At 46.7% G+C, this 576,716-nt stretch overlaps 3 protein-coding genes across 7 annotated transcripts; 2 read left to right on the top strand and 1 right to left on the bottom strand.

The window, feature by feature from the left end:
- The first annotated feature begins 48,569 nt into the window (after positions 1–48,569).
- Positions 48,570–54,958, top strand: RPL35 (ribosomal protein L35). Its single transcript, XM_063936880.1, has 4 exons — positions 48,570–48,670; positions 50,316–50,452; positions 52,325–52,406; positions 54,774–54,958. The coding sequence occupies exons 1-4, from the start codon at positions 48,668–48,670 to the stop codon at positions 54,921–54,923; spliced, it is 372 nt and encodes a 123-aa protein (XP_063792950.1). The 5' UTR covers positions 48,570–48,667; the 3' UTR covers positions 54,924–54,958.
- Positions 54,959–117,394: 62,436 nt separating this feature from the next.
- On the bottom strand, positions 117,395–296,479 carry WDR38 (WD repeat domain 38). 3 transcript variants are annotated; one of them, XM_063936877.1, is made up of 9 exons: positions 296,298–296,472; positions 285,741–285,861; positions 160,402–160,518; positions 158,430–158,527; positions 156,463–156,543; positions 136,661–136,783; positions 134,724–134,873; positions 132,758–132,805; positions 117,401–119,031 (listed from the first exon to the last, which is right to left on the bottom strand). In XM_063936877.1, exons 1-9 carry the CDS (start codon positions 296,364–296,366, stop codon positions 118,942–118,944), a joined length of 897 nt encoding a protein of 298 aa, XP_063792947.1. In that variant the 5' UTR covers positions 296,367–296,472; the 3' UTR covers positions 117,401–118,941. The 3 variants fall into 3 exon arrangements, with proteins under 3 accessions (XP_063792949.1, XP_063792947.1, XP_063792948.1); XM_063936878.1 differs by lacking the exon at positions 117,401–119,031 and adding an exon at positions 125,188–125,369 and having other exon boundaries at positions 296,298–296,471; XM_063936879.1 differs by lacking the exon at positions 136,661–136,783 and having other exon boundaries at positions 117,395–119,031; positions 296,298–296,479.
- OLFML2A (olfactomedin like 2A) lies at positions 220,126–491,871 on the top strand. Of its 3 annotated transcripts, none has more exons than XM_063936876.1 (8): positions 220,126–220,306; positions 397,043–397,306; positions 413,229–413,336; positions 428,139–428,315; positions 430,964–431,231; positions 473,943–474,230; positions 482,448–482,633; positions 486,292–491,871. In XM_063936876.1, exons 1-8 carry the CDS (start codon positions 220,304–220,306, stop codon positions 486,891–486,893), a joined length of 1,896 nt encoding a protein of 631 aa, XP_063792946.1. In that variant the 5' UTR covers positions 220,126–220,303; the 3' UTR covers positions 486,894–491,871. The 3 variants fall into 3 exon arrangements, with proteins under 3 accessions (XP_063792946.1, XP_063792945.1, XP_063792944.1); XM_063936875.1 differs by lacking the exon at positions 220,126–220,306 and adding an exon at positions 344,725–344,924 and having other exon boundaries at positions 430,967–431,231; XM_063936874.1 differs by lacking the exon at positions 220,126–220,306 and adding an exon at positions 344,725–344,924.
- The last annotated feature ends 84,845 nt before the right edge of the window (positions 491,872–576,716 follow it).

Below are 576,716 nucleotides of genomic sequence, written 5' to 3'. Positions count from 1 at the left end.
TTATGGACGGACTGCCGAGTGCCGACACAGAGGTAGCTACAGCCGTGAACTACCGTACTGTACTGTGTCTGCTGCTAATATAGACTGGTTGATAAAGAGATGTAGTAGTATGTATGTATAAAGAAGAAAGAAAAAAAAACCTCGGGTAGGTGGTATACAATTATGGACGGACTGCCGAGTGACGACACAGAGGTAGCTACAGCCGTGAACTACCGTACTGTACTGTGTCTGCTGCTAATATAGACTGGTTGATAAAGAGATGTAGTAGTATGTATGTATAAAGAAGAAAGAAAAAAAAACCACGGGTAGGTGGTATACAATTATGGACGGACTGCCGAGTGCCGACACAGAGGTAGCTACAGCCGTGGACTACCGTACTGTACTGTGTCTGCTGCTAATATAGACTGGTTGATAAAGAGATGTAGTAGTATGTATGTATAAAGAAGAAAGAAAAAAAAACCACGGGTAGGTGGTATACAATTATGGATGGACTGCCGAGTGCCGACACAGAGGTAGCTACAGCCGTGAACTACCGTACTGTGTCTGCTGCGACTGGATGATAAATAATGATATAAAAAATATATATATATCACTACTGCAGCCGGACAGGTATATATTATATAATGACGGACCTGCTGGACACTGTCTGTCAGCAGAATGAGTTTTTTATAGAATAAAAAAAAAAAACACCACACAAGTGAAGTCACACGACGAGTGTTTAACTTTTTCAGGCAATCACAATATACTATACTACTAACTATACTGGTGGTCAGTGTGGTCAGGTCACTGGTCAGTCACACTGGCAGTGGCACTCCTGCAGCAAAAGTGTGCACTGTTTAATTTTAATATAATATGTACTCCTGGCTCCTGCCATAACCTATAACTGGCACTGCAGTGCTCCCCAGTCTCCCCCACAATTATAAGCTGTGTGAGCTGAGCACAGTCAGATATATATACATAGATGATGCAGCACACTGGGCTGAGCAGTGCACACAGATATGGTATGTGACTGAGTCACTGTGTGTATCGTTTTTTTCAGGCAGAGAACGGATATATTAAATAAAACTGCACTGTCTGGTGGTCACTGTGGTCAGTCACTAGTAAACTCTGCACTCTCTACACTTCTACAGTACTCCTAAGCTCCAGTAAATCAGGTCAATCTCTCTCTCTCTCTTCTAATCTAAATGGAGAGGACGCCAGCCACGTCCTCTCCCTATCAATCTCAATGCACGTGTGAAAATGGCGGCAACGCGCGGCTCCTTATATAGAATCCGAGTCTCGCGAGAATCCGACAGCGTCATGATGACGTTCGGGCGCGCTCGGGTTAACCGAGCAAGGCGGGAGGATCCGAGTCTGCTCGGACCCGTGAAAAAAACCATGAAGTTCGGGCGGGTTCGGATTCAGAGAAACCGAACCCGCTCATCTCTAATTAATATTGCCTTGAAAACCACTCAACTGCCCCCCCCCCCCCCCCCTCCATTCGATAGGCAAATTCAGGTGGGGTTTCCAGCTGACAACACTTATTCTAAAAGCAAGCATTTGGATACTCCCAGGGGCGTCTTAAGAGAGGAGGGGGCCCGTGTGCACACTCCGGGTGAACCCCCTCCTCTCCACGGCGCTGTAGGCTCCGGCAATATGCCGGAGTCTACTGCGCATGCGCAGGTCTCTCGAAACATGGCGCCCGCCATGTTTTGGAGACAAAAATTGAACTGCGCATGCACGGCGGCCATTTTTGATGTGTTCTTTGGCCACGACGGATGCCGCTGCAGCGCCCGGCAGTGGACTTCGGACAGGTGAGTATGAAATATGGGTGCAATGTGTGCGGTGTGGGCCCCCCTGGACCCAGGGGCCCTTGTGCACCGCACACATTGCAACCATGATAGAAACGCCAGTGGATACTCCCTCCTAGGAATACTTTGTTTGCTCCTGCCTCCTAGGAGTGTGAGACCCACTGCCAGCAGAAAGAACAATCAGAGCCCACGTGAAATTCTAATGGCCTATAAGATTTCCATCTTCCCCACGGTTGCTTCTCATCTTGTCAACTTGCATTTAGCTGATTAACTATGAACTGAAAAGACACTAAAATGTATCAAGCCTTATTCAGAATACCTGCGTCCTCACGCAGATTCCCAATTATCTCTCAACGGTATAGCTCTTCCTTTTTGCACTCATGTCTGGGGGTCAAAACAGGATAATAAATAAAATGATGACCGTTATGCTCCCCCAGTCCTGCTTTTATCCCCATCATGCCCTCAGTCCAGCTTTACAATACTTTACTTACCGTTTTTTTTTTTGTCTTCACTTTCCTCTTTTTCTGTACTTTCCTCTGCGGCCAGAGCCGGCCTCAGGCATAGACAAATGCCAAAGGGCATTTGGTATGCTTAGGGGCACCAGCAGCTTCTGCTGATTAAAATGATATGCAGCATGCCTATATTCTGTGTGTGTCTGCGGCCGTATCTGCATACGAAATGCTACGTTGCAGTGTATTCCTGGAAATCACTGTTATGTAGCATTTCGTATGCATATACAGCCGCAGTCACAAACAGAATATAGGCATGCTGCATATAATTTTAATCAGCAGAAGCTGCTTGTGCATCGTAGCCACATAGTAATGCAAATATTATGATGCATTTTCATAAACAAAAGGCGCCCAACGTAAGCAGAGCTGCCAGCTGACTCATGCCAGGCATCTCCTACAGAACTAGCAGCGGTGCTAGGGTACACCAGCCAAAATCTTGCTTAGGGCATCATATTGGTTAGGGCCGTCTCTGTCCGCGGCGCTGCTGTAAATGGCGTTGGCAAGCACGCCAGCGTCATTCACAGAAAACGAGGAGAGGGTGCGCGCTCACTGTGAGAGAGTGAGAGGCTGCAGCTGTGATTGGATGCCACTTTTAAATCTTTAACAGCGGCATCCATTTCATGCGGGGGGCGGAGCTGGGAGCATTGCAGTGTAGCGCAGAGACCGGACAAAATGGGGATTCAGCTAGGTCATATTTTCGGGTAGGGCTTATTTTAGACCATTCTGCAGAAGTAAGGGTAGGTCTTATTATCGGGGGAAAGGTCTTATTATTGGGGAAACACGGTATATTGGATGAACATGCAGCTCAATGTTAGCTAGATAGTACACTATCTAGTGCATATTGGCCCTCATTCCGAGTTGATCGGTCGCAATGCGAATGTAGCAGAGTTACACACGCTAAGCCGCCGCCTACTGGGAGTGAATCTTAGCTTCTTAAAATTGCGAACGATGTATTCGCAATATTGCGATTACAAACTACTTAGCAGTTTCAGAGTAGCTTCAGACTTACTCTGCCTGTGCGATCAGTTCAGTGCTTGTCGTTCCTGGTTGACGTCACAAACACACCCAGCGTTAGCCCAGGCACTCCCACCGTTTCTCCGGCCACTCCTGCGTTTTTTCCGGAAACGGTAGCGTTTTCAGCCACACGCCCCTAAAACGCCGTGTTTCCGCCCAGTAACACCCATTTCCTGTCAATCACATTACGATCGCCGGAGCGATGAAAAAGCCGTGAGTAAAATTACTTTCTACATAGCAAAGTTACTTGGCGCAGTCGCAGTGCGAACATTGCGCATGCGTACTAAGCGGATTTTCATTGCGATGCGATGAAAAATACCGAGCGAACAACTCGGAATGAGGGCCATTGTACCGTGTGTATGTAAAGTACGATATTGTATCTGATTTGTGTCATCAGAATAAAGTGAGAAGCCACATCTTATGCTATATCTTATGCTAAATCTATTGTGCTAAATCTGATGCTATATCTTACCATGTGTATGCACTATTTTGTTTGTTCAGGAGCTCAGGGAAATATATTGGGCCAAATGTAATAGAGTGAGAGTTTCAAAAAGTGAGAGATTTGGTAAGGTTTTGAGGTTTCTTTTAAAGTGGCAATCATTTTTTTTTTGTGAAACTGTTTTTATTTTCTCATTTTTATAATGTAAAATTTTACATACAGTGGTGAGTCAAAATGAAAAAAGATAGGAATGGCCAAGATACATACATACATTTCAGCATTAACAGTACTGCGAGTGTCTCTATGCCTTGCAACTCGTACCACTTAATTTCACATATCCTATACTTATACACTGTAAACTGTCATCACCCACTTATAAACATCATAAAATAATAAGGGAGAACACAAGAAGGGAGAAGGGAAGGGGGGGAGACAAGACAAGACAATTCACTCCTTAGTCGCGTGGCATACATACCTACATTACCCCATTCCATGTGCCCGTCAACCTCAATATAGCAAAGTATTAACTCATATCAATTAGCATCTACATGTTTGTGAAGAACCCAGGAGGTATTTTCAAAGAGCTTTTCAATGTGGCCCTGTGTATCAATGTCTAGACTGTCAATGTAAGGCTCCCATTTCGAGTAAAAGCGAGCGACTCCCCTCTCAATGTCTGGCAAGGTGGCTTGGCGCTCGAAATAGAGAACCCGTAAAAGAACATTTTTTAATTCCCCCAAAGAGGGAGATGACTTCTTCGTCCAATGGTTCAGAATAACCTTATTAGCCACCGTGAGGATGACCGTGAGAATGGGCGTAACTCGTTTCCTATCCGGGCCAAGAGGCCAACCCTCAAAACAGTTGCATAAACAAGCTATGGGGTCTCTGGCGACCCTCAATGAGAGAGTTCTATTAATAAATACAATACCTTTGTTCCAAAACGTGGCAATCTTCCTACATGTCCAAAAACAATGAAAAAAGGAGGCCCTTGACATGTGGCATTTTAAACATTCACTATTCCCATCCGGGATCATATGCACTCTTTGGGCCGGTGCTATGTAAGCCCTGTGTACTAACTTAAAGTACACTTCCTGAAGCTGAGCCGAGTGTAGATATTTAAATGTATACTGACAGGATTTCAGTAGAATTGGTTGCGCCGGGAAGTCCGGTACATCCCCCCCCCAATTAGAAACCATACGTTTCCATAGCTTTTCCGTCTGTATCACCCGTAAATGGTCATAATAATAAGATAAACGATAAGCCGAGGCATTCGTGAGAGTGAGGAGAGTGGCTATCGGATCCTGTTTGTCTGGCGAGGTCATAGGGACAGCCATAGTAATGACAAAATGTCGGGCTTGCAGGTACATATAAAAATTTGAGTTTGCTACACCATATTTGGACTTTAATTCCTCAAAGGAGAGCATATGCCTTCCCCCAGGGTCAAATACGTCTCTAATAGACGAAATTCCCCGCTCCCGCCACTGCTTAAAGTTAGCATTTTCCAGCCCAGGACTGAAGCAGGGATTCCCCCAGAAAGTTGTGTAACGGGAGGAGGCCGGGTTTCTATGTAATTTTGAATTGGAATAGTGCCAGGCTCTATGAGTATCTGAAAGGACAATATTCGCCTTGAGTGATGCCGGCAGCTTGTTCCTTGGGGTGTGAAGGAGGGCGCTGGGAGAGAAGGGGGCAAACAGTTCCTCCTCCAATGTATAATTGGTAAAACAAGAACACTGCCATAACCAGTCTGTGACATAGCGGAACATCACCGCTCTACTAAACGCTTCCAAGTCTGGAATCTCCAGCCCCCCCTCCGCCCTTGGCATCTGAAGTTTAGCATAAGAAATCCTTGTTTCCTCCACCCCATAAGAATTTAGAGAACATGGAATTTACAGACCTACAGTCTTTTTTTGTAAGGCATAATGGCAGCATCTGCAAAATATATGAGAGTTTCGGGAACACTACACTTTTAAGGACCGTGGCCCTTCCCAGTAAGGACAAGGGCAAATTAACCCACCCGTCTAGGAGAGCCCGGACAGCCGTCAGGACCGGGGCAACGTTAACTGTATACAACATTTCCAGTGATGTGGGTATCATTATCCCCAAATACTTAAGAGCCCTCTGGGTCCTAGGGAACTGGGACAATATCGGGTGCCTATTAAAGAAGGACGCATCTCCCGATAGAGGCATGAGTTCCGATTTGGAAAGATTAACCTTGTAACCCGCAAAGGATCCAAAGCTATCAATGATGGAGACTATAGGTCCTATCGACTTGCTGGGGTCAGCGATGAATAGCAACATATCGTCAGCAAACAACGCTATCTTAACCTCCAGCCTGCCCACCAAAATGCCTCTAAAGGAAGACGCACCACGGAGGGATATCGCCAGTGGCTCCAGGGCCAGGGCGAATAGTAGAGGGGATAGAGGACAGCCCTGATGGGTGCCTCTCTGGATGTAGAAGGGGGAAGAAATATAGCCATTGCCTAATACTTGCGTGGCCGGGTCTGTGTATAGGCGGACCAACATTTCTACAAAGGCTGACGGGCCCCGAACCTATGTAGGGTATCAAATAAATGGTACCAAGTCACCATATCAAATGCCTTTTCGGCGTCAAGTGATAAAATTACATTGGTGCCCGTATCTGAGGAAGACTGTAACCTCTGCATTACTGTTAAGACTTTTCTTATATTAACAACCGCCTGGCCCCAAATGAATCCCGACTGATCAGGGTGGACAAAGGAGGGCAATATCAGTTTTAACCTGTCAGCCAATATCTTGGTAAACAGCTTATAGTCCGTATTAAGCAGGGAGATAGGCCTATTAGATTCCGGGAGTTCCGGATCCCTGCCAGGCTTCGGCAACACCCTGAGGAACACTGAGTTAAAGAAACCAGGCAGGGCCCGACCGGAGAGTAATTCATTAAAAGATACCTGCAATGTGTCCCGGATATGGGGCATTAGGATTTTATAATAATCATTGGAGAGGCCGTCCGGTCCCGGTGCCTTTCCAGTCTTCAGTGCCTTAATCACCCTCTCCACCTCCTCCCCCGAGATGGGTGTCATAAGGGATGAGGCCTGGCTGTCAGACATCTGAGGTAAACTCATATTAGCCCAAAAGGCCTCTTTATTGGGCAGATTACTAGGAGGCTGAGAATACAGTTGGGCATAAAAAGAGCTCAGCACCTCCGTTATTTTGGCATTAGACCTGACCCTAGTACCGTCACTAGTGCAGAGGGATTTAATTACTGAGGAAGAATGGCGCCCTTTCAATAAGAAGGACATTAATTTCCTCGGTTTATTACCATATCTGTGAAAAGAAGCATACCTATAGAAAGTGTGCTTGGCTTCTAAGTGATTCAGAATATAATTAAAAAACGGCCTTTTTGTTATTATAATCAGCCCTATTAGTTGGAGTAAGTGAATGCTTAAACCTCTGTAAGGAAGTCGTTAAGTTTGCCTGGGCTTCCAAGTATGAGCCGTCTAATTGCCTATCCCTGTGTGCGCAGTAAGACATAATTACCCCTCTCATGACGGGTTTAGATGCCTGCCCAAATGTCGGAGGCTTCTCGGACTCATAACTTGCGTCATTACTCTTATAATCTAGCTACGACGCCTCCAACATGTTATGAAATTTCAATGAATTAGCCAGATGTGCCGGGAACCGCCACTGCCGCACCGGACCCTTATCCACCTGCACCGCCAGCTTAATCCAACATAAGGCATGATCCGAGATACTTATAGCTTCGATCCCAGCATCCATAACCTTAGGGAACATATGTTCTGACAACAGCAAGTAATCAATGCGGGAGAGCGTACCATATGCAGCTGACAGGCAAGTATAATCCCGTTCTAGCGGATAGCACGCCCTCCACACATCCACCACCCGCAGCCGGCGGGTTATATAGTTAACACCCACTTTAGGTTTCACTAAGCCCTCGACTGGAAGTCACATTCCTATCCATAACATGAGACGAAACCACATTGAAATCCCCCCCTAACACAATGTTGTAATCTATATGACCATACAGCTTGTTCAGCATTTCTAGAAAAAACCCTTTGGGGCGATTATTCGGAGCATATATGTTACATAGCAATAGGCGTGTGCAGTCTACTGTGACGTCTGCAATAATATACCGACCCTGCGGGTCCACCTTTACAGAATGAACAGTATAAGAAAGAGACTGTCTAATCAATATGGCTACCCCCCGTGCCTTAGAGGAGTATGGGGCCGAGGCCAACACTGACCACCGAAGTGTGTTAAGTTAAGGCCATCTCTAGAGGAAGGAGATGCGTTTCCTGCAAGAAAGCTATATCCATACGGAGCTTGTTCATATACATAAGAATTTTTTTCCTCTTAGCCGGGGAGTTAATACCCCCCACGTTCCATGTGCTAATCGTTAAAGACGACATGCAGCCAATCTAAATAGACCCAGTGAAGTAATGACGAGCACATAAATGCAATGGCGGTCCAGCCACCGCTGCTACACCCACCACGCTACTTGAGCAAACATACAGGGGGGACTAGACAAGACACTTAGAGGGTAATAACATTTAGAAACAAAAAAGCAGAACAGGACAGGAGGCTGCAACTCGCCTCCATCATCCAAGAAATAAGGACTTCCAGCCATTTAGAAATCCGTAATGTTAACTTCAAACATGGCGTGCTTACCCCTAGCACACCCCGGTCAATAGCTACCTTCAATGAAAAAATTAAACTCCCAGCTTCCCCCCAGCCCAACTGAGCAAACTAAACTGAGATTAAGGAAAAGAGGGTGTTTAGTACTTGTAAACTGGATGAGTATCACTTAAGCAATTTTTCCCCCGCATATGGATACCATACAAATAGCAGGCATGCAAGCAGTCCCATCCGGTACCTCCAGGCCTTTCATCAAGTAACGCGTGAATCTCTCAGCACAGGGCCTATGATGTGGAACGTGGAGAAGCAGGAGAGGATGTGTCCCGACTTTCTTCCTTCAGACAGGTAGCCAGCTGCGTCAGCCACATTATAAAAGTCACGAAATGATTCCCCTTCAAAGAGCCGTAATCGTGCAGGGTACAACAGTGCAAATTTCTTGCCCTCCTGGACCAGGCGGGAACAAATCTGGGAAAAATCCTTGCGGGCTCGGGAGACTTCTGCGGAGTAATCCTGAAAGAGACGAATGTCCCTACCATCCCATGCCAGAGCTCTGTGTCTCCTGGAAGCAGACCAAGTAGCTTCTTTATGCAGAAAGTTTAAACAACGAAAAATCACCACACGTGGCCTCGCGTTCTGACCCGTCCTGGGCGGTCCGAGACGATGGGCCCTCTCCACTACCATGTCTGCACATGTATCCTTAATGTCCAGCAACTCCGGAAGAGACTCCTGTAGAAAACGGTATAGGTCTGGCCCTTTAAGAGATTCTGCTAGGACCATGACCCTGAGGTTATTCCTACTCGATCTGTTCTCCAGGTCGTCTAATTTTTTTTTTTTTTTTTTTTTTTAATAATTATTTTTTTATTGAGGCAACAAGGAAATAATACAAATAAATCACAGTAGTTACAATGTTACTTTGATAAATCTAGATGTAAAGTGTGAGCAAAGTAAGTGTCATATAGTGATACAAACTCTGATATATGGAAGATAATCATAGAAATGTGTAACTCTAGTCTAGCATTTAGTGTCTATAGTACAGATTTCTCAGTTTTGAACAAAACTTATTGTATACAGTAGAATTCAATTATCATCAATAGTAAAGTCCCAGACATTGTATTTAGACATACAGAGATTAATAATCAATTAAATGATTAATTAAGACTGCGAGTCCCGAAACACAACAAAGGTCAACAGGTAACAAGTGAGAGCCCCCCTCCCTCTCATCCTACGCCAAGACAATTGGAGGATCTTGCGATATTAGCCTGGTAAGATACCAGGTGGTATCTTTAAGACTATAATGAATCTGATTTCTAATTATGAGTGGGAGGGTGTCTATATATGATTCCCAGAGTGAAAAAAAGCGTTCTACTTCCTTTTCTTTATGCAGGAGTGTCTCCATCCAGTCCATTCGGAAGAGAAAGTATAATTTATTAAAAAACAAAGATAATTGAGGGGGTGAATTATCAAGCCAGCTTTGTAAATATTTTTTTTTACCTGCTGCGCTAATAGCCAGTAGAAATTTTTTACTACCCGGGGTGGTTCGTAGCGTAGGGTTGACCATTCCAAAAATTGCCCACTCCGGGGTAAATGGGACAAAATTTGTCAATTTCAGGTCGTCTAATTTATTCATAACTTGGTAATAAGATTTCTGCATAGTGTCAGCGTTTGTTTTCAATTCTGCTACATCTTGGAACACTTCCCCCAATCTCTTCTCCGTGACTAATACCCTCTGGGACAGCTGTTTCATCTGAGACTTAATGTCCTGTGCCACCTGCGTTAACTTAGCAGCGTGTGTGTCCATGAGGGGCCCCATCGTTACCTTGATAGCTTTCACGACATCCTCATATGAGACTGGGGCTGCAGGGTCGGGGGAGGCAGGCCGAGACCCATCATCCAGCTGCGGACCATCCTGTGTGTCCGGTGCGGCGGCCATATTGGATTCTGCCCGGCGCCGCTCAGAGCGGGATCTTTGCTGCTTTGCCGGCATGGAAGAGGTGAGAAACTTCTCCATATGGTGGAGGAGACCTTCCCCTCACTGAGGCTGCGGGTACCGCCGGGTCTGTGTCCGCGAACGCGGCTCTGCTTGCTGTGCTGGCCGGGGTAGCAACGGAGCTCTCACGCCAGGCTCCCGATCACATGGGAGCCGGAACCGGAAGTCAAGTGGCAATCATTTACACAGCAAGATCAACCTGGTTTTGCAGTGTAAATGATTGCCACTTTTTAAAAAAACACAAAAACCTTACCAAATCTCTCACTTTCTAAAACTCTCACTCTATTACAATTGGCCCATTAACTTAGCCAAAATCTTACCATGTGTACCCACCTTAAATAAAAAAAGTTGCTATTTATTATTTGTTTTATTTTTTTATTTAAAAAATGCACAAATAAGCCACTTAACACCATTTAAAAACCTCCAGTACTTTCCTTATGCCCACTAACAGCCTTCTGTATGATTCTGCAAACAAAGTTGTCACTTTTTTTGGGTCTCGGAAGGTCACCTCACTTTTTCAAGCATTCTCTAACTTTGCATTTGTCAGAAAACTCGCAAACTCCCGCTGCGAGTACCGCGAATAGGAATTTTTACTTGGATTGAAGAATTCTCTGGTGCAAGTTTCATGAAACAAACTCGCAACTTGCACCTAATTAGATTGACCCCAAAGTCTATAATTATATAACCACAATGATCTATTATTCTCTATCTAGTAATATCCTTGTTCATACCTCCCGATTTCTTTGGTGCAGTCCTGCTTTTGGAGAACTGTCTCATCTGTGGGCAGTGGCGCACGCAGGGGGGTTTCTGGGTACCTGGAAACCCCCCCTGATGGACTGAATTTCTTATTTTAGAAACGGAGACAGCTGTGTCTCCGTTTCAAAAAAAAAAGAAAAAAAAAGAAGCCGTGACCGCGATCGCAGCTACCGCTGCAGGGATCTATCTATTGCCGGCAAAGCTCTGCTCTCTGCCTAGTGACCTGCAGATACTGGGAGCTGCTGCGCATGCACAGCACAGCAACTCCGTATGTACTCACAGTTCCAGTGGCTGGCAGTGTTTCTCCTCTGCAACCCCGGGTACGTATGTGTGCAGTACAATGTACAGTATATGTTTGTTTAATTAAATGTACAGTATGTGTGTGGTCAGTGGTGTGTTATGTATGTTTGTGTGTGGAGTGTATGTGCAGTCTGTGTCTGTGTATTTGTCATACAAACACACACACACATAAATAATTTTATATATATATATATATATATATATAATAAGAATTTACTCACCGGTAATTCTATTTCTCGTAGTCCGTAGTGGATGCTGGGAACTCCGTAAGGACCATGGGGTAATAGACGGGCTCCGCAGGAGACTGGGCACTCTAAAGAAAAGATTAGGTACTATCTGGTGTGCACTGGCTCCTCCCTCTATGCCCCTCCTCCAGACCTCAGTTAGGGAAACTGTGGGGGTCATTCCGAGTTGTTCGCTCGCAAGCTGCTTTTAGCAGCTTTGTACACGCTAAGCCGCCGCCTACTGGGAGTGAATCTTAGCTTATCAAAATTGCGAACGAAAGATTAGCAGAATTGCGAATAGACACTTCTTAGCAGTTTCTGAGTAGCTCCAGACTTACTCGGCATCTGCGATCAGTTCAGTCAGTTTCGTTCCTGGTTTGACGTCACAAACACACCCAGCGTTCGCCCAGACACTCCTCCGTTTCTCCAGCCACTCCCGCGTTTTTCCCAGAAACTGTAGCGTTTTTTCGCACACACCCATAAAACGGCTAGTTTCCGCCCAGAAACACCCACTTCCTGTCAATCACATTACGATCACCAGAACGAAGAAAAAACCTCGTAATGCCGTGAGTAAAATACCTAACTGCATAGCAAATTTACTTGGCGCAGTCGCACTGCGGACATTGCGCATGCGCATTAGCGACTAATCGCTCCGTTGCGAGAAAAAAATAACGAGCGAACAACTCGGAATGACCCCCTGTGCCCGGAAGAGCTGACATTACAAGGAAAGGATTTTTGGAATCCAGGGTAAGACTCATACCAGCCACACCAATCACACCGTACAACTTGTGATAACCTTACCCAGTTAACAGTATGAACAACAACTGAGCCTCACTCAACGGATGGCTCATAACAATAACCCTTATTTAAGCAATAACTATATACACGTATTGCAGAAAGTCCGCACTTGGGACAGGCGCCCAGCATCCACTACGGACTACGAGAAATAGAATTACCGGTGAGTAAATTCTTATTTTCTCTGACGTCCTAGTGGATGCTGGGGACTCCGTAAGGACCATGGGGATTATACCAAAGCTCCCAAACGGGCGGGAGAGTGCGGATGACTCTGCAGCACCGAATGAGCAAACACAAGGTCCTCCTCAGCCAGGGTATCAAACTTGTAGAACTTTGCAAAGGTGTTTGAACCTGACCAAGTAGCTGCTCGGCAAAGCTGTAATGCCGAGACCCCTCGGGCAGCCGCCCAAGAAGAGCCCACCTTCCTTGTGGAATGGGCCTTAACTGATTTAGGCAGCAGCAACCCAGCCGCAGAATGAGCCTGCTGAATCGTGTTACAGATCCAGCGAGCAATAATTTGCTTTGAAGCAGGCGCCCCAAGCTTGTTGGAAGCATACAGGATAAACAAAGATTTCCTGACCTTAGCCGTTCTGGCTACATAAACCTTCAAAGCCCCGACTACATCCAGTGACTCAGAATCCTCCAAGTCAGTAGTAGCCACAGGCACCACAATAGGTTGGTTTATATGAAAGGATGAAACCACTTTCGGCAGAAATTGTGGGCGGTCTGCAATTCTGCTCTATCCGCATGGAAAACCAGATAAGGGCTTTTATGTGACAAAGCCGCCAATTCTGACACACGCCTAGCCGAAGCCAAGGCTAATAGCATGACCGCCTTCCACGTGAGATATTTTACTTCCATCGTTTTGAGTGGTTCAAACCAGTGTGATTTCAGGAAACTCAACACCACGTTAAGATCCCAAGGTGCCACTGGAGGCACAAAAGGGGGCTGAATATGCAGCACTCCCTTTACAAACGTCTGAACTTCAGGCAGAGAAGCCAGTTCTTTTTGAAAGAAAATGGATAAGGCCAAAATCTGAACCTTGATGGAACCCAATTTAAGGCCCAAAGTCACTCCCGACTGTAGGAAGTGAAGGAAAAGGGCCAGCTGGAATTCCTCCGTAGGGGCATTCCTGGCCTCACACCAAGCCACATATTTTCGCCATATACGGTGATAATGTTGAGCCGTCACATCCTTCCTAGCCTCTATCAGCGTAGGAATGACCTCATCCGGAATGCCTTTTTCTGCTAGGATCCGGCGTTCAACCGCCATGCCGTCAAACGCAGCCGCGGTAAGTCTTGGAACAGACAGGGCCCCTGTTGCACAAGTCCTGTCCTAGAGGCAGAGGCCACGGGTCCTCTGTGAGCATTTCTTGCAGATCTGGATACCAAGTCCTTCTTGGCCAATCCGGAACAATGAGTATTGTTCTCACTCCTCGTTTCCTTATGATTCTCAGCACCTTGGGTATGAGAGGAAGAGGAGGAAATACATAGACCGACGGGAACACCCACGGTGTCACCAGTGTGTCCACAGTTATCGCCTGAGGGTCTCTTGACCTGGCGCAATATCTCTGCAGCTTTTTGTTGAGGCAGGATGCCATCATGTCCACCTGTGGCAGTTCCCACCGACTTGCAATCTGCGTGAAGACTTCTTGATGAAGTCCCCACTCTCCCGGGTGGAGGTCGTGCCTGCTGAGGAAGTCTGCTTCCCAGTTGTCCACTCCCTGAATGAACACTGCTGACAGTGCGCTTACGTGATTCTCCGCCCAGCGAAGAATTCTGGTGGCTTCTACCATCGCCACCCTGCTCCTTGTGCCGCCTTGGCGGTTTACATGAGCCACTGCGGTGATGTTGTCTGACTGAATCAGAACCGGTTGGTCGCGAAGCAGGGACTCCGCTTGACGTAGGGTGTTGTATATAGCCCTTAGTTCCAGGATGTTGATGTGAAGGCAAGTCTCCTGACTTGACCACAGCCCTTGGAAATTTCTTCCCTGTGTGACTGCCCCCCACCCTCGGAGGCTTGCATCCGTGGTCACCAGGAACCAGTCCTGAATGCCGAATCTGCGACCTTCGAGAAGGTGAGCACTCTGCAGCCACCACAGGAGAGACACCCTGGCCCTGGGGGATAGGGTGATTAACCGATACATCTGAAGATGTGATCCGGACCACTTGTCCAGTAAGTCCCATTGGAAGGTCCTCGCATGGAACCTGCCGAAGGGAATGGCCTCCTATGATGCCACCATCCTTCCCAGGACTCGAGTGCAGTGATGCACTGACACCTGTTTTGGTTTTAATAGAGTCCTGACCAGTGTCACGAGCTCCTGAGCTCTCTCTATCGGGAGATAAACCCTTTTCTGGTCTGTGTCTAGGATCATGCCTAGGAGAGGCAGATGAGCTGTAGGAACCAACTGCGACTTTGGAATATATAGACTCCAGCCGTGTTGCCGTTACACTTCCAGAGAAAGTGATACGCTGTTCAGCAACTGCTCTCTTGATGTTAGGGTCTCCTGCCCTGTGCTGCCACGTCGTCATGGCAACCGGGAGACAAGTGCTAGCGGAGTAACCTGAGCGCAGCTGATACTCCGGTTCGGGTCTTTTGCTGTGCAGTGGTTACAGGCTCTGTGCACGGCAGGGGATCCGGTGCTGGTTTTTGTGCTCACAGTCTGTGAGGTCTGAGTGGGGCGTGGACAGCACCTGCTTTATAAGGCCTCTTCTCAGGTTAAGCAGATGCTGCTGAATCTTTGTTGGTTAGTCAGTTCCTGAAAGTTAGCCAGTACTGTGTAGCTTTGTATTTGTTGTTGCTTACTGCAAATAGGCCTGGGGATTTGGTACTACACTTTGCCAATCCAGACCTAGCAGTAAGACTGGAGTCAGTCGTTTAACTTGCTGGGGTTCTTTTACTACTCTGTGAACTTAGCAAGTTTGCGGCTGTATTCTAAGACTTGCCTGCCTAAATCCTGTCTCACTGTGCAAGGTGTCAGGTGTCAGTTTAGTGGCAGTAAGCTGAACCTGTGCACTGCAAGTGAGAATTAGGATTGTGGAGACTCTCCTTGTGTCTATCATTCCATCTCTGACCAAGGAGTTTACTGCCACACCCGTTGGTAACCCTTTAGGGTTTTGCTGTTGCCCTTAGCAACAGCATTTCGGGTTCTCTACGTATTAAAACACAACATCTTGCTTTTCCCCTCTGAGCATTACTAATACTAGGGAGACACCCAGTTCCTTAGCCTCTGGGCTTCTCTGTTCACTTTGTGTGTATTTTGTTACCCTATCACCTTCTGTGTACGTAATGTCATATTCCCCAGTCTGTCTGTGAGATCATTTCTTTTGCATAACAGTTCAAACACCAGTACATTCCTGCAGGCACTGGAGTGCATAACAGTTCTGACACCAGTACATTCCTGCAGGCACTGGTGTGCATAACATATTCAGCAGCCTAATACTCCTGTTGAAATTTTGTGGGAATATGGAGCATACCCCTCAAAATACGTTGCAACAGGTGGTCGATCAGGTGCAGGTCCTGACTCGACAATTTAATGATTTGTCCATTAAAATGCACACCTCCCAGGCCGCTGGCGGAGCTCCCGCAGCAGCAGCACCTTCAGGGGTTAAGGAGCCGAAAGTAAATCTCCCGGATCGTTTTTCTGGAGATCGCTCGCAGTTCTTTTGTTTCAAGGAGAGCTGCAAGCTATACTTCCGGCTTAGGCCTCAGTCTTCTGGGTCGGAGATTCAGCGGGTGGGCATAGTGATTTCCTTGCTACAAGGAGACCCACAGGTCTGGGCTTATGGGTTGCAGCCTGACTGTCCGTCGCTTAAAAGTGTTGATGCTTTTTTTACGGCACTGGGCATGTTGTATGATGACCCTGACAAGACGGCCTCAGCCGAGGCTCAGATTTCGATCCTTAAGCAAGGGCGAAGGCCAGTTGAGGTTTACTGTACGGAGTTTCGGAGGTTGGCCCATGATACCCAGTGGAATGACCCAGCCCTGAGACACCAGTACCGAAGAGGTCTTTCTAACCAGATAAAGGACCAACTGGTACAATATCCCTTGCCTGATAGCTTGGATCAGCTCATGCAGTTATCCATCCGGGTGGATAGACGGCTGAGAGAGCGTAGGCTTGAAAGGGAGACTGAGGTTTCCTTCTTTCCCAAGGGAACCTCAGACTCTGAGGAATTTTCCGAGGAGCCTATGCAGATTGGGGCTACCCGCCTCTCCTCGCGTGAGAAGACGCGGAGGAGACAGCAGGGGTTGTGTTTGTACTGTGGGAATAAAGGTCATGTGGTAGTATCATGCCCAGAAAAGCCGGAAAACTTCAGGGCCTGAGGGTGATGGGAAATATCCTGTCAGGCCAGAAAGAATTTCCCAAGAAGACTTTTATCATTCCGGTGACCTTGAAGATCCTCGGTCAAACTGTCAAGACTGAGGCCTTTGTGGACAGTGGGGCCGACGGGGTTTTTATGGACCGCCAATTCGCCCTGAAACACTCTGTTCCCTTAGTACCCTTGGCATCGGAAATTGAGATTTGTGGGTTAAACGGGGAACCATTTTCCCAAGGTAAAATTACCTCTTGCACTAGCCAGATTTCTTTGTTTATTGGAGCCACACACTCTGAAAAATTGTCCTTTTATGTGACTGTCTGTACTTTTGCCCCATTGGTGTTGGGGTTACCCTGGTTAAGGGCCCACAATCCTCAATTTGACTGGGTCTCTGGGGAGATTCTTAGTTGGGGTACTGATTGTTTCAGGAGTTGCTTGAGCCTTCCAGTCAGGCTCTCGCAGCTAAGTTTGCCAGGATTGCCAGGGTGTTATGCAGATTTTGCGGACGTGTTCTCCAAAAAAGTTGCAGAGGTACTACCTCCCCATCGCCCCTATGACTGTGCCATTGATTTGTTGCCAAATGCTAAGCTTCCCAAGAGCAGGTTGTACTCCCTGTCACGTCCTGAGACTCAGGCTATGGCAGAGTACATTCAGGAGAACTTGGCTAAGGGATTTATCAGACCTTCACAGTCTCCAGTTGGGTCGGGGTTCTTCTTCGTGGGTAAAAAGGACGGTTCGTTGCGACCCTGCATCGACTTCAGGGAATTGAACCATATCACGATTAAAAACTCATACCCACTGCCCCTCATTTCGGTCTTGTTTGACCAGCTTCGTACTGCCACCATTTTTTCTAAGATTGACCTACGCGGTGCGTAGAATCTAATCCGAATAAGAGAGGGGGATGAATGGAAGACTGCCTTTAATACCCACTCAGGGCATTATGAATATTTGGTGATGCCTTTTGGGCTCTGTAATGCCCCGGCAGTCTTCCAGGATTTCATGAATGATGTGCTCAGGGAATATTTGGATAGATTCTTAGTTGTATACTTAGATGACATCCTAATCTTCTCCCATTCCCTGGAGGAACATCGGAAGCATGTACGCTTAGTCCTCCAGAAACTCAGAGACCACCGGCTTGGGGCGAAGCTGGAGAAGTGCGAATTTGAAGTTCAGCAAATCGCATTTCTAGGATATATTATCTCCCCAGAAGGTTTCCAAATGGAGGGTTCCAAGGTACAGGCAGTCCTGGATTGGGTGCAGCCCACTAGTTTGAAGGCGCTTCAGCGTTTTCTGGGCTTTGTGAATTTTTATAGACGATTTATCGCTGGATTTTCGTCTATAGTGGCGCCCTTGGTGGCACTCACTAAGAAAGGTGCGGATGTTGCTCACTGGTCTTGTGAGGCTAAAGCGGCTTTTGCCCGTCTCAAAAGGGCATTTGTATCGGCCAAGGTGCTGCGACACCCAGATCCAGAGCGTCCTTTTGTGGTGGAGGTGGATGCCTCTGAGATGGGTATTGGGGCAGTGCTTTCTCAGATGGGAGTGTCTGATAATCGCCTTCATCCCTGTGCTTACTTTTCCCGTAAATTTTCGCCTGCCGAGATGAATTATGATGTGGGTAACCGGGAATTGTTGGCTATTAAGGATGCACTCGAGGAGTGGAGACACTGGCTTGAGGGGGCTAAGTTTGTGGTCTCAATTCTCACCGACCATAAGAATCTGGCATATTTAGAGTCAGCGAAGCGTCTCAATGCCAGGCAGGCACGATGGGCTTTGTTTTTTGCTCGCTTTAATTTTTTGATAACATATCGCCCTGGGTCAAAAAACATCAAGGCTGATGCGCTCTCGCGGAGTTTTGCTCCAATCCAGGAGACCACCGAGGAGCCGTTGCCCATTGTGTCCCCATCATGTATTAAAGTGGGCATTACCCAGGACCTCTTATCATTAGTCCTTAGAGCACAGGAGCAGGCTCCTCCAGACCTTCCGGTAGGTCTTTTGTTTGTGCCTCCTAGGTTAAGACAGCGAGTGTTCCTGGAATTCCATGCCAAGAAGTCGGCAGGTCACCCGGGTATTGCCAGAACTCGGGAGTTGCTATCTAGGGCGGTGTGGTGGCCCTCGGTGGCTAAGGATGTGGATCAGTGGGTTCGGGCATGTGACATCTGTGCCCGAAATAAGACTCCTAGAGGGGTTCCTGTTGGCCCATTACATCCACTCTCTATCCCATCTAAGCCATGGACCCACATTTCAATGGATTTTGTGGTGGACTTGCCCAAATCCTCGGGGATGACAGCCATCTGGGTTGTCGTTGACAGGTTTTCGAAGATGGCGCACTTCGTTCCACTGGTTGGGCTGCCATCGGCCAGACGCCTGTCTGAATTATTTATGCTGCATGTTGTGCGTCTCCACGGGTTGCCACTTGATGTGGTCTCTGACCGCGGATCCCAGTTTGTGGCCAAATTCTGGAGGGCATTTTGTTCCGATCTCCAGATTTCTGTCAGCTTGTCGTCAGGCTACCATCCGCAGTCTAATGGGCAGACTGAAAGGGTGAACCAGTCCTTGGAGCAGTTCCTCAGGTGTTATGTCTCCAAGTGTCAGACTGACTGGGTTGCTCATCTGTCCATGGCGGAGTTTGCCTATAACAACGCGGCTCACTCTGCTACAGGGATCTCTCCCTTCCTTTGTGTGTATAGGCATCATCCTAAGGCCAATTCTTTTGACCCCCTGGACTCCACGCCTGGTGGTTCCTCTGTGGTTTCGGTCCTTAGAGGTATTTGGCGGAAAGTGAAGAAAGCCCTTGTGTCTGTGTCATTAGTGACCAAACGGGTTTTTGATAAGCGGAAAAGACCCTGCAGCTTCAAATTAGGAGACTTCGTCTGGTTGTCTACCAAGAATTTGAAGTTGAGACAGCCATCTCATAAGTTAGGCCCCCGGTTCATCGGCCCTTATAAGATCACCAGGGTTATCAATCCGGTGGCATTTCAGTTAGATCTGCCCCGTTCTTTGGGTATCAATAAAACATTTCATTGTTCCCTTTTAAAACGGGCGATTAGTAATCCTTCTTCCAGTGGAAGACCTTCCCCTCTTCTGATACGTGGCCAGAGGGAGTTTGTTGTTGAAAGGATTCTTGACTCCAAGATGGTTCGGGGTCGGCTGTCATTTTTGGTGCACTGGAAGGGGTATGGCCCGGAGGAGCGGTCGTGGGTGCGCAGTTGTGATCTTCATGCCCCCAGACTGATACGCTCTTTCTTCTCGCAGTTCCCCGATAAACCCGGTGGTAGGGGTTCTTTGACCCCTCGTCAGAGGGGGGGTACTGTTAGGGTCTCCTGCCCTGTGCTGCCACGTCATCATGGCAACCGGGAGACAAGTGCTAGCGGAGTAACCTGAGCGCAGCTGATACTCCGTTTCGGGTCTTTTGCTGTGCAGTGGTTACAGGCTCTGTGCACGGCAGGGGATCCGGTGCTGGTTTTTGTGCTCACAGTCTGTGAGGTCTGAGTGGGGCGTGGACAGCACCTGCTTTATAAGGCCTCTTCTCAGGTTAAGCAGATGCTGCTGAATCTTTGTTGGTTAGTCAGTTCCTGAAAGTTAGCCAGTACTGTGTAGCTTTGTATTTGTTGTTGCTTACTGCAAATAGGCCTGGGGATTTGGTACTACACTTTGCCAATCCAGACCTAGCAGTAAGACTGGAGTCAGTCGTTTAACTTGCTGGGGTTCTTTTACTACTCTGTGAACTTAGCAAGTTTGCGGCTGTATTCTAAGACTTGCCTGCCTAAATCCTGTCTCACTGTGCAAGGTGTCAGGTGTCAGTTTAGTGGCAGTAAGCTGAACCTGTGCACTGCAAGTGAGAATTAGGATTGTGGAGACTCTCCTTGTGTCTATCATTCCATCTCTGACCAAGGAGTTTACTGCCACACCCGTTGGTAACCCTTTAGGGTTTTGCTGTTGCCCTTAGCAACAGCATTTCGGGTTCTCTACGTATTAAACACAACATCTTGCTTTTCCCATCTGAGCATTACTAATACTAGGGAGACACCCAGTTCCTTAGCCTCTGGGCTTCTCTGTTCACTTTGTGTGTATTTTGTTACCCTATCACCTTCTGTGTACGTAATGTCATATTCCCCAGTCTGTCTGTGAGTTCATTTGTTTTGCATAACAGTTCAAACACCAGTACATTCCTGCAGGCACTGGAGTGCATAACAGTTCTGACACCAGTACATTCCTGCAGGCACTGGTGTGCATAACACTTGATCTCGCTTTTATGAGGAGATCGTCCAAGTACGTGATAATAGTGACACCTTGCTTCCGCAGGAGCACCACCATTTCCGCCATTACCTTGGTGAATATTCTCGGGGCCGTGGAGAGACCAAATGGCAACGTCTGAAATTGGTAATGACAATCCCGTACCGCAATTCTGAGGTACGCCTGATGAGGTGGATAAATGGGGACATGAAGGTATGCATCCTTTATGTCCAGAGTCACCATAAAATCTCCCCCTTTCAGGCTTGCAATGACCGCTCTTAGCGATTCCATCTTGAACTTGAACCTTTTCAGGTATATGTTCAGGGTTTTTAAATTCAATATGGGTCTGACCGAACCGTCTGGTTTCGGGACTACAACATGGTCGAATAATAACCCCCTCCTTGTTGAAGGAGGGGAACCTTGACCACCACCTGTTGAAGATACAATTTGTGAATTGCAGTTAACACTGTTTCCCTCTCGTGGGGGGAAGCCGGCAGGGCCGTCGGTGAGGGGGCATCTCCTCAAAGTCCAGCTTGTATCCCTGAGACACAATATCTATTGCCCAGGGATCTAACAGGGAGTGAACCCACTTGTGGCTGAACTTACGAAGGCGTGCCCCCACCGGGCCTAGCTCCGCCTGTGGAGCCCCAGCGACATGCGGAGGATTTTGTAGAGGCCGGGGAGGACTTCTGTTCCTGGGAACCAGCTGTGTTGTGCAGCTTCTTTCCTCTGCCCCCGCCTCTGGCAAGAAAGGACGCACCTCGGACTTTCTTGTTTTTTTGTTCGCCAAAGGCTGCATTTGATAATGTTGTGCTTTCCTAGGCTGTGCAGTAATATAAGGCAAAATATCAGAATTACCAGCTATAGCTGTGGAGACCAGGTCCGAGAACCCTTCTCCACACAATCCTCAGCCTTCCATATGCCTCTTAAGTCGGCATCATCTGTCCATTGCATATTCTACAGGACACGTCAAGCAGAAATCGACATAGCTTTGTCTCTAGGACCCAGTAGACTCATGTCTCTTTGGGCATGTTTTATATATATATATATATATATATATATATATATATATATCTTAAGACAGCATCTTTAATATATATTTCTCTATATATACATATATATATATATATATATATATATATACATACTAGGGTCTCCATCTCTGCTGATAAGGTACCTGTCCACGCTGCCACAGCGCTATGAACCCATGCCGACACAATCGCCGGTCTGAGTAGTGTACCAGAATGCGCACGCTATCTGCAGGATCCCTGAGAATAGCTGTTACGTCAGGGCTACCTTTTGGGCAAACGTGACACCCTAGGGGAAGATTCCCATCGTATCCTGGCCCTAGTGGGGAAAGGATACTCCCTGAAAATTCTTTGTGGGAAACTACAGTCTCTTGTCTGGAGATTCCCGCTCTTTTTCCTCATGAGAGGAGGGAAATTTACCTCAGCTTTCTTCCCCTTAAACATGTGTACCCTTGTGTCAGGAACAGATGAGTCATCAGTGATATGCAAATCATCTTTTATTACAATAATCATATATTGAATACTTTTCTGCCATTTTGGCTGTAACTTTGCATTATCGTAGTCGACACTGGAGTCAGACTCCGTGTCGATATCAGTGTCTATTATTTTGGATAGTGAGCATTGAGAGACTCTGAAGGTCTCTTCGACATAGGGACAGACATGGGTAGATTCCCTGTCTGTTCTCTAATCTTTTGTGCAATAAATTCACCTTAGCACTTAATTACACATATCCAAACAGGTGTCGGCGTTGTCGACGGAGACACCCACTCACACACATATTTGCTCCATCTCCTCCTTAGGGGAGCCTTTTACCTCAGACATGTCGACACACACGTACCGACACACCACACACTCAGGGAATGCTCATCTGAAGACAATTCCCCCATAAGGCCCTTTGGAGAGACAGAGAGTATGCCAGCACACACCCCAGCGCTATTAACCCAGGAATAACACAGTAACTTAATGTTAACCCAGTAGCTGCTGTTTATATTGATTTTTGCGCCTAATTATGTGCCCCCCCCTCTCTTTTTACACTCTTCTACCGTGTAACTGCAGGGGAGAGGCTGGGGAGCTTCCTCTCAGCGGTGCTGTGGAGAAAAAACATGGCGCTGGTGAGTGCTGAGGAAGAAGCCCCGCCCCCTCGACGGCGGGCTTCTGTCCCGCTTTCATGTACAATTTTTGGCGGGGGCTCATGCATATATACAGTGCCCAACTGTATATATGCCCACTTTTGCCAAGAGGTCCTAATTGCTGGCCAGGGCCCCCCCCCCCCCTGCGCCCTACAGTGACCAGAGTATGTGGGTGTAGTGTGGGAGCAATGGCGCACAGCTGCAGTGCTCTGCGCTACCTCAGTTTGAAGACTGGAGTCTTCTGCCGCCGATTTAGAAGTCTTCTTGCTTCTTTCACCCGGCTTCTGTCTTCCGGCTCTGCGAGGGGGACGGCGGCGCGGCTCCGGGATCGGACGACAAAGGGTGAGATCCTGTGTACGATCCCTCTGGAGCTAATGGTGTCCAGTAGCCTAAGAAGCAGGACCTATCTTCAGAGAGTAGGGCTGCTTCTCTCTAGAGATGAGCGGGTTCGGTTCCTCGGAATCCGAACCCCCCCGAACTTCAGCCTTTTTACACGGGTCCGAGGCAGACTCGGATCTTCCCGCCTTGCTCGGTTAACCCGAGCGCGCCCGAACGTCATCATCCCGCTGTCGGATTCTCGCGAGGCTCGTATTCTATCGCGAGACTCGGATTCTATATAAGGAGACGCGCGTCGCCGCCATTTTCACACGTGCATTGAGATTGATAGGGAGAGGACGTGGCTGGCGTCCTCTCCGTTAGAATAGATAGAGACACTTGAGTTGATTTACTACTAACTTAGTAATTTTGGGGAGCATTAGGAGTACTCAGAGTGCAGAGTTTTGCTGATAGTTACTAGTGACCACCACCAGTTTTATTTATTATTTAATATAATCCGTTCTCTGCCTGAAAAAAAACGATACACAGTCACATACCATATCTGTGCTCAGCCTCAGTGTGCTGCATGATAATATCATCTATGTATATCTGACTGTGCTGAGTGCTCACTGCTCACACAGCTGAATTGTGGGGGAGACTGGGGTGCAGTTATAGCAGTAGTACAGTGCACACTTTTGCTGCCAGTGTGACTGACCAGTGACCACCAGTATATTGTCTGCCTGAAAAAGTTAAACACTCCTGTGGTGTTTTTTTTATTTATTCTATAAACGCATTCTGCTGACAGTGTCCAGCAGGTCCGTCATTCATTATATTATATAAATATTTACCTGCAGTAGTGTTATATTTTTTTTGTTCATCTCTATCATCTTTATCATCTCTATATTAGCAGACGCAGTACGGTAGTCCACGGCTGTGGCTACCTCTGTGTCGTCAGTGCTCGTCCATAATTGTATACCTACCTGTGGTGGGGTTTATTTTTCTATCTTCTTCATACTAGTAGTTTAGGAGTCTGCTGACAGTGTCCAGCAGGTCCGTCATTATATTATATATACCTGCAGTAGTGATATATATATATTTTTTATATCATTATCATCTCTATACTAGCAGACGCAGTACGGTAGTCCACGGCTGTAGCTACCTCTGTGTCGTCAGTGCTCGTCCATAATTGTATACCTACCTGTGGTGGGGTTTTTTTTCTATCTTCTTCATACTAGTAGTTTAGGAGTCTGCTGACAGTGTCCAGCAGGTCCGTCATTATATTATATATACCTGCAGTAGTGATATATATATATATTTTATATCATTATCATCTCTATACTAGCAGACGCAGTACGGTAGTCCACGGCTGTAGCTACCTCTGTGTCGTCAGTGCTCGTCCATAATTGTATACCTACCTGTGGTGGGGTTTATTTTTCTATCTTCTTCATACTAGTAGTTTAGGAGTCTGCTGACAGTGTCCAGCAGGTCCGTCATTATATTATATATACCTGCAGTAGTGATATATATATATTTTTTATATCATTATCATCTCTATACTAGCAGACGCAGTACGGTAGTCCACGGCTGTAGCTACCTCTGTGTCATCAGTGCTCGTCCATAATTGTATACCTACCTGTGGTGGGGTTTATTTTTCTATCTTCTTCATACTAGTAGTTTAGGAGTCTGCTGACAGTGTCCAGCAGGTCCGTCATTATATTATATATACCTGCAGTAGTGATATATATATATTTTTTATATCATTATCATCTCTATACTAGCAGACGCAGTACGGTAGTCCACGGCTGTAGCTACCTCTGTGTCGTCAGTGCTCGTCCATAATTGTATACCTACCTGTGGTGGGGTTTATTTTTCTATCTTCTTCATACTAGTAGTTTAGGAGTCTGCTGACAGTGTCCAGCAGGTCCGTCATTATATTATATATACCTGCAGTACTGATATATATATATTTTTTATATCATTATCATCTCTATACTAGCAGACGCAGTACGGTAGTCCACGGCTGTAGCTACCTCTGTGTCGTCAGTGCTCGTCCATAATTGTATACCTACCTGTGGTGGGGTTTTTTTTTCTATCTTCTTCATACTAGTAGTTTAGGAGTCTGCTGACAGTGTCCAGCAAGTCCGTCATTATATTATATATACCTGCAGTAGTGATATATATATATTTTTTATATCATTATAATCTCTATACTAGCAGACGCAGTACGGTAGTCCACGGCTGTAGCTACCTCTGTGTCGTCAGTGCTCGTCCATAATTGTATACCTACCTGTGGTGGGGTTTTTTTTTCTATCTTCTTCATACTAGTAGTTTAGGAGTCTGCTGACAGTGTCCAGCAGGTCCGTCATTATATTATATATACCTGCAGTAGTGATATATATATATTTTTTTATATCATTATCATCTCTATACTAGCAGACGCAGTACGGTAGTCCACGGCTGTAGCTACCTCTGTGTCGTCAGTGCTCGTCCATAATTGTATACCTACCTGTGGTGGGGTTTATTTTTCTATCTTCTTCATACTAGTAGTTTAGGAGTCTGCTGACAGTGTCCAGCAGGTCCGTCATTATATTATATATACCTGCAGTAGTGATATATATATATTTTTTATATCATTATCATCTCTATACTAGCAGACGCAGTACGGTAGTCCACGGCTGTAGCTACCTCTGTGTCGTCAGTGCTCGTCCATAATTGTATACCTACCTGTGGTGGGTTTTTTTTTTCTATCTTCTTCATACTAGTAGTTTAGGAGTCTGCTGACAGTGTCCAGCAGGTCCGTCATTATATTATATATACCTGCAGTAGTGATATATATATATTTTTTATATCATTATCATCTCTATACTAGCAGACGCAGTACGGTAGTCCACGGCTGTTGCTACCTCTGTGTCGTCAGTCACTCGTCATCCATAAGTATACTAGTATCCATCCATCTCCATTGTTTACCTGAGGTGCCTTTTAGTTGTGCCTATTAAAATATGGAGAACAAAAATGTTGAGGTTCCAAAAATAGGGAAAGATCAAGATCCACTTCCACCTCGTGCTGAAGCTGCTGCCACTAGTCATGGCCGAGACGATGAAATTCCATCAACGTCGTCTGCCAAGGCCGATGCCCAATGTCATAGTACAGAGCATGTAAAATCCAAAACACAAAATATCAGTAAAAAAAGGACTCAAAAATCTAAAATAAAATCTTCGGAGGAGAAGCGTAAACTTGCCAATATGCCATTTACCACACGGAGTGGCAAGGAACGGCTGAGGCCCTGGCCTATGTTCATGGCTAGTGGTTCAGCTTCACATGAGGATGGAAGCACTCAGCCTCTCGCTAGAAAAATGAAAAGATTTAAGCTGGCAAAAGCACAGCAAAGAACTGTGCGTTCTTCGAAATCACAAATCCACAAGGAGAGTCCAATTGTGTCGGTTGCGATGCCTGACCTTCCCAACACTGGACGTGAAGAGCATGCGCCTTCCACCATTTGCACGCCCCCTGCAAGTGCTGGAAGGAGCACCTGCAGTCCAGTTCCTGATAGTCAGATTGAAGATGTCAGTGTTGAAGTACACCAGGATGAGGAGGATATGGGTGTTGCTGGCGCTGGGGAGGAAATTGACAAGGAGGATTCTGATGGTGAGGTGGTTTGTTTAAGTCAGGCACCCGGGGAGACACCTGTTGTCCGTGGGAGGAATATGGCCATTGACATGCCTGGTGAAAATACCAAAAAAATCAGCTCTTCGGTGTGGAAGTATTTCAACAGAAATGCGGACAACAGGTGTCAAGCCGTGTGTTGCCTTTGTCAAGCTGTAATAAGTAGGGGTAAGGACGTTAACCACCTCGGAACATCCTCCCTTATACGTCACCTGCAGCGCATTCATCATAAGTCAGTGACAAGTTCAAAAACTTTGGGCGACAGCGGAAGCAGTCCACTGACCAGTAAATCCCTTCCTCTTGTAACCAAGCTCACGCAAACCACCCCACCAACTCCCTCAGTGTCAATTTCCTCCTTCCCCAGGAATGCCAATAGTCCTGCAGGCCATGTCACTGGCAATTCTGACGAGTCCTCTCCTGCCTGGGATTCCTCCGATGCATCCTTGCGTGTAACGCCTACTGCTGCTGGCGCTGCTGTTGTTGCTGCTGGGAGTCGATGGTCATCCCAGAGGGGAAGTCGTAAGACCACTTTTACTACTTCCACCAAGCAATTGACTGTCCAACAGTCCTTTGCGAGGAAGATGAAATATCACAGCAGTCATCCTGCTGCAAAGCGGATAACTGAGGCCTTGGCATCCTGGGTGGTGAGAAACGTGGTTCCGGTATCCATCATTACTGCAGAGCCAACTATAGACTTGTTTGAGGTACTGTGTCCCCGGTACCAAATACCATCTAGGTTCCATTTCTCTAGGCAGGCGATACCGAAAATGTACACAGACCTCAGAAAAAGACTCACCAGTGTCCTAAAAAATGCAGTTGTACCCAATGTCCACTTAACCACGGACATGTGGACAAGTGGAGCAGGGCAGACTCGGGACTATATGACTGTGACAGCCCACTGGGTAGATGTATTGACTCCCGCCGCAAGAACAGCAGCGGCGGCACCAGTAGCAGCATCTCGCAAACGCCAACTCTTTCCTAGGCAGGCTACGCTTTGTATCACCGCTTTCCAGAATACGCACACAGCTGAAAACCTCTTACGGCAACTGAGGAAGATCATCGCAGAATGGCTTACCCCAATTGGACTCTCCTGTGGATTTGTGGCATCGGACAACGCCAGCAATATTGTGTGTGCATTAAATCTGGGCAAATTCCAGCACGTCCCATGTTTTGCACATACCTTGAATTTGGTGGTGCAGAATTATTTAAAAAACGACAGGGGCGTGCAAGAGATGCTGTCGGTGGCCAGAAGAATTGCGGGACACTTTCGGCGTACAGGCACCACGTACAGAAGACTGGAGCAACACCAAAAACGCCTGAACCTGCCCTGCCATCATCTGAAGCAAGAAGTGGTAACGAGGTGGAATTCAACCCTCTATATGCTTCAGAGGTTGGAGGAGCAGCAAAAGGCCATTCAAGCCTATACAACTGACCACGATATAGGAGGTGGAATGCACCTGTCTCAAGCGCAGTGGAGAATGATTTCAACGTTGTGCAAGGTTCTGCAACCTTTTGAACTTGCCACACGTGAAGTCAGTTCAGACACTGCCAGCCTGAGTCAGATCATTCCCCTCATCAGGCTTTTGCAGAAGAAGCTGGAGACATTGAAGGAGGAGCTAACACTGAGCGATTCCGCTAGGCATGTGGGACTTGTGGATGGAGCCCTTAATTCGCTTAACAAGGATTCACGGGTGGTCAATCTGTTGAAATCAGAGCACTACATTTTGGCCACCGTGCTCGATCCTAGATTTAAAACCTACCTTGGATCTCTCTTTCCGGCAGACACAAGTCTGCAGGGGTTCAAAGAACTGCTGGTGAGAAAATTGTCAAGTCAAGCGGAATGCGACCTGTCAACATCTCCTCCTTCACATTCTCCCGCAACTGGGGGTGCGAGGAAAAGGCTCAGAATTCCGAGCCCACCCGCTGGCGGTGATGCAGGGCAGTCTGGAGCGACTGCTGATGCTGACATCTGGTCCGGACTGAAGGACCTGACAACGATTACGGACATGTCGTCTACTGGCACTGCATATGATTCTCTCTCCATTGAAAGAATGGTGGAGGATTATATGAGTGACCGCATCCAAGTAGGCACGTCAGACAGTCCGTACGTATACTGGCAGGAAAAAGAGGCAATTTGGAGGCCCTTGCACAAACTGGCTTTATTCTACCTAAGTTGCCCTCCCACAAGTGTGTACTCCGAAAGAGTGTTTAGTGCCGCCGCTCACCTTGTCAGCAATCGGCGTACGAGGTTACTTCCAGAAAATGTGGAGAAGATGATGTTCATTAAAATTAATTATAATCAATTCCTCCATGGAGACATTCACCAGCAGCAATTGCCTCCACAAAGTACACAGGGAGCTGTGATGGTGGATTCCAGTGGGGACGAATTGATAATCTGTGAGGAGGGGGATGTACACGGTGATGAATCGGAGGATGATGATGAGGTGGACATCTTGCCTCTGTAGAGCCAGTTTGTGCAAGGAGAGATTAATTGCTTCTTTTTTGGTGGGGGTCCAAACCAACCCGTCATTTCAGTCACAGTCGTGTGGCAGACCCTGTCACTGAAATGATGGGTTGGTTAAAGTGTGCATGTCCTGTTTATACAACATAAGGGTGGGTGGGAGGGCCCAAGGACAATTCCATCTTGCACCTCTTTTTTCTTTCATTTTTCTTTGCGTCATGTGCTGTTTGGGGAGTGTTTTTTGGAAGGGCCATCCTGCGTGACACTGCAGTGCCACTCCTAGATGGGCCAGGTGTTTGTGTCGGCCACTTGGGTCGCTGAGCTTAGTCATCCAGCGACCTCGGTGCAAATTTTAGGACTAAAAATAATATTGTGAGGTGTGAGGTGTTCAGAATAGACTGAAAATGAGTGGAAATTATGGTTATTGAGGTTAATAATACTTTGGGATCAAAATGACCCCCAAATTCTATGATTTAAGCTGTTTTTTAGGTTGTTTTTTTTTTAAAACACCCGAATCCAAAACACACCCGAATCCGACAAAAAAAATTCGGTGAGGTTTTGCCAAAACGCGTTCGAACCCAAAACACGGCCACGGAACCGAACCCAAAACCAAAACACAAAACCCGAAAAATTTCTGGTGCACATCTCTACTTCTCTCCCCTCAGTCCCACGATGCAGGGAGTCTGTTGCCAGCAGATCTCCCTGAAAATAAAAAACCTAACAAAATACTTTCTTATAGCAAGCTCAGGAGAGCTCACTAAGTAGCACCCAGCTCGTCCGGGCACAGATTCAAAACTGAGGTCTGGAGGAGGGACATAGAGGGAGGAGCCAGAACACACCAGAATCCAAATTCTTTCTTAAAGTGCCCTGTCTCCTGCGGAGCCCGTCTATTCCCCATGGTCCTTACGGAGTCCCCAGCATCCACTAGGACGTTAGAGAAATTAAAAATAGGTTTTCTCAAGTACGGCTGGTTCACTACAAACATTTTACCATTTGTGGATTAATAGTTTTAGAACAAATAGTGTAAAAGCAAAATAAATGGTGTTTCCTTCCCCGTTTGCTATATTTTGAGGTTTTAAACATTTTATTACGATAAAAATTTTTTTTAATTTCTATTCAGAGATATGTATTTTATTTTTTGAGGGGGTATACAATTAGTGGCACTAAGTTTTAAGCCGATAAAAACAGACTGATAGTGCGATTTTTGACCGATGGTCATTAACGGGCTGTACAATTATAGTCCATTTTTTATCAAGCAAAAAAGTTCAGTTTTTGGGAGAAAACACATTGGGTCTGCGATAACTATCCAGACCCATATGTTATCATGCATTATGCTTATCCCTGATAGGTGTGTCGGCATCTGGACCAACTGGATAGCCCCTGGCCAATCCATTAGCTGTGGTCAATTACTGCAGATAATTGGATACCCCCTAAATTATATGGGTTGTAGTGATACAATATTAAGAATTTACTCACCGGTAATTCTATTTCTCGTAGTCCGTAGTGGATGCTGGGACTCCGTAAGGACCATGGGGAATAGCGGCTCCGCAGGAGACTGGGCACAACTAAAAGAAAGCTTTTGGTCTAACTGGTGTGCACTGGCTCCTCCCTCTATGCCCCTCCTCCAGACCTCAGTTAGGGAAACTGTGCCCGGAAGAGCTGACACAATAAGGAAGGATTTTGAATCCCGGGTAAGACTCATACCAGCCACACCAATCACACCGTATAACTCGTGATACAATACCCAGTTAACAGTATGACAACAACTGAGCCTCTCAACAGATGGCTCAACAATAACCCTTTAGTTAAACAATAACTATATACAAGTATTGCAGACAATCCGCACTTGGGATGGGTGCCCAGCATCCACTACGGACTACGAGAAATAGAATTACCGGTGAGTAAATTCTTATTTTCTCTGACGTCCTAAGTGGATGCTGGGACTCCGTAAGGACCATGGGGATTATACCAAAGCTCCCAAACGGGCGGGAGAGTGCGGATGACTCTGCAGCACCGAATGGGCAAACTCTAGGTCCTCCTCAGCCAGGGTGTCAAACTTGTAGAATTTAGCAAATGTGTTTGACCCCGACCAAGTAGCTGCTCGGCAAAGTTGAAGAGCCGAGACCCCTCGGGCAGCCGCCCAAGAAGAGCCCACCTTCCTCGTGGAATGGGCTTTTACCGATTTAGGATGCGGCAGTCCAGCCGCAGAATGTGCAAGCTGAATCGTACTACAGATCCAGCGAGCAATAGTCTGCTTTGAAGCAGGTGCACCCAACTTGTGGGGCGCATACAGGATGAATAGCGAGTCAGTCTTTCTGACTCCAGCTGTCCTGGAAACATAAATTCTCAGGGCGCTGACTACGTCCAACAACTTGGAAGCCTCCAAGTCTTTAGTAGCCGCAGGCACCACGATAGGTTGGTTCAGATGAAAGTCTGATACCACCTTAGGGAGAAATTTGGGACGAGTCCTCAATTCTGCCCTATCCATATGGAAAATCAGATAAGGGCTTTTACATGACAAAGCCGCCAATTCTGATACACGCCTGGCCGAAGCCAAGGCCAACAACATGACCACTTTCCACGTGAGATATTTCAATTCCACGGTTTTAAGTGGCTCAAACCAATGTGACTTTAGGAAATCCAACACCACGTTGAGATCCCAAGGTGCCACTGGAGGCACAAAAGGGGGCTGAATATGCAGCACTCCCTTAACAAAAGTCTGAACTTCAGGTAGTGAAGCCAGTTCTCTCTGGAAGAAAATCGATAGAGCCGAAATCTGGACCTTAATGGAACCCAATTTTAGGCCCATAGTCACCCCTGACTGTAGGAAGTGCAGAAAACGGCCCAGCTGAAATTCCTCCGTTGGGGCCTTCCTGGCCTCACACCACGCAACATATTTTCGCCATATGCGGTGATAATGGTTTGCGGTCACTTCTTTCCTAGCTTTAATCAGCGTAGGAATGACTTCCTCCGGAATGCCCTTTTCCTTTAGGATCCGGTGTTCAACCGCCATGCCGTCAAACGCAGCCGCGGTAAGTCTTGGAACAGACAGGGCCCCTGCTGCAGCAGGTCCTGTCTGAGCGGCAGAGGCCATGGGTCCTCTGAGATCATTTCTTGAAGTTCCGGGTACCAAGCTCTTCTTGGCCAATCCGGAACAATGAGTATAGTTCTTACTCCTCTTCTCCTTATTATCCTCAGTACCTTTGGTATGAGAGGAAGAGGAGGGAACACATAAACCGACCGGTACACCCAAGGTGTCACTAGAGCGTCCACAGCTATCGCCTGCGGGTCTCTTGACCTGGCGCAATATCTTTCTAGCTTTTTGTTTAGGCGGGACGCCATCATGTCCACCTGTGGCCTTTCCCAACGGTTTACAATCAGTTGGAAGACTTCTGGATGAAGTCCCCACTCTCCCGGGTGGAGGTCGTGCCTGCTGAGGAAGTCTGCTTCCCAGTTGTCCACTCCCGGAATAAACACTGCTGACAGTGCTAACACGTGATTTTCCGCCCATCGGAGAATCCTTGTGGCTTCTGCCATCGCCGTCCTGCTTCTCGTGCCGCCCTGTCGGTTTACATGGGCGACCGCTGTGATGTTGTCTGACTGGATCAGTACCGGCTGGTTTTGAAGCAGGGGTTTTACCTGACTTAGGGCAGTTCCAGAATATTTATGTGTAGGGAAGTCTCCTGACTTGACCATAGTCCTTGGAAGTTTCTTCCCTGTGTGACTGCCCCCCAGCCTCGAAGGCTGGCATCCGTGGTCACCAGGACCCAGTCCTGTATGCCGAATCTGCGGCCTTCTTGAAGATGAGCACTTTGCAGCCACCACAGCAGAGACACCCTGGTCCTTGGAGACAGGGTTATCAGCCGATGCATCTGAAGATGCGATCCGGACCACTTGTCCAACAGGTCCCACTGAAAGGTTCTTGCATGGAACCTGCCGAATGGGATTGCTTCGTAGGAAGCTACCATCTTTCCCAGGATCCGCGTGCAGTGATGCACCGACACCTGTTTTGGTTTTAGGAGGCCTCTGACTAGAGATGACAGCTCCTTGGCCTTCTCCTCCGGGAGAAACACTTTTTTCTGTTCTGTGTCCAGAACCATCCCCAGGAACAGTAGACGTGTCGTAGGGACCAGCTGTGACTTTGGAATATTTAGAATCCAGCCGTGCTGTTGTAGCACCTCCCGAGATAGTGCTACCCCGACTAACAACTGCTCCCTGGACCTCGCCTTTATCAGGAGATCGTCCAAGTACGGGATAATTAAAACTCCCTTCTTTCGAAGGAGTATCATCATTTCGGCCATTACCTTGGTAAAGATCCTCGGAGCCGTGGATAGACCAAACGGCAACGTCTGGAATTGGTAATGACAATCCTGTACCACAAATCTGAGGTACTCCTGGTGAGTATGGTAAATGGGGACATGCAGGTAAGCATCCTTGATGTCCAGTGATACCATGTAATCCCCCTCGTCCAGGCTTGCAATAACCGCCCTGAGCGATTCCATCTTGAACTTGAATTTTTTTATATATGTGTTCAAGGATTTCAAATTTAAAATGGGTCTCACCGAACCGTCCGGTTTCGGTACCACAAACATTGTGGAATAGTAACCCCGTCCTTGTTGAAGTAGGGGCACCTTGACTATCACCTGCTGGGTATACAGCTTGTGAATTGCCTCTAGCACTGCCTCCCTGCCTGAGGGAGTTGTTGACAAGGCAGATTTGAGGAAACGGCGCGGGGGAGACGTCTCGAATTCCAGCTTGTACCCCTGAGATACTACTTGAAAGATCCAGGGATCCACCCGTGAGCGAGCCCACTGATTGCTGAAATTTTTGAGACGGGCCCCGACCGTACCTGGCTCCGCCTGTGGAGCCCCAGCATCATGCGGTGGACTTAGAGGAAGCGGGGGAGGACTTTTGCTCCTGGGAACAGGCTGTATGCTGCAGCTTTTTCCCTCTACCTCTGCCTCTGGGCAGAAAGGACGCGCCTTTAACCCGCTTGCCCTTATGGGGCCGAAAGGACTGTACCTGATAATACGGTGCTTTCTTTGGCTGTGAGGGAACATGGGGTAAAAATGCAGACTTCCCAGCTGTTGCTGTGGAAACGAGGTCCGAGAGACCATCCCCGAACAACTCCTCACCCTTATAAGGCAAAACTTCCATGTGCCTTTTAGAATCTGCATCACCTGTCCACTGCCGAGTCCATAACCCTCTCCTGGCAGAAATGGACATTGCACTTATTTTAGATGCCAGCCGGCAAATATCCCTCTGTGCATCTCTCATGTATAAGACTGCGTCTTTAATATGCTCTACGGTTAGCAATATAGTGTCCCTGTCTAGGGTATCAATATTTTCCGACAGGGAATCTGACCACGCAGCTGCAGCACTGCACATCCATGCTGAAGCAATAGCTGGTCTCAGTATAATACCTGTGTGTGTATATACAGACTTCAGGATAGCCTCCTGCTTTCTATCAGCAGGTTCCTTTAGGGCCGCCGTATCCGGAGACGGTAGTGCCACCTTCTTTGACAAGCGTGTGAGCGCTTTATCCACCCTAGGGGATGTTTCCCAACGTGACCTATCCTCTGGCGGGAAAGGGTACGTCATTAGTAACCTTTTAGAAATTACTAGTTTCTTATCGGGGGAAGCCCACGCTTCTACACACACTTCATTTAACTCCTCAGATGGAGGAAAAACTACTGGTAGTTTTTTCTCTCCAAACATAATACCCTTTTTTGTGGTACCTGGGGTAACATCAGAAATGTGCAACACATTTTTCATAGCCTCAATCATGTAACGTGTGGCCCTATTGGAAGTTACATTAGTCTCATCGTCGTCGACACTGGAGTCAGTATCCGTGTCGACATCTGTGTCTGCCATCTGAGGTAGCGGGCGTTTTAGAGCCCCTGATGGCTTTTGAGACGCCTGGGCAGGCACAGGCTGAGAAGCCGGCTGTCCCATATTTGGTATGTCGTCAAACCTTTTATGTAAGGAGTCGACACTGTCACGTAATTCCTTCCACATAACCATCCACTCAGGTGTCGGCCCCGCAGGGGGTGACATCACATTTATCGGCATCTGCTCCGCCTCCACATAAGCCTCCTCATCAACCATGTCGACACAGCCGTACCGACACACCACACACACACCGGGAATGCTCTGACAGAGGACAGTACCCCACAAAGCCCTTTGGGGAGACAGAGAGAGAGTATGCCAGCACACACCAGAGTGCTATATAACACAGGGATTAACACTATAACTGAGTGTTTTCCCTTGTAGCTGCTTATATATATATATTGCTGCGCCTAAATTTAGTGCCCCCCCTCTCTTTTTTACCCTTCTGTTGCTTGAAACTGCAGGGGAGAGCCAGGTAGCGATCCTTCCAGCGGAGCTGTGAGGGAAAAATGGCGCCAGTGTGCTGAGGGAGATAGCCCCGCCCCTTTTTCGTCTGACTTTTCTCCCGCTTTTTTTATGGATTCTGGCAGGGGTATTTATCACATATATAGCCTCTGGGACTATATATTGTGATTTTTTGCCAGCCAAGGTATTCATATTGCTGCTCAGGGCGCCCCCCCCCCAGCGCCCTGCACCCATCAGTGACCGGAGTGTGAGGTGTGCATGAGGAGCAATGGCGCACAGCTGCAGTGCTGTGCGCTACCTTGTTGAAGACCGAAGTCTTCTGCCGCCGATTTCCAGGACCATCTTCATGCTTCTGGCTCTGTAAGGGGGACGGCGGCGCGGCTCCGGGACCGAACGATCGAGGTCGGGTCCTGTGTTCGATCCCTCTGGAGCTAATGGTGTCCAGTAGCCTAAGAAGCCCAAACTATCTCCAGTCAGGTAGGTTTGCTTCTTCTCCCCTTAGTCCCTCGTAGCAGTGAGTCTGTTGCCAGCAGATCTCACTGAAAATAAAAAACCTAAAATATACTTTCTTTCTCTAACGTCCTAGTGGATGCTGGGAACTCCGTACGGACCATGGGGAATAGCGGGCTCCGAAGGAGGCTGGGCACTCTAGAAAGATCTTAGACTACCTGGTGTGCACTGGCCCCTCCCACTATGACCCTCCTCCAAGCCTCAGTTAGATTTCGTGCCAGGCCGAGGTTGGATGCACACTAGGGGCTCTCCTGAGCTCTTAGAAAGTTATAGTCTTAGAATTTGTTATTTTCAGTGAGACCTGCTGGCAACAGGCTCACTGCAGCGAGGGACTAAGGGGAGAAGAAGCGAACTCGCCTGCTTGCAGCCGGATTGGGCTTCTTAGGCTACTGGACACCATTAGCTCCAGAGGGATCGACCGCAGGCCCAGCCTTGATGTTCGGTCCCGGAGCCGCGCCGCCGTCCCCCTTACAGAGCCAGAAGCAAGAAGTTGGTCCGGAAAATCGGCGGCATGAAGACTCTGTCTTCACCAAGGTAGCGCACAGCACTGCAGCTGTGCGCCATTGCTCCTCTCACACACTTCACACTCCGGTCACTGAGGGTGCAGGGCGCTGGGGGGGGCGCCCTGAGGCAGCAATAAAAACACCTTGGCTGGCTAAAATACCTCAATATATGGCCCCAGGGGCTATATATGAGGTAAATACCCCTGCCAGAATTCCAGGCGGAGCCTATCTCCTCAGCACACTGGCGCCATTTTTCCCTCACAGCTCGGCTGGAGGGAAGCTCCCTGGCTCTTCCCTGCAATTCTACAGTACAGTAAGAGGGAAAAGAGAGGGGGGGCATTAAAATTGGCACTGTATACAGTATATTATATAAAAGCTATTAGGGACATAACTCAGTTAGTCCCTATATATATATATAGCGCTCTGGTGTGTGCTGGCATACTCTTACTCTGTCCCCCCAAAGGGCTTTTGTGGGTCCTGTCCTCGTTTAGAGCATTCCCTGTGTGTCTGCGGTGTGTCGGTACGGCTGTGTCGACATGTTGAATGAGGAAGCTTATATGGTGACAGAACAGAGGCCGATATATGTGATGTCGCCCCCTGTGGGGCCGACACCAGAGTGGATGGATAGGTGAAAGGTATTAACCGACAGTGTCAACTCCTTACATAAAAGGGTGGATGACGTAACAGCTGTGGGACAGCCGGCTTCGCAGCCCGCGCCTGCCCAGGCGTCTCAAAGGCCATCAGGGGCTCAAAAACGCCCGCTCTCTCAGATGGCAGACACAGATGTCGACACGGAGTCTGACTCCAGTGTCGACAAGGTGGAGACATATACACAATCCACTAGGAACATCCGTGACGTGATCCCGGCAATAAAAAATGTGTTATACATTTCTGACTTTAACCCAAGCACCTCTAAAAATGGGTTTTAGGTTTGGGGAGAAAAAACAGGCAGTGTTTTGTTCCCCGATCAGATGAATAAATGAAGTGTGTGAAAGCGTGGGTTCCCCCGTTAAGAAACTGGTAATTTATAAAAAGTTACTGATGGCGTACCCTTTCCCGCCAGGTGGATAAGTTACGCTGGGAGATATCCCCTAGGGTGGATAAGGCGCTCACACATTTGTCAAAAAAGGTGGCACTGCCGTCTTAGGATACGGCCACTTTAATAGGTACCTGTTGATAAAAAACAGGAGGCTATCCTGAAGTCTGTATTTACACACTCAGGTACTAGACTGAGACCTGCAGATAGTGCTGCTGCAGCGTGGTCGGTGACCCTGTCAAACAGGGATACTAGTTGGAAAACATAAAAACATATTAAAGACGTCGTCTTATATATGGGGGATGCACAGAGGGATATTTTGCCGGCTGGCATCCAAAATAAATGTAATGTCCATTCTGTCAGGAGGGTATTAGAGACCTGTCACTGGACAGGTGATGCTGACTTAAAAAGCGCATAGAGAGCCTTATAAGGGTGAGGAATTATTTGGGGATGGTCTCTGGGACCTCGTATCCACAGCAACTGCTGGGAAGAAATAATTTTAACTCAGGTTTCCTCACAGACAAAGGTACAGTCCTTTCGGCTTCAGAAAAGCAAGCGGGTCAAATGGCGCTTCCTTTCTGTACAGAGACAAGGGTAGAGGGAAAAAAGCTGCACCAGTCAGCCTGTTCCCAGAATCAAGATTCTTCCCCCGCCTCCTGTGAGGCCACACCATGACGCGGGTGCTCCACAGGTGTAGCCAGGTACGGTGGGGGGCCGTCTCAAAAATTTCAGCAATTAGTGGGCTCGCTCACAGGTGGATCCCTGTTTCTTTCAAGTAGTATTTCAGGGGTACAAGCTGGAATTCGAGATGTCTCCCCCCAGCCGTTTCCTAAAATATGCCTTGCTGACAACTCCCTCAGGCAGGGAGGCTGTGCTAGAGGCAATTAATAAGCGGTATTCCCAGCAGGTAATACTCAAGGTGCCCTGAAGGGTTAAACATGCTATATGAATTGTTATGTGTTTGAATAGACACGTACGCACTCTCTACAAGATGCCTTTGTCTGTTCATATAATATAAGGCTTGTGTGTGTCTTATCTTCAAGGACAATTACATACCAGATCAAAACTGTTACTTCTGTGTGTTACTAAAATATCCTGCATGTAATGTCGTATGCTACTTCTATTTATCCAATCATATGCTTGCACATATTGTATACACCCATGTTTCTTTTCTATATAGTACGCTGTAATTTATTAAATAAACAGTGTGAATTTTTACTGCTTGTGTTGTGCATGTAACTCATAGCATGAAGGTTTACACTCCCAGACGTCTGAGAGGCCATCACATCGAGGGTTAAAGAATAGAGGGGCGAATCCTTTCAAGTGGGGGCTACGTCCGCGATTCAGTGATCGTCCCCGAATGGTAAGATAGAGAAATTATTGTCTGTCTTTGCTATACGGGATTGCGGTCATACACTGAAGCTGAATCCGTGTCAGTGTTCTGGGAACACGTGACCAAACATCTTTAATGTCTGGGACTTAAAGATACGTCTGAGAAGGGACCAGGGGTCCAAGCGCAATTCTCCAAAGACGTTAGTATCTGGGATACTTAAAATAGACCTGGGAGTCTATACATAACGTGACGTTAGTATCTGGGATACTTAAAAATAGACCTGGGGTCTATACGTAACGTATAGAATACCTCGATTTGATCGTCTATATATTCTTGTATGTTTGTAGTGAGATAAGTTCTTATATTTGGTCCAGACGGCTGGTAAGTTTTCGTCTGCCAGATATCTTTACTCAAACACTTTTCCTGCTTCCTGTTTAAAACGCTGTATTTTTCTGACATCTTGTACGAATGGTAAGTATCGTACACGTCAAAAGATTTCATGTTCTCACTATACAGATAATATTGTGATATTGTCAATGACTAATTAACTGGTTAAGCTGATGCATGTATAGTAAGTAGAGTGTTGTATATTTTAGATATTTTCTTTTAAAGTTGTACTGTTGATTTATATTACTGTCTGACAATGGGCTCTAGTCAGAGTAAAAAAACTACATATCCCCCGCCCCTCCCTGGTGAGACATGCAAGATGTATGTCGCCCGCAACTCTACCTCAGAGTATTACTTAGTTAACCCATGGGTGGATAATTTAGCGGGATGGACAGAGAAAGCAGGACAGGACCCATTCCTACGGGAAGGCAGTAATTACCTTTTCTATATGGAGGATTAAAAAAAAAAAATGTCAGTTTCCAACAGCACAGAAGCGAGGCAGTGAGAAACTGTAAGTCTTTGAAATCCCTCTCGCCTCCCCCTTGCATTCCAATGTATCCTGCGCTTGAGGACACAGATCTCTTGGCAGCAGTAACCCTTTCACACCAGATGGGATCGCCTCCAACTCCACTGCTGGAGGATGCGTCCACTAGCTCTATCCCTAACGCACCAATAACCCAGAGTTTAGATAATAGTAAAACACTGTCCCAAGCCCACTATTACCCTCGATGGCTGTATATCTTATTTGCGCAAAGCTTGCAAAGGACGCAGCTATACATTTATATGAGAAAGAGGCTGCAGGGTGTTTTGATGTAAAGAAACCTGCACCCACTCATAACTATCAGAACTCCAGACGCTTTGACAGACAGAACCAACCCCGCAGTCAGGGAAGATTCCAAAGACCCCGCGCACTGACGGGGCCCGGAGGAGGGTATCCCAGCCTTTATTCAACTCACCCGTCATAGTAAAGATTCACCTCTGCTGCCACTTATTATAAATGGAAGTAAAATTCCCTTTTTAGTGGACAGCGGTGCAACAACCAGTGTTTTGTGTTCTGACCTATGCAGTATCCCCTCTCACCAGAAAAGATAGAAGGTCTCCGCCCCATGATACAGCAATTCTTACAACAGGGTATTCTCAGACATATTGTATCACCATACTGTACTCCTGTGAACCCTGTTGCCAAAGCTGATGGCAGTATAAGATTTGTACAGGATCTCAGAGCGATCAATCAGTTAATTGTCCCAATTGCACCAATTGTTCCAGATGTAAACTCACTCATTTCTGCAATCCCTGCAGATGCTGCGTTCTTCTCTGTATTTGATTTGAAGAATGCCTTTTTCAGCATACCTGTAGATTCACAGACACAATTACTTTTTGCCTTTTCTTTTGAGGGTAAACAACTTACCTGGTGCAGATTATTGACGCACCTGTTGTCTCCAGGCCACATTGAGGCCCTGGCAACCTCACCATGGTTCAGTCCTGCTACAGTATGCAGATGATCTGCTGCTCTGTAGTAAAACTGAGGAGGCCTGCCGAGAGGATGGTGTTTCATTACTAAACTGGCTTTGTGAATGTGGACACAAGGTGTTCAAAACAAAAATGCAATGGTGTAAAAAGCATGTTCATTACTTAGGTTTTGTGCTCACTCAGGGAGAGAGGAAAGTCAGTCCACAACGCATACAGTCTGTATTGGGCCTGGTCACCCCAACTACCCAGAAGGAACTACTGTCCTTCCTGGGTATGGTAAATTACTGCAGACAGTGGATATCTGATTGCTCTTATTATGATAACATTTTGAGACAAGCCACACTGAAGGACAAACCTAAAACTGTACAATGGTCACAAGAAATGTTAACTGCATATGAAAGTTTAAAATGTATGTTGATAAAAAAGTCCGGCACTTGGCCTCCCCAATTATGTGCTACCTTTCCATCTATATGCAAGGGACAATTGTAAAACCATGGCGGGGGTGCTCACACAGTTTCATGGAGGGAAGTTGCGCCCCGTGGCATTTTTTTCCAAAGTCATGCCAGTGTCTGTGCAAGGTATGCCTGCCTGCCTCAGGGCTTTGGCAGCCTGTGCAATGGTTGCAGAAATGGCCACTACCCTCACTTTAGGCCACATCACAGTACTCCACACCACACATGATGTCCTGGCAATACTTAAAGGCTTACACACACAGCACATGTCAGCACAACGCCTTAGTGGATATGAAGTACTCCTTTTGAGTAACCCTACCCTTACCATTAAGTACACTGCTAGTTCTTCTGGCCCTGCACCCATTCTCAATGCCCTTTTAGGCTTGAAAGGTCCCGAGGATGAACCACCCGACCTACATGACTGTGCTGCTTCCATTGAAGCTGAAACTTCTCCCAGACTTGACATGTCTCCCGTTCCCATACCAGGCGCAGACATAGTTTTTGTTGACGGCTCCTGTAGTAGGCCCAATGACAATACATACCAGGCTGGCTATGCCATTGTCACCCTCCCTGACACTGTGTTGGAAACCCTGCCAATACCTTATCAGTCCGCGCAAGCTGCAGAACTCATTGCACTCACTAGAGCATGTCCCTCCCTTGACAGCGTCCATCTGCTCACTCAACTTCAAGCTGCTGCGACTAATACTGATCTCTCCGACTGGACTTACCCAATTCTGCAGAAAAAATCCTAAATCAGGATTAATCTGCAAAGAGGGGAAACCCTGTATACCCCAGTCCAGTGCCCCTTTGCTCGTTGCCCAGTGCCGTGGTGTTGGTCACCGTGGTGAAGCCACAACACTCCTCCTACTAACCAATGATTTTTATGTTACTAATGCCAAATCACTTGTGGACCAGTATGTTAGCAGATGCATCACTTGCCTCAGGAACAACCCTAATAAAGCTAAACACCAGCATCTTGAATACCCCACAGAAAACTCTAGGATACTCACCCTTTGAAATACTAATGGGTAGACCCTTTTCCTACACCCTGGGCTAAGAAACCACTAGTAATACAGGAAGGAGATCTAGAACTCATCAGAGAAGAGTATGTCAGGTCCCTGATAACAAAACTGAATGAAATTGAACATGAGGTTGTTTGTAAAAACCCTTTGAATCCACAGGAACCTACACACCCCTTTAAAGTCAGAGACAGAGTCGTGGTGAAGGTGCTCCCCAGGAACAAGAGCCCAGGAGACTTCACCTATGGTCCAGAGACAGAGGTCGTAGCAGTTACCCGAACAGCAGTCCTGACAGAGGAAAGTCCTACCTGGATCCATGCATCCCGAGTAAAAAAGGTTCCTAGACCAGACCTAGAGAGGGAAGCAAGTGATTCCAGTGAGGTACGAACCGGGGCAGACAGCCCTGACCTCCCACCTAGCGAAGACAGAAGAACAGAAAACGATGAAGAACCTGCCCCCTATCTCTATCCTGGGGACTATCTCGATAGCCCTACTGGCCCTCATTCACCTCACAATATGTGAAGTCGACATCACACAAACAGATGGGGTCCCCACCTTGTGGTACAATTCCTCCAATACACACGTAGCCACATACATCCTTGATTATTTCATGTTCCCTAAACTTGCTGACAACAAACACAATAAAAGCAACTGTTATGTCTGTGGCAAATCTAGGCCCCACCTAGGTACAGTGCCCCTTAATATACCCCTAGAACAGGAAAATTGTTTTTTTCAGCCTTTTTAATGACACCAAAACAAATGACAGTCAGTGCGAAATGTGGAAAAGGGAATATCCCATATTGTCAAAAAATCCCAACCCAGGAAGCACCATAACCATATATCCTGGAAACTATACCTGTTATACATCTAACACCACCACAGGGAGAAATTTAAAAACCTTCCCACCAGGGTATTGTGCAAATAAAAGAACAACTGTTTTAGTCAACCAAACTAGATCATTAGGCGACATTTATTACATATGTGGGGATATGAAGCTTAGAATTAAATTAGACACACCATGGTATGGTGAGTGTGCCCTGGCCAAAGTCATAATGCCACTCCTAATGATCACCGATGACCCCACTCCTCCCTCTAATACTCCTGCTAATCGAAAGAAAAGAGCACTCCCAGGAGGTAGCTTTGACCCCCACGTATACATTGATGCTATAGGGGTCCCAAGAGGTGTTCCAAATGAGTTCAAAGCTAGAGATGAGGTGGCTGCGGGTTTTGAGTCATTGTTTCCTATAGTAACTGTAAATAAAAACGTAGCCTGGATTAATTATATATATTATAATCAACAAAGATTTGTTAATGATACCAAAGATGCTCTTAAAGGTATAGCTGAACAGCTAGAAGCCACTTCCCAAATGACATTCCAAAATAGAATGGCCCTTGACATGATCCTAGCAGAAAAAGGCGGTACATGTGTTTACATTAGTAAGGTGGAAGGCTGTTGTACATATATTCCTGACAACACTGGTCCCAATGGTAAGGTTACTTTAGCCATAAACAAGTTAGAAACCTTATCCATAGAACTTAAGAAAAATTCAGGTATTGATAACCCATGGAGCCAATATTTTGGGTGGTTTGAAAATTGGAAACAGGCTCTTGTGCAAATAAGCATATTCATACTTGTAACTTTAATTCTTGTAGGCATTATAGTTTATTGTGTAATTCCCTGTGGAAAGAAACTTACCTCCAAAGGCATTGATAAGGCCCTGATGTACTATGATATAACCACCAGTCCTGTCACCTCCTCTGATAGTAAGGGACCCGACGATTATGTCCAATATCTCAAGAACTGGAGGAACAAGAAAGGAGCCTCACTCAAGAATCATGTTATATAATAATCATGATTCTAAGAGGGGATTGAAGGGTTAAACATGCTATATGAATTGTTATGTGTTTGAATAGACACGTACGCACTCTCTACAAGATGCCTTTGTCTGTTCATATAATATAAGGCTTGTGTGTGTCTTATCTTCAAGGACAATTACATACCAGATCAAAACTGTTACTTCTGTGTGTTACTAAAATATCCTGCATGTAATGTCGTATGCTACTTCTATTTATCCAATCATATGCTTGCACATATTGTATACACCCATGTTTCTTTTCTATATAGTACGCTGTAATTTATTAAATAAACAGTGTGAATTTTTACTGCTTGTGTTGTGCATGTAACTCATAGCATGAAGGTTTACACTCCCAGACGTCTGAGAGGCCATCACATCGAGGGTTAAAGAATAGAGGGGCGAATCCTTTCATGCCCCTACTTCAACAAGGACGGGGTTACTATTCCACACGGGTTGGGGTACCGAAACCGCATGGTTCGGTGTGACCCATTTTATATTTAAAATCCTTGAACACAAAAATTCAAGTTCAAGATGGAATCGCTCAGGGCGGTTATTCCAAGCCTGGACGAGGGGGATTACATGGTATCCTGGGACATCAAGGATGCTTACCTGCATGTCCCCATTTACCATCCTCGCCAGGAGTACCTCAGATTTGTGGTACAGGATTACCATTACCAAGTCCAGACACTGCCGTTTGGACTGTACATGGCACAGAGGGTGTTTTTATCAAGGTAATGGCCGAAATGTTGATACTCCTTCAAAAAAAGGGAGTTGTAATTATCCCGTACTTGGACAATCTCGTTATAAGGGCGAGGTCCAAGGAGCAGTTGGTAGTCGGGGTAGCACTATTTTGGAAAGTGCTACAACAGCATGGTTGGATTCTAAACAGTCCAAAGTCACAGCTGGTTCCTATGACACGTCTACTGTTCCTGGGGATGGTTCTGGACATAAACCAGAAATAGTGTTTCTCCCGGAGGAGAAAGCCAAGGAGTTGTCATCTCTAGTCAGAGACCTCCTGAAGCCAAAATAGGTAGCGGTGCATCATTGCACGCGAGTCCTGGGAAAAATGGTAGCTTCCTACGAAGCAATCCCATTAGGCAGGTTCCATACAAGAACTTTTCAGAGGGACCTGTTGGACAAGTGGTCCGGATCGCATCTTCCGATGCATAGGCTGATAACCCTGTCTCCAAGGACCAGGGTATCTCTACTGTGGTGGCTGCAGAGTGCCCATCTTCAAGAGGGCCGCAGGTTCGGCATACAGGACTAGGTCCTAGTGACCATGGATTCCAGCCTTTGAGGCTGGGAGGCAGTCACACAGGGAAGAAATTTCCAGGGACTTTGGTCAAGTCAGGTTATTTCCCTACACATAAATATTCTGGACCTGAGGGCCATTTACAATGCCCTGAGGCCGGCAAGGCCTCTGCTTCAAAACCAGCCGGTACTGATCCAATCAGACAACATCACGGCAGTCGCCCATGTAAACCAACAGGGCGGCACAAGAAGCAGGATGGCGATGGCAGAAGCCACAAGGATTCTCCGATAGGCGGAAAATCATGTGTTAGCACTGTCAGCAGTGTTCATTCCCGGAGTGGACAACTGGGAAGCAGATCTTCTCAACAGACACGACCTCCACCCGGGATAATGGGGACTTCCTCCAGAAGTCTTCCAATAGGATTGTACACCATTGGGAAAGGCCACAGGTGGACATGATGGCGTCCCGCCTCAACAAAAAGCTATAAAAGATATTGCACCGGGTCAAGGGACCCTCAGGCGATAGCTATGGACGCTCTGGTAACACCGTGGGTGTACCAGTCGGTTTATGTGTTCTCCCCTCTGCCTCTCATACCAAAGGTACTGAGAATAATAAGAAGGCGAGGAGTAAGAACGATACTCGTGGATGGCCAAGAAGAGCTTGGTACCCAGAACTTCAAGAATTTATATCAGAGGACCCATGGCCTCTGCCACTCAGACAGGACCTGCGGCAGCAGGGGCCCTGTCTGTTCCAAGACTTACCGCGGCTGCGTTTGTCGGCATGGCGGTTGAACGCCGGATCCTGAAGGAAAAGGGCATTCCGGAGGAAGTCATTCCTACGCTTACTAAAGCCAGGAAAGAGGTTACAGCAACTCATTATCACCGCATATGGCGAAAATATGTTGCATGGTGTGAGGCCGAAAGGGCCCCAACAGAGGAATTTCAACTAGGTCGATCTCTGCATTTCCTGCAAGCAGGAGTGACTATGGGCCTTAAATTGGGTTCCATTAAGGTACAGATCTCGGCTCTGTCGATTTTTCTTTCAAAAAGAACTAGCTTCAGTACCTGAAGTTCAGACATTTATAAAAGGAGTGCTGCAGAGTCAGCCCCCGTTTGTGCCTCCTGTGGCACCTTGGGATCTCAACGTGGTGTTGAGTTTCTTAAAATCACATTGGTTTGAACCACTAAAAACCGTGGATCTGAAATATCTCACGTGGAAGGTGGTTATGTTATTGGCCTTGGCTTCTGCCAGGCGAGTATCAAAGTTGGCGGCTTTGTCTTGTAAAAGCCCTTATTTGATTTTCCATATGGATAGGGCAGAATTGAGGACTCGTCCCCAGTTTCTCCCAAAGGTGGTGTCAGCGTTTCACCTGAACCAGCCTATTGTGGTGCCTAGGCTACTAGGGACTTGGAGGACTCCAAGTTGCTAGACGTTGTCAGGGCACTGAAAATATATGTTTCCAGAACGGCTAGAGTCAGAAAATCTGACTCGCTGTTTATCCTATATGCACCTAACAAGCTGGGTGCTCCTGCTTCTAAGCAGACTTTTGCTCGTTGGATTTGTAGTACAATTCAGCTTGCACATACTGTGGCAGGCCTGCCACAGCCAAAATCTGTCAATGCCCATTCCACAAGGAAGGTGGGCTCATCTTGGGCGGCTGCCCGAGAGGTCTCGGCTTTACAATTTTGCCGAGCAGCTACTTGGTCAGGGGCAAACACGTTTGCAAAAATTCTACAAATGTGATACCCTGGCTGAGGAGGACCTTGAGTTCTCTCATTCGGTGCTGCAGAGTCATCCGCACTCTCCCGCCCGTTTGGGAGCTTTGGTATAATCCCCATGGTCCTTTCGGAGTTCCCAGCATCCACTAGGACGTCAGAGAAAATACGATTTTACTCACCGGTAAATCTATTTCTCGTAGTCCGTAGTGGATGCTGGGCGCCCATCCCAAGTGCGGTTTATCTGCAATACTTGTACATAGTTATGGTTAACTAAATCGGGTTATTGTTGAGCCATCTGTTGAGAGGCTCTATTGTTTCATACTGTTAACTGTGTTTCATATCACGAGTTGTACGGTGTGATTGGTGTGGCTGGTATGAGTCTTACCCGGGATTCAAAATCCTTCCTTATTGTGTACGCTCGTCCGGGCACAGTACCTAACTGAGGCTTGGAGGAGGGTCATAGTGGGAGGGGCCAGTGCACACCAGGTAGTCTAAGATCTTTCTAGAGTGCCCAGCCTCCTTCGGAGCCCGCTATTCCCCATGGTCCTTACGGAGTTCCCAGCATCCACTACGGACTACGAGAAATAGAATTACCGGTGAGTAAATTCTTATTTTTCTAGGAGCTCAGGAGAGCCCCTAGTGTGCATCCAGCTCAGTCGGGCACAAGATTCTAACTGAAGTCTGGAGGAGGGTCATAGAGGGAGGAGCCAGTGCACACCAGTTAGACCAAAAGCTTTCTTTTAGTTGTGCCCAGTCTCCTGCGGAGCCGCTATTCCCCATGGTCCTTACGGAGTCCCAGCATCCACTTGGAACGTCAGAGAAAATTACATTTCTCTACAAGATCAATTTTGCCAGTTTCATAATTTAAGTTTAAAGCTCAAATGGGAAAAAAAGACAATTTCGGAGAACAACTGTGTAGAGAAGCTTTTAAATTGTGACGCTTCGTGTGCAAATAAGGCAATTGGTAATAATTACATGAATGATAATAATAATTATAACAACACTGACTGCTCTTGTGTTGTGTACACAATCACATTGCATTGTAATAGCACCCCTGGTCCGGTTACCTTCGGAATGTACCATTGCGTCCCCCCACAGCCTGGTGTCTTCATAATGGTAGAGTCCGTCACCCGGAAGAACTCTGCAGCAGGCTGCCCCCTCCCTTTCCTCTGGTAGCCGGCGGTGATAATGGTGAGTGAGCGGCGCTGGTCTGGGACTATCCACCGCCATCCTTGGGTTCGGGGTCCGTGCTCGTCGGTTATGTCCTGCCGGTGTGTGGCAGAGAGTGTGCGGAGTGCGGCGGGGGCTGTATTGTCTCTGTGCGGGGAGGGGATGAGGAGAAGGATGTGTGTTTCTGGGGCCTCCCTATGTATCTCAGTAAGGCCGGGGTGTCATGGCCGCTGACGTAGTGTCCCTGTACTGCAGGGCCGGGCGTTTGTGTCTCTCTAGGTCAGGAGTATCAGGTAGAGCAGAGGCAGCTGCTGTGGAACTACACATCCCAGCTTACTCTGCCGCAGTAGCATAACTGCGGCAGAGTTTGCTGGGATGTGCAGTTCCACAGCAGCTGAAGTGCCACACGCTGCCTATCCCTGCTCTAGTGGCTGTAGGACCACAGATCCCAGCATGGCCTGCACCTGGTGTGTGTGTGTGTGTGTGTGTGTTTGTTGCTTACTGTGGATGCTGTAGCAGGTCAGTCCTGTCACTAATCACACGGTGGGCTCTGTAGACATGTACAGGGGAATATGTTATTAGTTGGGAGTCCTCTCCAGCCACACAAACAGGCTTGTGCTGTTTATGTTGGTTATTGAGATAGGTACCATGCAAAAGGAATAGGCTAGTACAGTGGATCCTAAACTCTGCTCTCAAGGTATCTTAACCTTTAAAACCTGTAATGTTGGGATGATTACAGGTTTTAAGGCTATGCATGCTTGAACGCAGGTGAGTTTATTTGTACTTTGGTCAATTTGATTTAACCATGGGTAGCCTTAAAACCTGGATTGTTAGGCTTACTTGCGGGCCACGTTTAGGAACTTCTGCAGCATTGTGAAATATCTGGTGATGGGGCTCAGTCAGATGCTTAGTTGGAAAAGGTGAGTCCATTGTGACACCTGATAAAATTATTTCCAATGGCATGTGTTTAATTGGCTGTGAAAGTAAATTATACTAAATGAGTCTGTTCGCCTTACATTTTGTGTATGTGTACTATAAAAAATTTTTTTCACTGCTTGCAACACTTGATCAGATCAACAGTTATCCACATACTGCATTCATCCACATTGCATGCTTTTCCTTGCACCCCTAATTGGTGCACAAGGAATCTTGTGATGCTGTTGGTACTGTATATGGCTGATGTGTGTAATTGAGCATCACTTAAGGGCCCTACGCACTTGCTGATGTGTGTGGGCAATATGAACGATCTCGTTCAGTAATGAAAGATAAATCGTTCATACCGATCAGTGTGAATGCATGAACAATGCGCGTACCCGCGGTCGTTCGTCGTTGGTTTTCCCTCGTTCTGCATAGTAAGCCAATTTGGACGATGGTCGTTAATCGTTGAAATCGACCAAGTGTGTTGGGCCTATAAAGATTTGCCTCCCTGTTTACTATACTTGTGACTTGACTGTGATTTCTTGTCACAGCTGCATGATTATAAACAGAGGCTGTAAACACTGTCGTTTATATTCATTCAACGTTCATTAAAACACATTGCCTTCATTTCAGTTTTCCTTCACATGGATGGGGGTTCTTGGCTATATCGTGTAACACTTGAAAGTTGTGGTAAAACTTTATTATGCCTAATAAAAACATGTTTATATCTCTTAAACTCATTTTACAGGCAAAGATTAAGGCCCGAGACCTGCGCGGTAAGAAAAAGGAGGAGCTGTTGAAGCAGCTGGATGACCTCAAAGTAGAACTGTCTCAGCTTAGAGTTGCTAAGGTGACAGGAGGTGCTGCTTCAAAGCTGTCCAAGATGTGAGTACATGCACTGAGGAATTCTTACATCAGAATGCAAGGCCTGGTCTTAACGATAGGATTGAAGGACTTAAGGGCAGTACACACGGGGAGAGATGTGTGCTGAGCGAGGGGGGTGCTCATTTCAACCAGCGGGTGAAACGAGCGATGTGGGACATACGACGTTAGGGGCCGCGCATCGCTATCGCTATGGGAATACACACTGAGAGATATGTTCTTAAAATCTAAGCAATCTCTGTGTGTACCCAAAATCTTTTAGTTGGCTAATTTCTTAAATGCACCTGGAATCTATAATGGCCTAAGCCTTTATCTTAGAGCTTGTAAGCACAGATAATCTTCTCCTTTATGTACAGTAACTAGTGGACGATTGCATAGGCCAGTGTCTCCCAACTGCGGTCCTCAAGGTATCTCAACAGTCTGGGTTTTAAGGATATTTTAGGTGCAGGTGACTTAGCACTTCAGTCAGTTTGATTATGCCATCGGTGCACAAGCAGTGATTTTCCTATAACCTGGACTGTTTGGGTGCTTTGGGGATTGTACTTGAGAACCACTGGCATAGACCGTTAATTCCCCCGCCCCCTCCACAGTTCTGCACTTCAGCCATGTTGTGGTGTGTGCACATATCTTACAAATGGTGGCTGCACCCCATTGGCTCTTGACAGTCCGACAGATATGCCCCTCATGCTGCCAGATATGCCCCCTCCCCAAGTGCCAAATATGCTCCCCCAGTGCCTGTAGCTTAACCCTCCGTCGATCCCGCTCTGTCTTCTGAAGGAGGGACACGGAGCGCACAGCGCGCGCCTCTCCTGTGTCCCTCCTGCATCTCCGGCGGCTGCGGCGGGTCTATTAAAGGAAGTGCCGGTTCGTGATCAGATGTCACGAACGGGTACTTCCTTTAATAGACCCGCGGCTGCTGCCGCCGGAGATGCAGGAGGGACACAGGAGAGGCGCGCGCTGTGCGCTCCGTGTCCCTCCTTCACACTGCTCTGCCTGTCACACTGCACTGCCACTGACTCGAGTATAAGCCGAGGTGGCTTTTTCAGCACAAAAAAAAGTGCTGAAAAAGTCGGCTTATACTCTAGTATATACGGTATATAGATCTCAACTTTTAGGGGACATTTGAGGGATTCGGGGTACTCGGTCAACATGGTAGCACACTAAGGCAGAGGTTCCCAAACTGTGTGCCGTGGCTCCCTGGGGTGCCTCGGGACACTTGCAGGGGTGTCCTGGGTTGGTGGTCCAGGACCAATTCAAATTATTCAAGGTCAATATAATAGGCAAAACCAGTGCTGGTGGCTGCCAGTCATAAAATGTGGCCAATCGGAAGCAAATCTTGTCCCTCACCACACAACTGACCCTAAGGATGACAAATAAACGCGATCTACTTAATGTAATATCTTTCTAAATTTCTCAATAAGAAATTTTTGGCTTAGGGGTGCCGTGAAAAAAATTCTTATGTTCTAGGGCGCCGTGATTCAAAAAAGTTTGGAAACAACTGCATTAAGGATTGTTTCATTTATTTCCTTTTATAATCCTTGGAACACCAGAAGAGAATTCTGCAGCTGGGCTGCTGTCACCCAACCACAGCACCATCCCTTCCCCTCCTAAACTGAAAAGATCACAATGTATCTGGTTATAACCATTCAATACCTTTCAATCAGCGTTAGTATTTTATTGTTGCCTAGAACTCATGCCCCCAGTGCTGTGGGTACCTATATTTTGTGCACTTACGATGTAACTTAAATGACTGTCTAGCATGGTCCGTGTGTCATAGTTGGCTATGCCTTACAGTGTAAAACAAATGGGCTTTGGCGCTCTTCTCCTTTCACTTAAGTTTATTCCTTACTTTTTTTATTCTTAATCTCCTTTCAGTCGTGTCGTCCGCAAGTCCATTGCCAGAGTCCTGACCGTAATCAACCAGACACAAAAAGAAAACTTAAGGAAGTTTTACAAAGTGAGTGGTAATTTTTACCTGTTTGAGAATATGCAAATTCCTCTTACCCTCTACCTGTAAGCATTGCACCAATATACACGGAATCAAACCAGGTTATATTATGATGTTCAATAGTGGAACAGTTATACTGTAGGTTAAAATTTGTAATTTCATTAAGGGCCTATTTATGATTACTGGGGCCCCTGAAAAGTAACATCCCTTTATCAGTGTGCTGAGAGAGCTTCTCTAGCAGATGTAGAACTCTGTACTTGTGCTGTTGTCTGGAGCAGCGAAAGTTTATACTGCCAGGAGCAGGCACAATTGTGAACAAGAGCAGGAAAGGAAGCCTTGCATTGGCTATCTGAGAAAACAATAGGTTTTGGGAGTTTGATAAATTGCACAATTGCCATTTTTATACATAGATTTGGTGAATATGGTTAAACCATTTACGTTCTGTGGTAGTGTCACTGATTAACACCTGACAATTTAGCCTATGGCTATTGGGAAGCAGTACATGAATATCTGGTCAGTAACTAGACTCAATCTTCCTGAAGAGGCCATGTTTAGGTGACAGGTGAACCTTGAAAGGAGAAGCATTAGCGGCTTTCATATTACAGAAAATGAATAAAATCGCAACACTATCTTGTCTCGATGAAAGAATTGAATCCAGTGTTTGGTTTTCAGATGTCGCAAGACAGTCACCCAGCACTGCGCTTGCTTTATGGCTGCAGTGTGAATCTGTTCTTGCTATAGTAACTTACACCAGGTGGCAGTCTGCTTTCCCCTGTGTAAAGGTGTTGACGCTGCTTGGTGAATACATTGTGTCACTAATACTGGATGTTCCATATGCAAATCTTGGCTGTACCCAACCATATTAGGTGCAGTTTATTGACATGTTTCTGTAGTTTGTGCCTGACAGATGGGACGTTCCATTTCTGAAGTTGTGCAGACATGCAACATTCCTTGATTTATAATGTCACGTGAACTATAAATACCTCATGGAGGGCATTACCACCCACTTGGACAGGCATTTGCTGACCACTGGTGCTTAATGATTGTGACAGCGGCTTCTGGACAGAATTGTCCATGGTAACAGACAAGTGGCACTGGCACAAATCACGTCCACATTCAATGCATGAGGTTCCAGATGGATATCCAGTAGGTCAATGCAGTGTTTTTTAGCTTCCATGGGATATAGGAGCAGAAGACCTGCCAAAGTTCCCCTGTTAACACTAGGACACTGGATACAGCGCCTCACCTGGGCTTGTGATGTCTCTAATTAGACCCTGGATGACTGGCAATATGTGGCGTGATCCAGTGAATCACTGTTTCAGTTGTTTCGGGCTGATGGTAGGGTTCAGGTGTGGCACAGACCCCTGGATAGCTGGTGATTATTCCATAACGCTGGTTGCCTGAACAAGTAACAGCTACATTGCAGTGTTTGGGTCATTTGCAGCACTTCATGTACCCCCACAATGATGGAATATTACAGCAGGATAATGCACTGTCACTGACCTTCGAGTTGTCTAGAATTGGTTTTAAGAGCATTCTGGAGAGTTCCGAGGCATGGTGTAGCCACCACATTTGCCCAACATGAACACAGTCGAGTATTTATGGGACGTGATGGAGAGTCCTATTTGCACCTAAGATCCTACACCTACAAATATCATGGAGCTGTGGGAAGCTATCCAGATGGCATGGGTTAACATCCCTCCAGAGTATGGTGGCCAATCCTGGAATTGGCGGGATCATGGCCTAAATTGGGCAGGATTCAATCCTGGGATTGGAGTTTCTGATCCTGGGGATTTTGGGTTTTGGCCACCACCTTAGTTTTTTCTATGCTCGGCAGCGTTGAACATCCTCGGGCTCAGACGCTGCCCTGCTCCCCCTTGCCCCGGCTGTGCGCACTGTGCAGCATGACCTGAAGTCAGAGGCCATGCTGCGCAGCCTCCTGCCGGACTGACCTCACCGCCGCCTTGCACCTCACAATAAGTGGCCCGCCTGCCTATCGTCCAGGTTAGGGTGAGTTATCTGAGCTGAGCAGGAGGAGGGAGTGGGACACATTGAAAAGAAGCCAATCCTGGGATTGATCATTTTTCAATCCCAATACTTCTGGTATCTGCCATGTTGAGTTGCTGTACTCTGCCAGGCTAGAGTAGGTAGGATACTAGGCACCTATCCCATAACTTTTGGCACAATGTCTTGCTAACATTTAACAGCAAGTAAAATGTAACACTAACCCTAGCAACTTTTTGCGTTTAACTTTCAGAAGGCTGCTCATGTCTATCTGGATGTATGAGTGGCAGTGTATATCTGACTTTCCATTTATTTTAGCCTTTTACAAAAGTGCTCTTGTATATTTGTAAAACGTATATACTTTCTTAACAGGGCAAGAAATACAAGCCTTTGGATCTGAGGCCAAAGAAGACCAGAGCACTGAGGCGCAGGCTAAACAAGCACGAGGAGTCTCTGAGGACCAAGAAACAGCAGAGAAAAGACCGCCTGTATGCCGTGCGCAAGTTTGCTGTCAAGGCATAAGTCATGTCCTAAATAAAATCTTTTCGGTATATGAATTGCTGTTGTGTCTCAATAAAAAGCATCAAAATACGCTGCAGGTGACGGAGCAAAGTCTCGCACAAAGCTGTAGTAATTCTGCTGTGGTGGAACACTTTACAGTACAATCAAGTGATAAGATATTTTATAAAGTATAACAGTTTGAGGATTGCTATTGCCTGCCATATTCTACTATAGAAAACCCCCTATTTCTCTTACGTCCTAGAGTATGCTGGGGTCCACATTAGTACCATGGGGTATAGACGGGTCCACTAGGAGCCATTGGCACTAAGAGTTTGAGTGTGGGCTGGCTCCTCCCTCTATGCCCCTCCTACCAGACTGTTTAGAAAATGTGCCCGGAGGAGCCGGTCACAGCTAGGGGAGCTACATAGGAGTTCTTTTAGTTTTATTATTATTTTTTAGAGTTTAGGCACAGGGAGGCTGCTGGCAACAGCCTCCCTGCTTCGAGGGACTAAGGGGGGGAGTAGTGTCCGCCCTGTGGGGTCTGAGCCACTATGTCCGGTGACAGGACACTGAGCTCCTGAGGGGATCGAACGTTTGCTGCCACAAGGGATCCCTTAACCCAGCAGCATGCCGCCGCCACCCCCTTACAGAGCCAGAAGATCAGTGGCGAGTTGGTCACCGGCCTCCTGGCAAGCAGGAGCCGGTGTGAAGATGGCGGCGACACTGCGCTCTGGGGCTCAGCGGTACATGGTGTGGCGCTGGGAGGGGTGCCCTGAGCCAGATCCTACACTGTCCAGCAAGCCAGTCAGGGCTAATTTATTGCCTTAGTTTGAAGTGGGATTGTATCGGGAGGAGTTTGCAATCATTGCATTCACATGGCAATTGTTCCTATTTAATGTCTAGTCTCAGGTTATAAGTGCTTCCATAGAAGTGCTGACATAAGTGTTAGAAAATTAGCGTTATACCTGCGTTAAACTGAAGGGAAACATCAGCACACCAACATTAACACAAATGGACTGCCTTAATGCCTCAAAAGTATGTTATTCATCTTATGCATATTATCTGTTTCTCTAACGTCCTAAGTGGATGCTGGGACTCCGTAAGGACCATGGGGATTAGCGGCTCCGCAGGAGACTGGGCACAACTAAAGAGAGCTTTAGGACTACCTGGTGTGCACTGGCTCCTCCCACTAAGACCCTCCTCCAGACCTCAGTTAGATTTCTGTGCCCGGCTGAGCTGGATGCACACTAGGGGCTCTCCTGAGCACCTAGAAAGAAAGTATATTTAGGTTTTTTTATTTTCAGTGAGATCTGCTGGCAGCAGACTCACTGCAGCGAGGGACTAAGAGGAGAAGTGAACCTACCTAACAGGTGGTAGTTTGGGCTTCTTAGGCTACTGGACACCATTAGCTCCAGAGGGATCGACCGCAGGACCCGACCTTGGTGTTCGTTCCCGGAGCCGTGCCGCCGTCCCCCTTACAGAGCCAGAAGCACGAAGAAGGTCCGGAAAATCGGCGGCAGAAGACTTAGGTCTTCACCAAGGTAGCGCACAGCACTGCAGCTGTGCGCCATTGCTCCTCATGTACACCTCACACTTCGGTCACTGATGGGTGCAGGGCGCTGGGGGGGCACCCTGAGGGCAATAAATAACACCTCGGCTGGCAAAATATACATCATATATAGTCCCAGAGGCTATATAGATGTAAAATTACCCCTGCCAGTATCACAGAAAAAGCGGGAGAAAGTCAGCCGAAAAGGGGGCGGGGCTTCTCCCTCAGCACACTGGCGCCATTTTCTCTTAACAGTGCAGCTGGAAGACAGCTCCCCAGGCTCTCCCCTGTAGTTTTCAGGCTCAAAGGGTTAAAAAGAGAGGGGGGGCACTAAATTTAGGCGCAATATATGTATACAAGCAGCTATTTGGGAAAAATCACTCGGTTATAGTGTTAATCCCTGCATTATATAGCGCTCTGGTGTGTGCTGGCATACTCTCTCTCGGTCTCCCCAAAGGACTTTGTGGGGTCCTGTCCTCAGTCAGAGCATTCCCTGTGTGTGTGCGGTGTGTCGGTACGGCTGTGTCGACATGTTGGATGAGGAAGGTTACGTGGAGGCGGAGCAGAGGCCGATAAATGGGATGTTGCCCCCTGTGGGGCCGACACCAGAGTGGATGGATAGGTGGAAGGTATTAACAGACAGTGTCCACTCCTTACATAAAAGGCTGGATGACGTAACAGCTGTGGGACAGCTGGCTTCTCAGCCCGCGTCTGCCCAGGCGTCTCAAAGGCCATCAGGGGCTCAAAACAACGCCCGTTACCTCAGATGGCAGACACAGATGTCGACACGGAGTCTGACTCCAGTGTCGACGAGGTTGAGACATATACACAATCCACTAGGAACATCCGTTACATGATCTCGGCAATGAAAAAATGTGTTACGCATTTTCTGACATAAACCCAAGTACCACATAAAAGGGGTTTTATTTTTGGGGAGAAAAAACAGCCACTGTTTTGTTCCCCCATCAGATGAATGAATGAAGTGTGTAAAGAAGCGTGGTTTCCCCCGATAAGAAACTGGTTATTTCTAAAAAGTTACTGATGGCGTACCCTTTCCCGCCAGAGGATAGGTCACGTTGGGAGATATCCCTTAGGGTGGATAAGGCGCTCACACAATTGTCAAATGGTGGCACTGCCGTCTTAGGATACGGCCACCTTGAAGGAACCTGCTGATAAAAAGCAGGAGGCGATCCTGAAGTCTGTATTTACACACTCAGGTTATATACTGAAACCTGCAATTGCCTCAGCATAAATAGTGCTGCTGCAGCGTGGTCTGACACCCTGTCAGATAATATTAATACGCTAAGACAGGGATAATAATATTTGCTAACATTGAGCATATTTAAGACGTTGTCTTATATATAAAGGATGCACAGAGGGATATTTGCCGGCTGGCATCCAGAATTAATGCAATGTCCATTCTTCCAGGAGGGTAGTAGAAACCCGGCAGTGGACAGGTGATGCTGCATTTAAAAGGCACATGGAGATTCTGCCTTATAAGGGTGAGGTATTGTTTGGGGATGGTCTCTGGGACCTCGTATCCACAGCAACAGCTGGGAAGAAAATTTTTTACCTCAGGTTTCCTCACAAAAGCCAAAAGAAAGCACCGTATTTTCAGGTACAGTCCTTTCGGCTTCAGAAAAGCAAGCGGGTCAAAGGCGCTTCCTTTCTGCACAGAGACAAGGGAAGAAGGAAAAAGCTGCACCAGTCAGCCAGTTCCAGGATCAAATATCTTCCCTCGTTTCCTCTGAGTCCACCGCATGACGCTGGGGCTCCACAGGTGGAGACAGGTGCGGTGGGGGCGCGTCTCGGGAACTGCAGGGATCAGTGGGCTTGCCCACAGGTGGATCCCTAGGTTCTGCAAGTAGTATCACAGGGATACAGGCTGGAGTTCGAGACGACTCCCCCTCGCCGTTGCCTCACATCAGCCTTGCCTGCTGCCCTCGGAGAAAGGTAGTACTGGCGGCAATTCACAAGCTGTACTTCCAGCAGGTGAAATCAAGGTACCCCTCTTTCAACAAGGCCCGGGGTTACTATTCCAAAATGTTGTGGTACCGAAACCAGACGGTTCGGTGAGACCCATTCTAAAATTGAAATCCTTGAACACTTATATACGAAGGTTCAAGTTCAAAATGGAATCGCTCAGGGCGATTATTGCAAGCCTGGAAAATTTCAGGGTATCACTGGACATCAAGGATACTTACCTGCATGTCCCTATTTACCCTCGTCACCAGGTGTACCTCAAAATTGTGGTACAGGATTGTCATTACCAATTCCAGACGTTGCCGTTGGTCTGTCCCCGGCACCGAGGGTATTTACCAAGGTAATGGCCGAAGTACTTATCCCGTACTTGGACGATCTCCTTATAAAGGCGAGGTCCAGGGAGCAGTTGTTCGTCGGAGTAGCACTATCTCGGGAAGTGCTACAACAGCACGGCTGGATTCTGAATATTCCAAAGTCACAGCTGGTTCCTACGACGCGTCTACTGTTCCTGGGTATGGTTCTGGACACAGAACAGATAAAAAGGGTTTCTCCCGGAGGAGAAGTCCAAGGAGTTGGCGTCTCTAGACGGAGACCTCCTAATACAAATACAGGTATCGGTGCATCTATGCACGCGAGCCTTGGGAAAGATGGTAGCTTCTTACGAAGAATTTCCATTTGCCAAGTCCCATGCAAGGATCTTCCAGTGGGATCTGTTGGACAAGTGGTCCGGGTCGCATTCTCAGATGCATCGGCGGATAACCCTGTCTCCAAGGGCCAGGGTGTCGCTGTGGTGGTGACTGCACATCTTCTAGGGGGCCGCAGATTCGGCATACAGGACTGGGTCCTGGTGACCACGGATGCCAGCCTTCAAGGCTGGGGGGCAGTCACACAGGGAAGAAACTTCCAAGGCCTAGGGAAAAGTCAGGAGACTTCCCTACACATAAATGTTCTGGAACTTTGGGCCATTTACAATGCCCTAAGTCAGGCTAGACCCTGCTTCAACACCGGCCGGTGCTGATCCAGTCAGACAACATCACGGCGGTAGCTCATGTAAACCGACAGGGCGGCACAAGAAGCAGGATGGCGATGGCAGAAGCCACAAGGATTCTCCGATGGGCGGAAAATCATGTGTTAGCACTGTCAGCAGTGTTCATTCCCGGAGTGGACAACTGAGAAGCAGACTTTCTCAGCAGACACGACCTCCACCCGAGAGAGTGGGGACTTCATCCAGAAGTCTTCCAAATGATTGTACACTGTGGGGAAAGGCCACAGGTGGACAGGATGGCGTCCCGCCTCAACAAAAAGCTACAAAGATATTGCGCCAGGTCAAGGGACCCTCAGGCGATAGCTGTGGGCGCTCTGGTAACACCGTGGGTGTACCAGTCGGTGTATGTGTTCCCTTCTCTGCCTCTCATACCCAGGGTAGGCCAAGAAGAGCTTGGTACCCAGAACTCCAAGAAATGATCTCAGAGGACCCATGGCCTCTGCCGCTCAGACAGGACCTGCTGCAGCAGGGGGCCTGTCTGTTCCAAGACGTACCGCGACTGCGTTTGACGGCATGGCGGTTGAACGCCGGATCCTGAAGGAAAAGGGCATTCCGGAGGAAGTTATCCCTACGCTATTTAAAGCTAGGAAAGAAGTGAACGCAAACCATTATCACCGCATATGGCGGAAATATGTTGCGTGCTGTGAGGCCAGTAAGGCCCCAAAGGAGGAATTTCAGCTAGGTCGTTTTCTGCACTTCTTCCTACAAGTCAGAGGTGACTATGGGCCTAAAATTGGGTTCCATTAAGGTCCAGATTTCGGCTCTTATCGATTCTCTTCCAAAATAGAACTGGCTTCACTGCCTGAAGTTCAGACTTTTGTTAAGGGAGTGCTGCATAGTCAACCCCCGTTTGTGCCTCCAGTGGCACCGTGGGATCTCAACGTAGTGTTGGATTTCCTGAAGTCGCATTGAGTTGAGCCACTTAAATCCGTGGAGCTACAATACCTCACGGGGAAAGTGGTCATGCTGTGGGCCGTGGCGTCGGCCAGGCGTGTATCAGAATTGGCGGCTTTGTCATACAAATGCCCTTATCTGTATTCTATATGGATAAGGCGGAATTGAGGACTCGTTCCCAATTCCTTCCTAAGGTGGTATCAGTTTTTCATGTGAACCAACCTATTGTGGTGCCTGCGGCTACTTGGGACTTGGAGGATTCCAAGTTTTCTGGACGTAGTCAGGGCCCTGAAAAGTATATGTTTCCAGGACGGCTGGAGTCAGGAAAACTGACTCGCTATTTATCCTGGGTGCTCCTGCTTCTAAGCAGACTATTGCTCGCTGGATCTGTAGCACGATTCAACTTGCACATTCTGTGGCTGGAATGCCGCACCCTAAATCTGTAAAAGCCCATTCCACGAGGAAGGTGGGCTCTTCTTGGGCGGCTGCCCGAGGGGTCTCGGCTTTACAAATTTGCCGAGCTGTTACTTGGTCGGGTTAAAACACTCTTGCAAGAGTCTACAAGTTTGATACCCTGGCTGAGGAGGACCTAGAGTTTGCTCATTCGGTGCTGCAGAGTCATCCGCACTCTCCCGCCCGTATGGGAGCTTTGGTATAATCCCCATGGTCCTTACGGAGTCCCAGCATCCACTTACGACGTTAGAGAAAATAAGATTTTACTCACCGGTAAATCTATTTCTCGTAGTCCGTAGTGGATGCTGGGCGCCCATCCCAAGTGCGGATTGTCTGCAATACTTGTATATAGTTATTGCCTAACTAAAGGGTTATTGTTGAGCCATCTGTTGAGAGGCTCAGTTGTTATCATACTGTTAACTGGGTTTAGTATCACGAGTTATACGGTGTGGCTGGTATGAGTCTTACCCGGGATTCAAAATCCTTCCTTATTGTGTCAGCTCTTCCGGGCACAGTATCCTAACTGAGGTCTGGAGGAGGGTCTTAGTGGGAGGAGCCAGTGCACACCAGGTAGTCCTAAAGCTTTCTTTAGTTGTGCCCAGTCTCCTGCGGAGCCGCTAATCCCCATGGTCCTTACGGAGTCCCAGCATCCATTACGGACTACGAGAAATAGATTTACCGGTGAGTGAAATCTTATTTTTTCTCTTACGTCCTAGAGGATGCTGGGGACTCCAAAAGGACCATGGGGGGTATAGACTGGATCCGCAGGAGACATGGGTACACTATAAGACTTTGAATGGGTGTGAACTGGCTCCTCCCTCTATGCCCCTCCTCCAGACCTCAGTTAGATTCTGTGCCCAGAGAGACTGGACACACACTAGGGGAGCTCTCCTGAGTTTCTCTGAAAAGACTTTGTTAGGTTTACTGAGGTTTCTCTGACGTCCTAGTGGATGCTGGGAACTCCGTAAGGACCATGGGGAATAGCGGCTCCGCAGGAGACTGGGCACAACTAAGAAAGTTTTAGGACTACCTGGTGTGCACTGGCTCCTCCCTCTATGCCCCTCCTCCAGACCTCAGTTAGAATTTTGTGCCCGGCCGAGCTGGATGCACACTAGGGGCTCTCCTGAGCTCCTAGAAAAGAAAGTATAATTTAGGTTTTTTATTTTCAGTGAGATCTGCTGGCAACAGACTCACTGCTACGAGGGACTAAGGGGAGAGAAGCGAACCTACCTGCTTGCAGCTAGCTTGGGCTTCTAGGCTACTGGACACCATTAGCTCCAGAGGGATCGAACACAGGCCCAGCCTCGGTCGTCCGGTCCCGGAGCCGCGCCGCCGTCCCCCTTACAGAGCCAGAAGCAAGAAGACGTTCCTGGAAATCGGCGGCAGAAGACTTCGGTCTTCATCAAGGTAGCGCACAGCACTGCAGCTGTGCGCCATTGCTCCCCATGCACACCAAACACTCCGGTCACTGATGGGTGCAGGGCGCTGGGGGGGGGGGGGGCGGCGGCGCCCTGGGCTGCAATAATAGTACCTTGCTGGCAAAATAAACACATAAAATAGTCATTAAGACTATATATGTGTAAAATCCCCTGCCAGATATACATATAAAAAAGCGGGAGAAGTCTGCCGGAAAAGGGGTGGGGCTATCTCCCTCAGCACACTGGCGCCATTTTCCCTCACAGCTCCGCTGGGAGGACGCTCCCCAGGCTCTCCCATGCAGTTTCCAGACTACATAGGGTAAAAAAGAGAGGGGGGGCACTAAATTTAGGTGCAATCTGTGTAATATCAGCAGCTATAGGGGAAAAATCACTGTGGGTAGTATGAATATATATATATATATATATATATATATATATATATATATATATATATAGCGCTCTGGTGTGTGCTGGCATACTCTCTCTCTGTCTCCCCAAAGGACTTTGTGGGGTCCTGTCCTCAGTCAGAGCATTCCCTGTGTGTGTGCGGTGTGTCGGTACTGCTGTGTCGACATGTTTGATGAGGAGGCTTATGTGGAGGGGGAGCAGATGCCGATAAATGTGATGTCACCCCCTGCGGGGTCGACACTTGAGTGGATGGACATGTGGAAGGAATTACGCGACAGTGTCAACTCCTTACATAAAAGGTTTGACGACATAGCAGATGTGGGACAGCCGGCTTCTCAGCCCGTGCCTGCCCAGGCATCTCAAAGCCATCAGGGGCCCTAAAACGCCCACTACCTCAGATGGCAGACACAGATGTCGACACGGATACTGACTCCAGTGTCGACGACGATGAGACTAGTGTACATTCCAATAGAGCCACCCGTTACATGATTACGGCAATGAAAAATGTGTTGCACATTTCTGATATTACCCCAGGTACCACAAAAAAGGGTATTATGTTTGGGGAGAAAAAGCTTCCAGTGGTTTTTCCCCCATCCGATGAATTAAATGAAGTGTGTGAAGAAGCGTGGGTTTCCCCCGATAAGAAACTGGTAATTTCTAAAAGGTTACTAATGGCGTACCCTTTCCCGCCAGAGGATAGGTCACGTTGGGAGACATCCCCTAGGGTGGATAAAGCGCTCACACGTCTGTCAAAAAAGGTGGCACTACCGTCTCCGGACACGGCCGCCCTAAAGGAGCCTGCAGATAGAAAGCAGGAGGCTATCCTGAAGTCTGTATATACACACTCAGGTATTATACTGAGACCAGCTATTGCTTCAGCATGGATGTGCAGTGCTGCAGCTGCGTGGTCAGATTCCCTGTCAGATAACATTGATACCTTAGACAGGGACACTATATTGCTAACCGTAGAGCATATTAAAGACGCAGTCTTATACATGAGAGATGCACAGAGGGATATTTGCCGGCTGGCATCTAAAATAAACAAAATGTCCATTTCTGCCAGGAGAGGATTGTGGACTCGGCAGTGGACAGGTGATGCTGATTCTAAAAGGCACATGGAAGTTTTGCCTTACAAGGGTGAGGAGTTGTTTGGGGATGGTCTCTCGGACCTCGTTTCCACAGCTACAGCTGGGAAATCAAAATTTTTACCCCATGTTCCCTCACAGCCGAAGAAAGCACCGTATTATCAGGTACAGTCCTTTCGGTCCCAGAAAGGCAAGCGGGTTAAAGGCGCGTCCTTTCTGCCCAGAGGCAGAGGTAGAGGGAAAAAGCTGCAGCATACAGCCAGTTCCCAGGAACAAAAGTCCTCCCCCGCTTCCTCTAAGTCCACCGCATGACGCTGGGGCTCCACAGGCGGAGCCAGGTACGGTGGGGGCCCGTCTCAAGTACTTCAGCGACCAGTGGGCTCGCTCATGGGTGGATCACTGGACTCTACAGGTAGTATCTCAGGGGTACAAGCTGGAGTTCGAGACGTCTCCCCCTCGCCGTTTCCTCAAATCTGCCTTGCCGACAGCTCCCTCGGACAGGGAGGCAGTGCTGTAGGCAATTCACAAGCTGTATTCGCAGCAGGTGATAGTCAAGGTACCCCTCCTTCAACAAGGACGGGGTTACTCTTCCACAATGTTTGTGGTACCGAAACCGGACGGTTCGGTGAGACCCATCCTAAATTTGAAATCCTTGAACACTTATATACGAAGGTTCAAGTTCAAAATGGAATCGCTCAGGGCGGTTATTGCAAGCCTGGACGAAAGGGATTACATGGTATCACTGGACATAAAGGATGCTTACCTGCATGTCCCCATTTACCCCCCTCACCAGGAGTACCTCAGATTTGTGGTACAGGACTGTCATTACCAATTCCAGACGTTACCGTTTGGTCTGTCCACGGCACCGAGGGTATTTACCAAGGTAATGGCAGAGATGATGATACTCCTTCGAAAAAAGGGAGTTATAATTATCCCGTACTTGGACGATCTCCTTATAAAGGCGAGGTCCAGGGAACAGTTGTTGATCGGAGTAGCACTGGCTCGGGCAGTGCTACAACAGCACGGCTGGATCCTGAACATTCCGAAGTCGCAGCTGGTTCCTACAACGCGTCTACTGTTCCTGGGGATGGTTCTCGACACAGAACAGAAAAAAGTGTTTCTCCCGGAGGAGAAGGCCAAGGAGTTGTCATCTCTAGTCAGAGACCTCCTAAAACCAAAACAGGTGTCGGTGCACCACTGCACGCGAGTCCTGGGAAAACTGGTGGCTTCTTACGAAGCAATTCCATTCGGAAGGTTCCATGCAAGGATCTTTCAGTGGGATCTGTTGGACAAGTGGTCCGGATCGCATCTTCAGATGCATCGGCTGATAACCCTGTCTCCAAGGGCCAGGGTGTCGCTGCTGTGGTGGCTGCAGAGTGCTCATCTTCTAGAGGGCCGCAGATTCGGCATACAGGACTGGGTCCTGGTGACCACGGATGCCAGCCTTCGAGGTTAGAGGGCAGTCACGCAGGGAAGAAACTTCCAAGGACAATGGTCAAGTCAGGAGACTTCCCTACACATAAATATTATGGAACTAAGGGCCATTTACAATGCTCTAAGTCAGACAAGACCCCTGCTTCAACACCAGCCTGTGCTGATCCAGTCAGACAACATCACGGCGGTCGCCCATGTAAATCGACAGGGCGGCACAAGAAGCAGGATGGCGATGGCAGAAGCCACAAGGATTCTCCGATGGGCGGAAAATCACGTGTTAGCACTGTCAGCAGTGTTCATTCCGGGAATGGACAACTGGGAAGCAGACTTCCTCAGCAGACACGACCTCCACCCGGGAGAGTGGGGACTTCATCCAGAAGTCTTCAAAATGCTGGTAAACCGTTGGGAAAGACCACAGGTGGACATGATGGCGTCCCGCCTCAACAAAAAGTTGAAAAGATATTGCGCCAGGTCAAGGGACCCTCAGGCGATAGCTGTGGACGCTCTAGTGACACCGTGGGTGTACCAGTCGGTTTATGTGTTCCCTCCTCTACCTCTCATACCCAAGGTACTGAGAATAATAAGAAGAAGAGGAGTAAGAACTATACTAGTGGTTCCGGATTGGCCAAGAAGAGCCTGGTACCCGGAACTCCAAGAGATGTTATCAGAGGACCCATGGCCTCTGCCGCTCAGACAGGACCTGCTGCTGCTGGGGCCCTGTCTGTTCCAAGACTTACCGCGACTGCGTTTGACGGCATGGCAGTTGAACACCGGATCCTAAAAGAAAAAGGCATTCCGGAGGAAGTTATTCCTACGCTGATTAAAGCTAGGAAAGAGGTGACCGCAAACCATTATCACCGCATATGGCGGAAATATGTTGCGTGGTGTGAGGCCAGGAAGGCCCCAACGGAGGAATTTCAACTGGGTCGTTTTCTGCACTTCCTGCAGTCAGGAGTGACTATGGGCCTAAAATTGGGCTCCATTAAGGTCCAGATTTCGGCTCTGTCCATTTTCTTTCAAAAAGAACTGGCTTCACTACCTGAAGTTCAGACTTTTGTTAAAGGAGTGCTGCATATTCAGCCCCCGTTTGTGCCTCCAGTGGCACCGTGGGATCTCAACGTGGTGTTGGATTTCCTAAAGTCGCATTGGTTTGAGCCACTTAAGACCGAGCTAAAATACCTCACGTGGAAAGTGGTCATGCTGTTGGCCCTGGCGTCGGCCAGGCATGTATCAGAATTGGCGGCTTTGTCATGTAAAAGCCCTTATCTGGTTTTTCATACGGATAGGGCGGAATTGAGGACTCGTTCCCAATTCCTTCCTAAGGTGGTATCAGCGTTTCATGTGAACCAACCTATTGTGGTGCCTGCGGCTACTCGGGACTTGGAGGACTCTAAGTTGCTGGACGTAGTCAGGGCCCTGAAAATGTATGTTTCCAGGACGGCTGGAGTCAGGAAAACTGACTCGCTGTTTATCCTGTATGCACCCAACAAGCTGGGTGCTCCTGCTTCTAAGCAGACAATTGCTCGCTGGATCTGTAGCACGATTCAACTTGCACATTCTGCGGCTGGACTGCTGCATCCTAAATCGGTAAAAGCCCATTCCACGAGGAAAGTGGGCTCTTCTTGGGCGGCTGCCCGAGGGGTCTCGGCTTTACAACTTTGCCGAGCTGCTACTTGGTCGGGTTCAAACACTTTTGCAAGATTCTACAAGTTTGATACCCTGGCTGAGGAGGACCTTGAGTTTCCTCATTTGGTGCTGCAGAGTCATCCGCACTCTCCCGCCCGTTTGGGAGCTTTGGTATAATCCCCATGGTCCTTACGGAGTTCCCAGCATCCACTAGGACGTCAGAGAAAATAAGATTTTACTCACCGGTAAATCTATTTCTCGTAGTCCGTAGTGGATGCTGGGCGCCCATCCCAAGTGCGGATTGTCTGCAATACTTGTATATAGTTATTGCCTAACTAAAGGGTTATTGTTCTGAGCCTTCTGTTCGTGAGGCTCAGTTGTTTTTCATACTGTTAACTGGGTATAGTATCACGAGTTGTACGGTGTGATTGGTGTGGCTGGTATGAGTCTTACCTGGGATTTCAAATCCTTTCCTTATTGTGTCAGCTCTTCCGGGCACAGTTTCCTAACTGAGGTCTGGAGGAGGGGCATAGAGGGAGGAGCCAGTGCACACCAGGTAGTCCTAAATCTTTCTTAGTTGTGCCCAGTCTCCTGCGGAGCCGCTATTCCCCATGGTCCTTACGGAGTTCCCAGCATCCACTACGGACTACGAGAAATAGATTTACCGGTGAGTAAAATCTTATTTTTTAAAACTGGCAAGAGTATATTTTCAGTGCTTAGGCATTAAATATAAGACCCCCGCCAGTATAAATATTTAAATTTCTCTAACGTCCTAAGTGGATGCTGGGGACTCCGTAAGGACCATGGGGAATAGCGGCTCCGCAGGAGACTGGGCACATCTAAAGAAAGCTTTAGGACTAACTGGTGTGCACTGGCTCCTCCCCCTATGACCCTCCTCCAAGCCTCAGTTAGATTTCTGTGCCCGACGAGAAGGGTGCACACTAGGGGCTCTCCTGAGCTTCTTAGTGAAAGTTTTAGTTTAGGTTTGTTATTTTCAGTGAGACCTGCTGGCAACAGGCTCACTGCATCGAGGGACTAAGGGGAGAAGAAGCGAACTCACCTGAGTGCAGAGTGGATTGGGCTTCTTTGCTACTGGACATTAGCTCCAGAGGGACGATCACAGGCCCAGCCTGGATGGGTCCCGGAGCCGCGCCGCCGGCCCCCTTACAGAGCCAGAAGAGCGAAGAGGTCCGGAAAAATCGGCGGCAGAAGACGTTCCTGTCTTCAATAAGGTAGCGCACAGCACTGCAGCTGTGCGCCATTGCTCTCAGCACACTTCATACTCCGGTCACTGAGGGCGCTGGGGGGGGCGCCCTGAGACGCAATAAAACAGGATAAAAATACCTTACATGGCAAAAAATACATCACATATAGCTCCTGGGCTATATGGATGCATTTAACCCCTGCCAGAATATACAGAAAAACGGGTGATAAGGCCGCCGAAAAGGGGGCGGAGCCTATCTCCTCAGCACACTGGCGCCATTTTCCCTCACAGCTCAGTTGGAGGGAAGCTCCCGGTCTCTTCCCTGCAGTCACTACACTACAGAAAGGGTTAAAAAAAGAGAGGGGGGCACTAATTAGGCGCAGTATTAAAACATACAGCAGCTATAAGGGGAAAAACACTTATATAAGGTTATCCCTGTATATATATATATAGCGCTCTGGTGTGTGCTGGCATACTCTCCCTCTGTCTCCCCAAAGGGCTAGTGGGGTCCTGTCCTCTATCAGAGCATTCCCTGTGTGTGTGCTGTGTGTCGGTACGTTTGTGTCGACATGTATGAGGAGAAAAATGATGTGGAGACGGAGCAGAGTGTCTGTAACAGTGATGTCACCACCTAGGGGGTCGACACCTGAGTGGATGTACTGTTGAAAATTACGTGACAGTGTCAGCTCTGTATAAAAAAACAGTGGTTGACATGAGACAGCCGGCTACTCAGCTTGTGCCTGTCCAGACGTCTCATAGGCCGTCAGGGGCTCTAAAGCGCCCGTTACCTCAGATGGCAGATACAGACGCCGACACGGATACTGACTCCTGTGTCGACGGTGAAGAGACAACCGTGATTTCCAGTAGGGCCACACGTTACATGATTGAGAAAATGGAAAATGTTTTATACATTTCTGATAATACGAGTACCACCAAAAAGGGGTATTATGTTCGGTGAGGGAAAAACTACCTGTAGTTTTCCTGAATCTGAGAAATAAAATGAGATGTGTGATGATGCGTGGGTTTCCCCCCGATAACAATTGATAATTTCTTAAAAAGTATTGGCTGTATACCCTTTCCCGCCAGAGGTTAGGGTGCGTTGGGAAACACCCCCTAGGGGGGATAAGGCGCTCACACGCTTGTAAGAACAAGGGCTCTACCCTCTCATGAGATGGCCGCCCTTAAGGATCCTGCTGATAGAAAGCAGGAGGGTATCCAAAAATGTATTCACACACATACTGGTGTTATACTGCGACCAGCAATCGCCTCAGCCTGGAGGTGCAGTGCTGGGTTGGCATGGTCGGATTCCCTGACTGGAAATATTGATATCCTAGATAAGGATAGTATATTATTGCCTATAGAGCATTTAAAAGATGCATTTCTATATATGCATGATGCACAGCGGAATATTTGCCGACTGGCATCAAGTATAAGTGCGTTGTCCAATTCTACCAGTAAAATGGTCAGGTGATGCGGATTCCAAACGGCATTTGGAAGTATTGCCTTTGAAAGGGGACATTTGGGGTCGGTTTTTTTTAGACCTGGTGGCCACGGCAACAACTGGGAAATCCACGTTTGTACCCCAGGTCGCCTCTCAAAATAAGACGCCGTATTATCAGGCGCAGTCCTTTGTTGGCAAGCGGACAAAAGGTTCCTCTTTTCTGCTCGTGACAGAGGGAGAGGAAAAAGGCTGAAGAGATTACCCAGTTCCCAGGAACAGAAACCCTTTCCCGCCTCTGCAAAGCCCTCAGTATGACGCTAGGGCCTTACAAGCTCAGGCACGGTGGGGGCCCGTTCTCAATGAATTTCAGTGCGCAGTGGGCTCACTCGCAAGTAGACCCCTGGATCCTTCAGGTAATATCTCAAGGGTACATATTGAAATTCGAGACGTCTCCCCCTCGCCGTTTCCAAAAGTCGGCTTTACCGACGTCTCCCTCTGACAGGGAGGCAGTTTTGGAAGCCATTCACAAGCTGTATTCCCAGCAGGTGATAATCAAGGTACCCCTCCTGCAACAGGGAACGGGGTATTATTCCACACTATTGTGGTACCGAAGCCAGACGGCTCGGTGAGACCGATTCTAAATCTAAAATCTAAAATCTTTGAACACTTACATACAGAGGTTCAAATTCAAGATTGAGTCACTCAGAGCAGTGATTGCGAACCTGGAAGAAGGGGACTACATGATGTCTCGGGACATCAAGGATGCTTACCTTCATGTCAAAATTTACCCTTCTCACCAAGGGTACCTCAGGTTATGGTACAGAACTGTCACTATCAGTTCAGACGCTGCCGTAGGGATGGTCCATGGCACCCCGGGTCTTTACCAAGGTAATGGCCGAAATGATATCCCTTCGAAGGAAGGGAATTTTAGTTATCCCTTACTTGGACGATTCCCTGATAAGGGTAAGATCCAGGGAACAGTTGGAAGTCGGTGTAGCACTATCTCAGGTAGTGTTGCGCCAGCACGATTGGATTCTCAATATTCCAAAATCGCAGCTGGTTCCGACGACTTGTCTTCTGTTTCCTAGGGATGTTCCTGGACACAGTCCAGAAAAAAGGTGTTTCTCCCGGAAGAGAAAGCCAGGGAGTTATCCGAGCTAGTCAGGAACCTCCTAAAACCGAACCAAGTCTCAGTGCATCAATGCACAAGGGTTCTGGGTAAAAATGGTGGCTTCCTACGAAGCAATCCCATTCGTTAGATTCCACGCAAGAACTTTCCTGTGGAACCTACTGGACAAATGGTCCGGGTCGCATTTTCAGATGCATCAGCGGATAACCCTGTCACCAAGGACAAGGGTATCCATCCTGTGGTGGTTGCAGAGTGCTCATCTTCTAGAGGGCCGCAGATTCGGCATTCAGGACTGGGTCCTGGTGACCACGGATGCCAGCCTGCGAGGCTGGGGAGCAGTCACACAGGGAAGGAATATCCAGGGCTTAGGGTCAAGCCTGGATACATCACTTCACATAAATATCCTGAAGCTAAGGGCCATTTACAATGCTCTAAGCTTAGCAAGACCTCTGCTTCAAGGTCAGCCGGTGTTGATCCAGTCGGACAACATCATGGCAGTCACCCACGTAAACAGACGGGGTGGCACAAGAAGCAGGAGGGCAATGGCAGAAGCTGCAGGGATTCTTCGCTGGGCGGAAAATCATGTGATAGCACTGTCAACAGTATTCATTCCGGGAGTGGACAACTGGGAAGCAGACTTCCTCAGCACGACCTCCACCCGGGAGAGTGGGGACTTCACCCAGAAGTCGTCCACATGATTAAAAAACTCGACAGGTATTGCGCCAGGTCAAGAGACCCTCAGGCAATAGTTGTAGACGCTCTGGTAACACCGTGGGTATACCAGTCAGTGTATGTGTTCCCTCCTCTGCCTCTCATACCCAAGGTACTGAGATTGATAAGATGGAGAGGAGAAAGCACTATATTCGTGGCTCCGGATTGGCCAAAAAGGACTTGGTAACCGGAACTTCAAGAGATGCTCACGGAGGATCCGTGGCCTCTACCTCTAAGAAGGGACCTGCTCCAGCAAGGACCCTGTCTGTTCCAAGACTTACCGCGGCTGCGTTTGACGGCATGCCGGTTGAACACCGGATCCTGAAGGAAAAAAGGCATTCCGGATGAAGTCATCCATATCCTGATCTAAAGCCAGGAAGGATGTAACCGCAAAAACATTATCACCGCAATTGGCGAAAATATGTTGCGTAGTGCGAGGCCAGTAAGGCCCGACGGAGGAAATTCAACTGGGTCGATTCCTACATTTCCTGCAAACAGGAGTGTCTATGGGCCTGAAATTGGGGTCCATTAAGGTTCAGATTTCGGCCCTGTCAATTTTCTTCCAAAAAAGAACTAGCTTCAGTCCCTGAAGTTTAGACGTTTGTAAAAGGGGTACTGCATATACAGCCTCCTTTTGTGCCTCCAGTGGCAATTTGGGATCTCAATGTAGTTTGGGTTCCAAAAGTCACATTGGTTTGAACCACTTAAATCTGTGGAGTTAAAATATCTCACATGGAAAGTGGTCATGCTGTTGGCCCTGGCCTGGGCCAGGCGCGTGTCAAAATTGGCGGCTTTATCCTGTAAAAGCCCTTATCTGATTTTCCATTCGGACAGGGCGGAATTGAGGACTCGTCCTCAGTTTCTCCCTAAGGTGGTTCCAGCGTTTTCACCTGAACCAACCTATTGTGGTGCCTGCGGCTACTAGGGACTTGGAGGAATCCAAGTTGCTGGATGTTGTCAGGGTCCTGAAAATATGTTTCCAGGACGGCTGGAGTCAGGAAATCTGACTCGCTGTTTATCCTGTATGCACCCAACAAGCTGGGTGCTCCTGCTTCTAAGCAGACTATTGCTCGTTGGATTTGTAGTACAATTCAGCTTGCACATTCTGTGGCAGGCCTGCCACAGCTAAAATCTGTAAAAGCCCGTTCCACAAGGAAAGTGGGCTCATCTTGGGCGGCTGCCCGAGGGGTCTCGGCTTTACAACTTTGCCGAGCAGCTACTTGGTCAGGGGCAAACACGTTTGCTAAATTCTACAAATTTGATACCCTGGCTGAGGAGGACCTGGAGTTCTCTCATTCGGTGCTGCAGAGTCATCCGCACTCTCCCGCCCGTTTGGGAGCTTTGGTATAATCCCCATGGTCCTTACGGAGTCCCCAGCATCCACTATTTCTCATAGTCCGTAGTGGATGCTGGGCGCCCATCCCAAGTGCGGATTGTCTGCAATACTTGTATATAGTTATTGTTACAAAAATCGGGTTATTATTGTTGGGAGCCATCTTTTCAGAGGCTCCTCTGTTATCATACTGTCAACTAGGTTCAGATCACAAGTTATACGGTGTGATTGGTGTGGCTGGTATGAGTCTTACCCGGGATTCAAAATCCTTCCTTATTGTGTACGCTCGTCCGGGCACAGTATCCTAACTGAGGCTTGGAGGAGGGTCATAGGGGGAGGAGCCAGTGCACACCAGTTAGTCCTAAAGCTTTCTTTAGATGTGCCCAGTCTCCTGCGGAGCCGCTATTCCCCATGGTCCTTACGGAGTCCCCAGCATCCACTACGGACTATGAGAAATAGAATTATCGGTAAGTAAATTCTTATTTTTAGCGGGACTACAGTGCGCCGGGAGGGGTCGTGGCGTAGCCCTCACAGCTTACCAGCGCCACTTTCTCTCTTCACAGACACTGCAGAGACGCTGGCCCGGACCTCCACCTCCATAGCAAGTACAGGGAGCAAAACGGGGGGGGGCACAGTCATTTGGTGCTATTTAAACAGCGCAGTGATCATATATTGGGGGTCATTCCGAGTTGTTCGCTCGCAAGCCGTTTTTAGCAGCTTTGCACACGCTAAGCCTACGCCTACTGGGAGTGAATCTTAGCATAGTAAAATTGCGAACGAAAGATTCGCAATATTGCGAAAAGACATCTCTGTGCAGTTTCTGAGTAGCTCCAGACTTACTCGGCATCTGCGATCAGTTCATAGCTTGTCGTTCCTGGTTTGACGTCACAAACACACCCAGCGTTCGCCCAGCCACTCCTCCGTTTCTCCAGCCACTCCCGCGTTTTTCCCAGAAACGGTAGCGTTTTTTCTCACACGCCCATAAAACGGCCTGTTTCCGCCCAGAAACACCCATTTCCTGTCAATCACATTTCGATCGCCTGAACGAAGAAAAAGCCGTGAGTAAAATACCTAACTTCATAGCAAATTTACTTGGCGCAGTCGCAGTGCGAACATTGCGCATGCGCACTAAGCGGAAAATCGCTGCGATGCGATGAAATTTACCGAGCGAACAACTCGGAATGACCCCCATTATTTTTTCAGTAGTATATGGGCGCTGGGGTGTGAGCTGGTATATTCCCTCTGTGTTCTCTAACAGGCTTCCCTGTGGGTCTGTCCCCCTATTGTCAGTGTGAGAGTGTGTGTCGGTACGGTGTGTCGACATGTCTGAGGCGGAGTGCTCCTCCCCGGAGGAAGTTACTGGGGGCGCAGAGAAGGATTTGGGAGTGACTCTGTCTGCACCGCCGACTGCTGATTGGGTGAATATGTTGAGTACATTGAATGCAAATGTGGCGTTATTGTCAAGAGGCTGGATAAATCTGATTCTCAGACACAAACGTGGAGAAAATCCATGGAGGACGCCTTATCCCAGGTACAGGTCCCCTCAGGGTCACAAAAGCGTTCATTTACCCAAATAGCAACTATAGTGAGGCCAGTTTACATCCAAAATTGGTTAAGAGTATTCAGTACATGATTGTGGTTATTAAAGATGTTTTACATATTTCTGAAGTACCTGCTGTTCCTGATACAAGGGTATGTTTGTATAAGGGAAAGAAACCTGAGGTGACGTTTCCTCTCTCTCATGAACTGAACGCTCTTTGTGAAAAGGCTTGGGAATCGCTTGATAAAAGGTGGCAGATTCCCAAGAGAATTCTTATGGCATATCCTTTCCCATCTGACGACAGGGAAAAGTGGGAGTCATCTCCCAATGTGGACAAGGCTCTGTCCCGGCTGTCCAAGAAGGTGGCGCTTCCGTCTCCCGACACTGCTGCCCTCAAGGATCCTGCGGATCATAAGCAGGAAACTACGTTAAAGGCCATTTATGTCACTACGGGTGCACTCCTCAGACCTGCCATGGCGTTGGCTTGGGTGAGTAGTGCTATTGCTAAGTGGGCTGATAATTTGGCATCTGACATGGATACCCTGGATAGGGATAACATTCTTTTGACTCTCGGTTATATCAGGGATGCTGCAGCTTACCTAAAGGATGCGGCAAGGGATATTGGCCTCTTGGGATCAAGGGCCAATGCCATGGCAGTCTCGGCCAGGAGAGCGCTGTGGATTCATCAATGGAATGCTGATGCCGACTCCCAAGAAAGCTATGGAAGCTCTCCCTTATTTAGGTAGTGTCTTGTTTGGTGATGGCCTCACTGACCTGGTGTCTAGCGCTACAGCGGGTAAGTCATCTTTTCTTCCTTATGTTCCGGCACAACAGAAAAAGGCACCCCATTATCAGATGCAGTCCTTTCGGCCTAATAAATACAAAAAAGGAAGAGGCTCGTCCTTCCTTGCTTCAAAAGGCAGAGGAAGGGGAAAAAGGTCGCCTGCTGTGTCAGGCTCCCAGGACCAAACATCCTTTCGGCCTCTGCCAAGTCCACCGCATGACGCTGGGGCTCCCCTACGGGAGTCCGTGCCGGTAGGGGCGCGTCTCCGACTCTTCAGTCAGGTCTGGTTTCACTCGGGCCTAGATCCTTGGGTGTTAGACATAGTGTCCCAAGGGTACAAACTGGAGTTTCAGGAGATGCCCCCCCACCGATTTTTCAAATCAGCCTTGCCAGTTTCTATCCCAGAAAGGGAAGTAGTGAGTGCTGCGATACAAAAGCTGTGTCTCCAGAGTGTCATTGTCCCGGTACCCCCGTCCCAACGGGGAGAAGAGTTTTATTCGAGCCTCTTTGTCGTGCCAAAGCCGGTCGGCTCGGTCAGACCGATCCTGAACTTAAAATCCCTCAATCTGTATTTGAAAACTTTCAAGTTCAAGATGGAATCTCATCGAGCAGTCATCTCCAGTCTAAAAGATGCCTACTTACACGTCCCGATATATCCTCCACATCAGGCTTTCCTGAGATTTGCGGTGCAGGATTCTCATTACCAATTTCTCTTACGTCCTAGAGGATGCTGGGGACTCCGTAAGGACCATGGGGATAGACAGGCTCTGCAGGAGACATGGGCACTGTAAGAAAGACTTTAGGTATGGGTGTGCACTGGCTCCTTCCTCTATGCCCCTCCTCCAGACCTCAGTTTACTACTGTGCCCAGAGGAGACTGGGTGCATTACAGGGAGCTCTCCTGAGTTTCCTCTCAGAAAGTATATTTGCATCGAGGGACTGAGGAGAGAGAAGCAGACCTACTTCTGTGAGTTTCAAGGCTCTGCTTCTTAGGCTACTGGACACCATTAACTCCAGAGGGATCGGTACGCAGGTCTCACCCTCGCCGTCCGTCCCAGAGCCGCGCCGCCGTCCTCCTCACAGAGCCGGAAGGTAGAAGCCGGGTGAGTATGAGAAGAAAAGAAGACTTCAGAGGCGGCAGAAGACTTCATGATCTTCACTGAGGTAACGCACAGCGGTGAAGCCGTGCGCCATTGCTCCCATACACCTCACACACGGCAGTCACTGTAAGGGTGCAGGGCGCAGGGGGGGGGGGGGGCGCGCCCTGGGCAGCATATAAACCTCTCTTTGGCAAAAATATATATATACAGCTGGGCACTGTATATATAAAGAGCCCCCGCCAGTTTTTAGTATATTTGAGCGGGACAGAAGCCTGCCGCCAAGGGGGCGGGGCTTCTCCCTCAGCACTCACCAGCGCCATTTTCTCCACAGCACAGCGCTGAGAGGAAGCTCCCCGGACTCTCCCCTGCTTATTCCACGGTGAAAGAGGGTTTTGAAGAAAAGGGGGGGGGGGCCATAATTTGGCGCATATATATATGTACAAACAGCGCTACTGGGTAAACATATATTTATATAGTGTTTTTTCCTGGGTCATATAGCGCTGGGTGTGTGCTGGCATACTCTCTCTCTGTCTCTCCAAAGGGCCTTGTGGGGGAACTGTCTTCAGATAAGAGGATTCCCTGAGTGTGTGGTGTGTCGGTACGCGTGTGTCGACATGTCTGAGGTAGAAGGCTTTCAGGGGGTGGAGGAGGAGAAAATGAATGTGGTGTCTCCGTCAACAACGCCGACACCTGACTGGATGGATGTGTGGAATGTTTTAAGTGCTAATGTAAATTTATTGCACAAAAGATTAGACAAAGCTGAAGCTAGGGAACAGCCAGGGAGTTAACCCATGTCTGTCCCTATGTCTCAGGGACCTTCGGGGTCTCAAAAGCGCCCACTATCCCAAATAGTAGACACAGATACCGACACGGATTCTGACTCCAGTGTCGACTACGATGATGCAAAGTTACAGCCAAAATTGGCTAAATGTATTCGATATATGATTATTGCAATAAAAGATGTTTTGCATATCACAGAGGAACCCCCTGTCCCTGACACGAGAGTACACATATATAAGGAAAAGAAACCTGAGGTAACCTTTCCTCCCTCACATGAGTTGAACGAATTATGTGAAAAGGCTTGGGAATCTCCAGACAAAAAACTGCAGATTCCCAAAAGGATTCTTATGGCGTATCCTTTCCCGCCAACGGACAGGATACGGTGGGAATCCTCCCCTAGGGTGGACAAAGCATTGACACGTTTATCCAAAAAGGTAGCGCTGCCATCCCAAGATACGGCTACCCTCAGGGATCCTGCTGACCGCAAGCAGGAGGTTACCTTGAAATCCATTTACACACATTCTGGTACCTTACTCAGACCGGCGATTGCGTTGGCCTGGGTTTGTAGCGCTGTAGCAGCATGGACAGATACCTTATCAGCGGAAATTGAGACCCTAGATAAGGATACCATTTTATTGACCGTAGGGCATATAAAAGATGCTGTCTTATATATGAGAGATGCTCAAAGAGACATTAGTCTACTGGGTTCTAGAATCAACGCTATGTCGATTTCTGCTAGACGAGTCCTATGGATCCGGCAATGGACAGGTGATGCCGACTCAAAGAGGCATATGGAGGTTTTACCTTACAAGGACGAGGAATTGTTTGGGGAAGGTCTCTCGGACCTGGTCTCCACAGCTACAGCTGGTAAATCAAATTTTTTGCCTTATATTCCCTCACAGCCTAAGAAAGCGCCACATTATCAAATGCAGTCCTTTCGATCACAAAGAAACAAGAAAGTACGAGGGGCGTCCTTTCTTGCCAGAGGTAAGGGCAGAGGGAAAAAGCTGCACAACACAGCTAGTTCCCAGGAACAGAAGTCCTCCCCGGCCTCTACAAAATCCACCGCATGACGCTGGGGCTCCGCTAAAGGAGTCCGCCCCAGTGGGGGCACGTCTTCGAGTTTTCAGCCACATCTGGGTTCACTCACAGGTGGATCCCTGGGCAATAGAAATTGTTTCTCAGGGTTACAAGCTGGAATTTGAAGAGGTGCCTCCTCGCCGGTTTTTCAAATCGGCCCTACCAGCTTTTCCCCCGGAAAGGGAGATAGTGTTAAATGCAATTCACAAATTCAACAGGTGGTGGTCAAGGTTCCCCTACTTCAACAAGGGAGGGGATATTACTCAACCCTGTTTGTAGTCCCGAAACCGGACGGTTCGGTCAGACCCATTTTAAATTTAATTCCCTGAACCTATACTTGAAAAGGTTCAAGTTCAAGATGGAATGGCTAAGAGTGATCATCGCCAGCCTGGAAGGGGGGGATTTTATGGTATCTCTGGACATAAAGGATGCATAACTTTATGTTCCCATTTATCCACCTCATCAGGCGTACCTGAGATTTGCGGTACAAGATTGTCATTAACAATTTCAGACGTTGCCGTTTGGGCTTTCCACGGCCCCGAGGATTTTCACCAAGGTAATGTCGGAAATGATGGTGCTCCTGCGCAAGCAAGGTGTCACAATTATCCTGTACTTGGACGATCTCCTCATAAAAGCGAAATCAAGAGAGCAGTTGCTGAACAGCGTCTCACTTTCACTGAAGGTGTTACAGCAACACGGCTGGATTCTCAATATCCCGAAGTCGCAGTTGGTTCCTACGACTCGTCTGACCTTCTTGGGCATGATTCTGGATACAGACCAGAAAAGGGTTTATCTTTCGATAGAAAAAGCTCAGGAACTCATGACTCTGGTCAGGAACCTATTGAAGCCAAAACAGGTGTCAGTGCATCACTGCACTCGAGTCCTGGGAAAGATGGTGGCATCATACGAACCCATTCCCTTCAGCAGGTTCCATGCGAGGACTTTCCAATGGGACCTACTGGATAAGTGGTCCGGGTCACATCTACAAATTCATCAGTTGAACACCCTGTCCCCCAGAGCCAGGGTATCTCTCCTGTATTGGCTGCAGAGTGCTCACCTTCTAGAAGGTCGCAGGTTCGGCATTCAAAACTGGATCCTGGTGACCACGGACGCGAGCCTCCGAGGTTGGGGAGCAGTCACACAGGGAAGAAACTTCCAAGGTCTTTGGTCAAGTCAAGAGACTTGTCTTCACATCAACATCCTGGAACTGAGGGCCATATACAACGCCCTACGTCAAGCGGAGACCTTACTTCGTGACCAACCAGTTCTGATCCAGTCAGACAACATCACCGCAGTGGCTCATGTAAACCGCCAAGGCGGCAAAAGGAGCAGAGTGGCAATGGCGGAAGCCGCCAGGATTCTTCGCTGGGCGGAAAATCATGTTAGCGCACTGTCAGCAGTGTTCATTCTGGGAGTGGACAACTGGGAAGCAGACTTCCTCAGCAGACACGACCTGCATCCAGGAGAATGGGGACTTCATCAGAAAGTCTTCGCACAGATTGCAAGTCAGTGGGGACTGCCCCAGATAGACATGATGGCATCCCGTCTCAACAAAAAGCTACAGAGGTATTGCGCCAGATCAAAAGACCCTCAGGCGGTAGCTGTAGACGCCCTAGTAACACCGTGGGTGTTCCAGTCGGTCTGTGTTTCCCCCTCTTCTTCTCATACCCCAGGTGTTGAGAATAATAAGAAAAAGAGGAGTGAGAACAATTCTCATTGTTCCAGATTGGCCACGAAGGACCTGGTATCCGAATCTGCTGGAAATGCTCACAGAAGATTCGTGGCCTCTTCCTCTACGACAGGACCTGTTGCAACAGGGGCCCTGTCTGTTCCAAGACTTACCGCGGCTGCGTTGTACTAAGTCCCCTATCAGGGTACTTGGTCTGTGACCTGGCTAAGCTTGGCATTAGCGATAAGGGCACGTTGGGGGCTGTCTCCAAACAACTGTCTACCTAAACTGGCTCTTTGTGGGTTAATTGTACCTAACCTTTTCTGTGTGTGTGCTGTCACATTACATTATGTCAGGCAGAGCGTGCGTGTCTTGTACCGCAGAGTGTTCCTCTTCACCATGGGCCTCACTACTGGGTACTCGGGGTTCACAGGCTAACAGGGCTGAACCAGAATGGGTTAATTCTCTTAAGGGAATGATCTCATCTCTTTCTACAACATTGTCCCACAATGAGAAAGAGACGCAATACTTAATACAAACTGTGGATGAGTTTATGAACAGAGACTCAGTCCCAAAAACAGCATCTCTGTCAAAGGGAATAGAGTCTCTTATAGAGGCGATCAGAGATGTTCTGCATATTCCCGATAAGGTGTCAGAAGAGAGTGAAGAATCTTATTTTAATGTAAAAAAGCAGTCCTCAGTCACTTTTTCTGCGTCAAAGGAATTGAATACCCTGTTTGAAGAATCATGGGTTAATCCCAGCTCCCTAAACAATTGCTCTCATCTTTTCCTTTTCCTCTGGAGGATAGGAAAAAATGGGAAAATCCACCGATCGTGGACGCATCAGTCTCTAGGCTGTCACGTAAAATTGTATTGCCTGTTCCTGGTGCAGCCTCCCTGAAAGACACGGCTGATCGTAAAAATTGAGGCTACACTCAAATCATTGTACACAGCTGCTGGGGTGGCCCAAAGACCCACTATTGCATGTGCATGGATCATTAAAGCCGTTGCTAAATGGTCAGGTAACCTAATTGAGGGGTTGGATTCCTTATCTAGGGGGGTTGTTGTCTTAAGGTGGTCATCCACTACTCAGACTGGTCTGAACTGCAGATAGCATCAGATTTCTCTTGAACTCTCCCGGGAGCGTCCCGGGAATCGGATCAGACCCTGGCTTTAATTTTCATTACATTCACTTCAGATATATCTGATGCAATATATCATGTGCCAGATCGCATAGATATATCTGATGCACACATGCTACATGTGATTGATCTGATGCTGCTGCTGCCACTGTTCCCCCTCTTGGTGGGTGGGAGTGGTCAGGGAGATGCCAGACAAGTGACGCTTCAGATGAATCTGATTAGATACATCTGAAGTAAAAAAAACAATCCGATGTGCACCTGTTTTCTTCAGATTCAGATAAATAGTTGGGGCAGCCTCAGAGATCTGTAGTTCAGACATATCTGACACGGGAGTGAGCATTGGATCTGAAGAGCCATCCAATGTGACACTTTTCTTCAGATATGACGGTCAGATGCATCGAAATCTGAAGAAAACTGCCCAAATCTGACTAGTGGATGGGGGCCTTTACTCCTGCAGCATATACAGGACTCTGCAAACTTTATGGTGGATGCCATAAAGGAAATAGGAGTGCTTCACGCACGCACCACTGCTATGGCAGTGTTGGCACGCAGGGACTTATGGCTACGCCAGTGGACTGCTAACGTGGATTCCAGGAAAGGCATGGAAGCCTACCGTTCACAGGAGAGGCCTTGTTTGGAGATGAATTAGACAAATGGATCTCCACAGTTACTGCGGGTAAGTCTACGTATCTTCCTTCTGCAGCCCCCCCAACCAAGAAGACTTATTCAGCTTCTAAGTTACAGTCCTTTCGGACGGGCAAGTTCAAGGGTAAATCCAGAGGTGCTTCTACGTCCTCCAGCGGCGCAAGAGGTAAACTACGCAAACCAGCAACAGCAGGTGCTCAGTAACAGAGCTCAGGCTCTGCTTCCTCAAAGACTTCAGCATGACTGTAGACTGCAATGCCTGGAAGGCTGTCAGGTGGGAGCACGCCTACAATTCTTCAGTCAGATCTGGTCAAGTTCGTTCCGGGATCCCTGGGTCATAAATCTTATTTCTCTTACGTCCTAGAGGATGCTGGGGACTCCGTAAGGACCATGGGGTATAGACGGGCTCCGCAGGAGACATGGGCACTATAAAGACTTTAGAATGGGTGTGCACTGGCTGCTCCCTCTATGCCCCTCCTCCAGACCTTAGTTAGATCCTGTGCCCAGAGGAGACTGGGTGCACTGCAGGGGAGCTCTACTGAGTTTCTCTGAAAAATACTTTTTGTTAGGTTTTTTATTTTCAGGGAGCACTGCTGGCAACAGGCTCCCTGCATCGTGGGACTGAGGGGAGAAAAGCAGACCTACTTAAATGATAGGCTCTGCTTCTTAGGCTACTGGACACCATTAGCTCCAGAGGGTCGGAACGCAGGTCTCGCCCTCGCTGTTCATCCCGGAGCCGCGCCGCCGTCCTCACAGAGCCGGAAGATAGAAGCCGGGGGAGTATTAAGAAGAAAAGAAGACTTCAAAGGCGGCAGAAGACTTCAGATCTTCACTGAGGTAACGCGCAGCGGTAACGCTGCGCGCCATTGCTCCCACACATGCACACGCAGCGGGCACTGTAAGGGTGCAGGGCGCAGGGGGGGCGCCCTGGGCAGCAATATAAACCTCAAGGGACACTGGCAGATGGATTAGATACTGCAGAGGCAGTATATTAAAAAAAAACGCCAGTATAAATAATTTGAGCGGGACTGAAGCCCGTCGGTGAGGGGGCGGAGCTTGATCCTCCAGCACTAACCAGCGCCATTTTCTCCACAGCACACTGCAGAGAAGCTGGCTCCCCGGACTCTCCCCTGTTGAACACGGTTACAGAGGGCAAAGAAGAGGGGGGGGCACATTTAATTGGCGCAGTGAGTGTATATATATTTATATAAGGCGCTGTACTGACTGGGATTTTATTCCAGTGTCAGGTGGCGCTGGGTGTGTTCTAGCATGCTCTCTCTCTGTCTCTCCAAAGGGCCTTATTGGGGGACTGTCTCCATATAGATTTGTCCCTGAGTGTGTGGGGGTGTCGGTATGTGTGTCGGCATGTCTGAAGCGGAAGGCTCATCTAAGGAGGAGGTGGAGCAGATGATTGTGGTGTCTCCGTCGGCAACGCCGACACCTGATTGGTTGGATATGTGGAATGTTTTAAATGCAAATGTGTCTTTATTACATAAGAGATTGGACAAAGCAGAGTCCAGGGATAAAGCAGGGAGTCAATCCATGGCTTTGACTGTGTCACAGGGCCCTTCAGGGTCTCAGAAACGTCCCCTGTCCCAACTAGCAGACACTGATACCGACACGGATTCTGACTCCAGTGTCGACTACGATGATGCGAGGTTACACCCAAGGGTGGCCAAAAGTATTCATTATATGATTATTGCGATAAAAGATGTTTTGCATATCACAGATGACCCCTCTGTCCCTGACACGAGGGTATGCATGTTTAAGGAAAAGAAACCTGAGGTAACCTTTCCCGCATTTCATGAGCTGAACGCGTTATTTGAAAAAGCTTGGGAAACTCCTGACAAAAAACTGCAGATTCCCAAGAGGATTCTTATGGCGTATTCTTTCCCTGCACAGGACAGGGTACGGTGGGAATCCTCGCCCAGGGTGGACAAGGCTTTAACGCGCTTGTCCAAAAAGGTGGCGCTACCGTCTCCAGACACGGCAGCCCTCAAGGACAGGAAACTACCTTAAAATCAATTTATACACATACGGGTGCTTTGCTCAGACCGGAAAAAGCGACGGCTTGGGTTTGTAGCGCTGTAGCAGCTTGGACAGATACCTTGTCAGCGGACATTGATACCCTAGATAGGGATACCATTTTATTGACCTTAGGTCACATTAAAGACGCAGTCTTGTATATGAGAGACGCTCAGAGAGACGTTGGGCTGCTAGGTTCGAGAGCCAACGCCATGGCGATTTCTGCTAAGCGAGCTCTGTGGACCTGCCAATGGACGGGTGATGCCAACTCAAAGAGGCATATGGAAGTTTTGCCTTTCAAGGCTGAGGTTTTATTTGGGGAAGGTCTCGCGGACCTAATTTCCACAGCTACTGCGGAGAAAAATTTACTTTTTTACCTTATGTTCCCCCACAGCAGAAGAGAACACCACAGTATCAGATGCAGTCCTTTCGGCCGCATAAGTCCAGAAGAGGTCGGGGCTCTTCCTTCCTCGCCAGAGGTAAGGGTAGAGGGAAAAGAATGCCTGCTACGGCTAGTTCCCAGGAGCAGAAGTCCTACCCGGCTTCTACTAAATCCACTGCATGACGCTGGGGCTCCACTGAGGGAGTCCGTGCAGGTGGGGGCACGTCTTCGACTCTTCAGCCACGTTTGGGTTCAATCAGACGTGGATTCTTGGGCGATGGAAATTGTATCCCAAGGATACAAGCTGGAATTCGAAGAGGTGCCTCCGCGCCGATTTTTCAAATCGGCTTTGCCAGCTTCTCCCCCAGAGAGGGAGATAATTTTAGCTGCAATTCAAAAGCTGTATCAACAGCAAGTGATTGTCAAGGTTCCCCTAGTTCAACGGGGGAAGGGGTACTATTCAACCCTGTTTGTGGTTCCGAAACCGGATGGCTCAGTCAGGCCCATTCTAAACCTAAAATCCCTAAACCTGTACTTGAAAAAGTTCAAATTCAAGATGGAATCGCTCTGGGCGGTTATCTCCAGCCTGGAAGGGGGGGATTTTATGGTGTCACTAGACATAAAGGATGCATACCTGCATGTCCCCATATATCCCCCTCATCAGGCGTACCTGAGATTCGCTGTACAGGACTGTCATTACCAGTTTCAGACGTTGCCGTTTGGGCTTTCCACGGCCCCGAGGATTTTCACCAAGGTAATGGCGGAAATGATGGTGCTCCTGCACAGGCAGGGAGTCACAATTATCCCGTACTTGGACGATCTCCTGATAAAAGCGAGATCGAGAGATCAGTTGCTGAAAAGCGTGTCGCTCTCCCTGAGAGTGCTGCAGCAACATGGCTGGAATCTAAATCTACCAAAGTCACAGTTGGTTCCAACAACTCGGCTATCTTTCTTAGGCATGATTCTGGACACGGAACAAAAGAGGGTTTTTCTCCCGCTGGAAAAAGCCCAGGAACTCCAGAACATGGTCAGAGACCTGTTAAAACCGAAAAGAGTGTCAGTCCGTCTATGCACTCGCGTACTGGGGAAAATGGTGGCGACCTACGAGGCCATGCCCTTCGGCAGGTTTCATGCGAGGACATTTCAGTGGGACCTTCTGGACAAGTGGTCCGGGTCCCATCTTCAAATTCATCAGAAAATAAGCCTGTTCCCCAGGGCCAGAGTGTCTCTCCTGTGGTGGCTACAGAGTGCTCACCTTCTAGAGGGTCGCAGGTTCGGCATTCAAGACTGGGTTCTGGTGGCCACGGACGCGAGCCTCCGAGGATGGGGAGCAGTCACACAAGGAAGAAATTTTCAGGGAACATGGTCAAGCCAGGAGGCTTGTCTACACATCAACATACTGGAATTAAGGGCCATATACAAAGGCCTACGACAAGCGGAGAATCTTCTTTGCGTCCTACCGGTACTGATTCAATCAGACAACGTCACAGCCGTGGCTCATGTAAACCGCCAAGGCGGGACAAGGAGCAGAGTGGCAATGGCGGAAGCCACAAGGATTCTGCGCTGGGCGCAAAATCACGTAAGCGCTGTGTCAGCAGTCTTCATTCCGGGAGTGGACAACTGGGAAGCAGACTTCCTCAGCAGACACGATCTCCATCCAGGAGAGTGGGGACTTCATCAAGAAGTTTTTGCAGAGATAACAAGTCAGTGGGGACTTCAACAAATAGACATAATGGCGTCACGCCTCAACGAGAAGCTTCAGAGGTATTGTGCCAGATCAAGGGACCCTCAGGCTGTAGCGGTAGACGCCCTAGTGACACCATGGGTGTTTCAGTCGGTCTATGTATTCCCTCCTCTTCCTCTCATCTCCAAAATATTGTGAATCATACGAAGAAAAAGAGTGCAGACAATAGTCATTGTTCCAGATTGGCCTTGAAGGGCCTGGTATTCAGATCTTCAGGAGATGCTCACAGAAGATCCATGGCCTCTTCCTCTCAGGCTCGCGGGACCCGTGCTGTATCGCGATCCGGCGCGGAGGGGGGGAGGCGGGACGCGCTGGACACTGTGGCAGTACTAGATCACCAGGCCATGGGTGCAGGTCAGGTTTTCTTTTAAAACCTTTATTGTGTGTAGCCCGCAGTACCAGGTGGTTTTGCCAGCAGAGGGGATAAGGCTTAGACCTGGAGCCCCAGCCGCAGGGCGCCATTTCCAGCAAATGTTCCCGCCCTGGAGCTGCATATCTGTCTCTCCCTCACTCCCTGTCAGTGTTTGGGCGCCATTTCTCTCAGCTACACTGTTCCTGGGACTGCTTGGGTAAATCCTCCTTTGTAAAGCCGCTTGGTTGTCAGCGCTGTGACTTTACATGACACTTAAGTATTCTACATGTCAATTAGACAGTGTTAGTTAAGAAAGAGTGCATTTAGTCAGGGTTCTCTGGTACAAGTACCCTGTGATATACCTCCAGTTCTTACTGTGCAGTGTTATATCTATTGATTACAGAGCTATATATATATACTAGGTGCTTCATCGCGCCCTACGGGCGCTCTTCACACCGTCGCAAGGGGCTACGCCCCCTTAACCCTTGCATGCCTTTCTGGGGTTCAATATTTGTATTATATGGAGTATTACCTGCATTCCTTTGTTAGTGGTTAAATATTGCACAATGAAAGGGCGTGCGATGGTGAAGGAGGCGCAGCCCCTTGCGACGGCGTGAACAGCACCTGCAGGGCACGATGTACAGAATGTAGCGGGTGCGGGGGGGACTGCGGATGGTGTCTGTAGATGCTGCGGGTGGAGGGGAGGCAGAAGTGGGGGTGGGGCCCGGATGGGGAAGGTTCGGGAGGTGCTGCGCGTGGGGGAGGGGCAGAGGAGTGGGGGATGCAGATGGGGGAGGGGTCCGGAGGCACTGAAGGTGGGGGAGGGGCAGGGGTGCCACGGGTGGGAGAGGGGCAGGTGTGGGGATGTTGTGGATGGATGAAGGGTTCCGGAGGTGCTGTGGGATGGGAAGGGACGGGAGTGCCGGGGGTGGGGTAGGGGACCGCAGGCACCATGGGTAGGGTAGGGGCAGGTACGGGTGTTGCGGCGGATGGGAAAGGAGGTCCGGAGGTGCTGCAGGTGGTGGAGGGGCAGGTGCGGGGGTGCCATTGGTGGGGGAGGGGTGGGTGAGGGGGGGACCGCTGATGGAGGAGGGTGTCTGCAGATGCTGCGGGTGGAGGGGGGCAGGTGTGGGGGGAGACATATAAGGGGGGTGAATGGTGGAAGGGGCCTGGAGGTGCTGTGGGTGGTGAAGGGGTGGAGGAGTGGGAGCCACGGGTGGTGTAGGGGGTCTGGAGGCACAGCATGTGGGGGAGGGGTGGAGTGCCGCATGTGGTGGAGGGGAAGGTGCGGAGGTGTGGTGCATTGGGGAGAGGTCTGGAGGCGCTGCGGGTACTGTATATGCCATAAAAGGTAGTTGGAGGGTATGCAGTAACAGGGCCAGGACAGGGGTGACAGGGTCAGTACAGGGTTGACGGGGCCAGGACAGGGGTGACAGGGTCAGAACAGGGGTGACGGTGCCAGGACAGGGGTGACGGGGCCAGGACAGGGGTGACGGGGCCAGGACAGAAATGATAGGGCCAGGATAAGGGTGACAGGGCCAGGATAAGGGTGAAAGGGCCAGGATAAGGGTGGCAGGGCAAGGCCAGGGGTGACAGGGACATGACAGAACACAGGGCAAGGGAGAGATTGGTATTAGGGACAAAACAGTGGTGTCTTACCGGAGTCACTGCTGCTGGCTGCTGCTGTTCCACTCCAACCTGTTGGGATCTGCTGCTGCTGGAGACTTGGCATGGCTGACTCTCTCAGGCTGGATTCCTGCTTCCTCTGCCCGTCCGCATCCCTCCCCCCCTCCTCAGTCACACACGGCAGATCTCGCGCAGCTGCTGGGCACTGTGGTAAGGTGAGACTGGAAATGACTGGTTAGCCCCCAGGAGATGCTGCGGCTGGAGGGAGGAGGGGGTCATAGCATGCACGTGGCGCGGACCTCACGGCTTCCGGGCACTGTGGTAAGGGGAGACTGGGAGTGACTGGTTAGCTCCCAGGAGACGCTGCGGCTGGAGGGAGGAGTGGGTCAGAGCCTGCAAGCAGCTCGGATTTCTGTAGCGCTACCCGCCAGCTAAAGTGTGTGAAGGAGCTGGGTGCACCTCACTGCGGGTGGCAGTGCTGCAGCTAGCGGTGGGGTTGCTGGCGCTGGAGATAACAGAGGCAGTACGGAACCTGCACAGCGGCAGGTGCCCCACTAAACTGCAGCTAAGAAGTGTGGAGTGTGCTAGAAAGTGACGCTCCTCCGCACCAGAGAGACCCTGCTGAGTATGCCGATGTGGGGGGTCAAGCACACAGTGAGCCGGTGCCCGTCTGTCTGTATGACATACCCCTCACACACCCCCATACCTCCCAAATGTCCCGATTTTCGCGGGACAGTCCCATTTTTTGGGGTCTGTCCCGCTGTCCCACCCGCGGGTCGCAGTGTCCGGCGGTGTGGGGGGGGGGGGCAGTTGGAAAGCTCCTGTACTCGCTGTTCTGCTTAGCAGAGCAGCGGTGAATAGTGGAGACAGAGGGAGAGGGGGCATCAGGGGGTACGGATTAATGGGGGGGTTCCAGCAGCAGAGCCGGATTAAGGTGGGGGGGGGGCAGGGGATACGTACCGTTGGCCCCACAGTTTTAGGGGGCCCCCCGGGTGGAGTAGCTCTGTTCCAGCTCAGAAGCTCCCCCCCCCCGTCCTGCCAGCAACAGCGGCAGCATTTGTGCTACAGTCAGCACACGCTGCTGCATATTGGCAGGTCTGTGGTGTTGCAGGGAGGCAGCAGCCTCCCTGCTTTCTTCTCCCTGTGCGGGTGTGTAGGGGGGAGCGACCACCTCCTCTGGATTTAGGGGCCAAAATCCCATCAAAAAAATAAAAATAGAAATTTGCATAAGGGGCGTGGCCACGCGGGCCGCGATTAGGCCACGCCCCTAACCCACAGCAGGCACAGCAATGAGATAGGGCTCCCCTGTCACAAGTGCCCTGGGCCCCCCGGACTCATAATCAGCCCCTGGGAGCATGCCAGCAGCTCACAGAGCGCTGGGCATGCTCCCTCACTGACGAAAACGGGGCCCTCCCGTGAAGCCACGCCCCCTTTTCGTCGAGTGTGTTTCCCTCCTTCTGCCTGGATAAAGCTCCTGCAGAAAGCTGGGAGGTCTGCACCCCTGCCTGTGCCATGCCCAATGCCCATGCTATCTGCTTCTGCTCCTAGTCTCCTGTAGATTTGGCCAGATCTCTGTGACTCATTTGACTAACTCCGCCCAGTGTTGTAACTCCGCCCAGCGTTAGCAAATGAATCACAAGGTCACAGAATAGGGCTATTATATAGGAGATAAGCTGGTCCAGTGCAGTATTATTGTTGGTAATAACCTCTGCATTGTATAACTGTGACTATATGTGTGTGCATTAGCTTGTTGGGTGATTTACATTTCGTGCCTCTCACTCCACTTGCTATCCCTATATTCTATGACCTGAGGGGGCTTGGTGCATCAGGTTTTATAATAATATAGGATATTCACAAGATATACTCTAATACGGATTTTTCTCTGTGATTTTAGTCACCATATCTCTCCTATATCCCTGCTTGTGCTGACTACACTGCGCAGGGGTTTGGGCAAGAGGTATTGTGCTGCTGACAATTGTACTGTATTACCTGATATTGCAAGTTATATCATGTCTGCTTCTGAAGGTAACGGTTCTGGGGCTGAACACACTGCCGGTGTTGCCGAAGCCACAGATCCCTATGAGGAGAGTATAGCAGCTGTGAGCTCTGGTTCTGGGGGCTCCTTGCCCCCCAGTGGGACTGTGGCAACGGGGGCCCATAATGACCCACCGTGGGCTACTTTCTCCACGCTTCTAAATACACTAGTTACTAAACTAACACCCCCTATGGGACCTCCTATGCCGGTTCAACCGTATGTGGTCCCCGCAGCTAACCCGTCGTGGGCGGATAACTTGTCTGCTCAATTGAAGAAGTTGAACCAGTCCTTGACTACTAAAAAGTCTGACCCTCGCTCGCCTAAGACCAAGGGGTCCTCTAAGCGAGCTCTTACCTCCTCACAATCCACTGCTGTCACTGACACCTCGTCTGATGAAAATGGCGCTTACACTGACCACACAGATTCTGACACAGATACTGCTGATGGGGAGGGTAGTTCACATGTGGATGTTTCTGATCTTTTGGAGGCTATTAAGTTGATTCTACAGATTACGGATGATCCCGAGCCATCCGTCCCTCCTAAGAAACCAGATAGGTTCAAGCGTCAGAAGGTGGTTAAACAAGTTTTACCTCACTCTGACCACCAAGTGGATATACGTCAGGAACCCTGGGGAAACCCGGGAAAGAAGTTTGTGCCTCAAAAGAAGATGCTATCCCCTCGCGCCAGAGCTGTCTTAAAATTGGGAAACGCCTCCTCCAGTAGACTCACATGTGGCTAGGATGGTGGTTTCCTCAGCTCTACCTGTCACTACCGTCACGTCTCTAAAAGAGCCTACGGATAAATGTGTGGAGGGTTGTCTGAAAGCGATTTACACCCTCACGGGTGCTGCACAAAGGCCCACTATTGCAGCAACATGGGCTGCAGAGGCTATTGAAGCATGGGCCCTAGAGTTGGAAACTGAAATCTCTTCTGACCATGCTAGACAATGCTTGTCATATATTGTCACATCTTCTCACTATATTAAAGAGGCGGCTTCTGATGCCGGTATTCTAGCAGCCAAGGCCTCTACTACATCAGTCCTGGCTCGCCGGATATTGTGGCTGAGATCCTGGTCTGTGGATCTGGGCTCTAGAAAAACCCTGGAGGTACTCCCTTTCAAGGGAGATATTCTGTTTGGGGAGGACTTAAATAAGATAGTGGCTGACTTGGCTACTGCCAAAACTGCCTGTCTGTCAAGTACCGCTCCTTCTGTGTCGAAGGCTAAAGGTACTTCCTTTCGCCCCTTTCGTCCTTCGGGTAAAGTAAAAGGTCAGGCGTACAACAAGCAGGCCCGCACTTCCAAACCTGGTAAGCTGAAGCCCAAAAGAGCCTGGGCTGCCCGTCAGCCAGCTTCCAAGACGGATAAGCCTGCCGCATGATGAGGCGGGCCTCCCCCTGGGGGATCCCAGGGTGGGGGGCCGGCTTCTAGAGTATACCCAGGAATGGTTGAAGACCACTTCAGATGCCTGGGTACGGGAAGTCGTCACTCAAGGTTACGCCATTGCCTTCAAAAACTGTCCCCCTCATCGATTTTGCCTGACAGACGTCCCGTTGGACCAGACAAAGGCAAACACTCTACATTCGGTGGTACAGACCCTCTTGGATACAGGAGTCATAGTACAGGTGCCTCTTGCTCAGAGGTGTACTATTCACCGCTGTTCCTAGTCCCGAAACCGAATTGGTCCTCCCGGCCCATTCTCAATCTCAAGGCGTTGAACAACTTTCTGAAGGTCTCCAAGTTTTGTATGGAAACCCTTCGCTCTATAGTTCTGGCCTTGGAACCTGGGGATTATATGGTCTCCCTGGACATACAGGATGCTTACCTGCATATTCCTATAGCAGTGTCGCTTCAGCAGTACCTGAGGTTTGCGGTTGGCAACCTCCATTACCAATTTCGGGTGTTACCTTTTGGTTTGACCACGGCTCCACGAGTCTTCACCAAAGTCATGGCGGTAATGACGGCTGTACTCCGCCGCCAAGGGGTCAGGATCCTACCGTACCTGGACGACTTGTTGATCCTGGCAAATTCCCCAGAAATTCTCCTACGTCATCTGGATCTGACTGTCCGATTTCTGCAAGCCCACGGGTGGCTCATCAACTTGATGAAATCCTCCTTGGTCCCTGCTCAGAGCATGGTGCGCCTGGGAGCATTATTGTACACTCACAACCAACGGTTGTTCTTGTCTCAGGAGAAAGTCCTGAAGCTTCAGGACAGGATTCGTTGCTTCCTTTCTCGTCCGCAAGTGTCGATACATTCAGCGATGCAAGTGCTAGGCCTCATGGTGTCGGTATTCGACATGGAGTATGCTCAATTCCATTCTCGCCCCCTCCAGAGGCTAATTCTGGCCAAGTGGGACGGCCTGCCTCACCGGACCAGGTCTCGCATGATCTCATTGACTCCGGAGGGTCCTCTGAGACTGTGCTGGTGGCTCCAGGACAAACTGTTGTGCAGGGGTCGTCCCTTCTGGATATCCAACTGGGTCCTGCTGACGACGGATGTCAGTCTGCGAGGTTGGGGCGCAGTGTTGGAGCAACACTCCCTTCAGGGTTGGTGGACCAAGGAGGAGTCTCTCCTCCCAATCAACATTCTGGAATTGCCGGCGGTATTCAACTCATTGAACCTGGCCCGGCATTTAATACAGAACCGACCTGTTCAGGTTCAGTCGGACAACGCCACCGCAGTGGCTTACATGAATCATCAAGGCGGCACTCGAAGTCGCTTGGCAATGAAGGAAGTATCACGGAATCTTCAATGGGCGGAACGCCATCTACCGGCCATATCTGCGATATTCATTCCTGGGGTCCTGAATTGGGAAGCGGACTTTCTCAGTCGTCAGGACGTACACGCCGGAGAGTGGGGCCTCCATACAGAAGTTTTTCAACTCCTAGTGGAAAGGTGGGGCCTTCCAGACGTGGATCTGATGGCGTCTCGAAACAATCACAAGTTTCCGGTCTTCGGAGCAAGAACAAGGGATCCTCAAGCAGCGTTCGTGGATGCGCTGGCGGTTCCATGGAAATTTCGGCTGCCGTACGTGTTCCCTCCGGTGTCACTCCTGCCAAGGGTAATTCGGAAGTTCAAGCAAGAAGGAGAAATCCTGCTTCTCGTAGCTCCAGCGTGGCCCAGACGGCACTGGTTCTCAGACCACCAGGGCCTCTCGCGAGAGTGTCCCCTTCTACTTCCACAACGACCAGACCTACTCGTTCAGAGCCCCTGTGTCTACCAGGACTTGGCCCGGCTGGCTTTGACGGCGTGGCTCTTGAAGCTTCCGTCTTTAGGGCTAAAGCTTTTTCTGAGTCGGTCATTCAAACTATGCTGCGGGCCCTAAAACCGGCTTCTGCTTGGATTTACCATAAGGTCTGGCATTCTTACTTTGTGTGGTGCGCATCTAACAATTATGACGCTTCCAAGTTTAGTATGGCCAAGCTTTTGGCTTTTCTTCAGCAGGGCCTAGACTTAGGCCTGCGTCTGGCTTCCCTCAAGGTTCATATTTCTGCCTTGCTGGTTTGGTTCCAGAGAAAGATTGCGACCTTACCTGATGTACATACCTTCACTCAGGGTGTGTTGCGAATCCAACCTCCCTATGTCCCGCCTGTGGCTCCTTGGGATTTGTCGGTGGTTTTGGAGGCGTTACAAGAGTCTCCGTTTGAACCTCTTGAATCGGCTGACCTTAAGTGGCTTTCTCTTAAGGGGGTGTTTCTGCTGGATTTTGCCTCTGCTAGAAAAGTGTCGGATTTGGGTGCCTTGTCTTGTAGTTCCCCATATCTGATTTTCACCGTGATTGGGCAGTTCTTCGGACTCGTCCCGGGTACTTACCTAAGGTGGTTTCTTCGTTCCACCTTAATCAGGAGATCGTGGTTCCGGCCTTTGTCTCTCCTGACTTGTTTCCCAAAGAGCGGTCTTTGGATGTGGTACGGGCTCTCCGTATCTATGTGAGGAGGACTGCTTCCATCAGGAAGTCTGATTCTCTCTTTGTTCTGTTTGGTTTTCACAAACGTGGCTGGCCTGCTCACAAGCAGACCATGGCCAGATGGATTAGAATGGTGATTGCACATACTTATGTGAAGGCTGGTCTGTCCGCTCCTGCTCACATTAAGGCCCATTTTACTCTGTCCGTTGGACCTTCTTGGGTGGCCCGCCGTGGTGCGACCCTTGAAGAATTGTGCAAGGCGGCTACGTGGTCCTCAGTGAACATGTTCATAAGGTTCTATGCCTTCGATACTGCCGCTTCCCAGGATGCTTTCTTTGGACGCCGGGTTCTTGTGCCTGCTACAGTGCGTCCCCTCCCATAAGGAACTTCTTTAGGACATCCCCAATGTCTATCCTTGTGGAGCCCAGTGTACCCTGCAGCAGAAGACAAGATTTATGGTAAGAACTTACCTTTGTTAAATCTCTTTCTGCGAGGTACACTGGGCTCCACAAGGCGCCCACCCTAACGCACTTAGCTTTTTTGGGTTGGTATGGCATTAGCCGCTGACACTTTCTCCTGTGGTGAACATGTGATGTATGTGGCTACTAACTGTTGTTGTTTCTTTTACCTGCTACTGCATTGGGCTGGTTAACTAAAAACTGAGCTCCTGTGCAGGGAGGCGGGGTTATAGAGGAGGCGGCGCTATGCATTCTGGGAACAGTCAAAGCTTTTGAGCCTGTTGGTGCCTCGGATCAAGATCCTACTCTACACCCCAATGTCTATCCTTGTGGAGCCCAGTGTACCTCGCAGAAAGAGATTTAACAAAGTTAAGTTCTTGCCATAAATCTCGTTTTTGAACCTCAAGTCGTTGAACCCATACTTACGAGTGTTCAAATTCAAGATGGAGTCTTTGAGAGCGGTGATCTCAGTGTCTCTGGCTATCAAGGATGCGTACCTTCATATTCCGATCTGGCCGCCTCATCAGGCATATCTACGGTTTGCACTGCAGGACTGTCACTACCAGTTCAAGGCCCTGCCATTTGGTCTCTCCATAGCACCAAGGGTGTTCACCAAGGTGATGGCAGAGATGTTTCTTACTTGGAAGGCGGTCACACTGTTGGCTTTGGCATCTGCTAGATGTGTGTCTGAATTGGGGCATTGACATGCAAGAGCCCCTACTTTGTTTTCCATGAGGATAGAGCTGAGCTCCGTACGCGTTGGAAATTTCACGGTCCTTAGATGTTGTGAGGGCCTTGAAAATATATGTGAAGAGAGCTTCTCGTCACAGGAAGTCGGACACTCTGTTTGTCCTTTATGATCCCAACAAGGTTGGGTGTCTTGCTTCTAAGCAGACAATTTCTCGCTGGATCAGGTTTACTATCCAGCATGCTTATTCTACGGCAGGCCTGCCGTGTCCAAAATCTGTTAAGGCCCACTCTACTCGTAAGGTGGGTTCTTTCTGGGCGGCTGCCCGGGGTGTCTCAGCTTTGCAGCTTTGTCGAGCAGCTACTTAGTTAGGATCGAACACGTTGGCTAAGTTTTACAAGTTCGATACTATGGCCTCTGAGGACCTAAAGTTTGGTCAGTCTGTTCTGCAGGAACCTCAGCACTCTCCCTCCCGTATTGGGAGCTTTGGTACATCCCCATGGTACTAAATTGGACCCTAGCATCCTCTAGGACGTAAGAGAAAATAGGATTTTAATTACCTACTGGTAAATCCTTTTCTCGTAGTCCGTAGAGGATGCTAGGCGCCCGCCCAGTTCTTTGTATTCCTGCATTGTTACTTGGTTCAGTATTGTTGTTTCAGCTGTTGCTGATTTGTTCCAAGTTGGTTAGCTTGGCTTTCCTTCTGTTATGTGTGGGCTGGTGTGAATCTCACCACTATCTGTGTTTTCCTTCTCTCGAAGTATGTCCGTCTCCTCGGCACAGTTTCTAGACTGGGTCTGTTAGGAGGGGCATAGGGAGGGGTCATGCCCACACTGTTAAATTCTTAAAGTGCCAGTGGCTCCCAAGGGACCTGTCTTCACCCCATGGTACTAAATTGGACCACAGCATCCTCTACGGAAAAAGGATTTACCAGTAGGTAATTAAATCCTATTTGTATACCTGACCAGCATTGGCAGGCTTGTTAATACTGCTGGAGACAGGAATGTAAACATGGTCTTTCCATCTCCTGCTGCCTAATATCTTTATGCGTAGACTTTTTAAATACTTTAAATATTGTACACACAAATGGCAACTTGTTTGGTACTGTCAGAAAAAAAAGTTGCTACGTGCAATCAACTCGGAATGACCCCCATTATCTTTACACTCTTGCTGAAAACCTTGATCAGACCTACTTTTATACAAGGAGAGAAGTTGTGATTTCATCGATACCCGCTAACCTTGGTATTTGAGGTAAAATTGGAAAACCTCTGGTTTCATCCAAGATCTAGACTGGTCTAAGATAATTAAATGCCTAGATAAGTGTTTTATGTGTGTTATAATGGTACCAATGTAAAGAGAACTCAAATGTAAAATATTTAGCTAAAAGATAAGCTCAATTAACCAACCTGAAATGTCAGCACTACAAATACGAGCTTTAACAGTCGTGACATTTTTAAAGTCTTGGAACATAAAATGTGAAGAGATCGGTTGAAAGCTTTTTCAGCGTCTAAATTGGACTGCAGTTTTGGAGTGGTTGCCAATTTTAATTGCATCTGTGGTTCTTCCTGTGTTGTCTCTGGTTTTTTTACCATCCTACGGTATCCAATTAGCCCCGTTGCAATTTCGGGCGCTAAAAATGGCCTTATATTGCAATTAATGACCAATGGTCATTATAGCGGTATCCAATTAGAGGCCATTTTTAATGGACAAAACTGGACCCGCAAGTGCACGAAAACACATGGGATCAGGGATAAGTCATTGTGGTTCCGGCGGCTGCTTATCCGGTATTATACTTCGTGTGTCTGAGGCACACAAAGCATAATACCCAATAAGTGTCAGCATCAGGTCTAATGGGACATCCCCAGCAATCCTATTAGCAGCAGTAAAGTGTCGCTACTAATAGGATCTGTACTTTGGTCTTTATGGATTAAAGCAGGCAAGACTTAATTTAAGCAGATGGCTATTAGGTTTACTCCAATTTGATGCCCCTTAATAGGGAGACTGGCCTATGACTAGTGCAGTTGTGGTTATGTTTGCCTTCTTTATGTAATACTTAATATGTGCTTACTTCTCTTATGTCCTAGAGGATACTGGGGTTCCATTTAGTACCATGGGGTATAGACGGGTCCACTAGGAGCCATGGGCACTTTAAGAATTTGATAGTGTGGGCTGGCTCCTCCCTCTATGCCCCTCCTACCAGACTCAGCTTAGAAAGCCCCTGAAGAGTTTTCTGCATTTATTTTATATGTTTGTTAATTTTCAGGCAGGGCTGGATGGCACCAACCTGCCTGCTTCGTGGGACTTGGGGGGGCGGGGAGGACTGGCCCAACATCTTGAAGCGTTAATGTTCTCGTTCCCCGCTGACAGGACACTGAGCTCCTGAGGGAACTATTCGCAACCCCCCCCCCTTCCCCCCACGGCGAGCATACATTCTCGTAGCACGCCACCACCACTAACAGAGCCAGAAGAATGAAGCGTGGGGAGTACCAAGCCAGTGTTCCGGTTAGCGGGGCTCCGGCAATTATGGCGGCATGAGGGTACGGAGATGCACGGCTTCTAACCGGGGTGGAATGCGTCTCCAGACACTACACAGCTGCGTCTCCGTACACTGTACACAGTACCCACACTGGCAAAAACAGCCTTAAAACGGTTTTCTCTCCATTTTAAGCACCAGATTACCTCAGCCAGTATAAAAAAGCGGGAAGACAGAGCGCCATTGAAGGGGTGGGGCCTTCATTATGAGTGGATCCAGCAGCTCACCAGCGATATTTTCCCTCTGCAGTAGACACAGACGCTGACTGACGGATGCGCAGCTCCTTCGGAGTGACTCCAGTTTACCTCAGCGGTGCCAGGGGGAGCGATTATTAGTGTACTAAGTCCCCTATCAGGGTACATGGTCTGCATCCCAGCTAAGCTTGATAATAGCGATAAGGGAGCGGTGGAGGCTGGCTCCAAATAACGCTGTGTCTCCCTGGAGGGCTCTTTGTGGGTTAATTGTGTTTAACCTTTTCTTGTATGTGTGTGCTGTCACATTTACATTATGTCAGGTAAAGAGTGTGTTTCTTGTACAGCGGAGTGTTCCTCTTCACCAGGGGGCTCACTACTGGGTACTCAGGGCAGTGCACCTTCCCAGAATAGCGGGGCTGAACTGGAGTGGGTTAATTCCATTAAAGAAATGATCTCCAATATTTCTACGAAATTATCCCGCAATGAGAAAGAGACGCAATACTTAAGACAGACTGGATGAGTTTATGAATAGAGACTCCGTCCCCAAACCAGTATCTCAGTCCCGTCCTATTTGTCTGCAAAAACGATCTCTGGCCCATATCCTGCAGTCTGACTCTGACGCGAGGAGGGTTGAGGTGGATTTGGAGGGGGGAGATGCTACTCTGTCTCAGGGAATAGAGGCTCATATAGAGGCTATCAGAGATGTTCTGCAAATTCCTGATAAGGTGGTAGAGGAGTGTGAGGACTCTTAATGGCTCCTGGTGGACCCGTCTATACCCCATGGTACTAATGTGAACCCCAGCATCCTCTACGGACTACGAGAAAAGGATTTACCGGTATGTAACAAAAATCCTATTATTCCATGAAATATTATTCCCACATAGAACAATCACATTGAAACATGCAACAATCCCTTTCTAGGTAGCTGTAAATCAACTAAAGACAGCAATGGAGTGTGAGTAAAGGGCCCCATACACTAGAACGATATGTCTGAGGCTGATGTCGTAAGCAATTTCCCTTGAACTCTCCCGGGAGTGGTTCCATACGATTCCAAACGATTTGGTACATTTTGCATGCGATATATCGTATGCGATCCCAGCCATGCCTGCCGGAACCGACGTATCACGAGTGCAGCACTAACGATCTAGGGGAGCCGATCCGACCCTTACAGGAACGCGCATCGGATCGGAAACACCTCCAAAATGCCAGATTTCACCCGATATATCAGCCTGAATGCCCGAAATTGGCTGAAATTGGGCATTATTGTTCTAGTGTATGGTGCCCTTAAGAAGCGAATAGATAACTCCCCTCATTACATTAACTCCTAAAGGCTGTACTAACAAGCGCCTAATAACACTGTGGCTGCAGATTACTAGGGCACTTTGACCTGTGTTTTGTGTAAAAATGACCTGTAGTGTGCTATCTGCATGCTGCCAAACGCCGGCCTCAGAATCATTCTGCTTACAGCTTAACGTTAATAACATGCTAATAAGGAGCTGATACACATTTCTTATCTTTATTTTTAAAGTGTTTTATGTTTCGTTGCATGTCACACCCCATTTTGTTTGGACATGAAAATGTTATTCCACTGAAAATTGGTCAAGGCAATTCCTAAGTGCTCTTCTCAGCTAATTTGCGCCTTAACTCTGGGATTCGGTAATATGGCAATGAGTAGTTTATGCCAAAAGGAAACCTCGCCCTTGGAGTCGGTCCTATACAGCCTAGCGTAGACCTGATGAGTGTACGGATTAATGTCTTTGGTGATAGAGGGGAGCGTACTCCACTAGTGTTTAATTTGGTAGTAGCTCAATCGTGCAGATTCTGGTAATTCAAATTTAGATTGACGGAAGGGCGTTATCACTGATCCGTCAAGTAAATCACTCAGTTTGGAGAGGCCATATATGTGCCATCGGGAAACATTCAAATTCGGAAACAATTTCACCAGGGCACGGAGAGATAGTGATGTGAAGGTTGGTGGAACGTTAGCAAGTTTTGCCACCAATTTGTCCCATATTCGTAGCAATGCATGGGTAGAGGGGAGTATTGATAAATAAGATGGTCAAAGACTCTTAGGGGTTTTTAATATATAATGTACATGCCGCTCTCTCCAGACACGCCCACGCCAGTTCGGGATTAATAACCCCATATGCCTTTAGGTGCGCCAAGACGGACGCTTCGCGGTAAAGGGTGAGATCTGGCATGGCCAGTCCACCCAAGTTCTTGGGTAGAACCATCCTTGAACGGGCTATCTTAAGGGGCCGGGATGCCCATATGTATTTGATCATAATGGACAAAAATGTATCTAGATATCATTTAGGGAAGGAGTAAGGTACAGTTCGAAAGAGGTACATTAAGTTGGGAAGAAGAGACATTTTAAACTCTCTCAGTTGCCCTAGCCAGGATATGTCATACAGCACCGAGGATCTGGTGAGAAGAAACAATGAAGTGAGGAGAGGTATGAGGTTATTATCGAACACTGCATCTACATTGGGGAAAATATAAACACCTAGATACTTAATTGATAAGGCTTGCCAGCTATAAGGATACGCTGACTGAAGGGCAGTGAGGGAATCAGAAAGGTTAATTGGAAGGGCATCCGTTTTTGACGTATTATGTTTGTAATAAGAAGCCTTGCTATAGTTATCTAGTATAGAGTGCAAATGGGGGAGGGACATCATAGGGTTGGTTACAAATAAAAGGACATCATCGGCAAAGAGGCACAGTTTATGTACAGATTGTAAAGCTGGGCATAATAACGGGCAAAAAGGTTTGAAATATCTAGTGGGTTTGAAATTTTGGACCCAGAGGGGGAAGTTAAACATTTTATCCTATTCCAAGCATGTTGGACCCGTAACTGCCGGGCTAGTAATTTGCGCGGTCTATTGCCTGCTATGTAAAACCTCCTACGCAGTCTGTTCAGTGCTTCTTGGGTGCGTGCCATTAAAAGTTTTTGCAATTGACCCTGTAAAGTGGCAAGTTCTTTACGAAAAGGACGGGGATGGGAGCTGTTTGTTTTGATACTCTAGACACTTCAGTTTAGCTTCTAGGTCTGATTGGAGTTTAGCTGATTGGCGTTTAAGTAATGCACCCGCTTGAATGACCGCACCTCTAACTACCGCTTTTAAGGCGCACCAATGATTTAAGATGGACGTGTCTGAAGGAGCATTGGACATGAAATAACCTGAAATACTATCCTCAATCATCTTCCTAGCAGTTTGATTAGAGAGTAAATAGGGGGACAGTCACTATGGACGGGGTGGGAGATATTGGCGGTCTTGATCCCAACGGCTAAGTATTGGGGCATGGTCCGACCATGTGATGGGGAGGATATCTATTTAATGGATATGTTGTAGAGTCCATTTGTCACAGAAGGTGAAGTCTATTGATGAATCTGAGTTATGTACAGGAGAGTAGTAGGTGTAGTCCCTAGCGGAGGGGTTCTAAACCCTCCAGGCATCGTACAAATCATATTCATTCAATAGGGCCCTGAACCCAGCAGAATGCTTGGATGGAGGGGCCAATCTCAATGAGGCATATCGTGGGGACTTATCCAAGGTGGGATCTAAGACCAGAATAAAGTCTCCCATGACCACCAGTGAGCCTGATCGCTCGCTAGTGTTTTTTTGCAGTCCAGCGTTCGCATAGTTGCCGCTCACCGGGGAGTGTATTTTAGCTGTGCAAGTGTGCGATCGCATGTGTAGCCGAGTGGTACAAAAAAACTTTGTGCAGTTTCTGAGTTGCCCAGAACTTACTCAGCCGCTGCAATCACTTCATCCTGTCTGGGGCCGGAATTTACGTCAGGAACCCTCCCTGCAAACACTTGGGCACGCCTGCGTTTTTTCAACCACTCCCAGAAAACGGTCAGTTGCCACCCACAAATGCCTTCTTCCTGTCAATCTCCTTGCGATCGGCGATCAAGGCATACTCCTTGAAAAAGACCCCAGACCGGGGTGGAAACGCGTCGGAGGTGACAGCAGAGGCCACCCAGGACGGATGTGTGACGGTGATACCGGACAACTGGCTGCAGCATTTCTTAACATCGAGGGTGCCCGGGACTCACCTATACCAATGCTGTTTTGAACCAAGACTCTGGTAATTGCACTCACCATACCTGTGCTGGATGAATTCGCTGTTTATTTGTTTTATGTGGAGCAGGATTTTGTATATGTATTAATATGTAAATTAAAAAGGTGTTTTTACTGTACTTCACTATATAAACCCTTTTTCTTTGCCTGCATATTATCCGAATATAACCAATAATACTCCGGAAGTGAGCCTGACCAGTATTACCCTGGCGGATCCACAGATCACAGCGCCGGATAAGTGATACCTATTGTTGTTCTTTGCATATTGTGGTGGAGGTTGGAGGAATCCTCCTAATTTGGTATTCACATATTTTGGCTGCATAGTGATATTTTTTAGCGCACCATACCATAGTGTCACATCTTTTTCTGTATACAGATTGTGTGAATGGATTCTTCATAAAACCCATCGCACAGCAACGATCCAATTTGTACCCGTGCAACACGCCTGCGCATTGCAGCGCATACGCATGCGCAGTTCTGACCTGATCGCAGCGCTGCAAAATATGCTAGCGAGCGATCAGCTCTGAATTACCCCCAGAGTCCGGACCATGGCACATAATAGGAGTGTATGTTAATAACCCTCAATAACATTATACATAACCACCATGTAAAAAAATAATACAAAACACTGTGTTTCCCAAAAAAATACATATAGGGTAAAAGAAAGGGGAAAAATAGCAATGGCACAGGAAAAAGCAAAATATAAGCAAAAGGAGAGAAAAACCAAGACGACCCTGTACATCGGGCCTGCATAGCTACTGCAAGGGTAAGAACAAGTGCAGTAGTGTAACAAAGGTTTTTTTTGTGGCTATATGCCACCACTCATGGTATGTATTCATGAACAGTTAGGGCAAACCTAGATTCGTCCGCGTGCAGTGAGTGCTCATTAAACAGGGTTTAAACAGCCAACAGTTTCAATAGAGGTGATACAACATAATGAAAGGGTAAAGAAAGAACATAGTGATGCAACAAGTGGTTCAAATTGTCTTAAAGTATATTACAATATGCATATGTATAGCATTGCATAACTCACGTATTTCCAAGGGGTAGTATTGAACATGAGGCAAAGTCACGAACATAAGGCATAGGGCAACCTGTTGCATCCAAAGTGTTCCAAAAGCAAATGAGTGACCCAAACACTCAAGTCGTGGCCCACTCAGTGCGAGGCCGAGGACGAGTGCTGGGCCCATGGAGTTATTTAACGGAAATGTCCCAGTCAGACATCAACTTGACCCCGGCATCTTGGGAGGCAACAATATAAGAGGACCCTTCGTAATAGATTATTAGCTTTACTGGGAACCCCCACCGATAGGGATTGTCGTTCGCACGTAGGGCCGCCATTATCGGAGCCAGGTTCCTTCTTTTCGCTATGGTTATAGCTAAGAAATCTGGAAAGATTTGGAACCCTCCAAGGGTTTCTGAATCTCCTGCTGCTCTAGCCACTCTGAGGATCTTTTCTTTAGTGGGGAAGAAATGGACGTGGAAGAAGGTATTTCTAGGAAGATCAGTGGATACCATGCGTGGGGGTTGTAAATGATGAATCTGATCGATAAGCAGGTCCCGGTCATCCGCATCTGGCAGTAACTTATGGAAGAAGGCCATAGTATAGCCCTCCAATTCTGAGTTGGCTACTGAGTCAGGTATACCTCTTATCTTGACGTTGTTATGGCTGGAGCAGTCCTCCATATCTGCCATTTTATCATGAAGTGTGTCCAGATCAGCCCTTTGCTGGTCATGTGCAGTAATGAGGTCATTATAAGAAGTCACAAGCTCCTCCAACTTGTGCTCCAAATGATCTGTGTGGTTTCCCACCTCTGACTCTACCTCCCTGATTGCCGCCGTGAGGGCGGCAGCTAGATTATTATTATTATCCTTTATTTATATGGCGCCACAAAGGTTCCGCAGCACCCATTTATAGAGTACATATGCACATGAGCAAAACAGGAAAACAGTGACTCACAGTTGAAGACAATATCGGACAAGTACAGGGTTACTAAGCATAACTACATCAGTAGACAACACTGAGATAAGTATCAAGGTGGCCGAGAACTGCAGGATTTGGGCAGTTGAGGATTATTAAAGTAAGAAAAGGAAAATCACATGAGGGAAGAGGGCCCTACTCGTGAGAGCTTACATTCTAATGGGGAAGGGCAGACAGACATGGGGTGACACAGATGGGGAAGACCGAGCGTGGGACAGAGCATTAGGATGAGATTTGGCTGGGTTTGGTAAAGAAGTGGGTCTTAAGAGCCTGTTTGAAGTTCTGTAGAGAGGTGGAGAGTCTGAGGGGGAGAGGTAGAGAATTCCAGAGTAAGGGAGCAGCACGTGAAAAATCTTGGCGGTAGGAGTGGGAGGAAGTAATCAGAAGACAGGAGAGTCGGCATGCATTAGCAGAGCAAAGAGGATGGGTGGGAGAGTAAAGGGAGATAAGGTCAGAGATGTAAGTGGGAGAGGAGTGGGTGAGTGCTTTGTAAGTGAGTGTGAGAAGTTTGAATTGGATTCTGAAAGGGAAGGGAAGCCAGTGAAGGACTTGTAGGAGAAGGGAGGTGGATGTAGTGCATTTGGTGAGGAAGATGAGCCGGGCTGCAGCATTGAGGATAGATTGGAGTGGAGAGGTAGTTGTCAGGGAGGCCAGTTAGGAGGAGATTACAGTAATCCAGTCTGGAAATAATCAGTGAGTGTATAATGGTCTTGGTGGCATCCTGGGTGAGAAAGGGTCTGATCCTAGGAAATGTTTTTGAGATGAAAATTACAAGTTTTTGAGAGGTGCTGAATGTATGGTTTGAAGGAGAGGGAGGAGTCAAGGATTACGCAGACAGCGTACTTGGGGGCTAGAGGAGATAGTCGTGCCATCAATGGATAATGAGATTGTGGGAGGTGAGGTTGTGCGGGAGGGTGGGAAGATGATCAGCTCAGTCTTTGACATGTTGAGTTTATGAAAGCGCTGGGACATCAAGGAGTAGATAGCATAGAGACAATTGGAGGTACGAGTGAGGAGAGCCGGGAAGAGATCAGGGGAGGAAAGGTAGATTTGAGTGTCATCAGCATAGAGGTGATATTGGAAGTTAAAAGAACTAATGAGTTCACCCAAAGAGGACGTATAGAGAGAGAAAAGGAGAGAACCTAGAACAGAAGCTTGGGGGACACCAACAGTTAGTGGAAGTGGGGGGGAGGTGTTATGAGAGGAGACAGAGAAGGAACGATCAGAGAGGTAGGAGGAAAGCCAGGAGAGGGCAGTATCATGCAGACCAAGAGAGTGAAGGATTTGCAGAAGGAGAGGGTGGTCCATAATGTCAAAAGCAGCAGAGAGGTCAAGAAGAATAAGCAGAGAGTAGTGGCCCTTAGATTTGGCTGCATGGAGGTCATTGCACACTTTTGTAAAGGCAGTTTCAGTGGAGTGGAGAGAACGGAAACCAGACTGGAATGGGTCAAGCAGTGAGTGGGATGAAAGAAAGGCAGTGAGGTGGTTATAGACAATACGCTCAAGGAGTTTGGAGGCAAAAGGGAGGAGAGAGATGGGTCAATAGTTGATGAGGGTGTTTGGATCAAGGGTAGGCTTTTAAGAATAGGGGAGATGAGTGCATGCTTGAAGGCAGAGGGGACAGTGCCTGATGAGAGGGAGAGATTGAGAAGGTGGGCAAGATGAGAACAGGCAGAAGGAGAGAGGTAGCGGAGGAGGTGGGAGGGAATAGGGTAAAGTGGGGACGTGGTGTGGGGGGAGGAACAAATGAGGGCCATGACTTCCTCACCAGATACATGGGAGAAAGATGTCAGAGTTGGTGAGAGGGAAGGGGAGGGGTGGCAAGGGATGGGTAGTGGCTGGTTGCTGGTCTGGTGTGATGTGATGTCCTGACGTATGGAGTCAATCTTGGATGTAAAATAAGTGGCAAAGTCAAGAGCAGACAATGAGGAAGGGAGAGGAGGTGGTAATGGGCAGAGGAGGGAGTTGACAGTGGCAAAGAGGCACCGGGGGTTGGAAGACTGGGTAGAAATTAGAATGTTGAAGAATGATTGTTTAGCGAGGGAAAGGTTAGCACTGAAGGATGACAGCATGAATTTGAAATGGAGGAAGTCTGCCTTAGAGCGTGATTTCCTCCACTGTCGCTTGGCAGTACGTGAACATTTTTGAAGATATCTGGTGCATTTGGTGTGCCAGGGTTGAGGTGTTGATCTGCGAGGGTGAATAGTGGTTGGTGGAGCGACAGAGTCAAGAGCAGAAGTAAGAGATGCATTGTGTAGGGATGTGGCTTGTTCAGGGCATGTGTGAGAGAGAACAGGAGAGAGAAGCGAGTTGAACAGGGAGGATAGGGATGAGGTGTCAATAGCCTCAATGTTACGCTTAGTGATGGTAGCCTTAGGAGGGAGAGATGAGGAAGCAGAGATAGATAAGTTGAAAGAGATCAGGTGGTGGTCAGAGAGGGGAAAAGGGGAATTGGATTAGTCATATATATTGCAGCGGTGAGAGAACACCAGATCCAGTGAGCTCCCGATCACATGGGAAGGTGAGGTGGTCCACTGGAAGAGACCAAGTGAAGAGGTGAGGTTAGAGGCAGGTGATTTTCTGTGGTTATCAATAGGGATGTTGAAATCACCTAGGATAGTGGAGGGAATGTCAGAAGAGAGGAAGTGAGGTAGCCAGGAAGCAAGGTTGTCAAGGAATTTGGCGGAAATGCCAGGTGGACAGTAAATGACAGCAACTTGAAGATTAGTAGGCTGGTAGAGGCGTATAGCATGGACCTCAAATGTAGAGAATGTAAGGGATAGTTCTGGAGGTATAAGTTGGTATGTGTAGGTAGAGGGTAAAGGGATGCCAACACCACCACCATGGTAACCTCCGGGTCGGGGTGTATGTAAGAATGTGAGGCCCCCAGCAGAGAGAGCAGCAGGAGAAGTGGTGTCATAGGGAGTAATCCAGGTTTCTGTAATGGCCAGGAGGTGCAGGGAATTGGAAATAAAAAGGTCATGAGTAGGGGCCAGTTTGTTACAAACAGATCTGGCATTCCAGAGGGCACAGGATAGGGGGTAGGAGTTTGTGGGAGAGATGTGAATGAGATTATCAAGGTTGCTGGAGTGTTGACGGAAGATTAATTTGGAAGGAAGGAATATAGAGGGTGTAATGATGGTGCTGGATCCTTGGCTAGGAAGGGAGACTGCAGGAGAGAGGCATGGAGGGAGTGTAGAATGATAGTGGTGGAGGAGAGGTGATCAGACTTAAATGCCGACAGGACCTGGCATAAAGATTTCACAGTCAGGGGAGCTTCAGAGTCCACATCTATGCCTGAAATGGACATGGTGTTCAGAGGGCTACTCGATTTTAATAGGCCCGAGGAGGTAGCGGAAGAGGGATGAAGATGGGGCAGGTGTTGTCTTCTGCACGGGAAAGGACACCTTGGATGGCAATGCCCCTTTCAGCTTTTTAGGGGGCATGATGGAGGAGGCCATAGAGTGATGTAAAAGAGCAGGATGGTTTGTATGCTAGGTATATGTATTCAGGTGACCAGCTATATAGGCCAGGGAGGCAGAACATGGAAGACCTTCAGAAGGCGAGCACAATATACATGAGTGGTGGGACTAAGAGAAAGGATTTGCATCAGGAGTTCAACGCTGGGTGCCGGCATCCAGCAGAGCTGCTTTATGCTGAGGGCAAGAACTGGCCTATGCAGGCTAAATTGAGGCTCCCCGCTGAATCTGTGTGACCCAAAGAACTGGGTGCCCAATTGTGCTGATAGCTAGATGCCAGTGGCTGTCTGGGCACAGGCCTATATATGACTCTATTGAGGACATGGTCGCAGGTGCAAGGGCACAGCAGCGGCAACGTGCGTCAAGCATGGAGACTTGTGGCTCACCTCTGGTTAGCAGCGGGTCCCGTCTGTCAGCGTCAGGCCTGTGCACCGGGTCGCTCCCAACTCTAGTTCCTGGCACGAGGGGGCGGGGAAGGCCACAATCTGCGGGAGCGCTATGGGCACTTCCCGGCACCGCAGCACAATCTCTTCCGGTCCCCAAGATAGAGCAGGTGAGAGCGGGGTGTACGGGAGTCCCCTGGGAGTGTATCCTGTTCACTGAGTGTATTAGATCTGGAGCGCAGCCTCTCAGTCTCTCCCAGTGAAACCTCCCTCTGTCTCCCCTGCAGCTCAATATGGGAGAGACTAGGGAAGCTAGAGGCATAGTGAAAGTCCCAGGAGCTCCCAGAGATCATAATCTGAAGGCTGAGCGCCGCTTCCCGCACCTCCGCACCAACAGAGTGCTTCCGGCGGCTCCCGACACCTCCCGGCACTTGAGTAGGCCGCAACCCGCAAAGGCTTTAAAAAGACCTGGCTCCGCGGCTTTGACCCGGTCCACTAGTGCTGGCTCAAGGGGCTGAAGAAGGGCCATTCAGGCAGTTGGGGACCCTGTAGAGAAGTTGGAAAAGGGCAGCCAGGCAGGAGCTCTCAGCAAGTACAGCCGCTCCGGACCACCGCTAGGCCATGCCCCCCGACCTTCTTTTTATATCTAATCCACATACTTGTCTAGCTCCTCTCCTTTCTACATTAGAAGACTTTGGAAAAATTGCTGGTTTCACTATAAACCACTCCAAATCTACGGTTATGGCTTTAAACACCTCAGTGCAGAAAAGTGCTTTGAATATAGGTAATTTGAAATAGGCAAATACAGAAATTTCTTATTTAGGGATTAATCTTCCCAGAAATGTCTATGACTTATATACTGTAAATATGAAACAGACTGTAGATGCAGCTCTTAAGGAGTTACATAATTGTCAACATTCACAACTGTCTTACTTAGGTAGAGCAAATCTTATAAAAATGATTGCTTTTCCAGAATTGCTGTATCCCATTCAAGTTCTACCAGTTGTATTCACCAAAACAGATATTAAACAAATTGATACTGTTTTTCGGCAATTTATATTGAAAAAAACAAAAAACTCGATTTAGTCTTCAATTAGTACAAAAGAACAGATTGGAGGGAGGTATTAACTTTCTAAATATGGAAATCTATAATCATACGGCGGTTTGTCGGCACATTAGAGATTGGATATCGCAATCGGAATTATACTCTAATTATTTAGTGGAAAAATCCTTTTTTAACTAATCTAGATCTGGTTAGTTTTTAACACCTTCAGAAATGTGAAATTCTGATGGAAAAACTTGATAATACTCTCCTAATGTCAGCATGGTCAGTTTGGAACACTGTCTAAAATAAATAGAGTCTTAATGCTTCATATTCCTTGTTTCTTCCCTTTATAGGTAAAGTAAATTTCCAGCATAGAATGGCCTCTGCTCCTTTTGCTTTTTGGGCTCGGAACAGCCTTAAGGCAATTTGTCAACTCATGAATTCAGACACATGCAGTACACTTACTTTTTCGCAAGCAAATTCTCAATTCCCCTTTCTGCTAAATCATAAATTAGCCTTTTTACAGGCACAACATTATGTGGCCAAGGTAATCTCCTATCTTTCTCCCATGGACTGAATGAATCGATTGGATTTAGCCTTTCAATCCTCAACTAATTCTAGAGGAGCTATCTCTCTGTTTTATAAAATATTACAAACGTCATACTATGAAGGACATTATGAAACTGGTATCTCTCAATAGAAGAAAGACTTTCCTGATCTCACTGAGTCAGTAATTTTAAAGGCACTTTTGTACTCCAGGCGTACTCTACCAGTGATTATGTATCAAGAAATGTTTTTATTTTTATTTTCTACAGGGGTTACCGATCACCTTCTCGCTGTAGTCTAATAGGGATGTCTCCCACATCAAATTGTTTAAAATGTATTCAACCTGATGCCACCCTTTATCATTGTCTGTGGGATTGCACCCATATTAAAAAATTCTGGATTCAAATTAAACAATTCGCAATTTCAGAGTTAGTAAATTATTTTCTACCACTATCCCCAGGATGGGATATTTTTGGTACATTAACGACAACTTCTAATATATCAGCAGGATGCCGTAAACTACTTTTAATTATCTCAGCTACGGCGAGAAAATGTATCTTACAGCAATGGATACATCCCCCCCCTTCTTCCCTACAAATGTTTTGGGAAAAACTCTTTCATGTGTTTAAAATGGATTGGGAGGAGACATCATCACACAAAGAATACATTGTTAAAAAAAATTAAATATGGAAGTAATTTATTGAGATTTTAAACATTTCAATAAAGAAACAGATTTATAATTGCTTTCGTACAACTTTATGGTAGGAAACAAAAATATTTTTATCTAACCCACAAATCCAAATGGGAAATACGGGATGCGGTATACAGGGACCATGGGGCTACAAGCTATCCTCCCCCCCCCCCCCTCTTCTTTCTCTTCATCATTTCTCTTTTCCTCTTTTTGTTCTTCACTTTCTTCTTCATTCTTATCATTTTTGAGAGATTAACTCTCAACAGTTATGTACGTTTCTAATAAATGTTCACACAATTTACTGAGAATGATATCAATGATATATTATTGGCAAAATTATATATTTATGTTATTCTGTACTATACATCACTTTGCAAAGTACTATTCATTGCTTGATATGTCAATGATTACTATTCACTGCTTGATATGTCAATGATTACTCTGATTGTTATTGTTAAAAATCCAATAAAAACATTAAAAAAAAAACAAGTACCAGAAGCAAGTTCTGTCACCACAGTATACCCTGCACTGCCTAAAAGATATCACTCCACTTGCAGGGTCAGTAGTTGTCATGTTGTGGAAACCCCTCCCTAGATAGTGGTGGCTATGAGTGTGTTAGCCAAGGGTGGCAGAAAACTTTCAGCTTTCATTGTATGTTTAGTATTGATCTAGATTTTCATTTATATTTATCACTGATTTGACTTTTACTCTCTTCTCTGAGGTGCTACCAGTGGTCAGAATTGGCAGTTGCACAGACACTTGTGTAAGATCACACTGGAAAGAAAGAGGGCACAGACTCTTGTGTAAGATCACACTGGAAAGAAAGAGGTCATGCATCAGTGAGGTCACATGGAAAAATTTTTGGAACCAGTAACCCATAGGATACTATAGTGTAACGCCATCTTTGCATTATGGAGCTTCGTAAATCTGACTGTAGCGCAGATCCCATAGAAACCTATGGGGGCAACATTTGTGGTTGTAAATGGAGGGACCGTGGAAGAACATATGTGTTCTCAATACTCCATGCCCCGCGAGATGCCTGGTGTGAGTGAACCGGCTGGTTCAACTGCAGCTGTTTCTGCATACTAATTGCTACGTTACATTGTTTTCACAGCAATGTGACTAAGACGCATTTCCAGGGAAAAATACACACAAAGATGCCTTAGTAAACGCGCTCACGACTAGAAGGGCTGTTTAACGTGACTGCAGCAACTATGTAGGAGGACATCTGTATCGGAGAAATCTGCATTACCACCATGGTAAATCTCGACGATCATTAATATTTAAGGCTATCCCCCGAAAAATACCGAAAAAATAGGATTTTGGTTACCTACCGGTAAATCCTTTTCTTGTAGTCCGTAGAGGATGCTGGGGTCCACATTAATACCATGAGGTATAGACTGGTCCACCAGGAGCCATTGGCACTTTAAGAGTGTGGGCTGGCTCCCACCTCTATGCCCCTCCTACCAGACTCAGTCTAGAAACTGTGCCCAAGGAGACGGACATCTTCGAGAGAAGGATTTAACACAGATAGTGGCGAGAGTCATACCAGCTCACACATACAAGGCACATCAAGCTAACTTAGCTTGAAAACTCAGAAACTGCTGAAACAGTACTTACCAAGTAACAATGCAGTACTTAACTAAAAACAAAGTTGTACTGAACCAGATAACAAGTGCAGGAAAACGAAGCACTGGGCGGGCGCCCAGCATGCTCTACGGACTACGAGAAAAGGATTTACCGGTAGGTAACCAAAATCTTATTTTCTCTTACATCCTAGAGGATGCTGGGGTCCACATTAGTACCATGGGGATGTACCAAAGCTCCCAGAACGGGAGTGAGAGCGCGGAGGCTCCTGCAGAACTGATTGACTGAACTTCAGGTCCTCAGAGTCCAAAGTATCAAACATGTAGAACTTTGCCAAAGTGTTCGACCCAGACCAAGTTGCTGCTCGGCAAAGTTGTAACACCGAGACACCCGGGCAGCCGCCCATTAAGATCCCACCTTACGAGTAGAGTGGGCCTTAACAGACGTAGAACACGGCAAACCTGCCGTAGAATACACATACTGGATAGTGAACCTAATCCAGCGAGAGATCATCTGCTTAGAAGCAGGACATCCAATTTTCTTGGGATCATACAGGACAAACAGAGAGTCCGATTTCCTGTGACGAGCAGTCCTCTACACATAGATTTTTAAAGCCCTTACAATATCCAAGGACTTTGATGAAATTGAGGCGTCAGTAGCAACTGGCACCACAATAGGTTGGTTGATATGAAATGCCGACACAACCTTCGGAAGAAACTGCTCACGTGTCCGAAGCTCAGCTCTATCTTCATGGAAGATCAAGTATGGGCTTTTACAAGACAAAGCCCCCAACTCCGACAAACGTCTAGCAGAAGCTAAGGCCAACAAAGTGATAGCCTTCCACATGAGAAACTTGACCTCAACCTCCTGTAGAGGCTCAAACCAGTCCGGCTGGAGGAACTGCAACACCACGTTAAGATCCCAGGGTGCCTAAGGCGGTACAAAGGGAGATTGGATGTGCAGAACTCCCTTCAAAAAAGTCTGAACCTCAGGGAGGGCAGCCAACTGTTTGTGGAAGAAAATGGACAGGGCCGAAATCTGGACCTTTATGGATTCCAACCTCAGGCCCATATCCACACCTGCTTGCAGGAAGAGGAGAAAACGTCCCAGTTGAAACTCCACCGTAGGTAACTTCTTGGACTTACACCAAGATACGTATTTTTTCCAAATAAGATGGTGATGTTTAGCCTGTATCAGGGTAGGAATAACGTTGTTCGGAATGCCCTTCCGAGCTAGTATCTGGCGTTCAACCTCCATGCCATCAAACGCAGCCGCTGTAAGTCTTGATAGGCGAATGGCCCCTGCTGCAGCAGGTCCTCTCGAAGAGGAAGAGGCTTCGGCTCTTCTAGCAGTAGATCCAGAAGATCCGCGTACCAAGACCTGCTTGGCCAGTCTGGAGCAATGAGGATCGCTTGAACCCTTGTTCTCCTTCTGAGCTTTAGCACTCTTGGAATGAGTGGGAGCGGTGGAAACATGTACACCGACTGGAAAACCCACGGAGTCACTAGGGCGTCCACCGCTACTGTTTGCGGGTTCCTCGACCTGGAACAATATCGCCGAAGCTTCATGTTGAGATGAGAGGCCATCATGTCTATATGAGGTACACCCCAAAGATCTGTTACCTCCTTGAACACCTCCGGATGGAGACCCCACTCTCCCGGATGGAGATTGTGTCTGCTGAGGAAGTCCGCTTCCCAGTTGTCCACTCCCGGAATGAAGATTGCTGATAGCGCCAATGCGTGTTTTTCTGCCCAGAGGATGATTCTTGTTACCTCTGACATTGCAGCTCTGCTCTTCGTTCCGCCCTGTCAGTTGATGTAAGCCACTGTCGTTACATTGTCCGACTGCACTTGAATGGCCTGATTTCTCAGAAGATGGGCCACTTGGAGAAGACCATTGTAGACGGCTCTTAGCTCTAGAATGTTTATCGGCAGGCCGGCTTCCAGATTTGACAACCTTCCTTGGAAGGTCTCCCCGTGAGTGACTGCGCCCCAGCCCCATAGACTTGCATCCGTGGTTAGAAGAATCCAGTCCTGAATCCCAAACCTGCGTCCCTCCAGAAGGTGAGGTAGTTGCAACCACCAGAGGACTGAAATCCTGGCCTTTGGTGACAGACGTATTCTCTGGTGCATATGTGAATGGGATCCCGACCACTTGTCCAGGAGATCCAGTTGGAAGGACCGAGCATGAAACCTCCCGTACTGTAGAGCCTCGTAAGAGGCCACCATCTTCCCCAGAAGGCAAATGCACTGATGAACCGACACTCGGGCTGGCTTCAGGACATCCCGGACCATTGTTTGTATAACCAACGCTTTTTACTCTGGAAGAAACACCCTCTGCACCTCCGTGTGAAGTATCATTCCCAGAAAGGACAACCTCCTGGTTAGTTCCAAATGTGATTTTGGAAGATTCAGGATCCAACCGTGTTCTCTGAGCAGGTGGGTCATGAGAAGAATGGACTGTAACAGCTTCTCCTTGGATTACACCTTTATCAGCAGATTGTCCAGATATGGAATTATATTCACCCCCTGTCTGCGGAGGAGAACCATAATTTTCCGCCATCAACTTGGTGAATACCCTCGGTGCTGTGGGAAGGCCAAATGGCAGGGCCTGGAACTGGTAGTGACAGTACAACAGTGCAAATCGAAGATGAGCTTGATGCGGTGGCCAAATCGGAATGTGGAGGTACCCATCCTTGATATCCAGGGATACCAGAAATTCCCCCTTTTCCAGACCTGATATCACCGCCCTTAGAGACTCTATTTTGAACTTGAACTCCTTTAACAAGGGATTCAGCGATTTTAGGTTCCGAATGGGCCTGACCGAACCATCCGTTTTCGGTACCACGAAAAGGTTCGAATAGTATCCTTTGTTTTGCATATGAGGGACCAGTACAATAACCTGTGCCTCCACCAACTTCTGGACGGCTGCCTGCAGGACCGTCCTGTCTGCCAGCAAAGCTGGCAAGCCTGATTTGAAGAATCGGTGAGGAGGGAGATCTTGAAATTCCAGCCTGTACCCTTGGGACACAATATCTTGCACCCAGGGATCCAGGCCGGACGACACCCAGACGTGATTGAAATGCCTGAGTCTCGCTCCCACAGGCCCACACCTGTGGGGCGTGTAGTCCACCGTCATGCGGAGGACTTTGGTGTACCTGAAGCAGGTTTCTATTCCTGGGAACCTGCAGCAGCAGCAGGTTTCTTGGACTTGGGCCGACCTCCCCGAAAGAAGGTGTTGGACGGCTTGGCCTTTCTGGGCTTGGCAGGCCGAAGGCCAGTGATGCAGTAAAAGAAAAAGGTTTCTTTGGAGCAAGTGCAGCTGAGGGAAGAAAAGGTGACTTACCCGCTGTAGCCGTGGAGATCCACGCATCTAACGCTTCTCCAAAGAGAGCCTGACCTGTGTAGGGTAGGGTCTCCACACTTCTCCTGGATTCCGCGTCGGCAGACCACTGGCGCAACCGCAGTCCTCGACGAGCTGAGACAGACATGGAAGAAATTTCCGCAGCCATGGAACCCAGGTCTTTCATGGATTCTACCAGAAATCCTGCCGAATCCTGAATGTTACGTAAAAACAATTCAACATCACATTTCTCCATAGTATCCAAATCTTCAAGTAACGTGCCTGACTATTTTACTATAGCTTTGGCAATCCAAGCACTGGCAATAGTGGGACATAGTATTGCCCCAGAAGCCGTGTACATGGATTTGAGCGTATTATCAATTTTACGATCAGCCGGCTCTTTCAAGGCGGTAGATCCTGGAACAGGTAAAACCACCTTTTTTGAGAGTCTGGATACTGACGCGTCAACAATGGGTGAGTTTTCCCATTTTTTTTCTATCCTCTACCGGGAAAGGAAATGCCACCAGAACCCTTTTAGGGATCTGGAATTTTTCATCCGGGTTTTCCCAAGCTTTTTAAAAAATAGCATTTAATTCCTTTGACGCAGGGTAGGTTAGCGAGGCTTTCTTATTCTCAGTGAAGTAAGCCTCCTCAACCTGCTCCAGTGCTGTAGCAGCTATATTTAACACATCTCTAATAGCCTCTATCGTCAATTGCACCCCTTTAGCAAGAGATGCGGGCCCCCCACAACACATTCCCACCACTGTCTGTAGTGTCAGAATTGGTATCCGTGTCATCCTGCATGATCTGTTCAAGAGCACGTTTTTGGGAATATACAGCGGGGAGCCCTGAGGTACCAGAACTGGGCCAGACTGCAATAGCGTTCTACAACCCCCGGGTACCGTGAGAGATAGCTGGAGTTGCTGTGGAGGGACTTGCTCTTCCTGGACAGTGCTGTGCAGGCAGGAAAATAGCGCTAAACGCTGCTGGGTCCGCTCTGAGGAGAAGCCCCGCCCCCAAAATTGCGCTGTCTTCCCGCTCTTCACAATGATTATACTGGCCTGAGGATAATGCAGGCTGAGATCCACGGACCCCGACAGACTTTCTGACCAGTGCAGGGTTTAAGCGCCGACTCAGGGCGCCTCCTTACAGCGCCGCACAGTGTGCCTCTGAGCTCCGGAGCGTGGTTAATACCGCGCTCCCTAACCTGTTGCCGCCAACTTCACACCAGCCCCCTGCTTGCAAGGGGGGTCGGTGACTCACTCGCCACCAGTGGCGTAAGTTCGTCTTAGTCGCCCGGAGGCATGATAAATGTTGGTGCCCCCCTACATATACACACACATACCATATGTAACTATCCGGCACTCAGAGTGAACAGTAGCAGCGTGCTCAGGTACCTTTCCCAATAGTAATATAGATACACATAAAAAGTGGACGCACTCCAAGTCAGTCATTACAATAAAAACAGATACCACATACCTTTATAGTACACCTACAGTGCTCCCTCAGCAGGTCTCGATGGAGATGCTTTGGCGCAGTGGTGTGCCGATATATATAAAAAGCACACAATCACCTCATTCACTTAAAAGCACACACGCCTCTTTCACTTAAACATACACACACGCCGCTTTCACTTTAACACACAAATGCCTTTCACTTAAACACACACATGCCTCTTTCACTCACACACACATGCCTCCTTCACTTAAAAACACACACACGCCGCTTTCACTTAAACACACCCATGCCTCTCACTTACACACACACACGCCTCTCACTTACACACACACACCTCTCACACACGCATACACGCCTCTCACTATCACACACACACACACACACACACACACACACACAAACACGCGCGCCACACACACACAAACTCAGAAATGGACACCCCTCCATATATTTGTAAGGTAGCGTGTACCCAGACCAGGTGTGTGCTCTGTACATAGGTGGTCATTCCGAGTTGATCGTAGCCAGCAACTTTTAGCTGCTGCTGCGATCAACTAGTCCACGTCTATGGGGGAGTGTATTTTAGCTTAGCAGGGGTGCGATCGCTTGTGCAGCCCTGCTAAGCAAAAAACATTTCAAGCAGAAATAGACCAGCCCTGGACATACTTACCCTGTGCGATGGATCCAGCGATGATGGGCCCGGCTTTGACTACAGACCTCCGCCCTCCGTTGTCCTGGACACGCCTGCGTTTTACTCACCACTCCCCGAAAACGGTCTCCAACGGTCCGGATCCGCTCTGCCACGCCTCTTTCCTGTCAATCTTCTTAGCGGTCGACTCTGCGACCGCTTCGGTCGGTAGGCGCGACGTAACCCGGCGAACGTCATGCACAGCGTCTGTCGCGCATGCGCATTCCGCACCCGTTCGCACCGCAGCGAGAAACCGCTGCGTGCGAACGGGTCGGAATGACCCCTATAGTCCTGTAGAAATGCTCAAATGCCTCCTTTAATCCTTGCCTCTCACTTACACACACACATGCCTCACACACACACACACACACACACACACACACACACACACACACACACACATGCCTCACACACACACACACACACACACACACACACACACACACACACACACATGCCTCACACTTATACACACACGCCTCTCACACACTCACACCTCACTAACACACACACACACGCCTCTCACTTACACACACATACACACATGCCTCTCACTTACACATGCCTCTCACACATGCCTCTCACTTACACACACACACACACACACACACACACACATATGCCTCTCACTTACACACACACACACACACACACACACACACACACACACACACACACACACACACACACACACACACATGCCTCTTTTACTTGGAACACACAACTTTCCTTAAAAACACACACCTCACTTGAAACATGCACACACAAAACACATTTATCTTCCAACATTTATCAAAGCCCCCCCAGCACCCCCAACTACACCTTTCCCCCCACAGTGCAGCTTGAGGCCAGTGCCTACCTTTGGCTATCATCAGCCTGATGGAGGAGCAGAGAGTTTCACTCGGCTGGCTTGCTAAACTGGAAGGGCCCAGGAGGAGCTGCGCTCTGGAGCTCCCCCTAGCTGCAGCCAGTGCCAGGTCTCTGTATACAGGAAGCAGCTTCGGTGTCACGGACAAAGCTCCTCCGTCTGCAAGAATCATAAAAAAAAAAAAAGTAGCAGCGAGCGATCGTCAGCGGGAGACAGTGGAGGAGATGTGCCCCCTTGAGGTCAGGAGCCCGGCGGCAGCCGACTCCACTGCCTCCCACAGTTCCGCCCCTGCTCGCCACCGATCTTCTGGCTCTGTAAGGGGGTGGCGGCATGCTGCTGGGGTGAGCGATCCTCTGTGGCGGGGAACGATCTATCCCCTCAGGAACTCAGTGTCCTGTCAGCGGAGATAGTGGATCAGACCCCGCAGGGCGGATACTACTCCCCTCCTTAGTCCCACGAAGCAGGGAGGCTGTTGCCAGCAGCCTCCCTGTAAAATAATAAACTCTAAAAAAATTTTTTTTCTAAAGAAGCTCTGTAGAGCTCCCCTAGCTGTGACCGGCTCCTCCGAGCACATTTTCTAAACTGAGTCTGGTGGGTGGGGCATAGATGGAGGAGCCAGCCCACACTCTCAAACTCTTAAAGTGCCTATGGCTCCTGGTGGACCCGTCTATACCCCAAGGTACTAATGTGGACCCCAGCATCCTCTAGGACAGAGATTTTCAACTTTTTACAACTTGCGGCACACTGAACAAGATTTAAGTATTGCCAAAGCACATTCAAATATAATGGTGATGCATGGTGCAGTTGCGTGTCCTAGGGATGTCATGTCGCAGCTTCTCCATAGGTAACGCCTGAGCCACATCTGAGAAAGCCAGAAGAGCCCAACACTGCCCGGGTCCAAAATTAGAACTGGCTCTGCAACCACTAAACCCACCAGTATTGATCGTTCCAGGGCCTTAGTAGCAGCAAAACACTGACGGGCCGGGCTGTGCTTCTATGGCGGCACACCTGGAGACTGCTCAGGGCACACTAGTGTGCCACGGCACAGTGGTTGAAAAACACTGCTCTAGCATGTAAGAGAAATACCCAACTTCAGGGGATATCTTGCAAGTGTGTGTGTGTGGGTGTGTGTGACGAGGCGGAGGCATAATTTCAGGCCCACGGTGCACAAATTGCTATTAACAGGTTTGTATATTGTGTATTGCACATTTTTGTTTTCATATGGTTTGCAAACACAGTAACACAAGTTCTTTCTGTAGCTATCCGCTGCGGCTTTCTGTGCTGGTGATGGGCTCAGCTTGCACTAAACTATTACAACCAAGGCAGATTATTTTAAAACCACTGATCTATACAGATAGTTTCCTTTTTAAGCAAAGTCCATGTGTAAAAAAAAAAAGTCAGTCTTCTCCGAAATACTAGTGCAGGATCTCTAGCTAGTTCCCACCACGCACCACTCCTACACCATATACATGCATCCAGCACGGAATGTACATCAATGTGATGAGTAGATGCCCATGGCTCCCGCTAGCAACAGGGTACCATTAGGTGAAAATGTACATGTGTGCGCCATCTCCAGCATGCCCTGCAATAGGAAACCAGTTGGGTTATTCGGGGAGTCTTCAACACTTGGTATAGTTTAGTTTTGCAGCTTTTTATTCTAATCTGTGTTACATCTATTTTTTATGTTCTTAAAGTTAGTTGTATAAAGCACGTAAAGGCTATTTATTTTTCCCATGACTTTTTCAAGGAGAGGTCAGCAAGTTACAGCCTCTGACCAAGGTGAATCAGCTACCATTGATGAATATGACACATCTTAAAATGATTTTTATTGTGAGTGTGGATTAAAAAATCAACAGCATATAGATCATCAACAGGTTGACACAAGATGGCTGACAGTGAACTATTCGACATGGTAAAAAGGTGGACGTGCAAATGGTCAACACAGAACAGGTCAACACATTTTTTATTTTATTTTTTAACCCTGAACCTAACCCAAAACCTTACCCTCACCCTAGTGCCTAAAACTTAACCCTCCCCTGGTGCCTAACCCTAACTGTCCCCTTCCACAGCCTAACCCTCCTCTGAGTGCCTAACTAAAACCGTGCCCTCTGGTAGCCTAACCCTCCCCCAAGCATCTAACCATAACAATCATGAAAAACCACACGTGGACTTTTTCTGTGTCGACCATCTGCATATCAACCTTTTGACCCTGTTGACCAAAGTACATGTCCACCATTAAATTGTTGACATTTTGACCGTGTTGACCTTTTGACAGTCTATTTACTGTCTATCTTCCATCCGGACATATTTATATTATTACGGAGTATTTATTTTGCCTCCGTTTTTTTCCCCTTTAGGAATGTTGGTCTCTTTGTAAAGAAATATTGCATGTACAGTGCTATGGGTTGCATATTCTATTACAGATCAGAATAGACATTTATTATATAAATTCTGAGCAAATGAATGATCTCTGTGTAATACATTGTGGTTTGTAAAATCTGGATCTATAACACATGTATTGCACGAGTGAAAACCTTACCACTATCATATTTGGTCCACATATCATTTAATCTCCTTGTCATGTTTTTCCCAATATACTAAGGGGTATATTTACTAAAATTCGTATTTTCCCGACTGAGGTTAAAGTTCAATCACGAATGACATCGAAAGTGTAAAGTTGCAACTTTTTGAATTTATTACGACTAATTTACTAAGCTGTCGTATTCTGCATTTTCGTATTTACCGATGTCGATGTCATTCGTTTTTTTTTGCAGTGTTTTACGTGAGTGACTTGTAAAACACTGCCGACTTTAACACAATGAATCTCGGCCGGATCTGAGAGATCCGTGCTGGGCTTCATTGTGCACCTTTATTAAAATAAAAATCATTGTTAAAATCTAAAAAAAAAATGCGTGGGGTCCCCCCTCCTAAGCCAAACCAGCCTCGGGCTCTTTGAGCCGGTCCTGGTTGAAAAAATATGGGGGAAAAAATGACAGGGGTTCCCCCATATTTAAACAACCAGCACCGGGCTCTGCGCTTGGTCCTGGTTCCAAAAATACGGGGGACAAAAAGCGTAGGGGTCCCCCGTATTTCTGAAACCAGCACCGGGCTCCACTAGCCAGATACATAATGCCACAGCCGGGGGACACTTTTATCTAGGTCCCTGCGGCCCTGGCATTACATACCCAACTAGGCACCCCTGGCCGGGGTACCCTGGAGGAGTGGGGACCCCTTCAATCAAGGGGTCCCCCCCTCCAGCCACCCAAGGGCCAGGGGTGAAGCCCGAGGCTGTCCCCCCCATCCAAGGGCTGCGGATGGGGGGCTGATAGCCTTTTTGTCAAAAAATGAATATTGTTTTTAGTAGCAGTACTACAAGTCCCAGCAAGCCTCCCCCGCAAGCTGGTACTTGGGGAACCACAAGTACCAGCATGCGGTGGAAAACCGGGCCCGCTGGTACCTGTAGTACTACTACTAAAAAAATACCCCAATAAAAACAGAAGACACACACCTTGAAAGTAAAAGTTTAATACATACATCCACACCTCCATATACACATACTTACCTATGTTCACACGAGGGTCAGTCCTCTTCTCCATGTAGAATCCATGGGGTACCTGTTGAAAAAATTATACTCACAAAATCCAGTGTAGATGGCTCCTCTTTTTTTCTATTTGTAATCCTGGTACTTTGCAAAATAAAAAAACGGACAACCAACCACGCACTGAAAGGGGCCCCATGTTTTCACATGGGACCCCTTTCCCCGAATGCCAGGAACCCCCCCTGACTTCTGTCTAAGAGGGTTCCATCAGCCAATCAGGGAGCGCCACGTTGTGGCACCCTCCTGATTGGCTGTGTGCTCCTGTAGTGTATGACAGGCAGCACACGGCAGTGTTACAATGTAGCGCCCATGCGCTCCATTGTAACCAATGGTGGGAACTTTGTGGTCAGCGGTTGACTGAAAGTAACCTCACCGCTGACCACAAAGTTCCCACCATTGGTTACAATGGAGCGCATAGGCGCTACATTGTAACACTGCCGTGTGCTGCCTGTCATACACTACAGGAGCACACAGCCAATCAGGAGGGTGCCACAACGTGGCGCTACCTGATTGGCTGATGGAACCCTCTTAGACAGAAGTCAGGGGGGGTTCCTGGCATTCGGGGAAAGGGGTCCCATGTGAAAACATGGGGCCCCTTTCAGTGCGTGGTCGGTTGTCCGTTTTTTTATTTTGCAAAGTACCAGGATTACAAATAGAAAAGAAGAGGAGCCATCTACACTGGATTTTATGAGTATAATTTTTTCAACAGGTACCCCATGGATTCTACATGGAGAAGAGGACCGACCCTCGTGTGAACATAGGTAAGTATGTGTATATGGAGGTGTGGATGTATGTATTAAACTTTTACTTTCAAGGTGTGTGTCTTCTGTTTTTATTGGGGTATTTTTTTAGTAGTAGTACTACAGGTACCAGCGGGCCCGGTTTTCCACCGCATGCTGGTACTTGTGGTTCTCCAAGTACCAGCTTGCGGGGAGGCTTGCTGGGACTTGTAGTACTGCTACTAAAAACAATATTCATTTTTTGACAAAAAGGCTATCAGCCCCCCATCCGCAGCCCTTGGATGGGGGGGGACAGCCTCTGGCTTCACCCCTGGCCCTTGGGTGGCTGGAGGGGGGGACCCCTTGATTGAAGGGGTCCCCACTCCTCTAGGGTACCCCGGCCAGGGGTGACTAGTTGGGTATGTAATGCCAGGGCCGCAGGGACCTATATAAAAGTGTCCCCCGGCTGTGGCATTATGTATCTGGCTAGTGGAGCCCGGTGCTGGTTTCAGAAATACGGGGGACCCCTACGCTTTTTGTCCCCCGTATTTTTGGAACCAGGACCAGGCGCAGAGCTCGGTGCTGGTTGTTTAAATATGGGGGAACCCCTGTCATTTTTCCCCCCATATTTTTTCAACCAGGGCCGGCTCAAAGAGCCCGAGGCTGGTTTGGCTTAGGAGGGGGGACCCCACGCATTTAAAAAAAAAAAAAAACAACACTTTCCCACCCCTTCCCACTGAAAAACATGCACGGATCTCATGGATCCGTGCATGCCTATCCGAACACGGGGAAAAAAAGCAGGTCTGTTTTTTTTTAGCACTTTTTCACGATTTGTATTTTAGCACGGCAGTGTTTGGCTATTGTCGGCAGTGTTTGTGATTTGCACTTTTTAGTAAATGACTGATTTCTACCAAATTCCTGGCGTATTTGACCGATGGTGTATTGATTCGTAATTTTTTCCTAGGACTTCCAAAAAAATACGAATGCCCTCATCACTGCCGTGATTTGAGTTTAGTAAATTCCTGAGATGACACTTTGAAGAAAAAACACCATCTCGGTCAAAATCGGGACCTTAGTAAATATACCCCTAAGTTTCATCCTTGCCAATAAGTCCTATACCGCCTAGCAAGTACGGGGTTTTCAGGGCTGAATTATTTTTAATTTAACCCTTTTTAAAAATAAGTTTATTTGTGCATATGTATGTACATTCCATCGTATGACCAGTGTAATTGCTCTTGCATGCATTCATGAAATGTTTTCCACCATCTCTGAGCAGGGTTACCAACAGCCAGTAAGCAGCAAGTCAAATTTACTTTATCATTGAGAAAAGGGTAACCATAAACATAAGAACCCACCTATGACTGCAGTAAAGCACACTGGGCCTCATTTAGGAAATACAGATGATGACCGCCACAAATGCTTTGGATTTGCACCTAGAAGGTTCCCCAGCATGCATTACGGTTCCTCTCTACTCTCTCTCTGCAAATTACAGGTGTGCCAATTGGGCAGATGTATGAGGGTTTGGAGAGACATAAAGCAGAGAAGTTACCCAAAGCTGCCAATCAGATTCTAACTCATTTATCTAGCACAGTCTTTGAAAAGACAGTTACAAGCTTATTGGTTGCTTTGGGCAACGTCTCCACTTGATCTCTCTCAGTTGCTTGATAGATGAAGAATGGAGGGGAAATCTGAATGGTGATCATCACATCAAGGACCAACCTCCACTAATGCTTGGATTTTCCTCATTCGGTGTACATGAATCATGAGAATAGGGTGATAGTAGGACTACCTTTGTCTTTCTTACAGGTGTCACTTTTGTGAATGTGTGCAGAGTTTTTTTTATTACACTGCTTGAACTGAATTGTGCCAAAGTGAAATGTAAATCACAAAGTGTGCTTAAAAAGTATGACGAGACTGCAAGCCCCCAAGCCCCAAACAGATATACTTGTACCAGGGCTGCTTATCCAGATTGTCCTTGCTTGCAGTATTTGCTGCACTGTAGAGGGGCAAATTTCACCCGTATTTGGCTGCAGGGAAAATATTGCATTTATACTGGGCAGTTCTATTTTACACTGCATTATAGAGATAAGGCCACACATGCGCCCCCCACTCTAAGGAGGCGTTCCAGTTATATGGGATGTGCACATCACAGATCATTATGGCTTATATTGCTGACCTTTGTGGTGGTGTGCTATGCTGCTGTCACCGGTATTTCCATGCCTTTCCGACGGAGCATTGCAGGCATTGATATTCATTTTATTGTCCCCTAAATAAGAGTGTGCATTTTACATCCATTCCCCTGCAGTTCAAGCTTTGCACCAGGATTTGCTCCTAGCTATGAAGCAGACCCTTATGGGGTGATTTAATTATATGCAATGCGCAGAGTCTGCACATCATGCAGACTTATTACACATAAACATCACTCCTGTGCACCCCTATGGGGGTGGGAGGTAAAAAGAGCAATGTCTCTCTGTTACCAGCGTCCCCACACCATTCCAACTGCACAACCTGCACTTTACTTTTAACAGAATTGGCCCCTTTACTTGTTGCTGGTTACTGGGTGCTGATCGCAGGTATACCCCCAAAACACTGCGAGCACAGTAAAAACCTAGTACACCACAGTAGATCTCTACTTCATTTTATTCCAAGTGAACACATAAACTATATACAATATTTAGAGGTATAAAACCATTTGCCAAACCTCATGAAACACTTTAATAAGGTGCTAATTTAAATCAGTCCATAGAATGCTGAATTTTATGTTTTGCTGAAACAATTATATAAATGCATTATTGTAATAAATATGTGCAAGTGGCTGTAAATTAGTACAGCATTTCTCAGTCTCTTAAAGGACCTCTTTTGATTCTGTTGTAAATAATACACATTTTAACACTTTAATAAGAGTGACAATCCATACGAAGTGGTCCAATTATGAATTTTCTGATTGCTTGACCATTTAAAAAAAAAAAAAAAGGTTGTTAGTTCTCTACCTATATGCCAATAGTTCAAAGCCACTAATAGTTTTTCTTGCTTGATTTACAAAATGGTGACCAGCTTTACATCATGGCAGACAGCGATTTACGTGTTTCTAGGCATTTACGCAAATGCAAATATCTCAGGACTGGGATGTGGAAGAGTCTTGGAACAAAAAATGTTCTCAGCAAAGTTTGGGCTTCATTTTTTTGTTTGATACATAGATTACCTTGATTCACTTTAATGGTGAAAAAGTGGGCCCAATACGAACAAAATAAATGCGAAAATATGACTTTTCAGGGTGCCATTATCTCAACTTAGAAATAAATATCAGGTTTCAGTTTTTTTGGGAGAAGTACAGCACACATATGTACTAGTAGTAGTAGTAGCAGCAGCAGCAGCAGCCATATAACCTCCAGGCAAACTAATCAATCAATCAATCAATCAATCAATCAATCAATCGTATTTCGGGAACAACATAAAATAAAAATTTCTTTAACAATTATTTTTCATTAATTTTTTTACTTAAAAATTAAAATCTTCTAGGAAGTAATTGAACATATAACTGTAGTTCCACTTCAGTCTCAAGCTTTAAATTTTCACAGTAGCTTAGAATCACATGGACCTTGACTTAAAACAAAAATAAATTTATTTTATTATGCCAATCCAAAATTTCTAGGACTAAATTTGTTAACATTTTGAAAAAACATAATTTTCAAAATCTAATAAAAATAGTAGGACACAAATCTCCGACTTCAGCATTTTTGGTAACAAACAATTAGTACATATTAGTGATGAGCGGGTTCGGTTTCTCCGAAACCGAACCCCCCCGAACTTCACCTTTTTCACACTGGTCCGAGGCAGGTTAGAACCTTCCCGCCTTGCTCGGCTAACCCGAGCGCGCCCGACCGTCATCATCCCGCTGTCGGATTCTCGCGAGATTCGGATTCTATATAAGCAGCCGCGCGTAGCCGCCATTTTCACTCGTGCATTGGAGATGATAGGGAGAGGACGTGGCTCGCGTCCTCTCCGTTTATTGTAGAAGTTGATTGGTTTACTTTATTTCTTATTTGTGGGGAGGATTGGGGAGCAGCTGTTAGGAGGAGTACAGTGCAGAGTTTTTCTGATAAGTGACCACCAGTTTTTATCCGTTCTCTGCCTGAAAAAAACGCTCCATACCATATCTGTGCTCAGTGTGCTGCATGATATATCTGTGCTGAGTGCTCACACTGCTTAATTGTGGGGACTGGGGAGCAGCTATAGCAGGAGTACAGTGCAGAGTTTTGCTGACAGTGACCACCAGTATACGTTGTCTGCCTGAAAAACACTCCATATCTGTGCTCACAGTGTGCTGCTTTATTGTGGGGACTGGGGACCACCAGTATAATTAATATTATATAGGAGTAGTACAGTGCAGAGTGCACTGCTGTACCTACCTCTGTGTCGTCACTCGTCATCCATTAAGTATACTATCCATCTGCATTGTATACCTGTGGTGCATTTTAGACTAGTTTAGCAGTTTGCTGACAGTGTCCACCAGTATACTATATATAGCAGTACGGTAGGCCACTGCTGTACCTACCTCTGTGTCGTCACTCGTCATCCATTAAGTATACTATCCATCTACATTGTATACCTGTGGTGCATTTTTTTAGACTAGTTTAGCAGTTTGCTGACAGTGTCCACCAGTATACTATATATAGTAGTACGGTAGGCCACTGCTGTGTACCTACCTCTGTGTCGTCACTCGTCATCCATTAAGTATACTATCCATCTACATTCTATACCTGTGGTGCATTTTAGACAGTTTTGCAGTTTGCTGACAGTGTCCACCAGTATACTATATATATACTTATAGCAGTACGGTAGGCCACTGCTCTACCTACCTCTGTGTCGTCACTCGTCATCCATTAGGTATACTATCCATCTACATTCTATACCTGTGGTGCATTTTAGACAGTTTTGCAGTTTGCTGACAGTGTCCACCAGTATACTATATATAGCAGTACGGTAGGCCACTGCTGTGTACCTACCTCTGTGTCGTCACTCGTCATCCATTAAGTATACTATCTATCTACATTCTATACCTGTGGTGCATTTTAGACAGTTTTGCAGTTTGCTGACAGTGTCCACCAGTATACTATATATATACTTATAGCAGTACGGTAGGCCACTGCTGTACCTACCTCTGTGTCGACACTCGTCATCCATTAAGTATACTATCCATCTACATTCTATACCTGTGGTGCATTTTAGACAGTTTTGCAGTTTGCTGACAGTGTCCACCAGTATACTATATATAGCAGTACGGTAGGCCACTGCTGTGTACCTACCTCTGTGTCGTCACTCGTCATCCATTAAGTATACTATCCATCTACATTCTATACCTGTGGTGCATTTTAGACAGTTTTGCAGTTTGCTGACAGTGTCCACCAGTATACTATATATAGCAGTACGGTAGGCCACTGCTGTGTACCTACCTCTGTGTCGTCACTCGTCATCCATTAAGTATACTATCCATCTACATTCTATACCTGTGGTGCATTTTAGACAGTTTTGCAGTTTGCTGACAGTGTCCACCAGTATACTATATATAGTAGTACGGTAGGCCACTGCTGTGTACCTACCTCTGTGTCGTCACTCATCATCCATTAAGTATACTATCCATCTACATTCTATACCTGTGGTGCATTTTAGACAGTTTTGCAGTTTGCTGACAGTGTCCACCAGTATACTATATATAGCAGTACGGTAGGCCACTGCTGTGTACCTACTTCTGTGTCGTCACTCGTCATCCATTAAGTATACTATCTATCTACATTCTATACCTGTGGTGCATTTTAGACAGTTTTGCAGTTTGCTGACAGTGTCCACCAGTATACTATATATATATACTTATAGCAGTACGGTAGGCCACTGCTGTACCTACCTCTGTGTCGTCACTCGTCATCCATTAAGTATACTATCCATCTACATTCTATACCTGTGGTGCATTTTAGACAGTTTTGCAGTTTGCTGACAGTGTCCACCAGTATACTATATATAGCAGTACGGTAGGCCACTGCTGTGTACCTACCTCTGTGTCATCACTCGTCATCCATTAAGTATACTATCCATCTACATTCTATACCTGTGGTGCATTTTAGACAGTTTTGCAGTTTGCTGACAGTGTCCACCAGTATACTATATATATATACTTATAGCAGTACGGTAGGCCACTGCTGTACCTACCTCTGTGTCGTCACTCGTCATCCATTAAGTATACTATCCATCTACATTTTATACCTGTGGTGCATTTTAGACAGTTTTGCAGTTTGCTGACAGTGTCCACCAGTATACTATATATAGCAGTACGGTAGGCCACTGCTGTGTACCTACCTCTGTGTCATCACTCGTCATCCATTAAGTATACTATCCATCTACATTCTATACCTGTGGTGCATTTTAGACAGTTTTGCAGTTTGCTGACAGTGTCCACCAGTATACTATATATAGCAGTACGGTAGGCCACTGCTGTGTACCTACCTCTGTGTCGTCACTCGTCATCCATTAAGTATACTATCCATCTACATTCTATACCTGTGGTGCATTTCAGACAGTTTTGCAGTTTGCTGACAGTGTCCACCAGTATACTATATATAGTAGTACGGTAGGCCACTGCTGTGTACCTACCTCTGTGTCGTCACTCGTCATCCATTAAGTATACTATCCATCTACATTCTATACCTGTGGTGCATTTTAGACAGTTTTGCAGTTTGCTGACAGTGTCCACCAGTATACTATATATAGCAGTACGGTAGGCCACTGCTGTGTATCTACCTCTGTGTCGTCACTCGTCATCCATTAAGTATACTATCTATCTACATTCTATACCTGTGGTGCATTTTAGACAGTTTTGCAGTTTGCTGACAGTGTCCACCAGTATACTATATATAGTAGTACGGTAGGCCACTGCTGTGTACCTACCTCTGTGTCGTCACTCGTCATCCATTAAGTATACTATCCATCTACATTCTATACCTGTGGTGCATTTTAGACAGTTTTGCAGTTTGCTGACAGTGTTCACCAGTATACTATATATAGTAGTACGGTAGGCCACTGCTGTGTACCTACCTCTGTGTCGTCACTCATCATCCATTAAGTATACTATCCATCTACATTCTATACCTGTGGTGCATTTTAGACAGTTTTGCAGTTTGCTGACAGTGTCCACCAGTATACTATATATAGCAGTACGGTAGGCCACTGCTGTGTACCTACCTCTGTGTTGTCACTCGTCATCCATTAAGTATACTATCCATCTACATTCTATACCTGTGGTGCATTTTAGACAGTTTTGCAGTTTGCTGACAGTGTCCACCAGTATACTATATATAGTAGTACGGTAGGCCACTGCTGTGTACCTACCTCTGTGTCGTCACTCGTCATCCATTAAGTATACTATCCATCTACATTCTATACCTGTGGTGCATTTTAGACAGTTTTGCAGTTTGCTGACAGTGTCCACCAGTATACTATATATAGCAGTACGGTAGGCCACTGCTGTGTACCTACCTCTGTGTCGTCACTCGTCATCCATTAAGTATACTATCTATCTACATTCTATACCTGTGGTGCATTTTAGACAGTTTTGCAGTTTGCTGACAGTGTCCACCAGTATACTATATATATACTTATAGCAGTACGGTAGGCCACTGCTGTACCTACCTCTGTGTCGTCACTCGTCATCCATTAAGTATACTATCCATCTACATTCTATACCTGTGGTGCATTTTAGACAGTTTTGCAGTTTGCTGACAGTGTCCACCAGTATACTATATATAGCAGTACGGTAGGCCACTGCTGTGTACCTACCTCTGTGTCATCACTCGTCATCCATTAAGTATACTATCCATCTACATTCTATACCTGTGGTGCATTTTAGACAGTTTTGCAGTTTGCTGACAGTGTCCACCAGTATACTATATATATATACTTATAGCAGTACGGTAGGCCACTGCTGTACCTACCTCTGTGTCGTCACTCGTCATCCATTAAGTATACTATCCATCTACATTTTATACCTGTGGTGCATTTTAGACAGTTTTGCAGTTTGCTGACAGTGTCCACCAGTATACTATATATAGCAGTACGGTAGGCCACTGCTGTGTACCTACCTCTGTGTCGTCACTCGTCATCCATTAAGTATACTATCCATCTACATTCTATACCTGTGGTGCATTTTAGACAGTTTTGCAGTTTGCCGACAGTGTCCACCAGTATACTAGATATAGCAGTACGGTAGGCCACTGCTGTGTACCTACCTCTGTGTCGTCACTCGTCATCCATTAAGTATACTATCCATCTACATTCTATACCTGTGGTGCATTTTAGACAGTTTTGCAGTTTGCTGACAGTGTCCACCAGTATACTATATATAGTAGTACGGTAGGCCACTGCTGTGTACCTACCTCTGTGTCGTCACTCGTCATCCATTAAGTATACTATCCATCTACATTCTATACCTGTGGTGCATTTTAGACAGTTTTGCAGTTTGCTGACAGTGTCCACCAGTATACTATATATATACTTATAGCAGTACGGTAGGCCACTGCTGTACCTACCTCTGTGTCGTCACTCGTCATCCATTAAGTATACTATCCATCTACATTCTATACCTGTGGTGCATTTTAGACAGTTTTGCAGTTTGCTGACAGTGTCCACCAGTATACTATATATAGCAGTACGGTAGGCCACTGCTGTGTACCTACCTCTGTGTCGTCACTCGTCATCCATTAAGTATACTATCCATCTACATTCTATACCTGTGGTGCATTTTAGACAGTTTTGCAGTTTGCTGACAGTGTCCACCAGTATACTATATATAGTAGTACGGTAGGCCACTGCTGTGTACCTACCTCTGTGTCGTCACTCGTCATCCATTAAGTATACTATCCATCTACATTCTATACCTGTGGTGCATTTTAGACAGTTTTGCAGTTTGCTGACAGTGTCCACCAGTATACTATATATAGCAGTACGGTAGGCCACTGCTGTGTACCTACCTCTGTGTCGTCACTCGTCATCCATTAAGTATACTATCCATCTACATTCTATACCTGTGGTGCATTTTAGACAGTTTTGCAGTTTGCTGACAGTGTCCACCAGTATACTATATATAGCAGTAGAGTAGGCCACTGCTGTACCTACCTCTGTGTCGTCATTCATTAAGTATACTATCCATCTACCTTCTATACCTGTGGTGCATTTTAGTTTTGCAGTTTGCTGACACAGTGACCACCAGTATACTATATATAGCAGTACGGTAGGCCACTGCTGTACCTACCTCTGTGTCGTCATTCATTAAGTATACTATCCATCTACATTCTATACCTGTGGTGCGCCTCTTTTTTTCTTTGCATCATGTGCTGTTTGGGGACAATTTTTTTGAAGTGCCATCCTGTCTTGACACTGCAGTGCCACTCCTAGATGGGCCAGGTGTTTGTGTCGGCCACTTGTGTCGCTTAGCTTAGTCACACAGCGACCTTGGTGCGCCTATTTTTTTCTTTGCATCATGTGCTGTTTGGGGACAATTTTTTTGAAGTGCCATCCTGTCTTGACACTGCAGTGCCACTCCTAGATGGGCCAGGTGTTTGTGTCGGCCACTTGTGTCGCTTAGCTTAGTCACACAGCGACCTTGGTGCGCCTCTTTTTTTCTTTGCATCATGTGCTGTTTGGGGACAATTTTTTTGAAGTGCCATCCTGTCTTGACACTGCAGTGCCACTCCTAGATGGGCCAGGTGTTTGTGTCGGCCACTTGTGTCGCTTAGCTTAGTCACACAGCGACCTTGGTGCGCCTCTTTTTTTCTTTGCATCATGTGCTGTTTGGGGACAATTTTTTTGAAGTGCCATCCTGTCTTGACACTGCAGTGCCACTCCTAGATGGGCCAGGTGTTTGTGTCGGCCACTTGTGTCGCTTAGCTTAGCCATCCAGCGACCTTGGTGCAAATTTTAGGACTAAAAATAATATTGTGAGGTGTGAGGTGTTCAGAATAGACTGGAAATGAGTGGAAATTATGGTTATTGAGGTTAATAATACTATGGGATCAAAATGACCCCCAAATTCTATGATTTAAGCTGTGTGTTTTGGGGTTTTTTGAAAAAAACACCCGAATCCAACAAAACATTTTCGGTGAGGTTTTGCCAAAACGCGTCCGAATCCAAAACACGGCCGCGGAACCGAACCCAAAACCAAAACACAAAACGCGAAAAATTTCCGGTGCACATCACTAGTACATATGTACATTACCTCTCACAAAAAACTCAAAACTGATATTCATTTCCAAGCTGAGATAATGGCACCCTGAAAAGTCATATTTTTACTAATATTTTGTTCTTGCTGGGCCCTCTTTTTCACCATTAAAGTGAAATTAGGTAATCCATGCACCAAACCAAAAATGTAGATCAATCTTTGCTGATAACAATATTTTTTTTTCCACAAGGCTCTGCCATATCCCTGTCCTGAGATATCTGCATTTGCATAAATGCCTAGAAACACAAAAATTGCTGTCAACCATCGCTGGCCGCCAATTCGAAAAAGAAGTAAAAAAAAAAAATATTAGTGGTTTTGAACTATTGGCATATAGGGGAGATAGTTTCCAAAAAATGATTAAGCAACCGGTGTTTAAAAACTTTGTATGGATTGACGCAGGTATGACAATCCCTTCAAATTGAAATGTCAGATTTCGGACCTTGAATGTATCATAAAGTTATAGGTTCTCATTAAAACAATGGCAGTCTTTTGGATTCAGGCATTAAATACACTGACCCCTGTACCATCAGTATTCATGACTGCAGGTAAAGGTGACTAATTATATTCTTTAATATAACAAATATAGTTTGGGAAAGCTTTAGTGAAATCCTATTTGCTAAGCAGTGCAGATGTTTCAGTAATGTATTATAATGGTTTATATAGAAAATAGCTTTGCTTCAGATTCCCTAAAACGATTTTAAAAAAGAGGTTAGGTTTTGTTCCTTACCTTCAGCACTTTTATACACTTCCCATGCTCACAGTCCCAGAGTCTTATCTGCCAAATGAACAAATTGTGAGTTTTGCAATGTCAAGTGTAAAGTATTTCTGTTTTTTTAAATTATATTATTATACACGTGATGCTAACACACAAACTAAGAAACAGGTAGCAGGCATTGTACAGTACAATGGGGGTAATTCAGAGTTGTTCGCAGCAGCAAATTTGTTAGCAGTTGGGCAAAACCATGTGCACTGCAGGGGGTGGGGGTGGGGGGGGGGCAGATATAACATTTGCAGAGAGAGTTAGATTTGGTTGGGTTAATTTGTTTCTGTGTTTCGTAAATACTGGCTGCTTTATTTTTACAAAGCAATTTAGATTTCAGTTTGAACACACCCCACCAAAATCTAACTCTCTCTGCACATGTTATATCTGCCCCCCCCCTGCAGTGCACATAGGGGGTGATTCCGAGTCGTTCGCTCGCTAGCTGCTTTTAGCAGCATTACACATGCTAAGCCGCCGCCCTCTGGGAGTGTATCTTAGCTTAGCAGAAGTGCAAACGAAAGATTAGCAGAATTGCGAATAGAAATTTCTTAGCAGTTTCTGAATAGCTCCAGACTTGCTCAGCCATTGCGACCAGCTCAGTCCTTTTCGTTCCTGGTTTGACGTCACAAACACACCCAGCGTTTGCCCAACCACTCCCCCGTTTCTCCAGCCACTCCTGCGTTTTGCAACTCGAACGCCTGCATTTTTCCGCACACTCCCATAAAACGGCCAGTTTCCGCCCAGAAACACCCACTTCCTGTCAATCACACTATGATCAGCACAGCGATGAAAAAGCTTTGTTATGCCGTGAGTAAAATACCTAACTTTTGTGTAAAATAACTAAGCGCATGCGCAGTAAGCGACTAATCGCAGTATAGCGAAAACCGGCAACGAGCGAACAACTCGGAATGACCCCCATGGTTTTGCCCAACTGCTAACAAATTTGCTGCTGTGATCAACTCTGAATTACCCCCAATACACGTTGTTTCCTTTTTCAGGTTTTTTACTACTTATTCTACCTACTAATTGTATATCAGAGACACAGTGAAGTGGCTGGTGGCTTGATCATATCTTTGCAAATATATGTAACTGAGATCTCTGCATTTCTACATTTCATATCAGATGTAAATCCCAAGTACTGGTCCATTATAGTGTGCTGAGGGTATTCTTTGTTTCTTTCTTTACTAGTTGTAATGGAAGGCAGTCAATTGACCACCGGACGGGATCCTGGCGGTCAGTATACCGATGCCGGAATCCCGACACAAGCTGCAATACCAGCGGTCTGAGTCTCGACCGCCGGCTGGTTCCCCCACTTGGGTGGTAGTACACGTCACCACCCGAGGGGGAACAGAACCATGTGTGAAGGTCACCAATGGGCCTGAAGCATGGCGAGCACAGCGAGCCCGCAAGGGGACACGCTATGCTCGCTGCCGGGATCTCGGCTGTCGGCATCCAGGCGTCGGTCTCCTGACCGCTGTGATCTCATACTGATCCCATTGTAATGCCACAGAATGTAGGTCATTGGCACAGCTATAAACCATGGTTTTTCACATAGTCTATGGCTTTAACACCTCATTCTGGTGTTCTAATCTCTTATGGCTGATTTAGAGTTGGATGTGAGATGCCACAATTGCATATGAGAAAGGATACTTCTGCATCTTGTATTTCAAGATATCTTAAAATACTTGCAAAATGAAACGTAGCCTATAGAGACGCAACTGGAACAAAGATGGGACACTCATCACCAACTCAAAACCATGCACCCAGATGTTTTAGTAACTAATGTATTTCAAGATACATGTGACTCATAATTTAATAATAAAATGGAAGTTAAAGTATTCAGGCACAATAGAATTCTGACATTACAAAGGCTGAACATTGCACTGTGTAAACTACAGTTTACTACAACCACACATACTGTAACTGTTATTACCATCTTATCATGTCCTGTGGACGCTAGCAGGATGCCATCACGAGAGAAGGACAATGTTCTTAGCCAATCCCCATGTCCATTCAGTAGAAAGATCAGGAAGCCATTGCGTGGGTTCCAAACACATATGGTTTTGTCCCATGAGCCAGAAGCCTAAATGAATCATTAAATATCTCAGTAATCATTTAAACACTCATTTACAGACACTTAATTGTAGTGTTTTGCCATTAATTGACAAACAGGTGATGGGCTCTGTTTGCCGCTGTTTAGCGGGTGGGAAGAGGCCAGGGATCTCCATCATAGGACAGAGATTTCTCGGCCTCTACAACGGGTGGCTTGCCTGGAACCATGGGTGCCACAAGCTGCCCGATGGTGGATGCTTTGATCTGATGCTGTTTCCTAGGATGCAGCTCGGATCACTAGTGCAGCAGGAGGCATCTGCATGTAATAGACGCCTCCTGCTGCATTTACACACAGCTCTATTACTGCTGCTCCCTGCAGTGATAGAAAATGTGACGGCACCTGAATGACCCGACATACAGAGTACCACTCCCCAGGCCCAAGCTGGGTGCAATGTGACCATTCCACAGTCCAGGCCTGCTTCTTCTCTGCATTCCAAGTGTCCATCTTTTCCTGGACTCCAAAATTACCAGCTCTCTGATTTAACTATGCCCTCTCTGATTTGTGCTTTGTTATTTTAATGTGTATCTAGTACCCAGTAAGTCCAAAATTTTCAGGGACGTTCCTCCGGTATCTTTAACTCCTGGTCATCAAGTTCCCATAAATAAGATGCCTGAAGTGCCGAAATTAACTTGACAAGCAGTAATAGGTCCATATAATTGTTTTACTTTATTTGGAACCTACAAGAATAATGCCGTGAATATGGTGGCCAATCCCGGGATCGGCGGGATCCCGGGATTTAGGGCCAAAAATGGCTGGGATTCAATCCCGGGATTGGAAGCTCCAATCCTGGGGATTGAGGCATCAGCATTGAGCGTCCACAGGACGCTCAGACGCTGCCCGGCTTCCTTGTTCCGGCTCCCCATCGCAGCGTGAGAGGTCATGCTGCGCCATCAGCCGCTGCTGGGAGCCGCCAGCAGCGATCAGAAGTTGTTCCCCACCCGCCCGCCCCCGGAATATGGTGAGTTGTGTGCGCTGGGCGGGGCTGGGTGGGGCGAGGGGGCGGCCACATAGCTAAAAGCCAATCCCGGGATTGGCCAATTTTCAATCCCAATACCCGGGATTGAAAAAATGGCCCGGGATTGTCTTCCCTAGCCGTGAACAAACTTCAGGTCACATGGTTTTCCTGTTATTCCATTTCACAGTTACTGGAATCCTGTTTTTGTCTGGATAATGTAAAGGATTAAAAATCTATGGTAATATGTAGTTGTAATATATTTATTTTCTACATGTTTCCATCTGAGTATTAGATCTACTATGTGTATGATCCATTATTACAGGAAATAATTCTCTTGCCTAGTTGGGCGGTTTAAGTTAGGATGGGGCCCATGTGCAGTTTTACGTGCGTCCCCCTCCTCTCTCATGGCACAGTTGCGCGTAGACTCTGTAACTGTGCCAGAGACTACCATGCAAGCGCAAGGTCATCGGGAACATGTTGCCCGTGCCACGTTCCCACTGACTTCTCAACTACACATACGTAAATCTTTGAGATAATGGCAGCAGCATAATTTTCCTGATGATTTCTGTAGGGCCGACGCCGAACCCTGGAGAAGTGAGTGTAATGTGTGGTTGTAAGCCATACGGTGTGGGCCTGTCTGGATCCAGGGGCCAAGTGCACAGAAAAACTTGCACACAGTTCACATAGCCACGGTGCCTGGTTTAATATAATTTAATATTCTGTTTTTTATATCCATGTGAGATAGTAAATATACACACGTGCTGTACACAAATTGATGGCCCAGCATGCCACATTTTCTTACCAGCATCCCAGACACAGAGAAGCTTACACAGCTGACATTGCCCTTATGTCCTTTCAGTACATTTGTGTTTGTATCACTGCCCACACTCCATAGTCTGACAGTGTAATCCCAGGAGCCTGTGGCCTACAATGTAACACAACAATACAAATAAATTAATACAACACACTTATGGCCTGATTCAGGTTGGATCACTAATCGCGATCCAACCGCAAAAAATAAGAATTTACTTACCGATAATTCTATTTCTCGTAGTCCGTAATGGATGCTGGGGACTCCGTAAGGACCATGGGGAATAGCGGCTCCGCAGGAGACAGGGCACAAAAGTAAAAGCTTTAGGATCAGCTGGTGTGCACTGGCTCCTCCCCCTATGACCCTCCTCCAAGCCTCAGTTAGGATACTGTGCCCGGACGAGCGTACACAATAAGGAAGGATTTTGAATCCCGGGTAAGACTCATACCAGCCACACCAATCACACTGTACAACCTGTGATCTGAACCCAGTTAACAGCATGATAACAGCGGAGCCTCTGAAAAGATGGCTCACAACAATAATAACCCGATTTTTGTAACAATAACTATGTACAAGTATTGCAGACAATCCGCACTTGGGATGCGCGCCCAGCATCCACTACGGACTACGAGAAATAGAATTATCGGTAAGTAAATTCTTATTTTCTCTGACGTCCTAAGTGGATGCTGGGGACTCCGTAAGGACCATGGGGATTATACCAAAGCTCCCAAACGGGCGGGAGAGTGCGGATGACTCTGCAGCACCGAATGAGAGAACTCCAGGTCCTCCTCAGCCAGGGTATCAAATTTGTAGAATTTTTCAAACGTGTTTGCCCCTGACCAAGTAGCAGCTCGGCAAAGTTGTAAAGCCGAGACCCCTCGGGCAGCCGCCCAAGATGAGCCCACCTTCCTTGTGGAATGGGCATTTACATATTTTGGCTGTGGCAGGCCTGCCACAGAATGTGCAAGCTGAATTGTACTACACATCCAACTAGCAATCGTCTGCTTAGAAGCAAGAGCACCCAGTTTGTTGGGTGCATACAGGATAACAGCAAGTCAGTTTTCCTGACTCCAGCCGTCCTGGAAATCTATATTTTCAGGGCCCTGACAACATCTAGCAACTTGGAGTCCTCCAAGTCCCTAGTAGCCGCAGGTACCACAATAAGCTGGTTCAGGTGAAACGCTGACACCACCTTAGGGAGAAACTGGGGACGAGTCCGCAGCTCTGCCCTGTCCGAATGGACAATCAGATATGGGCTTTTGTGAGACAAAGCCGCCAATTCTGACACTCGCCTGGCCGAGGCAAGGGCCAACAGCATGGTCACTTTCCATGTGAGATATTTCAAATCCACAGATTTGAGCGGTTTAAACCAATGTGATTTGAGGAATCCCAGAACTACGTTGAGATCCCACAGTGCCACTGGAGGCACAAAAGGGGGTTGTATATGCAGTACTCCCTTGACAAACTTCTGGACTTCAGGAACTGAAGCCAATTCTTTCTGGAAGAAAATTGACAGGGCCGAAATTTGAACCTTAATGGACCCCAATTTGAGGCCCATAGACACTCCTGTTTGTAGGAAATGCAGGAATCGACCGAGTTGAAATTCCTCCGTGGGGGCCTTCCTGGCCTCACACCATGCAACATATTTTCGCCAAATGCGGTGATAATGTTGTGCGGTCACCTCCTTCCTGGCTCTGACCAGGGTAGGGATGACCTCTTCCGGAATGCCTTTTTCCCTTAGGATCCGGCGTTCAACCGCCATGCCGTCAAACGCAGCCGCGGTAAGTCTTGGAACAGACATGATCCTTGCTGAAGCAAGTCCCTTCTTAGTATCTCTTGAAGTTCCGGGTACCAAGTCCTTCTTGGCCAATCCGGAGCCACGAGTATAGTTCTTACTCCTCTCCGTCTTATAATTCTCAGTACCTTGGGTATGAGAGGCAGAGGAGGGAACACATACACCGACTGGTACACCCACGGTGTTACCAGAGCGTCCCAGCTATTGCCTGAGGGTCACTTGACCTGGCGCAATACCTGTCCAGTTTTTTGTTCATACTGGACGCCATCATGTCCACCTTTGGTCTTTCCCAACGGTTCACAATCATGTGGAAGACTTCCAGATGAAGTCCCCACTCTCCCGGGTGGAGGTCGTTCCTGCTGAGGAAGTCTGCTTCCCAGTTGTCCACTCCCGGAATGAACACCGCTGACAGTGTTATCACATGATTTTTCGCCCAGCGAAGAATCCTTGCTGCCATTGCCCTCCTGCTTCTTGTGCCGCCCTGTCTGTTTACGTGGGCGACTACCGTGATGTTGTCCGACTGGATCAGCACCTGTTGACTTTGAAGCAGAGGTCTTCCTAGGCTCAGAGCATTGTAAATTGCCCTTAGCTCCAGTATATTTATGTGGAGAGAAGTCTCCAGACTTGACCACACTCCTTGGAAATTTCTTCCCTGTGTGACTGCTCCCCAGCCTCTCAGGCTGGCATCCGTGGTCACCAGAACCCAGTCCTGAATGCCGAATGTGCTGCCCTCTAGTAGATGAGCACTCTGCAGCCACCACAGAAGAGACACCCTTGTCCTTGGAGACAGGATTATCCGCTGATGCATCTGAAGATGCGATCCGGACCATTCGTCCAGCAGATCCCACTGAAAAATTCTTGCGTGAAATCTGCCGAATGGAATCGCTTCGTAAGAAGCCACCATTTTTCCCAGGACTCTTGTGCATTGATGCACTGACACTTGGCCTGGTTTTAGGAGGTTTCTGACTAGCTCGGATAACTCCCTGGCTTTCTCCTCCGGGAGAAACACCTTTTTCTGGACTGTGTCCAGAATCATCCCTAGGAACAGCAGACGTGTCGTCGGAATCAGCTGCGATTTTGGAATATTTAGAATCCACCCGTGCTGTCGTAGAACTACTTGAGATAGTGCTACTCCGACCTCCAACTGTTCTCTGGACCTTGCCCTTATCAGGAGATCGTCCAAGTAAGGGATAATTAAGACGCCTTTTCTTTGAAGAAGAATCATCATTTCGGCCATTACCTTGGTAAAGACCCGGGGTGCCGTGGACAATCCAAACGGCAGCGTCTGAAACTGATAGTGACAGTTCTGTACCACGAACCTGAGGTACCCTTGGTGAGAAGGGCAAATTGGGACATGGAGGTAAGCATCCTTGATGTCCAGGGACACCATATAGTCCCCTTCTTCCTGGTTCGCTATCACTGCTCTGAGTGACTCCACCTTGATTTGAACCTTTGTATGTAAGTGTTCAAAGATTTCAGATTTAGAATAGGTCTCACCGAGCCGTCTGGCTTCAGTACCACAAATAGTGTGGAATAATACCCCTTTCCTTGTTGTAGGAGGGGTACCTTGATTATCACCTGCTGGGAATACAGCTTGTGAAATTGTTTCCAATACTGCCTCCCTGTCGGAGGGAGACGTTGGTAAAGCAGACTTCAGGAACCTGCGAGGGGGAGACGTCTCGAATTTCCAATCTGTACCCCTGGGATACTACTTGTAGGATCCAGGGGTCCACTTGCGAGTGAGCCCACTGCGCGCTGAAACTCTTGAGACGACCCCCCACCGCACCTGAGTCCGCTTGTACGGCCCCAGCGTCATGCTGAGGACTTGGCAGAAGCGGTGGAGGGCTTCTGTTCCTGGGAAGGGGCTGCCTGCTGCAGTCTTCTTCCCTTTCCTCTACCCCTGGGCAGATATGACTGGCCTTTTGCCCGCTTGCCCTTATGGGGACGAAAGGACTGAGGCTGAAAAGACGGTGTCTTTTTCTGCTGAGATGTGACTTGGGGTAAAAAGGGTGGATTTTCCAGCTGTTGCCGTGGCCACCAGGTCCGATGGACCGACCCCAAATAACTCCTCCCCTTTATACGGCAATACTTCCATGTGCCGTTTGGAATCTGCATCACCTGACCACTGTCGTGTCCATAAACATCTTCTGGCAGATATGGACATCGCACTTACTCTTGATGCCAGAGTGCAAATATTCCTCTGTGCATCTCGCATATATAGAAATGCATCCTTTAAATGCTCTATAGTCAATAAAATACTGTCCCTGTCAAGGGTATCAATATTTTCAGTCAGGGAATCCGACCAAGCCACCCCAGCGCTGCACATCCAGGCTGAGGCGATCGCTGGTCGCAGTATAACACCAGTATGTGTGTATATACTTTTTAGGATATTTTCCAGCCTCCTATCAGCTGGCTCCTTGAGGGCGGCCGTATCTGGAGACGGTAACGCCACTTGTTTTGATAAGCGTGTGAGCGCCTTATCCACCCTAAGGGGTGTTTCCCAACGCGCCCTAACTTCTGGCGGGAAAGGGTATAATGCCAATAATTTTCTATCGGGGGAAACCCACGCATCATCACACACTTTATTTAATTTATCTGATTCAGGAAAAACTACAGGTAGTTTTTTCACACCCCACATAATACCCTTTTTTGTGGTACTTGTAGTATCAGAAATATGTAACACCTCCTTCATTGCCCTTAACATGTAACGTGTGGCCCTAATGGAAAATACGTTTGTTTCTTCACCGTCGACACTGGAGTCAGTGTCCGTGTCTGTGTCTGTGTCGACCGACTGAGGTAAATGGGCGTTTTAAAGCCCCTGACGGTGTTTGAGACGCCTGGACAGGTACTAATTGGTTTGCCGGCCGTCTCATGTCGTCAACCGACCTTGCAGCGTGTTGACATTATCACGTAATTCCCTAAATAAGCCATCCATTCCGGTGTCGACTCCCTAGAGAGTGACATCACCATTACAGGCAATTGCTCCGCCTCCTCACCAACATCGTCCTCATACATGTCGACACACACGTACCGACACACAGCACACACACAGGGAATGCTCTGATAGAGGACAGGACCCCACTAGCCCTTTGGGGAGACAGAGGGAGAGTTTGCCAGCACACACCAAAACGCTATAATTATACAGGGACAACCTTATATAAGTGTTTTCCCTTATAGCATCTTAATATATAATAATATCGCCAAATAAGTGCCCCCCCTCTCTGTTTTAACCCTGTTTCTGTAGTGCAGTGCAGGGGAGAGCCTGGGAGCCTTCCTAGCAGCGGAGCTGTGTAGGAAAATGGCGCTGTGTGCTGAGGAGAATAGGCCCCGCCCCCTTTTCGGCGGGCTTCTTCTCCCGTTTTTCTGACAACCTGGCAGGGGTTAAATACATCCATATAGCCCCAGGGGCTATATGTGATGTATTTTTAGCCAGCATAGGTACTTTCATTGCTGCCCAGGGCGCCCCCCCCAGCGCCCTGCACCCTCAGTGACCGTTGGTGTGAAGTGTGCTGAGAGCAATGGCGCACAGCTGCAGTGCTGTGCGCTACCTTAAGAAGACTGGGAAGTCTTCAGCCGCCGATTTCTGGACCTCTTCTCTCTTCAGCATCTGCAAGGGGGTCGGCGGCGCGGCTCCGGTGACCCATCCAGGCTGTACCTGTGATCGTCCCTCTGGAGCTAGTGTCCAGTAGCCTAAGAAGCCAATCCATCCTGCACGCAGGTGAGTTCACTTCTTCTCCCCTAAGTCCCTCGTTGCAGTGAGCCTGTTGCCAGCAGGACTCACTGAAAATAAAAAACCTAATAAAACTTTTACTCTAAGCAGCTCTTTAGGAGAGCCACCTAGATTGCACCCTTCTCGGCCGGGCACAAAAACCTAACTGAGGCTTGGAGGAGGGTCATAGGGGGAGGAGCCAGTGCACACCACCTGATCCTAAAGCTTTTACTTTTGTGCCCTGTCTCCTGCGGAGCCGCTATTCCCCATGGTCCTTACGGAGTCCCCAGCATCCACTTAGGACGTCAGAGAAATTACTAAAATGATGCGGGCGCATGTGCAGCGCTCGTCCAGAAAATGCGAACGTCTCTACCTGTCAATCAGGCAGAGGTGTTCGTGGGGCGGGCACGGGGGCGGTCAATGCTCCATTTCCTAGGCGGAGATGGAGTGTTGTGGGGGCGTGGCTACAAAACAAAAGCGTGCCAGCGTGAATGGGGGTGTGACGGGGGCATGATCAGGGTGGCTGCGTGACGTCACACGCAGCCGCCGCTATAAAAAAAATGGCAGCGGGTCTTCTGCAGGCACAGCCAAGCTGCGACAGCAGGAGGCAACCTTAATTTTAGCGACCAAGCAGAAATTGGGATGCGATCGCAATTTCTGCTTGATCAAGAGGGGAGAGCGGCCATCAGCATGCTGGGCGGCCCCCAGCATGCGATCACATGGATTGCAAATTCTGCTACTTACCCTGTCACGTAATTTATTATATAGGAAAAAACGTCATCAATGCATGAATCATCAATATTTAAAGCTAGCTGTAGATATCCAATTGTTTCTTTTGTGAACAAAACACTGTCCATCCATCACATCAGATAGCTTGGTCACATCTCTAATGAACAAGCAACTATTTTATTGGTGGCATATTTAGTCATCTGTTAAAAGTTATTTATACACCTCACACCAGTGCCAGATTAAGGTCCTCATGGGCCTGGAGCTGAAATTTATGAAGGGCCTATTGTGTGTGGCTGCAAGGGGTGTGGCCAGCATGGTGGGGGTGTGGCTACTGATATGGGGGTGGGACCAGTGATATATATATATATATATATATATATATAGTATGTGTGTGTGTGTGAGTTTGAAACAGAAAAATCCCAGTGCTTAAATAATTACATTACAATAATTATTTTGTTAAGAGGGGAGGAAAAAAGGGGGAAGAACAGTGGAAGATGTGAGGAAAACAGGAGGAAGAATAGGGTCTAGATGGAAGGAAGACGAGAGAAAGACAGGCAGAAGAATAGGGGCTAGATGGGAGGAAGACAGGAGGGATATACTGTAGGGGGAAGAGCAGTAGGGGATGAGGGAGACGGGAAGATGGCAGGAAGAAGGGAGGGAGCAGTGGGGGAACTTGCGCCACTGCATTGCACTGAGGCCCGCCTCTGTGATGGGGCACACAGTCGGTAGCAGTATAATGAGTCAAACTGACTCATTACATGCTGCCCGGCGTTACGCTGCGGACCCTAAAAATGAAGGAAGCCCGAATGTGGTCCCCGGCACCAGCAAAGGAGAAGGGTGATGAGATCATCACCCCTCTCTGAACTCCGCACAGTGCGCACTACTGGCTGTCACACTTGGCTGAGAATGATTGCTATGTTCGGGTGACTTTTTAAGATTTCTTTAATTTATGTTTATGTTTATGTATGTATGTATGTATGTATGTATGTATGTATGTATAATTTATTGATTAAATCATGTGTACCTTTTGCAGACAATCCATCTTATAATTTTAGCACTGCCTCCTTTGCTCTTGTTTTCTGATTACAATTGATAGCAGTGACTAACCCTATTTTTTGGCAGCTGCTTGGTAGTAAACTAGTCCTAATCCAGCACCTAACCTCAGCCGGTTGATTAATCCTCATTTCTGGCTGTCACACTCTCCTCTGACTAGCTCCATACCACCCAACATTTTGAATCCCTAAATAGGCATCTCTCACGAGTCGAAGGTGCGCGCTCCCAAAAAGGAGGTGTGGTCTATGTAAAAGGAGCGTGGCTTTGCGGTAATGCCACAATCGTAAGCCACGCCCCCCATTTTCTGTCACTCTGGGTGAATGCCCAGCACTCTATGAGATGCTGGCATGCCCCCAGTCCCTTTGTCACCTGTGTATAGACGCAGTTGGGAGGTATGCAGCTCTGTTTTTGCTGGCCGAGGGCCCACCACTGCATGCTGGGAGAAGGGGGAGAGAGAGTCTCGGGAGCATGCTGTGTCCAGGAGACGTCAGCAGTTGCCCTGAAGAGAGTTGCTGAAGCCAGAGTGCTAGCCAGGAGGGGTGCACAGTACAGTATGTTGTGGAAAAAACCCTGTAAATACCAGAGTGTGTATATATGTATCTTGCTGTGTGTGTTTTCCTGTGTGTGTGTGTGTTTTACTATGTGTGTGTACTGTATGTGTGTTTTACTGTGTGTGTATATATTTAACTATCTGTCTATAAAAATAGTGCACTCACATACTGTGTGTAATAACGTGTATAAGGAGTACTACAGTGAGTTGTAATGTGCATAAGGCACGTATTGTGTGACGTTGTGTATAATAAGCACTCCTGTGTGTGGCGTTACATGTACAAGGAGCACTACTGTGTGGCATTATGTGTATAAGGAACGCTGCTGTGTGACGTTAAGTGTATAAGTAGTGCTGCTGTGTGGGATTACATGTATAAGGAGCACTGCTGTGTGGAGTAAGGTGTGTAAGGAGCACTACTGTGTGGCGTAAGGTGTGTAAGGAGCACTACTGTGTGGTGTAAGGTGTGTAAGGAGCACTACTGTGTGGCGTAAGGTGTGTAAGGAGCGCTGCTGTGTTGCGTAAGATGTTTAAGGTGCACTGCTGTATGGTGTGTAAGGAGCGCTGCTGTGTAGCGTAAGATGTTTAAGGTACACTGGTGTGTGGCATAAGATGTTTAAGGTACACTGGTGTGTGGCGTAAGATGTGTAAGGAGCGCTGCTGTGTAGCGTAAGATGTTTAAGGTACACTGGTGTGTGGCGTAAGGTGTGTAAGGAGCGCTGCTGTGTGGCGTAAGGTGTATAAGGAGGGTACTATTGTGTGGTGATGCCCCTTCTCAATGAGACCAAACCCCATTTTTTGGGTGGTCCCTATTTTGATTATGGGAGGAAGAAGGAAGGGAAGACAGGTGGAAGAACAGGGGAAGATGGGAGGCACCCGGGGGATGGGAGGAAGAATAGGGGCTATATGGGAGGAAGACGGGAGGGAGATATGGGAAGAACAGTGGAAGATGGGAGGAAGAATAGGGGCTATATGTGTTATGATTCCAGTACTCCTGACCGGAGGAGATCTCATGGCAATGGCCAGAGTACTGGAAGGGAATGCTGGTTACGGGAGCTGGAAAGACTAGTTGCCCCTGGCGCCCTAACTCTATTGTCTCACCCGTGCTATCGGAAATCCCTTGCGAGACTATGGTTTCTTGAGCCCCTGGCAGCCACGTTTGAAAGGCGGATTATGTCTGCCCAACTCCGGTGCCCCCCGGTCTTAGTGAGAGACAAAGGGAAATCCGAGGCAGGATGATGACAAGAGGACCTCTGACTGACAACAGGCCAGGGGCAACAAGCTAACTAACCAAACCAGAAGTATGCGCGGAAAAACCGCCAGATAAAAGGACAACCAAAATCCACTAGTCCGTTACTCCTACCCAGCACCGCTGGATACCAGAGTGGATCTGTGGGAGCGGAATCCTCCGCAAAAGCTCCGAAACACAAATAATAAATAATAAGTATTAAAGCGGCTACGCCGTGACTCACGAACACCACTGGATGTTTAAAGGTGCTCAGTCAGGACTCCAGGAACAGATGACAACTTCCGAGTACAGGACAACTGAGGACAGGAACGACCGGGTACAGCAGGACTGGAAACACTCTCAGCAAACAGATACAGCATGCAGGAAGCTATTACCGGCGTCTGTGAGAAGCCCTGGAAGTGTGCTTAACAGGGAGTCCTCCAATCAGCTGTTCAGAGGCTGATTGGATTAAATGCCGTGCAGCTGCCTTGCTGCACGGCCAGGAAACAGGTGCCCTATTAATTTAAATGGACGCAGCAACGGGGAACGCGGTCCGCCAGTGGCGTCCCCGTTGCTAGGGTCCGTGCGGCTCCGTGCGCCCGGCGTCTAGCGTTGCCAGGGAGCCGGCGGCTGTACGCGCACGGCGTCCCTGGTTGCTAGGCGCCGGGCCGCACCGACGAGCGGACCCCGGCGCCTAACAATATGGGAGGAAGATGGGAGGGAGATATGGGAAGAAAAGTGGAAGATGGGAGGAAGAATAGGGGCTATATGGGAGGAAGACGGGAGGGAGATATGGGAAGAACAGTGGAAGATGGGAGGAAGAATAGGGGCTATATGGGAGGAAGATGGGAGGGAGATATGGGAAGAAAAGTGGAAGATGGGAGGAAGAATAGGGGCTATATGGGAGAAAGACGGGAGGGAGATATGGGAAGAACAGTGGAAGATGGGAGGAAGACAAGGGGAAGAACAGTCAGGTGTTCTGGTGGGCGGGGGTGGGGGGGTGGGGTGGATGGAATCAGCCTGGTGATGAGGGAGGAGGGGGAATAGCCTGGTGACAAGGGTGGAAAGGGTATTTGCCTGGTGAGGAAGAGGAGGGGGGATTATTCTGGTGAAGGGGTGGGTTAGCCTGGTGACAGGGGGAGGAGGGGATTAGTCTGGTGATGGGGAAGATGGAGGATTAGGCTGGTGGGGGGTTAGCCTGGTGACAGGGGGAGGGGGGATTAGTTTGGTAAGGGCTAGCCTGGTGACAGGGGGAGGAGGGGGATTATTTTTGTGAGGAGGGTTAGCCTGGTTATAGGGGGAGGAGGGGGATTTGCCTGGTGACAGCTGGAGGATGGGAGGATTAGCCTGGTGAGCGGGGGCAGGTTAGCCTGGTGACAAGGGTAGGAGGGAGGATTAGTCTGGTGAGGGGGTCGGTTAGCCTGGTGACAGGGTGAGGAGGGTGGATTAGGCTGGTAATAGGGGTGGATTAGCCTGGTGACAGTGTGAGGAGGGTGGATTAGGCTGGTAAATAGGGGTGGATTAGCCTGGTGACAGTGTGAGGAGGGTGGATTAGGCTGGTAAAGGGGGTGGATTAGCCTGGTGATAGGGGGAGGAGGGTGGATTGGGCTGGTGATGAGGGAGGGTAGCCTGGTGACAGGGGGAGGAGGGGTATAGCCTGGTGACGGGGAGGTGGGGAGGGTAGCCTGGTCTGGGCGGGGGGAGGGGGGGGAATTAGCCTGGTGACGGGGAGGAGAAGGATTAGTCTGGTTAGGGAGGGGAGAGGGGAATAGCAGAGCTCTGGGTTATGTAATTTATTCTGTATATGACAGTACCTGACACTTGCAGATGGTGGCTCCGGTAATGCGATAATATGGGGCTCCGGGGTTTCTGACCTACTTGCACCAAAAGATGAGAACAACAGGGGACACCCGGCTTTCCGCGGACGCCAATCATGGCACAGCCGCGGACGGCCCGCCTGGCATCTAGAGTAAGCAGCGGCTGAGAAGAGAACACCGCGGGAGCCGCCAGAGCAGGGAATGCAGCATGAGCTTCCCGGTAACTTGGGGTCGTGGTCCATGCTGCCCGGCGAGTACCTGGTGTAATGGTCAGGTGGGGCCTGCCCTGTCCCCTCCCACTCATCCCCTCATCTACACTGCGGAGATGCCGGCAGCAGAGCAGTGCTGGGTCTTAGAGCCGCTGGCTGGATCCTCGTGCCCTGCAGTCGGCAGTAAATAGAGGTGCTGGCAGGGTGGCTCTGCACTGCAGCTGTGCTCACCGCACTGCAGCGTCACTGGCAAGAAGCTGCTGTAGCAGGAATTTTTTTTCTTCCTGTTTACAGCAGTATGTAGTTGCTGTGGGCCTATTTTGAAGGTGGGCCTGGAGCTGCAGCTCCATTAGCACCATTGTTAATCCGGTCCTGCCTCACACATATATTCTGCTGCACTTCACAGGAAATGTTTAGTCGTTCACATCTGTCCCTGCCCTAGAGGAGTTTGCAATCTATGGGGGTGTTTCAGACCTAATCGCTGCTGTGCGTTTTCGCACAGTGGGCGATCAGGTCATAACTGTGCAAATAAAATCTGATTGCACAGACGTTGGCAAGGTGATTGACAGAAAGAGGCCATTTGTGGGTGGTAGCTGACCGTTTATTGGGAGTGTCCGGAAAATGGCAGGGGTGCCCAAGCATATTCAGGGAGGGTGTCTGACGTCAGCTCCAGCCCCGATCAGCTTCTTCTCATCACACTGTAGGAGTAAGTCTTGGGCTGCGCAGAGACTGCACAAAGTGGATTTTTGCAGCTCGGCGTACACATGGGATCGCACACTTGCAGGGCCGGTTCTTGGCCTTGTGGCACCCCGGGCAAAGTATAGGGGCGTGGCTTCAAATGGGGGCATGGTCAGTTACGCCCCCATTTATGCCCCCTGTAGCGACGCTGAAAGAAAAAATAAAATAAAAAATAAGAATTTACTTACCGATAATTCTATTTCTCGTAGTCCGTAGTGGATGCTGGGGACTCCGTAAGGACCATGGGGGGGGGGGGGGCAGCGGCTCCGCAGGAGACTGGGCACAAAAGTAAAGCTTTAGAACTACCTGGTGTGCACTGGCTCCTCCCCCTATGACCCTCCTCCAAGCCTCAGTTAGGATACTGTGCCCGAACGAGCGTACACAATAAGGAAGGATTTTGAATCCCGGGTAAGACTCATACCAGCCACACCAATCACACCGTATAACTCGTGATCTAAACCCAGTTAACAGCATGATAACAGAGGAGCCTCTAGAAAAGATGGCTCACTACAGCAATAACCCGATTTTTTTGGTAACAATAACTATGTACCAGTATTGCAGACAATCCGCACTTGGGATGGGCGCCCAGCATCCACTACGGACTACGAGAAATAGAATTATCGGTAAGTAAATTCTTATTTTCTCTAACGTCCTAAGTGGATGCTGGGGACTCCGCAAGGACCATGGGGATTATACCAAAGCTCCCAAACGGGCGGGAGAGTGCGGATGACTCTGCAGCACCAAATGAGAGAACTCCAGGTCCTCCTCAGCCAGGGTATCAATTTTGTAGAATTTTACAAACGTATTTGCTCCTGACCAAGTAGCTGCTCGGCAAAGTTGTAAAGCCGAGACCCCTCGGGCAGCCGCCCAAGATGAGCCCACCTTCCTTGTGGAGTGGGCATTTACAGATTTTTGGCTGTGGCAGGCCTGCCACAGAATGTGCAAGCTGAATTGTACTACAAATCCAACGAGCAATAGTCTGCTTAGAAGCAGGAGCACCCAGCTTGTTGGGTGCATACAGGATAAACAGCGAGTCAGATTTTCTGACTCCAGCCGTCCTGGAAACATATATTTTCAGGGCCCTGACAACGTCTAGCAACTTGGAGTCCTCCAAGTCCCTAGTAGCCGCAGGCACCACAATAGGTTGCTTCAGGTGAAACGCTGAAACCACCTTAGGGAGAAACTGAGGACGAGTCCTCAATTCCGCCCTGTCCGAATGGAAAATCAGATAAGGGCTTTTACAGGATAAAGCCGCCAATTCTGACACGCGCCTGGCCCAGGCCAGGGCCAACAGCATGACCACTTTCCATGTGAGATATTTTAACTCCACAGATTTAAGTGGTTCAAACCAATGTGACTTTTGGAACCCAAAAACTACATTGAGATCCCAAAGTGCCACTGGAGGCACAAAAGGAGGCTGTATATGCAGTACCCCTTTTACAAACGTCTGAACTTCAGGGACTGAAGCTAGTTCTTTTTGGAAGAAAATTGACAGGGCCGAAATTTGAACCTTAATGGACCCCAATTTCAGGCCCAGACACACTCCTGTTTGCAGGAAATGTAGGAATCGACCCAGTTGAATTTCCTCCGTCGGGCCTTACTGGCCTCGCACCACGCAACATATTTTCGCCAAATGCGGTGATAATGTTTCGCGGTTACATCCTTCCTGGCTTTGATCAGGATAGGGATGACTTCATCCGGAATGCCTTTTTTCCTTCAGGATCCGGCGTTCAACCGCCATGCCGTCAAACGCAGCCGCGGTAAGTCTTGGAACAGACAGGGTCCTTGCTGGAGCAGGTCCCTTCTTAGAGGTAGAGGCCACGAATCCTCCGTGAGCATCTCTTGAAGTTCCGGTTACCAAGTCCTTCTTGGCCAATCCGGAGCCACGAATATAGTGCTTACTACTCTCCATCTTATCAATCTCAGTACCTTGGGTATGAGAGGCAGAGGAGGGAACACATACACTGACTGGTACACCCACGGTGTTACCAGAGCGTCTACAGCTATTGCCTGAGGGTCCCTTGACCTGGCGCAATACCTGTCGAGTTTTTCCCAACGGTTTATAATCATGTGGAAGACTTCTGGGTGAAGTCTCCACTCTCCCGGGTGGAGGTCGTGTCTGCTGAGGAAGTCTGCTTCCCAGTTGTCCACTCCCGGAATGAATACTGCTGACAGTGCTATCACATGATTTTCCGCCCAGCGAAGAATCCTTGCAGCTTCTGCCATTGCCCTCCTGCTTCTTGTGCCACCCTGTCTGTTTACGTGGGTGACTGCCGTGATGTTGTCCGACTGGATCAACACCGGCTGACCTTGAAGCAGAGGTCTTGCTAAGCTTAGAGCATTGTAAATGGCCCTTAGCTTCAGGATATTTATGTGAAGTGATGTCTCCAGGCTTGACCATAAGCCCTGGAAATTCCTTCCCTGTGTGACTGCTCCCCAGCCTCGCAGGCTGGCATCCGTGGTCACCAGGACCCAGTCCTGAATGCCGAATCTGCGGCCCTCTAGAAGATGAGCACTCTGCAACCACCACAGGAGGAACACCCTTGTCCTTGGTGACAGGGTTATCCGCTGATGCATCTGAAGATGCGACCCGGACCATTTGTCCAGCAGGTCCCACTGGAAAGTTCTTGCGTGGAATCTGCCGAATGGGATTGCTTCGTAGGAAGCCACCATTTTACCCAGAACCCTTGTGCATTGATGCACTGAGAGTTGGCTCGGTTTTAGGAGGTTCCTGACTAGCTCGGATAACTCCCTGGCTTTCTCCTCCGGGAGAAACACCTTTTTCTGGACTGTGTCCAGGATCATCCCTAGGAACAGAAGACGAGTCGTCGGAACCAGCTGCGATTTTGGAATATTGAGAATCCAATCGTGCTGCCGCAACACTACCTGAGATAGTGCTACACCGACCTCCAACTGTTCCCTGGATCTTACCCTTATCAGGGAATCGTCCAAGTAAGGGATAACTAAAATTCCCTTCCTTCGAAGGAATATCATCATTTCGGCCATTACCTTGGTAAAGACCCGGGGTGCCGTGGACCATCCATACGGCAGCGTCTGAACTGATAGTGACAGTTCTGTACCATAAACCTGAGGTACCTTTGGTGAGAAGGGTAAATTGGGACATGAAGGTAAGCATCCTTGATGTCCCGAGACATCATGTAGTCCCCTTCTTCCAGGTTCGCAATCACTGCTCTGAGTGACTCAATCTTGAATTTGAACCTCTGTACGTAAGTGTTCAAAGATTTTAGATTTAGAATCGGTCTCACCGAGCCGTCCGGCTTCGGTACCACAACAGTGTGGAATAATACCCCGTTCCCTGTTGCAGGAGGGGTATCTTGATTATCACCTGCTGGGAATACAGCTTGTGAATGGCTTCCAAAACTGTCTCCCTGTCAGAAGGAGACATCGGTAAAGCCGACTTTAGGAAACGGCGAGGGGGAGACGTCTCGAATTCCAATTTGTACCCCTGAGATATCACCTGAAGGATCCAGGGGTCTACTTGCGAGTGAGCCCACTGCGTGCCTGATTCTGCTTGTAAAGCCCCAGCGTCATACTGAGGGCTTGGCAGAGGCGGGAGAGGGTTTCTGTTCCTGGGAACTGGCTGATTTCTGCAGCCTTTTTCCTCTCCCTCTGTCACGGGGCAGAAATGAGGAACTTTTTGCCCGCTTGTCCACGAAAAGACTGCGCCTGATAATACGGCGTCTTCTCATGTTGAGAGGCGACCTGGGGTACAAACGTGGATTTCCCAGCTGTTGCCGTGGCCACCAGGTCTGAAAGACCGACCCCAAATAACTCCTCCCCTTAATAAGGCAACACTTCCAAATGCCGTTTGGAATCCGCATCACCTGACCACTGTCGTGTCCATAACCCTCTACTGGTAGAAATGGACAACGCACTTAGACTTGATGCCAGTCGGCAAATATTCCGCTGTGCATCACGCATATATAGAAATGCATCTTTCAAATGCTCTATAGGCAATAATATACTGTCCCTATCTAGGGTATCAATATTTTCAGTCAGGGAATCCGACCACGCCAACCCAGCACTGCACATCCAGGCTGAGGCGATTGCTGGTCGCAGTATAACACCAGTATGTGTGTAAATACATTTTAGGATACCCTCCTGCTTTCTATCAGCAGGATCCTTAAGGGCGGCCATCTCAGGAGAGGGTAGAGCCCTTGTTCTTACAAGCGTGTGAGCGCTTTATCCACCCTAGGGGGTGTTTCCCAACGCACCCTAACCTCTGGCGGGAAAGGATATAATGCCAACAACATTTTAGAAATTATCAGTTGTTATCGGGGGAAACCCACGCATCATCACACACCTCATTTAATTTCTCAGATTCAGGAAAACTACAGGTATTTTTCCTCACCGAACATAATACCCCTTTTTGGTGGAACTCGTATTATCAGAAATGTGTAAAACATTTTTCATTGCCTCAATCATGTAACGTGTGGCCCTACTGGAAGTCACATTTGTCTCTTCACCGTCGACACTGGAGTCAGTATCCGTGTCGGCGTCTATATCTGCCATCTGAGGTAACGGGCGCTTTAGAGCCCCTGATGGCCTATGAGACGTCTGGACAGGCACAAGCTGAGTAGCCGGCTGTCTCATGTCAACCACTGTCTTTTATACAGAGCTGACACTGTCACGTAATTCCTTCCAACAGTTCATCCACTCAGGTGTCGACCCCCTAGGGGGTGACATCACTATTACAGGCAATCTGCTCCGTCTCCACATAATTTTTCTCCTCATACATGTCGACACAAATGTACCGACACACAGCACACACACAGGGAATGCTCTGATAGAGGACAGGACCCCACTAGCCCTTTGGGGAGACAGAGGGAGAGTTTGCCAGCACACACCAGAGCGCTATATATATACAGGGATAACCTTATATAAGTGTTTTTCCCCTTATAGCTGCTGTATTGTTAATACTGCGCCTAATTAGTGCCCCCCTCTCTTTTTTAACCCTTTCTGTAGTGTAGTGACTGCAGGGGAGAGCCAGGGGAGCTTCCCTCCAACTGAGCTGTGAGGGAAAATGGCGCCAGTGTGCTGAGGAGATAGGCTCCGCCCCTTTTTCGCGGACTTTTCTCCTGCTTTTTTATGGATTCTGGCAGGGGTTAAAATTCATCCATATAGCCCTGGGGGCTATATGTGATGTATTTTCGCCAGCCAAGGTGTTTTTATTGCTGCTCAGGGCGCCCCCCCCCTAGCGCCCTGCACCCTCAGTGACCGAAGTGTGAAGTGTGCTGAGGAGCAATGGCGCACAGCTGCAGTGCTGTGCGCTACCTTGGTGAAGACAGGACGTCTTCTGCCGCCGATTTTCCGGACCTCTTCTGTCTTCTGGCTCTGTAAGGGGGCCGGCGGCGCGGCTCTGGGGCCCATCCATGGCTGTGCCTGTGATCGTCCCTCTGGAGCTAATGTCCAGTAGCCTAAGAAGCCCAATCCACTCTGCACGCAGGTGAGTTCGCTTCTTCTCCCCTTAGTCCCTCGATGCAGTGAGCCTGTTGCCAGCAGGTCTCACTGAAAATAAAAAACCTAAAACTAAACTTTTCACTAAGCAGCTCAGGAGAGCCACCTAGTGTGCACCCTTCTCGTTCGGGCACAAAAATCTAACTGAGGCTTGGAGGAGGGTCATAGGGGGAGGAGCCAGTGCACACCAGGTAGTTCTAAAGCTTTACTTTTGTGCCCAGTCTCCTGTGGAGCCGCTGCCCCCCCCATGGTCCTTACGGAGTCCCCAGCATCCACTTGGGACGTTAGAGAAAAAGGTATACTTACCATCCCCGTTCCTGATCCAGACCGCTGCAGACCTCCTCCGCCGGCGCCGCTCTTCTTCTCTCCTCTCCTCGATCTATGGGAGAGACGTTATTACGTTTCTCCCATAGAACAGCATAGACACTAGAGGTCAATTATGACCCCTAGTGTCTGTGCCACTATGCTGTGCGGTGCGCGATGACGTCATCGCGCACCGCACAGCAAAGGTCCTCTACATGAAGGGAAACTAGACCGTAGCGTCTAGTTTCCCTTCATGCAGAGGACCTTTGCTGTGCGGTGCGCGATGACGTCATCGCGCACCGCACAACTAAGGTCCTCTCAATGAAGGGAAAGTAGACGCTACGCGTCTGGTTCCCTTCAAAGCGGGGGGGCACTGCGGGGGGCACAGTGGCGGATCTTGCCCTGGTGCGGCGCCCTCCGGATGGCGCCGGCGCCCTCCGGAAGGCGGCGCCTCGGGCAAAAGTACCGCTTGCCCGTGGCAAGATCCGCCACTGCACACTTGCATAGCGAATTTACACCCCCCTGGAGGCAGCAACTATTTGGATGCAGGACAGCAAAGTTTGCAGCCCAGCGATCAGGTCTGAATCACCCCCTATATTTCCTACTACATGTACACACATATACACACTAGGGATAATTTTGTCAGAAGCTGAATAAACCTACTTGCATGTTTTTGGAGTGTGACAGGAAAATGGAGAACTTTGTGGAAACCCACACAAAACAGAGAGAACATACAAACCTAACACAGACAAACACAGTAGTTCATAGACAACTTTTTAGTACCTGCAACTTTTTAGTACACCCTGCACCTAGATATAGCGCTAGGGACCCCCTAATATATACAGAGAGGCCTTGACGCTGCTTGGGGGCTTATAAAAACATTTGCGCAGATACAGTATATGTAACGAAGATCTCTGTATTCTAAGATATTGTATGGGATTTAAATCTGGTTACTGCTATTATTCAGGGTGCTGTGGGAAACAATTTTTTTTTTCCTGCTTAGAAAACCCCCTCGCCTTTCAAGCTCCTGAATGATATCACTAAGCTAATTGAGCATCTGCCACTATAAAAACTTTTTAGTACAGTCTGGTCTATGTGTGACTAGCTTTAGAATAAATCTAGATCAAATTATAAAATATTTGAGAATTCATATAGTTTTTAAAAAATAAAATGTATGTATGTAATGTCTTGCTGCTTAGTTAAACTAAAATATTCCTAATTTAAAAATAGTTTTCAATCAAACCCTACTTACTGGTGGGACGTTATCCGGAGTCCAGATCGACACCAAAAAGGTCGACACACCTTAGGTTCACACCAATTGGTCGACACACCTTAGGTCAGCACCTGAAATAGGTCGACATGGACAAAATATTGACATGAACAAGGTCAATATGGAAAAAGGTTGACATGAGTTTTTCATATTTTTTTTCCTTTCATTTTTTGAACTTTTTCATACTTTACGATCCAGGTGGACTACAATTGGGAACGGTAACCTGTGTCGAGCGCAGCGAGGCACCTTGCCCGAAGCATGGCAAGCGAAGCGAGCCATGCGAGGGGACACGGTGCACTAATTGGGGTTCCCGGCACTCTACGAAGAAAACGACACCAAAAAACCATTAAAAACTCATGTCGACAGTTTTCCATGTCGACCTTATTCACGTCGACATTTTGCACATGTCGACCTATTTCAGGCGTCGACCTAAGGTGTGTCGACAAATTGGTGTTGACCTAAGGTGTATCGCCCTGGAGTCCCAGACCCGGTGGGACATACCAATTTTACGTGGTATTGTTTATACTGGGAAGATTCTGTCCTTACGTACAAATCAGCATTAGGTAATGTAGTATAAATGTAGATTTCTGACCGCAAATATAAGAATATGGATGTAGTTACTGGAGGTATGATAATAAATCATAGAGACAGCTTGTTATATATCCCTGCTCTCAATGTAGTGATGGAACGACAGCTACATAATTTCCATCATTATTATTTTGTCACAGAACTAATATAACATTATGCTCCAAGTGTAAATATTTGTTAATATTTGTTAGTGTGTGGATTTCCTTTTCCCTATTTGTTGAAGCTTGTGAAGCTTATTGTTATTTTGTTTCTGCTATGTGCAATAAATTATCTTTTTAACACCCTTGAACCTCTGCATGTTATTTTTATGTACAGTAAACAGTACTTACAATGTATAAACCATCTGTTGAGAAAGTGCTGCACTGTATGACGTCTTGATGTCCGTTGAAAGACTTCAGTTTCTCACCAGTCTGTTAAATAAAGTGAATATATGATAAGATTGTTAGTACATTAACTAATACTACTTGGGGTTAGAACTTTAAAAATGAACTTTTATTTTTCATGGAGAAACAAATATGTGCCCTTTTGCTGTGACCTTTCTGTTTGTATATGTGTCCATTGTTTGGCCATCCCCTCTCTCTGATTGGGTCCCATGTGATATGGTTGTTTACTGAAGGACTGGATCTGTCAATATTGCCATGTATTTAATGCAGGGCATACACGCTACAATTATCTGGCTGATCTGCCCTATATCAGTGGATTCTCCAGATAACTGCAGCGTGAATGTGGCAGACCAATCTGAAAAGATTGATCGGTCAGGCATGCCAGATCGTCCAGCATGCTCCTCCAGTGTGGTATTTTCTAAGTGTCTGGTAGGCCGCATCCGGCAGTGTATGCCTTGCCACGGCCTACTGATGGACACTCCCCTGTTCCTTCACATGGGAAGAAATGGTGACATGCACTGTGAGAGATCTCAAAGTGTATGTCCCAGATATCGGCAGTGGCAGATAAAATGACCGGAATTTTATCTGCCTGTGTATGCCCAGCATAAGAGATCAATGCGGACAAAGATCTGTTTTTTTTTTAGCCAGCTATATTTCTGCACTAAATAAATTGCATTTGCACAGCATGAATGCATTGAAGAATTAATCTGTCTCATCTTCCCCAGGACTGTCAATATTGTTTCATTGCCACAACATATAATCATTCTGATCTGATAGTTTTAAAGAACGTAAGCTCATGTTTCTGTTTCATGGCATCTTCCGGGATTGAGATTTTAGGATTTTACCGTTATGCACAGGGCCGGTTCCGGGGCTTCTTGCGACTCGGGCGGCATTAGGGGGCGTGGCTTCATACAGGAGGCGTGGTCAGTTACGCTCCCTGTACTGTAGTAGGATGTGCTGTGCGCGATTACGTCATCACGCACCGCACAGCAAAGGTCCTCTCCACGAAGGAAAACTAGACGCTAAGTGTCTAGTTCCCTTCGTGGAGAGGACCTTTGCTGTGCGGTGCGCGATGACGTCAATGCGCACCGCACATCATTACAGTAAAGGTCCTCTCCACGAAGGGAAACTAGACGCGTAGCATCTAGTTTCCCTTCACAACGGGCAGCCGACGAAGGGAAACTAGATGCGTAGCGTCTACTAGTTTCCCTTCACAGCGGACAGCGGATCTTGCCATGGTGCGGCACTCTCCGGATGGCGCCGGCGCCCTCCGGAAGGCGGTGCCCCGGGCAAAAGTCCTGCTTGCCCGTGGCAAGATCCGCTACTGGTTATGCACAAACCAATCTGATATGGCATAACCAGAGCTATAGAGAGCTGTGCCGAGCCGAAGAAAGTTTCAGGGTGTGTTCTAATTGCAGGAGGTGTGGCCACAACCCTTGGTTGGAAAAAAGTAGTCATAAAAGGGTGGGGGGAGGGGAAAGGGCGATGGCAAATCCAGAAGGGGTGAGTGATTAATGTGATGATTCCTCCCCCTACACAGGCTGTAGAAACTACTGCTGCTGCTACTGACAAGTAAGAGGGAATGAGGGGTGCGGGTGGTGGCAGACTTGGGTTCTCCAACAAGCCCGGGTAATTAGTACCTGCTCCCCCACCCCTCGACGGCCCTGGGCACAACAGTAAGAGCAGTGTCGTATGTTTAATGCACACATATACACAACAATGATAATACATTTTTTATTGTAAAGGACCAGTTTGGTGACTGTTGAAAGCTCAGATAGGCGCTTATATTAGAATGTGTGCATATGTTGTCAATTGACTGCACCAATATCTGCACTCAATTACACACCAGATGCAAGTGTACAAAATGAGAATTCTTTTCATGGGCTACTGATTTGTAAATGTAACCTCATTACCTGTACGTCCCATAAGATGGCGAGGCGATCCCACCCTGCGGACAGTATACTTTTACTATCAGGGCTGAAACAAACTGTCTCCACACTTTTACAGTGATCTAAAGGACATTGAAAAAATACAATAACTTCTAAGAACAATAATGTAATAATCATGGCTAGATACAGTACAGGGACATACTGTAATAATGTCTTAGAATGGTAACTTGATATATTCATGGCTAGTAACGGTAAAGTGATATAATTACAACTAATGATGTAAAGTGCTATAATGATAGATAGGAACACTAAATAAATACAATAACATACATAAACAATAAAGTAAGTTAATCATGGTTAACAACAGTAAAGTAACATGATCATAGCTAGAAACTGTAAAGAAACATAATAATGTCTAGTATTTGTCAAGAAATGTAATCTTGTAACGTTATAAAAGGATATATAAAAGGCTAGAAACAGTAAAGTGATGTATGTTGAGTCTCCCATATCTTAAAATCCGATATCTAAAATATTTTAAAAAATCTAAAATATTTTGAATGCAACTGAGACAGTGACACCTTTGCTTTCTCATGGTTCAATGTACACAATCAGAAAGCAACGTAATAAAAAAATATTGTATAAGATTACCTTCAGGCAATGTGTATAAGGTATATATGAAACATAAATGCATTTTGTTTTACACTAGGGTCCAATCCCCAAGATATCTTATTATGGTATTCAAATATTCCAAATGATGGAAAAATCCCAAATCATTCTGATCCCAACCATTACAGATATGGTAGACTCAACCTGTATAATAACTTCTATGAATGGTAAAGTGATACACATTGAAGGGATATAATTCAGACTGGAACGCTGCTATGGCAGACTACGCAGTCTGATGTCCAGTGAAGTGTGTGTACGCACAGAAGCCGCACTGCGTGTGCGCACACAGTGAGATGCAACAGCATCTCACTTATGCGATCACCTCTGCCTTATTGACAGGCAGAGGCGGTCGCAGGGTGGAAGGGGGCATGTCGGCGGCATCGGGGTGAAGCTGTCCAGACAACGCAGGCGTGTCCAGACCATTGCTGAGGCGGGTTGTGGCAGCTGCGTGATGTCACATGCTGCCCCTGCTACCCAAAACATGGCGGGTAGCCGTCTGCCTTCGCAATGCTTTCACATGTCTGCGGGGTGGGGCTGGATCCGTCATGCGGAGCGGACTTGCCCTGTGCTAGGCGTCCCTCCCACATGTCAGAGAAAATGATTGTATAAATTTTTTTCACACATCTACAATCAGGTCTGAATCATCCCCATAATCATGGCTAGAAATGGTAAAGGGATACGATAATAGCTAACAACAGTAAAGTTAGATATTTTTAGCTAGAAACAGTAAAGGGATATAGTAATGGTAAAGTTTTATCATAATGGGCAGAAACATTACTTTTATATAATCATGGTTTGGAACACCAAAGTTGGAGCCATAAAAATAAATGGGGGTGATTCATAGGAATGACTACTCTTAAGTCACCAGTGTCTAGGGCGATCACTATTGGTCGACAGTGACACCCAAAATAGTTCAACACAAGCATTAGGTCGACATGAGCAAGCTCGACCTGACAAAAGGTCGACATGATTTATTTATTTTTTTGGTGTAATTTTCTTCGTAGAGTGACCGGGAACCCCAATTAGTGCACTGTGTACCCTCATTCGGGCAAGGTGCCTCGCTCTGCTACTGCTGAGCTCGGCACAGATTACCGTTCCTAAATGTAGTGCAAGTGGATAGTAAAGTATGAAAAAGTACAAAAAATGAAAAAAATTGTGAAAAACTCATGTCGACCTTTTGTCATGTCGACCTAGTGACCATGTCTACCTAATGCATGTCAACCACTAGTGGTCGACCTAATGACTGGCGATCTAAGTGTGGCTGACCTAGAGGCCGGATACCAAATAAATTCATTAGACTATTATACCTCAGTATCTTCTTATAACACACCTGTCAATGTATGGAGACATTCGGCTGTATCCACTGTCCATATCCGCACCGTGCAGTCATGGGATGAGCTAGCAAACAGCGAGCCATCTGGAGAGAAGCAGCACGACTTTACTGGTCCTACAGAAGACACATTATTGGTGACTGCTTTGCAAGTAGATGAAAAAGTTGGAGTGAAAATGAAAGGTTGCCCAGTCATGTGTTCCTCACATTACTAAACAGGTCCTCAGAATTGCATCCATATGCCATTACTTATTCGCTAAATAAAATGTTTACACTTCTCAAATGCCCCATTTATCAACAAATTGTAATACTAGCTGGATAATTTGTTTATTATGCAATACTAAGAAACATTATGTAGCTAGAATTCAGCATTACTTGCCTCTCCGGCGAAGTGTAGTGGCGTATTCCGCTCTGCTGCCAGCAATGGGGGTCATTCCGAGTTGATCGCACGCTGCAAGTAGGTCTGGACTTACCCACTGCGATGACTTCAGCGTCTCATGTCCTGGAATTGACACCAGACATCCGCCCACCAAACGCCTCGACACGCCTGCGTTCGGATCTCCACTCCCCCAAAACGGTCAGTTGACGCCCCGAAACGCCTTCCTTCTGTCAATCACTGTGCGATCGCAGCAGCAATCATTTTCTTCTTTAATTCAGTCGCTGACCGGCGTTCCCCATCGCCGTGCAGGGCCACGCCTGTGCATTGCGGCCGCTGCGCATGCACATTCCGGACCCGTTCGCACGGCTGCGAAAAAAAGCAGCGTGCGAATGGGTCAGAATGACCCCCAATGTCTCCTACCTCAGCGCCATCTTCTGCTCTGCTACTGGCTGCCTAATGCTGCCAGTGACGAGATATTGAGTAATGCACATGTGCATGACAGGTTCACCTGGCGAGGACCCAGCAATGCCTGGAAGGCTTAGATGAAGCCGGGAAGGCAGCGCTGGCTCCCCATTGCTGGCAATGGGGACCATACCACTCTCGCCATTTATAGGTGGTGAAAGAGGTATAGGAGCAAACAGCTGTAAACTTAGTTTACTACTGTTTGCTGAATACAGAAAGTAGGACATAACCCCTTTAGTGAGTGCTAAAGTGGGTATGTATCATTGATAAATGGGGCTCTACTTACCCTAACAACAGACCTACAGAAGAGGAAACATTGAGGGTCATTCCGAGTTGTTCGCTCGCTAGCAGATTTTAGCAGCATTGCACACGCTAGGCCGCCGCTCTCTGGGAGTGTATCTTAGCTTAGCAGAATTGCGAACGAAAGATTAGCAGAATTGCGAATAGAAAATTCTTAGCAGTTTCTGAGTAGCTCGAGACTTACTCCTACACTGCGATCAGCTCAGCCCATTTCGTTCCTGGCTTGACGTCACAAACACGACCTGCGTTCGGCCAGCCACTCCCCCGTTTCTCCAGACACTCCAGCGTTTTATCCTGGCACGCCTGCGTTTTTCCGCACACTCCCTGAAAACGGTCAGTTTCCACCAAGAAACACCCACTTCCTGTCAATCACACTCCGATCACTTCAACGATGAAAATTCTTCGTTCGGACGTGAGTAAATCTACTAAGTTTTGTGCTAAAATACTTAGCGCATGCGCACTGCGTACCATGCGCATGCGCATTTTTGCCTTAATCGCTCCGTTGCGAAAATCGGCAACGAGCGAACAACTCGGAATGACCCCCATTATACTGGGGGTGTACATCATGAATAATTACCAAGTGGTAGGAGTTGAAACGGATTACAATCAAGTCAGCAATGAGCTATAATAATGAACAAGAATGATATATAAAACATTGGAGGCCATCTCATTGCCTAGAAGCAGTTATGGCTTTCTCTCATTATACATTATACTCTATTGTAATAAGTTGCTTGCACTGTCAGGGGCTACTTCCCATAACACAATACCTTTACACCATAACCTGTTAGCCTCGTCCAACAATTAAACACAAACGACACATATATTAGGTGGAAAAGGACAAAACTCATTATACATCAATAAACAAAGTAAACACAAATACAAAATGAACCATTTTCTGTTAATCAGTTCAGTGATTGACCCTGAGCCATCCTAACATGTATTAAATATTTATTATTATTTATTTATATAGCACACACATATTATACATCGCTTTACAGAGAATATTTTACTCTTTCACATCAGTTCCTGCCCTAGTGGAGCTTACAATCTATAATGCCTATTATATGGATACACATACACATAAGATGATTTTTTTGTCCAGACAAAAATTAACTTACCAGTATGTTTTTGGATTGTGGGAAGAAACCCACACAAACTTAATGCAGATAGTTCATCATGGGAACTGAACCCTTAATGTGATGAATTAATGCTAAGCACTGTGTCACTATGCTGTTTTTCCTTTCTCTAATTAAACAAGATCAGAGCAAACTGCACAAGTTAAGCAATAACAATATTGCTATAACAATGATATATGCTATTTTATGTATACTTGATGGGTGGGCGGGGAGGTGGTTTATAGTTACAAGGTTGATAGTCAATAGGTGGACACCGGGTTCAGTATGGTATGCCGGCGGTTGGGCTCCCGGCGACCAGCATACCGGCGCTGGGAGCCCGGCCGCCAGCTTACCGACAGTGTGGCGAGTGCAGATGAGCCCCCTGCGGGCTCGCTGCGCTCGCCACGCTACGGGCACTGTGGCGCGCTACGCTATATTATTCTCCCACGAGGGAGAATAAGTGTCGGTATGCCGGCTGTCGGGATTCCGGCACCGGTATACTGTGCGCCGGGATCCCGTCAGTCGGCATACTGAAGACCACCCGTGGACACCATAGGGTCAACAGTAAAAGGTCGACAGCTTCAAAAGGGCGACATGAAAAAGTTAGACACATTTTTTGTGTGTTTATTCAACTTTTGCTACATTTACTAGCCATGTCACAAACTATTACTTTTAGTAACCTTGTGGCAAGCGAAGCGAGGTGAGCGAAGTGAGCCCGTGAGGGGATGCATGTCACAAATTTGGGTGAAATATGTTTAAAAACACAAAATAACATAAAAAAATAAAATCCACTGTTTTTGTGACAACCTTTTCACCCTGTTGACCTACTGTAATGCTGTTGATTTAATTACTGTTGGCCTTTAAAATGTCTGTCATCTGTATCACACCCAGTGGGTGCGGCAGATGCTTGCAGCAGAGTAAATGGTGATTGCCTGCTGACTGCTGTGGTATCTGCCAGTTGTCACCTCAAACTGTACAACATGGGATTGGCCAGATCGTGTGATTGTCTATGCCTCGCTATTATTATTCTATTTTAGTTATATTTATATCATTCATATTTATAGTTTATTTTGTATTTAAAGTTTAATTTGTTTACTAATGTGCAATGGGAATGTTAAATAAATAAGTTTTAGTCTTATCTACCTGATTCATGTGTCCTTTGTCTTTAGGGTCGGCTTGGGTATTTGGAGAATGTGCAAAGCTTGGAGGCTTGATAAGGCACCACCTCATATGGAAAGGACTAAGGGTGGTCATTCTGACCTAATCGTTCGCTGCAGTTCTTTGCAATGCAGCGATCAGGTCAGAACTGCGCATGGCTGACAGCCGACAGCTGTCATTGCCTAGCGATCGCCTCTGCCTGATTGACAGGCAGAGGCGGTCACTGGGTGGGAGGGGGCGGCACGGCAGCATTTGGCCTCCATTTTGTGGGCGCAGTCCGGCCAACGCAATCGTGGCCGGGCCGTGCGAGGGCGGGCCGCAGCGGCTGCGTGATGTCACATGCAGCTGCTGCGACCTGGGCAGCGACGAGTAGCTCCCGGCCAGCACGCAAAGGCTGTGCTGGCCGGGAGCTACTCCTGAAGTGCAAAAGCATCTCTGCTGTGTGATGCTTTTGCACTTCTGTGTCAGGGCAGGGACTGACATGCGGGCCGGACTAGCCCTGTGCTTGGCGTCCCCCCGCATGTCTGTGTTCCTGATCGTAGCTGTGCTAAATTTAGCACAGCTACGATCAAGTCGGAATCACCCCCTAAGTACCAAGTGTAGTGTAGTACAGAATGTCATACAGTGAGGAAGGGCTACACAAAGTACTAGATGGATTTAAAACTGTATATAGATGACGTAAGCACTTGCAGGAGTAGAGCTCCACACACTGTCACAGAAGGTGTGTGAGGAATGCACAGTATGAATAGGTTGGGTATGAAATCCTAGCGGTCAGGATCCCGATGCTGAGAATGTCGATGGCTTCTCAGTAAGTTATTTATCCCTAACCTTAACCCACCCTTCCAGCAACCTAATCCTAACCATCCGCTCCCACCGCCTATCGCTAACAATCCCCTCCCGCAGCTTATCCCTAACCATCCCCTCCCGCCATCTAATGCTAACCGCACCCCCTCCTAGTGCCTAACCTTAAACCTTCATACTCACATTAGGGATCCGTCGGCATTCTCAGCATCAGGATTCCAGTATCAGGATTTTGACTGTTGGTATCCCAACAGCCAGGAGGATCCTGACCACATTCCGTATGAATAGTTACTATAGTCGCAAACTTAAGTGCACCACAAGGAATGGAGATTGGTGCTAGCAGACTGTAGTACCCTGTGTAAAATGGATACTGAAGCTGCAAAGTAGAGTGCACTGCGTAAAAAGGATTCTGGTGAATGTAGACTGAAGTGCACTGCATAGAATGAATGCTGATGCTTGCAGACTGAAGTGCACTGGAAAGATTGCAGCCTGAATTGCACTGTGTAGAATAAATACTGATGTTTGCAATCTGGAGTGCACAGCGTATACTAGAAATAGAGTCTTGCAGACTGAAGTTAGAAACAGGAACACACTTGGAACCTGGACACTCCAAGTAGTAGTGGCCGAGAGCCAGTAGCAGGTAACAGTAGTGAAATTGTTTTGGTTTGTACACCAGAGCAGCCTTAAATAGGGCACACTCTGGCCTCATAGGCTGCTAGAATCAGCTGATCCCAAAGTGGCATTTAATTGGAGAACAGAGTGTTAGTTGATAGGAAACAAGATGGCGGTGCCCATGCACTGCTGACATTAGAGAATAACCAGGAGACTTGCCAACCAACTCAGGGATGTCTTTGGTGGCCCATGGAAGCCCCTAAGGCCAGGAAAGCGCAACACCGTGTGTGCTAATGGTGCTTGGAAGCCCAATATGTGGCAGAATTTCACGCAATTGTCTGATTTTTCTTTATCTGTGTATGCGCAGTAGCAGCACTGCGCACATGTAGATCTGGTCCGCAACATCGGTCATAGTACGTCTGCAGACATTGGATGATTGTCTGAATGCAGCCATTTGTTAGTTATGAGCTATTCAGGGTGGAATGAAACTTAGTTTCATCTCCACTTGTAACTTAGTGGGTGATTCAGGACACATGTAGGGAAAGTATTCCATGGGCAAGTCATGGGCATTCTGATGGAGCTGTGGGCTATGGTGAGAGGTGAGATAATGCAGACATCTGGCTGCTTTCAGTTAGATCTCTTACACCAAGGATACTGCTGGTGCAAATGCGTGCTGATGATGGGTATGATGACTGAATTTGCCAGCAGAGGGATGGGGGGTATCTGAGATCTGGCCATCACTGACATCTCTTAAATGCTGCAACTTTGCGTGCGACTCTGAATCAGACCACATACAACTGTGACCCCCAGCCCACTCCAGCATCCAGGGAAGGCTGGCAAGTAGTTCTGCTACAGACCCATGTCATGTATCAGAGATTTCTCATGACTCCTCATTCATTTTTTTTTTATATAAAAAGGTGTATTTTAAGGTTACAGAGATGCTAATATTGTGAAAAAGAGTTTCTTTTGTATAAACACAGGTATTCATGTGATATAAATAATCTGGAATTTCAGAAAAGATAATTTGTGTGTAAAATGATGGGTAAATTTAAGACCACTAAAGAAATCTGCTGAAACCATTGTCAGCTGAGCTCATCCAATTTGGCTGCTGCTCATCCCGGTCCCCAACACTCCATCCCGTCCCAGCACCTTCCCTCACTCCATCCCATCCCACCCTCCCATACTACCACTGTTGCCTGAGGTCTTCAATGCAGAGGAGTAATTAGCACGGGGCGAGCAGGGTACGTGCCCGGGGTGCCGTGGCAGGTCCAGCAGAGGGGGGCGCCACCAGCACCTGATGGCCAGCTTAACCCATGTGCACACCGCCGCCAGAGCTCCGCCCTCCATGGCTGCGCCGCCGCCGAGCAGTCCCTCCTCAGCTCTCCCTGCTGACTGGGGACCACTAGCTAGCCGCTGCTGGTGATCACTCACCATGGTGGTAGCGGTGGAAGTAAGCCGGGGGGCGGGCGGTATTCCTGGTGGACCTTCTCAACTCCGCAGTGATGAAGCCGCGCATGTGACCAGGACATTACACCTCCGGTTCTCCGCTGCCGCTGCTCCCAGCTCCTACTATTGCTGCTCCTGCTGCCTACCCAGCTCACCTATACTCCTCCTATATACGTCGAGTGTCTGCAGTGTCTGAGGAACTGGACTGGCTGCGGACCGGCTGCTCAGCCTAGGTGGCTGAGCAGCCAGGTGAGTGCTGTGCAGGGTAGGGGGTGTAAGGGGCATTATTTGTGTCATTACATGTATAAGGGCATTAGTGGTGTGGGGTATATGTGTAAGGGCATTAATAATGTGCAGCATATGTATAAAGGGCATTGCTATGTAGTGTAGTGTAATGTGAATAAGGAGCGATACGGTGCTGTGTAATGTGAATAAGGAGCGATACGGTGCTCTGTAATGTGAAAAAGGAGCGATACGGTGCGGTGTAATGTGAATAAGGAGCGATACGGTGCGGTGTAATGTGAATAAGGAGCGATACGGTGCGGTGTAATGTGAATAAGGAGCAATAAGGTGCGGTGTAATGTGAATAAGGAGCGATACGGTGCGGTGTAATGTGAATAAGGAGCGATACGGTGCGGTGTAATGTGAATAAGGAGCAATAAGGTGCGGTGTAATGTGAATAAAAAGCGATAAAGTGTGGCATCATTTGATTGGGGTACTGTTGTGTGGCCAGCCCCTTTCCAGCAAAAACACACCTCTTTTTTCAGCACAGGGCACCATAATGAGGAATGTTATGGGTGAGGGGTGATGGTGCTGGGAGAGGGGTGCAGGGTTAGAGGCGGAACTAGCGGCAGTGATAGGGGGCAACAGCCAAAATCTTGCCTAGGGCATCAAATTGGCTAGGGCCAGCTCTGGTGACCGAGATGTGTCACGCTCCCCTGTCTGAACTGCCTGCTGCCTGCCGCCTCAGCCCACCGACTCCCACTAGGTAAGGGGAGGGGGGTGAGAGAGAGTTAACACATTGCTAGGACTAGAGGGGGTGACACTGGGAGACATAGAAATAAGGGAAAATAGATACACTATGACATGGTGGGGAACTGGGGGACTTAAAATGTGATGATGTGCTGAGTGACGACACAAGGGGTAGGTGATGGTTTGGCTGAGAGACGCAGGGGGCAGGATGTTGATCATCCACACTGACATGCGTGGGGATGCCCAGCACAGGGCTAGTACACCCCACATGTCAGGCCCGGCCCCACCGCACAAGTACAAAAGCATCGCACGGCGGCGATGCTTTTGTACTTGAAGAGTAACTCCCTAACAGCACAGCTCCTGCGTGCTGGCAGGGAGTTACTCGTCGTTGTAATGGTCGCAGCGGCTGCGTGACGTCATTCTGCTCTATCCTAAAGTCCACATAAATAATGTTTTAAAATAGTCTTTATATTTTTAAACAAGCCGTTTTGTCAAAGACAATTAGACACTTTACTAACTGTTCTAGTTATTTACTGCTAGCTGTTCTACCTGTTCTACCCGTTCTTTGCACTGGGTTTCTGATTTTCACGGTTATAAATATAAATGAGTGTTCAAAATTTAGTAAATCTACAGAGATGTAAATTTGAGACGTCTTAATGTAAGTAAATATTAATGCATGGTTCTTGGAGTTACCCGGGGAGCACCCGTAGCAGATACAGTAAAAAGTGACAGGACCATTTTTGTAGTTTATTAAATACTACCCACTAGAGGTGCAATCTAAATTTTTATCCGATTGTCCGTTTGGGCGTTATCGTTAATGCAACGCAAGCCACGCATTGGTAATGGTGTCATTATGTCAACCCCCCTGTTCTTCCCCTTAGGGAAGGTTTATTACAATTCGTTCTATCATTCCCACAAGGCAGCAGGAGCAGAGAGCAGCCATTGCTGTGTCTGGCAGCAGGAATTATCTGAAGGAACCAGGGAGGATCGATAAAAGATACCTTGATGTGTTTTTTCATACTTCAGCTGATGTAAGCATACATGTGAGCATTCACCTAGTCTTTGTACGGTTATTAGTGACGGAAAAAGAAACCTTTATAAGAATTTTCTCCTATGTTCTGTGTAAGAACAGTGTGAGCACACTATCGATTGCTTATCACAAGGGTGACCCTATAAGAACTGTTTACCACAAACACCACCCATACGGAGGAAGATCTAGAACTCACCCTTTGATATATTTATATCCAACTGTATAGGATACAGGGACTAAGAGACCTTTTATTCTTCTTTTTTCTTTTTCCCCATTTCCCTTTTCCTTCCCACGATCTGAACTGACGGAGACGGCTGGATAATACCTCATCAGGAGAAGATTTCATGTAAAAACCCTTCTAGAATCACACAAGAACTTATATATATATATATATATATATTTATTATTATTTTTATACTTATATCATTTATGGTATTGCTGTTATATGGAGCGCTACTGAAAGTGTGTACTCAAATTCTTTTCACATGTTTAACCCCTTGGAGTATAATTGGTGATATACTCTCGTCCACACTAACTACAGCTGCTCCTAGAGCGCAGGGATTTTCTCTTAACTCCACTCTTTCCATTATTACAATTCTAATAACGTAGTTTTCCTATTTCATACCTGAGGAATAACTGTTAAATTTCAGCTTCCTAACATATCGGGAAGTAAGAGAATTACTGAGTGAGTGAGAGCTTTCACATTTATATATATATAAATTAGAAGTAAATATGTATATAGTAGATGACAAGTTATCATTTTTTACTTCCAGCATTACATATATGTGCCACAAGATGGAGCTCTCAGCTTCATATTACAACTGTTCCAATCGTGTACTGGTCAACTCAATTGTTATATGTTATATATGTGTGCTGGCTCCTCCCCTCTATGCCACCTCCCACAGGCAGTTATAGGCAAAACAGTGCCCAAAGGAGAAAGGACATATATGAGAGAAGGAACATAACAACGAGTGGTGAGATTTATAGACCAGCACACCACTAACATACAACAACCAGCAACTGCTGGTAACAACAACAGCAACAGCTGAACAGGTAACCACATAAAAGAGAACCTGCAAAAAAGTCAACGCACTGAGGCGGGCGCCCAATATCCCTTATGGACTACGAGAAAAGGATTTACCGGTAGGTAATGAAAATCCTATTTTCTGTAGCATCCATAAGGGATACTGGGGATAGTAAGCCTAAGCCAATGAGCAATGGACTGCTTCAAAGCAGACCAACCCTTTTTCTGCACATTATAGAGCATGAACAAGGAATCCGTCTTTCTGATACGTGTCGTTCGCTTGACATATCTTCAAGGCTCGCACAGCATCCAATGCCTCTGGAGGAGCAGGAGTGTCAGAACTTGACGGAACCAAAATAGGTTGATTTAAGTTAAATGCCTGGACTCTGAGTTCTGATTCAGTTGGGAACCCTTGGAAGCAATGGAATCGGAGGAAACAGGTAGACCAGCCGGTAAGGCGAAGGCAACGTCAGTGCATCCACTGCCCTTGCCTGAGGGTCCCTGAGCAATAACAATGAAGCTTCTTGTTGAGTCGAGAAGCCATTATGTCTATTTGTGGGCAGCCCCACCGGTGGATGATCTGCTGGAACACCTGATGGCGGAGTCCCCACTCCCCCGGGTGGAGATCGTGTCCACTCCCGGAATGAAGATTGCCGACATTGCTCTTGCATTTCTTTCCACCCAGAGGAGTATCTTTGACACCTCTCGCATGCAGGCTCTGCTTTTTGTCCCCCCTTGCTGATTGATGTGTGCCACTGCTGTGGCGTTGTCAGACTGTACTTGGATCGCATGATCCTTGAGCAGAGGAGAGACCTGAAGCAGAGTATTGTAGAATGCCCGAAGCTCCAGAATGTTGATCGGAAGGATGGGCTGACCACCTGCCCTGGAACTGCGACTCTTGGGTGACAGCTCCCCATCCTCTCAGACTCGCATCCGTTGTGAGGTGGGTCCAATCCTGAATCCCGAAACTCCGGCCTTCTAGGATATTGGAAGACTGCAGCCATTACAGGAGGGAAATCCTGGCCTGAGGTGACAGCCGAATCATCCGGTGCATCTGTAGATGTGATCCGGACCACTTGCTCAGGAGATCCAATTGAAATGTTCTGGCATGGAACCTCCCATATTGGATTACCTTGTATGAGGCGACCATCTTCCCCAACAATCTTATGCAAAGATGGATGGATACTCAAGCAGGTCGGAGCACCATGCGGAGCATCTCCTGAAGTGTTCTCGCTTTGTCCTCCGGGAGGAACATCTTCTGGGCCAGAGTATCCAGTAGCATCCCCAGGAACAGTAGCCGCTGAGTTGGCTCAAGGTGGGACTCCTGTAAATTGAGAATCCACCCATGGTGTGACAGAAGTTGGATAGTGCGGGCGATACGGAGCAATAAAAGCTCCCTGGATCTTGCTTTTATTAGAAGATCGTCCAGGCAAGGGACTACATTGACCCCCTGGACCCGGAGCTGGAACATAATCTTCACCATCACCTTAGTGAATACCCTCAGAGCTGTGGACAGGCTGAAGGGAAGTGCCTGGAACTGATAGTGATCGTCCAGTAGGGAAAACCTCAGCTAAGGCTGATGAGGTGGCCAAATTGGAATATGAAGGTAGGCGTTCTTGATATCCAGGGAAACCATGAATTCGTGTTCTTCCAGACCCGCAATCACTGCTCTCAAGGATTCCATTTTGAACTTGAAAACCTTTAGATAAGGGTTCACGGACTTTAGATTCAAAATGGGCCTTATCAAATCGTCCAGCTTTGGGACCACAAACAGGTTTGAGTAATAACCCCTACCTTGTTGTGGTATTGGTACTGGAACAATGACGTGGGACTGGACCAACTTCTAGATAGCCTGTTGCAACGTAACTTACGTATCCTCCAAAGCTGGTAAGCTTGATTTGAAAAATCGTTGGAGAGGAGCACCATCGAACTCCAGCTTGTAGCCCTAAGAAATGAGGTCCCTGACCCAGGTGTCCTAGAAGGAAACCTCCCATACGCGGCTGAAGTGATGCAGTCAAGCTCCCACCTCGAGATCCCCTCGGGGTGGGGGGGCACCGTCATGCTGAGGACTTAGTGGAAGCATAACTGGTGCTCTGTTCCTGAGAACCAGTGTTTGCAGGTCTTTTTGTCTTACCTCTGGTGCCTGTAGTTGCATTGGAAGCACCTATGGCCCTAGATCAAAATCTGTTAGACCGAAAGGACTCCCAGAGGGGAGAAACATGGATTTCCCAGCAGTGACTTTGGAAATCCACGTACCCAACTCAACCCCAAAGAGACATTCCCCAGAAAAGGGGAGGGATTCCACACTGCACTTGGATTCTGCATCCGCTATCCACTGACGCAACCACAAGGCCCTGCGCGCCGACACTGCCATGGAGAAGTCCTAGCATTAATATTGCCCATCTCCTTTATTGAGTCACTCAGGACGCTTGCAGTGTCCTGAATGTGCTTCAGGAGAATTACCATAGTGATCAAAGGCATATCCCCGGAGAGGCCCTCCTGAATTTGAGTAGCCCACGTATGAATGGCATGGGTCATCCAGCAACCCGCTATGACCAGCCTTTACGATACACCTGCTGCCATGTTAATAGATTTGAGCGTAGCTTCTATTTTTCTGTCCCCCTTATCCTTTATGGAAAAGGAGCCCGGCGCAGGCAGTACTGCCTTTTTGGACAGTTGAGAGACTGATACATCAACCCCCGGGGGTTATTCCGAGACTTTCCTGCCTTCAGGAGCAAATGGGAAAGTGCGCAAAAACTTTTTAGAGACTTGGAATTTTTTTGTCTGGATTTTTTCAGGCTAACTTGAATAGGTCATCTAACTCTGCAGAATCAGGAAAAGTGACATTAGGCTTCTTTTGTGTAAAGAAAAATGACTGCTGTGATGCAGCGTCCTCTAGAGGGAGCTTAAACACACCCTGTATAGCCAGAATGAGGGGTTCAATACCCTGAGCAGCATTAGAATCCCCACTAATGGGATCCAAGTCCTCCCCATCCTCCTGTATATCCTCATCTGTATCAGAGAGTAGAGCAGGTAAACCACACTTCTGTGGACCTGCATGAGAGGGTGAGGCTGTGTAACATCTGCCCTAACAGCCAAGTCTGCAACAGCCTGTTGTAGTAGCTGAATTTTCTGTACATTAGCAGTGAGTTGTGATGACATATCAGACATCACAGTTCTAAGAGACCCTAGACATGAGGGTTCTGGACCCTCTCCCCCAGCCCCTTCACTAATTGGTGAAGATTGGCTGCATTGTTCACAAGAAACAGATCAGACGACAATGGAGAGAATCTAGTGTGACATACACTGCACAGCTTGCGTTTACCCATGTTTCACAGTAAGCACAATAACCTACACATGCAGTAATACTTTTCAAGCCTGCCCTTACTGTATGTGAGAGGATACACAGAGAGAGAGAGAGAGAGAGAGAGAGAGAAAGGGAGAGACAGACACCAGCACACCCCTAGCTGCACAGCCCCAGTGAGGCTGACAGCTAATTATATCACAGTAACACTAATAATTTTTGTCCTGTAGAGGACCCAGATAATGGCCCTCATTCCGAGTTGTTCGCTCGCTAGCAGATTTTAGCAGCATTGCGCACGCTAGGCCGCCGCTCTCTGGGAGTGTATCTTAGCTTAGCAGAAGTGCGAACGAAAGATTAGCAGAATTGCGAATAGAAAATTCTTAGCAGTTTCTGAGTAGCTCGAGACTTACTCCTACACTGTGATCAGCTCAGGCCGTTTCGTTCCTGGTTTGACGTCATAAACACGCCCTGCTTTCGCCCAGACACTCCCCCGTTTCTCCAGACACTCCCGCATTTTTCCCTGACATGCCTGCGTTTTTTAGCCAACGCCGGGAAAACGCTGAGTTACCACCCAGAAATGCCCCTTTCCTGTCAATCATTTACCGAACACCAGTGCGACTGAAAAGCGCCGCAGAAGCCACAGCAAAACAGCTAAGTTTTTAGTAAAATAACTAAGCGCATGCGCTCTGCGTACCTTGCGCATGCGCAGTAAGCGACTAATCGCAGTATAGCGAAAATCGGCAATGAGCGAACAACTCGGAATGTACAATAGCGGCTCTGCCCCTTTGCTACACCCTGTACCAGTTTTCCAGCGTGTCTTGTGAGGCAGGAAGTGCTGTGTGTGCTGTCTGTGGCTGCAGAGGAAGGAGCCAAAATGCCTCTGGTCCTGCTGTGAGGTAGCTCCACCCCCTGTAATGGCGCCGGCGCTACATTGTTTTTTATACTGGCAATGTATCCTGCTTTGCTTAAAAACATCACATAAGTGCTAGTTCAAGCAATTTGAAGCCAGTCTACACGGGGGGCTCTAGCGGGTCCCCCCCAGAAGGGTCCCATCTGCCACGCCCGCGTTCAGCCACACCTTGAACCGGGGGATCCCCCTAGTGGGGCCCCCAGTTTGCACTCACCACAGTCGTCACCTTCAGGCATATGTTAGGGGTGTGCTGCGTGTTGTGATTGTGACAGCCAAGGCGCAGTGCCTCGCTGAACAAACAACCTCTCTGGACGGTGGTCCTGCAGCGTGGAAGCAGCTATGCACCTCGCAAGGCCAGTGACCGCCCCCTTCCCTAACTCCCACTGTGCAGGTATGCTGTTGCCCAAACAGCACACCAAAAATAACAAACATTTAAAAGAAATTGAAGAAAACTCTCTGGAGCTGCAGAGATATGCATCCTCTCCTGAGGGCACTAATTTCTAAACTACCTGTGGGAGGGGGCATAGAGGGGAGGAGCCAGCACACCCAGTGAGGAAATTTAAAGTGCTCCGCTCCTTTGGACCCCGTCTATACCCCATCATACTAAGTCTCCCTAATATCCTTTATGGATGCATGAGAAATAATGGAACTATATAAGTAAATGTTAATAAATAAACAGAACTGTTAGATACCTTTTTAGAAGTTATTTGATAGTTAATACATGTTAGTCTCAAAACATCGCTACAATGCATTCCAAAAATGCTTTGTCAGTATTCCTACTGAATGCAACAGGTCACACATAGATAATAGATGTCTGGTTTAATAAGAAAGTGTAACATCTTTATATGTGGTGTCAAAGTCAGAAAAATATCACGATGCACACTGCCATATTTGCACCTCATACAGGTCCGCGCTGCGCATGCGTGCGCTCTCCCGTGCGTGCGCATACTCGCTGTTGCGGGCACCCGCGGGCGCGCGGTATGTGCATTTACGGTAGAGTTCATGTGTTCGTAGCGTGCGACTCAATCGTTACATATTTTCACTATATAATGTATTTTGTAGATCATGGTCCCTTTGATAGATTCTGAAAGTTTGGTTAATGTAGCATGTTCATGGACAGAGAAATCCCTCTTTGTTTGATACGAAGGGTCAGACAGGAGTAATACAGTGGTGTTTAGTATCCATCGGAAGAATATTTAATTAGCAGTATTCCGGTGTTGGTTTGAAGCGGATTAATCGCTCGTGCGAATAGTTATGGACATAAGAAGTTTATGTCCATTTACTATTATTTGCACTTACTTATCCATGCGGCGGGAAACCCAGTTTCCCACCCACCTGAGCAGTTGGAAATCGTCACAGCCCACCTGTATGAATCAACCTATGACCTTTTGTTATAATGCGAGGAGGAATTCCTGTGTCCAATGAACAATGAGATTGTAGGGACCATTGAATTGTATTGTGTGTGGGGCATAAATAGACAAGCCGATCACATCCAGCTCACTCTTCAACGGTTCTCATTGCTGAAAATCGGGAGCTGGATGTCCAGAGGCGCATGCGATCGTTCCCCTTGTGCGTAAGTTTTCTCCGCGATCATATTGTCTTTCTTGTTATTATGGGCCATATCTCTCTCTCTCTCTCTTCTCTTTCTCTCGTATTCTCTTAAACGTAATAGTATTGTATTGTATTTCATGTGTAGTTACCTGGTTAGTTAGTCTATGTTATATTGTAGTGTGTGACTTGTATTGTATTATTCTTTTTGCAAGTATAACATTCATATAAGGCGTTAGACCCTAAGCACGGTATCTGTGTATTTCTTATAGTGTTAAGTATTCACAGTGCGTCGGTGACGCTCAAACAGCTTTTAAGTTAATAAGGTTACACTGTGTTGCATCTACACCCTATCTCTATACTAAGGTTTTACAGCATATTACATTGTTTATGGTTTAGATATAAAGGTTTAACATTGTGAGCGTCTGCGCCGCTGGTGATCTCCTCGTGGTCCCGAGCGTCCGCCACGCTATAGCGAACCATTACGTTAGTCAGCAGCCAATAGTGTGCCTGCCTGTGATCTCTTGGCCGTGAGCGAACGTGACGCTTGAGCGTCTCGACCTCGGCTAAGCGATTGCTACGCAACGTGCGTACCCTTACGGTACTCCATACGTCAATAGCGTACAGTGTTCTTAGGCCTCTTAAAGGGTTTTAAATAAGATAAATATTTAGCTTTATCAATTGGCGGCTCGTCCTGTCCTTCACATATCTCTGCTAGGTAATTTCAGCAGACATTATCCATCAGCAAAGGGCGGGAGATCATATTCTTCGCAGTGCTGACGGGATAAGCGTCTGCTTCGCTTAGTAAAGGGTGCTGAAGGAATCCGGAACCGGAGGTAAGAACAAAACGCTAGTGTCTTTTAAAACTGTTTATTTCTATCTTGCGTACGCACGCACATATCTGCATTTCTTTTCATTCGTGTATTTTCATATATCACTCTCCTGTTTGCCATTTTATAATTGATAAAACGTGCTAAGAGAGATTTGTTGCTATTTCATAGTTAAAGTGTAAATGTAATATATAAAGGGATAAAGTGTAAAACCCACACGCAACTCTACCTAAGGTATAAGGAGAGATTGGTGTGTTGCGCGGTAGACGATCGAGGATCATCTACATTGATAAAACGTGTTAGTTGTGTTACGGTGGATATTTGCTTTGCGTACACGTGTCTCTAACAAAGGGTGAGACTCGCGTACGCAACTCAAAGGCCGACGCACGCAGCGTAAATTACGCAACGGAGCGTCCGGGTACGCCCACGTAACTCAAATCACACAATAGTGTTATTGCAACAGGCGGAAAGGTGGCAACGTGGTAAGTAGCGCAAGTCTATTTTAGTGTCCGAAATTTAGATTAACAGATCCTTCTCCAAATTCACAACACATCTGGTTTAAAGAAAATTTCTGCGCAGAAATAGAAATAGAAACAAAAGTGTACATGTGGTGAGTGAGTGTTTTGTATATATATAAGTTTATACAATTTTCCAGGTTGAACAACAAGAAGTCGAGTTCTCGCAGAGGTACATACATGTAAGTGACGTGCATGGTGGCTAGGGAGGCATCTCTGGTTAAACATAAAATTTGAGCAGTAGAGTATAGTAGACCAGGAGGTCATACTACAGACCAGGAGGTCCAGGTACAGCAGACTAAGAAGTCTGCCATAAATAAGAGAAAAGGGCACAACCCAGGGGGTTGGTGCAAAACCCATATAGGCCAATAAAGCTCTGGCTGAAGGAATTCGCAGCCGAAATTTTCGATTCCACTGGTCGCTCAGTACATAAGATTAGTTGCTTATGTGCTGAACGATTGTACCGCACGTAATTGTGTACATTAGTTAATCTGACCAGTACCATTTGTGTACGAACCCGGTCATAAAACTATTTGTACACTCTGATGTGATTTGTGTAATTTTTTATTTTCTGAAGGGAAGTTCGCTGGTCACTCAGGAATTGTCCAACAACCAATAGTTACTGGAAAGAGTAAGTGTTCTGCGGATATCCCTTGCATGTTCCAGTAAATAGAGGTTCATAGGGGCCCTGGGTCGAGTACGCCAGCGCTAAGGCAGTGTGTGGGTCGTATTGGTCGGCGTGGGCGAGTGAGTGGGGTACTCGGTAAACCGCCACCGTCAGCCTATCGTGAACATTTTGGTTTTTGTAAGGGTTCGCTGAAGACCCTGATTGAAGGTCAGAGGTGGTGAAAGCAACGCCTGCAAGTTATGGGGGCCAATTGTTCAGGAAGGTGGCGATCAACCTCGGTTCGGGTTGATTAAGTAAACCGACCAGTCGGGTCGGCAAGGTACGTAATGTGTGAAAAATAGAAAAATATGGTTCACATACAGAGGTTTTATGTGATGAATGGGAGAGAATGACAGTGCATGACGGGGAGAAATTCCCAAGAGTAGGTAGCTTTAGCCCAGAAGTGTTGCAAAATTTAAGGAGGAGGATATGTCTCATTAAATCAACAAAGAGACGAATCCAACATTATGATTATTTGCAGTTATGGCAACAGGAGGGTGAAATACAGAGAGGATTGGCTCTGGCGGCGGGATCTAATCCTATCAAGAAATTGATAGCGACGGCCCCGCCGCCACCATACATATCAGGAGAGAAATTGGTTGCGGAGAATGACGCATTAGGGTGTAACAAACAAACACTTAGCAACTGTGTAAATGTTAATAAGTTAACAAATGCAAGTATTAACCCGTGCAAGTTGTACCCTGTTTTGAACTTTCCCCAGGAGTGTGATCAAGAGGACGAATCGGCAACAATATCGGCGCTCTCTCTAGCAGCCACCATAGCAGAGACAACAGTAGGCACGGCTCCACCCACGAGATTAGTAACAAAAGCCCCTAGCGGAGGGATAGGTGAGGTCGTATCTACAGGTAAGTACGGCACCATACACTACGCTGAAACCATTTCACCACAGGCTGTAGAACCTACACAGAGTGATGTTAGTAGACTTAATCCTGTTAGGGTAATAGCAGTGCCAAATGGGAAAACTGACACGACAGGAATCACACCTGTTAGGAACATTGCCATGTACAGCCCATTTTCCCGAATGGAATTAAGAACCATAGTGTCTGAATTCCCTGATCCTAGAAAAGATTTAGTTGCTAGCCAGAAATACATCAGAGACCTAGGAAACACTTTAGAGCCCAATAACAAAGACTGGCAGGTATTGCTGAGGGCATGTTTACCCTCCAATGTCGACGCAGCTCAATTTTTAGCTGACTGTGGATTAGATCAGGATGTACCTCTTACAGATGTGTACAACAAAGATAACGTAAAAAGAATAAGTTTACAGTTAAAGGAGTATTTTCCAGCGGTAGTTAAGTGGAACAAGATTTTCTCCATTAGACAGAAAGAGTCAGAAACTGCTGCAGAATATTTTCACAGGGCATTACTAGAAATGGCAAAATACACAGGTATAGAGGACATTAAAACAAACATAAACCATCGAGAAGTAGCAGTATCTGTACTAATGGATGGTTTAAAAGAGACATTAAAGACAAGGGTACAGACCACGCAACCATGTTGGCGAGGTCTGTCGGTGGCTACTTTGAGAGAGGCTGCAATTGATCACGACCGGAATATCACCTGACACAGGGAGTCACAAGGTGATAAGTTAATGGCCGTAAGTATCCAGGCCCTGACCACAAGGCAGCCTTTGTATAAATCACCAAACCCTGTGGGTAAGTCAAATGTGGTAACTTGTTTTTCTTGTCATAGACAGGGACACATGGCACGAGACTGTAGAGTGAAACATTCACAAAACTCATATCAACCCCCTAGACAACGACATGACACACGACATTGGGAGCAGGGTCCGCAGAAACGGAGTTATGAGCCACATGCAGGGGAAACAAAAAGATACCCCCCGAACAGAGACTGGCAAACCTCTGGCAGTTCCCATTTAACCCCTTCACAAGTAGTTGCTGCCAGCGGGATTCAGGGAAGTCACCATACCCAATAGGGGTGTGGCCATACCTGGAATCTGCAGCCAGTAAAATTGATTGCAAATCTTGGAAGTGAACCCGAAATTGCAATCAATGTAGCTGGTAAATCATTAAACTTTCTTGTAGATACAGGGGCGGCCAAATCAGTGATAAATTCAACAGTGGGCATGAGAACCACTGGTAAGACAATTCCAGCCATGGGAGTAACAGGAGTAGTCCAGCACTACCCTGTTAGCAAACCAGCTGAGATTACAGTAGGGCCTTTACATACCAAGCATTCCTTTTTGCTGGCTGCATCGCCACCGACTAATCTCCTGGGAAGAGACTTATTGTGTAAAATGGGGTGCGTCATTTATTGTACTCCTGAAGGTGTATTCTTGGACATACCTGAGAATCACGCTCAGGAAGTGCGAGACATGTTAGACTCCCCATCAAAATTAATGTCACATACCATTATGACAAATAGGACTCCATCCCAAGTATAAGAAATGACATCCCAGATACCAGAGTCACTTTGGACTAAAGACGGACAAGACACTGGATTAATGGCAAACGTAGCTCCAGTAGTTGTACAAGTAAAAGATGGTAGGATAGCTCCAAAAATCCCACAGTACCCTCTGAAGCCAGAGGTGGAGTTAGGAGTTTACCCAGTAATAGAGCGCTTGCTACAACAGGGCATTCTGGTAAGAACGTCCAGCACTGCCAATAGTCCCATCTTCCCTGTGAAAAAGAGTGGGGGGAGGGGTTACCGGCTAGTGCAGGATCTAAGGGGGATTAACAAAATAGTTGAGAGTCAGTTCCCCGTAGTGCCAAATCCAGCTGTCATCCTTATGCAAATCCCTCCCACTGCGAAATTTTTCACTGTTATTGACCTCTGCTCCGCTTTCTTTTCGGTACCTCTGCACCCTGACAGCCAATATTTGTTTGCATTCACATACAGAGGAGTCCAATACACATGGACTCGATTACCACAAGGTTTCATAGACAGTCCAAGTATATTTTCCCAGGCTTTGCATGATTGTTTACAGTCTTTCCAACCAGAGAGTGGATCAGTATTAATACAGTACGTGGATGATCTACTACTGTGTTCTGATTCATTGGAAGCATCCCTGAAGGATACGAAACAGCTCCTGTTTCATCTTTCAGACACAGGACACAAGGTTTCCAAAGACAAGTTGCAATTATGCCAAACTAAGGTAAAATATTTGGGACACTGTCTAACACAAGGACTGAGACACCTGACCGCTGATAGAATTCAAGCAATTAGAGACATGACTCTGCCACAAACCCAGCAACAGATCAGAACATTTTTAGGAATGTGTGGGTATTGCCGTAACTGGATCCCAGGGTTTTCCATTCTAGCGTTACCTTTGCAGGAGATGGTTTCCTCAAACAAACCTGATCGGATTTCGCATACAGACGAGTCCGAGATGGCATTTGAGAGACTTAAACAGTGCCTAACGAAGGCACCAGCATTAGGTATGCCAGACTATGGGAAACCCTTTGAGCTGTACGGAACAGAAAGTGCTGGTTGCGCGGCAGGCGTCTTAACCCAAAAGCACGGTGATGCCAGCAGGCCAGTAGCATACTACAGCGCTCAGCTAGACACGGTAGCGCGATCCCTCCCCACATGCTTGCGAAGCGTTGCTGCGATAGCATTGCTAGTAACGAAAAGCGAAGATGTAGTGCTAGGTCACAACCTCACAATTCATACACCACATGCAGTGTCAGCCTTGCTAAATTCTGCCCAAACCAGGCACGTCTCATCAGCGCGGTTTACAAGATGGGAATTGGCACTAATGGCCCCCGTAAACATCACCATAAGGAGATGCAGTGCATTAAATCCTGCAACATATCTCCCAGGTGTGCCTGGACAGGCACAAAGGGTGGAGGATGAGAGTGGTGGGGAAGGAGAATTTAATACAAAGGAGGACACACATGATTGTATGGAATATTTGACCCAAAATTTTACCGCAAGGCCTGACATCAGTGACAACCCACTGGAAGATGTAGATCTAACTTTCTACACAGACGGTAGTTGTCACAGACAGTCAGACTCGGGAGACTTGTGTACTGGATACGCAGTCGTAGATGACCAAGGCACCATAGAAGCGGAACCGCTAGGCCCACCTCACTCAGCCCAGGTTGCTGAACTGGTCGCCCTAACCAGAGCATGTGAATTGGCTAAGGGCAAATCAGCCAATATCTACACCGATTCTAGATACGCATTCGGGGTAGTCCATGATTTCGGAGCCCTATGGCGCCTCAGAAATTTCATGACGGCAGCTGGTACACCGGTAGCGCATGCAGCTCACATCAAAAGGCTTCTAACAGCGATACAGGAACCCGACAGAGTGGCTGTTATCAAGTGTAAAGCACACACATATAGCCAAGACCCAGTATCACTTGGTAACAGCCGAGCAGACGAAGCAGCTAAGTTAGCAGCTGGGACCCCCAGACAGACAGACACCACACAACTGATGGTATTTAATACCATCAACACACAGAAGTTGTGTGAGATGCAAAATTTGTGTTCCACACAGGAAAAGGCAGTCTGGAAGGCAAAGGGATATGGCCAGGAGTCCTCAGGACTCTGGACGGATGGACAAGGTAAACCGGTGGCCCCCAGAGCATATCTTCCATGTTTAGCTGAGGCAGCTCACGGGCTGACTCATCTGGGCAAGGAAGGGATGTGCAAGTTGGTAAGAGCATATTGGTGCGCCCCAGGATTTTCATCTCATGCAAGTAAGAGAGCAATGTCATGCCTTACATGCTTGAGAAAGAATGTCGGAAAGGCAATACCAACAGAACCATCTCATATCCCACCTACAGGCGGTCCTTTTCAGGTAATACAGATTGACTTTATTCAACTACCCCCTTGTCGAAATTTGAAATATGTACTTGTTTGTATAGATGTATTCTCAAATTGGGTCGAAGCATTTCCTGCGGCCACAAATACCGCTATGTTTACTGCTAAGAAAATTGTGCAGGAATTTGTATGTAGATATGGTATCCCTAGAATAATTGAAAGTGATAGGGGTACCCATTTTACAGGTGATGTCTTTCAAGGAATGTGTAAGTTGATGGGAATTGATAGCAAGCTGCACACTCCATACCGTCCACAGGCGAGTGCGAAGGTGGAAAGAGTGAACAGCACTATTAAAAATAAACTGAGCAAAGTTATGGCAGAAACAGGATTGACATGGCCAGAAGCTCTACCCATTGTACTGTACAGCATCAGAACCACTCCCAGGTCCCCTCTTAATCTGTCTCCCTTTGAAATCTTGTTTGGTCGACAACCGCATGTTATGATTAACCCTCAGGATGATTTGAAGTGTAACAATGAAGTAACTGTAAAGTACCTGGTTAATATGAGTAAACAGCTAAGGAATCAAAATGATAATTTGAAGTTAGTGATTCCTGATTTGCCAGATAGTAATTGTCATGACATTGAACCTGGGGATTATGTAATGATACGGAATTTTCTACGCTCAGGTTGCCTTATTGACAGATGGGAAGGACCATACCAAGTCTTATTGACTAGCACTACAGCATTGAAAGTTGCCGAGAGAGAGACTTGGGTTCATTCGTCCCATTGTAAGAAGGTTGCTGATCCAGAGAGGTCCCGTGATAAGGAACAGACGGTAGAGGAAGTTGTATCACTGGAGTGTCTGTTCCAGGAGGACTGAGGCGGCACCTGAGCATTGAGAATCACAAGATCAAAAGCAGTTGTCGATTCCCTGTTCCCTTTTATTGTTTTTCTCCACTTCCCATCCCCCCTCCCTCAAATTATTTTTCCCCCTTCTCATTCTTCTTCGTTTCCTCCTATAAGATGGACTTGCCCAAGAGACTGTGATCCGGATTTTCCTGTTGACCATGACGTTGACCAGAGCAGTCTGTTCCGGCGAGAGTACCATGGAGGTCGAGAGAGGTTCTGGAATGGGTTCTGATGACAGAGATGGAGGCGTAGTTTTCCGAGAACAACATAATCAACAAGCAAAGGCGAGTATCAGAAAACGATCCGATAGCATTGACCATAGAAGGAATTGTGAAGGATTGTTAGCTGAGGAAAACTGTATCTGTAGGCTCTGTGACAATGTAGTTGAGGATGGGTGCATCAAGAAATGCCAATCCAGTTTTAATATCCACATGGACCGGCATCCCTTGAGTGACTATCACTCCTTAGTGGGTAGTGTGCTAAATCAAACAGATTGTTGGGTATGCTCTCAAGTACCTCAAGGTCATAGCAAATCAGGACTAGTACCATTTCCTTTAACGATAGGGGAGGTACTTGAGCTAAGTGGTGGGAGGCCGGTGGACAGGAGGTTTAATATCTCCAGTCCTCCTAGTTTGAAGCTCCACCAATATCATGTGGATAGAACCCTCATATGTTTTAACATTTCCAATCCCCGAAAGCCGGGAAATTGGGAAGTGTCATGGAGTAACCAAACCATGACCTTTTCATATAGAGCAGATAGAATGCCGACAGATACAGAGCTTATACGCCACATAGCCAGTAGAGGAAAATCTTTCCGATATAGGTATACCCTAGGAAATAGGATTACGAGAGTTGGAGAGGTATCACCAGGATACTGTGCACATATCGTACAAGCTGATACGTGTACTAGACAGATGGGAGAATTAGGGTTAGGAGATTTCACATGGAAGATGTGTAATATGGTTATGTCCTACTCCGTCCCATATGTTCTCCCCGATGATGCATATTTCATATGCGGGAGGAAGGCGTATAAGTGGCTTGCCCCAAACTCTGAAGGATTGTGTTATATTGGAAAGGTATTGCCTGAAGTAATGACTGTATCACATGCCAAAATGAAAGATATACACCGTGTTGCCCAAGCTCCTTATACTCACACCCATTACGAGCACGTAGTTAAACGGCACCTGATAGAAAGAACAGAGCATCCGGCCTCTGACATGATCCATGAATCCACCGGGATTCAGTTTCTAATCGCGTTAGACATCACTCGCACCGCCAGAGGAGTGTTGAATTATAAATACATATCTGCGCTCGCAAATTTGTTAGACAATATCACAGAAATGTATGATGACACGTTTAGGTATACTGGAAGAGAACTTCAAGCTTATAAAACAGAACTGGTTCAGCATAGAATGATTCTCAATTATCTCACGGCAGTGACAGGTGGATATTGTGTCACACTGGCAACGCAGTACGGCGTGAAATGTTGCACATATATTACAAATAGTACAGAGGACCCGGTCGAGGTCATAGACCAAAAGATGGACGATATTCTCCAACTGAAGTGGGAATTTCGCAGGAGACACAATCTCACTCTTGCTGCTGTAGGTAATGAGCTGACTGGTTGGGTGTCATGGTTGAACCCGCGAAATTGGTTCTCTGGTTTAGGAGAATGGGCTCAAGGAGTCATAATGGATGTTGGGAAGTTTCTCCTATGTATCTTAGGTGTTATCATAACGATTGGCTTAATATTTAGATGCGGTCAGGCTTTAACGAAGTGTAAACGAAGTACCAGGGTGATGAGTTTAAGGAGTGAGGAAATTGTAATTCCAATGGATTTGATTTATGACCCAAATGTAGAAACAATGATGTGATGAAAATGCGATTTCTACGGTCCGTTTCTTTCACCTGTTTTTCCGTTTTCTCCAAGGTAAAAAGACCCACTTGGACGAGGAATTTGATGATCCTGTATACAGACAACTGATGGATTAAAGAAGAAGTTTTGACAACCTTATACACAGATATTTGATGAACTTTGCGATAGACCCCCAGTTTCCCTAGAAATTTTAAAATTACGCTAGCCCAACACTTTTGTAAGTCTATGGACATTGACAAAGCTTTTTGCCCACACGCCTTTTGGCAAAAGCACAAAGAAGACTGCATTCAACAGACACCGAACAAGACTTCAACCGACAAATGTTCATTTACCTGACATAGAATACCACTGCATTTACCGTAATTATGTCTTTTCTTCATCTCTACAACCTTCAGGTAATTACACACATAGTCGATAGGGAATACAGGCACAGATATCAGCAATCACATATTCCCCCATTCATGTATCATCAACTAAAATGTGCTCCCCATTTTGTTACAACCACAGCCGAAAAGAGCTCGGTAAAGTTTGACAGCCCATCCACAGACCCGTACCACGGGATAAGAAGGAATTCAAATGTATACTTCGCAATGCCTCGAAGCTTGATTTAAAACACGTACGGCACGATGATACATGACCCCCAAACATGGATTCATACACACATGCTTCTGCTATCTCACTAGGTCATACCCTTTTCCTACCTTCTCCTCTCCTCCCCTACCCAACCATGGAAATGTATTAACCCCTGACATATATTTTTCTCGTTTTGAAATGTTTTAGGAAGTGGCAGTTATTGTTGACTGCCAAAGGGTGGACTGTCAAAGTCAGAAAAATATCACGATGCACACTGCCATATTTGCACCTCATACAGGACCGCGCTGCGCATGCGTGCGCTCTCCCGTGCGTGCGCATACTCGCTGTTGCGGGCACCCGCGGGCGCGCGGTATGTGCATTTACGGTAGAGTTCATGTGTTCGTAGCGTGCGACTCAATCGTTACATATTTTCACTATATAATGTATTTTGTAGATTATGGTCCCTTTGATAGATTCTGAAAGTTTGGTTAATGTAGCATGTTCATGGACAGAGAAATCCCTCTTTGTTTGATACGAAGGGTCAGACAGGAGTAATACAGTGGTGTTTAGTATCCATCGGAAGAATATTTAATTAGCAGTATTCCGGTGTTGGTTTGAAGCGGATTAATCGCTCGTGCGAATAGTTATGGACATAAGAAGTTTATGTCCATTTACTATTATTTGCACTTACTTATCCATGCGGCGGGAAACCCAGTTTCCCACCCACCTGAGCAGTTGGAAATCGTCGCAGCCCACCTGTATGAATCAACCTATGACCTTTTGTTATAATGCGAGGAGGAATTCCTGTGTCCAATGAACAATGAGATTGTAGGGACCATTGAATTGTATTGTGTGTGGGGCATAAATAGACAAGCCGATCACATCCAGCTCACTCTTCAACGGTTCTCATTGCTGAAAATCGGGAGCTGGATGTCTAGAGGCGCATGCGATCGTTCCCCTTGTGCGTAAGTTTTCTCCGCGATCATATTGTCTTTCTTGTTATTATGGGCCATATCTCTCTCTCTCTCTTCTCTTTCTCTCGTATTCTCTTAAACGTAATAGTATTGTATTGTATTTCATGTGTAGTTACCTGGTTAGTTAGTCTATGTTATATTGTAGTGTGTGACTTGTATTGTATTATTCTTTTTGCAAGTATAACATTCATATAAGGCGTTAGACCCTAAGCACGGTATCTGTGTATTTCTTATAGTGTTAAGTATTCACAGAGCGTCGGTGACGCTCAAACAGCTTTTAAGTTAATAAGGTTACACTGTGTTGCATCTACACCCTATCTCTATACTAAGGTTTTACAGCATATTACATTGTTTATGGTTTAGATATAAAGGTTTAACATTGTGAGCGTCTGCGCCGCTGGTGATCTCCTCGTGGTCCCGAGCGTCCGCCACGCTATAGCGAACCATTACGTTAGTCAGCAGCCAATAGTGTGCCTGCCTGTGATCTCTTGGCCGTGAGCGAACGTGACGCTTGAGCGTCTCGACCTCGGCTAAGCGATTGCTACGCAACGTGCGTACCCTTACGGTACTCCATACGTCAATAGCGTACAGTGTTCTTAGGCCTCTTAAAGGGTTTTAAATAAGATAAATATTTAGCTTTATCAGTGGGGACCAGCAGAAGATAACAGGTAACAATACAGCTGTATGCTATGTGTGTGTATATGCTGTATGAACATGCTATGTGTGTGTGTGTGTGTATGCTGTATGTATATGTGCGTGTGTATATGTTGTATGTATGCTATGTGTGTGTTTATGTGTATATGCTGTATGTATGCTATGTGTGTGTGTGTGTTTATGTGTATATGCTGTATGTATGCTGTTTGTGTTTATGTGTATATGCATGCTATGTGTGTGTATATGCTGTATGTACGTGCTATGTGTGTTTATATGGTGTATGTATGCTATGTGTGTGTGTATATATGTATGTATGTATGTGTGCTGTCTGTATATGCTGTATGTGTGTATCTGCAGTATGCATGTATATTGTGTGTGTGTATGTACAGTAAGCATACTGTGTGTGTATATATTACACATACATACATACAGGGCCGTAACTACGTGTGTGCCAAATGGGCTTGGCACACAGCGCAGTTGCCCTGAGGGCACACGGCCAGCGGCATGTAATGAGTCAAATTGACTCATTACATGCCGCCTCTGAAGTCCGCGCCGTGCGCCGCAGCCGCGCTGGAGGAGAGAGAAGCGCCGGAGGCAGCTGAGAAGGAGGAGGAGGGAGGGGGACTGGAGCCGCAGCAGCGCTATTTCATTGGTAGTAAGCGCCGCTGCAGCATCCCCCTCTCCTTCCGTATAGGCTGCCCGGCGCTGCTGTGGATGCTGGGATGCGGTTCCTCCGTCCCAGCATCCACAGCAGCGCCAGGCAACCAATACGGAAGGAGAGGGGGATGCTGCAGCGGCGCTTACTACCAATGACATAGCGCTGCTGCGGCTCCAGTCCCCCTCCCTCCTACTCCTTCTCAGCTGCCTCCGGCGCCTAAGTATATCCCTCTCTCTTTCTCTCTCTCTCTCCCTCCCTCTCTCTCTGGGGGACACCGTCTGCCATAATGTGTAAAAAGGGGTCCTGGCTGCCGCAATGTGTAAAAAGGGGGACTGGCTGCCGCAATGTGTAAAAAGGGGGACTGGCTGCCGCAATGTGTAAAAAGGGGGACTGGCTGCCGCAATGTGTAAAAAGGGGGACTGGCTGCCGCAATGTGTAAAATGGGGGCCTGGCTGCCGCAATGTGTAAAAAGGGGGACTGGCTGCCGCAATGTGTAAAAAGGGGGACTGGCTGCCGCAATGTGTAAAAAGGGGGACTGGCTGCCGCAATGTGTAAAATGGGGGCCTGGCTGCCGCAATGTGTAAAAAGGGGGCCTGTCTGCTGTAATGTGTAAAAAGGGGGACGCTATCTGCTGTAATGTATAAAAGGGGCTCTACCTGGAGTAGTGGCGCTACTGTGCAGCGTAATTTGAATAATGGAGACTACTGTGCACCGTAGTATGAATTGCTATTATTTTGTGGCCACGCCCCTTCCCCATGAAGCGCACTGCCCCTATCTTGCATGGGGGGGGGGGGGCGCCAATGTAGTTTCTTGCACACAGCGCTAAAATGCCTAGATACGGCACTGCATACATACATACATGTACGGAACCCCCCCCTCCAGGAAAATCCTGCATTTGCCCCTGGTCCTCTTCTACTACAATCTCTCTTCCACATCTGGAGTGGTTGGTGTCCAATTTCACTGTGGGGAGTATTCATGCCTGGCAGCTTCTTGACTCGAAGGCTGGTCTAATATTGCCTACAGATGCCCTTATCCCCTATATCCTCTTCCACTCCAACATATAGTGTCATCGCAGCGGAGCCTTTAGGGTGGAGAGGAGCAGGGTCCAGCTCTCATTATCCCAGGTTCTCTGTTAACCACGGGCAGCTCCTCTCAGCACCAGCAGCTCCTCTCATGCAGCGGCCTGCCCCACCGCGGCACCAAGATCCCCGAACAGCCAAACGAAGCTGCTTGAGCGCAATCCAAACACCGGCCACCAGCTGGGAACACAGCAGCGCCGCGCGCTCATCTTATCACGTGACCTGCCCATCGCGGTACCGTGCGCACACTAACGGATGGGGTATCGGTGAAAGCCGGACCGGACCAAATTCCGGAACGCCGGACGAGACCCGCTCCCTGCAGCGACCCCTGCCGCTGAGGAGTTTTGTGTGCGCGCGTCCGTCCGGGGGGCGTGTCTGACAGGCTGTCAGCGGGGAGACGGGGAGCGAGAGCTTAGAGCCGGCTCCTTTCAAGAAGCTGCGGCTGCTGCTCCCGGGTGACTTTGCCCTGCACACACAGAGGACGGCCGAACGGGTCCGTGCGCTGCTGTGTGCGGGGAGAGATTACAGTCTCCAGACCCCGCTGCTGCTGCTCTGCCCGGACATAGGGAGGGAGGGGGGAGCAGCAGATACTTGTGCTGTGCTGCAACAGATCATTACTTATTTATTTATATATATATATATATATATATATACATATATATATATATATATATATATATACACATATACATATATATATATATATATATGCATATATATATACATATATATATATATATATATACATATATATATATATACACATATCTATATATATATATATATATACACACACACACACACACACACACACACACACACACACACACACACACACACACACACACACATATATATATAGCCACTTGCTGCATATGGAGGGGGGGGGGGGGGCATGTACAGTCTGAAATACTGTATGATATATGCTAAGTTATGAATTACCCCTTACCCATTGAAGGGAGGGAGGGCACATTGGTACATGTCGCCCCCCCCCCCCCCCCCCCCCTCCATTTAGTTTAGAAAAGAAAAATAGTTTTGTTAGTTGCTTCCATTATAGCACGGGGGTCGCCAGGATGTGGTTCCTGCTGTGCCCCATCTCCCCCCCTCCCGGGCCGCTATGACTGATCACTGGGCCACGTCCATAGGGTCTGCGCATGCACAACAGACATAATGCGCGTGCGCGACCCTTCTCTCAGAAGAACGCATTCGTTAGGTGATTGGTGGTGACGCGGCATTGCGGGAGACGACATCGGGAAACGCAGACGTGTCATGGACATTTTGGGGGCAGGTCTATGATGTCTCCTGCATTTCCTGCTTATGGAAAAATGGTTGCGGTGCCCCTGTCTACACAGCCAGGCTGCACAAGCAGGGGTCGGCCTCTAATCGATGCGTTCACAATTAAATTGTGAGCACATCGCAGTTTGGCGCCACTCATGCTGGGCGGCCTTGCCCTATCCTGGGCGGCCCCCAGCATGTAAGTCTATGGTCGCAGATTTTGCTGTGTGTGAAAAAATTCTGCGACCCACTCTGAATAGCTCCCACAGCCTACAACAATTAGGGGCGTAATAAGGGTGGGGCAAGCGGGGTATGTGTTGGAGGAGTCAGTTGGCGGGCTTGCTTACATGGTCGGAGCTGAGCACCGGCCACATTGTCCCCTCGTATGTCCCACATAGTAGCCAGTGGTGTATTGCCATTGCCCCTGCAGAAATAAGCACTGATATAGCAGCGTCAATTCCTGGCTCCTGGCAGCATCGTGCATCTGCTATAATGAAGACACAATGCTGCCTGACAAAAGAGACGGGAGAAGACAGAAGGCTGCAAGATTTTGAGAGATAGAGGCAAGGGGTCCGTGGCAGAGGTACAGGGGTTGGCACTGTAACCAAAAAAAGGACCGGAGATGAGGGGACTATTAAAAAATCCAGAAAAGTGGGAGCACTTTCCGGTTGCCAGAATAGGGCAGACAGACCACCTTAGATACCCGTACCAGGTGCCGGAATGGGCAGCAGGCCACCTTAGATAGCAGTTCCGTGTGCAGGAAGGAGGTGCAGAAAACCCAGACCACATTACACAGCCATTCCGGGTGCCGGACCAGGCAGCAGATCACCGTAGATAGCATTCCGGGTGCCGGAACGGGGCACAGTCCACCTTAGATAGCCGTTTCAGGTGCCGGAACGGAACGCCGACCACATTAGATAGGTATTTTGTGTACCGGAACGGGGTGCAGGACATCCAGACCACATTACACAGCCATTCCGGGTGCCGGACCAGGCAGCAGATCACCGTAGATAGCATTCCGGGTGCCGGAACGGGGCACAGTCCACCTTAGATAGCCGTTCCGGGTGCCGGAAAAAGGGCTCAAACCATCTTAGACAACTGGTCCGGGTGCCGGAACAGGAGGCAGACCATTTTAGATAGCTGTTTCATGTGCCGGAATGGTGTGCAGGACACCCAGACAACCTTAGATAGCTGTTCAGGGTGCCTTAAAAGGCCGCAGAACACCTTAGATACCTGTTCCGGGTGCCGGAACAGGGCTCAAACCATCTTAGACAACCGGTCCGGGTGCCGGAACAGGATGCAGACCATCTTAGATAGCGGTTTCATGTGCCGGAATGGTGTACAGAACACCCAGACAACCTTAAATAGCTGTTCAGGGTGCCTTAAAAGGCCGCAGACCACCTTAGATACCTGTTCCGGGTGCCGAAACAGGGCTCAAACCATCTTAGACAACCGGTCCGGGTGCCGGAACAGGATGCAGACCATCTTGGATAGCGGTTTCATGTGCCGGAATGGTGTACAGAACACCCAGACAACCTTAGATAGCTGTTCAGGGTGCCTTAAAAGGCCGCAGACCACCTTAGATACCTGTTCCGGGTGCCGGAACAGGGCTCAAACCATCTTAGACAACCGGTCCGGGTGCCGGAACAGGATGCAGACCATCTTAGATAGCGGTTTCATGTGCCGGAATGGTGTGCAGGACACCCAGACAACCTTAGATACCTGTTCCGGGTGCCGGAAAAGGGCGCAGACCACCTTAGATACCTGTTCCGGGTGCCGGAACAGGGCTCAAACCATCTTAGACAACCGGTCCGGGTGCCGGAATAGTAGGCGGACCATTTTAGATAGCTGTTTCATGTGCCGGAATGGTGTGCAGGACACCAAGACAACCTTAGATAGCTGTTCCGGTTGCCGGAATAGGGCGCAGACCACCTTAGATACCTGTTCTGGGTGCCGGAACAGGGCTCAAACCATCTTAGACAACCGGTCCGGGTGCCGGAACAGGATGCAGACCATCTTGGATAGCGGTTTCATGTGCCGGAATGGTGTACAGAACACCCAGACAACCTTAGATAGCTGTTCAGGGTGCCTTAAAAGGCCGCAGACCACCTTAGATACCTGTTCCGGGTGCCGGAACAGGGCTCAAACCATCTTAGACAACCGGTCCGGGTGCCGGAACAGGATGCAGACCATCTTAGATAGCGGTTTCATGTGCCGGAATGGTGTGCAGGACACCCAGACAACCTTAGATACCTGTTCCGGGTGCCGGAAAAGGGCGCAGACCACCTTAGATACCTGTTCCGGGTGCCGGAACAGGGCTCAAACCATCTTAGACAACCGGTCCGGGTGCCGGAACAGTAGGCGGACCATTTTAGATAGCTGTTTCATGTGCCGGAATGGTGTGCAGGACACCAAGACAACCTTAGATAGCTGTTCCGGTTGCCGGAATAGGGCGCAGACCACCTTAGATACCTGTTCTGGGTGCCGGAACAGGGCTCAAACCATCTTAGACAACCGGTCCGGGTGCCGGAACAGGATGCAGACCATCTTGGATAGCGGTTTCATGTGCCGGAATGGTGTACAGAACACCCAGACAACCTTAGATAGCTGTTCCGGTTGCCGGAATAGGGCGCAGACCACCTTAGATACCTGTTCCGGGTGCCGGAATAGGGGTCATAGATGGCATAGGATGCAAACCACCTTAGATACCCATTTCTGGTTCCTGGAACGGGGTGCAGTCCACCTTAGATAGCAGTTCTGGTTGCCGGAATGGGCTGCAGACCACCTTACATAGTCGTTCTGGGTGCTGGAAGGAGGTGCATAACACCAGGACTACCTTACACAGCCAGAACGGGTGCTGGAACGGGCTGCAGACCACCTTTGATAGCCACTCCGGGTGCCTGAACAGGCAGCAGACCACCATAGATTGTCGTCCCGGAAGGGGGTGAAGAACACAGTCAGAAGGGGTGTTGGAATGGTCAGGAGATTACTGTAGATAGCCAATCCAGGTGCTGGAATGGGCCGCATACTACCATAGATAGGCATTCCTGGTGACAGAGCAGGCACAGACCACCATAGACAGCCATTCCGGGTGCCGGAATGGGGTGCAGACCACATTATATAGCCGTGTCGGTTACCGGAACGGGGTGCAGAACACCTAGACCACATTACGCAAAAAATCTGGGTGCCGGAACCAGCAGCAGATCACTCTAGATAGCCATTCCGGGTGCCGAAACAGGGTGCAGTCCACCTTAGATAGCCGTACCGGGTACCACAACAGGGTGCAGAACACCCAGACCACATTACGCAACCATTCCATGTGCCGTAATGGGCAGCAGATCAACGTAGATAGCCATTCCGTGTGCCGGAATTTGGCGCAGGCCCCCTTAGATGGTCATTCCGGGTGCAGGAAAGAGGTGTTGAAAACCCAGACCACATTACACAGCCATTGTGGTTGACGGACCAGGCAGCAGATCACCGTAGATAGCATTCCGGGTGCCGGAATGGGGCACAGTCCACCTTAGATAGCCGTTCCGAGTGCCAAAATGGGGCGCAGTCCACCTTAGATAGCTGTACCGGGTACCAGAATGGGGTGCAGAACACCCAGACCACATTAAACAGCCATTCCCGGTGCGGGATCAGGCAGCAGATCACCGTCGATAGCCATTCCGGGTGCCGGACCAGGCAGCAGATCACCGTAGATAGCCATTCCGGGTGCCAGAACGGGGCGCAGTCCACCTTAGATAGCTGTTCCGGGTTCCGGAAAAGGGCTCAAACCATCATAGACAACCGTTCCGGGTGCCGGAACGGGGTGTAGAGTATCCAGACCACATTACACAGCCATTCCGGGTGCCAGAACAGGAAGCAGATCACTGTAGATAGCCATTCCGTGTGTCAGAATAGGGCGCAGGCCACCTTAGATAGCCGTTCCAGGTGCCGGAATGGTCCACAGGCCACCTTACATAGCCGTTCCGGGTGCTGGAAGGAGGTGCAAAACACAGAGACCACATTACACAGCCATTCCGGGTGCCGGTTCAGGCAGCAGATCACCATAGCTAGCCATTCCAGGTACCGGAATAGGGCGCAGGCCACCTTAGATAGCTGTGCCGGGTGCCAGAATAGGATGTAGATCCCCTTAGATACCCATTCTGGGTTCCGAAACGGGCAGCAGACCACCTTAGATACCCATTCTGGGTACCATGCTGGTGTGCAAAACACAGAGACATCTTTAGATAGCCGTGCTGGGTTTCAGAATTGAATGCAGACCACCTTAGATAATCATTCTGTGTGTCGGAATGGGGTGCAGAAACACCCATACATCCTTAGATAGTCAGCACCCCCACAGCCGCGTTCCCGCCGCCGCCAGGCAACCAGGCATTGGCATGCTGCAGTGACTGCATCATTCTGTACAACCTACGCTCTGCCCCTCCCCGAATCCCAATGTCCGCAGTAGGAGAAGAACACAGCGTGGGTGACAGGCCCATAGCCAGGTGGAAGCAGCTGCTCTGGAGGCTGAAGTAAGTATAACACACACACACACAAACCAGGGCTGTCTTAACAGCAGTGTAGGCCTCTGAGCACAGCAGTGCACTGGGGCCCCTATCCATCCTGCAGCAGTAGGGGTGGGGGATTGCTATCAGCGGGTGCTTTGATGTGCCATGGGCGGTAGGGGGTGTTCTATGGGCCCGATTCAGGTTGGATCGCAATATGCGATCCAACAGCAAAAATTACTAAAAAGATTTGGGCGCATGCGCAGGGCACGTCCTGTGCATGCGCTCGAATTTTCTGTGGGTGCCCGCAGAAAATGAGACCCCGCCAGAGGTGTTTGCAGGGCAGGGGGGGGGGGCAACGCTCCTTTTCCAAAGCAGGGATGGAGCATTGCGGGGGCGTGGCTTAGAAATGGGAGCGTGCCAGCGTGAACCGGTGGGGCGTGATCGGGGCTGCTGCGTTACAAGAGCCTGCCCTAACCAATATGATGCCCTAGGCAAGATTTTGGCTGGTGCACCCTAGCACCACCGCTAGTTCCGCCTCTGATCCTGCAACCCTTTCCCAGCACCATCACCCCTTACCCATAGCAGTCCTCATTTTGGTGCTCCTACCCACTATATTTTAAATAGGAACAGTTTGCACATTCGGCGCACAGCCCAAAGAGGGGTGTGTTCTTTCTGGGAAGGGGCATGACCACACAATAGTCCTCCCAATTCAAATTATGTCACACAGTACTGCAACTTCATTCACATTATATCATGCGATAGAGGGCCTAATTTAGATATGTTCGCTCGCAGGCTATTTTTTGCAGTGCTGCGAACAGATAGACTCTGTGTATTTTAGCTTTGCAAGTGTGCAAACGCGTGTGCAGACGCCCTGTACCAAAACAGCTTGTGCAGTTTCTGAGTAGCTCTGACCTTACTCAGCCGCTGCGATCACTTCAGCCTATTCAAGCCCGGAATGGATGTCAGACACCCACCCTGCAAACGCTTTGACACGCCTGCGTTTTTCCAAACACTCCCAGAAAACGGTCAGTTGACACCCAGAAACGCCTCCTTCCTGTCAGTCTCCTTGCGAACGCCCGTGCAAATGGAATCGACACTAGAACCTGTGCAAAACATCGATGCTGTTTGTACCCGTACGGCGCACCTGTGCATTGCTGTGCATACGCATGCACAGTAGTTACCTGTTCGCAGCGCAGCGAAAATTGCTAGACAGCGAAGAGATCTGAATTAGGCCCATTGTCTCTAATTCACGATACATCACACAGTAGTACCACTTACATTACTCCTCACAGTAGTGCCCCTTATTCACATTACACCACACCATATTGCTCTTTATTCACATTAGACCACACAGTAGTGTCACTTTATATACGTTACTCCTTACAGTAGTGCCCCTTATCCACATTACACCACACTGAATTGCTCCTTATTTTCATTATACCACACCATATTGCTCTTTATTCACATTAGACCATATGCCGCTTTCTACATGTTATGCCACACAATAGAGCACCTTATACACATATTGCCACACATTAGTAATGCCTTTATACACATTATATAACACAGTAATACCCCTTACACATAATGTGCCTAACATATTATGCCAAACTTTATTAATGCCCTTATACACATAATGTCCCTTAAACATTTGCCTCACATTATTAATGCCCTTATACACATAAGTACACACATTGGGGGCTATTCAATTGTTTGAAAAGTCATTTGGGTGTCTGTTTTTTCCTATCTAATAGACAGGAAAAAACAGACAACCAACTGACTTTTCAAACATTTGAATTCCCCCATAATGTCCCTTACACTTATGCCACACATTATTAGTACCCTTATACACATAATGACAAACATAATGTCCCTTACACATATGCCACACATTATTAATGCCTTTATACACATATAATTAAACACATAACATTCCTTACACTTATACCGCACATTTTTAATGCATTTATACACATGACACACATAATGTCCCTTACACATATGCTGAACACTACTGCACAACCGACCCACCTGCACACAGCACTCACAAGGTTGCTAACACTGTGACCTCTGCCTCTGCTTGGATACAGGTGTGTCCTCCTATATCTTGCCTCAGTACGCGATGCAGCAGGAGATGCCTGGTGTGAGTCAGCTGGCAACTCAGGGCCAGCTCTGCTAACGTCGGATGCCTTGTTTTGATGAAAATGCATATTATTTGCATTACTATGTGGCTAGGATGCACAAGCAGCTTCTGCTGATTAAAATGATATGCTGCATGCCTATAGTCTGTGTGCGACTGTGGCTGTATCTGCATATGAAATGCTACGTTACACTGATTTCCAGGAATACACTGTAATGTAACATATTGTATGCAGATACAGCTGCAGTCACACACAGAATATAGGCATGATGCATATCATTTTAATCAGCAGAAGCTGCTTGTGCCCCTAGGCATACCAAATGCCCTATGCATTTGTCTAGTTTGCCTATACCTAGGGCCGGCTCTGTGCCTTACGTCACACGCAGCCGCCATGATCAAAGAGACGGAGGCTGGACCGCTGCAGGCGCAGCCAGGCTGCACCGGCAGGAGTCTTCCTTAATTTTAGCGATCAAGCAGAAATTGTGGTGCGATCGCAATTTTTGCTTGATAAAGGGGTGGGGGGTGGAACCTGAACCAGGCCCTATGTTCTGCTCAGCATGCAGGACCTGGAGCAATGATTTCTGCTAATTACTCTTCTACTGCACAGAAGGGGCGGGGACATTGTGCTGAATGAAGGGGCCCTGGTACATGACTTCCAGGGTGGTAGGGTGTGTTTAATATGTAGCGGATGGGTGGATAGTGGAGTGGGCATAATATTCATCATTTTCTGGTGGGAGGGCAGCTTGCTTAACTGCAGATATCTCAAGTTCCTGGAAATAGAATTCTTAGCTTTGAATGGGATAAAAAAAAACTAGAGATTCTCCCCCTTCAGGAGGTGCTGGGTACCTGGGCATCAGAGTTCAGGAGCCAGAGCAATCCACCAATGAATATATACAAATATATTATAATATATATTAGGCGTGTGGAGCTGGAGCCAGCTGTTAGAAGGCTGATATCTCTTGGTCTGGGCATAGTAGAGACAAGCAGCCAGTGTCCACCACATGGGGGGAAAGCCACAGCTTTTCGGGTACACCGTCAGAAAAACTCAAAGTCAGACAGAACCCGAGATATCTGGCTGGGAAAAGCAATGAATAAGCTTGGATGGGGACCACAGCTTTGAAGTCAGATCTCTCTGTTTCCCCAGGGCAGATTCTAAAAAATCTGGTACCCCTGGAAAGAGGGGACCATCAGCTATCAGACTAGGGCCCTTATACACCTGGTGCAATGTGTAAAAGGAAAGTGGGCTCTATCTGGTGCAATGTGTAAAAGGGGGCTCTAGCTGGTGCAATGTGTAAAAGGAATGGGGGCTCTTCCTGGTGCAGTGTGTAAAAGGGAGCTCTACTTGGTACAGTGTGTAAGAGGGCTCTACCTGTCATTGTATAAGGGAACTGTACCTGGCATAATGTGTAAAAGGGGCTCTACCTGGTGTAGAGTATATGAAGGCTCTCCCTGGTACAATGTGTATAAGTGGGACGACTGTGTGGCGTAATTTGAATAATGGAGACTACTGTGCGGCATTATATGAATTTGTATTATTTTGAGACCATGCCACTTCCCCCTGAAGCCATGCCCCTATATTTTTACAGCGCACCTTTGTGGGGGGCACCAATTTTATTTCTGGCACCAAAATGTATAGTTGTGATTCTGGGATCCAGTATGATATGCCAGCGTTCAGAATACCCATGCTGGCATCCCGATTTCTCTTACGCCCTAGAGGATGCTGGGGTCCAATTTAGTTCCATGGGGTATAGATGGGTCCACTAGGAGCCACTGGCACTTTAAGAGTTTAATAGTGTGGGCTGGCCCCTCCCTCTATGCCCCTCATACCAGACGCAGTTTAGAAAATGTGCCTGGGGGAGCCGGTCACAGCTAGGGTAGCTCCTAGGAGATTTCTTAGTTTGTGGGACTTAGTTTCTGCTTCGTGGGACTTAAGGGGGGAGTAGGAACCAACTTAATAGAGAGTTAATGGTTCTCTATCTGCGCTGACAGGACACTGAGCTCCTGAAGGTGATGATCACAAGCCCATGAGGCAACTGCTCACTCCCACAGCACGGCCGCCACCCCCTAACAAAGCCAGAAGATAGAAGAGTGGTGAGTATGGTGCCAGCATCACGGTTAGTGGGTCGCCGGCGGGTATGGTGGCACAAGGGTTGGAGCACAGCTCTGAGGGGCTGTGCTCTGGTATGGCTCAGCAACATCTCTGCATGTAGATGCTGGAGGGGAGTCCCCAGTCAGCAGGTTAACCCTACACTAGTCATAGCATTTACAGGGGCTAATCCCACTGTTAACATATAAAATCCTGAAGCCAGTTTAAATAATAAGTGCGGGAAGCCACGCACCAGGTCAGGGCACGGGGCTTCCCCTCAGAGTGGATCCAGCATTCAACAGCGCCATTTTCTCCCTGCAGATTACACAGAACGCTGACAGGGAGCGCTGCCCTCCACATAACTCCAATGCCTCACGGTACCAGGGTGGAGTGTGATAACAGTACTAACTGTTCTATTAACTAACTGTTCTGTTCTGTGTGCCAAGTGGGCTTGGCAGGCACACAGCGCAGTTGCCCTGAGGGCGCATGGCCAGCGGCATGTAATGAGTCAAATTGACTCATTACATGCCTCTGAAGTCTGCGCCGTGGCCGCGCTGTGGAGGACAGCTACAGCACCGGGCAGCAGAGAAGGAGGAGGAGGGAGGGGGAGCAGGGAGCCGCAGCAGCGCTATTTCATTGGTAGTAAGCGCCGCTGCAGCACCCCACTCTCCTTCCGTATTGGCTGCCCGGCGTTGCTGTGGATGCTGGGATGCGGTTCCTCCATCCCAGCATCCACAGCAGCGCCGGGCAGCCAATACGGAAGGAGAGGGGGATGCTGCAGCGGAGCTTACTACCAATGAAATAGCGCTGCTGCGGCTCCCTGCTCCCCCTCCCTCCTCCTCCTTCTCACCTGCCTGCACCGAGGAAGCTGCACGAGGAGCCTGTCAGCGGGGAGATGGTAAGTATCTCTCTCTCTCTCTCTCTCTCTTTTAGGAGGACACCGTCTGCCATAATGTGTAAAAAGGGGACTGGCTGCCGCAATGTGTAAAAAGGGGGACTGGCTGCCGCAATGTGTATAAAGGGGGACACCATCTGCCGTAATGTGTAAAAACGGGGATGCTGTCTCCTGTAATGTGTAAAAAGGGGACGCTGTCTACCGTAATGTTAAAAAAGGGGACGCTGTGTGCTGTAATGTGTAAAAAAGGGGACGCTGTCTGCCGCAATGTGTAAAAAGGGGGACTGGCTGCCGCAATGTGTTAAAAGGGAGACTGTATGCTGTAATGTGCAAAAAGGGGGACGCTGTCTGCTGTAATGTATAAAAGGGGCTCTACCAGGTGTAGTGGCGCTACTGTGCAGCGTAATTTGAATAATGTAGACTACTGTGCACCGTAGTATGAATTGCTATTATTTTGTGGCCACGCCCCTTCCCCATGAAGCTATGCCCCTATAAATTTTTCGCGCGCATACAACGCGCACTGCCCCTATCTTACATGGGGGGGGGGGGGCGCCACTGTTGTTTCTTGCACACACCGCTAAAATGCCTAGTTACGGCACTGCCGGATGGTTTGGTAAGGCCAATGTTGAACCTAAAGTCATTGAACCCATACTTACAAGTGATCAAGTTCAAGATGGAGTCTCTGAGAGTGGTGGTCTCAGGTCTGGAGGAGGGGGAATTCCTGGTATCCCTGGATATCAAGGATGCGAACCTTCACATTCCGATCTGGCCGCCTCACCAGGACTATCTAAGGTTTGCGATACAGGACTGTCACTACCAGTTCCAGGCCCTGCCATTCGTCCTCTCCACAGCACCGAGGGTGTTCACAAAGGTCATTGCAGAGATGATGCTCCTCCTCCTCCGCAAGCAGGGAGTAAACATTATTCCATACCTGGACGATCTACTGATAAAGGCATCTTCCAGGGAAAGGCTGTTGCAGAGTATTGTTCTCTCAATTCAACTACTCCTGGATCATGGGTGGATCCTAAATCTTCCAAAGTCACATTTAGAACCAACAAGGAGACTACCCTTCCTGGGGATGATCCTTGACACGGAGGTGCAGAGGGTGTTTCTACCAGTAGAGAAAGCGTTGGTGATCCAATCAATGGTCTGGGATGTCTTGAAGCCAGCCTGGGTGTCGGTTAATCAGTGCATTCACCTTCTGTGAAAGGTGGTAGCCTCCTACGAGGCTCTACAGTATGGCAGATTCAATGCACAGTCCTTCCAGCTGGATCTCCTGGACAAGTGGTTGGGATCGCATCTTCACATGCACCAGCGGATACGCCTATAGCCGAAAGCCAGAATTTCACTCCTCTGGTGGCTCCAAACTTCTCACCTGCTCGAGGGCCGCAGATTCGGGATTCAGAACTGGATCCTTCTAACCACGGATGCAAGTCGCAGAGGTTGGGGAGCAGTCACTCAGGTGGAAAACTTCCAAGGAAAGTGGTCCAGTCAGGAATCTCTCCTTCCAATAAATGTTCTGGAACTGAGGGCCATTTACAATGGCCTTCTACAAGTGGCATATCTTCTGCAAGCTCAAGCCATTCAGGTTCAGTCGGACAATGTCACAGCGGTGTCCTACATAAACAGGCAGGGCGGATCGAAGAGCAGAGCTGCAATGTTAGAGATAACAAAAATCCTCATCTGGGCAGAAAGACACGCGGTGGCGTTGTCGGCGATCTTCATTCCAGGAGTGGACAACTGGGAGGCAGACTTCCTCAGCAGACGCGATCTCCATTCAGGAGAATGGGGAATCCACCCAGAGGTGTTCGCAGAGGTAACAAGCCAATGGGGCGTACCTCAAGTATACATGATGGCCTCTCGCCTCAACAAGAAGCTTTGGAGGTACTGTTACAGGTCACGCGACCCACAAGCAGTGGCGGTGGATGTTCTGGTAACTCTGTGGGTGTTCCAGTCGGTGTATGTGTTCCCTCCACTTCCACTCATCCCAAGGATTCTCAAACTAATAAAAAGAACAAGAGTTCAGGTGATCCTCATTGCTCCGGACTGGCTAAGAAGGGCTTGGTACGCGGATCTTCTGGAATTACTACTGGAAGATCCGAGACGTCTTCCTCTTCACGAGGACCTTCTTCAACAGGGGACGTTCGCTTATCAACACTTACAACGACTATGTTTGATGGCATGGAGGGGTATTCCGAACAATGTTATTCCTACCCTGATACAGGCTAGGAATGGAGTAACGTCTAAACATTACCATCGACTTTGGAAAAAGTACGTGTCTTGGTGTGAATTCAAGAAGTTTCCTATGGTGGAGTTTCAACTTGGACAGTTTCTCCTCTTCCTGCAAGCAGGGGTGGATATGGGTCTGCGTTTGGGATCCATAAAAGTCCAGATTTCGGCCTTATCCGTTTTCTTCCAGAAACAACTGGCTTCCCTCCGTGAGATTCAGACATTCTTGAAAGGGGTTCTGCACATCCAGCCTCCCTTTGTGCCTCCTACGGCACCCTGGGATCTTAACGTGGTGTTGCAGTTCCTGGATTGGTTCAAACCTTTAAAGGAGGTTGAGGTCAAGTTTCTCACATGGAAGGTTGTCACCCTGTTGGCCTTAATGTCAGCTAGGCGTGTGTCGGAATTGGGGGCTTTGTCTTGTAAAAGACCCTACTTAATCTTCCATGAATATAGAGCTGAACTCATGACACATCAGCAGTTCCTTCCAAAAGTTGTGTCAGATTTTCATATCAACCAACCTATTGTGGTGCCAGTTGCTACTGGCTCCTCAAATCCATCAAAGTCATTAGATGTTGTAAGGGCTCTGAAGATCTATGTGAAGAGGACTGCTCGTCACAGAAAGTCGGACTCTCTGTTTGTCCTGTATGATCCCAAGAAAATTGTGTGTCCTGCTTCTAAGCAGACGATCTCTCGCTGGATCAGGTTCACTATCCAGCATGCATATTCTTCGGCAGGATTGCAGTATCCAAAATCCTTTCAGGCACACTCTACTCGTAAGGTGGGTTCTCCCTGGGTGGCTGCCTGGGGTGTCTCGGCTTTTCAACTTTGCCAAGTGGCTACTTGGTCAGGGTCGAACACGTTTGCTAAGTTCTACAAGTTCGATACTTTGGCATCTGAGGACCTACAGTTTGGTCAATCTGTTCTGCAGGAGCCTCCGTGCTCTCCCTCCCGTTCTGTGAGCTTTGGTACATCCCCATGGTACTAATGTGGACCCCAGCATCCTCTAGGACGTAAAAGAAAATAGGATTTTAATCGCCTACTGGTAAATCCTTTTCTCGTAGTCCGTAGAGAATGCTGGGCGCCCGCCCAGTGCTTCGTTATCCTGCAGTAGCTATTTGTTTCAGTACTGTTTTGTTCTTGGTTAAGTACTGTGTTGTTACTTGGTTAAGTAATGTTGTTCAGATGTTGCTGAGTTTTCAAGCTCCAATATAGACAGTGGGCGCTAGTATACTGACTGTTAGACACCTATAAAAACACTTTAATAGTGACTGCAGCTTCACAATTTGGGGTGCTGAACCTCAAATAAAAATGGATATACAAACAAAAAAACAATAGGAAGCGCTGTCACCAAAAGTATCAAATTTAATAAAAGTTGTTTTTACATTATTCATAATAACTCACACAATATTATAAAACCAACTCTCCTGGTAGTTTTAAACCATTCTACTGACTCAATGCTACAGATACAATGTTACTTTTGATTTTATACAGTAACTTTTTAGTGTCCACGCTAGGAGGCTCTCTTTGATACACTGTATCAATATTGAATTGATCTTTAGTAAGATCCTCAGAGAAGTCTCTAAAATATGCAGGCTCCACGCGTGGGCTAATTAAATGAATGAGCTCACTAATGCCCTTGATTTTTATAACAATTGTAGGATGCACATTTTAGATGATTTGTGATCAATTATGCCACAGTGTTCTGTTCAGTTATACAATGAATTAAAGCATGCTACTCTTGTCACAGCTCGCCTGACTGTGTGGCCCGGAATTTAAGAGACTTTGCTAGGGTGATATTGATACAGTGTATCAAAGAGAGCCTCCTAGCGTGGACACTAAAAAGTTACTGTATAAAATCTAAAGTAACATTGTATCTGTAGCACTGAGTCAGCAGAATGGTTTAAAACTCCCAGGAGAGTTGGTTTTATAATATTGTGTGTGTTATTGTGAATAATGTAAAAACAACTTTTATTAAATTTGATACTTTTGGTGACAGCGCTTCCTATTGTTTTTTTTTTTTTTTTTTTTGAGTTTTTAAGTTGGTTAGCTTGGTTTGCCTTGTATGTGTGAGCTGCTGTGAATCTCGCAACTATCTGTGTAATTCCTTCTCTCGAAGTTGTCCGTCTCCTCGGGCACAGTTTCTATACGGAGTCTGGTAGGAGGGGCATAGAGGGAGGGGCCAGCCCACACTATTAAACTCTTAAAGTGCCAGTGGCTCCCAAAGGACCCGTCTATACCCCATGGTACTAAATGGAACCCCAGCATCCTCTAGGACAGGCCTGGCCAACCTGTGGCTCTCCAGCTGTTGTAAAACTACAAGTCCCATCATGCCTTGCCAAAGTTTTGCTATTAGGGAATGCTAAAACTGTGGCAGGTTATGCTGGGATGTTTAGTTTCACAACATCTGGAGAGCCACAGGTTAGCCAGGCCTGCTCTAGGACGTAAGAGAAATAGGCTTAATAACCGTATACAATGTCAAAGTGCAGCAAAGAAGGCAAGTAAGGTGCTAGCGTGCATAAAACGGGGCATTGAGACAAGGGACGAGGATGTAATCCTGCCGCTGTACAAATCATTGGTACGTCCGCACCTGGAATATTGTGTTCAGTTTTGGGCACCACATTATAAAAAAGATATCTGTGAACTCGAAAGGGTTTAAAGGCGTGCTACTAAATTGATTAAAAGGCTAGAGGGACTGGATTACGAGGAAAGGCTTACTAGGTTGAATATGTATACACTGGAAAAGAGGCATCTAAGAGGAGACATTATTAATATCTTCAAATATGTAAAGGGAAATTACAAAGAGTTATCAGAGGAATTGCTTATTAAAAAAAAAACTTTGTATAGGACACGAGGTCACTCGCTGAGGATAGAGGAGAGAAAATTCCGTACGCAGCGGAGGAAAGGGTTCTTCACTGTTAGGGCAATAAGGATTTGGAATTCCCTGCCAGGGAAGGTGGTAATGGCGGAATCTGTAAATGCAGTTAAAAATAAGATTTTACTTACCGATAAATCTATTTCTCGTAGTCCGTAGTGGATGCTGGGACTCCGTCAGGACCATGGGGAATAGCGGCTCCGCAGGAGACAGGGCACAAAATTTAAAAGTTTGACCACTAGGTGGTGTGTACTGGCTCCTCCCCCTATGACCCTCCTCCAAGCCTCAGTTAGGATGCTGTGCCCGGACGAGCGTACACAATAAGGAAGGATTTTGAATCCCGGGTAAGACTCAAACCAGCCACACCAATCACACCGTACAACTTGTGATCTGAACCCAGTTAACAGTATGATAACGTAGGAGCCTCTGAAAAGATGGCTCACAACAATAAACAACCCGATTTTTTTGTAACAATAACTATGTACAAGTATTGCAGACAATCCGCACTTGGGATGGGCGCCCAGCATCCACTACGGACTACGAGAAATAGATTTATCGGTAAGTAAAATCTTATTTTCTCTGACGTCCTAGTGGATGCTGGGACTCCGTCAGGACCATGGGGATTATACCAAAGCTCCCAAACGGGCGGGAGAGTGCGGATGACTCTGCAGCACCGAATGAGAGAACTCCAGGTCCTCCTTAGCCAGGGTATCAAATTTGTAGAATTTTACAAACGTGTTCTCCCCTGACCACGTAGCTGCTCGGCAGAGTTGTAATGCCGAGACCCCTCGGGCAGCCGCCCAAGATGAGCCCACCTTCCTTGTGGAGTGGGCCTTGACAGATTTAGGCTGTGGCAAGCCTGCCACAGAATGTGCCAGTTGAATTGTGCTACAAATCCAACGAGCAATCGTCTGCTTAGAAGCAGGAGCACCCAGCTTGTTGGGTGCATATAGTATAAACAGAGAGTCAGATTTTCTGACTCCAGCCGTCCTTGAAATATATATTTTCAATGCTCTGACAACGTCCAGCAACTTGGAATCCTCCAAATCGCTAGTAGCCGCAGGCACCACAATAGGCTGGTTCAGGTGAAACGCTGATACCACCTTAGGCAGAAAATGAGGACGCGTCCTCAATTCTGCCCTGTCCGAATGGAAAATCAGATATGGGCTTTTATATGATAAAGCTGCCAATTCTGACACTCTCCTGGCTGAAGCCAGAGCCAGTAGCATGGTTACTTTCCATGTAAGATATTTCAAATCTACCGATTTGAGTGGCTCAAACCAATGGGATTTGAGAAAATCCAAAACTACATTGAGATCCCACGGTGCCACTGGGGGCACAACCGGGGGCTGTATATGTAGTACTCCTTTTACAAAAGTCTGAACTTCAGGAACTGAAGCCAATTCTTTCTGGAAGAATATCGACAGGGCCGAAATTTGAACCTTAATGGACCCTAATTTGAGGCCCATAGATAATCCTGTTTGCAGGAAATGTAGGAATCGACCCAGTTGAAATTCCTCTGTCGGGGCCTTCCTGGCCTCACACCATGCAACATATTTTCTCCAAATGCGGTGATAATGTTGTGCAGTCAACTCCTTCCTGGCTTTGACCAGGGTAGGGATGACCTCTTCCGGAATGCCTTTTTCCCTTAGGATCCGGCATTCAACCACCATGCCGTCAAACGCAGCCGCGGTAAGTCTTGGAATAGACACGGTCCCTGCTGAAGCAGGTCCCTTCTTAGAGGTAGAGGCCACGGATCTTCCGTGAGCATCTCCTGAAGTTCCGGGTACCAAGTCCTTCTTGGCCAGTCCGGAGCCACGAGTATCGTTCTTACTCCCCTTTGCCGTATAATTCTCAGTACCTTGGGTATGAGAGGCAGAGGAGGGAACACATACACTGACTGGTACACCCATGGTGTTACCAGAGCGTCCACAGCTATTGCCTGAGGGTCTCTTGACCTGGCGCAATACCTGTCCAGTTTTTTGTTGAGGCGGGACGCCATCATGTCCACCATTGGTCTTTCCCAATGGACCACAATCATGTGGAAGACTTCTGGATGAAGTCCCCACTCTCCCGGGTGAAGATCGTGTCTGCTGAGGAAGTCTGCTTCCCAGTTGTCCACTCCCGGAATGAACACTGCTGACAGTGCTATCACATGATTTTCCGCCCAGCGAAGAATCCTTGTAGCTTCTGCCATTGCCCTCCTGCTTCTTGTGCCGCCCTGTCTGTTTACGTGGGCGACTGCCGTGATGTTGTCCGACTGGATCAACACCGGCTGACCCTGAAGCAGAGGTTTTGCCAGGCTTAGAGCATTGTAGATTGCTCTTAGCTCCAGTATATTTATGTGAAGAGACGTTTCCAGGCTTGACCACACGCCCTGGAAGTTTCTTCCTCGTGTGACCGCTCCCCAGCCTCTCAGGCTGGCATCCGTGGTCACTAGGACCCAGTTCTGTATGCCGAATCTGCGGCCCTCTAACAGATGAGTACTCTGCAACCACCATAGCAGAGAGACCCTTGTCCTTGTCGACAATTTTATCCGCTGATGCATCTGCAGATGCGATCCGGACCATTTGTCTAGCAGATCCCACTGAAAAATTCGTGTATGGAATCTGCCGAATGGAATCGCTTCGTAAGAAGCCACCATTTTTCCCAGGACTCTTGTGCATTGATGCACAGACACTGTCCCTGGTTTTAGGAGGTTCCTGACTAGTTCGGATAACTCCCTGGCTTTCTCCTCCTGAAGAAATACCTTTTTCTGAACAGTGTCCAGAATCATCCCTAGGAACAGCAGACGTGTCGTCGGGATCAGTTGGGATTTTGGAAAATTCAGAATCCACCCGTGCTGTTGGAGCACTACTTGAGTTAGTGCTACTCCGACCTCCAGCTGTTCTCTGGATCTTGCCCTTATCAGGAGATCGTCCAAGTAAGGGATAATTAATACGCCTTCTCTTCGAAGAAGAATCATCATTTCGGCCATTACCTTGGTAAAGACCCTGGGTGCCGTGGACAATCCAAACGGCAGCGTCTGAAACTGATAATGACAGTTTTGTACCACGAACCTGAGGTACCCTTGGTGTGAAGGGCAAATTGGGACATGAAGGTAAGCATCCTTGATGTCCAAGGACACCATAAAATCCCCCTCTTCCAGATTCGCTATCACTGCTCTGAGTGACTCCATCTTGAACTTGAATTTTTGTATGTACAGGTTCAGAGATTTCAGATTTAGAATAGGTCTTACCGAGCCGTCCGGCTTCGGTACCACAAATAGCGTGGAGTAATACCCCTTTCCCTGTTGTAGAAGGGGTACCTTGACTATCACCTGCTGAGAATACAGCTTGTGAATGGCTTCCAATACCGTCGCCCTGTCGGAGGGAGACGTTGGCAAAGCAGACTTTAGGAACCGGCGAGGGGGAGACTTCTCGAATTCCAACCTGTAACCCTGAGATACTACCTGCAGGATCCAGGGGTCCACCTGCGAGTGAGCCCACTGTGCGCTGAAATTCTTGAGGCGACCCCCCACCGCCCCTGAGTCCGCTTGTAAGGTCCCAGCGTCATGCTGAGGCCTTTGCAGAAGCCGGGGAGGACTTCTGCTCCTGGGAAGGGGCTGCTTGGTGCAGTCTCTTACCCTTTCCTTTGCCTCAGGGCAAATATGAATGTCCTTTTGCTCGCTTGTTCTTATAGGAACGAAAGGACTGCGGCTGAAAAGACTGCAGCTTTTTCTGTTGGGAGGGGACTTGAGGTAAAAAGGTGGACTTCCCGGCTGTTGCCGTGGCTACCAAATCCGATAGACCGACCCCAAATAATTCCTCTCCTTTATACGGCAATACTTCCATATGCCGTTTGGAATCCGCATCGCCTGACCACTGTCGTGTCCATAGACTTCTTCTGGCAGATATGGACATCGCACTTACTCTTGATGCCAGAGTGCAGATATCTCTCTGTGCATCTCGCATATAAAGGAACGCATCCTTTAATTGCTCTATGGTCAATAAAATACTGTCCCTATCCAGGGTATCAATATTTTCAGTCAGGGAATCCGACCAAGCCACCCCAGCACTGCACATCCAGGCTGAGGCGATTGCTGGTCGCAGTATAACACCAGTATGTGTGTATATACTTTTTAGAGTATTTTCCAGCCTCCTATCAGCTGGATCCTTGAGGGCGGCCGTATCAGGAGACGGTAACGCCACTTGTTTGGATAAACGTGTGAGCGCCTTGTCCACCCTAGGGGGTGTTTCCCAGCGCGCCCTAACCTCTGGCGGGAAAGGGTATAATGCCAATAACTTCTTTGAAATTAGCAGTTTTCTATCAGGGGTAACCCACGCTTCATCACACACGTCATTCAATTCCTCTGATTCAGGAAAAACTACAGGTAGTTTTTTCAGACCCCACATAATACCCCTTTTTGTGGTACTTGCAGTATCAGAGATATGCAAAGCCTCCTTCATTGCCGTGATCATATAACGTGTGGCTCTACTGGAAAATACGTTTGTTTCTTCACCGTCGACACTGGATTCAGTGTCAGTGTCTGGGTCTGTGTCGACCGACTGAGGTAAAGGGCGTTTTACAGCCCCTGACGGTGTCTGAGACGCCTGGACAGGTACTAACTGGTTTGCCGGCTGTCTCATGTCGTCAACCGACTTTTGTAGCGTGCTGACACTATCCCGTAATTCCATAAACAAAGCCATCCATTCTGGTGTCGACTCCCTAGGGGGTGACATCACCATTACAGGCAATTGCTCCGCCTCCACGCCAACATCGTCCTCATACATGTCGACACACACGTACCGACACACAGCAGACACACAGGGAATGCTCTGATAGAAGACAGGACCCCACTAGCCCTTTGGGGAGACAGAGGGAGAGTTTGCCAGCACACACCCAAGCGCTATAAATATATATAGGGACAACCTTAATAAGTGTGTTCCCTTTATAGCAGCTCAAATATTATAAATATCGCCAATAAGTGCCCCCCCTCTCTGTTTTTACCCTGTTTCTGTAGTGCAGTGCAGGGGAGAGTCCTGGGAGCCTTCCTCGCAGCGGAGCTGGGCAGGAAAATGGCGCTGTGTGCTGAGGAGAATAGGCCCCGCCCCCTTTTCGGCGGGCTTCTTCTCCCGTTTTTTTTGGAACCTGGCAGGGGTTAAATACATCCATATAGCCCCAGGGGCTATATGTGATATATTTTAGCCAGAATAGGTATATTACATTGCTGCCCAGGGCGCCCCCCCCAGCGCCCTGCACCCTCAGTGACCGCTGGTGTGAAGTGTGCGGAGAGCAATGGCGCACAGCTGCAGTGCTGTGCGCTACCTCATGAAGACTGAGACGTCTTCTGCCGCCGGTTTCTGGACCTCTTCTCTATTCGGCATCTGCAAGGGGGTCGGCGGCGCGGCTCCGGTGACCCATCCAGGCTGTACCTGTGATCGTCCCTCTGGAGCTAGTGTCCAGTAGCCTAAGAAGCAAATCCATCCTGCACGCAGGTGAGTTCACTTCTTCTCCCCTAAGTCCCTCGTTGCAGTGAGCCTGTTGCCAGCAGGACTCACTGAAAATAAAAAACCTAACAAACTTTTTCTAAGCAGCTCTTTAGGAGAGCCACCTAGATTGCACCCTGCTCGGACGGGCACAAAAACCTAACTGAGGCTTGGAGGAGGGTCATAGGGGGAGGAGCCAGTACACACCACCTAGTGGTCAAACTTTTAAATTTTGTGCCCTGTCTCCTGCGGAGCCGCTATTCCCCATGGTCCTGACGGAGTCCCAGCATCCACTAGGACGTCAGAGAAAATGGATTGGATAAATTTCTGACTGAAAAAGATATCCAAGGTTATAGAATTTAAAATATCAACTTTGATAATCTGGGATTAACATGATTTATAGTTGTTAACTAGACATAAAACATTACTTCAGCAGGGACATTATAATGAACTCGGCTTAATACAGAATACAGGTTGAAGCCGATGGGCATCTTTTCAACCTCATTAACTATGTTACTATGTTACAGTCCCCTTATACATTGCCAGGTAGAGCCCCTCTTACACACTGCACCAAGTACAGCTCCCTTTTACACACTGCGCCAGGAAGAGCCCCCATTACTGTTACACATTGCACCAGGTAGAGCCCCCTTTTACACATTGCACCAGATAGAGCCCCCTTTCCTTTTGCACATTGCACCAGGTGTATAAGGGAGCTAGGCTGATAGCTGATGGTCCCCTCTTTCCAGGGGGTAACAGATTTTTAAAATTGGCCCTGGGGAAACTGAGATATCTGACTTCAAAGCAGTGGTCTCCATCCAAGCTTATTAATTGATTCTCCTAGCCAGATATCTCAGGTTCTGTTTGACTTTGAGTTTTTCTGACAGTGTACCCCAAAAGATGGGATTCTCCCCTTTTGGTTGACTCTGGCAGCTTGTCTCTACCATACCCAGATCCAGAGATATCAGCCTTCCAGCAGCAGGCTCCAGCTCCACATGCCTTATATATATTATAATACATTTGTATATTTTCGTTGGTGGATTGCTCTGGCTCCTGAACTCTGATCCCCAGGTCCCCAGCACCTCCTGAAGGAGGAAGGGGGGGGGGGGGGACAGCTACTTTTTAAAATCTCATTCAAAGCTAAAAAAAAATCTATTTCCAGGAACTTGAGATATCTGCAGTCAAGCAAGCTGCCCTCCCAGCAGAAATTACTGCTCCAGGTCCTACATGCAGAGTGGAATATAGGGCCTGGTTCAGGTTCCACCACCCCCCTTTTCCAAGCAGAAATTGCGATCACACCGCAGGGGGCCTGCCTCCATCTTTTTGATTGCGGTGGCTGGGTGTAACGTCACACAGCCGCCCCGATCATGCCCCTGTCATGTCTACCCCATTCATGCTGGCATGCCCCCCAATTCCAAGCCACGCCCCCGCAAAGCTAAGTCTCTGCCTTGGAAAAGGAGCGTTGCCGCACCCTGCCCCACGAACACCTCATTTGCATTTTCTGCGGGCGCACACAGAAAATGCGGGCGCAGGACAGGCCCTGTGCATGCACCGCATCCTTTTAGTAATTTTTGCGTTTGGATTGCGTATTGCGATCCGTCCTGAAACACCCCCTACCACCCACGGGACACCAAAGCTGCCGCTGATAGCACCCCTTCCACTAGAGGATGGGTAGGGGCCCCAGTGCATTGCTGTGCCCAGGGGCCTACACTGCTGTTAAGACAGCCCTGGTTTGTGTGTGTGTGTGTGTGTGTGTGTGTGTGTGTGTGTGTGTCTGTGTGTGTTATACTTACTTCAGCCTCCAGAGCAGCTGCTTCCACCTGGCTGCCAATTTGTCAACCGCGCTATGTCTCTGTGTTCTGCACACTAGCACGGTACCCAGAATGGGTATCCAAGGTGGTCTGCTGCCCGTTTCGGAACCCAGAATGGGTATCTAAGGTGGTCTACATCCTATTCCGGCACCCGGAACAGCTATCTAAGGTTGCCTGCACCCTATTCCGGTACCCGGAATGGCTATCTAAGGGTGTCTGGGTGTTCTGCACACCATTTCGGCACATGAAACAGCAATCTAATGTGGTCTGCATCCTGTTCTGGCACCCGACACACTTGTCTATGATGGTTTGAGCCCTGTTCTGGCACCCAGAACAGGTATCTATGGTGGTCTGCCCCCTATTCTGGCACCCTGAACAGCTATCTAAGGTTGTCTGGGTGCCCTGCACACCATTCCGGCACATGAAACCGTTATCTAAGATGGTCTGCATCCTGTTCCGGCACCCGGACCGGTTGTCTAAGATGGTTTGAGCCCTGTTTTGGCACCCGGAACAGGTATCTAAGGTGGTCTGCGCCCTATTCCAGCACCCTGAACAGGTATCTAAGGTTGTCTGGGTGTTCTGTACACCATTCCGGCACATGAAACCGTTATCTAAGATGGTCTGCATCCTGTTCCGGCACCCGGACCGGTTGTCTAAGATGGTTTGAGCCCTGTTCCGGCACCCAGAACAGGTATCTAAGGTGGTCTGCGCCCTTTTCCGGCACCCGGAACAGCTATCTAAGGTTGTCTGGGTGTCCTGCACACCATTCCGGCACCTGAAATCGCTATCTAAGATGGTCTGCATCCTGTTCCGGCACCCGGACCGGTTGTCTAAGATGGTTTGAGCCCTGTTCCGGCACCCAGAACAGGTATCTAAGGTGGTCTGCGCCCTTTTCCGGCACCCGGAACAGCTATCTAAGGTTGTCTGGGTGTCCTCCACACCATTCCGGCACCTGAAACCGCTATGTAAGATGGTCTGCATCCTGTTCCGGCACCCGGACCGGTTGTCTAAGATGGTTTGAGCCCTGTTCCGGCACCCGGAACAGGTATCTAAGGTGTTCTGCGGCCTTTTAAGGCACCCTGAACAGCTATCTAAGGTTGTCTGGGTGTCCTGCACACCATTCCGGCACATGAAACAGCTATCTAAAATGGTCTGCCTCCTGTTCCGGCACCCGGACCGGTTGTCTAAGATGGTTTGAGCCCTGTTCCGGCACCCAGAACAGGTATCTAAGGTGGTCTGCGCCCTTTTCCGGCACCCGGAACAGCTATCTAAGGTTGTCTGGGTGTCCTGCACACCATTCCGGCACCTGAAATCGCTATCTAAGATGGTCTGCATCCTGTTCCGGCACCCGGACCGGTTGTCTAAGATGGTTTGAGCCCTGTTCCGGCACCCGGAACAGGTATCTAAGGTGGTCTGCGCCCTTTTCCGGCACCCGGAACAGCTATCTAAGGTTGTCTGGGTGTCCTCCACACCATTCCGGCACCTGAAACCGCTATGTAAGATGGTCTGCATCCTGTTCCGGCACCCGGACCGGTTGTCTAAGATGGTTTGAGCCCTGTTCCGGCACCCAGAACAGGTATCTAAGGTGGTCTGCGCCCTATTCCGGCAACCGGAACAGCTATCTAAGGTTGTCTTGGTGTCCTGCACACCATTCCGGCACATGAAACAGCTATCTAAAATGGTCCGCCTACTGTTCCGGCACCCGGACCGGTTGTCTAAGATGGTTTGAGCCCTGTTTCGGCACCCGGAACAGGTATCTAAGGTGGTCTGCGCCCATTTCCGGCACCCGGAACAGGTATCTAAGGTTGTCTGGGTGTTCTGTACACCATTCTGGCACATGAAACCGCTATCTAAGATGGTCTGCATCCTGTTCCGGCACCCGGACCGGTTGTCTAAGATGGTTTGAGCCCTGTTTTGGCACCCGGAACAGGTATCTAAGGTGGTCTGCGCCCTATTCCGGCACCCTGAACAGGTATCTAAGGTTGTCTGGGTGTTCTGTACACCATTCCGGCACATGAAACCGTTATCTAAGATGGTCTGCATCCTGTTCCGGCACCCGGACCGGTTGTCTAAGATGGTTTGAGCCCTGTTCCGGCACCCAGAACAGGTATCTAAGGTGGTCTGCGCCCTTTTCCGGCACCCGGAACAGCTATCTAAGGTTGTCTGGGTGTCCTGCACACCATTCCGGCACATGAAACCGCTATCTAAGATGGTCTGCATCCTATTCCGGCACCCGGACCGGTTGTCTAAGATGGTTTGAGCCCTGTTCCGGCACCCGGAACAGGTATCTAAGGTGTTCTGCGCCCTATTCCGGCACCCTGAACAGCTATCTAAGGTTGTCTGGGTGTTCTGTACACCATTCCGGCACATGAAACCGCTATCTAAGATGGTCTGCATCCTGTTCCGGCACCCGGACCAGTTGTCTAAGATGGTTTGAGCCCTGTTCCGGCACCCAGAACAGGTATCTAAGGTGGTCTGCGCCCTTTTCCGGCACCCGGAACAGCTATCTAAGGTTGTCTGGGTGTCCTGCACACCATTCCGGCACCTGAAACCGCTATCTAAGATGGTCTGCATCCTGTTCCGGCACCCGGACCGGTTGTCTAAGATGGTTTGAGCCCTGTTCCGGCACCCAGAACAGGTATCTAAGGTGGTCTGCGCCCTTTTCCGGCACCCGGAACAGCTATCTAAGGTTGTCTGGGTGTCCTCCACACCATTCCGGCACCTGAAACCGCTATGTAAGATGGTCTGCATCCTGTTCCGGCACCCGGACCGGTTGTCTAAGATGGTTTGAGCCCTGTTCCGGCACCCGGAACAGGTATCTAAGGTGTTCTGCGGCCTTTTAAGTCACCCTGAACAGCTATCTAAGGTTGTCTGGGTGTCCTGCACACCATTCCGGCACATGAAACAGCTATCTAAAATGGTCTGCCTCCTGTTCCGGCACCCGGACCGGTTGTCTAAGATGGTTTGAGCCCTGTTCCGGCACCCAGAACAGGTATCTAAGGTGGTCTGCGCCCTATTCCGGCAACCGGAACAGCTATCTAAGGTTGTCTTGGTGTCCTGCACACCATTCCGGCACATGAAACAGCTATCTAAAATGGTCCGCCTACTGTTCCGGCACCCGGACCGGTTGTCTAAGATGGTTTGAGCCCTGTTTCGGCACCCGGAACAGGTATCTAAGGTGGTCTGCGCCCATTTCCGGCACCCGGAACAGGTATCTAAGGTTGTCTGGGTGTTCTGTACACCATTCTGGCACATGAAACCGCTATCTAAGATGGTCTGCATCCTGTTCCGGCACCCGGACCGGTTGTCTAAGATGGTTTGAGCCCTGTTTTGGCACCCGGAACAGGTATCTAAGGTGGTCTGCGCCCTATTCCGGCACCCTGAACAGGTATCTAAGGTTGTCTGGGTGTTCTGTACACCATTCCGTCACATGAAACCGTTATCTAAGATGGTCTGCATCCTGTTCCGGCACCCGGACCGGTTGTCTAAGATGGTTTGAGCCCTGTTCCGGCACCCAGAACAGGTATCTAAGGTGGTCTGCGCCCTTTTCCGGCACCCGGAACAGCTATCTAAGGTTGTCTGGGTGTCCTGCACACCATTCCGGCACATGAAACCGCTATCTAAGATGGTCTGCGTCCTGTTCCGGCACCCGGACCGGTTGTCTAAGATGGTTTGAGCCCTGTTCCGGCACCCAGAACAGGTATCTAAGGTGGTCTGCGCCCTTTTCCGGCACCCGGAACAGCTATCTAAGGTTGTCTGGGTGTCCTGCACACCATTCCGGCACATGAAACAGCTATCTAAAATGGTCCGCCTACTGTTCCGGCACCCGGACCGGTTGTCTAAGATGGTTTGAGCCCTGTTTCGGCACCCGGAACAGGTATCTAAGGTGGTCTGCGCCCTTTTCCGGCACCTGGAACAGGTATCTAAGGTTGTCTGGGTGTTCTGTACACCATTCCGGCACATGAAACCGCTATCTAAGATGGTCTGCAGCCTGTTCCGGCACCCGGACCGGTTGTCTAAGATGGTTTGAGCCCTGTTCCGGCACCCGGAACAGGTATCTAAGGTGTTCTGCGCCCTATTCCGGCACCCTGAACAGCTATCTAAGGTTGTCTGGGTGTTCTGTACACCATTCCGGCACATGAAACCGCTATCTAAGATGGTCTGCATCCTGTTCCGGCACCCGGACCGGTTGTCAAAGATGGTTTGAGCCCTGTTCCGGCACCCGGAACAGGTATCTAAGGTGGTCTGCGCCCTTTTCCGGCACCCGGAACAGCTATCTAAGGTTGTCTGGGTGTCCTGCACACCATTCCGGCACCTGAAACCGCTATCTAAGATGGTCTGCATCCTGTTCCGGCACCCGGACCGGTTGTCTAAGATGGTTTGAGCCCTGTTCCGGCACCCAGAACAGGTATCTAAGGTGGTCTGCGCCCTTTTCCGGCACCCGGAACAGCTATCTAAGGTTGTCTGGGTGTCCTCCACACCATTCCGGCACCTGAAACCGCTATGTAAGATGGTCTGCATCCTGTTCCGGCACCCGGACCGGTTGTCTAAGATGGTTTGAGCCCTGTTCCGGCACCCGGAACAGGTATCTAAGGTGTTCTGCGGCCTTTTAAGGCACCCTGAACAGCTATCTAAGGTTGTCTGGGTGTCCTGCACACCATTCCGGCACATGAAACAGCTATCTAAAATGGTCTGCCTCCTGTTCCGGCACCCGGACCGGTTGTCTAAGATGGTTTGAGCCCTGTTCCGGCACCCAGAACAGGTATCTAAGGTGGTCTGCGCCCTATTCCGGCAACCGGAACAGCTATCTAAGGTTGTCTTGGTGTCCTGCACACCATTCCGGCACATGAAACAGCAATCTAATGTGGTCTGCATCCTGTTCTGGCACCCGACACACTTGTCTATGATGGTTTGAGCCCTGTTCTGGCACCCAGAACAGGTATCTAAGGTGGTCTGCGCCAATTTCCGGCACCCGGAACAGGTATCTAAGGTTGTCTGGATGTTCTGTACACCATTCTGGCACATGAAACCGCTATCTAAGATGGTCTACATCCTGTTCCGGCACCCGGACCGGTTGTCTAAGATGGTTTGAGCCCTGTTTTGGCACCCGGAACAGGTATCTAAGGTGGTCTGCGCCCTATTCCGGCACCCTGAACAGGTATCTAAGGTTGTCTGGGTGTTCTGTACACCATTCCGGCACATGAAACCGTTATCTAAGATGGTCTGCATCCTGTTCCGGCACCCGGACCGGTTGTCTAAGATGGTTTGAGCCCTGTTCCGGCACCCAGAACAGGTATCTAAGGTGGTCTGCGCCCTTTTCCGGCACCCGGAACAGCTATCTAAGGTTGTCTGGGTGTCCTGCACACCATTCCGGCACCTGAAACCGCTATCTAAGATGGTCTGCATCCTGTTCCGGCACCCGAACCGGTTGTCTAAGATGGTTTGAGCCCTGTTCTGGCACCCAGAACAGGTATCTAAGGTGGTCTGCGCCCTTTTCCGGCACCCGGAACAGCTATCTAAGGTTGTCTGGGTGTCCTCCACACCATTCCGGCACCTGAAACCGCTATCTAAGATGGTCTGCATCCTGTTCCGGCACCCGGACCGGTTGTCTAAGATGGTTTGAGCCCTGTTTCGGCACCCGGAACAGGTATCTAAGGTGGTCTGCGCCCTATTCCGGCACCCTGAACAGCTATCTAAGGTTGTCTTGGTGTCCTGCACACCATTCCGGCACATGAAACAGCTATCTAAAATGGTCCGCCTACTGTTCCGGCACCCGGACCGGTTGTCTAAGATGGTTTGAGCCCTGTTCCGGCACCCGGAACAGGTATCTAAGGTGGTCTGCGGCCTTTCAAGGCACCCTGAACAGCTGTCTAAGGTTGTCTGGGTGTTCTGTACACCATTCCGGCACCTGAAACCGCTATCTAAGATGGTCTGCATACTGTTCCGGCACCCGGACCGGTTGTCTAAGATGGTTTGAGCCCTGTTTTGGCACCCGGAACAGGTATCTAAGGTATTCTGCGCCCTATTCCGGCACCCTGAACAGCTATCTAAGGTTGTCTGGGTGTTCTGTACACCATTCCGGCACATGAAACCGCTATCTAAGATGGTCTGCATCCTGTTCCGGCACCCGGACCGGTTGTCTAAGATGGTTTGAGCCCTGTTTTGGCACCTGGAACAGGTATCTAAGGTGGTCTGCGCCCTATTCCGGCACCCTGAACAGGTATCTAAGGTTGTCTGGGTGTTCTGTACACCATTCCGGCACATGAAACCGCTATCTAAGATGGTCTGCATCCTGTTCCGGCACCCGGACCGGTTGTCTAAGATGGTTTGAGCCCTGTTCCGGCACCCAGAACAGGTATCTAAGGTGGTCTGCGCCCTTTTCCGGCACCCGGAACAGCTATCTAAGGTTGTCTGGGTGTCCTGCACACCATTCCGGCACCTGAAACCGCTATCTAAGATGGTCTGCATCCTGTTCCGGCACCCGAACCGGTTGTCTAAGATGGTTTGAGCCCTGTTCCGGCACCCAGAACAGGTAGCTAAGGTGGTCTGCGCCCTTTTCCGGCACCCGGAACAGCTATCTAAGGTTGTCTGGGTGTCCTGCACACCATTCCGGCACCTGAAACCGCTATCTAAGATGGTCTGCATCCTGTTCCGGCACCCGGACCGGTTGTCTAAGATGGTTTGAGCCCTGTTCCGGCACCCGGAACAGGTATCTAAGGTGGTCTGCGCCCTATTCTGGCTCCCTGAAAGGCTATCTAAGGTTGTCTGGGTGTCCTGCACACAATTCCGGCACATGAAACAGCTATTTAAGGTGGTATGCATCCTGTTCCGGAACCCGGAACAGGTATCTAAGATGGTCTGCCCCCCATTCCGGGACCTGGTACTGATATCTAAGGATGTCCTATTTCGGCACCAATAGCATATAAGTTTGTCTGGGTGTTCTGCACCCATTTCTACCAACCGGAATGGATATAACGGCGCCCCACCCCACAGGGGCGTGGAAAGCCATGCTGGGCCCCAGTAATGTAATGCGGTGTGGCCTAAATTGGGTGCGTATCTACACCTCTGAAAGATATGATTAATTAAAGTATTAATTGTGTGCAATTTATGCAAAGGGGCCAGGTTGCTTAATCGGAAGCAGATCCCTCCTCTTCGGCCGACGGCGCCATCTGCCCAGTGACATCTGGGAACATGACGCATGTGCACTACAGGACGCTGCCCAGTACCGCCAAGCGTAAGTATATTTGGGAAGGGGGATGTGGACTCCCCTGTCGGGCCCCTCCAGCAGCCTGGGACAGGGTAATTAATACCTGATTACCCGCCTCTTGGCACCACTGCATGTGGCGCTGCTCATAAATATTAGTTTTAGAATCCCCTGTCGGGCCCCTCCAGCAGCCTGGGACAGGGTAATTAATACCTGATTACCCGCCTCTTGGCACCACTGCATGTGGCGTTGCTCATAAATATTAGTTTTAATTATATTTTTTTATAAAGGCGGCGTGGTCACACCCCCTACCCTCCCAACAAAAACAATGGGCAAGTGGTCATTTATTATTATTTATTTATTTATTTATATATTTATACTGCTCTAAAAATGAAAAAAAAAAAAAACCTCCCTATGCAGCCAGTGTGTGAAATAGATGAGCTGCAGCACCAGCAGCTATGTCCGTTCTCCCCCCTCCATCCCTCTGCCCGAGTGTAGTACCAGCGGGGTAGGTGGGAGGCTGTCAGCCCTGCACAGCGGTTCCCCTGTGTGACAGCAGCGCACAGACAGCGCCACTGTGCAGGGCTGACAGCCTCCTAGCAGTGCAGCAGCTTCGTGCGGGAGCCGGCAGGGATTTCTCCCTCCCCACTGACAGCCCGTCCGCGGACCCGCCCCCCGGACGGGGACGCGCTTTCACAGCTCCCCAGCGGCAGAGGTCGCTGCAGGGAGCTGATCCGGTCCGGCATTCCGGAATTTGGTCCGGTCCGGTTTTCACCTAATCCCTAACGGATGCTGTCTGCTCCTATCACTGCCGCCTCCTCGTTCCCCTCAGCCCCGGCTCATTTCCCTTGGCTCAGTCCCGACTCTCTCGCCTCAGCTCCGCCTCCATGGTGAGTGTTTATAGTGTATAGTCGCAGTCACTGTGTCACCTGTGCAGCGATGTATGCTGCTCCTACTGACCTGCTGCTGGTATATGTAGGGCCAGTGACAGTATGTGCAGGGGGCGATGTGTGAGTGCTCCCTTCTGGTGCCAGTAAGAAGCACTAAGGAGTAGGTAGATGGAGTAACTGGCAGGGGCCCCTGGCTGTGGCCCCACTCGCCCATGCAGGGCATTGTCAGTGCTGGTACGAAGTGGATACAGGAAAGTGAATACAGATGAGCAGCTTCCCCCCGAGGCTACAGCATTAGCAGCATCTGCTTTCATCTGAGCTGTGAGCGCAGTGTGGGAGGTGGTCAGTGCAGTCACCCCATCCTGGCATGTGCCCAGTTATATGCAAATAATCATTGTGTGTGTGTGGACCAAGATGGTAGCATGTACTGATAGGAGTCACGCGTCTGCATTTTGCAGGACTGTATCATTATTTCAGTGACCTGATGTTGGGGAAGGTGTATTTAGAGTCCCTGTGTCACAGGTGGGCACACAACCCTGTACTACCCTCTAAATGACTTTCATTATCTGGCTGGTCAGAGATGTCTTGATTTATTCCCCATATGCGTTGTACTTTGTAGTACTAATGTAAGACAACTTAAAAGTGATGATAACTGGCGCTCCAGCCAATCGGCTCCTGTCATGTTTGATAAATTGTCTTGAGCACCATTTATCATACGCAACGAGTTTTACATAGCTGATTGTATCTTATACAGTATTATACAATATTCATTTGTTTGTTTTTAGCCATTTGAGGAAACATTTGGAGTGTGAGTACACTCTTTTGTTCCTCACTTGTTTTGACGGTGTGGCATGGTATTTCCTGTACAATATCCACACCGAAATGGTCCCTTTTGTTGCATGCTGCATCAAGTAACTTTTATGATTTTTTTTAGTTCAAATATCACATCTGCAAAGATCTGGATGAAATGAAGGAGATCCACGAAGGGTCTTATCCGTATACCTATATTCTCTGTAATTGTGTTGTGTGTGGTGACACATTTTCTCTAGCATCCATAAGGGATATTGGGGATAGAATTAGTACGATGGGGTATTGACGGGTCCAAAGGAGCCAGTGCATTTTAAATTTCTTCAACTGGGTGTGCTGGCTCCTCCCCTCTATGCCGCCTCCTACAGGCAGTTTAGAAAAAAGTGCCCTCAGGAGAGGATGCACACTCTGCAACTCCAGAGTTTTTTTCTTCAATTTAATTTAAAACGTTTGTTTCGGTATGCTGTTTGGGCATCAGCATACCTGCGCCATGGGAGTTGGGGGGGGGGGGGGGACGGTCACCGGCCTCATGAGGTACCGAGCCGCTTCTCCACTGCAGGACCACTGCCCTGAGGGGCTGTTTATTCAGCGGGGTACTGCGCCTTAGCTGCCGCAGCTTGCCGCACACCCCTAACAGAGCCTGAAGGTGATCGTCGTGGTGAGTACAAACTGGGGGCCCCGCTAGAGGGCCCCCCGGTTCATTGTGTGGCAGATGCATGGGTAAGGCGTACGGGTCCCTCCTAAGGGGGACCCGCGGGTGCCCCTGCGTGACACTGGCGGGAGGTATGTTGTACCAAGCATTTATGTGAGGCTACACAGCCTGTGGAGACATTTCCAGTAAAAAAAACTCTTATAGTAGCTCCGGCGCCATGGGGATGGCAGAGCTACATTAGAGCGGGCTCAGCTGCATTTTGGTGCCTTCCTCTCCATAAGCGAGTAGCAGCAGCAGCCTCATACAGCTCCTAAAAACGGTCACAGGAACGCTGGTACCGGGTGTAGAGGGAGAGAGCCACTATTAGTGCACAGTTTACAAATATCTGTACAGCAGTTTTACAGTTTTTTTGTACTACATAAAACGCTGACAGTCTCACTGGGGCTGTGCAGCGTTTGGTGTGCTGGGGTCCTCTCTTCTGTGTCTTCTCTCACATGCAATAGGGCAGGCTTGTATTGTATTCAGTCTGTTTTGTATATGTATATTGTCTGTACTTCATTATGGTGAAACAGAAGTTATGCAGTGTATGTAATGCCAGATTCTCCCCTATTTCATCTGGCTCCATATCATGTGAGCAGTGTAGTCAGTCATCACAAAATGCTGATAACAACATGGGGGAGAGTCCAGAGCTTTCCTGACTGGGGGCTATAAAAACTAGGATGTCGGATATGTCATCTTAGCTCACTGCCAATGCCAATAAAACACAAGAACTGCAACAAGCAGTGGCTAACCTTACTGCTAAGGCTGATGCTTTCCATCCCCCGCTGTCTACAGGTGCACAAAAACGTGCTTTACCTGCAATCCTGTCAGATACTGATGATGATGTACAGGCGGATGGGGATGATGCGGACCCCATTAGTGGGGATTCCACCCCTACACAAGGTTTAGAACCCCCCATATTGGCTATACAGGATGTGTTAAAGCTCCCCTGGAGGACGCTAATAATCAGCAGTCGTTTTTCCTCCCACAAGACAAACGGACTGTCACCTTTCCTGATTCCAAAGAATTGGATGATTTATTTAAATTAGCCTGGAAAAATCCTGATAAAAAATATCAAGTGTCCAAAAGGTTTTTAAATACCTTCCCATTTGCCCCTGAAGGCAGAAAATTCTGGGAAGAATCTCCAGCAGTAGACGTCTCTGTCTCTCGCCTTTCTAAAAAGGCGGTGCTCCCTGCCCTGGGCTCTTTTACAGTAAAGATAAAGGGGGATAGGAAAATAGAGACCACGCTAAAATCTATCTACACTGCTGCAGGTGTAGCTCAAAGACCAGTTATTGCTGGTTGCTGGATGACACATGCCATTCATACATGGGCTACTCAGGTTCAGGAGGGTCTTTCGGGTTGATATGACCTTGGTTACTACTGTAACTTTCCTGAAACACATTCAGGATACGGCAAGAGTCCTCTGTGACTCCCTTAAAGAGACTGACAATATAAATGCTAGAACCACTGCTATGGCTGTGTCTGCATGCAGAATCATATGGTTGCGTCAATGGATTGCAGACGCTGATTCCAAATGTAATGTGGAATTTCTTTCCTTCACGAGTGAATGGCTCTTTGGAGGTGAATTGGACGCATGGTTCTCCAAAGCTACTGCTGGGAAATCCACGTTTCTCTCTTCAGTGGCTCCGCCTGCTAGGCGTACCTACCCGGGACTAGTCCTTTCGGTCCTCCAGATTTTGATCTAGATGGAATCTTTGAGAGCAGTGATCACGGGCCTGGAACAACAAGAATTCCTTGTGTCCCTGGATATCAAGGACGCCTACCTACCTATACTGATTTGGCCTCCTCATCAGGCCTATCTACAGTTCGTCCTACTGAACGATCACTACCAGTTTCAGGCGTTGCCCTTCGGCATGTCTACAGCTCTGAGGGTGTTCACGTAGGTCAGGGGTGGGGAACCTTTTTTCTACCGAGGGCCATTTGGATATTTATAAAATCCTTCGGGGGCCATACAAAAATTCTCAACTTAAAAAATGACCCTGCCCCCCAGTAGGTCTGACCCTTAGAGGTACTGTGTGTGTGCGCCGGAGGCGCGCACGTGCCCAAAAAATGGGTTTGGCCAGTTAAAATGGGACGTGATACACATATGCCCCCAATAGTGTGGTGCCAGATCCACAATTGCCCCCACAGTGCCAGGTATACAAATGCCCCCACAGTGCCAGGTATACAAATGCCCCTCACAGTGCCAGGTATACAAATGCCCCTCACAGTGCCAGGTATACAGATGCCCCCACAATGCCAGGTAAACAAATGCCCCTCACAGTGCCAGTTATACAGATGCCCCCACAGTGCCAGGTATACAAATGCCCCCCACAGTGCCAGGTATACAAATGCCCCCCACAGTGCCAGGTATACAGATGTCCCCACAGTGCCAGGTATACATATGCCCCCCACAGTGCCAGGTATACATATGCCCCCACAGTGCCAGGTATACATATGCCCCCACAGTGCCAGGTATACAGATGCCCCCACAGTGCCAGGTATACAGATGCCCCCACAGTGCCAGGTATACAAATGCCCCCCACAGTGCCAGGTATACAGATGTCCCCACAGTGCCAGGTATACAAATGCCCCCCACGGTGCCAGGTATACAGATGCCCCCACAGTGCCAGGTATACAGATGCCCCCACAGTGCCAGGTATACAAATGCCCCCCACAGTGCCAGGTATACAGATGCCCCCACAGTGCCAGGTATACAGATGCCCTCCCCCCTCCCCTCCGTGCTGCACGGAGGAGAGCGCGGCTGTCGGGTGGGAGCGGCGGCGTGTAGTACTGCAAACCAGCCGCCGGTTCGAGAGCCAATCAGAGCTCGCGGACCGGCAGCCGCGGCTCCTGATTGGCTGCCGGTCCGCGAGCTCTGATTGGCTCACGGACCGGCGGCTGGTTTGCAGTACTACACGCCGCCGCTCCCACTCGACAGCCGCGCTCTCCTCCCTGTCTCCCTGTTCTGACAGCTGAGACACGCTGCCGCCGGACTGAGTGGCAGCGTGTCTCACTGACACAAGCTGGTGGGCCGGACCAAACGGCTTTGCGGGCTGTATACGGCCCGCGGGCCGGAGGTTCCCCACCCCTGACGTAGGTGATGGTGGAAATGATGTTCCAGCTCAGAGTCCAGGGGGTCAACATTGTCCCTTACCTGGACGATCTCCTGATAAAAGCAAGTTCCAGGGAGCTTCTGCTACTCCATATAGATCACACTATCCAACTTCTGTCTCACCACGGGTGGATCCTCAATCTACAGAAGTCTCAACTGGAACCGTCTCAAAGACTCCTGTTTCTGGGTATGATACTGGATACTGTAGCTCAGAGAGTGTTCCTCTCAGAGGACAAGGTGAGAACACTTCAAGAGATGGTTCGCATGGTTCTCTGACCTGCTCAAGTTTCCATTCATCTTTGCATAAAATTGTATGGGAAAATGGTGGCCTCGTACGAGGCAATAAGTTTGTCAGGTTCCATGCCAGACCATTCCAATTGGATGTCCTGAACAAGTGGTCCGGTTCACATCTTCATATGCACCAAATGATTCAGCTGTCACCCCAGGCCAGGATTTCACTCCTGTGGTGATTACAGCCTTCCAACCTGCTGGAAAGTCAATGTTACGGGATTCAGGATTGGATGTTCCTCACGATGGATGCGAGCCTGAGAAGATGGGGAGCTGTCACCCAGGGGGCGCAGTTCCAGGGCAGGTGGTCTGCCCAAGAGGCCCTACTTCCAGTCAACATTCTGGAACTTCGGGCCATCTACAATGCTGATTCGGTCCACCCATCTATTCAGGGATCACGCAATCCGGGTTCAGTCGGACAACGCCACGGCAGTGGCATACATCAATCGACAAGGAGGGACAAAAAGCAGGGCCTGCATGCGAGAAGTGTCAAAAATACTTCTCTGGGTGGAAAGACATCCAAGAGCGCTGTCCACAATTTTCATTCCAGGAGTGGACAACTGGGAAGCGGACTTCCTAAGTCGCCACGACCTCCAAACTGGGGAGTGGGGATTACATCCTCAGGTGTTTCAACAGATTGTCGATGGGTGGGGATACCCGCAGATCGACATGATGGCGTCTTGCCTCAACAAGAAGCTTTGCTGCTACTGCTCGCGAACCAGGGACCCTCAGGCGAGTGCAGTGGATGCACTGACGTCGCCTTGGTCTTGCCGGCTGGTCTACCAATTTCCTCCAATTCCGTTGGTTCCAAGGGTGCTCCAATGGATCAGACATCACGGAGTCCAAGCAATCCTGATTGCGCCGGATTGGCCCCGAAGGGCGTGATATGCAACTCTTCTGGGCATGTCAATAGAAGACCCTTGGCCTCTGCCGCTAAGAAAGGATCTTCTCCAGCAAGGACCGTTCGCCTACCCATACTAACGGCAGCTTGAGCCTCTGATGACAGTAAAAGACAAGTACCTCAAATGGAAGACAGTGATGTTATTGGCCCTGGCTTCTGCTATATGCGTTTCAGAATTGGGGGCCTTATCGTGTAAAAGTCCATACTTGGTCTTTTACGAGGACAGAGTGGAGCTCCGAACTAGACAGCAGTTCCTGCCAAAGGTTGTCTTTGCGTTCCACCTGAATCAACCTATTGTGGTTCCGTCCTGTTCTGACGCTTCGGCTCCTCTGGAGTCTTTGGATGTTGTGCGTGCTTTGAAGATCTATGTCAGGTGCACAGCTCAGGACAAGAAGACGGATTCTTTATTCGTGCTTTATGATGCGCAGAAAAAGGGTTGTCCTGCTACAAAGCAGACCATTGCTCGTTGGATTAGGCTTACTATCCAACAGGTCTATGTGTCGGCAGCCTTACCTGTTCCTCAGTCTCTGAAGGCCCACTCTACAAGGTCAGTGGGCTCTTCCTGGGCGGCTGCCCATGGAGTCTCGGCCTTGCAACTATGCCGAGCGGCTACCTGGTCAGGGAAGAACACTTTTTGTGAAATTCTACAAATTTGCTACCCTGGCCAAAGAGGATACCCAGTTTGGGCAGGCAGTGCTACAGCAGTCTCCGCCCATTCCCGCCTGTTCTGGAAGCTTTGGGACATCCCCATCATACTAATTCTGTCCCCAATATCCCTTATGGATACTAGAGAAAATAGGATTTTAAATACCTACTGGTAAATACTTTTCTCGTAGTCCATGAGGGATATTGGGCGCCCGCCTCTGTGAAGTGACTTTTGCAGGTTATCTGTTCTGTGGTTCCTGTTCAGCTGTTACTATTTTTCTGTTGCCAGCCGTTACTGGCCAGGTTATGTTATGCTCTGCTGGTTGTCATGTTTCCTTCTCTCAAGTATGTCCTTTCTCCTTCGGGTACTGTTTTACCTATAACTGCCTTTTGGAGGGGGCATAGAGGGGAGGAACTAGCACACCCAGTTGAAGAAATTTAAAGTGCACTGGCTCCTTTGGACCCACCTATACCCCATCATACTAATTCTGTCCCCAATATCCCTTATGGACTATGAGAAAAGGATTTACCGGTAGGTATTTAAAATCCTATTTTTTTGAGAAATTCTACTGTGGCTGCCCCTGAGTGCGCAGTGGTTTCTGTATTTGTTTTGTATATATGCACCCTGTACCATGGCAGTTAGCAGCTTATTGGCTGGTACTTTATTTCATTCCACTTTATCACTCTAAAAGCTTTGATAAATCTGGGCCTAAGTTTATATATGCCGCAAAATGCTGCAGATAGATAAGTAGACACTGCACATATTAAGAATCATTGCTGGTCCATTTTTCTAAATCAGCATAAGTGTATCTCATTATCCCATAATGTCATCGTTTTAGAAGGGGAAAAAATATTTTGAATAGGGATTTTCACTTGTAAGAGCCCTGCACTTTATGGATGTAGACCAGTATTGATATTGCACATATAGAGACTGAAATAGAGTTAACCACTTAACGGTGTAATATTTTTCCCAAAACACTCAGAAATTGAATTTTTTTTCAATAATTGAGCATTTATTAAAAATATGTTCAACGCAGTTATATTAACACACTTCTATTAATTAAAAAAAATTGTAAACTTTAAATCAATGATAGCTGATACATATGACCATCGATTATTGGTCCATCACGTCATTGAAACCTAACATTTTCCTGGGGACTTTTCCTCCTTGAAACCGGCAGGTGTACACAGGGATGCTAAGGGCAGCTTCTTTTACATTTCCCCAATAGCTGCTAAGCTCTGCAGTCGTGGGGTGAGGGGTTCCGCCATGCTGCCTGATCAGCAGTGGGTGAGGGAGCAATGAAGCAAAGCAGCCATGAGGTCTCTATGACATTGACAGCTGCTGTATGTTGCTATATTGACTACTCTTGTATGTAGAGATGAGCGGGTTCGGTTCCTCGGAATCCGAACCCCCCCGAACTTCAGCCTTTTTACACGGGTCCGAGGCAGACTCGGATCTTCCCGCCTTGCTCGGCTAACCCGAGCGCGCCCGAACGTCATCATCCCGCTGTCGGATTCTCGCGAGGCTCGGATTCTATCGCGAGACTCGGATTCTATATAAGGAGCCGCGCGTCGCCGCCATTTTCACACGTGCATTGAGATTGATAGGGAGAGGACGTGGCTGGCGTCCTCTCCGTTTAGATAGAGAGTGAGACACTTGATTTACTAGTAATTTAATTTTAGTAATTTTGGGGAGCATTAGGAGTACTCAGAGAGTGCAGAGTTTTGCTGATAGTTATACTAGTGACCACCAGTTTTATTTATTATTTAAAATCCGTTCTCTGCCTGAAAAAAAACGATACACAGTCACATACCATATCTGTGCTCAGCCTCAGTGTGCTGCATGATAATATCATCTATGTATATCTGACTGTGCTGAGTGCTCACTGCTCACACAGCTTAATTGTGGGGGAGACTGGGGAGCAGTTATAGCAGGAGTACATAACAGTGCACACTTTTGCTGCCAGTGTGACTGACCAGTGACCACCAGTATATTGTCTGCCTGAAAAAGTTAAACACTCGTGTGGTGTTTTTTTTTTTATTCTATAAACGCATTCTGCTGACAGACAGTGTCCAGCAGGTCCGTCATTCATTATATTATAATATATACCTGCAGTAGTGATATATATATATTTTTTATATCATTATCATCCAGTCTATACTAGCAGACGCAGTACGGTAGTCCACGGCTGTAGCTACCTCTGTGTCGGCAGTGCTCGTCCATAATTGTATACCTACCTGTGGTGGGTTTTTTTTTTCTATCTTCTTCATACTAGTAGTTTAGGAGTCTGCTGCTGACAGTGTCCAGCAGGTCCGTCATTATATAATATATACCTGTCCTGCAGTAGTGATATATATATATTTTTTATATCATTATCATCCAGTCTATACTAGCAGACGCAGTACGGTAGTCCACGGCTGTAGCTACCTCTGTGTCGGCAGTGCTCGTCCATAATTGTATACCTACCTGTGGTGGGTTTTTTTTTTCTATCTTCTTCATACTAGTAGTTTAGGAGTCTGCTGCTGACAGTGTCCAGCAGGTCCGTCATTATATAATATATACCTGTCCTGCAGTAGTGATATATATATATTTTTTATATCATTATCATCCAGTCTATACTAGCAGACGCAGTACGGTAGTCCACGGCTGTAGCTACCTCTGTGTCGGCAGTGCTCGTCCATAATTGTATACCTACCTGTGGTGGTTTTTTTTTTTTCTATCTTCTTCATACTAGTAGTTTAGGAGTCTGCTGCTGACAGTGTCCAGCAGGTCCGTCATTATATAATATATACCTGTCCTGCAGTAGTGATATATATATATTTTTTATATCATTATCATCCAGTCTATACTAGCAGACGCAGTACGGTAGTCCACGGCTGTAGCTACCTCTGTGTTGGCAGTGCTCGTCCATAATTGTATACCTACCTGTGGTGGGTTTTTTTTTTCTATCTTCTTCATACTAGTAGTTTAGGAGTCTGCTGCTGACAGTGTCCAGCAGGTCCGTCATTATATAATATATACCTGTCCTGCAGTAGTGATATATATATATTTTTTATATCATTATCATCCAGTCTATACTAGCAGACGCAGTACGGTAGTCCACGGCTGTAGCTACCTCTGTGTCGGCAGTGCTCGTCCATAATTGTATACCTACCTGTGGTGGGTTTTTTTTTTCTATCTTCTTCATACTAGTAGTTTAGGAGTCTGCTGCTGACAGTGTCCAGCAGGTCCGTCATTATATAATATATACCTGTCCTGCAGTAGTGATATATATATATTTTTTATATCATTATCATCCAGTCTATACTAGCAGACGCAGTACGGTAGTCCACGGCTGTAGCTACCTCTGTGTTGGCAGTCACTCGTCATCCATAAGTATACTAGTATCCATCCATCTCCATTGTTTACCTGAGGTGCCTTTTAGTTGTGCCTATTAAAATATGGAGAACAAAAATGTTGAGGTTCCAAAAATAGCGAAAGATCAAGATCGACTTCCACCTCGTGCTGAAGCTGCTGCCACTAGTCATGGCCGAGACGATGAAATGCCATCAACGTCGTCTGCCAAGGCCGATGCCCAATGTCATAGTACAGAGCATGTAAAATCCAAAACACCAAATATCAGTAAAAAAAAGGACTCAAAAATCTAAAATAAAATCGTCGGAGGAGAAGCGTAAACTTGCCAATATGCCATTTACCACACGGAGTGGCAAGGAACGGCTGAGGCCCTGGCCTATGTTCATGGCTAGTGGTTCAGCTTCACATGAGGATGGAAGCACTCAGCCTCTCGCTAGAAAAATGAAAAGACTTAAGCTGGCAAAAGCACAGCAAAGAACTGTGCGTTCTTCGAAATCACAAATCCACAAGGAGAGTCCAATTGTGTCGGTTGCGATGCCTGACCTTCCCAACACTGGACGTGAAGAGCATGCGCCTTCCACCATTTGCACGCCCCCTGCAAGTGCTGGAAGGAGCACCCGCAGTCCAGTTCCTGATAGTCAGATTGAAGATGTCAGTGTTGAAGTACACCAGGATGAGGAGGATATGGGTGTTGCTGGCGCTGGGGAGGAAATTGACCAGGAGGATTCTGATGGTGAGGTGGTTTGTTTAAGTCAGGCACCCGGGGAGACACCTGTTGTCCGTGGGAGGAATATGGCCATTGACATGCCTGGTGAAAATACCAAAAAAATCAGCTCTTCGGTGTGGAAGTATTTCAACAGAAATGCGGACAACATTTGTCAAGCCGTGTGTTGCCTTTGTCAAGCTGTAATAAGTAGGGGTAAGGACGTTAACCACCTCGGAACATCCTCCCTTATACGTCACCTGCAGCGCATTCATCATAAGTCAGTGACAAGTTCAAAAACTTTGGGCGACAGCGGAAGCAGTCCACTGACCAGTAAATCCCTTCCTCTTGTAACCAAGCTCACGCAAACCACCCCACCAACTCCCTCAGTGTCAATTTCCTCCTTCCCCAGGAATGCCAATAGTCCTGCAGGCCATGTCACTGGCAATTCTGACGAGTCCTCTCCTGCCTGGGATTCCTCCGATGCATCCTTGCGTGTAAAGCCTACTGCTGCTGGCGCTGCTGTTGTTGCTGCTGGGAGTCGATGGTCATCCCAGAGGGGAAGTCGTAAGACCACTTTTACTACTTCCATTAAGCAATTGACTGTCCAACAGTCCTTTGCGAGGAAGATGAAATATCACAGCAGTCATCCTGCTGCAAAGCGGATAACTGAGGCCTTGGCATCCTGGGCGGTGAGAAACGTGGTTCCGGTATCCATCATTACTGCAGAGCCAACTATAGACTTGATTGAGGTACTGTGTCCCCGGTACCAAATACCATCTAGGTTCCATTTCTCTAGGCAGGCGATACCGAAAATGTACACAGACCTCAGAAAAAGACTCACCAGTGTCCTAAAAAATGCAGTTGTACCCAATGTCCACTTAACCACGGACATGTGGACAAGTGGAGCAGGGCAGACTCAGGACTATATGACTGTGACAGCCCACTGGGTAGATGTATGGACTCCCGCCGCAAGAACAGCAGCGGCGGCACCAGTAGCAGCATCTCGCAAACGCCAACGCTTTCCTAGGCAGGCTACGCTTTGTATCACCGCTTTCCAGAATACGCACACAGCTAAAAACCTCTTACGGCAACTGAGGAAGATCATCGCAGAATGGCTTACCCCAATTGGACTCTCCTGTGGATTTGTGGCATCGGACAACGCCAGCAATATTGTGTGTGCATTAAATATGGGCAAATTCCAGCACGTCCCATGTTTTGCACATACCTTGAATTTGGTGGTGCAGAATTATTTAAAAAACGAGAGGGGCGTGCAAGAGATGCTGTCGGTGGCCAGAAGAATTGCGGGACACTTTCGGCGTACAGGCACCACGTACAGAAGACTGGAGCAACACCATAAACGCCTGAACCTGCCCTGCCATCATCTGAAGCAAGAAGTGGTAACGAGGTGGAATTCAACCCTCTATATGCTTCAGAGGTTGGAGGAGCAGCAAAAGGCCATTCAAGCCTATACAACTGAGCACGATATAGGAGGTGGAATGCACCTGTCTCAAGCGCAGTGGAGAATGATTTCAACGTTGTGCAAGGTTCTGCAACCTTTTGAACTTGCCACACGTGAAGTCAGTTCAGACACTGCCAGCCTGAGTCAGGTCATTCCCCTCATCAGGCTTTTGCAGAAGAAGCTGGAGACATTGAAGGAGGAGCTAACACTGAGCGATTCCGCTAGGCATGTGGGACTTGTGGATGGAGCCCTTAATTCGCTTAACAAGGATTCACGGGTGGTCAATCTGTTGAAATCAGAGCACTACATTTTGGCCACCGTGTTCGATCCTAGATTTAAAACCTACGTTGTATCTCTCTTTCCGGCAGACACAAGTCTGCAGGGGTTCAAAGAACTGCTGGTGAGAAAATTGTCAAGTCAAGCGGAACGCGACCTGTCAACATCTCCTCCTTCACATTCTCCCGCAACTGGGGGTGCGAGGAAAAGGCTCAGAATTCCGAGCCCACCCGCTAGCGGTGATGCAGGGCAGTCTGGAGCGACTGCTGATGCTGACATCTGGTCCGGACTGAAGGACCTGACAACGATTACGGACATGTCGTCTACTGTCACTGCATATGATTCTCTCACCATTGAAAGAATGGTGGAGGATTATATGAGTGACTGCATCCAAGTAGGCACGTCAGACAGTCCGTACGTATACTGGCAGGAAAAAGAGGCAATTTGGAGGCCCTTGCACAAACTGGCTTTATTCTACCTAAGTTGCCCTCCCACAAGTGTGTACTCCGAAAGAGTGTTTAGTGCCGCCGCTCACCTTGTCAGCAATCGGCGTACGAGGTTACTTCCAGAAAATGTGGAGAAGATGATGTTCATTAAAATGAATTATAATCAATTCCTCCATGGAGACATTCACCAGCAGCAATTGCCTCCACAAAGTACACAGGGAGCTGTGATGGTGGATTCCAGTGGGGACGAATTGATAATCTGTGAGGAGGGGGATGTACACGGTGATGAATCGGAGGATGATGATGAGGTGGACATCTTGCCTCTGTAGAGCCAGTTTGTGCAAGGAGAGATTAATTGCTTCTTTTTTGGTGGGGGTCCAAACCAACCCGTCATTTCAGTCACAGTCGTGTGGCAGACCCTGTCACTGAAATGATGGGTTGGTTAAAGTGTGCATGTCCTGTTTATACAACATAAGGGTGGGTGGGAGGGCCCAAGGACAATTCCATCTTGCACCTCTTTTTTCTTTCATTTTTCTTTGCGTCATGTGCTGTCTGGGGAGTGTTTTTTGGAAGAGCCAGCCTGCGTGACACTGCAGTGCCACTCCTAGATGGGCCAGGTGTTTGTGTCGGCCACTAGGGTCGCTTAGCTTACTCACACAGCTACCTCATTGCGCCTCTTTTTCTCTTTGCGTCATGTGCTGTTTGGGGAGTATTTTTTGGAAGGGCCATCCTGCGTGACACTGCAGTGCCACTCCTAGATGGGCCAGGTGTTTGTGTCGGCCACTTGGGTCGCTGAGCTTAGTCACACAGCTACCTCATTGCGCCTCTTTTTTTCTTTGCGTCATGTGCTGTTTGGGGAGTGTTTTTTTGAAGGGCCATCCTGCGTGACACTGCAGTGCCACTCCTAGATGGGCCAGTGTCACGATCCGGGTATCTGGACGCCATTTCTTACCTATCAGATGCCTCCTAAGGCTGGCTCAGCGCTCCAGGACCGGATCCCATCTGTTATCCTGATGTGCACATTCCCGCATCCTCTCCTGTCTCTCTGGACGCAGTCACAGTAACGCCTTATACATCTGGCATGGCGTCTCCCGCGGCCTCCGCCGCCGTCCCTGAGCTTCTGCATTCAGAGTGGCGATTACGTCAGCCGCGGCCTCCGCTGTGTCCGCGTGGTCGGATGTGCATCTGTCAGCCTGGCGTCTCCGGTGGCCGGCGCCGCCATTACTGTTTTCCAGACCACATGGATTACAATCCAAACTTCCCTCCAAGTGTCTGCATGGGCGCAGCCATCTTGGATTCTGTCAGCTGATCTTTCCTACCAATCCGTTGTCAGTATTATTAATTTGCATAATTGCCTAGCCAATGCCTTCCTTGCTGCAGGTATAAATAGGTTGTGCCTGAGCAAGGAAGGCGTCAGTGCTTTGGTTGTCAAACCTAGTTCCAGTTTGTCTCTCTCCTGTGATTGTCTTCCAGGTTCCAGCTCCTGTCTCCAGACTTCTTCTATAGAGACCCGCACCAGCATTCCATCTGTGGTGTAGCCTGACTCTCCGATCCATTCTGGACTCACCTGTTTCCAGCTACAACATCACCTGCTTCCAGCTCAGCTTCCAGCAGTGTACAGCTTCTCTTAAAGGGCCGGTGTCCTTTCTGCAGTTTACCACTCTCCACCGGTATTATTATTTCTCCGCTCTCAAATTCTACATTTCATCTATATTGCATCGCTCTCAAGCTTTATTTATTATTTAACTGGTTCCAGCCAGTATCCACTCCGTGCCAACACCTGTCTGGTTCTAACCAGTACCCACAGCAGCATTTTATCTACAGCAGTCCAGCTTTCCCTGGAACACCAGCTGGTACGACTCTGGGCTTTCCTCATTGCTACAGTTGAGCCTGGTAAGGACTTTCCAACTTGCAGATAATAAGAACTGTCTCATACCACCAGAGCTCTGTGGCCCCTGCCACCCTGTAGTACCCAGGAACTGTATTATTATTTCTCTGCTGATTTTTATGTTTCTTTTTACTGCTACTGTGATGCATGGAGTTTGTCATAAATAAATATCATTGACTTTTACTCAAGTTGTCGTGGTCACGCCTTCGGGCGGTTTCTCTTCATGTTACTTACATGTCCAGGGGTCTGATACAACCTCCCAGGTTCCGGTACATCTCAGCCCCTACAACTGAGGCTGCCTTCCGTCAGCTCAGGCCCTCAGTTGTGACAGTAAGCACTGACCAAATGAATCCAGCCGGAGACCAGGATCAAGCGGCCAGGCCGATGCAAGAACTGGCAGCCCGACTTGAACATCAGGAGGCTGCACAGGGCCACATCATCCGCTGTCTCCAGGATCTCTCTACTCGGCTGGATGGGATTCAGACAACTCTCCGTGGATCAGGCGCATCTGGGGCGTCAACCACAGTGACTCCAACTATATCCCCACCCACCTTACCCGTTTCTGCTCCACGTCTTCATCTTCCAACGCCAGCAAAATTTGACGGATCTCCAAGATTCTGCAGGGGATTTCTCAACCAGTGTGAGATTCAGTTTGAGCTACAACCTGGCAATTTTCCCAGTGACCGTACAAAAATTGCCTACATCATCTCTCTTCTCAGTGGCTCAGCCCTCGACTGGGCATCACCGTTATGGGAGAGGTCCGACACCCTGCTATCTTCTTACACTGCATTCGTGTCAACATTCAGGCGCATCTTCGACGAGCCAGGCCGGGTAACTTCAGCTTCGTCTGAGATTCTCCGTTTACGCCAGGGATCACGTACTGTAGGACAATATCTTATACAGTTCCAGATTCTGGCATCTGAACTGGCATGGAACGACGAGGCCCTGTATGCTGCATTCTGGCATGGTTTATCCGAGCGTATTAAAGATGAGTTAGCTACCAGAGACTTACCCTCCAAGTTAGATGAGCTAATCTCACTTTGTACGAAAGTTGACTTACGTTTCAGAGAGAGAGCAACTGAGCGTGGAAGATCATCTGCTCCAAAATCTTCTGCTCCTCCTCCTCGCCAACTGTCACCAACTAAAGATGAACCCATGCAAATTGGCCGTTCCCGTTTAACTCCAGCTGAGCGCCGAAGACGTCTCTCTGAGTCTCTCTGTCTGTATTGTGCAGCTCCGTCTCACACTATTAATGCCTGTCCCAAACGTCCGGGAAACTCCAAATCCTAGCTCGCCAAGGAGAGGGCCGGCTAGGAGTAATGATCTCCTCTCCATCTCCTCAAGATTGTAATCTCCCAGTCTCGCTTCAAGTTGCTCAACGTTATCAGAACGTCATTGCCCTCCTGGATTCCGGAGCAGCTGGGAACTTTATTACCGAAGCCTATGTTAAACGGTGGTCCCTACCCACCGAGAAACTTCCTTCCTCCTTTTCCTTAACTGCCGTGGATGGCAGTAAAATTTTTGATACAGTTATTGCTCTAAGGACTCTACCAGTTCGTCTGAGAGTGGGAGTTCTTCATTCCGAACTTATTTCACTTTTAGTGATTCCAAGAGCCACACATCCTGTGGTCCTGGGCCTTCCATGGCTCCGTCTTCACAATCCTACAATTGATTGGACGACTACGCAAATTCTGGCATGGGGTCCCTCCTGTGCTGAGACATGTTTGTTTAAAGTGTTGCCTGTCTGTTCTTCCTCCCCCAGGTCGTCTGATGTTCCACCTCCTCCATATCAAGATTTCACGGATGTGTTCAGTAAAGCTTCTGCTGATATCCTTCCTCCTCATAGAGAATGGGACTGCCCGATTGATCTCGTTCCAGGGAAGGTTCCACCTCGAGGCCGAACTTATCCGTTGTCTCTGCCTGAGACGCATTCTATGGAGGAATACATTAAAGAGAACCTAGCAAAGGGGTTCATTCGACCTTCTTCTTCTCCAGCCGGCGCAGGCTTCTTTTTTGTAAAAAAGAAAGATGGTGGTCTGCGGCCGTGCATCGACTACAGAGGTTTGAACGACATTACCATCAAGAACCGCTATCCTTTACCCCTGATTACTGAGCTCTTTGACAGAGTTAGTGGTGCTACCATCTTTACAAAGCTGGACTTGAGAGGTGCATACAATCTCATCCGGATCCGTGAGGGTGACGAGTGGAAGACCGCATTTAACACCCGTGACGGACATTATGAGTACCTCGTCATGCCCTTCGGATTGAGCAATGCTCCAGCTGTCTTCCAGCATTTCGTCAATGAGATTTTCAGAGACATTCTATACCGTCATGTCGTGGTCTATCTAGATGATATCCTCATTTTTGCCAACAATTTAGAGGAACATCGTTTTTGGGTAAAGGAGGTTCTGTCCCGTCTCCGTGTCAATCATCTCTATTGCAAATTAGAGAAATGCGTCTTTGAAGTCAAGTCCATTCCGTTTCTAGGGTACATTGTGTCCGGTTCCGGACTAGAGATGGATCCTGAGAAACTACAAGCAATCCAGAATTGGCCGGTACCCTTAACCCTCAAAGGGGTCCAGAGGTTCTTAGGGTTCGCCAATTATTACCGAAAGTTTATACGAGACTTTTCCACCATTGTGGCGCCTATTACTGCTTTCACCAAGAAGGGTGCTAACCCGTCCAAGTGGTCTGAAGAAGCCATGCAAGCTTTTCATCTTTTAAAACAGAGGTTCATCTCTGCGCCTGTCCTGAAACAGCCTGACATCGACTCTCCTTTCATCTTAGAGGTGGATGCCTCCTCCGTTGGAGTAGGAGCGGTGTTATCTCAGAGGGCTAAAGATGGCCATTTACATCCTTGCAGTTTCTTCTCACGGAAGTTCTCCCCAGCGGAGCGCAACTATGTCATTGGCGACCAGGAGTTGCTAGCCATCAAGCTCGCTCTAGAGGAGTGGAGATATCTGTTGGAGGGAGCTTCTCATTCAATCACCATCCTTACAGACCACAAGAACCTTCTATATCTGAAAGGCGCACAATGTCTCAACCCTCGTCAGGCCAGATGGGCACTTTTCTTTTCCAGATTCGACTTTAAACTCCAGTTCTGTCCGGGCTCTCAGAATCGCAAGGCCGATGCCCTTTCCCGCTCATGGGAGCAAGAAAATGAGTCAGAGTCTTCAGACAAGCATCCTATTATAAATCCGTTGGCATTCTCCACGGTAGGGATGGACTCTACGCCCCCATCAGGGAAAAGTTTTGTGAAGCCGACACTAAGGAAGAAGCTCATGCATTGGGCCCATGCTTCCCGCTTTGCCGGACATACAGGTATCCAAAAAACCCTGGAGTTTATCTCTAGGTCCTATTGGTGGCCAACTCTGAAAAAGGACGTTTTGGAGTTTATTGCATCTTGCCCAAAGTGTGCTCAACATAAAGTATCCCGCCAGTCGCCTACGGGGCAACTGGTTCCACTATCTGTTCCCCGTCGACCATGGACCCATTTGTCGATGGATTTTATTACAGATTTGCCCATGTGCAACAAGTTTAATACCATCTGGGTGGTAGATGACCGGTTCACCAAGATGGCACACTTCATTCCTCTTACCGGTCCTCCGTCAGCTTCCAAGTTGGCTCAAGTATTCATACAAGAGATCTTTCGACTCCACGGTCTTCCAGAAGAAATTATCTCAGATCGAGGAGTTCAATTCACAGCCAAATTCTGGCGAAGTTTATGTCAAGTCCTCCAAGTCAAGCTAAAGTTTTCCACGGCTTACCAGCCTCAGACCAATGGTCAAACTGAGAGGGTGAATCAGGACTTGGAGTCCTTCCTCCGCATCTATGTGTCCTCCTCTCAAGATGACTGGGTTCAATTTCTTCCCTGGGCCGAGTTCTGTCATAACAACCAGTATCATTCTTCATCTTCTTCAACACCATTCTTCACCAACTTTGGATTCCACCCTAAAGTCCCTGAGTTCCAACCGCTTCCAGCAACTTCTGTTCCCGCAGTGGATATCACCTTGCATCAGTTTGCCAATATCTGGAAGAGCGTACGATCAGCTCTGCTCAAGGCATCGTTCAGGTACAAGAAGTTTGCGGTTAAGAAGCGTCGAGCAGTTCCTGCTCTCAAGGTGGGTGATCGGGTATGGTTATCCACGAAGAATTTGAGGTTAAGAGTTCCCAGTATGAAGTTTGCACCTCGCTACATCGGTCCTTTTAAAATTGATCAAGTCATCAATCCTGTTGCTTACAGACTCCAGTTGCCTCCCTTCTTAAAAATACCCAGGACATTCCATGTTTCCCTGTTGAAACCGCTAATCTTGAATCGGTTTCATTCCTCACTTCCTCCAACTCCGAAAGTTTAAACTCAACGAGGCGTTGAGTATGAAGTAGCCAAGATCCTGGACTCACGTCACCGTTACGGTCAACTTCAGTATCTTATTGACTGGAAGGGTTATGGCCCTGAGGAACGTTCATGGACCAATGCTTCTGATGTCCATGCTCCTGCCTTGGTCCGGAGATTCCATTCCAAGTTTCCTCAAAAGCCAAAGAAGTGTCCTGGGGCCACTCCTAAAGGGGGGGGTGCTGTCACGATCCGGGTATCTGGACGCCATTTCTTACCTATCAGATACCTCCTAAGGCTGGCTCAGCGCTCCAGGACCGGATCCCATCTGTTATCCTGATGTGCACATTCCCGCATCCTCTCCTGTCTCTCTGGACGCAGTCACAGTAACGCCTTATACATCTGGCATGGCGTCTCCCGCGGCCTCCGCCGCCGTCCCTGAGCTTCTGCATTCAGAGTGGCGATTACGTCAGCCGCGGCCTCCGCTGTGTCCGCGTGGTCGGATGTGCATCTGTCAGCCTGGCGTCTCCTGTCTCCGGTGGCCGGGCCGCCATTACTGTTTTCCAGACCACATGGATTACAATCCAAACTTCCCTCCAAGTGTCTGCATGGGCGCAGCCATCTTGGATTCTGTCAGCTGATCTTTCCTACCAATCCGTTGTCAGTATTATTAATTTGCATAATTGCCTAGCCAATGCCTTCCTTGCTGCAGGTATAAATAGGTTGTGCCTGAGCAAGGAAGGCGTCAGTGCTTTGGTTGTCAAACCTAGTTCCAGTTTGTCTCTCTCCTGTGATTGTCTTCCAGGTTCCAGCTCCTGTCTCCAGACTTCTGCTATAGAGACCCGCACCAGCTTTCCATCTGCGGTGTAGCCTGACTGTTAGGGTCTCCTGCCCTGTGCTGCCACGTCGTCATGGCAACCGGGAGACAAGTGCTAGTGGAGTAACCTGAGCGCAGCTGATACTCCGGTTCGGGTCTTTTGCTGTGCAGTGGTTATAGGCTCTGTGCACGGCAGGGGATCCGGTGCTGGTTTTTGTGCTCACAGTCTGTGAGGTCTGAGTGGGGCGTGGACAGCACCTGCTTTATAAGGCCTCTTTTCAGGGTAAGCAGATGCTGCTGAATCTTTGTTGGTTAGTCAGTTCATGAAAGTTAGCCAGTACTGTGTAGCTTTGTATTTGTTTGTTGCTTACTGCAAATAGGCCTGGGGATTTGGTATTACACTCTGCCAATCCAGACCTAGCAGTAAGACTGGAGTCAGTCGTTTAGCTTGCTGGGGTTCTGTTACCACTCTGTGAACTTAGCAAGTTTGCGGCTGTATTCTAAGACTTGCCTGTCTAATCCTGTCTCACTGTGCTAGGTGTCAGGGGTCAGTTTAGTGGCAGTAAGCTAAAACCTGTGCACTGCAAGTGAGAAATAGGATTGTGGAGACTCTCCTTGTGTCTATCATTCCATCTCTGACCAAGGAGTTTACTGCCACACCCGTTGGTAACCCTTTAGGGTTTTGCTGTTGCCCTTAGCAACAGCATTTCGGGTTCTCTATGTATTAAAACACAACATCTTGCTTTTTCCATCTGTGCAGTTCTAATACAAAGGAGATACCCAGTTCCTTAGCCTCTGGGCTTCTCTGTTCACTTTGTGTGTATTTTGTTACCCTATTACCTTCTGTGTACGTTATGTCATATTCCCCAGTTTGTCTGTGAGTCCATTTGTTTTGCATAACAGTTCAAACACCAGTACATTCCTGCAGACACTGGAGTGCATAACAGTTCTGACACCAGTACTTTCCTGCAGGCACTGGTGTGCATAACATATTCAGCAGCCTAATACTCCTGTTGAAATTTTGTGGGAATATGGAGCATACCCCTCAAAATACGTTGCAACAGGTGGTCGATCAGGTGCAGGTCCTGACTCGACAATTTAATGATTTGTCCATTAAAATGCACACCTCCCAGGCTGCTGGTGGAGCTCCCGCAGCAGCAGCACCTGCAGGGGTTAAGGAGCCGAAAGTAAATCTCCCGGATCGTTTTTCTGGAGATCGCTCGCAGTTCTTTTGTTTCAAGGAGAGCTGCAAGCTATACTTCCGGCTTAGGCCTCAGTCTTCTGGGTCGGAGATTCAGCGGGTGGGCATAGTGATTTCCTTGCTACAAGGAGACCCACAGGTCTGGGCATATGGGTTGCAGCCTGACTGTCCGTCGCTTAAAAGTGTTGATGCTTTTTTTACGGCACTGGGCATGTTGTATGATGACCCTGACAAGACGGCCTCAGCCGAGGCTCAGATTTCGATCCTTAAGCAAGGGCGAAGGCCAGTTGAGGTTTACTGTACGGAGTTTCGGAGGTTGGCCCATGATACCCAGTGGAATGACCCAGCCCTGAGACACCAGTACCGAAGAGGTCTTTCTAACCAGATAAAGGACCAACTGGTACAATATCCCTTGCCTGATAGCTTGGATCAGCTCATGCAGTTATCCATCCGGGTGGATAGACGGCTGAGAGAGCGTAGGCTTGAAAGGGAGACTGAGATTTCCTTCCTTCCCAAGGGAACCTCAGACTCTGAGGAATTTTCTGAGGAGCCTATGCAGATTGGGGCTACCCGCCTCTCCTCGCGTGAGAAGACGCGGAGGAGACAGCAGGGGTTGTGTTTGTACTGTGGGAATAAAGGTCATGTAGTAGTATCATGCCCAGAAAAGCCGGAAAACTTCAGGGCCTGAGGGTGATGGGAAATATCCTGTCAGGCCAGATGTCAGAATTTCCCAAGAAGACTTTTATCATTCCGGTGACCTTGAAGATCCTCGGTCAAACTGTCAAGACTGAGGCCTTTGTGGACAGTGGGGCCGACGGGGTTTTTATGGACCGCCAATTCGCCCTGAAACACTCTGTTCCCTTAGTACCCTTGGCATCGGAAATTGAGATTTGTGGGTTAAACGGGGAACCATTATCCCAAGGTAAAATTACCTCTTGCACTAGCCAGATTTCTTTGTTTATTGGAGCCACACACTCTGAAAAATTGTCCTTTTATGTGACTGTCTGTACTTTTGCCCCATTGGTGTTGGGGTTACCCTGGTTAAGGGCCCACAATCCTCAATTTGACTGGGTCTCTAGGGAGATTCTTAGTTGGGGTACTGATTGTTTCAGGAGTTGCTTGAGCCTTCCAGTCAGGCTCTCGCAGCTAAGTTTGCCAGGATTGCCAGGGTGTTATGCAGATTTTGCGGACGTGTTCTCCAAAAAAGTTGCAGAGGTACTACCTCCCCATCGCCCCTATGACTGTGCCATTGATTTGTTGCCAAATGCTAAGCTTCCCAAGAGCAGGTTGTACTCCCTGTCACGTCCTGAGACTCAGGCTATGGCAGAGTACATTCAGGAGAACTTGGCTAAGGGATTTATCAGACCTTCACAGTCTCCAGTTGGGTCGGGGTTCTTCTTCGTGGGTAAAAAGGACGGTTCGTTGCGACCCTGCATCGACTTCAGGGAATTGAACCGTATCACGATTAAAAACTCATACCCACTGCCTCTCATTTCGGTCTTGTTTGACCAGCTTCGTACTGCCACCATTTTTTCTAAGATTGACCTACGCGGTGCGTACAATCTAATCCGAATAAGAGAGGGGGATGAATGGAAGACTGCCTTTAATACCCACTCAGGGCATTATGAATATTTGGTGATGCCTTTTGGACTCTGTAATGCCCCGGCAGTCTTCCAGGATTTCATGAATGATGTGCTCAGGGAATATTTGGATAGATTCTTAGTTGTATACTTAGATGACATCCTAATCTTCTCCCATTCCCTGGAGGAACATCGGAAGCATGTACGCTTAGTCCTCCAGAAACTCAGAGACCACCGGCTTGGGGCGAAGCTGGAGAAGTGCGAATTTGAAGTTCAGCAAATCGCATTTCTAGGATATATTATCTCCCCAGAAGGTTTCCAAATGGAGGGTTCCAAGGTACAGGCAGTCCTGGATTGGGTGCAGCCCACTAGTTTGAAGGCGCTTCAGCGTTTCCTGGGCTTTGCGAATTTTTATAGACGATTTATCGCTGGATTTTCGTCTATAGTGGCGCCCTTGGTGGCACTCACTAAGAAAGGGGCGGATGTTGCTCACTGGTCTTGTGAGGCTAAAGCGGCTTTTGCCCGTCTCAAAAGGGCATTTGTTTCGGCCAAGGTGCTGCGAAACCCAGATCCAGAGCGTCCTTTTGTGGTGGAGGTGGATGCCTCTGAGATGGGTATTGGGGCAGTGCTTTCTCAGATGGGAGTGTCTGATAATCGCCTTCATCCCTGTGCTTACTTTTCCCGTAAATTTTCGCCTGCCGAGATGAATTATGACGTGGGTAACCGGGAATTGTTGGCTATTAAGGATGCACTCGAGGAGTGGAGACACTGGCTTGAGGGGGCTAAGTTTGTGGTCTCAATTCTCACTGACCATAAGAATCTGGCATATTTAGAGTCAGCGAAGCGTCTCAATGCCAGGCAGGCACGATGGGCTTTGTTTTTTGCTCGCTTTAATTTTTTGATAACATATCGCCCTGGGTCAAAAAACATCAAGGCTGATGCGCTCTCACGGAGTTTTGCTCCAATCCAGGAGACCACCGAGGAGCCGTTGCCCATTGTTTCCCCATCATGTATTAAAGTGGGCATTACCCAGGACCTCTTATCATTAGTCCTTAGAGCACAGGAGCAGGCTCCTCCAGACCTTCCGGTAGGTCTTTTGTTTGTGCCTCCTAGGTTAAGACAGCGAGTGTTCCTGGAATTCCATGCCAAGAAGTCGGCAGGTCACCCGGGTATTGCCAGAACTCGGGAGTTGCTATCTAGGGCGGTGTGGTGGCCCTCGGTGGCTAAGGATGTGGATCAGTGGGTTCGGGCATGTGACATCTGTGCCCGAAATAAGACTCCTAGAGGGGTTCCTGTTGGCCCATTACATCCACTCTCTATCCCATCTAAGCCATGGACCCACATTTCAATGGATTTTGTGGTGGACTTGCCCAAATCCTCGGGGATGACAGCCATCTGGGTTGTCGTTGACAGGTTTTCGAAGATGGCGCACTTCGTTCCACTGGTTGGGCTGCCATCAGCCAGACGCCTGTCTGAATTATTTATGCTGCATGTTGTGCGTCTCCACGGGTTGCCACTTGATGTGGTCTCTGACCGCGGATCCCAGTTTGTGGCCAAATTCTGGAGGGCATTTTGTTCCGATCTCCAGATTTCTGTCAGCTTGTCGTCAGGCTACCATCCGCAGTCTAATGGGCAGACTGAAAGGGTGAACCAGTCCTTGGAGCAGTTCCTCAGGTGTTATGTCTCCAAGTGTCAGACTGACTGGGTTGCTCATCTGTCCATGGCGGAGTTTGCCTATAACAACGCGGCTCACTCTGCTACAGGGATCTCTCCCTTCCTTTGTGTGTATGGGCATCATCCTAAGGCCAATTCTTTTGACCCCCTGGACTCCACGCCTGGTGGTTCCTCTGTGGTTTCGGTCCTTAGAGGTATTTGGCGGAAAGTGAAGAAAGCCCTTGTGTCTGTGTCATTAGTGACCAAAAGGGTTTTTGATAAGCGGAAAAGACCCTGCAGCTTCAAATTAGGAGACTTCGTCTGGTTGTCTACCAAGAATTTGAAGTTGAGACAGCCATCTCATAAGTTAGGGCCCCGGTTCATCGGCCCTTATAAGATCACCAGGGTTATCAATCCGGTGGCATTTCAGTTAGATCTGCCCCGTTCTTTGGGTATCAATAAAACATTTCATTGTTCCCTTTTAAAACGGGCGATTAGTAATCCTTCTTCCAGTGGAAGACCTTCCCCTCTTCTGATACGTGGCCAGAGGGAGTTTGTTGTTGAAAGGATTCTTGACTCCAAGGTGGTTCGGGGTCGGCTGTCATTTTTGGTGCACTGGAAGGGGTATGGCCCGGAGGAGCGGTCGTGGGTGCGCAGTTGTGATCTTCATGCCCCCAGACTGATACGCTCTTTCTTCTCGCAGTTCCCCGATAAACCCGGTGGTAGGGGTTCTTTGACCCCTCGTCAGAGGGGGGGTACTGTTAGGGTCTCCTGCCCTGTGCTGCCACGTCGTCATGGCAACCGGGAGACAAGTGCTAGTGGAGTAACCTGAGCGCAGCTGATACTCCGGTTCGGGTCTTTTGCTGTGCAGTGGTTATAGGCTCTGTGCACGGCAGGGGATCCGGTGCTGGTTTTTGTGCTCACAGTCTGTGAGGTCTGAGTGGGGCGTGGACAGCACCTGCTTTATAAGGCCTCTTTTCAGGGTAAGCAGATGCTGCTGAATCTTTGTTGGTTAGTCAGTTCATGAAAGTTAGCCAGTACTGTGTAGCTTTGTATTTGTTTGTTGCTTACTGCAAATAGGCCTGGGGATTTGGTATTACACTCTGCCAATCCAGACCTAGCAGTAAGACTGGAGTCAGTCGTTTAGCTTGCTGGGGTTCTGTTACCACTCTGTGAACTTAGCAAGTTTGCGGCTGTATTCTAAGACTTGCCTGTCTAATCCTGTCTCACTGTGCTAGGTGTCAGGGGTCAGTTTAGTGGCAGTAAGCTAAAACCTGTGCACTGCAAGTGAGAAATAGGATTGTGGAGACTCTCCTTGTGTCTATCATTCCATCTCTGACCAAGGAGTTTACTGCCACACCCGTTGGTAACCCTTTAGGGTTTTGCTGTTGCCCTTAGCAACAGCATTTCGGGTTCTCTATGTATTAAAACACAACATCTTGCTTTTTCCATCTGTGCAGTTCTAATACAAAGGAGATACCCAGTTCCTTAGCCTCTGGGCTTCTCTGTTCACTTTGTGTGTATTTTGTTACCCTATTACCTTCTGTGTACGTTATGTCATATTCCCCAGTTTGTCTGTGAGTCCATTTGTTTTGCATAACAGTTCAAACACCAGTACATTCCTGCAGACACTGGAGTGCATAACAGTTCTGACACCAGTACTTTCCTGCAGGCACTGGTGTGCATAACACTGACTCTCCGATCCATTCTGGACTCACCTGTTTCCAGCTACAACATCACCTGCTTCCAGCTCAGCTTCCAGCAGTGTACAGCTTCTCTTAAAGGGCCGGTGTCCTTTCTGCAGTTTACCACTCTCCACCGGTATTATTATTTCTCCGCTCTCAAATTCTACATTTCATCTATATTGCATCGCTCTCAAGCTTTATTTATTATTTAACTGGTTCCAGCCAGTATCCACTCCGTGCCAACACCTGTCTGGTTCTAACCAGTACCCACAGCAGCATTTTATCTACAGCAGTCCAGCTTTCCCTGGAACACCAGCTGGTACGACTCTGGGCTTTCCTCATTGCTACAGTTGAGCCTGGTAAGGACTTTCCAACTTGCAGATAATAAGAACTGTCTCATACCACCAGAGCTCTGTGGCCCCTGCCACCCTGTAGTACCCAGGAACTGTATTATTATTTCTCTGCTGATTTTTATGTTTCTTTTTACTGCTACTGTGATGCATGGAGTTTGTCATAAATAAATATCATTGACTTTTACTCAAGTTGTCGTGGTCACGCCTTCGGGCGGTTTCTCTTCATGTTACTTACATGTCCAGGGGTCTGATACAACCTCCCAGGTTCCGGTACATCTCAGCCCCTACAACTGAGGCTGCCTTCCGTCAGCTCAGGCCCTCAGTTGTGACAGCCAGGTGTTTGTGTCGGCCACTAGGGTCGCTTAGCTTACTCACACAGCTACCTCATTGCGCCTCTTTTTTTCTTTGCGTCATGTGCTGTTTGGCGAGTGTTTTTTTGAAGGGCCATCCTGCGTGACACTGCAGTGCCACTCCTAGATGGGCCAGGTGTTTGTGTCGGCCACTAGGGTCGCTGAGCTTACTCACACAGCTACCTCATTGCGCCTCTTTTTTTCTTTGCGTCATGTGCTGTTTGGGGAGTGTTTTTTGGAAGGGCCATCCTGCCTGACACTGCAGTGCCACTCCTAGATGGGCCAGGTGTTTGTGTCGGCCACTAGGGTCGCTGAGCTTAGTCACACAGCTACCTCATTGCGCCTCTTTTTTTTCTTCTTTGCGTCATGTGCTGTTTGGGGAGTATTTTTTGGAAGGGCCATCCTGCCTGACACTGCAGTGCCACTCCTAGATGGGCCAGGTGTTTGTGTCGGCCACTTGGGTCGCTGAGCTTAGTCACACAGCTACCTCATTGCGCCTCTTTTTTTCTTTGCGTCATGTGCTGTTTGGGGAGTGTTTTTTGGAAGGGCCATCCTGCGTGACACTGCAGTGACACTCCTAGATGGGCCAGGTGTTTGTGTCGGCCACTTGGGTCGCTGAGCTTAGTCATCCAGCGACCTCGGAGCAAATTTTAGGACTAAAAATAATTTTGTGAGGTGTGAGGTGTTCAGAATAGACTGAAAATGAGTGGAAATTATGGTTATTGAGGTTAATAATACTTTGGGATCAAAATGACCCCCAAATTCTATGATTTAAGCTGTTTTTCTCTGACGTCCTAGTGGATGCTGGGAACTCCGTAAGGACCATGGGGAATAGCGGCTCCGCAGGAGACTGGGCACAAAAGTAAAAGCTTTAGGACTACCTGGTGTGCACTGGCTCCTCCCCCTATGACCCTCCTCCAAGCCTCAGTTAGATTTTTGTGCCCGGCCGAGAAGGGTGCACACTAGGGGCTCTCCTGAGCTTCTTAGTGAAAGTTTAGTTTTAGGTTTTTTTATTTTCAGTGAGACCTGCTGGCAACAGGCTCACTGCATCGAGGGACTAAGGGGAGAAGAAGCGAACTCACCTGCGTGCAGAGTGGATTGGGCTTCTTAGGCTACTGGACACCATTAGCTCCAGAGGGACCGAACACAGGCCCAGCCTCGGAGCTCGGTCCCAGAGCCGCGCCGCCGGCCCCCTTACAGAGCCAGAAGCAAGAAGAGGTCCGGAAAAATCGGCGGCAGAAGACATCAGTCTTCAACAAGGTAGCGCACAGCACTGCAGCTGTGCGCCATTGTTACTCAGGCACACTTCACACTTCGGTCACTGAGGGTGCAGGGCGCTAGGGGGGGGCGCCCTGAGCAGCAATGTAAACACCTTGGCTGGCATAAATACACCACATATAACCCCCAGGGCTATATGGATGTATTTTAACCCCTGCCAGAACTCACCAAAAAAGCGGGAGAAAAGGCCGCCGAGAAGGGGGCGGAGCCTATCTCCTCAGCACACGGGCGCCATTTTCCATCACAGCTCCGCTGGAAGGACGTCTCCCTGACTCTCCCCTGCAGTCCTGCACTACAGAAAAGGGTAAAAAAGAGAGGGGGGCACTAATTTGGCGCAGTTTTGATACTAACAGCAGCTATAAAGGAAAAGCACATTTTATAGTGGTATTCCTGTCTATATATAGCGCTCTGGTGTGTGCTGGCATACTCTCCCTCTGTCTCCCAAAAGGGCTAGTGGGGTCCTGTCCTCTAACAGAGCATTCCCTGTGTGTGTGCGGTGTGTCGGTACGATTGTGTCGACATGTTTGAGGAGGAAAATGAGATGGAGGCGGAGCAATTGCCTATTATACAGTTGTCACCCCCTAGGGAGTCGACACCTTAGTGGATGAGCTTATGGAAGGAATTGCGTGACAGTGTCAGCTCTTTACGACAGACAGTTGACGACATGAGACAGCCGGCTACTCAGCTTGTGCCTGTCCAGGGGTCTCAAACGCCATCAGGGGCTTTAAAACGCCCGTTACCTCAAATGGCAGACACAGACACGGATACTGAAAGTCCTCAGCATGACGCTGGGGCTTTACAAGCGGACTCAGGCACGGTGGGGGCCCGTCTCAAGAAGTTCAGTGCGCAGTGGGCCCACTCGCAAGTGGACCCCTGGATCCTTCAGGTGGTATCTCAGGGGTACAAATTGGAATTCGAGACGTCTCCCCCTCGCCGTTTTCTAAAGTCTGCTTTACCGACGTCTCTCTCAGACAGGGAGGCAGTATTGGAAGCCATTCACAAGCTGTATTCCCAGCAGGTGATAATCAAGGTACCCCTCCTACAACAGGGAAAGGGGTTCTATTCCACACTATTTGTGGTACCGAAGCCGGACGGCTCGGTGAGACCAATTTTAAACCTAAAATCCTTGAACACTTACATACAAAGGTTCAAATTCAAGATGGAGTCACTCAGAGCAGTGATTGCAAACCTGGAAGAAGGGGACTATATGGTGTCTCTGGACATCAAAGATGCTTACCTACATGTCCCAATTTACTCTTCTCACCAAGGGTACCTCAGGTTTGTGGTACAGAACTGTCACTATCAGTTTCAAACGCTGCCGTTTGGATTGTCCACGGCACCCCGAGTCTTTACCAAGGTAATGGCCGAAATGATGATACTCCTTCGAAAGAAGGGAGTTTTAGTTATCCCTTACTTGGACGATCTCCCGATAAGGGCAAGATCCAGGGAACAGTTGGAAGTCGGAGTAGCACTATCTCAGATAGTGCTGCGCCAGCACGGTTGGATTCTCAATATTCCAAAATCGCAGCTGATCCCGACGACACGACTTCTATTTCTAGGGATGATCCTGGACACAGTCCAGAAAAAGGTGTTTCTCCCGGAGGAGAAAGCCAGGGAGTTATCCGAACTAGTCAGAAATCTCCTAAAACCAGGCCAAGTCTCAGTGCATCAATGCACAAGGGTCCTGGGAAAGATGGTGGCTTCTTACGAAGCAATCCCATTCGGCAGATTCCACGCAAGAACCTTCCAGTGGGATCTGCTAGACAAATGGTCCGGGTCGCATCTTCAGATGCATCAGCGGATAATCTTGTCACCAAGGACAAGGGTGTCTCTCCTGTGGTGGTTGCAGAGTGCTCATCTTCTAGAGGGCCGCAGATTCGGCATTCAGGACTGGGTCCTGGTGACCAAGGATGCCAGCCTGAGAGGCTGGGGAGCAGTCACACAGGGAAGAAATTTCCAGGGCTTGTGGTCAAGCCTGGAGACATCACTTCACATAAATATCCTGGAGCTAAGGGCCATCTACAATGCTCTAAGCCTAGCAAGACCTCTGCTTCAAGGTCAGCCGGTGCTGATCCAGTCAGACAACATCACGGCAGTCGCCCACGTAAACAGACAGGGCGGCACAAGAAGCAGGAGGGCAATGACAGAAGTTGCAAGGATTCTTCGCTGGGCGGAAAATCATGTGATAGCACTGTCAGCAGTGTTCATTCCGGGAGTGGACAACTGGGAAGCAGACTTCCTCAGCAGACACGACCTCCACCCGGGGGAGTGGGGACTTCACCCAGAAGTCTTCCACATGATTGTGAACCGTTGGGAAAAACCAAAGGTGGACATGATGACGTCCCGCCTCAACAAAAAACTAGACAGGTATTGCGCCAGATCAAGGGACCCTCAGGCAATAGCTGTGGACGCTCTGGTAACACCGTGGGTGTACCAGTCAGTGTATGTGTTCCCTCCTCTGCCTCTCATACCCAAGGTACTGAGAATCATAAGAAAGAGAGGAGTAAGGACTATACTCGTGGCTTCGGATTGGCCAAGAAGGACTTGGTACCCGGAACTTCAAGAGATGCTCACAGAGGACCCGTGGCCTCTACCTCTAAGAAAGGACCTGCTCCAGCAGGGACCCTGTCTGTTCCAAGACTTACCGCGGCTGCGTTGACGGCATGGCGGTTGAACGCCGGATCCTGAAGGAAAAAGGCATTCCGGATGAAGTCATCCCTACCCTGATCAAAGCCAGGAAGGATGTAACCGTACAGCATTATCACCGTATTTGGCGTAAATATGTTGCGTGGTGCGAGGCCAGGAAGGCCCCTACAGAGGAATTTCAACTGGGTCGTTTCCTGCATTTCCTGCAAACAGGACTGTCTATGGGCCTAAAATTAGGGTCCATTGAGGTTTAAATTTCGGCCCTGTCGATTTTCTTCCAGAAAGAACTGGCTTCAGTCCCTGAAGTTCAGACGTTTGTCAAGGAGGTGCTGCATATACAGCCTCCTTTTGTGCCTCCAGTGGCACCTTGGGATCTCAATGTAGTTTTGGGGTTCCTAAAATCACATTGGTTTGAACCACTCTCCACTGTGGACTTAAAATATCTCACATGGAAAGTGGTAATGCTGTTAGCCCTGGCTTCAGCCAGGCGTGTCTCAGAATTGGCGGCTTTATCCTATAAAAGCCCTTACCTGATTTTTCATACGGACAGGGCAGAATTGAGGACTCGTCCTCAATTTCTCCCTAAGGTGGTTTCAGCGTTTCACTTGAACCAGCCTATTGTGGTACCTGCGGCTACTAGGGACTTGGAGGACTCCAAGTTGCTGGACGTAGTCAGGGCCCTGAAAATATATGTTTCCAGGACGGCTGGAGTCAGAAAATCTGACTCGCTGTTTATCCTGTATGCACCCAACAAGCTGGGTGCTCCTGCTTCTAAGCAGACTATTGCTCGTTGGATTTGTAGCACAATTCAGCTTGCACATTCTGTGGCAGGCCTGCCACAGCCAAAATCTGTAAAAGCCCATTCCACAAGGAAGGTGGGCTCATCTTGGGCGGCTGCCCGAGGGGTCTTGGCTTTACAACTTTGCCGAGCAGCTACTTGGTCAGGGGCAAACACGTTTGCTAAATTCTACAAATTTGATACCCTGGCTGAGGAGGACCTGGAGTTCTCTCATTCGGTGCTGCAGAGTCATCCGCACTCTCCCGCCCGTTTGGGAGCTTTGGTATAATCCCCATGGTCCTTACGGAGTTCCCAGCATCCACTAGGACGTCAGAGAAAATAAGAATTTACTTACCGATAATTCTATTTCTCGTAGTCCGTAGTGGATGCTGGGCGCCCATCCCAAGTGCGGATTGTCTGCAATACTTGTACATAGTTATTGTTACAAAAATCGGGTTATTATTGTTGTGAGCCATCTTTTCAGAGGCTCCTCTGTTATCATGCTGTTAACTGGGTTCAGATCACAGGTTGTACGGTGTGATTGGTGTGGCTGGTATGAGTCTTACCTGGGATTCAAAATCCTTCCTTATTGTGTACGCTCGTCCGGGCACAGTATCCTAACTGAGGCTTGGAGGAGGGTCATAGGGGGAGGAGCCAGTGCACACCAGGTAGTCCTAAAGCTTTTACTTTTGTGCCCAGTCTCCTGCGGAGCCGCTATTCCCCATGGTCCTTACGGAGTTCCCAGCATCCACTACGGACTACGAGAAATAGAATTATCGGTAAGTAAATTCTCATTTTTAGGGTTTTTTGAAAAAAACACCCGAATCCAAAACACACCCGAATCCGACAAAAAAAATTCGGTGAGGTTTTGCCAAAACGCGTTCGAACCCAAAACATGGCCGCGGAACCGAACCCAAAACCAAAACACAAAAAATTTCCGGTGCACATCTCTACTTGTATGTAACAAACACATACTGGCCAGCTTTGGTCAGTATGTGAAAGTTAGAACTAATCTAGAACACACGCTTCACAACAATAAATGTGAATATTTTAAATCTACCCACCACCTGCAGTGCTGCATGGTTTTGCAAAGCTTAAATTGCTCAACTCAGCTTTCTACTAGAAGAATATCATCATTATAATATATTTATCCTATTAACTATCTTTTGTTAGGCTACAGTATATGGTATTACTGGGTATTGGCATACAGAAATTACCATATTGTGCAACTCGCCCCCAGTGCCTTCAGAATTGGGAGACACGGTGATGATGGTAACACAGTTGAGAGATAGATAAATAGATTAATTGATTGATTGATTGATGGATAGATACATGTATTATGCATTTTATATGTATCAATGTATACCAGGAACATATTATCACGCCTCTATCTTTTTCCAGGTGGTCCTTCTCCATGAAACAATGTAGGTCAACAGTGAAGCAAATGGCATCACTGACTATTGTCAGGCCACCTTGACTCCAAACTTCTACTCATGGCAATGATCAAAGAGGAACCACAGCAGGAGGAGACCCAGGATAGGTAATTAATTTTCTCTGACGTCCTAGTGGATGCTGGGGACTCCGTAAGGACCATGGGGAATAGCGGCTCCGCAGGAGACTGGGCACAAAAGTAAAGCTTTAGAACTACCTGGTGTGCACTGGCTCCTCCCCCTATGACCCTCCTCCAAGCCTCAGTTAGATTTTTGTGCCCGAACGAGAAGGGTGCACACTAGGTGGCTCTCCTGAGCTGCTTAGTGAAAAGTTTAGTTTTAGGTTTTTTATCTTCAGTGAGACCTGCTGGCAACAGGCTCACTGCATCGAGGGACTAAGGGGAGAAGAAGCGAACTCACCTGCGTGCAGAGTGGATTGGGCTTCTTAGGCTACTGGACATTAGCTCCAGAGGGACCGATCACAGGCCCAGCCATGGATAGGTCCCAGAGCCGCGCCGCCGGCCCCCTTACAGAGCCAGAAGACAGAAGAGGTCCGGAAAATCGGCGGCAGAAGACGTCCTGTCTTCAACAAGGTAGCGCACAGCACTGCAGCTGTGCGCCATTGCTCTCAGCACACTTCACACTCCGGTCACTGAGGGTGCAGGGCGCTGGGGGGGGGGGCCCTGAGACGCAATAAAAACACCTTGGATGGCAAAAAATGCATCACATATAGCTCCTGGGCTATATGGATGAATTTAACCCCTGCCAGAATACACAGAAAAACGGGAGATAAGGCCGCCGAGAAGGGGGCGGAGCCTATCTCCTCAGCACACTGGCGCCATTTTCCCTCACAGCTCCGTTGGAGGGAAGCTCCCTGGCTCTCCCCTGCAGTCACTACACTACAGAAAGGGTTAAAAAAGAGAGGGGGGCACTAATTACGCGCAGTATAAAAAGATACAGCAGCTATAAGGGGAAAAACACTTATATAAGGTTATCCCTGTATATATATATAGCGCTCTGGTGTGTGCTGGCACACTCTCCCTCTGTCTCCCCAAAGGGCTAGTGGGGTCCTGTCCTCTATCAGAGCATTCCCTGTGTGTGTGCTGTGTGTCGGTACGTTTGTGTCGACATGTATGAGGAGAAAAATGATGTGGAGACGGAGCAGATTGCCTGTAATAGTGATGTCACCCCCTAGGGGGTCGACACCTGAGTGGATGAACTGTTGGAAGGAATTACGTGACAGTGTCAGCTCTGTATAAAAGACAGTGGTTGACATGAGACAGCCGGCTACTCAGCTTGTGCCTGTCCAGACGTCTCATAGGCCGTCAGGGGCTCTAAAGCGCCCGTTACCTCAGATGGCAGATATAGACGCCGACACGGATACTGACTCCAGTGTCGACGGTGAAGAGACAAATGTGACTTCCAGTAGGGCCACACGTTACATGATTGAGGCAATGAAAAATGTTTTACACATTTCTGATAATACGAGTACCACCAAAAAGGGGTATTATGTTCGGTGAGGAAAAACTACCTGTAGTTTTCCTGAATCTGAGAAATTAAATGAGGTGTGTGATGATGCGTGGGTTTCCCCCGATAACAACTGATAATTTCTAAAATGTTATTGGCATTATATCCTTTCCCGCCAGAGGTTAGGGTGCGTTGGGAAACACCCCCTAGGGTGGATAAAGCGCTCACACGCTTGTAAGAACAAGGGCTCTACCCTCTCCTGAGATGGCCGCCCTTAAGGATCCTGCTGATAGAAAGCAGGAGGGTATCCTAAAATGTATTTACACACATACTGGTGTTATACTGCGACCAGCAATCGCCTCAGCCTGGATGTGCAGTGCTGGTTTGGCGTGGTCGGATTCCCTGACTGAAAATATTGATACCCTAGATAGGGACAGTATATTATTGCCTATAGAGCATTTAAAAGATGCATTTCTATATATGCGTGATGCACAGCGGAATATTTGCCGACTGGCATCAAGTCTAAGTGCGTTGTCCATTTCTGCCAGTAGAGGGTTATGGACACGACAGTGGTCAGGTGATGCGGATTCCAAACGGCATTTGGAAGAAGGGGAGGAGTTATTTCGGGTCGGTCTTTCAGACCTGGTGGCCACGGCAACAGCTGGGAAATCCACGTTTGTACCCCAGGTCACCTCTCAACATAAGAAGACGCCGTATTATCAGGCGCAGTCCTTTCGTGGGCAAGCGGGCAAAAGGTTCCTCATTTCTGCCCCGTGACAGAGGGAGAGGAAAAAGGCTGCAGAAATCAGCCAGTTCCCAGGAACAGAAGCCCTCTCCCGCCTCTGCCAAGCCCTCAGTATGACGCTGGGGCTTTACAAGCAGAATCAGGCACGGTGGGGGCCCGTCTCAATGAATTTCAGCGCGCAGTGGGCTCACTCGCAATTAGACCCCTGGATCCTTCAGGTGATATCTCAGGGGTACAAATTGGAATTCGAGACGTCTCCCCCTCGCCGTTTCCTAAAGTCGTGTCACAACTGAGGGCCTGAGCTGACGGGAGGCAGCCTCAGTTGTAGGGGCTGAGATGTAACGGAACCTGGGAGGTTGTATCAGACCCCTAGACATGTAAGTAACATGTAGAATAACTGCCCGAAGGCGTGACCACGACAACCAGGATAAAAGTCAATGATGTTTATTATGACAAACTCCGTAACACAGCAGCAGTAAAAGGAAACATAAAAGTCAACAGAGGATAAATACAATTCCTGGGTACTACAGGGTGGCAAGGGCCACAGGCACTGGTAGTGTGAGACAGTTCTTATAATCTTCTAGTTGGAAAGTCCTTACCAGGCCTGACTGTAGCAATGGAGAGAACCCAAGATCGTACCAGCTGATGTTCCAGGAAAGGCTGGGCTGCTGAAGGAAAAACGGCTGCTGTGGATACTGGCTGGAACCAGACTGTTGTTGGTACGGAGTGGATACTGGCTGGAACCAGTTAAATAATAAACGAACTTGAGAGCGATGAAATAATAATGAAGTTTGGAGTTTGAGAGCGGTGAAATAATAATACCGGTGGAGAGTGGTAAACTGCAGAAAAGGACACCGGCCCTTTAAGAGAAGCTATACACTGCTGGAAGCTGGGCTGGAAGCAGGTGATTGTTTGAGAGCGGTGAAATAATAATGAAGTTTGGAGTTTGAGAGCGGTGAAATAATAATACCGGTGGAGAGTGGTAAACTGCAGAAAGGACACCGGCCCTTTAAGAGAAGCTGTACACTGCTGGAAGCTGGGCTGGAAGCAGGTGATTGTTGTAGCTGGAAACAGGTGAGTCCAGAATGGATCGGAGAGTCAGGCTACACCGCAGATGGAATGCTGGTGCGGGTCTCTATAGCAGAAGTCTGGAGACAGGAGCTGGAACCTGGAAGACAACCACAGGAGAGAGACAAACTGGAACTAGGTTAGACAACCAAAGCACTGACGCCTTCCTTGCTCAGGCACAGCATACTTATACCTGCAGCAAGGAAGAGGTTGGCTAGGCAATTATGCAAATCAACAATACAGAGAGCAGATTGGTGGAAATAATCAGATGACAAAATCCAAGATGGCTGCGCCCATGCAGACACTTGGAGGGAAGTTTGGTTTGTAATCCATGTGAGAATTGAAACAGTAATGGCGACGCCGGCCACAGGAGACAGGAGACGCCAGACTGACAAGCGCACATTTAACCACGCGGGCACAGCGGAGGCCGCGGCTGATGAAATCACCACTCTGACATTCTGCATGTGGAAACTCAGGAACAGCGGGATCCGGTCCTGGAACGCTGAGCCAGCCTTAGGAGGCATCTGAAGGGTAAGTAATGGCGTCCAGAAACCCGGATCGTGACAGCACCCCCCCCTTTAGGAGTGGCCCCAGGACACTTCTTAGGCTTTAAAGGAAACTTTGCGTGGAAATTTCGGACCAAGGCAGGAGCATGGACGTCTGAGGCATTGGTCCAAGAGCGTTCTTCAGGACCATAGCCCTTCCAGTCAATGAGGTATTGTAACTGACCGTAACGGAAACGTGAGTCCAAAATCTTGGCCACCTCGTACTCGACTCCCCGTTGAGTCTGAACTTTGGGAGCTGGAGGAAGTGCGGAATGAAACCGATTCAGGATCAGCGGTTTCAACAAAGAAACATGAAATGTCCTGGGTATTTTCAAGAAGGATGGTAACTGTAACCTGTAGGCAACAGGATTGATGACTTGTTCAATCTTGAAGGGTCCGATGTAGCGAGGTGCAAATTTCATGCTGGGAACTCTCAACCTCAAATTCTTCGTGGACAGCCACACACGATCACCCACCTTGAGAGCAGGAACCGCTCTACGCTTCCTATCGGCAAACTTCTTATACCTGAATGAGGCTTTAAGCAGGGCTGCGCGGACGTTGCTCCAGTTATTTGAAAACTGACGCAAGGTGACATCCACTGCTGGAACAGAAGTTGCGGGAAGCGGTTGGAATTCTGGGACTTTAGGGTGGAATCCATAATTAATGAAGAATGGTGTAGAAGAAGATGAGGAATGGTATTGATTGTTGTGGCTGAACTCGGCCCAAGGAAGGAGTTGAACCCAGTCATCTTGAGAGGAAGACACATATATACGGAGGAAGGCCTCCAAGTCCTGATTCACCCTCTCGGTTTGACCATTGGTCTGAGGATGGTAAGCCGTGGAAAACTTTAACTTGACTTGGAGGGCTTGACACAAACTTCGCCAAAATTTGGCTACAAATTGTATTCCACGATCCGAGATGATCTCTTCAGGAAGACCGTGAAGTCGGAAGATCTCTTGTATAAACACTTGAGCCAACTTGGAAGCTGACGGAAGACCGGTGAGAGGGATGAAATGTGCCATCTTGGTGAACCGGTCAACTACCACCCAGATGGTATTAAACTTGTTGCAGATAGGTAGATCGGAAACAAAGTCCATCGACAAATGGGTCCAAGGTCGACGGGGAACAGATAATGGAACCAGTTGCCCCGCAGGCGACTGGCGGGAGACTTTGTGTTGGGCACACTTTGGGCAGGAGGCAATAAATTCCATAACGTCCTTCTTCAGAGTTGGCCACCAGTAGGACCTAGAAATAAATTCAAGGGTTTTCTGAATGCCTGTATGTCCAGCAAAACGGGAAGCATGGGCCCAATGCATGAGCTTCTTCCTTAGAACTGGCTTAACAAAACTTTTCCCTGGTGGAGGCGTAGAGTCCATCCCTACCGTGGAGAATGCCAACGGATTAATAATAGGATGCTTGTCTGCAGACTCGGACTCATTTTCTTGCTCCCATGAGCGGGAAAGGGCATCGGCCTTGCGATTCTAAGAACCCGGACAGAACTGGAGTTTAAAGTCAAACCTAGAGAAGAAAAGTGCCCATCTGGCCTGACGAGGATTCAGACATTGTGCGCCTTTGAGATATAAAAGATTTTTGTGGTCGGTAAGTATGGTGATTGAGTGGGAAGCTCCCTCCAACAGGTATCTCCACTCCTCCAGAGCGAGCTTGATGGCTAGCAACTCCTGATCGCCAATGGCATAGTTGCGCTCAGCTGGGGAGAACTTCCGGGAGAAGAAACTGCAAGGATGTAGATGTCCATCTTTGGCCCTCTGGGATAACACTGCTCCTACTCCAACGGAGGAGGCATCTACCTCTAAGATAAAAGGAGAGTCGGTGTCGGGCTGTTTCAGAACTGGTGCAGAGATGAACCGTTGCTTCAGAAGGTGAAAGGCCTGTGTAGCTTCCTCAGACCACTTGGACGGATTAGCACCTTTCTTGGTTAATGCAGTGATAGGCGCCACGATGGTGGAAAAGTCTCGTATAAATTTTCTATAATAATTGGCGAACCCTAAGAACCTCTGGACCCCTTTGAGGCTTAAGGGTATAGGCCAATTCTGGATTGCTTGGAGTTTCTCAGGATCCATCTCTAGTCCGGAACCGGACACAATGTAACCTAGAAACGGAATGGTTTTAACTTCAAACACACACTTCTCCAATTTACAATAGAGGTGATTGACACGGAGACGGGAAAGAACCTCTTTTACCCAGAAACGATGATCTTCGAGATTATTAGCAAAGATGAGGATGTCGTCTAGATAAACCACGACATGGCGGTACAAGATGTCCCTGAAAATCTCATTCACGAAGTGCTGGAAGACTGCTGGAGCGTTGCTCAATCCGAAGGGCATGACGAGGTACTCATAATGTCCGTCACGGGTGTTAAAGGCGGTCTTCCACTCGTCACCCTCACGGATTCGGATGAGATTGTAGGCACCCCTCAAGTCCAGCTTTGTGAAAATAGTTGCACCACTAACTCTATCAAAGAGCTCGGTAATCAGGGGTAAAGGGTATCGGTTCTTGACGGTAATGTCGTTCAGACCTCTGTAGTCGATGCACGGACGCAGACCACCGTCTTTCTTCTTAACGAAGAAGAAGCCTGCGCCGGCTGGAGAAGAAGATGGTCGGATGAAACCCTTCGCCAGGTTCTCTTTGATGTACTCTTCCATGGAGTGTGTCTCAGGCAGAGACAACGGATAAGTTCGGCCTCGCGGTGGAACCTTCCCTGGAATGAGGTCGATTGGGCAGTCCCATTCTCTATGAGGAGGAAGGATATCAGCAGAGGCTTTACTGAACACGTCCGTGAAGTCTTGATATGGAGGAGGCGGAACATCAGATGACCTGGGGAAGGAAGAACAAACAGGAAGAACTTTGGCTAAACAAGTCTCAGCACAGGAGGGACCCCATGCCAGTATTTGCGTAGTCGTCCAGTCAATTGATGGGTTGTGGAGACGGAGCCATGGAAGGCCTAAAACCACTGGATGTGTGGCTCTTGGAATCACTAAAAAAGAAATATACTCAGAATGAAGAACTCCCACTCTCAGACGAACTGGAAGAGTCCTTAAGGAAATGACTGCGTCAAAAATCTTGCTGCCATCCACGGCAGTCAAAGAGATGGACGAGGACAGTCTCTCGGTGGGTAGGGACCACCGTTTAACATAAGCTTCGGTTATGAAATTCCCAGCTGCTCCGGAATCAAGGAGGGCAATGACGTTCCTGTAACGTTGAGCAATTTGGAGCGACACTGGGAGGTTACAGTCATGAGGAGATGGAGAGGAGATCATTACTCCTAGCCGGCCCTCTCCTTGGCGAGCTAGGATCTGGAGTTTCCCGGACGTTTGGGACAGGCATTGATAGTGTGCGACGGAGCTGCACAGTAGAGACAGAGAGACTCAGAGAGACGTCTTCGGCGCTCAGCGGGAGATAGACGGGAACGACTAATTTGCATAGGCTCATCCTTGGATGGAGATGGTTGACGAGGAGGAGGAGCAGAAGATTTAGGAGTAGATGATCTTCCTCGCTCGGTTGCTCTCTCTCTGAAACGTAGATCAACCTTCGTGCAAAGAGAAATTAGCTCATCCAACTTAGAGGGCAAGTCTCTGGTAGCTAACTCATCCTTGATGCGTTCTGATAAGCCATGCCAGAATGCAGCATACAGGGCCTCGTCGTTCCATGCCAGTTCGGATGCCAGGATTTTAAACTGTATAAGATACCGTCCCACAGTACGTGTTCCCTGGCGTAAACGGAGAAACTCAGATGAAGCAGATGTTATCCGGCCTGGCTCGTCGAAGATGCGCCTGAATGTAGCTACAAAGTCAGTATAGGAGGACAGCAGGGGATCAGACTTCTCCCATAAAGGTGATGCCCAGTCAAGGGCTGAGCCACTGAGAAGGGAGATGATATAGGCAATTTTGGTACGGTCACTGAAGAAATTGCCAGGTAGAAGCTCAAAGTGGATTTCACATTGATTGAGAAATCCCCTGCAGAACCTTGGAGATCCATCAAATTTTGCTGGCGTTGGAAGATGAAGATGTGGACTGGAAATGGGTAAGGTGGGTGGGGTTACAGCTGGTGTTACTGTAGTGGACGCACCGGACGTGCCAGGTCCACGGAGGGTCGTTTGAATCCCATCCAGCCGTGTAGAGAGATCCTGGAGACAGCGGATGATGTGGCCCTGTGCAGCCTCCTGATGTTCAAGTCGGGCTGCCAGTTCTTGCATCGGCCTGGCCGCTTGATCCTGGTCTCCGGCTGGATTCATTAGGTCAGTGCTTACTGTCACAACTGAGGGCCTGAGCTGACGGGAGGCAGCCTCAGTTGTAGGGGCTGAGATGTAACGGAACCTGGGAGGTTGTATCAGACCCCTAGACATGTAAGTAACATGTAGAATAACTGCCCGAAGGCGTGACCACGACAACCAGGATAAAAGTCAATGATGTTTATTATGACAAACTCCGTAACACAGCAGCAGTAAAAGGAAACATAAAAGTCAACAGAGGATAAATACAATTCCTGGGTACTACAGGGTGGCAAGGGCCACAGGCACTGGTAGTGTGAGACAGTTCTTATAATCTTCTAGTTGGAAAGTCCTTACCAGGCCTGACTGTAGCAATGGAGAGAACCCAGGATCGTACCAGCTGATGTTCCAGGAAAGGCTGGGCTGCTGAAGGAAAAACGGCTGCTGTGGATACTGGCTGGAACCAGACTGTTGTTGGTACGGAGTGGATACTGGCTGGAACCAGTTAAATAATAAACGAACTTGAGAGCGATGAAATAATAATGAAGTTTGGAGTTTGAGAGCGGTGAAATAATAATACCGGTGGAGAGTGGTAAACTGCAGAAAAGGACACCGGCCCTTTAAGAGAAGCTATACACTGCTGGAAGCTGGGCTGGAAGCAGGTGATTGTTGTAGCTGGAAACAGGTGAGTCCAGAATGGATCGGAGAGTCAGGCTACACCGCAGATGGAATGCTGGTGCGGGTCTCTATAGCAGAAGTCTGGAGACAGGAGCTGGAACCTGGAAGACAACCACAGGAGAGAGACAAACTGGAACTAGGTTAGACAACCAAAGCACTGACGCCTTCCTTGCTCAGGCACAGCATACTTATACCTGCAGCAAGGAAGGGGTTGGCTAGGCAATTATGCAAATCAACAATACAGACAGCAGATTGGTGGAAATAATCAGATGACAAAATCCAAGATGGCTGCACCCATGCAGACACTTGGAGGGAAGTTTGGTTTGTAATCCATGTGAGAATTGAAACAGTAATGGCGACGCCGGCCACAGGAGACGGGAGACGCCAGACTGACAAGCGCACATTTACCCACGCGGGCACAGCGGAGGCCGCGGCTGATGAAATCACCACTCTGACATTCTGCATGTGGAAACTCAGGAACAGCGGGATCCGGTCCTGGAACGCTGAGCCAGCCTTAGGAGGCATCTGAAGGGTAAGTAATGGCGTCCAGATACCCGGATCGTGACAAGTCGTCTTTACCGATGTCTCCCTCTGACAGGGAGGCAGTTTTGGAAGCCATTCACAAGCTGTATTCCCAGCAGGTGATAATCAAGGTACCCCTCCTGCAACAGGGAACGGGGTATTATTCCACACTGTTGTGGTACCGAAGCCGGACGGCTCGGTGAGACCGATTCTAAATCTAAAATCTTGAACACTTACATACGGAGGTTCAAATTCAAGATTGAGTCACTCAGAGCAGTGATTGCGAACCTGGAAGAAGGGGACTACATGATGTCTGGGGACATCAAGGATGCTTACCTTCATGTCCAAATTTACCCTTCTCACGAAGGGTACCTCAGGTTTGTGGTACAGAACTGTCACTATCAGTTTCAGACGCTGCCGTATGGATGGTCCATGGCACCCCGGGTCTTTACCAAGGTAATGGCCGAAATGATGATACTCTTTCGAAGGAAGGGAATTTTAGTTATCCCTTAATTGGACGATTCCCTGATAAGGGTAAGATCCAGGGAACAGTTGGAGGTCGGTGTAGCACTATCTCAGGTAATGTTGCGGCAGCACGATTGGATTCTCAATATTCCAAAATCGCAGCTGATTCCGACGACTCGTCTTCTGTTCCTAGGGATGATCCTGGACACAGTCCAGAAAAAGGTGTTTCTCCCGGAGGAGAAAGTCAGGGAGTTATCCGAGCTAGTCGGGAACCTCCTATAACCGAGCCAAGTCTCAGTACATCAATGAAAGGGTTCTGGGAACAATGGTGGCTTCCTACGAAGCAATCCCATTCGGCAGATTCCACGCAAGAACTTTCCAGTGGGACCTGCTGGACAAATAGTCCGGGTCGCATCTTCAGATGCATCAGCGGATAACCCTGTCACCAAGCACAAGGGTGTCTCTCCTGTGGTGGTTGCAGAGTGCTCATCTTCTAGAGGGCCGCAGATTCGACATTCAGGACTGGGTCCTGGTGACCACGGATGCCAGCCTGCGAGGCTGGGGAGCAGTCACACAGGGAAGGAATTTCCAGAGCTTATGGTCAAGCCTGGAGACATCACTTCACATAAATATCCTGAAGCAAAGGGCCATTTACAATGCAGATGGGGGTGTGTTCTGCGCTCCCTCCAATAGATGTTCTGTGTGTGTGGGGTGATTCTGTCCGTGCAGCCTAGGTTCCATGGGTAGGAATTCTTTTCGAGTATTCCTTATTTTGACAGTGAGAAAAAGGAAAGGGGAACCTCTGGCGCTACAGGATAGGTTTTAGATAGTGAAAAAACTCCAGTTGTGTTTTTATGTAAAAAAGAGTGTTTTTATTTTTTGAGAAAGTATATAAAAATTATAAAAATTATAAAAATGAGTGTGCAAAATCAGCAGTATTAGCAAAAACAATGTTAACAGTATTAAAATGACACTAGTATAATCAGTATTATCTAAAATGGTTGTTTAGATCTGATGTTATTTAAACTGCTTATTGAAGATATACATGGTAAATATACATAGATAGAGAGTATAATTAGAGAGTATAATCAATCTCAGTTGCATGTGGGACGGCTTTGAAAACTGTGAACACCATGCAACTGTGATTTAGGATTGTTTATAAAAAGTTTGCAACAGATAGAGGTTGATACATTTCTGACACAATGGCCCTCATTCCGAGTTGTTCGCTCGGTATTTTTCATCGCATCGCAGTGAAAATCCGCTTAGTACGCATGCGCAATGTTCGCACTGCGACTGCGCCAAGTAACTTTACTATGAAGAAAGTAATTTTACTCACGGCTTTTTCTTCGCTCCGGCGATCGTAATGTGATTGACAGGAAATGGGTGTTACTGGGCGGAAACACGGCGTTTCAGGGGCGTGTGGCTGAAAACGCTACCGTTTCCGGAAAAAACGCAGGAGTGGCCGGAGAAACGGTGGGAGTGCCTGGGCGAACGCTGGGTGTGTTTGTGACGTCAACCAGGAACGACAAGCACTGAAATGATCGCACAGGCAGAGTAAGTCTGGAGCTACTCTGAAACTGCTAAGTAGTTAGTAATCGCATTATTGCGAATACATCGGTCGCAATTTTAAGAAGCTAAGATTCACTCCCAGTAGGCGGCGGCTTAGCGTGTGTAACTCTGCTAAATTCGCCTTGCGACCGATCAACTCGGAATGAGGGCCAATGTTCAAAAGTGGATGGATACTGTTGCTGCAATGTTTCCTGCTAAAGTTCTTTATAGTGCATGCACAGTCTCGTTAAAAGTGACAGGGGAGAGCTGTCTCTCCGTTCCTAGGATTGTTGTAATGCCGTTCCTGTCTCACATAAAGAGTGATTCCTTGATGCAGAGAAAACTCACATATCTTCGTCCCCTACGGGACTGGTGGGCTCAGTTCCGAGCGGTGGCGGGTTGTGTGTGTCTTTTTTCCTCCGGAGCCGCGATGTTGCTGCAGGCGCCTGCAGTGCTGATCCTCGTGGAGCTTGAGCGGCCGGCGTCTCCCACGGGGGTCAGGATCTCCGGATCTAAGGCGGGTGTCAAGGGGGCGTGGTCCAACATGTTTCACTCGGCTGTGGGTGCCGTGCTTCGTCAGGCACCCACAGCCGAGTGAAACGCGTTGGACCACGCCCCCTTGACACCCGCCTTAGATCCGGAGATCCTGACCCCCGTGGGAGACGCCGGCCGCTCAAGCTCCACGAGGATCAGCACTGCAGGCGCCTGCAGCAACATCGCGGCTCCGGAGGAAAAAAGACACACACAACCCGCCACCGCTCGGAACTGAGCCCACCAGTCCCGTAGAGGACGAAGATATGTGAGTTTTCTCTGCATCAAGGAATCACTCTTTATGTGAGACAGGAACGGCATTACAACAATCCTAGGAACGAAGAGACAGCTCTCCCCTGTCACTTTTAACGAGACTGTGCATGCACTATAAAGAACTTTAGCAGGAAACATTGCAGCAACAGTATCCATCCACTTTTGAACATTGTGTCAGAAATGTATCAACCTCTATCTGTTGCAAACTTTTTATAAACAATCCTAAATCACAGTTGCATGGTGTTCACAGTTTTCAAAGCCGTCCCACATGCAACTGAGATTGATTATACTCTCTAATTATACTCTCTATCTATGTATATTTACCATGTATATCTTCAATAAGCAGTTTAAATAACATCAGATCTAAACAACCATTTTAGATAATACTGATTATACTAGTGTCATTTTAATACTGTTAACATTGTTTTTGCTAATACTGCTGATTTTGCACACTCATTTTTATAATTTTTATAATTTTTATATACTTTCTCAAAAAATAAAAACACTCTTTTTTACATAAAAACACAACTGGAGTTTTTTCACTATCTAAAACCTATCCTGTAGCGCCAGAGGCCATTTACAATGCTCTAAGCTCAGCAAGACCTCTGCTTCAAGGTCACCCGGAGTTGATCCATTCGGACAACATCATGGCAGTCACCCACGTAAACAGATAGGGTGACACAAGAAGCAGGAGGGCAAGGCAGAAGCTGCAAAGATTCTTCGCTGGGCGGAAAATCATGTGTTAGCACTGTCAGCAGTATTCATTCCGGGAGTGGACAACTGGGAAGCAGACTTCCTCAGCAGACACGACCCCCACCCGAGAGAGTGGGGACTTCACCCAGAAGTCTTCCACATGTTTATAAAACTCGACAAGTATTGCGCCAGGTCAAGGGACCCTCAGGCAATAGCTGTAGACGCTCTGGTAACACAGTGGGTGTACCAGTCAGTGTATGTGTTCCCTCCTCTGCCTCTCATACCCAAGGTACTGAGAATTATAAGATGGAGAGGAGTAAGCACTATATGCGTGGCTCCGGATTGGCCAAGAAGGACTTGGTAACCGGAACTTCAAGAGATGCTCACGGAGGATCCGTGGCCTCTACCTCTAAGCAGGGACCTGCTCCAGCAGGGACCCTGTCTGTTCCAAGACTTACCGCGGCTGCGTTTGACGGCATGGCGGTTGAACGCCGGATCCTGAAGGAGAAAGGCATTCCGGATGAAGTTATTCCTATCCTGATCAAAACCAGGAAAGATATAACCGCAAAACATTATAACCGCATTTGGCGAAAATATGTTGCGTGGTGCGAGGCCAGTAAGGCCCCGACGGAGGAATTTTCAACTAGGTCGATTCCTACATTTCCTGCAAACAGGAGTGTCTATGGGCCTGAAATGGGGGTCCATTAAGGTTCAAATTTCGGCCCTGTCAATTTTCTTCCAAAAAGAACTAGCTTCAGTCCCTGAAGTTCAGACGTTGTGAAAGGGGTACTGTATATACAGCCTCCTTTTGTGCCTCCAGTGGCACCTTGGGATCTAAATGTAGTTTTTGGGTTCCAAAAGTCACATTGGTTTGAACCACTTAAATATGTGGAGTTAAAGTATCTCACATGGAAAGTGGTCATGCTGTTGGCCCTGGCCTGGGCCAGGTGCGTGTCAGAATTGGCGGCTTTATCCTGTAAAAGCCCTCATCTGATTTTCCATTCGGACAGGGCGGAATTGAGGACTTGTCCTCAGTTTCTCCCTAAGGTGGTTTTCAGCGTTTTCACCTGAATCAACCTATTGTGGTGCCTGCGGCTACTAGGGACTTGGAGGACTCCAAGTTGCTAGACGTTGTCAGGGCCCTGGAAATATAGGTTTCCAGGACGGCTGGAGTCAGAAAATCTGACTCGTTGTTTATTCTGTATGCACCCAACAAGCTGGGTGCTCCTGCTTCTAAGCAGACTATTGCTCGTTGGATTTGTAGTACAATTCAGCTTGCACATTCTGTGGCAGGCCTGCCACAGCCAAAATCTGTAAAAGCCCATTCCACAAGGAAGGTGGGCTCATCTTGGGCAGCTGCCCGAGGGGTCTCGGATTTACAACTTTGCCGAGCAGCTACTTGGTCAGGAGCAAATACGTTTGTAAAATTCTACAAATTTGATACCCTGGCTGAGGAGGACCTGGAGTTCTCTCATTTGGTGCTGCAGAGTCATCCGCACTCTCCCGCCCGTTTGGGTGCTTTGGTATAATCCCCATGGTCCTTACGGAGTCCCCAGCATCCACTAGGACGTCAGAGAAAATAAGAATTTACTTACCGATAATTCTATTTCTCATAGTCCGTAGTGGATGCTGGGCGCCCATCCCAAGTGCGGATTGTCTGCAATACTGGTACATAGTTATTGTTACCAAAAAATCGGGTTATTGCTGTAGTGAGCCATCTTTTCTAGAGGCTCCTCTGTTATCATGCTGTTAACTGGGTTTAGATCACAAGTTATATGGTGTGATTGGTGTGGCTGGTATGAGTCTTACCTGGGATTCAAAATCCTTCCTTATTGTGTACGCTCGTCCGGGCACAGTATCCTAACTGAGGCTTGGAGGAGGGTCATAGGGGGAGGAGCCAGTGCACACCAGGTAGTTCTAACGCTTTACTTTTGTGCCCAGTCTCCTGTGGAGCCGCTATTCCCCATGGTCCTTACGGAGTCCCCAGCATCCACTACGGACTATGAGAAATAGAATTATCGGTAAGTAAATTCTTATTATAATTAATTACTGATAATTCTCAGGCTAGACTAGTTCTAGAACTGTAGAGGTGTGATAATATATTCCTGGTATACATTGTTACTTAAAAAATATATATTTATGCTATGAACTCTTTAATTTCTGCAATACTGTAAGTGGTTCGGGTGCATCCTCAGCAGGTAATGTAACTTCTGACTAGACATTGAATCATTTATTTCCAATGATTCCTTTTACTGTTTATTTAAGAGACTTAAAAACTTTGGTGATCACCTTCTGAATGATTGAATGCATGTGATTTGGGCAGCCTTTACGGGTCTGTATGGTGACCAGCCCCTCAAGTATTACTTTGGTTAACGCTTGAGGAAGAGGTCTGTGTGCAGTGGGCCAGCCTTCACGGGTCAGAATCTGGTCAGATTCCAAGCTCCAGTATTACTTCGGTTAACGCTGGAAGGAGGAATAGATAGTCCAAATCCCATGAGTTTAAAAATACATATGAAAAAGAAACATTGGCCCTAGATAGCAGAGCATGAAACACGTGTGAAAGCATAAGGTGTTTGACAAAGTTGTCCAAAATATGCAGTAAAAAGTGGCTTAATTTTAAATGATTTAAATATAATAAAGGAGAAGGTTCTTAGCTAAAAAGGATCTTATCAATAGATAGAAAGGTAGATGCATGTATTATGTATTTTATATGGATCACTGTATACCAGGAATATATTATTATGCCTCTTATCTTTTCTCTGACGTCCTAGTGGATGCTGGGTACTCCGTAAGGACCATGGGGAATAGACGGGCTCCGCAGGAGACTGGGCACTCTTTAAAGAAAGATTAGGTACTATATCTGGTGTGCACTGGCTCCTCCCTCTATGCCCCTCCTCCAGACCTCAGTTAGAATCTGTGCCCGGCCTGAGCTGGATGCACTTAGTGGGCTCTCCTGAGTTCACCATAAAGAAAGTATTTGTTAGGTTTTTTATTTTCAGTGAGATCTGCTGGCAACAGACTCACTGCTACGAGGGACTTAGGGGAGAGAAGCAAACCTACCTGCTTGCAGCTAGCTTGTGCTTCTAAGGCTACTGGACACCATTAGCTCCAGAGGGATCGAACACAGGGCCCGACCTCGATCGTCCGTTCCCGGAGCCGCGCCGCCGTCCCCCTTGCAGAGCCAGAAGACGGAAGATTCCGGGAGAAAATCGTCGGCTGAAGACTCCGGTCTTCAATAAGGTAGCGCACAGCACTGCAGCTGTGCGCCATTGCTCCCACAGCACACCACACGCTCCGGTCACTGGTGGGTGCAGGGCGCTGGGGGGGGGGGGGGGGGGGGGGGGCGCCCTGGGCTGCAATTTGTATACCTTTTGGCACAAAAAGCACATAGTACAGTGTATAAGACTGTATATGTGCAAAAACCCCCGCCATTAACATTATAAAAAGCGGGAGAAGCCCGCCGCTGAAGGGGCGGGGCTATCTTCCTCAGCACAGCCAGCACCATTTTCTCTTCACAGCTCCGCTGGAAGGACGCTCCCCAGGCTCTCCCCTGCAGTATACACTACGAAAGGGTAAAAAAGAGAGGGGGGGCACATAAATTTAGGCGCAAATTGTGATAATAGCAGCTATAGGGGGAAAATTCACTTTGTGTATAGTGTATATCCCTCTGTTATATAGCGCTCTGGTGTGTGCTGGCATACTCTCTCTCTGTCTCCCCAAAGGACTTTGTGGGGTCCTGTCATCAGTCAGAGCATTCCCTGTGTGTGTGTGCGGTGTGTCGGTACGGCTGTGTCGACATGTTTGATGAGGACGCTTACGTGGAGGCGGAGCAGGTGCCGATAAGTGTGATGTCGCCCCCTGCGGGGCCGACACCTGAGTAGATGGATATGTGGAAGGTATTAACCGACAGTGTCAACTCCTTGCATAAAAGGTTCGATGACGCAGCTTTGGGACAGCCGGCATCTCAGCCCGCGCCTGCCCAGGCATCTCAGAGGCCATCAGGGGCTCAAAAACGCCCGCTACCTCAGATGGCAGACACAGATGTCGACACGGAGTCTGACTCCAGTGTCGACGAGGATGAGACAAATGTACAATCCACAAGGGCCATCCGATGTATGATTACGGCAATGAAAAATGTGTTGCACATTTCTGACATTAACCCGGTTACCACAAAAAAGGGTATTATGTTTGGGGAGAAAAAGCAGCCAGTGACTTTTCCCCCATCTGATGAGTTAAATGAATTGTGTGAAGAAGCGTGGTGTTCCCCAGATAAGAAACTAGTGATTTCTAAGCGGTTACTAATGGCGTACCCTTTCCCGCCAACGGATAGGTTACGCTGGGAGACATCCCCTAGGGTGGACAGGGCGCTCACACGCTTATCAAAAAAGGTGGCACTGCCGTCTCAGGATACGGCCGCCTTAAAGGAGCCTGCAGATAGAAAGCAGGAGGCTATCCTGAAGTCTGTGTATACACACTCAGGTACTATACTGAGACCTGCTATTGCTTCAGCATGGATGTGTAGTGCTGCAGCAGCATGGTCTGATTCCCTGTCAGATAACATTGATTCCCTTGACAGAGATACTATTTTGCTAACTAGAGAGCATATTAAAGACGTAGTCTTATATATGAGAGATGCACAGAGGGACATTTGCCGGCTGGCATCTAGAATTAATGCAATGTCCATTTCTGCCAGGAGAGTATTATGGACTCGGCAGTGGACAGGTGATGCTGATTCTAAAAGGCACATGGAAGTTTTGCCTTATAAGGGTGAGGAATTGTTTGGGGACGGTCTCTCGGACCTCGTGTCCACAGCAACAGCTGGGAAGTCGAATTTTTTACCTCAGATCCCCTCACAGCCTAAGAAAGCACCGTATTATCAAGTACAGTCCTTTCGGCCTCAGAAAGGCAAGCGGGTCAGAGGCGCGTCCTTTCTGCCCAGAGGCATGGGTAGAGGGAAAAAGCTGCACCAGACAGCCAGTTCCCAGGAACAAATATCCTCCCCTGCTTCCACTAAGTCCACCGCATGACGCTGGGGCTCCACAGGTGGAGCCAGGTGCGGTGGGGGCCCGTCTCCGGAACTTCAGCGACCAGTGGGTTTGCTCACAGGTGGATCTCTGGGCTCTACAGGTATCTCAGGGATACAAGCTGGAGTTCGAGACATCTCCCCCTCGCCGTTACCTCAAATCAGCCTTGCCTGCTACTCCCAAGGAAAGGGAGGTAGTATTGGCGGCAATTCACAAGCTGTACTTCCAGCAGGTGATAATCAAAGTTCCTCTCCTTCAACAGGGACGAGGTTACTATTCCACAATGTTTGTGATACCGAAACCAGACGGTTCGGTGAGACCCATTCTAAATTTGAAATCCTTGAACACTTATATAAGGAAGTTCAAGTTCAAAATAGAATCGCTCAGGGTGGTTATTGCAAGCCTGGAAGAGGGGGATATTATGGTGTCACTGGACATCATGGATGCTTACCTACATGTCCCCATTTACCCACCTCACCAGGAGTACCTCAAGGTTGTGGTACAGAACTGCCATTACCAATTCCAGACGTTGCCGTTTGGTCTGTCCACGGCACCGAGGGTGTGTTCCAAGGTAATGGCCAAAATGATGATACTCCTTCGAAAGAAGGGAGTTATAATTATCCCGTACTTGGACGATCTCCTTATAAAGGCGAGGTCCAAGGAGCAGTCGTTGATCGGAGTAGCACTATCTCAGGAAGTGCTACAACAGCACGGCTGGATTCTGAATATCCCAAAGTCGCAGCGGGTTCCTACGACGCGTCTGCTGATATTGGGCATGTTTCTGGACACAGAACAGAAGAAGGTGTTTCTCCCGGAGGAGAAGGCCAAGGAGTTGTCATCTCTGGTCAGAGACCTCCTGAAACCAAAACAGGTGTCGGTGCATCATTGCACGCAAGTCCTGGAAAAGATGGTAGCTTCTTACGAAGCAATTCCCTTCGGCAGGTTCCATGCAAGGAACTTTCAGTGGGACCTGTTAGACAAGTGAGGATCGCATCTTCAGATGCATCGGCTGATCACCCTGTCCCCGAGGGCCAGGGTGTCTCTGCTGTGGTGGCTGCAGAGTGCTCATCTTCTCGAGGGCCGCAGATTCGGCATTCAGGACTGGGTCCTGGTGACCACGGATGCAAGCCTCCGAGGTTGGGGAGCAGTCACTCAGGGAAGAAACTTCCAAGGACAATGGTCGAGTCAGGAGACTTCCCTACACATAAATATTCTGGACCTAAGGGCCATTTACAATGCCCTAAGTCAAGCAGAACCCCTGCTTCAAAACCAGCCGGTGCTGATTCAGTCAGACAACATCACGGCTGTCGCCCATGTAAACCGACAAGGCGGCACAAGAAGCAGGATGGCGTTGGCAGTAGCCACAAGGATTCTCCGATGGGCGGAGTATCACGTGCTAACACTGTCAGCAGTGTTCATTCCGGGTGTGGAAAACTAGGAAGCAGACTTCCTCAGCAGGCACGACCTCCACCCGGGAGAGTGGGGACTTCATCCAGAAGTCTTCACGCAGATTGTGAACCATTGGGTACGGTCACAGGTGGACATGATGGCGTCCCGCCTCAACAAAAAGCTAAAAAAGTATTGCGCCAGGTCAAGAGACCCTCAGGCGATAGCTGTGGACGCACTAGTGACACCGTGGGTATACCAGTCTAGTGTTCACTCTAGGAGTGAAATGGGGCAGGGCGCCGGAGTCCGGGGGCACATGTGTGCGCGCGCGCTCGAAATGGGGGCGCGGCCACACAAATTAGGGGGCGTGGCCACGCCTCCGTCATTTTAGGGGGCGGTGCGGCCCACAGACGCTACTATAGAGAGCGTCTGTGGCCGGCGACGTCACTGTTGGGGGCGTGCCCAGCACCTCCGTCGGTGTTGGGCTTCCCCCAGCCCTCTCCCAATGCGTGAATGGATGCCGCGCGCATGCGCACGGCATCTATACACGCCGGGAGGGCAGGGAGCGGGCGGCTGTTCTAGCAGGGCGCCGCAAAAGGGGCAGGGCGGGTTTTGCCTGTTAAAAAACGGGCAGGGCGCGGCGCCCTGCTAAAACAGCCTAGAGTGAACACTACCAGTCGGTTTATGTGTTCCCTCCTCTTCCTCTCATACCCAAGGTACTGAGGATAGTAAGTAAGAGAGGAGTAAGAACTATACTCGTAGTTCCGGATTGGCCAAGAAGAACTTGGTACCCAGAACTGTTCCAAGACTTACCGCGGCTGCGTTTGAAGGCTTGGCGGTGGAACGCCGGATCCTAACGGAAAAGGGCGTTCCAGATGAAGTGATTCCTACGCTGTTAAAGGCTAGGAAAGACGCTGCCTGAAGTTCAGACGTTGTTAAGGGAGTGCTGTATATTCAGCCCCCTTTTGTGCCTCCAGTGACACCGTGGGATCTCAACGTAGTGTTGGATTTCCTAAAATCACATTGTTTTGAGCCACTTCAGACCGTGGAGTTGAAGTATCTCACATGGAAAGTGGTCATGTTTTTGGCCTTGGCTTCAGCTAGGCGTGTGTCAGAATTGGCGGCTTTGTCATGTAAAAGCCCTTATCTGATCTTCCATATGGACAGGGCAGAATTGAGGATTCGTCCCCAATTTCTCCCTAAGGTGGTATCAGTGTTTCATTTGAACCAACCTATTGTGGTGCCTGCGGCTACTCGGGACTTGGAGGATTCCAAGTTGCTGGACGTAGTCGGGGCCCTGAAAATCTATGTTTCCAGGACGGCTAGAGTCAGAAATACTGACTCGCTGTTTATCCTGCATGCACCCAACAAGCTGGGTGCTCCTGCTTCTAAGCAGACTATTGCTCGCTGGATCTGTAGCACGATTCAACTTGCACATTCTGCGGCTGGACTGCCGCATCCTAAATCAGTAAAAGCCCATTCCACGAGGAAGGGGGCTCTTCTTGGGCGGCTGCCCGAGGGGTCTCGGCTTTACAACTTTGCAGAGCTGCTACCTGGTCGGGGTCAAACACGTTTGCAAAATTCTACAAGTTTGATACCCTGGCTGAGGAGGACCTTGAGTTGCTCATTCGGTGATGCAGAGTCATCCGCACTCTCCCGCCCGTTTGGGAGCTTTGGTATAATCCCCATGGTCCTTACGGAGTACCCAGCATCCACTAGGACGTCAGAGAAAATAAGAATTTACTCACCGGTAATTCTATTTCTCGTAGTCCGTAGTGGATGCTGGGAGCCCGTCCCAAGTGCGGACTTCTGCAATACTTGTATATAGTTATTGTTTAACTATAGGGTTATTGTTCTGAGCCATCTGTTAAATGAGGCTCAGCTATTGTTCATACTGTTAACTGGGTATACTTATCACAAGTTGTACGGTGTGATTGGTGTGGCTGGTATGAGTCTTACCCTGGATTCCAAATCCTTTCCTAGTAATGTCAGCTCTTCCGGGCACAGTTTCCCTAACTGAGGTCTGGAGGAGGGGCATAGAGGGAGGAGCCAGTGCACACCAGATTTAGTACCTAATCTCTCTTTAAAGAGTGCCCAGTCTCCTGCGGAGCCCGTCTATTCCCCATGGTCCTTACGAAGTACCCAGCATCCACTACGGACTACGAGAAATAAAATTACCGGTGAGTAAATTCTTATTTTTCCAGGTATTCCTTCTCCATGAAAAAGTGAAGGTCAACAGTCAAGCAAACGACATTGCTGACTATTATAAGGCCACCTTGACTCCAAACTTCTACACATGGCAACAATCAAAGAGAAACTACAGCAGTAGGAGACCCAGGACAGGTGATTAATTATTATTAATTACTGATAATTCTCAGGCTAGACTCTAGTTCTAGACCTGTAGAGGTGTGATAATATATTCCTGGTATACATTGATACTTAAAAATATATATATATTTATGCTATGAATCCTTCTATTTATTCAACACTGTAACTGGTTAGAGTGCAGTATATCTCAGCTGTTCACACTCCCTGTGTTTGCCAAGAAATCCTGTTGCCCATGGTACACACATGTCAGCCAGGGGTGAAAATGACCGAGATGATAGACAGGGTGGTGATGGTAACAGAGATGAGAGACAATAGGGTAAGGAGGACAGATATGAGTAACAGATGGTTGAAGCAGATATAAATGAGAGGCAGGGTAATGATGAAGGCACAGAGGACAGCCAGCCAGAAGGACAGATAATAAAACAGGAGAACGTTGCATGGGACAGAGATGAGAGATGTGGGATCAATTTTGCAGCTTCAATCATAATAACAATAGGTAGGTAGATAGATTAGATAGGATAGTAAGACATTTGTACTTTATACTGTTAAAGAGCCTCAGTAGGTGAGTATGTTTTTTTTGTGGCGGTGTGGAGCGGTGATACAGCTGCTTGTATTGACAGGATTGTGTTCCTGTTCTAAAAGGGTTAATTGGAGATTGTCTGAAACTCTGCCATATAGTTACAGCTGTGAGGGAATGAAGGGGTTCGGACCTTTCCTGCAGTTCTTCCTGGACTAGCACTAGACTGACACAGTAGCAGTATTTTTCTGCTGTATCTCTTCTTGTTTCATTCTAGTACTAGTCGCTCCTCTTACCACAGCTATTTCTGCAAGAGAAAATTCCAGACAGCCTCACCTCTGTGTTCCATCCTATTCTTTGGACTTCATCCCCTTTATTAATTCTAATGAATAGGATGAAACTAACTGGGACTAACTGTGTACCCCTAACTCTCTCAGATGGGCAGATAAGCCTCTTTGTTTTATATTTCCTGTATGTGTGCTACCTGCCTTTTGGCTGCTGTTTATTTATGAAATACTGTATTTTTATACAAAAGAAACTTGCTTTAAAAGTTTTTTATATTGGACCGCATTGCCCCTAATCACAGTTATTTTGCTATATATGTAGCATTTACAGTACACACTAGGGCCCTCATTCCGAGTCGTTCGCTCGGTATTTTTCATCGCATCGCAGTGAAATTCCGCTTAGTGCGCATGCGCAATATTCGCACTGCGACTGCGCCAAGTATCTTTGCTATGAAGATAGTATTTTTACTCACGGCTTTTTCATCGCTCCGGCGATCGTAATGTGATTGACAGGAAATGGGTGTTACTGGGCGGAAACAGGCCGTTTTATGGGAGTGTGGCTGAAAACGCTACCGTTTCCGGAAAAAACGCAGGAGTGGCCGGAGAAACGGGGGAGTGGTTGGGCGAACGCTGGGTGTGTTTGTGACGTCAAACCAGGAACGACAAGCACTGAACTGATCGCACAGGCAGAGTAAGTCTGGAGCTACTCAGAAACTGCTAAGTAGTTTGTGAGCGCAATATTGCGAATACATCGGTCGCAATTTTAAGATGCTAAGATACACTCCCAGTAGGCGTAGGCTTAGCGTGTGTAACTCTGCTAAATTCGCCTTGCGACCGATCAACTCGGAATGAGGGCCTATGTTTTATTGTTTTTGCTTTTATTTCATGTATCTGATTTATGGGCCACATGGCTGTAGACAAACAGAATGAAATAATACCCCTTTTCCACTAGCTGTTTTTACCCGTGTTTTTGCACGGGGGCGCGCATCGACACGGATTTTTAGTAGGTGGAAACGGGTCAACACGGGTTGAGTGACCCGGGAATCCAACCCGGCTATTTACCTGGGTAGAACACGGTAATGACACGGATAGCGGTGCAGTGGAAACGGTCATTACACGTGTTTTCAGACCCGAGTAACGCTCTGAGACGCTGATTGGTGCTTCTGGGGCACTGGAAGATGATGTCATCCCTGGGAGACACGCTGGGCACATGCAGGCATTGAGGCAGCAAACAAAACACTCTGAAGTCGCGCTGGGTACATACAGATATTTTTATTGCAGCAGCTTCCAAACAAACAGACAATATACAGCAGCAGAAGCTCCAGCACAGCAACATGGCTAGCCATATCTGGTCAGACACAGAGATCAAAGAGCTGCTTAATATTCGGGGAGAGGAAGAAATAAGAAGGCAGGTGACTGGAACAGTTAAGGATGCTATCGTCTACAAGAACATATCCCTTATGCTGGCAGAAAGGGGCATCCAAAAAACCCAGCAACAAGTCGTTAACAAATTGAAGGCACTACGCAGACAATTCACCAAAGTACACGACCAAGTACATGACAGCAATAGGCTTTTACAGAGCTTACCCGGGTTAGGTGGAAACAGATCAGACACGGGAATAACCCGTGTCGAAGTGTAGTGGAAACGGGGGAGCCGACACGGGTTGTAGCCGTGTTAAACATCCCGGATCGGACACGGTACGTAGGTGGAAAAGGGGTATTAGTCACTGGATCTTATTTCTAGGTTTATCTTAAACCACAGGTTATATTGATCACCACTTGTATTGAACACTAGTAGGCGATCTACCCACTTTCTTTGTATATATACACAAGCTCAAATTTTTTAAAATGTTTAATGCACTTTCATAGTCTGATAGAGTAGACACATCTATCATGAATTTGGCATCATGTCTTTTATTAATGTCAGTGTTGCCTGTAGTGTTCAGAAGCATTGGCACAAAGTAAAAAAATAACTTTGTTTTGTGGAAATTGTCATTGTTTGTAATTCTGCTGGTAATCAGTCTCTTTGTGCAGTGTGTTGCCAATGCCATGCATAGTTGTGCAGAAGGGGTGTGGGAAAATAGGATTTTGGTACTTACCAGGTAAATCCTTTTCTTTGAATCCATAGGGGGCACTGGAGTACTCTTGGGATATGGACGGCTTAGCAGGAACAAAGGCACTGAATATTTAAATTTAGAACTCTCCACCCCTCCATATCCCCGAGTACCTCAGTGTACTACCTCAGTGTTTTTACTGAGCCGAACAGGAACTATAGAGAGGTTGACAATGGAGAATTCTTATAACATAACGGACAACAACAAAGTTGACACATAACGTTACTGCCAACGAAACAGTTGACACCATAACCGATAGAACTTTATAATTTGAACCAGTCGGTGAAAATGTGTTACCATAAGATCCCCTGAGCTTAATACAACCCAGGTAAAACTGCTCTGGGTGGGCGTCCAGTGCCCCCTATGGATTCAAAGAAAAGGATTTACCTGGTAAGTACCAAAATCCTATTTTCTTTTTCATCCACTAGGGGTCACTGGAGTACTCTTGGGACGTACCAAAGCTTCCCCCGTGGGCGGGAGAGCTGTTTGACACCTGTAACACTAGGCGGCCAAAGCTAGCTGCTGATGCCGCAAACGTATCAAACTTGTAAAAGCGCACAAACGTGTGCACTGAAGACCATGTAGCCACACGGTCAAGCTGTGTTGTAGAAGCTCCACGACCAGCTGGCCATGACGTTCCCACAGAACCTGTGGGATGAGCTATTACTGATGTAGGCGACTGCAACTTAGCCTTAAGGTAAGCCTGACGTATAGTCAGTTTTATCCATCTGGATAAGGTCTGCTGAGAAGCTGGCCAACCCCACTTGGCAGCATCATAGAGAACAAACAACGTATCCGTATTACGAACTGTAGACGTTCGGGACATATAAACGCGTAATGCGCGTACCACATTCAGAATTCTAGAATGTACTGTCAACACAGGAACCACTATTGGTTGATTGATGTGAAAAGATGACACTAGCTTTGGTAAGAAATCGGAAATCGTCCGAAATTACGCTCTGTCATCAGGAAACACCAAATACGGTGGCTTGCAAGACAAGGCACCCAAATTTGAAAAACGCCTTGCCGAAGCTAAGGCTAGAAGAAAAAACGTTTTTCAAGTCAGAAACTTAATCTCCACTTGCTGTAAGGGTTCAAAATATGAAGACTGTAAGAAATCTGAACCCAAATTCAAGTCCCATGGCGCTGTAGGTGGGATAAATGGAGGCTGTACTCTGAGGACACCCTGCAGAAAAATGTGTACCGACGGCAATGGAGCCAATCGTCTTTGAAAATAAATTGACAACACAGATACCTGCACCTTCAGTGTAGATAACCGCAGTCCTCCATCCAACCCCGTCTGTAAAAATAACAGAATACGGGTAACTTGAAAAATGATGTCGGAAACTTCCGAGCTTCACACCAACCTATATAGGCACGCCAAATTCTGTAATAATGAGCTGCAGTAACCGGCTTCCTAGCTCGTAACATGGTTGGTATAACCGATACTATAATGCCCTCTCTTTCTTCTGAAGAGGGCGGTCTCAACAACCACCTCGTCAACCGCAGCCGCGCTAAATAGGGGTAAAAGAACGGCCCCTGTTGTAACGGGTTGGACGTAGTATGAGCGGCCAAGGATCGTCTGCGAGTAGTCCTCGGAGATTCGAGAACCAAACTCTCCGAGACCCATGAGATATCACTAGTATGACTGTGATGGACTCTCTTATGATCCGTTTTAGCAACGGAGAGAACAGCGGAAAACGGTGGAAACAGATACACAAGGCTGTATGGCCACGCGATTGTGAGAGCATCCACCGCCCCTGCCCTTGGGAACTGTCGTTCTGGACACATTGTGGGCGTTTGTAATTGTGGCGAGATGCCATCATGTCCACCTGAGGGTAACCCCACCTGTGGACCAACCTGTGAAACACCTCTGGATTTAATGCCCAGTCTCCTGGATGAAAATCCCGACGGCTGAGATCATCTGTCTAACAGATGTCCACTCCCGGAATGAACCCAGTCTACAATATCACCTTGTGGTATTCTGGGCAATTGAGGATTCAAGCTACTTCCCGCATTGCCATGCGGCTTCTCGTTCCTCCCTGGTTGTTGTGTATGCGACTGCCGTCGCGTTGTGTGACTGGCCTTGGACAGTCTGAGAGCGAAGCATGTAGTGCATAGTAAATTGCACAGAGTTCCAGGACCTTTATAGACAGCAATCTGTCGTGATCCGTTTAGAAACCCTGTCGCTGACCATTATAAACTACAACTCCCCAACCTCTGAGACTCTCGCCCAGAGTAGAGACACCCTCGCCCCCCTGTGGGATACGCGAGTGAAAACCTCCGAACTGAAGCGCTTCGAAAGCCCATCATTGTTCCTAATAGGCGAATACACCAATGTACCGATAGTGTGCGTGGCTTGAGCACTAATTGTACCAGATGGCGTATAATCTGTTCTTTCTGGTGTAGTAGGTAAATTCTTTGATTTACCGTATCTGGAATCATACCTAGGAATTGAAGTCGTTGAGACGGAATTAGATGCGATTGTTTTTGAACTTGACACTGCAACCGTGGTGTACGTTAGCAGCGCAAGTAGGAGGAGCATCTGTTGAGACGGAGCTCTTATGAGCAGATCGTCTAAGTATGGAACGATTGTCACTGCCAGGGATCTGAGATGAGCTATCATCACACACATTACTTTGGTGAATAACCGAGGCGCTGACAAGAGGCCAAACGGTAGAACCTGAAACGGTTAATGGTAGTGGCGTATTGCAAAACGCAAGAACCTGTGATGAGGTGACCCAACCGGAATGGGTAAATACGCATCCTGGAGATCAAGCGCAATCATGCAATCTTGTGGCTCCAAATATGCAAATACTAACTGCAGAAAATCCATTTTCAATCTGTAGTAAGTGACTTGCTGATTGAGACTGCGACGGAGCCCTCCGGCTTCGGTACCACAAACAGACGGGAATAATAACCCTGACTTTGTTGGTGTACCAGACCTGGAAATAAAAACTGCTGAAACCAGCAGAGACTGAATGGCAACGTGCCAAAACGCCTTATTTCGTCCGACAGAGGCAGTCTTGTCTTTTAACCCTAAATAGCGGATACATCCATGAGTGGATGGCTGGAAACCCGGCAAATGTAACGTGTAAAGGCGCGCTTCCACAATCGGAAATTCGAGATGGGCTGAGAGCCCGTCAAGCCACTGGCTTGTTGTGACTTTAGCGCCCTGGCGTTACAAGGCGCGACTATTTTTGTACCACCGCCTTGAAAAGACTGAAGTCTAAAAGCTTTAAACGCCGGACCAGAGTATTTCTGATATCGGAGGAGGCATTTTGTCAAATTTAGGACCAAACAACTTCTGGCCTTGTAGTGCTGAAACTAGCGACGATGAAAAACGAGAAGCAAGGTAACAGGCGGCAGCAGACGCTGTACCGAGATACTCAGCAGCTTCTCATTAACAATAAGTATAAAGTGATCGTCATTGTTTCCATACACAGAGCGCCCCAGTGACCCAAATGTATCTTGGGTCTTTATAAGGTTTGGCACAGACGAATTCACCAATGGGGGATTCTCCAATTTAGATGTCACTGTGTGGACACGGGTAAATAGCCTTAAATCTTAGAGAGATATCCTAAGTAAGAAACCCATTGAAGATCTGTCATTTAGTAAATACGACGGATTAGATGTTAGAGGCTCCTTATTCTCTGTAAATTTCAGAGACTGACTCACTGGTCATTAGCAATGTATGGTTGTCAAAACCCGCCCTATCTGACTGTCTAATGTGCCCTCCTCACTCGTATTTAGCGCTGTGAGATTTGACATAGAATTGTCAGGTCTGCCACATAGAAGAAATGTGTAAATTATAAGATCAGTTAAATTAACACCCTCCGTAATAGCTGGCGGAGTAACTTTTGAGACTCTGATCTTACCGCTCCTGTCGAGCAGAGTCAATTTGAATTGCCAATGCTTAACATAGGATCTGGGACTGAACCGGCTTCCTGAAAACCTACAAAACATAGTGAACATGTGGTAGATTTATGTCCAGACATTGTTTAAAAACCTTTTTAGTCTGCGCTGGAGCCTTACTCCTTATGCAGACAGACAACACAATAGCCAAAGGACAGACACTTGCACGACTCAGTAAAATTATTATCTTAAGGTGTGTAATATATATCTATCTATTTATGGCCGAAATGCAGTTCACATGGGCAGCCTATGTGAAACCTGAACCAAAATTCCCACTAACACCCCTGCGCCTCCGGTGGCGTAGAGATGTAGGGCAGGAATGTTCTGGAATTACAAACTGGAAGAAACAGGAAGCATGGTTAAAATGGCCCCCATGCCATGCTGACACTGATAATCACATGACAAGTTACAATTGCTTCAGTGTTAATATAGGCTCAATAGCCTATTATACAGTGAAAATCACAGGCAGTTTACAATACATGCCTCCAGTGTTAATATAGGCTCAATAGCCTATTATACAGTGAAAATCACAGGCAGTTTACAATACATACCTCCAGTGTTAATATAGTCTCAATAGCCTATTATACAGTGATAATCACAGGCAGGCCACCATACATGCTGTAGTATTAATATAGGCTCAATAGTCTATCACCCAGTGAAAATCACAGGCTACAATACATCCAATATTAATATATAGGCTCAATAGCCTATCATACATTAACTCTGCCTTTTATATAGGTATGGCAGCCCTTTACATACCCTTGCCGCTGTAATCAGCCAGATTACACCCCCCCCCCTTCCCCCTGTACTCCCTGTAGCGCTGTGTCTCAGCGGGGAGCGCCGGAAAGGCTTTGCAGGGAGGCGAGGGACAACTCTTGCTGAGCAGCGGAGGTCGGCTGCCCGGAGCGGCGCGGTTCTCACCCTCTCAGCGCTGTACAGCATTGACGGAGCATCCTGGACGGTGCTGGGCGGCCGGACGGAGCGGCTGGGGCGGCCGGACGGAGCGGCTGGGGCGGCCGGACGGAGCAGCTGGGACGGAGCGGCTGGTGCGGGCGGCTGTATGAGCGGCGGGAGCAGCGGCATTACAACACTGACCCACCCAGCGGGGCGGCAGCCTGCGCTGACCGCCCCGTTTTCCCAGCCTACCTTGTTGTAGGGAGGCTGCGACGGCTCTGTAATCTTCCGGTCATGGCTGAGACGGGGCTTCTATTTGTAAGCTCCGTTTAGCTCTCCAGGTCATGGCTGAGACGGGGCTTCTATGTGTAAGCTCCGTCCAGCTGTTGCAGGAGACAGTGGGCTGCCTGTGGCTGTGAGGGTGCTCTTTGTGAGGACCGACACGCCATGCGCTGCCCGTGCAGCGGCACTATCCCGGACCCATGTTTTTCCAGAAACTGGGAAGGGATGTGCTATTGTAAAAAGTAAAAAGTAAAAATGAAAAATTAATAAAATCTTCCACAAAGTGTGGGAACTTCCCACAAGCCTTGTTAGTGCTGTAAGCACAGAAAAAACACTGAGGTAGTACACTGAGGTACTCGGGGATATGGAGGGGTGGAGAGTTCTAAATTTAAATATTCAGTGCCTTTGTTCCTGCTAAGCAGTCCATATCCCAAGAGTACTCCAGTGACCCCTAGTGGATGAAAAAGAAATACTGTTTTATGTTGGTGTGGGGAGTGGGATAAGGGATGTGCAGGGCCACCATCAAGGGGGTGCCCTGTGCACAGTTGTCCCGGGCCCGGCCACTCTGACAGAGCGGAGGGCCCGGGCTGCTCAAATAGCCAGCCGTGGACATTCCCGGCGGCCGCCGCCGCCGGGGACACTGACCGCGGCTGGCCGCCACTTCCTCATTGCGCACAGTGCACACTGCCCCCTTCCCCTTGACTATCATTCTGCGGAGCCGGAGCCACCCGCTGCCGCCGCCCGCACCCGCCGCTCCCCTTCGGTCAGGTGACGTCAGTCAGAGCACTGCAGTGCAGTGTATCATCGCCCGCCCGCCGCAGCCGCCGCAGATGATCACAGGCTGTGCCTGTTTGAATAAAGTTTTTTTTTTTCTAGATGCGGCGCAGCGTGACGTCATGACGTCACGCGCGGCAGAGAAGAGGAGCCTGAGGGTTGGTTCTATATCGAGGGGCTGAAGGGACCTTGTGACGTATTGAGGGGAGGAGCTACGTCACCAGGGGGAGGAGCTACGGGCGAACAGGGTACCCGAAAAGTACCTCGCGGGCTCGCTTCGCTCGCCACGCTTCGGGCACGGTGGCTCGCTTCGCTCACCACCTAATTACTAAAGGTAATAGTTGGTGGCGTGGATAGTAGAGGAACTATCCCGCTGGCCTAGCTCCTCCCCCTTGCATCATAACTCCTCCCCCTTACGGAAAAGGTCCCTTAGCCCACTTGATTCTAGCATCTACCGGAGCCTGAGAGTGAAGACTGAAGAGCTAGGAGTCAGGAGGACAGCCAGGAACAGCGTGGGCGAGAGAGCAGAGAGGAGGACGCAGGACGGATTTGGAAAGGTAAGTATATTTTGTGTGTGTGTTTGTTTTGGATTCTGAGAAGGAGGTCCGGGGCTGGCTCAGCTGGGAATGTAATGATGCATCTAAACATAAATTTTGCATGCTGGTTTGCCTGCCAGGTCCACTATATAACAACAGGGGTCACAACTACTCGGGGCACTGCTACAGGGGTCACAACTACTTGGGGCACTGCTACAGGTGTCACAGCGACTGGGGTCACAGCAACTGGGGGCACAACTACTCGGGGCACAGCTAGGGGGCACAGCAACTGGGGGCACAATTACAGGGGTCATTACTACTGGGGGCACAGCCACAAGGGGCACAGCTACTGGGGGAAAAGCTACAGGGGGCAAGATATCAGCCTAAATATTTTTTACAAAACTGTGTGTGCTTTGGGGGGGGGGACTGCCTATTTTTTTCAGTCCCGGGCCCCACAATTTCTGGTGGCAGCCCTGGGGATGTGTAACTACAGCACACAGACTGAGGTAAGCAGGGATAGTAGAGTGAATCTGTACCTAGAAACCTTGCACTGGCACTGATGCCACTTTGTCCATTTTTAGACTATACCATCTGTCGCACCATGGAAACTTGCACAAGCCCCATGCCCATGCTAAGTGCATATTCTTTATCAGAGTATGGCCTCCAATGTAAGCCATTAAGACCTTACTTTGCAAACAGTTATGTGATACATCCACAACAATCCCATAACACGTCCATCAGACAGTGTATCTCCATCTACCTGAATAGCCACTTCCCAATTGCCCCAGGAGCACCCAATACATTTCTCAGATCATAAGTCTCAATCACTAATGCGACTTTTTGCACGCACACCATGGGACGCATGCGCTATGCAACTTTTTAGCTACTTAGATGCATGCACAATTGATAGACATCGACCATTTGCATGAATATTGGCATTACATTCGGCTCTTAGTCCTGGTACACAGACGTTGTACATGGTGCTCACCCATAGTAAATGCTATAAGACCACAGTTAAAAAAGCCTATGCCATAAAGTCAAACTTGCTCCCATGCGAAGCCAGGTCAGGGCGCTAGTATTGTACAATTGTATGTGTCTGTTCTTGCTAATCTAATGTTCTAATGTTCCAGAACATAGTTTCTTTAAAAAACAAACCATTAGAAGAAGGTTACTCCTTATACGTTCATTTTATAATGGAAGTTGTTTTTTCATATGTGTTTGTTGTACATTTTATGCAAAACCTTTCCTTGTTGTAGTTTTTGTTTTTAGGAAGAGTGTCCAGAAATAGTGAGTGTACAATAACATATATTCAGTATGATTTGCCGGTGCTTGGGATCCCGACGGTCATAATACCGACGCTGGGATTCCAATGAATGAAAAACTGACAGGGGTGAGTATGGGCTATTCTTAGCTTCCCCCCTACACGCTAACAAACACTTCCCACAGCCTAACTCTAACCTCCCCCCATAGTGCCTATCCCTAACCTCCCACTAGTGGTACCTAAACCTAACACCTCTCTCCGCAGTCTAAAGCTAACCCTCTCTCCCCTGTAGCCTAACCCTAACCCTCCCAGGGGTTGCCTAACACTAACCCCACCGGTTGGTGCCTAAAGTAAACCCTCCGGTCCTAAACCTAACCCATGCTATACTTACTATGATCGGGATGCCGGCTGTCAGGATTCCAGCATCGATGTCCTGACCTTTCGGAAATCAGACATCAGCATTCTGATGGGTGTTAGAATTTTGGCGTCTGTATTCTGACTGCTGGGATCCTGTCAGCTGGCATATTAACCGCATCCAATAATAAGCCCTAAATCCATACATGCAGCTAGAGTACACATCTGTATGAACTACTGTATATAACTATCTATGTAAGAGGCTTATACATGCATTAACCAGTAACAAGAGAAAATGTTTTACCCTAGGACACTTACCTCTGTGACCTGTCACTTTATGCTTCAACAAACCACTGTTTGCTTCCCACATATGGATCCGACTGTCATCAGAAGATGTGATGACTAGCTGGCAGTCTGGAGAAACAGCACATGAATTCACCTAAAAGAAGGACAAGAGTACTAGATTACACTTCTGCTGCAGGAGCAACTACAATATAATCCTACAGTATATAAATACAGTCCTGATGCGGCGGCAGCAGTAGTCTGGAAATGCAGATGTTATAACTAGCAGGGGTTGTACATAGAAGGAACACAGTATACAATTAATTATTAAGTCATAGTAACATATAGTAACATAGTAACATAGTATTTGAGGTTGAATAGAGGCAATTTGCCCATTGTGTTCAACCTGTTTTAAGTTGCGATGATTCTAAATACTTGCTGAATAATGTTTTATGACTAGTTAGCTACTATAACTCATGTTACCCCCGGATTAACCACATTGATATTTTAAGTATTATAACCTTGGATAGCTTTTTCGTTCAGAAATGTATCCATTCCTTTTTTAAATCCATTTACAGAGTCCGCCATTACCACCTTCCCTGGCAGGGAATTCCACATGCTGATTGCCCTAACAGTGAAGAACCCTTTCCTCTGTTGCGTTCGGAACTTTCTCTCCTCCAGTCGCTGCGAGTGCCCACGTGTCCTAAACTGTGTTCTTTTAATAAATAATTCCTCTGATAACTCTTTGTGATGTCCCTTTACATATTTGAAGATATTAATAATATCTCCTCTTAGGCGCCTCTTTTCTAGTGTATACATATTCAGCCTAGTAAGTCTTTTCTTATAGTCCAGTCCTTCTAGGTCTTTAATCAATTTAGTAGCTCGCCTTTGAATACTTTCGAGTTCACTGATGTCTTTTTTTATACAATGGTACCCAAAACTGAACACAATATTCCAGGTGCGGACGTACCAATGCCTTATACAGTGGCATGATTACATCCGAGTCCCTTGTCTCAATTCCCCTTTTTATGCACGCTAGCACCTTACTAGCCTTCTTTACTGCGTTTTGACATTCTGTATGGTTATTAAGCCTATTATCAATGAATACCCCCAAATCTTTTTCCAACTCTGTTTCCCCTAGGCGTTCCCCATTTAATATGTAGGATGCAAGTTTGTTTTTAGTCCCAAAATGCATAACCTTGCATTTGTCTGTATTGAACCTTATTTTCCATTTAGACGCCAGAGTTCAAGTTTAGATAGATCATTCTGCAAGGACTCCACATCCAATTCTGAATTAATTACCTTACACAGTTTAGTATCATCTGCAAAGATTGACACTGTGCTTTCCAGGCCTATTTCTAGGTCATTGATAAATATGTTGAACAGTAGTGGTCCGAGTACGGACCCTTGTGGTATTACGCTGACTACTGCGAAATACCGGTCAGATGTTTGCTGTCTTTGCTAACGTTTGCGTATAGTATGTCAAAATGAAAATGAGATGGCGCTACCACTCTGATATGATTAATAGTCTATATTTATTCAATATGACATGGGTGAACACACCTCCCTTCTTAGTATGGCAACTATTACACAATTTGGCTTGACGCCAATGAAACCCAACAAATCAGAGAAATCAGAGTATGCAGCTGGTGTTGCTGCTCCCAAGCGTACTCTGATGAGCAGATGAATGCATTGCCATTATGTTTGCAAATACTGTATATATAAATAAATGATAATATTCAGTACAGAAAAATCTGCTGAAAAAAGTGATGTACCCTGGTATTATGCATAAGCTTACCATTTATTATTCATCTTTCCAGAGAGAAGACGTTGTGTTGCAGTATGTAGTACATTCCACACAATGCTACTTTCAACATGTAAAATGCACTTTCCAGGGACTTTAGGGGGTAATTCAGAGTTAATCGCAGCAGCAAATTTGTTAGCAGTTTGGCAAAACCATGGGGGTAATTCTGAGTTGATCGCAGCAGGATTTTTGATAGCAATTGGGCAAAACCATGTGCACTGCAGGGGAGGCAGATATAATATGTGCAGAGAGAGATAGATTTGGGTGGGGTGTGATCAGTCTGCAATCTTAATTTGCAGTGTAAAAATAAAGCAGCCAGTATTTACCCTGCACAGAAATAAAATAACCCACCCAAATCTAACTCTTTCTGCACATGTTATATCTGCCCCCCCTGCAGTGCACATGGGCCCTCATTCCGAGTTGTTCGCACGCAAGGCGATTTTAGCAGAGTTACACACGCTAAGCCGCCGCCTACTGGGAGTGAATCTAAACATCTTAAATGTGCGACCGATGTATGCGCATTATTGCGATCACAAACGAGTTAGCAGTTTTAGAGTAGCTTCAGACTTACTCTGCCTGTGCGATCAGTTCAGTGCTTTTCGGTCCCGGCTGACGTCATAAACACACCCAGCGTTCGCCCAAGCACTCCCACCGTTTCTCCAGACACGCCTGCGTTTTTTCCGGAAACGGTAGCGTTTCCAACCACACGCCCCTAAAACGCCGTACATCCGCCCAGTAACACCCATTTCCTGTCAATCACAATGCGTTCTCCGGAGCGACGAAAAAGCCGTGAGTAAAAAAACTTTCTTCATAGTAAAGTTACTTGGCGCATGCGCAGTGCGAACATTACGCATGCGCACTAAGAGAATTCTCACTGCGATGCGATGAAAATCTCCGAGCGAACAACTCGGAATGAGGGCCATGGTTTTGCCCAATTGCTATCAAAAATCCTGCTGCGATCAACTCAGAATTACCCCCCATGTGCACTGCAGGTGTGGCTGATATAACATTTGCAGAGAGAGTTATAGGCCCTACACACATGCCGATATTCTGAAAGATATGAACGATCTCGTTCATAAATGAACGAGAACTCGTTCATATCTTTCAGTGTGGAGACTCCAGCGATGAACGATGCGCGGCCCCGCGCTCGTTCATCGCTGATCTCCCGTCGGCTGTGCATGCAGGCCAATATGGACGATCTCGTCCATATTTGCCTGCACTTCAATGCAGCCGGGTGACGGGGGGAGTGAAGAAACTTCACTCCCCCGTCACTGCCCCCCCGCCGCCGGGTTGCTCGTCGGCCGTATCGGCCGTCGGGCACCTCGGCGGCGCATCGCCGAGTGTGTAGGGCCCCTTAGATTTGGGTGGGTTATCTTGTTTCTGTGCAGGGTAAATACTGGCTGCTTTAATTTTACACTGCAATTTAGATTTCAATTTAAACACACCCCACCCAAATCTAACTCTCTCTGCACATGTTATATCTGCCGCCCCCCTGCAGTGCACATAGGCCTTCATTTCGAGTTGATCGCTCGCTGCCGTTTTCTCTGACGTCCTAGTGGATGCTGGGGACTCCGTCAGGACCATGGGGATTAGCGGCTCCGCAGGAGACAGGGCACAAAAATAAAGCTTTAGGATCAGGTGGTGTGCACTGGCTCCTCCCCCTATGACCCTCCTCCAAGCCTCAGTTAGGTTTTTGTGCCCGTCCGAGCAGGGTGCAATCTAGGTGGCTCTCCTAAAGAGCTGCTTAGAAAAAGTTTTTAGGTTTTTTATTTTACAGTGAGTCCTGCTGGCAACAGGCTCACTGCAACGAGGGACTTAGGGGAGAAGAAGTGAACTCACCTGCGTGCAGGATGGATTGGCTTCTTAGGCTACTGGACACCATTAGCTCCAGAGGGATCGAACACAGGCCCAGCCATGGAGTCCGGTCCCGGAGCCGCGCCGCCGACCCCCTTGCAGATGCCGAAAAGTGAAGGAGGTCCAGAAACCGGCGGCAGAAGACTTTTCAGTCTTCATGAGGTAGCGCACAGCACTGCAGCTGTGCGCCATTGTTGTCACACACTTCACACCAGCGGTCACGGAGGGTGCAGGGCGCTGCGGGGGGCGCCCTGGGCAGCAATGAGATTACCTTGTTCTGGCTAAAAAATACATCACATATAGCCCCTGGGGCTATATGGATGTATTTAACCCCTGCCAGGTCTCAGAAAAACGGGAGAAGAAGCCCGCCGAAAAGGGGGCGGAGCCTATTCTCCTCAGCACACAGCGCCATTTTCCCTCACAGAAATGCTGGTGGGAAGGCTCCCAGGCTCTCCCCTGCACTGCACTACAGAAACAGGGTTAAAACAGAGAGGGGGGGCACTTATTTGGCGATATGATTATATATATTAAGATGCTATAAGGGAAAAACACTTATATAAAGGTTGTCCCTGTATAATTATAGCGTTTTGGTGTGTGCTGGCAAACTCTCCCTCTGTCTCCCCAAAGGGCTAGTGGGGTCCTGTCCTCTATCAGAGCATTCCCTGTGTGTGTGCTGTGTGTCGGTACGTGTGTGTCGACATGTATGAGGACGATGTTGGTGAGGAGGCGGAGCAATTGCCTGTAATGGTGATGTCACTCTCTAGGGAGTCGACACCGGAATGGATGGCTTATTTAGGGAATTACGTGATAATGTCAACACGCTGCAAGGTCGGTTGACGACATGAGACGGCCGGCAAACCAATTAGTACCTGTCCAGGCGTCTCAAACACCGTCAGGGGCTTTAAAACGCCCATTTACCTCAGTCGGTCGACACAGACACAGACACGGACACTGACTCCAGTGTCGACGGTGAAGAAACAAACGTATTTTCCATTTGGGCCACACGTTACATGTTAAGGGCAATGAAGGAGGTGTTACATATTTCTGATACTACAAGTACCACAAAAGAGGGTATTATGTGGGGTGTGAAAAAACTACCTGTAGTTTTTCCTGAATCAGATAAATTAAATGAAGTGTGTGATGATGCGTGGGTTTTCCCCGATAGAAAATTATTGGCGTTATACCCTTTCCCGCCAGAAGTTAGGGCGCGTTGGGAAACACCCCTTAGGGTGGATAAGGCGCTCACACGCTTATCAAAACAAGTGGCGTTACCGTCTCCAGGGAAAGACCAAAGGGATACGGCCGCCCTCAAGGAGCCAGCTGATAGGAGGCTGGAAAATATCCTAAAAAGTATATACACACATACTGGTGTTATACTGCGACCAGCGATCGCCTCAGCCTGGATGTGCAGCGCTGGGGTGGCTTGGTCGGATTCCCTGACTGAAAATATTGATACCCTTGACAGGGACAGTATTTTATTGACTATAGAGCATTTAAAGGATGCATTTCTATATATGCGAGATGCACAGAGGGATATTTGCACTCTGGCATCAAGAGTAAGTGCGATGTCCATATCTGCCAGAAGATGTTTATGTACACGACAGTGGTCAGGTGATGCAGATTCCAAACGGCACATGGAAGTATTGCCGTTTAAAGGGGAGGAGTTATTTGGGGTCGGTCCATCGGACCTGGTGGCCACGGCAACAGCTGGAAAATCCACCTTTTTTACCCCAAGTCACATCTCAGCAGAAAAAGACACCGTCTTTTCAGCCTCAGTCCTTTCGTCCCCATAAGGGCAAGCAGGCAAAAGGCCAGTCATATCTGCCCAGGGATAGAGGAAAGGGAAGAAGACTGCAGCAGGCAGCCCATTCCCAGGAACAGAAGCCCTCCACCGCTTTTGCCAAGTCCTCAGCATGACGCTGGGGCCTTACAAGCGGACTCAGGTGCGGTGGGGGGTCGTCTCAAGAGTTTCAGCGCGCAGTGGGCTCACTCGCAAGTGGACCCCTGGATCCTACAAGTAGTATCCCAGGGGTACAGATTGGAAGTTCGAGACGTCTCCCCCTCGCAGGTTCCTGAAGTCTGCTTTACCAACGTCTCCCTCCGACAGGGAGGCAGTATTGGAAACAATTCACAAGCTGTATTCCCAGCAGGTGATAATCAAAGTACCCCTCCTACAACAAGGAAAGGGGTATTATTCCACACTATATTGTGGTACTGAAGCCAGACGGCTAGGTGAGACCTATTCTAAATCTGAAATATTTGAACACTTACATACAAAGGTTCAAATCAAGATGGAGTCACTCAGAGCAGTGATAGCGAACCAGGAAGAAGGGGACTATATGGTGTCCCTGGACATCAAGAATGCTTACCTCCATGTCCAAATTTGCCCTTCTCACCAAGGGTACCTCAGGTTCGTGGTACAAAACTGTCACTATCAGTTTCAGACGCTGCCGTTTGGATTGTCCACGGCACCCCGGGTCTTTACCAAGGTAATGGCCGAAATGATGATTCTTCTTCAAAGAAAAGGCGTCTTAATTATCCCTTACTTGGACGATCTCCTGATAAGGGCAAGGTCCAGAGAACAGTTGGAGGTCGGAGTAGCACTATCTCAAGTAGTTCTACGACAGCACGGGTGGATTCTAAATATTCCAAAATCGCAGCTGTCTCCGACGACACGTCTGCTGTTCCTAGGGATGATTCTGGACACAGTCCAGAAAAAGGTGTTTCTCCCGGAGGAGAAAGCCAGGGAGTTATCCGAGCTAGTCAGGAACCTCCTAAAACCAGGAAAAGTGTCAGTGCATCATTGCACAAGGGTCCTGGGAAAAATGGTGGCTTCTTACGAAGCGATTCCATTCGGCAGATTTCACGCAAGAACTTTTCAGTGGGATCTGCTGGAAAAATGGTCCGGATCGCATCTTCAGATGCATCAGCGGATAACCCTGTCTCCAAGGACAAGGGTGTCTCTTCTGTGGTGGCTGCAGAGTGCTCATCTACTAAAGGGCCACAGATTCGGCATTCAGGACTGGGTCCTGGTGACCACGGATGCCAGCCTGAACGGCTGGGGAGCAGTCACACAAGGAAAAAATTTCCAGGGAGTGTGATCAAGTCTGGAGACTTCTCTCCACATAAATATACTGGAGCTAAGAGCAATTTACAATGCTCTAAGCTTAGCAAGACCTCTGCTTCAAGGTCAGCCGGTATTGATCCAGTGGGACAACATCACGGCAGTCGCCCACGTAAACAGACTGGGCGGCACAAGAAGCAGGAGGGCAATGGCAGAAACTGCAAGGATTCTTCGCTGGGCGGAAAATCATGTGTTAGCACTGTCAGCAGTGTTCATTCCGGGAGTGGACAACTGGGAAGCAGACTTCCTCAGCACGACCTCCACCCGGGAGAGTGGGGACTTCATCGGGAAGTCTTCCACATGATTGTGAACCGTTGGGAAAGACCAAAGTTGGACATGATGGCGTCCCGCCTGAACAAAAAACTGGACAGGTATTGCGCCAGGTCAAGAGACCCTCAGGCAATAGCTGTGGACGTTCTGGTAACACCGTGGGTGTACCAGTCGGTGTATGTGTTCCCTCCTCTGCTTCTCATACCTAAGGTACTGAGAATTATAAGACGTAGAGGAGTAAGAACTATACTCGTGGCTCCGGATTGGCCAAGAAGGACTTGGTACCCGGAACTTCAAGAGATGCTCACAGAGGACTCATGGCCTCTGCCGCTAAGAAGGGACTTGCTTCAGCAAGTACCATGTCTGTTCCAAGACTTACCGCGGCTGCGTTTGACGGCATGGCGGTTGAACGCCGGATCCTAAGGAAAAAAGGCATTCCGGAAGAGGTCATTCCTACCCTGGTCAAAGCCAGGAAGGAGGTGACCGCACAACATTATCACCACATGTGGCAAAAATATGTTGCGTGGTGTGAGGCCAGGAAGGCCCCACGAAGAAATTTCAACTCGGTCGATTCCTGCATTTCCTGCAAACAGGAGTGTCTATGGGCCTCAAATTGGGGTCCATTAAGGTTCAAATTTCGGCCCTGTCGATTTTCTTCCAGAAAGAATTGGCTTCAGTTCCTGAAGTCCAGAAGTTTGTCAAGGGAGTACTGCATATACAATCCCCTTTTGTGCCTCCAGTGGCACTGTGGGATCTCAACGTAGTTCTGGGATTCCTCAAATCACATTGGTTTAAACCGCTCAAATCTGTGGATTTGAAATATTTCACATGGAAAGTGACCATGATGTTGGCCCTGGCCTCGGCCAGGCGAGTGTCAGAATTGGCGGCTTTGTTTCACAAAGGCCCATATCTGATTGTCCATTCGGACAGGGCAGAGCTGCGGACTCGTCCCCAGTTTCTCCCTAAGGTGGTGTCAGCGTTTCACCTGAACCAGCTTATTGTGGTACCTGCGGCTACTAGGGACTTGGAGGACTCCAAGTTGCTAGATGTTGTCAGGGCCCTGAAAATATAGGTTTCCAGGACGGCTGGAGTCAGGAAAACTGACTTGCTGTTATCCTGTATGCACCCAACAAACTGGGTGCTCTTGCTTCTAAGCAGACGATTGCTAGTTGGATGTGTAGTACAATTCAGCTTGCACATTCTGTGGCAGGCCTGCCACAGCCAAAATATGTAAATGCCCATTCCACAAGGAAGGTGGGCTCATCTTGGGTGGCTGCCCGAGGGGTCTTGGCTTTACAACTTTGCCGAGCTGCTACTTGGTCAGGGGCACACCCTGGCTGAGGAGGACCTGGAGTTCTCTCACTCGGTGCTGCAGAGTCATCCGCACTCTCCCGCCCGTTTGGGAGCTTTGGTATAATCCCCATGGTCCTGACGGAGTCCCCAGCATCCACTAGGACGTCAGAGAAAATAAGATTTTACTTACCGATAAATCTATTTCTCGTAGTCCGCAGTGGATGCTGGGCGCCCATCCCAAGTGCGGATTGTCTGCAATACTTGTACATAGTTATTGTTACAAAAAAATCGGGTTGTTATTGTTGTGAGCCGTCTGTTCAGAGGCTCCTACGTTTGTCATACTGTTAACTGGGTTCAGATCACAAGTTGTACGGTGTGATTGGTGTGGCTGGTATGAGTCTTACCCGGGATTCAAAATCCTTCCTTATTGTGTACGCTCGTCCGGGCACAGTATCCTAACTGAGGCTTGGAGGAGGGTCATAGGGGGAGGAGCCAGTGCACACCACCTGATCCTAAAGCTTTATTTTTGTGCCCTGTCTCCTGCGGAGCCGCTAATCCCCATGGTCCTGACGGAGTCCCCAGCATCCACTACGGACTACGAGAAATAGATTTTTCGGTAAGTAAAATCTTATTTTTCGCAGCGCAGCGATCAGGTTACTACTGCGTATGCACCGCAATGCGCACGCGTGTCGTATGGGTACAAACAGCATAATTGCTCTACAATGCTTCTAGCGACTAATCCATTTGCACAACCGATCGCAAGGAGATTGACAGGAAGAGGGCGTTTATGGGTGTCAACTGACCATTTTCTAGGAGTGGTTGGAAAAACGCAGGTGCGTCCAGGCATTTGCAGGGCGGGTGTCTGACGTCAATTCCGGGACCAGACAGGCTGAAGTGATCGCAAGGGCTGAGTTAGTCCAGAGCTACTCAGAAACTGCAAAAAACGTTTTCGTTCCGCTGAGCTGCACAAGCGTTCGCACACTTGCAAAGCAAAAATACACTCCCCGAGAGGCGGACACTATCTGATCGCTGCGCTGCAAAAATAGCTATCGAGCGATCAACTCAGAATGACCCCATGGTTTTGCCCAACTGCTAACAAATTTGCTGCTACGATCAGGTCTGAATTACCCCCATGGTTTTGCCCAACTGCTAACAAATGTGCTGCTGCGATCAACTCTGAATTACCCCCTTAGATAGAAACTGTGGGAAGAACACTGGCCCTCATTCCGAGTTGATCGGTCGCAAGGCGAATTTAGCAGAGTTACACACGCTTAGTCTACGCCTACTGGGAGTGTATCTTAGCATCTTAAAAGTGCGAACGAAGTTTACGCAATATTGCGATCAAAAAAAACTTAGCAGTTTTAGAGTAGCTCCAGACTTACTCTGCCTGTGCGATCAGTTCAGTGCTTGTCGTTCCTGGTTTGACGTCACAAACACTCCCAGCGTTCGCCCAGACACTCCCCCGTTTCTCCGGCCACTCCTGCGTTTTTTCCGGAAACGGTAGCGTTTTCAGCCACACGCCCATAAAACGCCGTGTTTCCGCCCAGTAACACCCATTTCCTGTCAATCACACTACGTTCGCCGGTGCGAACAAAAAGCCGTGAGTAAAAATACTTTTTTCATAGCAGAATTACTTAGCGCAGTCGCAGTGCGAACATTGCGCATGCGCTCTAAGCTGATTTTCACTGCGATGCGAAAAAAAAGAACGAGCGAACGACTCGGAATGAGGGCCACTGTATGCATACATTGGCTATTACAATTCCATTACACTTTATATGTGCATAGGAAGGAACCTACAGCTAACCTACAAGATGTGCCCACTAAACATGCTCATAAAACAATTCTACTACAGACAAAAAAACACTACACCAACCTGGCATGAAAATTTACACAATCACAAAACAATACTGTTTTATATAGAATACTATACCTACTTACATGGTGCAATAAAAGACAATGGGGGTAATTCAATTGTTTGAAAAGTCAGTTGGGTGTCTCTTTTTTCCTATCTAATAGACAGGAAAAAACAGATACCCAACTAACTTTTCAAACAATCGACTATCCCCCATAAAGTCAATAGATCTTCCAAGCTGTACAGTCCAGTAACCAAATAGTTAATCAGTTTTTATGTGTAACAGTTCTTCATGGAATTTAAAGCGTTTCATTTTTAAATCAAAACTATGAAATGTTGCTTGAGATAAATTAATGTGAATAATTGCAGATTCATTAACTAGCTTATTGTACTAACCTCTCCTTTATGCCTTGCGAAATATTTTACTGTGTTTGTAGCTAAATATTCAGAAGGATTCTTCCACATCTTCACTGAATGTCCATAAAACACTAGGCTGTTTCAGGTTGTGGCATTTAGCTAGGCCTTGTTGTATACAGAAAGCTTTCTCTGTTGCCACAGTGACAAATGGCCGAAGTGGGAGGCTGGACCATTGTTATTTACATTCCATTGCAGAGCTTAGCTTTGGTAGTCTAGCATTTACCAGACAGTCTGATAACTCATTTGTGTCCAAGCACAGCCTGCAAACACTGTCCTACCTGTAGCAACATTGCTGCAGCAATTGCTTTCACAAAGTCTTAGGGGCTGAGTTATCACCATCCGCATCTGATGATGTGGAGGACAGGTGATAATATCGGCCAAACTCACAATGCGATAATTGAGTACATTGCATGGATGTATCAATTATCACGATGCCTCTCTGCAGCATCATCAGGGTATTTTTTGTAAAGAAAATACCCCCAATGTCCTGCTACGCATGCGCCGATGTTCGTAGCTACCGCCATCGCCGGGGTCTCCCCTGTCGCAACTACCCTTGTGCTGCAAACAGCCCTCCCTCCGGGGATTTATAATTACCAGTCCCAGGAGCCAGTGTCCGCTGCCGGGCAACAGATCCTGCTTTTTTGCTGTGACCACCAGTGCTGTAAAGTGAGCTGTCGCTTTTCATCGGCACTTTACTGCACCGGGGGTCACAGCGCAGCACATGGAGGACCCGGTGCCCGGCAGCGATCACCGGAGCACCGATCCCCAGCTGATCACCGAAGCCTGGTCCCGCACAGCTTTCTCTGCCGGGGGGCAGAGAAAGCTGTGCAGAAGGCTGCTTATCGCAGAGCTGCCCTGTGATTATGCCAGCTGGAGCTGGTGTTATTATCACAGGGCACACTGCAGTGTTTTTTAATTTTATTTATTTTTTGTAAATTCGGACATATCGCATTTCCCATTATAAGTATGGGAAATTGTGGGTTACTAAAAAAATGGCAATTAAAGGGTTTGGAGCAATCTTTCACGAAAGCCCTTTAATACATTTAAGTGATAATTAAATAATGTGAAAAGGTTGTGAAAACACCCTTTTTCAATTTTTTTTTTGTAAAAATAATGTTAATAAATAGGCCCCTTAGTCATGTTTATGAACTAAAGTTGTTAGTACTATGTATACCAGGGCTGGCCAAACCGGTCCTCGAGATCTACCAACAGTTCATGTTTTCCAGGCCTCCTGGAGCTCTGTAGAATGGTCAGTTAGGAATGAATGCAGCACATCTTAATTAGTAATGATTACACCTGTGCACCAGCTAGGTGGTCTGGAAAATGTGAACTGTTGGTAGATCTCGAGGACTGGTTTGTCCAGCCCTGATGTATACATTGCAGCAGAGCAAGTGCACCTACCTATACACTTCATACATTTATTGTCTAGATCACAGGTTCTCAAACTCTGTCCTCAGGACCCCACACAGTGCATGTTTTGCAGCATACTTACCGACATTCTGGCTGCTCTCTGCGGGAGAGAGCAGCCAGGTCGGCTTAGCGGGCGGGCAGGGGAGGCTGTGATGTAAAGGAGGGGGTGACCAGAGGCGGGACAGGGGCGGAGCAAGGGTGGGATGGGGCGGAGCAAGGGTGGGATCACAGTGACACCTTCTTTAAGCCACGCCCCCTGCTCTGTAATGCCGCGATCACCGGCATTACACTGCAGGGGGCGTGGCTATGATGACGCGATTCAGCAAGAATCGCGTCATCGACTGCCCGGACCGCCCACTTTACACACTAAGTGGGCGGACGGGCAGGGGGGACCCCGCAAATCGGGAGACTTGCCTGCTCTTCCGGGGGGCCGGGAGGGTCACCCGATTTTCGGGAGCCTCCCGGCCATTCCGGGAGAGTAGGCAAGTATGTTTTGCAGGTCTCCTCACAGAATCGCAAGTGAAATAATTAGCTCCACCTGTGGACCTTTTAAAATGTGTCAGTGAGTAATGAATACACCTGTGCACTTGCTGGGTTACCTGCAAAACATGCACTGTGTGGGGTCCTGAGGACTGAGTTTGAGAACCACTGGTCTAGATCACAGGTTCTCAAACTCGGTCCTCAGGACCCCACACGGTGCATGTTTTGCAGGTCTCCTCACAGAATTGCAAGTTAATAATTAGCTCCACCTGCAGACCTTTTAAAATGTGTCAGTGAGTAATTAATACACATGTGCACCTGCTGGGTTACCTGCAAAACATGCACTGTGTGGGGTCCTGAGGACTGAGTTTGAGAACCTCTGGTCTAGATCAGTGGTTCTCAAACTCGGTCCTCAGGACCCCACACAGTGCATGTTTTGCAGGTAACCCAGCAGGTGCACATGTGTATTAATTACTCACTGACACATTTTAAAAGGTCTTCAGGTGGAGCTAATTATGTCATTTGTGATTCTGTGAGGAGACCTGGAAAACATGCACTGTGTGGGGTCCTGAGGACTGAGTTTGAGAACCTGTGGTCTAGGTCAGTGGTTCCCAAATGCAGCCCTTGCATACCGTGTTCTCAGGATTTCTTTAATCATGCACAGGTGATTTAGTTTTCTTGTTGGGGAGAATATTCATCCTACCTGTTTTCACAAACAGACGTCCTGAAAACATGAGCTCTGTTGGGGAGGCACAAGGATCATTTCTGAACACATGGTGCTGATCACACACACAAAAAAATACATAATGCAGATATAGCAGAATTTTCCAAACTTTACCATTACAGTCCAGGTTTTAAGGATGTCCATGCTTGAGCACAGGTGACTTAATTAGTACCTCAGTCAATTTAATTTAAATATATGGACTCAAGCATCTCTACTGCGCATGCTAAAATCACTGGGACCAATTTCCCAGTGTTCTCTGGCAGTAGCACCAGGCGTCGCAAGACTTCAGAGGGGTAAGTATATTAATATGGATGCAGGCAGTGGCGTATCTAGCACGGGGCGAGCAGGGCACGTGCCCTGGGCGCCATGGCAGCCCCAACAGAGGGGGGCGCCACCGGCACCTGCACGGCCCACTCGCCCCATGCTTCAGGGATTCCGCCGGCGCTACCCGCGGCGCTTTCCCTGTCTCCCCGGCTGCTGTGCCTGTCACAATAGACAGGCAGCGGCAGCCAGGAGCCTCCCCCTACTCCCCCCTGCAAAGTGACTGTGTACGCGATCGCGAATGCGGAGGTGCGCGCATGCGCGTGCGCGACCTCGGGGGGGCGTGCGGCCCCTGAACAGCAGTGAGTGCAGGTGAGCGGGAAGGGGGTGCGGGACATTTTGTGTGTGTGTGTGTTAAGTGTGTGTGTGTTAATTGTGTGTGTGTCGGACAGTGTGCGTGTGTGTTGTGTGTGGGACAGTGCGTGTGTGTTAATTGTGTGTGTGTGGGACAGTGTGAGTGTGTTAATTGTGTGTGTGGGACAGTTTGAGTGTGTGTAAATTGTGTGTGTGGGACAGTGTGCGTGTGTGTGTGGGACAGTGTGTGTGTGTTAATTGTGTGTGTGTGTGTGACAGTGTGTGTGTTAATTGTGTGTGTGGGACAGTGTGTGTGTGTGTGTTAATTGTGTGTGTGTGGGACAGTGCGTGTTTGTTAATTGTGTGTGTGACAGTGTGAGTGTGTTAATTGTGTGTGTGGGACAGTTTTGAGTGCGTGTTAATTGTGTGTGTGTGGGACAGTGTGCGTGTGTGTTAATTGTGTATGTGTGGGACAGTGTGAGTGTGTTAATTGTGTGTGTGGCACAGTGAGTGTGTTAATTGTGTGTGTGTGTGTGTGTGTGTGTGGGACAGTGTGCGTGTGTGTTAATTGTGTGTGTGTGGGACAGTGTGCGTGTGTGTTAATTGTGTGTGTGTGTGGGACAGTGTGAGTGTGTTAATTGTGTGTGTGTGGGACAGTGCGTGTTTGTTAATTGTGTGTGTGGGACAGTGTGCGTGTGTGTGGGACAGTGTGCGTGTGTGTTATTTGTGTGTGTGGGACAGTGTGCGTGCGTGTGTGTTAATTGTGTGTGGGACAGTGTGCGTGTGTTAATTGTGTGTGTGTGTGTTAATTGTCCCGGCGGTTATTGGCGTCTGTAGTGTGCGCCCCGTCCTCCTCCGCTGCCGCTGACAGGAGCGGCGGTGTGCGGCTCTCCCCCTCCTCCGCCGCCTCCGTCCTCCCGTCGTGGCCCTGCAGTGTGTGCCGGTCTCCCCAGCAGCAGCAGCAGGTTAGTCTCTCTCTCCCCCCCCCCCTCTCTCTCTCTCTCTCTCTCTCCTCCTGTGGATTGCAGTTTGTAAGTATCATTTTAATTTTTACAGGTACCCCTATTGAATTCTACTGGACAAGTGGACGTGACCGGCGTGGGATGTAGGTAAGTAATCTGTCTCTTATTTTTACAGGTACCCCTATTGGATTCTACTGGACAAGTGGACGTGACCGGCGTGGGATGTAGGTAAGTAATCTGTCTCTCATTTTTACAGGTACCCCTATTGGATTCTACTGGACAAGTGGACGTGACCGGCGTGTGATGTAGGTAAGTAATCTGTCTCTCATTTTTACAGATTCCCCTACTGGATTCTACTGGACAAGTGGACGTGACCAGCGTGGGATGTAGGTAAGTAATCTGTCTCTCATTTTTACAGGTACCCCTATTGAATTCTACTGGACAAGTGGACGTGACCAGCGTGGGATGTAGGTAAGTAATCTGTCTCTCATTTTTACAGGTACCCCTATTGGATTCTACTGGACAAGTGGATGTGATCGGCGTGGGATGTAGGTAAGTAATCTCTCTCTCATTTTCACAGGTACCCCTATTGGATTCTACTGGACAAGTGGACGTGACCGGCGTGGGATGTAGGTAAGTAATCTGTCTCTCATTTTTACAGGTACCCCTATTGAATTCTACTGGACAAGTGGACGTGACCAGCGTGGGATGTAGGTAAGTAATCTGTCTCTCATTTTTACAGCTACCCCTATTGGATTCTACTGGACAAGTGGACGTGATCGGCGTGGGATGTAGGTAAGTAATCTCTCTCTCATTTTCACAGGTACCCCTACTGGATTCTACTGGACAAGTGGACGTGACCGGCGTGGGATGTAGGTAAGTAATCTGTCTCTCATTTTTACAGATTCCCCTACTGGATTCTACTGGACAAGTGGACGTGACCAGCGTGGGATGTAGGTAAGTAATCTGTCTCTCATTTTTACAGGTACCCCTATTGGATTCTACTGGACAAGTGGACGTGATCGGCGTGGGATGTAGGTAAGTAATCTGTGTCTCATTTTTACAGGTACCCCTATTGGATTCTACTGGACAAGTGGACGTGACCGGCGTGGGATGTAGGTAAGTAATCTGTCTCTCATTTTTACAGATTCCCCTACTGGATTCTACTGGACAAGTGGACGTGACCAGCGTGGGATGTAGGTAAGTAATCTCTCTCATTTTTACAGCTACCCCTATTGGATTCTACTGGACAAGTGGACGTGACCGGCGTGGGATATAGGTAAGTATGTGTGAGTGTGTCAGTGTGCTTTAATAAATTTTTACTGTCACGGTGTGTGAGTTGTGTTTTTATTTGGGTATTTTTTCTGTTGTAAAACTACAGGTACCGGCGGGCCCGTTATTTCCCTGCATGTTGGTACTTGAGGTTCTCCAAGTACCAGCAAGCGGGGGAGGCTTTCTGGGCCTTGTAGTTCCACAACAAAAAACAATATTCTTTTTTTACTTACATGGCTATCAGCCTCCCATCCACAGCCCACGGATGGGGGGGGACAGCCTCGGGCTTCACCCCTGGCCCTTGGGTGCCTGGAGGGGGGGTGACCCCTTGATTTAAGGGGTCCCCACTCCTCCAGGGAACCCCGGCCAGTGGTGACTAGTTGGGGGGGTAATGCCACGGCCGCAGGGACCTACATAAATGTGTCCCCCGGCTGTGGCATTATGTCCCTGGCTAGTGGAGCCCGGTGCTGGTTTTAAAAATACGGGGGGACCCCTACATCTTTTGTCCCCCATATTTTTGGAACCAGGACCGGACTAAGAGCCCGATGCTGGTTGTCTAAATACGGGGAACCCCTGTCCAATTTTGTCCCAGTATTTAAACACCCAGGATCGGCTCAAAGAGCCCGAGGCTGGTTATACTTAGGAGGGGGACCTCACGCAGTTTTTTTTTAAATTTTTAACCCATTCAGAACCTTCTCCATTAAGTTCATGGAAACCCTGGACAACAAAATTGCATTCATGTCCTCCTCCCACTCCCTTCCCAGTCCCAAACACTGATTATTATTTTTTTCTATAAAAATGTACAATATATCACAAGTATGATGAGCAGGCATGCAGCGGGCATTGGCGACTTTGGACTGAGTTGCAAATTAGTGGCGGAGGGCTGGGTCAGTTGATGGTGGGCGAGTTTGTAAGCCATTGGTGGTGGCAGCGGGCATCGGCTCAGAGGCAGTGGCGGGCATTGGCTCGGTGGCGGTAGGGGTCATCAGCAGGATTCGGCGGACATTATGGCTGTAGTGCCTCACTGCACGCCACTGACCTCACCGCACGCCACTGGTGTGTGGGACAGTGTGCGTGTGTGTTAATTGTGTGTGTGGGACAGTGTGAGTGTGTGTTAATTGTGTGTGTGGGACAGTGTGAGTGTGTTAATTGTGTGTGTGTGGAACAGTGTCAGTGTGTGTAAATTTTTGCAGTCCAGTGTGTGTGTGGGGGAGAGGAAAGTATGAGAATGTGTGTGTGTAGTCTGAGTGGGTGTGTGTAGGATTTGGGGGTGGCCAGTCTGTGTGTGTGTAATCAGTGTGTGTGGGATGTACTAATGGCCGTTTACCGAAGAGAGATATGTATTAAACCACGGGCACTGAGATGCCCTTCTCACTCACCATCCAGCTGGGTGGGCGAGCCGGGCGGGTGGAAAGCCAGCAGCAGGGGCAGCATGCCGGATATCAGCAGCCGAGGGTGGGGGCTGTAATGCACATGTGGAGCCCAAAGCCGGAGATCAGCAGCATGCTGACCGGCAATAAGCAGCTTCTGCTTCCGCGTTCAACATGCTGCTGATCTCCGGCTTTGGGCTACGCAGGGTTCGGGGGATGGGTGTCCTCTGCCGGTTTACTGCAGCTCCGGGGGTGCGGGCTCCGGAGGCTTTCAGCACTGTTGAATATCCAGCTGCCTCAAGTATGTACAGCCCGCACCCTCTGCTGCTGATATCCGGCATGCTGCTGCTGGCTGTCCCCCCGCCCGGCTCGGCCACACAGCTGTACGGTGAGAAGGGCATCTCAGTTCCTGAGGTTTAACACTTATGCCTCAGAAAATGGCCTCTGCGGTAAACGATACTAATGCTTACCGTGACAGTAACAGCGGGGAGGAAGGCGCACATCGGGATCCTGCAGCATGAAACAAGAACCCCTTCGGAGCGCAGCAGACCACACTGAAAAGGGTGCATACCCGGTGCGGTGCTCTGCATCCCGGGTGGTGCCGAAGATGTGGAGTGTCGGAGGTGGCAGAAGCGCCGCAGCTTGGGGTGAGAAACCGCTGCAGCCCTTCCGCTGCTAAACTCTGCAATTAGTCTATTAAGGGGGTGGGCTCCCCTCATCATAGTGCCCCACAGGCCATGTTAATTCTGGGTGTAGGATCCCCTAACTCTATAATGGGAATTTTGGCTCATATCATGTGCTGTAACGTGAATTTTGGCTAATACCGTGTGCTATAATGTGAATTTCGGCTCATACTATGTGGGGTAATGTGAATTTTGGCTCATTCCGTGTGCTGTAATGTGAATTTCGGCTCATACCGTGTGCTGTAATGTGAATTTCGGCTCATACCATGTGGGGAAATGTGAATTTTGGCTCATACCATGTGGAGTAATGTGAATTTTGGCTCATACCGTGTGCTATAATGTGAATTTCGGCTCATACCGTGTGCTATAATGTGAATTTTGGCTCATACCATGTGGGGTAATGTGAATTTCGGCTCATACTGTGTGCTATAATGTGAATTTCGACTCATGCCGTGTGGGGCAATGTGAATTTCGGCTCATACTGTGTGCTATAATGTGAATTTCGGCTCATACCGTGTGCTATAATGTGAAAGGGGCACCAGTACTAGATAGTATAAGGGGTCCTACTACACTGAAGGACACGCCCCTTTTGAGTGACCGCGCCCCTTTTCCGGAGCGCGCGCGCCTTCGGCGCGCGCATAATTGCTATCTGCACTCTTTCATTCCACCTTCAAAAATTCAACTTCGACCACTGCACCTACATACACATACATACACACCCTGACATCTTTATATGCAGTGACACCGGTGGCGTCTGCACATACTTTCCTTTTGTATTTTTTTTTTTTATTATCATTTTATTAATTTATTATTTTTATTAAGAAAAAAATATTATTATTATTTTTTTTTTGGGGGGGGGGGCGCCATTATTGATCTTGCCCTGGGCTCCAAACACCCTAGTTACGCCTCTGGATGCAGGCTGTGCGGTCTAGCCCCCTCCCCCCCCTGGACCCAGGAGCCTGTGTGCACTGCACGCCTTGCACCCATTATAGATATGCCAATACTTGGGCACAATAGTTGTTTAACTATTTTAGGTTGGTCACACATATAATAAAAATAAGATATTTCGCAATTATCCTGGATGGAAAATTATATTGAATAATAAACACTATGAGGTTAATTCACTTAATGGTGATTTTCCATAGCTGCCAATTACAGTATGTGCATTTATGCCCCCAGAATTTAAAACAGCAATACTATTAAGTGATAAACTCACCTAGTTTTGCATTTAGTAATTTAATAGTATTATTGTTTTAAATCTGAGTACAAATGCTGATAACGTCTATAAATAAAACCCTATGTATTATTTGTTATCACATTGGGGGAGATGGAGCCAAATTTCTAATAAGGACCAGTGCAGAAGATGTAACAACCAATCAGCTTCTAGATATCATTTCTCAAGGTCCCCTCCCACGTGGTACACTAATTGGGTTTCCCGGTCACTCTACGAAGAAAACGACACCAAAATAACATTAAAAACTCATGTCGACCTTTTGACCTGTTGACCTAGAACATGTCGACCTAAAAACCCTGTCGACCTAGACACCCTGTCGACCTAGTTACTGTCGACCAATAGCAGTCGACCTAGACATTGTCGACCTAGTTACTGTCGACTTTCAATACCACACCCGTACATTACAGCAGACAGCGCTGGGTAGACAGATTGTGGTCCCAAATGCTCCACCCCTCTCGCCAGCTCACTCTAACTGCCGGACTTTTTAATAGGAGTTTCACTCATCCGAGAGGGAACCCGCTCCCCCCCAGCTTCCAGCAGCAGTAAGTATCTGTGATCTCCAGACCAGGCGCCTTCCGTGATCCACAGCTCCGCAACAGCGGGGGGCAAGGTGACAAACTGCAAATATATCTGTCAGCCTGCAGCAACATGGTCCCCTACCTCCTCCGTGGGCTTGTGGGGCACATTCTCCATCCTTCGGTGGTGGGGCTCCGCGACAGCTCGAAGGGCTGTAGGCAGTGAGGTGCGGTGACTACCCCAGCCTATAATGCTCAGCTGCCAATAGGGCCCTAGCAGCAGCTAGAATGTGTAAAAAGCAACTGGCACACCCGGCCCTGGCTGTCCCTGGCTTCTTTTGATCTGCCTAACCCAGGCCTCTTCACCATGCAGAGAGGAGCGCGGACTCCTACCATGGAAATGTCCTCACATACTGTAGAAAAGTAATATAAAACACTCCGTGGCATCATGATCTTAATATGTATAAGGAATGTCATAGCATAATGTATATAGAGGTATTAACATAAAATATATAAAGGGGGTTCCTTGTGCTGCAGCGTAATGTGTAAAAGGGAGCTCTAACTGCCGTAATGTGTAAAAGGCAGCTCTACCTGGTGTAATGTGTGACTGGGGCTCTACCTGGTGTAATGTATATAAGTGGCGCTACTGTGCGGTGTAATTTGAATAATGGAGACTACTGTACAGCATAATATGAATTGGTATTATCTTTTGACCACGCCCCCTTCCCCATAAAGCCACATCCCTATATTTTTGATGTGCATATGGGGAAGGGGGGGGCGCCAATGCGGTTTCTTGCACACAACGCTAAAATGTCTAGTTACGGCACTGGTCACAGCTTCCTATGTCTCCCATAGTGTGACCCTGACTGGTTAATATATGTATAATGGGCAGGATATCCTAATACATATTGTAAATAATGACCATTATAGAACTAAATATATATGTATATATGTAGATATGTGTTTATAAAATGCTGATGTTGAGGGAATTATTATAAAAATACGGTGAGGTAATTTGGGCTCTGTAATGTTGATTGTGGAGCGGGAAAAGCATTTGTCTCGCGACCCTCTGTGAGAGACTAGCAGGTGCCTATGCATGAACACCCAGCTTGGGGAGCACGAGACAGGACAAGTGAGGGGTGTCTCGCGACCTGAGCGGGAAAATAGTGATCTCGAGACCCCCTGAAAGGAGTATAAAAGAGGGGATCACAGTGCATTAGGACACACTGGTGCCGCTCTGGTGAGCATACCTTCTGCCTCTCCCTGCCCTGCCATCAAAGAGCTGTGCTGTAAACATTCCGCAGGAGCAGGGGAGACGAAGGGGACTCAGTCCGGAGGAAAGGCATCTGAAGATTGGGCAGGAAGAGCGGTGTGAAGAGGAGGAGAAGCGGCTCAACGATCGCCAGCCAGAGGGAGAAGACAAGAAGAGGGCGGCGGATGAAAGAGAGGAGACTAGCTGGAGCGGAGAAGGCGATCCAGGTGAAGGAGGCGTAATGGGATAACCTCGCGGTACATCATGGTAAGAGTACACCCCTTAGACTCATCTAGCGCCGCCCCGCAATCAAAGCCTCCGCTGCCCGCTGTCACCTCCGCCGCTGCCCGCTGTTAATTCAAGCCGCCGGGGGAGCCGCCTCTGAAGCGACCCCCATCAGCTGGAGCCACACACCTCCGTAGCCCATAAAAGGCACCTCCTTCGGAGTTCCGCTGTCAAAGCCTCCGCTGCCGCTGTCACCTCCGCCGCTGCCCGCTGTTAATTCAAGCTGCCGGGGGGAGCCGCCTCTGAAGCGACCCCCATCAGCTGGAACCACACACCTCCGTAGCCCCATTAAAGGCACCTCCTTCGGAGTTCCGCTGTCAAAGCCTCCGCTGCCGCTGTCACCTCCGCCGCTGCCCGCTGTTAATTCAAGCCGCCGGGGGAAAGCCGCCTCTGAAGCGACCCCCATCAGCTGGAGCCGCACGCCTCCGTAGCCCCATTAAAGGCACCTCCTCCGGATTGCTAAAGTCAAAGCCTCCGCTGTCCGCTATCACAGCCGCCGCTGCCACTGTTAATCAAGCCGCTGGGGGGAGACCTTAAGCTCTACCCGTAAGAGCCACCTCTGCTGCTGATACTGCCTATTATATCCTCCCAAATCCATAGTTATATATATATGCGGCCACAAAAGATCACTGCAGTCCACTATTCCTGCATAAAGGCAATGGGCAGGAGCTCATTGTGAAAACATCTAAGGTCTGTTATTAATTCCCATTTGCACCTAATATTTATACACTTTCTACCAAAATAACATATCTGACACCTAGACTTTCAGTTATGTATGGTGATTCTCTCTCTATCTGAACTAACAAGAAAGACTAGTGACCGTATATATATTCAAAGTATTTCTACCGGTCAGTTAATTTCCAATATACTATGTAAAAGAGAGAGACATTAGTAACAGGATTGTGGATTAACTACCTATATCGTACACCTTTATCAAAGAAATTCAGTTATCTATTTGAGGAGGAGTCTACATGTTACCATAAAAGTAACTGTTTAGTCTACACACAATAAAAGGCAGATCAGTTTACAGATATATCTATCTATCTATCTATCTATCTATATATATATATATATATATATCCGACGTAGCTATCAACAAGAAAGAAATAGCTAAGTTAAGAGTCAGTGATATCCAGAAGAAAGAATGCTAACAGCCTTCTCAGACTAATATTATACTTCTACTGAAAGCTTTCCTATTTGGATACAGTAACTAAATAGTATCAGCCGCAGGGAGTAAGTGTTACAAGTAACAGTAAACACCAAGTGATACATGAACAGGAATTCGTCTAGTGGTTATTGATACATCCAGCTTTTTTTTGCCTTTTCAACCATAAAATTCATACCCTGTTTGAAGGAACAATAGTAATAACAGGGAATCTATATAGAAATATTAGCAGTATACCACCAGGTTACTAATATAAAGAAGAAGAGAAAGTCACACAACATATATATATATATATATATATATATATATATATATATATATGCATATATATAACTTGCAGGACTGGGATATGAACTATAAGTCATCTACTGTTGGATTAGAACGACAATAATAAAATGTTGTGTATAAGTGGAATGTAATTGAATTTATTTTATTAATTCTCATGTGTAACCTATACCTGAAACGTTATTCATTATATTAATATATTTAGAAGTGAATAGTAAATGGTGTTGATATATAGTTAAAATCTATTTAATTAGTGTATTTATGTGAGGTAAGGATATGTTTGACAATCTAATAGATATCTAATAGAAAATATACTAAAAGGACCCTAATTTGTGGTGTTTACTTACCTAAGGTCATAGTTATAGGAGAAAATTGAAGAAAGATAGGGTTCGGTGAAACCTGGAAGAAAATAAAATAACAACAGAAAGTTAGAGGGTTTCCCAAATTTACCCTTTATAGATATAACAATATCTATCATAAATTTGGGTGGAGACACAAACAACCAATATAGTAGGTAACGATTTAGTAACCCTTATCCCATATTTCACCAATTAGGGTTACATAATGGAGGCACTGCTGCTGAGATCGGATATGGAATGCATAAATGGAGAGGATATATATAATTGGGGTAAAATAAAGAGGGTGGATATTAAATGTAGTGTGGGTATAGGAGGAAATCTAGTAGATATATATGATGAGGAGATACTTAAAGAAGTGAAGAAATGGTATGGGATTAAGGATCCACGTATATGTGATAAATGGAGAGGTAATTTGGGAGTGGTAAGTGCTGTATTAATAACTAATAGTAATGAATTGGATCCATCCTTAATCCCTGCTAACATTATGCTAGAGAACGTTCCAGGTAGAAGATTACAAATTATTTGGCCTATGATTCCACAAGACCTAAGTGAAGAAGCCCCGGTAGAATGTGATAGTAGAACAAATGCAGAGGACGGAGGGAATATACGGGGTAGTTATTCTATAGCTGGGGAACCAGCAACAGACATTCCTAGAGGAGAATATGGTACTGAACAGAATGTAGATGCGGTAATGGACAAAGTAGTTAGTCATTTTGAACGATGGCACTACGAGGGAGGATATAGAAGGTTAAGAATATTTTCTGGAATTATGCCAGTACCAGCGGGGGAGGAAAATTATGATACCTGGAAGGAAACAGCTACCCAACAGTCGGAAGAATGGAGATGCCCCGAGCACATAAAAAAAACAAAGGATCGTTGAGAGTTTGAGGGGTCCAGCTATGGGCATTATACATGCTACCAGAAGAAGTAATCCAAGTTCCACCTTAAGAGATTACTTTGAGGCTTTAGATTTGTCATTCGGAACATTAGAGGATGTTGGTGACATTCTAGCAAGATTAAATCATACATATCAAGAACCCAACGAGTCTCTTACTAAATACATATATAGAATAAATAAAATCCTATATAAATTATTGGACAAAGGGGGAATGGAAGCCAAGGATATAGATGAATGGAGGATGAAACCTCTTCTTCGAGGAGCTCTTACAAGTAACCCAGTAGCACAGAGACTTAGATGTAGTATGGCCAGGAGTCCCCCTTTCACGCTAGGAGAATTAATTAAGGAGGTGAAATTGGAGGAAGTACAAATTGAAAATAGAGAAAAAAGTTTGAAACGTGTTAAAGTGGTATTACCCACAGCTGAAAACAATTTAGCTTCTGAAAAATTATATCAATTAATGGAAGAACAAAATAAAAAACTAGATCAATTAATTACCCTCCAAACCACTCTCTCTGCCTCATCTGATCTAATGCCCATGGGAAGAGGAAGGGGAGTTAGTAGAAGAAATGATAATAGGGGTAATTATAACAATTTCACTTGTTATAATTGTGGACGGATTGGTCATCGAGCTTTTGAATGTGTTCAGGGAGGAAGTACACGAAGAAACAACTCTAGGGTAGAAAGATCTTCAACACCGACGGAAAACTCCAACGGGACGCCGATGAACCCCGCATCGACGCCCAACTTATAAAAGTGTGTGCAATGGGGAGTACCCAGTGGTCTAATGTAATCCCTGATGGGATTATAGGAAAGGCTCCCATGGTACAAGCAATAATTGATGGACAACCCTGCAATGTATTATTGGATAGTGGATCCCAAGTATCTATTATTTTTGAAAGTTGGTACCAACAACATTTATCCCACATTCCCATTTTAGCATTTGATGGACTTGCAATATGGGGGTTAAGCAACCAAAAATACCCATATTTAGGATATGTTGTTACCCAAATTGAATTTCCTGTGAATTCAGGAAGTCATCAGCCTCCATTCCCATTTCTGGCTCTAGTTTGTCCTGATCCTCCTTCTGATCAAGGGGTGGTAACTGTTATTGTAGGGACCAACTCCCATTTATTCCGGACACTATCCGATTGGTGTATGGAACAAGCAAGACTGCAGGATGACTTTCAGGATAGAGAAGTCTGCAATTTCTATGGAATAACCATGAAGGTGTCGACTCCTTTGATAGTTCCGGAATCTAATATAACATACTCGGTAGATGATGAACCTTTCCTACATAAATTGAACGATTGTTTCATAGGTAGTGATATTTCACAGGCAGACCGAGAACAACTATTGCAACATCTCATTCATCGTGAATCTGTGTTCTCGGTTGGAGATTGGGATTTAGGGACAGCTACTGGCATTGAACATAGAATTAAACTACACGATGAGAGTCCATTTAGAGAACGGTCTCGTCGATTGGCTCCTGCCGATTTTGATGACGTCAGGCAGCATTTGAATCATCTATTGGAGAATAACATCATTGCAGATTCTGAAAGCTCTTACGCCTCGCCAATTGTAGTAGCTAGAAAGAAAAATGGAGATATACGTTTGTGTATCGATTATCGTACCTTGAATAATCGGACTTTAGTGGATCAATATACTGTCTCTAAAATAGAAGAAGCGTTGGATTGCTTACAAGGAAGCCAATGGTTTTCCATCCTGGATCTTAGATGTGGATATTATCAAATTCCGATGCATCCGGAGGATCGTGATAAAACTGCATTTATTTGTCCCATTGGTTTCTTTGAATTCCTGAAGATGCCCCAAGGAATTAAAGGAGCCCCAGCTACTTTCCAACGCACCATGGAGCAAACCGTTGGGGACATGTGCTACAGGGAAGTGATTGTCTATTTGGATGACATTATTGTGTTTGGTAAAACACTAGAAGAACACAATGATAGACTCTTGAAAGTGTTAGACCGATTAAAACAACGCGGGTTGAAATTATCCATAGACAAGTGTAAACTGTGCCAAAATACTGTGACATATCTAGGTCATGTTGTGAATCGAGACGGAATATCCACCGACCCTGACAAAGTGGAAGCAGTGAAGGGATGGTCTCGCCCAGTAAATTTAAAAGATCTTCGATCTTTTTTGGGGTTTTGTGGATATTATAGACGTTTTGTACCCAATTATTCCAAAATAGCTAGGCCTCTCACTGAATTAACCAAGGGATATCCCCCTGTAGGAAAAAACAGGGTAGCTAAAAGTGATAATAGCCAACGATTGTACTTTAAACCACAAGATAATTTTGGTGATAGATGGACGTCTGAGTGCGAAGCAGCGTTTCAACAACTAAAGTCTTGTTTAACTCAGGCGCCTGTACTAGCTTACGCCAATCCAGAGTTACCTTATGAAGTTCACATTGACGCTTCTTTTGAAGGATTGGGAGGAGTCTTGTATCAAAAGCAGCAGAATCAAAGCCGACCTATTGCTTATGTTAGCAGGGGATTATCCACTAGTGAGAAAAATTACGCTGTGCACAAACTTGAATTTCTCGCGCTCAAATGGGCAGTTGTTGATAAATTCCACGACTACCTATATGGGGTCAACTTTTCTGTCCATACTGACAATAATCCGCTAACCTATATAAACACAACAGCCAAGCTAGATGCCACAGGTCACAGGTGGTTGGCTGCATTATCCAACTACAATTTTACCTTAAAATATAAGCCTGGGATTCAAAATACTGATGCTTTATCCAGATTACCCCATTCCACCACTAACAGCGATAATGACGATTGGGTGGAAGTACCTGCCCCAGCTCTTCGTAGTCTATGTCAGCAGATTTTGACAATAAACACCCCAACTAGGGCAACTGTTTGCACTCTGGGAGCATCTGAAGTCGCACTTCCTTCCATGTACTGTTGGATAAATAAAGCTGAAATAAAACATCTACCCATGATCACCAAAGAACAGCTAAGACTGGAACAACGTAAAGATCCCACTCTATCAGTAGTAATTAAGTATCTGCAGACAGGTCAGTTAACCACCAATTACCATTCTCTGTCAAAGCCTTTAAAGACATTGATACAACAACGAAAAAAATTATTATTTCAACAAGGAATATTGTATCGCAAAACTCTTAGATCTAATGGAGGAGTAAAATTTCAACTGGTCCTTCCTGCAGTGTTTATTCCATTAATTTTATCCTCATTACATGATCAACATGGACATGTAGGCTATGATAAAACCCAAGCCCTTATCGCTGATAGGGTGTATTGGCCTCTAATGAATGCTGAAATCGCACAATACTGCAAAAAGTGTCGAAATTGCATTTTACGAAAAACATTACCTATGCATGCAGCCCCATTAGTTAATCTAAGTAGTACTGGACCCTAAGAGCTGGTATGCCTTGATTTTTTATCCTTTCAAGGACCTAATGGACAAGACAGCAACATATTAGTGGTAACCGATCACTTCACTAGATACGCTCAAGCCTTTGTGACCACAAACCAAAAGGCCATAACAGTCGCTAAAACGCTATGGGAAAAATTCTTTGTTCATTATGGGCTACCAGCCAGGATTCACACTGATCAGGGACGGGACTTTGAAAGTCATCTCATTAAAGAGCTATGTGAATGTTGTGGGATACGGAAGTCACGTACATCCCCCTATCATCCTCAAGGAGACCCACAGCCTGAACGGTTCAATCGAACTCTATTGAACATGTTGGGAACCCTGGATCATAAATCTAAACTGCAGTGGAAACATCATATAGTTCATCTTGTCCATGCATATAATTGTACCAAAAATGAGGCCACTGGGTATTCCCCATATGTACTTATGTTTGGGCGAGAAGCCCGATTACCCATTGATATTAGTCTAGGAATATCTCCCCATAATGTCAAGTCATCCTCGCACAATCAATATGTCAGGAAACTCAGAAAAGAATTGAATGAAGCTTTTGAAGTTGCTACCCTGGCCTCTAAGAAGCAAGGAGAAAAGAATCAGAGGCTGTACAATCAGAAAGTAGTTGAACATATTTTACTCCCAGGGGACAGAGTACTTCTTAGAAGACTTGGAATTCCAAAACGTCAAAAATTAATTAATAAGTGGCGTGAGACTCCTTACCGAATTGTGGAAAAGTTACCTGATATTCCGGTGTATAGACTTACATCAGAAAAAGGAGATGGGCACATACTCGCATATCACCGGAATCATTTGTTGCCCATTGGCCAGGATGTGTATTTTCCAAGTGATCTAGAAAGGGAAAATAGCCCTGACTTGAAGAATAGTAATCCAACCCCTTCAGTTTCCTCTCCTTTGTCCTTTGAAGAAAATAGTGTGGATGAATGTCCAGCAACAGAACTAGGATATTTCTATAGCCATGGAAGTCCGGAAAGTGCTTCTATTGAAAAAGAAGTACCCTTCTCTCCAGTATTTAACGACATATCGCCACCAGAGAAAGAGAATACAGCTGTTATGGATGATTGGAATAACATTAATGATAGCCCCACTCTAGATCCACAAGGAAGTGACTTATTGACTCTTTCTCCTGATATGTTAGATATGGAACCCCTAGTAGTTGGGGGAGAGAGATGCAGTCCTAGACCACAAAGACTGCGTAGACCTCCAACTATTTTTACTTATGACCAGTTAGGATATCCAACTCATAAACCCCTAATTCTTCAGTCTAATATTGTACATAGTTGGCCTTATTTTGGGTATACTGAACAAAGTAGAAATGTAACTATCTAGCAAATATACATTCTTTAACCTGTATATGTATGTAATCTATTATTTTTGTATCGAAGAATATTGTGGTGATCTTTGAAATTACACCAAGATTCCGGTAGGTGTTGGAATTTTCCAGATCACCTGGGGGAGAAATGTGACCCTGACTGGTTAATATATGTATAATGGGCAGGATATCCTAATACATATTGTAAATCATGACCATTATACAACTAAATATATATGTATATATGTGTTTATAAAATGCTGATGTTGAGGGAATTATTATAAAAATACGGTGAGGTAATTTGGGCTCTGTAATGTTGTTTGTGGAGCGGGAAAAGCATTTGTCTCGCGACCCTCTGTGAGAGACTAGCAGGTGCCTATGCATGAACACCCAGCTTGGGGAGCACGAGACAGGACAAGTGAGGGGTGTCTCGCGACCTGAGCGGGAAAATAGTGATCTCGAGACCCCCTGAAAGGAGTATAAAAGAGGGGATCACAGTGCATTTGGACACACTGGTGCCGCTCTGGTGAGCATACCTTCTGCCTCTCCCTGCCCTGCCATCAAAGAGCTGTGCTGTAAACATTCCGCAGGAGCAGGGGAGACTAAGGGGACTCAGTCCGGAGGAAAGGCATCTGAAGATTGGGCAGGAAGAGCGGTGTGAAGAGGAGGAGAAGCGGCTCAACGATCGCCAGCCAGAGGGAGAAGACAAGAAGAGGGCGGCGGATGAAAGAGAGGAGACTAGCTGGAGCGGAGAAGGCGATCCAGGTGAAGGAGGCGTAATGGGATAACCTCGCGGTACATCATGGTAAGAGTACACCCCTTAGACTCATCTAGCGCCGCCCCGCTATCAAAGCCTCCGCTGCCCGCTGTCACCTCCGCCGCTGCCCGCTGTTAATTCAAGCCGCCGGGGGGAGCCGCCTCTGAAGCGACCCCCATCAACTGGAGCCACACACCTCCGTAGCCCATAAAAGGCACCTCCTTCGGAGTTCCGCTGTCAAAGCCTCCGCTGCCGCTGTCACCTCCGCCCGCTGTTAAATCAAGCTGCCGGGGGGAGCCGCCTCTGAAGCGACCCCCATCAGCTGGAACCACACACCTCCGTAGCCCCATTAAAGGCACCTCCTTCGGAGTTCCGCTGTCAAAGCCTCCGCTGCCGCTGTCACCTCCGCCGCTGCCCGCTGTTAATTCAAGCCGCCGGGGGAAAGCCGCCTCTGAAGCGACCCCCATCAGCTGGAGCCGCACGCCTCCGTAGCCCCATTAAAGGCACCTCCTCCGGATTGCTGAAGTCAAAGCCTCCGCTGTCCGCTATCACAGCCGCCGCTGCCGCTGTTAATCAAGCCGCTGGGGGGAGACCTTAAGCTCTACCCGTAAGAGCCACCTCTGCTGCTGATACTGCCTATTATATCCTCCCAAATCCATAGTTATATATATATATATATGCGGCCACAAAAGATCACTGCAGTCCACTATTCCTGCATAAAGGCAATGGGCAGGAGCTCATTGTGAAAACATCTAAGGTCTGTTATTAATTCCCATTTGCACCTAATATTTATACACTTTCTACCAAAATAACATATCTGACACCTAGACTTTCAGTTATGTATAGTGACTCTCTCTCTATCTGAACTAACAAGAAAGACTAGTGACCGTATATATATTCAAAGTATTTCTACCGGTCAGTTAATTTCCAATATACTATGTAAAAGAGAGAGACATTAGTAACAGGATTGTGGATTAACTACCTATATCGTACACCTTTATCAAAGAAATTCAGTTATCTATTTGAGGAGGAGTCTACATGTTACCATAAAAGTAACTGTTTAGTCTACACAATAAAAGGCAGATCAGTTTACAGATATATATATCTATCTATCTATATATATCTATCTATATATCTATCTATATATATATATATATATATATATATATATATCCGACGTAGCTATCAACAAGAAAGAAATAGCTAAGTTAAGAGTCAGTGATATCCAGAAGAAAGAATGCTAACAGCCTTCTCAGACTAATATTATACTTCTACTGAAAGCTTTCCTATTTGGATACAGTAACTAAATAGTATCAGCCGCAGGGAGTAAGTGTTACAAGTAACAGTAAACACCAAGTGATACATGAACAGGAATTCGTCTAGTGGTTATTGATACATCCAGCTTTTTTTTGCCTTTTCAACCATAAAATTCATACCCTGTTTGAAGGAACACTAGTAATAACAGGGAATCTATATAGAAATATTAGCAGTATACCACCAGGTTACTAATATAAAGAAGAAGAGAAAGTCACACAACATATATATATATATATGCATATATATAACTTGCAGGACTGGGATATGAACTATAAGTCATCTACTGTTGGATTAGAACGACAATAATAAAATGTTGTGTATAAGTGGAATGTAATTGAATTTATTTTATTAATTCTCATGTGTAACCTATACCTGAAACGTTATTCATTATATTAATGTATTTAGAAGTAAATGGTAAATGGTGTTGATATATAGTTAAAATCTATTTAATTAGTGTATTTATGTGAGGTAAGAATATGTTTGACAATCTAATAGATATCTAATATAAAATATACTAAAAGGACCCTAATTTGTGGTGTTTACTTACCTAAGGTCATAGTTATAGGAGAAAATTGAAGAAAGATAGGGTTCGGTGAAACCTGGAAGAAAATAAAATAACAAAGTTAGAGGGTTTCCCAAATTTACCCTTTATAGATATAACAATATCTATCATAAATTTGGGTGGAGGCACAAACAACCAATATAGTAGGTAACGATTTAGTAACCCTTATCCCATATTTCACCAATTAGGGTTACAATAGTTACACTGTTCCCAGTGTATGGTCCTCCTCTTCTAGGCCTGTCCTGTCTCCCTCGCAATTTAAACCTCTGGAACTCGCACTCAGGCTCCACTACACGTGCACTGAGGAGACGGGAAAGTCTTTCTACAGTTATTATATTGATGATCAATGCTGTTTTTACATATCCGTAGCCATTCCTGTGTCATTTTCACTCATGTTGAACTTGCCCTATCAGAGTGACTGATGCAAGATATACTGTAGGATATGAACCAAGACTCATGATAAGCATGTCTGCATCACAGACCACCTGTACATTGACAGAGTGATAGTGATATCTGTTCATATCTCCTATATATTAGCCCAGATCTGTGAATCAGTGTATAACGCTGAGTAGAGTCACAGATCTGGGCTAATATATCCCTGGGTGCTCCCGGGCCTGAGCACCCAGGGGCAACGAGGAGCACCCAAGGAACCAGCCACCCAGTAATGCTAGCCGCAGCCCCCGCAGTAGATTGAAATGCGCTGGGGGCTGCGGAAGCGCTTCCGTACATTGCTGTGTTAAAAGACCCACCAAATATGGCCGCTGCCAAGGAGACAGATGCTAGAGGTCACATTTGACACTCTAGCGCCTGTCTCCTCGGCGTCGACCATTGTAAGATTTTTGTTTTTAAACTGCAATGTACGGAAGCGCTTCCGCAGCCCCCAGCAGATCTCATTCCACTGCGGGGGCTGCGGAGGCTAACAATATAATTAATTATGGCCGCACCCACCCTCCCATACTTTACTGGGGCTGCGCCCAGGAGACTCCTGCCAATGCACATTTAACCCCTGGCAATGGACATTTAACCCCTGGTAACGGGATTTAACACCTGGTAACGGACATTATACCCCTGGCAACTGCCATTATACCCCTGGCAATGGACATTAAACTCTTGGCAAAGGACATTAAACCCCTGGCAATGCACATGAAACCCCTGGCAATGGACATTAAACCCCTGGCAACATGCAGGAGACCCCTGACAACGTGCATGAAACCCCTGCCAATGTGCTGGAGACCCCTGGCAACGAGCATGACACCCCTGACGAGTGGCAGGTAATTTAAAAATAATAAGAAGTCTTTCTGTGTGGCATCATTTGTAAGGGGCATTATTGTGTGTGGGGCATAAAATGGTGTCAGAACCCCCTACACCACCCGCGGCACCCCCGCACCTGCCGCTTCCCCACCCGCAGCACCTCACCCCTCCCCCATCCACAACAGCCCCGCACCTGCCCCTCCGCCACCCGCAGCCCATCTGGACCACCTCCCCCATCTGTGGCCCCCACTCCCCGCCCCCTTCTCGTCGCAAGGGGCTATGCCCCCTTCACCATTGGATGCCCTTTTGTTGTGCAATATTTAACCACTAACAAAACTAGGAATGCAGGTAATACTCCATATAATACAAATATTGAACTCCAGAAAGGCGTGCAGGGGTTAAGGGGGCGTAGCCCCTTGCGATGGTGTGATGAGCGCCCGTAGGGCGCGATGAGTCACCTAGTATTGTATATCTGCTCTGTTTTGAATAAGGCTGAAATCAATATTTGTGCTATACATACTTGTACTCTTCCAGGAAACTCTCACATTTAAGTGACTATTTAAGTGACTCACATTTAAGTGACCTACCAGACTCCTAGGGGGTAATTCAATTGGGCATAAGGTTTAGCGAGGTAAAAAAACTTGCATACCTTGTGCCCAAATTTGGATTACCGCGGATATGCGTGCCCTCGATACCCCTGTTATCCAGTTTTAAATAAACGTGTCATGGGTTTTCGGTGCATAAAAAAAAAAAAAATATTACTCACCACTCTGGTGGTCTCTGTAGCTCCCTGTTGTCTCCCCTCCATCTACTCACCCATTTCAAATTACGCCACACAGTAACACAATCTTATTCACTTCACCCCACGCATAGTAGTACTGTTTATACACATAATGTCCCCGGTAGTGGTGCCGCTTATACACATAATACCCTCCTATGCCGCTGATCCTCCCGCTGTTCACTCTGTATAATATGAACATCTCCCGGTTCTAACACGATCGTGACCAAATCCACCTAGTGCCGCCGATGCATTTCTACCCTATCGGGGTCTTAGTCATGGCATTGGTGGGCTTGGTCTGGTCACTTAATTTATACTATATCCTCTATATAGTTAAGTGACCAGACCAAGCCCACCTATGCCATGACTAATACCCCGATAGGGTAGAAACGCGTCGGTGGCACTAGGTGGATTTGGTCACGATCGTGTTAGAACCGGGAGACGTTCATATTATACAGAGCGCACAGCGGGAGGATCAGCGGCATAGGAGGTGTGTGCAGGAAAAAGGACCTGTGGACGACCAGCGGTATAGAAAGCCTTTTGTGCACAGCCCCGGGTAATAAGATTCCCGGTGGAGAGGCAGAACCGTGTCCATCATTGACGTCTGGGAGGTACGGTGAGACAGTTCCTTGATTTAACACTAACACCTTTAAGCTGAACTATAAGAACGCAAAACTCTGTTGTGAACATACAAGGAGGAGTACTTTAAGTGACTTTCTCTTACGTCCTAGGGATGCAGGGGACTCCGTAAGGACCATAGGGATTAGACAGGCTCCGCAGGAGACATGGGCACTAAAAAGAACTTTAGATATGGGTGTGCACTGGCTCCTCCCTCTATGCCCCTCCTCCAGACCTCAGTTTGATACTGTGCCCAGAGGAGACTGGGTGCATTACAGGGAGCTCTCCTGAGTTTCCTGAAAGAAATAATTTTTGTTAGGTTTTTTTATTTTCAGGGAGCCTGTTGGCAACAGGCTCTCTGCATCGAGGGACTGAGGAGAGAGAAGCAGAACTTCTTAAATGCTAGGCTCTGCTTCTTAGGCTACTGGACACCATTAGCTCCAGAGGGAGTCGGAACGCAGGTCTCTCCTAGCTGTTCCTCCCGAAGCCGCGCCGCCGTCCTCCTCACAGAGCCGGAAGATAGAAGCTGGGTGAGTATGAGAAGATAAGAAGACTTCAGAGGCGGCAGAAGACTTCAGATCTTCACTGAGGTAACGCACATTGCTCCCACACAAAACACACACGGCAGGCACTGTAAGGGTGCAGGGCGCAGGGGGGGCGCCCTGGGCAGCAATTTAAACCTCTGGGACTGGCAAAAAAAAGTATATATATAGGCTCTGCACTGTATATTGGAGATCCCCCGCCAGTTTTTAAAAGGAATCAAGCGGGACCGAAGCCCGCCGCTGAGGGGGCGGAGCTTGATCCCTCAGCACTCACCAGCGCCATTTTCTCCACAGCACACCGCTGAGAAGCTGGCTCCCCGGACTCTCCCCTGCTGAACACGGTGACAGAGGGTTTTAAAGAAGGGTGGGGGGGGCACATAATTTGGTGCAGTGAATATATATTTATATATATATAAAATAAAAGCGCTATCTGGGTATTTTTTCCAGGGTCATTGGCGCTGGGTGTGTGCTAGTATACTCTCTCTCTGTCTCTCCTAAGGGCCTTGTGGGGGAACTGTCTCCAGATAGAGAATTCCCCGAATGTGTGGGGTGTCGGTATGCGTGTGTCGGCATGTCTGAAGCGGAAGGCTCTTCTAGGGAGGAGGTGGAGCAAATGAGTGTGGTGTCTCTGTCGGCAACGCCGACACCTGACTGGTTCGATATGTGGAATGTTTTAAATGCAAATGTGAATTTATTACACAAAAGTTTGGACAAAGCAGAGTCCAGGGAATGTACAGGGAGTCAAGCCCTGCCTTTCACTATGTCGCAGGGACCTTCTGGGTCTCAAAAGCGCCCACTATCCCAAGTAGTAGACACTGATACCGACACGGATTCTGACTCCAGTGTCGACTAAGATGATGCAAAGTTGCAGCCAAAATTGGCTAAAAGTATTCATTATATGATTATTGCAATAAAAGATGTGTTGCATATCACAGATGACCCCTCTGTCCCTGACACGACGGTGCGCATGTATAAGGAAAAGAAACCTTTCCCCCTTCTCATGAGCTGAACGAGTTATTTGAAAAGGTTTGCGAATCTCCAGACAAAAAACTGCAGATTCCCAAAAGGATTCTTATGGTGTATCCTTTCCCGGCTAAGGACAGGATACGGTGGGAATCCTCCCCAAGGGTGGACAAAGCGTTGACAAGCTTATCCAAAAAGGTAGCGCTGCCATCTCAAGATACGGCAACCCTCAAGGATCCTGCTGATCGCAGGCAGGAGACTACCTTGAAGTCAATTTACACACATACTGGTACCTTACTCAGACCGGCGATTGCGTCGGCTTGGGTTTGTAGCGCTGTAGCAGCTTGGACAGATACCTTATCTGCTGATATAGATACGCTGGATAAGGAAACCATTTTATTGACCCTGGGTCATATTAAAGATGTTGTCCTATATATGAGAGATGCTCAGAGAGACGTTGGCCTACTGGGTTCCAGAGCCAACGCTATGGCGATTTCTGCTAGACGAGCCCTATGGACCCGACAATGGACAGGTGATGCCGACTCGAAGAGGCATATGGAGGTTTTACCTTACAAGGGTGAGGAATTGTTTGGGGAAGGTCTCACGGACCTAGTTTCTACAGCTACGGCAGGTAAATCAACTTTTTTGCCTTGTGTTTCCTCACAGCCTAAGAAAACGCCACATTATCAGATGTAGTCCTTCCGGTCGCATAAACCCAAGAGAGTACGGGGATCTTCCTTTCTTGCCAGAGGTAAGGGCAGGGGGAAAAAGCTGGCAACCACAGCTAGTTCCCAGGAGCAGAAGTCCTCCCCGGCCTCTACATAATCCACCGCATGACGCTGGGGCTCCGCTGAGGGGCAGTGGGGGCACGTCTTCGACTTTTCAGCCACGTCTGGGTTCACTCACAGGTGTATCCCTGGGCAATAGAAATTGTTTCCCAGGGTTACAAGCTGGAATTCGAAGAGGTGCCTCCTCGCCGGTTTTTCAAATCGGCCCTACCGGCTTCTCCCCCAGAGAGGGAGATAGTTTTAAATGCAATTCAAAAATTGTGTCTTCAACAAGTGGTGGTCAAAGTTCCCCTGCTTCAGCACGGGATGGGGTATTACTCAACCCTGTTTGTAGTCCCGAAACCGGACGGTTCGGTCAGACCCATTTTAAATTTAAAATCCTTAAACCTATACTTAAAAAGGTTCAAGTTCAAGATGGAATCGCTAAGAGCGGTCATCGCCAGCCTGGAAGGGGGGGATTATATGGTGTCCCTGGACATAAAGGATGCATACCTTCATGTTCCCATATATCCACCTCATCAGGCGTTCCTGAGATTTGCTGTACAGGATTGTCATTACCAATTTCAGACGTTGCCGTTTGGGCTTTCCACGGCCCGAGGATTTTCACCAAGGTAATGGCGGAAATGATGGTGCTCCTGCGCAAGCAGGGTGTCACAATTATCCCGTACTTGAACGATCTCCTAATAAAAGCGAGATCAAGAGAGCAGTTGCTGAACAGAGTATCACTTTCCCTGAAGGTGTTGCAACAGCACGGCTGGATTCTCAATATCCCGAAGTCACAGTTGGTTCCAACGACTCGTTTGCCTTTCCTAGGCATGATTCTGGATACAGACCAGAAAAGGGTTTATCTTCCGATGGAAAAGGCCCAAGAACTCATGAATTTGGTCAGGGACCTATTGAAGCCAAAAAGGGTGTCGGTGCATCACTGCACTCGAGTTCTGGGAAAGATGGTGGCGTCTTACAAGGCCATTCCATTCGGCAGGTTCCATGCGAGGACTTTCCAATGGGACCTTCTGGACAAGTGGTCTGGGTCACATCTACAGATTCATCAGATGATCACCCTGTCCCCCAGGGCCAGGGTATCTCTCCTGTGGTGGCTGCAGAGTGCTCACCTTCTAGAGGGTCGCAGGTTCGGCATTCAGGACTGGGTTCTGGTAACCACGGACGCGAGCCTCCGAGGTTGGGGAGCAGTCACACAGGGAAGAAACTTCCAAGGTCTCTGGTCAAGCCAGGAGGCTTGTCTTCACATCAACGTCCTGGAGTTGAGGGCCATATACAACGCCCTTCGTCAAGCAGAGAAGTTGCTTCGCCACCTACCGGTTCTGATTCAGTCAGACAACATCACCGCAGTGGCTCATGTAAACCGCCAAGGCGGAACAAAGAGCAGAGTGGCAATGGCAGAAGCCACCAGGATTCTTCGCTGGGTGGAAAATCATGTAAGCGCTCTGACAGCAGTCTTCATTCCGGGAGTGGACAACTGGGAAGCAGACTTCCTCAGCAGACACGATCTACATCCAGGAGAGTGGGGACTTCATCAGGAAGTCTTCACAGAGTTTGAAAGTCAGTGGGGACTGCCTCAGATAGACATGATGGAGTCACGCCTCAACAAGAAACTACCGAGGTATTGCGCCAGGTCAAGGGACCCTCAGGCGGTGGCAGTAGATGCCCTGGTGACACCATGGGTGTTCCAGTCGGTCTATGTGTTTCCTCCTCTTCCTCTCATCTCCAAGATATTGAGAATCATAAGACGAAGAGGAGTACGGACAATTCTCATTGTTCCAGATTGGCCGCGAAGGGCCTGGTATCTGGATCTACAGGAAATGCTCACAGAAGATCCATGGCCTCTTCCTCTCAGAGAGGACCTGTTACAACAGGGGCCCTGTCTGTTCCAAGACTTACCGCGGCTGCGTTTGACGGCATGGCGGTTGACGCCGGATCCTAGCGGAAAAGGGCATTCCGGATGAGGTCATTCCTACTCTGATAAAGGCTAGGAAGGACGTGACAGCAAAACATTATCACCGTATATGGCGGCACTTCCTACAGACTGGAGTGAATTTGGGCCTAAAATTAGGCTCCATTAAGGTTCAGATTTCGGCCCTATCCATTTTCTTTCAGAAGGAATTGGCTTCTCTCCCAGAAGTACAGACTTTTTTTGAAGGGAGTTCTGCATATCCAGCCTCCTTTTGTACCTCCAGTGGCACCCTGGGACCTTAACGTGGTGTTGCGGTTCCTTAAGTCTCACTGGTATGAACCACTTAAAATGGTGGAATTAAAGTATCTCACTTGGAAAGTGGTCATGTTGTTGGCCTTGGCATCAGCTAGGCGAGAGTCGGAGTTGGCGGCTTTATCTCACAAAAGCCCCTATCTGATTTTCCATGTGGATAGAGCGGAATTGCGGACTCGTCCTCAATTTTTGTCCAAGGTGGTTTCATCTTTTCATATGAACCAACCTATTGTGGTGCCTGTGGCTAAGCGGGACTTGGAGGATTTTGAGTCCCTTGATGTGGTCAGGGCATTGAAAATTTATGTGGCCAGAACGGCTCGGGTTAGGAAAACAGAGGCACTGTTTGTCCTGTATGCAGCCGACAAGGTTGGCGGCCCTGCTTCGAAGCAGACTATTGCTCGCTGGATCTGTAACATGATTCAGCAGGCTCATTCTACGGCTGGATTGCTGTTACCAAATTCTGTACAGGCCCATTCCACTAGGAAGGTGGGCTCTTCTTGGGCGGCTGCCCGAGGTGTCTCGGCATTACAGATGTGCCGAGCTGCTACTTGGTCGGGTTCAAACACCTTTGCAAAGTTCTACAAGTTTGATACCCCGGCTGACGAGGACCTCATATTTGCTCAATCGGTGCTGCAGAGTCATCTGCACTCTCCCGCCCGTTTTGGAGCTTTGGTATAATCCCCATGGTCCTTACGGAGTCCCCAGCATCCTCTAGGACGCAAGAGAAAATAAGATTTTAAACCTACCAGTAAATCTTTTTCTCCTAGTCCGTAGAGGATGCTGGGCGCCCGTCCCAGTGCGGACTACATCTGCAAGACTTGTATATAGTTTTTGCTTACATAAGGGTTATGTTACAGTTTTGATCAGTCTCGGGCTGATGCTGTTTTGTTTCATACTGTTAACTGGTTTGTATATTCCAGGTTATACGGTGTGGATGGTGTGGGCTGGTATGAATTTTGCCCTTAGGGTAACAAAAATCCTTTAATCGTATTGTCCTTCTCCTCTGGGCATAGGCCCTCATTCCGAGTTGATCGGTCGCAAGGCGAATTTAGCAGAGTTACACACGCTAAGCCTACGCCTACTGGGAGTGTGTCTTAGCTTCTTAAAATTGCGACCGATGTATTCGCAATATTGCGATTACAAACTACTTAGCAGTTTCTGAGTAACTTCAACCTTACTCTGCCTGTGCGATCAGTTCAGTGCTTGTCGTTCCTGGTTTGACGTCACAAACACACCCAGCGTTCGCCCAGCCACTCCTCCGTTTCTCCAGCCACTCCTGCGTTTTTTCCGGAAACGGTAGCGTTTTCAACCACACGCCCATAAAACGCCGTGTTTCCGCCCAGTAACACCCATTTCCTGTCAATCACATTACGATCGCCGGAGCGATGAAAAAGCCGTGAGTAAAAATACTATCTTCATTGTTAAATTACTTGGCGCAGTCGCAGTGCGAATATTGCGCATGCGTACTAAGCGGATTTTCATTGCGATGCGATGAAAAATACCGACCGATCAACTCGGAATGAGGGCCATAGTTTCTCTAACTGAGGTCTGGAGGAGGGGCATAGAGGGAGGAGCCAGTGCACACCCATATCTAAAGTTCTTTTTAGTGCCCATGTCTCCTGCGGAGCCCGTCTATTCCCCATGGTCCTTACAGAGTCCCCAGCATCCTCTACGGACTAGGAGAAAAAGATTTACCGGTAGGTTTAAATTTATTTTTTAAAATAGAATTGTGTTTTACTTATGCTGGATTGCACATCATATTTCATATAAAAGACACAAGAAGATATTCCGTTTCAGAATACATTGCATTTGTCATACAAAGGCTGATTAAGAACAATGCTGTAGAGTTGGGTTTTTTTTTGTAGGTTTTTTTGTTATTTGCATGTGGTGTGGGGCTGATTGGCTGATGAGCGTTCCTTAAAAAACACAGCTGCAGTTTACATCTGAGCACTTGGATAAGGGTCCGCGTCTCTCACACACACACACACACACACACACACACACACACACACACACACACACACACACACACACACACACACACACACACACACACATTCTCAATCACACTCCCCCAACTTACCATCTGGTAGGCATGATCTGTAGCAGTTTCTGTCTGTCCTCCTCTGCAGCCTGGTCCCATGTAGCTCTTCCCCTCGGACTGGGCTGGGGACTGTGACATGACGCTGTCAGGGGAAGGAGGAGGCTTCATCATGCTGCTGGCGTCGCCGCCTGTCAGTCTGACAGGCACAGCAGCTGGCAGCAGCAGCAGGGTCCCAGGCGCAGCAGCAGGGATGCAAAGCAGGCAGAGCGCCTCTCCTACATGGCGCCTACCTGCTTTGCATTCCTTTGCTGAGTGGGTAGCGCAGGGCCTGCACTCACACATACAGTACACACACACACACTCACTCACTCACTCACTCACTCACTCACTCACTCATACACACGTACATATACTCATACACTTTACACTTACCAGTGCTGCAGAGGATCTGGATCCCAATGCTGGAGAAGACAACACTTCAGAAGGTGAGTAAATAGAGACTAATTAAGCTAATTAGAAACCTCCAATTGCTTAATTAGTCCTTTTGGGAGGGGAGTATGAGGTGCAAGCGTACCATAGCAAGTCCTGATGATTTTTCCTAAAAATAAGGGAATCCCGGCGGTTGGAATCCTGAACAGGGCCCGGAATCCCCACTCTGGGACATTAGTTTGGCGAGCTGAGGGGACACGCTGTGCTCACCCCCGGGGTCCCGCCTGTCGGGATTCCGGCATCGGGCTTATGACCGTTGGGATCCCATACTAAATCCCTCTAAGCATGGATGTCTGTCTGCATGCCCACAATATTCCCACAAGATGGATCTGTTCTGTGTGTCTGCACGATCGCTGCCAAGTTGCCACCCAAGAATGCCCATTTCACAGGCCAGAGAAATCTGGCCCCACATGAAGCAAAATGATGGCTCTTGAATCCTCTGTGAAGGCATGTATGCACGCCGCAGAACATAGGTAGTCTGCAAATTATCACAAGGTGTCTGCTTTTGGTCATTCATCTGACTTGAAATCAGGGCCTGTGTCTCTGAATCAGATCCTGGTCACAGAGAGTTTCCAGTGTTAGCCAGTGGCGGAACTGTGGGAGGCAATGGAGTCGGCTGCCGCCGGGCTCCTGACCTGCAGGGGGCACTTCTCCATTGCCTCCCACCCAGGAGCGGATTTACCGCTAGGCAACCAAAGCAGCTGCCTAGGGCCCGACAGGTCCAGGGTGCCCGGCCAGTGCATAATTGTCTAGCAGTAAATTCGCTAATGCTCCCCAGTGTAACGCCCGACAGCAGTGTCAGCCAGTTCACCCGCTGCCCGCCTCCGCTGATGCTCATACATACCTTTTCCAGCCACGGACATTGTCACCTTTCCCACTTCCCCCTCCTGGACAAAAAACGCAGATCAGAGGCAGAAATGCCAGAGACAATGGGGCTCCTGCTGTGAAGGGGGTACATGATGCATAACAGTGACCGGCATAGGACCGTAGATATCCCCTATCCTGAAAGGCCAGCCATTTTGGATGATCCTGTTCGATCCCACAGACCCAGGTGTCCCCTGAAAGGTGAGATTTCCAGCTTTTGGGAACCGTTGTCAGCTTGTTGATAGACCCATAGGCCGCGGAGATATCTGCCTCGTGTCGGTCTCTTCCCATTCTGGCATTTCCAGTCCGATCCTGGCGACCCAGTTGTCCCCAGGAGTCCCTGCTTTTTGGAACCGTTATCTGATTTTTGATAGGACCAGGGATCGCAGATATATTTGGCTGCAAAGTGGGCGGGACCATGCATTATCTATGGGGAAATTAAATGAGCTCTCTGTTTGTGGAACATTTATTTCTCGTCTTGGCTGGAAATGTCCAGTTCTGTAAAACTTAGAATTTGCTTGAGACACTCGAAATTTAAAGGAGACTTTCAGCTTCCAGGTGACCCTGGATCCAAGTTTCTACCCCTAAGAGAACCGTAGATATCCTGCTTCAAGTACCGGGTCCTAGTGCCAGCTCCACACTAGAGATAAGTCCAGTTTCCTTGGTAGCATTTGTTTGACCTTTGACCCCTGATATCTCTGGAAACAGCGGCCAGATCTACTTGACCTAGGTACCATTCGATAGCTGAGTCTCTCTTTTTCAGGAACCGGTGAAATCTAAATTTTAGACCCCCCCAGGCTGCGGAGCTATCCCCCGCAGAAGTGACCACCCCCCTCCTGAAAATATGGATTATTAAACCCACCCCCACTGGCCTCCCCCCTTGTGTGTTCAAGATCAACCTACCCCCACCTACAAGTCAGTGAGGGCGCTTATCTTCTCTTTCCATCCCTGACACCCTCTCGCTCTGCCATCTCTTATTCTCTCACTATCCCTGATACCTTCTTTCTTTTTCGCTCCTCTCTTGGTCTCTCTCTTCCTGACACCCCTCTCTCTCTATCCCTGATACTCTCTCGCTCTCCCTTCTCTTTCTCTCATTCCCTCACTTTCCCTGACACCCTTTCTCTTGCGTGCCTCTCTCTGTATCTCTTCCTGACACCTTCTCTCTCATCCCATCTCTATCCCTGACACTGTCTCGCTATCTCCCCCTCTCTTCTTCCCCCACATTCTCTGACCCACCTGTCTCTCTCTCTGACACACTCTTTCTCTCTCTTGCTTCTCCCTCTCCCTTGATACCTTATCTCTCTTTCATTCTCCCCTTTCTCCTCCACTCTCTCCCTCACCCCCCACCTTTCTCTTTTTGTCTATCTAGCTATCTATAGGGGGGCACCAACATTTATCTTGCCTCTGGGCGCCTGGGAGAAACTTACGCCACTAGTGTTAGCCTCTACTTTACTTCTCTTGCAGCAGCCTTTCTGTTTCTTCCTTTCTGCTTCTTCATATTTTGTGAAGAAACAAAACACAATTCACTAATCATTGCTATTTTATGCAGGTCATCGGTATCAGCCTAGTTTTGGCCCTTCTCATATGCAATATGAAAATGTTGTTTTTCCTGAGAACAATACCCAAAAAGAGAAAGAAAGCATTGGGAAATAGTGTGTGAAACACCTGGGCATGGAGTCTGAGCACACTAGGTAACCCAGAGTTTTTACTGTTGAGAATTGCACAGACAAAACATCATGAAAGATATAAAAGGGTTTCTTTATTATAAAGTTAGCAACAATAAAAGACAGCGTGATAATACAAACAGGACATATACATCAACAAATGCAAGAGAAACACTGATTCCTCAAGGTATTGTACAGTTTAAACAGCATTGTAGGCCCTGGGCAATGCAATGCACTGGGGCCCCTATCTACCCATTCATAGGAATAAAGTAAATACAGATATATCATAACTTGCCCCTCCTGTAGTCATACTGTATGCCATCTCTCCACATGCTTCCTGTCACAACTGAAGGCTGGTGTTGGTAGCGGGAAGCCTCAGTTGTAGGGGCTGACGGGTACCAGAACATAGGAGGTGAGATGGGACTCCTAGACATGCGCAGGGGCTGCAGTACCAATGCCCGAAGGCGTGACCACGACAACTGGAAGTGACTTTAAGGTTTTTATTAAATAATAAAAGTCATAGAAGGTGCAACAAAACAATAACCGTCAAAGAGAGTCTCTGAGTTCCCACTGGTTTGAGACCAGTAATTAAGGGTTGGCTTAAAGAACTGTATGAAGCAAGAGATCGGAGGTAAAGCCTTTAAGTGATGCTAGGGATCGCAGAGATAGCACTTAACTGTAGCAGTGGATTCTTGGAAACAGTGAGAGCAAAGGACCGCTGGAGAGTAGCTGCTGGAAGCCGAGGCATACACTCAGCCAACACAGTGTGCAAATAGCAGGAGAGTCTGGCTGCACCACAGAGTGTAATCACAGGAGAGTCAGGCTGTACCGCAGAGTGTAACCACAGGAAGTCAGACTGCACTGCAGAGTATAATCACAGGAGAGTCAGGCTGTACCGCTGAGTGTAACCACAGGAAGTCAGACTGCACTGCAGAGTATAATCACAGGAGAGTCAGGCTGTACCGCAGAGTGTAACCACAGGAAGTCAGACTGCACTGCAGAGTATAATCACAGGAGAGTCAGGCTGAACCACAGGAGAGTCTCTAGTGAAGCTGAAGACTGGAATCACTGGGAAGACAATTGAAGCACTGACAATTTCCTGGGTGCTGGGACAGGATATTTGCTGGGGAGCAGGCATTGGCTGACAATTACACACAGGCACCAGCAGCGCTGCAGATTGGTGAGAAGAATGACATGTGATTTCATCCAAGATGGCTGCGCCCATGACCGAATTTGAAGGGGAAAGATGATCTGAAGAACCATGTGCCAAACAGCAATGGTGGCGGAGGCCGCAGCAGTAGAAGACTCCACGCTCTCCCACACCCGCACAGCCGCTACAGGGATGGCGACGGCGACCGCGGCACACAAAGGACGCCACACACTGTGACGGCCACGGCGGTGACGGCCGCGGTGGGACTGAGAGCACCAAACTAAAGCTAAGTGAAAACACTAAGAAGGCCACTGAGCCAGTAACACCAGATTAAATGTGAAACAAAACATAGTTATGACCTGGCCCTGGCACGCTAAGCCAATCTCAGGAGACACCTAACTGGTAAAAAATGGCGTCCAGTTACCCGAACCGTGACACTTCCATTCGCACTCTGGTGGATAGCTCCAGCCATTCACTGTCTGGCTGCAGATTGGGAGTAATGGTGTGTACACACGGTGAGACATTTTCTTACGATTTTGACTATATAGTCAAAATCGTAAGAAAAGTTAGTGCAGATCCCGTGCGGTCGGCATCGCAAGCCTAGATAGACTGTGCAAGTCAAGGCAAGTCAATTTTGACTATCTCTATAGAAGAGATAGTCAAAATTGACACTTAGCCAAAATCGCACATAGTCAGTATCGCAAGCATACTCATTATGTGCTTGCGATGCCGACCTAGCCCCTGTCGCATACTGAGAATCGGGCATAGCCCGAATCTCACCGTGTGTATGGGCCTTATGAAAGAAAAAAAAATTATATCTGGCCACTCTGTTTATGATGCATACGCAGAGCGGTTGGGCAGCTTTCTCTATCTGCCTTCAAAGAAACTCCAGAGGCACCAGCCAGGGGGGCAGATGCCCAGCCCACGTCTGCTCGATGGACTCTACAATCATGAGACCCAGGGCAGCTGCTCAGTGTGAACATACGTGATTGGACTGCTAGGTGACAACACTCCACACCCCATTGTTCTGTCAGATTGACCTTCCCCAATTCTTCTCTAACCCTCTTTGTATTTTACCCTAAATTTCCAAAATCAGCAGCCCTTCTTCAGGGCAAGTACTCAGTAGCAAATACCCTGATATTCCATTAAATATGGTATGAACTGAAGCTGTTCTTTTGTTTACTGTACTATAGGTATAGGTGCCATTGAGTCTAAAAGTCATCTATGTGAAACAATATGTTGCAAAGATTGGTAATTAGAAGGGGGCTGTGACACTGAAGGGTCCAGAGGCGGATTGGCCATGTGGTCTGCAGGGAAGATTCCCGGTGGGTCGACGCACCTGCGGGCCCTGTTTTGTTTGAGGACATGTGGTCCTATTTATAGACATAATGAATAAGATGCCAAACAATTCGCATATATGAAAATTACTTTGCCACTGTGATTGCAGATGATCTAGTGTATGCTCTGTCTGCCTTCTTGGTAGACATATAAGATTGAGTGAATAGTGATTGGGATACAGTTGGTGTAATAAGCAAGAAAATATATCTTTCTTAAGAATTTTATATAGTTTCATAAATTCTAAAGGTGTATCATATAATGTGCTCATAACATTTAATTTTATTTCCTTTTAACTTTCCCCTGATGCTGGACATCCCCACTATCTGGAAAGTCTTGGGGGGAGGGTGGCCCATGTCTAGACCTTACACCTCTGGTGCTGCCCAAGTGGGGCCACTAGTACAATTTTTTCCAGGGCCGCTTTTTGTTCCCAATCCGCCCCTGGAAGGGTCCCTTTAAGAGTTGTTTGTGATGTTACAACTGCTGTAGCTTATTTAGAGCTTTCTGTCTGCTGGACATTTGGATAGCAGCTTAGAAGTGAATCTTGCCATTTACAGCAAAAATATAACACTTTTAAGTGACCTGGCACTCCCGTACCACTTGGGACAGAAACTATAGACATTTTAACAAACTTAGCTCTTCATAATTTATGTATCATCTAGGAGTGACATAGTATTCCAGCAGATGGCAGTGTTGTATCAGTTCTATTTTTCAAATGCAATGTTTTTCATTTAATTACATTACCAAATGAATTTGATATAGTTTAAGCCAAATTTGCCTACTTTCCTGAAATGTCCGAAAAAGAAGGCTAGCTTCCCATATCCTGCCCTCTTCCCCAGCAAGGTAGCCAACCTGGAGGCTTGATTATGCACCTAGCAGTAAATCAGGCTATTAAATTCTGCTCCTCACTGAATGATGCTGTGATCGAACAGTGATATTGAAGTTTAATGATGTGAATCGCGTCACGTTGCTCTGCCCCAAAAACATCTGAATTGTACCAGAACATCTGAATTGGTCAACGGTGCATTTTGGGAACACTATGGACCCCGTTGTCAGGACTGCAAGTGTGCTATGTGCATGAGAAAGCAAAGGAAGAAGATTGCCTACCTTATACCTTCCACTACTTGTGCAATTAGCCAGGACCACAGTGTGCAGGTGCGTGGTTGTCCACCGGGACTGAGGATCTGGTGATGTTACTGCTAAGCACTCCCGCGTTACTGAGCAACAGGGAACGCTGCCTGTCACACACATACTGGGGTGGCTGGGTAGGTGAATGTTGACACACATACTTGAGGGGGTGCTGCTTGGTGACATACATACTAAGGAAGTGAGTGGGTGAATGGTGACACACATACTGTGGGAGGTGGGTGTGTGCATGGTGACACCCATACAGGGTGAGTGGGGGCAGGCAGGCGCCGGACCGGAGAGGCGCTCTCCCTGCTCTGCATCCCTGTGCTGCCGCTGCGCCTGTCTCCCTGCTGCTGCTGCCCCTTTCACACTGTGTGACAGGCAGCGGCAGCTTCAAGGCAAGCCTCCAGTCCTCCCCCACTTGTTTGTCATCGTCAGAAAAGGGGGCGGAGCTACATGGAGTGGACCAGGCTACTAGAGACTCAGAGGTACAACTGCTACTTGTAAAGTACTGTAGGGGCGGCAGCATGAAGCCTGCTCTCCCCTCCCCTGTGACAGTGCAGTGGCCATAAGGGACCCAAAAGTGGGCGGAGCTAAATGGTAACAGGCTGCAGCACTCTGCTACACAGGAAGATGAGCTGCTACATCTCCTGCCTGCCAGATTTCTTTAGGTAAGTGTGTGTGTGTGTGTGTGTGTGTGTGTCTATATATGTATACAGTATCTGTGTATATGTATGTGTGACTGTGTATGTGTGTAATGTATGTACAGTATCTATGTGTGACTGTGTGGCATAATGTGTGAGAGTGTTACTGGTACAGGGGGCGATACGTGTGAGAGTGTCACTGGTACAGGGGGCGATACGTGTGAGAGTCACTGGTACAGGGGGCGATACGTGTGAGAGTGTCACTGGTATAGGGGGCGTTACATGTGAGAGCGTCACTGGTACAGGGGGCGTTACGTGTGAGAGTCACTGGTACAGGGGGCGTTACGTGTATAAGTGTCACTAGTACAGGGGGCATTACGTGCGAGAGTGTCACTGGTACAGGGGACGTTACATGTGTAAGCAGCACTGGTACAGGGGGTGTTACGTGTGAGAGCATCACTGGTACAGGGGGTGTTATGCGTGTAATCAACACTGCTACAGGGTGTGTAACGTGTATGGGTCGCTGGTTCAGGGGGCGTTATGCGTGTAAGCATCACTGGTTCAGGGGGCGTTACGTGTGAATGCGTCAGTGGTACAGGGGGCTTTACGTGTGTAAGCATCAGTGGTACAGGGGGCATTACGTGTGTAAGCATCACTACTGGGGGAGTCTTGTATAAGCGTCATTGCTGCAGGGGGCGTTACGTGTGTAAGCGTCACTACTACAGGGTTCATTGTGTGTATAAGCAGCACTACTACATGGAGCATTATGTGTATAAGCGTCACTGCTATAGGGGGCATTGTGTGCGCTTTACCTTTGTAAAGTATGGGAGGGCGCAAATTTATAGTTTGCTGGGGGGAGCTGAGCACCCTAGCACCGGCCCTGAGTGGGGGGTGCATGGTGACACACATACTGTGGGGGTGGGTGGGTGCATAGTGACACACATACTGGGGTAGCTGGGTCGGTGAATGATGACACACATACAGGGGTAACTGGGCGGGGGCATGTTTACACACATACTGGGGTGGTGACACATACTGGGGTGGGTAGAGGGGTGCACGGTGACACATACTGGGGGGTAAGTGGGTGCATGGTTAAACACATACTGGGGGGTAAGTGGGTGCATGGTTAAACACATACTGGGGGTGTGCAGAGTGACACACAAACTGGGGGGTGAGTGGGTGCATGGTGACATACTTGCCAGGGTAGCTGGGTGGGTGCATAGTGACACACATACTGGGGTGTGCATGGTGACACACTTACTGGGGTGGGTAGGGGGGTGCACGGTGACACATACTGGGGGGTAAGTGGGTGCATGGTTAAACACATACTGGGGAGGCTGGGTGGGTGAATGGTGACACACATACTGGTGGGGGAGTGGGGGGGTGCATGGTGACTTACTGCCTTGGGGGAAGGGTACATGGTTGGTTACAGTGTGCAGCCTGGGGGCCTGGGAGGGCTCACACATGCACACATGAGCAGGCAGCAGCGTTAGTACTGACACAGAGAGGGGGGGGCAGCCGCAGCAGTATAATCCATCTCAGATGGACTCTGCCTCCTCCCCCCATTGTCGACGCACACGGCTCCTGCACTGTCCGCACTTGTTCATAGTTTGCTTGGCAGCAGTGAATAATCTTCTCCATACCCCCCTTTCCCCCCCGCCGCTGCGGCATGCCCATCGGTGACCCATGTGGCTAAATTATAAACTTGAAAAAACTTTCATGATTCTACTGGCAGTGAGAGTGAGGAACATACCTTCTCGTCTGTCTGTCATATGCAGGGTTGGACCAGTCCACAGGGGTTCCCAGTGTGCCCCACTGCCTGGGGCCCTACCTCCTCCTCTAAAGATGGGGTACCAGACTGTGCACTTGAATTATACATTATACGTATGTTACATTATACTGCACAGGACTATGGTGTATTTTCTACAGTACAGTGCTGTTATTAATCTGGTACATTATCATGTATATACTATATATACAGTATTTATTAAGGCGCCAGACCATGCACTCTCTAATGCAGGCCTGGCCAACCTGTGGCTCTCCAGCTGTTGTAAAACTATAAGTCCCATCATGCTTTGCCACAGTTTTGCTATTAGGGAATGCTAAAACTGTGGCAAGGCATGCTGGTATGTGTAGTTTCACAACATCTGGAGAGCCACAGGTTGGCCAGGCCTGCTCTAATGGTTAGTCAAACATCAGTGGTGGCTGGCCACACCCTCTCTGGAGAATGGCTATGCCCCTACACAAGGGCCAGTACCACTGCATTCCCCCGGTGGGCCCTTCATGCCACAGTCCGACACTGGTCATAGGGCATCTCCAGTTCTCCCTCGTTCAGACGCTACACTGTCTTCCTCCCCTTATTCCCAGGCATTGGGAGAGGGCTGTATGCTCGGGGCTGCCAGAGACAGAGCAGTCTTTCCCGGGAGGCTCCTCTGTGTGATTGTCAGAGGAGCCTGTAGTATCCAGGGCAGGTTAGCATGCTGCAGTGTGAGTGATGGTGACTCAGTCACTGTCACTGACTGCAGCGCACCCTCATCAGTCCGGCACTCTTCACAGCCGTGTAGCTGGCGTATGCGTAGGGCTGGGCCTGGGTACACTTTATTTGTTTTAATGTTTTCTTGAGAAGTGTGCACCTTATTTGGAATGGGGAATGAGGTGTATGCATCAATCATTCATATTTAAAGCTACTGTAGCTTTAGCTATCCAGTTGTTTCCTTGTTAACAAAACACTGTCCTTCCATCATATCAGATAGCTTGGACACATCACTGATGAACAAGCAACTGTTTTATTGGTGCCATATTTATTTATCTGTTAAAAGTTATTTATACACGCACATATATTATGCTGCACTTCACAGGAAATGTTCAGTCCCTGCCCCAGAGGAGCTTACAATCTATATTCCCTACCACATGTACACGCAGATACACACTAGGGATCATTTTGTTAGAAGCTGAATGAACCTACTGTACTTGCATGTTTTTGGAGTGTGGGAGGAAAATTAAGAACTTTGAGGAAACCCCCACAAAAAGTAGAGAGACCATATAAACCTAACACAGATAGGCAAACACAGTAGTTCACAGACAATTGTTTAGTACAGTATTTTATGTGTGTGACTAGCTTTAGGATACATCTAGATTAAATGATAAAATATATGAGAATACATAGTTTTGTTTTATTAAATAAAATTTTTCAAATGTATGTATGTATTCTTGTGTCGACCATATGTGTGTCGCATTGTCATGTCGACTTTCTGACCCTGTCGACCTTTTGAACTGTGTACCTTTTTTTTACAGGATACCTATGAAACTCTAGTTTCAGTGATGTTACATACGGAGAACACTAGATGGCGCTTAGCAACCAAAAGATCATGATGATGCTGCCTAACAATGTTTTAATAAAGGCTATTTGTATTCTGTTACAACAATAATTGCATACCTGCTTCTGAACGGGTTATTAAATATTTATAAAAGTGACACATAAATCAATATATTTTTTATGTATTGCAAAAATATCGTTGAACTATTTTTTTTATTATCATCATCATCATTATTATCTTTTATTTGTTAAATGCTACAAGGTAACAACAAATAACATAAAAAAAAAATACACAGCATAAATACAATGCACAACAGTGGACAGTCCAAAGCATAATGACAAATATTGCAATAAAAGCACAAATGTTGGCGTGATAAGTACATGGGAATGGGCAGCTTGCTAGAGTCAGTTAGCAGTGGTGAGTTGCAGGGAAAGGCACAACAGTTCTCGATGATACCTTACACATCGTACAGTGACAGTGTCAGAGTCGTTGAAGGAGAGGAGACAAACACAAGGAGCATTGGTATTAGGGATAGTGTAGGGGGAAAAACAAAGGAAAGAATACGTTTTAAAGGGGGAGTGGTAAATACTTGGAGAGTGAACTAGGGACAAGACAAGGTGGATACGAGGAGGACATAAGAGAAGATTCAAAAGAAGGCTTTACAATAGTTAAAAGGTGTGATGTCAGGGAACAATGAAAACTAGGGAGAGTGGAAGAAATTCAGACTTGACTGGGATGTGCTAAAGTGAAAATGCGGGCAAAACTCTGAAAAGTGCAATTTTCAGAGTTTTGCCCACAATTTCCATATATGTATTGTGGCAGGAAAGGTACTTTGCCACCTGTAAGCTGCACACAGGGTCCTGGGGGTGGATGGGAAGTGTGGATGGACCGGGTTCCCATCCATTTGGCCCAGACCAGGTCTTATAGGCGGGTGTAGTATGGTATGCCGGCGGTCGGGCTCCCGGCGACCAGCATACCGGCGCCGGGAGCCCGACCGCCGGCTTACCGACAGTGTGGTGAGCGCAAATGAGCCCCTTGCGGGCTTGCTGCGCTCGCCACGCTATTTTCTCCCTCCAGGGGGGTCGTGGACCCCCACGAGGGAGAATAAGTGTCGGTATGCCGGCTGTCGGGATTCCGGCGCCGGTATACTGTGCGCCAGGATCCCGACAGCCGGCATACTGAAGACCACCCCTTATAGGCTTCTTAGCCCAATAAGCTGCTTAATCAGCCAGCACCTGGGTTCTGGGTTTAAAGCAGAGTCTCTCCCATGAGTCAGGGCTCCTGAAGGCAGTTGGTGCCCAGGTGATAGGCCTGCTAGGGACAGTGGGATCCGGAGGGCTGGGCCACTAGTGTCAGGATGCCGGGGGTCGTGCCTGCACGGAGCGCCAGCTATCCTGAGGGAAACTTCGGAGGGAACCAGCTACTAGATGGTTCGATTAGTCTTTCGCCCCTATACCCAGGTCGGACGACCGATTTGCACGTCAGGACCGCTGCGGACCTCCACCAGAGTTTCCTCTGGCTTCGCCCTGCCCAGGCATAGTTCACCATCTTGTGTCCTTATTACGTAAGAGGGAGTGAGGCAGGGCCTAACCTCCCTGGTTTGTTAGATACAGGGATCTTTGTTTTATGTGTAACTTTGTTTTTGAGCACCCTGAATAAAAGGTATTTGTTGTTTTTGCACAAGCCTAGAGTCAGTCGCTGGTGGAATTTTGTAGCAGAGCACATTCTAGCAAGACTCCTGTTACAGTATCAAACTTTGGAAAGTGATACTTTCTGGAGCTTAGACACGGTAGACAACACCATCTGCATATGGTGTTGCCTAATAAAAGCCTATGGGCTTCTTACCACATTCTTCTTGAGAGCGATCCCTCCCAGTGCCCCTGCTGTTTGCACATCATCTGGCGCATGTGCAGAAGTACTTCCAGGTCATAAACCAAGAAGTCCAATTTATGGAGGAGTTGCCCTTTGTAATTTTAATCACAATTCTAAGTAAATACTGATATAATTATTGCTGGTATGTACCCGTTAAGTGGTGGGATGTATCGCATCCAAAATGCGATGTGTAGTTCATCCCACCCTTGATGAGGAAAAGCATTCCTAAAGAGGTGGGGGGGGGGGTTAGTGAAAGATAGGGATGGCCATCGGTGGGGTGTCCATCGACGATAACCATCGATGGTACACAAACCATCTATGGTGAACTATCGTTGGTTTGCACCACTCGATGGCCACCACTGAAAGGTGCGGGGCTTAGCGGGTGTAAGGGGGCAGAGCTATGCTCTGTGTCCCGGCACCACATAAAAAAATATTTGGTTATACCTTTCCATCGATGGTTCTCCCCTATCAATGGCAAAAGTATTTTACATCGGCCATAAACCATCGATGATTTTGATTCATCAATGGTCGATGGCCATCCCTAGTGAAAGATATCTTGGAGGCAGGCATGGGAGGAAGTGATTAGAGGTCAGACTGCAGTCAGAGGAGGAATGGAGACAGGCTTCGACTGAGATAGGGGGGAGCTGAGTAATTTCCCGGTGGCCCCACTGTTTTCAGGTCATGCCCGTTTGTGAGAGGCACAGGGCTTAGCGGGCCAAGATTGGTGGTAAGGAGGTTTACTGGCCAGCATGTACATATCTGCCCTTCCAGCCCCTTCCCTCCTAACCAGTCAGAGCAGGGGTGGATTCAGGACCCATTGCTGTCATATGGGAAGCATCAGCAGGGGGATTTGACCTAGTCCTGCAGGCAGCACGAGGAGTAGCCAACCAGCAGTGCTGTGGTTGGCGTTCAGGGTTACAACACAGATGGAGGAAGCCTTAGGAGTGTGCTCTCCCCTCTGCTTCACGTGGATCCATGCAGATGACAGCATTGCAGTGACCATTGTAGCAGCACCGCATGGGTACTGTAAGTGCTAAGTGGTCAGATATTTGATGCCTGTCCTGTCTGTGTTCCATATCCTATGTATGTCTGCCTGTCCTGTATGTGTCCCTTATCCTGTTGCTGCATGTGCTGTTTGTGTTCCATATCCTATGTGTCTGCCTATCCTGTCTGACTGTGTTCCATACCCTGTGTCTGCCTATCCTATCTGTGTTCCATACCCTTTGCCTGCCTGTCCTGTCTGTGTTCCATAGTCTATGTGTTTGCCTTTCCTCAGGGGAACCAAAGCTCTGCTGGGCCCAGGTAATGGGAGGGCGCCTGGCCAATGGGGAAGGTATTGGCAGGCCCCCACCTTACAAAATGGGAGAGAGTATTTATAATGGTGGGGGTGCCTATATTAGATTTGGTGGACAGCAGGAGGCAGGTTCGCAGCGTGGGTGGTGGTGGGGGAGGGGTGTCTGATTGCCTCCCCACCATACATAGGAGAGAGGTCACGCTGGGATCCCGAGATCATCACTCCAGGGGTGTGCTCAGCATCTCCGGAGATGCTGGGCTGTACTGGGCTGCCCCTGGAGACAGTGTTCCTGTGCTGTCGGCTCCTCATCTATGACGGGAGCCGAGTGTTGTAGGAGACTGTAACATTGAAGTACCTGGCTCCTGTCACTTAGGTGGAGCCGGCATTTTGGTGTTACCCCTTCCAAAGCTGCACCCACCATGTGACGCCACTGCCTCCTCTTATGTATAAGTGCACATCTTTATTCACCCACCACATTTTAACCTATACACCCATTTTATTGTCCTAGAACGTGCCCATGGGAAATCAGTCTAGCTTTGTGGATTTGTAGATCTTCCTCCCAAAACACTGTTTGGTTTAGTTTAATTTATGTGCTAAATGGATTGTGATCGTGAAGAAACAACAACAACAACACCTGTGCCTAGTTTCAACTAGGCAAAGGTTTGCTGGGTGGAACATTTTACACATTTTCACCCCCTTAGGAGTTGAATTCTGAAAATCCCTGCTTAGTGGTTGGCTGCAAATAACTGTCACAGTTTCCAGACCATCCAGCAGGTCCCATGTTCCAGGTCACCCAGCAGGTGCACAGGTAGAGTTCACCAACAGTCACATTTTCCAGAGCACAATGGTGATGCTTTATAAATGGCAGGAGGACGTTTTGCCCCATAATTACAACGCCAATATTTTTCTGCAAATCTACGGACCATGGGGGTCATTCCGAGTTGATCGCTAGCTGCTTTCGTTCGCTGCGCAGCGATCAGGCAAAAAAAGGCACTTCTGCGTATGCGGTGCAATGCGCATGTGCTTCGTACTATTACAACAAACGATGTAGTTTCACACAAGGTCTAGTGTAGCTTTTCAGTCGCACTGCTGGCCGCAGAGTGATTGACAGGAAGAGGGCGTTTCTGGGTGTCAACTGTTTTCAGGGAGTGTTCGGAAAAACGCAGGCGTGCCAGGAAAAACACAGGCATGGCTGGGCAGGACGTGTTTGTGACATCAAAACAGGAACTGAACAGTCTGAAGTGATCGCAAGCGCTGAGAAGGTCTGAAGCTACTCTGAAACTGCACAAAATTATTTTGTAGCCGCTCTGCAATCCTTTCGTTCGCACTTCTGCTAAGCTAAAATACACTCCCAGTGGGAGACGGCATAGCGTTTGCACAGCTGCTAAAAGTGCTAGCGAGCGAACAACTCGGAATGAGGGCCAATGTCCACAGTATTGATCTGTTGTTAATATGGTATTCACAAGGTCAGCACAGTCAATCAGATCCACTTAGAGTAGACTGTTAGTGTGTGTGTGTATATATGTATTTGTATGTTTTTTTGTATTGTGGGATTAAATAATCAAAATTTGTATGTGTTTGCATTTTGGGCATTGGCTATATAAAGGCACATTGAGATGTTCCCCAATTCTAGATTGCAAACTGTACCTATGTATAGAAAAGTTATACTGTTCTATATTCTTATGATGACTAGTTTAGTGCTTATGGAAACAGGTCTTTGGCATAAAGAAAAACACAGAGAACAGGTAGGCATACCTCTCAACTTTTGAAAACTGGGTAGCGGGACTTTGCCGCATGCTCTAAAAGGGGTCATGATCTTGGGTCTGTGGGACCACGCCCTTGGTGTGTGACATTTTGGGGGTGTACCTGCATGTCGCGCCCTTATTTCTCATCAATACGTTACTCATAATAATATAGTTACATACGGTTCCGGTATGAATGGTCGACCATGTTATGGTCGACAGTCATTAGGTCGACCACTATTGGTCGACATTGACATGGTCGACATGGACACATGGTCGACACATGAAAATGGTCGACACATGAAAGGTCGACATATGAAAAGGTTGACATGATTTTTTTTACTTTTTTTGGTGTCGTTTTTTGCGTAAAGTGACTGGGAACCCCAATTAGTGCACTCGCTTCGCTCGCCATGCTTCGGGCATGGTGCCTTCGCTCCGCTACCGCTTCGCTCGGCACACTTTACCGTTCCAATCGTAGTCCATGTGGATCGTAAAGTATGGAAAAGTTCCCCAAAAGAAAAAAAAAGTTAAAAAACTCATGTCGACCTTTTCATGTGTCGACCATGTGTCCATGTCGACCATGTCAATGTCGGCCAATAGTGGTCGACCTAATGACTGTCGACCATAACATGGTCGACCATGTGAACGGATACCGTTACATACATGAGTATATTCTGTAGTTATTTTCAATTGGGAACACACCCAGTAATAAAACAAGTTTGTATATTAGGGTCCTGCTTGCTTACAGCCTATAGGACAGTGGCGCCTTTATAACAGGTGTCATTTGTGTGTGTTTGAATTATTATTTTTTATTACATAGGGGTCTCTTTCAGTAACAGCCTTCATAAAAATAAAAAAAAAGAAATTTTTTTTTTTTAAAACAATTCTTTTATTACAATTTTAAAATGATGAAAAAACACTTCAATGATACAGCAATAGCAATAAGACAATTACAAGATTTCATTGGTAAAGGTACCACCAGAATCCCAATATCTTGCCTAAATGATTTTGTCCTAAGGTATAATACAGTCATGTACACAATCCGCGCACATGCAAGGCTCAGCCCTGTAAGGGTAGTTCCACCATTTGCATATGTGTAGACACAACCATCTGGCTTCAGACTCTCCTTTGCCAGGGGTGTGGTATTGAAAGTCGACAGTAACTAGGTCGACAATGTCTAGGTCGACCACTATTGGTCGATAGTAACTAGGTCGACAGGGTGTCTAGGTCGACAGGGTCTTTAGGTCGACAGGTCAAAAGGTCGACATGAGTTTTTAATGTTATTTTGGTGTCGTTTTCTTCGTAGAGTGACTGGGAACCCCAATTAGTGCACCGCGTCCCCTCGCCATGCTTCGGGCATGGTGCCTTCGCTCCGCTACCGCTTCGGTCGGCACAGATTACCGTTCCAATCGTAGTCCACGTGGATCGTAAAGTATGAAAAGGTTAAAAAAAAGAAAAAAATTATGAAAAACTCATGTCGACCTTTTGACCTGTCGACCTAGAACATGTCGACCTAAAGACCCTGTCGACCTAGTTACTGTCGACCAATAGTGGTCGACCTAGACATTGTCGACCTAGTTACTGTCGACTTTCAGTCCAGATCCCCTTTGCCAGGGCTCATGATTTCTGGGCTTGCATTCTGCATACCTCCCAACATGACCCTCTCCAGGTGGGACAGAATGCTCTGCTCCTGGACTTTTCTCTTAATGTATGATTGCCATCACCTGTGCTGCAACATCTTTCTTATCCATTAACTTTTTCAACACAGGTGCCGGCAATCATAAATGAAGAGAAAAGTCCAGAAGTAGAGCAATGTGTCCATCCTGGAGAGGGTCATGTTGGGAGGTATGCATTCTGATCAGTGGGTCCTGTATTATTAGTGTGTTACCTGTATCACCATGAAAATGCTGGCACACTGAGCATAACACCTTTTCCAGACTCCAGGTGATTTCTGTTACTATCATGGGTTATTGAACACGGTTTCAAGCAGTGTCACAGCTGCAGGATGGACCCGGGGTTATCGCTGGGTCTGGGTCTTCCCACTGCCGATGCTTGGAGATGGCATCATCTCCAAGTGCAGGTGATCCTGCTCCCTGTATACTTTTAGCGTGACCCGGGTCAGATGACGTAGGGCTTCTGTTCTCACCTCCAGCAATATCCTGGGAAATATAGTAAGTTTGTTGTGAAAGGTTTATTAGTTTACGCTTAGTTATGTCCTAAATGATTAATAGGTGCTATGCTTTTTTTTAATTATTTTTATTGTTAGAAAGTATGTATTAAATTTAAACAGGGCATGTACTCTGAGTCTGACTCCTTGAATCTAGGTCCGACGTGTGATATTGCTTACGAGGGCCACGCTGCCAAATGCAGCATGGCCGTGCTCCTCCCCCATGTCACAGCCGACAAGTGTGCATGCACTTGCCGATGTCGGATCCCATCGCGGACGACATTGCATGGGTTGCGATGTTGTCCTAATGTGTACATAGCTTTAGAGAAAAGGTGCATATCATTCATTACTTTACCAGGAAGAAATAAGTTGAGAGTAACCAGTTGTTTTCAAAGTGTCCTTACTGACGGGTGTGGTACGATATGTCGATATTCAGTGTTGCCCACCACTGTGTTAGCTTGCAGTTGTCAACAAAAATGCAATTTCAGCTTTCAATTAAATATTATAGGAGATCAGTGTTTTAAAATGAACTATTTGTCTTTATTGTGGCTGTGATGGTTAGAGGTGTTACTCCATGCTCCTCCCTTCCTACTGAAGAGGCTGGGAGACAGTGAAAGTGAATCAGTTCACTATCAGAACTGAGGGAGGCAGAAGAGGGAGTCTGTCCTATCATCATCCCTCCACCATCCACCAGCTCCCAATATCAGCCACTGCCTGCCAGTTTACATGATTAGTCCTGTCTACCAGCAGAGTCCACTCTGAGCACAGACAGCCATGTGGGGAAATAAACAGCTCTTCTCTCTCCTCTTCATCACTACAGTAACCGCAAACAGTAAGGTAGGAGGACTCACCGGTTAAATATTATCTGTGGACGTTGTTGTATCAGGAAGAGGGAGAGATATTCTGGAAAACTTCTGTATAACAAACCTGTGAAAATGTTTAGCTCACGTTTCCTTATCTCTAAAAGGCATGTTTGCATCTGTCAGAATAGTCAATGCTGGACACTTAGCAGAGACACCAGCAGCCTGTCTGGATTCTGAAGTATCATGAAAATTGTGTGTGATAATTTACATCTACACATAACATTCCTGAAATCAGCACTGGGGTGGAAAATCCACAACAGATCTCTGCTGTTGCTGCATCTGTCCAACAGGCTTTCCTATGTCATGTACTCTTTTATGGCTTTGACTGATTAAAACAGTTGTATTAGTTCATATCTCAGTTTTAATTACACGCCTGTGCAACTGGTTTTGCTGCATGGAGCAGTTGTTCTACTGTATCTTTTGCGCTGAGCTCTCACTTGTGGCTTTTGTGGCTGGACAATAGCATAAGTGGCAAATGTGCACTTTAGGCGGTGCAAATTAATTTTCTTCTTTGATGTCACTAAAGTTGTAGTTTTAAAAAGTTTGTTTGTAAGTGACAAATTATAGTGAATGGTTAATCATTTTCATTGGTACTTATTTTTATTTATCTTACTGTTCGTGTGGGATTTTATCAGGTGCTTCTGTTTCCACCCACTTTTCAAAAACATTGCCAGGTTATTTGGCTTCTAACAGAACTGTTTATTTATATGGGGTATGTGTTACAGAAATTATACTAGAGAAATTATACAGTGAGGCAAGGACTGATGTGCATGATTACATATTCTCTATATGGTATTGCCTAATATGATTGCCACTATAACTATAATGAAAAATACCGACCATTCTTGCAGACATTGTAGAGTATAAGCAACACATTGCAGAACGTAGGGAATTGGGAAAGAAAGGGTTAATGGGACATGCCCTGTGTGCTATTCAATCCTCTGTTTTCTATTTTAAATTGTGCAGGCTCATAAACACTGGCTAATGTGCCTTTATCTGCATTTACCACAGGGTTAATGCAGTGTAAAAAGCAGTCATCAGAGATCATTGACGTCTATGGCAAATCTGTATATACAACACTCAACCTTTTCACACGTTTAATGCACCCAAGCCTTGAGCATATAATAGTGATTGCACATTTACAGTAGGTAGCAACAATTTCTGTCATAATAGCTGTACAAAATAAACTCACTTGGTGGTGAACAAAGCAAAAATCTCCATTGGGCAAATGTGGTTTCCAAATATATATGAACCAGGATTTAATCAATTTTTTATGTTTGAAATTTTCAAGAAAAAAAAAATGCATTTTAAAAACATTGTTATGGAATTGTCCATCCTATTTTAAGCAGTATTGTCTATTTAAGTGTTGGCAACAGTTAAGATTATTTCTGTACAGGCAGTGTTTCTACAAACTTTAAGGTATAATTCTATATATACGTTTAAAAAAAATATTTTATATTTTTATGTGTTTTATTGAATGGAAAAATGCACATTATTGGATGAATACTTGGGCATAATAAGTTGAAGAAAGAAATGCATTGCACTATACTGTCAACATGAAAGTGGGGATTGGGTTCCAGGTGCATGGAAACCAAGAATGAACTCTGATTGAAGTGTGTTATACCTGCAGCAGTTTTTCTCAGTACTGCTTATATATAGAATGCACTTGGATCCATTGAAATGAATTGGAAAAACATTTAAGAACAATGCCTGGAGGCGGTGTCGGCACTGAGCGAGCCTTGCCATTTCCTGCCCTGTTGCTTGTCACATTGCTGGGATGTGGTACTGCTGTAGGCCTCTCGCTGTATTATTTCACAGCTCACTGTCAGAGCTGAACATCAGTCCTGAGAGGAAACAAGTGGATATTAATGTTTTCCTTCATGGTGTCATTCACATCTGTTTGCAACTGCACTACAGAAGTCTTTTCTAAGTCTTCCAATAACCACTACTGTGGTGTCACATGTTTCTCCAAAATTGTTCCAAGCCATTTAGCCTGGAACCCAATCTAAGTTAGTCAATAAGAAAGACCATTTCATTTAGCTGATATTTTAACTCTTCTACTATTTCATTATTATAGTGTTTTTCATTTGTTGGCCTTTTCTTTTGTTATGGCTAAGTAAAGACAAAACAAACTAATAGAAGTCTTGGCTGCTTGCCAACCACTAATGTATTGGGAGGGAAAGGAGGGGTGCAGGAGCCCACACTACTGTCTCTTTGAACTTATTTTCTACATGATAATTAAATTCTCCAGCAAACACATAGAAAGAACTTTAAACTGTAAGTATTTAACACCACAAGACTGCAGGATTAAAGGACAATAACCCTCACATAATAATCACCTTTTCTTGGTGGAAAAGAAATGTAAAAGCCAATGTAGTACTTTCTTTGTAACTACTCCTAATATTGGTATAATACAGGTGTACATGGAGTTTCCCATGCAAATCATTTCACTTCCCCAATGTGACGAATATATCTTTACCACTATACTGCAGTTTTTACGTTTTTTACTATACATCCCCCAATCAAGATTTGATCCTGGATTATCTTCGTGTTTGAACTATGCATTCATAACTAATGCACTCCTGCCTTCCCTTTAATCTGGAATCCATTCCCTCCTTAGCAATGTCTGATGGCGTCGACAGTAGAAATCCATTCGCTCTGGACAGCTGCTTCCCACAATTCTTGCTTCCAGCAGTCACCTAACTCATTCAGTCCTGGAGCAGTTTACTTTGTGTTAACAGGGGGTTTAACATTTTTTGCAACATAGTTTTGCCCTCAATCAGTTCTAGCTGTAAAATAAAGTGCAGGTGTATTATAGATTTTATGTACATAATGATTGCTAGAAGTAACCAAACTATACAGTCTTCATTCAGCAAAGAAGCATATTGGCTTCCATTATGTAAATTGTCTTCTCTACAAATCTCACGTTTAAATATATACTTAATGAAAAATGATCATTTTGCAATAATCCTGCTCCAGTTTGGAGGGCTGTATATAGGGGGTAATTCTGAGTTGATCGCAGCAGGATTTTTGTTAGCAGTTGGGCAAAACCATGTGCACTGCAGGGGAGGCAGATATAACATGTGCAGAGAGAGATAGATTTGGGTGTGGTGAGTTCAATCTACAATCTGAATTGCACTTTAAAAATAAAGCAACCAGTATTTACCCTGCACAGAAACAAAATAACCCACCCAAATCTAACTCTCTCTGCAAATGTTATATCTGCCCCCCCTGCAGTGCACATGGTTTTGCCCAACTGCTAAAAAATTTCCTGCTGCGATCAACTTGGAATTACCTCCATAGTGAGGATTCCTACTTTGTCTTTTGCTAAAATATTCATATGATATACACAGAAAGAGACTATTATTTGTGGTTGCATAGGGTTATGTATCTGATTTCTGGAGAATCTGAATGTACAAAATCATTATCTTATATTGCTATATAATATGGAACTGAAAAATAAAATAAAAATAAAAATGTAACCTTCACCCCCCCCCAAAAAAACCATAAAAATGCATAAGCGCGTTTTCAAACTCAAAGCTGGAAGCCCTACAGAAGAATGCTCTTTGTTTACATTGATACCCCGCTGTTCTGCAAAGTGTGAGAGGATGTAAAACATTTGATTACAATTTATTTACTGCAAAAGTTAACATTAAATCTTGGATTCATATGTTTCTGGAAATATCAGATATTGGGACTAAAATTTTTTAAATAACCACTTGCCTGGCCCTCCGGTACCCCTGTGTGCCCCTTGTGTATGGAGGAAATCCATTGTGCGTGAAAAGGCGCACTAAGCGGCATTAGAGCATTTGAAGAAGCTCATGGTGGGCATCTCAGTCCTTGCACATCCATAGAAACATAGAATTTGATTGCAAAAAGGAACCACTTGGCCCAAAAAGACTGCCCTTGTACATACACGCAGTTACACACTAGGGTTTATTTTGTTGGGAGCCAGTACACTTACCAGTATATTTTTTGGATGGTGGGAGGAAACCGGAGTACCCGTAGGAAACCCACGCAAGCACTGGGAGAATATACAAACTCCACACAGTTAGGGTCATGGTGGGAATTGAACTTATGACCTCAGTGCTGTGAGACCAGACAAATGTTTGTACACCAGGGAAAGGGCTTTTACTAGCATTAGTATATAGTTGCAGACACAACTACAGCCAAAGGCACTAAAGCAGGCACAGCAGCTTGCCACTCAGAATCAGCCACAAGTATCTTTTATATCAATGGAATATATTTTTGTTATGGTCACGGATCTTTAAATGAATAACCATATCCTTAGAATTTACAGAAAAGAAGACATGATCCCATATTGGTAATGACTTTGAGATTGGTTGGTATCTATATACCGACGCCCGTCATCCCAGCGGTCAGAATCCCAACCGTAGGATGCCGGACGCCGGAATGCCAGCAGCTGGGCGAGCGCAAAAGAGACCCTTGCGGGCTCGCTGCACTGGCCATGCTGCGGGCACGGTGGTATGCTATGCGCACCACGCTGTTTATTCTCCCTTCAGGGGTGTCGTAGACGCCCCAAGAGGGGGAATAGGTGTCGGTACCCCGGCGGCTGGGATCCCGATAGCCGGTATATTGAATGCATCCCCTTTGAGATGCCCAGGAGGGAGGCAGATGGATGCTAGCAGTGACAGAATGGTGGGGCTCTCTTTTCAGGAAGCAACAAGTGCACTTAGCAGTGCAGTGACTGTAAACAGTGGCCATGTGGCTTGTTACCTCTGCATACCGTTCTGCAATCACATGCTGTTGTAAAGTGTGGCACCATGGTTCAACTGCTAATTGTTGCCTCATCCCAAGCACAATAATAATTTAATATATTTCCGGCAAACAGAGAATTGTTAGCATATGTGAGGAGGTGTGAGCACCCCCTTAAGCTTCCATTCCTTTTGGAAAGACTGTCCGGACGGGACACTTAAAGTTTATAAGCTGGAAAAGGTCAGTCAGAAAAGTTTGTATTTAGCTTTCTAATGGCTGGAAAGGAACACACAGTTTTGTGGTTACTTTACACTAGAGAAAGGGCAGATGCTTGACTAAAAATGAATCAAAGTACAGTGTCCAGTCATCCATAAAAGTGTTCATAGGGGTCCATGTCTTGATACTGTCACATGCCTCAATTTATTTATATCAGCTCAATTAACATTCCTTTCATTTTCAACTGTCAAAGTATAATTAGAGACAACCAACAAAGCAGCATTCCCACACTTTAGGCTTGCTGAAGATACTAGCAGGGAGATGTACAGTATTATCGAGGTGAAGCAGGAGGCAATAATGCAGAGGTGTAGTAATGACTCAAACAGGGACGGACTGGGGCCATGAAGTAGCACTGGCAGCACGCACACGCCAAGGTGCCCCATCTATCTGTATACCGGCAATGGATGGGGAGGTAGGGCGGGTGGAACAGCAGGTGGCTGAGCAGAGAGCCGGGAGGCTGCACTGCCTGGCCAGCTACCCTTTTTGAGGCTCATTCATGTGCGGTTGTTCTTGCTGCTGCCATTGCTCTTTTGTCATACGCAATTGTGATTATATGCTAATATGGCTGAAGCTAATGCTGTGTACACATCAGAACGATGTTCGCTCAATGCAACATTGCCTGCGATGGGGCCCCGACATCGGTAAGTGCATACACACTTGACGATGTCTGGTGCGATGTGTGTGTGTGTGTGGGGGGGGGGGGGGGTTAGTGGGGCATTCAGCAGCATGGCCCTCAGAAGCAATATCGCACGTTGGACCTGCATGGTCTGATATGCGATGCAGGATATGACCCGCGAGAGCCTGCATCGTATCGTGTATCGAGCATACACATTATACAATATCGCAACAAACTGCCCGATTTCAGCCGTATCGTATGCGATATTGCATAGTGTGTATGCACCGTAACCTGAGCATTGGGATGCCCACTCACTGCAGTTGCATCATTTTCATCCAACAGCGTATAATTGCTGATACATCTGTACCATCTAGTGGTGGCTACAGAGGTGGGGCTGCAGAACAGTCCAAAATTCAAATAGGGGAACCACACCAACTGCCACTCCCAATGCTGCCAAACATTGCCAGCTGGGAATCACTGACAGTTGATGTGGCTCCCCTATTTGAATTTTTGACTGCAGTGCAGCCCCACCCCACTTCTGGAACCATCGTCACAAATGAGAACATGTGAAATCAGAACAGAGTCTGAGTGCCTCCGAGGATGCGCAGGTTGAGATGCTCTCTAGGGACGCAGAGGGCTCTCCAGTAAATAGTAAGTAAGACAACTGCTTATTTATGCACACCCAGAAAACGGCGTCTGTACGTCCATGACACACCTAACCACTCCCTTGTCCCACCCCCAAATGCTGTGTTGCTGTCACTTACTTTACGATTAATTCCTCTGTGTGTGACTCCAATTGCAAATCACTATAGTAAACTTAACCTGCTCGCTAAGTAATTTTTCTTACTGCTGATGCAGCCCACTAGCCATAATTTCATGTTCTGTCCCATGCATGCCCACTGGTAACCTGGAATGGGTAAGTTTATACCGCAGTGATGAGGATGGGACACAGTGGGAGGGCGTGATGGGGCAAAGCAGTGGGTGAACTCTGGTAAGCCAGCATATGCTGGTCCTACTAGTATATACATGTTTATATTAATAAAGAAAATAAATAATTGTATTTGCCAGTGCACACATATCATTGACAATATGTGCAAATTACATTTTTAAATATATTGCATACAAGAAACTTCTGTATATACTGTTCTATGTGCATGCTTGAGCTACATTAGGTCCATGTTAACATGTCTTTATATTGTTTCTGTGATTGGCAAATCATAACAATCCTTTGGGTAAGTTGGCTATTTTAGTACCCACTCTCCTGGCTCTGTAAGCACAATAAATTGCTATAATCATTTTAAATATCTCACTACTAAATTGATTGTTACTTTTTGCAGATTTTTCGGATTCTTAATAAATAGTCCCATTAGAGAGCTTTTTGAAGTATCCAATTATCACATTTGGATTTTGTGTAGTGCACCATGCAATTACAATAAGGTAAATCTGACATTCTTGTAAGTGCAATACATTCCCGACTCTGGCACAGCTGCACTGGTAAATGTAATGCTCTAATACACTGTTTGTGTCAGCTGTTCTTGGTATATTATTGTAATAGGAAAGACAGTCTCACTGTTTTCACCCACCCATAAAAGAGGTGGGACAGTGATTAAGTGTTCCAATAGAATCCTCCTGGGTGTAGGTGTTTCTCCGCTGCCTATGCAAGGGAAAATTCATTATAAGACACAATTGGAAGGTCAGATGACATAAACACTTAGGGTAGCCCGAAAACACTACACCATGTACAAATATATTATTATTATCATCATCATCATCATCATCATTACTATCTTTTATTTATGTGGTGCAACATAGGTTCCGCAGCATCGTAGGCTACATAGGGGTTAAATATACAAAGTGAATAAGTACTAAGTGATACAGACAAGAATATAACTTATATTTTTTTTGCAGTGCTCAGATTACATAATTATGTAGAAAATATACAGGGGATAGGTCTCTGCTCTTCAGAGCTTACAATCTAGAAGGGCTATGAGTGGACAGAAAAAGGAAATATATATGCCAGTGTAAGTGTTAAGAAACATGATTTACCAAAGCTGCTTAAAGTTATTTAAGGGGTAATTCAGATCTGATCGCTGAGCATGAGATCAGATCCGAACTGCGCATGCATCTGAGCCGCACTGTTCCGGCGCGATGGACAGCTGCTATGGGGATCGGCACCCTATGACGGAATGGTGTGAAGGATCAAATCGCACAGGCATTTGCAAAGAGACTGACAGGAAGAGGCTGTTTGTGGGTGGCAATTGACTGTTTTCCGGGAGTGTCCGGAAAACGCAGACGGACTCAGGCGTTTTGAGGGACAGTACCTGACGTCAGCTCTGGCCCCGATCAGGAGGATTCAATCGCAGTGGCTGAGTAAGTCCTGGGCTGCGCAGAAACTGCACAAACTGATTTTTGTGTAGCTCTGCTAATGAAGCGATTGCACACTTGCACAGGTATTTCCCCCTCCCCCTGTAGGCGGCGACAATCTGATCGCAGGGCAGCAAAAATTGCAGCCCAGCGATCAGATCTGAATTACCCCCTTTGTCCTTTATGTAAAACACACAGGAGCTAGACTGTGGTGCTGAATTGCCCTAGTGCAGCACTGTTACATTTGCTGCTGTTTGTACTATTCTGAAGTTGTGACAAATGGAAACATGAGGCAAGCTTCCCCCCTTTTTGAAGCCCAGCATCTCCTGACTGCTGCTGTCTCTTACCCTGACCCCTTCTGCCGCTAATACCTATACAACATTCATGAACTCAACTTGAGATTTCTTTGTTATTCAGTCACACTGTCCTTTATTACATTTCAAGATGCTGACATACCAGAGATTCGAACCCATTGCCTTTGGCATTGCAGTCAGACAATCTAATTGAGCTATCTGTCCATGCATAGAAAGGTAGATAATGCTAAGCAAGATACACATACACCTGGTTTGCTCAGCCACAATAGCCATCAGGACTCCATCACTGAAGTACACCATTGGTGGTCTCTCATCTATGATAAAACTAGTTACCATTACTGTCAGACCATCGGTGGTTGCTAATCATCAATGGTAGATGATGAACCCTATAGCCACCTGCATTAGTTTACAGTGGGGCAAAATGGTACAGTAATTTGTAATCCCTTCTTACTGAAAGGATGTTTGTACACATAGTTTAAAAAAAAGGATTTAGCATTTGAACATTTCAAGCACAATTGCCATTCACATTATAAGAGGCAGATGTACTAAGCCTTGGAGAGTGATAAAGTGGGGAGAGATAAATTACCAACCAGCCTGTAACATGGCAGTTAAGAGCTGGTTGTCTGGTACTTTCTCTCGCTCCATGCTGTCACTTTTAGTACATCTCCTCCTTAGGTAAAGGGGTGATTCTGAGTCAAATGCAAGGAAAGCACCAGACGCAAGCGTCCCATGTTCCCTGTGCACGTGCCTGTAACAAACTGCACATGTATCCCGATGGGACGTGGATCAAATTGCATGGACAGTAACTGGGGGAGTGGCTAACATGCAGGGGTGGCGGGCATGACTGGGCTATGGTCCTTCAGACATTTAGTGCCTGCCATAGGCAGCTGGATTCGTGCCACTGCTGGTGGGTGTCTCAATAGGACGCTTATCTGCCGCAGCATTAACATAAAGACACAATAGCTTCTGCAACTGGGTCCATCTCAGAATCACCCGCAAAATGTATAAACCCATGACTGTAAATATTACAGCATGACTATTAATAAAGATAACAATGTCTGTTTTGAGAGAAAACAAAGGCTTTACGTGACTAGGTACTGTGTACATAATTCTCGGATGCTAGCTTTCCTGTCTTTCACACTTTGGCATTTAAAGGATCAAATCTCGGGTGTATAGACTCAAAGCAATTAGTCTGTTCTTGTAAACGCATTTTCCTTTTGTAACCACTTGTGAAATATTAAGCCAGTCAATTATTTTTTCCCTTCTATATTTATTATGATGTAGTGATAACAATGGTTTTCCACTGCTGCTTATTGTAAAATGTCAAATCTTGTACCACTGCTGTGTTCTAGTAAAATGTTGCTAGGCCAGGTGAGTGATACGCAGCTCTCCTGCAGTACTGGCTGTCAGACGTAAGGGGAATATTACCACCTCACTAGCTATCCTGCATGGGTGTAGTATGGTATGCCGGCATACCGACAGCGTGGCGTGCGCAAATGAGCCCCTTGGGGGCTCGCTACGCTGCGGCCACGCTATTTTATTCTCCCTCCAGGGGGGTCGTGGACCCCCACGAGGGAGAAAAAGTGTCGGTATGCCGGCTGTCGGGATTCCGGCGCTGGTATACTGTGCGCCGGGATCCCGACAGTCGGCATACTGAAGACCACCCATTCTGCATGTATCTAAGCTTGTATCATGGACTTGTTTCACAGCTTACTTTTTATATGAAAAAAATAATAGAATGAAAACAATGTTTAAGAAAATAACAATAAAGCATTTACGCCGTCATCTCCTGCTATTGCAATAGTGAATAGGACTGTACTTCTACGCGCACCACTGCCAGTGGCATATATCTGTGGTGGGTGCAAGGTATGCGGTGCACATGAGTCCCTGTACTCATTTTTTGAATACTTGCCCTTCCAAAGTCCCACGTTGGCAGCAGCAGCACTGCACAGATCACTGGGAAAATGGCATGGTTGCCCTTTTTTCCAGAGGTTTGCACATGCACAGTAGAAATATCGCTGAGAAAATGGGCAGCACATCATGCACCAATTTTATTGTAGATATGCCAATTCTATGCATTGGGAAGCTTTTAGAATAAAGTGGTTTATAAAGATTCTCCCGGTAGTAGATGGGGAGAAACCCTAACTTTAGTGGAAACACATTTTTTTTGCCATAGAAAGAGCTTCTATCAGTAGTGTATATATAATGGATGCAGTGTGTTTACTGCACACGGGCCCCTGGGTCCACTGCACATCCTGCACCTATTTTTCAATTCCTCCCCGGAGTTCTTCCTGGCAGTTACAGTGACTCTGAGCACTAGGTGGTGCGCAGGTCTCAGGGAAAATGGCGTGGTGGCCATTTTATCAATGCTTTGTGCAGGGGAATATTCCAGGAAATGTTCCATTTTCCAGTGGCCCGTGCACCTACTAGTGCTCAGAGTCACTGTCATTGCTTGCTAGAGACTTTACATGGGCCTTATCCTCTCTTAATACGCCCAGGCTTATGTATCTTTAATGAATAAATAAATAGATACCAAAGAAAGAAACAATGAGGTTTCTGGTTCACTCTGGACTTGTGTGCTCTCCAGAGGATTGCAGCTTTGAGCTCCTCTCTTAGGTCTGAAATTGAAACCGTTTCTAGTCATGACCGATTATATGTATAAAGCCACAAAATTGAAAGCAGTCACTCTGCTGGTGGTTGGTGTTCCCAGTGGAGCCACTAGGGGGAGATGGGCAGTGTTCAAACGGGAGAGCAGAGAGGGATGAATGTAGCTTCTCCTCAGATGCAAGAGATTCTATGGATGTCGGGGAACTGGGCTGATACCCAGTGAGCTGAATGTACTTGGAATGCTTGGAGTACTGAACTAAACCCAGATAGCAGGATATGCTTGGAATACTTGGTGTACTGGTCTAATTGGGTCATTCAGACCCAAATGCAGGTGTTCGTCTGTACGCAACAGGTGCATATGGGTGGTCTGCGCGCGCAGAGTGCGTATGCGACCTTACATATTTCGGCCATAGTGGGATTGACAGCGGCGGCTGATTGCAGGGTGGGGACGCAGCATTTGGGTGGGGTGGGGGTGGGGGGGTTGGCTGGTAGGCCAAACGGGGGCATTCCAGGAGCATTTTCAAGGTAACTGCATGATGTCACATGCAGCCGCTCCGATTAAAAAAATGTAGTGTGCATGCACCAATCTCTGGAAACATGGTGCCTAATACTACTTTTAATCCTTATTAAAATGTACTGTATTTGATTGTAGTATCATACTTTCTGACTCTTCATGGTGCATAGTAATAGCAGATGATTTCCTAGATTTCTGGGAAGCCAAGCTGGAGATGTATGAGGCAAAGACACCACAGAGAAAACACTTAGCAATGATTATGCCTGTGTGCTGGAAATTGGTAGCTATTTTCTTGTAGCGCACCTACTTCTGGTAAATAATGTTTATTTGTGAGACAGAGGTGTGCTTCGAGAAATAGGCAGTCACTCTCCAGCAACACATGTAGTTATTACTTATTCTTCACCCCAGTGTGAAAAATGGCGGAGAGGGGTTGAGGTGGAGTGAGGGACTGGATGGTGGCAGAAAACGAGTGGAGGTTGATGGGAGGTAGAGGAGAGAATAAAACGGGACAGACAAAAGTGGAGGAAGGTTGGCCTAGAGGGCCTGTAGGTGAGCGGAAAAGAGAAAGTGGGGAAATTGTATTTAAGTGTTCATTTGTGTTAATTTGCACGCTGCCAGTTACTATAAAGTCTATAGTTTACTATGCTGGGTAATTGATGCTGCTAGTTTATTATATTCCCAAAACACTAATGTACATGATTAGCAGACCGCACTGAAATAACATGTATGGGATGTTTTCTGCTTCCAGAATAAGTAAAAAGAGTTACTGTTCCGGTCTTATAACTAACATAACACATTTTTGCATTTTTGTTCTGTCTATAACTACTCTGACTGTCCAATAATACAATACAACATGACTATTTCACACGCAATACTTTTGTTTTACTGCTAGTTTTCATGCTGAAGGAGATTTTAGCTGCAATTTATATGATAAGAAAATAGGTCTTTGGGGAACAATATGACTTGACTGTGCAGCAATGATTCCGTTCCTCTCCACTCACATAATAATGGCATACCTGTAACTCATCAAGAACTGAAACCGACGTGTGCCTGGATCAAAGTGGCCACAGCATTTATTCATTACGGAGCAGGAAAGGGGCATGGAAGCACAGATGTAAATATATGCATTACGATAAATGCAACTGAGTCAAACCTGGACACAGATGTGTGTACGTTTGTCAGGAAGCTTGTTTGTTACGGGTGCTTGACTCCATGTGCAAAACATACAGTTATCACGATCAGCAGCATTAGCTGTATGGTTCTCATTGGCTACCTGCTGATTGGCTGATGTGGATATGTGATGTCTCTGTAGGATGTAGTCAGGATCCCGATGGTCAGAATCCTAATAGTGGAATCCCAACAGCCACAATGCCGACGGTATTAGGGTCCTAGTTATTTTTAGGGATGGGGTTAGGCTTATTCACTAGGGTTAAGCTGCCTTACAGTATGGTTAGGGTTAGACTGCCGAAGGGGACGGTTAGGGTTAGGGCTGGGGTTTAAGTTAGAGTTCTGATCAGGATCTCTTGGCATTGTGACTGCTGTTGGGATTCTGACTGCCGGGATCCTGACTGCCGCCATTTCGTACCCAGCCCTGCCCTGCAGCTATATGATATGTGTCTGTTCGGGTGGTCTTCAGTATGCCGAATATCGGGATCCCGGCGCACAGTATACCGGCGCCGGAATCCCGACACCCGGCATAACGACATATATTCTCCCTCGTGGGGGTCCACGACCCCTCTGGAGGGAGAATAAAATAGCGTGGCGCGCACCACCGTGCCCGCAGCGTGGCGAGTGCAGTGAGCCCGCACAGGGCTCATTTGCGCTCGTCACACTGTCGGTATGCCGGCGGTCGGGCTCCCGGCGCCGGTATGCTGGTTGCCGGGAGCCCGGCCGCCGGCATACCATACTACACTCATTTATGGCTTTTAAGCCTTACAATCAATGTTTCCAAACATGTTTCCCAATGTACAGTACACAGATTTGGTAAAACGATAGCTGTTGTGTGAGTATGTAGTCATTATGTCAATATAACAATGTTGGCAGTCAAAAAGTTTCTTATTATGTCAACATGGTAATAAAGTCAGCACCCAAAATGTTGACAAAATCTAGACACATGAAATTTTGATACATTCAAAATGTTGACAATAAAAGTTTTAAGGTTAGGGCAGTGGTTCTCAAACTTTTTTGACTCATGGCACCCTAGAGTATCAGAATTTGTTTCATGGCACCCCTAGGCCAAGAGTTTGTTATCCTTAGGTTCATTTGTGTGGTGAGGGAAAAGATTTGCTTCTGTTTGTCCACATACTGTATTTTATGATAGGCTGCCACCAGCACCTGTTTTGCCTATTACATTGACCATAAATAATTTTAATTGGTCTTGGACCACCAATCCAAGGCACCCCTGCAAGTACCCGGAGGCACCCTAGGGTGCCTAGGCACACAGTGTGAGAACCACTGGGTTAGGGGATAGGGTCAGAGGTTAGATTTAGGCTGAAAATTGGGTGTCAATATATTATGGTGTCTATATAATGAATGTCATTGGGGCATATTTATCAATATTATTGTTACAAAAATAATATGGGAATGGGTGTTTTAAAACACTTTTTATATTATTTTAATATAATAGAAATGTATAAACGAGCAATTGGAGAATTTGCAAACTTCTCATCCAAGCCCTTAAATTTGCATTTGTTTTAGTAAGTAAATTGCAATTCCCATACTTGTAATGGAAAATGTGATCTTCCCAAATTCACTAAAATTAAATTGTAAAAAAACATAGCAGAGGGAGACCTGTGATAATAACGCCATCTTCAGATTGTGTTATTTGGGCTTCCTTTCGGTTCCCCTACTCCTGCTCAATAGACCACAAGCTGAATACTGAATAAAATAAAAAGTTAAAAAAGAAAATAATAAAAGTTAACCTGCACGCTGCTGCAGCTAGGGATTGGTGTCCGGCTCCTTCTCTGTGTGACTCCAGATGAGGTGAGACTCACTGATCAGCTGACCGGGGTCACAGAGAGAAGGAGCTGGACACTATCCCTGGCTGCAGCAGCGTCAGGTAAGTGTTAGCTTAGCAGGGAGACAGGGTGAGGTAACTGGCGGTACATGCGCGTTCACTCTCTTAGGGTATTTTTTATGAAAAATTCTCTGAGAAATACGGGTGAAAGATCTTACTGATGGAGCTTTCTCGCAAGCTCTGTTACTACATGCCCCTACATGCGATATTTGATACATTTTTGCAATGTATTCAAATACTGCTGTGCGAATTTGAGATGCAGATTGTGATAAATATCCCCCATTTTGAGAAAAACTATTGTTTTCCCATCTCCAAAGAACCCCTCTGTAATAGCTGTATTCTCTACATACAGTATAGCAGTCAGGAGTTCTTCCATCCACTTTGACCTCTCTCATTACCTTACATACGAACTCCTGAAATCAATAATGGTGACTTCAGCCATAAACAAAACCTATTTTGATTAGAGATGAGCGCCTGAAATTTTTCGGGTTTTGTGTTTTGGTTTTGGGTTCGGTTCCGCGGCCGTGTTTTGGGTTCGAACGCGTTTTGGCAAAACCTCACCGAATTATTTTTGTCGGATTCGGGTGTGTTTTGGATTCGGGTGTTTTTTTCCAAAAACACTAAAAAACAGCTTAAATCATAGAATTTGGGGGTCATTTTGATCCCAAAGTATTATTAACCTCAAAAACCATAATTTACACTCATTTTCAGTCTATTCTGAATACCTCACACCTCACAATATTATTTTTAGTCCTAAAATTTGCACCGAGGTCGCTGTGTGAGTAAGATAAGCGACCCTAGTGGCCGACACAAACACCGGGCCCATCTAGGAGTGGCACTGCAGTGTCACGCAGGATGTCCCTTCCAAAAAACCCTCCCCAAACAGCACATGACGCAAAGAAAAAAAGAGGCGCAATGAGGTAGCTGTGTGAGTAAGATTAGCGACCCTAGTGGCCGACACAAACACCGGGCCCATCTAGGAGTGGCACTGCAGTGTCACGCAGGATGGCCCTTCCAAAAAACCCTCCCCAAACAGCACATGACGCAAAGAAAAAAAGAGGCGCAATGAGGTAGCTGTGTGAGTAAGATTAGCGACCCTAGTGGCCGACACAAACACCGGGCCCATCTAGGAGTGGCACTGCAGTGTCACGCAGGATGTCCCTTCCAAAAAACCCTCCCCAATCAGCACATGATGCAAAGAAAAAGAAAAGAAAAAAGAGGTGCAAGATGGAATTGTCCTTGGGCCCTCCCACCCACCCTTATGTTGTATAAACAAAACAGGACATGCACACTTTAACCAACCCATCATTTCAGTGACAGGGTCTGCCACACGACTGTGACTGATATGACGGGTTGGTTTGGACCCCCCCCAAAAAAGAAGCAATTAATCTCTCCTTGCACAAACTGGCTCTACAGAGGCAAGATGTCCACCTCATCTTCACCCTCCGATATATCACCGTGTACATCCCCCTCCTCACAGATTATCAATTCGTCCCCACTGGAATCCACCATCTCAGCTCCCTGTGTACTTTGTGGAGGCAATTGCTGCTGGTCAATGTCTCCGCGGAGGAATTGATTATAATTCATTTTAATGAACATCATCTTCTCCACATTTTCTGGATGTAACCTCGTACGCCGATTGCTGACAAGGTGAGCGGCGGCACTAAACACTCTTTCGGAGTACACACTTGTGGGAGGGCAACTTAGGTAGAATAAAGCCAGTTTGTGCAAGGGCCTCCAAATTGCCTCTTTTTCCTGCCAGTATAAGTACGGACTGTGTGACGTGCCTACTTGGATGCGGTCACTCATATAATCCTCCACCATTCTATCAATGTTGAGAGAATCATATGCAGTGACAGTAGACGACATGTCCGTAATCGTTGTCAGGTCCTTCAGTCCGGACCAGATGTCAGCATCAGCAGTCGCTCCAGACTGCCCTGCATCACCGCCAGCGGGTGGGCTCGGAATTCTGAGCCTTTTCCTCGCACCCCCAGTTGCGGGAGAATGTGAAGGAGGAGATGTTGACAGGTCGCGTTCCGCTTGACTTGACAATTTTGTCACCAGCAGGTCTTTCAACCCCAGCAGACCTGTGTCTGCCGGAAAGAGAGATCCAAGGTAGGCTTTAAATCTAGGATCGAGCACGGTGGCCAAAATGTAGTGCTCTGATTTCAACAGATTGACCACCCGTGAATCCTTGTTAAGCGAATTAAGGGCTGCATCCACAAGTCCCACATGCCTAGCGGAATCGCTCCCTTTTAGCTCCTTCTTCAATGCCTCCAGCTTCTTCTGCAAAAGCCTGATGAGGGGAATGACCTGACTCAGGCTGGCAGTGTCTGAACTGACTTCACGTGTGGCAAGTTCAAAGGGCATCAGAACCTTGCACAACGTTGAAATCATTCTCCACTGCACTTGAGACAGGTGCATTCCACCTACTATATCGTGCTCAATTGTATAGGCTTGAATGGCCTTTTGCTGCTCCTCCAACCTCTGAAGCATATAGAGGGTTGAATTCCACCTCGTTACCACTTCTTGCTTCAGATGATGGCAGGGCAGGTTCAGTAGTTTTTGGTGGTGCTCCAGTCTTCTGTACGTGGTGCCTGTACGCCGAAAGTGTCCCGCAATTTTTCTGGCCACCGACAGCATCTCTTGCACGCCCCTGTCGTTTTTTAAAAAATTCTGCACCACCAAATTCAAGGTATGTGCAAAACATGGGACGTGCTGGAATTTGCCCATATTTAATGCACACACAATATTGCTGGCGTTGTCCGATGCCACAAATCCACAGGAGAGTCCAATTGGGGTAAGCCATTCCGCGATGATCTTCCTCAGTTGCCGTAAGAGGTTTTCAGCTGTGTGCGTATTCTGGAAAGCGGTGATACAAAGCGTAGCCTGCCTAGGAAAGAGTTGGCGTTTGCGAGATGCTGCTACTGGTGCCGCCGCTGCTGTTCTTGCGGCGGGAGTCCATACATCTACCCAGTGGGCTGTCACAGTCATATAGTCCTGACCCTGCCCTGCTCCACTTGTCCACATGTCCGTGGTTAAGTGGACATTGGGTACAACTGCATTTTTTAGGACACTGGTGAGTCTTTTTCTGACGTCCGTGTACATTCTCGGTATCGCCTGCCTAGAGAAGTGGAACCTAGATGGTATTTGGTAACGGGGGCACACTGCCTCAATAAATTGTCTAGTTCCCTGTGAACTAACGGCGGATACCGGACGCACGTCTAACACCAACATAGTTGTCAAGGACTCAGTTATCCGCTTTGCAGTAGGATGACTGCTGTGATATTTCATCTTCCTCGCAAAGGACTGTTGAACAGTCAATTGCTTACTGGAAGTAGTACAAGTGGGCTTACGACTTCCCCTCTGGGATGACCATCGACTCCCAGCGGCAACAACAGCAGCGCCAGCAGCAGTAGGCGTTACACGCAAGGATGCATCGGAGGAATCCCAGGCAGGAGAGGACTCGTCAGAATTGCCAGTGACATGGCCTGCAGGACTATTGGCATTCCTGGGGAAGGAGGAAATTGACACTGAGGGAGTTGGTGGGGTGGTTTGCGTGAGCTTGGTTACAAGAGGAAGGGATTTACTGGTCAGTGGACTGCTTCCGCTGTCACCCAAAGTTTTTGAACTTGTCACTGACTTATTATGAATGCGCTGCAGGTGACGTATAAGGGAGGATGTTCCGAGGTGGTTAACGTCCTTACCCCTACTTATTACAGCTTGACAAAGGGAACACACGGCTTGACACCTGTTGTCCGCATTTCTGGTGAAATACCTCCACACCGAAGAGCTGATTTTTTTGGTATTTTCACCTGGCATGTCAACGGCCATATTCCTCCCACGGACAACAGGTGTCTCCCCGGGTGCCTGACTTAAACAAACCACCTCACCATCAGAATCCTCCTGGTCAATTTCCTCCCCAGCGCCAGCAACACCCATATCCTCCTCATCCTGGTGTACTTCAACACTGACATCTTCAATCTGACTATCAGGAACTGGACTGCGGGTGCTCCTTCCAGCACTTGCAGGGGGCGTGCAAATGGTGGAAGGCGCATGCTCTTCACGTCCAGTGTTGGGAAGGTCAGGCATCGCAACCGACACAATTGGACTCTCCTTGTGGATTTGGGATTTCAAAGAACGCACAGTTCTTTGCGGTGCTTTTGCCAGCTTGAGTCTTTTCAGTTTTCTAGCGAGAGGCTGAGTGCTTCCATCCTCATGTGAAGCTGAACCACTAGCCATGAACATAGGCCAGGGCCTCAGCCGTTCCTTGCCACTCCGTGTGGTAAATGGCATATTGGCAAGTTTACGCTTCTCCTCCGACAATTTTATTTTAGGTTTTGGAGTCCTTTTTTTACTGATATTTGGTGTTTTGGTTTTGACATGCTCTGTACTATGCCATTGGGCATCGGCCTTGGCAGACGACGTTGCTGGCATTTCATCGTCTCGGCCATGACTAGTGGCAGCAGCTTCAGCACGAGGTGGAAGTGGATCTTGATCTTTCCCTAATTTTGGAACCTCAACATTTTTGTTCTCCATATTTTAATAGGCACAACTAAAAGGCACCTCAGGTAAACAATGGAGATGGATGGATTGGATACTAGTATACAATTATGGACGGGCTGCCGAGTGCCGACACAGAGGTAGCCACAGCCGTGAACTACCGCACTGTACTGTGTCTGCTGCTAATATATAGACTGGTTGATAAAGAGATAGTATACTCGTAACTAGTATGTATGTATAAAGAAAGAAAAAAAAACCACGGTTAGGTGGTATATACAATTATGGACGGGCTGCCGAGTGCCGACACAGAGGTAGCCACAGCCGTGAACTACCGCACTGTACTGTGTCTGCTGCTAATATATAGACTGGTTGATAAAGAGATAGTATACTCGTAACTAGTATGTATGTATAAAGAAAGAAAAAAAAACCACGGTTAGGTGGTATATACAATTATGGACGGGCTGCCGAGTGCCGACACAGAGGTAGCCACAGCCGTGAACTACCGCACTGTACTGTGTCTGCTGCTAATATAGACTGGTTGATAAAGAGATAGTATACTACTAATATTATATATACTGGTGGTCAGGTCACTGGTCACTAGTCACACTGGCAGTGGCACTCCTGCAGCAAAAGTGTGCACTGTTTTAATATAATATTATGTACTCCTGGCTCCTGCTATAACCTATAACTGGCGCTGCAGTAGTGCTCCCCAGTCTCCCCCACAATTATAAGCTGTGTGAGCTGAGCAGTCAGACAGATATATAATATATATAGATGATGCAGCACACTGGCCTGAGCCTGAGCAGTGCACACAGATATGGTATGTGACTGACTGAGTCACTGTGTGTTAGAGATGAGCGGGTTCGGTTTCTCTGAATCCGAACCCGCCAGAACTTCATGTTTTTTTTCACGAGTCCGAGCGACTCGGATCTTCCCGCCTTGCTCGGTTAACCCGAGCGCGCCCGAACGTCATCATGACGCTGTCGGATTCTCGCGAGGCTCGGATTCTATCGCGAGACTCGGATTCTATATAAGGAGCCGCGCGTCGCCGCCATTTTCACACGTGCATTGAGATTGATAGGAAGAGGACGTGGCTGGCGTCCTCTCCGTTTAGACACTTGATTTACTAATTTTGGGGAGCATTAGGAGTACTCAGTAGTGTACAGTGCAGAGTTTTGCTGATAGTGACCAGTGACCACCACTTTTATTTATAATCCGTTCTCTGCCTGAAAAAAGCGATACACAGCACACAGTGACTCAGTCACATACATACCATATCTGTGTGCACTGCTCAGGCTCAGGCCAGTGTGCTGCATCATCTATATATATTATATATCTGTCTGACTGCTCAGCTCACACAGCTTATAATTGTGGGGGAGACTGGGGAGCACTACTGCAGTGCCAGTTATAGGTTATAGCAGGAGCCAGGAGTACATAATATTATATTAAAATTAAACAGTGCACACTTTTGCTGCAGGAGTGCCACTGCCAGTGTGACTAGTGACCAGTGACCTGACCACCAGTATATAATATTAGTAGTATACTATCTCTTTATCAACCAGTCTATATATTAGCAGCAGACACAGTACAGTGCGGTAGTTCACGGCTGTGGCTACCTCTGTGTCGGCACTCCGCAGCCCGTCCATAATTGTATATACCAGTGACCTAACCGTGGTTTTTTTTTCTTTCTTTATACATACATACTAGTTACGAGTATACTATCTCTTTATCAACCAGTCTATATATTAGCAGCAGACACAGTACAGTGCGGTAGTTCACGGCTGTGGCTACCTCTGTGTCGGCACTCGGCAGCCCGTCCATAATTGTATATACCACCTAACCGTGGTTTTTTTTTCTTTCTTTATACATACATACTAGTTACGAGTATACTATCTCTTTATCAACCAGTCTATATATTAGCAGCAGACACAGTACAGTGCGGTAGTTCACGGCTGTGGCTACCTCTGTGTCGGCACTCGGCAGCCCGTCCATAATTGTATATACCAGTGACCTAACCGTGGTTTTTTTTTCTTTCTTTATACATACATACTAGTTTCGAGTATACTATCTCTTTATCAACCAGTCTATATATTAGCAGCAGACACAGTACAGTGCGGTAGTTCACGGCTGTGGCTACCTCTGTGTCGGCACTCGGCAGCCCGTCCATAATTGTATATGCCAGTGACCTAACCGTGTTTTTTTCTTTTCTTTCTTTATACATACATACTAGTTACGAGTATACTATCTCTTTATCAACCAGTCTATATATTAGCAGCAGACACAGTACAGTGCGGTAGTTCACGGCTGTGGCTACCTCTGTGTCGGCACTCGGCAGCCCGTCCATAATTGTATATACCAGTGACCTAACCGTGGTTTTTTTTTCTTTCTTTATACATACATACATACATACATACTAGTTACGAGTATACTATCTCTTTATCAACCAGTCTATATATTAGCAGCAGACACAGTACAGTGCGGTAGTTCACGGCTGTGGCTACCTCTGTGTCGGCACTCGGCAGCCCGTCCATAATTGTATATACCAGTGACCTAACCGTGTTTTTTTTTTTCTTTCTTTATACATACATACATACATACATACTAGTTACGAGTATACTATCTCTTTATCAACCAGTCTATATATTAGCAGCAGACACAGTACAGTGCGGTAGTTCACGGCTGTGGCTACCTCTGTGTCGGCACTCGGCAGCCCGTCCATAATTGTATACTAGTATCCAATCCATCCATCTCCATTGTTTACCTGAGGTGCCTTTTAGTTGTGCCTATTAAAATATGGAGAACAAAAATGTTGAGGTTCCAAAATTAGGGAAAGATCAAGATCCACTTCCACCTCGTGCTGAAGCTGCTGCCACTAGTCATGGCCGAGACGATGAAATGCCAGCAACGTCGTCTGCCAAGGCCGATGCCCAATGGCATAGTACAGAGCATGTCAAAACCAAAACACCAAATATCAGTAAAAAAAGGACTCCAAAACCTAAAATAAAATTGTCGGAGGAGAAGCGTAAACTTGCCAATATGCCATTTACCACACGGAGTGGCAAGGAACGGCTGAGGCCCTGGCCTATGTTCATGGCTAGTGGTTCAGCTTCACATGAGGATGGAAGCACTCAGCCTCTCGCTAGAAAACTGAAAAGACTCAAGCTGGCAAAAGCACCGCAAAGAACTGTGCGTTCTTTGAAATCCCAAATCCACAAGGAGAGTCCAATTGTGTCGGTTGCGATGCCTGACCTTCCCAACACTGGACGTGAAGAGCATGCGCCTTCCACCATTTGCACGCCCCCTGCAAGTGCTGGAAGGAGCACCCGCAGTCCAGTTCCTGATAGTCAGATTGAAGATGTCAGTGTTGAAGTACACCAGGATGAGGAGGATATGGGTGTTGCTGGCGCTGGGGAGGAAATTGACCAGGAGGATTCTGATGGTGAGGTGGTTTGTTTAAGTCAGGCACCCGGGGAGACACCTGTTGTCCGTGGGAGGAATATGGCCGTTGACATGCCAGGTGAAAATACCAAAAAAATCAGCTCTTCGGTGTGGAGGTATTTCACCAGAAATGCGGACAACAGGTGTCAAGCCGTGTGTTCCCTTTGTCAAGCTGTAATAAGTAGGGGTAAGGACGTTAACCACCTCGGAACATCCTCCCTTATACGTCACCTGCAGCGCATTCATAATAAGTCAGTGACAAGTTCAAAAACTTTGGGTGACAGCGGAAGCAGTCCACTGACCAGTAAATCCCTTCCTCTTGTAACCAAGCTCACGCAAACCACCCCACCAACTCCCTCAGTGTCAATTTCCTCCTTCCCCAGGAATGCCAATAGTCCTGCAGGCCATGTCACTGGCAAGTCTGACGAGTCCTCTCCTGCCTGGGATTCCTCCGATGCATCCTTGCGTGTAACGCCTACTGCTGCTGGCGCTGCTGTTGTTGCCGCTGGGAGTCGATGGTCATCCCAGAGGGGAAGTCGTAAGCCCACTTGTACTACTTCCAGTAAGCAATTGACTGTTCAACAGTCCTTTGCGAGGAAGATGAAATATCACAGCAGTCATCCTACTGCAAAGCGGATAACTGAGTCCTTGACAACTATGTTGGTGTTAGACGTGCGTCCGGTATCCGCCGTTAGTTCACAGGGAACTAGACAATTTATTGAGGCAGTGTGCCCCCGTTACCAAATACCATCTAGGTTCCACTTCTCTAGGCAGGCGATACCGAGAATGTACACGGACGTCAGAAAAAGACTCACCAGTCTCCTAAAAAATGCAGTTGTACCCAATGTCCACTTAACCACGGACATGTGGACAAGTGGAGCAGGGCAGGGTCAGGACTATATGACTGTGACAGCCCACTGGGTAGATGTATGGACTCCCGCCGCAAGAACAGCAGCGGCGGCACCAGTAGCAGCATCTCGCAAACGCCAACTCTTTCCTAGGCAGGCTACGCTTTGTATCACCGCTTTCCAGAATACGCACACAGCTGAAAACCTCTTACGGCAACTGAGGAAGATCATCGCGGAATGGCTTACCCCAATTGGACTCTCCTGTGGATTTGTGGCATCGGACAACGCCAGCAATATTGTGTGTGCATTAAATATGGGCAAATTCCAGCACGTCCCATGTTTTGCACATACCTTGAATTTGGTGGTGCAGAATTTTTTAAAAAACGACAGGGGCGTGCAAGAGATGCTGTCGGTGGCCAGAAAAATTGCGGGACACTTTCGGCGTACAGGCACCACGTACAGAAGACTGGAGGACCACCAAAAACTACTGAACCTGCCCTGCCATCATCTGAAGCAAGAAGTGGTAACGAGGTGGAATTCAACCCTCTATATGCTTCAGAGGTTGGAGGAGCAGCAAAAGGCCATTCAAGCCTATACAATTGAGCACGATATAGGAGATGGAATGCACCTGTCTCAAGTGCAGTGGAGAAAGATTTCAACGTTGTGCAAGGTTCTGATGCCCTTTGAACTTGCCACACGTGAAGTCAGTTCAGACACTGCCAGCCTGAGTCAGGTCATTCCCCTCATCAGGCTTTTGCAGAAGAAGCTGGAGGCATTGAAGGAGCTAAAAGGGAGCGATTCCGCTAGGCATGTGGGACTTGTGGATGCAGCCCTTAATTCGCTTAACAAGGATTCACGGGTGGTCAATCTGTTGAAATCAGAGCACTACATTTTGGCCACCGTGCTCGATCCTAGATTTAAAGCCTACCTTGGATCTCTCTTTCCGGCAGACACAGGTCTGCTGGGGTTGAAAGACCTGCTGGTGACAAAATTGTCAAGTCAAGCGGAACGCGACCTGTCAACATCTCCTCCTTCACATTCTCCCGCAACTGGGGGTGCGAGGAAAAGGCTCAGAATTCCGAGCCCACCCGCTGGCGGTGATGCAGGGCAGTCTGGAGCGACTGCTGATGCTGACATCTGGTCCGGACTGAAGGACCTGACAACGATTACGGACATGTCGTCTACTGTCACTGCATATGATTCTCTCAACATTGATAGAATGGTGGAGGATTATATGAGTGACCGCATCCAAGTAGGCACGTCACACAGTCCGTACTTATACTGGCAGGAAAAAGAGGCAATTTGGAGGCCCTTGCACAAACTGGCTTTATTCTACCTAAGTTGCCCTCCCACAAGTGTGTACTCCGAAAGAGTGTTTAGTGCCGCCGCTCACCTTGTCAGCAATCGGCGTACGAGGTTACATCCAGAAAATGTGGAGAAGATGATGTTCATTAAAATGAATTATAATCAATTCCTCCGCGGAGACATTGACCAGCAGCAATTGCCTCCACAAAGTACACAGGGAGCTGAGATGGTGGATTCCAGTGGGGACGAATTGATAATCTGTGAGGAGGGGGATGTACACGGTGATATATCGGAGGGTGAAGATGAGGTGGACATCTTGCCTCTGTAGAGCCAGTTTGTGCAAGGAGAGATTAATTGCTTCTTTTTTGGGGGGGGTCCAAACCAACCCGTCATATCAGTCACAGTCGTGTGGCAGACCCTGTCACTGAAATGATGGGTTGGTTAAAGTGTGCATGTCCTGTTTTGTTTATACAACATAAGGGTGGGTGGGAGGGCCCAAGGATAATTCCATCTTGCACCTCTTTTTTCTTTTCTTTTTCTTTGCATCATGTGCTGATTGGGGAGGGTTTTTTGGAAGGGACATCCTGCGTGACACTGCAGTGCCACTCCTAGATGGGCCCGGTGTTTGTGTCGGCCACTAGGGTCGCTAATCTTACTCACACAGCTACCTCATTGCGCCTCTTTTTTTCTTTGCGTCATGTGCTGTTTGGGGAGGGTTTTTTGGAAGGGACATCCTGCGTGACACTGCAGTGCCACTCCTAGATGTGCCCGGTGTTTGTGTCGGCCACTAGGGTCGCTAATCTTACTCACACAGCTACCTCATTGCGCCTCTTTTTTTCTTTGCGTCATGTGCTGTTTGGGGAGGGTTTTTTGGAAGGGACATCCTGCGTGACACTGCAGTGCCACTCCTAGATGGGCCCGGTGTTTGTGTCGGCCACTAGGGTCGCTAATCTTACTCACACAGTCAGCTACCTCATTGCGCCTCTTTTTTTCTTTGCGTCATGTGCTGTTTGGGGAGGGTTTTTTGGAAGGGCCATCCTGCGTGACACTGCAGTGCCACTCCTAGATGGGCCCGGTGTTTGTGTCGGCCACTAGGGTCGCTAATCTTACTCACACAGCTACCTCATTGCGCCTCTTTTTTTCTTTGCGTCATGTGCTGTTTGGGGAGGGTTTTTTGGAAGGGACATCCTGCGTGACACTGCAGTGCCACTCCTAGATGGGCCCGGTGTTTGTGTCGGCCACTAGGGTCGCTTATCTTACTCACACAGCGACCTCGGTGCAAATTTTAGGACTAAAAATAATATTGTGAGGTGTGAGGTATTCAGAATAGACTGAAAATGAGTGTAAATTATGGTTTTTGAGGTTAATAATACTTTGGGATCAAAATGACCCCCAAATTCTATGATTTAAGCTGTTTTTTAGTGTTTTTGGAAAAAAACACCCGAATCCAAAACACACCCGAATCCGACAAAAATAATTCGGTGAGGTTTTGCCAAAACGCGTTCGAACCCAAAACACGGCCGCGGAACCGAACCCAAAACCAAAACACAAAACCCGAAAAATTTCAGGTGCTCATCTCTACTGTGTGTATCGCTTTTTTCAGGCAGAGAACGGATATATTAAATAAACTGCACTGTGTGTCTGGTGGTCACTCACTATATAATATATTATGTACTCCTGGCTCCTGCTATAACCTATAACTGGCACTGCAGTAGTGCTCCCCAGTCTCCCCCACAATTATAAGCTGTGTGAGCTGAGCAGTCAGACAGATAATCAGATATATATAATATTATATATAGATAATAGATGATGCAGCACACTGGCCTGAGCCTGAGCAGTGCACACAGATATGGTATGTGACTGAGTCACTGTGTGCTGTGTATCGCTTTTTTCAGGCAGAGAACGGATTATAAATAAAACTGGTGGTCACTATCAGCAAAACTCTGCACTGTACTGAGTACTCCTAATGCTCCCCAAAATTAGTAAATCAAGTGTCTCTCTAATCTATTCTAAACGGAGAGGACGCCAGCCACGTCCTCTCCCTATCAATCTCAATGCACGTGTGAAAATGGCGGCGACGCGCGGCTCCTTATATAGAATCCGAGTCTCGCGATAGAATCCGAGCCTCGCGAGAATCCGACGGCGTCATGATGACGTTCGGGCGCGCTCGGGTTAACCGAGCAAGGCGGGAAGATCCGAGTCGCTCGGACCCGTGAAAAAAAACATGAAGTTCGTGCGGGTTCGGATTCAGAGAAACCGAACCCGCTCATCTCTAATTTTGATTCCTACATTTAAAGCCCCATGTTAGAACAGAGCAGACTGGTCAACCTGTGGCTCTCCAGCTGTTGTGAAACTGTAAGTCCCAGCATGTCTTGCCTCTGTTCTGCTATTTGGAACTATTAAACTTTGGCAGGGCATGGTGGGATGTGTAGTTTCACAACAGCTGGAAAGCCACCATCTGGCAGGCCTGGAATAGAACCCTTTACTCAGTTCTAAATATAATGTAAACACACAGAGGGGCTGATTTATCATAACCTTTAATATTAAAGTGATAGGACAATATTGCCTAAATTTGCAACCTGAAAATTAAAATGTTCATGCAAAGAATCTCTTGCCGGGAGACGGGCTCCAATAAGAGCCTGCCCCAGCCATGAGCTGGAAGCAGAGTGAGCACTTGCACTATCACTCTGCTTTCGGGTTCAGCATCTGTGCACTTGCTACGAATTTGCAAGCCTCAGTGGTATCCCTCTCTCAATAAATCCTTGTTACAGCAGCCTATAGGTTAACGCCATCTTGTGATGACGTCAGCTACTAGGGCAAATCTCCTGAATGCTTCATATTGTGGTGCTTGGGGGCTACTTTGCAGGGGCGTAACTAGAACCGTGGGCCCTATAGCAAAATTTTGAAAGCCCCAACCCCCCCCCCCCCCCCCACGTCACTACTATGCTGCTTTGCAATTGAATGAGTGCGAGGGGAGTGAAAGAGAGACAAAGAGGGTTTCAGGGGGAGAAAGAGATAGAGGAGCAAGAAAGAAAGTGAAAGGAGGACTTAATGGAAAATTGAGAATTAGAGAAAGAGAGAGAGAAGCAAAAAAGAGGTTGTCAGGGAGAAGAGAAATAAAGGGATGATAGGGGAGAGACAGGGCATCAGGGAGAGAGAGAGGGTGTGAGAGAGGTGGTGGCGTAAGAGAGAGAGAGAGAGAGAGAAAGAGGGAGGGGAGCAAGTGAGATAGAGAGAGTGTGTCAGGGAGGGAGAGAAAGAGAGGGGACTGAAATTGAGCGTATCAGTGAGAGACAGAGAGGGATAGATAAAAAGTGTCAAAAAGAGAGAGAGAATGAGAGTGAGATAGAGAGAGGGGGGTGTCAGACAGAGAGTGTCAGGGAGAGAGAAAGTGTCAGGGAGACAGAAACAGTGTCAGGGAGAGAGAGAGAGATGAAATTACAGTGTCAGAGAGAGAGAAATCGTGCACGCGACAGAGAAGAAAAAGTGTCAGGAGGAGAGAGAGGAAGAGACAGTTTCAGGCAGAAAGAGATGGAGAGACAATGTCAAGGGGAAGAGAGACAGAGTCTCATAAAGAGAGAGACAAGGGGGGAGCAAAAGAGAGAGAGAGAAGGGAGGGAAGTGAGTGGTAGAGTGAGACATTGTATTAGGGAGGGAGAGAAAGAGAGGGGAAAGAGAGAGAGTGTCAGGGAGAGACAAAGAGAGAGAGAAAGGGGGTTTCAGGCAGAGAGAGAGTGTGTGTGAGGGAGAGAGAGAGAGACAGCGCCAGAGAGAGAGGCAGCGTCAGGGAGAGACAGTGACCGAGAGAGAGACAGTGTTGGAGAGAGAGACAGAGAGGGAGGGGAAGGGATCAGGAGAGACATTACCTATTACTGAACAGGCCTCTGATGGGGGCAGGCACTTCACGGCAGTAGGCCCCTCCCCCAAAATACCTGCGACTCGTGACACTGCGCTCTCTGCTGACGACAGGTAGGGAGCGTGGCAGAACGGACTGCACAGGCTGGGACAGTGTTTGCTGTTGTGTGGGCCCCGCTACATCCACCACAGCTGTTTTTCCCTGTGCCAGGGGTGAAGGGGGAGTGGCGGGCCTCAGAGGTACCCTGTGGCAGGGTGCAAGCGGAGCTGCGGGACCTAGAAACAGCCAGTGCCCCATAGAAGCTGCACCCTCTGTAGTTACGCCACTGGTATGTGGCATACATATGAGATTATGAGATATCTGCTTTTGTTCTTCCAAGGGGTATGCAGTTGTTAGGTCGACCACACTTAAGTCAGCAGTCATTAGGTCGACCACTATTGCTCGACATGCATTAGGTCAACATGGTTCCAAGGTTGGCATTGACAGAAGGTCGACACAGGAAAAAGTCGACATGAATTTTTCACTTTTTTTCTTAATTTTTTGAACTTTTTCATACTTTACGATCTACGTGGACTACGATTGGGAATAGTAATTTGTGTCAGGTACTGTAAATCGGTAGCAGAGCAAGCCATCTGTGGGGACGCAGAGCACTAATTGGGGTTCCCTTCAATGTTACGGAGTAAACAACACAAAAAAAAAGCTCATGTTGACCTTTTTCTGTGTCAACCTTTTTCGGGTGTTGACTTAGTACATGTGGACCAAAAGTGGGTCAACCCAATGATCCACACCTTGTGTCTGGGGATATTCTGCAAATATGCTTTATAAAAATGCTTTCATGCATAATGTAAAAGGATAACTAGTACCGCTTGACTGTATATTAGATTGATTAGAGTTGAAAAGACATTTCATGTGGTTTAATACTACCTGGGTTACAGACAAAATTTTACTTACCTGTATCTATATTGTATAATGAGCTCTCTCTTCAGTACATGATGCGGATAGGAATGAGATATACGTACACCTGACTAATAACTGGAATTTAGGAGGAATCCTATTAATGAGGATAATGGGAATGCCATGTGGGATTGCTTATTGCTGAAATATATTTCTCTACTTTCCCTTAGAGCACAGGTTCTCAAACTCGGTCCTCAGGACCCCACGCGGTGCATGTTTTGCAGGTCTCCTCACAGAATCACAAGTGAAATAATTAGCTCCACCTGTGGACCTTTTAAAATGTCTGTGAGTAATTAATACACCTGTGCACTTGCTGGGTTACCTGCAAAACATGCACTGTGTGGGGTCCTGAGGACCGAGTTTGAGAACCCCTGCCTTAGAGCAATAGAGGACTATAATGCCTAATTCATAGGAAATCTATTATTTTAAGTATTTCCTTTTTAATTGCTTTTCTTGCTCATTTATTTTATTTGTTATATTAAAAGTAAAATTTTATCTTACGTAATATTACATTACTAAAGATACTGTGTAAGCAGTGCCCCCACAAAGGGTTGTTCCTTTTGTTACACTGCATCTCTGCAATGTGACTATTTTCAGATTTAATTGTACTCTCTGAAACCCACGGGAGCACCACCACCAACGGGTAACTGTTTCTATAATTACTACTATTTAATATTGAGTTGGTAATCTATATTGTGTTGGTATTTGGTAGGATCCTGTGCAGGATATACTCAATTTTTTGACGACGGGTTGATATGTACCATACCATTGATTGGTATGTAGTAAGCAAACTTGATAGTTAATATATAGTAAGTTAATGTTGGTTGGTATGCAATAGGCTTTGTTGGTTGGTATGCAATAGGCTTTGTTGGTTGGTATGCAGTAGGCATTGTTGGTTGGTATGCAATAGGCATTGTTGGTTGGTATGCAATAGGCATTGTTGGTTGGTATGCAATAGGCATTATTGGTTGGTATGCAATAGGACTTGTTGGTTGGTATGCAATAGGCCTTGTTGGTATGCAATAGTCATTGTTGGTTAGTATGCAATAGGCCTTGTTGGTTGGTATGCTATAGTCATTGTTGGTTGGTATGTACTAAGCTGATATTGGTTAGTATGTACTAAGCCATTGCTGGTTGGCATGAAGTAGGCAATTTTTGGTTTGTATGTAGCAGGCTGGTTTTGGTTGGCATATACTTGGCTATTGTTGGTTGGTATTTAGTAGGTAAACTTAAAGAAAGTGAATTAATGTTTCGATCTCAATAGCCTGGTAAATGTTTTATGAGGTTTACAGCAGACATTTTCATCACTCCAGTTACTGAACCCAGGTTAATTAATATATACTATTCCCAACTGTTACATCTTACAAGACTTTGAACAGATACAACTAAAAATCTCAGGGCATAGGTGTTGCAGAACGTTCTCATTATTGTGATCTATCCTGATGAAGTTGGGGATATCCATTCCAACAGCAATGCGTCAATAAGGACGTCAGTATTTTGATAGGTTTTAATGGCATAGCTCCTCCATTCAACGCCGCTGTTGTTCCCACATGCAGTACATGGTATTTGGGGATATCATAGCAGTCAATCATTTTTTTCCTTGTCTATTTTTCGGGGCCCCGAGTCAAATAATCTTACCTAACATCTTTATGTGAAGTGCCTGAGGAATCTAACAACAGTCCCTTTATAGGTGCAATCAGAGAACTTTACATGTACTACATGCTTTCTGCATATTCAACATTCTACACCTGACTGTTGTTTTACTGCACTGTTTGGAGAAACACATTTCAGACCATGACTTTGCTATGTATAGAAAGAAGCAGACTGATACCACGTGGCCTATGGGCCTAATTCATGTTTGTATGCAATGGCTGATATTCATGCAACGGAACCAAAGGTGCATGTGCTGTGATCGCAATGCGCATAAGTCCGGCTGCTGCTGAAATCTCGCTCGCAATGAGGATTTCATGGAGAAGTGATTGACAGGAAGTGAGCATTTGGAGGTGTTAATGGGGACTGGTTGGAAAAGTGCAGGGATACCATGACCATTTTTGGGGTTGTATCTGCCATCAGCTGCAAGCTCCTACGTGCAAAAACATGGTGTCTGTGTAACTACTGCCGTGTACAGTCTGCTTAGTCATAGGCCTACCCTTAACCTCGATGTTTTTTGTTTTTGCGTATAGGCTTTGAATGTGTACGCAATTGCGAATAAGTCTGCGATGGCTCCAGTGGCCATCTCTTTTTATTTCTAGGCGGCAGCTTCACTTGGTGACATTAGCAATTCTATAGACTAGTAATTCACAACTGCAATTGTATCTGTGTGCAAAAATGAATTAGGCCCTAAGCACTATTGTGATGCAAAATGCGCAAGTTATTGCAACCTATCCCATCCACACTACGGGGCTGATAATGAGTTGGATGCAAGTGGCAATGCGGATGGATCTTGCGGATTTCAGACTGGTGACTGGGTGACATTGCAAATGCATGGATCTGTCTGTCTAGTAGGAGTGTGCACCATCTAGTACTCTGAGTCACTGCCACTGCCAATGGACTTCGGAGAGGTAGGTATTGAAAAAAAATGGGTGCAAAGTGTGCGGAGTGGGCCACTCTGGACAGAGTGGTCCGTGTGCACACACACCCTGCACCCATTTTAGATATGCCAGTGCCCAGAGCTTGTCAATGAATGTTGCTATCCCACCCGGTAAGCCGTAGAGGGTGCACATAATACAGTTGGCCGTAATTCAGACCTGTTCGCAGCAGCTATTGGGCAAAACCATGTGCACTACGGGTGGGGCAGACATAACATGTGCAGAGAAAGATAGATTTGGGTGGGTTATATTATTTCTGTGCAGGGTAAATACTGGCTGCTTTATTTTTACACTGCAATTTACAGAAGATTTCAGTTTGAACACCGCACCCAAATCAAAAGGGCCCCATACACTACAACGATATGTCTGAGGCTGAAGTCGGAGTGGTTTAATATGATTTGGTACATGTGTGGCTTTTTTTTTTTGCATGCGATTTATCGCAATGCATTCACATGTACCATAAGAAATATCTGATGGGCTGGATTAGGTTGCTAGAGGGGCTGGCCCAAATAGGCGTATAAATAGCAGCAGCCATTTTAGCCATGTGCATACTGCTGCTCTGTGAGTAGTGAGGCTGTTTTATACGTTCTGAGCGTTCCACATTGCTACTGTGCTTTGCTTTGTTTGGCTTGTTTCAACAAAGTGCTATACCCTATTCTGTGATGGATTCCTACAGGTATCAACTTCTGTTAGCCTATGGCTATATGAAGCTGAAATGTGACAGGGATTTGAAACGGAAGAGGGTGAAGTCTGTTAGGAGCAAGGAGTGGCTGTTGAAGAGGGGGACATTCTCTCTCGTGTCGCTCCTGACCGAGATTAGGGATAATAACCCTGAAGAATATCGCAACTACCTGCGAATGGATGATGCTACCTTCCATGAATTGCTGGGTGTTGTGACTCCCTACATCGAGAGGCAGGACACCAAGATGCGGAGGGCCATCACTGCTGAGGAGGGGCTGACTGCTACGTTGAGGTACCTGGCTACAGAGCGGTTGCTGGAGGACCTGAAGTTCGGGACCCTCATCTCCCCCCAGGCTCTGGGGCAGATCATTCCTGACACCTGCAAGGCCATTGTCAAGGTGCTGCAGGACCAGTATTTAAAGGTCAATAAAATACACACCACACCTGTTTAGTTACTTAAACTGTTTATAGAAAAAAGTACTGGTAGTGTTTTTTCTTCTTTTGAACAACTGTGCAAAAACTATGCAATGATTTTCCAACATGGCACATATAAATATAAAACATGACATCACAATTTGGATATATATGTTATAAAATAGATAAAATGATAAAATAACCGTTTATTTTACTTTTAATTCCCAATAAATATGGTGCGGTTCTTTCACTCCTAAGATGGAGGGCTACATGGTGTTTTGGTCACAGATTGGATTGGGAGAATACACACATGCTGTAAAGTACAGAATGAATTGTCCCGGCCCCATTATTATGCACCTACAGCATGCGTGTATCCTCCGCCAAAAATCTGCCGCAAAAAACCATATAGCCTATACTGCACCATATTTATTGGGAAGTATAAGATGCCTACAAAAATTCAAACTGAGGCATGTCCTCCTCTGCCTCTAGCAGAGTATATGGCTGAGGAGCAGGTGGGTGGGGAGTAGGCAGTGGTTGGATGGGCAGAATAGGCTGTGGTTGGGTGGGCGGAATAGGCTGTGGTTGGGTGGGCGGAATAAGATTGGTTGGGTGGGCGGAATAAGATGGGGTTGGGTAGGAGGAGCAGTGACAGGAAGGCGGTCGAACATTACGACATTATCATGTAGTTGTGCAGTTTGGGCCTTGTTAAGCATCTTGAAATGTAGACGCTCAATCTGCGCTAATTGCCCAGGTGGCAGGTTGTGCATCGCAGAGGCCATGAATTTCCCAAATTTTGTGTAGTGGTCAGGGGGCTGGGCAAGTCTTCAATTGATCTCCTCAAAGATGGGGTCTTCACCCTCCTGGCCCGTGTTTTTTTTTTTTGGGGGGGGGTTTCTCTTCTTGGAAGCTTGGGGTTGGCGCAGCGGAGGAGCTGTTGCTGCAGGGGTGTCTGGCGCTACAGGGATAGCTGGTGCTTCAGAGGTAGGATCTTGGGTCTGGGATTCCTCCGTATCCTGGAGACTGAGGTCTGGGTAGTGGGAATCTCCACACTTCCACTCTGTAGTAGATTAAAAAAAAAACCCAAACACTGTTTAAATACATGTTTTATTTTTTTATTTCTATTTTTCTCTGACGTCCTAGTGGATGCTGGGGATTCCGTAAGGACCATGGGGAATAGCGGCTCCGCAGGAGACTGGGCACAGCTAAGAAAGATTTAGGACTACCTGGTGTGCACTGGCTCCTCCCACTATGACCCTCCTCCAGACTTCAGTTAGAATCCTGTGCCCGGCCGAGCTGGATGCACACTAGGGGCTCTCCTGAGCTCCTAGAGAGAAAGTATATTTTAGGTTTTTTATTTTACAGTGAGATCTGCTGGCAACAGACTCACTGCAGCGAGGGACTAAGGGGAGAAGAAGCGAACCTACCTAACTGGTGGTAGCTTGGGCTTCTTAGGCTACTGGACACCATTAGCTCCAGAGGGATCGACAGTATGGAACCGGCCATTGGTGTTCGGTCCCGGAGCCGCGCCGCCGGCCCCCTTACAGAGCCAGAAGCAAGAAGAATCCGGAAAATCGGCGGCAGAAGACATCAGTCTTCACCAAGGTAGCGCACAGCACTGCAGCTGTGCGCCATTGCTCCTCATACACACTTCACACTCCGGTCACTGAGGGTGCAGGGCGCTGGGGGGGGGCGCCCTGAGAAGCAATAAATACACCTTGGCTGGCAAATATATCACAGTATATAGCCCCAGAGGCTATATATGTGATAAATACCCCTGCCAGAATCCATAAAAAAGCGGGAGAAAAGTCAGCCGAAAAAGGGGCGGAGCTATCTCCCTCACCACACTGGCGCCATTTCTCCCTCACAGCTCCGCTGGAAGGAAGCTCCCTGGCTCTCCCCTGCAGTCTACACTACAGAAAAGGGTAAAAAAGAGAGGGGGGGCACTAAATTTAGGCGCAATATACATATAGCAGCTATAAGGGGATATAATTTAGTTAATCCCTGATTTATATAGTGCTCTGGTGTGTGCTAGCATACTCTCTCTCTGTCTCCCCAAAGGGCTTTGTGGGGTCCTGTCTTCTGTCAGAGCATTCCCTGTGTTTGTGCAGTGTGTCGGTACGGCTGTGTCGACATGTTTGATGAGACTTATGTGGCGGAGGAGCAGGTGCCTATAAATGTGTTGTCACCCCCTGCGGTGCAGACACCGGAGTGGATGGACTTGTGGAAGGAATTACGCGAAAGTGTCGACTCCTTACATAAAAAATTTGACGACATGCCAAATGCGGGGCAGCCGGCTTCTCAGCCCGTGCCTGCCCAGACGTCTCAAAAGTCATCAGGGGCTCTAAAACGCCCGCTACCTCAGATGGCAGACACAGATGTCGACACGGATACTGATACCAGTGTCGACGACGAAGAGACTAATGTAATGTCCAATAGGGCCACTCGTTATATGATTGAGGCAATGAAAAATGTTTTACACATTTCTGAGGTGACCCCAGGTACCACAAAAAAGGGTATTATGTTTGGGGAGAAAAAACTACCAGTAATTTTTCCCCCTTCTGAAGAATTGAATGAAGTGTGTGAACTAGCGTGGGCTTCCCCCGATAAAAAATTGGTAATTTCAAAAAAATTACTAATGGCGTACCCTTTCCCGCCAGAGGATAGGTCACGTTGGGAAACACCCCCTAGGGTGGATAAAGCACTTACGCGCTTATCAAAAAAGGTGGCACTGCCGTCCCAGGATATGGCCGCCCTAAAGGAACCTGCTGACAGAAAGCAGGAGGCTCTCCAGAAAGCTATATATACACACACTGGTATTATACTGAGACCAGCTATTGCCTCAGCATGGATGTGCAGTGCTGCTGCTGCATGGTCAGACTCCCTGTCAGAAAACATTGACACCCTAGACAGGGATACTATATTGCTAAACGTAGAGCATATTAAAGACGCTGTCTTTTACATAAGAGATGCACAGAGGGATATTTGCCGGCTGGCATCAAAAATAAGTGCACTGTCCATTTGTGCCAGGAGAGGGTTATGGACCCGGCAGTGGACAGGTGATGCAGATTCTAAAAGGCGCATGGAAGTTTTGCCTTATAAGGGTGAGGAGTTGTTCGGGGATGGTCTTTCAGACTTAGTGTCCACAGCAACAGCTGGGAAGTCAGCATTTTTGCCACATGTCCCCTCACAACCAAAGAGAGCACCGTATTATCAGGTGCAGTCCTTTCACCCCCAAAAGAGCAGACGGGGTAGAGGCGCGTCCTTTCTGCCCAGAGGCAGAGGTAGGGGAAAAAAGCTGCAGCATACAGCCACTTCCCAGGAACAAAAGTCCTCCCCCGCTTCTTCTGCTAAGTCCGCCGCATGACGCTGGGGCTCAGCAGGCAGAGCCAGGTACGGTGGGGGGCCGTCTCAAAAACTTCAGCAATCAGTGGGCTCGCTCACAGGTAGATCCCTGGATCCTTCAAGTGGTATCTCAGGGGTACAGGCTGGAATTCGAGACACCCCCCCCGCCGTTTCATCAAATCTGCCTTACCAACGACTCCTTCAGAAAGGGAGGCTGTGTTAGAGGCAATTCACAAGCTGTATTCCCAGCAGGTGATAGTCAAGGTGCCCCTACTTCAACAAGGACGGGGTTACTTTTCCACAATGTTTGTGGTACCGAAACCGGACGGTTCGGTGAGACCCATTTTAAATTTGAAATCCTTGAATACATATTTTAAGAAAATTCAAGTTCAAGATGGAATCGCTCAGGGCGGTTATTGCAAGCCTGGAAGAGGGAGATTACATGGTATCTCTGGACATCGAGGATGCTTACCTGCATGTCCCCATTTACCATCCTCACCAGGAGTACCTCAGATTTGTGGTACAGGATTGTCATTACCAATTCCAGACGTTGCCGTTCGGCCTGTCCACGGCACAGAGGGTATTTACCAAGGTAATGGCCGAAATGATGATACTCCTTCGAAAAAAGGGAGTTTTAATTATCCCATACTTGGACGATCTCCTGATAAGGGCGAGGTCCAGAGAGCAGTTGTTGGTCGGCGTAGCATTATCTCAGGAGGTGCTACACCAGCACGGTTGGATTCTGAATATTCCAAAGTCTCAGCTGGTTCCGGCGACACGTCTACTGTTCCTGGGGATGATTCTGGACACAGTCCAGAAAAAAGTGTTTCCCCCAGAGGAGAAAGCCAAGGAGCTGTCATCTCTAGGGAGAGGCCTCCTGAAACCAAAACAGGTGTCGGTGCATCATTGCACGCGAGTCCTGGGAAAGATGGTAGCTTCCTACGAAGCGATTCCATTCGGCAGGTTCCATGCCAGAACCTTTCAGTGGGACCTGTTGGACCAATGGTCCGGATCGCATCTTCAAATGCATCGGTTGATAACCCTGCCTCCAAGGACCAGGGTGTCTCTGCTGTGGTGGCTGCAGAGTGCTCATCTCAGAGAGGGCCGCAGATTCGGCATACAGGACTGGGTCCTGGTGACCACGGATGCCAGCCTTCGGGGCTGGGGTGCAGTCACACGGGGAAGGAACTTCCAAGGACTTTGGTCAAGTCAGGAGACTTCCCTACACATAAATGTTCTGGAACTGAGGGCCATTTACAATGCCCTAAGTCAAGCAAAGCTCCTGCTTCAAAACCAGCCGGTTCTGATCCAGTCAGACAACATCACGGCAGTCGCCCATGTAAATCGACAGGGCGGCACAAGAAGCAGGACGGCGATGGCAGAAGCCACAAGGATTCTCCGATGGGCGGAAAATCACGTGTTAGCACTGTCAGCAGTGTTCATTCCGGGAGTGGACAACTGGGAAGCAGACTTCCTCAGCAGGCACGACCTCCACCCGGGAGAGTGGGGACTTCATCCAGAAGTCTTCCAACTGATTGTAAACCGTTGGGAAAAGCCACAGGTGGACATGATGGCGTCCCGCTTAAACAAAAAGCTAGAAAAATATTGCGCCAGGTCAAGAGACCCTCAGGCGATAGCTGTGGACGCTCTAGTGACACCGTGGGTGTACCGGTCGGTTTATGTGTTCCCTCCTCTTCCTCTCATACCCAAGGTACTGAGGATAGTAAAGAAAAGAGGAGTAAGAACTATTCTCATTGTTCCAGATTGGCCAAGAAGGTCTTGGTACCCGGAACTTCAAGAATTAATCTCAGAGGACCCATGGCCTCTGCCGCTCAGACAGGACCTGCTGCTGCAGGGGCCCTGTCTGTTCCAAGACTTACCGCGGCTGCGTTTGACGGCATGGCGGTTGAACACCGGATCCTAAAAGAAAAGGGTATTCCGGAGGAAGTCATTCCTACGCTTATTAAAGCTAGAAAAGATGTAACCGTACAACATTATCACCGCATATGGCGAAAATATGTTGCGTGGTGTGAGGCCAGGAAGGCCCCAACAGAGGAATTCCAGCTAGGTCGATTTCTGCACTTCCTACAGTCAGGGGTGACTATGGGCCTAAAACTGGGTTCCATTAAGGTCCAGATTTCGGCTCTGTCGATTTTCTTCCAAAAAGAACTGGCTTCACTGCCTGAAGTTCAGACATTTGTCAAGGGAGTGCTGCATATTCAGCCTCCTTTTGTGCCTCCAGTGGCACCGTGGGACCTCAACGTGGTGTTGGGTTTCCTAAAGTCACATTGGTTTGAGCCACTCAAAACCGTGGATTTAAAATATCTCACGTGGAAAGTGGTCATGCTTTTGGCCTTGGCTTCGGCAAGGCGTGTGTCAGAATTGGCGGCTTTGTCATGTAAAAGCCCCTATTTGATTTTCCATATGGATAGGGCAGAATTGAGGACTCGTCCCCAGTTTCTTCCTAAGGTGGTATCAGCTTTTCACTTGAACCAACCTATCGTGGTGCCTGCGGCTACTAGGGACTTGGAGGACTCCAAGTTACTGGACGTAGTCAGGGCCTTGAAAATTTATGTTTCTAGGACGGCTGGAGTCAGGAAGACTCGCTATTTATCCTGTATGCACCAAACAAGATGGGTGCTCCTGCTTCAAAGCAGACTATTGCTCGCTGGATTTGTAGCACAATTCAGCTTGCGCATTCTGTGGCTGGCCTGCCGCAGCCTAAATCTGTAAAAGCCCATTCCACGAGGAAAGTGGGCTCTTCTTGGGCGGCTGCCCGAGGGGTCTCGGCTTTACAACTTTGCCGAGCTGCTACTTGGTCAGGGGCAAACACGTTTGCAAAATTCTACAAATTTGATACCCTGGCTGAGGAGGACCTTGAGTTCTCTCATTCGGTGCTGCAGAGTCATCCGCACACTCCCGCCCGTTTGGGAGCTTTGGTATAATCCCCATGGTCCTTACGGAGTCCCCAGCATCCACTAGGACGTCAGAGAAAATAAGATTTTTACTCACCGGTAAATCTATTTCTCGTAGTCCGTAGTGGATGCTGGGCGCCCGTCCCAAGTGCGGACTGTCTGCAATACTTGTATATAGTTATTGTTACCTACAAGGGTTATTGTTGAGCCATCTTTTGAGAGGCTCTGTTGTGTTCATACTGTTAACTGGGTATATTATCACAAGTTATACGGTGTGATTGGTGTGGCTGGTATGAGTCTTACCCGGGATTCAAAATCCTTCCTTATTGTGTCAGCTCTTCCGGGCACAGTATCCTTACTGAAGTCTGGAGGAGGGTCATAGTGGGAGGAGCCAGTGCACACCAGGTAGTCCTAAATCTTTCTTAGCTGTGCCCAGTCTCCTGCGGAGCCGCTATTCCCCATGGTCCTTACGGAGTCCCCAGCATCCACTACGGACTACGAGAAATAGATTTACCGGTGAGTAAAATCTTATTTTTTTTGTAGCTCTCTGCAAGTACATCAGAATGGTAAGCCGTGGCAGTGGAGTTTGCCACCACTTGGCAATTCCCTAACTGTGGGGGAGTGATAGATAGCAAACATGTCCGCATCAACCCTCCTGCAAACAGCGGATCCCTTCATTTTAATTATAAAAAGGGTATTTCAGTATCGTGCTGATGGCAGTGGTAAATGCCAAATATGAATTCATCTTCATTGACGTTGGCAAAAATGGACGTGCATCAGACGGTGGCTCACTGAAGAATACTATCTTCTATGAGCGTCTCACCACAAAGACCCTGAACTTGCCATCTAGGGAGCAAACCAAGCACGGCCTCAATTTTGTTTTCGTGGCTGATGAGGCATTCGCACTCCATGAGAACATTATGAAGCCGTACCCCCAAAGGCACCTGACAAGGGAGAAGCGGATCTACAATTATAGGCTATCCAGGGCACGCCGAATTGTAGAGAACACTTTTGACATCCTGTCTAGCCACTTCCGGATATTCCTAACGGCTATCAACTTGCAGGTGGAGAAGAAAGATTGGGTGGTGACTGCGTGCTGTGTCCTGCATAACTATTTGCGCAGAAATACCACCCAGCATAGGACACTGCCCAGAGCAGCGCCAGGAGAACCAGACCCAGAACACCCAGATGAGACATCACCGTTTCCCTCTGTGGAACCACCTCCACTCCATTCTAGGACAAGTGTATGGGCAAAACAGGTCAGGGACGAGTATCTGGCCTATTTTAATGGGGTGGGTGCAGTCGATTGGCAGGAGGACCACATTTAAGTGGACTGTGTTAGACGGATGGAACTTGCAAAAACTTTATTGAACCTTTTAAAAACTTATTCCAAAAAATAGATTTACAGATGCCGACAGAGATAGTTCACCCTCTTCAGGCTCTGGTGTGGCAGTTCGAGGGAGGGAGGTGAAACCTGTCCGGGTAGGCTCCTGGTCCAGGACAAACTCCAGTAAGGGGTAGTCCCAGAGTGAGGTCTTGTTAACTTGGGAGGAACCAGCTCCAGACCTTTTTGATTTTTCCATTTTTGTGTGTTCTTTGAGGAACACAGTACGCAGGTTCTGGATCTTTTTCTTAACCCAGTCCTTGTCTGCTCTGGACACAAAGGGCCTGCTGTAATCGACTAGCTCCTCCAAGGCCGCATTGTGCCGCACTTTATCGGAATGCCCCTTAGCTTTGACCTTCCATAGACATTCATGGCTACGGTAAATGTCTAGTAGGCTGGTGATGAAGTCTATGTCTTGATCCAGAGACATATCTATAAGGAAAAAAAAGTTGTGCAAAAACTATTATATATTTTCTGTTTCAATTTTTTTTTAATTAAGGTATACGGTTAAATGGTTATATGGTTAAATGGTTATATGTTTATGGTTATATGGTATATGGTCTAATTTGGATAATATTTGTTTTTAAAATAAAATAGTTTTTTCTTTTTCAAAATGGTTTTACTTACGGTTAAATATATACTTTTCAAATGTTTGTATATATGGTTAAATTTGGATATTATATGGTTTTAAAATAAAGTTATTTTTTGAAAATAGTATTCTCATTACCCAAACATCAATGATGCAGCATTGGGGTACAGTGACGGTGAAAACACATGGCCATTTGGGAGTTAAAATGACTTTGGGGCTACAGAAATTAATAAAATGTGATCATTAATTTAGAATACATTGGTGGACAGTGTGATTACATTGGTGGACAGTGTGATTACATTGGTGGACAATGTGATATAGATTGGTGGACAGTGTGATATAGATTGGTGGACAGTGATTGGTGGTCAGTGTGGAAATACATACTTGGGGCAATGTGAAATCCAATCAAATCGGATGTATCAAGCTCTCCTCCTGCTGCTGCCGCTGATAGGAGTGTCCTGAGAATGCCAGTCAAACTTCCTATGATATATTGCATGCGATATATCGCAGGCACAAAAAACACACCTTTTCCATACGATTTCATGTGATTACGATATATCATGAGTGCCGCACTTGCGACCTAGGGGATCTGACCCGACACTCACGCATTCGGATGGGATGGAAAACACATACGATGTAACACTTTTCATCCGATATATCAGACCGAAAGGTTGAAATCGCAAGAAATCGGGTATTATCGTTCTAGTGTATGGGGCCCTTAACTCTCTGCACATATCTGCCTCCCCTGCAGTGCACATGGGGGATAATTCAGACTTGATCGTAGATGTGCTACATTTTTGAACATCTACGGTCACTTTCACAGACATGCAGGGAGACGCCCAGCACAGGGCTAGTCCGCCCCGTATGTCCCCTCCCCCGCACAGGTACAAAAGCATTGCACGGCGGCGGTGCTTTTGTACCTGAAGAGTCGCTCCCAGCGCAGCGGCTGCGTGTGACATCACGCAGCCGCTGCGGGCCACACCCCGCATGGTCCGGGCACGCCTGCGTTGCCCGGACTGCGCCCCCAAAACGACGTCCCAACGCCGGCGGCCCGCCCCCTCCCACCCAGCAAACGCCTCTGCGATCAGGCAGAGGTGATCGCTGGGCTGAGATGCCGATCGCATCTGTGGCATGCACTGGCGCACTGCAGCACCTGCGCATGTGCAATTCAGACTTGATCGCCCGCTGTGTGAAAACGCACAGCAGCGATCAGGTCTGAATTAGCCCCATGGTTTTGCCCATTAGCTAACAAATTTGCTGCTACGATCAGGACTGAATTAGGCCCATTGTTCCTTCCAGCCTCAGGGGCTTTCCACGCAGGGTAACCCATAGGTTCCGGCCACTAAATCTGGAATTTATAGGTTAACTTAAACCCAGAGCTTTAAATGATCTGTAAAGATCAAATCGAACAATCTGTAAAATGAACTGTTTAGCACCTATCAACTTTATTTCATTTTGTACATGCTAATAAATGCACAAAAAGCACATTGAAAATAATAACATACTGTATGTTCCCACCATAGCGTTCTAAAATGGTAATGATGCATTTCAAATCTTTGGAAGAAGCGTGCCTTGTTTCTCATACTGTATATTAATGCATACTAACCTTTATAGCGGATTGTATTGGTAAAAGGCCAATAGATGACGGAGAACACAAGCCCACACATTATTATTATCCATCTTCCCAGCCTATATGTGTGAACAAGTATTGATTTGGTAAAATCATATACATTTTTTTCCTAGGGAGCAAACAACGTCTGTCAGTGTGCAAGCATGCCTTGTGTGACCTTTATTACGCAACGCAGCACAATGCATACCAGGTACTTTCACAGAAAAGATCCTCTACTGAAAGCTAATATTTGTCAATGCCGTGGATTTGTTAAAACTTGCAGTTGCTGCTGCCTGGTGTGGGAAAGGAATACTGAGGAGACATGTGGTGAGGCATTCTGTGGGCAGGACAGCTGCAACTGGAAACAGAGTATGATGGCATGGCTAAGTTATATCTCAGCTTGATGTAAAATTTCCTGTCACAAATATGTACAGATCAAACGCCTCCGCTGCAAGAACAGTGAGCAAGGACGGGTGATCCCAGGGGCTTACAGTTACCAGGGTGCTATTTATCTTATTCACTGCCTGCAGATGGTTGACATGCACCATGTCGACATCCCCAGAATGTTGACATGTTCAGAATGTCGACTTCCTAAGGATGTTAGGGTAGGGCGCTGACAGGAGGGTTATATATATACCATATCGCCGTGTTGGTCTCTGTCGACATGCTAACAGTTAAGCCGTGCTGGCATTCTGTTGTCAACCTGATGACTGTCAACATAATAACTGTGGACAAATCATACAACACCCTCTGACAGTCCATGTAAGCACTAGAGATGAGCGGGTTCGGTTCCCTGAGAACCGAACCCCCCCGAACTTCATGCTCTGAGCCCGGATCCGAGTCTGACTTGGGACTTCCTGCCAGACTCGGAAACCAGAACGAGGTAAAAAAAGTCATCATCCCGCTGTCGGAATCTCACAGGTTTTGGATTCCATATAAACAGTTACGCGTCGCCGCCATTTTCACTCCGGACTTGGAGAGTGAGGGAGACAGACCTCTGTCTCTCTCTGTGGGTGGTGACGTCGGGTGTGCTCTTTAGGGCTGCTGCTGCAGTCACTGTGGTGTACCTGTGCTGTGTTAGGGGTGCTGTCCCGGCTGTCACTGGCTGTCACTGGTGTTTCATGTGCTGCAGCTGTACGTGGGTGTTGCTGTCCTGGTTGTCACTCTGTTGTGCAGGGGCACTGTCCTACTGTATGCTGTAAAATATAGGGGTGCTGCTGGCCCTGTATGTTGTAAAAATTCAGAGGTGCAGTTGCTAAAAATTAAAAGCACACTGCTACTGTATGCTTTAAAATATAGGGGTGCTGCTGGCCCTGTATGTTGTAAAAATTCAGAGGTGCAGTTGTTAAAAATTAAAAGCACACTGCTCCTGTATGCTGTAAAATATTGGGGTACTACTGGCCCTGTATGTTGTAAAAATTCAGGGGTGCAGTTAAAAATTAAAAGCACACCGCTGTATGCTGTAAAATATAGCGGTGCTGCTGGCCCTTTATGTTGTAAAAATTCAGAGGTGCAGTTGTTAAAAAACAAGTTAAAAGCACACTGCTGTATGCTGTAAAATATATGGGTGTTGCTTTTCAAATAACATTACACTGGCCCTGTATGTTGTAAAAATTCAGAGGTGCAGTTGTTAAAAATTAAAAGCACACTGCTCCTGTATGCTGTAAAATATTGGGGTGCTGCTGGCCCTGTATATTGTAAAAATTCAGGGGTGTAGTTAAAAATGAAGAGCACACTGCTGTATGCTGTAAAATATAGGGGTGTTGCTGTTCAAATAGCATTACACTGGCCTTGTATGCTATAAAAAGTCAGGGGTGCAGTTGTTAAAAATTAAAAGCACACTGCTCCTGTATGCTTTAAAATATAGGGGTACTGCTGGTGACATGTAGTCAGGTGCTGCTTGCTGCTGAAGAGCCGGGATACAGGGGCCTAGAGGAGGTGCATCAGGGCTATGAGAAGCGGAAGTAGGGGTGCCCCCCCTGGGATCCACAGTTACATCCGCCCATATGTGCCTTCACGTCAGCACAGAGGAAACGCTGAGACACTGTGGTACAGCCTGATAGCGGCGGCTGCACCTGATGAGACCCGCAGCAGTGACCAGTGCAGTGTAAAAGGAGGAGGCCACATTCATATCCTTCAGTTTTTTTGTTAGATTAATTCAGTTGTGCCCTCCAGAGGACGGCGCCCCTAGGCAGCCGCCTAAAGCTGCCTAATGGTAGAACCGGCCCAGCGCGGGTGGGAGGGCAGTTGTCAGTACTGATCTTCACAACAGATGACTGGGTTAAGCTAATGGGTTAAGCGCGTACTGGGCAAGGCCCCTGCATGATGAGAAATAAGGGCGTGACATGCAGTTACACCCCCAAAATGTCACACCAAGGGCGTGGCCCCACAGACCCAAGATCATGCCCCCTTTTTGAGCATGCGCGCAAAGTCCTGCTACCCAGTTTTCAAAAGTTGAGAGGTATCCCTACCTGTTCTCTGTGTTTTTCTTTATGCCAAAGACCTGTTTCAATAAAAACACACACACACACACACACACACACACACACACACACACACACACACACACGCACGCGCGCGCGCGCGCGCACACACACACACACACACACACACACACACACAGTCTACTCTAAATGGATCTGATTGACTGTGCTGACCTTGTGAATGCCATATTAACAACAGATCAATACTATGGACATTGCTGGCAAACTAACTAACTAATTTGTGGTCATGCATGTGGCAAATGCTTATATTAACATCCTTGGACACAGATCTGAGTAAGGATATAAGGTCACAGGTTGTTTAGGCTAATTGCTGGATCATCTACATTGTGACTGTGTTTCTGAGAGAGGTGACGCACGGATGTTTATAAAGATAAAAAGTGGCTACTAATGAGTCTTTATACTGACTGCCTACTAACCAACTGCATCAGAGATCTACTAATTACTAATCATTTGCTTTAAACCTCTCATGATTGAGAATTTTCTCATGGTGTTTATTACAGATCCTCTGGTCATGGATGACTACTAATCAATTACCAATTGTTTCATGGTGTTTTTAATATCTTATATTGTATATTATATATTTTAACACCAGCCGTGTGTGTATATATGTATTTGTATATTTTTTTTTGTATTGTGGGATTAAATAATCAATATATTGGATTCTAGTTGTACAGCGCTTCATTATTTGTGGTTTGTCTATTTGGATATATTGGAGAATCGGTGGTCTCCTTTATGAAGCTGCAGTATACCCAGAATAGTGTAGATTGTATAAAGGGGATCCCTTGAAGAGTCAACACCTAGTGTTTTTATTTTCTTTGTTAACATACAAATTTTAATAATACTATGTATTAATATTTAATCAGTGTACAAATGAAATGACATAACTTGGCAAAGAACTAATACAGGAATAAACCTGTGCCTGGGTGGAAATGCTTGTTGTCCTGGAATTCCTTCTTGACCTACTAATGGTCTTATGTTATAGTGAACTATTAAAAACAGTTGATGATGATGATTATTATTATTATTCTCCAAACCTTAAAAATATTGGGGGTCATTCCAAGTTGATCGCTCGCTAGCAGTTTTTAGCAGCCGTGCAAACGCATTGTCGCCGCCCACTGGGGAGAGTATTTTAGCTTTGCAGAAGTGCGAACGCTTGTGCAGCAGAGCACCTGCAAAATCTTTTTGTGCAAAACAAGACCAGCCCAGTAGTTACTCTTTGTGTGTTGATTCTTACGACGGGGGGATGGCTTTTGACGTCACACACCCGACCAGCGAACGCCCAGCCACGCCTGTGTTTTTTCTGCCACGCTTGGGTTTTTCTAAGCACTCCCTGAAAACGGTCAGTTGACACCCAGAAACGCCCACCGTGCAACAGGAATGTTCGTTAGACTCTGTGCAAACCCACGATGCTCATTGTACCTGTAAGACGCGCCTGCAAATTGCGGTGCATACGCATGCGCAGAAATGCTGATTTTTAGCCTGATCGCTGCACTGCGAACAACGGCAGCTAGGGATCAACTCGGAATGACCCCCATTGTTCATAGTGAAGTGAGCAGGGACAGATTAACAATGGGACAGGTGGGGCTACAGCCCCAGGCCTCCACAGAAAAACAGGCCCATTATCACGACAGCATGATAATGAACAGCAGCCCAGAAGCCAACACAGGGCCTTATTCGGCTTCAGTTGCAAAACTGCAAATCTTCCAAATATCTGAATACTGTGCATGCTCTGCGACTACAACGCACATGCGCGAAGGCCTAAATGCACTTGCAATGTGATGACAGGCCCAGCAAAGCATGATTGCACAGCAATTGCCACAAAGTAATTGTTTGTGGAAGGTTATATGGCATTTGTGGGGAGTGGTTGGGAAGATGCAGGTGTGTCATGGCCATTTTCGGGGCATGCATCTGAAGGCAGATGCGATTGCTGTGATTAAAAACATGGTGCTGCTACGTCTGCAGCCGCGTATATCCTGTCTTGTTGATGGTTCTCGATTTCTGCATGTGCATTGCAATTATGTAAATGGATACACAAATTGTAAATGCATCGGTGGGCATCTTTTACCTTTCTGGGAGTCTCACATGCGCTTTTTTAGCAGACGCAGTTCTGAGAAAATAGCAATTTCTGTCTCAGTAGCGATCCAAGCTGAGTAAGGCCCACAGCTGGTTATAAATCATGGGTATTAAAATTTTATTTCTACAGTAATTGTCTGATAGTGTGGGGGTGTACACTTTCACTGGCCATACCCACACAATACTGGCCACACCCACACAGCACTGGCCACACCCACACAACACTGTTCACACCCACATGGCACTGCCCACACCCACACAGCACTGGTCACACGCACATAGAATTTGTCACACCCACACAGCACTGGTCACACGCACATGGAGTTGGTCACAACCACACCGCACTGGTCACAGCTCCTCCACTTCTTCCAATAGGCCTTTCACCATTTTCAGCCCCAGTCCCATAACAGGCCCTGGAAGTGACTTCAGGGCCTATTTACCTAGTAAAATCCACCACCTGCACGGACTGCCTAGCTGTCTCAGTGGCTTGCCATTGGAATCACTCCCATAAATCACATCCAGACAAGCAGTCCCAAAGCATACTTACCTACTCACCCGTAAGGTGCTGCAGACTCCCTATGTCCCCTGCATCCCTGAAAGAGTGTTAGATCTTTTGTATCCCGCACACTTGCTAGTAAAATGGGCAGGATGGGGAGATAATGCCAGAATTGCGGGTCTGTATGCGGAGCACAGGGCTAAAATGAATCTGCAATATATTCATATTCTGTATATTCATCACAAATACAGAATCTTCAGTACTTGCTGTTTAAGCAGATGACTGAATGCAGCCAATGAAAACATATGTAGACTTATATTGGCAAAGCCATAACTAGACTTTTTGGTGCCCTGTGCCAGAGAGAGAATTGGCGCCCCCTCCACCACATTTTTCCAATAGGGGCATAAGGTGCATGCCTCACGGGGAAGCAGCATGACAAGATTGATCCCAGAGAAAGCCCATTGCATTTGAGCAGATCTATGTAGTGTGCAGCCACACATCCAATCTCTTGCAGCCATACACTACATAGAGCTGCTCAGCCGCAATGCTGATCATTTTTTCACAAGGTACAAGGTAAGCTTCAAATAGTTAGAATTCTCTAGCTTAGAATTATCCACCTTTTTATGCAAGGGTAGATACTGTAGCTCAGTAAATAGATTGTCTGACTGCAATGCAACAGGAAATGGATTTGAATCCCGGGTATGTCAGCATCTTGAGACGTAATAAAGAACAGTGTGACTGAATAACAAAGAAAACTCAAGTTGAGTTCATGAATATTGTTTAGGTATTAGCGACAAAAGGGGTCAGGGTCGGAGACAGGGGCGGTCAGGAGATGCTGGGCTTCAAAAAGGAGGGTAGCTGCAAGTGAAAGTAGCGCTATGTGCGGTACCCCCTCTGCACACACCTAGTTACGGCCCTGTATATTGGGACTGCAGAGAAGGCGAAGTATGTATATGTATTGAAAAAAGCAAAGTTGTGGCGTCATCTGTGTTAAATGTGTAACAGATTTGTAGAATTGCAGACAACAAAAGCACAGGAATTAAAGAAGTGGGAGAACTTTAAATACACAGTAAGCATAGAGGAAAATAGACACACTTGATAAAGATTATTTTGTTATTGCCAGATCATAATTAAGTGATCATCACAAGGGATTTAAGGAAGTAAACATCTGGTAGTAATGTTTGGAGTTGCAACACACATTGCGTGCTCACAGTGTTAGACAGTGCTTGACCATTTAAGTATTTCTTCCAATGCTACTAAATTCAGAGTATTTGAAGGGAACAAAGCACAATTATTTATATGTTGGATATAATATTTTTTATCTTAGTTTTTTTTTTATTCTTTATCTCCTGCTCCCTCTGCCGACACCACTGACTATTGTGTCACAACCTTGGATGGTGTAATGGTTAGCATTACTGCCTCACAGCACTGAGGTCATAGGTTTGATTCCCACTATGACCCTAAATGTGTGACTTTGTATTTTTCTCCCCATGCTTGTGTGGGTTTCCTCCGGGTACTCCGGTTTCCTCCGACAATCCAAAAATAGATTGGTAAGTTAATTGGCTCCCAACAAAAATTAACCCTAGCACGAATGTGTGTGTACATGTGATAGGGAATATAGATTGTAAGCTCTACTGAGGCAGGGACTGATGTGAACGGCCAAATATTCTCTGTAAAGCGCTGTGGAATATGTATGCGCTATATAAATAACTGGTAATAAATAAATAAACCTCCTTCTCCTGTTTATTTTTCATTTTTACTTTTTTGTATACTTGACCAGTGATGGGCAACCCGATATACTTCAAGGGCTACAACCTTCAAAAGGACCACACATTGTCCCAAATTTCAAGACCGAAACAACGGTCTGAAAATTACCTTAAAAAATGCAGCTAATTTACTCCAAAATTCCTCCACTTGCCATCAGATCTCCCACTTTATCCAAAATTGCCCCCAGATACCCTGAGACTTCTACCTGACATAATATAAACCCAAATGCTCCTCAGAATTCTCACAAGTCTTTCACATGCCCCTACCATACCCATCAGTCCTCCTCTTATGCTACACAGACCCCCCACTTGCTCATTAGACTACCCCAGAGTCCCATAAGATCTTGCCATATTCCTCACAGAGCTCCCAACAGGTCCCTCACTTGCCCAGCTTACCCAACACTAAATCATCAGATCATCAGACCTTCCCACGTTCCCATCAGATAGTCTACACATACCCAATTGTAGTTTTCCTAAATGCCCATCTGTCACCCTCACATGCCCCTCTGTGGGTAGCAAACCATTGATATGTCACCACATGCCTGTAAGACTTGTCCACATGCCATCCAGGACCCACCAGTTTCCTGTCAGACTGGCCTACAGGACAGTCGCATACCATCAGATCTCTCACATGTACGCACCTCACATATCCATCAGATCATCCCACTTACTTCTCATATGCCTATCAGACCTCCCCCACATGCCCATCAGTTGTTTAAATGCTACTCAAAACTCACCACATATCTACTAGCAAGTTCAATTTTATTGCAGTTTCATCCATCTATCTGTTTGAAAGTACACTGAATCTTGCAGCTGTTCTTTCAAAGTCTGTGTCTGGCTTTGCGGATCCACCAAAAAATGTGCTTGAAACTGTCACTCCTAATCTACCACTACTCAATTTAGCTTCATTGGGGGGAATTCAGTTACTGATGATGTGCTGCCAAGCATCACTGTGACACATAACAGCGCACATGTATCTGCCAGTTACGGTACTCCAAACATTGCAAGTTTTCCTGCAATGGGGATGCTGCAAAAGCCCGGACCCAGGTAAAGAGTAACTCTCCTTAGCGCCACTCTTTGCTGTGCTCCTCTAAGGAGTGCGAGGCAAAACTTGCTATGTGGATGGCACATCTTGATCAATGTGTTGAATTGAATTGCCTCCTCTTTATTATGCCTTTAAAAGTAGAGTAAGGAGACAACAAGACCTTTATTGAACATGTCAATTTTATATTTTAATTTGAAATTACATTAACATCTGTCTGGAAATGTGTTTTTCTGCTAAATTACACTGGGAGGTATAAAATGCACCCCACTGAGAATAATGCTAATTTCCAGTACTTCAGATGCTTTCTTCCACCCTTACAGAAGCTGTACTTACCTTTAAAAACCAGGGCATTTGGTCTCTTTTGCATTTTTGAAAATGAGCTTTACAGGCTGCTCAGCTGCCAAGAATATGAAGTATTAGTGGTTATTATATTTATACAGTATTATATCCGGGGTAGGCTTCCAAAAGGAAACCTAAGTGGTGGTAAAGTAATGAAAAATATTCCAATATACAAATGTAGCCACGCTAATAGTGGCTACATCAGCGCCATGCCACGCCGTCCATGGCGCGACATCGGGAGCATCTGACGAGCCCTCGTCATAGATCCGTGCGCGCCCCATTCACATAAGTGGGGGGCGTCTTATAACGCTGCATGGCACAGCTAGGCGCGGGCACGCCTAGTCGATCCGAGAGTGCACATTTGCAATGTAGCCATGCTAGATGAGCGTGGCCACATCTGTATATAATCAAGTTAATAAAACCAAACCAAAAAAAAAACACCTGCAAACGTTGGATGATTGATTTGGTAGATTTCTAAATAAATAAAATAATAATAGAAGAAAATGAACATTTAGTTGATGGTATCTGTTTCGCAATGTTACCTTGGTATCACTTGAACAAGACTAGAGGAGTGATAGACAGGAGACCCCAACAGTCAGTTTAACAAAAAATAGAAAAATTGGATTTTTTTGTGTACATGACGAATGAGCTGAAGATTGTGCTATGAATTGGCACAACACAAATGATACCATTGTCCTACTTAGTTAGGGTCCAGCACACTCATTACTGGGCCTGTTTTTCATCACGAGCGCAGCTGCCAACCGACTTCATGCTATGCACTAATTGGGCATAAAGTATGAGCAAATTACTGTAATTACATAATTCATGCACAAATGTGCTTGGCAAATGTCTCCCTATGCGCTTTGTAAAGCAAAGGTTCTTCTATGTCTGTTATATTTAATAGTGGTTATATAATGCTGTTATTTGTGCAGAATCATTTGGCTACTCATTTATATTAATACATGTAAACAGAATTCAAGTTAACATTTCCACTTTCATTTACATTTATGTATTTTTCAGATTTTTGGCGATACAGATCATGTGCGGATGATTTCTGAGGGCTCGGATTGTCGCTGTAAATGTATAATGAGACCCCTAAGTAAAGAAGCTTGTTTCCGTATTAAAGATGGCAGTATGCGTGTGGAGGATTATTACACAGTGGAGACTGTCAGCTCAGGGTCGGACTGCAAGTGTTCCTGTACTGCACCGCCATCATCTCTTAATCCATGCGAAAATGAATGGAAAATGGAGAAGATGAAGAAACAAGCTCCTGAGTTATTTAAGGTATCAAATGACATAATTGTAACTTTATGATCATTAGTCTCAGTATAATAAATGGTAAGAGGTGAAGAAGATGTTCTAACAGATCAGAGCAGGGGCATAGCCAGAACTTTGCTGGCCCCATAACAACATTTTGAAGGGGCCCCTACCCAAATGCTTCTAGAGAGACACCTCTCCACAGCAGTTGCTAATTTTATGCCCTAGTTCATTTTCTGGACCCTAGTAGTGCCTAGGTTTATAGTATGCCCCATAGCAATGATTTAATTCATTTTCTGAACCATAGTAGCGCTCTAATTCACATTATAGGGCTGCCAGTACACATTATGCCACACAGTTTCAATTCACATTATGACATACAGTGTCGCCAGCTCATATTATGCCACACCACAGTGCCTTCACTTCATATTGTGCCACATTTCAGGGCCCCAGTTCATAGTATGTAACATTATAATTCCCCTCCAATTAATTTCATACCACATTACAATGAACAGGTCAAGTTGTGTAACTAGAAAGATTGCGGGCTCCAAGGCAAATATTTGTTAGTGCCCCTATGTACCACCGAATGATGAAACATGTATATAACATATGCAACGTTGACAGATAAAAGGGGCCCCTCTCAACCTTGGGCCCCATAGCAGCTGCACTGTCTGCACCTATGGAAGCTACGCCCTTGGATCAGAGGCATGTCTGCCTCTGTGTGTTTCCCTTATATGCCAAAAGTGCGGGTTTTTATAAGTGGATATGTTGCCCAAGCAATCATTTATCGAGCACATTCTAGGAGATAATAGCTAGAATCTGATTGGTTGCCAATGGTCAACATCTCCACTTCTAAAATCCCACAGTTTAATATATATACCCCTTAAGGCCTGGTTCTAGTTCATGTGCAGCGGTGTCTGCATCTTTTGCTGGCTGCGCAAATACCGCTGCAAGCCCTTCCCTGGTGACCAGCCATGTGCTGAATGTGTAAGATTGAGTTGTCCACTTTGAGCTCAAATACCGCTTAGCCTGTCTTCAGATGCAACCATTGGTCCCACCATCAAAACGACTGTGCGTGTCAGTTTGTAACAAGAACACGCGTGCAACACTCCCATAACATGCACATTTCCGTGTGTCCGAAAACCTCCCAGGAGCGCCTAATACATTTTAAAGGCCTAATTTGCAACTACAATTCTGTGTGCACTACTGTGGAAGAATGTGCAGTGCAACAAATTACTCAACTGTGTCTGACATCAGCAGTGCATCCGACTCACAATCAGGCCTTAAATGAATGATACAGAAAATGTTGGCGAAATAGGTGACCATCTTAGTTTCTATAATGGTAACACTGCCTGTCTATACATTTGCACATACTGTAGCTAACACATGTTTGTAAAGCTTGGTACACACAATTATCAGGTCGATTCACCAGTAATCGAGAAATCTGGATGATTTTTCTGTAGTGTGTAGTCACTCTATTTTTGGGCAAATGCAGGTTAAATTGGGCCAAATATGTCCAGAAATGCTCGATTTAGGCTGGGTACACACCTGATAGATATGTTGATGGACCCGCCGTCGTGCCAACAGAGTGGGCGATCAAGATAAGTGTACACATTTATGCTGGTTACACGCTGGCCGATATATTGGCTGTTCAGTTGAACGGGCAGTGTATCATGCACCCATCGGCGGGTGAGTACCCACAAAATGTCTGTCAATGACGTTGTTCACAGACCTATCGAGTCAGCCCTGCAACACAGCCGATAGATGATATGCCTGTATATTTATACCGGTGCGTCATGCTGTGTGTTGACCACCCGTACACTTGCTGCAGAGGCCTCCGGTGACTGACAGCACAACTGGGTGGGCACGTGTAAATGTCCGCCCAGTTGTGATGTCAGGCATGACACATTGGGCCGATGATTGGTAAGTGTATACAGGTTGGTGGAACAGACGGCTGACCGATCCGTTGGCCTAGTGTTTACCCAGCTTTACCAATCGGCCACTCAATATGTTGGTCCCTGCCATGCAGCTAGGCGGGCACATGAATTTGTGACGTCGGACCCCACAGCAAGTACACACAGAATGATGCATCAATACTCACTGACATATTGCTGGTACACACTCGCTGCTGTCCCCAAAATGTATCGGCCATTCAATTGGATGGCCGATATATCGCCCAGTGTGTACCCAGCATTAGATTATCGGATTGTTCAAACTTTGCAAAATATCAATCAGTAAAAAGAGTGGAGAAGGGCAAGGTATGGGTGCATTGGGCAGCTGGCTAGGGCCCCTCAAGCAGGGGCAGACTGGTGCCTTCTTGGGAGGCAGGTAGAGAATGCTGCCTGCTTGCCCAGATTGGGAATTACACATAACCAGATCTACCACGCAGCATTCAAGCCTGCCTCCCAAGGCAGTGACAGTGAATGGCTGTCAACATGCTGATTGATGGATGGCTGGAGTGCTGACAGGCATTAACTGTATGGAAGCATGTGGAGAACTGCGCTGGTTTGCAGGAGGGCTAAGATTAGTTTTCAATTTCGTCATGTGAATGGGTGAGTAGGGGCCCCACTGAATTGATTTGCTCATGTCCTAAAATTCTGTTATGACAGCCCCGGAGAAGGGGACAAGTGTTGAAGTTGCCCACAGCAATCAATCAGTATCTACGTATCATTTTGTAGAATGTACTTGATAAATGCTACCTCAAAGCTGATTGGTTGGTAAAGGTAGCTTATCGAATAATGTGACTGAAAATACTTTATTAAAATTGTATAGTGTGTACTGCAGATATCAGCATATTCCACTGGAATAAAAAATTGTGCTGTTTGTACAGTAGCTTGTTTTATATTTTATGGAAATCACAGTGAAAGTAGTTGACATAAAAAAATAAATCAGAACTTATAAACAAATTGATGTGGTACCACAGAATCTATGGAATCATTCCCAAAGACAACAGGCAGGCGAGGGTACAGAAAATAAAAGGAGGATCACTTTGAATCGCAGCCAAAGGGACAGTCCAGATCTGTAATAACATTGGCGGAACTGTTGTGAAATAGTCAGATGTTAATGTGTGAAAGCTGGTACAGTTTGCATATAGCTTTGTATAGTTGCAAAAAAGTAAAACATTTAAATTGATAGCAGCTCCAGGCGTTGTCAGTGGAAAGATAAGTTATGTGGGTGTATATGCTCACCAGCTAATTTTATCCGTATCATAGGAAGTCATGGGAAAATGTCTGTGCTCTGGGATGGTCGGTTTCTCCCATAAAATTGTGAATTTTCTAAGAAAACTCCCTAAGGCTTCCCTTATTTTATCTCGCCAATACTCCAAACACTACAAGCGCTTGTTTAAATGAAACTGAAGTATGATGCTTTGCAGAATGGGAAAAATAAAATCACAAGCTAGTTTTCCCATCAATGGATTAAGATTGTTCTAATATTTCACTCGCTGGTAATTTTTTCCTTTTTTGCATTTACTGCACAGTAGCTTACTGCATTCTTATTGCTGAGAGATGCTCTAGTCAGTTTTGCTAAGTATTAAAAAAACAACTTCCCAATTGTCTTCAAATCATTAGTAGTACTTAATTGGATGCAATGGAGGTCATTTTTAAGCTATAAAATATGTGCCCCTCACAGAGTATTTCTTTTGCACAAGTGTTCCGATTTTTCTACCACGTACTTACACATTTAAATGATAATGGTGGGTCTAGGGAAGTGGGAGGGATTTATATGCTGCTATCATACTGGCATATGTAAGACTACATTCCCTGCAATTATGTGGGCAGGTGTGCCAGGTCATGTGACTGGCCAGGGTGGGAAGAGAATAGGAATACGGTGAGAAGAAACAGTTCCTGCATGGAGAAGAAGTGAGACAAATGGTGAAAGACACTGGGGCATATGTATCAAAGCTCGGAGAGAGAGAAACACACCCACCATTTTTCCAATAGGGATATAAGGTGCATGCCTCACAGGGGAGAGGCAAGACAAATTGATCGCAGAGAAAGCCCATGCTGTGATGTCCCTTCCCCCACATACACATTTATATATGGATATATACAGGGCTGGTTCTAGCCAATTTGGCTCCCAGTGCGAGATTTAAAAATGCGCCCCCCCCCCCCCCAGATTAAAAAAAAAACCAAAACCTTGTGCACGCTGTAGGCCCGCGCTCCCGGAAAGGGGGCATGGCCTCATTTTAATGGGCATGGCCTCATCTGAAAAGACTACCTCACACCCAAGTATTTGACCCTGCACCAACAGATCACACCCACCATAGGAAAAACAAAATTCTACCATATTAAGCCCCACACAGTAATGCCCCCTGCACCATATTATGCCACACACCGCAATGCCCTTGATACAGCACATTAAATCCCCACATTACGACAGGCAGAGTCCCCATTTTATACATTACGGCAGGCAAGAGTCCCCATTTTATACATTACGGCAGGCAAGAGTCCCCATTTTACACATTACGGCAGGCAAGAGTCCCCATTTTATACATTACGGCACGCAAGAGTCCCCATTTTACACATTATGGCGGGCAAGAGTCCCCATTTTATACATTACGGCAGGCAAGTGTCCCCTTTTTACACATTACGGCAGGTGTCCCCATTTTACAGAGAGAGAGAGAGAGAAAGAAAGAAAGAGAATACTTACAGAGGCGTTTCCTGCTCTTCGGCCCGCCTCACCAGTCGCTCCTCGCGCTGGACGCCTCTCCCTCTTTGTAGCTTGGCTCACCCTCCTCCTCAGTACTCCGCTCGGGGAGGGGGGGGGGGGGGGATTTTCGCAGGATGACACAACCGCGTCATTCCCGAAACTCCGCCCCCCAAGCTGGGTACTCGGGGAGAGGAAGGAGGGGGAAGTCAGGGAGCCACAGTCAGAGCCGCGGCGGGCGCCCCGTGCGATTGCACGGCTTGCCCGCCCAAAGAAACGGCCCTGGATATATAAATGCATTTGGACACAAATTCTCTTTATACCACATTCATGCACTCACCTGAGAGCTTTGTGTCATTCATCCACAATACCCCTCATTAAATAACACATTTCAATATACTGTCACACTCAGGACTTAAACCAACAACCTGCTGCATCTTAGCCAAACACCCCACCCACCGAGTCACTTGATCCTGCATAAAAAACTAGGAGATTTCTAACTATATGAAGCTACCTGTACCCCTTAAAAAAATAACTAGCACCATAATGGAGTAGATTCATGCAGTGTGCTGCCACACATCCAATCTCTTGCAGCCACCTACTACATAGATCTGCCCAGCCACAATGCTGATTACCCCTTCACAAAGTCCAGGGTTAGCTTCAAATAGTTAAAACTCCCCAGCTTGGAATTCTCTAGCTTTCTATGCAAGGGCAGATAGCTCAATGAATAGAGTGTCCGACTGCAATGTCATAGGCAACGAGTTCGAATCCTGGGCACATCAGCATCCCGAAATGTAATAAAGAGCATTGCGACTGAACAACAAAGAGCTCTCAAGTCAAGTCCACGAATGCTGTGTACTGTAGGTATTTGCCACAAAAGGGGTGGGGGTAGGAGACAGGTGCGGTCAGGAGATGCTGGGCTTCAAAAAGGGGGGAAAGCTACAAGTGAAAAAAATTAGATATTTCATAACTGACTGCGAAGCACACTCTGCACACACCTGGTTACGGCCCTGCCAATCAGATCCTAATTTTTAAACAGCCTGTAACACGGCAGTTAGGAGCAGATTAGTGGGTACTTTATTTCTCTGCACTTTATCTCTCTACAAGCTTTAAAACATTATCCCCACTGAGAGAAACATTTGCAAAGAGAGTTAGATTTGGGTGGGTTATATTGTTTCTGTGAAGTGTAAATACTGGCTGCTTTATTTTTACACTGCAATTTAGGTTTCAGTTTGAACGGGATCAGTACGTAATCCCGCTGGACGGGATCCCGTGCCCGCAGCCCCTTGCGGGCACGGTGCCTCGCTACGCTCGGCACACTATTATATTCTACCTCTATGGGTGTCGTGGACACCCACGGAGGGAGAATATGTTGGGATTGTGGCGGTCGGGATTGTGGCGGTCGGGATTCCGGCGTCGGTATTTCGACCGCCGGGATCCCGTCCAGCGGGATGTTGACCGCATCCCGTTTGAACACACCCCACACAAATCTAACTCTCTCTGCACATGTTACATCTGCCCCACATGCAGCGCAGCATAGTATTGCCCAATTGTTGTATTTTGGGATTTTCTAACAACTCTGAATAGCCCTGTAAGTTCTCTCACAATATTATGAAAAAGGTGCATTTCCTGTATAAAGCACACCAGAAAGCTGTGCAATGTGTCCAGCTGGAAGTACGACCCAAAGACTCTGCCAACCCTGAGTATACTGTATGTTAACATCACATGCTATGTAGCTACTAAACTGGCAACACCTCATTAAATAAGCCCTTAATTGCTCAAAACAAAATTTGGTCATGTGGGTGAAAGAAGAAAGAAGATCACCAGAATTAGATAGAAATGTCCTGAACCACCTCCTCCTTTCATTATAAAACCATTGACCCACGCGCCACATGTAAAAATGAGCACATACCGTACTGTATGTGCAGAAAAGGTGGCAAGACGTCAGAAACCATCATTCATGCTATTTTCTCCATGAATGAATCCCAGCATACGTTACACAGACATTCTGCCCATTTGTCATCCTATAGTAGGAATTTACATGTAAAGGTGGATTCCCTGATTATGATTTAATTGAGCTGTTGCTTCTAATTTTTTTGGGGCTACTCCATTCTGTAGTACATCCCCTGAATGAATAGACATATTTGCCTTCTAGAAGTAATTGGCGGTGTTGTGACACAGAAATGGCGCTACCCTGTATCTACAACAATGTATTGTATAGGTTTGTCATTTAGGACTATACAGAGTAAACATGAAACAAGAATTTATTTTACACGTAAAACTTTGGAAAATAGAAAAATAACATAAAAATAATAAATATATATATATATATATATACACACACACACACACACACACACACACACACACACACACACACACACACACACACATATATACACACATACATACAGGGCAGCCATCAGGGTGGGGACTGGTGTCCCGGGCCCTTAAAGAGAGGGGGGCCCACCTCTGGATTCTACCACCAATACCTGTAGAGCTGCACCAGTCTGTGAATCAACAGCAGGCTGATGTACAAGGAGGACTTCTTAAAACAAGTCTTATCTGTGCGTCAGATCTCTGTAAACCGTTCCTGTAGGTCCGCCACACTCCACCTTTATGTAACATCACAATGTATGACATCATATAGTGGTGGAGCAGAGCGGCAGAATCTTTTTTTTTTTTTGGGGGGGAGGGGGGCCCTGTCTATTTTGTCAGTCCTGGGCTCCACAATTTCTGATGGCAGTCCTGTATGTATGTATATATGTATGTATGTATGTATGTATGTATGTATGTATGTATATATGTATATATACACATATACATACACATACACACACAATCCTGTGTTCGCAGTGATGTGAACTACAAACGTACAGAAAAAATGCAAATTGCAAGCTACAATAAAATCACATTACAAGTTCCATAGGTAAAAAAAGCAATCTTTTCTATATAACCGTTGAAAGATAGAGCTGGATGAGTAAATATCTGGTGATAAGGACTAACGTACTGTGTTGCACACAGGTTGGGGTTGGAAGGTTCCACAGTAAGATGTAGCATATACAGTAATCTTAGACAGGCCCGGCGACAGGGGGGGTCAAAGGGGACAGCTATACCGGGCCCCATGGTTCAGAGGGGCCCCGAGGCAGAGGAGAACAAAACACGGGTGCTGGAGTGCCTGTAAATACTCTATATTCATTGGCCGCTCTGCCCGCCCACCGATTAGGAAAGAAAAAAATAACAGTGCACACCATCGATACCCATCCTGTGCCCAGGAAGATCACCTCCCGCCGGGTGCATCTTCGCAGCAGCAGCGTCACCCACAGCCCCACCGCAGTCCCCTGGCTGAGAAGCAGAGCGTCCTGAGCCCAGGAAGATCACCTCCCGTCGGGAACACCTTCACTGCAGCGGCGCCACCCGCAGCCCCACCGCTGTGGTGAGTTCCTTCTGGGTCCTGGCACCCCCACTGTTTGTGTGTGTGTGTGTATATATATATATGTGTGTCTGTGTATGCATATACTGTGTATATATATATATATATATGTGTGTGTGTGTGTGTGTGTGTTGAGAGGAATTGGGGGGGGGGCCCTAAGAAATACATGTACCGGGCCCCCAAATTTCTGTTGCCGGCCCTGATCTTAGATATAACAGTGATGTTAGAATCAATATAAATAGGCTGTGTTTCACATGGGAATCCTACTGGAGTTAGGTGTAGGAGCCGCAGGTCTCAGTAAATGCAGAGTACTCCGGAAATACACTGCATTTGCTCCCAGATCTGTATGTCCTTCTCTGGTTCAGATTTCCTCCTCTGATGAAATTGCAAGTTGCAAGGAGGGCTGGACGCTGACGCGTTTTGAGACCTTTATTGTCTCTTTTTCAAGGCATGTTTGCCCTCTAGCTCGCATCTACTTGGCTATTTTTCAAAAGAAACTAAAGCAGATTAACTGAGAATCCCCAGGAGAAGCTGTTTCAGGACTGAGGGGTTGATGTACAGAATCAAGCAGTGAAAGGAGTAGAGAAGTTACCCCCAACCAATCAGCCTTTCACTATAATTTTATAGAATGTACTTGATAAATGCTATCTCAAACCTGATTGGTTGTTATGGGCAACTTTTCCACTGGTCCACTTCATTCTTTTCACTGCTTGATACATCAACCCCTTAGTCTTAGTCAGGGTCGGATTGGGCCACTGGGAAAGTTTGCGCTGGGCCGGTCACTTGTTCCCCTCTGCTGGGCCAGCCAAACTGCCGGCCACACTTCCGGGATTTTCGTTCACTATGGAACGCAAACCAGAAGCTCCGGGTTTTGTTGTGCGATGTCCCCTTCCTCATCCCCTGGGGCTGCTAGAGGAGGTGAGCTGACCCACGCAGCGCAGAAAGAGTAATGTATGTTGCTGTCTAAAGCCGGAGGAGTGGGACACGGAAGTTTTCCTTTCACACACATTGCAGCTGTCACTCCTATGTGAGGCTGCTGCTATCTGCACTGTCAATGGAGGGATCGACGGTGGCTGGGACCAAGGAGCTGCAGAGAGCAGGTTAAATTCTTGTTCAGCTTGATCCCCAACAAAACTAATCCCAGTGCTTGCCTGCCCTCCACTGCTCTGCACTATTTCTACTCCCAGCCTGCCCATCCTGCTGTGCACTACTACTAATCCGAGCCTTCCCTGCTCAGCACTGCTACTACTTATAGCCTGCCCCCCCGTGCTCTGCACTACTACTAATCCTAGCCTTCACTCTGTACTTTTACTGTACTTTTAACCTGCTCCCCCTGCTCTACACCACTACTACTCCCAGCCTTCCCCCCACTCTACACCACTATACACCCAGCCTGTCTCCCCTTCTCTGCATCACTAGTGCGCCCAGCCTGCCCCCTGCTATGCACTACTACTACTCCCAGCCTGATCCCGCGCTCTGTAGCCGCGTCAGAAACATTTTTTATCGCAGCCTCCCGTGCAAGAAAAAATGTTTGCAAAGTCTGTAGTTTAGACGCCCAAACCAGAACTTTAGACTACCCAACGAGTTCTTTAGACATGTCCAGTAGGTAAACCAGGAGCTTTCAGACACATTAAATGCTAATGGACGTCTGATCGGAGCAACAATTGAACAGCCCCGATAGATGCCTATTCATATAGACATCCAGCAGGGGGGTGCACGGCACAATTGAATCACCCCCAATTTGTTTTTATTTGTTTCCTGTGGGGGGCAATGTATTTTATATTGTGAGCTTATGCTCTGGTGTTTCAGTGATGAGTAACATAATTGGGCATTGGAGTTTAATACATTGGGCTTAGTGGGGAGGTGGAGTGGGAGTGAAAATGCAAAGCTGCATCTCTGCTGTGCAATGTGGTGCCATGTCACTTCTCATTTTTTCTATATTACTGTAACTGGTGATCCACTGGATCGCAGCTTTGTAGTAGATCAGCAGTTGCCTTTTACATTTGGTGGCTCATGCATTTTATTATGTTATGCGTACTCATTGAGTCATATGGTACGTTGTAGTAGATGACTGATATGTTCCTAAGTGCGTACCAATGACTGATGCTCTGGGTAAGGTGAGAAACATGCTCCCTGTCTTTTGCGCTAATAAACTAAGGGGGACATTTACTAAGCAGTGATAAGAGCGGAGAAGTGGGCCAGTGGAGAAGTGGCCCCATTAACCAATCAGCAGCCCTGTATCACTTTATAGTATGCAAATTATAGATGTTACTTTAGTGCTGATTGTTTGCCATGGGTAACTTCTCCACTGGCTTACTTCTCTGCTCTTATCACTGCTTAGTAAATGTCCCCCTAAAGGTCAAACTTAGAAATAAATATACTGTTACCAGGGTAAATACTAAATTGGTTTCCAGAAAAATGCTAAATATGGCTATTCAACTAAGAAAGTGCGCTCTGCTTCCATTACTTAATAAATCCATCATGCACTTTATTATTACTATATTGGACGGATACTCAATATTATTTACTGACACTGCAAACATATATAGTAAGATGAAGTGACCAATCAGTAATTATCTTCCTTGATCTATTGCTCCTTAGACAATGACATGAACAGTTCAGTTGGTTGCTATGGTTACTGTGTTTACATTCTCACACTGTGTTGGTAACTAACTCCCCATGGAATATATCTTTTTACAGCTGTACATTCTGCATTTATTATTATTTTGTATACTGATTTATTACTATATTGGACGGATACTCAATATTATTTACTGACACTGCAAACATATATAGTAAGATGAAGTGACCAATCAGTAATTATCTTCCTTGATCTATTGCTCCTTAGACAATGACATGAACAGTTCAGTTGGTTGCTATGGTTACTGTGTATTTACATTCTCACACTGTGTTGGTAACTAACTCCCCATGGAATATATCTTTTTACAGCTGTACGTTCTGCATTTATTATTATTTTGTATACTGATTTATTGTCTGTACAAATTTAGGACTACTGTATAGTGAAATGCTGGTTTATTAGGGACACGAGGTCTGATATAATAATAAATATTAGCATAAAAGTAGAATTAATTGTATCAGCCCAAAGCTTTACCTACATAAGTTTCAGTCTACCAAGACATAAACATAGACACGATAGTGAATGTGAGATCTTTACTCTTAGCACGTTAGTGAATTCCTCTGCATAGTAATAACTGCCTAATTCTTGGAGTCTACAAATGAAATAAGTCTTTGAAATCAAAGTGTGCCAAATGTTACAAGCTCTCACTAAATGTGAGTTGGAAAATCCATGAGAAGGCTTCCTTTTCTCTTCTTCTACGTCTTCCACATTAGATCACTGACCATGCTGATACTCTAATGAGATTGGAAAGAAAGCATAGACTAACATTTCTGTTTTGGCGACCAAAAGAATTATTTTGACAAGTATTGATTTGAGCTCTGAGGTTTCTCTTTAATGTATCGACGTCTGCAGTTTTTCAAGGCTGCAAAGGTTGATTACAGTAAGCTAGAACATATTTCTCAGAAACCTTGGAGCCAGAGCCATATTGTTACTAATATTACAACATACAGTGTACTGTATATAACTTGTATACAGGTTGAGTATCCCATATCCAAATATTCCAAAATACGGAATATTCCAAAATACGGACTTTTTTGAGTGAGAGTGAGATAGTGAAACCTTTGTTTTTTGATGGCTGAATGTATACAAACTTTGTTTAATACACAAAGTTATTAAAATATTGTATTAAATGACCTTCAGGCTGTGTGTATAAGGTGTATAGGAAACATAAATTAATTGTGTGAATGTAGACACACTTTGTTTAATGCGCAAAGTTATAAAAAATATTGGCTAAAATGACCTTCAGGCTGTGTGTATAAGGTGTATATGAAACATAAATGCATTCTGTGCTTAGATTTAGGTCCCATCACCATGATATGTCATTACGGTATGCAATTATTCCAAAATACGGAAAAATCCGATATCCAAAATACCTCTGGTCCCAAGCATTTTGGATAAGGGATACTCAACCTGTAGTATAACCAATAAGATATATAGTCCAATACTAGTATACTAGCAACAAACACTGCCTGAATTTAAACCAGTGCGGTCAGAGCATAAACTAGTGCCCAAGCAGTAATCCAGTAATCCCAACTATTCAAGCACCAGTTACTAGGAATTCCAGCTTGGGCCCCCAGTGTCTGCCGATAAAAGCAAGTACGTTTCTCCAGTTTGCAAATTATAGATGGATTCCCTCAACAATTACTAGCACAGGCTGGAAATGTTTTACATAGTATATCCATCAATGACCCAGATATTGGCCCTCATTCCGAGTTGTTCGCTCGCTAGCTGCTTTTAGCAGCATTGCACATGCTAAGCCGCCGCCCTCTGGGAGTGTATCTTATTTTAGCAGAATTGCGAATAGAAATTTCTTCGCAGTTTCTGAGTAGCTCCAGACTTACTCAGCCATTGCGATCAGTTCAGTCAGTTTCGTTCCTGGTTTGACGTCACAAACACACCCAGCGTTCGCCCAGACACTCCCCCGTTTCTTCAGACACTCCCGCGTTTTTCCCAGAAACGCCAGCGTTTTTTCGCACACGCCCATAAAACGGGCAGTTTCCGCCCAGAAACACCCACTTCCTGTCAATCACACTCCGATCACCAGAACGATGAAAAATCCTCGTTATGCCGTGAGTAAAATACCTAACTTTTGTGTAAAATAACTAACCGCATGCGCTCTGTTAACCTTGCGCATGCGCAGTAAGCGACTAATCGCAATATAGCGAAAAGCGGCAACGAGCGAACAACTCGGAATGACCACCATTATTGGTAACCATAACTAGAATATGCATATTCCTCAGTAATGACAAACAATATATTGCTATCACTATTTAGAGATAATATACCCAACAGTGAACGAAAACAGTGTTTGCAGGTAAGTGTCAGTATTAAATACTCAGTATTGATGCAGCATTTTAAATACCAGCAATTCCCAATGTATTACGTAGTGGTGCCCAGAATATTGGGGCAGATGTATTAACGTGGTGAAGGGATAAGGAAGTGATAAACCAGTGATAAGTGCAAGGTGATAACGCACCAGCCAGTCAGCGCCTTACTGTCAATTTGCATATTGGAACTGATTGGCTGGCACTTCCTTATGCCTTCTCCAGGTTAATACATCTGCCGCAAGATACTTTCATCTGATTGAATGCTGAATGATAGCTAATACGTGATATGCATATTTAACTGCTTTAATATTCTCCAGTTTCAGGGATCCCTGAGGGTAAGTTGAAGTGGGAGGTGCAAGGTGCGTGACACCATGAATTATGTAATTGGGGACCCACCCCTCGCTGTATAAAGCCATGAATTACATCAGCGGGTGGCAGTTTCATATTAATGCCATTTGCCACAAAACACTTTATCAATTCCCCAGACTAGCCACTTCACTGGGGAAGGGAGTGGAATCTGGATATATCAATCCGTGCTCTTTTTAGTACTCACAAAGAAGCCAGCATTAATAATGTCCAATCAGCAAACAGTATCAAGCAGTGACTAAATACAGTTATGTTCTTTTTTCTCACAGCTGAATATTATTCAGTGCACTAATTTAGGCGCTGTTACGTTTTGTGTGATGATGTCTGTGCTGTATGGCTAAGGAGTTGGCCATCCCTCATGGGTGGGATTGAGTAAATTGAGGGATAGCTATAGGAAAGATAAGCGAGACCAGGGAGTAAATATTGGGCCTGTTTTGACCTGGGGGCCATCTACATTGTAAGTGGTTCTGTTACTAGGAGCAGCTTATAAGCAGTTACCAGTTACATGAAAGCACTTGTTGACAGGATAAAAAATAGCAAGCTGCGCTCGTGTTAAGTATAATTAGAAAAAAAGGGGAAAAGCAGCTCAGTTTGGTAATTTTGACTGTAAATGTGTTAACGAGCACTAAAAATTAAATAAAAGTAATATGAAAGGACAAAAAAACATTTAAGGCACAAAGATATATATATATATATATATAAGAGACATTGGTTAAAGCTCTTTTTTGGTAATTTTGTTTAACAGTTTGAACGGGTGTTCTTCCAAGCGGATATCACGCAAAAGATCTATCCCTAACTCTTACCCTATTCAGTGGTGTCCTCTGTGTTCAGATTCCACTGTTTAAGAGGTTCCTGGCTGCGTGGCACCTGATTGCTGTGAGACAGCCATGGGGACTGAAGTTCAGTGCCGGCTGAAGTCCTGATGGTGTATGGCCGCGGCAGGTGGAATGAAGCGTGCAGCGGCTGAACCCTGTAGGCTGCCAGGCGGCCGCAAGGACTGAGGTGCGCCGTGATGGCCAAGCAGCTGAATCCCCAGTGCGGCAGCTGATGACGTCAGACGCCGCTGACGGGAGCGGTGGTAGTTTGTGAAAAAAACTGCTTGTAGCAGACCCGTTCCAGGCACCAATGCGTTTCGTAGCTGAATGCTACTTTTTCAACGATGAAGGGCTAGAGTTCCCGGTCCTTATTTATGGCTTAGATTCAAATTAAACTTTATTTGTCCATGTATTTAAAAACGGAAGTCTAATAACAGGAAGTCCTTCTAAAACGGTGGGAACCACATGTCATAATAGACATGTCCTAAAAATTGTTTACAAAATTGTGCTTTAAATGAAAAAGAAAATAAAGAAGAAAAATAATGAATAGATTGTATGTGTATAGTTTATGTATTAAAGAAAGGGATTTAATTCAAAGTCAACGTTCAAACCCGTGGGTTGTAGGGTTTTTAGATTATAGATCCAGCGCGTTTCAATGGTTTTCAGAGTGTCAGAGGTATTGCCTCTTCTCCAATCCTGATTTACTTTTTGTATACCTACAAATTTTAGGCCTCTTGTGGATTTTTCTGATGACATTCCAAGAAATGTTGCGGAACGCTGTGTGTAGTAACTCCTCTTTTGATGTTGTTTATATGTTCTCCCACTCTAATTTTTAACTTTTTCTTTGTTTGTCCTACATATTGGGTGCCACAGGGACATTCCAATAGGTATACCACCGAAGACATCACAAGTGACAGAAAATAAAGTTTTTTTTATTTCTGCCTGAATTGTGTAGGATGTAGAAATAATGTAGGCACGACCAAACCCCTACAAGAGTTCCAATCAATTCAAACAAAGCACAAATATACCATTAAAGACCGGATTACATGCGAAAGTGAAGGAATAGTCTACCTGTTGGAATGTCCCTGTGGCACCCAATATGTAGGACAAACAAAGAGAAAGTTAAAAAGAGGAGTTACTACACACAGCGTTCCGGAACACTGAGGACACCACTGAATAGGGTAAGACTTAGGATAGATCTTTTGCGTGATATCTGCTTGGAAGAACACCCGTTCAAACTTTTAAACACAATTACCAAAAAATAGCTTCAAACATTGTCTCTTTTTAGATATATATGTCTTTGTGCTCTAAATGTTTTTGTGTCCTTTCATATTACTTTTATTTCATTTTTAGCGCTAATTAACACATTTACACTTGCTGACAGTCACTGCAGGCTGCTTATTATGAAGGTCCTGGACATTGGACATTTAGTCTGGCATACTCTGAGAAGTTAATCGCTGGCTTTGTTTACAGTAAACAATGGGTAATTTGCGCGAGTCCCTAAAAAACCCAAACAAGGTCTTAGGTCACTGGGCAGCAATTGTTATGCATCATAGTGACCTGGTGACTGGTATTTGTTCAGCTCTGGGATAAGTAAAGTGCTTTTGCAATCTGTCACACCTCTATCCATTCACACTTGATAATACTAACTCTGGGATGATGGATGACTATGATGATGGATGACTATGAATAAGACTGTTCCTGGTTTTGTATTGTCTCTTAGCTGCAGTCTATGATAGATCTATTGGAAGGAACCCTATACAGCATGGACCTGATGAAAGTGCATTCCTACATTAACAAAGTGGTGTCACAGATGAACAATCTGGAAGAGGTATGGCTGGCTATCACAGCATGACAAACTAGTTTATAATAACCCATGTGCCAACTAATGACACAGAACATGAGGAAAGGTCAATACAGACATGAAGACGAGTGTATGTGTGAGTAGCTCTTTTTGGCATCTAATGACCTACCGGGTCATGTTGGCAACTACACATTTATTATTGGGAGGAATGCTGAAACTACAGTACTAACCAATCAGCTCCTTACTGACATGCTACAATCTGTGTTTGAAAAATGACAGAAACTGATTGGTTGGTAATTTACCTCTCTCCACTTTATCGCTCTCCAAAGTTAGATACATCTCCCCCACAGGAGGTATTCAACTAAGTGCCGTTTTTTTAACTGGTTGAAAAATCTGCACTTATTCGACACAGTGTTATGAGCCACGGCTGTGGCTCATTCCTGTTTTGCAGTTTTGTTCTGTATTTCATGTTATACTTCTGTTTATGTTCCCCGTGGGTGTCATGGGGAGCTCGGAGCTCACCCTTAAGGAGGGGATACTGTTATGAACCACAGGTAGTGGTTCATTCCTATTTTATGTTTATAAAGTTGTCTTGCATGCCAGGATTTCCTGTTGCTCTGTTTTAGAATACTCTTGTCTGCTGCCGCTGGTGAGTCTGTGTAATTGCAGCTTGTTCCCATGTGTTCAGCCTCACCTGGCTGCTAATTGCATCTGGTCAGTTTGGAATCATGCAACAGGGCAGCTGCATGGGATTATTAATTAGGCCTCTCTGTTATATGCTGGCTGACTGCAATTCACAGATGCTGGTGATATTCCTTGGTTTGCAGTCTGCTTGAAGTTTGAGCTGGTTCCTGTCAGTCCCTGTGTTGATTCCTGTGTCAGTCCCTGTGTCGATTCCTGTGTCTGATCCCGTGTCCTGCTGTGAGGCGTTCCTGCCCTGAGTTCCAGTGGCTTTGCCTGTCCCTGGTCAAGTCTTCTGGCTTCCTGGTGTCCACCGGTCTGTCGTTTGGGATTCTGCCTGTCCTCCAGTTCTGAGAGTCAGTGTCGGCAGCATTAGAAGTTCCTGTCCGTTTGCCAGTATTCGTACCGGTTCCGTGAGTAGCGGCTCTCCCGCGTCCGTTGGCCTAGGCCGCTGTATTCCATTATTGTTTCTGTCCCTGGTGTTTTGCAGAGGGTTCTGCTTGTGCTGTCACCGCCGGTACACAAAGGTATTGTGTCGGCGTGTGATCAGCATTTCCTTTGTTGTTCTTTTCCTTTGGCGGTTTCTCCGCACATACTTTAGGTTTTTAGTTAGCTTGTAGCCCCTGGCCTGTTTGCTTAGTTAGAGGTCCTCTTGTTATCATTCTGCCTCGGATTTCCCTTTGTCTCTCATTAAGACCGGGGGCACCGGAGTTGGGCAGACATAATCCGCCCTTCAAACGTGGCTGCCAAGGGCTCAAGAAACCATAGTCTCGCAAGGGATTTCCGATAGCACGGGTGAGACAACAGAGTAAGGGCGCCAGGGGCTATTCCCTTTCCATTCCCCTTTCCCAGCGTTACGTCCTGGTGCTCTGGACTCACTTCATGAACATCTCCCTTGTTCTGAGCACCAGGAACCTAACATTATCACCAGCCATACCACAAAAAAGAAATAAAACTTTTTTTCTTTTTTGGCCCAGTCCAGTGTCTAGTCTAGAATCCAGTCCTGTTTAGAATCCAGTCCTGTTTAGAATCCAGTCCTGTTTAGAATCCAGTCCGGTGTTTAGAATCCAGTCCGGTGTTTAGAATCCAGTCCGGTGTTTAAAAAAAAAAAAAAAAAAAAAAAAAGTCTTGTTTTGTTTAGCAAAATTTAGTCTTGCCTTGTCTTGCCTTGTCTTGCCTTGTCTTGTCTTGTCTAGTTTTAAATCCTCCTATGTCTACTATGCAAGCCCTGCAGGCATCTCTCGCAGCCCTGAACTCTGTATTCAGTGCTTTGAGACCAGAGCGACTAGAAGTTTTGCAGCAATCCCTAAAGCAACTGCAAAACCTTCTGACTAAAATCTTGCTCATTTTGCCAGAAGTCGTTGAGAGTACATCTATCTCTAAAGAGACTCTTGTTCACAGTATGGTGACAAGAGAATCCTCTGGTTTAATTGAAGAGAAAAGGTTTAAAAGTTTTCTGCAGCCCAGGCTCTCAGAAGAGGAGCGTCTGCGTCGCAGAAACTTAAACTTATGCCTATATTGTGGGTGTTTAGGCCATTATCTGCAGACCTGTGAGTTGCGCAAGCCAAAGTGTGGTGACGAGTCTTGCCCTCTGGCCAAGTTGAGTCATGATACAAGACCTACTCCTGTCTCTACTGTGGCAGAGGTACTTGTCACACAACCCACACAAAAAAACTCTCTGTCCTATAATTGGGGTCCTTGGGCAAGGGAGCCCCATTATAGATTCAGGAATCAAAAGAGAATGTTTCTCTCCTCTCTTGAGGTTCCTGTGGAAGCGGAGTTGCAAGTCCCTGGAGTGGTGCCTGATGCCCAGGTTCCTGGAGTGGTGCCTGATGCCCAGGTTCCTGGAGTGGTGCCTGATGCCCAGGTTCCTGGAGTGGTGCCTGATGCCCAGGTTCCTGGAGTGGTGCCTGATGCCCAGGTTCCTGGAGTGGTGCCTGATGCCCAGGTTCCTGGAGTGGTGCCTGATGCCCAGGTTCCTGGAGTGGTGCCTGATGCCCAGGTTCCTGGAGTGGTGCCTGATGCCCAGGGTCCTGGAGTGGTGCCCGATGCCCAGGGTCCTGGAGTGGTGCCCGATGCCCAGGGTCCTGGAGTGGTGCCCGATGCCCAGGGTCCTGGAGTGGTGCCCGATGCCCAGGGTCCTGGAGTGGTGCCCGATGCCCAGGGTCCTGGAGTGGTGCCCGTAGCCCAGAGTGCTGGAGTGGTGCCCGTAGCCCAGAGTGCTGGAGCGGTACCCGATGCCCAGAGTGCTGGAGCGGTACCCGATGCCCAGAGTGCTGGCGCGGTACCCGATGCCCAGAGTGCTGGAGCGGTACCCGATGCCCAGAGTGCTGGAGCGGTACCCGATGCCCTAGCTTATAGAGGGACATCAAATATTATAGTTCAGGTGTCCATACCGGAAGGGGTCTCAGAAGCTGTTACCCCAGGTAGGGACTTGAAAAGCGCAACCCTAGAAAGGGTCTCTAAAACCATAGTTCTTGAGGGGAACTCGAGAAGCAAAACCCCAGAAGGGATCTTTGAAGTAATATCCCCAAGTGGGGTCTCGAGAGACGCAGCCCCAAAGAAGGGTCTAGAAGTCGCTTCCCCAGGAAAGAACTTAAGAAGCATAGCATTAGTGGAGGATCTGAACGTTATTGCTTCAGCAAAAGTCCCGGAAGTCATAGTCCCGGGAGAACTTTCGATAATTATCGACTCAGAGAGGGAGGCCGATGGCCCGATCCCAGTCAGGGAGGCCAACGGCCCGGTCCCAGTAAAAGAATCCGAGGTGCTGGCCCCAGCGGGGTTCTCGGAGGCCACTGCCCCAGCGGGGTTCCCGGAGGCCACTGCCCCAGCGGGGTTCCCGGAGGCCACTGCCCCAGCGGGGTTCCCGGAGGCCACTGCCCCAGCGGGGTTCCCGGAGGCCACTGCCCCAGCGGGGTTCCCGGAGGCCACTGCCCCGGGTGGGGTTCAGAAAGTCACTGCCCCGGGTGGGGTTCAGAAAGTCACTGCCCCGGGTGGGGTTCAAAAAGTCACTGCCCCGGGTGGGGTTCAGAAAGTCACTGCCCCGGGTGGGGTTCAGAAAGTCACTGCCCTGGGTGGGGTTCAGAAAGTCACTGCCCCGGGTGGGGTTCAGAAAGTCTCAGCCCCGGGTGGGGTTCAGAGAGTCTCAGCCTCGAGTAAGGTCAATAGTGACCAGGTCCTAGCAAAGCACTCCAGTCAGTCAGATGAGAAGGAAACAGATCCTAACTCTGATATCTCAACATCCATAACCTTTGATGGGGACTTCGCCCAATTTCTGGCGCTTTTCAAACACTATTACACTATTATGTTGTCTAGACCATTTCTGGGCATCACTTCAGAAAACCTTGGGCTCTATCTGATTTATTCTTTTAGAGGAGAGCCTTCTGAGTGGGCGACCAGTCTAATGAAAGCTGAAGATCCCATTCTTCTGGATCCCCTAGCATTCTGTGATGCAATTGTTAAAAGATACGGTTCCAAAGAAATCGGTTCAGGTTCCTCTAAGTCACCCGTCTTGTCTGCTGAGAGTCCACCAAATACTGTAAACTCTGCACAAGAGTCCCAGCCCGTTGTTTTGACTGCAGAATGTGCTTTTTTGACTTCTTCTTCTAATAATAGTACTTTACCAGAAAGTTCAGCTCCCAAGGGTAAGAGACCTGTCTCTGATTTGAACGCAGCCTTGCTGGTTGGTACCATCAGTTCAGACAATGTTTGGGGAATTACCTTGGTCAGACCTAAAGAGCTTTGTAAAAAGAAGAAGAAGAAAAAGAAATAATTTTTGACTCTTGCCTTGATAAAAAAAAAAAAAAAAAAGATTTTTTTTTTCCTTGTCTTGTGTCCAGTGGCCACCATCAAGGGGAGGGCACTGTTACAAGTTGTTGCTACAACTTGTTTTTTGTTTTCTTGTCTGTTAGACCAGTGTGTCAGGTTTTTTTTTTTTTGTATCCCTTGTTCTGGATAGTCTGAATTTTGGGGTCTGTTGACCCCTCCTCAAGGGGGGGTAATGTTATGAGCCACGTCTGTGGCTCATTCCTGTTTTGCAGTTTTGTTCTGTATTTCATGTTATACTTTTGTTTATGTTCCCCGTGGGTGTCATGGGGTGCTCGGAGCTCACCCTTAAGGAGGGGATACTGTTATGAACCACAGGTAGTGGTTCATTCCTATTTTATGTTTATAAAGTTGTCTTGCATGCCAGGATTTCCTGTTGCTCTGTTTTAGAATACTCTTGTCTGCTGCCGCTGGTGAGTCTGTGTAATTGCAGCTTGTTCCCATGTGTTCAGCCTCACCTGGCTGCTAATTGCATCTGGTCAGTTTGGAATCATGCAACAGGGCAGCTGCATGGGATTATTAATTAGGCCTCTCTGTTATATGCTGGCTGACTGCAATTCACAGATGCTGGTGATATTCCTTGGTTTGCAGTCTGCTTGAAGTTTGAGCTGGTTCCTGTCAGTCCCTGTGTTGATTCCTGTGTCAGTCCCTGTGTCGATTCCTGTGTCTGATCCCGTGTCCTGCTGTGAGGCGTTCCTGCCCTGAGTTCCAGTGGCTTTGCCTGTCCCTGGTCAAGTCTTCTGGCTTCCTGGTGTCCACCGGTCTGTCGTTTGGGATTCTGCCTGTCCTCCAGTTCTGAGAGTCAGTGTCGGCAGCATTAGAAGTTCCTGTCCGTTTGCCAGTATTCGTACCGGTTCCGTGAGTAGCGGCTCTCCCGCGTCCGTTGGCCTAGGCCGCTGTATTCCATTATTGTTTCTGTCCCTGGTGTTTTGCAGAGGGTTCTGCTTGTGCTGTCACCGCCGGTACACAAAGGTATTGTGTCGGCGTGTGATCAGCATTTCCTTTGTTGTTCTTTTCCTTTGGCGGTTTCTCCGCACATACTTTAGGTTTTTAGTTAGCTTGTAGCCCCTGGCCTGTTTGCTTAGTTAGAGGTCCTCTTGTTATCATTCTGCCTCGGATTTCCCTTTGTCTCTCATTAAGACCGGGGGGCACCGGAGTTGGGCAGACATAATCCGCCCTTCAAACGTGGCTGCCAAGGGCTCAAGAAACCATAGTCACGCAAGGGATTTCCGATAGCACGGGTGAGACAACAGAGTTAGGGCGCCAGGGGCTATTCCCTTTCCATTCCCCTTTCCCAGCGTTACGTCCTGGTGCTCTGGACTCACTTCATGAACATCTCCCTTGTTCTGAGCACCAGGAACCTAACACACAGGGTATTCACTTGCGGGCATTTCCCCCCATCTTTTAATCCATTTTCGCCCATGCCGTTTTACTTTTTCTTTTGTCGAATCAGCATGGGTGAAAATTGACCAAATTCGCCAAAAAACACGTGCATCAGCAATGGATTTGCTGATACACGTGGTTTTCGCCAGTGCCACATTTTTTGACCAGTCGAAAAAACAGCACGGGGATTGAATAGGTCGAATGTAAATTCGACCTGCAAACAGGCAAAAAGTGCAGTTTTTTTCGTCTGGTCGAAAAAAACGGCACTAATTGAATACTCCCCTATGTAGTCTGAAGCTGTTAAATTTTTTTAGCATGTCCAAGTGCTTTATATTAGCAGAGTGTTCTTTCTGTCCATATCCATACTTAATATACAGTCATAAAAAGATAAAGTTTAAAAGCCCTACTTCTAAATATATTTTAGTTTCCCCTTAACCTTGAAACATACAGTCTGTACAAGTATACAATGACGTGTGCCTAGGGGGGCATGCAGAATCTGCACCACTTGTTTTGTGTGTACAATTTAATAAAAGTCAATAATGAAATGTGCTGGAATCTCTGTGTGTCTTTTACAGTTTGTTAAGACTTTGTGGTTTCCATCAGTCTTTAGTTAGTTAAAAGGAGACAATCACCACATGTAGGCGACTGGAATTTTCGTAACTCTTTCTCCACCCTTTTAAACATTGCTCACTGGTAGCATTGGCACAGGTGGTGGACATATTTCAGGAATCAAGATTAATGTTCAACTACAAAATGTGTCTTATAATAGACACCGAAAAAATATATAATAATAATAATAATAATAATAATAGTAGTGGATACTTTGAATAATAATTGTCACCACGTTGAAATCAATATGCAATAATGACCAAAGTGCAGTATGCTAATTCCACTTCCAAAACAACATACACACTTTAGTCAACATTCTGTGTTTTAAGATGTATTTCTCAGACGAGTTACAGTATGCATGGAAAGTAATGCAAAAATAAAAAGCATTGCAACATATTTTAGTTTTTACATGTGTTTAGCATGTGTTTAACTGTGGTGCTTTTTTTTAATGCTTCTTGCTCCACTTCAGTACATCTGAGGTAAACCGAGACATTAAATTATACATTCATGTCTTCTGTGTCCTGGGCTGGCCCCCTGATCAGAGCGCCGCACGTTGCACAAGCGGAGGCTGTGATCAGGAAGCTGGGCTGGTACAGAAGCCGCTGGACAGCATTTGCACCTTTAGTGGTAGCACTCGCCCCGGCACTCTCCCTGGTGGAAGTGCATTGTAAACACAATGAAATGAAGTTAGGAAGTGTTTATATACAGTGTGCACTTACCAAAAAAATATGCATCTAAACACATTTATAAATGAATACATGAATGGAATTGTTTTTATACATACGTTGGAAATACCAAAGTGTAAGTAGGGTAAATGTAGATTTTCACCTGTAGCTACTGTAACACATAAAGCGATAGGATGCAGCCAATACAAGAGTGCACTCTAGAGAGAGTGGTTAAGATTTGTATTTTAGGACATTTGGTCAAAGAAAAAGTCAGCAGAGAAACAAAAGCTGTCACCTCCTATAAACAGCAAAGTATGTGGTAAGGAAGAAAGAAAACTTGTATTCATTTGTAACCTTGGGCCTGATTGGACGCACTGCCGATGTCAGATATAGTCACAGGTATTATTTCAGGTGCACTCAGGGAGACCACCAGGGGAACACCCAGTCTCCAGGCAGCACTATTGTTTGACATGGAAAAATGTCATCAAATTAAAACAGTCAACATGGGACAGGTTGACACATGAAATGGTCGACATGGCTTTTTAAAAAAAACACATATTTTTTAACTTTTTCATACTTTACCATCCACATGGGCTACAATTGGAAATAGTTACCTGCGCCGAGTGCAGTGGTAGCGAAGTGTGGCACCTTGCCCACAGCGGCTTGCCATGCAAGGGGCCCCTGGTTACACAAAGAAACGATACCAAAAACAGTAAAAAATGTCATGTTGACCTATACCATGTCGACCATTTCATTGTGTCTTTTTGCAATATTGACCATGTTAATGTCGACCAATAGTGGTTGACCTATTGACTGTCGACCTTAAGCAGGTCGACCCTTTGAACCATAAAAGCTTTAGGGCTGTTTCACACACATAGGTTTTGACCGGACAGCAAAAAGCCATCAGTTTTTTCCCCTGTGTGTGTTTTTTAATGAAGTATTGTTGCCATTGGTGGCTTTCACACAACACGGCCCCGGCCCGGCTGCCGGAACTATCCACTGAATAGTCCAGCTGCCGTGCCAGGGCCGTGCCGCCCTTGTAGGTAGTGTAGACTGTGTGTGAATGGAAGCTTTCCCACACAACGGCTATTTTCTTCTTCTGCTGCTGCTGCTGCACATGCGCGCAGCAGTAAGCACGGCTGAAAGCCATTGTGTGTGAAAGGCTTTGCCTGCTGGTAAAAAAACGGATGACTTTTGTCCATCTTTTTGCTGCCCGGACAAAACTTGTGTGTGTGAAACAGCCCTTAAAGTACAAACTTTATATAGCTTCATAACTAAGTTATTCTACCATTTATATGGTTTGGACCAAATTACTATGGCCCTCATTCCGAGTTGATCGCTCGCTAGCTACTTTTAGCAGCCGTACAAACGCATAGTCGCTGCCCACGGGGGAGTGTATTTTCGCTTTGCAAGAGTGCGAATGCCTGTGCAGCCGAGCGGTACAAAAACATTTTGTGCAAAACAAAGTCCCGGAATTGACATCAGATACCCGCCCTGCAAACGCCTGGACACGCCTGCGTTTTTCCAAACACTCCCAGAAAACGGTCAGTCAACACCCATAAACTCCCACTTCCTTTCAATCGCCGGATTTACCTGAGGGGGAAGTTTTGTGTGATGGTCTGTGTGCTATGTCTCATACATCTCCCAGTCAGTCCGCTGCTCCTGTAATCAATCAGGAGCCAACCTGAGCTGCGTTCTCAAACCTACTGGGTTCTCTAGTTGAATGCTTTATGCCCCCTATGGGACCACCTGTAACATTAGTTTCTGATGTCCACATGGTTACTCCGCTTTGGCCGGGAAAATTTTGCCTTACGGATTGTAGCGTATGACTCATTCCCTGGTCAGGCAAAACCCTATTCCAGGTCACTCTCATGTCTCTGAGTCATCTGAGCGGGCAGCTTCTACCTCCCTATCCAATAATCTCTCTGATATTTTATCTGCTGTTCTGTCAGTCCCTATATTAGGTGTTCCTGACAAGGATTTTCCATTGCTAAATGATACCACTGCCCTTGTGGTTACTGGGTAACAAATCCTACAAATCCCTGATGAAAAGAGGATTCCCCTACTGTGGTTAAGAAAACTGATATGTTCACACATCAGAGGATAATTAAAACTCTGTTACCACAATCTGACCATTAAGTGTACATCAGACAAGACTCCTGGCCTAATCCAGAGAAGACATTCCACCTGTCTACAACGGGTATTAGCTCAATATCCTCCCCCTGCAGACTTATATAACAAGTAGGTAATTCACTGCTAGTGAACTCGTGTCACCCATCGGGTGTCGTCCACTCTGCCTCTCACCACTGTCCCCTCACTGTAGGAACCGACAGATAAGCATGTGGATGGATTCCTGGAGTCTATTACTCCCTTACGGGTGTTGTACATAGACCACAATAGTGTCCTCTTAGTATGGAAAATAGATTGATGACTGGATCAGGCTTTAGAGGAAGAGCTGCCCGAGAATATATCTGACAATGCCAGACATTCCCTGTCTCACAATACCACCGCCACCTTTTTCTTCACCAGGAGGTGTCCCCTGAGGCAGGTGTGTTGGCTGCCAAGGCATCAAATACGTCTGTCCTGGCTCGCCGTATTCTGTGGTTGAGGTCGTGGATGGTGGACCTGGACTCCAAAAGTCCTTGGAGGTATTCCCCTTTTACTGGGGACATCTTATTTGGGAAGACCTAAATAAAAATGTGGTCTGAATCGGTGGCTACTTTGACTGCCTTTCTCCCAAATGCTACTCCTTCTGCACAGAAGGCAAAATGTACCACTTTTCTCTGCTTTTGGCCTCAAGGGAAAGCGAAGGTCAGGCATACCTGAGATTGCCTCGTGCTCCCAACAACCACTAAGCCCAAGGCCTAACGTTCCTGGGCTGCTCGTCAGCCAGCTTCTCATGACAAGCCTGCTGCATGACGGAACAGGCCTCTCCCTGGGGGATCCCAGGGTGGGGGGCCGACTTCTACGATTCGTCCAGGTCTGGTTAATGACCACTTCAAATGCATGGATGCGAGAAGTTGTTTCTCACGGGTATGCAGTTTCTTCCAAGAGACGTCCCCCTCGCCAGTTCTGCACATCGGTTATCCCTTCGGATCCATTAAAGGCGCAAGCTCTACTGATGGTTGTGTGTTCCCTCCTGGATACAGGAGTGCTAGTGCCGGTACCTCTGTCCCAGAGAGGCAGAGGATACTACTCGACCCTGTTTCTAGTCCCGAAACTTGATGGGTCTTTCTGGCTTATTTTCAACCTCAAATCACTGAACAAGTTTGTGAGAGTGTCCAAGTTCCATATGGAAACACTGCGCTCAATTGTACTGGCCATGGACCCGGAGACTATATGGTATCCCTGGTTATACAAGATGCTTACCTGCATATGCCTATTGCCATATCGCATCAGCAATGTCTGTGGTTTGCTATTGGCAACCTTCACTATCAATTCCAGGCTCTGCTGTTTGGACTGACCACGGCCCCTCAGGTTTTCACCAGATTATGGCCGTGATGACGGCTTATCTCCGTCGCCAGGGAGTCAGGTTCCTGCCGTATCTGGATGATTTGCTGATTCTGGCAAACTCCCACAATGTTCTCCTCAGTCATCTACAACTGACAGTAAACTTCCTACAAGCCCACAGGTGGCTCATCAAGTGGAAGAAGTCCTCGCTAGTCTCTACTCGGAGCATGGTGCACCTGAGGGCACTACCGGACATACACAGTCAACGGCTGTTTCTGTCTCCAGAGAAGGTCCTGAAACTTCAGGACAGGATTAGATACTTCCTTTCTCGCCCAAGAGTGTTGGTACACTCAGTGATGCAAGTACTAGGCCTCATGGTGTCGGCTTTAGACATGGTAGAGTACGCTCAATTCCATTCCTGCCCTCTACAGAGGTTAATCCTTTCCAAGTGGGACGGCCTGCCTCATTGGATCAGGTCTCACATGATCTCCTTGACTCCGGAGGTCTGCCTGTCGCTGACCTGGTGGCTACAGGACCAGCAGTTGAGCAGGGGCCGTGCCTTCTGGACTCCCAACTGGGTCCTACTGACTATGGACGCCAGTCTGAAGGGTTGGGGGCGCGGTGTTGGAGCAACACGCTTTCCGGGGTCGGTGGACCATGGAGGAATCACTCTTCATGATAAACATTCTGGAATTGCGGGCAGTGTTCAATACGTTGTCTCTCGCCCTGTCTCTGATACAGAACAGACCTGTTCAAGTACGTTCAGACCATGCCATCATGGTGGCATACATAAACCATCAGAGTGATAATCGAAGCCGCATGGCAATGATAGAAGTGTAAAAAATCCTTTGTTGGGCGGAACGCCTTCTGCCGGCAATATCGGCAGTGTTCATTCCAGGAGTCCTCAACTGGGAAGGTGATTTCCTCAGTCTTCAGGACGTGCACGCCAGAGAGTGGAGTCTTCATCAGGAAGTCTTTCAACTCCTAGTGAACAAGTGGGGCCTACCAGATGTAGACCTGATGACATCTCGACACTTTCACAAAGTTCCGGTCTTCGGATCAAGAACCAGGGATGCTCAAGCAGAGTTCATGGATGCTATGGCAATTGCATGGAACTTTTGGCTGCCCTACGTGTTCCCTCCAGTGTCACTCCTGCCCAGGGTACTACAGAAGTTCAAACAAGAAGGAGGAATACTACTAGTCGATCCAGCATGGCCCAGACGGCATTGGTTCTCAGACCTGCAGGGTGTATCGATAGAGCATCCTCTCCTGCTTCCTCAACGCGCATACCTCCTCGTTCAGGGCCATTGTGTCTCTCCAGACCTGGCCAGACTGGCTTTGACAGCGTGGCTCTTGAAACTTTACTCCTGAAGGCCAAAGGATTCTCCAAGGCGGTCATCCAAACTATACTGAAGGCCCGCAAACTGGCATCTGCGCGGATTTATTATAGGGTCTAGAATTCTTACTTCACCTGGTGTCCTGCTAAGAATTACAATGCTTACAAATTCAGTACTTCCAGACTTCTGGCTTTTTTGCAACAAGGCCTGTATTTAGGACTTCGTCTGTCCTCCCTCAAGGTTCACATATCTGCCTTGTCGGTGTGGTTTCAGAGAAAAATTGCTTCTATACCTGACGTTCATACATTCACTCAGGGCATACTGCGGATTCAACCTCACTATGTCCCTCCTGTGGCTCCATGGGATTTGCCTGTTGTCCTGAATGACCTGCAAGAGTCTCCATTTGAACCTCTTGAGTCAGTGGACCTTAAATGGGTCACAGCCAAGGTCCTATTTCTGCCTCTGCTAGAAGGGTGCCAGACTTCGGCGCTATGTCCTGTCGTCCACCCTTTTTGATATTTCATCGTGACCAAGCAGTTCTTAGAACTCGCCCTGGTTCTAAGAACTGCTTGGTGGTGTCATCTTTTTACCTTAATCAAGAGATTGTGGTACCAGCCTTAATCTCTTCTGAATTGTCCTCCAAAGAATGGTCTTTGGAAGTGGTACGGGCTCTCCGTATATTTGTGGTGAGGACTGCCTCTATCAGCAGGTCAGATACCCTCTTTGTACTGTTTGTTTCCACAAACGTGGCTGGCCTGTGAATAAGCAAGCCGTGGCCAGATGGATTAGAATGGTGAATGCACAAGCTTATGCGCAGGCTGGGCTCCCAGCTCCTGCTGCTATTAAAGCCCATTCTACTCGGTCTGTTGGGCGGCCCGTCATGGCGCGTCCGCTGAACAATTGTGCAAGGCAGCTACATGGTCCTCAGTGAACACGTGTATTAGGTTCTATGCCTTTGATACTTCCGCCTCCCAGGATGCTTCCTTTGGACGCCGGGTTCTCAAACCCGCTAAGTTGCTTCCCCTCCCTTGAGGAACTGCTTTAGGACATCCCCGATGTATTCCCTGTGGAACACAGTGTACCCTGCTGCAGAAAAGGAGATTTATGGTAGACTTACAGTCCCGTCTCTTGTCGTGAAAACGTGGTTCTATGTGACTAACATCTGCATTCTTTTTTACCTGCTTCTGCGAGGTACACTGGGTTGCACAGGGCGCCCACCCTGACGCACTTAGCTTCTTTGGGCTTGTATGGCATTAGCTGCTAGTCCCGTCTCCTGTCGTGAGAACGTGGTTCTATGTGACTAACATCTGCCTTCTCTTTTATCTCTTTCTGAGAGGTACACTGGGTTCCACAGGGCGCCCACCCTGACGCACTTAGCTTCTTTGGGTTTGTATGGCACTAGCCGCTAGTCCTGTCTCCTGTCGTGAGAACGTGGTTCTATGTGACTAACATCTGCCTTCTCTTTTACCTGCTTCTGCGTTGGACTGGTTAACAAAACTGAGCTCACATTGCCTGGAGGCGGGGTTATAGAGGAGGCCCCACAATGCATTCTGGGACAGTCTAAAGCTTTAGCCCTGTTGGTGCCTCTGGATCGAGATCCATCTCTACACCCCGATGTGTTCCCTCTTTCCCACAGAAAGAGATTTAACCATGGTAAGTCTACCATAAATCTCCTTTTTCTTCACCACTCTTACACGGTCATGTCTTCTTCACCATCCACTCACTCAAGTTAGAAGGTTGTGAGTTTTTCCACCAGTATTGAAAGTTATGGGGTCACTGGGAGCAGGAGATGGGTGCCGGACGTGTCATGCTCTGCAAGGTGGAATATTGTGGCCGACCAGTGACCATGTCGCTCTATGTGCTATGCTTCCTGGGCAGTGACACTGGTCACACCCTCCATCACTGGGGCTACTTCAGACTGGGTGATCGCAGTTTGAATCATTATGCGGAGTGTGCACGCGCACCCCAGTAGCCCAGTGAGATGCTAAAAGCATCTCTGGGCTGCGATCGCCTCTGCCTGATTGACAGGCAGAGACGGTAGCGGGGCGGGAGGGGGCGTGCCAATGGTGTTAGAATGCTGTTGGCGGGTTGCGGTTTGGACAATGCAGGCATGTCCAGACCATTGCGGGGGTGGGCTTCAGCAGCTGCGTGATGTCACAAGCAGCCGCTGCGACCCGGGATGCGGCAAGTAACGGCCTGCCGGCACGCACAAGCTACGCTGGCAGGAAGCTACTCAGCAGGTGCAAAAGCATCGCCGCTGTGTGATGCTTTTGCACCTCTGCTGGGGGAAGGACGGGGGAGGTGAGGGCCAGACATGCGGGTCGGAATAGCCCTGTTCGTAGATGTGCTAAATTTTGCACATCTACAATCAGATATGAATCACCCCCACAGTCCTTATTTCTACGTTGTATTCTGTTTTATACTGTAGGCTAACAAGCTGTGAATGAATTGAACCCTTCATGGAGTTTATTTTGCTGTTCCATTGTTCTTACTTTCTCAACTACTAGTTGATCACTCATTTTAATTCATATGACTTTGCTTTATGTATTATGTTTATAATGTATGGACATTAAATTGGGATGGGATACAATATTTCTTTCTTTAGACTCAAGCCAACAGGACAGTTATTAGAATTTGTCAAATACAAAATGAGTGTTTTAATCACAAAAAGCAAAGCAAAATAAATACACAGTGTCTCAGTGATAAATGAAACAACATGGTGGTTGCATAGTCAGATGTTCTCCATGATTGGGACGTGGAATCACATTGAGATTTGGAGAATATAATTAGTTATGAAAGCGGTATAAATAATGTTTTGTGAAGATATAACCATTTACTGCTGATATATTTTTTTTGATAAACCTTTTCTGTGATTCTAGACCATCAAAACAAATTTAAGCCGAGAAAATGACTTCATGAAGGAAAGTGTCATCAACCTTTCTAATCAGATGAAGAAGTATGATAATTATTCTGACATTATGATGAGCATCAAGAAGGAGATTTCCAATCTGGGCTATCAGCTGCTTCAGAAGGATGCACCTGAAAACAAAGTACAGGTAACAATAATGGAAGAGACAGCTTTTGTCTTGTACACATCAGCTCTGTTTAATGTTCCCTCATTTAAGGAGATTTAAGCCTTTGCAATAATTGTTTTGATATATTGTGTTCTTTACCTAATAATAATGCCTACATACTACACACCATTTTCCAGCCGAGGCAATGTATCTAGAACTTCTTCCCATCTCTAAATGGATTTCCTTGTTGCCATGGGAGTCATCTATCCCGAACCAGACAGCGGGTAGACGTGCCAACCACTAGCTAAATAATTCAGACTATGTTATCAAGTTGTTTTTAGAGTGGTTGATAAGATTAATCTTCCGGGGACAGAGGGCGGAGCAATGGTATATTGTAGTGTGTAACACAGTACTATACCCTGATGCCCTGTCCTTATGTACTGTACCCATTGAAAAAACTACAGCTGGAAAAGCCCATGTGACTGCTACATCAGTTCCGGAGCTGTGCTTCCTACCCACTGATGTTCAATGACTGCATCTGGCATTTTTAAAGCCAGATGCATGTGAACATAAAATCATTTGCATCTATGTGTCCATACACATTTATATTCATACTTGCAATTGTGTGTATTTACTTTGCTGTGTGCGTGTGACAGGTTTTTTCTACACCGCAGACTCAATTCCAATGCGTTCAAAGCATGTCACTGCACACTGATCTCTGTGGGTGCATAGTATGTTTATACACTTTACAGTTTAACTGATGTACAGTATCCTGCTTTTTGCCTCACTTTTCCCATTGATTTCTATGGCCAATTCATTTTTTTGGCTTATTCATTTCAATGGAAATATGTGTTGCCTGTAGAAACTCCCTTGAAATGAATGAGCCATGGAAATCACACAGCTTCGGTAGTTCTTTCCCCATAGCAATAGAGATTCAATTAACACCAGCTAAAAACTGGTGGCCTCTGAGCAAAGCGGTTTACAATGGCTTTCATGGTTTTTGTTTGGGACAACCATTAAGAAGAGCTGTCTTGGATTTCTCTTTGGAGTAAAAAAACAATTCTGTCTTGAATTTTAATTTTGGATTACAATATAAGGATATTTCTGTTTGTATTCCAAATCCTTTTTTACTTTGCATTAAAAGAAGATTTGGCTCATTTCCCTTTGGGTTCCACATGAAGGACATTTCCTATTGGATTATAGTGGCACAAGAAGAAAGACAGAAGTAATGCAATGGAAGAGGACCACAATGTTTTTGTTTTTGCCCCACACCCCCACCATTACATCTTTTTTTCTAAAATTAGCACATTTACGATCAGTTTGTCTGACCTGCAGGTGGACGCTCAGCACAGGGCTTTCCGCCCCCACATGTCAAGCCCTCCCCTCCCCCCCCACCACTGGTGCAAAAGCATCGCTCGTCTGCGCTGGCAGGTGGCTACCCGCTAGCTGCACTGGCAGGCGGCTACCCGCCATGTTTTGTGTTGCAGCGGCTGCGTGTGATGTCAGGCAGCTACCGTGGCCCGCCCCCGCCCCACCAACGGCATTCTAATGCTGTTGGCACCCCCCCCCCCCCGCGACCGCCTCTGCCTGTCAATCAGGCAGAGGCGATCGCTACAGTGAGATGCTTTCGCATCTCACTGGGTGCGTGAGCTCACTACAGAAAGCGCATCAGGCTGCGATCGCTGTTGTAGCACCGATCGGGTATGAATTAGGCCCAAAGTGTCAGACAGATGATGGATGATGGAAAGAATACTTATTAGTCATAAGTGGAGTGCAGGAAGCCACTTTCACATTCAGGTAGATCCATTCCCTTCAGATAATGGGCCTAATTCTGAGTTGATCGCAGCAGCAATTTTTTTTAGCAGTTGGGCAAAACCATGTGCAGAGCAGGGGGGCCAGATATAACATGTGCAGAAAGAGTTAGATTTGGGTGGGGTGTATTCAAACTGAAATCTAAATTGCAGTGTAAAAATAAAGCAGCCAGTATTTACCCTGCACAGAAACAAAATAACCCACCCAAATCTAACTCTATCTGCAAATGTTATATCTGCCCCCCCCCCCCCCATGCAGTCCACATGGTTTTGTCCAATTGCTAACAAACTTGCTGCTGCAATCAACTCAGAATTACCCCCCATGTACGGTTGTCTTAAACATTTGCAGGGTGGTCGCCTACCAATGAACAAAGGCTGTCTCGTAGTTACCATAGCGCATAACTTTTATGGATTATCCTACTCTAAGTATATGGAAACAAAGGTTGTGTGTAGTGTGATCACCCTGAGGCAGTGACGTTTTTTATGGCTGTCCAGTAGCTGAATGATATTAAACAGAAGTGACACAAGACCTGGGAAAAGCATTAACTGATTAACATTGTCCCATTGACATTAAATCATTATGTCAGAAGAGTCAGCAGTACACAAAGAAAGACAGAACTTCAGTCAGTCAAAATGATTGGTGAGAGACATCAATATCCTCATCTGCAGAAAGCCACTGGTAAATCCTTAGGGAGTGTTAGGGACACTGAAGTAGCATGTTTGGCTCACCAAACCCCTTTACGATTATTGCAGCCATATTGCAAAGTAAACCACTGAAATAACATTTTTGGTATTTTTAGGACATATTTAATAGTGTAGTTTAATGTAATTTTAATTCACAATGAATTATCATTGTTTTACAATGAAGTTATTCTCCAGCAGGACACAGCAGGAACAAAAGTAACAGATGCCAAATACCCGAACAGCAAGAAGAACTCTGGGGATAAGACGCTGTCTAAAGTCACCAAGGAGAAACCACAAAGATCTGTAAAAAACAAGAAAGATGTCAGCAAAGCCAAACCAGTGTTATCTCAGCCAACACCGAGGCCTAGATCCCCTGTGCACCAGCAGCCCGTGGTAATACGGGGCGTAACCTACTACAAAGCTGCAAAGCATGAGGAGGCTGATGGCCTTACAAGCCATAGAGGTATGAAGAGTGACATTGCTCCAACCTACCAAACTCTATTCTCAAATAACTGAATTAATACTAGCCACTCATTTAGTATTTCACTATTATAACAGTATTTGGATTTTGGCATCATAAGATCTATTTCCACGTGTAGTAATAATAATAATAATAATAATAATAATCAGCAGCAGCATTAAAGCAAATATATGTCTAACTGGCAATGTACAGTACCTCCCATGATATGCAAAGTTTAAAACCTTTAGAAAACTAGATAGTGAAAGGACTCATCTTGCATATGCACCCGCAGTGTGGACAATGAACCCCACTCAGTCCAGGACCGGTGGGGACTCCCCGCAGCTGGTGGTGTTGAATGCAGAAGTGCCAGTGGTGTGCCCAAGTGTGTCAGCAGCACTTATGTAAAAAAATAAAATAATGAACATGGTGGGAGTAGGGACTTTAAGTCCCTCTATCACCTCCACCATATGACCTCTGGACATTATATATCTGCCCCACCTGCAAAGCAGCATGGTGTTACCAAGGTGCAAAGTTACTTGCTCTTTTTATGCATTGCTCCCAACCAGGCCCGGCAACAGGGGGAGGACAAAGGGTACACTTGTATGGGGACCCGAAGGTCAGAGGGGCCCCGTGGATCAGGGACACAAAAAAGGGTTCCTCAACATATATTATCTTTTATATTGCTCACCCGCCAACTAACTAAACTAATTAACATGCAGGCTGCTCCAACCCCGGCTCGCCCCCTTACCTTACCCTGTCACTTGGTCTGGTCTCGGTTATGATGCTGATGCTGCACTGTACGCCAGCCCCTTCCCTGTCTCATTCCACCGCCACTGCTGAACCGAGGAGCAGCAGCTCTGAGCCAGCCCAGCAGGTGTGCCCACAGCCTCCTGAGTCCCTCCAGCATCTGTCACAAGTCTGAGGGGGCCTTCACAAACAGCAGCAGTAGCCACCCACAGTCCCATGGTTGTCACTCCAGAAACACCCTGGCTTTGGTGAGTCCCTCGTGGGTCCTGATACACTCCCCACTGTGACAGACTGTTATATATATATATATATATATATATATATGTGTGTGTACCGGGAGAGCTAGCAGCGCCACAGATGCAGTATCAAAAAATAGAAAACACTAGTGCATGGACAATCGTGAAAATACGGTGTTTTTACAAATAATTACTAAAAAAGCACTCCCTGGGGGTTAACAGGGCGTCAGCTGTTTACCTCAAATAGATTATGGTGCTGGTATAGGCACCTGTTGCTACGGTTTGTAAAGAAGGGATGAGGTATTTGGAGCGACCAAAGGTGCTTAAAAGAATTTAGTAGGATCTGATTGTTTATATAAATTCCAAAAATTTATTACGTTACAGCACTAGACAAAAAGGAGTATATGCAATTAAAAGTGCACACATACGAAAAAAGAATTCTTTTAAAAAGATACAGAACATAAAATATGCCCAAATAAAAAGATAAAAAATGGAAAAAAATAGAAAACAGAAAAATCAAGACAAGGAATTAAATATAAAAAATGCATGCATATAAAAATATTTTTTATATAAAAAGATTTTTTTGTCTAAAAAATATTTTTAGAGGATCAATTATAAAAGAGGAGTAAAAATATCTTAACTTGTAGTAAGTGAGGTAGAATCAAGGCCGCACCCAACGCGTTTCGTCCTATTTGGACTTCATCAAGGGGTGATCTATAGCTAGGGACAGACCCTGTATATATACTAAACCTGTACAGGAAGTGATGTGTGCATCACTTCCTGTAATTAAGTGACTGGAGCGATTTTAAGCATAAAAAATAGAGGTATCTCCACATTTATTATTAGTGTATGGATAGAGGGGATAAGCATGGTACTTTAGAGTTCATAATTGTCAGAGCAAAGTCCATAATTTTCTGTTAGAGACACGGAGTCACGGACTTCCTGTCCGGACGGTCCGTGACGTCATATCCGCCACACTTCCGGTATCCTTGTGGACCTGATGCGCATGCGCCGGCCTTGTGTGGCGCGGCTGTTTCCGATCTCCGTGATTTCTCCTCAGTGTGGGCGGCAGGTTCATAGGAGAGTGCTTGTTCACTGGCGGCCATTTTCTTGTCCTCAGAACTCGGTATATGCGGCGGCCATGTTTTAGGAGCCCGAATTCGTGTCTTTTAGAAGTACTGGTTTCTAGTGGTCCGTTTTCGGCTCCATTACAATTGTAGAAGTACATGGATAGGGTGATAGATGAAAAAACAGGAGTGATTAAAAAATAAATAATAAATAAAAATGTCATATTTACGCTGCTCACGAAAAAATGAAAAATTCTTTATGACAGATGTCTGTATTGATAAAGGACATGTGCTGACGACATATATACAGATTTAATTGCTAGGATATCATAAACCATGCACAATATTGGGTATGAGAGCAGTTCAGGTATATTAATTAAAAAGATTTAGTTGGATGAGTACCAATTGAATAGTAGTGGGAGAGGACATCAGCTGCAAAATGTGTACATCTCGCCATTAGAGCAACCTTGCAGAGCTCCTCCAGCATCTTTTTGTTTACAATACCCGATCTTCCAAGTAGGTCTCCCATTCTTGTACTGGCCGGGCCCAGCCTAGCTTAGCTTCCAAGATCGGACGGCATTGGGCGTCCCCAGGCTGGTATGATTGTAATGACAATGTGGAGTCGTGAGTAGGTTCCCTCTTGGTGTTCATACACATGTGAGCAATGGTACTTATTTGCGTGAGTCAACATTTGAATGAAAATGCCCAGTTTAAAGGTATCAGGGCATATGCATAATGTGTGAACACACAGGGAGATACCTATGTGGGTATATAATAGGATGTGGTGATTATAGATAAATGGAAATCCAAAACAGACGAGTATAAAGAAAACTAGATAGAATTTTTGGAAAACAAGATAGGATTTTTCATCCCTGGAAGTTACAGCACCTGGTCTCCCCTGGTGGTCGCCCCACCAGGTACTAAGCAGGCCTTATGCTGCTTATCTTCCAAAATCGGCCAGGTTTGTACCTGTCCAGCATATTGTGGCTGTACTGAGGGTCGGGATGGATGAAGTATGTGTTAGATATGAAGAGAAGGTGGAAAATGCTTACATTACAGGAAGGGTGCTATCTCGTATCCTTCATTGAAACCTTCAGGATGGATGGTATTCAGTTCGTATATCCAAAACATCTCTCTCCGTGAAAGAAGGTTGGATAGATCTCCTCCTCTGTCTCCCAGATTGACCAATTCAATGCCTTTGTATGTTAATGCTTCTGGGTCCGAGTTGTGGTACTGATGGAAATGTCTTGGTACCGCATGCGTCAGGACTTTATTCTTTATGTTCCTGACATGTTCTTGGATGCGAAGTTTCAGAACTCTTTTTGTTTTGCCAACGTATTTCATTTTGCATGGGCATTCTAGGAGATAAACCACTGATGAGGTATTGCAATTAATGAACTGTTTAATCCGGTATTCTTTGTTGGAGTTGAAAAAGGACTTCCGGTTTTGGTGAAGGAATTTGCAGATGTTACATCTGCCACATTTATAGCTCCCTACGCATTTAGGCATGGTGTTTCTTGGTTCAGGATTTTTTAACATGCTGGGTGCCAACAGGTCCTTAAGGTTCTGAGACTTCCTAAAGACCAATTTTGGTTCCTTCGTGAGATAGTCCTTTAAAATTGGATCCATCAGTAAGATGTGCCAATGTTTTTTAAGGGTTTGTTGGATCAGTTTGTCATGCCGACTGTAGGTGGTGATGAATTTGACTGTGTCTTCTGTGTTTTCCTTGGCCTTATATTTTAGGAGGTCTTTCCTTTCCAATTCCCTTGTTTTAGCGGTGGCTCCGTCCAGTAGTTGTGTCGGGTAGCCCTTTTCCTTAAATCTCTCTCTGTAGACTTCAAGTTGTGTGTCTCTATCCTCGCTGGTTTTACAGTTTCGTGCTATCCTGTTAAACTGAGAGTAGGGAATGTTGTCTTTCCACTGTTGTAGGTTGTTACTTCTATAGTGTACATAGCTGTTTTTATCCACGTTCTTGATGAAGTTGCTCGTAATGATTTCTCTGTCACAGTGTGTCAGTATTAAATCAAGGAACTCGATTCTCTCCGTGTCATCCTTGGCCGTGAAGCTGAGGTTCATGGTATTTTCCGAGATGTATGTTAAAAATTCACTAAAACTTGACTGATCTCCTTCCCATACAATTAAGATGTCATCAATATATCGTTTATAAAAGATGATATTATGTTTGTAAGGGTTGTTTTTATAAATATACCTGTTCTCCCATTGTCCCATAAAAAGGTTAGCGAAACTAGGGGCAAAGATAGTGCCCATCGCTGTGCCACAAATCTGAAGGTAAAACCCATCTAAAAATTTAAAATAATTGTGCTTCAATATAAAATGCATAAGATCACATAAAAAAAGTCTGTGCTCCTCTGTAATGAGATGGTCTTTGCTAAGGAATTCATCGCAGGCATTGATCCCTTTATCATGCTCAATGCAGGTGTATAGGGATTGCACGTCGATTGTGACCCATCTGTATGTGTCCTTCCACTGGAATGTTTCCATTAAATTTAGGACCGATGTAGTATCCTTCAGATATGCTGGTAATTCAATCACATATTTTCTCAAGAAAATGTCCACATACTCTGAGAGATGTGAGGTCAGGGAATCAATCCCTGCTACAATAGGTCTACCAGGGGGGTTGACCAAAGATTTGTGTACTTTCGGGAGAAAGTAAAAAATGGGGGTGATGGGGTTGGAATTTAATAGATACTGGTACTCCTCTTTTGTGATAATTTCTCGTCTGAAACCCTTTAGAAGCATGGTTCTTAGTTCTTCCACGAAGGTTTCCTTAGGGTCATTAGGCAATGAGGATCGATCTCCTAGTAATCTATTTGCTTCCATGGTATAGGCTTCCCTATCCATGATTACCAACCCCCCCCCTTTGTCAGCCGCTTTTATGACTATGTTCTTATTGTCTTGTAGTTGTTTGATGGCTTCGGTCTCTCTATTGCTGAGATTTTTTTCCTTAATAGGTGGGATATTTCCATCGCAGAGGTCCTTCTTTACTAATTCATAAAACAAGCCCACATTGTGTCCCTTAGATTCTAGGGGATAAAATTTTGAAGTGGGTTTGAGTCCAGATTTAGATTGCTCGTAGTTTTGTATCACTGCATCTTCTTTTTTAAGGAAGTGCCGTTTGAGGATCACTTTCCGTATAAATTTGTTCAAGTCTATAAAGACGTCAAATTTGCTCATTCCCTTTGTTGGGGCAAAAGATAAGCCTTTATTTAACAGGGTGGTTTCGTGGTTGGTCAGCGTATGTTTGGAGAGATTGAAGATTCCTTTTGCTGTTGGCGGTGTAATCGTAGGTTTCGTCTTTTGAATAGACTTTTCCCTTCTGCCCCCACGGCATCCTCTTCTTCTTCGAACCTTCTTTTTCGTGGTGATGTGTTGGTGGTTTTCCATCTTACGGTAGTGTCTTTGTGTGGTGCAGCTGTTCTTGGGGATAAAAAAGACTCCTCTGTGTTGGAGCTTATTCTTTGTAGTGTTGAGAACCTATTTGAGGTTTTAGTCTGGTTCAATTGTGCTTCTCCCCCGTTGTTTCTATGGATCCTGGATTTTTTGGAGATGGTCTGCCAGTACTCTCTTCTTCCTTTTGGATCCTGTTGTCCCTTAAACCGACTCCAGTTTTTTATTGTATTATTCTCATAATCATGTCTGTCTCTAGCAAACTTCTTTTCTTTGTTCTTGATCACCTCCTCCTCGATGTGATCTAACTTTTTATTCAGGACTTTTTCATTGATCCTGAAGTCCTCTTTGTCCTTGTGGACCTCCCTTTTACTCTCTGCCTCTTTTATCTCTTTCTCCAGGTTGGCGATGATGCGTTTCTTCTCTGCTATCAATAGTCTCATAAGGTTAATGGAACAATTATGTAATGTATTGTCCCATTCCTTCATAAAATCCTGGTTGTCCAGGCCAAAAGTAGGCTGTTTAGAGATTCTGAGGCCTCTTGGAACTCTATTAACACTAACATAGTGTTCCAAACCTCTAATGTCCCACCATGCCTTTACTTCCTTTGTTAGGAGTCTCTCTATGCTCCAAAACATGTCATCCAAGTTGTTAGTAATAGGCTCATCACCCCCATTTTTTACTTTCTCCCGAAAGTACACAAATCTTTGGTCAACCCCCCTGGTAGACCTATTGTAGCAGGGATTGATTCCCTGACCTCACATCTCTCAGAGTATGTGGACATTTTCTTGAGAAAATATGTGATTGAATTACCAGCATATCTGAAGGATACTACATCGGTCCTAAATTTAATGGAAACATTCCAGTGGAAGGACACATACAGATGGGTCACAATCGACGTGCAATCCCTATACACCTGCATTGAGCATGATAAAGGGATCAATGCCTGCGATGAATTCCTTAGCAAAGACCATCTCATTACAGAGAAGCACAGACTTTTTTTATGTGATCTTATGCATTTTATATTGAAGCACAATTATTTAAAATTTTTAGATGGGTTTTACCTTCAGATTTGTGGCACAGCGATGGGCACTATCTTTGCCCCCAGTTTCGCTAACCTTTTTATGGGACAATGGGAGAACAGGTATATTTATAAAAACAACCCTTACAAACATAATATCATCTTTTATAAACGATATATTGATGACATCTTAATTGTATGGGAAGGAGATCAGTCAAGTTTTAGTGAATTTTTAACATACATCTCGGAAAATACCATGAACCTCAGCTTCACGGCCAAGGATGACACGGAGAGAATCGAGTTCCTTGATTTAATACTGACACACTGTGACAGAGAAATCATTACGAGCAACTTCATCAAGAACGTGGATAAAAACAGCTATGTACACTATAGAAGTAACCACCTACAACAGTGGAAAGACAACATTCCCTACTCTCAGTTTAACAGGATAGCACGAAACTGTAAAACCAGCGAGGATAGAGACACACAACTTGAAGTCTACAGAGAGAGATTTAAGGAAAAGGGCTACCCGACACAACTACTGGACGGAGCCACCGCTAAAACAAGGGAATTGGAAAGGAAAGACCTCCTAAAATATAAGGCCAAGGAAAACACAGAAGACACAGTCAAATTCATCACCACCTACAGTCGGCATGACAAACTGATCCAACAAACCCTTAAAAAACATTGGCACATCTTACTGATGGATCCAATTTTAAAGGACTATCTCACGAAGGAACCAAAATTGGTCTTTAGGAAGTCTCAGAACCTTAAGGACCTGTTGGCACCCAGCATGTTAAAAAATCCTGAACCAAGAAACACCATGCCTAAATGCGTAGGGAGCTATAAATGTGGCAGATGTAACATCTGCAAATTCCTTCACCAAAACCGGAAGTCCTTTTTCAACTCCAACACCAACAAAGAATACCGGATTAAACAGTTCATTAATTGCAATACCTCATCAGTGGTTTATCTCCTAGAATGCCCATGCAAAATGAAATACGTTGGCAAAACAAAAAGAGTTCTGAAACTTCGCATCCAAGAACATGTCAGGAACATAAAGAATAAAGTCCTGACGCATGCGGTACCAAGACATTTCCATCAGTACCACAACTCGGACCCAGAAGCATTAACATACAAAGGCATTGAATTGGTCAATCTGGGAGACAGAGGAGGAGATCTATCCAACCTTCTTTCACGGAGAGAGATGTTTTGGATATACGAACTGAATACCATCCATCCTGAAGGTTTCAATGAAGGATACGAGATAGCACCCTTCCTGTAATGTAAGCATTTTCCACCTTCTCTTCATATCTAACACATACTTCATCCATCCCGACCCTCAGTACAGCCACAATATGCTGGACAGGTACAAACCTGGCCGATTTTGGAAGATAAGCAGCATAAGGCCTGTTTAGTACCTGGTGGGGCGACCACCAGGGGAGACCAGGTGCTGTAACTTCCAGGGATGAAAAATCCTATCTTGTTTTCCAAAAATTCTATCTAGTTTTCTTTATACTCGTCTGTTTTGGATTTCCATTTATCTATAATCACCACATCCTATTATATACCCACATAGGTATCTCCCTGTGTGTTCACACATTATGCATATGCCCTGATACCTTTAAACTGGGCATTTTCATTCAAATGTTGACTCACGCAAATAAGTACCATTGCTCACATGTGTATGAACACCAAGAGGGAACCTACTCACGACTCCACATTGTCATTACAATCATACCAGCCTGGGGACGCCCAATGCCGTCCGATCTTGGAAGCTAAGCTAGGCTGGGCCCGGCCAGTACAAGAATGGGAGACCTACTTGGAAGATCGGGTATTGTAAACAAAAAGACGCTGGAGGAGCTCTGCAAGGTTGCTCTAATGGCGAGATGTACACATTTTGCAGCTGATGTCCTCTCCCACTACTATTCAATTGGTACTCATCCAACTAAATCTTTTTAATTAATATACCTGAACTGCTCTCATACCCAATATTGTGCATGGTTTATGATATCCTAGCAATTAAATCTGTATATATGTCGTCAGCACATGTCCTTTATCAATACAGACATCTGTCATAAAGAATTTTTCATTTTTTCGTGAGCAGCGTAAATATGACATTTTTATTTATTATTTATTTTTTAATCACTCCTGTTTTTTCATCTATCACCCTATCCATGTACTTCTACAATTGTAATGGAGCCGAAAACGGACCACTAGAAACCAGTACTTCTAAAAGACACGAATTCGGGCTCCTAAAACATGGCCGCCGCATATACCGAGTTCTGAGGACAAGAAAATGGCCGCCAGTGAACAAGCACTCTCCTATGAACCTGCCGCCCACACTGAGGAGAAATCACGGAGATCGGAAACAGCCGCGCCACACAAGGCCGGCGCATGCGCATCAGGTCCACAAGGATACCGGAAGTGTGGCGGATATGACGTCACGGACCGTCCGGACAGGAAGTCCGTGACTCCGTGTCTCTAACAGAAAATTATGGACTTTGCTCTGACAATTATGAACTCTAAAGTACCATGCTTATCCCCTCTATCCATACACTAATAATAAATGTGGAGATACCTCTATTTTTTATGCTTAAAATCGCTCCAGTCACTTAATTACAGGAAGTGATGCACACATCACTTCCTGTACAGGTTTAGTATATATACAGGGTCTGTCCCTAGCTATAGATCACCCCTTGATGAAGTCCAAATAGGACGAAACGCGTTGGGTGCGGCCTTGATTCTACCTCACTTACTACAAGTTAAGATATTTTTACTCCTCTTTTATAATTGATCCTCTAAAAATATTTTTTAGACAAAAAAATCTTTTTATATAAAAAATATTTTTATATGCATGCATTTTTTATATTTAATTCCTTGTCTTGATTTTTCTGTTTTCTATTTTTTTCCATTTTTTATCTTTTTATTTGGGCATATTTTATGTTCTGTATCTTTTTAAAAGAATTCTTTTTTCGTATGTGTGCACTTTTAATTGCATATACTCCTTTTTGTCTAGTGCTGTAACGTAATAAATTTTTGGAATTTATATAAACAATCAGATCCTACTAAATTCTTTTAAGCACCTTTGGTCGCTCCAAATACCTCATCCCTTCTTTACAAAATATATATATATATATATATATATATAGTCAGTCCAGAGTACGGCACTCAGCGGTCTTAGTCATCCAGAATAAATCACAGCTTAGGCAGCATAAGCTTTGGCAAAGCTTATGCTGTCTAAGCTGTGATTTATTCTGGATGACTAAAACCGCTGAGTGCCGTACTCTGGACTGACTATACACACTATAAGAAATGAGCACCACGGCATTAACAGAAGAAGTGTGAGTGCCGGTTACACGCTGTGTATGTATGTATGTATATATATATATATATATAGTGGGGCAAAAAAGTATTTGGACAGCCATGATAGTGCAAGTTGACCCACTTAAAAAGATGAGAGAAGTCTGTAATTTCCATCATAGGTACACTTCAACTGTTGTAGACAGATTCTGAAAAAAAACAGGAAATCACATTGTATGATATTTAAACAATTTACTTGTATATTCTTGTGGAGAATAAATATTTGGACACCTACCAAACAGCAAAATTTCTGGCTCTCACAGACCGGTTACTTCTTCTTTAAGAAGCTCATCTATCCTCCACTCGTTACCAGTATTAATGGCACCTGTTTGAACTGGTTATCTGTATAAAAGACACCAGTCCACACCCTCAAACAGTCAGACTGCTACCTCTCCACCATGGCCAAGATCAGAGAGCTGTCTAAGGACAGCAGGGACAAAATTGTAGAGCTGCGCAAGGCTGGGATGAGCTACTCGACAATAGGCAATCAGCTTGGTGAGAAGAGATCAACTGTTGGCATAATTATTAAAAAATTGAAGAAATACAAGATCACTGACAATCTCCCTCGACCTGGGGCTCTATGCAAGATCTCACCCCGTGGGGTATCAATGATCTTGAGAACGGTGAGAAATCAGCCAAGAGCTACACGGGGCGACCTTGTCAATGACCTCAAGAGAGCTGGGACCACAGTCACAAAGATTACAATTAGTAACACAGTACGTCATCATGGATTGAAATCCTGCAGCGCCCGAAAGGTTTCCCTGCTTAAGCCAGCTCATGTCCAGGTCCATCTAAAGTTTGCCAGTGACCATCTGGATGATCCAGAGGAGAATTGGGAGAATGTAATGTGGTCAGATGAGAGCAAAATCAAACTTTTTGGTATAAACTCCACTCGCCGTGTTTGGAGGGAGGAGAATGATGAATGGCATCCCAAGAACACTATACCCACTCTGAAGCTTGGGGGTGGAAACATCATGCTTTGGAGCTGCTTTTCTGCAAAGGGGACAGGACGACTGATCCGTATTAAGGAGAGGATGAATGGGGCCATGTATCGTGAGATTTTGGGCAAAAACTTCCTTCCCTCAGTAAGAGCATTGAAGATGGAACGTGGCTGGGTCTTCCAGCATGACAATGACCCCAAACACACCGCCTGGGCAACTAAGGAGTGGCTCCGTAAGAAGCATTTCAAGGTCCTGGAGTAGCCTAGACAGTCTCCAAACCTCAACCCAATAGAAAATCTGTGGGGGGAGTTGAAAGTCTGTGTTGCCCGGTGACAGCCCCAAAACATGACAGATCTAGAGAAGATCTGCATGGAAGAGTGGGACAAAATAGTGTGTGCAAACCAAAACAGTGTGTGCAAACCTGGTCAAGGAAACATTTGACCTCTGTAATTACCAACCGAGGTTATATTACAAAGTATTGAGTTAAACTTTTTGATTGTCCAAACATTTATTTTCCGCAAAAATATACAAATAAGTTGTTTAAAAATCATACAATGTGATTTCCTATATTTTTTTTCAGATTCTGTCTCTCACAGTTGAAGTGTACCTATAATGGAAATTACAGACCTCTCTCATCTTTTTAAGTGGGTCAACTTGCATAATCGGTGGCTGTCCAAATACTTTTTTTGCCCCTATATATATATATATATATATAGACTGTCACAGTGTGCATGTATATATATATATATATATATATATATATATATAGACTGTCACAGTGTGTATGTATGTGTATATATATATATATATATATATATATACTGTATATATGTATATTTGTATGTCAAGGGTGGTTGGGGGAGGGGGCCCTACAGATATCATTGTACCGGGCCCAAAGATTTCTGTTGCCTGCCCTGCTCCCAACTCAGAATCAGCCCCACTAAGTGGTCATACATCCTAGGAATTTGCCTTATTGCCTATTTAAGGGCCAGGAAGGTGACTTCTGTGAGGCTAAGTTTGCCAACTGTGACACTGGGTGGTTTATTTTGCTTTTTCTTGACTAAATGCAATTATAATTATAAAGGAGAGAATTTGATGGCTATACCTGTATGACTTTTGTTTACAACAATGTAGTAGAGCTCTCTACTCTACTGTCCGTGTTATAGACTGTTTGCTGTGTAATGGCTTTAATATCGTGTATAACATATTAACATGTATTCTGCACAATCCCGTAGTGTTAAAAAAAAGAATAAAAAAATGAAAGCAAATATTAGAAATGTCATGTTGGAGACAGAATTTATTTGCACAAGTTATTAGTGATAATCTCCATTGTAATTATTCAGGGGGTGGCAGTTCTACAAATTCCCAGATGTTTTTCCAGTGCTATGGTCAGCTGTTTCTGGGCATATTAATATATATTCTCTATTGTCTGACAGTAGTGTATCTTGTATGAGATCTCAATGGAAAATACAGTCTGTCGCCTCCACTGTTTGCAGCCGCAGGGTGGGTGGGGGGCTGTCTGTAAAGAGAATGGAGAAGGATGAGTTGGATGTGCTAAAATGTTTAACCTGTTCTGTACTTACAGTATCTGACAATCAAAGCTCAGAGCTACAATTGCACTTTGTAATTGCCTGTATCTCTCCTGCATGTGGGGGACAGGACACTCCTTTGAGTTCTCCTTTAAATGGTCCAAAACCTCATATATTATCCTTTACATCTCAGTATTTATTTTTATATCTAGAGTGGGGTTTCTCAACCATCTACTGATAAATCCCTGTCAGGGGTGTGCCCAGGAAATCTGGTCAATGACAGTGCGTTATTCTCATTCCTCAATAAAGTGCTCATAGGCAGTATTTATTTATGTACAGTTTCTCATATAATGCAGCATATTCTGCTGCACTTTACAGTTGGAAACAAAAATGATAAAACAAACTGGTAATAACGGACAGTAAGGAGACTATTTCAATAATCAATGTGGGAGATGATGAGTGCATGGATTAGTGTTTTTGCAGTGTCTTGTGTAAGATAAAATCGCATTTTAGATATGGTTTTTAGATGCATGTAACATGATTTAGAGACACATTGGGGTATATTCAATTGTTTTAAAAGTCAGTTGGGTGTCTGTTTTTTCCTAATAGACAGGAAAAAACAGACACCCAACCGACTTTTCAAACATTTGAATTCCCCCCATTGAATGTGTGGAACAAAGGACAGTGCAGAGTCAAGGATGACACCTAGGCAATGAGTTTATGGGGTAGGATAGATTGTTGACTTGTCAACAGTTATGGACATATGAGGTTGGTAACTACTGTTGGCTGGTGGTAATATAAATAATTCTGTTTTAGAAATGTTGAGTTTGAGGTGGTGAGGTGACATCCAAGATGAAATGTCAGACAGGCATTTAGTGACATGGACCAGTACAAATGGTGACAAATCTGGGGAGGATAGATAGATTTGAGTATCATCAGTGTACAAATGATACTGATAACCCGAAGGAGCTGATTAGATTTCCAAGAGATGAGCTATAGATTGAGAAAGGTAGAGGACCTAAGACTGAGTCTTGTGGTACTCCAGCTGATAGAGGTAGTGAAAAGGAAATGGAATAAAAGAAGAGAACACTGAAAGAACATTTAGATAGGCAGGATGAGAACCAAGAAAGGGCTTTGTCCTAAAGACCTAGGGATTGTAGTGTTTGTATGAGAAGATAATGGTAAACAGTGTCAAAAAGCAGCAGAAAGATCTAGAAGAATAAGAAGTGAGTAATGGCCTTTGGATCTAGCAGTTACCATATCATTCACTTCTTTAATCAGTGCTATCTCTGTGGACTGTTGGGAACGAAAGCCTGACTGAAGTGGGTCCAGTAAATTGTGGGAGTTAAGAAAGTGTATGAAGTCAGTGTAGGTGAGTCTCTCAAGTAGTTTGGAGAGACATGGGAGCTGAGAGATGAGACGATAGTTAGAGAGAAAGTTTGGGTCAGAATTTTTTTTTTTTTTCATAATAGGAGTAATCACTTCATGCTTGAACAGAGAAGGAAAGATACCAGTAGAGAGGAGAGATTACAGATTTTAGTTAAGGTTGGGATAAGCACAGGAGACAGAGTTTTACTGACATGTGAGGGTATAGGATCAAGAGGAGAGGTAGTGGAATAGGAAGATGAGATGTGTGTTGATACTTCATCTTTACTTGTGGCATCAAATGAAGAGAAAGTGCCAGAGGGTTCAGGTAGGGAATTGAGCAGGTCACTGGCTGTGCATTCCATTTCACCTTGGATTTTAGCAATCTTGGCCTTGAAGTAGGAGTTAGTTCTTGTACACTGATAGTAGCTAGTGTGTGTGTGTGTGTGTGTGTGTGTGTGTGTGTGTGTGTGTGTGTGTGTGTGTGTGTGTGTGTGTGGGATGGTGGGGGGGGGGGAGGGTAATGAAGTGATTTAAATATATTAAAAAGTTGCTGGAAATATGTTTGTTTGGCAGTGTCTAGGGCATTACGATAGGATTTGTAGGTGGTCTTACAGTATATATGAAGAAGTCACTTGGATTCCGAGATTTACGCCACTGACTTTCTACTTTATGTGATAGTTTTTGTAGGTGTCTTGTTGATTTAGAGTGTCACGATTGGCATCTAAGCCTACGTGAAGTGTGATGTGTAGCCGGAGCCACTTCATCAAGAGCTCTCTCTAGAGTGTGGTTCAGGTTTGATACAGCAGTCTCAGGAGAGGTTAATGTAGAAATTGGTGAGATCAGTTGATGTAGAGGGGTGGAAAGTTGTTGAAAATTAATTTAGTTTTAGTATTAGAGGAGGCTTAGTTAATTTAGGTGTCATACAGTTTAGAGTAATGGCAAAGATTGAGATGATAAGGTTGTGATCCGAGAGAGGGAAAAGATTGTAAGTGAATTCAGAAATTGAGCAGATCAAGGCATTGGCCCTCTTGATGAGTAGAGGCGTCAGACCGTTGGGTGATGCCAAGAGAGGAGGTTAGAAAGAGAGGAGTTTAGAGGTATGAAGAGATTGTGGACTGTCAAAAGCGATATTGAAATCACCCATGATGATGGTGGAGATGTCAGATGATAAGAACTTTGGAAGCCAGGCAGAAAAATCTTCTAGAAATTGATGTTTGGGTGGTCCTGGTGAGCGATAAATAGCTGCAACACACAGAGAGAAAGGGGAGAAAATCCTGATAGAGTGAACTTCAAATGATGTGAATGTGAGTGATAGTTGAGCTTGTTTAAGCAACTCCTACAGTATGTACTGTGTGTTGGTCATTTTCTGCAGTGTTTTCATTACATTTTAACACTTCTTGTACCTGCAATCATTATAAGTAAGATGTAGCTTGATGACCTCAAAATTGGTTCAGGTCACCTGTGAATTGGTAATGAGGTTCTATTTAAAATGTAATTTTACCCCTTTTCTCGTATTAGCACACAGGGCCTCTGCATCATACATGGACACCAATACCATGTGAATGGTTTCACCCTTTCTCGGTTGCATTGTTCTAATAATGCCTAGCCTTGATCAGATCGTAAATTTCATGGAATTTTGATGGCCTTGTCCCATTCTCACATGTCTCAGATCCTGAACTCTGACATGCTACATGTCTTGTTTGTTTTAAGTATTTAGACTTTCCATAGTTAGTTTGTGAACATCAGCCAAACAAAACAGCTTTATTAGACCACTTTCGTTCATCTCAGCATTCTAAAGGCTGGAATAACTTAACACAAGTTACAATTTAAATCGCCAAAATAAACAAAAGCCTGCAGTGTTCCCTGTTGTATTACCTGGTATCACACTGAGCTTTGGAATCTTACACCATGTGCCAGGGAAACAGAAAATATTTGTAGACTGTCGTTGAACAATTACAGATACCTTTTTTTAAATCAAAAGCCAAGAATTTATTCAATATATTCTGTTGTAATTTTCCCATACAATTTACTTGATAAAAAGTAAAAGTTGTATTCAGATACATATTCAAGATAGTTAAATGCCATTGCACGTTAATGTTTTGTAGTTGCAAAAACATTAGAACCATTTGTAAATAATACCCCTTTTCCACTACTGAGCACAGGTCGCAGCCGGGAGCCTGACACGGGTGCTACCCAGCTGCGGCCAGTGCTCAGCCCCCTTTCCCACTGCGCTCACCAACCCGGCATATTGCCAGGTTGGTGACTCTGCTAGTGACGCGGCAGGGGCGGCGCTGGGCGGCATTGGGAGATCACATGATCTCCCAGCGCCGGCCTTCCATACAGTGTAAACGGGAGCTGTGTCGCATCAACACGGCTTCCGTTTACACTACAACCCTACCTGGATCATTCCCGTGTCCTACCCAGGTAGTTACCCGGGTAGGTTTCACGGGTCACTTGATCCGGGTTTTTGCGGGGGGACTCTTTTCCACTAGCAAAAAACATGGGTAAATGCGCGCCCCCGTGCTTTTACCCGTGTTTTTTGAGCTAGTGGAAAAGGGGTATTAGATTGTTATACTGTGGTAGTCAGTAGAATATGTGCACGTTTCCTTTCGGAACAACATACTTCTATATACATCATAGATTTTATTGTATTATTATTATTATTATTATTATTATTATTTTTATTACTACTCTGATTTTTACACTTTATTTATAGGGCACATCAAGGGGACTACAGCATCATACACAGTGCATACAAACGTACCAAACCAACATGACAATACATAAAGTGAATACAAAACTATATTACAGATATAATAGTACAAAAATCAATCAATCAATCAATCAATCAATCAAACAATAAACACATTTAAAAAAAACAATATATACATGGTTGTTACTACAACACAAATAGCAGCACAAGCTGAAACTATACTTCAGATGATGGTGTAGCTTACTGTTTAGAGCCAATGATAGGAAAAATTCATATTAATATTAAGGGAAAGGAGATAGGATAGGGAAAGGAAGAGTAGACGAGGGAAGAAGACATGGCTTGTAAGTTTAAATTCTTTAGAGGAGGAGGAAAAGCACAAAAGCTGGAGAAATTAATGTTTTAGTGACACACGGACTTAGAAGATATGAATGAATAGCGATTATGCTCCTTGGGTCTGCCCCATTCTCTGAACGTGAGATATCATGAAGTCAAAATAAGGAAGAGCGGGGGGTGGGGGAGGGGGGGGGGTGTTGCAGTAGGACTATGAAGAAGCTGAGTTATGGGACACCTTGGGAGGCTCTGCAGTAGCTATCCAGGTTGCAGGGTGTGCATTCAGAGCACCCTGCAGGCCAAATACAGGTAAAATGGCCAGTATATAGGGTGGAATGGGATGCGGTCAAGATGCCGCCGGCCGGAATCTCGACCGCCACAATCCCGACATATTCTCCCTCCGTGGGTGTCCACGACACCCATAGAGGGAGAATATAATAGTGTGCCGAGCGTGGCGAGCGAAGCGAGCCCGCAAGGGGGTGCGTTCCGCTCGCCACCCCTGTCGGGATTGTGTGGTCGGGATTCCAGCGTCGGTATTTCGACCGCCGGGATTCCGGCCGGCGGCATTTAGTACTGATCCCGGTGGAATGGAGCTGATGCACATGCCCAGTGGCAGAAGATTTTCCTACCAAGCCTGCTGTGTGTGTCTGTGGATCTGAGTGCTCAATCATTGCAAGTGAGAGAGAGAATCTGGTAAGTGGCTTACCATGATCTTTGGGCCTGTATATGTGTGAAGTACTGTATTACATAAAATGAACAGTGTTTTGGGCAGACTATAGCTTGTTACATGCAATATGCATCCTTCATAGGCTGGTGACAATTGTTCTAAAATCTAACATTTGGAACCCCTCTTCAGAAATCCTGTATTTGCCCCTGCATGGAGCAGTAATGGTGCCTCCTTCTAGGTCCTGTGTCTCAACGGTGGCACCACTCGCACTCCACAAGGTACAGCCCTGTGGTATAGGCATGAATAGGGTAAACATATGAGGTTAGTCTGAAGCCTTCTCAATGCTAATGACAAAAAAGGATTCTGAACTTGTGTTTTTTAAGTCAAGACTTAGGCACAACACATTCTAACATTCCAAAAATCTAGCATGTTTTTTTTTATTTTAAGATTAAACGTGCAGATCACATTCCTGGTTATCTGTAAAGTCTGTTTTCCTGTCTAGCGAATAATATATTTATAGTGTCTTCTGAAGGCATGTGATGCTACAGATAATCTGTTTTCTTTTTGTCCTGAGCAATGCGCATCAGAATACTGAACATCATGATGAATCGTTTAAATCTTACTTTCTTGAATAAATTCAAGTGTTTTCTTGATAACATTCCAAAATCCAGCTGTTTCCCCTCAAACTCTGACGTTCTATCTACATAAGAAGATCAGATGTGAACTTTGCTTCATAAGCAGCTTCCTATAAGGCTTTTAAATTGCATCTTCTAGTGTCCCTAATTATCCCATAATCTGCTCCGTTCACGTTCAAAGAGCTGAAAGGGTAGACGGTTCCTCTGCAAAGTTGATACAGTAACACATCTCACTGTACATCAGTCAGACAGGCGACTGGCATTCATTCATCTTTGACGGAGAACACTCTTACTAGCCACTGTAATTCCTTATTGAAAACATAAAAGTAGTTATTCAGATGGGGAATGGGATGTTTGTGAGTAATAAGTACCTTTCCATAAGTGTCTCTGTTGTTGTCATTTATATTAGTTAGTGGTGTGTGGCGCTGGTGTGTGGTGGCTCTGCTCCCACCTGCAGATGGTAGTGTCATCAATGTAACCGCATCTCCATGGATAAAATCACTGTCCACATATACCAGAATGATCGCTCCCCCAACCCCCACTCCTTGTGTTGCCAAGACAATCATGTATAACCAGGCTTCATTGAAACACATAATACTACACCCACATCAGAATTTTTCCCAAAAAATAATACTTGGTACAAATAGCATTTAAAAAGTATAACAAAATTAATGTAGTTATTGTATTTGGAAACACACACATGTATATGTGTATATATATATATATATATATATATATATATACATACACATATATATATATACATATACTGTGTATATATATACATATACTGTGTGTATATATATATATATATATATATATATATATATACATACTATTTGCACACTAAGGGGCAGGGGCGGATTGGGAAACAAAAGTGGCCCTGGAAAAATTTCTAGAAGTGGCCACATGTGGCGGCAGCAAACCAATTGTAGGCGGAACCAATACCAAAGTAGGCGGGATTGCTTCAAAATGTAATGTAGGCGGAGTTACACCAACAGAAGGCAGAGCATGTCATAATAGCTGGACCTAGCACATTAAAAAGTTTAGACAGTATTGTGTTGTAGCAGAAGTAGTTAAGAAATTAAAACTGGGGTGACATTTAATCCTCTGCACACTCACTAAATATCTCAGTCCATTTCCTGAAAGCATCTCCTCTCTCTCTGTCCATTTCCTGCATTTGTCTCTCTGCTTCTTAGGGGTAAATTCAATTCAACGCGTATTGAATAGCGCTGGGATGGAGCTCTTGGAGCTATTCAATTCAGCCCGATGCTGTCCCTAAGTAGATGATTTCTTCTCGCACCCTTCCAGTGGTGTGAGCAGAAATCCAACAAAACTAGGTCCGCGATGCTGTTTTGTGACCTAGCGCCGTGCAAACAGCGGTGAGGCAGTTTTGTCGGAGAATGCTCATTCTTGCGAATAAACACCATGTTTAGTCCAGGAATACAAGCATTCTCCAACTTAGCATTGTGTTGAATTGAATAACTCCGGATGCTCCCTCCTGGCGCTATTCAATCCACGTTGATTTGAATAGACCCATTAGTCTATCTCCCCCACTAAGTCCATCTTATGCATGTTTCTCCTAGACCCTCTTTTCTCATTTTCACACCTATATCATTCTCCCTTCTGCATGTTTCTTTCTGTCTGTCTATATTCACTGAACACCTTCTGCCTTTCTCACTCTGCAGTTTCTGCCTCTCTCCCCTTCTATTTGCCTTTTTTCTGGGACAACCACAGTTCGAAGCATGCAGCCACTCTGCTTACATAGGGGGCACAAGTTCCTGCTATACCACCTGATCCTACCTTTACTGCATCTCTACTGGGTGACAACTCTGAGCATTTCTCTTACCCATGCTTTGCCAATTGTTCCACTTTCTGCTGTCTGTTCCCCATCTGTATGTATGCCTTCATCTATCAATCATCTGTTTGTCTTTTACCTTCTGTTTGCCTTCTTGTCTCCAATTTTAGTATGTGCAGTTTCTTCCCCCATGTGAGCCACTATATCTCCTTTATCTTTGAATCTGTCTCTTCTTTGTGTGTTGTCTGTCCCTACCAGGGCTTAATGTGGTCCTAGAGAGGTGGTGGAACTCATTATCCCTGCCATCGACTCCCTTCACATTAGGCAAAGCCAGGGGCGATGGTAGGGTGTTCGGCGCCCCCCTGTAAACTACAAGTGTGTGCCCTAACCCCCATACCGTGTAAAGGAACAGTATGCGCCAAATTCACAGCACAAAAAAGGGGTGTGGCATCACAAGGAAGGGGCATGGCCACACAATAGTACCCCCAATTCAAATTACGCCACACAGTAGCACAGTTTTATTGTCATTACACTGTACATAGTGCCTCTATTTCATATTACACCAGAGTAGTGCCCCTCACTCACATTATGACACAGTACTGCCCCATATTCATGCTATGCTACACAGTAGTGTCCCTTATACACATTGCCCACAGTATCAGTGCCAGTTATACACATAATAATGACCACAGTATCAATGCCGCTTATACACATAATAATGCCCACAGTAGCAGTGCCACTTATACACATAATAATGCCCATGGAAGCAGTGCCCCTTATACACATGTCCACAGTAGCAGTGCCCCTTATACACATAATAAATGTCACCCCCCACCCCACTTGCCTCATCTGTCACTTGTGTCTGCTTTCAGTGTGCCGTCGGCTCCTCATTCCCTCCACAGCCCAGCACCGTTGGAGGGGGACTGGGGGAGGTGGGCTAAGGTAGTCACAGTCTAGCACCGCCTGCCCACCCGCCCCTTCTTTGTATGTGGGAGCCGCGACTGCACTACAGTGCTGTACCACAGAATTCCAATGGTCAGGCAAGGTGGGCTGGAGGAAAAAGAACTGACAGTAATCCTCTTGTGCATACTTTTATACCCGCCTCCCCCCCATACAGATCTCCATGTACCACTGGCACTGCAGCTCTACAGGCAGCATGTCAGTATTTAAAAAAAATTGTCCTGCAAGCTGCAGTGCTTGATAGTGGTACATAGAGATCTCTCTGAGCCGTCTCAATGTCACCATTTCTCCAGGCTGTTTCCTCTCTCGCTGCAGAGAGGTTGGCATCACAGTCTGGTGGTGGCACAGGAGTGCAGTGCAGGCAGAGGTCTGAGTAGACTCATACTCACCTCTCCTGCAGGACGCACACCTAGGGAGGCCAATCCCTGGATCGGCAAGATCCCGGGGATTTAGGCCAAAAAACCTCCGGGATTCAATCCCAGGATTGGAAGCTCCAATCCCGGGGATTAAGGGATCGGACGGCCCTTTGTTTTTTTGAAGCCGGGCAGCATTCTCAGGACACTCAGACGCTGCCCGGCTCCCTCCTCTCGGCTCCACCGCAGAGCATGAGGTGCAGTCAGAGGTCACGATGCGCCATCCGCTGCCAAGACAGACGGATGTTTTACACCCGTCTGCCCTAGTTGTATGGTGAGTTATGTGGGCAGGTCAGGGCAGGGCAAGGGGACAGATACATAGGGAAAAGCCAATCCCGTATATTGGCCTCCCTTCGCGGCCACACCATCTCTTCCTCCGAGGTCCCTGCCGGTGACGTCAATGGCATTTGGCGCGCGGACCTCCTCCTCCTATCAGCCGGGTAGGGGGGGAGGTGGAAGGACGCCTGTTCTCCTTATAGCGGCATGTGGGCAGAGCCAGATATGACAGGCAGCCCCATGCACCAATTGGCCCACCGGGGATCTCCCAAAGGGTAGGGGCAATGGTCAGTCCGGGCCTGCTAAGGGGCATATTCAGATTAGCTGCTGGGATTTACTGTGTTAACCCATAGCTCCGGGTTCTTAACCTGGAACCTATGTGTTAGCAAGTGTTAGCAGTGGGTTTACGCAGGAGGAAATAAATGGATTTAAGATTGAATAGCTATAGGCTATCCTCCAGTGGTAAGGTCCACGGCTAATAGAATATGTAACATAGATTTTTGTTATTTATTTTTTAAAGAATTTGTTTTTATTGATTTTCAAATATTAATCGAGTACATTGGGGGGATACAGGAATAAAAAGAGAACAAATGAAAAGGAAAGGGGGTGATGATACATGTGTATCATAGCAAATTAAATGGCGTATGGTTAAACATACTAAATGCAGATGTCCAACTGGTTAACAATAATAAAATGACAGATTCAAAAGACAGTTCCCTATAACTCCACTCTTTACATCGATATCTACCTATTTAGTGTCTGTTTGAAATGATTGTAGTTTTCACACTAGGCTGTATTAGCAGGGCGCCGCGCCTTGCCCAATTTTTAAACCCGCCTTGCCTGATTTTTACTGGTGCCCTGCTAAAACAATCTGCCATTGCTGCACGTGAATAGATGCTATATGCATGCGCACAACATCTATTCACATTAAGGGGAGAGTTTGGGGGAAGACCAGCGCTCCGTAAGTGCTGGGCATGCCCCCATTTGTGACACTGGCAGAACCGCGCCGCCTCCAATAGTGACACCAGCGGGGCCACGATTCCCTGTTCGGACTGCTACCCTGCACCCCGGCGCCCTACCCTGCCTGCATCCTAGCGGGAACACTAATTATTGTATTATTTGTATAGATAGGGGTAACAAAACTAGTGTGCTGGCCCTCACGAGCTAAGCTATGCAAAAATGTATTATTTAAGAAAGTAAGAAAAAGAATCAGTGTTCTAGGTATATAATTACTGTTGAGGGGGTTAAACGGTGTGAAATAAAACTTGCTGGAAGGTATGCGATACATGCACAAAGACTGCTCAGTTTTCATATGGATAGAAAAGTTAAATGATCTTAGAAATGTGACATTTTGTAAAAGTGAGATTTAATGAATAAACTATGTATCTTTAGGACATAATGTGGGTAGTATTTGGCATATAATCAAATATGCTGAAAGATCAAATGAAAGGTAAAAGAATCATGATCAATGCTTATTAGTGCATGCTGTATTATGCTAATGTAGAAAAGTATTAAAGTTACTACTGACATGTACATACATCAAACTTAATGTGTTATGATAGCAGGTGTTTTATCCCCTGTTCCACAGCTCCTTTTATAGAGGAAATCACCTATATTAGCTGCCAGGGCTGCCATCAGAAATTGTGGGGCCCAGGACTGACAGAACAGGCAATTATAATGGTTATGAAGAACAAATTGATATATATATGTATATATACACTGCTCAAAAAAATAAAGGGAACACTAAAATAACACATCCTAGATCTGAATGAATGAAATATTCTTATTAAATACTTTGTTCTTTACATAGTTGAATGTGCTGACAACAAAATCATCACACAAAAATTATCAATGGAAATCAAATTTATTAAACCATGGAGGTCTAGATTTGGAGTCACACTCAAAATTAAAGTGGAAAAACACACTACAGGCTGATCCAACTTTGATGTAATGTCCTTAAAACAAGTCAAAATGAGGCTCAGTAGTGTGTGTGGCCTTCACGTGCCTGTGTGACCTCCCTACAATGCCTGGGCATGCTCCTGATGAGGTGGCGGATGGTCTCCTGAGGGATCTCCTCCCAGTCCTGGACTAAAGCATCCGCCAACTCCTGGACAGTCTGTGGTGCAACGTGGCGTTGGTGGATGGAGCGAGACATGATGTCCCAGATGTGCTCAATTGGATTCAGGTCTGGGGAACGGGCGGGCCAGTCCATAGCATCAATGCCTTTGTCTTGCAGGAACTCCAGCCACATGAGGTCTAGCATTGTCTTGCATTAGGAGGAACCCAGGGCCAACCGCACCAGGGGTCTGAGGATCTCATCTCTGTACCTAATGGCAGTCAGGCTACCTCTGGCGAGCACATGGAGGGCTGTGCGGCCCCCCCCAAAGAAATGCCACCCCACACCATTACTGACCCACTGCCAAACCGGTCATGCTGGAGGATGTTGCAGGCAGCAGAACGTTCTCCTTGGCGTCTCCAGACTCTGTCACGTCTGTCACATGTGCTCAGTGAGAACCTGCTTTCATTTGTGAAGAGCACAGGGCGCCAGTGGCGAATTTGCCAATCTTGGTGTTCTCTGGCAAATGCCAAACGTCCTGCACGGTGTTGGGCTGTAAAAAACATCAGCCAGAAAGCATAGGAGCTGGGAAGTGGTCTGTGGTCACCACCTGCAGAACAACTCCTTTATTGGGGGTGTCTTGCTAATTGCTTACAATTTCCACCTGTTGTCTATTCCATTTGCACAACAGCATGTGAAATTGATTGTCAATCAGTGTTGCTTCCTAAGTGGACAGTTTGATTTCACAGAAGTGTGATTGACTTGGAGTTACAATGTGTTGTTTAAGTGTTCCCTTTATTTTTTTGAGCAGTGTGTTTATATATATATATATATATATATATATATATCCATATCCTCGTAGTTGACATACAGTATTCAATGACAATAGTAAGTATTATAAGTGAAAAAAGAAATAACTATAGGGGCTACCGGGGCGCCGGTGTGCCATAGCGGGTTGCATTGGTGTGCGTCTTCTGTGGCAGTACCGGTAGTTCCTTTAGGGTACACCATTTATATCTCCATAACCCCTATGTATATGATTTTTTGATGTATGTGCTTTGTTTTATTTTGCTGGTTGCCATAACTACCGCTGTACACTTCCGGGAACATGTGGCCGATACCATCCGGATGTGCGTTGATGATCACGTGGCGTCACTTCCGGTTACGGCAGCTGCAGCGGGACTGGAGGTGTGCGCGCGGGGAACAGCATCACCGCAGGTGAGCATGATTTATGTTGTTAGTTTGGACTTAAGTAGCACACTTCTGACACTTGATGGTTGTCCATGATGAAGGTGCCACTGGAGCACCAAAACGGCTGTTGACCTACCATCAACACTCAGCTACAATGCACAGTAGCTGAAAGGTACCCCATATGCTTAGTTCTGATACCCTCTGCCATGCCTCTGCTGCTTTTGTACAGCTTTTGGTATATTCACTTTTGCACAATGTGTTTCAACATTTTATAAAGAATTCTTTGCATTCATTGGAGGCGCCGGCCTTATATTTGAAAAAAGAAATATGTATATATATATATATATATATATATATACTAACGAATATAAAACCACAGCACTCGCCACCCCAGAAGCGGGGTGCAGTGTCTGCACTCACCAGTCATATGGTGGGTTGCATGTAGCCCATGGCCACCTACTTAAATATATACAAACAGAAAATTCAGCACTCACCATAGCAAGCCTACTTATCCTCACGACATCAATAAATAAGTGATGGGGGTTTAGTTAGTGATTTGGCCAATGCACGGAAGCCTGCAAACCGATCGCCAAGGTACCCCACCTTCATGCAGGTCCTACACTATCACAGAGTCTTAAAAATTTAATTTTTAAAAATTAAAATCTGGCAACTGTATCACACATAATATAACTAGTTATATCGGACAGAAAGTACACTACTGCTGGAAGCTATTCAATAATTTGCCAAACAAATGTCATTGTTCCAGTTCCACCTCACCTACAACACAAGGGTTATTACTCAAACCTGTTTGTGGTACCGAAACCGAACGGTTCGGTAAGGCCAATATTAGACCTAAAAACATTGAACCCTACTTGAGGGAATTCAAATTCAAGATGGAGTCTCAGGTCTGGTGGATGGGGGAATTCCTAGTATCCCTGGATATCAATGATGCGTACCTTCACATTCCGATCTGGTCACCTCCCCAGGCTTATCTAAGATTTGAGCTGCTGGACTGTCACTATCAGTTCCAGGCACTGCCATTTGGCCTCTCCACAGCACCAAGGGTGTTCCTCTAGGTCATGGCAGAGATGATGCTACTCCTCCACAGACAGAGAGTGAACATAATTCAATATCTAGACGATCTGCTGCTAAAAGCATTTTCCAGGGAGAGGCTGTTACAGTATTGCTCTCTCAACTCGCCTACTCCAGGATCTTGGGTGGATCCTGAACCTTCCAAAGTCACATTTGGAGCCGACAGAAAGGGTCGGTGATCCAATCAATGGTCCAGGATGTCCTGAAGTCACCCCGAGTATCGGTTCGTAAGTGCATTCACCTTCTGGGGAAGATGGTAGCCTCCTATGAGGCTTTACAGAACGGAAGATTCCATGCATGGTTTTTCTAACTGGCTCTCCTGGACAAATGGTCGGGATCACATCTTCACATCCACCAGCGGATACACCTGTCGCCGAAAGCCAGAAATTCACTCCTCTGGTGGCTGCAGACTTCTCACGTACTCGAGGGCCGCAAGTTCGGGATTCAGAATTGGATTCTTCCAACCACGGATGCAAGTCTCAGAGGTTGGGGAGCAGTCACCCAAGGGGAGGACTTCCAAGGAAAGTAGTCAAGTCAGGAAGCTCTCCTTTCAATAAACATTCTGGAACTAAGGGCCATATACAATGGCCTTCTACAAGCGGCACATCTTCTGAAAGATCAAGCCATTCAAGTTCAGTCGGGCAACGTCAGGGTGGTGCCCTACACAAACAGGCAAGGCGGAACGAAGAGCAGAGCTGCAATGTCAGAGGTAACGAGAATTCTCCTCTGGGAAGAAAGACACGCGCTGGCGCTGTCAGCAATTTTCATTCTGGGAGTGGACATCTGGGAAGGAGACTTCCTCAGCAGACGCGATCTCCATCCAGAAGATTGGGGTCTCTATCCGGAGGTATTCGCTGAAGTAACAAGCCGATGGGGTGTACCTCAGAGAGACATGATGGCCTCTCGCCTCAACAAGAAGCTTCGGAGGTACTGTTCCAGGTCAAGAGACCCACAGGCAGTGGCGGTGGACGCCCTGGTAACTCCGTGGGTGTCCCAGTCAGTGTATGTGTTCCCTTCACTTCCACTCATCCCAAGGATTCTCAAACTAAAAAACAAGAGTTCAGGCAATCCTCTTTGCTCTGGACTGGCCAAGAAGGGCTTGGTACACGGATCTTCTAATATTACTCTTGGAGGATCCGAGGCCTCTTCCTCTTCGCGAGGACCTTCTTCAACAGGGGCCGTTCGCTTATCAAGACTTACCGCAGCTACGTTTGACGGTATGGAGGTTGAACGCCAGATCTTAGCTCGGAAAGGCATTCTGAAAAAGGTAATTCCTACAGGCTAGGAAGGGAGTAACGTCAAAACATTACCATCGGATTTGGTAAAAGTATGTGTCTTGGTGTGAATCCAAGAAGTTTCCTATGGTGGAGTTTCATCTAGGACGTTTTCTCCTCTTTCTGCAAGCAGGTGTGGATGTGGACCTACGCTTGGGCTCCATAAAAGTCCAGATTTTGGCCTTATCCATTTTCTTCCAGAAACAATTCGCTGACCGCCCTGAGGTTCAGACATTCTTGAAAGGAGTTCTGTACATCCAACCACCCTTTGTGCCTCCTACGGCACCTTGGGATCTTTATGTGGTGTTGCAGTCCCTGCAATCGGATTGGTTCGAACCTTTGCCGGAGGTGGACGTAAAGTTTCTTACTTGGAAGGCTGTCACAGGGGGCATTGACGCACAAGAGCCCTTACTTGATTTTCCATGAGGATAGAGCTGAGCTCAGGATGCGTCAGCGATTTCTTCCAAAGGTTGTGTCGGCTTTTCATATCAACCGACCTATTGTGGTGCCAGTAGCTACTGACACCTCGATTATTCAAAGTCCTTGGATGTTGTGAGGGCTTTGAAAATATATTTGAAGAGAACTTCTCGTCACAGAACGTCGGATGCTCTGTTTGTCCTTTATGATCCCACCAAGGTTGGGTGACCTGCTTCTAAGCAGACAATTTCTTGCTGGATCAGGTTTTCTATCCAGCATGCTTATTCTAGGGCAGGTTTGCCGTGTCCAAAATCTGTTAAGGCCCACTCTACTCGTAAAGTGGGTTCTTCCTGGGTGGCTGCGCGGGGTGTCTCGGCTTTACAGCTTTGCCGAACTGCTACTTGGTCAGGGTCGAACACGTTTGCTAAGTTCTACAAGTTCGATACTTTGGCCTCTGAAGACCTTCAGTTTGGTTAATCTGTTCTGCAGGTGCCTCAGCACTCTCCCTCCCGTACTGGGAGCTTTGGTACATCCCCATGGTACTAAATGGAACCCCAGCATCCTCTAGGACATAAGAGAAAATAGGATTTTAATTACCTACCGGTAAATCCTTTTCTCGTAGTCCGTAGAGGATTATGGGCGCCCGCCCAGTGCTTCGTTTTCCTGCATTGTTGGTTAAGTATTGGTTCAGCTGTTGCTGTCCTTTTTCATGCTGGTTAGCAGGGTTTCTTCTAGTTCCTGCTAGTTAGTTGCATGCTGGTAACATGGCTTCTCCAAGTTGCATGCTGGTTGGCATGGTTTCTCCATGTTGCATGCTGGTCAGTATGGTTTTTCAATTCGGTGTGAGCTGATGTGATTCTCACCACTATCTGTGTATTTCCTTCTCTCGAAGTATGTCCGTCTCCTCGGGCACAGTTTATAGGATGAGTCTGGTAGGAGGAGCCAGCCCACACTATTAAACTCTTAAAGTGCCCATGGCTCCCAAGGGACCTGTGTATACCCCATGGTACTAAATGGAACCCCAGCATCCTCTACGGACTACGAGAAAAGGATTTACCAGTAGGTAATTAAAATCCTATTTGTTATTCCTCACCAAAGGCAAAAGTATTCAATATTGACTAGACCATCGATTATTTCAAATCATCGATGGGCGATGGTCATCCCTAACTATGGAACACATTGGGGCTCATGTAGATTTGGACACAATGTATGCCAAAAGTAATATTTTCAATAGAAAATACAGTTTGTACAATATGCAGAGCTGCAGGTATCTTAGTATTCCTGTGACTGTGCATATATCATTTTAAGATGATCAAATGATCACTTAACTTTTTTAATGATTAATCTCCATCCACCGCCCAGGGGTGTGGGAATTCTATTAGTATTATCAGTCTGCCCCTCCCTGCCCCATTCTGCCATGCAACACAGGTTTATTATTTAATCTTGCTTATTCATTTTTATACAAAATATATTCAAACTGTGATATTGCAGTACTGTTTAGGTTTAAACTTCAGTACACAATGGGCCTGATACACCCTATAGCACCCAGTACCCTATAGCATTCGCTTAATATATGCTAATGCTGCAGATGCCTGGAAATGTATTGAGATGCTTACTGATGGCCTTGCAAGTATCAGTGTCTGCCTACAAAGGCTCAGCAACTGTCGCAGATCACATGATTACCAGAGTTGGGAGTAGCCCTATGGGTGTGCAGCATGGCCACGGAAAGAAAAAGCCGCTGGAGCCCTTTCTTCTATGTATATGATTGCAGTCGCGGGCTAAAACATGCCCCCAAAACACCCACGACATGTCTACATTATCCACCTGCCTACCTTGTCCAGTGGCGCAGAGAGGAGGGGTGAGCGGATACCCTTTTCCCAGGCCTGGACCTGTTGGAGGGGCCTGGTGGGGGCTCAGGTCCCCTGCTCCCCCTCCCCCTTCCCTGTTGCAGAGAGCCACAGTGCAGGGAGAGAGAACTGACTGCTGCTGCAGCAGCCTCTTTCCCCAGCCCAACACACACTGCTCTATGCTGGGCTGGGGGGAGAGGCAGCTGCAGCAACATTCAGTCCTCTCAATCACTGCGTGGGGGGGCAATTGCACCCGCACAGCCTGATTGGATACCGGCGCCCCCCTGTGCAGGGCACGCTGCCGTATGTAAGATATGAGGGGGTTTGGCCACACCTCCACCTCACTGGCCACAAACATCTGTAATCAAAAGTCATGAAATGTACAATGCCCACATGAACCCCAGGTTCATCAGTGGCGAACGGTGAGGTCAGTGGCTGGTGAGGCACTGCAGCCATAATGTCCGCCGAATCCTGCTGATGACCCCTACCGCCGCCGAGCCAATGCCCACTACTGCCCCTGAGCCGATGCCTCACAGACTCGCCCACCATCAACTGACCCAGCCCTCTGCCACTAATTTGCATCACTGCATTCTCAATCACTGCCGACAATAGCCAAACACTTCCGGGAAACCATGGAATTCGTAATAAAATTGAACTTTTTGCTGGTGTGTTGTGATAGTCATGCACGGATCAGTGAGATCCGTGCATGCTTATCTGTGAAAAAGGGTGTGAATGGGTTAAAATTTAAAAAGAAATGCGTGGGGTCCCCCCTCCTAAGTATAACCAGCCTCGGGCTCTTTGAGCCGGTCCTGGTTGTTTAAATACTGGGGAAAAAATTGGACAGGGGTTCCCCGTATTTAGACAACCAGCATCGGGCTCTTAGTCCGGTCCTGGTTCCAAAAATATGGGGGACAAAAGATGTAGGGGTCCCCCGTATTTTTAAAACCAGCACCGGGCTCCACTAGCCAGCGAGATAATGCCACAGCCGGGGGACACTTTTATATTGGTCCCTGCGGCCATGGCATTACCCCCCCAACTAGTCACCCCTGGCCGGGGTTCCCTGGAGGAGTGGGGACCACTTAAATCAAGGGGTCCCCCCCTCCAGGCACCCAAGGGCTAGGGGTGAAGCCCGAGGCTGTCCCCAGCACCGCTGGGCGGTGGGTGCCGGGCTGATAGCCATAAGTGTGTAAATATAAAAGGATATTTTTTTTGTTGTGGAACTACAAGGCCCAGCAAGCCTCCCCCACTTGCTGGTACTTGGAGAACCACAAGTACCAGCATGCAGGGAAATAACGGGTCCGCTGGTACCTGTAGTTCTACAACAACAAAAAATACCCAAATAAAAATACAACACGCACACACCGTGAAAGTAAAAATTTATAAAAACACACTTACGCACTCACACATACTTACCTACATCCCACGCTGAGAATCACGTCCACTTGTCCAGTAGAATCCAATAGTGGGACCTGTAAAAATTAGAGATTACTTACCTACATCCCACGCCGATAATCACGTCCACTTGTCCAGTAGAATCCAATAGGGGGACCTGTAGGGGAGAAAAAAGTAAAAAAAAAAAAACAAGAGAGGAGATAGAGAGAGAGAGAATAAACAGGTGAGAAAGGGTGGGGTGTACTAACCTCTCCGGCAGCGTTAACTGCCTTTCTCTGCGCTCCCCTGACATCTCCTCGGTAACCTGGCTCCTCCCCGTCCCAGCGCTGTTATTCGCTTCTTGATGTTCACATGCACCACCTCCTCACCGCCGCAACCACTCAGGACTCAGCATTGCGGATGCCGCGCTGAGCCTTGGTATTCACTGGCGGCGCATGTGCTCATATCACTGCATCCGGAGAGGTAGCTGTGACACGGAAACAACAGGAGCGAATAGCAGCGCCAGGACGTGGAGGAGCCAGGTTACCGAGATGTCTGGGGAGAGTAGAGAAAGGCATTTAACGCTGCTGGGGAGAGGTTAGTACATCCCACCCAAAAAAAGACACAAGGAATGGGAAAGAGAAGAGAAAGAGAAGTGGGAGGAAGGAGTACAGAAATGAGCTACTTAAGAACAAAGAAAATAAAAATACATTTGCCATGGAGGGAGGGGGGGGGGGGGAGAGAGAGATAGTGTGTGTGTGAGAGAGAGAGAGATAGTGTGAGAGGGAGAGACGAACCTCGGATCAGACGTGCAGCTTCCGGACTCCAGGGTGACTCCAGGTACTCTCTTGCCGGCGGAAGCAGCAGGTGGCTTCTGTAATCATCGGGCCGCTGCAGGGGAGACAACTACACGGGGGAGGGAGGCGGAAGGCTCCGACACTCCACCAGGTGTGGATCAGCAGCAAGCGGCCACAACACGGAGGTTAACGCACCGGCGGCGCCGCGATGACAAGACAGGAGGATAGGGAGGTGAGCGACGCCGCAGCATGTGGGTGATTGGACCAGCGGATCCAGCCCTGGATCCGCTGTCCAATCACATCAGGCCCTGTCCCAGAGGCACTTCTACTAGTGCCGCTGTATCGTTGTTTTTTTCAATGGGCTTTTGCAGCCCAGTCCTTGGCCCCGCCCCCCACTTTATGCCCATTAACACTGACAACGGGAGGCACTGCTAGCAGTGCCTCCTATACTAGTTTAATGTCTCAAAATGATTACAGTATTATAACGAAGATACATATGACACATAATATGTGTCATATGTTTCTTCCTTGCATTATTTTCATCATAAATGACAGGGGAGGCACTGCCTCCCCTGCCTCCCCTGACTGCACGTCCCTGAGGTTCATGTACAGTATGTGTATGTAAATCTGACTCTGATACTAGTCAGTGCCTCCTCAGCCATTTACCTCGCCGCACGTCACTACTCGCTTCCTACTATGAACCTCATTTTGGAGTCCAACCTATTTGTGGTCTCCTACACTGTATTATTTTTAGGACTAATTTTATCTGCTGTGAATGTTGGCTGTTCTGTTTTTTCCTCCCTCTTTTTTTTTTCTTTTTATTTAAACTAGAGTGCGTGATCTACCCACCATACCCTGTGCATGCTTATCCATTAGGAATTTATCTAGCCCATTCTAAAAATTAATGACTGAGTCCGCAGTTACTACTCTCTCTGGCAGGGAATTCCAAATACGTACTGTCCTTACTTTGAAGAAACCTTTTCGTTTCTGTGTGCGAAATCTCCTCTCCTCTAACCTAAGTGGATGTCCACGTGTCCTTTGTGTTGATCTTATAAAAAAACAAATCCTCCGCTAGCTCTGTGTATTGACCCCTTATATATTTGTAAATGTTAATCATGTCCCCTCTTAATCTCTTTTCCAGTGTGAACATGCCTAGCCTATCAAGCCTTTCCTCATATTCTAGCATCTCTATCCCCTTAATCAAATTGGTTTGCCCATCTCTGAACCTTTTCTAGTTCCAGGATATCCATTGAGTCCTCCCTGCATAATTCCTGATTGCCCCCTCCATAGCTCTCTCTCTCACTGCCAGTTCCTTCCATATAACACTGAGCCCCTCAGTGTACATACTGACCTCACAGCACTCACTCACTGACCCCACACAACTCACTTACTGACCTCATCACATCTCACTCACTGACACCAACCTCTCACTGTCCACCTCAGAGTACTCACTGCTCCTTTCACTGACCCCCACTCACTGCCTCCTGACAGCTCACTCGCTGCCCCCAACAGCACACACTGACTCGGCTAAAAGCATTCACTCCCACCATCATTGCCCCTTTCACTGTCGACCTCACAGCACTACCCCCTGCAGTGTCACATGACATGTCCCGACTGAGAGGAGCTCAGGAAGGTGGAGCTGCCCAGCTGTTTCGATTGTGTTATAGCCTAGAGCAGCTGGGGAGCAGGGTCGAAACCAGGTCTATTAGCATGAGGACATTTTTTATCACCATAGTGCCCCCAGTAGTGTTCCCAGTTTATATTATGCTACACCAGTATATGTTATGCCAAACACTGCCCTCAATTAACATTATATATTATATATGTCTTCTCTAGTACTGTATGTGAGTGTATGTGCCCATATATGGCAATTTTGCTACCTTATCTGTAGTGACACTTGCTGACTGCCTAGCTGGTGTCCCTTATACCTTTCTATCTCTCCAGAAGTCCTCATACTCTAGGCCTGGAGATTTTCCAGGTAACTGCTCTCCCGGGCACCTATCCTCATTCAGCTGCTGACATCTCTCTCTCTCACATGCCTCTTTCTCTCCATGTCTCTCTCTCTCTGTCTCCACCCATGGCCCCTATCTCTCTCTCCCCATACTCCCCACTCTCTTCCCATGCCTCGCTCTTCCCATGCCTCTCTCTCTTTCTCCCACCATGGAGCTCTGTCTCTCTCCCCATGCCCCCACTCTCTTTTCATGCCTCTCTCTCTCCCCATGGCCCCTGTTTCTATCTCCCCATACCCCCCACTCACCCTCTCTCCCCCCTGGCCCCCTGTCTATCTATCTATCTATCTATCTATCTATCTATCGATCGGTAATGTGTGGTGAGGTATTATTAGAAAAAATATATTTCTGACATATTCTTTGTAGTTTTCATATACTTTATAAAGTCAAAACTCTGGCGTACTATATATACATTAGTATGACAGCAAAGGCTCTGCCTCACCTACCTCACCCAACCGCACGTCACTGATATATATATAATGCACACACACATACAGAGCCAAGGGAGGCATGGGGGAGAAAAGAGGGGTGGGCATGGGGAGAGAGAGAGGTGAATGGAGAGAGGGGTAGCATGTGGAGGGAGAAAGAGTGTGGGGCAAAGCTCAGCCAAGCCCGCCACTGGCTCGCTGTCATGGAAGTGTCACGGACACGTCAGTGAACACGGCTGCATTCACAAATGTAGCTCCACATCCACAGTGGACATGCAGAATTATTTGGGATGAAACACTGAGCAGGTCATAAGCTGCCGCAGGTGTCAATGGTGCGAGTGATGCTGCGCCGATGGTGGACTGCGCAGAGCCAACCATGCAGTTTGCAATGTCCACACTCACAGGCACTAAAAACGGGCATCTCAGTGCTTGTACTTTCTGTCACACGCTGGCGCACAAGTAGAAGGCCGACATTAGCGTTTGCTTATTATCACTCCTGCTGTACCGATGCTGGCGCTATTACGGACGCACGGCTTCTGAATCAGGAACATAGACAGCATCCTGTTCTGTTTGCAAGCAGTAGTAGGAAAGGATATAGGGGGTGATTCAGAGTTGATCGTAGCTGTGCTAAATTTAGCACAGCTACGATCAGGCACACTGACATGTGGGGGGACGCCCAGCACAGGACTAGTCCACCCCGCATGTCAGTCCCTGCCCCATCTCAGAAGTACAAAAACATCGTACAGCGGCGATGCTTTTGTACTTCAGGAGTAGCTCCCAGCCAGCGCAGCTCCTGCACGCTGGCCGGGAGCTACTCGACGCTGCATGGGTCGCAGCGGCTGCATGTGACGTCACGCAGCTGCCGCGGCCCGCCCCCGGCACGGTGCAGCCACGCCTGCGTTTGCCGGACTGTGCTCCTTGAACGGCGGCTTAACGCCTCCGTCCCCTCCCGCCCAGCGACCACCTCTGCCTGTCAATCAGGCAGAGGCGATCGCTAGCTAAAGACAGTCGTCGGCTGTCTGGCATGCGCCGGCGCACTGCGGCACTGGCGCATGCTTAGTTCAGGCCTGATCGCTGCTGTGTGTGTTCGGTCTGAATTAGCCCCATAGTGCTGGACTGATGGAACCTTTGTTGGGGAATGCATATTAGAACTATGACTCACTGGAGGTTATTAGTAATAGAAATATTTCTCTGACGTCCTAGTGGATGCTGGGTACTCCGTAAGGACCATGGGGAATAGCGGCTCCGCAGGAGACTGGGCACAAAAGTAAAAGCTTTTAGGTCACCTGGTGTGCACTGGCTCCTCCCCCTATGACCCTCCTCCAAGCCTCAGTTAGATTTTTGTGCCCGGCCGAGAAGGGTGCATGCTAGGTAGCTCTCCAGAGCTGCTTAGAGTAAAAGTTTTAAATAGGTTTTTTTATTTTCAGTGAGACCTGCTGGCAACAGGCTCACTGCATCGTGGGACTAAGGGGAGAAGAAGCGAACTCACCTGACTGCAGAGTGGATTGGGCTTCTTGGCTACTGGACATTAGCTCCAGAGGGACGATCACAGGTTCAGCCTGGATGGGTCCCGGAGCCGCGCCGCCGGCCCCCTTACAGAGCCAGAAGAGCGATCCGGAAAAATCGGCGGCAGAAGTCGTTCCTGTCTTCAATAAGGTAGCGCACAGCACTGCAGCTGTGCGCCATTGCTCTCAGCACACTTCACACTCCGGTCACTGAGGGTGCAGGGCGCTGGGGGGGAGCGCCCTGAGACACAATAAAACATGTTTAAACCTTATATGGCTAAAGAAATACATCACATATAGCTCCTGGGCTATATGGATGCATTTCACCCCTGCCAGTTTTCCTAAAAAAAAAAAGCGGGAGAAAAGGCCGCCATGAAGGGGGCGGAGCCTATCTCCTCAGCACACAAGCGCCATTTTCCCTCACAGTTCCGCTGGAAGGAAGGCTCCCTGACTCTCCCCTGCAGTCCTGCTACAGAATCAGGGTAAAACAAGAGAGGGGGGGCACTAATTGGCAGAAAATACATATACAGCAGCTATAAAAGGGAGAAACACTTATATAAGGTTATCCCTGCATATATATAGCGCTCTGGTGTGTGCTGGCAAACTCTCCCTCTGTCTCCCCAAAGGGCTCGTGGGGTCCTGTCCTCTATCAGAGCATTCCCTGTGTGTGTGCTGTGTGTCGGTACGATTGTGTCGACATGTATGAGGAGGAAAATGAGGTGGAGGCGGAGCAATTGCCTGTAATAGTGATGTCACCCCCTAGGGAGTCGACACCTGACTGGATGGTCGTATGGAAGGAATTACGTGACAGTGTCAGCACTTTGCAAAAAACTGTTGACGACATGAGACAGCCGGCAAATCAGTTAGTGCCTGTCCAGGCGTCTCAAACACCGTCAGGGGCTCTAAAGCGCCCGTTACCTCAGATGGTCGACACAGACCCAGACACGGATACTGACTCCAGTGTCGACGGTGACGAGACAAACGTAATGTCCAGTAGGGCCACACGTTACATGATCACGGCAATGAAGGAGGCTTTGAACATTTCTGATACTACAAGTACCACAAAAAAGGGTATTATGTGGGGTGTGAAAAAACTACCCATAGTTTTTCCTGAATCAGATGAATTAAATGAGGTGTGTGACAAAGCGTGGGTTTCCCCCGATAAAAAACTGCTGATTTCTAATAAATTATTGGCATTATACCCTTTCCCGCCAGAGGTTAGGGCGCGTTGGGAAACACCCCCTAGGGTAGATAAGGCGCTCACACGCTTATCAAAACAAGTGGCGTTACCGTCTCCTGATACGGCCGCCCTCAAGGAACCAGCTGATAGAAAGCTAGAAAATATCCTAAAAGGTATATACACACATACTGGTGTTATACTACGACCAGCAATCGCCTCAGCCTGGATGTGCAGTGCTGGAGTGGCTTGGTCGGATTCCCTGACTGAAAATATTGATACCCTGGATAGGGACAGTATATTATTGACTATAGAGCATTTAAAGGATGCATTACTATATATGCGAGATGCACAGAGGGATATTTGCACCCTGGCATCAAGAGTAAGTGCGTTGTCCATTTCTGCCAGAAGAAGTTTATGGACACGACAGTGGTCAGGTGATGCGGATTCCAAACGGCATATGGAAGTTTTGCCGTATAAAGGGGAGGAGTTATTTGGGGTCGGTCTATCAGACCTGGTGGCCACGGCGACGGCTGGGAAATCCACCTTTTTACCCCAGGTCACCTCTCAGCAGAAAAAGACACCGTCTTTTCAAACTCAGTCCTTTCGTCCCCATAAGGGCAAGCGGGCAAAAGGCCACTCATTTCTGCCCCGGGGCAGAGGAAGGGGAAAAAGACTGCAGCAAGCAGCCTCTTCCCAGGATCAGAAGCCCTCCCCCGCTTCTGCCAAGTCTTCAGCATGACGCTGGGGCTTTACAAGCGGACTCAGGCACGGTGGGGGCCCGTCTCAAAAATTTCAACGCGCAGTGGGCTCACTCGCAAGTGGACCCCTGGATCCTGCAGGTAGTATCACAGGGGTACAAACTGGAATTCGAGACGTCTCCCCCTCGCCGGTTCCTGAAGTCTGCTCTACCAACGTCTCCCTCCGACAGGGAGGCAGTATTGGAAGCTATTCACAAGCTGTATTCCCAGCAGGTGATAATCAAGGTACCCCTCCTACAACAGGGAAAGGGGTATTATTCCACGCTGTTTGTGGTACCGAAGCCGGACGGCTCGGTGAGACCGATTTTAAATCTGAAATCATTGAACACTTACATAAAAAGGTTCAAATTCAAGATGGAATCACTCAGAGCAGTGATAGCGAACCTGGAAGAAGGGGACTATATGGTGTCTCTGGACATCAAAGATGCTTATCTCCATGTCCCAATCTACCCTTCTCACCAAGGGTACCTCAGGTTTGTGGTACAGAACTGTCATTATCAGTTTCAGACGCTGCCGTTTGGGTTGTCCACGGCACCACGGGTCTTTACCAAGGTAATGGCCGAAATGATGATTCTTCTTCGAAGAAAAGGCGTCTTAATTATCCCTTACTTGGACGATCTCCTGATAAGGGCAAGGTCCAGGGAACAGTTAGAGGTCGGAGTAGCACTATCTCAGGTGGTGCTACGTCAGCACGGGTGGATTCTAAATATTCCAAAATCGCAGCTGATTCCAACAACACGTCTACTGTTCCTAGGGATGATTCTGGACACAGTCCAGAAAAAGGTGTTTCTCCCGGAGGAGAAGGCCAGGGAGTTATCCGAGCTAGTCAGGAACCTCCTGAAACCAGGACAAGTGTCAGTGCATCAATGCACAAGGGTCCTGGGAAAGATGGTGGCTTCTTACGAAGCGATTCCATTCGGAAGATTCCATGCAAGAACGTTTCAGTGGGATCTGCTGGACAAATGGTCCGGATCGCATCTTCAGATGCATCAGCGGATAACCCTATCTCCAAGGACAAGGGTGTCTCTCCTGTGGTGGTTGCAGAGTGCTCATCTTCTAGAGGGCCGCAGATTCGGCATTCAGGACTGGATTCTGGTGACCACGGATGCCAGCCTGAGAGGCTGGGGAGCAGTCACACAGGGAAGAAACTTCCAGGGCTTGTGGTCAAGCATGGAAACGTCTCTTCACATAAATATCCTGGAACTAAGGGCAATTTACAATGCCCTAAGTCAAGCAAGGCCTCTGCTTCAGGGTCAGTCGGTTTTGATCCAATCGGACAACATCACGGCAGTCGCCCACGTAAACAGACAGGGCGGCACAAGAAGCAGGAGGGCAATGGCAGAAGCTGCAAGAATTCTTCGCTGGGCGGAAAATCATGTGACAGCACTGTCAGCGGTGTTCATTCCGGGAGTGGACAACTGGGAAGCAGACTTCCTCAGCAGACACGACCTCCAACCGGGGGAGTGGGGACTTCACCCAGAAGTCTTCCACGTGATTGTAAACCGTTGGGAAAAACCAAAGGTGGACATGATGGCGTCTCGTCTCAACAAGAAACTAGACAGATATTGCGCCAGGTCAAGGGACCCTCAGGCAATAGCGGTGGACGCTCTGGTAACACCGTGGGTGTACCAGTCAGTGTATGTGTTCCCTCCTCTGCCTCTCATACCCAAAGTACTGAGAATCATAAGAAGGAGAGGAGTAAGAACTATACTCGTGGCTCCGGATTGGCCAAGAAGGACTTGGTACCCGGAACTTCAAGAGATGCTCACGGAGGACCCGTGGCCTCTACCTCTCAGAAAGGACCTGCTCCAGCAGGGACCTTGTCTGTTCCAAGACTTACCGTGGCTGCGTTTGACGGCATGGAGGTTGAACGCCGGATCCTGAAGGAAAAAGGCATTCCAGATGAAGTCATCCCTACCCTGGTCAAGGCCAGAAAGGATGTAACCGCAAAACATTATCACCGCATTTGGCGGAAATATGTTGCGTGGTGTGAGGCCAAGAAGGCCCCTACAGAGGAATTTCAACTGGGTCGTTTCCTACATTTCCTGCAAACAGGACTATCTATGGGCCTAAAATTAGGGTCCATTAAGGTTCAAATTTCGGCCCTGTCAATTTTCTTCCAAAAAGAACTGGCTTCAGTGCCTGAAGTTCAGACGTTTGTCAAAGGGGTACTGCATATACAGCCTCCTTTTGTGCCTCCAGTGGCACCTTGGGATCTCAATGTAGTGTTGAGTCTCCTAAAATCACATTGGTTTGAACCACTCACCACTGTGGAATTGAAATATCTCACATGGAAAGTGGTCATGCTGTTAGCCCTGGCTTCAGCCAGGCGTGTCTCTGAATTGGCGGCTTTATCATATAAAAGCCCTTACCTAATTTTTCATTCAGACAGGGCAGAACTGAGGACTCGCCCTCAATTTCTCCCTAAGGTGGTTTCAGCGTTTCACATGAACCAGCCTATTGTGGTACCTGCGGCTACTAGGGACTTGGAGGACTCCAAGTTGCTGGACGTAGTCAGGGCCCTGAAAATAAATGTTTCCAGGACGGCTGGAGTCAGAAAATCTGACTCGCTGTTTATCCTGTATGCACCCAACAAGCTGGGTGCTCCTGCTTCTAAGCAGACGATTGCTCGTTGGATTTGTAGTACAATTCAGCTTGCACATTCTGTGGCAGGCCTGCCACAGCCAAAATCTGTAAAAGCCCATTCCACGAGGAAAGTGGGCTCATCTTGGGCGGCTGCCCGAGGGGTCTCGGCTTTACAACTTTGCCGAGCAGCTACTTGGTCAGGGGCAAACACGTTTGCTAAATTTTACAAATTCGATACCCTGGCTGAGGAGGACCTGGAGTTCTCTCATTCGGTGCTGCAGAGTCATCCGCACTCTCCCGCCCGTTTGGGAGCTTTGGTATAATCCCCATGGTCCTTACGGAGTACCCAGCATCCACTAGGACGTCAGAGAAAATAAGAATTTACTTACCGATAATTCTATTTCTCATAGTCCGTAGTGGATGCAGGGCGCCCATCCCAAGTGCGGATTGTCTGCAATACTTGTATATAGTTATTGTTACATAAATCGGGTTGTTTATTGTTGTGAGCCATCTTTTCAGAGGCTCCTACGTTTATCATACTGTTAACTGGGTTCAGATCACAAGTTGTACGGTGTGATTGGTGTGGCTGGTATGAGTCTTACCCGGGATTCAAGATCCTTCCTTATTATGTACGCTCGTCCGGGCACAGTATCCTAACTGAGGCTTGGAGGAGGGTCATAGGGGGAGGAGCCAGTGCACACCAGGTGACCTAAAAGCTTTTACTTTTGTGCCCAGTCTCCTGCGGAGCCGCTATTCCCCATGGTCCTTACGGAGTACCCAGCATCCACTACGGACTATGAGAAATAGAATTATCGGTAAGTAAATTCTTATTTTTTTCATTATATTCTCATAGCTTAATGAACTGTACCTAAAACATGTGTAATATTTAATTCATATTTACCTCAGTCACCTCATAAGTAATAGAGCATTATGGTGCTGCTGGGAAGGGAGCTGCACAGCAGGCCCATGGTAATGAATAATGATATCCAGATGATAAATAGAGTTTTCATAGATAGACAGTCAATAGGTCAAAACCAGTTAGTCAACATGCAATAGGTCGACAGGGTCAAAAGAATCAACAGGTAAATGGTCGATGAACTGAGGTTGACAAGGTCAAATGGTCCACATGCAAATGTTCAACCCAAAAAAAGGTTGACATATTGTTTTTCATGTTTTTTTTCTGGATTTGTAAGGTTAGTTTTATGGGGGTCTGGGACTCAAGGTCGACACCACTTAGGTCGACACCAATTGGTCGACACACCTTAGGTTGACACCCAAAATAGATCGACATGGACAAAAGGTCAACATGAACAAGGTCGACATGGAGAAAGGTCGACATGAGCTTTTTATGAAAGTCTGCACGGCTAGACTTGCAGGTGACTAGACCTGCCCATCAGGCCATCTGCCATTCGCCAGGTGCCAGATGTCCTGTTGGGTGTGGTATTGAAGGTCGACCACACTTAGGTCAACAGTAACTAGGTCAACAGGGATTCTAGGTCGACAGGGTCTCTAGGTCGACATGGTCTAGGACAGATCAAAAGGTCGCCATGAGTTTTTTAATTTATTTTTTGTGTCGTTTTCGCTGTACAGTGACCGGGAACCCCAATTAGTGCACCGTATCCCCTCGCCATGCTTCGGACAAGGTGCCTCGCTCCACTACCGCTGCGCTTGGCACAGGTTACCATTTTTAATCGTAGTCCACGTGGATTGTAAAGTATGAAAAAGTTCAAAAAAAGTGAAAAACTCATGTCGACCTTTTGCCCTTGGCCTATTTATGGTGTCGACCCAAGGTGTGTCGACTAATTGGTGTCGAACTAAGTAGTGTCGACCTAATTGGTGTCGACCTGGAGTCTGGATACCATTTTATGATTAGGGTTAGGTTGTGGCAGGGGACAGTTAGGGTTATGCACTAGGGCAGGCATTCCCCACCTAGGTCCTCAAGGCACTCTAACAGTCCAGGTTTTAGTGATATCAATGCTTGAGCACAGGGGACTTACTTAATACCTCAGTTATATTGATTTAACCATCTGTGTTGAAGCCTAGATATCACTAAAAGCTGCACTGTAAGTGTGCTTTGAGGACTGAGGTTGGGATTGCCTGCATCAGGGGGAGGGTTAGGGTTAGGCACCATGGGGTGGGTTAGTGTTAGGCACTAGGGGGAAGGTTAGGCACCAGGGGGAGAGTTAGGGTTAGACTTACAGTTGAAGTAACAAAATAATGTGTTGACGTTTTCTGTGTTGACCATTTGCAAGTTGACATTTTGACCATGTGGACCTAGGTCCATGTCCTTGATTTAACTGTTGACCTTTCACCCTGTTAACCTATTGTCTGCCGACAATCTGGTGTTGACCTATCTGTCTATCAGTCCGCACCCCTGAATAATACCAGTACCATGTTTGCATGTTTTTGCCCCGCATATTCATCTGTTAATGCTCGCAATTGGAGGCTACTTGAAGTGGCTGTGAGAAGGCATACATGAAGTAAAAACTGAAAATGCTCCAGTCATTCTGCCATATTTACACAGATGCCAAAGTTTTTGTTTTGTTTGTAGTTATTCTTTGAATAATTATGAAACTGAATTTGGAGATGTTAAAGTACAGATCTTGTGTTTGTTATTACTTTTTTACAGAACATATCTGTAGGAAATATTCTCTAATCTTCTAGTATACTTAATCTGTAACCTGGAAACATAAAGTATGCATTCATCATAATGTCTTTCTATTATTTGTAGAGAACACAGGGAGATTGACTTTGCGAGGAGAAAAGATAGATGCCAAAACAGAGGCAAACATTTCAGAATCCCGCCTTGTACATGAGGAAAGGACTGTGGAGACTGAGAGAACACCCACAACTACTATCACCACCACCACCAGCACCACAACGACGGAACCCACCACTACCACCACAACTGAGAGCACAACCACCACCACGATGGCCCAAACCACCACCCTGACAGAATACTCCCTGACAGCTCTGTCTTCTACAGGGCTTGGGTCTGAAGCACAAAACATTAATAAAGGTATTGGGAAGTCTGTTACATAGGTAGATAGAACAGTGCTTTACTAATGCTCACAAGTAAAATAAGTGAAATAAAACTTGTGTCCAGTGAAGAGACTTTGATGACTAAAACCAACCAATATAGTTTTGTTTGTATTTGAGTAAGCATACAATATTATGGTTCCCATCTAAGCCACACCTAGCAAGACAACATGGCTTTGTACTAATGCATCTGGATGGTCCATCCAGCTCACTTCTGGTTACATGTTTATGTTCATCTCTCAGGCGGGCCTTCCATGGACCCCAGCACAATTCTAGATTGTGCACCAATCTGAAGCAAGGTGTGCATAATGAAGTGAAGTGTGCTAAGTGGATTATCCAAACGGGAAAATCTCCAGAAGTGCCTGGGCAATTATGTAAACCTTACGTCAAAGTCCAGCCTATTCACACTTTAGTACCACCCCTTTTTATGAAATACTACTTTTCAGCTTTGTATATCCTAATTTTTGGCTTTAATTAACCATGAAAATGAGGGTATGTGAGTACAGTCTTTATTTCATGTGGAATTTTCATGTGTTGTAGTACATTGCCCTGAGTGCTATACAGGGACTGATTGGGGATGTAATTCAGGCCTCACATCTCTTACGGGCCATGACTCACAGGTATGTGTCCCGCTAGTCATGCAAGCGTGGCCTCAGACATACTGGCTGAGCAGAGCACCAGGCAGAGCTGCACGGCTAGACTTTCAGGAGACTAGACTGGCTCAACAAGCCGTCTGCCCTTTGCCAGGTGCCATATGTCCAGTCCATAATACAACATAGTGGTACATTACAAATCCCATTAAAAGTATTGGAACAGTTCAAATAATTTTGGGGGTAGGGGGCAAATGGCCATGTGCCCCTCCACACAGCAAGGAATGCTTCATAAAATGCCCTCTCTATCACATTTCAGTATTTACATTGCTCTGCAAACCTCAGCATAACGGATCAAAGCTGGTTGTGCAGGGTTCCGGATGATAGGTTGACAGTCAATAGGTTGACCCCATATGATCGACATGCATTAGGTCGACAGGTACAAAAAGGTCAACATGTAAAATGTCAACAGTGCTTAAGGCTGACAGGTACAAAGGGTCGACAGGACAGTGGTCGACATCCTTTTCCCCCAAAAATTTTTTCCAATGTTTACCTACCATCCACGTGGACTATGATTGGGAATAGTAACCTTGCCTGAAGTGTGGCGAGCAAAGCAGTACACTAATTGGGGTCACATGTTTTTTAACATAGAAAGTGACACCTGTGTAGACCATTTCCATGTCAACCTTTAGACTCTATTGACCTTTGTACCCGTTGATCATTTCAAGTGTCTACCTTTTACATTGTCGACCTATTGACCCTGTTGACTTATTGCATGTCGACCATATAGGGTTGACTTATTGACTGGCAACCTAATTCTAGTCGACCTAATGATCCACATCTGGTTGTGCACTACGGAGTGCACATTTTCAGCTTAGTAAATTCCCCCATTGCTTTGTCCTGAGCAAAACTTAATGATAGCATAAATCCAGAAGGTTAATCAGTGCCAGTTTCTTTTTCCCCTTTACAAACTACTATAAATATTTCTATATACACTGCTCAAAAAAATAAAGGGAACACTAAAATAACACATCCGAGATCTGAATGAATTAAATATTATTATTAAATACTTTGTTCTTTACATAATTGAATGTGCTGACAACAAAATCACACACAAATTATCAATGGAAATCAAATTTATTAACCCATAGAGGTCTGGATTTGGAGTCACACTCAAAATTAAAGTGGAAAAACACACTACAGACTGATCTGACTTTGATGTAATGTCCTTAAAACAAGTAAAAATGAGGCTCAGCAGTGTGTGTGGCCTCCACGTGCCTGTATGACCTCCCTACAACGCCTGGGCATGCTCCTGATGAGGTGGCGGATGAACTCCCGAGGGATCTCCTCCCAGACCTGGACTAAAGCATCCACCAACTCCTGGACAGTCTGTGGTGCAACGTGGCGTTGGTGGATGGAACGAGACAAAATGTCCCAGAAGTGCTCAATTGGATTCAGGTCTGGGGAATGGGCGGGCCAGTCCATAGCATCAATGCCTTCGTCTTGCAGGAACTGCTGACACACTCCAGCCACATGAGGTCTAGCATTGCCTTGCGTTAGGAGGAACCCAGGGCCAACCGCACCAGCATATGGTCTCACAAGGGGTCTGAGGATCTCATCTCGGTACCTAATGGCAGTTAGGCTACCTCTGGCGAGCACATGGAGGGCTGTGCGGCCCCCCAAAGAAATGCCACCCCACACCATTACTGACCCACTGCCAAACCGGTCATGCTGGAGGATGTTGCAGGTAGCAGAACGTTCTCCTTGGCGTCTCCAGACTCTGTCACATCTGTCACATGTGCTCAGTGAGAACCTGCTTTCATCTGTGAAGAGCACAGGGCGCCAGTGGCGAATTTGCCAGTCTTGGTGTTCTCTGGCAAATGCCAAACGTCCTGCACGGTGTTGGGCTGTAAGCACAAACCCCACCTGTGGACGTCGGGCCCTCATACCACCCTCATGGAGTCTATTTCTGATCGTTTGAGTAGACACATGCACATTTGTGGCTTGCTGGAGGTCATTTTGCAGGGCTCTGGCTGTGCTCTTCCTGTTCCTCCTTGCACAAAGGCGAGGTAGCGGTCCTGCTGCTGGGTTGTTGCCCTCCTACGGCCTCCTCCACGTCTCCTGATGTACTGGCCTGTCTCCTGGTAGCGCCTCCATGCTCTGGACACTACGCTGACAGACACAGCAAACCTTCTTGCCACAGCTCGCAATGATGTGCCATCCTGGATAAGCTGCACTACCTGAGCCACTTGTGTGGGTTGTAGACTCCGTCTCATGCTACCACTAGAGTGAAAGCACCGCCAGATTTCAAAAGTGACCAAAACATCAGCCAGAAAGCATAGGAGCTGAGAAGTGGTCTGTGGTCACCACCTGCAGAACAACTCCTTTATTGGGGGTGTCTTGCTAATTGCCTATAATTTCCACCTGTTGTCTATTCCATTTGCACAACAGCATGTGAAATTGATTGTCACTCAGTGTTGCTTCCTAAGTGGACAGTTTGATTTAACAGAAGTGTGATTGACTTGGAGTTACATTGTGTTGTTTAAGTGTTCCCTTTATTTTTTTGAGCAGTGTACATTTTCTACACTATTAATAGATTATCCAACAAGTATAAAACGCTGTCCCCAGATTTTAATGTAAGTACTTAGCAAGAGGTATATGAACTACAAAGTTCAATTCTGTACTCAGCATACAGTTGTATAGACAGAGACTTATTTGATTCTTAAAATCAATCTGGTTCTATATGACAATGATAGATGAATGTTTACTTTTCCTTGTCAACATAAACAGCTACACTTGTGATTGCACCTCCTTGTATGCTAAGCATTTTTCACGGCTCCTGGAGTGTGAGCTCATTTAGGCAGAGCCAGTTACCTTCTGAATAATATAATTGTATTTAACTTACTACAGTATGTCATAATCTCCTCATTGTACCGACTGTGTAATACAAACCACCCAACATTTAGACTGTACTTAACCTACTCTTCCGGAAGGTGTGGGAGACTCCCAGTTATTTTGGGCAGTACCCCGGACCCCCGAAGAGTAAGTGGATCTTCCGGGGAGAAGAAATCAAATGTCGGCAAGTATGATTAAGGTTGAATACACACCTGACCAACAAGTCGGGTGACCTGTTATTGAGCCGACTGAGTAACCAATCAAGGTAAGTGTACACAATTACCGATTGGCTGCTTAAGGTGTTGGTCAGGATCCAGAACTGGGCGAACATTTAAATTTGAATCAAGTGTACGGGCAGTTGGCGGACCGCCCTGCACACACAGCCAGATGGCCTGATATATCTGCAGATATATCGGTCATTGGGGGTAATTCCAAGTTGATCGCAGCAGGAATTTTGTTAGCAGTTGGGCAAAACCATGGGGGTAATTCCAAGTTGATCGCAGCAGGATTTTTGTTAGCAATTGGGCAAAACCATGTGCACTGCAGGGGAGGCAGATATAACATTTGCAGAGAGAGTTAGATTTGGGTGGGGTGTGTTCAGTCTGCAATCTAATTTGCAGTGTAAAAATAAAGCAGCTAGTATTTACCCTGCACAGAAATAAAATTACCCACCCAAATCTAACTCTTTCTGCACATGTTATATCTGCCTCCCCTGCAGTGCACATGGTTTTGCCCAATTGCTATCAAAAATTCTGCTGCGATCAACTTGGAATTACCCTCCATGTGCACTGCAGAGGGGGCAGATATAACATGTGCAGAGAGAGTTAGATTTGGGTGGGGTGTGTTCAATCTGCAATCTAATTTGCAGTGTAAAAATAAAGCAGCCAGTATTTACCCTGCACAGAAATAAAATAACCCACCCAAATCTAAAGCCCAGTACCCACGGGCCGATGTGAAACCGCTCAGCACACATCTCTCCCACCGCTCAGCACAGCGCGATCTGTGCTGAGCGTGCGGGTGGAGACGGGGGCGCTCATTTCACCCAGCGGGTGAAATGAGCGACCCGCTAGATTGGCCTGCAATCTAGCACCAGCGATAGCGATGTGCGGGGCTGCGCATCGCTATCGCTGTATGGGGTACACACGGAGGGATCCTGCTTAAATTCTAAGCAATCTAGTCAGATTGCTTAGAATATCGCTCCGTGAGTACCCCCCTTAACTCTTTCTGCACGTTATATCTGCCTCCTCTGCAGTGCACATGGTTTTGCCCAACTGCTAACAAAATTCCTGCTGCGATCAACTTGGAATTACTCCCCATTGGTTGTACTACACAGCAGACGCGATATGTATGTGGTCAATGTAATTTACAGACATATCGGTGTACACACCCGCTGACGGGCTTACGATATATCGGCCACTTGCTTGAACGGCTGATATACATCGGCCTGTGTGTACCCAGTTTTAGACGTGCAAAATTGGGGCAATAGAAGCCCTTTTCCTGATCCAGTCAAACCTTGCCCAATATATCCTGAGAAATACCCAGTTTTGGGCCTAATTCAGACATGATCGCTGTGCTGCTAATTCTGCTGTCCTGCAATCAGAGGGAAGTGTAATTTTGCCCGTGCAAGTGTGCGATCGCATAATGTGCCTCAGTCAGTGGACAGCTGCAAATCCATTCGCACCTCACTCACCATCGAATGATTTTTCCACTGTTTGCAGTCTGTGCACAGCCCAGGACTTACTCCTACAGTGTGAAGAGAACAGGCAGATCGGGTCTGGAGCTGACGTCACACACCCTCCCAGAAAACACATTTGGGAACACCTGCGTTTTCGGTGACACTCCCAGAAAGGAGTCAGTTACCACCCACAGACGTCCACTTCCTGTCAATCAGCATGTGAATGGCTGTACGATCGAAATTTTTGGCACCAGCTTATCGGTGTTTGGCGATGCCTGTTGTTGTCTGGCAATGCGCGTGCGCAGTCAATCGATAATCGCCCACTGTACGAAAATGCACAGCAGTGATCAGGTCTGAATCAGGCCCTTTGTCCAGAACTCAGCACTTTTGGAAATGTCCCACTGAAACTGTGACATTTGGGAGTAATCACTAATCAGGGCTTCGTGAATAAAAGGTAATAAGAAGATGATAGTACAATAAAATAAAACATACACTGTTGATGTGTATGGAGATATCTAACTTCATAGTAATGTAATTTAGTGTATTGGAAAACAAGCTCTGTTTGATCACGTGGAAACAGCAGCAACAAGGTTATTAGTCAGACAGCGCGTCACTTTTCACAGAATGCTATACAATACTTCTTCTATGATTTAATTCCAGCAGCTTCTGTGTGATTAATTCAGGAGAAACAAGGCCAGCTGTATGGGGACATTTCTAACTTGTCTCAGACTTGTGTGATTGATTAAGAGAAAGTGACATTTCCTTTCTAAAAACCGCTTGCAGGCATTCAGTGTATCTGCGTCTCAGCGGCTGTAGAAAATAATTTGTCTGTTAGACAACATAGTGGTGCATTACAGGTCCCATTACAACTTACAAGTATTGCATCCGTGAAAATAATTTTGGGGACAGTGGCCCTCCACACAGCAAGGAATGCTTCATAAAATGCCTTCTCTATCACGTTTCAGTATATGCATTGCTCTGAAAACCTCAGCATAATGGTCCAAAGCTGGTTGTGCACTACGGAGTGCAAGGTTTCAGCTTAGTAAATTCCCTCTATTGTTTTGTCATGAGCAACTACTGTATAAGGATACTATAAATCCAGACAGTGCCATTCTTTTAGCGGCTATAGAACATCATTTTTCATATTGTCCTGTGAGGTTTCCAAACTATTTTTCCTTGTTGTGTTATTATAACTATCCATATATTCAGGGTTTAAAGTGGTCCTAGAGAGGTGGTAGAACTTATATCCGCCTACCTCCATCTTCCCTCACTTTAGACAAAACTTTAATTTTCCCAATAAAAAAGAGCATTAAAGTTGCATCTCTACCTGGGAAAATATTTTCCTTGGCTCCTCCTTCTGTTTCTGTTACAGCCTGGGTTGAAACTCAGGGGAAGGATTGTGAGTGGTTTAAGAGATTGTGACACGTGATTGGTGCTCCCACTAATTCTCATCCTCCACTACAGCCATATAAAGAAGCTTTGATATGTTAGTTCTATATTCCAAAACTACATACTGTATAGTATAATGGCCATAGAGCACCGTTTAGGTGGATGGTGCACCTTAGGAAAATTATTTCTTATTTGATAGTAGAACTTTAATATGTCAGTGTTTCTAATTTATAGGGTACCCAAGCCAAGTTGTTATTATTATTTGTTTTTCTTAATGGGCAAAGTTTTTATTGTCCTTGTGGGCCCAGGGTAAATAATCCTTTAACATTTTATGAAAGTGACCCTAGTCTTTCTCATGGATATATTTAAGTCGCAAAACACCTAGAAGGCATCTCATTTGGAGGGAGTGGGTGTAGGCTGTGCACAGTTCCGTATTAAGGACCCCACGGGCCTGAAGCTGAAAATTTTCAAGGACCTATACTGAGAAGAAGAGGAGCTGTGACCAGTGCTGTATAAGTGAGGCCAGAGCCATGTGAGCTTATACACGCTATACACTATGTGCCCCAATGTCTCCCTAAATACATAAACAGCGAAAAATGTGATCATTTTGTGAGAAAACCACAAAAACTATTTTAATTCTTATAATTTATGATTGTTTGGCCAGCTGTGCACCTGGACATCATCCTGCTGCCAGCATACCGGGCCTATTTTTATGTGAAGGCCTGGAGCTGGAGCTCCATCCATTCCATTATTATTATGTATTTATTTATTAACAGTTTCTTTTGTAGTGCAGCAAATTCTGTTGCGCTTTAAAATTGGACACAATGATAAAACAAAACTGGGTAATAAACAGTCATTGTTAATCTGGCCCTGGCTGTGCAGTATATGCTGCTCCCCCCCAAGATTATATTTTTATTATTTTTTAAAAATAGAAAGATAGGCGGGAGAACAGAAATGAAAGGGTGGGGTTAAGGGGGAAATCACATAGAAGTACAAACAGTGTCATCAAATACAATAAGTTATAGCACAGCAGTCCAAATCGATGGGACAAACATTTGATACGGAGAAAGTAACATTTGGAGGAAGGAAAATGTCAGGTACATATCTCAAGTACACCACACTTAACCACACTAAGTCTAATTAGATAGTAAACAGTGAGTTTGAAAGTGCAGGTGTGACCTTTGTTCCTCTGAATACCAGGCATATCATAAAATGGGAAGTGTGGAGAGAATATAGGACATTGCAACTCCCTTGATACTGCCTTATCTCTGACTGTAGTTACTGTACTTGTCTAATTGGGCTTTTACATAATACTAGTGGTATTCTCTTCCCTCTTTTTTTATTTCAGAGTACTATATGCTGCTGTTTACATCACCATTGTTTTATTGTTCCTAGTGTAATGTTGGGAATTTATTTTCCTTTTTCATTTTTGCTATCCTTATTCAATATAAAGTAACTTTTTTATGTATTGATTTACTTTGTGTATGTTACAAGTCAACAGACTGGTGGAATGAAGTGTCGATTTGTAATTATAAATATTTAGTTTACTATATACTGTATAAAGACAGTAAAACATGGTGGTGTCCAGTGCGCATTGTGTTCTAGACATTGTAGAAAGTTTGGTCTGAAAGGCATCTCTTTCTCTCAGTCAGAGAAGGCGAGTGTGAAGGCACCATCGCATCAGTTGAGGCTCCTAAGAAACACCACAGTTATGGTCGGAATGAAGGAGCCTGGATGAAAGACCCTGCGGCAAAGGATGGGAGGATCTACGTTACTAACTATTACTATGGCAACAATCTAGTGGAATTCAGAAATCTCGACAATTTCAAACAAGGTAGAAAATCAATCATTATGAATTTGATTTTATAATGTTTTTACAGAGAAAATGCTTTATATTTTTTATATATTATATATTTTGAATATCTTTGCAATTATTGAGCAACATCTTTGAGTTTGCTAGTGTCTTACAGATAAAAATGTTGTCTAGGTAATATATACGGTATATCACCACTGTGATAGGAAAATATTACACAGCACTGAAGGAGTATACTCACACAGCAGGGGTTCGGTATGGAATTACGGTGGTTGGGATGCCTGCGGTCACATGACCGACAGTGGCAGCCCTACATTGAAGATCCCGACCGCAGAGGGGGTAAGTATTTTTACCATCCCAGATCCCCTACCCTAATTCTAACCTTCCGGGGGTGGCGGTTAGGGCCAATTCTACAGGGGGTGGCAGCTAGAGCTAACCCCTGCTAGTGCCCTAACCCTAGAGCGAATCTTAATACTTGCCTTCGAGATATCGGCCGTAGGTGTTCTGCCGTCGGTCTCCTGAGTGCTGTCGGGATTCAATCTGAACGCATCCCGTTGAAATAGTCTCATCCCCAGAGTCTCCCAGCCTGCTTCTAGCAGTCCCTGATGGATGCTGAGGCCAGTACAAAGATAAATGTATATGTCACTATATAAATGACTGTAAATGCACCCAGCATGGGATGGGTGTAAGTGACAATAATAATGATGACAGCAGCAGACAGAAAAGCAGTGGGCGGTGCCATGATACCCATAAAGAAGGACGGATATGGATATTGGCATTAGCATGAGGTACTAAATCTGGCTACAACAGGTGTCCACTTTATGTCTGACTCAGGCCCACAGTTGTCTCCATTCTAGTGCAGCAAATAAAGCAGTATGCCTACTCTTACCTGCACTCTTATTTAGTGTCAGAGAACTATAGAAATTAAGTAACTTGCATTTTTCTGCAATTGCAGCATTACTATTAGTATACGTGTATATAATAATGCATTATACATTAGTGCTTGCTTTGCTGATACAGAATGAAATACTGGATATAGCAACCTACAGAAAAGCACTGATTAACGCCAAATTATTCTGAAAAGTTTGGAGCAAAACTGTTGCAGACTCAATAAGACATTGATTCCAATTTGCATGGAATTGCACAGCCGCAGGGAAGGGCAGGGAAGCTGCTGTACAATTCTGTACTAATAGAATGTAAATGCTGCAGGTGGCATCTCTAGGATAGATGCCTCCTGTATGCATTTTGCGAGATCTGAGCTGTAGGATTCGAACAGCCGGTTCCAGGAAGACTGCATCCATCTACGCAAAGCCTGGGCCCAGCACACCTACAAAACAGGGGCAACGTGCTCCTGATATGAAGATCTGAGCTGGTTGCTGTCCCTGCTCTGCCCCCCAAACACCACTGCATGTCAATTATGCTGCAGCTGAGAGGGAGCTGCAAGCAATATTGCAAGACCAGTGCCATAACTAGACATTTTAGCGCTATATGCAAGAAACCGCATCGGCGCCCCCCCCATATACAAATCAGGGCCAGTGCGCTCCATAGGCTCGCGCCAAAAATATAGGGGCGTGTCTTCACGGGGAAGGGGCGTGGCCACATATCTCCCTTTTACACATTACGGCAGGCAGAGTCCCCCTTTTTACACATTACGGCAGGCAGAGTCCTCCTTTTTACACATTACGGCAGACAGAGTCCCCCTTTTTACACATTCTGGCAGGCAGTCCCCCTTTTTACACATTACGGCAGGCATAGTCCCTCCTTTTTACACATTAGGCATCAGAGTCCCCCTTTTTTACACATTATGGCAGGCAGTTCCCCTTTTTTAAACATTATGGCAGGCAGTCTCCCTTTTTTACACAGTATGGCAGGCAGTCCCCCTTTATTACACAGTATGGCAGGCAGTCCCTCTTTTTTACACATTATGGCAGGCAGTCCCCCTTTTTTACACATTATGGCAGGCAGTTCCGCTTTTTTACACAGTATGACAAGCAATCCCCCTTTTTTACACAGTATGACAGGCAGTCCCCCTTTTTTACACATTAAGGCAGGCAGTCCCGCTTTTTTACACAGTGTGGCAGGCAGTCCCCTTTTTTACACATTGTGACAGGCAGTCCCCCTTTTTTACACAGTATGACAAGCAGTCCCCCTTTTTTACACAGTATGACAGGCAGCCCCCCTTTTTTACACATTAAGGCAGGCAGTCCCCCATTTTTACACAGTATGACAGGCAGTCCCCCTTTTTTGCACAGTATGACAGGCAGTTCCCCTTTTTTACACATTAAGGCAGGCAGTCCCCCGTTTTACACATTAAGGCAGGCGGGGGAAAGGGAGAGAGAGAGAGACTCACCTATGATGGGACGGCATGGTAGAGATGTGCCTTCCCTCTCCTCTTCCTGCCCACACTGCACTCTTCGCAGCGCAGGGCATTTTGGGTGGGCTGGGGGCGGGCTGGGAGAGACGTCTTCTCTCCCAGCACAAGGGAAGAGAGGGAGCTGTGGGGGAGCTGCAGCGCCAGCGTTGCCCGGCTTCCTATGTGAGAGGTATCCGGGTGGCGCGCCGGGCGGTGATGGCGGGAGGGCGGGCGGCGGGGGGACGCGGGCGGTGGAGCGGCCAGGTGTTGCTAGTGGTCCTGCACCTCCCGCACATCTGTGCTGTGTGCCAGGCACCATTAGCACACACCTAGTTACGGCTGTGTGCGAGACCCATTCTGCAAATACCTGAAAAACTAGGGGTGAATAATAATTTTGACTATATCAATTATTAAATCTTTTTTTTTTTCTGAAAAGCTAAACTGAGTATAACAAGCTGGGTGGTACATGAAATCTTCAGTAAGTCTGATGTCTGGCAGAACAGAACATTGGACATAGGGCCTAATTCTGAGTTGATCGCAGCAGGAAATTTTTTTAGCAGTTGGGCAAAACCATGTGCACTGCAGGGGAGGCAGATATAACATGTGCAGAGAGAGTTAGATTTGGGTGGGTTATTTTGTTTCTGTGCAGGGTAAATACTGGCTGCTTTATTTTTACACTGCAATTTAGATTGCAGATTGAACTCACCACACCCAAATCTATCTCTCTCTGCACATGTTATATCTGCCTCCCCTGCAGTGCACATGGTTTTGCCCAACTGCTAAAAAATTTCCTGCTGCGATCAACTTGGAATTACCCCCAGAAGTCAGACCTGATTGCAGCAGCAAAATCTTTCTCTAATGGGCAAAACCATGTGCACTGCAGGTGGAGCAGATGTAACATGTGCAGAGAGAGTTAGATTTGGGTGGGTTATATTATTTATTTCTGTGCAGGGTAAATACTGGCTGCTTTATTTTTACACTGCAATTTAGATTTCAGTTTGAACACACCCCACCCAAATCTAGCTCTCTCTGCACGTTACATCTGCCCCACCTGCACTGCACATGGTTTTGCCCATTATTGAAAGATTTTGCTGCTGCGATCAGATCTGAATTAGGCCTATTGTCAGAGATGAAATGTCAAAGGTTGCCATGTCTCACTTATTTAAATGATGTGTCTGGCTGCAATACCTTTACATTATCTAAACTGTAAAAATAAAACCCCCTTGTGTCAGAATGCAATATGTACACTCCCAAGAGTTACAGATTGTGCAGCATTGCATAGTAGTGAGGTTTGTTTTTTTTACCACTCTACATCTTCTGTTTCAGGTCGTTGGAGCAATCTGTATAAGGTCCCTTACAATTGGATTGGCACGGGACATGTGGTATTTCAGGGAGCCTTTTATTATAACCGGGCATTCACTAAAAACATTATCAAATATGATCTGAAGCAACGATTTGTAGCAGCCTGGACACTCCTGCATGACGTGGTTTATGAGGACACCACTCCGTGGAAATGGAGAGGACATTCAGATATTGATTTCGCTGTGGATGAGAGTGGCCTGTGGGTCATCTACCCAGCTGTGGATTACGATTATTCGCAACAAGAAGTCATCGTCATTAGCAAGCTTGACCCCAATGACTTATCTGTGAAGAAGGAGACTACATGGAGAACTGGCCTGAAACGCAATTCCTATGGAAACTGTTTTATAATATGTGGAATACTGTACGCTGTGGATGTCTACAACCAAAAAGAGGGACAGATTTCTTATGCCTACGACACACACACTGACACTGAAGCAGATCCAAAGTTGCCTTTTATTAATGAATATGCCTTTACAACACAGATTGACTACAACCCCAAAGAAAAAGTACTGTATGCCTGGGACAATGGACACCAGTTGACCTATAAAGTGAACTTTGTGGACTGATTGAATGAATAGCTTGTTAACATATAGGTCAGTCCTACACAAAGAAAGCACTTTTACGAATCGGTTATAACATATTGCTTGGGGAGCGACTGAAGTATTATGCTCTGGCTGAGGAGAAAATACCCAGGCCATGAAGAGTCTAATGGCCTAGAAATGTGGTATGTGACTAATCCATTGTTAAGAAGCTGAACAAAATTGTAAAAGCGTGAATGGGCATAGGATGAATGGGTCACGGTATAAAAGAAAAAAAAAACATTTCATTGTCCTGCCTTTCGACATGCTATATTTTTTCATTTAACCCCAATGAAGGAGCTGGAACAAACGTAACACAAAACAGTTGGGAATAATTTCTCACTCAAGGGACCACCAAAGGAAGCCCAGGCCCCTCGAGCTTCATTTTTTTTAACCATTATTTTTTTTATGCCATTATGTCTAGGGTCAAACAGCATTAATACAAGACAATGAACATGTATGTTGTGCAAAAATATTTTTTGTTTTTTATTAAAAATTTAAATAGCATTTAAAAAGGAATAGTTGTGCTAACAAAGGAATAGGAAATAACTAGTTAGCCGGCAGACATATTCATATTGTCGGACCGTACTTGTTCTCTAGCATGACTCAGCTTTGAGTGGCTTTTGTCGGAAAGCACTGTGTCACGATTCAAACATACCAACAATTTATTTCTTCCAAAAAGTAGTTAGAATGAAACATAACGTGAGAAGAGTGTAGATCACTGCTGCAATATATCGTTCACATCACTAATCATCAGAACTGTATTGTTCATTTCAATGTACAAGCCTCATGTCAAAGGCCTTTTGTACTGAAACACTTTTGTTTTGATCCATTTCCAGCTTTCCTGCTTTTACAGTGTCCAACCACTAATCTTTCAAAGAAAGCAGCCTGTTTGGGTGACCGGTTATTTCTTTTGACAGTTTTAGTCTGTCTTTAAATTTAATAGCAGGAAATGAGTGTTATCACCTGTACAGTTGCACTCCATAAATGGGTGTTAACAAGCAAACTGGGCTAAGTCATGGAGAAATAAACAGTCCATGTGCCAGTTCATTGGTGCTAATTACATTTTCCCACCGTTTTAGAATATTTTTTTGTAGCTTTTCAATATATCCAGAATCTGTTTTGGTTTCAATGCTCGTAATCCAAAATGAAAAGATACTGTAGCGAGTAAAAGGTAGTATATATTGCAGTACTTTGGGGGTCATTCCGAGTTGATCGCTAGCTGTTTTCAGTCGCTGCGCAGCGATCAGGCAAAAAATCGGCACTTCTGCGCATGTGGCGCAATGCGCATGCTCGTCATGCTATTACAACGAACGATGTAGTTTCACACAAGGTCTAGCGAAGCTTTACAGTCGCACTGCTGACCGCAGAGTGATTGACAGGAAGAGGGCGTTTCTGGGTGTCAACTGACCGTTTTCAGGGAGTGTTCAGAAAAACGCAGGCGTGCCAGAATAAACGCAGGCGTGGCTGGGCGAACGCAGGGCGTGTTCGTGACATTAAAACAGGAACTGAATAGTCTGCAGTGATCGCAAGCGCTGAGTAGGTCTGAAGCTACTCTGAAACTGCACTAAAATATTTTGTAGCCGCTCTGCGATCCTTTTGTTCGCACTTCTGCTAAGCTAAAATACACACCCAGTGGGAGGCGGCATAGCGTTTGCACGGCTTCTAAAAACTGCTAGCGAGCGAACAACTCGGAATGACCACCTTGGGACAGAGAAATAGGCAGTTTATGCATGTAAATGTTACCATCTTTTCAGACGAGCACCAACTTATGGGAATCACAGTGACACTCTTTGAAAGTGTGTTTAGTAAGTCTGCTTCAGGCTGCTGTTCCTCAGTACCAGAGCAGGGATCTGTGCCGCCCAAGCATCCCTGAACATGTGATGTCATGCCAAGGGAGCAGGGCTGCCATCACCAGGAAATATATCATGCCTATAATGTACCTAAGATGATCCGGGTAGTCTACAGGCTGCATGGTGTGTGCCTGTCACATCCCAATAACTATCTGCACCAGCACTACTGGCTTCAGGGTGCTGTTTCAGGCTTCCCACAAGCCAAGTGCAGGTGTCATCGGCCGTCAATGGTGCTGCCCCCAGATCTCTGCACCCTAGGCAACGTAGCCGCTACAATTCCCCTAGTGACGACCGTGCTGTTCCTTGTCTACTTCTAAACAAAATGAATAAAATCTTGTACTCTGTATTCACCATGAAGCTTACAGTATGAATGTAACACATTTGTAATGATTTATTAGGAAAAGTATGCAGTATCTAATGACCAGTGCCCACCCAAGACATATGCCTTGCAGATCAGCCCTCACCAACTAGTAGATTCATGGTGATCCCATGTTTAGGCAGTGCTATAGCAGGGCACTAATAAACCCTTATGCAGCCATGTGCCCACCCTCCTTGCACATGGTGTCTCTGTAGCTCTCTGTTACAGTAGCTCCCCTCGCACAACCCTAGCTACAACCCTGTGCTCATTCCTGTCAACCCTGGTAACAATGTGTATCAACGTATCTTTAAAGCACGTCAGCCCCAAGTGGCTTTATAAACACTGAGCAGAGTATTCATTCTAACCTCACTTCCACAGCTGACTTTGTAAACAGCATGGGGCATATGTAATAGGGTCCGAGTTTGCCATAGGTGCGGGATTCCTGATGATCTCGGACGTTTGTCTTAAAGCAGCAATCATTTACAAGGCATACTTTGCCTTGTAAATGTTTACTGCTTTAAAAAAACCTCTGAGATCGGTCTGCATCCCGCACCTCTGGCAGTCTTGGATCCTATTACCTATGCTCCATATCTGGCCCAGGAATGTATCTCCAGAAGGGAGGCACTGAACACCAGTTCCCTGTGGATCATATAGGGGGGTGTAGTGGTTCATCTATAGGGAAAGACCACTTTAAGCACCACAGTTCATTGCGAGTCTCCTCTATTGCTAATGCATTGGAAATCATTTGGGTCAACTCAATTCAATTAGGGGCGATATATACCTCACTTACTGTACTGCCGGACTTGCACGTTTTTGTTTGCAGCCTCATAGGGCTTCATCCAAAAATCAGCAAGTTCGGTATGACATTGGGTCACAACAAGAGTGGGCGAGTTCTGCTGCTGTTACTGGCATTTATATGCCACAGCAAATCGCCCCTTTCGGTCCTAATTGAATGGGACCCAATAAATCCGTTTACAATCAGTATTTACATACAGTATTTCATTAATACTGTACTTTCTTTATAGGAAAACATTTTTTATACAGTTTCTCAAATAGATATTAATGATTTGCAAACATTGTTACTAATCCCTTATAGGCAAAAACAATATTTAAAATGATCAGCATGTGACATGGAATTTAGGAGCTGATTGGTTAGAACTTTATCACCGTGCTATTTATCACTCTCCAAAGCTTGATAAATGGGGGCCAATATCTCTGGGAACTTCTCTGATTTATTCAGTTCTTTCATCATGGCAAAATAAAGTATGTATTTGCAGTTGCACTATCCGTATTCTTAGTAAGCATTGGAGGCGAATGGAGGTGAAGTGAAGACGTTTTGTTTATGCCTGATTGGGAGTTTGCATTGTGTAAAGATTTTTTGTACTTGGACTGAACCTTCTTTTCCTCCATCATAACATACTCGGGGCTATATTGTCCTGTGCTACATAATATAGAGACTCCGGCTGGATGTAATGACGACTGAGTATAATGACGCCCGACTGCCGGACAAACCTGGACGTTTTTTTTTTTAAGGGGCAATCACAAGGCATAGTTTTGCAAGCGATTGCCCCTTTAAAAAAAAGTCAGAGTCCAGCCACTATCTGCACGGCCGCCAAACTCGGGCGTCATTACATCCAGCCCTCAGTCTGAGTGATAATACAGCATTCTGTATATGGCATTGGCTTATATATTGTGTGTGCACACAGGCCCATGAGTCCAAGGGTGTACAACGTCACGCACCCTGCCCCCCTCCCACCATACACTCATCAATGGTGCCATCCTTATGGTGGCATATTCAGAAAGATGGTTTCACATGGGAGCTAGAGTAGCAAATACACAGTGTCAGTCATTTCACTCTGCTGTGCATTCATCATCTCTCTGATCACCATAAAGATGAGCAACTGGGGGGGAGGGGGCACTGTACACGGCCCCTCCCAGCTCTTAAAATGCTCCTGGTACATACTAGAGCAGGTACATTCAGTCTGAACAGTTCTGGTTGGTTTCTGCATTCCACTCCAAGATTTGGGTTCAGTATAATATCCCGGCTGTTGGGATGCCTGCGGTCAGGACACCAACGCTGGGATCCCAACAGCCAGAATACCGGCGGTGAGTGCAGCGTGTCCCCTCTCCACGCTTCGGGTTCGGTTATATTGCCCCTCGGGTGATCGGGATTACGCCCGGCGGTATTTCGCTGGGTGTCTTGATTCCGGCGTCAGAATCCTGACAGTCGGGATCCCAAAAGCTGGTAAAATTATTGCCTCCCCAAGATTCTGCTAATCAGCCAAAACACTTTCCAACCAGTACCTGCTGTCCCCACTGAGAAAAAATGGTAATATAACCATCTAGTTATATAGTTTATGTTGGAAATGTCTCCAAAGGTTTTTGGAAAATGCATATTTTAAATCTTTGTTTTATAGCATGACACCCTGAATGAAACATGTTGGAAATATTCTTTAAGTGCTGTAAATAGATAACACGCCTTCTTTTTTTAAACTCTATATGTATGTAAATGAGGTCAATGCTCTGTCAACTGTGTATAATATGTACAATACAGGATGTTCATCCTTATAAATAATTTAATGCAAACCACTCTCATATTTTATATTAGTGGATGCTTGCACTCAGCATAAAATGATTACAACAAAGGACTCATTTAATTCTTATTATATCAAAGTAACTTATGACATATTATTGAGTCAAACTCTGTATTGTCTGGAAAATGTAAGAAAAAAATAAAGCGATATTAAGAAAGGAATTCTTTATTTCTGAGAGGTTCACTTGTATTTTTTCAGTATTTACTCATTGCATCTAGATAGATAACAGGTATACAGATTATATAGGCAGAGGCAGAACTCTGGGAGGCAACGGAGTCATCTGCCGCCGGGCTCCTGCTCTGAAGGGGACACCTCTCCTCCCATTCTGTGACACCATTAAATTAAGTTGATAGCTGCTACTCTCTTATCAGTAGCTAATTGCCTCACTGGTCACTGTACCTTACAAATCACACCCTTTTTATTATACTTTAGATACACATTTTACAAGTGTCATACCTGGGATTAGAAACCACAACCTATTACACTGGAAGCAGACACCCTACTGATGAAGCTATTTGCTCCTGTATAGGAAATATGAGAATTCTAACTATATGAAGATACTTCTCTGACAATTACACGTAACTTCGTACAGTAAGAATTCTCCTGCTTCCTCTACAGGAGCAAACAGTTCCATTAGTAAAGTGCCTGCTGTCAGTGTAACAGGTCATGGGTTCTAATCCTGGGTATGACTGCTAAGAAATGTGTGATTTAAAATAAGATAATGAAATGTATATATACAGTATATACGTTTTTTGCAGAACAACACACACACACACACACACACACACACACACACACACACACACACACTTATCTAAATATAGGGGGGGGGGCACCAATATTTATCTCGCCTCCGGGCTACTGGGACGAACTTACGCCACTGTATAGGTGAACGGTATTATCCCTTGTGTTTACCTTTTTACATCCAATCAGAGAGTGCTACTGATACTCACCCACATGTACTCTGTGTTAGGTGGATAATGTGTTAGGTTGGCATGTAGAAAATATCACTTTTTATTGACAAAGTAAATAGAGTATTCATAGCAATGGATGGGCAAAAACACTCATACATGCACTCACACAAAAGATTGGACAGTTAGCGTGTATCCAGCTTTACTCTTCATAGTCTTCATCATCATCATCATCATTCTTAAACTCCCTAACGGTTACAGTAACTCTCCTATTATTTTTTCTCCATTTGTTCCAAACCTTAACTTAAGTAATTCTTAACATAATAATACAATAATAATGAAAAAACAAACAAAGGTTGGCATGTAAAAAGTATCTTTTTTCATTGACAAATTAAATAATGTATGCATAGCAAAAGATGGGAAAAAACGAGATTTATGGTAATAACTTACCTTTGCTAAATCTCTTTCTGCGAGGCACACTGGGCTTCACATGGAATGACATTGGGGTGTAGAGTAGGCTCTTGATTCGAGGCACCAACAGGCTCAAAGCTTTGACCTTCTTCCCAAGATGCATAGCGCTGTCTCCTCTATAACCCCGCCTCCGTGCACAGGAGCTCAGTTTTTGTTAACCAGTCCAATGCAGTAGCAGGCAAAAGAGACGACAACTGTTAGTAGCCACATACACCACATTCTCACGACAGGAGAAAGTGCCAGCGGCTAATGCCATACCAACCCAAGGAAGCTAAGTGCGTCAGGGTGGGCGCCCTGTGGAGCCCAGTGTACCTCGCAGAAAGAGATTGAACAAAGGTAAGTTCTTACCATAAATCTCGTTTTCTGCTGCGGGGTACACTGGGCTCCACAGGGAATGACATTGGGGTTGTCCTAAAGCAGTTCCTTATGGGAGGGGACGCACTGTAGCGGGCACAAGTACCCGGCGTCAAAAGGAAGCATCCTAAGAGGCGGATGTATCAAAGGCATAGAACCTTATGAACGTTTTCACTGAGGACCACGTAGCCTCCTTGCACAATTGTTCAAGGGTCGCACCACGACAGGCCGCCCAAGAAGGTCCAACCGACCGAGTAAAATGGGCCTTTACAGTAGCAGGAGCTGGAAGGCCAGCCTGTACATAAGCATGTGCAATCACCATTCTAATCCATCTGGCCAAGGTCTGCTTGTGAGCAGACCAGCCACGTTTGTGAAAACCAAACAGAACAAAGAGAGAATCCGACTTCCTGATGGAGGCAATTCTCTTCACGTAGATATGGAGAGCCCTTACCACATCCAAAGACCTTTCTTTGGAAGACAAATCAGGAGAGGCAAAGACCAGAACCATGATCTCCTGATTAAGATGGAAAGAAGACACCACCTCAGGAAAATATCCGGGACGTGTTCTAAGAACCGCCCGATCACAGTGAAAAATCAGATAGGGTGACCTACAAGACAAGGCACCCAAATCTGACACCCGTCTAGCGGAAGCAATAGCTATCAGAAACACTACCTTAAGAGTAAGCCACTTAAGGTCAGCAGATTCAAGAGGCTCAAACGGAGACCCTTGCAACGCCTCCAGAACCACCAACAAGTCCCAAGGGGCCACAGGCGGGACGTAGGGAGGCTGAATCTGCAATACACTCTGAGTGAACGTATGCGCAGCAGGTAATGTCAGAATCTTTCTCTGAAACCAAACCGACAAGGCAGAAATATGAACCTTGATGGAGGCCAGACGAAGGCCCAAGTCCAGGCCTTGTTGTAGAAAGGCAAAAAGTTTGGCCGTACTAAACTTGTAAGCGTCATGATTATTAGATGCGCACCAAGCAAAGTAAGAATTCCAGACCCTAAGATAAATCCGAGCAGAAACCGGTATCCAGGCCTTCAACATGGTTTGAATGACCGCCTCAGAAAATCCTTTGGTCCTTAATACGGAAGCTTCAAGAGCCACGCCATCAAAGCAAAACGGTCTAAATCTTGACATACACAGGGGCCCTGAACGAGGAGATCTGGGGGCTGTGGAAATAGAAGGGGACGCTCTATCGAGAGACCCTGAAGGTCTGAAAATCAATGCCGTCTGGGCCACGCTGGAGCGATCAGAAGTAGGATTCCACCTTCTTGCTTGAACTTCCTTATTACTCTGGGCAGGAGTGACACCGGAGGGAACACGTATGGCAGCCGAAAGTTCCATGGAATTGACAGTGCGTCCACGAACGCTGCTTGAGGATCCCTTATCCTTGCTCTGAAGACCGGAAACTTGTGATTGTGTCGAGATGCCATCAGGTCCACATCTGGAAGGCCCCACTTGTCCACGAGGAGTTGAAAAACTTCTGGATGGAGGCTCCACTCTCCGGTGTGTACGTCCTGATGACTGAGAAAGTCCGCTTCCCAGTTTAGGACCCCCGGAATGAACACTGCCGATGTGGCTGGTAGATGGCGTTCCGCCGACTGAAGAATCAGTGATACTTCCCTCATTGCCATGCGGCATCGAGTGCCACCTTGATGATTGATGTACACCACCGTGGTGGCATTGTCTGACTGTACTTGAACAGGTCTGTTCTGTATTAGATGCTGGGCCAAATTCAATGAGTTGAACACCGCCCGCAATTCCAGAATGTTTTCCGGGAGGAGAGACTCCTCCTTGGTCCACCGACCCTAAAGGGAGTGTTGCTCCAACACCGCGCCCCAACCCCTCAGATAGGCATCCGTCATCAGAAGGACCCAGTTGGAGATCCAGAAGGGACGACCCCTGCTCAATCGTTGGTCCTGAAGCCACCAGCTCAGTGACAGATGGAACTCCGGAAACAATGAGATCATTTGAGACCTGATCTGGTGAGGCAGGCCATACCACTTGGCAAGAATCAGCCTCTGGAGAGGGCGGGAATGGAATTGAGCGTACTCCACCATGTCGAAAGCCGACACCATGAGACCTAGCACTTGCATTGCTGAATGTATCGACACTTGCGGACAAGATAGGAAGCATCGAATCCTGTCCTGAAGCTTCAGGACTTTCTCCTGAGCCAAGAACAACCGCTGGTTGCGAGTGTCTAACAACGCTTCCAGGTGCACCATGCATGGGACCAGGGAGGATTTCTTCCAGTTGATGAGCCACCCGTGGGCATGCAGGCACCGGATAGTCAAATCTAGATGACGTAGGAGAATCTCTGGGGAATTTGCCAGGATGAACAAGTCGTCCAAGTACGGTAGGATCCTGACCCCTTGACGGCGGAATATAGCCGTCATTACTGCCATAACTTTGGTGAAGACTCACGAAGCCATGGTCAAACCAAAAGGTAATGCCCAAAACTGGTAATGGAGGTTGCCAACCGCAAACCTCAGGTTCTGCTGATGTGACATTGCAATGGGAATATGCAGGTAAGCATCCTGTGTCCAATGAGACCATATAGTCCCCAGGCTCCAAGGCTAGAACAATAGAGCGAAGAGTTTCCATATGAAACTTGGAGACCTTCACAAACTTGTTCAGGGACTTGCGATTGAGAATGGGCCGGGAAGACCCATTTGGTTTCGAGGCTAGGAACAGCGGTGAATAGAACCCTTTGCCTCTCTGAGCCAGAGGCACCTGTACTACCACTCTTGTGTCCAGGAGGGACTGTACCACCGAATGAAGAGTCTTTGCCTTCACCTGATCCGAAGGGATGTCTGTCAGGCAAAATCGATGAGGGGGGCGATTCTTGAAGGATACGGCGTAACCTCAAGTGACGACTTCCTGTACACAGGCATCGTAAGTGGTCTTCAACCATTCCTGGGTAAACCCTAGAAGTCGGCCCCCCACCCTGGGATCCCCCAGAGGGAGGCCTGCCCCGTCATGCGGCAGGCTTGTCAGTCTTGGAAGCAGGCTGATGGGCAGCCCAGGCCTGTTTGGGTTTGGGCTTATTGGGTTTGGAAGTGCGAACCTGTTTTGGGAGCGAAAGGAAGTACTGTTAGCCTTTGGCACCGGAGCAGTACTAGGAAGACATGCTGTTTTAGCAGACGCTAAGTCAGCCACTATTTTGTCAAGGATTTCTCCGAAAAGAATGTCTCCTTTTTATGGGAGTACCTCCATGGTTTTCTTAGAGTCCATGTCCACAGACCAGGACCTTAACCAAAGAATTCGGCGAGCCAAAATGGACGTAGTAGAAGCCTTGGCCGCCAGAATACCGGCAACAGAAGCCGCCTCTTTAATGTAATGAGACGCTGTAACAATATATGACAGGCACTGTCTAGCATGATCAGAAGCATTGGAATGCAACTCCGCCTCCAGCTCCTGAGTCCACGCTTCCACAGCTTCTACAGCCCACGTTGCAGCAATAATGGGCCTATGCACCGCACCGTTTAGGGTGTAGATTGCCTTCAAACAAGCCTCCACACGCTTGTCTGTTGGCTCTCTCAAGAACATGACAGTAGTTACAGGTAGACACAGAAGGAGAAAGAAAAGACTCTTTTGTGGGTGCACTCTTTGTATCAAAAGGAAATCAATGAATCATGGAGAGAAGATAAAATTAATTAAGTTTTATTAAATTCCTAGTAAAATATATCGGTAGTTTGGTTAATTGTAGATCACACAATTAATGATAATACCAAAATTTAACAATAAAGGTTAGTGACAATTTACAAATCACTACTGTCTGCCATGCTTGGATAATTAATTATAAATTATACTGCATATAGTAGGTTCACAGTTTGATCCTGGTATATAATTTGATCAGATACAATTAACCAAACTACCGATATATTTTACTAGGAATTTAATAAAACTTAATTAATTTTATCTTCTCTCCATGATTCATTGATTTCCTTTTGATACAAAGAGTGCACCCACAAAAGAGTCTTTTCTTTCTCCTTCTGTGTCTTTAAAGCTTTATACTGACTCAGGGTGCACCACCAAATGTAGATCTGTTAGAAAATATTATTTTCTCAGATTCCATTATTCTATCTTGGTATTCTGAATTTACAATCATATTTAGCCTGTGCGGTATACTCCCCTTCCTAGACAAGTAGTTACAGGTAGAGCAGAGGATACTACCAGCCGCGCCACTTGCGAATCCACTGGCGGTGGAGTTTCCCAATTTTTACTAAGCTCTGCAGCGAGGGGTTAGCGAGCCAGCATCTTCTTGTGAGGCGTAAACTTCTTTCCTGTATTTTCCCAGGGCTCCTGATGTATGTCAACTAAATGGTCAGTGAGGTAAAACTTGTTTAACCACCTTCTGACGTTTAAACCTGTCCGGTTTCTTAGGGGCAGTGACAGGCTCCTGTTCATCATCAACCTGAAGAATGAGCCTAATAGCCTCTAACAAGTCAGGAACATCCACCTGCGAAACAACCTCCCCATCAGAGGCATCAGGATCAGAATCTGTGGGGTCCGTATAATCGCCATCCTTATCAGATGAGGTGTCTGGGATATGGGTGGATAGTAAGGAAGTATTTGCCCGCTTAGAGGACCCCTTGGTCTTAGGCGGGCGAGGGTTAGACTTTTGAGTAGTCAGTGATTGGTTCAATTGCTGTAACTGATTGGACAGTTGATCTGCCCATGGCGGATTAACCGCGGGGACCAGAAGAGGTTGTACCGGCACAGGAGGTCCCATAGGGGGCGTTAATCTAGTTATCAGCGTATTCAATAGCATGAAGAAGGTAGCCCAAGGTGGTTCATTTTGCAACCCCGTTGCTACAGTCCCACTGGGGGGCAAGGAAACCCCAGAACCTGAACCTTCCTCTGCTATGTTATCCTCAAATGTGTTTGCAGCGTCAACACCACACAATGTGGGATCAGCCCCAGCTCCGTTGCCCTTTGTAGCTGACATATTCAAAAGCTCAATGCAAGGCAACACAGTACAATATCAACAGCACAATACCTGACCAGAATCCCCTGTGCAGTGTATCAGCACAAACTGGATTCAAGAGGTATATCGTGACTAAAAATCACAGAGAAAAATACACACTGAGTATATCCTGTGAACTGCCTATATTATGGTAAACCTGACACACTTAACCCCCTCAGGTTATAGAATATAGGGATAGCAATCTGAGTGAGAGACAAGAAATGGAGGTCACACAGCAGCTATATGCACACACACAGAGTTACAGTTTGTACAATGCAGAAATTACGACATTCAATAAACTGCACTAGACTAGCAATACAGAGTAGTACTATGTATAGCTATACACTGAATTAGATATAACAATGCACAGTAAAGAGTGGATGTATATCACAGGGTACTTGTACTAAATAACCCTGACTAAATGCACTTTTTCTTAACTAACACTGTCAGCAGACATGTAGAATACTTAAGTGTCCAGTAAAATGCACGGCGCTGACAGGCAGACAGCTTTACAGAGGAGGATTTGCCCAAACAGTCCCAGGAACAGTGTTGCTCTGTGTAATGGCGCCCAAACACTGACTGGGAGTGAGGGAGAGAGAGATATGCAGCTCCAGGGCGGGAACATTTACTCTAAATGTCACCCTGGGGCTGGGGGAAGGGCTACAGGTCAAAGCCTTATCCCCCTGCTGGACTTCACCATCGGGTACTGGGGGCTTAAGAAAACGGTTTTGTGAGAGAAAACCGACCTGTGCCCATGCCTTGGTGGTGTAGTGGGGTCCCTGTACTACCACAGTGCCCGCCTCCCACCGGCCACGCGGGATCGCGATTTAAAGAGGGTCCCGTTGCGGGGACCCCTTACCTCCTCCCTGTAGGGTGGCCACGCGATCCGGGAGAAAAGCGGCCATGTGTGTGAGTAACATCAGAAGAAAACCGGAGCCTCCGCTGTAGGTACCCGGCAACCAAGGCACGGGAGTGTACAGTGCTGCTGGGGCAGGTGATTGAGCTGCAGCAGGAGATGTCTCACGGACATCTAACACTGCTAGTGTCTCTGCTGCAGCCCTTGAAGTCTTCAATTTTCTTTAAAAGCTTCTTTTAGGGCTGCTGGAGCAGCCCCCCTGTTAAGTGCCTGCTTACTGCATGGCACCAACTACAAAACTGAGCTCCTGTGCACGGAGGCGGGGTTATAGAGGAGGCAGCGCTATGCATCTTGGGAAGAAGGTCAAAGCTTTGAGCCTGTTGGTGCCTCGGATCAAGAGCCTACTCTACACACCAATGTCATTCCCTGTGGAGCCCAGTGTACCCCGCAGCAGAAATACACATACTGTACATGCACTCAAACTTATACACTGGTTCACAACGTTCCTTCCGTACTTAAACGGTGAGGTGTCGCCATCCTCCAGTAGGGTGGTATTGGCATAGGCCAAACTTTTAAAAGTGAGCACACCCCAAACAATGAAATAATTTATAATAGCAAAACTGCCATTCTTTACTACAATAATAGTATTAAATCCATAAAAGCAACAATCACAACCAACAAAAACTGTGGGTGGGAGAAGATCAGGAACAATGAGGCCTGCAAACCTGAAGTTCTAACTTAAATAAACTTATAATACCCACCCATTTTATGACCTCCCAGGGCAACCAATTGACTAAATTAAATAAATCGCTCAACCAACCCTCAACTAAGATTAGGGCTTAAAGCAAACTAACCCTGGCACAAATGGGGCACCATTTACCACAATCTCAGGGTTTAAGTAAACTTAAATACAGAATATACTCTAACCATAGGTGTAGGTAAACAATGTATTTTTTTTAAATTATTCTTTATTTATATATTGCCAACATATTGTTCTGCATTTTGCAGAGAATGGTTTAATCTTAACACCTGACCCCAAAATTCTCTACCACACAAATATTCATTAATCTCACTTTAAAATTTGGACAGAAATGTGTGCACCTGGAGGTCACCCACACATACAGTATGATCTAATAATGATCTAGCTAGACTTTAAGCTATTGTCCTACTATGTGATGTGGCAATGACAACCACATGGACACCAAAGCAAAAACTCTTTTCAGACTTAACAACAAATAAGGTTTTGAGTCTGGAGAGAGGGGATTCATACATTGGCAGTCAGAAAGTCAACGTACAGTATGTTGATGTCAGGGCCGGTTCTTGCCCTTGTGGCGCCCCGGGCGAAAATATAGGGGCATGGCTTCATATGGGGGCGTGGTCAGTTACGCCCCCTTTTTCCCTCTTGAAGCGCCGCTGAAAGAGAAAAAAAAAGGAAAATTTATACTTACAATCCCAGCTCCTGATTCCAGACCGCTGCAGACCTCTGCCGGCGCCGCTCTTCTCCTCTCCTCCGATCTATGGGAGAGACGTCAGTCATGACGTCACTCCCATAGCACAGCATAGACACTAGAGGTCAATTATGAACCCTAGCGTCTGTGCCACAATGCTGTGTGGTGCGCAATGAAGTCATCGCGCACCGCACAGCAAAGGTCCTCTCCACGAAGGGTAACTAGACACGTAGCATCTGGTTCCCTTCGCAGCGGGGGACCAGCGGGGGGCACAGTGGCGGATCTTGCCATGGTGCGGCGCCCTCCGGAAGGCGGCGCCCCGGGCAAGAGTCCTGCTTGCCCGTGGCAAGATCCTCTACTGGTTGATGTACAAATAAACAGAGTAATCGGCGCTGTACATTGAAGTGAAGCTGTTTTCTTTTAAATCCGGCTTGTCCCAGAAAATACACTTTCCTATAACACCTGGAAACCTTTCCCATATGGCAGAAACTTACATTAAGTTCTGATCCGCATAGCTTGAAAGGTATATTTATCTTCCCTTCTTTAAACCCAACAGCAGTTAAAAGGTATGCAGCAGACACTTATATTAAAATTAGAGATGTGCAGCGGGCATTTTTCATGTTTTGTGTTTTGGTTTTGGATCCGCGGTCGTGTTTTGGATTCAGGCGCATTTTGGCAAAACCACCCTTTCGGATTTTTGTCGGATTCAGATGCGTTTTGGATTTCGGTGTTTAAAAAAAAAAAACCCTCAAAAACAGATAAAATCATAGAATTTGGGGGTAATTTTGATCCTATAGTATTATTAACCTCAATAACCATAATTTCCACTCATTTCCAGTCTATTCTGAACACCTCACACCTCACAATATTATGTTTAGTCCTAAAATTTGCACAGAGGTCGCTGGATGACTAAGGTAAGCGACCCAAGTGGGCGGCACAAACACCTGGCCCATCTAGGAGTGGCACTGCAGTGTCAGACAGGATGGCACTTAAAAGAATAGTCCCCAAACAGCACATGATGCAAAGATAAATAAAAAAAGAGGTGCAAGATGGAATTGTCCCTGGGCCCTCCCACCCACCCTTATGTTGTATAAACAGGACATGCACACTTTAACAAACCAATCATTTCAGCGACAGGGTCTGTCACACGACTGTGGCTGAAATGATTGGTTGGTTTGGGCCCCCACCAAAAAAGAAGCAATCAATCTCTCCTTGCACAAACTGGCTCTACAGAGGCAAGATGTCCACCTCATCCTCATCCTCCAATTCCTCACCCCTTTCACTGTGTACATCCTCCTCCTCACAGAGTATTAATTCGTCCGCACTGGAATCCACCATTACAGGTCCCTGTGTACTTTCTGGAGGTAATTGCTGGTAAATGTCTCCACGGAGGAATTTATAATTCATTTTGATGAACATCATCTTTTCCCCTTGCACAAACTGGCTCTACAGAGGCAAGATGTCCACCTCATCCTCATCCTCCAATTCCTCACCCCTTTCACTGTGTACATCCTCCTCCTCACAGAGTATTAATTCGTCTGCACTGGAATCCACCATCACAGGTCCCTGTGTACTTTCTGGAGGTAATTGCTGGTAAATGTCTCCATGGAGGAAATTATAATTCATTTTGATGAACATCATCTTCTTCACATTTGAAGTAACCTCCTACGCCGATCGCTGACAAGGTGACCGTCTGCACTAAACACTCTTTCGGAGTACACACTGGAGGGGGGGCAACTTAGGTAAAATAAAGCCAGTTTGTGCAAGGGCCTCCAAATTGCCTCTTTTTCCTGCCAGTATATGTACGAACTGTCTGACATGCCTACTTGGATGCTGTCACTCATATAATCCTCACCATTCTTTCAATGGTGAGAGAATCATATGCAGTGACAGTAGACGACATGTCAGTAATCGTTGGCAGGTCCTTCAGTCCGGACCAGATGTCAGTTTTCGCTCCTGACTGCCCTGCATCACCGCCAGCGGGTGGTTTCGGAAATTTTATCCTTTTCCAGGCAGCTCCAGTGGTGGTAGAAAATGAAGGAGGAGCTGTTGGCGGGTCACGTTCCGCTTGACTTGACAATTGTCTCACCAGCAGGTCTTTGAACATCTGCAGATTTGTGTCTGCCGGAAAGAGAGATACAACGTAGGCTTTAAACCTAGGATCGAGCACGGTGGCCAAAATGTAGTGCTCCGATTTCAATATACTGACCACCCGTGAATCCTGGCAAAGCGAATGAAGGGCTCCATCCACAAGTCCCACATACTTAGTGTCTGAAATGACTTCACGTGTGGCAATTACAAAGGGTTGGAGATTCTTGCACAACATGGAAATCATTCTCCACTGCGCTTGAGTCAGGTGCATTCCCCCTCCTTTGCCTATATCGTAGGCAGATGCATAGGTTTGAATGGCGTTTTGCTGCTCCTCCATCCTCTGAAGCATATAGAGGGTTGAATTCCACCTCATTACCACCTCTTGCTTCAGCTGATGGCAGGGCATGTTCAGGAGTGTTTGCTGACGCTCCAGTCTTCGGCACGCGGTGGCTGAATGCCGAAAGTGGCCCACAATTTTTCGGGCCACCAACAGCATCTCCTGCATGCCCCTGTCGTTTTTCAAAAAATTATGCACCACCAAATTAATTGTATGTGCAAAACATGGGATGTGCTGGAATTTGCCCACATGTAATGCACGCACAATATTGGTGGCGTTGTCCAATATCACAAATCCCCAGGAGAGTCCAATTGGGGTAAGCAATCTGCGATGATGTTTCTCAGTTTCCGTAAGAGGTTGTCAGCTGTGTGCCTCTTATGGAAAGCAGTGATACAAAGCGTAGCCTGCCTAGGAACGAGTTGGCGTTTGAGAGATAATGCTACTGGTGCCGCCGCTGTTGTTGCTGCAGGAGGCAATACATCTACCCAGTGGACTGTCACAGTCATATAGTCCTTAGTCTGCCCTGCTCCACTTGTCCACATGTCCGTGGTTAAGTGGACAGTGGGTACAACTCCATTTTTTAGGAGACTGAGGACACTTTTTCTAACGTCTGTGTACATTCTCGGTATCACCTGACTAGAGAAGTGAAACCTAGATGGGATTTTGTACCAGGGACACACTACCTTAAGCAATTCTCTAAGTCCCTGTGAACTAACGGTGGATACCGGATGCACGTCTAACACCAACATAGTTGTCAAGGCCTGAGTTATCCGCTTTGCAACAGGATGACTGCTGTGATAGTTCATCTTCCTTGCAAAGGACTGTTGGACAGTCAATTGCTTACTGGAAGTAGTACAAGTGATCTTCCGAATTCCCCTCTGGGATGACGATCGACTCCCAGCAGCAACAGCAGCAGTAGGCGTTCCACTCAAGGATCCATCGGAGGAATCCCAGTTAGGAGAGGACTCGTCAGACTTGCCAGTGACATGGCCTGCAGGACTATTGGCATTCCTGTCTAAGGAGAAAATTGACATTGAGGGAGTTGGTGACAAGAGGAAGAATGGATTTAGGTGTCAGTGGACTGCTTCCGCTGTTACTCAAAGTTTTTGAACTTGTTAATGACTTCTGATGAATGCGCTCCAGGTGACGTATAAGGGAGGATGTTCCTAGGTGGTTAGCATCCTTACCCCTACTTATTACAGCTTGAAAAAGGCAACACACGGCTTGACACCTGTTGTCCGCATTTCTGTTGAAATAATTCCATACCGAAGAGGTGGTTTTTTTTTTGTATTTTGACCAGGCATGTCAATGGCCTTATTCATCCCACGGACAACAGGTGTCTCCCCGGGTGCCTGACTTACACAAACCACCTCACCATCAGAATCCTCCTCGTCAATTTCCTCCTCAGCGCCAGCAACATTCATATTCTCATCCTGGTGTACTTCAAATGGTGGAAGGAGCCACCTCTTCCCGTCCAGTGTTGGGAAGATCAGGCATCGCAACCGACACAATTGGACTCTCCTTGGGGATTTTTGATTTAGAAGAACGCACAATTCTTTGCTGTGCTTTTGCCAGCTTAACTCTTTTCATTTTTCTAGCAGGAGGATGAGTGCTTCCATCGTCATGTGAATCTGAACCACTAGTCATGAGGAACATAGGAGAGGGCCTTAGCCGTTCCTTGCCACTCAGTGTCGTAAATTACATATTGGCAAGTTTACGCTTCTCCTCAGACGATTTTAATTTAGATTTTTGGGCATTTTACTGAACTTTTGCTTTTTGGATTTTACATGCTCTCTACTATGACTTTGGACATCGGCCTTGGCAGACGACGTTGATGGCATTTCATCGTCTCTGCCATGACTAGTGGCAGCAGCTTCAGCACTAGGTGGAAGTGTATCTTGATCTTTCCCTATTTTACCCTCCAAATTTTTGTTCTCCATTTTTTAATGTGTGGAATTATGTGCCAGTAATATATCTGGAATTAGACGACAGTAATGTCTGGAATTAGATACCACTAGATAGATACCAGATACCACTGTGACTGGAATGATGATGACCTATGCACAGTGACAGGACCCTACCACAGCACCCTACAGCAGCAAGATGCAGCACAAGACACTGAGCACTGACCAGTGATACTGAGCACTGATGATACTACTGAGCACTGATACTGAGCACTGATGATACTATGAAGAACTGACACTGAGCAGCACGATTAGCACAAGACACTGTACTAGTATTAGTAATGTAGTATTACGGAGCACCACAAGACAATGAGCACTGATGATACTGAGCACTGATGATACTATGGAGAACTGACACTGAGCAGCACGATTAGCACAAGACACTGTACTAGTATTAATAATGTAGTATTACTGAGCACCACAAGACAATGAGCACTGATACTGAGCACTGATGACACTGAGCACTGATGATACTACGTAGAACTGACACTGAGCAGCACGATTAGCACAAGACACTGTACTAGTATAAGTAATGTAGTATTACTGAGCACCACATGACAATGAGCAGTGATACTGAGCACTGATGATACTGAGCACTGATGATACTACGGAGAACTGACACTGAGCAGCACGATTAGCACAAGACACTGTACTAGTATTAGTAATGTAGTATTACTGAGCACCACAAGACAATGAGCAGTGATACTGAGCACTGATGATACTGAGCACTGATGATACTACGGAGAACTGACACTGAGCAGTACAATGCAGCACAAGACACTGTACTAGTATTAGTAATGTAGTATTACTGAGCACCACAAGACAATGAGCAGTGATACTGAGCACTGATGATACTACTACGGAGAACTGACACTGAGCAGCACGATTAGCACAAGACACTGTACTAGTAATGTAGTATTACTGAGCACCAAAAGACAATGAGCACTGATACTGAGCACTGATGATACTGAGCACTGATGATACTACGGAGTACTGACACTGAGCAGCACAATTAGCACAATACACTGTACTGGTATTAGTAATGTAGTATTACTGAGCACCACAAGACAATGAGCACTGATACTGAGCACTGATGATACTGAGCACTGATGATACTACGGAGAACTGACACTGAGCAGCACGATTAGCACGAGACACTGTACTAGTATAAGTAATGTAGTATTACTGAGCACCACAAGACAATGAGCACTGATACTGAGCACTGATGATACTATGGAGAACTGACACTGAGCAGCACGATTAGCATAAGACACTGTACTAGTATTAGTATTGTAGTATTACTGAGCACCACAAGACAATGAGCAGTGATACTGAGCACTGATGATACTGAGCACTGATGATACTACGGAGAACTGACACTGAGCAGCACGATTAGCACAATACACTGTACTAGTATTAGTAATGTAGTATTACTGAGCACCACAAGACAATGAGCACTGATATTGAGCACTGATGATACTGAGCACTGATGATACTATGAAGAACTGACACTGAGCAGCACGATTAGCACAAGACACTGTACTAGTATTAGTATTGTAGTATTACTGAGCACCCTAAGACAATGAGCAGTGATACTGAGCACTGATTATACTGAGCACTGATGATACTACGGAGAACTGACACTGAGCAGTACAATGCAGCACAAGACACTGTACTAGTATTAGTAATGTAGTATTACTGAGCACCACAAGACAATGAGCAGTGATACTGAGCACTGATGATACTACGGAGAACTGACACTGAGCAGCACGATTAGCACAAGACACTGTACTAGTAATGTAGTATTACTGAGCACCAAAAGACAATGAGCACTGATACTGAGCACTGATGATACTGAGCACTGATGATACTACGGAGTACTGACACTGAGCAGCACGATTAGCACAATACACTGTACTAGTATTAGTAATGTAGTATTACTGAGCACCACAAGACAATGAGCAGTGAACTGAGCACTGATGATACTATGGAGAACTGACACTGAGCAGCACGATTAGCACAAGACACTGTACTAGTATTAGTATTGTAGTATTACTGAGCACCACAAGACAATAAGCAGTGATACTGAGCACTGATGATACTGAGCACTAATGATACTATGGAGAACTGACACTGAGCAGCACGATTAGCACAAGACACTGTACTAGTATTAGTAATGTAGTATTACTGAGCACCACAAGACAATGAGCAGTGAACTGAGCACTGATGATACTACGGAGAACTGACACTGAGCAGCACGATTAGCACAAGACACTGTACTAGTATTAGTATTGTAGTATTACTGAGCACCACAAGACAATAAGCAGTGATACTGAGCACTGATGATACTGAGCACTAATGATACTATGGAGAACTGACACTGAGCAGCACGATTAGCACAAGACACTGTACTAGTATTAGTATTGTAGTATTACTGAGCACCACAAGACAATGAGCAGTGATACTAAGCACTGATGATACTGAGCACTGATGATACTATGGAGAACTGACACTGAGCAGCACAAGACACTGTACTAGTATTAGTAATGTAGTATTACTGAGCACCACAAGACAATGAGCACTGATACTGAGCACTGATGATACTGAGCACTGATGATACTACGGAGAACTGACACTGAGCAGCACGATGCAGCACAAGACACTGTACTAGTATTAGTGAGCAGCACAAAAGCACTGTGGAATTGTCACCCCCCAGATACCACTGTGACTGGAATGATGATGACCGATGCAGTCACAGGACACTACTACCAGAGCACCCTACAGCAGCAATATGCAGTACAAGAGAGACACTGTAACAGTATTACTGAGCAGCAATAAGCACTGATACTGAGATCTGACACTAGCCACGTCCTCTCTGTACCCTCTACACTGCACAAGTGAAAATGGCGGTGACGCGCGGCTCTTCATATGGAATCCAAATCTCGCGAGAATCCGACAGCGGGATGATGACGTTTTGCCTCGTTCGGGTTTTCTGAGTCAGGCGGGAACAACCGAGCCTGGCTCGGACCCGTGTTTGACACGTGAAGTTCGGTAGGGTTCGGTTCTCAGATAACCGAACCCGTCCATCTCTAATTAAAATCCTGTCTCGCATTCACATAGCAAGTTCTTTAATCCTCCATATTATGCAGACACAGGCTGGCTCCAAAACCAAGTTTTAATAAGAAGAATAAAATGTAACAAACACTAAAAGTTCACAGGCAGAATGAAAATAGCCAGAGTGAAGCAAGTGAGTGAAGACGCTGGATCTTACGTGCGGCACTGTCCGGCTGCAGGCTGAGCTCACGTCCTCCCTCACCACCAGATGTAACAAGCAGCTAATTGCAAAGTCCTGATCACGGATGACCGCCGGGATTCCGTCTGCCGATCACCTGACTACATCCCCATAGGAGCAATAAGTATTTAAATTGACAATCCAGTAAATGTAATTTATGTAGTCTATCAACATTCTTCTATACTCTTCAGAAAACAACCTGAGGTCTACAGAATATGCATATTCATAACAGGATCTAGTTTTGAAATATAGTGTTTAGAAAGTATATACCTAATGGTTGGTCAGTAATATACAGGAAAATCATGGCATAAGCTAATGCACACTACTTTTAAATGCATATTAATTAGTTCAACAAACTTCCATAATACAACATTGTACTGTAGTTCTGCCTAAGCCGGTCTCTAGCATGTCGCTGAGATAACTCATTTACTTAAACCTTTACATATAAATCTTGGACTGTTTGCAATATTCCTCTCTTGTATTAAATGCATGCCATGTATTGCCTTTAAAAATGTTGCTGCTTCAAATAAACCCTTAAGATAGAAAAGCCATGAAAAAACATATACGCTCGCTTTTCTCTCTGTCTCTCAGAGATTTGTCAAAGCATATCGACAGATAAAGTGGAGAGAGATATACTACCGACTAATCAGCTCCTGACATAGGGGGGTCATTTCGAGTTGTTCGCTCGTTATTTTTTTTCGCAACGGAGCGATTAGTCGCTAATGCGCATGCGCAATATCCGCAGTGCGACTGCGCCAAGTAAATTTGCTATGCAGTTCGGTATTTTACTCACGGCATTACGAGGTTTTTTCTTCGTTCTGGTGATCGGAATGTGATTGACAGGAAGTGGGTGTTTCTGGGCGGAAACTGGCCGTTTTATGGGTGTGTGCGAAAAAACGCTACCGTTTCTGGGAAAAACGCGGGAGTGGCTGGAGAAACGGAGGAGTGTCTGGGCGAACGCTGGGTGTGTTTGTGACGTCAAACCAGGAACGAAACTGACTGAACTGATCGCAGATGCCGAGTAAGTCTGGAGCTACTCAGAAACTGCTAAGAAGTGTCTATTCGCAATTCTGCTAATCTTTCGTTCGCAATTTTGATAAGCTAAGATTCACTTCCAGTAGGCGGCGGCTTAGCCTGTGCAAAGCTGCTAAAAGCAGCTTGCGAGCGAACAACTCGGAATGACCCCATATTTCAAACACTGGGGGTAATTCTGAGTTGATCGCAGCAGGATTTTTGATAGCAATTGGGCAAAACCATGTGCACTGCAGGGGAGGCAGATATAACATGTGCAGAGAGAGTTAGATTTGGGTGGGTTATTTTGTTTCACCCAAATCTAACTCTCTCTGCAAATGTTATATCTGCCTCCCCTGCAGTGCACATGGTTTTGCCCAACTGCTAAAAAATTTCCTGCTGCGATCAACTTGGAATTACCCCCATTGCCTGTAAAGAGCTAATTGGTTGGTACTTTATCTTTCTGTAAACTTTAACACATATCTATCTATCTATCTATCTATCTATCTATCTATCTATCTATCTATCTATCTATCTACTGTATATTTATACATGTCCTGTATCTTCAGAATGATAAAAGCAATAACTTTAATGGTCCAGATCAGAGAATGTCTCACACTTTTTTCAAAATACCAGTGTGGTTGTCGAAGTCCCTCCCCCATAGTTTCCCATTTGGATGAATTGTCATTGAAATCATCTTATTACTCCCAACTGATCACAATCGATCTTTTATGCACATTACTTTGTTGCTCTTCACACCAATCACTTTCTTTGTTTGTTATAAAACACATGTTGGCTTCTGATCAAGGAACTCCTTTTGTACAATTAAAAATTAATTACAAATGGCACATTTGGAAATGTACTCATATGTGCGACATCCACATGTTCCATTAAAGGAATAGATGAAAAGCTGGGACCTTTGTGTGCAGTTATTGTATTTTCATATGTACAGAAAGGAAAGGCGCCTACTTCTTTCATTGTAATAAATAGAAATGTTTCCATGTCAAAGAACATTGTGCGTTACTATGTTTCTCTGCTGATTCAGGATGGATAAAAATGCAATGTTGCAAGCAAGTAGCACTATATTTTCATCTGATCTCCAGGAGGGGCATGCAGGAGATGTCTCAGTAGAAGAGACACCTCCTGCATGTAGCTGTGATCTCCGCACTACGGGGGTAATTCCAAGTTGATCGCAGCAGGATTTTTTTTAGCAGTTGGGCAAAACCATGTGCACTGCAGGGGAGGCAGATATAACATGTGCAGAAAGAGTTAGATTTGGGCGGGTTATTTTATTTCTGTGCAGGGTAAATACTGGCTGCTTTATTTTTACACTGCAAATTAGATTGCAGATTGAACACACCACACCCAAATCTAACTCTCTCTGCACATGTTAAATCATGTTAAATCTGCCTCCCCTGCAGTGCACATGGTTTTGCCCAACTGCTAAAAAAAATCCTGCTGCGATCAACTTGGAATTACCCCCTACGACCGACGTTGCAAGCCTTTTCCACGCAAAAGGCCAGCTGAGTAAGGCAGAAGCTTGGGGAGACTGCGTGTGAAATCATCAGACCTGTTCTGCACATGCACAGAACGAGTCCTGCGCAGACCCCAAAACATTGGATTTGTGCGTTAATCGATGGATATCCTTAGACAGCTTTCCAAACGTGAAACATACTGGATATCCACTCTGAGTACATTTGTACCAATGGGGCGGAATGAAAGCCATGATGTTGTTCCTCTTTTGTATGGTTGATGTCCGTTTTTGGTGGCGCATTTGTACTGCAGCTGTAGTTGGTATATCCCAGCTGCAGAGCTTATATGGTGCACCCGGGACGGCATCGATGTGCAAAGTTCGATGTCCTGACTTCATTGTAGCCTAGTGGTAGTTAGTAATGTGTGCACTTAACAAACGGTGAATATTTGGATAGTTTTGAGTATTGGATGAAATACATGTACAGTATCCGGTGTATTGTGAAGAGAAAACTTGATCTCCGCTTCCAAGTGTGAAAATAGATGGGATAGTGTTAAAGAAATTATCTTTAAATTAAAAGGATGTTGATTCTAATGACTACTATCCATAGTTGCATAAAGTTATTTAGAATGAAGATCAAGTGTCTCTATTTCTATCTCTATCTCTATTTGTTTTGTCTTTATTATGCCTCTATTATCTGGGATATTCTCTAATCTAATTTATAGTTTTTTTTTTTAATTCAACAATTTTTATTAGATTTTTATATAGAAATACAAAAAACAGGGAAGACCTTCATGGTACAGACAAACCAAAGACCGGAGAGGAACCGGTATAGTTACAGTGTTCCAACGTAAAGTGCTTTTAAATCACATCAGTGAAATCAACAAATACATATATGGTCGGTAGCTGTGGGCTTGGGTAAAAGGCAAAGGATGGACAGTCTTAATCTACAGGAGGTCTAAGAAATGATGAAAACAGTACCCGTTTGCATCTCAGCATACGAAATCATCATATACCCAAGGTCAAGCACCTAGTTTTACCTGAGAGTTCACAGAACATCAATATACCGGAGAGGTCAATGAAGAAGACAGACAGGAGGAGGGAGGGGGGGGGGAACAAATGGGGAAGACAATACAAGTATGATCAGTTCCTGAATGAGTAACGGCCAAAGACATCTTAATTAAGAATAATAAAAAGGCATTTCCGGCATGGTTAGCCATTCTAACCAAAGAGAAGGTTCAGTATCTAATTGGCCTCGGACTAAACATACAGCGTGGGGTATTAAGATTAGTATGATTACATTTCCTAGGCAAGGAACAGGAGGTCTCAAAGGAACAGAACATAGGCCTAAGTTATCAATAGGCCCTATCGATTTGTCTATATAGGTACCACTTTGTGGTCTCAAATAGTTTATAGATGAAAGATTGTATGTCCGGATCTAGAGTATCAATGTACCTCTCCCACTTCTTGGCAAACCGCCTGACCCCCATTTCTATGTCAGGAAGAGTAGCTCGCCTCTCAAAATAAATAATTCGGAGGGTCATGTGTTTTACAGCCATCAAAGAAGGGGCAGACAGTTTGATCCAATTATTAAGAATTTGTTTCTTGGCAATTGTCAAAATGACAGAGATTACCGGAACAATATCTCTATCTTCAGGCCCAAGAGACCATTCCCTAAAATCAAGTAACAAGCAAGCCTTAGGACGTTTTATTAACTGTAAGTTAAATACTGTGTTGAGATAAGCGACCACCTTATACCAAAACTTAGATATTTTCCGGCAAGACCACATATTGTGGTACAAGGTGGCATTCTGCGCAGTACATTTGATGCAACAGCCAGTGTCGTCTGGGACCATGTGTGCCCTCTGATTAGGTGCTATATATGCCCTTTGGAGCGTTTTCAAGTGTACCTCTTGCAAAGAGGCGGAATATAAGGACCTAAAAATGGGTAAAATGTTATCTAATAATTCAGCGCTCGATCCCATATTGGGGATATCTCTGGACCATGAGGACAGCGCGGGTTCCCAGAGCCGGTCTCTATATGAGACCCTAAAGGTGTTTCTGAAATAATTGAGATGGTAAGGACAATCTTTAGTGAGCACCATTAGGGTGCGCAGCGGGTCTGTGGTAGCCTCAGAAATCATAGGATGAGACTGGGATTGAGCAAAATGCCTAGCCTGTAGGTACATAAAAAATTCCCGGTGGGATATACCAAACTTTATCTGGATGTCAGAGAAAGAAAGCACTGCGTTGCCTCCTGGGTCATATATGTCTCTAATAGCTGCGATCCCCTTTTCTCTCCAACTCAAAAAATGTGTGTTATCAAGGCCAGGAAGGAAACATGGGTTACCCCAGAACGTAGTGTGAAGAGAGGTGTCAGGTTTTCTCTGTGCTTTAGTGTGTGTGACCTGCCATGCTCGATATGTATGCCAAAACAAAATATTCTGTTTTATCCCAGATGGGAGGCGGGAGTTTGGGGTGTGTAAGAGTGCAGCAGGGGAGAAAGGGTGAAATACGGCCAGTTCAAGTGTCAGGTTCGTAAATACTGATCTGCCCCAAAGCCAGTCTGTGATATACCTGTACATTGCTGCTCTACTAAATAGGACTGGATCCGGGATTCCCATACCTCACTCTTCACGTAATAGCTGCAATCTAGCGTAGGGGACTCTTGGTCGTTTTCCGGCCCATAGAAATCTAGTGAAACATTGCTTAAGGAAAAGGACATCTTTCTCAACGAGGGCAATAGGGAGCATAAGCAGGAAATAAGCAATCTTGGGAAATATCACAGATTTAATAACCTCTGCACGACCCATAAGAGATAAGGGCAGGGACGCCCAGTCAGTAAGTATTTTAGACACCTTGGATAAAATAGGACCAAAATTAATCGCATATAGATCCGGGAGAGAAGTAGGGATCTGAACTCCTAAATATTTAAGACTATCTCGGGTAATTGGGAATCGGGACAGGACCGGGTGTGATGGAAAGAGGGAGGAGTCCCCTGAAAGGAGGAGGAGCTCGGATTTGGATATATTAATCTTGTATCCCGCAAAAGAACCAAATTGTTCAATCAGGGAGACAATCGCAGGGATGGACGTATCAGGATGGGAAATAAATAGCAGCATGTCGTCGGCATACAGTGATAATTTTACTGTGGTGTCCATGATTTTTATGCCTGCAAATTCGGGAGAGTTTCTCAGGGAAACAGCTAAGGGTTCTAAAGCTAAGGCAAATAATAAAGGTGACAAGGGGCAGCCCTGTCGTGTGCCATTCTGGATAAGGAAAGGGGAAGAGAGAATACTATTCCCCAAAACTTGAGTGGAGGGAGATTCATATAGACGAGAAATAAGAGAGACAAAGTCCTCAGGTGCACCAAAGCGATGGAGCGTTTCATACAGATGGTCCCAGGTGACCAGGTCGAACGCCTTTTCTGCATCAATGGATAATAATACATTAGTATCCATGGGTTTGGAAAGCTGAAAGGCCTGCATGACAATCAAGACCTTTCGGATATTGCTCACTGATTGCCTACCCCAGACAAATCCAGTCTGGTCCGTATGCACTATGTCAGGGACTATGAATTTGAGTCTATTTGAGAGGATTTTAGTGAATAATTTATAATCCGTGTTTAAAAGGGAGATCGGACGATAAGAGCTGGGAGACTCAGGATCCCGGCCAGGCTTCGGGATAACCTTTATGACGGCTGAATTAAAATATTGGGGCAAGGAAGCACCCTGCATAAAAGAATTAAACAAGACAGAAAGAGGTTCGCTCAGTCTAGTAGATAGAATTTTATAGTAGTCATTGGCGAAACCGTCAGGACCCGGAGTCTTCCCAGTCTTCAGTCCAGCTATTGCTAGAGAAACTTCCTCAGTGGTGATAGGTGCAAGAAGAGAGGTACAATGCGACTCAGACATTTGAGGCAGATCAGTAGAAGACCAAAAGCTAGACTTGTGTGTCTGGTTGATAATAGGACGTGCATACAGAGTGGAATAAAAAGACTGTAGCACCTCAGCAATCTCGGCCGAGGTCCGTACTCTGTCTCCACCTTGGGTGAGCAGAGAGTGAATGACCACTTTAGGGTGTCTGCCCTTTAATAAACGTGATAACAGCTTGCCAGACTTGTTGCCATATCTGTAAATGCTACAGTCTCTTGAAAATGAATATTTTGCTTCCAATTGAGAGAGGAGGGTATCGAACAGTGTTTTTTGTGTAAGGTACCGTTCTCTAGTAGAAGGGGAGGGGGAGGACTTAAATTCCTGGAAAGCGAGAGTGAGAGCCGCCTGGGCTTCCAAATATTGTGAATTTAAATCTGAATCCCTTTTTTTACTATAGGAAATAATGTGTCCCCGGATAACTGATTTTGACGCCTGCCAGAAAAGAGCAGGATCGTCGCTCAGAGTTTCTCCATTGTGCATATGATAATCCAGCCACGCTGCATCTAATGAGGAGCGGAATTTTAGAGAGCCACTTAAATGAGAGGGGAAGTGCCAGGAGCGGAATAGGGATTTTTCTGAGAGGAGCATCAATTTCATCCAGCATAGAGCATGATCTGAAATACAGATATTCTCAATTTTTGAGTCAGCCACTTTTGAGAAAAGGGATTCAGATAACAGCAGATAGTCAATCCTCGAGAACGTGTGGCGCGCAGCTGAGAGACATGTAAACTCCCTTTCTAATGGATAGCATGCGCGCCACACATCCACTAAGGACAGCTGCGAGCAAATATAGGGGATACCAATACGCGGTAACGAGGGGGGAGTGCGGGGGGGGAGGAGATTTATCCATGGTTGAAGAAGAATATATATTAAAATCTCCACCCAGTATTATGGGAATTTCAGAGTAACTTAGTAGCTTAGTGACCATGTTCGTATAGAATTGCCTAGAGTACTGATTAGGGGCATAAATATTACAAAGTAGGAACCTGGATGCATACAATGTGACATCTGCCAATACATACCTACACTGAGTGTCATCTATAATAGCTTGGACAGAGATAGGGACCGTGTGTCGTGCTAATATAATCACTCCTCTAGCCTTAGAAGAGAAGGAGGAAGAGGCTACCACAGACCAACCCATAGTGTTCAGTTTTACCACCTCATTTGGCATAAGGTGAGATTCCTGAATGAAAACAACATCCATGCCCACCTTCCGAAGATAGAGCAAAATCTTTCTGCGTTTAGCTGGGGAGTTGATCCCTCCCACATTCCACGTGCCTACACTCAGACTAGCCATGCATCAAATGACCTGGGAGAACCTGAAAACATGCGCAGTAACCATAATATCTACAGCCGTCGAGAAACAAATACCAAACATACCGGGGTGGACACATAAGGAAAAGAAGGGGAGGGGGAGAAGAAAAGAAGAACAAAAACATAGAAAGCACACAGAATATAACATTAAAATTGTGAAAGAAAGTCCTGCTAAGGACGATCATAACTTCAGAAAACAAGAACAACCGGTTCGAGCAAGCACAGAGGCCGTCATAGACCACCACTGAGCCAGCCAGAATTTGATAACCTGAGAAAAAAAGTGAGGGAGGGGGCGCCCTTACCCACCCTCGGCAACATATTATATGAAAATATATCTAAGAAAATTAACCAGAAAATATCAGAGCACACAGAGCATGTTACAGAAAAAGAAAAATGCAGCCTGTCACATAAATAAAAGGATGGAAATATCTCCTCTAAACATATGTAAACATTCTAGAAAGATTGCATTTCCAGGAGAAAACAGCAGATGTATAAGGAAAATCTAAAACATTAAAACAAAGTAAAATGGTTCGGCCCGTTGTATAAGACCAAATGCTCTTTTGTGGGGAAAAACACCTGCAGCAGCTTCTACCGCAATAATTAAATTATATTAGATTGGCGGGCATCGCCAGAAACAGAGAAGTCCAGGAGCAATACTCAGCCATCCCTCTCCAGGGTGTCGTCCACCTGAGAGGAGTCGTCATCTGCCTGGGAGGCCTCGAAAACATAAGCCTCTGCATCTGCAAGATTTGTAAAGTCTCGAAAAGAATTTCCATCAAACAGACGTAGTCTTGCAGGGAAGAGCAGAGCAAATTTTTTATTCGCCTTTACCAAACGGGAGCAAAGAGGGGTAAATTCTCGACGGGCCCGGGAAACCTCCGCGGAGTAGTCCTGGAAAATGGCCAAACGAGCTCCCTCCCATTGTAAATTTCTATGCTTCCTGGATGCCGACCATATTGCCTCCTTATGGAGAAAGTTCAGACATTTAAATATGACCACACGTGGTCTGCTATTAGGTGCAGAACGTGGGGGACCCAGTCTGTGGGCTCTCTCAATAACTAAGCCGGTGCATTCATCTTGGATATGCAGTAAATCAAGGAGGGACGTTTGCAAAAACAGAGTCAAATCAGGACCTTTCAGTGACTCAGGGAGCCCCAGTACCCGAAGATTCGATCTCCTCGATCTATTTTCAAGATCATCAACCTTGTTCAGCAGTTGAAAGTGAGATTTCTGAAACTCATCATATCTGTGTTTAAGATCCCCAACATCCTGAAAAGTCTCCCCCAGCCTTTGTTCATTTGTAAGAACAGTCTTGGTGAGCTGCTTGATTTAGGATTTTAGATCTTTTACTGCCTGCTGCATTTTAACAGCATGTGCATCCATGATAGGCTCCATGGCATCCCTAACAGCTCTTACTACATCAGCATAAGTCACTGGAGAGACAGGGGTACAGTCAGGCTCACCTGAGGGAGAAGTGTGTTTTGCAGAAGCCTGTCTGGTGCTGCCAGCAGCCTGCAGACTCGTTTGTGAGTTAGATGCGGCGGCCATCTTGGATTCTCCCGGCCGTTTTTCAGACCTCGATCTTTGGACTTTAGGGGGCATAGGGGAGGACAGAAATCTCTCCATCCAGTTCTCTACACCTTCCCACTGGTATTGTGCGACCGGCGCGGAGAAAAGCCGCGAATTGGAGGCGCTGTGTGCTCCGGTTGCCGAGGGTGCAGGAGAGCTGCAGCAATCAGCTTCTCCTCACATGGGCGCTGGAACCGGAAGTAATCTAATTTATAGTTATTGTATGTTATGTTATTTGTAAAAATGAAATGTATAGATCTTGTCATATATGAACCCCAGGTGTGCGGATATCAAGAGTTACCATGTAGGTATATAAAGGGTAACTGATGGAGGATAGGCACGCCCTCTGACGAAGTCCTACAATCCGAAATATGTTGGGCGTGGCTTGTGAAGTGGATGCTGTAATGTCACAAATCCACCAATATTGCCTATGCACATGGTGCGATTTTGGCTCTGTGCGATTCTTGCTATGGTCAGTTGTGACTTTACAAACTAGTAGATTGTACACAAAATTGACCTGCCTGCACAGCCTATTTTTACTTGCGATGCTGACACCGCAGGAGCGCGCATCAACATCACAAGCCGTATATACACGGTGCAATATGCACTATGTTTATTATGGATATGGACTATATAGTCCATATCTGTAGTTAAATTGCACCGTATGTTTGCCCCTTAAAGCCGCATACACACGTTGCAGGCGGGCCAATATTGACTACTGTATATCGGAGGTTCATGCCTCCGGCCAGGTTGCATGGTTAATATCGTCCGTAGCCTCCATCGCACCATGTGTATGCGGCTTCAGAATTATCTTATTGCATTTATCTTTGGTAGCAACATTTTACCTGACTGCAAAACGTGATGTGACAACACGTTACTCAATAACAAATTTCCTTTATAGCAAGTAGTATTTGCTGAAGATTTGCTTCTTTACTAAACACTGAAGAGTCCACAAAAGTGAAATGTTCTTGTTTTCAGGTTACCGTAAGCCCAGATCAGGAACTATGGAGGCGCACATCATTATCTTCATTGGTAATCAATTACTACAGCAAATGGGAATTTTCATAGATTTAAAGGTTACTTTTCTGTAAAGTATAATATAGTTATAAAGCACATATATTTGTGTACTTTACTGGTTCTGCTGTCCAGGTTTGTTTCTTCCACTAGAATTAGCATTTTCTGCAGTATGAATAAAAATATGGGTGAATGATAAATTAATTAAATAAAAATGCCTTTGGCTGAGAAGGCATGAATTAATCATGATGATTCCTCCTGGAATTCAGACACATCAACATTCAAAAAAATAAAAATATATAAAACTTGTTCCGGAAATTGCCCTTAGGCAACATAGTTTAATGAGACTCCTCATCTCAAAGCACATGACAAACACACAAGAAAATAAATCTGTCTGCCTGGTGATACTAAGCTGGGTCCATTTATCTCCAAATAACACTATAAAGGGCGTATATGTATGTGATTGCTGATAAGAGTTGTGTAACCTATGCTAGCTCAAACTTACATCTGGACATATAGCATTAAACAAAATAGCAAAGTAGAGTTTTCAGTGTATTGTACGTCACAGTTTTGTCTGAAAACAGTATTTTGGAGCTTACAGGCTTGTGGCAAATATATAACACACAGCTTATAAAATAACTGCATTATGACATCAAAGAAGTGCAGTGTTAATAAGGAATTACTGCAAGCAACCAAAGCAAAAACACATTGGTGCCTAGGGATGGCGTCATTTTCCTGAATCCTCAAATATTCCTCTTTCTTTTCGTAAGGGCTTACGAAATTACAGTATGGTACAATGTACACAAAAGTATTGTAAACTTGTTATTTTAATTTTCTAAATTGCGCCAAAAAAATAATAGTTGTTTTTTTGTCCTGGTTACAGCACATTTCCACACGTTGCACTATTTTATGAAATAAGCAGTAGCGAATTTCCCATTCGGCACGTGCCTAGGGGAGGCACTTGTTTGGGACGGCACTTGGGTGCTTGTGTTGGTACTGTCAGCCCACAAAGTACCAGTAACTGCAAAGTATTTCCACTGTACTGTACAATACACCACCTTGAATAGAGTGTAAATGGGTAGGACATGCACATATTGCCCCTGTAAGCTGTCCTACATAGTAACTATGTATACATAATTAAAATGTCATAGTTAGTGGCTTGTTATTATTCTGTTAAATTGGCAGTAAAGAAATACTAAAAATAATAAAATTAGGCAGGGGGCGGCCGTTACTGTTGTGCCTAAGGGCACCCTCACCCCTAAATCCGCCCCTGTAAATAAGCCCAATTAAAACTCACTAGCGACAAAATGAGCAGACTTGCAGTTTACATTAATTTTCGTAACTCTCCCCATTTTGTTACTACTGTATATAACAAGAAGGGGCACTTTCCACTTTCAAGAGGATAGCAGATCCAGGAGGGCAGGCTGGCAAAACTAGATACTGATTATTCACATGTTAAGAAAGTCAGGGGTAAAAGGTTTTTATTGTGTTCCATTTGTACATTGTACTGTTTTGATTATCTTGCTATCTCTGTGCATAATAAAAGGTGTTCCATTGAAAGTGTAAATCTGTGTCTGGTTTCTGACACCTTTGCGCATATGTAAAAATTATTTTGATTTACTGTGTAATCTATACCCCTTGTAACTTAAAACTGAAAAATCTTACACTTACAGTAGATATTATGTGGCAAATTCAATTACAGGTGAAGGGTGCAAATTGCTGATGCCACAGAATTTAAACGCCAGCAACGGCACAGCATTTTGTACCCATCGCCCATCCAACCTAATCCCGAATTTGCAGAAACGTGCTGGCTAGCCTATAGGTCAATGAGCAGTTTTGTGCGAGTTTGGGCTGCCCTGAAAACGTGGCTGTTGCCACACAGATCCAGGTGGGCGGATGTCTTCGTCTGCAATTGAATTAGTGTTTCTTTGTGCATTCATCAGTTCTGGCTCTTTTACATCTCATTCATCCAGCTGTTCATAACAAGAAGTGTACATTTTCCACCCAACGTAGCCACCACCATCTTGGTTTACTAAACCGTATCCAGTCATGCAAAAATAGGTGCACAGCATCACAAATCAGTACTGCGTGGCTGCAAGCTTTTCAAATGCCCATTTTAGTATTTATTGCAGAAATCGTTTGTTTCTAATTATTTACTGAAATATTAAGATTTGTCTTATTGTGTGTTTCCTAATCACCTTAAATATATGTGAATGGTTTTGATTCAGGTGCATACAGTACATGTGGCTAATAAGTCATATTATATTTTTTCCACTTTTAAACAAAGAAAACATTGCAGAATCCACTGCTGACGGTGTAACTCTCTCATACTATGCTGGGGATTCCTTACTGTCATCATAGTAAGACCATCTGGCTGATGACGGGAGGGAATATATGATGTATGCAGAGAGGCCGCAGTGCTAAGGAGACCCTAGGGAGAACATTCTGAGCTGGTTTCTTTACACATGGGTGTGTAATGGCCAAAGGTTCCTGGCCCAATTATCCAGGTAATTGAAAAAACAATATCAGTTTTCAATAGGTAATGCTGTAGTGTGCATCATACGGAGCCTATATTACATATGTAATCCTTTGCATTATTCCCATGCAGATATAATAATAATGGCCTCTAGAGTTCATTTATGTTGCAAATTTAATTTACTATTCACGTTAGGTTAACATTTAACTAGAAAACCAAAATGATTGATTCCATGCATGACACTTAGGAACAGGGGGAATTGTCCAGCCTCACAGTGAGTTTACCCTCTTTGTTGTATGTAGTATGGAATATGTTTTCTCACTTCATATAAAGGTCAAAATATTATAGCAGCTGTCAGTTATTAAAGGCTGTTAATACAGGTAAAAACACTCAGGACACAGACATGAAGCTTTTTGTTGTTTGAAGCTGTACAAAATATTAGTAGAAGTAATTTACTAAGAGACTGCAGACTTGTTACTGTCTATAAATCTTCTTAAGAGTAACATAATGTAGGGAACCTATGAACCAGGGCTATGGGGCTAATTCAGTAAAGGCCCATACACCATACCTCCCAACTGTCCCAATTTTCGCGGGACAGTCCCGTTTTTTTGGGACTGTCCCTTTGTACCACCCGTGGGCCACAGTGACCCGCGGTGGGGGGGAGGGGCAGTTGGGAGGCTCCTGTCACTGCAGAGCAGGGGTGAATAGACGCTGTGCACATGCGCACAGCTTCTATTCACGAGTGACAGAGGGGGAGAGGGCATGCCACCTGCAGACAGAGCCCTGGGCATGCCCCCTTCAGTGACGGACAGGGGGCGTGACTTACAATCGCGGCATCACCGTGAACCCACGCCCTTTTTTTGAAGCCACACCCATTTTTCAGGAGCGCATGATGCTTCGCAGCGTGTATGTCCCTCTTTAATGATAAAGAAAGTTGGGAGGTATGCATACACCCTGGGCGATTTTTAACTTTTGGTGTTTTGGTATTACCAGCAGATGAACGGCAGGGTGGATGACTTTCCATAGCGTGCTGCTATGGAAAGCCATTCACCCCTGCTGACATCGCTGGGCAGGGGAGAAAAGCACTCAGTGTGTATGCACTGAGCGATTTTCAGCCCAGCGATGTCAGCGATCATCGCTGTGCATACACGCAGGGCAAAAACAGTGCAGTGTGTCTGCACCTTAAGGATAGCAAATTCTGCTAATCAGCAGAATTTGCTATCCTTTTCCTAGCATGCTGGGGGCCGCCCATTGCTGGGCAAGGTCGCTCAGCATGCTGACCGGAGCCTCCCCCCCTTCAACAAGCAGAACATGCGAGTGATCGCAATTTCTGCTTGTTAACAGAAATACTGGAAGCCTCCTGCCGGCGCAGCTTGGCTGTGCCCGCAGGAGACCCGCCGCCTTCTCCCTTGTCACGGCGGCTGCATGTGATGTCATGCAGCCGCCATGATCATGCCCATGACATGTCCCCGTTTGTCCGACTCCGCCCCCGATCACGCCGCACCGCCCCCCCCGCAACGCTCCGTCTCCTCCTCTCCCAGCAATGCGACTGCCTCTGTCTGATTGACAGTGTGGGCACATGCGCAGGACGGGTGCTACACATGCGCCTACGGGGCAATCGTAAAAATTCCAGTTGGATCACGATTTGCGATCCAACCTGAATTAGCCACTATACCTGGATAATTTAGCACCATGGACTGGTCCCCTTCTGATTTTCTCTGACACCCAAACACCCATTCCCTCCCCCAGGCACTGTCGCAGGTTTCTCTCAGCTGCTTTTCTCTTCTGTCGTACCCTTTCTTCTTCTAATACCCCTTTCACACATTGCTTCTGACCTGGGTTATTGCCAGAGTTTCCAGGGTCCTGGCTTGGTGTGAAAGGGTCAATAGGGTTGTATTACCTGGGGGAAAATTATAACATACTGTAATCCGGTGTTCATATACCTTACAATAACCAAACAATATAAAGTGTCATCTCCGAGCTGCTGTAGTCCAATTGAGGATTAATACAATATAATCAACTAGAACAAAAAGAAACAATATTTAAATATGGGCCAGCGCTAATTGAAATGATCACACCGATATAATTGTATAACTTTAATACTCAGCAAATAAATGTATATAAAATTATTTTATTTAGACCATATAATTATATAAAAGCAATTATAGCCATTCTGAAATAATTTTCAAGCTAGCTTTGTAGGGGATGTAGTTATGAGACCAGAGGACAATACCGACAGCTACATCCCGCACCACTGTAAATCCCAACAGTTGGCATGCCGAAACACTTACAGAGTGGGAATAGAACTTGTGGCGAGCGTAGCGAGCCCGCAAGTGGCTTCTTTGTGCTCGCCACCCCCTGCCAGCATTCTGCTGCCGGGATCCCATGGTCAGTATGCAGACCGCCGGGTCCCCAGCGCCGGTAAGGAAAACCCAACCTCTTTGTGGCTATAAACTGATAATGTCGATATTATCTTAAACCATAAAGCTATACCTCTAAATACACTTTTACCATGGAGCCGCTGCGGCCGCTAGACTTAATACACACGCTACGCACTTTGTACGCTATATGCGTACAGAGTCCCGTACCTTGTATGGACTTAGCGTACAAACGCTGCGCTGGGGTACAAAGTTCACACAGCGCGCGCACACACTCTTGATAAACTTTAAACCTTATTAGTAATGCAATGCAATGATGTTATTACACTCTAAACCTTATGCAGCAAAGCACTGCAATGATGTTACACCTTAAACCTTATGCAGCGCTGACGGTATAAAGTACCCGCAGTGCGTACACACCTTATCAATACACTCTTAAACCTTATACAGTTAAATACGCTTTAAACCCTAGCAGGGAAAAGAGGACACAACACCGATTTGTAGTTTAAACAGTGGGCTCCAAAACCTCAGCGTATATATCTGGAAGGGGATAACAATACAATTTATACTCTACAAAATACAACAGAGTAAAATGGCTACAGTCAATGTACATACGTGAGAATATTCGCTTGCGCAACCTGGACCAGTCCTCCGCTCATCAGGTAGATAGCGTTCAGAGTCTTCTGACCGGCCAGGCAGCAACAGGCTTTTTATACACTACTTCCATAAACAATACAATGGATACTGTAATCCCTTTGTCCATTGGACACAGAGATGCATCTTTACATTACAGGAGAGGTCATAGGTTGATTTGGAAAGGTGGGCGATGTCTTTCTCAACTGCTCTTGTGGGTGGTCTCCTCTGGATTCCAGCCACATACATAATATACAGTAAATACAGTTTATATCTATATTCTACTTCTGCACATAACTATACGCAGGAACATGCGATCTTCCTCTAACCAACACCGGAATGTTACCCTTAAAATACCCTACAGCTGGATACTAGACATCACCTTATAACCTTAGTCTGTCCCTTCCTATCATGCAAAGGCGAATCCCTTAGTCCTGGAATCATTTAAACTGTTGATACTTGCTGATGTGGTGCAGGGGGGCTATGTGTACAATGTGCGCTATTTGGGTTAAATATGTAATGTTCTGATAACCCTCTATGCGCTCACAAACTCCGCCGTAAATACCCATACCACGCGCAGGTCTGCGGGAGCGATCATACGCAAATTGCGGATATGTGCACGCACGGCGGAACAAGTGCATGCACAGCGGGCATGTGTGTGTGGTTAGTACGTGGTGTGTGCTACAATATTTTTCGACTTTGACAGTCCACCCTTTGGCAGTCAACAATAACTGCCACTATCTAAACACTAAACAGAAAAATATACAATACAATATCTACAGATGATTGGATGGTAGGAGGAGAGGTGTAGGTGGGAAATGTATGACCTAGTGGGATAGTAAAAGCATGTATGTATGAATTCATGTCTGAGGGGCATGTATCATCGTGCCGTATATGTTCTAGATAAGCTTCGAGGTATTGCGAAGTATACATTAAATCCTTCTTATCCCGTATTAAGGGTCTGTAAGTGGGCCAACAAACACTACCGAGCTCTTTTCGGCTTCTTGTTCCAACAAATGGGGTGCACATTTAGTTGATGATACATGGAGGGGGAACATATGTGAGTGCTAATATATGTGGATATCTCCTGTCGACTATGTGTGTCACTAACTGAAGGTTGTAGAGTTGAAGATAAGACACATATCTAAAATACATTTACATAACATTTTCATAATCATTCTTGGGTGTAGTCGATGTCTTTTCCGGATCGGTGTACCTGGGCAAAGGGGGAGACAAAGGAAAAACGGGTGAAAGAAACGGGCCGTGGAATTCATTTGCAATCATGTCTTATCATAACATTGTCTCTATGGATGGATCGTAAATTAAATCTGCTGCTGTAACAATGCCCCTGCTCCTTAGACTCATCAATTTTGTGCCGTGCTTGCGCCGCATTAAAATTCGAACACACCTAAATATCAAGCCAATAATTATGACGACTCCCAGGATACAAAGGAGAAACTTTCCTACACTCATAATAACATTTTGAGCCCACTCTCCTAAACCTGAGAACCAATTTCGTGGGTTCAACCATGAGACCCAGCCGGTCAGTTCATTACTCACAGCAGTCAGGGTAAGGTTGTGTCTCCTTCGGAACTCCCACTTCAACTGCAAGATATCGTCCATCTTTTGATCGATGATCTCGGTTGGGTCATCAGTGCTGTTTGTAATATACGTGCAGCACTTCACACCATATTGAGTTGCCAAAGTGACACAGTACCCACCCGTCACGGCTGTGATATAATTAAGGACCATCCTGTGCTGGATCAGTTCCGTTTTGTAAGCTTGCAATTCCCTACCCGTATACCTGAAGGTGTCGTAATACATCTCAGTGATATTATCTATCAGGTTTGCTAGCGCATGGATATACCTATAATTTATAATTCCTCTGGCAGTACGGGTGATGTCTAATGCGAGAAGGAATTGAATCCCGGTGGATTCGTGGATCAAATCAGAGGCTACGTGCTCTGTCATATCTATGAGTTGTCTCTTAACAATGTTTTCATAATGAGTATGAGTATAAGGAGCCTGAGCACTGCGGTGAACGTCTTTCATGTTATCATGGGTTATGGTCATGACCTCTGGCAACACTCTTCCAACATAACACAATCCCTCTGAGTTTGGGGCAAGCCACTTATACGCCTTCCTCCTATATATGAAATAGGCATCATCGGGGAGAACATATGGGACAGAATATGACATTACCATATTGCAAACTTTCCAAGTGAAAAACCCAATCCCCAGTTCTCTCATCTGTTCAATACAAGTATCAGGCTGTATGATATGCGCACAGTACCCTGGTGATACTTCTCCAACCCGCATGGTCTTGCTTCCTTGAGTATACCTATACAGAAAATACAGAAAATACCTTCCACTGTTGGCTATTTGGCGTATAAGGTCAGAGTCTATGGGTATCCTATCAGCTCTATGCGAAAAGGCCATGGTCTGGTTATTCCATGTCACCTCCCAATTTCCTGGTTTTCGGAGATTGGAAATGTTGAAACACACTAAGGATCTATCTACATGATACTGGTGGAGCTTCAAACTAGGGGGCCTAGAAATATTAAATTTCTTGTCCACCGGTCTCCCACCCCGTAATTCGAGTACCTCATCTATTGCTAAAGGGTACGGTACTAATCCTGACTTGCTCTGACCTTGAGGTACTTGTGAGCACACCCAGCATTCTGTTTGGTTTAAAACCTTAGCCACTAGAGAGTGGTAGTCACTCAATGGATGACGGTCCATGTTGATATTAAGGCTGGACTGACATCTCTGGATGCACCCATCCTCGACTATGTTCTCACAATTTTTACAAATGCAATTTTCCTCAGCCAATAACCCTTCACAGTGCCTCCGAGCTCCCTGACTACCAGATCGTTTTCTGATACTCGCCTTTGCTCGAGTGATATGTTGCTCTTGGAATTCTACAAATCCGTCCTCGCCATCAGAACCCATTCCAGATCCTTTCTCGACCTCTCTGTTACTCTCACCGAAACAGACTGCTCTGGTCAACACCAGGGTTAACAGGAAAACCCGGAACGCAGTCTCTTGGGGTAAGTCCATCTTGTTAAGGGGAGAGAAAGGGAACCAGAAGGGGGAGGAAAGGAGGGTAATGGGAGATGGAGAAAATAATAAAAAGGGAAAAAGAAAACTGGTGCGACAACCGCCTCTGGTCTTGTTGTTCTCCGCGCTCAGGTGCCGTGACAATAGTCCTGCCTCTCAGCCTTCCCGGAACAGACACTCCAGTGATACGATGTTCTCTACACTCTGCTCTTTGTCACGGGTTCTCTCTGGGTCAGCGACCTTCTTACAGTGGGACGAGTGGACCCAAGTCTCTCTTTCGGCAACCTTTAATGCTGTCGTGCTGGTTAGTAAGACTTGGTACGGTCCTTCCCACCTGTCAATGAGGCAACCTGAGCGTAGAAAATTTCGAATCATTACAACATAATCCCCAGGTTCAATGTCATGACAATTACTGTTCGGTAGGTCAGGAATCACCAGCTTTAGATTTCTGTTTTGATTCCTCAGCTGCTGGCTCATCTTAACCAAATATTTTACAGTCACCTCGTTATTGCATTTCAAATCATCCTGGGGGTCTGTCATTACATGGGGTTGTCGACCAAAAAGAATCTCAAAGGGTGATAGGTTAAGGGGGGACCCGGGAGTGGTTCTGATGCTGTACAATACTAGTGGCAAAGCTTCTGGCCACAACAATCCAGTTTCAGCCATCACTTTGCTCAACTTGTTCTTAATAGTGCTGTTTACTCTCTCCACCTTCGCACTCTCCTGTGGGCGGTACGGAGTGTGTAGCTTGCTATTAATTCCCATCAGTTTGCACATAACCTGAAAGACTTCACCTGTAAAATGGGTACCCCTATCACTTTCAATTATTCTAGGGATACCATATCTACACACAAATTCCTGCACAATTTTCTATGCAGTGAACGTAGCAGTATTTGTGGCAGCAGGGAACGCTTCTACCCAATTGGAAAACACATCAATACAGACTAACACATATTTTAAATTTCTGCAGGGTGGTAACTGTATAAAATCAATCTGTATTACCTGAAAAGGGCCGTCTGTCGGCAGGATATGGGATGGTTCTGTTGGTATTGACTTTCCAATATTCTTCCTCAAGCAAATAAGACATGTCATTGCTCTCTTACCCGCATGAGAAGAGAATCCTGGCGCACACCAGTAGGCTCTCACCAGCTTACACATACCCTCTTTGCCCAGATGAGTCAGACCGTGTGCCGCCTCAGTTAAGCTTGGAAGATATGCTCTGGGGGCCACTGGCTTACCCTGTCCATCTGTCCAGAGTCCTGAGGACTCCTGGCCATACCCCTTTGACCTCCAGACTGCCTTTTCCTGTGGAGAACACAAATTTTGCATTTCACTTAATTTTTGTGTGTTGACGGTGTTGAATATCATCAGTGAGAGGTACTTCTGCGTCTAATTTACAATCAGTAATGAATTTCGCGGGGTCAATATTGGAGGGTAAACATGCCCGTAGCACTGTTCGCCAATCTTTGTTTGTGGGTTCGGTGGCATTACCTAATTCTTTAATAAACCTCTGGCATGCGACTAGATCCTTTCTGGGATCGGGAAATTCAGACATAATTGTCCTCAATTCTGTCCGGGACCAAGGACAATGCATAGCAATGTTCCTGATGGGAGTGATTCCCTGAGCGTCAGTCTTCCCATTGGGGACTGCGATCACCCTGACAGGATTTAGTTCAATTACATCATTCTGAGTTGACTCCACAATCTGAGGTGCTATTGTCTCTGCATAATGTACGGTACCGTACTTACCTGTGGACACGACCTCACCTATCCCTCCGCTAGGGGCCTTTACTACTGCTCTTACTGGTTGGGCCGTGCCCACCTGAGTGTTCTGTATGGTGGCTGCTAGAGAAAGTGCCGATATCGTGCTGGGCTCATCTTCTTGCTTGCAGTCCTGAGGAAAGTTTAAAATGGGATACAACTTGCACGGGTTAGCATTAGTACATTTATCAACTATACTCTTATCAGATCCCAGTATGCCATTGTCTGTAGCCACTTTCTCCCCCACAATATACGGTGGTGGTGGTGCGGTTGCCATCATTTTCCTGCTAGTTTTGGAATCGGCTGCGTGAGCTAGTTCTCTTTGCATATCGCCCTCTTGCTGCCATAAATTTAAACAGTTTGTGTGTCTGACCCTTTGCTTTCGGGATTTTATCAGACATATCCTAATCCTTAAATTCTGCAATACCTCTGGTTCAAAACTGCCTACCTTAGGGAATGGTTCCCTATCTTCCACAGTCATACGTTCCCATTCATTGCAAAAAACTTCAGTGTGTGATCCATGCTTCTCACACATTATGTACCTCGCCGACCCCCTGGGCCGCGGAATGTCAACCTGAACCCTGGTTGACCGTCCCTTACTTGAGCAACTGGCCCCCATATTTTGCATGTATTGCCTTCTCAGCTAATCCCACAAAAAACCAAAATACTCAATATAAGGCAACGGTGAAAGTCCTCCGAGTGCTTTCACCCACTCACGCCACCGTTGGCCAATACTACCATACACTGTTGATAGCGCAGGCAATGTACCCAACCTCGGGCCCCTAAGTAACCTCTATTTACTGGAAGTATCTGGGAGTGACTTACCCTTTCCAGTAAATATTGGTTGTTGGAGATTTCCTGAGAGAGACCAGCGAAAACTCCCTAAACCTTTATTATACACAAATCACGCTTGCGTATGCTATATCCAACGCTAATGATCCCGCGATTTTACGCAAAGCTCGTAAAAAGGGTATCACGTTGCGCTAAATATTGCACCCACGAACGCGCGGTCCAATCGCACAGCGTATAGGTAACTGTTACTTATCCGCCGTACGACCAATGGAATCGATTTTTCAGGCTGCGAAACCTCAGCTGGAGCGTATCAAAACGGGCCTATATGGGTTTCTTCGCTAACCCCCTGGGCTGCGGTACTCTCAAACCTCGCTGACCTTTGGTCTGCGGTACTCTAAACCTAGCTGACCTTCTGGTCTGCGGTACTCTGCTACCTTGCTCCTTTGTACTTCAATCTATGTTAACGTGAGCCAGCTATTCTCACGCCACCAAGTCTCCACTCACCTGGTGTGGTCTCCTACGGGATCCCAAATTCCCTGGGTCCACAAAACCTTTATTATGTTTGCACACTCACGTTCGTTCACTCAAATACACTTTGGTTTTTCTGTACAGAAAATTAACTTTCATTCAGATAAACAGCCTTAGTACCAGAGGTAATACAGTACAAAAAAAAAGGTTTTATTTAAACTAAATCTTGGAAACTGAGCAATTTGTGCTATTGTCGCGTAGCTACCGTCCCGCGCCTAAACTAAACAATGCTATTGTGTAATTTGTACCTAGCGGCCGTACCCTTACGCACGTTGCGTAAACACGCGACGTGCGTATGTCTTTACGTTGCGTACGCAGTCCCGTACTTTGTCCGAGACACGTGTACAAAGACTGTACGTCCGCAGTAGTACAAATCCCACACTTCTATAAATGTAAGCGATATTACCTATAATCGTTTACTTAACACAACACAGTATCTTTCTGTATAAACCTGTTTAACTAGGCCAGACAGTTTTTGTGTTTTACGTTTACTTCCTTAATATTTAGTCTATGTTTTAACTAAATAGCAACAAATTTCTCAGCACAGGTCAAAATGAATCTAATAATCACTACTTATGGCAACAATGCGAGCAGGTATACAAAGTACAGGTGTATGCTTGTGTTGTGTGCGCATTTGGCGTCAAACAGAAATTCACAGATTTTTAAAATAGCTTTGCGCATTTACCTTACGGATCCCACAAGCATCCCTACAAACCATGCAGAGCAGACGCCATCTTATCAGCAATTGAGATAGGGTTTACCAGTATATCCACCAACCAGGAGAAGGCTTACGTGGGATACCTGTCCGCCCTTTGCTGATAGATAAAGTCTGCTTTAACCTGCTAGGCTGTGGGTATGAGGAAAAACCGGACGATGCCACCAATTGATAATGTCGATATTATCTTAAACCATAAAGCTATACCTCTAAATACACTTTTACCATGGAGCCGCTGCGGCCGCTAGACTTAATACACACGCTACGCACTTTGTACGCTATATGCGTACAAAGTCACGTACCTTGTACGGACTTAGCGTACAAACTCCGCGCTGCGGTACAAAGTTCACACAGCGCGCGCACACACTCTTGTTAAACTTTAAACCGTATTAGTAATGCAATGCAATGCATTGATGTTATTACACTCTAAACCTTATGCAGCAAAGCACTGCAATGATGTTACACCTTAAACCTTATGCAGCGCTGACGGTATAAAGTACCCGCAGTGCGTACACACCTTATCAATACACTCTTAAACCTTATACAGTTAAATACGCTTTAAACCCTAGCAGGGAAAAGAGGACACAACACCGATTTGTAGTTTAAACAGTGGGCTCCGAAACCTCAGCGTATATATCTGGAAGGGGATAACAATACAATTTATACACTACAAAATACAACAGAGTAAAATGGCTACAGTCAATGTACATACGTGAGAATATTCGCTTGCGCAACCTGGACCAGTCCTCCGCTCATCAGGTAGATAGCGTTCAGAGTCTTCTGACCGGCCAGGCAGCAACAGGCTTTTTATACACTACTTCCATAAACAATACAATGGATACTGTAATCCCTTTGTGCATTGGACACAGAGATGCATCTTTACATTACAGGAGAGGTCATAGGTTGATTTGGAAAGGTGGGCGATGTCTTTCTCAACTGCTCTTGTGGGTGGTCTCCTCTGGATTCCCGCCGCATACATAATATATAGTAAATACAGTTTATATCTATATTCTACTTCTGCACATAAGTATACGCAGGAACATGCAATCTTCCTCTAACCAACACCGGAATGTTACCCTTAAAATACCCTACAGCTGGATACTAGACATCACCTTATAACCTTAGTCTGTCCCTTCCTATCATGCAAAGGCGAATCCCTTAGTCCTGGAATCATTTAAACTGTTGATACTTGCTGATGTGGTGCAGGGGGCTATGTGTACAATGTGCACTATTTGGGTTAAATATGTAATGTTCTGATAACCCTCTATGCGCTCACGAACTCCGCCGTAAATACCCATACCACGCGCAGGACCACGGGAGCGATCATACGCAAATTGCGGATATGTGCACGCACGGCGGAACAAGTGCATGCGCAGCGGGCATGTGTGTGTGGTTAGTACGTGGTGTGTGTGCTACAATATTTTTCGACTTTGACAAAACCAATAATAATCCAATCCTTTTGTATACCCGATGTAGTATAATTCCAAATGTTCCAAGAGATGTTTGTGGAATTACAAGTCCTATACATATGGAATGTTTTCACGGCATGAGCTCACTGCAGATAAGGATATATAGATAGATTTATTACCCGTGCTCAATTAGTAGTCTGGCCAGGCAAATGATTTCCCCGTATATTTAAAGCGGTAAAAATTTACAAGGGAAAACCAACCTGGTTTAGCCTTGTAAAAGATGTTCCTGCACAGCCTGTGGCTCACAGGCTACTACAGAATCCCCATGGTTTCCAAATATATTTTTTGCTTTTTCTTACGAGTTTGATTGTGTAGATTTAATGTAAATATTGGATCAAAACCAGTATTATTCAACTATTATGTTATGTGGTCCATTCTGAAATGAAAACTAATGGAGATCTGTCGGGCCCGACAGATGAGTATTAAAACATAGTTTACTATGGACGGCAATAGAGGGGATCCGGTCTGAAGATCGACAGTATCTAGGTCGACAATGTTTAGGTCGACCACTATAGGTCGACAGTCACTAGGTCGACATGGATGGAAGGTCGACAGGGTTTCTAGGTCGACATGTGCTAGGTCGACAGGTCTAAAGGTCAACATGAGTTTTTCACATTTTTTTTCTTTTTTTGAATTTTTTCATATTCAACGATCCACGTGGACTACCAATGGAACGGTAATCTGTGCCAAGCGAAGCGGTAGCGGAGCGAAGGCACCATGCGAGGGGACGCGGTGCACTAATTTGGGATCCTGGTCACTCTACGAAGAAAACAACACCAAAAAAAAAATCAAAAAAATCCTCATGTCGACCTTTAGACCTGTCGACCTAGCACATGTCCACCTAGAAACCCTGTCGACATTCCATCCATGTCGACCTAGTGACTGTCGACCTATAGTGGTTGACCTAAACATTGTCGACCTAGATACTGTCGATTTGATGAACCACACCCCAATAGAGACCACCAGACATAATTTAATTTGTTTTATACTGTACTATATGACCTAGGAACCCATGGAGTTTTAATCCAGCTCTGCTAACACACCACGTGAAATGCACCTAACAAAATACTTAAAAAAGCTTCAAGAAAGTTTCTTTAAAACCACTGAAAAGCAAAAACAGAAATATTTTACTTGCTGAATGCTGTGTGACCAGGTTTACTGATAATAACTGCATATGGGACTTATTAGAAGGACATCAGGGCTTAATAATGCACCAAAATCTTCACATTACGTCGTTTGCAAACTAACATTGTCAGACAGATTCTTCTAACATAATTTGAAAATTCCTATAATTATGCTGCATCCATCTTCTGATTTCACTCACTACTTCAATCATCACTCAACTTGTCAGTGAAAAGTTGAAAAGTGTACACCCAAACCAAACATTACAACCTCAAATTCTTTTATTTGGTTTATAATTTACCTCAGACCTCTTAAGGCAGGCAAGTCCAAACTGCGGCCCTCCAGCTGTTGTGAAACTACATATCCCAGCATGCCCTGTCACAGTTTTGTTGTCAGAGAATGCTAAAGCTGTGTCAGGGCATGCTGGGATGTGTAGTTTCTAGTGATGAGCGGGTTCGGTTTCCGAGAAACCGAACCCCCCCGAACTTCACCCTTTTTAGACGGGTCCGATCCATACTCGGATTCTCCCGTATGGCTCGGTTAACCCGAGCGCGCCCGAACGTCATCATCCCGCTGTCGGATTCTCGCGAGATTCGGATTCTATATAAGCAGCCGCGCGTCGCCGCCATTTTCCACACGTGCATTGAGATTGATAGGGAGAGGACGTGGCTGGCGTCCTCTCCGTTTATATACTAGTTATATACTACACAGTTGATCTGATTGCTTAGCTTATTGTGGGGAGGATTGGGGAGCAGCTGTTAGGAGGAGTACAGTGCAGAGTTTTGCTAATAGTGACCACCAGTTTTTTATCCGTTCTCTGCCTGAAAAAAACGCTCCATACCATATCTGTGCTCAGTGTGCAGTGCTGCATGATATATCTGTGCTGAGTGCTCACACTGCTTAATTGTGGGGACTGGGGAGCAGCTATAGCAGGAGTACAGTGCACAGTTTTGCTGACAGTGACCACCAGTATACGTTTGTCTGCCTGAAAAACACTCCTGTGGTGTCTTTTTTTTTATACTATAAACGCAGTCTGCTGACAGTGTCCACCAGGTCCATTATACTGTATATAGCAGTACGGTAGGCCACTGCTGTACCTACCTCTGTGTCGTCACTCGTCGTCCATAAGTATACTATCCATCCATCTACATTGTATACCTGTGGTGTCTTTTTTTTTATACTATAAACGCAGTCTGCTGACAGTACGGTAGGCCACTGCTGTACCTACCTCTGTGTCGTCACTCGTCGTCCATAAGTATACTAGTATCCATCCATCTACATTGTATACCTGTGGTGTCTTTTTTTTTTATACTATAAACGCAGTCTGCTGACAGTGTCCACCAGGTCCATTATACTGTATATAGCAGTACGGTAGGCCACTGCTGTACCTACCTCTGTGTCATCACTCGTCGTCCATAAGTATACTAAGTATCCATCCATCTACATTGTATACCTGTGGTGTCTTTTTTTTTTTATACTATAAACGCAGTCTGCTGACAGTGTCCACCAGGTCCATTATACTGTATATAGCAGTACGGTAGGCCACTGCTGTACCTACCTCTGTGTCGTCACTCGTCGTCCATAAGTATACTAAGTATCCATCCATCTACATTGTATACCTGTGGTGTCTTTTTTTCTTTATACTATAAACGCAGTCTGCTGACAGTGTCCACCAGGTCCATTATACTGTATATAGCAGTACGGTAGGCCACTGCTGTACCTACCTCTGTGTCGTCACTCGTCGTCCATAAGTATACTAAGTATCCATCCATCTACATTGTATACCTGTGGTGTCTTTTTTTCTTTATACTATAAATGCAGTCTGCTGACAGTGTCCACCAGGTCCATTATACTGTATATAGCAGTACGGTAGGCCACTGCTGTACCTACCTCTGTGTCGTCACTCGTCGTCCATAAGTATACTAAGTATCCATCCATCTACATTGTATACCTGTGGTGTCTTTTTTTCTTTATACTAAGTATAAACGCAGTCTGCTGACAGTGTCCACCAGGTCCATTATACTGTATATAGCAGTACGGTAGGCCACTGCTGTACCTACCTCTGTGTCGTCACTCGTCGTCCATAAGTATACTAAGTATCCATCCATCTACATTGTATACCTGTGGTGTCTTTTTTTCTTTATACTATAAACGCAGTCTGCTGACAGTGTCCACCAGGTCCATTATACTGTATATAGCAGTACGGTAGGCCACTGCTGTACCTACCTCTGTGTCATCACTCGTCGTCCATAAGTATACTAAGTATCCATCCATCTACATTGTATACCTGTGGTGTCTTTTTTTCTTTATACTATAAACGCAGTCTGCTGACAGTGTCCACCAGGTCCATTATACTGTATATAGCAGTACGGTAGGCCACTGCTGTACCTACCTCTGTGTCGTCACTCGTCGTCCATAAGTATACTAGTATCCATCCATCTACATTGTATACCTGTGGTGCCTTTTAGTTGTGCGCATTAAAATATGGAGAACAAAAATGTGGAGGTTAAAAAAATAGGGAAAGATCAAGATCCACTTCCACCTCGTGCTGAAGCTGCTGCCACTAGTCATGGCCGAGACGATGAAATGCCATCAACGTCGTCTGCCAAGGCCGATGCCCAATGTCATAGTACAGAGCATGTAAAATCCAAAACACAAAAGATCAGTAAAATGACCCAAAAATCAAAATTAAAAGCGTCTGAGGAGAAGCGTAAACTTGCCAATATGCCATTTACGACACGGAGTGGCAAGGAACGGCTGGTTCAGCTTGACATGAGGATGGAAGCACTCATCCTCTCGCTAGAAAAAAGAAAAGACTTAAGCTGGCAAAAGCACAGCAAAGAACTGTGCGTTCTTCGAAATCACAACTCCCCAAGGAGAGTCCAATAGTGTCGGTTGCGATGCCTGACCTTCCCAACACTGGACGGGAAGAGCTTGCGCCTTCCACCATTTGCACGCCCCCTGCAAGTGCTGGAAGGAGCACCCGCAGTCCAGTTCCTGATAGTCAAATTGAAGATGTCAGTGTTGAAGTACACCAGGATGAGGATATGGGTGTTGCTGGCGCTGGGGAGGAAATTGACAAGGAGGATTCTGATGGTGAGGTGGTTTGTTTAAGTCAGGCACCCGGGAAGACGCCTGTTGTCCGTGGGAGGAATATGGCCATTGACATGCCTGGTCAAAATACAAAAAAAATCAGCTCTTCGGTGTGGAATTATTTCAACACAAATGCGGACAACAGGTGTCAAGCCGTGTGTTGCCTTTGTCAAGCTGTAATAAGTAGGGGTTAGGACGTTTACCACCTCGGAACATCCTCCCTTATACGTCACCTGCAGCGCATTCATCATAAGTCAGTGACAAGTTCAAAAACTTTGGGCGACAGCGGAAGCAGTCCACTGACCAGTAAATCCCTTCCTCTTGTAACCAAGCTCCTGCAAACCACACCACCAACTCCCTCAGTGTCAATTTCCTCCTTACCCAGGAAAGCCAATAGTCCTGCAGGCCATGTCACTGGCAAGTCTGACGAGTCCTCTCCTGCCTGGGATTCCTCCGATGCATCCTTGAGTGTAACGCCCACTGCTGCTGGCGCTGCTGTTGTTGCTGCTGGGAGTCGATCGTCATCCCAGAGGGGAAGTCGGAAGACCACTTGTACTACTTCCAGTAAGCAATTGACTGTCCAACAGTCCTTTGCGAGGAAGATGAAATATCACAGCAGTCATCCTGCTGCAAAGCGGATAACTGAGGCCTTGGCAGCCTGGGCGGTGAGAAACGTGGTTCCGGTATCCATCGTTAATTCAGAGCCAACTATAGACTTGATTGAGGCACTATGTCCCTGGTACCAAATACCATCTAGGTTCCATTTCTCTAGGCAGGCGATACCGAAAATGTACACAGACCTCAGAAAAAGACTCACCAGTGTCCTAAAAAATGCAGTTGTACCCAATGTCCACTTAACCACGGACATGTGGACAAGTGGAGCAGGGCAGACTCAGGACTATATGACTGTGACAGCCCACTGGGTAGATGTATTGCCTCCCGCTGCAAGAACAGCAGCGGCGGCACCAGTAGCAGCATTTTGCAAACGCCAAATCGTTCCTAGGCAGGCTACGCTTTGTATCACCGCTTTCCAGAATACGCACACAGCTGAAAACCTCTTACGGCAACTGAGGAAGATCATCGCAGAATGGCTTACCCCAATTGGACTCTCCTGGGGATTTGTGACATCGGACAACGCCAGCAATATTGTGCGTGCATTACATCTGGGCAAATTCCAGCACGTCCTTTGTTTTGCACATACCTTGAATTTGGTGGTGTAGAATTATTTAAAAAACGACAGGGGCGTGCAAGAGATGCTGTCGGTGGCCCGAAGAATTGCGGGCCACTTTCGGCGTTCAGGCACCGCGTACAGAAGACTGGAGCACCACCAAACACACCTGAACCTGCCCTGCCATCATCTGAAGCAGGAGGTGGTAACGAGGTGGAATTCAACCCCCTATATGCTTCAGAGGATAGAGGAGCAGCAAAAGGCCATTCAAGCCTATACATCTGGCCACGATATAGGCAAAGGAGGTGGAATGCACCTGTCTCAAGCGCAGTGGAGAATGATTTCAACGTTGTGCAAGGTTCTGCAACCCTTTGAACTTGCCACACGTGAAGTCAGTTCAGACACTGCCAGCCTGAGTCAGGTCATTCCCCTCATCAGGCTTTTGCAGAAGAAGCTGGAGACATTGAAGGAGGAGCTAAAACAGAGCGATTCCGCTAGGCATGTGGGACTTGTGGATGGAGCCCTTCATTCGCTTAACCAGGATTCACGGGTGGTCAATCTGTTGAAATCAGAGCACTACATTTTGGCCACCGTGCTCGATCCTAGATTTAAAACCTACGTTGTATCTCTCTTTCCGGCAGACACAAGTCTGCAGGGGTTCAAAGACCTGCTGGTGAGAAAATTGTCCAGTCAAGCGGAACGTGACCCGTCAACAGCTCCTCCTTCACATTCTCCCGCAACTGGGGGTGCGAGGAAAAGGCTAAGAATTTCGAGCCCACCCGCTGGCGGTGATGCAGGGCAGTCTGGAGCGAGTGCTGACATCTGGTCCGGACTGAAGGAGCTGCCAACGATTACTGACATGTCGTCTACTGTCACTGCATATGATTCTCTCACCATTGAAAGAATGGTGGAGGATTATATGAGTGACCGCATCCAAGTAGGCACGTCAGACAGTCCGTACGTATACTGGCAGGAAAAAGAGGCAATTTGGAGGCCCTTGCACAAACTGGCTTTATTCTACCTAAGTTGCCCTCCCTCCAGTGTGTACTCCGAAAGAGTGTTTAGTGCAGCCGCTCACCTTGTCAGCAATCGGCGTACGAGGTTACTTCCAGAAAATGTGGAGAAGATGATGTTCATCAAAATGAATTATAATCAATTCCTCCGTGGAGACATTCACCAGCAGCAATTGCCTCCAGAAAGTACACGGGGAACTGAGATGGTGGATTCCAGTGGGGACGAATTAATAATCTGTGAGGAGGGGGATGTACACAGTGAAAGGGGTGATGAATCAGACGATGAGGAGGAGGTGGACATCTTGCCTCTGTAGAGCCAGTTTGTGCAAGGAGAGATTGATTGCTTCTTTTTTGGTGGGGGCCCAAACCAACCAGTCATTTCAGTCACAGTCGTGTGGCAGACCCTGTCACTGAAATGATGGGTTTGTTAAAGTGTGCATGTCCTGTTTATACAACATAAGGGTGGGTGGGAGGGCCCAAGGACAATTCCATCTTGCACCTCTTTTTTCTTTCATTTTTCTTTGCATCATGTGCTGTTTGGGGAGTATTTTTTTGAAGTGCCATCCTGTCTGACACTGCAGTGCCACTCCTAGATGGGCCAGGTGTTTGTGTCGGCCACTTGGGTCGCTTAGCTTAGTCACACAGCTACCTCATTGCGCCTCTTTTTTTCTTTGCATCATGTGCTGTTTGGGGAGTATTTTTTTGAAGGGCCATCCTGCGTGACACTGCAGTGCCACTCCTAGATGGGCCAGGTGTTTGTGTCGGCCACTAGGGTCGCTTAGCTTAGTCACACAGCTACCTCATTGCGCCTCTTTTTTTCTTTGCGTCATGTGCTGTTTGGGGAGTATTTTTTTGAAGGGCCATCCTGCGTGACACTGCAGTGCCACTCCTAGATGGGCCAGGTGTTTGTGTCGGCCACTTGTGTCGCTTAGCTTAGTCACACAGCGACCTTGGTGCGCCTCTTTTTTTCTTTGCATCATGTGCTGTTTGGGGAGTATTTTTTTGAAGTGCCATCCTGTCTGACACTGCAGTGCCACTCCTAGATGGGCCAGGTGTTTGTGTCGGCCACTTGGGTCGCTTAGCTTAGTCACACAGCTACTTCATTGCGCCTCTTTTTTTCTTTGCATCATGTGCTGTTTGGGGACAATTTTTTTGAAGGGCCATCCTGTCTGACACTGCAGTGCCACTCCTAGATGGGCCAGGTGTTTGTGTCGGCCACTTGGGTCGCTTAGCTTAGTCACACAGCTACCTCATTGCGCCTCTTTTTTTCTTTGCATCATGTGCTGTTTGGGGACAATTTTTTTGAAGGGCCATCCTGTCTGACACTGCAGTGCCACTCCTAGATGGGCCAGGTGTTTGTGTCGGCCACTTGTGTCGCTTAGCTTAGCCATCCAGCGACCTCGGTGCAAATTGTAGGACTAAAAATAATATTGTGAGGTGTGAGGTGTTCAGAATAGACTGAAAATGAGTGGAAATTATGGTTATTGAGGTTGATAATACTATGGGATCAAAATGACCCCCAAATTCTATGATTTAAGCTGATTTTTAGGGTTTTTCGAAAAAAACACCCGAATCCAAAACACACCCGAATCCGACAACAAAATTTCGGTGAGGTTTTGCCAAAACGCGTCCGAACCCAAAACACGGCCGCGGAACCGAACCCAAAACCAAAACACAAAACCCGAAAAATTTCCGGTGCACATCACTTCTCAACAGCTGGAGGGCCGCAGTCTGGACATACCTGTCTTAAGGTATTTACCAGAAGGACTGCATGAATAACCATTTACTGGTCGATCAGCTGCTCAGCTGCTACAACAAAATTGGTGATGTGATTTATAAAAAATAAAATTGGCTTCAATTAAGGCACATGTACTAAGCCTTGAAAAGTGATACATTTCGTGGTGATATAGTACCAGCCAATCAGCTCCCTAACTGCCATGTTACAGGCTGGATTTGAAAAATGACAGGAGCTGATTGACTGGTACTTTATCACTGTGAAATGAATCACTTTTCAAGGCTTAGTGCATCTCTCCCTTAGTCTTCTTGATGTCCTTTGAGTGTCCTGGTTTCTTTTGTTTTATGATGACTTACTATGAGATTTTTGTTAGAGATCCTGGTTTTCCTTGTGCAGTAAAGCTTCAGGGGGTCATTCCGACCCATTTGCATGCAGCGGTTCTTCGCTGCGGTACAAATGGGTCTGGAATGCGCATGCACGGCAACGTTGCCCGGCGACCTCAACGACGCTTACAGAGAAGAAAGCGGTCGCAGCGGCGACCGCAAAGAAGATGGACTGCCGGTCCTCGAGCTCTGATACGCTAATGACCCGACGCCTCATTTGAGATACACGCAGCTGCCGCTGCCAGAGACCGGAGTCGGTCTGAGCACTGAGGTGCAGGAGAGGCGAACGCTGCACTCTCCTCCCCTCACACAGCAACAACAGCAGCAGCAGTGGTGATCAGCATGGGGGGGGGGGGGGCAGTAACACACGCAGGGGGGGTTCCGAGTACCTGGAAACCCCCCGATGAGCCAAATGTTTATTTGTGAGAAAGAGACAGCAATGTCTCCATCTCAGCAAAAGCCGCAATCGCGACCCCGGCCACGGAGCTACTGCAGTAGCAGAGAACTACGGAGCTCTCTGCATAGAGAAAGTCCGGGGAGAGCTGCTGGCTGCACATGCTCAGCCTCAGCAGCTCTCTCCCTCCTCACAGAACCGCTAGTCTGCTCCTGCCTCCCACTGCTCCCACCCCTTGGTGGTATGTATACCACCAATACTGTATGTGAAGTGTGTGTATGTATGTATTTACAGGCATAGGCGTGCGCAGCACATTTTATTAGGGGGTGCACCGTTGGAGGGGCGTGTCTAGCACCATCTATTGACGGTCAACGCAATATAAAATATCCACCCATGTACCAATCCTAATAATGCAGATACATTGTCAGATGTGGTGTGCACCAAACAAACACCCCTGATGGCACTCACTGCAATTACACTGCTCCTCCTCAGCCTGGTCTGGCTCCCCCTCTCTTTCCCCTGCAAGCTGCAGCAGCTTACTTACAAGTCAGTCACTCACTGACACTGACAGTCGCAGACTAGTACTGCTGCTGCTGGAAAAACAAGAGACGTGTCAATGCTGCTGCCGACCGCCGGCCAGTATTGAATTTGTCTTCCTAAGAGGAACGCTGGCTGCATGCTGATCCTCATCAGTGGCTGGCATTGGCATAGCATAGAAGGAGAGAGGTGAGCGTGTGGCTGGTATGACAGGTGGGCATGCGAGCAGCATGATGTAATCACATCACATCACGCTGTTTTTGTACATGGAGGTGGAGCCGGGAGTTTGAAAGCCGGTGGCAGTGGCATCCTTGATTAACCCAGGTGTCCGGTCAGTAATGCAGTCCTGATAGGGTGCAGCGCAGAGGGGACAGTAATCAGCCTGCTCGGCGATCGCTGCATCAGGCATGTGAGATCAGGGTGCCAGACATTAGGGGGTGCCTGTGCGCACCAGGAACCCCCCCCTGCGCACACCTATGTTTACAGGGATGTACTGTATGTGTATTTGTGTATGTATGCATGTGTGTTTGTGCATGTATGAATGTGTGGGGTCCACATTAGTACCATTGGTATAGACGGGTCCGCTAGGAGCCATGGGCACTTTAAGAAATTGATAGTATGGGCTGGCTCCTCCCTCTATGCCCCTCCTACCAGACTCAGTTTAGAAAATGTGCCTGGAGGAGCCGGTCACGCTTAGGAAAGCTTCTGAAGAGTTTTCTACATTTATTCTGCTGTTTTTTGTTTTCAGACAGCGCTGTTTGGCAACAGCCTGTCTGCTTCGTGGAACTTAGGGGGGGGACGGCCCAAGCTCCTCCCCGCTGACAGGACACTGAGCCCCTGAAGGTCCTATTCGCAAGCCCCACCATGGCGAGCATACAGACCCGCAGCACGCCACCACCCCTAACAGAGCCAGAAGACAGAAGAGTGGTGAGTAGACGACCGGTGTCACGGTTAGTGGGTCACCAGCTTCAATGGCAGCATAAAGGTATAGAGAGCAGCGCTGACATGCAGGCTGCGCTCCAGGGCTCAGGATGACATGTGGTGCGCGTGTCCCGCTGTGAGGGGCGCGCTGAGCCACTAATGAAATACCCACACTGGCAAACTAGCTTACAGGGGTTCTAACCCACTGTTAAGCAACAAACATACCTCAGCCAGTATAAAAAACCGGGAAGACTGCGCTCCAATACGGGGACGGGGCTTCACTATGGGGGTCATTCCGAGTTGCAACTTTTTGCTGCCCACGCGATCAACTAGACGCCGCCTATGGGGGAGGGTTTTTGTTGCATAGCAAGGCTGCGAACGCTTGTGCAGCCCTGCTATGCAAAAAAAGTTTTGTGTAGAACAAGACCAGGGTAAGAGTTACTTACCCTGTGCGATCAATCCAGCGTTGCAGGTCCCGGAATTGATGTCTGACATCCACCCTCCAAATGCCTGGACACGCCTGCATTTGCCACACCACTCCCAGAAAACGGTCAGTTGACGCCCCATAACACCTTCCTCCTGTCAATCTTCTTGCGATTGCAGCAGCGATCGCTTTCTTCGTTCTTCTTGTCGTTGCCCAGTCACGCCCATTGCTGGGCAACAACGCGCCTGTGCATTGCGGCCACCACGCATGCACAGAACCGACCCGTTCGCACCGCTGCAAAAAACATCAGTGTGCGAACGGGTTGGAATGATCCCCAATGAGCAGATTCATCAGCTCACCAGCGCCATTTTCCCTCTGCAGCTCTACACAGACAGACTGGCAGGGAAGCGCAGCCCCTCCACAAGGACTCCAGTTTGCCTCAGCGGTACCAGGGGGTCATAGCAAAGTGGGGGGGGGGGGGGCAGTATTAGAATACTGAGCCTTTATTACAAATGCTTAGTTTGCAACCCATTTACAATATAATATGCTACAAGGGCACTGTGTGGCTGGCTCCATCATACTCTGTGTCTCCCTAGGGGGCTCTGTGTGGGTTAACTGTGCTTTTAACCTATTCATAACTGTATGTGTGTGTGTTTTTTTACATTTACTATGTCAAAGGAGTGTGTTTCACGCACAGCAGAGTTTTTCTCTCAATCTGGGGGCTCACTGCCATGTACTCAGGATAGTACACATTCTCAGGCTAGTTGATCTGAACCAGTATGGTTAGATTCATTAAAGTGGATGATTTCAAATATTTCAAATAAATGATCTCAAAATGAGGAGACGCAATACTTAAGGCAATCTGTTGATAACCTGATGAATAGAGATTCAGTGGTCATTCCAGCGGCTCAGACCCCTGCCATTTGTCCACAGAAGCGTACTCTGGCCCAAATCATGCAGGCTGATACCGATGATGATGATGTATCAGACCGAGAGGAGTGTGAGGTGAGGATGCTGCTTTGTCGTAGGGAATACAGGCCCTGATAGAAGCTATTAGAGAGATCCTGCAGATAAGGAATCAGAGGACGAGGAGAAATCTTATTTTAATGTGAAAAAGAAATCCTCAGCTACTTTCCCTGCATCTAAGGAATTCAATTCCCTATTTGAAGCAACTTGGGTAAATCCTGACAACAAGTTTCAGGCCCCAAAACGGTTACTCACATCCTGACTGTTTCCTCAGGATGATAGGAAAAAATGGGAAAACTCACCGATAGTTGACGCATTGGTTTCTAGGCTGTCTTGTAAGATAGTTTTACCTGTTCCTGGGGCAGCTTTCTTGAAGGATGCTGCAGACCGCAAGATTGAGACCACTCTCAAATCTCTACACAGCTGCGGGGGTGGTCCAGAGACCCACTATAGCTTGTGCATGGATCTCTAGGGCCATTGCAGAATGGTCAGGTAATCTCATTGACGGATTAGATTCCTTATCCAGGGGGGAGATAATTTTACTCCTACAACATATACTGGATTCTGCTAACTTTATGGTGGAGACCATAAATGAAATTGGTTTACTCAATGCATGCACCACTGCCATGGCAGTGTCAGCATGCAGGGGTTTGTGGTTATGCCAGTGGACTGCAGATGTGGATTCCAGGAAAGGCGTGGAAAGCCTACCTTTCATAGGTGAAGCCCTTTTTGGAGATGAACTGGATACGTGGAAATCCAAGGCTACGGCGAATATGTCTACATACCTTCCTTCTGCAGCTCCCCGGTTAGAAACTCCTACACTGCTCCAACTCTGCAGTCCTTTTGGACAGCGAAGTTTAAAAACAAAACCAAATGTTCTTCTATGGCCTTTAGAGGCAATAGAGGTAAACCCAGAAAACCAGCAACTGCAGGTTCACAGGAACAGAACCCCGGTTCTGCTTCCTCTAAGCCTTCAGCATGATGGTGGACTACACTGCCTGGAAGACAGGCAGGTGGGAACCCGTTTGAGACTCTTCAGTCACATATGGGCAACGTCATGCCAGGATCCCTGGGTCAAAGATCTTATAGCCCAGGGCTACAGACTGGAGTTTCAGGAACTCCCACCTCACAGACTCTTCAAATCAGGCTTACCAGCTTCTCAAGAAGTATGACTTTACAGGAAGCAATTCTAAAACTAGTACAGACTCAGGTCATTGTTCCAGTTCCACTTCAGCTACAATGGCGGGGTTATTATTCCAACCTCTTTGTAGTTCCGAAACCGGACGGTTCGGTAAGGCCCATTTTAAATTTCAAGTCGTTGAACCCGTACTTACGAGTGTTCAAGTTCAAGATGGAGTCTGAGAGCGGTGATCTCAGGTCTAGAGGAAGGGGAATTCTTGGTGTCTCTGGAGATCAAGAATGCGTACCTTCATATTCTGATTTGGCGCCTCATCAAGCTTATCTAAGGTTTGCCTAATAGGACTGTCACTACCAGTTCCAGGCCCTGCCATTTGGCCTCTCTACGGGGGTGATTCCGAGTTGTTCGCTCGCTAGCTGCTTTTAGCAGCATTGCACATGCTAAGCCGCCGCCCTCTGGGAGTGTATCTTAGCAGAATTGCGAACAAAAGATTAGCAGAATTGCGAATAGAAATTTCTTAGCAGTTTCTGAGTAGCTCGAGACTTACTCCTACACTGCGATCAGTTCAGTCAGTTTCGTTCCTGGTTTGACGTCACAAACACACCCAGCGTTCGCCCAGACACTCCCCCGTTTCTTCAGACACTCCCGCGTTTTTCCCAGAAACGCCAGCGTTTTTCCGCACACTCCCATAAAACGGCCAGTTTCCGCCCACAAACACCCACTTCCTGTCAATCACACTCCGATCACCAGAACGATGAAAAAGCTTTGTTATGCCGTGAGTAAAATACCTAACTTTTGTGTAAAATAACTAAGCGCATGCGCTCTGCGAACCTTGCACATGCGCAGTAAGCGAATAAATCGCAGTATAGCGAAAATCATCAATGAGTGAACAACTCGGAATGACCCCCCATGGGTGTTCACCAAGGTACTGGCAGAGATGATGTTTCTCCTCCGCAAACAGGGAGTGAACATAATACCAAACCTGGATGATCTGCTGATAAAAGCACCATCCAGGTGGGGAATTCCACAAATCGACATGATGGCCTCTCGTCTCAATAAGAAACTCAAGCGGTATTGTTCCAGGTTGAGGGACCCACAAGCAGTGGCAGTGGACGCTCTGGTGTCTCCATGGGTCTACCAGATGGTGTACGTGTTTCCACCACTCCCATTGATCCCAAAGATTTTCAAAAGAATAAAAAGGGAAAAGGTTCAAGCAATTCTCATTGCTCCGGATTGGCCAAAAAGGGCCTGGGATGCGGATCTACTGGATATGCTCCTAGAGGACCTGTGGCCTCTACCTCTTCACGAGGACCTTCTCCAACAGGGGCCATTCGTCAATCAAGCCTTACCGGGGCTACGTTTGACGGCATGGAAGTTGAGCATTAAATTCTAGCCCCGGAAAGGGATCCCGGATAGGGTTATTATAACCCAGAAAGGGGGTAACGTCTACACATTACCACCATATTTGGAAAAGTACGTCTCTTGGTGTGAGAACAGGAAATTTCCTGTGGTGGAATTTCAACTGGGACGTTTTCTCCTTTTTCTGCAGGTGTGGATATGGGCCTATGTTTGGGCTCCATAAAAGTCCAGATTTCGGCCTTATCCATTTTCTTCCAGAAACAATTAGCTTCTCTCCCTGAGGTTCAGACATTTTTGAAGGGGGTTCTATACATCCAACTGCCCTTTGTGTCTCCTATGGCACCTTGGGATTTCAATGTGGTGTTGAAGTTCTTGCAATCGGAATGGTTTGAGCCTTTACAGGATGTAGACGTCAGGTTTCTTACGTGGAAGGCCGTCGCGCTGTTGGCCTTGGCTTCTGCAAGGCATGTGTCGGAGTTGTGGGTGTTGTCTCATAATAGCCCCTATTTGATTTTTCATGAAGATAGGGCTGAACTCAGAACTCCTCAGCAATGTCTTCCAAAGGTGGTGTCTGCGTTTCATATCAACCAACCTATTGTGGTTCCGGTGGTTACCGACACCTCTGCTACTTTAAAGTTAAGGGATGTAGGGAGGGCTTTGAAGATCTATGTGAAGCGGACAGCTTGTCACAGAAAATCTGAATGTTTGTTCTCTATGATCCCAATAAAATTGGGTGTCCTGCTTCAAAGCAGACAATTGCATGCTGGATCAGGCTTATTATCCAGCATGCTGGATCAGGCTTATTATCCAGCATGCTTATTCAACGGCAGGTTTGCCGTGTCCAAAATCTGTACAGACCCACTCTACTAGGTCAGTGGGTTCTTCCTGGGCAGCTGCCCGGGGTGTCTCAGCTTTACAGCTCCGCCGAGCAGCTACTTGGTCAGGTTCGAACACGTTTGCTAAGTTCTACAAGTTTGATACTTTGGCCTCTGAGGACCTTCAGTTTGGTCAATCAGTTCTGCAGGAACCTCAGCACTCTCCCACCCAGTTTGGGAGCTTTGGTATATCACCATGGTACTAATGTGGACCCCAGTATCCTCTAGGACGTAAGAGAAAATAGGATTTTAATTACCTACCGGTAAATCCTTTTCTCGTAGTCCGTAGAGGAAACTAGGCGTCCGCCCAGTGCTTAATTCCTTCCTGCACTGTTACTTGGTTAAGTATTTTTGGTTCAGCGGTTGCTGTTCCTATTTTAAAGTTTGGTTAGCTTGGCTTTCCTCTAGTTTGTGTGTGCTGGTTCGGAATCTCACCACTATCCTTCTCTATCCTTCTCTCAACGTATGTGCGTCTCCTCGGGCACAGTTTCCTAGACTGAGTCTGGTAGGAGGGGCATAGAGGGAGGAGCCAGCCCACACTATCAAGTTCTTAAAGTGCCCATGGCTCCCAGTGGACCCGTCTATACCCATGGTACTAATGTGGACCCCAGTATCCTCTACGGACTACAAGAAAAGGATTTACTGGTAGGTAATTAAAAGCCTATTAGCTGTTTATTATATAGCGCAGCATATTCCGTTGCACTTTACAATTAGAACAACAGTTATAGAACAAAACTGGGCAAAGACAGACAGACATAGAGGTAGGAAGACCCTGCTCGCAAGCTTACAATCTATAGGGAAATAGGCATTGATACACAAGGATAGATGCTACCTGTTGCATAATGGTCCACCAGATTGCTAGGTTCTTAATGAGTTGTTTGATATGATCACCCAGCAATGTTGGAAGACAAAGTATGTGAGGTTATGTGGACTGTACAGAGAGGATGTAAGTGGATAGGGAAGCATTGAAGGTTATGTGGGTGGCTCTGGAATTTGGTAGGCTTGTCTGAAAAAGTGACTTTTCAGGGAACGTTTAAAGGTTTGGAGACTAGAGGAGAGTCTTATTGTGTGTGGGAGGGCATTCCACAGAGTAAATAAGATCAGTATGTTTTACAAGCACTCGGGATGCCGGCTGTCAGTATACCGACAGTGGCATCCCATCTTCGGAAGCGAGGCAGCGAGACCCCTCATGGGCTTGCTGCGGGCCCGGTTGCTCGCTTCGCCCGCCATAGGTTATATTCCCACTTGGTTGGTGGCGTGAAGCAACTAACCAAGTGGGAATACTCTGCGGATATCGGGATTCAGTTCCTCAGTTTTTCACCGGCTGTCGAGATTCCGGCATGTCGGTCTCTCGAACACTAGAATCCCGACAGCCGGCATTTTAACTACATCCCATATTATATATATATATATATATATATATTCACAGATACACACCCACGGAAACCCCCCTAAATAAATCCAGTGTTTGCCGCTGGGGGGGATATGCACCGTTGTGGCATTTGTGTATTTGGCACTGTGGAACATTTGTGTATCTGGCACTGTGGGGCATTTGTGTATTTGGCACTGTAGGGCATTTGTGTATCTGGCACTGTAGGGCATATGTGTATCTGGCACTGTGGGGGCATTTGTGTATCTGGCACTGTGGGGCATATGTGTATCTGGCACTGTGGGGCATATGTATATCTGGCACTGTAAGGCATATGTATATCTGGCACTGTGGGGCATTTGTGTATCTGGCACTGTGGGACATATGTGTATTTGGCACTGTGGGGCATATGTGTATCTGGCACTGTGGTGGCATTTGTGTATCTTGCACTGTGCTGGCATTTGTGAAACTGGCACTGTGGGGCATATGTGAATCTGGCACTGTGGGGCATATGTGTATCTGGCACTGTGGGGGCATATTTGTATCTGGCACTGTGGGGGCATATTTGTATCTGGCACTGTAGGAGCATATCTGGCAAAGTGGGGGCATATCTGGCACTGTAGGAGCATATCTGGCACTGCTGGGGGCATATGTGTATCTGGCACTGTGGGAGCATATCTGGCACTGTGGGGGCATATGTGTATCTGGCACTATTGGGGTCATATGTGTATCAGGCCCCATTTTAGTTGGCCACACCCCATGTGGCATGTGGTCACACCCATTCCTTTTGCGCTGTAGGGGCATATCTTGAACTGGGGGGCATATGTGTATCTGGCACTGTGGGGGCATATGTCTATCTGGCACTACTGGGGTCATATGTGTAGCATGCTCCATTTTAATTGGCCATGCCCCGTGTGGTATGTAGCCACACCCCTTTGGCACGCACACACAGTACAACTAAGAAATTTTTGCCACCTGCACCACTGGGTGGGCAATAAGCTGCTGTTGAACTAAACATCCCAATATGCTCTGCCACAGTTTGGTATGCCCGTATAGCAAAACAGTGGCAGCGCTTGCTGGGATGTGTAGTCCCACAGCAGCTGGAGGGCGCTTATTGCCCCACTATCTATCTATCTATCTATCTATCTATCTATCTATCTATCTATCTATCTATCCTAGTGAGACTTAGAACAGCAAATGTGATGATGTCCAGAGCCCTATCACTGCACAAGTTAATCATTTCATACGTTGTGATGCCTACAACTTTTAATGTGGTAACATTCATTTACTTCTCCAATACATACATGTTATATCAGTGATAGATATATATATATATATATATATATATCTATAAAAAATCCTACAATTCGGCCGGCACTCCGTAACTCACAAGCCTCCCGATGCCTGAATGCTGAATGTACACAAAGTTCCAACCATGGGAATAAATGGCACCCACGAGGTTTACCGAACAAAGCTGGTATGTATTGATGTTTTGGAGAGTCAGCTCCTTCTTCAAGAAAAACACCAGAATGACAAAACATACATTACACTTACCCACATTAATACCCCCGCCAGGGACTCCACGCCGCCTTCTGCTCCCCGTCGCGCCAAAGGTCCGGATCCGCCTCAGATGACATACTTCCAGGAGCAGGCTTCCTGGACGTTACCATAGGAATGCCACGGCTTATCCTCTGCCCCGGGGGTCACTATAGCAACTGGACTCCAAGGCGCACTGTAAGAATAGAGGGCATCATGACATCATGATGTCCCCGGCACTAATTCAACAAACACAATTAGTTAGAACAGTATGTAGACAAATAGAACAGCACATAAATCAAAAGGCACATAGCAGCATCAGTGTTACGGCATATGAACCCTCTAAGGGAAAACCCTGCACAGAAACAAAATAACCCACCCAAATCCAACTCTCTCTACAAATGTTATATTTGCCACAACTGCAGTGCACATGGTTTTGCCCAAATGCTTACAAATTTGCTGCTGCGATCAACTCTGAATTACCCCCAATGCCCACAGTAGTGCTCCTTACACATCATGCCCATAGTAGTGCCCCTTATACACATAATGCACACAGTAGTAGTGCCCCTTACATATAATGCCCACAGTAGTGCCCCTTATTAACATACTGTAATTCCCACAGTAGTAGTGCCCCTTATACACATAATGCTGTCTGTAGTAATACCCATTACACATAATGCCCACAGCAGTCACTATTTCATTAATATGTAACAGAATGCAGGCAAGACAAAGGGAAGAATTCAATTAAAAGTGGGAAATGTAAAAAAAAAACATGGCTCAGGGCTTTCCCTGCAGAGAAAATGAGATGCAGTGATTCTATAGAAATCACTCTGTCTTTTTTCACACACTTTCAGAGCAAGACTGATTTTTTCCCCCTAAAATTGTTATTTTTAGGAAAAATCACAGAGACTTGCTCTGGCACCCTTGCGGACCCCCCACACTCTAAGAACTAATGAAGCAATTGGAAGTTTCCAGTTAGCTTAATTTGTCAGTGAATACTCCTCTTTTGGGCAGTGTGTTCTTCTTCCACAGTCGGGAGTCTCCTACACAAGGGGTGAGTGTGTGTAACTACACTGTATGAGTGAGGGAGTGTGGGTGTCCCCCAGTGAGTGTGTGACCCCCCTGTGTGTTTGACTCCCCCAGGAGGCAACAGCAGGACAGTAGGGAGAACTACATCTCTCAGCAGCAAACTTATGTCCTAGCAGCCCCTTGCCTCTCAGCAGTCCCCCAAGTGCAAAGACCGAAAGCCACTTAGACCACCGGATACCAATGGACCAGAAAAGTATAATTAGTCTCTTTTTGTTAATTGGATTGGGAGCACATGTACCTATGGTAATCCAAAATTGGGCGCGATGGACACAAGGTTTTATTGCAGTGAAAACCTTATGACCAATTAAATTCCCCCTAATTTTCTTTTACTGTCCAGCTCCTTTTGTTACATTATACAGCTTGCATGTGACATGACACTGACCCACTGCGATTATACATACCCCAAACTTAGGCAGAACACCCTAATTTACCCACAGGTCAGGTCAGCACTCTAGTGGCGTCTGATAAATTGCACGGTGATAAAGTAGCAACCAATCAGCTCCTAACTGCCATTTTTAAATTGGAGCATGTAACATGGCAGTTAGGAGCTGGTTGCTAGGTACTTTAACATCATGCAATTTATCACTCTCCATGGCTTGAGAAATCTAGGCCTTAGTGATGAGTCAGTCAGTCAGTGAGGGCTTTCACATTTATATATACTGTATAGGTATAGTGATCACTCAAAAAACATTTTATCAGGTATATAATTGGATCAGTATTATATAGGTCAATGACATTTAAAAACCTTGTGGTGCACCATGCAATTATTTCAGCATCAAAACAATGAGCAATGGGCCTAATTCAAACCTGATCGTTCGCTAGCTGTTTTTTTCAGTCCTGCGTTCGCATAGTCGCCGCCCCGGGGACTGTATGTTAGCTGTGCAAGTGTGCGATCGCATGTGCAGCCAAGCGGTACAAAAAGATCTTGTGCTCAGTACCCCACGACTTACTCAGCCACTGCGATCACTTCAGCCTGCCCGGGACCGAAAGTGACATCAGACACTCGCCCTGCAAACGCTTGGGAACGCCTGCGTTTCTCCAAACACTCCCAGAAAACGGACAGTTTCCACCCACAAACGCCTTCTTCCTGTCAATCACCTTGTGTTCGCCCGTGCGGACGGATTCTTCGCACAAACCCATCACAGAGCAACAAACTGCTTTGTACCTGTGTGACGCGCCTGCGCATTGCGGTGCATATGCATGCGCAGTTCTGACCTGATCGCAGCAGTGCAAAAACGCCTGTGAGCGATCAGGTCCGAATTACCCCCTATATGTAGTATATCACCTCAACAGTAGATTGGGATGGAAAACCAGCATGGGAAACTTATAGAAGCAGCCCTAGTGGGGATGGGGTATGTTGAAGGCTGGGGACTGTTGGGGGCGGGATCCCTCCTTTCAGTGTCTGATTCAGAGTTGGATGCAGCTGCAGCTCCCCTTGAATCCTCTGTGACTTCAAGCTAATGCTGCTACAATGCGCTTTCCAGATGTAAATTTGTGCATCTGAATATGCAAGGAATGAGATGTCCACTTTCAGTGTCTACAGATGCTGCAATCATGCTCTGTCTGTTTTTAGTCGGGACTAGAGTGCGAACATTTAAACTTTTAACAGTTTTAGCCTAGATGCAGATCATCCATATGAGTATGGCCTCCAATGTGAGCAATTCAGTGTATCAATATGCAACCACTTTCAACAACACGTCCATACTACGATACATCTGCATCTGGTTAGCCAATCCCCTGTAACTGTCTAGAAACGCCCAACACATTTCTAATACACTTCTTAGTGCGTGCATCTGAATCTGTCTTGTAACTCAGTGTGAAGTCCATCGGGACACATGTGTAGTGCAACGCAAATGCATGCGCAGACACACTGGCCCCTGCAGGAAAAAAATGCACACTTTGGCACTCAGAAAAAAACCACATTGCCTCCCACAGAAAACAATAAAAAAACATTGTTCCTCACAGTAAAATAAACAAACTCATTGATCCCCAACAGGAAAAATAAAACAAAACTCAGTAACTCCAAAGGATAAATTAAAACACATTGGCTCCCACAGGCAAAAAAACCCCCACCACATTAGTCACTACATAAAAAACAAATTGGAGCCCGCAAGAAAATAATAGAACACATTGGCTCTCACAGGAAAAAGCCCAAAGACATTGACTCCGACAGGAAATAAAAATACACTGGCCCTCACAAAACAAAAAAATACATTGGCCACCACAATAAAAATAGGGTGTATAGAATATGTTCCTGGGTTTTTTTTGTGGGGGGGGGAGGGAATACTGTGTCTAGGGGGCCTGATGGCAGTGTTGGAAATACATGTCCCTGGGGCCAGGGTAAGAGGTGGTGGTAGGGTGGGTAGTGCATGTGCCTGCTGGCCTGGGAAGGTACTGTATGTTCAGGACTTTGAGTGGTAAGGTGGATTACGGTTATGTTCCAGAGGCAGAGGTGGTAGTTAGGGTGGGTACTGTACTGTGAAGCCTGGAGCACAAGCTCCATACACTCCACCACTGATGGGGGCAGGGTGGAAGTTATATTGGAAAACAGGGGGCAGAATGGGAGAAGTAGAAGTGCAGAGCAGGGGGTAGGATAGGAGTAGAAGTAGTATGAGGGGAAGACTGGGAGTAGTGGTGGAGAACAGGGGGCAGGCTGGGAGTAGTAGTGGTGGAAAGCAGGAGACAGGCTGGGAGAAGTAGTGGTGGGAAGCTGGGGTCAGGCTTGGAGTAGTAACTGTGGAGAGCATGGGGCAGCCTGGGAGTACTAGTGATTAAGACCAGGGAGCAGGCTGGGAGTAGTACTGGTGGAGAGTAGAGGCAGACTGGGAGTAGTAGTGGCAAAGAGCAGGGGGCAGGCTGGGAGTAGTAGTGGTGGAGGACAGGTGGCAGGTTGGGACTAGTAGTGGTAGAGAGCAGGGTGCAGGCTGGGAGTAGTAGTGGTAGAGGGCAGGGGGCAGGTTGGGAATAGTAGTGGTAGAGAGCTGGGGGCATGCTGGGAGTAAAAGAAGGGGGGAGCAGGGGGGCAGGATGGGAATAGTGGTGGGAAGAAGTGGGCAGGATGGGAGTAGTGGTAGGAAGGATTGGAAGGGACGTGAATAGTTAGAATAAGCTGACCTCATCTTTGTAGCTCCTGGGTCACAGACGCAGTTGATCCCTCCATTCTGATAGCAGACTCATACAGGAAGGACAGCCTGAGTGTAAGTGACAGGTCCCAGTCCTCCAGTAGCTCATACCCATTTCTTCCATGTGGAGCTTGGAAGCTGGGTGGACAATCAAGTAATGGGCCGCACCTCTGCAGCGAGAGGGAGGGGAGGTAGCGCAGCACATCTGAGCCTCATTGAGCTTTTGCACATGTGCAGAATCTGTCTCCCAACACTTCCCGAACTCAGCTGAGCTACGATCGTGGCAGCCGGTTGGCCTGGCGAAGGGGAGAGTGCAGGCCACGGAATGGACATTGGAACCAGCCAAACGGGTACTGGTCTGGTATCCGGCATCTCAATCTGATCCTGTCAACCGCTGTGTCTGATAGAGAAGAAATTGGAAACAGAGGTAGTGATTAACAGAATTTTGACTCAAATGTTGCAAATTTTAGCCAGTAGTGTCACTTCACATAGCAATATAGGGTCTAATTCAGAGGCGAGCGCTGCAACGGCAGTGATCGCACTCTGAAGCCCTTTGTGGGGTCAGGGCCGTCTTAACAGCAGTGTGGGCCCCTGGGCACAGCAATGCAATGGGGCTCCTACCCATCCCCCAGGGGGGTGCTATCAGTGGCAGCTTTGATGTCACGCGGGCGGTAGGGGGTGTACTATCTTCTGCTCAGCATATAGGACCTGGAGCAGTAATTTCTGCTAATTACAACTTTACTGCACAGATAGGGTGGGAGGGAGAACACTAAACTGTAGAAGGTGGCATTGGGCTGAATGAAGGGGCCCCGGTACATGACTTCCAGGGTGGCATGGAGTGTTTAATATGTAAGGGAGGGGTGGATAGTGGAGTGGGCTTAATATTCATCATTTTCTGGTGAGAGAGCAGCTTGCATGACTGCAGATATCTCAAGTTCCTGGAAAAATATTTCTTAGCTTTGAATGGGATAAAAAATTAGAGTGTCTCAGCTGTCAGGAGGTACTGGGGACTTGGGGATCAGAGTTCAGGAGCCAGAGCAATCCACCAACGAATATATAAAACTGCATATTAGGAGTGTGGAGCTTGAGCAGGGACCAGCTACTTGAAGGCTCATATCTCTGGTTCTGGGCATAGTAGAGACAAGCTGCCAGTGTCCACCGAAAGTGGAGAGTCCCAGCTTTTGATATGTACCCTCAGAAAAACTCTAAGTCATACAGAGCCCGAGATATCTGGCTTGCAAGGGCAATTAACAGGCTTGGATGGGGACCACTGCTTTGAAGTCGGATATCTCTGGTTCCCTATGGCCGATTTTCAAAAATTTGGTACCTCTGGAAAGAGGGGACCCTCAGCTATCAGCCTAGGGCCCTTACACTACTGGGACCCTTGGGCAAGAGCCCATTGAGCCCATACAAAAAGACGGCCCTGTGTGAGGTGGTCACGTACAGCGGGCACGCAGCGCATGCGCACCCAGTGAGATCGCCTGACTGGCAGAGGCGGTTTCGGGGCAGGAGGGGCCATTAGAATGGCATTGTGGTGGCAAGGTCTGGACAACGCAGGCGGATGCAAAATCATTGCCGCTGTGCGATGCTTTTGCACCTGTGTGTGTGTGTGTGTGTGTGGGGGGGGGGGGTCTGACATGCGGGGTGGCCTAGCCCTGTGCTGGGCATCTTCCCGCATGTCAGAGAAACTGATCATAGATATGCTAATTTTAGCACATCTACGATCAGCTCTGAATCACCCCCTTATGCAGTGCAATGGTATGTACACTTGGTCAGCAAGCAAGATCTTGCAGTGTATGAAATCCAGGACTGCACTCACTTAGTGTAGCAGCGGCAGTGGGTGGTTTTGTGGCGGGAGGCAGTGCCCTTGCAGATTTGCGCCATATGCTGCTGCTTACTGTGCGTAATGGGCTGGCTGGCCTTGGGTGTAATGGCTAGCATTACTGCCTCACAGCACTGAGGTCATGGGTTCAGTTTCTACCACGGTCCTAACTGTGTGGCGTTTGTATATTCTTGCCATACCTGCATGTACTCCGGTTTCCTCCCATACTCCAAAAATATACTGGCAGGTTAATTGGGTCCCAACAAAAATTAACCCAAGTGTGTATATGTGGAAGAGAATATAGACTACTGAAGTGATTGGTCTAATATTCTCTGTAAAGTGCTATAGAATGTGTGTGCGCTATAGAAATAATGGTTATAATTAATATTTTAGAATGACATAAATAATATGTTACTAATATGTTTATATCATAAGTGATCACAAAACAATCAGTACTAAGCAGAAGTGTATTAAGGGAGGAAGGGGTCCGTGTGCAGCCTCTGTCTGGGCCTCTTCCTCTCTACCCAGCTGCCCACAGCACTGAATAGCACTAGTAGACTCTCACAATGGGGGTCATTCCGAGTTGATCGCTACCTGCCGTTGTTCGCAGTGCAGCGATCAGGCTAAAAATCTGCATTTCTGCGCATGCGTACGGGCCACAGTGCGCACGCGCGACGTACTTTCACAAAAAACTATGCAGTTTCACACAAGGTCGAGCGACGCTTTTCTGTCGCTCTGTTGATCGGTGCGTGATTGACAGGAAGTGGGTGTTTCTGGGTGGTAACTGACCGTTTTCCGGGAGTGTGCTAAAAAACGCACGAGTGTCAGCTAAAAACGCAGGCGTGCCTGGGGAAACGGGGGAGTGGCTGGCCGAACCAGAGCCGGCCCTAACCAATATGATGCCCTAGGCAAGATTTTGGTTGGTGCCCCCTAGCACCACCACTTGTTCTGTTTCTGACCCTGCACCCCTTTGCCAGCACCACCACCCCTCACACATAGCAGTCCTTATTTTGGTGTTCCTATATTTTAAATAGAAACAGTGCACACATTCGGGGGCACAGCCTAAAAAGGGGCGTGTTCTTGCTGGGAAGGGGCATGGCCACACAATAGTACCCCCAATTAAAATTACGCCACACAGTACTGCAACTTTATTCATATTTTATCATTCGATAGTGTGCCTTATTCACGTTGCATCAAACAGTAGTACCACTTTACCTTATAAACATTACTCCTCACAGTAGTGCCCCTTATTCATGTTACACCACACCATATTGCTCTTTATTCACATTATACCACACAATAGTGCCCTTTCTAGACGTAACACTACACAGTAGAGCACCTTTATACACATAATGCCACACATTAGTAATACCCTTACACACATAATGACACACATAATGCCCCTTACACATATGCCAAACACTATTGCACAACAAACCTACCCACACACAGCACTCACACGGCCGCTAACACTGTGACCTCTGCCTATGCTTGGATATAGGTGTGTTCTCATATATCTTGCCTCAATATGCCATGAAGCAGGAGATGGCAACTCTGCTAACGTTGGGCGCCTTTTTTGATGAAAACGCATCTAATTTGCATTGCAATTTGGCTAAGATGCACAAGCAGCTTCTGCTGCTTAAAATTATATGCGACATGCCTATATACACACAGAATATAGGCATGCCGCATATCATTTTAATCAGCAGAAGCTGCTGGTGCCCCTAGGCATACCAAATGCCCTAGGCATTTGCCTAGTTTGCCTATACCTAGGGCCGGCTCTGGGCCGAACGCAGGGCGTGTTTGTGACGTCAAAGCAGGATCTAAACAGTATGAAGTGATCGCAAGGAAGGAGTAAGTTTCGAGCTGCTCAGAAACTGCACAATCTGATTTTGGAGCAGTTTTGCGATCCTTTCGGTCGCACTTCTGCTAAGCTAAGATACAGTCCCCGAGGGCGGCGGCCTAGCGTTTGCACTGTTGCTAAAAGCAGCTAGCGAGCGATCAACTCGGAATGAGGGCCAATGTGCTACAGCTACAATCTACTGCGGTGGCCATTTTCCAGACAATTTCCTTACTGCACATGAGAAAAACACTGGGTGATTTTGTAGAGATGCTGCTGCCAGTGCGGGACTCCAGAGAGATAGGTATTGAAGAATATGGGTGCAGGGTGTGCGTTGTGGGTCCTGGACCCAGGGGCCCGTGTACACAACACACCTTGCACCCATTATATATATACTCCATTTGCACTAAGAGCGGCCATCATTTGAAAGAGGGAAATCCCTTTTAAAGGGAACCCCCACTCTTTCAAGAGCATGTGCTGCTAAATTTATGGAAACAAGGTTACAAAGTTCTGATCCACAAGAAAACAGGATAGTACCCAGAAAAGTGTCTGGACGCAAGTCTGGACAGGTGGTTGTAAGTAGCTTACAGTACCAGCAAAGAGCTACCTTTTGCAAAGAACTGTTGTCAATCTAGAATGCTGATGACTACATAGTTTCAGTAACTCAGTTATCATTATGGACTTCCGTAACTGTTTCAAGAAAAAAACAAAAACGCCACTGCAGTTGTACATGCAAATGGCGGACGGGGGAACGTTTTCCTTATGGCTAATGGCATATAATTTGTTTTCATTTAACTAGACGTAATAAATTGTCATTTAGTTCTGATCTTTTCATTTTGAATTCTATATACACTTTAAATATGGGATATTTCTCATTGTTCCAATAATTAGGGGTTATACTATCAGAATTTACAGTGTTACAGCCATCTTTATGTCATAATATATAGAGAAGCAGATTATGAATGCAAACTAGTTATAAGAAGCAAAAGCTGGATCACTAGTTAGAAGCACACAGCTGTCTACAGCATCTGCACAGAAGAATGAATGAATACTTTACAAGGAGATTGTTTTCCTAAATTATATAAGAGATCCCAGTGTATCTGTGATATGCCTAGGAGGGTTGGGAACGGGAGGCCATCTCGAACTATAAGTACAGTGAGTATGCCATTCTCATTGTTCCGGCACTGGGATACTGAAAAGGGTGTAATGCTACTTACTGTACAGGACTTTACCCATGCAGGTGTCATAAATGTAATCATACAGGTGAGTGGCATGTTTAAAGTTATAATATCTGTGTTGGTAAAAAGCAACCGTATTGGAATCCCAGCACCAGCACTCGTACACATAGTGATTGGTAACCTCATGACTACTTACCGTTTAGGAGTGCCATGCCACACAAGTGATTTCATTTTAATTAAAACAATTTGACTCCAAGGGGTTTTTAAATTTGACACAATTCGACAGTCAGACACCCTCCCGCCGGGACCCGAATTCGACATATTCAATAAAAAACGGATTTGACAGTCCCGCTGTCGAAAAACGGACCAATTGACGATAGTGTGCATCCTGGATTCGACTTCATGGACGGCACAAAAGTGTTTCAAAAATCAAGAAAAAAAATGCGTGGGTCCCCCCCTCCTAAGCATAACCAGCCTCGGGCTCTTTGAGCCGGTCCTGGTTGTAAAAATACGGGGGGAAAAATGACAGGGGATCCCCCGTATATTCACAACCAGCACCGGGCTCTGCGTCCGGTCCTGGTGCAAAAAATACGGGGGACAAAAGACGTAGGGGTCCCCCGTATTTTTCACACCAGCACCGGGCTCCACTAGCTGGAGAGATAATGCCACAGCAGGGGGACACTTTTATACCGGTCCCTGCGGCCGTGGCATTAAATCCCCAACTAGTCACCCCTGGCCGGGCTACCCTGGAGGAGTGGGGACCCCTTAAATCAAGGGGTCCCCCCCTCCAGCCACCCAAGGGCCAGGGGTGAAGCCTGAGGCTGTCCCCCCATCCAAGGGCGGCGGATGGGAGGCTGATAGCCAAGTGACAAAATAAAGAATATTGTTTTTTTGTAGCAGAACTACAAGTCCCAGCAAGCCTCCTCTGCAAGCTGGTACTTGGAGAACCACAAGTACCAGCATGTGGGGGGAAAACGGGCCCGCTGGTACCTGTAGTTCTACTACAAAAAAAACCACAAATAAAAACAGTACACGCACACCGTGATAGTAAAACTTTATTACATACATGCACGCGACACACACATACTTACCTATGTTGACACGCCGACTCGGTCCCCTTCTCCACGTATAATCCATGGGTTACCTGTAAATATAATTATACTCACAAAAATCCAGTGTAGATCTGTCATTTTCTCCTTGTAATCCACGTACTTGGCAAAATAATAAAACGCAAAACCCGGACCACGCACTGAAAGGGGTTCCATGTTTACACATGGGACCCCTTCCCCGAATGCCGGGACACCCCGTGACTCCTGTCACAGAGGGTCCCTTCAGCCAATCAGGGAGCGCCACGTCGTGGCACTCTCCTGATTGGCTGTGCGCGTCTGAGCTGTCAGGCGGCGCATAGCACTATGCCGCTCCATTATATTCAATGGTGGGAACTTTGCGGTCAGTGGTGAGGTTACTCGCGGTCAACCGCTGACCGCAAAGTTCCCACCATTGAATATAATGGAGCGGCATAGTGCTATGCGCCGCCTGACACCTCAGACGCGCACAGCCAATCAGGAGAGTGCCACGACGTGACGCTCCCTGATTGGCTGAAGGGACCCTCTGTGATAGGAGTCACAGGGGGGCCACAGCATTCCGGGAAGGGGTCCCATGTGTAAACATGGGACCCCTTTCAGTGCGTTGTCCGGGTTTTGCGTTTTATTATTTTGCCAAGTACGCGGATTACAAGGAGAAGACGACAGATTTACACTGGATTTTTGTGAGTATAATTTTATTTACAGATAACCCATGGATTCTACTGGTGAAGGGGACCGAGTCGGCGTGTCAACATAGGTAAGTATGTGTGTGTCAGCGTGCATGTATGTAATAAAGTTTTACTTTCACGGTGTGCGTGTACTGTTTTTATTTGGGTATTTTTTTGTAGTAGAACTACAGGTACCAGCAGGCCCGTTTCCCCCCGCATGCTGGTACTTGTGGTTCTCCAAGTACCAGCTTGCAGGGGAGGCTTGATGGGACTTGTAGTTCTGCTACAAAAACCAATATTCTTTATTTTGTCACTTGGCTATCAGCCTCCCATCCGCCGCCCTTGGATGGGGGGGACAGCCTCGGGCTTCACCCCTGGGCCTTGGGTGGCTGGAGGGGGGGACCCCTTGATTTAGCCCGGCCAGGGGTGACTAGTTGGGGATTTAATGCCACGGCCGCAGGGACCGGTATAAAAGTGTCCCCCGGCTGTGGCATTATCTCTCTAGCTAGTGGAGCCCGGTGCTGGTGTGAAAAATACGGGGGACCCCTACGTCTTTTGTCCCCCGTATTTTTTGCACCAGGACCGGACGCAGAGCCCGGTGCTGGTTGTGAAAATACGGGGGATCCCCTGTTATTTCCCCCCCCCGTATTTTTACAACCAGGAACGGCTCAAAGAGCCCGAGGCTGGTTATGCTTAGGAGGGGGGACCCCACGTAATTTTTTTTCTAGATTTTTAACCCATTCCCACCCTTCCCACTGATAAACATGCTCTGATCTCTCCATATTATTTCAGTCAGTAAAAAAAATACAAATATTCTTTTAAAAAATATATAAATAATGCTTGTGGCTCCTAATAGACAAACCAAGTTGATAATCCCTTCTAATATAAACAGATATGCTATTAGCAATAAAAAAAACACAAAACATGTTTTTAAATTTTTTTATTAGATCCCGCCAGCAAAATGAGGCGGACTGAAATTGACGAAATTACTGTCGAAAAGCACTGTTGTCGAATCGACATTCTTCAATTGAATATACTTTTGTCGAAAAGCCACATTTTTACCATTGCAGACATGTCGAATTTGACAACTGTCAAATTGCAAAAAGTCGAATTTGAAACGGACGTTTTTTTGTCGAAAAGTACTGTATTGCATTGTCGAATCATTTTTTTGTGTCGAAAATGCCCCGTTTTTCAACATTTGCGGCAATTCGACCGCAATTGCATATACCCCTATGTGAGAACAGTAAAAAATGCACCCCTCTCTACACATTTTAAAAATTAAACATTTGTGCATGCCAAAGGTGCATGCACCCAATAAGGGACATGGCCTCACTGCAGTGGGCATGGCCATGCAGGGAAAGACTACCTTATACCCCAGTTTTTGACCCTGCACCTCCAGACATTGGCCAACACAGGAAAAAAAATCCTGATTCATGCCCTTTACATTTTTGTCATTTTCCTCCTTATAGTAATGCCCCATTACACATTATGCCACACACCAAAATGCCCCTTACTGTAATGTTCCATATAACATTATGTGTATTTTACATCATATTATGCCCCACACAGTAATGCCCTTTGCACCATATTATACCCCACACAGTAATGTCCCATACACCATATTATGCCTCACACAGTAATGCCCCGACACCATATTATACCCCACACAGTAATGTCCCATACACCATATTATGCCCCACAGTTATGCCCCTGACACCATATTATGCCTCACATAGTAATGCCCCTTACAACATATTATGCCCCACACAGTAATGCCCCTAACACCATATTATGCCTCACATAGTAATGCCCCTTACAACATATTATGCTCCACACAGTAATGCCCCTAACACCATATTATGCCTCACATAGTAATGCCCCTTACAACATATTATGCCCCACACATTAATGCTCCTAACACCATATTATGCCTCACATAGTAATGCCCCTTACAACATATTATGCCCCACACATTAATGCCCCTGACACAATATTATGCCCCACACAGTAATGCCCATGACACCATATTATGCCCCACACAGTAATGCCCATGACACCATATTATGCCTCACACAGTAATGCCCCTGACACCATATTATAGCCATACTTGCCTACTCTTCCGTCTCCTACAGGACACACCCAATTTCTAGAGTAGTCCTCTGCACCCCCTGAAGAGTGGTCATCCCTCCCGCATTCTTTCCACTTTCAAGTGAATTGGGCAGAACGTAGAGATAAATACAGGAATCAGCGGTAGCGGAGAAGGGGGCAGGACCAAATACTGCAATTCTATTCTAATCATGGCATTTCAGCTCCACTCCTATGCAAATCCAAACCAATCACTGCATTTTTACCTGCAAGAGGTGGAGCCCAGTTGTCGACCACCTTCTTCTCCTCTTCAAGCATCTCCCAGAAAGCATACCTCTCAACATGACCCTTTTCAGGAGGGAGAAAATGTTCTGCTTCTTGACGTTTGTTTTCATTTGTGATTGCCAGCACCTGTTTTAAACAGGTTGATGGATAAGATAGGTGCTTCAGCACAGGTGATGGCAATCATAAATTAAGAGGGAAGTCCAGGAGCAGAGCATTCTGTCCCTCCTGGAGAGGGTCATGTTGGGATGTATGCGGAAAGGAAGAACTGAAAGTCGGCAAGAATGTATTAGGCCCCACACAGTAATGCCGCTGACACCATATTATGTCCCACAGTTATGCCCCTGACACCATATTATGTCCCACAGTATTATGCCCCACCAAATAGATACTAGTTATTATTTATCTACTGTATCTAGTACATTCTGAAAAATGTTAGAATCTGAATGGTTACTATGGGCAAAACCCCTACTTGTCCTCTTTAGAAGTATTATAAATCTCTCCCCACACTTAAAATTTCTTTGCAGCATTTAGTCACAGTATTTACAGCGTGGTTCTGCAAATAACAGGGAAAACCTTAATGTGATAAAGGCTAAGAGCTTGTTCAGACATGTGCTGAGAAACTTGGTCACATAGCACATGAAATCAATTGCAAACTATAGACACAGGTTAGTGATGCATTTTTTGTGCATTTATCATATATTTATGTCTTTTTCCAGTGTTAGACAAATATACATGATCAGTAGTCTAAATGGAGTCTGAAGTATTTCAAGTAATAGACGAAAACACTCTGTACCAGTAATTACAAATTATAATTGAAAAAAGCTGTTAAATGAAAAACTACTGTTTGCAGAACTTTAAAAAAAAATTAAGAAAAAAATGTAAGCCAGGGGCACACCCTCCAATCTGCTGCCCTAGGGACTATTTTATGAGCTAGGCCATCTACTTTCCAGTACTTTTCTACACTATGAGCCTAATTCAAGGTTGATTGCAAAATAACATTTTACCCTAATGGGCAGAAACATGTGCAGTGCAGCTAAGGCAGATATAACATGTGCAGAGAGAGTTAAGGGCCCTACACACTGGCAGATGATACTGCACGATATGAATGTTCTCGTTCATTAATGAACGAGAACTCATTCATATCGTGCAGTGTGGAGGCACCAACGATGAACGATACGCTACCCTTTGAGACTTTTGGTGCCACATACACAGGTGCACTATTCAGACATTACAAATTAGAATTGTAATACATTTTGCATAATTTTCACCAAGATGTTGGCTTTTCCCACCACGTCCACGTAACCTCATTATCGGGTAAATCCCTAACATTTTAGAAAATCCACCTACAGCTTGTGCAGTAAGACTCCTGGGTTAAAAACCTGATCCTCACATCTCAAGGGACAGGTCTTAATGTAGACAGCAGTCTCAAGTGTCATTATTTGTAAATATTCAATCTAAGTCAGATTAACGTTTTTTGGGGCCAAGGGCATTTAAGACTGAGGAACCTCTATGGACTAAAATTAAGTGTATAATCTATCTATCTATCTATCTATCTATCTATCTATCTATCTATCTATCTATCTATCTATCATAATAATAATAATAATAATAATTTTATTTATATAGCGCTCTTTCTCCAATAGGACTCAAGGCGCTTAACAGATACATAGCATAATATAGTACAGAAAATAATGAAGTACATTTTCATAAAATACAGAAGCATGAAGATACTAAAGGGACATTATGGAAATGCTTGAGTAAACAGAAAAGTCTTGAGTCTACTTTTGAAGGATTCTATAGTTGGGGCCTCTCGCACTGTGCGGGGAAGTGAGTTCCATAGAGTCAGAGCCGCATGACTAAAAGCTCGACCCCCAGATGAATTACGGGAGATTCTAGGTACTGCTAAAAGTCCTTCATCTACAGATCGCAGTAATCAAGTGGGGCAGTATGGGGTCAGAAGCTGTTTCAGGTACCTTGGGCCTTGGTCATGTAATGCTTTGAAACTCAGTAAGCCAATCTTGAAGATGATTCGCCATCGTACAGGCAGCCAGTGAAGGGAGTAGAGGATGGGTGTTATGTGGCTAGAACGGGGCTGGTTGGTTAATAGCCTAGCAGCTGTGTTTTGCACCAGCTGTAGGCGCTGCAATTCTTTTGATGGTAGACCAAGGTAGAGGGCATTACAGTAGTCTAATCGAGATGATAGAAATGCGTGGATGAATTTTGGCAGATCATCTGAGGGAATTAAGTGCTTGATTCTGGCTATGTTCCTCAGGTGAAAGAATGAGGATTTGATTGTGGCTGATATCTGATGTTTAAGTGTCAAGCCACCATCCAGGACAACGCCAAGATTCCGCACACGATCACTGGTCTGTAATTCTGAATCCCCGAGTGTAAGTCCAGTTGGTTGGCTATGCTGCAGTCTTGTCCTTTGATGTTGCGGTTGTATCATAAGGACCTCTGTTTTATCCGGGTTCAGTCGCAGCCAACTGGCGCTCATCCACTCCTGTAGTTCAGCTAGACAGCCATTTAGGGTTGCTATTGGGTTATCAGTGCCCGGAGCAAAGGACAAGTACAGTTGTGTATCATCTGCATAGCAGTGGTAGACCAGGCCATGGCGCCTGATTATTTCGCCCAATGGGAGCATGTATACTGCAAAAAGCATGCGGGATAGTATAGAACCTTGTGGGACACCACATGGCAATGGCACTGGTGGTGAGGAGTATAATCCAGATGATACTCTCTGTGACCTGCTTGTGAGAAATGATTTGAACCAGTTTAGGACTGTGCCATCCAGACCACAGAAATGTATCAGTCGCTCAATCAGAAGCCCATGGTCCACGGTATCAAATGCTGCCGAGAGATCCAGAAGGATTAATATTAAACAGTCACCTCTGTCTTTTGCCATCAGAAGATCATCTAACACACACACACCAGGGCTGTTTCAGTGCTAAGTCTTCTCCTGAATCCTGATTGAAATGGATCATAAATATCATGGGTTGTCAGGCGGGTTTCCAGTTGATTTGCAGCGACTTTCTCAATAACCTTTCCTAGGAAAGGAAGGTTTGATACCGGTCTGTAGTTGGTCATGCAGTCGGGATCTAAATTAGGTTTTTTAAGAAGCGGTCTAACAATTGCTTCCTTTAGGGGTCTAGGAAATATGCCTGTCTGCAAAGAGCATTGAACAATTTTTGTAAAGACAGGATCAATTATATCCATACAACCTATTAGAAGCTTGGTTGAGGCTGGGTCCAGATCACAGGTGGTGGGACACAAAATCCGAGCAATTTCAGCAGTGTCCTTTACATCCACTGGATCAAAGCTGGTCCATGAAGGCAGGTAGCTTATATTGGCAGGCTTTGTAGTTTGGCACTCCTTTGATGGCACTGTGGAGATTCCAGCCCGGATGCTGGATATTTTATCTGCAAAGAAGTTTGCAAACTCGTTGCATCTTGCCTGGGAGAGGGTCTCATCAGTCTGCAGGCATGCTGGCTTGCAAAGCATCTCCACTGTGCGGAAAAGTTGAGCTGGCCTATTGTTTGCTGCTGTGATCTCATTTGACAGGAACTGTGATTTCTTACGAGTAATTGTCGATTGATATTCTTCGTTATGCTTTATTAGTTTTATTTTGTCATCCACTAGGTTACTCTTCCTCCATCGTCTTTCCAGTCTACGCCCCCTTTTCTTGAGCTCACTAACACTGTTGTCGAACCATGGAGCTTGACGTTGTGGTTTACGAGGTCTTAAACGCACAGGGGCGATAATATCAATTGCAGCCATAACATCCCTATTATAATAACGGACTAGGGAACAGGGATCTTCACAGGCACCCAGTATAGCAGAGAGATCCAGATTTGCTGCAAGAGCCTGGGGAGTCATACCCCTCCTTGGACGATACCTGGTCAACTCCACGGGCAGAGATCTTAATTGAGGGGTTGCAACTGAGAACCAGAGGGAGTAGTGGTCTGACCAGATGACTGGGTTTATTTTTAGGTCAGTGACTTCTAATCCAATCTGAAAGACAAGATCAAGAGTGTGACCACGTCTGTCTGTCTGTCTGTCTGTCTGTTTATCTATCTATCTATCTATCTATCTATCTATCTATCTATCTATCTATCTATCTATCTATCTATCTATCTTACACATACCCATATATTCTGTTCCAAGTTAGACATGCTTCCACTTTCTGACTCAGAACAGACTTGTTGAACAATTAAACGGATATAGTAAAGGGCCTATTTATGAAAAAACTTTCCATCCTTGCTCTCCCCATTTTTCACTAAAGATGCTCCACGGGAAAACCTTTCAGTAATAATACTTACCTTGGACCTATGCACTTCACTTGTTCTGTATCATGTTGCCTTTAGGCAGGGAGAGGCTCCTTAAGATTATCTGTATTACTGGTAGAGTTGTGACATCAATAGTTCACATCCAGTCTCTTAAAGGTGCAGAGAGTTGGTTGCATTAGCGTGCGCAGCACATTTTATTAGGGGGTGCACCGTCAGAAGGGTGTGTCTAGCACCACCTTTTGGGCATGTCTAGCACCATCTATTGACGGTCATCGCAATATAAAATATCCACCTTTGTACCAATCCTAATAAAGCAGATACATTGTCAGATGTTGTGTGCACCAAATAAATACCCCTGATGGCACTCGCTGCAATTACACTGCTCCTCTTCAGCCTGGTTTGGCTCCCCCTCTCTTTCCTCTGCAAGCTGCAGCAGCTTACTTACAAGTCACTCACTCACTGACACTGACAGTCGCAGACTAGTACTGCTGCTGCTGGAAAAACGAGTGACGTACAATGCTGCTGTCGACCGCCTGCCAGTATTGAATTTGTCTTCCTAAGAGGAATGCTGGCTGCATGCTGCTCCTCATCAGTGGCTGGCGTTGGCATAGAATAGAAGGAGCGAGGTGGGCATGTGGTGGGTGGGCGTGTGAGCAGCATGACGTAATCACATCATGCTGTTTTTGTACATGGAGGTGGAGCCGGGAGTTTGAATGCCGGTGGCAGTGGCACCCTTGATTAACCCAGGCGTCCGGTCAGTAATGCAGTCCTGACAGGGTGCAGCGCAGAGGGGACAGTAATCAGCCTGCTCGGCGATCGCTGCATCAGGCATATGAGATCGGGGCATAGGTGTGCGCAGGGGGGGTGCCTGGTGCTCACAGGCACCCCCTAATGTCTGGCACCCTGATCTCACATGCCTGATGCAGCGATCGCCGAGCAGGCTGATTACTGTCCCCTCTGCGCTGCAGCCTGTCAGGACTGCTTTACTGACCGGACGCCTGGGTTAATCATGTACAAAAACAGCGTGATGTGATGTGATTACGTCATGCTGCTCGCACGGCCACCTGCCACACCCGCCACATGTCCACCTCTCTCCTTCTATGCTATGCCAACGCCAGCCACTGATGAGAATCAGCATGCAGCCAGCGTTCCTCTTAGGAAGACAAATTCAATACTGGCAGGCGGTATGCAGTAGCATTGACACATCACTTGTTTTTCCAGCAGCAGCAGTACTAGTCTGCGACTGTCAGTGACAGTGAGTGGCTGACTTGTAAGTAAGCTGCTGCAGCTTGCAAGGGAAAGAGAGGGGGAGCCAGACCAGGCTGAGGAGGAGCAGTGTAATTACAGTGAGTGCCATCAGGGGTGTTTGTTTGGTGCACACCACAACATCTGACAATGTACCTATTTTATTAGGATTGGTACAAGTATGGATATTTTATATTGCGTTGACCGTCAATAGATGGTGTTAGACACGCCCAAAAGGCGGTGCTAGACACACCCCCACCAGGCACCCCCCCTGCGCACACCTATGGTTGGTTGGACAACACTGAACCCTAATGGTATTATCAGTTTTCATTAAGAGAAAAAAAAGGCATATAAATGACCAGTGGTAGGTGCACCCCTGATAGAAGGTGTCCTGTGGAACATGCAACTTGTATTCCAACCCTAAATATGACTCTGCCTACAACCCAATGGAAATTGCAGTTATGAATATATCCTAATGTGTCTTTAATTGCCATTGAATGTTTTCCAGCTAAGTATGAGTTATGAATTTTCAAAAAAGGGCAAATGCAGATTATGTTGAGAGTAAGTGACTCTGAGCAATCTCTGGAAAAGAAACACCTGTGTTCAAATTGTAGGTCTGCTACATATGGAGCAGCATGGTTGGCAGAATGGTAAGTATTTCTGTCTCATCGCTCTGAGGTCATGCATTCAATTACTGAACAAAGCACTATTTGTATGATGTTTAAATATTCTCCCCATGTTTGAATGAATTGCTCCAGTTTCCTCCCACACTCCAAAAACAAGATGGTAGGTTAATTGACTACTGACAACAAACCCTAGTCTATATCTGTGTCTTAAAGGCCCTATACGCGGGAGAGATGTGTGCTGAGCGAACTGCTCAGCACACATCTCTCCCCCCGCTCAGCACAGCGCGATGTGTGCTGAGCAAGGTAGGATGGGGGGGGGGGGGGGGGGGGTGCTCATTTCACCTACTGCACGCAGGCCAATCTAGCACTGGCGATAGCGCATCGCTATCGCTGTGGGGGGGGTGCACATGAGTGATCTGTGCTTAAAATCTAAGCAATCTAGTCGGATTGCTTAGATTTTAAGCATGGATCTCTCCGTGAATACCCCCCTTAAGAGGCAAGCAGTATAGATTGTAAGCTCAGTTGGGGCAGGAACTGATGCAAATTACTATTCTCTGTAATGTACTGTGAGTTGTGATACAAAAGATTATAAAGGTCGACATTCATTAATTCAACAGCATTAGATCAACAGTCAAAAGGTGCACAGGGTCAAAAGGTCGACAGGGTCAAAAGGTGGATATGAAAAAGGTCAACACCAAAAATTAAAAAATGTTTATGTTATTTTGTGTTTTTAAATATATTTTACTCAAATTTGTGAAATGCGCCCCTTCACGGGCTCTCTTTGCTTGCCATAAGGTTGCTAAACATGAAAAAACCCTAAAAAACACGTGTCGACCATAAGTGTGTCATCCTTTTTTCCTCTCGACCTTTTGCCCATTGAACTTTTGACTGTCAACCCTGTGGTGTCGACCTATTGACTGTCAACCTTTTAATTGTCTATCTAGTAAGTTTAACCGCCTCCCATACTGTGTATTATGGGCCTGATTCAGAGATGGACTCAAAGGTCATGTTCCACGCTACTGAGCCTGCACCTGTAAGAGGCTGATATAAGCTCTCTCACTACCTAGGAAAACAGACAGCAGGCCTGTTGTTAGACACTGTGATTTACTGACTGTAAGTACTGTGCTTATGCCTGTTTTTGTGGTAGGGGCATTAGGTCCTAACACTTTGATGGAGGGAAACTATGATGTTTAGTTAGTGCCCAGATGGGCTAGAATTTATTTTTATGTTTTTGTATTGCACAATAAAACTAGCCACGGCTAGCTTGCATGAAAAACCTGCACTGGTGTGTTTTCTTATCTGCTGTGGGTTTGGAGGTGACCATCTACCCTGTAAGAGGGTGGCGGTGCGGTGTAGTGCCTGCTGCCATGCAGATGTAGATTCACTACTTACCAGGCGCCGCACTCTCCCACCTTCAGGTCACGGAATCTTCAACAGACCTGGAACCTTCAGTTGGACCCGGACACGATGATCCCCTTCCATATGTAGACGACGGACGAGCTGCGGAGGAAAGGAGATAAGTGAAGGAGTATCAACTCTTTTCCCAAGGGAAAGAGGATACTCCCAGGGTGGTGGTGACTTTCACCGGTTAGGTGAAAATCATCATCGGCACAAAGCCTCAGCCACCCAATTTTCACACACTCGCACTCTTGCATGTAGTGTGATAAAGGGGGTTCTCACTAGAGATGAGCGCCTGAAATTTTTCGGGTTTTGTGTTTTGGTTTTGGGTTCGGTTCCGCGGCCGTGTTTTGGGTTCGAACGCGTTTTGGCAAAACCTCACCGAATTTTTTTTGTCGGATTCGGGTGTGTTTTGGATTCGGGTGTTTTTTTCAAAAAACACTAAAAAACAGCTTAAATCATAGAATTTGGGGGTCATTTTGATCCCAAAGTATTATTAACCTCAAAAACCATAATTTACACTCATTTTCAGTCTATTCTGAATACCTCACACCTCACAATATTATTTTTAGTCCTAAAATTTGCACCGAGGTCGCTGTGTGAGTAAGATAAGCGACCCTAGTGGCCGACACAAACACCGGGCCCATCTAGGAGTGGCACTGCAGTGTCACGCAGGATGTCCCTTCCAAAAAACCCTCCCCAAACAGCACATGACGCAAAGAAAAAAAGAGGCGCAATGAGGTAGCTGTGTGAGTAAGATTAGCGACCCTAGTGGCCGACACAAAAACCGGGCCCATCTAGGAGTGGCACTGCAGTGTCACGCAGGATGGCCCTTCCAAAAAACCCTCCCCAAACAGCACATGACGCAAAGAAAAAAAGAGGCGCAATGAGGTAGCTGTGTGAGTAAGATTAGCGACCCTAGCGGCCGACACAAACACCGGGCCCATCTAGGAGTGGCACTGCAGTGTCACGCAGGATATCCCTTCCAAAAAACCCTCCCCAAACAGCACATGACGCAAAGAAAAAAAGAGGCGCAATGAGGTAGCTGTGTGAGTAAGATTAGCGACCCTAGTGGCCGACACAAACACCGGGCCCATCTAGGAGTGGCACTGCAGTGTCACGCAGGATGTCCCTTCCAAAAAACCCTCCCCAAACAGCACATGACGCAAAGAAAAAAAGAGGCGCAATGAGGTAGCTGACTGTGTGAGTAAGATTAGCGACCCTAGTGGCCGACACAAACACCGGGCCCATTTAGGAGTGGCACTGCAGTGTCACGCAGGATGTCCCTTCCAAAAAACCCTCCCCAATCAGCACATGATGCAAAGAAAAAGAAAAGAAAAAAGAGGTGCAAGATGGAATTGTCCTTGGGCCCTCCCACCCACCCTTATGTTGTATAAACAAAACAGGACATGCACACTTTAACCAACCCATCATTTCAGTGACAGGGTCTGCCACACGACTGTGACTGATATGACGGGTTGGTTTGGACCCCCCCCAAAAAAGAAGCAATTAATCTCTCCTTGCACAAACTGGCTCTACAGAGGCAAGATGTCCACCTCATCATCACCCTCCGATATATCACCGTGTACATCCCCCTCCTCACAGATTATCAATTCGTCCCCACTGGAATCCACCATCTCAGCTCCCTGTGTACTTTGTGGAGGCAATTGCTGCTGGTCAATGTCTCCGCGGAGGAATTGATTATAATTCATTTTAATGAACATCATCTTCTCCACATTTTCTGGATGTAACCTCGTACGCCGATTGCTGACAAGGTGAGCGGCGGCACTAAACACTCTTTCGGAGTACACACTTGTGGGAGGGCAACTTAGGTAGAATAAAGCCAGTTTGTGCAAGGGCCTCCAAATTGCCTCTTTTTCCTGCCAGTATAAGTACGGACTGTGTGACGTGCCTACTTGGATGCGGTCACTCATATAATCCTCCACCATTCTATCAATGTTGAGAGAATCATATGCAGTGACAGTAGACGACATGTCCGTAATCGTTGTCAGGTCCTTCAGTCCGGACCAGATGTCAGCATCAGCAGTCGCTCCAGACTGCCCTGCATCACCGCCAGCGGGTGGGCTCGGAATTCTGAGCCTTTTCCTCGCACCCCCAGTTACGGGAGAATGTGAAGGAGATGTTGACAGGTCGCGTTCCGCTTGACTTGACAATTTTGTCACCAGCAGGTCTTTCAACCCCAGCAGACTTGTGTCTGCCGGAAAGAGAGATCCAAGGTAGGCTTTAAATCTAGGATCGAGCACGGTGGCCAAAATGTAGTGCTCTGATTTCAACAGATTGACCACCCGTGAATCCTTGTTAAGCGAATTAAGGGCTCCATCCACAAGTCCCACATGCCTAGCGGAATCGCTCCGTGTTAGCTCCTCCTTCAATGTCTCCAGCTTCTTCTGCAAAAGCCTGATGAGGGGAATGACCTGACTCAGGCTGGCAGTGTCTGAACTGACTTCACGTGTGGCAAGTTCAAAGGGCATCAGAACCTTGCACAACGTTGAAATCATTCTCCACTGCGCCTGAGACAGGTGCATTCCACCTACTATATCGTGCTCAATTGTATAGGCTTGAATGGCCTTTTGCTGCTCCTCCAACCTCTGAAGCATATAGAGGGTTGAATTCCACCTCGTTACCACTTCTTGCTTCAGATGATGGCAGGGCAGGTTCAGTAGTTTTTGGTGGTGCTCCAGTCTTCTGTACGTGGTGCCTGTACGCCGAAAGTGTCCCGCAATTCTTCTGGCCACCGACAGCATCTCTTGCACGCCCCTGTCGTTTTTAAAAAAATTCTGCACCACCAAATTCAAGGTATGTGCAAAACATGGGACGTGCTGGAATTTGCCCATATTTAATGCACACACAATATTGCTGGCGTTGTCCGATGCCACAAATCCACAGGAGAGTCCAATTGGGGTAAGCCATTCCGCGATGATCTTCCTCAGTTGCCGTAAGAGGTTTTCAGCTGTGTGCGTATTCTGGAAAGCGGTGATACAAAGCGTAGCCTGCCTAGGAAAGAGTTGGCGTTTGCGAGATGCTGCTACTGGTGCCGCCGCTGCTGTTCTTGCGGCGGGAGTCCATACATCTACCCAGTGGGCTGTCACAGTCATATAGTCCTGACCCTGCCCTGCTCCACTTGTCCACATGTCCGTGGTTAAGTGGACATTGGGTACAACTGCATTTTTTAGGACACTGGTGAGTCTTTTTCTGACATCTGTGTACATTCTCGGTATCGCCTGCCTAGAGAAGTGGAACCTAGATGGCATTTGGTAACGGGGGCACACTGCCTCAATAAATTGTCTAGTTCCCTGTGAACTAACGGCGGATACCGGACGCACGTCTAACACCAACATAGTTGTCAAGGCCTCAGTTATCCGCTTTGCAGCAGGATGACTGCTGTGATATTTCATCTTCCTCGCAAAGGACTGTTGAACAGTCAATTGCTTACTGGAAGTAGTACAAGTGGGCTTACGACTTCCCCTCTGGGATGACCATCGACTCCCAGCAGCAACAACAGCAGCGCCAGCAGCAGTAGGCGTTACACGCAAGGATGCATCGGAGGAATCCCAGGCAGGAGAGGAATCGTCAGAATTGCCAGTGACATGGCCTGCAGGACTATTGGCATTCCTGGGGAAGGAGGAAATTGACACTGAGGGAGTTGGTGGGGTGGTTTGCGTGAGCTTGGTTACAAGAGGAAGGGATTTACTGGTCAGTGGACTGCTTCCGCTGTCACCCAAAGTTTTTGAACTTGTCACTGACTTATTATGAATGCGCTGCAGGTGACGTATAAGGGAGGATGTTCCGAGGTGGTTAACGTCCTTACCCCTACTTATTACAGCTTGACAAAGGGAACACACGGCTTGACACCTGTTGTCCGCATTTCTGGTGAAATACCTCCACACCGAAGAGCTGATTTTTTTGGTATTTTCACCTGGCATGTCAACGGCCATATTCCTCCCACGGACAACAGGTGTCTCCCCGGGTGCCTGACTTAAACAAACCACCTCACCATCAGAATCCTCCTGGTCAATTTCCTCCCCAGCGCCAGCAACACCCATATCCTCCTCATCCTGGTGTACTTCAACACTGACATCTTCAATCTGACTATCAGGAACTGGACTGCGGGTGCTCCTTCCAGCACTTGCAGGGGGCGTGCAAATGGTGGAAGGCGCATGCTCTTCACGTCCAGTGTTGGGAAGGTCAGGCATCGCAACCGACACAATTGGACTCTCCTTGTGGATTTGGGATTTCGAAGAATGCACAGTTCTTTGCTGTGCTGCTTTTGCCAGCTTGAGTCTTTTCATTTTTCTAGCGAGAGGCTGAGTGCTTCCATCCTCATGTGAAGCTGAACCACTAGCCATGAACATAGGCCAGGGCCTCAGCCGTTCCTTGCCACTCCGTGTCGTAAATGGCATATTGGCAAGTTTACGCTTCTCCTCCGACAATTTTATTTTAGGTTTTGGAGTCCTTTTTTTTCTGATATTTGGTGTTTTGGATTTGACATGCTCTGTACTATGACATTGGGCATCGGCCTTGGCAGACGACGTTGCTGGCATTTCATCGTCTCGGCCATGACTAGTGGCAGCAGCTTCAGCACGAGGTGGAAGTGGATCTTGATCTTTCCCTAATTTTGGAACCTCAACATTTTTGTTCTCCATATTTTAATAGGCACAACTAAAAGGCACCTCAGGTAAACAATGGAGATGGATACTAGTATACAATTATGGACTGCCTGCCGAGTGCAGACACAGAGGTAGCCACAGCCGTGAACTACCGTACTGTACTGTGTCTGCTGCTAATATAGACTGGTTGATAAAGAGATGTCTATGTAACTATGTATGTATAAAGAAGAAAGAAAAAAAAACCACGGTTAGGTGGTATACAATTATGGACGGACTGCCTGCCGAGTGCAGACACAGAGGTAGCCACAGCCGTGAACTACCGTACTGTACTGTGTCTGCTGCTAATATAGACTGCTTGATAAAGAGATGTCTATGTAACTATGTATGTATAAAGAAGAAAGAAAAAAAAACCACGGTTAGGTGGTATACAATTATGGACGGACTGCCTGCCGAGTGCAGACACAGAGGTAGCCACAGCCGTGAACTACCGTACTGTACTGTGTCTGCTGCTAATATAGACTGGTTGATAAAGAGATGTCGTAGTAGTATGTATGTATAAAGAAGAAAAAAAAACTACGGTTAGGTGGTATATACAATTATGGACGGGCTGCCGAGTGCCGACACAGAGGTAGCCACAGCCGTGAACTACCGCACTGTACTGTGTCTGCTGCTAATATATAGACTGGTTGATAAAGAGATAGTATATTCGTAACTAGTATGTATGTATAAAGAAAGAAAAAAAAACCACGGTTAGGTGGTATATACAATTATGGACGGGCTGCCGAGTGCC

The sequence above is a fragment of the Pseudophryne corroboree genome, chromosome 8, assembly GCF_028390025.1.
Source record: "Pseudophryne corroboree isolate aPseCor3 chromosome 8, aPseCor3.hap2, whole genome shotgun sequence".
Taxonomy (NCBI): domain Eukaryota; kingdom Metazoa; phylum Chordata; class Amphibia; order Anura; family Myobatrachidae; genus Pseudophryne; species Pseudophryne corroboree.
This window is presented reverse-complemented; position numbering and strand designations above follow the sequence as displayed.

Coding starts and splice junctions, on each gene's coding strand:
- RPL35 (XM_063936880.1), top strand. Junction 50,453..52,324: donor GCTTCAAAGCTGTCCAAGAT/GTGAGTACATGC, acceptor ATCTCCTTTCAG/TCGTGTCGTCCGCAAGTCCA. Junction 52,407..54,773: donor ACTTAAGGAAGTTTTACAAA/GTGAGTGGTAAT, acceptor CTTTCTTAACAG/GGCAAGAAATACAAGCCTTT.
- WDR38 (XM_063936877.1), bottom strand. CDS start 296,366: ATGTGGAAGAATCCTTCTGAATATTTAGCTACAAACACAGTAAAATAT. Junction 160,519..285,740: donor TAAAGTGACAGGTCACAGAG/GTAAGTGTCCTA, acceptor TGTCTTCTGTAG/GACCAGTAAAGTCGTGCTGC. Junction 132,806..134,723: donor CCACAGGACATGATAAGATG/GTAATAACAGTT, acceptor TTCATTTGGCAG/ATAAGACTCTGGGACTGTGA.
- OLFML2A (XM_063936874.1), top strand. CDS start 344,862: ATGTGGGGAAATAAACAGCTCTTCTCTCTCCTCTTCATCACTACAGTA. Junction 344,925..397,042: donor CAGTAACCGCAAACAGTAAG/GTAGGAGGACTC, acceptor TGTATTTTTCAG/ATTTTTGGCGATACAGATCA. Junction 428,316..430,963: donor CACCTGAAAACAAAGTACAG/GTAACAATAATG, acceptor GTTATTCTCCAG/CAGGACACAGCAGGAACAAA.